Raw genomic sequence first — 491,069 nt, 5'->3', positions numbered from 1 at the left:
TCTACAAATATAAGAAGAGCTAAATAAATGGAAAGACATTCTGTATTTATGGATTAAAAGACATAATATTGTTAAGATGTTAATACTACCGAAAGTGATCTACATATTCAGTACATGTCTTGAAAAAACTGGAACACCAGTGTTCAAACTGATACGGTATTTCAAAGAACCTCAAATAAGCAAAATAATGGGATTCACAATTCCCATTTTCAAAACTTACTGCAAAGTTATGGTTATCAAAACAGTGGGGCACGGGCATAAGGAAAGACATGGACCAGTGGAATAAAATTAAGAGTTCAGAAATAAACCCATAATATGGTCAATTACCTTTTGACCAAGGTTCCAAGAGCATTCACTGGGGAAAGAACAGCCTCTCCAACAAATGGTGCTGGGACAACTAGATATCCATATGTAAAAGAATGACATTGGACCCATACCTCACACGACAGACAAAAATTAATTCAAAATTAATCAGTGACTTGAATGTAAGAGCTAATACAAAACTCGGAGAATAAAATATACAGGTGAATTTTCAAGACCTTCAGATTTGGCAAAGGATGCTTAGCTATGGCACCAAAAGCATGAGTAACAAAACAAAAAAATTGAATGTATTTTATGAAAAGTAAAACATTTTTTGCAAAAGGACAGAATCAAGAGAGTGGAAAGACTACCCATCAAATCAGAAAAAATATTTGTGAAATGTGTATCTCATAAGGACCTAGTATACAGAATGCGTAAAGAACTTTTACAACTCACCAAACAACCCAATTAAAAAACAGGTAAAGAATCTGAACAGACATTACTCAAAAAAAAAAAAGGAAACATCTATACAAATGGTCTATAAGCACATGAAAAAATACTCATCATAATCAGTCTTTTGGTGTTCTGAGACTCAGTTTCCAGTGTGTGTGTATGTGAGCACGCTTGAGTGCGGGGAGACAGTGGATTCCCAATGCTAACAAACCTCACTGGTGTCCAAGATTTTAACTCAATTCTGACATTATCTATCCACATTTTCTACCCGGAGATAGCAACAGATTTCACAGGTAAGGATTCAGTGTTACGAGATTGTCCCCAGTGCCCACACTTCTGATCCCAGTTGCACGCTCAGTCTGTTACCCATGCTTACAACTGACCAGCTACAGATTGGAGGTTCCTATGACCCCCTTCTTGGGTTCATATAATTTGCTAGCGTGGCTCACTTAACTCAGAGACATTTTACTTATTAATTTACTGATTTATTGTAACAAGAACAGCCAGATAGAAGAAATGCACAGGACAAGGTATGGGGAAGGGGTGCAGAGCTTCCAGGCCTTCTCCAGGCGACTATCCCAGAACCTCCACGTGTTCACCAACCCAGACGCTCTTCAAACCCTGATCTTTTGGGGTTTTACAGAGACTTCACTAGACAGATATAATTGATTAAATCGTTGGTGATTGGTGGCTGTTTTAACCTCCATCCCCTTCTCCCCTCCCCAGAGGTCCAGAGGTAGGACTGAAAGTTCCAACCCTCTAATCACAGTTAGATCTCATGGCAACCAGCCCCCATCCTTAGGTGTGGTTCAAAAGTCACTCCATTAACATAACAAAAGAATCATTATTGCTCACCTCACTTAAGAAATTTCAAGGGTTTTAGGAGCTCTGTGCCAGAAACAGGAATGAAGACCGAATATATATTTCTCATTATAAATCACAATATCCCAATTGTCATTAGGGAAATGCAAATTAAAACGACAATATGATATCACTTCACATCCTCTAAGTAGGTGATAATCAAGAGAATGGAACGTAACAAGTGTTGGTGACGATGTAAAGAAATTGAATATTGCTCGTGGGACTATCAAATGGAGCAACCACTGTGGAAAACAGTTTGGTAATTTCTCAAAAAGTTAAACAGTTACCCTAAGACCCAGAAGTTTCACTCCTAGGTCTATACCCAAGGTTTTTAAGACAAGTACTTAAACAAATACTTGTCTGCAAATTTTCATAAAAGCACTATTCATAACAAGCAAAAGGTAGAAATAACCACATCTCTATTAACAGATGAATAGATAAGTGAATTATGGTGCATCTAATGACAGAATACTATTCAGCCACAAGATGGAATGAAGCCCTGTTATGTACTGCAATGCGGATTAACCTCAAAAGCATTATGCAAAGTGAAAGGAGTCAGACACAAAGGTCACATTCTATTACTCCAGTTATATGAAATATCCAGAATAGATAAATCAATGGGAACAGAAAGTAAATTGGTGGATGCCAGAGGGAGAATGGAGAGTAACAGCTTAATGGGTAAGGGATTTATTTTGGGTGATTGAAATATTCTGGAACTAAATATATGCCATGGTTTCAACACCCTTCAAGTATAGGACATGCCACTGAATTGTTTGCTTCAAAATGGGTAATTTTATGTCAGATGTGTTTCATCTTATAAAATATTTTTTAAATTTTCAAATCATGTAGCAGAAAAAAAGGAGAAAAAATAAACAGATGATGACAAGTAGAAAAGAAAGAGCAACTGGGTAGATTTAAGCCCAGCTCTACCAGTAATCATATAATGTATAAATAGTCTAAACATTCTAATTAAAGAGACTGTCAGATTAGATGAGAAAAGCAAGACTGAACTAAACGCTGCCTAGAAGACACAAATAATAAAAAACAAAACTTTTGCTCACGGCATACTTAAATTTGCTAACCCGGTACAGAACATTGCTTTGTCTGACAAATGGCAGGGCCTTTCAGAATAAGAAAGTCATAACTGAAGACACAAATATAAATGAGGCAGTGATCCAGGAAGCCCACATTTTAGAAGACAAAGGGACATTCATGAACCGGGGATAATTTACTAGAAATGCCTTTCAGGGCTCCCGGATGGAGAAACCTGACAGCAGCTTGGAGTTAACAGTGGAGGTTAATTCCAAGTTGATTATTTGGGGCTCATTCACTAAAAGCCAAAAACTGAGCCCTCACTCACAGTCAGGTAGTTGAACTTCTGAGAGCACAGATTGCTACCCTACTTCCATGCCTATCTTCATTTTCCAGGCCAAGCCCCCGCAGGTGTTCTGATTCTGCTTGCAGACAGTCTTTTCAGGATGTGTTGAATTCGTTAACATTGTAGTTCCCAACTGGGGGTAATTTTGACCCTCGGGGACAGTTGGTAATGACTAGAAATATTTTTAGATGTCACAACTTGGAGGTGTTACTGGCATCAGTGGGTAAAGGTCGGGTATGTTGTTAACCATCCTATAAAGCACAGGACAGCTCCACACAACGAAGAATTATCTGGCCTAAAATGTCAGTAGTGCCAAGGGTGCAAAAGCCTGATCTTAATCAATGATTCTAAACCAATGATTTCCAAAGAGTGGTTTCAAAACTTGCAGTGCCCATACTGAGAATGTATTAGAATCGTGCATCCTCAGGCTCCATACCTGACTTGCAGAGTCAGAAACTCTGGAGGTGAAGCCCAGCAATCTGTGTTTTAATGAGCTCCCCTGCTGATTCAGGAAAGTGTTGGTTTGAGGGTAAATTTCTTCACAAACTCATTCCACTCCCCCTCTTCCCACCTCTTCAGTGCTCTCCTACTACCACTTCACTCTGAACTTTAACATCACCGTTCTACCAAAAATGTTTCTTCGAAGGCTGTTTGTTATCTTGTTTATGGTTCCACCGTTCAACCCACATCCACCACCATACCAGCAGCACTTGACAATGGTGATCCCTGAACCCACTTCCTTAAAATCCTCTTCTTCTCTGGCCTCCATAAACTACACTCCTACACTTCCAACCAATCACTGGAAAAATCCAAGTTGCCCCGGACTTGCTAAGTCCCAAACTGTATGAATACAGGTTGTTATTATTCCTCTGCCTTTGCCTTTCCCCCAAACCTTCCCCCTACCCTTGTCAATCCCACCCTTCTCTGAATAAAAGCAATCTCTTATAAAGGTCATTAATCCTTGAAATCTAACACTGTTTTTTTTTAATACTTATTTTTATTTCTATTTATTCAAATCATTAATGAATTCTAATAGTTCTGCCTCTGAAACAGTTCTTCTGACTCTGTCTCACACAAATCAAAAATGCAAAATATTTGAGATGACTTTTTAATTTGAGGTTGAGAGGGAGAGTGATGATTTAATTCACAAGGCATTTTAAATGACAGGTCAGTAGTTCCACTCTGACCCCTCTCGTGAACTAGTTTTGTTTCTTTGGTAGGCAAGAACCATGGATGCAAAGCAGAACTTTCTTAGTTATCTTTTTTAATTGTATGTACTTTTGTATGCTCTTTCTAATATGTTATGAAATATGGAAAGTAAAACAAAACAGAACATACCTTGGTTCCTGCAGGGTTGAATGCGCCGTCCAAGTTATCTGAAGAGCTGGAGACTGACAGCAGGAAGCTTGGGATATTTAGGAATAAATAGGAAACAGCCTTTTCTTTTTCTTTTTAATAGAGATCAAATGATTAGCCATGAGCTGTACCTTTCACCCTTGTTAGTCCAAGTATGGTCAGTGAACGAGCCACATAAGCATCACCTGCGTGCTTTTAGAAACAGACTCACGTGCCCACCTTAAACCTAATGAAGCAAAAGCCACAGATACCAAGCATCCTTAGGTGATTTGTATGCCTATTAAGGTTTGCAAGGCACCACTTCAGAGTGTAAAGCTTTTCTACAGACCTTAGCCTTTCCCACATAGGAGTACCTGTGAAAATAATCTACCCAGGCTTACCACAGTTTAGAACAGCGAATTCTCACAGTGTGGTCCTGGAACAGCAGCGTCAGCATCACCAGGGAAGTGTCTGAAATGCAGCGTCTCAGGCGCATCCCAGACATAGTGAATCAAAATCCAAGGGGGAGGATTTAGCTCAGTGGTGGAGCACATGCTTAGCATGCACAAGGTCCTGGGTTCAGTCTTCAATTCCTCCATTAACAAATAAATAAACCTAATCACTACCTCATCAAATTTAATGGTGGGGGCCCAGCGGTCTGGGTTGTAACAGCCCTGCGGTAATTCTGATGCTAATACTAGAGGACCACTGCCCGAGGGTCGGCGGTAACCCTAGGCAGGGACGTAACCCCCAGGGAAGCTCCGTGCCTTTCCTAACGGCTTTGTGAGTGCCTGCAAACACCCACACTGCTGCAGGCACTGCCAAATACCTGAAAAGTGGTTTTCAGGCTAATTCATAATTAGGAGAACCTGAGTCAATTCTGTTTCATTGGGACTGTGAATAATAACACTTAGGAGATACACAGAAAAGTTACAGCTTACAAAGTGCTTTCCATGCTATTTAATTTAATCTTCACTGCAATACAAGGACATATACATAATCATCTCCCACAACAGGTATGGAAACTGAGCTGGAGAAAGATTAAGCGACTTTTTAAAGGGCATGTTGCTGCGAAGGGGCAGGGCTGGTCTTGGAACCCAAAAGCTCAGCTGCAAAGAGACCTATTATCCTTTTGAAAAGTTAAATGGAGGAGGAGTTTTGGATGCAGCGGAAAACTCCAAAATATTTTTATGTTTGGGAAACAAATTTCAGGCATTGAAATTAATAGAGGAAGACCCATAAGAACTAAGATTCACGACTTCCTCCCTAAAGGTTCAACAACAACAGCAACAGTGTGAATATAGAGGGAGAAAGATAAAGCAAACGAGGCAAAATGTTAATATTTGGTGAATCAAGGTGAAGGATTTGTGAGTTTTCATTGCACAATCTGCGACTTTTCTTTGACAAATAAAATGCACAGGGCTTTAATGTATGTCTGTGTGCTGGAGTCGTTGACATATTATATTTCTTATCTATCATTGCACGTATTTTTAGAATTTCAATCAAATGGCTTCTACGTGTAAAAGAATTTATCTATGCCTGCATTGTGAGGAAGCAGAGAGTAGACAGTTGAATAACAAGCAAGATGCACCTGCATTTTTCTCTTTTGCAGTGAAGCTTATTCATTTAGGCTAATATTCTTCATGGGGCCAACAATTTACTGTCAAAAGGGCGATTTTGAGTTGCAACTTTTATTAATATGGTTGTCTTCAGTCTAACCGCAGGCAGAGGACCAGGCACACAGAGAAATCCAGGGCATCTTTAGAGAATAGGCTTTTGAACGCTGTGGCCCTGGCACTGTAATTCTCAAACACCGTAGCCACTGCCCACATTTGGTAACATCTCGGGACCTTTCATAAGCTGTTCTACTTGTATACCACTTTCCTCGCGTTTCACAGCTAGTGTTTCTAAAAGCCTTTTTGAATAAATACGGAATTGGGAGAAAATAGAAATGCATTATTGAGACAACTAGGGAAAATGATTTGGATAACAGCATTTCTGTCAGAAAGGAATGATGACAATACCACACTGAGCCTCTTGTAAGGGGCAGTCTTGCCACCCTGGGCTTGGGCCCTCTTGATCTCTCCTGCCCCTGTGTAGACAGCAAGGAAATCATGATAAGAGCTAGCAATTGCACACTGTTTACAGTTCATAAATGCTTTTCCATTTACTATCTCATTTGGCCTCATTTGATAATACACAATTCCCTCATTTGACGGCAGTGCTTGAGTGTAGGTAGTATTAAGTTCCTTATTTCATAGACAAGAAATCGGAGGGTCACTGAGTAACCAAATTTGCCAAGATCACTTGGACAGTAGCTACCAGGTCTGATGCAGAGCCACAGTACAAAGCCAGAGCAGGAAGAGGCTTTGAGGTCTGAATATCCACTCAGTGGTACCCAGAGAACCAAGGGAACATTTCTGAAAATTTCAAAAGTCATAAGTGCTTACTATAGAATATTGATAAAATTCAAAAAAAAAGAAAAAAGAAAAAGGAAGAAAGGAAAGAAGGAAGGAGGTAGGGAGGGAAGGAAGGAAGGAAGACATTACACCTCAATCTGGAAATTGCCATGGCTGCTACTTGGGTATATATTCGCTCAGACTTTTTTATTTAAACCTATGAATCTTTGTGGACAGCTTTCCCTGAAGTTGGACATGCCCCTGCCCCCTAGTTTGAATGGCTGCATCGTATTCTATTGAATGGATGAACCATAAACATTGCGTTGTTTCTCCAGGACTTTGGACTGCTTCCATGGACGGGCCCTCTAGGGATTCCAGAAGCCTAATTATGCTGTAGAAAATGATTCACAATCCGTTCGTAATTGCTGGCCTCTTTCCTTTCCTTCATTTGCTCCAGTGAACCATGGAAACATTCCCTGGAGGCCTGGGATGTAGTACAGGAGTTTAGATTCCCAGAACAGCCAGGCCTTCATAGTTGGGAGTCCTTTAGAAACAGAACTAGGGAAAAAACAAGCTAATAGGAATGTTTCTTTTTAGATCCAAAAACTTTTCATTGAAAAACAATATTAAAAAAAAGGGCCAAAAATTTGCTATTCCCTCCCAGCTGCTCTGCTGGACACTTGCAGGGCAATTAGCTATAGGCAGTTGTGGAAATTTGTAGGTTCAAAGCTTCTGCAGTTGAGCTCAGTGGGTTATTCTGCAAAGTCTTGGGTAATTAAAGCATGATAATAGTGAGGCCCCTAACTAGATGCCTTTGCAGATAACAGCTTCATTCTGGGAGTTTACCACAGAAGGCAAAATGCCTGTGAGCCATATGGGAGATAGAAAATCTGGTAAATTTGTGGCCAGCCCAGTGCCAGTGTTGGAAAAATAACTTGCAGTCGTATCTCTAAATGACTGTGGAGCCCTTCTGATCAGCAAAGAACAGTTTATTATTTTCTATATTGGTTTGCTTTAAAATGGCATCTTACTTCAACAGCTACTTAAACTGCAGGATGTTAGCCCAAATTGCGTTGCTTAGGATTAAATGCTTCATAAAAACTCCCCAAGTCCAGGGACTGCTGGATGATAGCTGAAAACAAAACAAATAAACAAACACAAAAACAAATAACACCTTGCCTTATTCTGCTTTAAAAGGTGTTGATTTGTTTGCCTTGACTGTGTTCATTGAACAAAAGAAAGATTTTTTTTTCAACAGAGGTTAGAATTATTTGGGAGGTAGTCTATAGCTTCCTGTAGGGCTCCTTTAGCGAGCTATCCTGTGCGATCTTGAAGTGCCAGCCCTCTGGGCCTCCAGCTCACTGCTCTTTGACTTCCAAGCACACATGGCCCACATCACTCTTCCGTCCCAGTGGATTCACCTTCGAGCTCCTTCTCTAGTCCACTCTCAGGAAGTCCTTCCCAATCAGTCCAGACTAGATTCAAACCCTGAGACCTATCAGCCATCCTAGAGCTGGTTTGTACTTTGATTTCCAAACAACGCTCTAAATGGTTACGTGGCTTTCAGAGCTAGGAGTCCTCATTCCAACTTCCAGCATTACCTCTGATGCAGGGTAATCTGGTCAGTTCACACAATCCTCCCTCATATTACATACAGTTTGATCTTCTCCAAGCAGAGTAGATGCCTCTTTACAAATCAAAGGTCCTGGTTCCCATCTGGAAGTTGAATGGAGTCAAGCTTTGTAACATATCTACCCTGAGGTTAGGAGAAAAGCTCAGCCACAGTGGAATGTGAGATTATAGTCTCCGTGGGCCTCCGCCTCTCTCATTGTCAAGGGCGGCTGTCAGAGCAGTTTCCAGCTGTATTGAATTGCTCCAAAGGACCTTTTGGATCTGGCAGCACCATTAACCTGGAGGAGTCCTGCTCCAGAAGCACAAAACAAAATAGGGTGAAGAAAATTTGCTGTAAGCAGTTTTTTCTTCTCTAGTTTCTTCAGCCCACACCATGTTATGTTGCTAACAAAGAAGAAAAATAGTGACCTTTGAACCTCTGTTTTGAAGAAGTCTATTCTTTGCTTTAAGGAATGAGAAAGATGTACCTGCTGTTTCTGTGTTTGCATTTTAGTTAATTTTTAAAGGTATCTTTTTGGTCTAATAAGAAGTATGTGGGAAATGGAGTTTTCCCAATGTCCTTTCACAGAGTGATGAGAACATACTGCAGAGCGTCAATTTTCTGGTATTTTGGGGAGTATAGAATTCTGTATCTCCAAGGTATGCATGAGTTACTGCAAGAGTATGAAGCCCCAGTAAATGCCCCAACGCTCCTACAGTCTACATGGGGAACAGGTCCTGGGTTGAGTTACATACTTGGCATCATTTTAACTTGAGGTATTTATACCGCCACCTGCCCATTTGACTTTTTCATGGGCTTCCTTAAAGATATTCTCTGACACCAATGACTGACAGTCATTCCACTATAGGAAATAGATTACATTAGTTTTCTATTACTGTCTAATATTTCCACAAACTTAGAAGCTTAAGCCATACACATGTGTTTTCTCACACTTTCTGTGAGTTAGGGGTCTATGCACGGTGTAAGTGGGTTCTCTGCCTCTGGGTCTTACAAGACTGCAATCAAGATGTCAGCCAGAGATGTGGTCTCATTCAAGAATCAACTATGGAAGGATCCACTTCCAAGCTCATGTAGTTGTTGGCAGAATTCAGCTCCTTGCATCTGCCTCATTTCCTTGCTGGATGAAGGCTGTAAACTGCCCTTAAGTCCTTGAGGCATCCCATAGTTTCTTCCCACATGGGGCTCCATGGGGCTTCTTCAAAGCCAGCATAGGAGAGGGAGAGGCCAGCAAGATGGTTACTAAACTATTATACAATGTAATCACGTACATGTAATCAACCAATGGTCCATTTAAATACATCTGATTTGTAATCCATAAAGATTATCCTAAATCCTGCCCCATAATATGCTTAAATGTGATTTGTGTCTATAATTCCTGCATGGAAATCAAAACCCTAGAATTCTTCCTCCCGTTCCTCCAAGATCAGAAGAAATTTCCTCTGCAGACAACAAACTTTCAAAGAGCTGTGCTAATCCTGGGAGGAAAACTTTGCAAAATATTGTTTCCACTTTGATGTGCTAGCTTTTACCCTGTATTCAAAAGCAAAGGTCTCTCTATTCATATTTCTTATGAGATCACTGAGCAATGGAGTGGCCATAAATTTCTCCTGTAATGGGTCGCACTTGTATGCAAAGAATACCAAGTTATTTTTATAAAAGTGTTAAGTCTCTAGGTATTTTTAAAAATAGTATTAATGGGCAATTCTGTCAAGTGTGCACTGCTATTCTTACCAAGTCTACGTCTTTTCAAGCTGGTTGCAATTTGATTCATCCAGGATTAGCCAGCTGTCCTAAACAAGTGTTTTTTGTTTTCGGGGGGTTTTTTGCTGCTGTGGTTTGTGTGGCCATATTAGAACACCCCTGGGGAGGCCTACTAGCAGCGCTCACTGGGAAAACTGGCTCGATTCCTGCCCTCCTGATCTCCTACTATACAAAATCTGTGATTTCTTTGGGCATGAAGGAAATCCTCCCATTGGTGGGAGTGGTTGGCAGCTCCTGATATGAGATCACTGGCTATTCTGTCCAAGGTACAAGATTTCCCTTTGACCTGGCAATGCCACTTCGAAACATTTTCAGAGTAGATGAAAAGTGCTATATTGGAAAATAGGTTAATCTGGTTATTTTAGTAATTTAAAATCCTGAACTAACTGAATAATGAAGATATAATCTTGCTTTATATTCTATGAGGGTCTTAACTGCTTTACTAAAAAATATCATTCATTAAAAAAAATTTCGGGGGCTAGAGTATAGCTCAGTGGTAGACTGTATGCTTAAATGCACAAGGCCCTGGGTTCAATTCCTAGTACCTCCATTTAAAAAAAAACTTCTTTAACTTCAGCATCAGCAAAACTCATGAAAGGGATATTTTTGAGTGTACAGTTTACCTGAGAATGTCAACCATCCTCCTCCACTCCTTCTTCTGTAGCCTCAGTGTATTTGCATCTCAGCAATGTTCGGTAACTTTAAAACTGTCTAAAAGATAGGAAGCATTTAGGTCCTTGAATTATTCTTCAGGATGTTTCATATTTCTCATATTTCCTTCTATCCTTATACGTTTTTTCTTCCTTGTTATTCTTACCTGTGTCCTTTTTTAGCTGCTTGTCCATACAACTCTCAGATGCGTGTAGGGAACGGGGTTCAGAGTAGGGTGGGTGGTGTTCGCTGTTCCCCCTTCCCTGGGTCCCTGCCAACCCACAAATTTAGAAACCTTCCCTTTTCAGAATTAGCAGGGAAGTCACCGCACTTTCTTTCCCCTCCCTTCCGTCCGCCCCCAGGAGCAGTGACTGTTGCCCAGCCAGAATCTTGGTCCCCGGTTCCCCGTTGGGTGGGGCTAACGGGGCCTCACTTCTGTCTCTCTTTGCCCCCTTGTCGTTTCCACATTTTCCTCAATCTTGTAAGCCCCACGGGGGAGACCTTGCCCCTGGAGGGGACAATGGTGCCAGCCAACAGATCCAAGCTGCCTTTTAAAATCTTGCTCAGCAGCGATACAACTAGTGTTTTGGACTCAATTTGACAACTGGGTCTTTTTAGTTTGTTCTTTGTCTAGCGGAGAGAGGGGCGCTAGGAATGGATATCCTCAATTACCAATCAAGTGCTGTCAGCCTGGATCGTCCTCACAGGGAGAGACGGTGGGCAGCAGAACTTGTGAGCAACTTCATGGGACCTGCTCAGGAAAGCAGGAAAAAAGCCGGATGTCCTGTGAAATGAGGACATTTGGGATATGGGCCATCAAGCCAAGTTTAGTTCTTCCTGGTTCCAGCCAAATCCCAGCAGGGGTGCCAGAGTTTCAGTGGAGACTCTGGGCAGGAAGCCAGGCTCCAGAAACCTGCTAAAAACATGCCTGGCGAGAGCCCAGGGCCCAGGTCTGAGACCCAAAAGGTGGACATCCTCCGTGAGTCGTGCTGACAGAGAAGGATCAGCTGGCCGCGGTCCTGAGGGAAGCAAGCTGGCTCTCAGCTCCTAGATAGTGATTCCCAGGGTATCTGAGACGGGAGAAACAATGTGGCCCCAAATTGCTACCCTCCAAATTAAGAACCATGACCTTGACCAACACAGACTTCAGTGATGTGAACTCAAGGACTCTGTTACAAAAAGGGGAGTGGGCCCTATATGACTAGGAAAGTGGTGTGGCCAATGCAGGATGTAGAGAAGGGACATAAAACAGCTAAAATGTCCTGCTTTCCCAGAGGGGCGCCTCGTCAAGAACTTCCCCCAACCTCCTGTTAGCACTGGCCAAGGATTTGGCCTAGAAAGGAGGGGAGGGAAAGGAAGATATTTATTATTACCTCTTTGGTGATGGGTGCAAGTTTATTGAATGAGAAGGCTCACAGGAAATGAAGTGCCTGCCCCTGGGAGCTTCAGTGAGGCCTCTATAAGTCCCTGGAGTAATGGTGGAATCACAGGGCCCTGTCACCATGACAATGTCACCAAAAGCAGTGGCTGTAGCCCCCTGCTTTCTCCTGTTGGTCTGTGCTTGCCTCAGAAAGGGTGGGGTACATGGAGTGGGCAATAAGGGGCTGAGGGTTGCCTGCCCCCTCCGTGCTAACTGTGCACTTGCCCACCTCTGCCTGAAGGTGCTTCATCCTCAGCCTGCAGCCCAGGTCTCCTGGCTCATGGGCCCAGGAGGCCTCTCATTATCATCAATGTCAAGGCCGTTTTCACACTGATAACATGCATCTCTGTCTGTTACCAGCTGTGTGACATCGGGCAAATTAGTCAGCCTCTCTGATCCTCAGTTTCCTTATCTGAAAGAGTACAATACTTTCGTCAGGATTCGTGCATATTAATTTGAATAGTATAATATTTGTATAGCACTTAACACAACATCTGGCCATATGAGGCATTCAATAGGTAGGAAGTCATTTTTATTATTAGTATTATCATTAGCACTCTTATTCTTATTACTGGTGGCTTATTTGGATTGCCTATGTTAATTTGTTTGTTATATACACCTATATGCATATACAGAGGGCCCTTGGATAACATGGGCTTGAATTGTGTTGGTCCACTTAAATGCAGATGCTTTTTCATTAAATATATATACTACAGTACTACATGACCTGGGGTGGTTCGAGTCCATGTTGTAGAATCGCAGATACAGAGGGCCAACTGTGAAGTTATACTCAGATTCTCGACTGCGGGGAGGGTTGGTGCCCCTAATCCCACATTATTCAAGGGTCTGCGATATACACACACACACACACACACACACATATACATACATACATACATATATATATACATATATATACACACACATCCATATATAGCAGACCCTGCCTCCAAACACTTAGATCTTTGAATGACTAGCACTTGTATTATGAGGCATAGCACACATATTTTATGTATAGAATATATCAGTTATTTTCAGAACAACAGATCAACATACAATGAAATTTGACCCCTATAGCTAGTTTTCGAATAAAAGAGCAGTATTTGGGTTTTAATTCCCCATTTTCACTGTACAGTCGGCTTGGGGAGCAATATGGGTGGTCATTATCTTAATCTAATCTAACAAAATACCATAGCGTGAGTGGCTTAAACACACGAACTTGTTTCTCACAGCTATGGAGGACAGAAGTCCCCAGTCAAGGTTCCAGCCAACAGGGTTCCCTGAAGAGGTCCTGCTTCCTGGCTTCTAGCCCACCACCTTCTTACTACACCCTCTCATGGCAAAGTTCTCTGGTGCCTCTTCTTATAAGTGCACAAATCCCGTCATGAGGGTCCCACCCTCCTGACCTCATCTAACCTAATTATCTCCAAATATAATCACATGGGGGGGTAGTTAGGACTTCAATATATGGCTTTTAGGGAAACATAATTCTGTCCATGGCAGGCATGTTCAGCTGTCTCTAACCTGGATATAGATCAGCCCAGCAAAGGATTTGGGTATTCTCCGTGATGGAGAAAGCAACAAACGTAGAAATACCATTGTGTGATGCATTCTCTTCAGGAAATAGATCTAGAGCAAAAAAAAAAAAAAACAAAACCCACTGGCTGGTGGTTATGAGACCATGATTATTTACTTTTGAGTACTCAGTCATCTTAGAATTCCCATGAATCAAAAGGCATGGGGAATTCAAATCCCACGTGGGCCAAAAGACTCAGATTCCTAAAGAGCGTAATCCTTTGGCATCCAAAGTAACTAAAATAATTAATTAACCAACAGGGAAAGACAGTGCTAGAAATGAGTTACACATTTTTCATGTTGTGTGACTCTAGAAAAGGTAATGTAGGGACAACAGGAATGCACCAACACTGGTAAAGAACTAGAGAAAAATTAGCCTCAAAACCACACACACACACACACAAAAAGAATAAAAACTGTTAATTGATTGTTCACTATGGGCTAAGCTGCTGAGATGTATGTTTTATTTAAACTTCACAACAAATTTTAAAGAAGTATTATTGCCCCCATTCTATAGATGAGGAAACTGAGGTCCAGGGAGTTTAAACAACCCTCCTAAAGTCACACTGGTTAGTAGGTGGCAGTGGGGCTCTGAAGTTTACATTTTTTCAAATAAACCACATACTGCTTTGCTGTTTATTGTATTAGACAGTTACTACTCTAGTCGGTTGTACTGTGTACAGTCAGTGCCATTTTAAAGCCCGGAAATTGAGACGATTAGAGTGGGAGGGGTGGAGATGGGGGCACATACACAGGGAATTCAAATGACTCCTTGGGATTCTCCCCTCTTAGAAATCCTGTGATGGGTTCCTGAGCCATGTTTTCTATTAGCATTTGTGTCTTGTTCACCACCAATCCATCAGCCATGTTTCAAAATAATACCTAGACACTTTAAAAGCTGACACTTTTAAAGCAACAATAACACTAAATACAGTCATCCCTCAGTATCTGAGGGAGATTGGTTCCAGAATCCTTCTTGATATAAAATCCAAGGGTGCTCAAGCCCCTTATATAAAATGTCATAATATTTGCATATAACATACATCTTCCCATATAGTTTATATCATCTCTAGATTACTTATAATACCTAATACAATTTAAATGCTATATAAACAGTGGCTACTGCGCAGCAAATTCAAGTTTTGTTTTTTTGGAACTTTCTGAAATTTTAAAAAATATTTTTGAATAAATATTTTTGAATCCATGAATACAGAATTTACAGACACGGAGGGCCAATGGTACTTCTCATTTTCAATAAATTTCTTACTTAAAAGATAGTATAATTCTCAGAGCCCAAATTCTAAAATACAGCAATGATTCCATATGTCCGAAATACGTCTCCACTTAAACAACTCACCCCTCAGGGCTTCAGCAAATAAAGCCCGGCTCCCTGACCCCATGTGACCCCATGGGAATGGAGCAAAGTACTTTGCATTGAACTGATCCCACAACCATCCTGCAAGACATTGCTACCCACACCCTCTGGTATAGATGAGGAAATGAACCGATACTCAGAGTGTTTTAATAACTTGTCCAAAGTCACGGGGTGGAACCAGAAATCCAACCCAAACCGTGGGTTCTGCAGGGCTGCCTGCACTGCTGGACTTTGTTTAGAAGGTGGAGGTACACCCCTAGGTGGGGCAAGAGCCTGCAGCGGAGTAGACAGGGGCCTGGGAGCATAGCCCCTGTGAGTGTTTGAAAAGGTTTCACTCCACACAGGGTCTGGTGCATCTGCCTTCCACACTCTTTGAGTAGAAACAGTGGCTGTTAATTAGTAAAGCAGGAAATCTTCAGTTGAGAATAAGGGGACCCCTCGGTTTACCCTGCCAGCCCTGGGTCCTGTCTGACTGGTGCGTGGCCTCACACCACAGGCTGCCCTGTCCTCCCAGGGACAGCAGAGCAGCCAGGTCCCCTGCACATGGAATTAAGAGGTCTGAGTTCACCTCCAAATTTTTTCTGTGTGATTTTCAATTAACTACATTTATTTCTCAGTCTTTTTCCATTCCACATATATAATACCAACCCTCTATACCCACCAGTGATTAATAACTACTGTGTAAATCATTCCTTCATTTGTTTACATGGGAGCAAACTGGGGCATAGCAAGATTCCACACTAACAATAAGGATTATTAGTATCCTTATTTTACATAGGAAAAAATTTGGGATCAGAGAGGTTAAGTAATTTGCCCAAGGACACACAGTTAGGGACTGTGCTGACTGACAGACTGACTCCACTGCCCATGTGTTGACATGGTCTTGAGTGAATTAGTAGCACAGGCCAGACTAGAAACCAAGACTTTCAGCATCCATTCCAAAGCCCTTTTCAGTCACTATACTGCTTCCCTCCCTGGGATGAACTGAACATCATGTCACCTCCTTATATACCTCTGTGCAAACATTGTGTGTATGTTATTTGTATGTGCTGAAGAAGTGGTCACCAAGGGAGCTGCTGTGAGACATAGAACCATCGGGTTCTAACCCCAGTAACAGCTCCAAATCTGATTTTCTTCAGATGGCTCTGATCATGCATGCTTTTTAGTTCCTAGCCTCTAACACGTCAGCTAGAGTGAAACACGTCTTCTGTAGCACAACCACCTTCCTGCAAAATCAATCCTCTAGCTGAAAGCTGAAGCAGTCCTCTCCCAAGGGAATCCCACAGCTCATGTGGCACTGATGGTTGTCTGCACAGTGGCAGTGAGAGCATCACTGAAGGGGCAACAAACAGCTCCTGGTCAGAGCATCACCACATCTGCCTCCCTGAAGTTTACTCTTGGGCATTTGTTGGTTGCTTCCGTACTTTCCTTTCCCCTTTTTAGACAATGAAAGCCTGATGCTAACTAGGTGAAAATGCTCTTTCCTCATTCTTGACAAGTGCTTTGAGTGGAGTCAACCACACCCAAGCTCCAGGATAGACCTGCTCACTTAGGCTGATCAATTAGCAGGAAGTGGTTCAGGCAGCGACCAGTAACACAGACCTGGGCTGAACAGAGTACTCCCCTTGCTCTAGTGATGGGTTTAAATATGGGCCTTATACCCACACTGGTCATAACCAAGGAGCTCTCCCAGCTATTGCTGAGAAAACAAACACAGAGACTCTTCCTTCCCTAGACAACGTGGTGAGAGGGTGACAGTCTTGTGGCAGTGGCGGCCACTTGTCACCATCAGGGGACCATCTGGAGCGGCCACAAGAACTTTAGAGTCTGAGGGTAAACTTGAGCCTGTAGAAAACAGAAAGAAATACAGAGAGAACCTGGGTCCTTGGAGACATGGCTGAGTCACTAAATCAAGCCTTCCCTGAAGCTAGCTTTTCTCTTGGCCTTTGAGTTGTGTGAGCCAGGCAAGTCCCTCTGTAGTCTAAGCCAGTTATCTGTCCCTGTAACACAGAGAGCTGTGCTCCTGCCCTTGATGACTGCTTCCATGACTCATTTGTCTGTGCTTCCTCCACATCCGGTAACACTGTGCTTTGCTCAGACTGGGTGCAAAAACGCTTTTGCAAAATAGAAGTACTTCATTATTTATCGCTCAGTGCATCTGTGAAAGCAGCCTGTGTTGCTGTGGTGCTTATAGCTTTCCTTGACACACAAACATTTTTCATAGCTAGACCTGTGCACTAATCTGCCACGTTAAGGCTGAAAATAGTTACAGTTTCCTAATACACACTGAATGTTGCCCTTAGAGAGCAGGTAATAAAAGTACGATTTGTGAGCTGTATCATGCTACCATAAACTGGAATGGTTTTGGTCCTCACCACAGTATTGGAGCCTTTCAGAGAAAGCTGTGAGTTTTTATTTATTTGATGGATTTTTTTTCCCTATAAGGAACTGTCATATTAAGAAGAATTCTTTGAGAAAATGCAACCAAGCAGGACCCTATTGTCATCGGTGACCATCTGATATCTGTAATGGTGTTTGGAACTGTTTAGCCGTATGATGGTTTACAGGGTTTTCCTCATGCTCTTGCTGACCAGGGTTGGGCTGGAGAGGAGGGATGCTTGGATGGCCCACCCAAACCCCTCATGGTGCTGCAGGAGGGGAGCATGCTCAGTGCCCTGCTTTTGCCCTCAGTTCCCTGCTCCTGACCCCAGTGCCCTCCCCTTGACCCTCACACCTCAGAAACAGCAGTTGGGTGTTTTGTGCCTCTTGTTGTTTATAACTTGCCTCAACTATGTATGTCTGCAATTGTTTTGACCTCTTGCAGTTTCCTTGTATCCTGTTGTTCAAGCTGCAGGCCTCAGCCTACAGCAGGAGGTCCTAAGCCTCAGCCTGCTAAAAGCGTTTATCAACCTGACTTTAAACTGCACAAGTTTTTCTCTAAGGCTCCTTTCCATGGAGCCCCTCCCCATGCATCCTTTATTCTAGGAACAAGAATATTAAGAGAGTCCCAAAGCCTGAGATGAGTGTCATACCCAGCAGAGGGAAGGGGACCACTGCATCTGCAAAAACAACTTTACAACAATTTGTTACCCTGTATATGATCTCTATGGAAACTAGCTCTGCCCCTTGAACTCTTGAACTTTCACTCTAAAACCCCCTGCCTTCTCTCCCAGCAGGCTCACAGTCTTAGAGGCATTAGCCCACTGTGACCTTCTTTGCCTCGCAAAGAAATAAAGCTGCCTTTTCTACTTTATCCAAAACTCTGTCCTGGAATCTCAATTCAGTAAGCGAGGTACAGAGGCCGTGTTTTGGCAACAAAACTGCTAATTAATTAGAATTTTCTACACAACTAAAGGAATTACATGCTTAGAGTCTATTACTATGGTGGAATCTAAACATACAACCATTTTACTGAACAACATTTTTTTTGTCATGCCCATCTCTGAGGAATAAAAATGGTTTATAGCTTTTTGCATAGAGGGCTGTGATTCTGATGCCTGAAAAACATCTGTGTCACCTTGAGCAGGTCGTTTAACTTCTCCTGGCCAGATCTTCTTCTGTAAGATAGGAGAGTGGATCTCAGGAAAGTTCGTTGTCTTAATAGTCCTCAGCTGCTCACTAGATACAGTTAGCGATTTGCGTATTTAATGGAGTTTCCTTCAGGGGCACTCAGAAATGACTGGAATTGCCGTCGTCCATGAAGTGCATGTCTGGAGCCCGGAGCATGTGGGCTAATAAACGGTGGTGGATGGAAATTTAAACAAGCAGGGAAATGCCGGTCCTATTTGAATCCATCTACCCAAAGAGTTGCTTGACCTGCTACCTTTGGGCTTTACTCTGGCTCAGGAGTGTGTGTGGCCCTCACCTCAGGCTGCTTATCTGTTTGCAGAAACGAACCCAGTGGACATGAAATAATAACAGAGATGACAGCTCTCAATTAAGTGCCAGTGTGTATGGCAAAGACCGGGAGGTGCTGAAAGAAGTTAGAGGACTCGGGTATCTTAGAGGGTGGAAAAGGTCAGAGGAGGTTTACAGAAGATAAAGGACTTGAGGTGATCCTTAAAAAGAAGGATTTGGAATGTGTGTGTGTGTGTGTGTGTTTATAGGAAGAAAGTTCAGGGAGTTAAGATAAAATCTAACGTTGGGGCTCTGTTCCGCTAGGCTTCTGCTTCAGTAAGCTGGGACTCCTGCCGCTACTGTATCTTTAAAGCTTTTTTACTGCTGTGGGAAATCACTCCTCACTGGGGTCAGAATATTATGGCCCTGAGTTAAGCCTCAGCCTCGAAGAGTACACATTTCCTGCATGGCAAGACCACGCATGGGTAACGTAACCTGCATGTTAGGGAGCCAGTAAATAAATCAACCTTCACATTCCAGATCAATCCATCCAGCCTCGGACAGTGACTTAGGGTTTGTACTGCTCGGTTAAATATTAGTCCAGGGTGCCCAAGTCAGCTCACACACTGAGATTTCTGGAGGAAAAGCACATCAGCCGTGAGCCTGGTTTGCGATCAGAGCCTGGGCCCCTAAAATGAGATCGCTTGGATGTGAAGCAATAGAAAGATGGGAAAAAACCATGTGAGTGAGAGGCCTCCAAACACAGCAAACCCAGATAAAGTGGAACAACACCCACGATCATTTTAAAAATGAACACAAGTAAACAGAGCTCCTCAAGGACTCATCAGCTTAATTTACATTCTAAGAGAACTGTATCCAGGAGTACTTACAATAATACCAACTTCCTGTCTGAAATGTTCTACAGTGTGTATTCCTTCACTGATACCAAGCTATGACCCTGGCAGGTAGGCCTCATTTCCATTTTAAGATGAACAAAACAGGTATCAGAGAGAAGAAATTCCTTATTCAAAGCTACACAGCTGGAAGGGCGAGTACCTACTGATATAATGAGACTTAAGAACAAACCCAAGGATGCACCTGCCTAACCATGTACCTAGATGCTGTTTGTAATGACAAAATATTGTCCCATGCTGTGGCTTTCTGAAATAAATTACACTACACCTACAGAGTGGGGTACTTGGCATTAAAATCTATTCTGAGGACCTACATCTATTAACATAAAAAGATATTCATGTTATATTGCTGTTAGAAAAGCAGCTCCCAACTTGAATATACGGCAAGATTCTCTGTTTGAAAATAAAAAGTATTTGCAGAGTAAAAAAAAAAAAAAAACAACCCAGTGATACCTACCTATCTATCTATCTATCTATCTCAAAGGATTATTAATAATATGGAATTGTGGATGTTTTTATGCTTTACTGTTTTCTGTTCTTTTGAATCTTTAAATCTTTCTGGTTTGAGATTTTGCTTCTGAAATAAGAACTAAAAATCAAAACAAAACAAAAAAAGCAAGAAAGAAAAAGACAAACTCTACGGGGAAAGCTAAGAGTTTACCTGTACTAAAATGTTCACTCCACTGATTTGTCTGTGTCTGGAATTTCTACCATTATCACTTTGGGGATGAAAACTATTTCCAAGGACATGAATTCCTGGGGCAGTGCCACTAATTCACACTCTCACATCCCCATGCCTTAGAGAGAGATGAGCCAACTCCGATCTAGAAAAGTCTGGAGCAGGCCTTGCAGGAAATTTTGTGTTTGCCCCGTGCACCGGAGGCAGCTCTCAGGGAGGACAGAGCTTCGCAGCGGGGCCTGAGAAGCACAAACTCTTAGGTCTTACGAGGAGATGGGGAAGGGAGTCTGGAACAGCAATGTGCTGCTCTTGGTGACAGAGGGAGATGGAGAGAAGCATGAACCCGCAGGGACTGTAGCCATCTCAGCTTCGGTCTGAGTTAGCATTAAGTGTTAATGAAGCCGGTGTAGGTGGAAACATGTCTTCAGCCTGGTGAAGTCAAGCCCTGGGCCTCCATGCAGAACTCTTCAGAGTGTGAGGCAGGGGGATTAACCTCTGTGAGGAAGTGAAGGTGTCAGTGTAGAAGCTGGAATGGGCAGGAGCCAGTGAGCCCTTGAGGAATTAACCCTAAATTAACAATGGAGCCACCTGAGCTTTGGCCTTATTAGTTGACATAGTACCTTCTGTTGTTGTTAAACTAGTTGAATCAAGGGTTTCCGTTACTGGCAACACAAGCTCCCACCGAACCTGCCCACACTTAATGAGCACACACATGTGCCAGGCACTGTCTTGGCTTTGTGCGTGTTACTGCATTCAGGCCTCACACAACCCTATGACAGGCACCTCATTGTCAGCCTCAGTCGGAAAACTAGGAAAGGTGCCCAGGGAGGTTTAGGAATGGACCCAGATTACACAACCGTGGAGAGGCTGGTCTGTGTTCGAATGCCCCATTCTGAGCTGCTCACAGTGGTTCTATTCACCTTTCTCATGTATCATTAGATAACATTAGATCGCTCTGCTAATGTATTTTACCCAAGAGTTATTAGTAAGTGAAAAGAAAGAATTTGAGCCACAGTTCCAAAGCACCTTCTGTCTTTCTTGCAGTCTGGTCTCCTCTGCAAAAGCCAAATTTGGTGCAGCTATTTTGTTCACAGAAGTGAGACGGGGAAGGAGGTGAGTAGGGGGCAGCCTAAGAATTTCAACTCTTGGCTCCTGGGCCAGGTATTAAATTCCTTGAGCCTCAGTTTCATCATCTGTAATACATGTGGTGGGGAAGACCTATCTCTCAGGGTTAGTGTGCGAGTTAAGAGGGACACATACAGTGCGTAAAGCACCCAGCTCTGAGCCTAGCTGGTTAGAGCCTAGCTTGTTACAGAGAAGAAGGTACTTACTGGGAAACACGGTCCTTTGCTGTGTGAGGAAAACAGTCTTGGGAGTTCAGGCTGACCAGGACTCCAATTTTGCCTTAGTTTCCTACTTTCTCCCTAAAATAAAAAGAATCACATTATACACAAATATATATTTATATGCATAAATAAATAAATACGAATTTGGCCTCCATTCTGGACACCATACACTGAGATAGTAGTGAGTTACTTCTATACATAGTAAAAGTCTCCATTATCTTGGAAATTACAATCTGGTAGAGAAACAGAGATAACAAAGGGGATAGTGATGTGGTATATGAAGTTCTGAGATGGACAATTTCAGGGTTCAATAGAAATGCATGAGAGGTCGATTCAACCTGGTCTTGGAGTGTCAGGGGAGGCTCCTTGGAGGAAGGGACTTTAAAGGTGAGCACTGGACCATGAGTAGGCAGGGTCCAGGCTGAAGTAGGTATGGAGAAACAGGAAGGGGAAAGAGGACTCAGGCCTAAGATGGTTGAGGAGGTAAAATATGACCATGTATGTGAATTAATATAGTGCCCCAGCAATTTGAATGTGTTCAATAAATGGCAGTCATTTCCTTATATTAGAACACTTGAAATACATGTATTTCTCTAAGTGCATTTCCAGCTTCAGAATGAATGCTCTCCATTCACTCTCAAGTGTTTTTCTGAATCTCACCAGCATTATTTTATATAAAACCTTCTGAAGACCCACAACTGTACTCTGATTGAAGTCTTCGAGCAGCGGCAGAAAGGATGCCCATCTTCCCTTCCTCACAGACAGTAAGAGGCAGAGAGAGCAAAGCCTCACTAAGTGAAGGCAACAAAGGATGTCAGTCTTCTGAGGCTGCAGAAATACATTCAAAGCTCCCTTCACCAGTGGTTCCATTACTTTTCAGTTCATCTAAGAGGAAGGGAAAACCTAGAATTTCCTAATAGTTAAGTGATCAGAATCATATTCACTTTGCAGACAAAATCTAGTGGTGCCAGGTCTTGCTTCTGCTTCTGCTCTCTTGGCAAGTGGCCTGCATCTTGACGTATCTTTATGATGCTTCAGAATAATTTCTCCTTGAATCTGATTCTCCACACACACTGGATTATTAGGGAAAGATAATGTTCAGTTCTGAGGATAACCTCTTAAGAGAGATATGAACAAAGTGAAGTACATGCGCAGGAGAAGGTCCCAAAGTGTGAAGAGCCTTGGGACCACGTTAAATAAAACCAAACACCGGGCCACTTTGCCACCTTGCACGGAAAGGGTTACTAATGGAGCTGCTTTCTCTGTTAGGTTGTGCAGAGAGGGTATACAGTGAAGATATCATACTAAGTTTCAGAATCCTGTGTCATTAAAAATTAAGGTGAAAGCTTTCAGCCAAACCAAGTTTGAAGTCGGAAAGTCTTATAAAACTCTGTTGGTGAAGATGTAGAGCACTGATGCTCTCATCCACTGCTGGTGGAAGTGTAAACTGGTACAATTCCTTTGGAAAATGGACTCTCTGGGAGAGGTGAACATATACATCGTTGGTGCATCCTAGCATTTCCCCTCCTGGGGAATTTTATGCCCCAGATCATATATACAAGAATGCCTGGAGCAGTAGTGTTCATAATTGCTCAATGATGGAACAAACCCAAATGACCACCAAAAGCAGAAAGGATAAATGGGTTGTGCTATAGTCACACAATGGAATACTATACAGCAAGGAGGAAAATACATTATAGTTATAGGCAACAACGTGTAACTATAATGTACAAAAAAGACAAGTTCAAAATAACACATGTTGTGTGACTGCATTTATTTAAAGTTCAAAACTAAATCAACTAAATTACGATATTACGGATACCCAAATATAAAGGCAGGGAAATCAAGGAAGTAATTATAACAAAGTCAGGATAGTGGGGAGGGAGGATGTTATGCTTGGGAAGGGACATACTGGAAACTTCTGGGGTCTAGCGGTGTCCTATTGCTTGACCCAAGAGATGTTGTGCGTTTCTTTTATAATTATTTGTTAATTACACATTTATGTTTTATCTAATTTCTTTGTGTGTAAAAAATGTAAGAAAAACCTTTTATGATCTTTTGAACAAATGGTGGCCTGTTGAGCAAATCATTAATAAAATCATTCTCTAATGAACTTCCAGAGAGAAAACTATTCTCAAAGAGCCTCTGTTAAGAGCTTAAATTATCTCTAAATTCAAGACCTTTGGACACAACTGGTTTTGCTATAACCAGGAAAGGCTTCTTTCCAGATAAAGCAGATAATCTGGCTCTAATTCTCTGAAAATCAGGTTGGAGGGCTGGAAGGAAGATCTGTCCTCCTTGATAACCTGTTGCTGATGAACAAAATAAACTGGTGGGATCTGGTATAGACTAGAAAGCCAGTGTGTTTCTGAAATGAAGGTAATTGTTTCCAGAAAAACTTGGAAACATTAACCAGAGTCCCCAGGGGAGGGCTGCCTGATAGATTATGTTTTTCCTTCTTACTTATGCAGTTTCGGAATAAAACCTGAGATGTGCCTTGAGTTTCATTCTCTTCTACATTAAAAATCTATTAACCAAATAAAATAATATAAAAAAACTACAATAAATGAACACGTGTTGTACAGTTTTTATTACTCTCACTGAAGACTTCATGGCTTCATTACTCTAAGTGGATAGAAATGTTCAGGCCCAGGTTATTGAATACTAGAGTTATTCCATTTGGAAACCTTTTAAAATATACATAGGTTAGCATCTTACACTTTTGATATAGTCACATTTATATACAAATTTCATGTTTACAAGTGCAAAACGCTATGAAATACAAAGAATCGAAACAACCATAATCAACTATATTCATCATACGTAATATTGTTATCCCTGTCCTCTGTTTTTAAATTTTAAAGGAAAATGGTAAATGTCATTGCATAGGTAGACTCTGCTCTTAGATGCTGGAAACTGTATGTAGTTCTGCACATATCTGAGTCCCTACATAACTGAGGCTCCATCGTGTTCCAGCTCAAGTTGGCCAGAAGAAAATCATCCATTGCTGGAGTTTCATTGCTAGTGAGGAACAAAATCCCTAAGTTTTCAAAACCAGTACTCATTATCTGTGTTCTAGCAACTGGACCTTGCTTTAGTAGTGAAGATCCCCTCTGGCTGAGTTTCTGAGTCAGATGAATTAGAACTCATGGAAAAGCATTTCAGAGTGTTTCAGAATACATACATCCCAGAGGCAGACGAGGGCTACTGTCTAACTAGAGGTTTAGGCCTGTCTGTGGCTACATGTCAAATATTTCTAGGTCCAGAAAGTTAGAATCTCCTCTACAACTGTAGGTCGGAGGAGAGGTGTCTGCAAACATATTGGCAATTTGGGTTTCTACGTCCTGTGAGTCCAAAACTAGTCCACTGTTCATGTTGTAAAGTTTGCTCTCCAGTTTGAGTTTGGTGTTTTGAGGCTGAAAAGACCTCTTTGATATAAACATTGATTCTGGGATTCCGTTGGGTCAGATAGTTGCCGTGTGCTGGGTCCAGCATTCATGTCAGGACAGACTTCGATTATTGAGCGTCTGACCATGCTGATGACTTGACAAGGTAATGGTCTTATTTGACAACTTCTGGTTGTGCCTGGAGCTTTCCACTTTCCTTTCCCTGAAGATTCCTATGCTCTGCAGGGATCTCACAGGGATCTCACTGCCCCTGGGATAAACGTGTGACTGTAATGAAGCTCTACTGGCATCAGGACCGCCACGTGGATGCCTGAAGGTCTTGCCATAATCCTTGGAAGTTCTTTCAAGTCTCATTCAGTCCCAGAAGAATTGCTCCATTTACATTTATGCTTCATGTCAGCATGCATTTTCATAAAGGGTTCCTAGGGCATACTTCAAGGGGATGACAGTAGAATTTGCAGTTTTCAAATCTTTTCTTATGGTTGGATTGTCCTGTAGATGGTGGCTCTTTGCCAAGTGCACACTGAGCAGAGCTGCGTACAACACAGAGGGTCACAGGGTGTTGGTCCCGTGGGGCTGGGGCGGTGCACTCAGCACAGGCTGGAGCAGCCCTTTAGCGGCCCTCCACCCCCTCAGAGCCCCTGGGGCTCCTGGAAAATAACCTTTGACCCTCACTCCCTCTATAAACAATGAAGAGAACACTTAATTAGAAGAAATTATTTTAGGAGTTAAATATTCCATTTCCTTCAAGCCTCCAGGCAAAGTAACAGTTTTCAGGAAATAAGGAGAATAGAGAAACATGTTAAATATGTTTTTCCATGGGAAAGCAATCGGCAAAATCCAGATTGTGGGAAATTACAGCCCAAATGACTTGATTTCCTCAATAAATTGTAAGAAAAGAAAAAGAAAACAAAATTAAAAAAGACTTTAAAGCATATCAACCAAATGTGATTTATGGGCCTTACTTGTTTGTATCCTAGTTTGAATGTATCAACTATAAAATAAAACAAAGACTAAGAGAATATTAATAAGAGAATCAGGGAAATTTGAATATGGCCTGGATAGTTGATGACATTAAACAACTATTATTAATTTTGTATTTAAAAAGTTCCATTTCTCCAAGGCCTGTAGATCAGATTCACATTGGTTTAGATATTTACTACAAACACACACACATACACACATACACACACACACACAAATAAACCAATGTGTTAGGACTGAATTGTGTCTGCCACAAATTCTTGTCGGAGCTCTAAGACCCAATGTGATTGCACTTGGAGATAGGGCCTTTAAGGAGGTAAATAAAGTTAAATGAGATAAGAGTGAGGTCTTAAAAGGCTTCCTTCAAGCGTGATAGGAGCTTCCAGAGCAACCTTTTATCTAGGGTTAATTTTGCTTCATTACTGAGGTAACAAATTAGTACTCTGCCTGATGCCCCCTGTGTTATGAGGTTTCCCCTGGCTGATGGGTACATGAACTGTCTGCAGCCCTTATGAGCTCTAGAAGTTTTCCACCTGTTTCTTTCTGATGGTTTTTTTTTCTGGCCTCTGGTATTTTTTCTCATCAGTCTGTGCCGAACAGTACTTGGCTGCAGACTCCAGGCAGAACTCTGCAGGTTTTTGGAGTTCTCTTTCTCTCTGTGCAGCTCTCTCCTTTCTTCTCTTCTGCCTTGTGAATTTACTCCTCTTGGTGTCCTCAGATTTTCACTTCTATCTCCTCAACTCAGGGAGACCACTGCCTCTGAGAGCTGCTTCTCTCCGTGTTGCAGGCTGGGAACTCTCTAGGTAGGGAGCTGGGCCAGTTGTTGGCCTTCTCTCTGTGATCAATGTCTTGTATTGTCTGTTGACCAATATCTGAAAATCATTTTTTCACATGTTTTTTCCAGTTCTTCAGTTGTTTGAGGTGTGTATTAGTTTCCTAGGGCTGCTGTGAAAAATTACCCCCAATAGGGTGGCTTCAGACAACTGAAAACAACAGCAATTTACTCTCTCACAGTTCTGGAGGCCAGAAATCTGAAATCAAGGTGTCACAGTACACTTCTTCAGAACGTTCTAGTGAAGACTCCCTTTCCAGCTTCTGGTGGCTGGCCTGGCGTTCCTAGAATGTGGCTACATCACCTCCTTCTCTGCCTGTGTCTTCATATCACCTTTTCTCTGTGTACCTGTGTTAACTTCCTTTGCTTCTCTCTTTTAAGGACATTTGTGACGTTTAAGTCCCACCCAGATAATCCAGGATAATTGCTTCATCTTAAAATCCTCAATGTATACATCTGTAAATTCCCTTTTTTCCCAAGTATGGTAACATTTACTAGTCCAGGGATTAGGGCTTGATTTCTTCGGGTGGACATAATTCAACCTATTACAAGATGTAAGAGTAAATCAGTCCCTTGTAATTCCACTTTGGTCTGAAGCAAAAGTCTAGTGGGGAAGTACAGAGTGGGACAAGAAAAAGGTATATGGAGTGAGGAAGAAAGAAATGCCAAGGATTTCATTCTCCAGATAATTGGTTTAAACATTTTTTACTGAACACCTAATATGTGTTGGGGACATAGGATTAAACAAAATATCCTTCATGGAGATATTCTAATGGGAGGAAACAATAATTTAAATGATTGTCTTTATATGGTGATGAGGGCTATGGAAAAAAAATAATAAAGCAGGGAAAGATATGGAAGGGGCTCCAGAAATGGGGTTGGGGTTACAATTTCATATAGAGTGGGAAGGGAAGGTCTGATTGAGAATGTGGTATTTGAGTGAAGACTTAAAGGAGGTGAAGGAGTGAGGCATGCAGATATTTGGTGAAAATATTTCAGGCAGATGGAATAGTGAGGGCAAGGGTCCCGAGATGGGTGTGTGCCTGGCGAATTTGGAGAAAATGCTGGGACGCAGTTATCAGCTGCAGCGGGATGAGACACACTGAGGGACCACCTCAAGTAGGACACGGAGGGCTATTTGTAATGACTTCGAGCTTTCACCATGAATGAGATGGGAAGCCATCTGGAGCACCATGGTATGACTCAGACCTGAAAAGGAGTTCTCTAATTGTGGTTTTGGGGAATAGACTGCTGAGTAGTGAAGCCGGGGATCTGTTAGGAGGCAATAATCCAGTGAGGGGATGATGGTGGCTTCAATTAGGAAGATGGCAGTGAAGGCGTGAGAGGTTGTCAGATTCTGGAATATTATGAAGGTAGAGCCAGAAGAAGCTGCTGATGGATTGCATGTGAAATGTGAGAGAAGGAGAGGCATCCAGAAGAAATCCAAGATCTGGGGCCTGAGCAGTGGAGGGATAAAGGTGAGGTGGGGAAGACAGTAGGAGGAGCATGCAAAAGCAAAACTGAGAGGGACTCACAGACATAGAAAAGAAACTTATGGTTACTGGCGGGGGAAAGGGATGGGGAGGGATAAACTGGGAGTTTGGGATTAGCAGATATACACTACTATATATAAAACAGATAAACAATAAGGACCTACTGTATAGCAGATGGAACTCTATTAAATATCTTGTAATACCCTATAATGAAAAAGAATATTGAAAAGAATATATATGTGTATGACTGAATCACTATGCTGTAGATCAGAAATAGTACAACAGTGTAAATCAACAATACTTCAATAAAAAAAAGAGGGAAAAGTTTCTTTATTGGATTTTTAAGTTTAAGATGCCGATTAGATGTCAAAGAGACTGCGGATGGACTGAGTCGGCATTTAGAGGTTAGGTCTGGTTTGGAAATACACATTCAGGAGTCAGCTGACAGGAAATGGAAAGGAATGGGGATCTTGAGCCCTGCTCTCTTTTAACCTGAGGGGTTTTGTGGGAAATGTTTCCAAGCACATAATTGTCCTGCCTGAGTTCAGTGCTCACTGACAAAACTGAGTTTAAAATATGAAAATGAGAAGACTGTAGAATAGAACTGAATTAAGGTCTAGGAAGTGAAATGGGTGGTGAGAGAGTGTCTGGAATTTAGCCTAAATTAGGTTATTAAATCCTCACAAGATGGGTATTATTGCCTCTATTTGATGGAGGAGGAAACTGACTTTCAAAGAGGTCAAGTGACTTGTCCAACATCACAGAGTCAGTAAGTTGTGGAGCTGGGAATTGAAGCCCAGTCTGGCTAACTCTGGAGCCCAGGTCCTTCCCAGGACCTTACAAGGCTTCTTTGTCAGTTAGTTTAAAGGGTAGGAATCATCCTGTCTTCTGGGCTCAGGGCTCACTTCTCTATTTATGAGGTCAATCTTTCTGTCCCAGGGAGAGGTCCAGACTGGTTTCCACAAAATGGGGCAAGGGAAGCCGTAACTGGAAATATCCATTACTTGATAACTATTTCCACTATTATTCTGAAAGCAAAGGACGCCGTATATCTCACTGCTAGGTTACAGGAGGTCATGAATGAGCAAAATATGAGTAGGACTGACGAGGAAGAGAAACCTGGAATAGGAACCCATCCCATTAGTTATCATTACCACTGCTGACATCAGGCCAGAAAACCTCTCAACTCAGGGCACCACATTAGCCAATTTAAATGAGGTCCCTCAAACTCTAAGGTACCCTCCTCCCTTCCCCCCAATCACTTCACTCTGCTAGATTAGCGAGGCCATCTGTAAGGAAAGAAAAGAATCCTGGTGAATAGGCTGCCTCTGTCAACAATGAGCCTGCTTATTCTCAGTGTCCTTTCTTCTTAGGTGCCCTGTAGAAGGTCAAGTTGTTTATCATCTATAATAACACCTCAGAATCAAATGTCAGTGACATCGACACGGGCGGATAAGCGCGCTTGTTCAAAGTGAAACGGATAATACTGTTCAGTTTGCCGATCACACAGCACAAGGGGAGGAAGGAAGGGAACAGGAGGATGGAGCAACGTCCCTCACAAAGGGAGACGGGGAGCCATGCCAACAGCCGTCCCTTTCCAGAACACCAAAGAAGCCATTGATACTAACTCTGTTTTGGCCTTGACCCGAGACACCTGATCTCAGTTTAGAGACATTTCCACCGCAGAACTAAGCAGTCTGTCCTGACAGGGCCCTGGAGATCACACACGCCCGGCCAGCCCCTCACTGGGGCATGGGCTCTGCTGAGTCTCCATGACATGTGGTGCAGCTGCACCCATCAGGGCGGCCTTCGCTGCTTCCTACAACTCTGGGGTCTTCAGGAGTTCACTGTGGAGTTTGTGATGTCAGGGCTCACTTTTGCCCTCTGGCTCCATTTTATTTGGTCACTTTTCTAGCATTAAGAAGTACTCCCCACCCCACTCCCATCAAAATGAAAGGAAGATGACTGGAAGGAGATTTTTTGCTTTGGGTTCTCCAGCAGGTGGGCAGTTGCAAGGGCTGCCTACAGTGAGGTAGGTTCTTGAGGCTGAGTGCCTTGGGGACTAGGCTCTTTGACTTTCCTTCTACATGGGGTAGGAAATTCAGTTGTGAGTTGGTAAGGAAAGATAACAAGCAAGACGAGGTTTGTATTACAGGACCCAGTGGCACAAAGCCACAGGGGACAAGAAATAGTGGGCATGTAGCCACTGACAGGAATTTTAGTATCCTTGTCTCTCGGGGTCTGATCTCTTGATGCCCTGAGGGAAGTGATATACTCACCGGGAACCAGTGCTGACTAAGGCCCGGAGATTTCACTTTCAAGCTGATGGTGTCTGGGGTGAATTAATATAACACATGAAACTGCCCTCCCCTCCACCACAGTTAATTTTCTTAAAAAAAAAACCAAAACTTTCTGGAGAATGAAATGCTCAGATACTCAGTAGCTTAAAAAGTAACAGTGTGTTAAGCTGGCATCCTGGACAGGAAGCAGCTCCCTAAGATGAGAAGATGGTTAGTGTGGGCTCCAGTCATGCTCAGCCAAATAAACAGGACTTGAACTTTCCGGCAGCTCCAGCCAAAGCCCTCACCAGCGCTTTTGTTCAACTAAACTTAAGGGTGCAGTTAACAATTTCCATGACTTGGGCTTCCTTGCCTTCAAGTTACGAGACAGTAAACAAGTAGGAAAGAAAGGGAGACGCCAACATTTCAGAAATTGTGACCTTCAAAGGAGGAGGAAGAAGTCCAACCACAGGGAAAGTGGTCAGAAATGCGATACCCTTTTTGTGAGAGCCCACAGAGACCCCAGATTGCCAAACCACTGTATCTGAGGAGGCATTGCCAGGACTGAAGCTTCCAGAAACCTTTGAATGGCTCATTTATTTTACTGGGGCTGAAGCTGTGGGGTAATTGTCAGGGAAGTCTGTGGATATGATTGATGCTCGGGCAAGCAGGCTTTCATTGTCAGCCAGGAAGCCCTCCGTAATTACCCACCGCAATGTGCCGTGCAGACCCGTGTGTGTGCTGGGGGTGGGGTGAAGGGGGAAGGATAGCCCCCCTTGTGCTTTTAAATCCAGGCCAAGATTTGCCCCTGCTTGGTGTTTATACCACAGAGTCATCAGAGAGAGGTGAAGGCGTCAAAGTTTTCTATGTGCTAAACCCTACGCTAAACATGAATTTCCGCTCCTCCTGTAACTCAAGCCTCCCAGGGCCTCCCGACTCTAACAGGATTAGATGAATGGTAATAGCCTGGCGATCACAGGCCTCCCCCCAGCTGCATGGTCCAGAAACTCTCACCCAGTTTTGGATACTCCCCAGTGGGGTCTCGTGTGACCGCAGAACAGCCCTCTGACGCTCCTCTGTTCTGGGGCTCCTGGGAAGCCACCTGAGGGTGGCTGTGCCCCTCCTCAGCTCTGCACAGCTCTGGGCTTCTTCTCGACAGCCCAGATGCCAGGCCAGGAGGGTTGCCTTCCCCCCGAGCCCCATGTCGACAAGATGCTGAGGAGCTGCAGTGCTTTCCAGAGCCCTCACGGCGCTGAGGCCGCCTGTCTCCCTGACGCTGTCACTTCTGCCTCTGAGGCGGCCATGAGCAAGGTCATGCATACTCTTGTGAGAACATATCCTTCCTCTTCTGCCCGTGGCCTCTTCTTTCACGCAGGGCAGAGGGAAGTTCGGGAGGCTAGGTGGAAGGACCAACCTTCCAGACAAGTGCTTCGCAAACGTTAGCATTCACTAGTGTCAGCTGAAGGCTGTGTTAAGCCCTTCTGGGTTTCAACCCCAGGCTTTCTGATTTAGTAAGTGTGGGGTGGGACCCAAGGTTTCACATGTCTAATGAGCTCCCAGTGATGCTGATGCTGCTGGTATGAGTGCCACATTTTGAGAACCCCTGTTCTAGATTAGCACCGGGCCTACCCAGGATCCCCGTCCCACTGGCTGTATTGCTGGTGGCTCCTGCCCGTCAACAGGAATGCATATGCCTAGCTGTGTGTGGATCTTAGCAGAGGGCCCAGTTTATGTCTGAGCTGGCTACTCCAATACTATCATAGACGATGAGAAAATGCTGATCCTCCCATGTTTTGCTTTTAAAGCAGACATTACTTGCCTGCATTCTGGCAATTCAGGATTTAACTTAGGAACTTGAAACTTGCACACAGCTTATGTATGACTGGTTGACCAGCATTATTCCCGGGGTAGGGGTGGGTGGGGCTCGCTTAAATGGAACCAGCTTTCTAGCCACTGAAATTACACTCAGCCACATCACTAGACATTTACTGAGCACCTACTGAGGATACAGAAAGAGACAGGCAGGGCCCTGCTCTCTTCAGTGTGTAGTCTAGTTGAGGGGACAAATTTTAACAAATTAATCTGCAAATAGAGATCCAATTACAAATTAGGGTAAGTGTTTGAAAGAGAATGGGAGAAGGATGTTCTTCAATAGAATGATTAAGGAAGGTCTCAGCGAGGAAGGGATATTTAAATGGATTAAAGTGACTTTTAAAATTCCTTATATGACTTACCTTTCAACAGCATTTGACACATCTAACAATTCCTTTCTTCAGCTAAACTCCACGCTCTTGTTATGCTGATCTCTTCCTCAGCCCATCCTTCATTAGGTGTTTTTCAGTCCGACCCTCAGCTTTCCTGTCTGACTAACATCTCCCCGGGTCAATTTCACCCACCCCCATAGCTTCCACCACTGCCAGTGTGCTAAAGCGTCCTGCCAGATGCTGCCCCAGCCCTTGGCTCATTTATCCAGCTTCCTTCTTGTGCCTCCATTTGGGTTGTCACCAGGCAGTTCAGCACCATTCTTCCCAAGTGCCACTGTCGCCATCAGCACAGCTTGTTGGTGAAGCCTAAAACCAGGAAGCCAGCCTGGACTTCCCTTTCTTCCTTTCTGTCCCCTCACCCAAACACAGACACACTTTTTTAAAATCACTAAGTTCTGTTGACTCTATATCCTTGTTTTCTTCTGTCTCTAATCTTCAATGTCCATGCCCCTTGGGCCTCCTTTTGTTCAGACACTTGGTCTCCAGCCAACTTCCCATCTCCTCCTCCTCCCTCTGCCCCCACATGGACAGAAGCCTCACTGGACCACCTTTCCACCCTCCACCCCTGCCCCATCGTTCCTCCAATCAACCCTCTTCTCTGCTATAAGGGAGAGTGCCTAACATTTACAACTGATCAGATCAGGCTGCTGTTCAGAATTCATCAATGGCCTCTGCTCTGGGTCCTGCTCTACACTTTAGTCCAGCTCTCTCGCAGCCCCTCGCCCCAAGTTCCCCTCCCAGAGGGATGGGCATAACTTGACCTTGTGCCCTCACCCCATCCCCGCCTCCAATCCAGAAATCCCCTGTACACACAGTTCGGAAGGGCCTCTGTCTGCATCCTTGCATAGGCCTGGGAAGTATTCGGGGTAGGCCATTTGCCCCCTCACACTTTCCCCACCTCCCCTCATCTGCTGGGCATTCATTTTCCTCTGCTGGCAGTGCCCTGCTCTTCTACCCATCAGAGTAAAACTCCTACTCCTCACTAGGTTTCAGCAACACCATCTCCCTGCCGCCCCAGTAAGTCCAGGCTGCTTTCTGTGTTCTTGCTGCACTTTGATGCATGGCCGTTTTCTCATTCCTGGAAGGCATTGCTGGCAGCTACTCCCTTTTTGTTATATTTCTAGCCTTTTCTGGGCCTGTAGACACCAAGAATAAGGGAAGCTACTTCTATTAGCCAAAAAATGTATCTTGCTTGCCCAGTTTCACCACTGCATGAGAATTTAGAAAAAGCAGACACCAGCATGGGCACGTGGTGTCTTCTATCATTAAGAGTAACAGCTGCCCCATATATTGAGCCTGTCCTGTGTGCCAGGCCCTATAGTAAAGTGCTTCACATACCGTATTGTATTTATCTTCACTATAACCCTGTGAAGCACACATGATTATTAAACCCACTTTACAAATATAGAAACTGAGGCTCAGCAAGGTTAAATTAAATGTCCCATGTTGCACAGCCAGGAAGGGAAAAGTCACGGTCCCTCTAATGAGTCTCATGCCCACACTCTGTTGCAGTGTCTCATGCTGTTCTGCACGCCGCATTAGAGCAACCTGTCAGCCCAAAATGTGCAGTCACTCCTCTTCCAACCATTACAAATGCATTTAAACATAACAAAGTATTCTTAGGGAAGAAATTCCTATAGAATCAGCCAGTAATTTTCCTTAAGGAAAGAATATAGAGCAACAGTAAAAAAAAATTAACCTGCTAAATTTTAGCTCCAATTTCATTTAGTATGAGTGTTTGTAATAAGAGACCCGTTTAAGATTTTTTTTTATAATATGATAAAATATTTATTTTCTCCCAAATCAGGGCTGCTGCTGTATTGCACACCTCCAGGGGAAACTATTGTTATTGTGGTCTATGTATGTGTTTCCATCTGTGCTTGCAGCGTACGCAGGCTTTGCAGTCATACCTGGCGGCTCTGCTCCAATCATTTAAGGTAGTTTTTAAACTTAAAAGGCCCAACAGAAAATTTGTTCCAAGGAATTATTATGTGTGTGTGTGTTTTAGATGAAGCAATTAGGCTGCTTCTAGAACAGAAACAGAAAGGGAGCAACAATGTCGAGAATTAAAATTTCTTCCCTCTTACCTGAGCCCACGAGTTCTTAGATAGTCAAAATACTAACTTATTAACTAATATCAATAACTAAGCAGCAGAGGAAAGATGCATCATGGCACTTACGTGTTCAGTAGCATCAGAATCATGTGCTAATCCGAGCATCAAGATATAACTCCCCCACCGAGGTGCCCCGTAAGACGTGCCATCTCCATCTGCGGCAGAATTAACTCGCTGTGCTTTTAGGAAGTGAATGCACATTAAAGACAAAGGCAAGAGAACATGTTGGCAACAGGCAACGGCTAAAAGGGAATTTCAGCTTGCTGGTCCATACAACTGACTCAAAAGAGGATCTTTGAAATTAGGAAGTCAGAGCTAGTGGGAAAGCTTATCAAGGCAGAACCGCACAGCCCCCCACAGTTGCAGGGTAGATATTCTGTAAAGGCACAGTCCAATAGCAGCAGCGGCTGGCCACTGCTGTGTATTTCTTCCAGCAGGCAGATGCCTGATGGCTCTCGGGATGCCAGGCCAGTAACTCCAGCAAACAGGGGCTGTTTCCTGAAAGATCAGTAAGAATTGCACTGAATTCCACAGCACCCAGCTCATGGCTGTTTAACACTCAAGCAGCCCTCCCGCTGGCCCTCCTTTGAGCGTAAGCTTCTAAAAGTAAGGGCCCTATTTCCTCCTTCTTCTCCGACCCTCATCGTGCCCACTGCAAACCCGAACACTTCTTCTGTCTTGGCTAGTGAATTCTCACACAACGAATGGAAAAAGACCTCAAGCATACAGACACCATGAAATTGTGCTTTTAAGGGTGAACTAATGATGAGGTGAAAAGCTCTCCTCTGGTAGGTTAACAATAAAAAGTATAAAAATAGATACCTCTATTTTTATGTGCTCTATGTGCTAAGGACTGTGTGCCTTATAATAATTTTTGTCTTTACTCCTCACACCAAGCCTGTAAAGCAGGCGTGGATCAATCCTGTTTAACAGATAAGGAAACTAAGGCTGAAGGAGGCAGAGCAACTTGTTCAAGGTCACACGTTCAGCAACTGACAAAATGTCTAAGTTCAAAGCATAAGAACCCCACCTTGAGAGGTGGTCTCATTAGGGACAGCGCTGGCTCACAGGGAAGAATCTGGCCCAGCTTTGAGCACACAGAACAACTGTAGCCTGTGCCACAAGGGTATGTTACTGCTCCCTTTTTAAATTCCTTTGGATGTGCCAACCTTACAACAGGGACCATGCCTACCTCTTTAATATCACCCACTGCATATCCCAGCATCCAGGCACATATCCAGTACTTAGTCAGTCATGGTTGATTGATGCTTTATGCTGTGGACACTGATTATCTTCATTCATTCAGTAAACGCTCACTGAAGCCCACTTCTGTGCCGACGATGGACTAGTTTCTATCGGAAATAACAAAACGAAAATGCTACTTATCTTGCCCTCAAATCTAGAAAGGGGAGTTGTACATTCATGTAGGGAAGAGGACCCCCACGCACATGTTGCCTGTTCCCCTTCCCTGTTCCTCCGCACAAAAGGAAGGAATGTTAATCTGATTGGTCTGGTTCTAGAACATTTTTTGAGCCACACTTTCTGATGGCTAGGTGTAATGGTTAATTTTATGTGTCAGTTTGACCAGACCACAGGGTGCCCAATTATTTGGTGAAACACTAACCTGGGTGTACCTGTAAGTATGTTTTTGGATGAAATTAACATTTAAAGTGGCAGACTGAGCAAAGCAGATGGCTCTCCCTAACCTGGGGGACCTCATCCAATCAGTTGAAGGCCTGAATAGAACAAAAAGGCTGACCCTCCCCCAAGTAAGAGAGAATTCTTCCTGCTTGAGGCCTTCCTGGGACATTGGCCTCTTCCTGCCTTTGGATTTGAACTGACTTTTTCTGGGTCTTGAACTTCTGGTCTTTGGACTAGAACTACATCGTTGGCTGTCCTGGGTCTCCAGCTTGCCAACTCACCCTGCAGATCTTGGGACTTGCCAGCTTCCAAAATTGTGTGAACTGTTCCTTATAGTGAGTAATATTTCAATCTATCTCTATCTAATCTATCTAAGACTGTTTCTCTGGAGAACCCTGACTAATGCAGCAGGGCTACTGTGTCTTAAGAAGTTCACTCTTCCCTTACTTCCATTGCAAATAGTACAACTGCAAGCTGAAATAAGTCTCCTTCAGTTACTTGGCCATCTTTTGTTGTTGTTGTTCTTATCTCTTTATATGAATATCTAAGATTACAGGTCTTTTGTTTTAGTTTCCATACCATGTGACAAACTAGAAAATGGGATTCCAAGATTTAGATTCCGCCTCCGAGCACAGAAGATAATCCACTGGCCTTGAGTCTAAGCTCTGGGCTTTAACTCAGGTTTACAAAAGCTCTGAATTGGGTAGTAATGGTCACTGGCCTAGCCAAAAATTGGTGCTTTATTTTATACATCCCTGGTGTGTAAATTTCATTTGGGAGCTTGGTGGAGAGAATAGTGATTGGCAGCAATTTTTAGGTCCCTGTTTCTAATACCATAAAAGACTACCAAAACTTTACTACCTGACAGACTCCCTTAGCTACATCACGGAGACATAATAAGAGGTTATCATTGAAGCACAGTCATATGCTAAGGGCCCCAAGGAAAGCGCAGTTTTGATTAGAGAGCATTGGGGAATGTATGTGCTCTTTAGGTCTCTTTTTCCAATACTGGTTCAAGAAATGGCCTTGGAATATAAAGAACATTGAGAGCTAAGCAATGCACATGATAGAGCTGGGTTAGAGTGTGCATCATTGTTGAAAAGGGGCTGATACACAACCTGGATAAGCAAGGCCAAAGACGCTGGCCATATCTGTGACAGGAAAACAATACTTTTACTTATCTATGTAGAAATATATACCTATTCACATTCATTCATTAATGTTCTTTCTTAATCATAATCCTTAAAGCCCACTAAATCCAAATAACTTCTTGGTTGCCTAGACAGGGTGATAAATGACATAGATTTGTACTCCATAACTAAGTCCAGACATAGCTTTTAAAAAAAATCAGTGTCGTATTCAATAACAGTCTAAATTTATACTCTAAACACCGGTACTCCAATAATCTACTTATTTTTGTAAATATATTTGTGTTTTAATGTGATCCTACCTTTTTAAAATGGGCACCATTCTGCCCTTATAAGGGTATTGGGTGTATGTATTCAATTGACTTCCCTCCTCTGCAAGGAAGAATGGCTGTGGCTCTCACACTGACGCTGCCTACTAGAACGGCCTGCAGCAGGCGGAGATCAAGAGCCTCTTTTCATCACCCAACCATTGATTTTTCTGCAAGACAAACCACAAAGCTGCTTTGAAGTCCAGGGGAGAGCTGCAAGGGAAGAGGGAGATAAAACTGAAGGAAACAGTGGATGTGAAATAAAGTTAATCTCTGTCATCTAGGTGTAGATGGCTATTGGCAAAGCTGAAACTGCCGGATTTTATCAAAAGAGAACTCAGATTGTTCTAAAAAGAGGATATTTTAAGTTGATAAAACTGGGTTAGGGGAAGGGTAGTGTAGAAAACAAAGAGAAATCTGAAAGGATCTTGGATAAAACTTATCAACTTAGCAGAAATGGTTGCTTTTAATCAAACAGGCACAAGTGTGCAGTGTACAATCTTACCGCTGCTCATAGAGTCTCTTCCTTTTTGAGTAATGTAAAATAGGACCATATATATGGATTGTAAGAGTGATTATTTTTTGTGTCAAAATTTCTTATTTAAAAACGATTGGGTAGCAAAAAATTTTGTCTTGGTAGTTTTACAGAACAGTTAGGACTTTAATAAAAATTATAAACATACTACATCTGAATAATACTTTTCCTTTTGCAAGATCCTTTCCCATGAGCTTCAGCATAAGCCTGGGAGACAGGCTGGATCAGTGCTATTATCTCTATGTTATCCCTGTGTGAGAGAGCCTAAGTGAATTGCACGGGGACACACCCAGAGCAACAGTGCAGAGGCCGGAAGAATTCAGGTCCTCTGACTCCTGGTCTCCCCCTTGTCCTGAAGGCTCCCTCTAATTTGTGGTTTCTTAAGGGAGAGAAAAACTCTCCTCCCTTCTCTTTCTGAAACATGTACTATTTTCCTCAGTGTGTTTTTTTTTGACAACTTACTCTTAATGCAATCGCTTTGGGATCTTGAAACATATTTCTTATTCTCAAGTTATCTGGAGATTAAATTCTGACACGGGAGACCAGGAGGCCTTACTCCGAGGACAGCCACAGTGGATGGAGGTTGAGCTTCCTAAATAGTGCTGCAAGAAGCAGGATTTACCATGATTCTGGTGGGCTTAAGGGTACTTAGTGTTGTGAAATAGAAGATCCTTGAGAAAGTTCAACCCCTCTCTCAACCATGAACACTGAACAATTGCCAGCCAAACTGAAACCCCAGCCCACAGTTCTTCCTCATTCCAACCTTTCAAGATCTGGGTAAACAAAAATACACATGCCATCTGAGGCGAAAGGTGTCCTGGAAGAATTACGGTTTCACCTCCTTGAGATGACTGAATCACTCCTGTGCTCTCGTGGAGCAACAAAAACATGATCTGGAGCCAAAATTTGTCAGGTCGAGGGTCTATGTTGGAAATGACAGCCTTTGGAGTTGCCAGTGGGATGCTTTGTATCAGATACTTAACTGAGCATTTTGTTCAGATTCTAAGAATCATCTTTTTGTTCGTAATTAAGTATGTACCCAATAATACACTCACAAAATTTCAATAGGGCTTTAAAATAAATGCCTAGCTCAGTCAATGTCCTAGGCAGGACAAGCAAGTTAAAAGGGCTAAATAATTGCAACAATTTAATTCCTCATTAATTTATTCTTCCTGAGTTAATAGAATTAAACTAGCTGACAATAATGAACTTTAATATGAATTTTTATATACTTCACTTAATCAAAAAGGGCAGTTTTAAATTCATTTCAGAATGTCATACAATTAATTATTAATAAGGCACTTAATGTAGTCAGCTTCTGCTTGAGCTATTGTCATCTTATAGGACAGTTTCTGTATAAGTATGTAACATCTTGCTTTATGTAAGTTATATGTCACCACTGAAATTTTAAATAGTTGTTATATTGCTGCATATGATTCTTGTTAAAATAACATTTCCAGAATTTATATTGAAATGTGTTGGTTAATATGTAAATTGTTTATTAAAATCATCTCTTTTAAATTATATTTTGCTCTTACATATACACACTTTAAAATGATTTGTGATTTACAAGTAAACATATTTTGGAAATGCCTAATCAACACAAATTATGTCTAGTAGGTTTTGTAAAATATTAGTTAACCAGCAGCCAGATAAATATCTATAGTGTATAGTTATTTCTGAAATCTGAACTAGTCCTTCTGTATTACCTGGGACGCTGTTATACTTAATTCTTCCCTTACGATTCATATTAGTTAATTTAATGTCAAAAGTGGGAGGGCAATTTTTAAAAATTACCTTGTTACCAGGAAAAAACTCTTCTCAGGCTTCTTTTTCGGTACCAAATGGTGGAATAAATCACGAGGACTACCTGATAGCAAAATAAGGCATGCTGATATGAAAAAAATTATTGTTACAAACTAAACATAGATAAGCCACAATTTAGGAAGACTATACAGCCATAGAGTTGTAGTAGCCCCAAAATAAGGTTGAAAAACGTTTTAATACTGATCAGCCTCTATCAGATTAATTTGGGAATGTACACAACTCAAACGAACCTCCCAGCTCTGAATCAATACTTTGTGATAACATTTTTTTTTCCCTCTGTACAGAGGGAAACGGATCAATCACTGGAAATGGATTCTGCTTGCTTCCCCTAGTTGTTCAGGATAGGCTTTCATGCCAAGGCAAATCTCGGAAAGGCCTCTGCAGAGCACAGTCTAGGCCAGGTGGAAGCCAGGAGAGGACAACACTTCTGGAACAAGAACCTCCTTTGTAAACAGGAATCAGGCTCAGATTAAAGAGTTAAACTGGTCACACTGAGCATTGCATTAGATGTTTTATCCTGTAATCTTGAATTGCCATACACAATTAATGATAATGTGTGAGTGCAGAAATTGTTATTAATCGCACTACCCTTTAAAAAAGAAATTTTTTCCCCTGGTTGTGCATCAGTATGCAAATTATCCCCTTGTGTCATTTGGCCTCAACCCTGTAGTCATATTCCTCCCATGACCTTCAGATCTTTAATGACCCTATATGGAGTCCAAGCCAATAAATGCATGGTACATGGGATTATTAATGATCTTAAAGATAATTTTAGAAAAAGGTACGCTATCTGACAAGTAATAAATTATCAGGATAGTAAGTAATAAATATAAGGATAGTTTATCTCAGGGCATAAAAATAATTTTTTTTAAAGTTAGCAAATGACCTAAATGACCTCTATTTCTTCTCTTTTATGATTAATAGACCTAGAAACTAGCTAACTAATCCCCTTCCTCCCTGCTGGTCCCGTTCCTCAGCTTTCCACATGTGACTGAGAGGCTGATACAAAAACTTATCCAGTCCTTCGGTTCTGGTCCCTGGCTAAGGCATAGAAGACAAAGGTTAAAGGCCAACTTTGACCCTGTATATCAAGGACCTGCCTGGAGACAGACAATGTGGTTCTTTACCAGGGGGTTGTGTTTTCTGGGTAATGCTGTCTTGGAGGTGAAGAGGTAATGCATAGCAAGAGTTCCTGAGAACAGCGGTTCGTTCTCCCCTTAGACTGGATACTTCACTGCATTCTTTTTTTGGAAATTTTTACTTTTGAAATTGTGAATATGGAAGGGGCAGTGAGAGTACCCAGTTTTAAGCTACTAATGTGAGATCACTGAATGGAATTGGGAAGAAATGGGCACATTCAGCTGTTCTAAGCCACCAGGATACAGTTCCAGCACTGTAAGCCCTAAAATACTAAATTATTTCACCCTAAAAGACTGAAAAGTATGCTAATATAGTTAAGAAAAAATTAATAATGGTAAGCAAAAAAAAGTTTCCAGGGTTAATGAGAAAATCAACGCATGGATTGTCTCAGTTTTTAATACTTTGACTAGTGACCACACCATAACAGTTTTTAAGAATGTAGGCCATATGTTTTTCAAAAAGTCACAGATATATATATATAAAGACAGTAATAGTTTCAAAAGTTGAATCTTTTAGTATGGCAGGAAACAATATTTAGAATCTGATCTAATGCTTTAAAATAAATTTGTTATAGCTCCAAGATTAGTCTTAAGCCAAGACAGGACAGTGTTTACATCTCTACCACCTAGAGGATTAAAATATAATATCAAGGATGTTGGCAATACTGTGTTTTGGTACCCATCGTTGCACTGTGGATTGGTCACTGTGAGCATTAGGACAGAACAGTATTACTGAAATGCTGCAAACAATGCAAACTAAAAATGGGTCCTCTGAAAGAGATGAGAAAGGATATCAAAGAATGGCAATCCAAGAGGAGACATTAGGCCTGCAAGTCACTAGTACAAGCTACAAATATCACAATCTATCTATAGAATATGCAATTTGCCAAGATCCAAATTTAGTCGTCATGTAACAAGCACCTATCATAAGACTTAACAAGAAAATTACTCAGAAACATATAAATACATGTGACCTAAAAAAACCAACTTTTAAAATAGCTTATTTATAATGTATACTACTTCTAATATTAAACTGGTATCCAGTTTTATCTCATTTAATATTAGAAATAGTACACAATGACTCAACACCCAAAAAGAAAAATCTAAATATTATCATTTTGCTTCTATTCTTTGGCTTAATGAGTGTTATCAAGGAAAACACATTATTTGGTTAATAGTTATATGTAGAGCCAGCATGTATACCAATGAGATGACTATTTATGATTCTTATAGAGTGAAATATCACAACCCTATGGCAGCAAGGCAACAGTCTTCTCTCCTTATGGTGGATTTCACCAGAAGAGACTGTTAGGTAGTTAGACAAGTGAGGGCACTGGGCAGATAGGTGGAGGGGAGGGAGGATGGTCAGGAAGATGGCATAATGCCCGCCTCCAGTTTTAAGGGACTTTATTCCCTCTAAATGAGTGCCAGGAAGAAATCGGTTAGAATCCGACAGCTGGAACTACAGGTAGCAAGAAGAACCTAACCGGACATGACCAATGCTCATTATAATATAATTAGCATTGCGGTTTAGGACCCCCATGGGTACACCATGGGTAAGGCCATACACAAAGAGGACAAATATGACTAGGGATTCCAGGGGCAAGAGCCATCAATCAATCAAAAGACCACCTCTAAGCCAAGGTATAAGAGGAGGAACAAAGACCACCACTTTTCCTCCCTTAGATCAGCCCGCCTCCCACTCTTGGAGGTATACAGTTGCTTTGCTAATAAATCCTTTAAAATCTTTTGCTACACAATGTTCCACCTCCTGTCTGAATTCTTATTTTTTGGGTAGGATAAGAACTGAGGTCTTTTCCCTTCCCCTTTTGGGGTACCAAGACTACTGCATAAGATTTTTTGAGAGGCTGTATCACACTTTTGACATTAATATTTAAAGAAGTATTTTTTGGTAACTCTTTGGAGGAGGAAACAGAGGAGTCAAACAAATATCTGGCACCAACTATGCTTTCCAAAAATTTGATATAATTCATTGTTGTCATTTTTAAATAGTCAGATGAACACATGCCCTAAAGCCTGTCCTAATTCAGGGACTTAGTCTAGCTTTTCCATGGAATGCCTCCATTTGTCTTTCTTCACTCAAAATACCAGACCATGACAAACTCCCCTATAGTTAGTTCTCTGATTTGGTGTGAAGTTATTTCTAGTCATTTCACGGAGCAAAGAGTTCTTTGAAACTGTCACTTTGTGAAGTAGTCTTAATTTCAGCTCTTTACAGAAGACCCAGGGCTTCTATCCCTATGAACCTGTTGAAACCTCAGTTCCTAGGGCCGATACAGATATCTGATACTGCACAGATGTTTCAGTTCCTCTTCATGGCTGACATCAGCAACTTTTGTTTCTTTCTTTCAATCTTGATCAAGTATTAGATATTTTTAATATTCTTTTTAAATTTAGTATTTCTATGTTTTGAAAAGGGGATGCAACTGGCTTAGCTTATTCTGTTGTTGGAAGCTATCTGTTCTAATTTCTAGGATTATAGAATTTTAGAGCTGGATAGAATATTAGAGATCTTTTCTTCACTTAGTGTATTGAGATTTCAATTTATTTATATATCATCAGGTACCAGAGAAGTTTGGCACTTGAAAAAAATTACCTGGGTTATTTCAACTTTATTCTGTTCATATAGATTCTAAAATACCTAAGCTAGAGATTCAATTCAATTTTACACTTAGCAAGCATCTCTAGTATAGTGAGTTGCTGCAGATAACAAGAGGTATAAATTATGGACTCTGACTTGAAAGGAGTTCATATTTTAAACAAGGGTTCCAAATGTTAGCAGATGGCTGCAAAATGATGTTATAAGTCTATTATTAGAAGCATGAATGGAATGCTTTGATAGATTTGAGGCTCTTAATGCAGCACAGGGAAATCAGAGAAGACTGGAGGATATGCTACTGTGCTGGATTATGAAGCATTTATAAATGTGTGTGTGTGAGCGTGTGTGTGTTTATGGGGCTAGTGGTGACAGTTAAGGGCCTTCTAGGCAGAGGGAAGAGACTGCTGATATTAGAAACAGTGCTGTTAGTGACAGTGCAGGAGTCAATAACATTAAAAAGGACCTCTACAATTCATGGGTTATATAGGTTTAGCTCAACAAACAGTTGTTGAGGTCAACTTTGTTGAAACCACCTGCCATTGAATAAAATGCCCTGCATGTAAACATAACAGTGATTGTATGTTTTCTTGCTTTCCTGTTGAGAATATTAAATATTATTTGTAATTTGGATGTTTAAACAAATTCCTTTTTTTTTTCAAAATAAGCCTAAATGTATCAGGTTTTAAGAAAGACAAATGCAAAATTGTGATGGAGGTTGGCTACTATTCTCTCTCACACAGCTCTCCTCACAACACTCAGTCTTCATCCTCTCTCACTACCTACCACCCCATTCAGGTCAAGTCTCTGCTCCACCATCTTCTTCTGCTTTCTCAGTAAGGCAAAGTTAAGACTCAGAGCCACTCCTTCTAAATGATCATCAGTGCTGCACTATGATTTGGAAGTCAAATAAGTCATCAAAGATGAAAGACAGGAGGACTTATTTTCCTAAACATGATAGATGATAGCCCAAAAATGCTGTCAGAGAAATCATGGTGAAAATTTCTTTTCTCATTAACTCTCACATGTTTTTCTTTGTATAGTATGTAGAGATCACAGAATAATATAACCATTGATTATGTCGGTGTCTTATACACAGTAGGTATTCAAAACGTATTTGGTGAATGACTGAATATAATTTAATTGAGCAAAACAAACAAAATGACATGGCTGCTGGGACAATTGATATCCACATGGAGAATGAAGTTGGATATCTATCTCACTTCATGGGCAAAAATTAAAGACTTTGGGAGGGGTCAATGGGGAATAACTTCTAATAGGTACAGGACATCTTGGGCTTTGAAAATGTTCTGAAATTAGATAGTACTAATGATTGCACAATTTTGTGAGTATACTAAAAAACACAAATTGTATATTTTAAAAGGGTGAATTTTATGGTATGTAAATTGTATCTCAATAAAAAAATAGATGTCAAAAAACCCCAAAGACAACCTACAGAGTGGGATAAAATATCTGTAAATGATGCAACTGACTAGGGACTGATTTCCAAAATATACAAACAGCACATACACCTTAATATTAAAAAAACAAGCAACCCAATCAAAAAGTGGGCAGAAGACCTAAACAGACATCTCTCTAAAGAAGACATACAAATAGCCAACAAGCACATGAAAGATGCTCAATATCACTAATTGTTAGAGAAATGCAAATCAAAACTACAATGATATATCACCTCACACCAGTCAGAATGGCCATCATTAAAAAGTTTACAAACGATAAATGCTGGAGAGGGTGTGGAGAAAAGGGAACCCTCCTACACTGTTGGTGGGAATGTAAATTGGTGCAGACATTATGGAGGACAGTATAGAGGTTCCTTAAAAAACTAAAAATAGACTTACCATATGATTCAGCAATCCTACACCTGGGCATATCCTAAAGGAAAATATAATTCAAAAAGACACATGGATCCCAATGTTCATAGCAGCAATATTTACAATAGCCAAGACATGGAAACAACCCAAATGTCCATCAACAGATGACTGGATAAAGAAGATGTGGTATATTTATACAATAGAATACTACCCATAAAAGAGAATAAAATAATGCCATTTGCAGCAACATGGATGGACCTTGAGATCGTCACTCTAAGTGAAGTAAGCCAGAAAGAGAAAGAAAAATGCCAGATGATATTGCTTATATATGGAATCTTTAAAAAGGACACAAATGAACTTACCTACAGAACAGAAACAGACTCACAGATATAGAGAACAAACTTATAGTTACCAGTGGGCAAAGGAGGTGGGAAGGGATGAATTGGGAATTCAAAAACTGCACCTCTTGGGGACTGATGGAAATGTTAGCTATCTTGATTGCTGTAGTAATTTCATTGGTGTATACATCTACCAAAATTCATCAAATTGTACATTTGAAATATGTGCAGTTTACTGTACAGGAACCATACCACAATAAAGGTGTAAAAAAAAACCCCAAAACACACAGCAACAATAAAACCATGGTCCAGAAAGTTAAACTGAGGCTCTCAATGAAATGTTCTACCTAGGTAGTCCTAACACTGAAGAAGAAAATAAGTTAAATATGAAAGAACATATTTTAGTTAAAACAAACTGAAGATAGTCAAAAAGATGTACCGTATTTTAATAATTCTAAGATGCATATTTTTCACATTTCTGAAATGGAAATGAATCTTATAATCTTATAATTATTCAGTTTATTTGGCTGAATTTTTTCTTGCTTTATGGTAAATTTGGTATATATCTTAGCATCCATGAAAAACTTAATTTTTAAGAATAATGTCGCAGAGGCTGCCAGCTGTCTTTTAATGTGTATTCTACTCTTCCAACCCAGTAGTAAATTTTTTTTACTGAGTAAATGGCTGTCCAGCCAAAATTATATTCCAAGGATTCTTGATAGCTAGTTGTGGCCACGTGTCTAAGTTCTGGTCAATGATACGTAAGCAGAAGGAATATGTGCACCTTCTGGTTTCTGCCGTTAAAGAGAAGGAGCATGCTCTCCCTTTTCTCCTTCTCTTCTTTCCTCTCTGCCAATTTTTTTCTTTCCCCTCTCTTTTTTTTCCCCTCCCTCCTCCTTCATTTCCTTCCTTCTAAATTGCAGATGTGATGGTGGCAGCTGTGTGGCCATCTTGACCCACAAGATAGAAACCAAGTAGTGAGGGTAGTAAAGCAATGAGAAAGACACTTGGGTTCTTAATGATCATGGAATCAACATACTCGCCCTAGATTGACTATGTAGACTTTCATGTGAGAGACAAATAAAGATCTAGTTTGTTAAAGTCACTCTTACTTTGGGTTTCTCTGCCACAGGAGCTGAATAAATATTCTTTATAATATGAATGGTTTCTGACTTTCATTTTTCTGGAAGTAAACTATTATTATTTTCTTCAACAAGCTAATTTTTTCTCCCTTAAAACACACACACACACACAAACACACACACACACACACACAAACATGTCTGGGCCAAAAATGAGCTATCAAATGTAGCATATACTGTAAGGAATGTATTGTGAATAGCTTTTCACTTTTCATTATCATGGAAGGATGATTTCAGCCCACATTCAGTCTATATTTCTAAAGAATACCTTTGTTAGGACTGTCTGTTCAGTGCAACGGAAGACAGCTTTTTCAGTGCAACTGAGATTTCTTGATAATGCTAAATTTGCCTCATCAGCTGAATCCCTCTGGCTTTGTGGTGATGTGGTAAAAATACATGATTGGATTTCACTGTTAAGAAGATTCTTTCAGCAATACATGTACGGTTAAATTTGTTGCCTGGATAGCTGAATATTTGGGTGATGAGATTTTTAAAAAGTGTCTCACGACAAAACTTTATGGAAATGCAACAGTCTGGAAGTCCAGTTGTGTCTCAGAGCAGCAAGGTGTGAAGAGTTGTGAGGGGGGGTTCCATTCTGCCCTTTTGATAGCCATACTCTTGTTCTTCATATTTGAGGAGACGGGACAGTGAGGAGGCCTGTTGGCTTGATCTTATTAATGCCACCATCTAGAATACAGATTCTTGGATATTTCATCTTCACAAGATGAGCTGCAAACTGAAGAAAAAAAAACGCCAAATTTATAAAGGACACACAAAATTGATATTTCTCCAATCCCATTTTTTCCCCAAGCTGTGAAAGACAAAACTACTTTAATGACATTATTGCTTTCACTGTTGTACCAACAAATCATTAATTTGGTTTTTAATATAAATAAATGTCCTCTTTTATATGTTGACAAATAACATATCTCTGCTATGGGAGAAATGTGTCTCTTTAGTTTTCTTTTAAATTTGTTTGACTAGGCAATAAATATACATGATAAACAATTCAAATACTATAAAAGGGTACATACAGTGGGCTGTAAACTCCTCCTACCTCTGGTCTCAGTCCCCCTCTCCAGAGGTCATTACTATTCCTGGTTTTCATGTATCCTTCCAGTGATAGTCAAAAAATATGCAAGCCTATATTTTGAATAATTTTTGGTATTATTTTCAACATTAGTTATTGCAATTACCTTCACAATGTCCCAGAGAGGGCCCATAAATGGGTTCTAACATGTTTTTGGAGCAACTGCAATGAACAGTTTGAGACCATAAACTTGGCATGAATTTGAAGGTCTGTTCCAAGGAGTCTTCTAGGTGCCTAGCAAGGCAGGGCTCTGAAAAGTTATCAAGACATATACACGTATCTCCCTGACTTGGCCCATATCTATCTATCCAGGATCACTGACTGTCTTTCTTCACTCCTTATACTTTACGACGAAGCAGTTCTAAACTGCAATCAATCCCTGATAAATGGAATCACTTTAGGAATCAGAGCCTTTGGCTGTGCACCCTCTGTTGGAAACATGTTCCATTTCCCACCAGCTCCTGGCCTCTTTTTTAGTTTCTCCTCAAAAGAACCCTTCCCCCTCATCTGCCTAATTTCTATTTACTTCCCTATTCAGGCAATTCCTTGTCTAGGACGTAAGTTTCCATTAGGGGCCCCTCTTGGTCCCCCACATTTCATGTGCAAATCTCTATCTTTGGCTTACCACATTTATTTAAATTGCCCATTAGGAGCCTGCTTCCTCTAGCAAACTGTAAACTCCCCTAGAACAGTGAGTTTGTTGTTTCTTTTTATCCCTAGTGCATGGCAAATGTCAGGGCTCAATATATGCCTGTTGCTCCGAACTAAACTATGATAAAGGACAAATAACCGGGGGCAAAAGGGTGAAGCCAAGGAGGTGTTCTGGCTCTCTGGCCGTTCCATCTCTATAGGTGGTGTCCTATTCCTCTTCCTTGGGTGTTTATGTCCTCACGTTCTTCTCAATTACTTTATCATAATCTGATCTCAGATACTTCAAAGAAAATGACCAGTACCTACTCATAGTGCTATTGCCTCTTGGGAGTTTTGAAGCTTAACACTGGTGAAGGCTCAAGGCAGTAGCCTATACTTTATGGTTCAAAAGATCAGCCTCATGCAGAGACTCTGCTATATCGATCTGGGGCTCAGGAATGTGTTTTGTTTTTGTTTTTGTTTTTGTTTTTATTTTTAAACAAACATCATTAGATGATTCTAAAGCAGGTAGTTTGTGGACAATATTTTGAAAAATATTATCTTGAACCAAAAAGATAAAGGTATCAGTAAGTAGGTAAAATAGATGTTGCTGGACTCAGATCTTAGCTGTCTTCAAAACAACTCACATAAATGGACCTCAGTACTGCTGACCCCACTTATCCTCTCCATCATTCTCTGTCGTTCCTTAAGAGAGATTCAAATGGCTGTTCATATTTCAGAGCCTAAACTCTTTTAGAGCCACCTGAGGTTATCCATAGTAGTAATTAATGTTGAAGAGAAATCATGCACCTGTGTTTCAAAAGGTATCAAGTGAGCTAGAGTGCCAATGTGAGCTGTTCTTCATCCTGTTCTCACTTATTTCTCTTTGAACCCCAGTCCTTAAGAACAGAGGCACCAGAATCATCTGCCTGAGTCATGTGCAGGCAGCACAGTCCCTGGTACCGTATGATTACTGAAGCACCTTGGCTTCATTCCCCCATATGCAGCAATACAATTACCAGTTAGGTCAGAATTCTAAGATAAACACACCATTACTCAAAAGGGCTTGTGGATAAGCAGTCTTGGCATTCAGCACTTTCAAAACACTGTAGAAGTCAGAAAATGAGTAAGAAAGGACTTACTGTACATTTAACTAATCTCTCTTAAACTATGCTGTAGAGCTGGAAAGCATTCCTACTGTTATTGTAACGAGAGACATAACAGCCAGACTGCTATTGAGCTGGAAAATGGTAAAGACAAAGCAGGAAGGACAGAGCATTTTGGAATAATCAGGCTGCTGCGATGTGGGAGGTCTAAGAAGAAAAGCAGAAATGGAGTACAAGGAGATGGTAAATGTTTAGGTGCCTTGAAAAGAAGCAAGCCTGTGCTTAAGTAAAGAGCAAATGTTGAGTTTTCAGGTTAAGATTAGGAGTTCTGCTCCCCCAGTTCTCAGCTTGTGGTTCCAATTCTCCATGGTACATACTGGCCCCTAACAGTGAAGCCATGACTGCATCTTTCCACTCCTACCACGAAAACAGCTCTTCTCCATCTATTCATTCATTTATCAAACATTTCACTGAGCACCTACTAAGTGCCAGCACTGTTGCAGTTTTTGCAGTGCTTCCAGTTCAGTGGAGGAGATAGGAACAAACAATATCAAGCAGTTTGGCTATTATAAAAGCAGAAGTTCAAGGTACCAATGAATTTAACAGGAGTTAGAGGAGCTGTTGCCCTCTCTCCATTTCTCTTTCATTATTGACACCTGGAGGGAAAGAGAACCCAGATGTGATGGCCACAGTTGTTACACTGATCCAGTAGTGCGCTCTGAGGCTATAGCTCGACAGGTTAGGGAGGAAAGAAAGAGCTGTGACTTCACTGTGTGAAAAAAGCCACATCGCTCATGGAGAAGATGTACAGTGGAATAGAGTAGAACCAGGCATGCAAAGTTCAGGGTTTTAGCCATTTTTCACTCTCCATCTGGCACTGGCAGCTTTACTGAGTGAACAGACAGGGTACTGGACTTTGGTGATAAATAGCCTGGTGTAGACTGCAGCTGCAGCTTTGGGACAGGTCTGACTCCAAATGGAAATCACAAACCTGGACTTACTGAGCAGTGTGCCTGGTGGAAGTGGCAAGACATCATATTGGACAAGTGTTATGAAGCCATCAGAATCACTCATGTGCTTTTGGTGAAGTGACATCCATGCCCACTCCAGAGCAGTAATAAGTTTCTTGGGATGAAGCTCCAGTATCATTTTTATTTTCTTCACCTGGAATCCTAGATGATTCTATCGTGTAGTCAGCATCGAGACTCACTTTATTAGATAACGAGATTCATTTGCTGGCCAGTTTTGTCTGGGACCTCAAATTGCAATTTTTTAAGGTATAGTCCTATGTGGAGAGCAAGTCACTTTGCACTGAAGAGGTACCATGTTGTAGGGCTGGAATTTGTGGGACCAAGTCCTGTGTGGAGACAATGGGGTTGTTCAGATTGCACAGCCAGCTGAGATCTAGAGGGCAATACCCTCTGTGGAGTTGGAGAATCTGGTATTTGCTAGGAGAGAATTTTGGGAATCACAGACTGTATGGGCAACTGCATTTCTTGTGGGAAGTACTCTCACGTGGAGAGGGCAAAGCTCTTGCATTTCTGTCATTCCTCTGGTTAGTGGGATCTGGTGGTGGTATTCATTTCCAAGGCTTGGGTAAGCACACCCCAAATCAGCACTGTCTGAAAGTGGCAGGCTCTTTTGGGTGTCACTCCATCTTTTCTCTTTTTATCTTGCATCTTAGCTTGGACTAAGAGGGTGGCATGTTTGTCCAGAGGAAGTCAAGTTCTACTTGTAGCAGAAGAATGAATGGAGTAAGGGAATTTTTCATCTGCCAGAGTAGTGCAGGGTAACTAAGGCCAAGAAATCAAAGCCAAGAATGGGTAAGGTTTGAGAGGGGCACAGAACAGGATCATGTTGCTTCTCACTGGGTGTCCTAGGGCACAGTTTTTGGTAGAACCCATAGTAGCAGCAGGAAGCTAAGAAAACTAGGCTTCTGCAAGATTCTGCAAGGGGCACACTGCAGGACAACTGTTTCTTGATGTGAAAATTTGGCCTTGTCAGTTAGTTCATTTTGGAGACTGGACAATGGGCATGAACTGACCAACTCCCTGGCGAAGCTCAAACTGAGAAATCTCTCTCATCCATTTTATTCTTCCATTTCTTTTCCCCCAAATATTAAATTTGGGGTAATACCACTTTTGGCTGGGTATGAAACCGAATAAGAGAACTGTCAATTATCCTTTAATGAGCAGCTGTAGTAAATAGATTTTCTTGGTTTTATAGATGTGATTCATCTTACAGGTCCTCTTGAACCTCTGAAATGCTGATGATACGGTGCACATTTAATATTTCTGGCACTGTGTGGTTAAGACTATGATGATACTTTATGCCAATTATGTACCTATACCTAAGAGTTTGGCTGGACAATCTCAGGTAAGCATATTTGAGATGAGAAATAGAATATGGGGTGATTTTTTCCACCTAGGGTACAGTGTGGCCTTGGGTCAAGTATAACTCAAGTGCTATCTTATTCTGATTACTCATGATATTTCTTAGGTCTTTAATAAATGTCTTGATCATTTTAATTGCCCAACTCAGTGATCTCAAATGCAAACATAAGAGCTGTGACAAGGGTTAATAGGAAAGAGGTAGAAATGATTTAATTAATACTCCATTGATCTCTTCCCTTAATTATACAGTTAAGTATGACTTTAAAATGTCATTTTTTGTTTCAATTCTTATTGTGTTCCTCCCATAACTGAGAAAAGTATTCTGTCTCCTGCTAGTTTTCTGTACTCAGATATCTTACAGTGGACACACTGACATTTATTTTCTTAAGTTTATTTTCATAAATAGACCACATAAGAAAACCCTTGTACACTGTTGATGGGAATGTAAATTGGTACAGACATTATATAAAACAGTAATGGAGGTTTATCAGAAGATTAAAAATAGAACTACCATACAATCCAGCAATCACACTTCTGGGTATGCATCCAAAGGAAATAAAATGGGCCTTGAAGAAGTATCTGTACTCTCATGTTTATAGCAGCATTATTCACAGAAGCCAAGACATAGAAACAACCTAAACGTCCATTGACAGATAATGGATCAAGAAAATGTGGTAGATATATACAGTGGATTATTATTCATCCTTAAAAAAAGGAAATCCTGCCATTTATGATAACATAAGTGAAACTGGAGGGCACTATGCTAAGTGAAATAAGCCAGACACATAAAGACAAATACTGCATGATTTCACTTACATGTGGAATCAAAAACAGTCAAACTCACAGAAGCAGAAGTAGAGCTGTGGTTGCAAAGGGTGAAGGGTGTCTATGTGAGGAGATGGGCAGATGTTGGTCAAAGGGCACAAAGTTTCAGTTATGCAAGATAAGTAAGTTCTGAAGGTCTAATGTACAGCATGGTGACTACACTCACTGTACATAGCAAGTATAACAATTATTTGATTTGCTAAGAAACAAAAGAAAATGATAACTATGTGAAGTGATGGATATGTTAATTAACTTGATTCTGGTGATCATTTCATAATGTATACATATATCAAAACATCAAATTGTACATCTTTAATATAAACAATTCTTCTGTGTCAATTATACCTCATTAACACTTAAAAAGAAAGTACTATATAAGGTGAGAAACCAGTTTTCATAGTACTAACATCTAATAACAATTAGGCCATGGCAATCTTATTTTCTTATTTCACTCACAGAAGTAAAATCAGCAGCAGAGCAAAACCAAGAAGGTAGACACAAGGCCAGGAATCATCTCACACCCCACCTCAGGCGCTTGACAAATAAACAGCAGAACAGGTAATTCCAGGGTATTATTCTAGTAGGTTATATACTGGAATATGGTTAATTATGCAACAAGAAAAAAAATGGGAGCATTCATAAAAACAGCCATTATATAGTCTAAGCTTTCTGGTCCATGTTTATTTTAGAGATAACTATTCTAATGGTGTCTGAGATATTCAGAATCCATGCTATGGCGTACATTAGTCTTCTATTTTTGGAACCAATCTTTGGGATTAGGAAATTTGATAGTGTGAAGATTTCACCTTAAAAAACATTTTTAAAAATAATTTGTGTTATATAAGGGGACATATAAATAATTAAAGTACACTTAACTCGATGTGTTTTCTTGTTTTAATTTTCTGTTGACTATAATTTCTGTCTCCATTTCATCTCTTCCCATTCTCTTTCTCTCTTTATCCTTTTATGAAGAAAAATGTCCAAAAAATATAAAAATAGACAAGAATGCTATAATGAGCCCTTAGGTATCCAACACCCAGCTTCTACAATTATACATAGCCAATTTATGCCATTTATTCCTCCTACTCACTCCTCTCAACCACATGTATTGTTTTGATGTAAATTCTATATATCATTTAGCATATAAATATGTATCTGAAATAAGATGACTCCAAAAATATAACCACAGTACCATTATCACACCTAGATTAAGTTAACAGTAATCCCTTAATATAATAAAATATTCAGTAAGTGTTCAAATTTCTAATTAGTTCATAAATGTCACCCATTCATCATCCATCCATCTGTCCATCCATCCATCATCCACTTATCCATATTTGCAATCTGTTTATTTGTACCACAATCCAAACAAGGTCCACACATTGTGACTGATGCATGCCTTTTAAGTCTTCTTTAATATTTATAGGTTTGTTTTCTCTACCTCTTTTCACTTCTTTGTGGGAAGCCCATTCTCTCTCGTGCACACTCCAATCAGACTTTTGTTACCATTATCTCTCCCCAAATACTCTTATAAAGGTCAGCAATAATACCCACATTGTCACCTTGTCAACCCAATTTTAGGACTCAATTTGAATCTGACCCATCATCGTCATCAGCTGACACATTTGATTATACTCTCTTCTTTCCAACCAGTCTCCCCTAGTTCTCCTACCTCACAGCTGATCTTTCTGGTCTCCTTTGGTGGATGTTCCTTATCTTCCTGACTTCTGCTCCACGGCTATCTTCTAACTTCTCTTCTCTATCTACATTTATCCCCTAAGTGATTTCATCTAGTCCTTTGGCTTTAAATTCCATCTATACATTGCTGACTTCAAATTTATGTCTTTTGCTTCTTTCTTGAACTCTAAACCCATAAAACCATTTCTTCAATATATCCACTTAGATGTCTAATAAGCTTCTTTAACAGTTTCAAAGGACAATACATGATTCCTACCCTATTTCTACCTCCAAACACCTCCTGAAGTCTTCCTCACCTTGGGATATGGCAACTCCAAACTTTTCCAGTTTTATAAGCAATAAACCTGGATATGTATTTCTTTTTTTTCTCTACTAATGTATCATATAGTCTCTAACTTTCAAAACATACCCAGAATCTGATCATTTCTAACCACCTCTGCTATTGCCAAACTAGCGTAAGCAACCATTATTTCTTACCTAGATTATTATATGTATTATCCTAACTGGTTTCTCCTGCTTCCATCCTTGTTCCAATGGCCTACTGACCACATAACAAGTGATCCTTTAAAAATGTAACTCAGATTATAAAACTTCCCTTTCCAAAGCAATTTAATGGCTTCTTGTTTTACCCAGAATAAAATATAAAGCCTTACCATGGTCTGTAAGGTCCCTCATGATCTGAAAATCTGCAAATCTACAAACACTTCTTCCACAGCCCCCTTCCTCAGATCGTCTAATTTCATCTTTCAATTTATGCTACCAACACCTCTTACTTAGACTCTTGCAATAACTTCTTGTCTGCTGCTTCTGAACTCATCCCCCACAGTCTTTCTCTACATGGCAACCAGAATTATTTTCTTTAAACAAGTCAGGTCATATAAAAACTTTTGTTTCCCCACGTTCTAGAGCTTTTCTATCTCACGCAGAATAAGGACTTCCTGGATCACCTTATAAAGAAAATAAGCCACCGGGCACTCTTTTCACTCATTCTGCCTTATTTTTCATTTCATTTTATAACCACTTGATGTACGTGTGTTTGTTTATTGACAGTCTCTCCCAATATATTGTAAGATCCATTAAAGTGAGCATTTTGTTTCACTTATTACTGTTTCTCTAGTGCCAAGAACAGTGCCTAGTACATCACAATTTTTTTCTTCCATTTTTCCTACGATCTCTTGTTTTCTTTGTTATCTCCTCTACCAATCACTTGTACTAAAGTAAATTTTTCTGATGTATAAGCTGGCTTGTAATGGAGACAATGAATAGATTTTTACAATTTCTTGAAACAAGTATACCTTTTAATGGTCTTTGAATAATCTCTTGTTCAAGCTATCACCTGGAATTCATCTCCTTTTCTGAAATAATACACTCATAAGTTTGTAAATTTATAGTAAAGAAAAACCCTCTATTTCTTTTTTCCTGAATTTCAGAATACTTAGGTGTTCACTTCATGAGTGGAAGGATTCTATGCATACTCATCTAATTTTAACTCTCCTTTGAATTCTAGTCTGAACCTCTAAATTCTGGACTGCCATTTTTCATACTGATGTCCCATTAGCATGTCAAACTCAGTATGTTCAAAATTCACTGCATTCCCTCCAAATCTACTTCATTTTTCTCTTCCCTATCTCTGTTAAAAGTATCAGTAACCTCCCCAAACACCAAACCTGGAAACTTTAAGGTGATCTTTGACTTAAAAAAAAAAAATCTCCTTTGGTTCCATATTCAATTAAGCACAAAGCTCAGCTGTCATTTGTCTTGGATCCATTCCTTCTTTTCCATTATGTTGCTCCCACTCCATTTTAGACCCCAGTTACTCTTTGATTAGTTCCTAAGTGGTTCTTGTGCTTTTAGTTTTTCCCTTTCCATTTTACCCAGCACTTTGCTGCCTACATGGTAACATCACAGAAGACCCTTAGGAAATCCTAAGACCCCAGTAACTGTGGTGTAGAGATATTTTCCTTTCTAGAGCTATTGCCCTTAAGCAAGATGAGTCAAGATCTGTGGATCTCTTCCAAGTAATAGCTTGTTTATAGTTGGCAAGGACTATTTGTAGCATCTAAAAGCTCTTCTTCATAGCTTCATTCTGATAATTTTAAGTCTAAAATTTCTTTGTATTTTGAGAATGACAAAAGAAATTCTTCATTTTAGACTTATACTTGCTTATTCTTTACATAAATACATCCATTTATTTATATTTAAATTAAAGATTAATGAGAAGGTTGTCCTTTAGTGTTCCATATAAGGTAAGAGGAGATAGTGACAGGATGTTACCAGATGCCTTGAAGCACATAATAAAAGCAATGAGGACATTTTCTGAACCTCCTTTTGAAAGTTGCAGAGCTTCACCTGTCAGTCTCAGACAAATTCCTCTGTCGTCTTTTCCCCACAGCCACACGAGCTTTGCTGACTCTGGGGGCTTAGAGACTATTTAGATAGTGGGAGACTGTAAACTTGGAACAGAAGGTTAACTAAAGGTAGAACCTGGGAAGAAGCTGGCACTGAAATAGACTGGGAATATAGGCAGAGTAAAATTCTTTAAGTGGTCTCTGGTTCTCGGTGTTTGAAAATTTCTATTTTATTGGGATCAAGGGCGAAAGAGATGGGAGACACTTTACAAGGAATTTTCCAAATGACTTTCTAAAATACAGCAGATAGCGTCACTTTCATTCTTTAAAACTTTTAATAGCTCTCAACTGCTAAAATGTAAACTCCTTAGCATAGCATTAAGGCCCTCTATAACCAAACTCTCCACCTATCTTTCCAGCCTTATCTGCAGCTAAAACGCTCTTCAGAGAAGCTCTGTGCTTTCCAATTAACCTGCGCTATTTTCTTTGCCTGGAACAGTCCCTTCTCCCAACACTTTTCCTTACTGAAATCTTAGACATAATTCAAGGTCTAGGTCCATTATCACCTTCTCCATGAAGCTTTAGCAATCCCTCATTACCTGGAAGAAATTTGTTCCTTCTCATTGATTTTCTAGAACTTTAATTATAAATCTCATAGCACACGCCATATTCCACTTTGCGTTTTAATCAGTTGTATACATGTCTTATCTTCTTAACTAGACTGCAAGTTTTATAAGGGCAAGGGACTGTCGTTTTCCTGTTTCCTCATCATAGTTTCCACCATGCAGGCACTCAATATTTGTTGTCTTAAATTAAACTAGTAGTTGATATCGGCATTTTTTTCTTTTGTCTTCCTCTTTTTACCAATTTCTTCAAAGGCATTGTCTACTGTAAACTATTACTTTTCAGGTGTTCATTCTTAACTTAGGCATTAATTCGACCATCAGATATTTATTGAATGCTTGTAACTTGAAAGGCAGTATGCTAGGGGCTGGGGCTTGACAATGAATCCCTATCCTCAGAGAGCTTGGAGTTTAGTAGGAGATGCAGGTAAGTGGGTAGGCGATCACAATGCCATTTGATAAAGGCTTCACAGAGCCGTCATTTATGGTTGTGCAAATTGTGCCTTACATGAGAGAACCTGGAAAAGGGGTAAATGGAGCATGAAATGTAGCCCATCCTCTCCTTTCCAAGCTTTGTGCCCTTACATGGTGCTGTGTGCCCCTACAGGGAGGATGGGTTTTTATCTTATGCACACAGAAACTCTATACTAGAAGAGTAAGTAAAAGATTTTCTAAGAGCACTTGGGAAGGGTACTTAGTCCCAGACTTGAGGAGTTAAGAACACGTTCCATGAAGAAATGCTATATAAACAACTTTTCAAGACAAATGCGAGATACCCAAGTGAACAGAAGTTGGAAGAATGCTCCAAATAGAAAGAAGTACAAAGAGACAGTATATAAGGAACTACAAGTAGTTAATTATGGCTAGAATCTAACAGGGTAAGGGAAGAATGGTGAGGGTAAGCTTCAAAAACAAAGCAGAGTTCAGATTATGAAGGGCCGTATAAACCATGTTTAGGGTTTGAATTTTATTTTGAAGGCAATGAGAAGTCACAGAGGCAGTTTGACAATGATCAGGTTGACGTTTCAAAAATCTCTCTGGTTGCAGGGTAGAACTGGAGGGAGGAGGCTGCAGGCAGGGACAGTGGGAAGTTGTAGTAGGTCAGGCATGAGTTACTGGTGATCTAAGTGAAGACAGTTGGAAAGTGGCGACAAGAGAATTTCAGACCTAGTTAACAGAATGATAAGACAAATAATGATTTTCCATAAAATTTGTTCCACCAATTAACGTGAAGAGACTCAATATTTCAATCAAACAGGCCAGGTGGTATGGAGGAAAGTGTAGGAACTTTGCAGTTAGGCAACACAGAGTTGGAATCAGGGTTTTCCCACGGGTTAGCCGTGGAATATTGGGTAAATCACTTAGCCTTTTTGGCCCTAGTTTCTTCACCTGTGCGATGTGTAATAACAATACACTTGAATAGTAAGTGCACGTAAAAGGTTATTGGGAGGACTGAATGAGCTATTACATGTGTAAGTGCTTGATTCATAGCAAATACTGTAAAGTTAGTTTTCTCCTTTCCTCCCTTCCTCCTCTTTCTTTTCCCCAATTGATCCTTTAATAGGAGAGTCATTTATTTACAACACCCTGCAACTGCGTGGATTCAAACTTAAAAGGCAGAATTGTCCCCAAATGAAATATAAGGTAGGGCTTTACAGTGTTGATGGTGAACTGTTCATGTTGGAGCAGTAATTTATACTAGTGACTCTTACAATTTACTGGGTCACACATATTTTTTTACTGGTCATATATATACATTTTGGCAATCAGAATAAAGCTTTGAATCTATTCTCTAAAAATAAAAAATAGCACATATGTACAACACTTTACATATAATTTTAATTATTTCAGAGACCTTTTAAAACTCATGATGGACTCCAGGTTAAAATTTTTCCCTTATACTAACTCACTTAATCTTAAACTTTGTGATAGTTGATAGTGATCTAATGTTTACACATATGGCAAATTGGGATCTTTCTACAGATTTACAGATTAGTGGTTAACAACAGCTTATACTTCCAAGTAAGTTCTCCCAGGAATGACTATGTGGAAGTTTTCTGAAAAGCTGATGTCAAAAAAAAATTGGAGAAAACATTTTTAGACATAATGACATAAAAGTTTGTTTTTATGACATAAAAGTGTGATGGCTCACATTAGACGTTAAGCCTCTTCTGATAAAATTGCATCATCTAACAGCATCATGTGTCAGGAGCTCTAATGGGTCTTGTGGTACTATTTCCTATGATCTGTGATATCTGGGACCAGAATTTCAGCAACAATCATTTATCAACTTCTGTTTACACTAGATGACCAAGAACAGTAAGCCCATACTGTATCCAAGCCATGGGTCACATTACACACAGTATACTATGCTCTAAAAGAGATGTATACAATAAAAACTCAGATTCAAAACAGTTAGGGCTGTGATGGATCACAGCCAAGTCCCAAACTCTATATAGGTCAAGAGGGAGGGTGACTATGATTAGTTTCTTAGTCAGCCCTAAACATTCGTGTTGTTAAGGAGCAGTTAATTAAATAGTGGGCTGTGGAGGGCAGGGTAGGTATGTAGAACAACATGTATTGAGACAGGATAACTTTTATTCTGTGACAGGTCACGAATATAGGTACCAGAGATCACAAAGTTCAGATAATGACTTGGTAATTTTTCTTGGAAATTGGAAATGAGTTCCCTCTGTCTTCTAAAAAATTGCTTATATACATAATACATCCAGTATACATGCTAAAACCCCCCAAAGTCTGGATTAGGTGTTTTAAGGTTCCCCTTACTATAACTACATTGCTTTTTACTTCACAAAACTTTTGAAAAGCTATGAGACTAGGGACTCCACAGGACAAGCTTTAGTTCATGGGTTTTCTAAAATAAGTTATCCTCTATCAGTTAACAAGTGTAGAGTTATATAGAAGAGTTTTCACTGTTACTTGTAAGCTGCAAATGGTGTCTAGAGTGTTCAAGTTGCATTAATATCTAAAATGTTTCCTTATAATCTGATATAAACCCACAGACCAAAACATTTGCTGACAAGAAGGCAAGGAAAAAGTCAGGAAGAAAGCCAAGTTTAACCATACCCAGTGCTTACAGGTCTAACAAGACCAAGAAAGAATTCCTAGCATATTTTGAACTCATAAACGAGATTCACTTCCTCTTCTTTATCAAAATGCTTAAGGGACCATTATGCAGAGGCCTACTACGTTTTCTGACAGGTACAAATCTCATACAATAGTATCTTCTTAATTTGACAAACTAGGTAGATATATCTAGAGCCAGAGAAATTTACTATAGGGATTACATATATGCTGAGTTGGTTAAAGTGTTTTCAGGATCACTTGGTCCACTTTGAGCACATGCTTGGAGTAGGATAATCTCAGGTGCCTGAGGCCAAAAGCTAAAGGAAGAGCTTGAGCAAAGAGAGGAAGGAGACAGAGCTGGAGAGAGAAAAAGGGACCAGCAAAAGGTAAGGGATAGCAGTGATCATCAGATTATCCCAGAACTTGGTTTTGCTTGGTTAAGGGATCCAGGAAGTAAGAGAGTAGGACTAGAGGGTGTAAGCATTTTATTACCACAGTACAAATTAATTTCCAACTTAACATCCAAAAGCCAAATAACCTTGGCCTCCAGGGGAGTATAAATGAATGTAATTGGACTATTAACTTATTTTTTAAAACAGCTGCAGTGGTATGTTTGCTTAATATAAATCTGATTATTTTCATTTGAAAACAGATGCCATATTTTAAATTTAATCTTTTCCAAGGTGGAAAGCATCAGCTACTCACACCGTTTAGTCATAGAATCTCCACAAAAATCATCTCCTGTCTAGGTCTGAATCAAATGTCATTCAGAAACATTAATGTTCTACTCTTTGTCTTTTTGGCTTTGTTTTGTTTTGTTTTAAAGGAAAGAATAATAACACACCACTTATCACTGCAACTGCCTCTCATGTTCTCAGATGAATATTTCTTCTGATGACAGAAGGAGAGCACTGATTTCACGCCAAGAATATAACATTTTAAGAGTAAGATGAGCTGTTCCTAATGTTTTCCAAAGGGCCATTGACAAGTCAAAGTGAAATGCAAAGATTTCTTCAATTTTTTTCTTAGATAATCTTTTGATGTGATACATTTGCAGGGATAAAATCTTTGTGGTCTCATAACCACTAAAATTAATCTAGATATAGGGCAATTATTTTTAAAGTCATATGCATTTCAGTGACTAACACAGCAATACGATATTTACAGTTTTCCTTAAAGACTCACTAAAAGTAAACACCAGTTGGACTTTCATTTTGTTGCAGTTGACGTTGTTGGCCATTTTCCTGTCTGAGACCCATCACTAGCTCAAGAGTTGGATCCTACTACATTATTTTCCCACAGGGTAGGAAAAAATAACCCAATAACATATTAAAGCATGCTGTTGTGCTAAGTCATCATTCTTGCTAAACATGATAATTTACTTCTAGAAAAGACATGGATTTATGATAGTGTTATCAAGTTGAGATACATGAGACTTTGCCTTTTGGTTGGGAGTAGGGCAATGTAAGTAATGGATGCTGGAAGTATCAAAACAAATCATACATTTACCCCTAGAGAATATCTGATTAATGTTAAAAACAAAATTTCCTTTAAATCTGAGTAACCTGCTCAAGGCTGTAACAATGCTCTTTCCTGTGGGTTCATTTAATCCATGATACGGATGGTAGACTATCTCCGCCTCCCCTTGTTGATCTGAATAGTTATTGCCTTAATTCTCAGATTTATACACTTGTTCTCTGAGATTAATTCAGCATGTTTCAATTTGTAAGAGATATCTTTTATGGGGCTTTCTGTACATGTCATGCTGGCATGTTTCCCTTGTATGCCCAGGGAATCTAATTCTAGTTTATCAATCAGAGATGCAGTTTCTCATGTGAGTTTCAAAAAGATGATAATCTCTGCAAAAAGACAAGAGTGAGACTTTGCCATGTTTTCCATTTAAAATGTGACATGAAGCCTGAATCGACCTTACCCTTGTTCTGACACAGAGGTCTTCCTATTCCTGTAAACCCTACCAACAGATGCAGTCTGTATTTGTTTGGCTTGTTAAATTAAACTCAACCATACAGCAGCAAGGATTAGCACAAAATCTGATCTACCCTTGGAGCAGTAGCACACGTTTCAGAAACTAAGGACTCTAGTCAGTCACTTGAGACTATCTGAATTTCCTTGATGCTGACATAACTTTGTTCACAAAATATCTGGATAAGCTTGATCATATAATGGCTCACTGCTTTAACCTGCAGGGTAAGGTGAATTAAAGATCAACTGACAAGTGAGATTTAGGAGGACTTAATTCTGGTATGAAGAAGCCTCTACATGGGATTCTACTTAAACTAAGATCTTTGTAGTCCTCCTTTCCTTCCCTATTCTAGGGGAAAGCAGTGTTTTATCCAGATAAGGAACAGCAGATTCTGAAAATTTCTGATGTGTTTAATGTGGAAGCTAGGCCAAATACAAAAGCTTTATGAAGTAATAATTGTAAAGAAGCCATCTTATAGCAAGAAATCGCTAATCAACTGTAATTACAGAAAATAGCTAATTAATATGTAATTAAAATAGTATCATATATCTTCCGATTATAGTTACTTAGGTACATGAATAAATGGTATTTCTCAGGTCTGTTCTGTCTTCTTTGTGATTTTTAGATAATATATTCAATACATCTAGTCATTGTAATTTCTTCATATTTCTATTACAAAAGACACTATAATTTGTATGTCAAATGGGTGATCTTAATACTATCGTAGTCTAGACAAGTGGTTCATTTGCTCTCTCTTGCAGTTGTTCAATGATACTTTGCTACTTGTTTAATTCAATAGCCTGTTTCTTTTATTGAGCTATACTCTATTTCATTTAGTATTTTCATTTGTTGAATTTTCAGTCTAGCTCTATTACCAGGTCTTAACAGAAGATGTAAAACTAGAAAAATTACAATCAGTGCCTACTACTTTGCAAATAGAAAATTCCCAAGTCCAAAATGGGTTTGACATAAAAATCACAAACATTTGCAAAGATAATTTGTAACTGTACTGACTAGAATTGTCACCTGTGTTTGTTTTTCATAGCATTCAACTATGGCTTTCTTAATCTTTTCAAAACAGGATTCTGCTAGCTGCAGTGCACTAATTTCAGCTTAGAAGAGAAGCTGCTACTTGCTTAGAAATCACTGTTTTGTTTTTGTTTTTAACACCCACAGAGGAAAAAGATGAGATCAGAAGAGGTCTTATGAAAGATTCTCCACTACTATTTGACCAAAAATTGTAGGGCTCAGATAAACTGGGGACAGTAGGGTAGACTGCAGACATCAAACCGTAGAACTTAAATTCTTACAAAATGTATTTAACATACAATTTTCCATTTTAACCATTTTTAGGTGTACAATTTAGTGGCAGTAAGTATATTCACAATGCTGTACAACCAACACCACTGGTTATTTCCAAATTTTTAAATCATCTCAAACAGAAACTCTGTACCGATTAAGCAAAAACTCCCACCACTCCCCCTCACCTCTTCCTTAGCCCCCAGTAGCACTAATTTACTCTGTCTCTATGAATTTGCCTATTTTAGATATTTTATATAAGTGGAATCATAGAACATTTGTCTTTTATGTTTGGCTTATTTAAACTGTTTTCAAGGTTTATCCATGTTGTAGCTTGTATCCAAATGTCATCCCTTTTTATGGCTGGATAATAGTACACATATGTATATACCACACTTTTCTTATTTATTCATCTGTTGAGGGACACTTGGGTTGTTTCCACCTTTTGGCTGTTGTAGATAATGCTGCTATGAACACTGGCATGTAAGTATCTGTTTGAGCCCATGTTTTCAATTCTTTTGGATATTCACCTAGGAGTGGAATTGCTGGTCATATGGTAATTCTATGTCTACATTTCGAAGGAGCTACCAAACTATTAAACTGTTTTCTACAGAAGCTGCATCATTTTACATTCCCCTCAAGCCATGTACCAAGGTTCCAATTTCTCCACATCCTTGCCAACACTTGGGTGTAGAGTGGTATCTCATTGTCATTTTGATTTGCATTTCCCTAATGACTAATGATGACAAGTATATTTTCATGTGATTATTGTCCACTTGTGTATCTTCTTCAGAGAAATGTCTAAAATGTTTAAAATTATTTGCCCATTTTAAAATTTGATTGTCTTTTTGTTGTTGAGTTGTAGGAGTTGTTAGTGACTAGAAATACAACTGATGTTTGTGTGTTGACTTCATATTCTGATAGTAATCCTCATTAGATATGTAATTTACAAATATTTTCTACCATTTTGTGGGTGGGAAGGATTGCTGGCCACCACCAAAAGCTGGAAAAGGCAAAGAAAGATACCACCCGGAGTCTCAGAGGGAGCATGGCTGACACTTGATTCCAGACGTCTAGCCTCCAGAACTATGTTGTTTTAAGCCACCCAGTTTGTGTTACTTTTTAATGGCAGCCCCAGAAAGTTAACGCATGTTCAATTTTGATACCTTTTATTTCTTTTTCTTGCCTAATTTCTCTGGCTAGAATTAAAACCAATTTTTCTCAAACCTTTCCAACAAACTGAAGAAGAGAGAACACTTCCTAACTCATGCTATGAGACTAGCATTATTCTTTTACCAAAGTCAGACAAACACACTGCAAAAAAGAAAATTACAGACAAATATCTCTGATAAATACTGATGTAAAAATCCTCAACAAAATACTAGCAAACTGAATTCAGGAGCCTACTGAAAGGATTATACATCAGGACTAAGTGGAATTTATGCTAAGAATGCAAGGGTAGTTAAACATGTGAAAATCAATCAAAACAATATACTACATTCTACAGATCTGTATAGCAGACAAAAAGATGATAGAACAGTATAAGTAAATAAATATCTAAAGTTCTCTTAAGCCTCATGCTGAGAAAATTACTAAAGGTACATCTGTGGACAAAGAATATCACCTGCCATTTCAGTAAACAAAGGATGTTGCAGCCATAAAACCATCAGCCACTGCAGCAGCCCCCTGAGGGGACAGTGCACCCTGAGGGGAATTCAGGATGGAGAAAAACAGGACACTGGCCCTAGATAGTTAAGACGCATATCAAAGGAATAATTTCAATAAGCCCAGCCTCTTGCATCATTCCATACATAGAAAAACAATAAAATCATTGAGATGTCTGTTCTTGTGATTAGCAGTAATCTTCTGATGTTCAAGTAGATGTTTTTATTTTCTCAGCAAAAACTTCTATATATCCTGGTTCCTCCCTTACCCCTTTGGAAGAGTCCCTCAGAGGTATCCAAGAGGCTATATTCTGGGCTTATGTCCTCAGTAAGTCCACTGAAAAAAACATAATTCTGAACTTTTAGATTATGCTTTTTTTTCAATCGACACATCTCTATACCAATATTTAAAACTGTTTCTCAAAAATTACTTTCTAAGGTTGGATTGAAGCATTAATAGCTGAGTATACAATTTGTTGTATATACAGTCATTGTTGTCTAAAGGAATAAATAGTCATGGAAAGTTTGAAGAAGGAATTGCTCATGATAGAATCTGGTTTCTGCTAAGCAAGACATTGGGTAATTTACTCAGATTGCAATGGCTATATATTACCACTGTTATCATATATTGTTATTACTTCATCTGAATAGTCTTACTTCCAGATTTCCTTCATATGTTGAACTTTTAAATGTATTTGCACTGTGATAGACTGGCATTTCACACAGCATCTTGCATATAATTGACAAATGCTTTATAATTGATTATTTAATGAAAGAAATGAGTTATCTATTTATTTATATATATGTTTTGGCTTCTATGGTAAAATTAGAATAAACATAAATCTGTAGATTAATATGAGTGGGATATTTGGGAACATTTGACATATTTAAGAAGATTAAATCATATACAGGCCACTTACTAGATACCATCTTTCAAATAGTGAATGCTTTGTGAAAACAGAGCCTTAATAAGCTTATTAGCACTTAGAGCATAAAAATTTATTTCACTGATTTCATATAATGGGAGGAAGTACTGTGATCTATGAAAAATCAGAATAAGCCTATTAAAGGGTATGGCCTAGAGTCAAAAAGACTCATGTTTCAATCTTGGCTTTGATACAGGCAAATTAGATAAACTCTAAATTTTTCTCATATATAAAATATGTAAATAATGCCTCCTTCATAGAATTGTTATGAAGAATAAAAACAGATAACATATGTAAAGTAATTATCATTACAGAGCCTACCACACAAAGACCAGTCAGTAACTGGGATTATTATCATTGTAAAGATTTCTTCCTAATGCTGTATGTTACTTTGAACCCAGAATTATCTAATTTTTAATAGTATTTCTGTGGGTTGAATGTATTGATGTACACTGCAATTGAAAAAGGATATTTTTCTTTGGAAAGATATGGCAATACAGATTAATATAGCAGCAGCAGTATTGTGCTAGTAGAAACCAACAATATTTATAATAATAAACTGACATCAAAATTATTCAGATATCATGGCTTTAGTTCTAAAATGTTCTAATTTACTAAAAATTGCACATTAGTCATTTACTATATTGACCTTCCCTGAAATAAGTATATTTAGATGATTTCTTGTGAGACACTAGATACAATTATACAAAAGAAGGGTGAGTGATTTATGACTTATAACTAATATCCACTGAGATACTTCTTTAGTTTGGTCAATTAAGCTTCATCATCAAGGATGACCTTCATTTAGTGTCAAAAGCTAATGCTCTGGAAATCCTAGCCATAGCAATCAGACAAGAAAAAGAAAGAAAAGAGATCCAAATTGGAAGGGAAGAGGTAAAACTGTCACTGTATGCAGATGACATGATACTATATATATAGAAAACCCTAAAGGCTCCACACAGAAACTACTAGAGCTGATATAAGAATTCAGCAAGGTAGCAGCATACAAGATTAGCATACAGAAATCAGTTGCATTTCTTTACGCTAACAACAAAATATCAGAAAAGGAAAGATACAATCTTTCTAAAATTGCATTCAAAACACTAAAATATTTAGGAATAAACTTGACCAAGGAGGTGAAAGACTTATATGCTGAGAAGTACAAAACACTGATTAAGAAAATTTAAGGCCACTTAAAGAAATAGAGAGCTATCCCATGCTTTTAGGTTGGAAGAATTAGTATGGTTAAAATGGCCATATTACCCAAAGCAATCTACAGATTTAATGTGATCCCTATCAAATTACCCAGAACATTTTTCACAGAACTAGAACAAACAATCCTAAAATTTATAAGGAACCACAAAACACCCAGAATCACCAAAGCATTTACTGAAGAAAGAGAAGGAAGCTCGAGGAATAACCCTCCCAGACTTCAGACAATACTACAGAGCCACAGTAATAAAAACAGTGTGGTATTGTCATAAAAACAGACATATGGATCAAGGGAATGGAACAGAGAGCCCAGAAATAAATCCACAGACTTACAGTCAATTAATCTTCAACAAAGGAGGCAAGAATATACAATGGAGAAAAGACGGTCTCTTCAGCAAGTGGCACTGGGAAAACTGGATAGTAGCATGTAAATCAATGAAATTAGAACACCCCCTCACACCAGACACAAAAATAAACTTAAAATGGCTTACAGACTTAAATATAAGACAAGACACTCTAAACCTCCTAGAAGAAAACATAGGTAAAACATTTTCTGACATAAATCTTAGCAATGTTTTCCTAGGGCAGTCTACCCAGGCAATAGAAATAAAAGCAAAAATAAACAAATGGGACCTAATTAAGCTTATAAACTTTTGCACAGCAAAGGAACCCATAAGCAAAACAAAATGACAACTTACGGAATGGGAGAAAATATTTGCAAATGATGCAACTGACAAGGGCTTAATTTCCAGAATATACAAACAGCTCATTCAACTTAATGACAAAAAAGAAATCCAATCCAAAAATGGACAGAAAACCTAAACAAGCAATTCTCCAATGAAGACATACAAATGGCCAATAGGCACCTGAAAAAATGCTCAATATCACTAATTATCAGAGAAATGCAAATCAAAACTACAATGAGGTATCACCTCACACCAGTCAGAATGGCCATCATTAAAAAATCCACAATACAGTAAATCTATTTTTAGTCCTTTGAGGAATCTCCATACTGTTTTCCATAATGGCTGCACCGAACTACACTCCCACCAGCAGTGTAGGAAGGTTCTCTTTTCTCCACACCCTCTCCAGCATTTATCTTTTGTGGATTTTTTAATGATGGCCATTATGACCTGTGTGAGGTGATGCCATATTGTAGTTTTGATTGGCATTTCTCTGATAAAAAATATAAAGCCAATGCTACCACCATTAGCCCTGTACTTCTTAGACAAGGATAATTGGATGCTTAAAACAGTCTATGATCAAAAGTCTTAAAGTTTTCATTTGACTACATTTCCAGTGATCTCCTTTCTGGATTACTCGGGTTATACAGACAAAAAAGAATGCACATATTACAGGGGGATAGTTCATCTCCACTGCTGATTTCCTTGAGGAGGAAATTTTTCTAAGTATATTCCTAGCCTTTCTTTTTGTCCCTCTCTTCACTCTGACCTGGGAAGTGTAGTAATTTATTTAACTGGTAAATTTGGGAAGGCTCAGTTCTGCTCTTCTTCCTCTTGGGAATAAGCCACTTGCAAGGAGCAAACTATTTCTGTTGTTTTTCCAGGATCAGATTCTTCCCTCCTTTTAGAAAAAGGGCCTGTTTTGGTTCAACACTTCCTGATATCTAGACATGTATCTATCCATCTATATAAGCTATACTTGCATGCAATAACTTGGACATATTCAAAGTGCACATTTTGATAAGTTTGACTGGGGGATTTGTAAGCAAATCCACTTGGCTCTCATACTCCATACTCTCTAACTTGCATATATGAAAAATAAAGGTAGTATTTTTGACTTCCAAAAGCTCCTCTTTGTTTCATTTTTCAAAATTTTTTTAGAACGGTCAGAAGAATGAAGCCATTTTATTGTTTCATATCCTCCTCATATCTGAAAGTTGATATCCTTCCTGAATTCTCTGTCATCAAAAAGCTTTGAGCCTATGGTAAACAAAACTCCCGAATCCAACAAATTCCATCATGACCAAATTTCAGAGACTCCAATCAAGCCCCAGTGCTTTTCTCCGATGGAAGTAACTGAAGCTACTTCTTTGCAATTTCAGAAAGCAGTTAAAAGAAAAAAATCCAAAACCAAACCAAAACATCTCAGGCTATCATTTGGAGTTTTCCAAGCTTAGTATTGATCCCTATGCTGCACACTGAGGGAACAAAAAGCTTGAATTGGGAAAGGCTGGACAATCTCTCTTATGTAAGAATAAAGACAGATCTTCAAAGCTCACTTGATTTGTGAGCGACTCCTGAAAAAATATACTTTTAGACAATCTGTTGTAGTAGGCAGGCAAACAACTCATCATGATGCACATATGACATTTCTGAGTATACTTACCTCTGCTGTGTGCTTCGCCACATGTCCCACGATGACAATGACCTTCCCTTTGAAGCTCTGGAGCATGGCAGTATAAGGGCCTTGGGTAAACTCTCCTTCTGCAGTGAACGCAGTGCTGAATGGAATGTTGATGCTGCCTGAAATGTGACCCCGAATAAAACTGAGAACAAAAGTTAAAGGAAAACATTTATTTGTGTGCAGACTTGAATGCATGAAAGAAACTCACAGAGGTAACTGATTCTCAGAAGATAGTACCAATAAAATCAAACACAAATGGAGACGAGACTTGAAACTTCTATGAGCAGACAAAACCAGTTTAGTCACACAAGCAGAGCTTAATTTAGCTTATTTTGCTAGACAAGTGGGGCCAACTTGACCTGGGCCACTTCTTGTTTATGCCTCTGAAAATCATAAGTGAAACTTAAATTGTCCCCCCAAATTGATAGAGATAATCATTACCTAATTCCCCTTCATTTAAGAAAATTCTAATATTGTAACCAATCACTGAAACTAGTCAAGCTGCTTTATAACCTGAGCCTCATCTCAGGTTTTGGTTTGAGTGCTCCTGGTCTGCAAACTGTCTTTTTGTGGGTGCACAATAAACATTTACTAATTACTGCTTCAGTTATTCATCAGTTTTACTTCTTTTTCCCTGAACTTTCAATAGTTCAAAACATCTTCCATGCTAATGTGAGTATTTTATCTAAAGAAAGTAAGGCACCTCTGTGGGAAAAAAAAATTAAATGTGAAAGTAGAATGAAAAAAGAGAAAGGACGAATACTAGCCAAAGATGTAAAGAAGACTTTCCTGATTAAATGAAGGACTGTGAAAATGATCAGGATGCAGCAAATCAATGGCAATCGCATGGGTTGCATACTATTTATGGCTTTCAGTTCATTACTACTATTATGATTATTTTAAAGCTCTGAAACTGATATAGCCAAGTGGGTGTTCTCAGATCCAACCTGATACTGCAAAAAGTTACCTATTTTGGGCAAGCAATTGTTAAATGGGACTCAATTTAGAATTGTTAGAGGTCATTAGCACTGGTCGAAAACATTTCTGATGGCTATTTGGCTATTTCTCAAGTAAACTTGGCTATTTCCATTCTTTCCAATTTATGTTCTGTAAAGGGGGTGATGTTTTATTATATTTGTACTTTAGAAGGGTTTTGCTGATTTCACTGACTGCTACTTGGAGTTTTGGAATTAAAAGCATGTATCAGCTTAAAATATTTAGAAATATCAGAAGATCTTAAGAAATACATACCTCTAAAAGTAATTAAAAAGTACAATTTTAAAAAGTGCAATTAAAAAGATGATTCTTCCTGAGTTTGTAGAGAAAGATATTCTTAAATATTATTATTAATCAAATAACCCTTCAAGTAAGCATAAAATAACAACTGTGAAAACTGCTCTGAAAGAGATGTATGTAATGCTTGGATAGGATATATCAATTTGGGGAGGGCAGGGAAGGTTTTCACTGAGGAAGTAAGTAGTAGCCAAGTTAAAATTTGAATAATAAAAATTAATTAGGCAATGGGATGAAATGGAAGTGGTGTAGGGTGGTGGAAGGGATAAACATTTTAGGCAGAAATGTTAGGCTTATATTGGGAAGGCATGTGGCCATTAAGGATAAAAGAAGAAAAGCCAGTACCAGTGAAATAGAGACAGCAAAGAGAGCATGAGGTGAGACGAGCCTGGAAAGGGATGCAGAACCCAGATTACATAGGGCCTTGTAGACCATGTTGATAATATTGGTCTCTATCCTAGAGCAGTGACAATCAGAAAGTACTTTAAGCAGAGAAGTAACAAATCACATTTGCACGTTGACAACAATGTGGAAAAAAGCTAGAACGAGAGTGATTGAGAAGATTAGTTTGTAAGAGGTCTAGGCAATCTCTCCTCTTCTCCTTAATGATCACTGATGATGGCGACGAAGAGATGTTTCATTGTTCAAAGGAAGAGTTCCCTCCAAGCTTCCACTTCAGATATATTCTTTAAAAAATGGAAAATTCGTAGAATTTTAAAAGGTTATGCCACAACCAATTAATATTCTCCCCCCAAACTCATCAGTTATTGCTATAGAAGGGGGAAATCATACTTAGTTATTGACATGACAGTTTCTCAATTGCCCCAGTCTGTAGGTTCCTCTTTAGAATACTACTTTTTCTCTTTCTGTTTCTGTCTGGTTTTTTTCTTATTAATGGAGAGAGAAGAATTTTAAGATTCCTACTCTCAGGAATGATGGTGGAGGTTGAACACATACATTTCTAGTCAGCTTTTGTTTCATCTTTTTTTCTTTAAATAAAAGCACTTGGCATTAATAATGAGAGAAAGACATAAAAAGTTCCAAAAAATGAAAAGAAAGGTAAAATAAATATTACTATCCCAGTGTACATTGTTTAGTTAGAATTTTCTTAAGTGAACAGAGAATTTATGATCATGGGCAGATCACCCTTGGATTTCATCAGCACTAGTTTTTCAAACCTTTACAATTATTTGATATTCAAAACATCAACTGCAGTTTTTCTGAACAGTAATGACTTTGTCCTCAGCATATAATTACTCTGAAAATAGCACTTTTCAATAAGGACATGCCTTAAAATAAAAAATGTTTGATACCACAAATTATGAATTTAACAACTATTTGCAGCAAATGTATCTACATCCGCCAGTCAGAATCAGTTGCCAGAGAGAGTTTCTGTGTTTATCAAACAGCCTGTATCAAATGTGAATATTTTTTCTTTACAGTGCTCTTGCAGTAGGAAAACCAATACAATTTTATCATAGTCAAATGCTGTAGCAGACATGTTTTCAAACAAACTTTCTCGTTTAAAAGGACCTCGGCTGCTCCCCCTGATGAAAGGATGAGCCTAGGCTGTCATGTTTGTATCAGGTGATCCTGCCATAATCAGGGTAGCAGGAAGAGGGAGGGTGAAGGTGGATACCTGACATAGACTGAGCCAATTAGATTCCTGGAAAACCCATAAAAGCACTCATCCAAGAACATTCTTATCATAAAACTTCTAGTGCAAATAAGACTGGGTAAGCACCTATGCTGGTAGACAGGGTGGTCAAACCTCTAAATAGCTATCCTTGACTGAGTTACTGGCAAATAGCAGAAGAGAATGAGACTGGTTCAGTTACATATATATTTATAATGAACATTCTCTTTTTAATTAAGTTTGACAATGAAGACAATTTGGGTTATTTAAGGATCCTCTTTCCTTGGCAATTATTTACATTTCATTGCCTATATTAGAAATTCTTAGCTGACACAAACATATGATGAAGTAGAACTTCTTGAGGCAATTTCTAAACATCTGAGATGCTGTCAGATTATATTGTAAAGGTCAGTAGTTGAATACTTTTTTCACCTTCTGAGCCCTTCATAATCATAATAAAATATGAGGTACTTGAAAAATGAGCAAAGAACAGATTCCTGTATTTTTTGTGTTAATTGGACAGAAAGACGATTTCTGACATACATGATGTATAGTGTTTCTGGTTCTCAGAGTCGACTCTGATTAGTCTTGGGCAAAATGTGGCAAGGAGAGCAAAATGATAGAGAATACACTGAATATGCACTTTCTACATGTTCTAAGGACTTAAGTTTTATTTCATTATACTGTAGTGGAACACAAGTTTGCATAAGCCCTCAGTGTTAAGGAAGTATCAGAGATAAACATGCAACAATATATATTTTAGGATTATGACTGTTACTTCACTGCTTTTCTCATATTCTAGACAAAAATTTGGATTTTCTGCATTTGCCTTTTGCATTTAGAAAAGTCACTGCTTCTCAGCCATAAAAACCGACAACATAACACCATTTGCAGCAACATGGATGCTCCTAGAGAATGTCATTCTAAGTGAAGTAAGCCAGAAAGAGAAAGAAAAATACCATATGAGATCGCTCATATGTGGAATCTAAAGACTCATGGACAGAGAATACAGACTTGCGGTTACCAGGGGGGTAGAGTGTGGGAAGGGATAGACTGGGATTTCAAAATTGTAGAATAGATAAACAAGATTACACTGTATAGCACAGGGAAATATACACAAAATGTTATGATAAATCACAGAGAAAAAAATGTGACAATGAGTGTGTATATGTCCATGAATGACTGAAAAATTGTGCTGAACACTGGAATTTGACACAACATTGTAAAATGATTATAAATCAATAAAAAATGTTAAAAAAAAAAAAGAAAAGTCACTGCTTGTCAGCATAAACACAGGTATGGGGTAAACAACACCCAAACTTAAAGAAGTTCTATGGTGAGTGTACAGTACAGTCACTAAGCTATTCACAAACTGTGAACTTAAAAAGCTTCAGCTTCAAAGTACACAGTTTGGAGACTATTAAGGTAATAGAAGCCCAAGTATTTATGTGGTAACTAGCCCCAATCCATATACACGTATTTAACTTTTCAGTATTTACAAGACATTTTTGCTATTAGGATTTTTGAAGATACATTTGAAGAAATTAAAGGATCCAACACATGATTAAAAAAATCAGCAGTATTTACAATGAAATCTCTTCTATGGAATAATAATAATAGTAGCTACAAAAGCATCCACTTATTATAGCAGTCACCTGGTCAGGTGTTTGAATAGCGCTGTTTACTACCCTGATTGCACTCTATGATATATTCTAGTAAACGTGATTTTTCTTTGGCAACTAGTGACCTTACTCTGTCTTGCAATAAGCTACTCCCCTAAACCAAAACATACCACTTATCTCAACATTCCATTTGGCAGATATCGTCAAAAAGTGTTTAAATGTGGTCTTATAACAAAAATAAACTTTCACACTAAACGAAAACTGGTAGCCCAATGTACAAATAGTTCAGGAAGAACCTTAAAGTTTTTGTGACAAAAGAGTTGGATTATTTGAACAGTATTAACAGGTAAGGATGATATGCACTATCTTGTAGGTTTCTAAGATATGAAGACTTTCCTGTATTCACAAGTCACTCTATATAACAATACTACAAGGAGATGCATCATACTTTAATCAAGCAGATAGAAAAAAATCAGTTATAAGAATAATATAGGTACACCACGTAGGTAAATTACATAGGTAAACATTCATATTCCAGAAAGATTCTCCACTTTACAAAAAGAGTTAAAAATTCCTGTAAGATATTCGATGGCTCAAAATTCAACACAGAAATAATCTCATGCCTTCTAAATCCTAAAAGAGCACAGGATTTCTGTTGAGTACTCTTCTGAAAGCAAAAAAACAAATTTTTCACCTATGTGAAGATGTAGGAACTGTATTAGCCAAAATTTCCTGATTTAAATGACCCATAAAAGCAAAACAGAGGCTAAAAATGATACAGGGAGAAAACAGACAATTTGAAAAATGTTATAAACAACACTTCAAAAATAACTTATTTTCTTTAAGGAAGAAAAAGGTGTTATAGAGTTTCCTTTTTTTCCCCTCTCTACTGTATAGGACTACAATTTGTTTACATAGGAGAAATAAAATTATTTTAAAAATATATTACCATGAATATTTATTCATTTATTAAACAGAAAGGAAAAGTCACATGAGTCCCAGGGTTTAATTGCAAATATTCACCTTGGTCAAAATTTAAGAGTTAGTCTACAAAAATGATTTCTTCAAAAATATTATGAGGATTTCAAGCAGGTTTAACTTGTTAAGTTTTAAAATATCAGCATCTTAGTCATAGTTTTAGGAAAATTTTATAAAAATATTTTGAATGGATTAAATCTTATAAATTAAGTCATCATTGTAGGAAAGAACCTTTCTAAAATGCTTCCTCTGTCAAAGCATTCCAACTTTGCTTTCCAAAAATTTAAATAGTTCATTTTTCCTTGAATCTGCGGCTGTGTCTGTATAAAGGCAATTATTAGATTTATTTAGTTAGTAATATACAGAGGGGCTGAAAGTAATTGAGTTTGTATGTAAGATCTGAAGGAATGTGCACAGTGTCTGAACACATAGTTTGGAATCAACACATGTCTCATGCAGTCATTAATTTATACTAACTCATTTGTCTCAGTCTTCTCTGTGCTTGCTTAACAGCTCTATGAAAAGACCATCAGCCACCAGCATAAAGCTTGGAGCATAAAGCTTAGGAACATGAGGTTGGCTTTACCAACTGCCAGTTATATGGCCTTGGGCAAGCTACTTAGCATTTTTAAGCCTCAGTTTTTTCACCAGTAAAATACAGATATTGATAGAGATGATTTCTGTATCTTAGGGCTAGCACCATGCTTGGCACACAGTCAGAGCTTAATGATAGCTATTATTAGAAGTCAATTCACTTAAATCTATTCATTCTAAGTGCCTCTTGTTTTAAAATAACAGGTAAGGCATAATATTGCCAACAGGTATGTGTGCATCTTTAACAGGACAGTGAAAAATCTTAAACCAACATCTAATTGTGGACTTTTAGGAATTAGTGAATATAGGTATCCAAGTAATTAAGGGCATATTAGTAACTCTACAGTCACACTATAGATTTCTGACTGTCCCATACCTTTTTCTTGGCTTCACTGACTTTACCTCCTCTGACTTTATCTCTTACTGTACTGGTCTCCTTGTTGGTCCAAAATGGCCAAGCATGTTCACGTATCAGGGTCTTTGCCCTCACTCTTACTCCTGCCTAGAATATTTCTCCCCATGTCATTTAAAGCCTACCTCTTCAGCTCTGCTGAAATATCACCTTTTCTCAGAGGCTTTTCTTGCGTACTTTGTCAAACTCTACCACTCTATCCTTTTCCTTGCTTTATTTTTAGGTATAGCACTTCCTGCTGTTTATGATCATATGGTTATGATCATATATTTATCTCTCTCAAAATCTAATACACTAATTACTGACTAGCACATACAATAGACAGCCAGTAAATATTTGTTGAATAAGTGGATGTGAGATGAATGCCTCTAAGTCTAAATTCTGAATGTACTGACTTCTTTTGAGTATAGTCTTGCTTCTGGATTTAAAGGAAGAAAGGCCTCAGAAATCACTGGATCACTTACAGAGTGCAAAAGGGCTTATATATTACTGTCTCCTTATAACTTTGAAGGGTATAGGTGGGAGAGTGTGGGACATTGTGTCTGCCATCTGCTTTTTTCCTAAATAAATATTTTCTGGATACTATCTAGATGCCAAACCTGGTGCTGGGACAACAAAAATTTAAAGGATATGAGTCCTATCTCTACCTTGCTTCTCTTACCTCGAGACTGTTTCCTTTTGGAGTGGTTTTTGTTTGTATCACTCATTTGGTATTTAATGCATATTGTTTTTATTGTTTATTTTCCACATAAAATATTTTAATGATTTATATTCTTCATACTGAAGCACCTAGTGAATAACTATATTTTATACCATCTTCTAAAAAACTTATCCACAGCACCAAAGAGAGTAATATTTATTGGTTGGTATTAATACTAATGGCATCTAAAAAACCAAGCATCACATTCTAACATATTAATTTTAAGCACTCAATTTATGAATCTCCTTATTACTATGCATATGCTTTTATTTTGCCTTTAATTCTTTGAAAATAGTATTTAAGATTAATAGAGTTAGAAAGAAATGTCCCTTATTTCCTCACAATGTAATCAAATGGGTATCCATCATAAGAGATTACAAACGGTCCATGAATTTTCCAGCCTTGGAAGGCCACAGGTAGGTAGTTTAGACACCTTGATCAAAGGAGATTTTAGAACCCACAGTCTCCATTCTTCAGTGTGTTCTTGATACTAGAAAAGATCTAATGATAACCAATGACTCTTGTAAGTCATTTAGTTTGTGATTTCTCTCAATGTACTATGATTGACATACAGGTGCCAATATTTGTTATTTAGACGTGGGAGAGAGGAAGATATGTGGTAACATAAGAGGATGCTGGACGGAAAAAGGAATGTTGTGAGGTTAAACGGTCCAAATTTAAGAAATCTTGGTTTTAAAGCAGGCTTTCAAAAGGAAATTTAGAAAATTTCACAAGTTGGGTCCTCTGGGAAGGTCATAAAATGTGGGTGACTTTATTTTCCGTTCTTCATGCCCTTGGATCCACTCCCACTATAAGGCAACACAGAAATACTGATTCTCTTCATTTAGCTTATAATTAGTAAAACAACCAAGTCGGGTCTCTGCCTAGTTCCAACTTTGAACCAAGTATTGCAGGATGACATAGAGGCACTCCTACATTGGGCTACTACTCACCCATACTCATTAAAGAACAATGGCCAAGTGAGTTGCTTTACTTTCTGCTGTTCTGTTTTTATTTATCCTGCAGAAAATAAAAGCAATAAAAAAAAAAGTCTGACTATAAGTTTTGGAAAACTTAGATTGAATGTCACTTCCATACTGTGTGTATTTTTAAATTTCAAACAGTTAATTAAATAATTTGAAAGGAATTATCAGGAGAGTGGTATGTACATAAATTGTTTTAATTAATTTAGTAATAGTCCATCACATTAAAATAGAGTAACATAATGTTATGCTTTTTGGATGGTTTTCTGAGAGACTACAAATAAAGGCTAAACCAAAAGCAACATAAAAAGCTGAAAAATTAAAAGTATTTTAAACCCTTAAAGGAACAGATAAGAACTTCTGTATCAGGGGTCCCTGACCAGTCAGCTGGAATTGAATGCTTCTTTTGGGGGTCCACTCACCTACTCTGCTAAGGAATTTCTGGTATCCCTGAAGCCCTAACACCAGGAACATGAACATTTATACTCTCTTCAAACTCAGGGGTCTCACAGTTTAGGGAAATTAGAAACTTTTCACAAAAAGATGGGGATGTATCATTTAAAATAGTAGGCTCCCAAACTGTTTTCAGTCATCTCAGATTCTAGGGATTACTTGAGGAGCTCTGTAAATGTATGGTTTTAATTTCATTTTAAAATTTCATTTCAAAAATTATGATTGAAAATATGCACATGAAAATTTACATGCCAATTTTAGCATATAAGAAACCACCAGTCTGCTAACCCTCATTCACATATAACCCTCATTTATAGTTAGTAAATGCTATAAATATTAACTTATGAAAAAATTAATTGTGAAAAAATTCATTTATATTTTATATGTTGAGTTTCTAAAAAGATTTTATTTTAAAAGGGAGTTACCTTGTTCAAAAAAATTTGAAAACCATTTATTTAGATTCTAGAGTATAGAGAATCAAGGCCTGCTTTACAAGAATCTAACAGATGATGAAAATATAGGGGGAAAGGCTGAACTATCGCTATTTCGTAACTTTTCATACTTCAACGCCAGGAAAAAACACCAGAAGTTGTGGTACACTTAATAGTAAAATGTCAGTGAAAAATACTTTAACATGCTTTCTATAAGCCAATATTTTCAAAATTATAATAAATAAAAGTTCAATGTTGAGATCTGGCAAACTTTCCTTTAGGCTATGAGGTAGACCAGGTACTTTTCATCTTTGCCAAAATTTAACCTATAGCAGGAAGGATTCAAGTTTCCCCAAGAACAGAAATATACATCAGAGAAACACAAAAACCAAGAAAACAGCCCACTATTCTGGTGGTGTTTGGAAAACATTTTAAGGTCTCTGGTATGTAGTATTATCTTATGAAACATTATGCAAGTCTATTCTAGCATCCAGTTTGAGAGTTACTTAGCTATCTGAATTCAGAGGAATCCCAGATACGTTCAGTTTTTACCACACGCCCTTTAAGAGGAAAGGAAGCAATAGAATAAAGCAGTACCACCCTTTAAAACCACATTCGTAAAGGATACTCTTCACTATTCCGGATGTCAACTACCAGGAGCTTTGGTTTACTGGACTTTGTCTTCTTGGTGGGTGTTTTGAAGTGGCCTGTCACTGTAAGCTCACACAAGTCAATCAGGTCCTCTGCTGAAATCCGGGGTGATACTTCTGACTTTAGGTCATTTAATGGAATGGATTCTCTTGACTAAAAAAAAATGCACAAACAACACAAATATTGAGAATATTAGAGAGAGACAAACTACAGCCAGTATACAATAACTTCAGGTTTCTGATATGAATCACTATAGCATATGGGAGAACAGGAGACTATTTTAGCAGTCTACTTTGTAACTGTATTCCGCATTACTGAGGTTTGCTGTTTTATTAGTCACACATATAGGAAAGCATTATTATTTTGCTTCACTATAAGCTTCTGGCTCAAATGTGATAGAAAGAGATGAGGCAAATTTTTCCTTATGAGAGCACTGTTAATCTTTAAAACCAGCTCCTTTAAGCACATTTCATTTTTCTTGAAGTATAATTACTATTGTTGTGAACTGCATTAATTATAGCTCTGGTAATACGAGAAATTGCTTTGTAACTCAGTATACATGCAAATTAAAGGAATTGGTTCCAATATATATTGGACTTTTATAACATGATTTATGTTATATGTGAATGGTTGAGTGGAAATTAGATTCTCAGAGATTAATGAAAGCAACATAATGCTTTTTTAGATATTAAAGCAAATTGACAATGTATTTTATTGCAAAGGAGGTAAAATCAGACTCAAGACTATCAAACCAGTATGTGTTTGTTACATGGCATAAGACAGATTCACACTAAGGGCAATTTACAATTATCCTCCATGTTATTTAGTAGGGAGGAGGATTCCTTCCCTCCAACCCCCATAAAAGGCAATGCAGTACAACTTAATTCAACATAAATTTGTGGAACACTAGTAATTACTCTTGAAAACTTATTTAACATAATTTGAGAATTTAAGAACTTTCAAAATTTACTTGTTTGAAAATATGATATTCAAAAGAAACATTTAATTTATATGCTTAATAAGTTTTCAAAACGGAGTCTAATTATTATCTCATTTACTCATTTTTTCTCTTTTCTCAATTCCATTGTAGGATTCCACATTTCCAATTTTCAATTTAGGCTTTCTAGGCAGGAGAGAATAAAGCCTATAAATCACTTATTAGACAGAATTGTTTTGGGGAAAAAAAAAGTTTTCAATTGGAACTTGAGTATCAGGTCTCATCCCTTGGATTTCCCTGACTAGGACATAAATTATTTAGTGGCACTTGTTCTCTCACTTCATTAGCTTTTAAATATAAATGGAAATTGCTAAGCTGTATGGGTTTGTTGCTCTTAATAAAAAATAGGCGTTAGGAATTTAAATTTTTTAATATTAGGAATTAAAGCTACTTAAACATTCTGAAATGAAAAGTGCTCCAGAAAGATCAAAGAGCTTTAAAACCAGCAAATCATACACTCAATGCTTCGATCTCCTTTTCCATTAGACCGCAATCTCTACAGGTATTTTTCCCAGCCCTCAAATGAAGTTGTACATTTATGAAGACAAAACAAAGAACTTTTGATTACTCTAGTTCTGCTTTCAGTCATTTAGTGATGGCTGTGGCATTTCAAAAGGAGGTTTCTTCTGAATGAAAGGTGGGCCTGACGAAGAAAAGAATTTGACCAATGTATTCTCTTTGAAGAACTGATTGATTTAAGAAAGATTTGACCTTAGCATTGGTTCCAATCAAATGCATACGTGAGTCTTTCAAAGGAAAGAGCAATTGCCAAGTGAAATGGTAAGATCAGGAGAAAGGAATCACTGACAAATTCGTAAGTTTCTCAACTTTTTTGAGTGTGCATCAGCAAAGAACTTTAATATGTTGCATGCATGTTCCTCTGCGAATTAACTCTAGGAGATTAGTAAGTTATACTTAGGACAAATTATACTACTTTGCTTTATGAAGAAAATAATTGTTATCAAAAATACAGAATCTAGTTTTTCTTTTATTAGACAGCTTTGTATGACATTTTACTATTCATTTACAATTTCCACTTAGGGGCATAAAAATTAAACTTCCTCTACACAATTTTTGTCTTATTTAGTATTATTTACATTGGCATTTTCTTGTGTAACTATGGTTTCAAATTCACGAAATTTTGTTTATGGACAATGGACAAGAATTTAGGATAAATATAGGACAACTCTGAATATGTCCATTAATGTATTGTTTCTGCCCAAGAACCTGTATGTAATCCATATGAAACCTAAACATCCAAATATTAGAAACCAACTGGTGTGAGAATGACTTTTTAAAAAAATAATATTCTATTGCCAACCTAGAGTCAGAATTTATTCACAGTGTTACTGATAAAAATCATCTTTCAGTAGAGTGAAGGTCTCTGAAAGGGCTATCTGGATGTATCAGTGATAATGCTAAGCAAGAAAAGCAAAAATCTAAACCTGGTAACAAGACAAGTATTTTGCTGTGTCCATTAAACTACTGGGAGAATGACTCTGTCATGGTAGACTGAAATGATAGACTTTATCTTTTTGTATATGGTGTTAAAGAATGTACTAAATTCATTCTTTTACATATAGTTGTCCAGTTTTCCCAGCACCACTTACTGAAGAGACTGTCTTTTCTCTATTGTATATTCTTGCCTCCTTTGTCTCCACCATAAGTGTGTGGGTTTATTTCTGACCTTTCCATCCTGTTCCATTGATCTATGTGTCTGTTTTTGTGCCAGTACTATTCTGTTTTGATTACTTTAGCTTTGTAGTATAGTCCAAAGTCAGGGAGTGTAATTCCTCCAGTTCTGTTCTTCTTACTCAGGATTGTTTTGGCTATTTAGGATCTTCTGTGTTTCCATACAAACTTAAAAATTATTCATTCTAGTTTTGTGAAAAATGCCAATGGTATTTTGATAGGCATTGTGTTAAATCTGTAGACTGCCTTGGGTAGTATGGTCATTTTAACAATATTAATTCTTCCAATCCGAGAACATGGCATATCTTTTCATCTGTTACCATCTTCAACTTCTTTCAGCAGTGTCTTATAGTTTTCTGAGTACAGGTCTTTTACCTCCTTAGGTTTATTCCTAGGTATTTTATTCTTTTTGATACAGTGGTAAATGAAACTGTTGCCTTAATATCTCTTCCTGATAGTTCATTGTTAATGTATAGAAATGCAATGGATTTCTGTATATTAATTTTGTATCCTGCTTTACCAAATTCAAGATGGGCTCTAGTAGTTTTCTGGTAACATCTTTAGGATTTTCTATGTATACATACAATGTCATCTGCAAACAGTGACCAATTTACTTCTTCTTTCCTAATTTGGATTCCTTTTATTTCTTTTTCTTCTCTGCTGTGACTAGGACTTCCAATATCATGTTGAATAAAAGTGGTGAGAATAAGATCCTCCTCTTGTTCCTGGTATTAGAGAAACTGCTTCTTGTTTTTCACTATTGAGTATGATGTTTGCTGTGGGTTTGTTACACATGGTCTCTATTATGTTGAAGTATTTTCCCTCAATGCCTGCTTTCTGGAGAGGTTTTTTTCTTTTTGTCATAAATAGATGCTGAATTCTGTCAAATGCTTTTCTGCAACTATTGAGATAATCATATAGTTTTTATTCTTCAATTTGTGAATGTGGTGTATCACATTTATTGATTACAAATATTGAAAAATCCTTGCATCCCTGGGATAAATCCCATCTGATCAAGGTGTATAATCCTTTTAATGTACCGTTGGATTTAGTATGCTAACACTTGTGAAATGGTAGATTTTTAATGAGGGTATGCTTGTATACCCTTATGCTGCATATGCAACCAACAACAATAAGGATATAAATGTATACACTTATGTTTCATATGCAAAAGGTCCTAAATAAATATAAAGGCATATTAACTTTGAGAATACAGAGACAGTATCTAGAATTCTCATATTTTCTGTAATGGATTCTTGCACTAACAGTGCACTTACTCAGGGCAAAAATCTGAAAATCAGCACAGACTCTTCATTCTTCCTTATTCCTTATTCCCATCTAACACATCCCCAAGTTTCACCAAAATAATTCCTGAATCTGTTCCCTGGTTCACTGCCCTATCTCAGGGCTTCCATTGTCCCTTACATGGACTGTAAAAGCTGTTTCCTCTTTTGCTATTTCCTTTTTTCTCTGCTTCCCTCTTCATCTAAATTCATCTCTTTTAATCTATATTCCAAATGCCATTTGAGTCAAAAATAAAAATCTGATCATGTAAAGTTTATAATTAAAACACCTCAGTGGCTTCTAAACATTGATAGAGAGAAATCCAAATTCCTTGGTATAGTGTACAAAGCCCTTTATTAATTGATCCCTGTCTATAGTAGGCAGGAGACCATAGGTTTTGGAGTCAGACTGTCAGGACTCAAATCTTGGCCAGACACTCATCAGTATGTGGCTTTTGGTATAATATATATCCTCTCTGGCCAATTTCTTCAGCTATCAAGTGGATAACAGCCGCTATCTGAACCCTCCTGGGCAACGGTAAGAATTAAATGTTAATTTATATAAACTACTTAGAATAGTGTCTGACACACTGTTAAGAGTTCAATAAATGTTTGTTGTCTTTCACCTTTTTTCTCACCCCTCACCACCTTGTACCTTATGCGTCAGCATTAGCAGACTGTTTGCCTTTTCATACCACTGTGCCTTTGTCCATGTTGTTTCCTCTGCTTAGAATGCCACAATTTGTCCATCTAATTAATCTCTGCTTACCTTACAAGTATTAGCTCAAACATTACTTTCTCTGTGAAGAAAGTGTCTTTTTAATTCCTCACAGAATTATTTAGTTTCTCCTCTGTGTCCCCATAGGTGTCTGGTACACATCTTTATTGTAATAGGATTATTTACTTCCCACTAGGTTGAAAGCTCCTTAAGGATAAGGAAAATGACTTTTACGCCTGTTTTCCCCAGGTCTCAGCATATAAATGAATAAAATAGTATTTCTAAATCTTCTATTACTTTTCCTGAGTAACTCTGTGCTATGGGGTATGTATATATTCCCCAAACAACCTGTACATACCTCTATCATAGTAATTACTATATTTGTAATATATTATCTATTTCTCCACTTCACTAACAAAATCCTTGAGTACAAGTTCTATGTCTTTTCATATTTGCATCTCCAAAAGAAAGCACAAGGTTTGGCAAAAAGAAATCCAATAGATAGTTAATGAATGAGTGAGTGAATAAAAATATGATTAAATAATTTTACAGAGCATATTCTATTCTTATGTCTGGATTACTAGGCAGATTCTTCAGGGATGGCAAATCATCAGATTCTCTCTAGCCTCTAGGCATTGTGATGGTTAATCAAGAACACTGAAATCTATATCTGCTGCAGTAATTTCTCACAGTCATCTTCCCTTTTCTCAACTGAAAAATTGAAGATGACAGTTGCCACCATATAAGCTTACAAAATGTACTCTAATCAATTGAAAGAAGTTAGATGAATATAAAGAAGGTAAAGAAATAAAAACAAACTGTCCTTAGGAAAGCAGGCAAAATAATTTAGTGATAATAAATATATGAATGAAGGAAAAATAGATAAATACTACAGTTGATAGTTTGGAGAAAATCAATAAAACTGGAAAATCTATGTATAAACTGTATGCATAATTAGAAATGAGAAAAATATAAACATGTTTTATAGTCTTTTTCTTTCTTTCTATATTTTCTTTATATATCTTTATCTCTTTCTTTATCTATATCTTTTTAATTATCTATAAATGAGAAGGAGAATAAGCATGTAAAAATATTTGAAAAAATAAAAAATACTGATTCCAAATAGTCCCAAGAGTACAAAATCTAAATAGACCTATATATCCACAGGTCTAAGTAGAGATGAAGAGAATTATGAATGATGTGTGTGTGTGTGTGCAAAAGTCACAGAAAAGCTGGACAGACTGTGGAAATACAGGTAAATTTTTAAGGTTTTGAAGTAAGTACTAAAAGGAAGATGCCAAATACATTTTCTCCCCAAACAACTCTATCTCATTTTCAAAGAATAGGGAGTCCCTATAACTGTTAGATGGCAAAGAAAACATTGAAAGGTTATTTGAAGCTACCTTAACTTAATACTTACATCTGATAAAGATAGCACCAATCACACCTCTCTCAATAGTCCTTATAAATTTTTTAAAAATTTCAAAACTAGAAAACTGAATGTAGTAGCAATTTAAAAGAAAGGTATATTACTTCAAAATAACACCTGCAGCCCAATGTTCATAGCAGGACTATTTACAATAGTCAAGACATGGAAACAACCTATATGTCCATCAACAGAGGACTGGATAAAGAAGATGTGGTATATTTATACAATGGAATACTATTCAGCCATAAAAACCAACAACATAACGCCATTTGCAGCAACATGGATGTTCCTGGAGAATGTCATTCTAAGTGAAGTAAGCCAGAAAGAGAAAGAAAAATACCATATGAGATCGCTCATATGCAGAATCTAAAAAAAAATAAAACCAAACAAATACAAATACAAAACAGAAACAGATTCATAGACATAGAATACAAACCTGTGGTTGCCAGGGGGATGGGGGGGTGGGAAGGGACAGACTGGGATCTCAAAATGTAGAATAGATAAACAAGATTGTACTGTGTAGCACAGGGAAATACATACAGGATCTTGTGGTGGCTCACAGCAAAAGAGAATGGGACAATGAATGTATGTATGTTCATGCATAACTGAAAAATTGTGCTCTACACTAGAATTTGACACAACATTGTAAAATGACTATAACGCAATAAAAAAAAAAAGAAAAATAAATAAATAAAAGAATGGCATATTATGACCAAATAGGGCATATTCAAGGAATGAAGAATGGTTCAATATTAGGACAATTTTTAAAATAATTCATCATCTTTAATTAGTCAAAGGATACAAAATATGTAAACATCACTATAGGTGACATAAAGCCAAATGTGATAAAATTGCACATTTATTCCTAATTTTAGAAAAAGGAAAACTCATGGTAAACACATATCAGAAGGAAAGTTAATTAGAATGATGAAAGATGTTCATTAAGATAGATCTTCTTTATCTCAAATATTTGACCTCATACCTAATGATGAACCACAAAGGCAGACATTAAAATAAAAGTGCGGAAATATATTATAACTATGAGCATCACTATTTATTACTGCTATGGAAGTTGCTGTGAAGTCAATAAGAAAATTAAATAAGGGGCATAAATATCAGAAAAAAGAAATATATGATTTTTAGATGATATAACAGTCTGCATAAAAATCTAGAATAATCAGAGTTAAATTCAATAAAAACGGTAAGAATCTGGTTAAGTTTTAGTTACAACATACACACAACAGCATCACTCGCTTTTCTCTATAGTAACAGTAGCCAGTCAGAAAACACCAGGAGCAAGAACTTTCAATCACACAATCAAAATATTTCTTGAAAATAAAATACTTAGCGAGAGTAGGTATAGCTCAAGTGGTAGGGCACATGCTTAGCATGCATGGTCCTGTATTCAATCCCCAGTACCTCCTCTAACCATCAATAAATAAATAAACCTAATTACCCACCCCTGAAAATAATAAATAAATAAAAGTAAAATACTTAGAAGTAAGAGAATCATATTTAAAGAAAATGAGAGTTTTGTGGTGGGCATTTGAAAAACCTGAGAGACACAAGATGCTACCTGGAAAGAAAGATTCCATATTACAAGATCTTTATTTTTCTTCAGAGCAATGTATTAATATTTGACAACTTGATCAAAACCCCAAAATGATCTTTTTTTGATTTTGAAACATAAATTCTAAAGTTCACTTGACAGACTAAATTGGTGAGAATGTCAAGAAAATAATGAAAAATAGTAAAATACATTGTCATATATTAAAATTATATACAATCAACACTATACGATACTGCAGCAGAATACACTAGAAGATTAACATGACATAATGTGATGCACAGAAACATACTCAAACATATGTAAGTATCTGGTAAAAGAATAGGACCACATGTTATTTCACTGGGGAAAGGGTGTTTTATGTAGGATAATGTTGGCATTTATTAACTACAATAAAATAAAAGTATGTTTCATCTTATACTATACAGCAAAATGATTTATAGGTGGAACCAAAAATAATTTGTAAAAACTGGAATCATAAAAAATGAGAAAAAGTATTGAATACTAGAAATACTTATAACCATGTAGCAAAAGCTAAACTTTTAAAGAAGAGTAGTGTATGTGAAAAATAAAAATTTAAGATGCCCTTAATATATAAAGAACTCTTTTAATCAGTAAGATAAACCAATAAGAAATAAAATCTGCTTAGTTAAAAAGAAAGGAGGGGAGATGTAAACACATACTTGACAAAATAAACACAGCTAGTTAATAAATTTTTTTTGCCTCACTTATAATCACAGAAATATAAAAAAACATATGCACAGTCATAGAAATGCAAAAACTAGGTAAGTGTTCTGGATATCTTTTGTTTGCCCTTCCAGATTGACTCTTCTCTGGCTTCCACCTTGTTCTCTGCTTTATGTGGCAACCTAGTTGGACTGCAAGAGGGAGCCTAGGTCCTCTGGCTTTCAAGTGGGTACAAACAACAGGGAGAGTAAGGTCAGGATTTTACTCCCTTGGTGCCCTACTTGAAAAGTCACCTTGGTCCGGCTATGTCCACTGACCAAAGGGCACTGTTCCTCTCAAGAGGGATTTCTCCACCTGTTTCTCTTTTTTCATGTTCTGATACCCTCTTTCTCCCACACGCTTTTGGCCTTTGAGTGTTAACAGGGCTGTCACTAATATCCATAATTTACTGCATTATCTCTTGTATTTTCACCAATATGTCACCATCATCTTTGTAATTATTATCTCTGAAAATGAAACATTCTTGAATTATCCTAATTTGAGTGTACCATCTTTTGCTGTTGGTTGAACCCTGACAGGAAGGGATTAGGGAAGAACTCTAAATTACACAGGTTTTAGATGTGTGAAATTAACATAAACTCTCTGGAGAAAAAAATGGAAATATACATTAAAAAATTTCAAATATGCATGCCTTTCAATAAAGAAATTTATATTTAGAAATTTGTTCCATGGACATAACCACAGACTGTAAAAAGTTGTATGGGAAAATATTTATTGAATATATTGTTTTTCTTAAATTATGAAAAACTATGTCAACACATGATAAAAGGGGTGGGATGAATAAACACCAATGAATTCATATAAAAATACCATTTATCCATTAAATTTAAATTTTAGGAAAAATTTCTTACTTGAGATACTCAGGACATATTATCAAGGGGAAAAAGACTCTATAAGACAATAAATTCCCTATGATATTAGTTTGGTGATGTACACATATATATATATGAATGATGCATAGAAACTGTACAAGTGGTAGTTTATGAATGAGTGGAATTTGTTTTTTTTCTTAATGCTTTTCTGTGTTTAAGTTTTATTCATTAATTAATTCATTATGAGCTATTTTTGAAAATTTAAAAATTAATAAAATATGAGATTCGTTTTCAACCAGTATTATTATGTACTCCTCTTAAATACTTAATGAATCTTATCTATCTGAAGACAATTCTTGTCAAATGTTTACAACAATACAAAAAGGCTTTATGAATGAGAACTTATGGCTATATTCACCATTGTAGGAACTAAGATTTGGCATTGGAAAACATGTAGAGATGTTAAAGAAAGACAATAAAATCATTCTTATTTTTAAATTCATATAAAAATTTATAATGATTTTAAACAGATCAGAAAGTAGAGCAGACTTTCGTGCATTCAAGTTTGGAAAGGAGACATAACAATTTAATATAGACAATTAGATAAAAAATGTTTGAGGTTCACTGGAATGTTACATTGGTAAGGACTACTCTGTCTTTTGCTTGAAGAAATATTTCAATAAACTGATGTTTATCCACCACTTTATCAAATGTATGAAGAATTTAGAGAAAAGGGCCTGTTGGCCATGTGGAAGAATGTTTAATATACTTTTCCAAACTTCAAAAACCACAAATGTAAACTAAATTATCATCACTATTTTTCCTAGCTTAACATTAGATAGTAGAAATTATTTAGTAGACTACCGCTTAAATGACCGATACTTTTCTTAGCAAGAATTGTGTTTCCTTTAAGAGTAATATATTTTGATCCTGTACTCAGAAACAACTCCATATGATCATACTCATAATGTATATTAGAAGGTTAAAAACAAAACAACAGACAACTTTCCTTATGGAAGGAAGCAGTTTTCATATTTTATGCTAGTGTGTGTGTATGTGTGTATGTGTGTGTGTGTGTGTGTGTGTGTGTGTGTGTGTGTGTGTGTGTGTGTTTGTGTGTGTGTGTGGAATGGGGGGAGGGTAAGAAAGAGAGATGAAATCTTAATACAAAAAAATTAGCCTAAGGCCATTTGGAAATTAAGGATTCCAAAATATATTCATAGTACCTGGGTATAAATGAGTCCAGTAGTGCTGCTTTCAGGAGATACATGATAGATCTGACAGTTTTTTGAAGCTTTTGAGGATTTTTCTCAGGGACAGGATATGTCTATAGTACTGGTTCTTGGAGTCTATTTAAGATCTCTTCACTTCAGAAGCAAAGTACCATTTGTTAAATATCTACTTTACAATTCCAGAAGTTAAAATAAGGCATCACAGAAAGTGACACACATTGCATACATTTCTGTTAGAGAGAGATCTACCTTTCAAGCAAAAACATTTAAAAAGACTTAAATTTTACTGAATAACTGAAACTGGAACACCAACTGGAATACTAAGGATAATCTTCCAAAAGAAAGATGGAAATATAAACCAGAAAGTATGAAAAGCAAAAGTAGGCATGCTTGTAAGGCAGGGACCATCACAGGGTTAATCATGTATTAAACATGTTTCAACATAATGAAAATACACTTTCTTGAGGACAACTTATGAAAGCAAAACCCTACTCAAAGATTTTTCTAAGTGACATTTCATGTTTCTAGGAGAGTGGCTGGATCAATATAAAAATGCTGATGATAATCCAGAGTCAGGTATATCAATAGCTTAAGTTTCTTATATTTCTTTTTTATCTCCCATGACAAGTATAACAGGGCCCTGACCAGAGAAGGAAATGAAATGTTTGATAAATAAATGCATAGGGTCTACCAAGCTGAAGTATTGAGAACGCAGGTGGAGACAGAAACTGGTGTTTGGGAGAAATCATGACTAGAGGAACATATTTTTTAAATTATCAGCATAAAAACTGCAGTTTAAATCATGAGATGAATAAATTTTTGAAGAAAAAGGGAAAAATGGCAGGAAAAAGCCTTAATTTTGGTATGCACATCTATATACTGCTGAGAAAATCTTAAAATTATATAAAATATTAATAAGGCTTGGAATACATGATGTTGAGTTTTTTTAGGGTAATATCCATCAATTCTTATTTTCCCACATGTCGACAGTAAATAAACTCTGCTTTCTTAGCATTAGATATTTCCAGCTCATGTATGAGGAGGGACAGGCTTTTGTAAATGGCACAGGCAGACGTTAACTACGGTTCTTAAAGGAATTTTAACAAAGGAAAACTACCCTCAGAAAATTTATCAATCTACAAAGACATTTTTATCCATATATTTAAAACAGTAAATACTTTCAGTGGCAGTATAGTGTTTCTATTTCTTTCTCTTGTTTTTAGAGAATTAGGGAGAAGTTACCATTTCTATGATACAGAAATATAGCATCTGAAATAGAGTTTGAAGTAAAATTGTCATGCTCTGGAAGCTGTATAATATATTCTCACACTACAGAGAATATTTTTCTCCTTCAAATAAAAGAGAGATAATGTATCTGAATATGAAACGCTTAGAAGTGGAGATAGAATTTTTTCAGTGATTAGAAATTTTATGGTAAAATTTTCACAGATGTGCTTCCTGAAAAATTGTGTGTAAGCTAAATTTCTGTAAGAAGAGTAATTTTTCTCTTTGATATACAACATCATTTCGGCCTCAGTTTTCTCATGTATAAAATGAAGGGGCAAGAGCAGATATCTTATGTTTGTCTTAGCTCTAGAATTCTATGACATTTTTTTTCTGACTGACTTTCAACTGTTAATAGGTCACAAAACTCTTGCTTACTTCTTGGGACAAAGATTAGAAGCCTGCACACAATACTTAATGACATCAAAGGAGTTTCTACTTAAAGAGATTCAGAAGTGATTCTAATTGTGAGGCTTAGTAAAGTGTTGTCCATAAAGCATGACATGCTTGTATAAACTTTTATCAATAAGAACTTAAGCATTTCGAAGACAAGTAGCTGGGAAATACTTCATGGTTTAAACTGGTTGACGTGAAGGCAGAAAAGATGGAAGCAATAAGTGAACACGTCTCATATCAGTGATTTAAGGGGCAGAAATAGGGTCAACATGACAATGTGTGTGGGGAGTGGTAGTGCTGGTGCCACTGTGTATATATTTTCTAAAAGCTTCTGTAAATAATTTCCAAAATAAAACCAGAGCTTCCTAGGCTGAGGTAAACAAGATGAAAAAGTTAAACGTGAGAGCAACTGCACTCAGCTGAGCTTCTAAAGGTAGACCTTGTGATACCCTCCACTGGAATGTGACAGAGATGTTATTCCACATAGAACTTTATGGTCAGCTTTCAATGGCAGCAGAGATTCAGGGAGTAGAGGCAGCTGGTGCCTAAGGGTCACAGTTATTTTAGTTAGTCAACTGATATTTTCATCTCAAAGCCTACATTTTCAAGGTACAACCTTTACTTGAGTTGAGTTACTGACTTCATTACCCTTCTCTCTCACTCCTACACTTTTCCTTTTACATGGAAGTGATTAGCACTACCATTTTTGCCCATGTGTTCCTTGTCACTTGGGAAATCCCCCCATCACTCCCCTCACTGTGTAACTAAAGAATGTCAAGTAAATGACCAAAATACTCTCTAGCTGGAAGCTTCAGTAAAGCCCTGTGGAAAAGTCTAGAGATCTACCTATCATCCTTATTGCTGTGCCAAGGACAAGGTTGGTGAGATCTCTAACATGCTTGTAGTATTGTTATTACTATGATTAATATCTGGTGGAATTTCCAGCTAACAGCATGTATCAGCCAGCCACTTTTATTTTAATATAACTGAGATGTCCCAAGTGAAAGGAAATTCAAAATTTTAGTTATGAGGATAGAAGACTGTTTAAGATTGATGAAGGAAGGATACTAACTTGTCTCTAATCTCTAGTCATTTATTTTAATACACTACAAACCATTCCAGACAATTTTTATGAGAATATAGATATAGAAGTTTCAATGATCATAATGTATTCAGCTGTATTCCAAACTTCCTTTACATAAATAAAGAGATTCTAATTTTAATGAGATCAGAAAGATTACGTACATGTCACAACTAGGCTAAAGCCAGATATTACCGAGATATACTTTAGTTTTATAATATATATTATGCAATATGAACTGATAAATATGAATGGGTCCTTTCTGTAATGTTAAATTGGCTAATACACATTTAAAAATATTTACTTGTTGAAAATAAGTATTTCAGGGGAAAACTAATTTATTTTTCAATTCTTTTAAGATCTGACTAAAGTTCTAAGTTCTGAAACAAAAATTGGGAATAAAAAATATAGAATTTTTATAAGAAAATCTAATAAATTAGCTTATATACAAAAAGTTCAAGTGTAACAGCAATTACAACTAACTAAAATCAGCAGCTATAATGCCATAGATGAATTACTGCAAAATTTATTCTAGATATATTGTATTTTAAAGTTGTTAAATTTTAAAAAAGTGTCCATATTCTCCTTTTGACTTAATATAACTTAATATGCAATAAAAAGTAATCTAAGAAAAGGAAAAATATTTGATAAAGGATTTACTGGCAATATTCCTTATGGTGAAATAAATCTTTAAAATACTACAGTAGCTATAAAATATACAGATATATTTCAACTATTATATACTGCATTAAAATTTTTAAATTTTCTTTGGCACTTCTGGTCATATTGGCATACATTTAAATGTGTTCAAAAATTCTTTTATAGAAAAAACCTAAAATAGATATTCTATTGCAAAATCAGATGATATATTTATTGGTTAAAATACAAGAGGTTACTTTAATTGAAATGATAATAATGCTATAAATGGTAAGAATACCATAAATAATCAAAAATTAACCAATGTATGACAAAAGAATTAAAAAGCCACAAGTTGGTACTAGCCTCTCAGGGAAGGTAATTTATAATTATTTGCTCTTATATATTACTATAAATAATTATCTCCTTCCCAATCAATCAACATGTGAAGAATTTCTTGGTATTTTAAATTTAACTAAAATTTATTCTTTAACTTTGGCTGATAAATTTTTAGTAAGGTTTCATTGCTCTTCAAGTCTAGTCAGTTTTTTATTCTAACTCTCTCAAAATCATATAGTTATCCATTCCATGATGTCCTGGAATATTTTCATCCAATGGTGAGGAAGGACTTTAAATAAAACTCTGGCTTGAAATAAAAGTTTGGCAGTTTCGGATAGGACTGATACAGTCTATATAAATAGAAATTAGGACAGAGCCTGGATTTAGAGCTGGCTCAAAAAGCTGAAACATAATAAAAAGACAAAGCTTGGAAGTCAACAATAGTCATGGCTTGTATTCACTTCCTACTGACTATCAGAACAATACGTTCAAAGATACTTGAGAAAAGTCTTAAGAAGTCAGAATGCATGGCTCTTGCATAACATGATAAGATTTATCTCTCAAGCCAAACTGAGCAAGCAAAATGTTAGAAACACAGCCATTAAATCCAAGTGTATGATAAAGATGTCCACCTTTACCACTGTTATTTAACACTGTTCTGGAGAATTAGGTGAAGCAACTAATTAATAGAAAGATATAAGATGTACAAAATTGGAAAAGAAGCAAAATTATAATTTTCAGATGATATGTAACTGGAAAACCTGAAGAAAGTGAAAAACTATTAGAAACAATGAGAGAACATTAATGTTGCAGATAAATTATAGTAATGCTTATGACAGTGAAAACTTTATAAATTGTTTATTATGTGCCAGAGTGTTCTGCACATATTAGCTAATTTAATATAATAATCCTATAAAGTATAAATATTATTATCTATATTTTATGGACAATAAGAAAACATGTCAGATACCTGGGGTGGCACAGCAGGGGTTCAAAAATTCCTAGTCTACATTCTTTACCACTACACCAAACAGTCTGTAAAACCAACAATTTTTCTGTATATAAAACCAGCTAGAAAATATAATAAAATATCCAAATAATAATGACAACAGAAAGGTTAAAATAGGAATAATCCTAATAAGAAATATGTGAGAAAATTTTAAAATGCCATAGAGGAACTAAAAAGACATGAATAAATGGAAAGGCATACCCTATTTTTAGAAAAAATAAAATTCAATACTGTGTATCAATTTTATCTACTTATTTATACATTTAATTTAATCACAATATAAATGACAAAATGATTTTTTTTTTCAGGGGAGGAAGGAAAAAGACAAGCAATTCTATAAATCACATAGAAATATAGTGCCAAATGTATGATATAATAATAATTTTAATAACCTCTTGGTACTGGAAAAAAAATAAACAGATCCATTAACTGAAAAAAAGGATTCAGAAATGGATATAAATACATGTGGGAATCTAGTTTATTAAAAGTGAGTATCTGAATCAGTGGGAACCATTTAATTTATTCAAGAAAACAAATATCTTATTAATCTTAAACTAATTCAAATGCCCATTTGACAAGCACAAAATTTAAAAATCTATTAATTAAATCAAGCCTGTCCAGACTCAACTCTTTGCTGTCTGTTTTACTTAATTTCTGTAGGATTTTGGAACAATAATTTATAATTCAGATAGATGTATTTTGGAATAATTCTAGTTTAGTTGCTCATTTTGGCTTTGCAGGGAATGAAAAGAAACAACCTTTAGCAATGATCCTCTAGCAGATATGAGAATGCTACAGATAAAAGCTGCCTTTTCTTTTTTCATTATGCACCTTTATTTGTTAAATTCTGTGTTAGCATCTGTACAAATCATGTTAACAAATTAATTTTTTAGCTAGGTTTATTTCTCATACAACAGGGCCTGTTTATTTATTTTGCATATTTTCTAGGAAATCCTGGGAGAATGGCTGAAAAAAGCAGGACAGTAATATCCTAGGATTGTGAAAGTCATTAGACTCACGGAATCTTGTATATAGCAAGTGTGTCTGTTGTTGCTAGCTTTTCTGTAGAATGGTGCCAGAATCCATTTCTCTTTAAATGCCATGGAATGTCATTGATATATGAAATGACACCTCTGGCCTTTGAGGTTGCATAAGAAGGATCTCAGAGCAAGACCTCAGATATTCATTAGCAAGTTGGAATTGTGCTATCTGTGCCCATCACTCTTTATGAAGACAGTATATTCTATAGACTTACTCTTGGAAAAACACTGCTATAGGAGATATCTCAGATCAATACTGAATTAAATCAGACCCCAAATAAATAAAAACTGTCACCAGCATAACCTTCCTATCAAGTGCAATGCAGATATGCTAATACTGTGTCAAAGCCTCGCCCTGTTGCCTGTAGGGAAGTGTTCCCTGTCTCAGATCAGTTCAGCTGCTAGCCTGGGCCAGTACTAAGTAGGATACTCCACCCTAAATCAGGACAATTGTTATTGTCATCAAAGATGACAGTAATCCCTATTACTTTCTTCTTTTGTTTTTTTCATCCAGAATTCCATCCCTAATACCCTCCTACCCTCAAACTTCTAAACATCTCTCTTCCTTCCCAAGACCCCTCCCCCACAAAAAAAAATCTTCCTCAACACAATACACTCTAGTAATCTAGTGCTCTTTCAGTCATTATTTGATTCTTGTCTGGCTCTGGGCATTTTTTCTGCCCTTATTTCACTAGTATTTAGAGGGCACTGTCCTATTTAGAACAGACTGTGCACACTGAAATACCTATATTCAGAAAAGAGGCATTTACTAACTTGATGATTTTGCATGAGAAGACCCAGGGATTTCTGTAACTCAGAGGAAGAAGCATCTTTAATATGCAACTATGAATTTTGATTTCTCAGGATAACTTCACGAAAAAAGGATTATAGTAAATAATTAAAAATGTAGTGATGAGATATGTAATACGTAAATGTTGAAAGCGTCAGACTGCTCTAGTGAAACAATTAGATTTTTAAAATGTGAAAAAAATAATAGTCAGTGAGAAAAAGCGTGATAAACACGCATCACTAGTTTACATATTCTTAACCTGGAAATAAATAATTACCCATGAGTTATTTTGTTACAGTTATTTATACTCTGTTTCACTCAACAAGGAATTTGAAATTTTGGTTCAGCTTACCCTTCCAAAAAATCTAATACATGATTTTATCCCTTCTTGATACATTTTTTCCATCTGCCAAAATAGTTTTCTGATATGTTGAATTAAATTACACCCAAAATTTGGAACTGATACACTGTGGGAAAGGAAGTTTATATAAAATGGTAACAATTTTCCTAACTCTGGACTTGAGGGGCTCTGTTTTAACTAACATTTGAGACTGAAAAATGAACAGTATGGTTGTAATGGGGGTGAGGCTTGGGCATTGCTCGTCATGCCCCTCATCTGAACTGAAGATACATTCCCAGCCACTTTTTCTCACACACCCTTACTTAGCAAGGTACTTTGAAAAGATGCAGTCCACACTAGTATGAAATGAGGACTGTGGAACCCTCTCTGTAACTATAAAGCTCTTAACAATATTAAATTATCAAGTGTCTGGTATTTAGTGGGTGCGGAACAAATGTTCTCTAAATGAATAAAACAGTCAGAATTCTCTAAAAAGTAAAATTAAGGTTTCTTTTTTAAAATCATTGTTTTTCTCTTGGTTTTTCCTTAATCCCTACCAATATTTTGCTTCTTTACACCTCTCCTCTTGAAGCAAATTCTTCACATTTTCAAGTTTTCAGGAAGGAGAACAGTTTGTCACTTTCAATTCCTGATGATTTCCATGTTAGGTAACAATTATGTTTATACTCATACATACTCATACATTAATACTCTGTAATTATTACCTGAATCGCTACATACATCCTGAGTTGATTCAATAAGGTTAGTTTTTGACTAATTTTAAGGAGAAAATATTAAGTGTTAGTAGGGAATATAAGTTTTCTAAGTCCTGGATGAATTTCTCACTCTAGTTTATTTCCACAGGAAAAGCCTTTGGAATTCCAGTGCTGTAGGTCAGTACCACTGATTAAAAACTGCTCTCACAAAGATGAACAAAAAGGGGAGGGAATACAGGGAGAGGAAGACTTGTAAGAGAGCTGGCCCTCGGCAGTAAAGACAAGAGGAGAGACTCAGAGTGAGAGGGATAAAACTAACTGCTGAGGAGTGAAACAGCTGGTGGTTTTCGTTCAAGAAAGGAAAGTCAACTTGCCAAAAAAGGGTAGACTTACATAACTATGAAACAAGTAGATTAGTATAAAAAAAATACAAAAAAACCACACAGAAGATAAAATAACACTGTCACCATAAACGTGAATGTCTTATCATTGTAGTTTCCTCCCCTCATGGAAAAATAGTCCTGTTTAGCTTCAAAAATACGTCTTGAGAAAACCGTATGCACCTATCACATTAAGAATCAACCAAGACCTTACTAAAACTATAGATTCTAGGAGTCAACCCTCAGAGATTGATTTAGTAGATATGGGACAGTTGTGAAGCTCCAAATATGCATTTTTAACGAGTACTGAAGAAGATTTTGAAGACCGTTCTTTAGATACATTGTCTTATAGGAAAGAGTAAAACACTGATTAACTGGAATTAACTTTTTGTTGATTCATTAAAAAATATTTAATGATTACTAGGTACTATTTAATTAATAAAAATGTCAGATACTATGATAGGTTTTGAGGATGCAGTGGAGAATAAGAGATAAATATAAATATATAATTATTAATATAATGCATGTTATGAAGGAAAAGTAGATAGAGATGGTATGCCTGATGAATACAGAGTTGTGACTAAGCAACTGAATGATCTGTTCAACTGAGACTTAACAGTATAACCTTATTTGTGGTAATTACTTCAGCTAAATATACATATATTGTGTATTTACACACACTATTTCTCAGGCATTGAATTAGGCCCTGGGGGTTCTTAATCAGGAAAAAATGTACGTAATTGCTTCATTTATTAAGAGGCTACAATGCATCAGGCATTAAACTAAGCAATGAGAACATAAAAATCAATAAAATGCAGATCTTACTCTTTAGGAACTTAGTTTAACTTAAAAAATGGAAGCAGATATAGAGACCTGAAGGCAGAAGTTTGTATAGGGTATTCCTAAAATTGGGAGAAATCTAAAGCATAGAAAAATAAGAAGGAAAGATACACTGATGGAAGTTGATAAGATAGACAATGGAAAGATTATGCACAGCCTTGCAGACCATGTTAAGAATTTTTAATTTTGTTATAAGGAAGGATAATGAGAAGATTCTTGTTAAGATTTCTAGTTGAAAAAATTATGCTAAAGGTGGGCCCAAATCCAATATGACTGGGGTCCTTATAAAAAGGGGAAATTTGGACATAGACGTATGCACAGAGGCGAAACGATGTGAATACATATAAAGGAAAGATGGCCACATGACTGAAACGATGCATTTACAAGCCAAGAACACTGGATTGCTGGCAAACACCAGAAACTAGAAGAGATAAAGGATTCTCTCTTTCAGGCATCAGAGACAGCATGTCTCTGTCAACACCTTGATTTTGGACTTTTAGCCCCCTGAAGTGTGAAACAATAAATTATTGTTGTTTTAAGTAAAAAAAAGTTTAAAAGATTATGTTAGCTAAAGTCTGAAGAATGGATTAAAAAGGAGTAAGAATAGCTGCAGGAAACTTGCAGGAAAGCAAGTAAGAGATGATGGTGAAATTGAGTAAATGATGGCATCAGTAACAGAAGTGAACAGGTTGTGAATATGTTTTTTGACTGACTGAATATTGGAAGGAAAGGCAGGAATCAAGAATGAATCTATAAATAACAAGTTCATACTGTATAGCACAGGGAACTATATTCAATATCTTGTAACTTATGGTGAAAAAGAATGTGAAAATGAATATATGTATCTTCATGTATGACTGAAGCATTATGCTGTACACCAGAAATTGATACAACATTGTAAACTGACTATACTTCAATAAAAAAAAATATATATATATACCAAAAAAAAGAATGAATCTTGATACTGACTTGAAACATAATGGTGGTTACTGGTATAGGGAATGCTAGAGGAGAAACAGCTGTAAGGGGAAAAGAAAATAAATTCAGCCTTGGACATGCTGAATTAAAGGTTGCCTGTGGAACATCCAAGTGGAGTGTTGACCAAGCATCGGATATGGGTCTCCTAGATTAGCTAATATGAGAAGCTTGAGCAGGAGCTAATAACTAGATGCCATGATCACTGTTTGACGCAAGTTTGCAAGACTGTCTAATATCCATACTGTGAGAGAACAGAAGGAGGCTTATTCAGACCCAGAGGAATACTATATTAATGACATGCAAGGGCAGGTGAAGACAGAGAAAGATACTGAGTGAAGATAACAGAGAGGAAAGACAAAAACGAGATTAGGACATACAAAAAAATCCAAGAAGATAATGTTTGAAAAAAAGAGATTAAGTGAGATCAGGGACTGAAAAGAGTAATTTGTGACTATTGTCAGGGTAATGGAAAAGGTAGAATACAAAATGGGAGTGTAAGAATAAGATAGGTGTCCTAAAGGGTAAGATACATACTTTCTCGAGTGTGTGTGTGTAGGTATGTACACATAATTGAATAGTTTAATAATGCTAAAAAACTATTGTAGATTGGTGATATTCTCTATCTTTAGCTCTACACATAACTTAGATGATAATGTGATATTCTTGCAATCACTTATTCGTTTTCTAAGGATGTGGGAATATTTATCACCAAGAATTTAAGAATTTCTCTAGGAATTTTAATGAAACCCTCAGGTATGAATAGCTAACTATTAATAACTGAATAATATGGCAACCTCATGGTCATACTAAATGGATTAAAATATAGTGACAGGCTATCATAAATGACTACCAGAAGATAAATGAGAGGTACAGAAAACAATCAACTATACAAATAAACACTAAAGAATAACAAATAGTATAGGTTTCAAAAATAATACATCTTTTTATCTATTAAACTTCATTTTCCTTAATATGATGTTAATAGATATAGTTTTTTCATATATTTTTTCAGCCAGTCCCTGATGAAGTGTCAGATTCTGGCAGACTACTCAATGTCAGCTGTTTGCTTCCTTAACTTTAGAAACAAGTTCTCATTAGCTCCATCCAACTTGGAGCAGTTCTTTTTGACTAACAGAAATAAAAACTTGACTTAGCCTAGAGACAATCAAAGATATTCTCTCTCCAAGGATCAGCTCTGATTAGGAATGACTGTTCATATCAGTGCCTTTTTAACATTAGACAGACTTTCCTCAGGAGTAGTCTCTGTCCTCTCAACAAACCAAGGCATTTCTTGTCAAAGACAGAGCTTCTATTAACACCATTCTTCTCAGTATGAGGGCTCATAATTAATTAAAATACAGTACCAAATGAAATGAACTTAAACTCTTAGAGTTTAAGAATATGCCTCCCTGGCTTTGCTGTTTCCTTTGATCTTTTTTCTCCCTCTTCTTCTTCAGCAACTTACATAGCCTCATTTTATAAATATGAAGTCATAAATTTTTCCCCCATCCCATGATGTTTACTGCAGAGTGGAATATATTTTTGAAAGTACTGAATTTACCACTTAAACGAAATGTAGGAAACGTTAAATACAACTTGCACACACAATACAATATCGATAGCTAGCAAGAAGAAAGGATCTCTGGTAGGCTTGGACTCTAGAACTCAAGAAAGGTACAGTCAAAGTAAAAGATAATTAAGTGTATAATAAGAATAATTGTAGTGGGTTATTTAAAACATACTTTAAAATCCGTGTATGTAAGAAATCCTTTATTTCACTGTGAATTATTCAAAAATCCAGCTTCTTTCAACTCTTTATGTACTTAATATTCACAAAGTCACAAGCTGTGTGTTGTGAAAAAATCTTAGCACCCCCATACCTAACACACCAGGACATTAACAGTGGAACTGCACAGTGTTGCAAGTTCCCTTATTAGCAGAGGAAATGTGACCGACTTCAGCCTATTCCAGTGACTAGCCTCTTTACCAACGTACAGTTATGCTTTGGAAAGAGTAGGTAAAATAAAATTAGGTGAATATGCAGTATTATTTTTATTTTCTGTAAATCTTTTTTTAGGATGGTGTTGAGGTTTCTCAAGGATGTTAAAAAAAGGAATCCTTGATCTTCACTTATATAAACCCTATCAATCTTTCAAAAGCTAGCTGAAATAAAATGACTTGATAAGGGATAATCAGTCAGTATCTTATAAACATAAGGCATTATGATGAGCAATGAGAGAAATGGCCACTTTTGTTGCACCCATAGGTTCTTATGTGTAGGGTTCTTATATTATTTTCTAGATATTCTACAATTTTCATTCAAAATGTCTCATCTGAAGAGTTAAGAAAGAAGTTGTTTATTTTATTTTATTGATTTCTTGTTAATTTCTAGGTAGTAAGAAAATTTTGTTATTATTTATATTATTTTCCAATATGAGTGAATAATGATCCGAGAAATGGTATCTGTATTATTTCTACTTCTTAAAATTTATTGAAATCTACATATGGCCAGAACCATGGAGTTTTGTTGTTCTTATTTGTTTGTGAGGGGGTAAGAGCTCCATGGTCACTTGAAAAGGTTTCTTTGCGAGTACAAATGTATGACAATATCTTAAAAATAACATCTGTCTAATAAGTATTATACACATAGAGGAACAAGAATTTCTTTTCATCATATGTAGATGGTAGTAATATGAAGACTTAACAAGAAATGAAGGAGTCAGATCAATTCTGTAAAAACTATGAAATAATCCTATGACATTTTGAATCTCAAAGTACCGAAGATGATATTACAAGTACAATGTAGGAGCTCTCATTGTTATGGTACTGTGTACTCTAAAAAATAATCAAAATCTGACAAAAAATTATGTGTAACCAAACAGAAAACAGCAAATTTAATAATAAAAAATGACCTCTGGAAAACACACAGCTACCCTTATTCACTATAGTTCCATCGGATTCAAAAGACCTAATAGCTCTGACATACTTTTTCTTTAGTTATGTCTATAAATTTCTTGGAATTGAAAATGACACATGTAATCCTATTGCTTTTTAAAGTTAATATTGAAATAGAATCAGCAACAACTTAAAAAAAAATTCGTCCATAATTCAGTGGTAGTGATAAGGCACTGCCAGGCATCTCACTTGAAGAATTCTAAGAATTTCCCAGCATTCCCCACATGTTACGATCAAAGCACTGAGTTATAATGCCCACTCCCCTTCCAAAAGTTCCACTTGATGCTTAAATATTTATCTGAATAGACAGGGACATATGTGTGTGTGTGTGTATATTTAAATGAATACAACAGAGCTGTGGTAAATAATCTCAGAATGAGTGAAAAAAATCACTGTTTGCTTAGTTATGATTCACTCTCACTTTGGTGTACATCTTTAAGTATGGACATACTGAAATAGAGTCCAAAGAACAACTAAATAATGAAGTTTGTTCTTTTAGGATGTAGAAAGATCCTATCCTTGAGAAAGCATTGGAGGAAGAGTTGGAGAAGGATACTGGTGATTGCACAATTATTCATTTGCCTTAGGGAGACTGGTGGTGAAAGGAAGAACTTTTGTTACAAATTGAGAATCATTATCCATAATTTGTACCTCTACCAGAAAAGAAAATAATTGTTGATATTAACTTTCATAGCTTGTATCACAAAAATTTCTCCAAATATAGAAAATTATCAATCTAACACTGAGCATGTTTTTTTGTAATCTTATATGTTCTCTTCAGTGTGTGATTTTTTCCATTCCTTTCCCCATCCCAATTCCCTTATAGGCTAAGCTAATTTTCAATTGATAACAAATGTGAATGATCCATCAAGTCTCAACTTAGTAGTTCATTTATTATCATAACTAGGAATTCTTCCCCACATCTATTCAGCAACAGTCCATTAGTGAAGATGACTGCCATCTGCACAGAGAACAAAACAAAAGGTAAAGAACTAGAGTCAACCTAACTTATTGGTTAACTAACTTGTTAGCTGAGGATAAATGATAGTGTTTATCTTGCAATCAACTATTATATTTAGGGCTATAGAAACCTAACTTTATTGCTGGCAAATTTTGCTCTCTAGAATTTTAAGAGGTGGTATCTTTCCCTCTTTAGAATTTGATAGCTTTTTTTTTTTTTTTTTTTTTTTGCTATTTCATTTTCTTCTATTGTTTTCCATGAATAAAATCCTCTACCTTCATGGAAGATATGAGAGAAGGCAAACCTTATATATAAGTCAAAGACATTCAAGATTATAAATTTCCAAATTATTTTCTGAATTCTCTCTCATATGTTATAAATTTTGCAGTACTTTGAATATGTAGTAAAATAAAAGAAATAAAAAGTTCCTTTGCGAAATTGAATCAGCTGCTTGCCTCCTACTGAATCAAATATTCAACAATGCTTCCTTTTCTTTCATTGTTAAAAAGAGTAAACTCTCTAAACACTATGCATATGCCTTCCGATAGAAAAATGGGCAAAGAATTATCTGAAGACATTCAGAAGAAAAAGTATAATTGGTTAATAAACATAAGAAAAATACTTAATCTTATTAGGAATGAAACAAATACATATGTAAATGAGATTTTAAAAACTTATGAAGTCAGCAAAAGAAGTTTAATTATAATGCCCAGTGTTGCTGAGGATATATGGGAACTATGCATTTTCATTTACTGTTGCTGGATGTTTAACTGGTTTAAAATTCTTTTTCTGGAATATCACCAGCAATATATCAAATGTCTACATATATTAAAGGTCTCATAATTGCTTTTCCTTCCACCTTATTGTAAAATCACTTCAACTTATTTAAGAGCAGGTATATAGGTGGTTGCATGAGTATATATAAACATAGGCACTAGGGAAATAGAAGAAAATTATAAAAATACTCGAAAAATCATGACTGCAGACTAAGATGATATATATTAATATATACATTTCAATGAATAAGAGGGAAAAGCACAACACTTACACTACTGATAAAGTCCACTTGTATAAAGTAATCTGCTGATTTTCCTCAACTCTAAAGTGGGGATAAAAATACCTCAGAGATTACTGAAAACTATAAATCATTGTAATGTTATTTTTAAATTGCTCAAACTATAAAAGGCAGTGGTATTATTATCAAGATGAAACTTTATAGACTAGCATTTATATCAGACTTTCAGAAGCTATTCCAACTTAAACTATAAAAATGTATTTTAAAGTTTTTATGTATATTAAACTCATATTTAATCCATACTTTTAGCATACCTGAAGATAATTCAATGTTTTACTTATTTTATGACAACAGTATGTGCAAGCAGTTAACATTACATAAACAAAATTTAATTCATTTAATAAAATCCCAGACTAGTATATATATTCATAAACAAGAATAATAATTCTTGCTTATTCACAGTGTACATGCAACTAACTTACACCAGTCATTGATAAATTAACATGATGATTAAAGTTTAACAAAGAAATAGATTTAAAAATCCAGTGTTGATCAGTCTTTTCCTAAAATACTCAGTTTAAAAAAAATCCACTTTATTTTATTCATCAGTTACATATCTTCATATATATGTGTGACTTCACATATATACATATATATATGTATTTCCAATTAATAAGCTGTGGTCAGAATTATCAAGCAGAGCCTTAGTTATTTCAGGAAACGTAGAGGAGAAAGACACTAGCACTAGGTGAAATAATTCTTTAGGCAAGTTTCAGGATCAAAATAGTATTAAAACTAAGACGTAAAGGTCAAAGTGAAATCTTAAACTGAAATTACTAGGATAAAACTGCCAGAAAGATTCCTTCTTTGGAGAGTCAGCCTCTCTCTCCCTTACTCCCCTTACTATTTGTAGTGACTCTAAATGTAAAGTGATAGTAATAAAGCTAACATAGCTGAGAGGCAAGAGAAGAATACCGAAACATCTCTTCTTTTGTATAAACTATTTAGATAGAGAAGACTTCAGAAAATTTTCATGTAGTTTTTCAAAGTTGAAACACAACTTTAATTACTAAATAGTAAGTGTGTAATAATAATTGTTACCATTTTTGAGTGCTTATTATATATCAGACACTGAACTAGGTGCTTTACTTAACAATCTGCAAGATAGGAATTATTACAATTATGCTCACTTTTACAAACAGGGAACTAGACAGGTTATGTTAATTATTCAATATTATAAAACAAAAAAGAAACAGGGTTTAAACCTGAAACTAAATTCATCTAACAGTAAAGCTCATGCTTTTTCTACTACAGTGGTCTGCTTCTGGGAATAACTAAGACAGACATACATAAAATTAAAGTGTAATTTTCTTCTCATAGCTGTTTCAAGCTTCCATTCAAGTTGCAGAGTGGTTTACGTTTCAATTTACAAAACCCATTTTTTATGTTATAGAATCTGACATCGAATGTATAGTATATAAACATGAGTTGTGACTATCTTAAATTTAATGAATATGCTTTTATAAGGCATATATATATGTAATTTTTTGTATCTACTTTCTATTCTAACTCTTAAATCTGAACAAAGAAGACTTCAAATAAAAAATATTAGAATGGAAAGGGGGACAAAATTTGAGCTCAGATGCAAAAAGGGTACAAATATTTTGTATAAAAATTATATAGATATAAAAAATTAGATAATATATACACTTTAAAAAAGGATTTTGATAAAATCAGCATAGTAATTAAACAGATAATTTTAACAAGTGAACTTATAAAAATTGATTTAAGGAGAATGGATATTTGCACTGCTTATTTATTTTTTGCTTATTATCTGTATATCCGCCACTAAATGCAAATTCTATGAGAATAAATACTTGTTTTTTCAGTGCTTATCCACAGCAACTAGAATGGTATCTGTTTTATAGTATGTATTCAGACACACTGTTGAAAAAATTATGCAGTAGTTTGTTTACATTATTCATTTTTTTCTTTATGGTTGAAGTATATCAGAAAGAATGAAATAAATTCTAAAGAATAGTGAGCTAAAATTTGAATATTCTTCAGATAGCAACATTTCATGTAAATAATGTATATTTTTCTCTTTCATTTCTTAGTATTGTTGTTAATGGAGATATTATATCTGACTTATGAGCACACAAAAAAGTTTGTTTTGCATCACAAAGTTTTAGCAAATTGACCCAGAACTCTGAGACTTACCATATCTAGGAATTCACAAAGGGACTTGAGGTTTAGTGACATTCAAACTATTAAACTTTTAAACAAAAATCTCATTTCAGAAAAGGGTATAAGGAAAAGGATTTTAAAATACTCAAATTAAATAGCAACGTTTCTTAGTAAAATTTTACTTTATCACAAGATGAAAGTGTCATGTTACCTGAATTGTCAATGTTCTTTTCTGACCTTTTAAAATCGACTATCTCTCAAGCTTTTTTTTTCACTCAAGCATTAACATGTAGTGGACAAATGGTACAGAATATGAGATGTCAGTGAGAATGGTGGTGTAAGGATCTCAGAAAAGCTGCTCCTCCAAAAACATAATGAGAGCAGAGATGATCAAAATAAACCTTTTAGAACTCTAGAAGTTAAACAAAGGCCTGCAGCAATCTATGGAGTACATAGTCAAGAGAAACACCTGAATTTCATTAAGAATATGAGCTTCATGGGGCTTTAATTTACCTTACTCTCATTTCCCTCTCCTCAGGTACACAGTCACCTTGAAAACCAACAGTATCACAAACCAGAAATCTGTCAATCACTGGATGAATAGAGTAGTTTCAGAGTTTCCAAAAAGTATTATTTTAGGGAATTGTGATTATTTGACGTGTCTTTCAGTTCTCTGGAAACATCTCACAGTATTTGCTTTTATTTGACCTGACTCAGAGCTTACTCAGTGCAAAAAGACTTTACTCCGGAGGTTTCTGTCAAAAAAAGTCAGCAGCAATTGTTTAATATTGCAGCTGCCTGAGGTGGCCATAATAGCTGGGGCAAACAAGAAGCAGACAATAAAAATAAAAAAATTAAAATTAAAAGCTGGGGAATGCAATGTCCATAGAGGGGCTCTGAAAGTTCCAACATGATCCTGGGAATCTAGAAGTCTGTCCATGTGTTCGTAAGATGTTTGCAGGCCTAGGAAAGACCCAAGGAGGCCTTAAGCTCTCACCTTTGGGTGATCCCAAGACCTCAAATAGTTGCATAAATACAAAAATACATAAATATTAGAAAATAGCTATGTTAAAAGGACATAAGTGGTAACAGTATTATGAACAGTAATGACACTAAAGTATACTAGTTTTAATATCCATCTTTTTTTAGAGTTTGTCAATTAAATATGCAGATACATACCAGATCTGTTTTTGGAGGATCTGGACACTCAGTGGAGAAATAAAGTGTCGAACTTCTGACTCCACTGCTGTCAGAAGTTGGCTTTGGAGGTTGAGCATGTTGTCTGTAAGTAGCACTTTTAGGAGTCCAACAAAACAGGTTGATTGATTCTCGCACACAGCGTTCAATGTCTATTTCTAGAAAGGAAAAATTTTAAAAAAGCAAAGATAGAATCTTGATTGCTCAGTTTATGTAAAAACCACAATCTTTCCTAAGTGCATATATACAAATATGGCTAAGATGATAACTAATTAGCAGAGATGTCAGTAAAAACAAATATAGAAATTAATCAGCATATTTACAACTGAAATGGTAGGAGGTACTTTATATTATTATGTAGATACATATACACATATATTTACTAATTAAATATATGCATATATTTTATATGTGGTTTTATTGGTATTATAATCTACATATATATGCAATATATATGTATATTTCAGAGTATCATTATTTAAACATCATGGAATGTAACATTTCTTCTTATTTAAGAATCTGCTTCACTAACTTTGATAATATTTTTTCTTTTTCAAAGTAAAACAAAGGCTGGGTAGAGAGGTAAGGCTGGAATTTGGGAGTGGGCAGGCAAAAGATTCAGGTGTTGATTCACCATGACTTTAAGTAAAGTGTACTAAAAGTTTCATTTTCATCTATTAAAGAAGATACAAAATCATCAGGCAAAATTTATTGAAATATCAATTCAGCATTTCTCACTTTCTTTTAAAATTTCTTGATTCAAGTGCACACAAGTTTAAGCGAAGCTTCATATAGAGAGAAACTGCACTAGATTAAAATTATAAAAATATTTTCATAGAAGATTTCTTTTCTTTCTCAGATTTGAAAGTGATTTAAGCATTTTGGTACAGAGATAATGTACACGGGAAAGTTATTACAAAGTCAAATTATTGTTTGTGTGTTTGATAGGACTGTAGCTTTTTAGAAGATCAATAGTCCTGATGAAGAATAACCTGTTCCTGTATGGGGAAAGTGGAGTGATTCACGGAAAGGCAGTAGAAATTCAAGAAGTTGACTAGGATGAAGGAGTTAAGCATGGACTAGCTTTCCCCATTCTATAGCTCTAATATTAGTAAATGGTAGATATCCTCACTTCCTTCACAAAAGTCCAAATGTGGCAGCCAAGATAAACAATGGAGAAAAACATAATACATATTTTAAATTACAAAGGGATGAGTTCCTTATTTCACTTTATGAAATGAAAAGCTTATACATAAGAGGAAAAGAAATAGGAATTTAAGTCAGTTTTGTGAATGGTGCATGAGTCATGCACTTAGAGTTGTCTGCTTTTGTAAGGTGGAAAACTTTTGGATAAGCACAGGGAAATAGACACTTTTTGAGCATCTATTAGGTGACAGGCATTGTCTACTTTCACTTAGCCCATTTAATTCTTACAATGATTCTTGTAGACAGGTATTGCAATCTCCCTTATCTCTGTTAAAGACCAAAGAAACTAAGACATAAGAAAGCTAAGTGATTTAATGTGTTAAGTGTGTTATGAGTAGAATCTCTTAAGTTGAAAGGCATCTTTCATTTCCCAATTCATTAAGATTCGGGAAAATAATAGCCAACAGATCTAGAAAGACCAGTTACTAAATCAAACATTCCTTTATCTCTATTAGTGATGTTTGCCAACTTTATAGTTGGTTACTCCCATGGCTCCCCAAAGAGGTCAGATTTCATCACCTCCATATTGTATTTCTAACATAAAATCTATAAAATAGAGTTAGACATAGATCTATTTATTTGAGAAATGGTCAGTATGGTTAAATGTATTCTGTTTAAAAAGCTCTGTAATATTATCAACTTGATATTCCACAGAGAAGAACACAGAAACCAACTAGAAGAAGTATAAAAGTTTAAGATATGTTCCTCTGCTCCACTAAAGAAGGAAGAGATATGTTCAATTCATTTTAGGAAATTTCCAATTAATATGGTTAAAATAAAAATTTGCAGCTAAAGAGAGAAAACTCTGTCATCTTAAAAAAGTTTATTCACTTAGCACTGTTTAATCTCCAAAGCAGAATAATTTTGGACCGTAGATTTTGCATCTGCAGTGCTCAAATCAGTCTGACATATCTGTCACCCATAAAAGGCTTGAAATCAAGTCAATGATCCAGATCAGAGGTTGTAGTTAAGTCCTTAGATCACTGGCCATGGAAAAGTCATCTGTATCTGCTTCCAAAACACTCTACCAATACCATAAAAGGTTTACAGTGAATCTTGAGAATTTACTGGGATCCACTCCGATTCAAGCCTGATTACTAGTACTGGCAGATATCCCATTCTCCATTCTCTTGACCCTTGTCACTTCATCTCAAAATCCTTCCAAAGTACTTTATCGTAATAAAAATATTATGTAAAAATGCTTTGTAAACCATACATTAAAATATGCAATTATTCTTTCAAAATATTATCTCATCCTAGGGCACTACTATTTTCTATCTTGAATTTTCATTTTGATATAATACATTGTGAAAAAGCAATATACCATGGATTATGTTTTCCCAGGATGATTCCAAACTCCATGAGGTACTCTGTGACTCAGAGAAATCATTTATCTAAATCTCGGTTTCTTTATTCTCATCCATTACTACTATATTTCTCAGAAATACTGAATTATTTTCAAAATAATAAAATACAACTGATGTGTCATTTGGGTGAGGGGAGGTGGAAAAATCACCTCTTCTTAAGCCCTCTTTTCTCTTGTTTTAATGGATATGAATTACTTCCTAGATCGAACGAACATCACCTAATTCCCTTTGGTTCCTTCCTATATTTGATCTCTCATTTGGAGTCTAAGATATTATTTTTTCTCTCTTGATTAACTGCATTATTTTGATAGAACATATTTTCCAGTAGTTTCTAAGAAAGGATGCACAGAAGGCAAATTATTTTGGAATTGTCCATGTCTTTTAATATACTTATTCTGCCCTTGACTGACAGTTGGGTTAGGCATAACATTCTAGGATTTCTTTTTTTTTCTCTTCAGAGTTATGTAAGGCAGGGCTCCATTATCTTTCTGCTGAGAATTTTGATGCAATTTTGATTTGAGATCATCTGTATGTGATTTTCCACCTTTCTGTAAACTTTTAGGATCCCCGGTGCTCTGAAATTTCATAATGATATATGTAAGTGTGTATCACTTACTTGTGCTAGGCATTTGATGGTCTTTTTGTAATCTTTCACTTACAGAAAAAGTTCTTGTTTGATGTCTGTAATAACTTCTTTCTGTTTTTCCTCTTCTCTCTTCTTTCAGTAGAAGAGTTTTGAACATCCTGAGTAGATTTTCTAATAATTTTGCCTTTTCTTCTTATTTTCCATCTTTATTTGTATTCTACTCTCTGAGAGATTTCCCAAACTATATCATTCAACTCTTTTATTATAAAGATCCTTGAATTTCTACATCATTTTTAATTTCCAGTAAATTAAATTTTGTTGTTACTTAAAAAATATTCTGATTTTTCATAGTTACCATATTTTCTCATAATTGTCTTTCTGAGGATATCCCTTTATTCAGTTGGTACCAGTCTGTGTTTTTCAGTTGGAGGCTTCCCTTAGAGATTTCGTAATTTATGACTGTACATATTTAAAAGAATAGCACTAAAAATCTGATTGGAAGTTTTCTATATGTGGCAGGGCTTGGTAACTGGTGGATTCACTATAGGTAACTCGGGGATACAGTCATTTGTTAGAGGACTATGTAAGTAAGATATTTCTCCCTTCTGGGGACATTCCATCTCTCCAGAGACTAAGTTTTTAATCTGTCTAAACTAATCCTTGCCAGCATTCTAGGACTGACCACGGAGGGGCCTGGGGCTTGTGACTATATACATTTCCTCACTCTGGCTCTTTGCTATGCTGCTAACTCTGAGACTCAAGACTCTATGATTCCACTACACCAAAGAATACTCCTCCAAATGTATTGTTCCTATGGTCATGTTTTGTAAAATTTGCAGAAGTATAAATATTTAAACTATAATCAGTGAAAACTGTTGTCTTTATTTACACCAATTTCTCCTCCATTACTCTTCCTTTTGTGCTGGGCAACACAGAGGCTCTGGATACTTTGACACAACTAAGCAAGCTGAATTAGAGGTATACAGTGTGGTTTATTGGGGTATATTTCACTGATCTGAAGTCACTTTTGGGTAATTTCTCCTTGACTAGACTCTAGCCAGGCTTCTCTAAGCCTTTTCTCAACTATACCTCAACTTGGCCTATAGAGACTTGAGCAAAACTCTAACATAGTTTATAGCAATTCAAGGCCACATCCCTAGGATGACCTCAACACTCTATAAGTGCCTGCCTGAGAAATATCAAGGCTGCCAAAAGAACCTACCATTTGCCAGTCAATACTTGAAGACAGGGTCCCTGTCTTCCAGCCTCTATGGGAAGGTGGGAGTCTAAATTTGATAAGTGTCAATTAGCAAACCCAGATTTGTATCACATGGACCAATGCCTCTCGTCACATTTTTTGTAATTTTTTCACTTCCCTGAATCTTCCAGTCCCCTCCTTCCTTATTCCCTCATTCCCTCTTTAAAATGCCCCGTCACCTCTGTACAAATTGACGTTGAGTTTAATTTATGCTGGACTCTTACTATACCAGTGTGTTACTGATTAAAACCTGTCCTTACCACTTTAATTAGTATCCAGCATTTTTTATCTTTGACAGTATGGCAAAGTTATTTCTAGCTCTAGGAATGACTTTCTGGAATACTCCCACCACCCTCTATACAGGAGCAGAGGTTGTATGCGATATAAATATGTTCCAGCACCGGAAGTTTATGGGTAGGAGAAACATAACTGACATGTACAAAGTCAAAAGTCAGACTGTAAAATTCTTCGAAACATTAAACATGCAAAATTATAAGCAGAAAATCTGATTCTCATTGATGCTGATCAAAAGAGAAATACTCTTCTTCTAGGAATCTACTTGATAATGCTACATATACAATTACAAGTGCACCATTAACATTTTTCCTTTTTTTGATAGGAATTTCACAAAACAGCATTTTGTTTACAAGAATAAACAATACAATAAACAAAAGCTACACCTGTGTTAAGTCATATGTTTTATGTATTCCTACTATCAAAAATAAAAAAAAAATCTCAACAAAACCTTCCAATGAAAAGACTTATTATCTATTTTCTCTATAGAAAATACTGCACAACTGTTGTTATATGAAGAGATGATCAATGAGAAAGAAGCAAAAAAGGAGGAAAAATAGACATTTAATGAATAAAAATATTATGTTTTTTAATTTTGTAATTTGTTGTGATCTCTTTGCTCTAAATGTTCTTTAGACTGTAATTTATAACCTATTCTTAAAGAAGGGCATCTCCTCACACTGCATAAGCTTCATGTCACAAAATCTAGATCTGCCCTTATCTTCCAGTCTTCTGCAGACCAGTAGATTCTTGGCTAAGAGGGTGGTTGCAAAGATTTGCAAAGGCAGGAGAAATGAAGCTATTCCTTACCTTATGCAAAAACACATTCAATTGCTTCTTTTCTGATTTTCTGCCTCATTTTTCATTCACCTTCAACTCCGTATACTTTTTGGTCTTGCTTCTTTTTGGTATCCTCCTTTGCAGGAAAGTTGCAGTATTCTTTGCTTTATTAAGTGATGTAACTGCTTTCTATCTTCCAAATACTTGTTGATATTTCTTGTCTACTAGTGCACTTATATTCTCTTTGTTCTTAGAATTATACTTTTTTCATTCCCTTACTGTCACTTTTGTGATGTTTCAGAAGGAAGCAGAGATAAACATGTGTACAATTTGTTATTCTGAATTACAAAGGTTTTCAAATTTTAAAGGCTCTAGTTCAAAAGGGGTGGGAATGAAGTTAGGAGATGGGCATGGCAAGCATGGAGTCTCACTCCCTTGGTCTAGTCCCTGGCCTGCAAAATAGCAGTTAAGATACTTGCTCAGAAAGCAGTAGAGTAACAATGGCACACAGGAAAGATTAACCCAGGAGGCAGCATTATCTAGTTTTGATTCAGTTCAATTACTTACAAGTTGTACGGCTTTGGACAACTCATTTTTCTGCATCTCTTTTCTCAGTTATAAAACAGGAATGATACTTTCTGGGGCTGTTATGAGGTATAAATAAGATTATTCTAGCATATAGCAGGAACTCAAGTATTTAATAGGCAAACTTTTAGATATATAGAAAACATGAAAAATTTTAGCACTTCGACTAAAATTTTAAAAAGTATAAGCCTTAGATCCCATTTAGTCTGCTTCTTGTTTTAAATTCAGTTAAAAAATAGGCTAGTTTTCTATTTTACACTTGACAGATTTCTCTTTAAAAAGAGAATGTCTTCAAAAAATTATTCTTTTCTACTTTTCAAAATCCAAAGACTTAGAATATTATTCAGTGATAAAAAGAAATGAGCTATCAAGCCACGAGCAGAAAAAGTCTGAAAGGCTACACAGTCTATGATTCCAACCATATGTTATTCTGGAAAAGGCAAAACTTTGTAAGGACAGAAAAAAGATCACTAGTTGCCAAGGGTTTTGGGGGATGGGGGGAGTAGGAGAGGATGGATGAGCAGCTGAAGCACAGGGAATATTTAGAGTGGTGAAACTGTTCTGTATAATACTGCAATGGTGAATACATGACACTGTGCATTTGTCAAAAACCTAGAGAACTCTGCAACACAACTAAACTATGGACCTCAGTTAATAACAATGTATCAATATAGTAAAATCAGTAAAAATGGCATAGTAGTTATCTCCAAGGATACTTTTTTAAAATTAAGAGTGTTTTTGAAAAGGAACTGCTGAAAGAAAGTCAAAAATCTGTAATCAAGTCATAATCTGTTTATTATAGTTGATTTATCACTTGACAAAGGTAACAAATTATGACTTCATTCAAATGCAAAATAAACTCCATTGTCAAAGAATACTCTCACTAAAAAGAATGATCCCCTTGCATTTTACAGGACATTTACTGGGCATTCTGGATTTGTAAGAATTAAAGTATTAATAATTTTATCCTAATTATGTAATCACAGGACAAGAGGGGTCACTGAAGCCATTCTAGAATATCTTGGTTTATGCAAGACATTTAACATATTGAACAGAAACATTTTCTTCCTCACTCTAAAATCCTCATCTGTACTTAATAATAGTATGATTATTGTTCCATACCACCCTTTGTTTGAGAGAATAAACTCATGGTTGTCTTTGTGAGGCAGGTAGGGAGTAAGTAGACAGTAGAACTCCTATGGATGGGAAATAAATGATTTTGTATATCCAAACCACAATTACAAAACATGGCTTGCTTAAATAAAGGAAGATAAATTGTAGAGATAATATTTTATATTTAAAATGAGTTAAAACTTTTTAAAAATCAAGTTTTCATTTGTTGTTTACTGAGAAAGGACTAACACATGCATAAAGCAATGACTAGTATGTTACCTAAGGGTTTTCTCTAATAGCAAGTAATGTCATTATTATAATTTAAATGAGCTTCCTAGGATGTCAGAATTGAACTTCTGAAGCTACTAGATTGAACCATTTGAAACTGCTGATATGAAACTGTTTCTTAAACACATAACATGTTCCCTTGCTTAGTAAAAAGTAATGGATTTGAATTGTAGTTACTAACTACAATCTATAACCTCAATGTGTTTCAGTTAGTCAAGAGCAGAATGGAGATAATAAGAAAGCTACTTAATATAGTTGCAATGATTACACAAGATTAAAAATCTTAAAAAGATTTTAAACTCTAAAAGTGATTCAAAGTTTTGATAACTAAAGATTATCTACATTGCCAAAATTTCCTATTCACAATCTAACTTTTGAAATGAAGCTTACTATATATAAGAGAATTAACAATGTACAAACTTAAGTTTAGGTCTCAATATTTCCCCATGCCAATGTGTCCATAAAGGCTTCCCTACTGTTTATTTAATTAAACTGAACTAAATGAGTTATTACTATATTCAAGTTATGGTATTACGTGCTGAGGGATCATAAAGATGAGTATTTGTCAAAGCCTGGTCAGGTCAGAGTGAGAGTTCCCACTGAGCACCTTGGGTATTAAGTTAAGGACCTAGACATGCCACATTGTTTAGCTAAATAAAAAAATTAAAAGAGACCCACCTTAACAAAGAATAAAACCAAACTGATATGAACAAAAGGGCCCACCAGTTATTTAACTGTCTAGCAGAACAAAACTCAACATTATTTAAAGAAAGATGATAAAATTGACTCCTTACAATATACTTTTATTAATATCCACTATATAATAAATAATTAGATATGCAAAGCATAAAAATGTGACTTAAAATCAAGAGAAGCATAGAAATATACCTACAAGGTGATCCAGAATAGGACTTAGCAAATAAGAACTTTGAAGCAATTACTATAGATATGTTCAAGGACTTGATGGAAAATACAGTCAAAGTGAATGGACAGGGAAATGCAAGCAATATAGAAGAGCCAAATTGAAATACTAGCACAGAAAAGTGCATTATTCCTTCCTCAGACTTGGTGTGTTCTGCTATAAATTCCTATTGCTGTCTATAGAACTTAACACCATTATAACTATTTCTTTAATAAAAGGGTCACAAATTAGTAGCCAACTGGCTACAATCAGTTATACTTGGCTTAAGTGTTACAGTTTTTAAAAATTTGAGCCACTGTTTACAAGTGGGATATTACATAAAAATATTATGGTAATCCTATTTCATTTATATTTATCTCTCAAAGAAAGCAAGTAACTGTTAATTGAACCTCATGCCTCATCCAAAAAACAACAACAAAAAAACCTAGATCACTTCTCACTGCCCTTCTTTCCCAACATAGGGAATGTCAAAAGTATCTTAAAAATCTATGAAATTTCATAAATTGAGTCGAATTTCCTCCTCAGTCTCTTATTCTCATCAATTTCCAATTCCATCTTGAGGATAAACAGGAAAATAATAAGATGGATTTAAAGAGTTTACATATTTTATACTTTGCTCTATTTCTTAATTTTTAATAACTTAACTCATTTTCTTTCAGTTCCAACATATCTGTATGTTATTTGAAAAAAATGTCCTGGATTTGTAATTATAGATTGTAGCGAACCTGGCACATAACTGTGTTGCTCAAAAAGTGGACTGTTTTCATTAAATATTCCATGCTATGCTAAATAATGATAAAGACTGCATTACAAAAGTGCTTTAAGTCAGAATAAATAAGTACATTTTTCCTAGCTATTTAAGATATTAATACAATACTTTTGAGGAACCATTGAAGTGCTACACAATAGTGAGATATTACCAGTATTTTTCATTATGTGCTTAAAATGAATCCTGTTGTGAAGTATGTGGGTAACACTGAAATAAAATCTCAAAATTTTATTTAAAATTTTTTATTTCAATTTAGCTTCCATAATCAAACACACATCATACAACTAAGATGTTTCAGCCAAATGCTAATTTCTTCCTTCAAGTAAGATTTCAAAGTTTTCATACGCTCAAGTCCCTTCAACAGACTATTTCTCTGTATTTATATGTACATATTTCTTTCTTTTAGTGGTAAAGTAACTATTTTAATCTCTGAGAATATATTAAGTGTTCTTCCGTACATATTTCCCAATTTCTTTCTATAGGTCCTTAAAAAAACTTCTAAAGATTCCTATCTTTGAAGATGCTCAGAGATACAAAGATACACACTCTAAGAACTTATTTCAACTATAATGATATACACACGTTGAATTTTCAACTGTACAAAGGAAATACACCAATAAAAAAAAAAATTTAAACATCTCAGCTACAAATCCACTCTGAAATTACTAACGATTTTTTATTTTTTGAGTAAAAGTAGATTTATTTAGAGATGTACATGGTGGGTGATGTGCGTGGAGGTTAAAGTAAAGGTAGATAGATATTCCATACACAAGAGTACAGGCGGTCTCAGAAGGCAAGAGAGAGTGCAGTGTTGCTAGTTTTTATATATTAAGAAGTGAGAGGATTATTCCTACTACCCTGGGGAAGGGGCAGGGATTCCCAGGAACTGGGCCACCACCCTGGTTTTGAACTTTCATGGTTGGCTTCAGAACTGTCATGGCACCTGTGGGTGTATCATTCACCACGCTAGTACATTACAACGTGTATAATGAACCTCAAGGTCCACTAGAGGTCAAATATCTGGCCATCTTGGGCCTCCAGGTCTATTGGGAGTGGACTTTTATGCCATCTTGGTGCTAACTGCTGTGTCATTTCTTTATGGCTGTGTCCTGCCCTCTTCCTTCCTGTCTCACTTTCCCCTCAGAGATTGTACTACCACAATCTTATAAGGGTGCAGAGGGTTGGTAGTCTATCCCATAGCTGCTTCAAGGCTGAGCAGGGGCCTTGACTCTGCCTATTAGGAAGTAAAAATCTCTGAATGCCTAATCTAGGGGCCCCAGGAACAGGGAAGCTTCTTGTGGAATCTGTTTTCTTAACATCAGTGTCCAACATTCAGTATTGGATGGCACTATGAAAAACCCAGCATTTCTTCCAAAATACCCTACCACTATTTTCAGATTGCTTGTGAAATGACAAATGTACTGCTCTCATGGTTATTTCCTCTAGTACTAAAATGACACATCTACCAATACATATCAAGAACTTTTAGCAAGATTTTCTAGCACCACTTATACTTTCTTGGAATGTGACATCATACTGTATCATTTACTACAAGGGAACAGAAATTGGAAGAAATTTTTGGCAAAAATAACAATGCCTTCCTGCTGTGCTCTCTGTTCAAGAACTAAAGAGTTAGTATAAAGTTGTGGAAAAGAGGAAGAAAGGAGAAAGGAGAGGGAACTTACAAGGACTGAATGTTACACATTATTTGCATTCTTAAAATATTAAATGTGACACTTACTTGAAAAAATAGTTATGCATACTTGGTAGCAGGTTTTGTGTCATGTGCATTATGTATATTATCTTTCATACTCTAACATTAAAGCAGAAATTACCTTTATTTTAGTGAAACTTTCATAATGTAGAGGAGCCTCTTTCCAGTGAGGTTAAAAACTTGCCCAAATTCACACAACTACTATATGCCAGAGCTGGGATGTGAACTCATATCTGTTTCACTCCACAGACCACTCTTTTCAGTGGCAGAACCATTCTGAAACTTTCCTGATTCACACAGGTAGTGAGTGGTAGAGCTAGGACTCAAACTCTTATGTCTTGACTCCAAAGACTGGGCTGTTTATCCACTATCATGTTGTCTCTGAGCAATGAAAAGAGCTACTCTTCTTAGTCATAATATACATTTGACGTTGAAGGCTTACTTTACTTCTTAGGTAATTCCTTAATTGCTTTTGCTAATAAGGAAATCTATATGATTGATATCTACCTCAATAATTTATAGAAAGACTCAAATGGGATGATTGCTTCATTTATTCTATCAATTGTAAAGCATGCCATGATACAAAAAAGTGAGGAAAATTATATAATAATGATGATAATAACATTAATAATAATAATCACCTACATAGCACTTCCTCTTTGCTGGCACTGCTCTAAATTTTTCAGATAAGCTGATTTATTCAGTACAACAACCTTGTGAGGTAAGTACTGTTATCACTTTCATATAATCAGGGTTAAAGAAACAGATACAAAGAGTTTAAGTCATGTCCCTAAGGTCACAAATTGTAAGTGGTAAAGCCAGGACCTAAAACCAGTTGATCTGGTTCCATACTCCATGCTCTTAACCACTAGGCTATGGGTAGGGGAAAAAACCCACTAGGGTCTGTAGGAAAAAACCTAGAAAGGACAATTAACAGGGAAAAAACACTGATAATTTCTTCACCTAGGGGAGTGTCAACAGTCATCTGTTGCATTGGTGGTGTCCTGTAGTCATGTTGGTGCAGTCATCTTGATGTAAGTGAGAATGAAAATTGGTCCTCAGGCAGCTCATTCTTTGCAGATATAATCAAGTAAAGATCTGATCATACTGGAGTCGGGTGGGCCCTAATCCAATGACTGGAGTCCTTGTAAGAAGAGGATAATTTGGACACAGACACAGGGGAGAATGACATGTGACCATGGAGGCAGAGGTTGCAGTTATTCTGCCACAAGCCACAGAACGCCAAGGACTGCCAACAACCACCAAGAAACTAAGGGAGAGGCGTGAAACAGATTCTCCTCTGAGCCCCTCTCCCCAACAGAAAACACACAAAACTCCAGAAGCTTATTTTGTTCACAAGGTTTTCAACTGGATAGTGTTTCCATCATATTGTCAACAGATGTTTTGAACAGTGAATATGCTAATCTGCTTCAACAAAGAATTTAAATCTGTTCTGACTGCTTACTTATGCTTTTAAACTCAGTTAATTGGGTATTTCAGCAAAGCAATTTAAAATTGAGTTCAAATTAATGATTAATCCTAACCTATCTTTATCTACAAAGTCTGTCTCAAGAATTAAGGTGAAATACAGAGTTAGCCTATCTATTCTTTTTTTGTAGACTTAAGAAATGATGTTTTCTTTCTTTCAAATATATTCCAAGCTTAAGTCACATAATATTTTGCTTAGAAAAGGCATGTTCAGTGTGTTTGTTTATGTATTAATCTGGATTCATTTTTTAGGACTTCCCAGGACCACTTCCCAGTTCCTTCAAGCATCAAATACAGTTAGGAGGCTCAACATGATGAAAAAAGGACATCTTTCAGATCTAATTAGGCAAGACATTCCAAATAAGTGCACTTTGATAAAAAATAAAATGAAACACAGGTGTACTTAAGGGCTAAGTTTGCTTTGATACTCCCCCCCTTTTTAAGTCATATTTTTCTTACAAACTCTTTTTTTCCCCAACAGGAATCATACAGTGACCAAGTAAGTTATGAACCAGAATAATGGCACTGAGGATAAAGGGAATACACATCAATAGAGGGCTTCCTATTTTCAAAAGTAAGTAGTGTTTACCTTTTCAACAAGTCAGTTCCAACAAACACATATTCTCACTTTCTGATTTCCAAAATAATAACTTTATTTTAATGGATAAGCAGAATTACCACTAACCTGCCTACATAATATGAAAATAGATTCTTTTACCAGTGTATAACTGGAACATTTGTGTTCAAAACAGGAAAGGCATTAAATTTCTTTGACTTGAAAATGTACAATCATTATTCCTAATATATATTTTTTAGACCAGACCAGAAAAATTCTTTTAACCCTAATCAATCATCCTCTGTTTACCTTGGCAAGTTAGGAATAACAGGAAAATATCTGTAGGGTACAGACAGTATTTGCAGTTTGTAAAACAAGCTTGTTTGTAACTGTTCAACACCAATAGGGAAAAAAAAAGACAGATAACTTGATTTTCATAAAGAATCTCCTAGAAAAAAAATAACATAAGAGCTAAACTATTTGTTCATATAAGAAATAATTGACTTTAATTAAAGTTTGATTAGTTAGAAAGCTGATGGTGATACTTGTAATTTGGGGGGAAAGAAAGAGAGATTTTAAATAAATCTAATAATTTTTCTTATTATTTTCCCAAAAAGGATGAAGATTTTCAACAACAGAGAAATGGTTAACAGATCCAGGTATAGATCATTGACTAAAAATAAAAACTGGTGTAGATAACAGGTTTCTTAGTCTTCCTGAGAGTACTTATTAAATACATAATCTTAAAATACCTTTCTTTTATTCTTTGTTTGATTTTTAAGCAAATTTATCTCTTGGACAATTTTAAGTGTGTTCATTTTCAGCAACCACTCGTGCCTGCCTGAACATATGGAGAACAGCAATAAACTCATAGAAGGATTGGAGCCAATACAATACTATTTGAAGAAAGCAGAATTTTTCTACCTGAAAACATTTTGGTTTCTGCAAAAAGGTAGTTTAGTATTTGTCTTCCACAGATTGTTATATTCTATGCAACCATATTACTTTCATCTTTTCAGCTATAGCATCAAAGGTTAAACCATAGTTAAAATTCAGATTTCTACACTTCAGCATTCAACTCCTGGATTTATGAACTCCTCACTTGTGAATACAATACAGCTTAACTTATTATCATGCATTGTATAACACGGAATTTCCCTGGAGTGTGATCTGCCCTCCCAAGAGGACAGTATTTTCTTTCCTCAAACTGTCAGATTATTAGCATGCCGCTATGGAGAGGAGAAAGCAAAGATCCATGTAAATTAGATTCTCAAACACCTTCCCAAGTGGCCTTTACTTACTCTCTATTTGCTGAAGATAAACGGGTCTATCCTAAGGAAAAAGACAAATATGTCATAACCCCCCTACCTCTTTTACCTTTTTGGTGGCATCAATAACATGAATGTAAATGACAGTGAGCTAGTATGACCCAGTTTTCTGTTTTCAATGCTGGGCCAGCAGAAGAGGTAGTATACAAGGGAGAGAATTCAGAGAGGGATGATGTGGTTCAACTAGAAGAGATTCTGAAGGCCTAGATGATCATTTTTCCAAACTGTTTTAAGAATGTCTCATTATCCTGTAATTACATTTCACTTAGTGATTCCATTTATATATAATCTATACCTGGTAAATCAGAGAAGAGAAGAATGCACTCATTAAAGCCATTTGCCAAAAGCCGGTCACGCAGCTGCTGAAGAATTGCTACTCCGATACAGAATGGGAAGGAGGAATTCCCAAGTAGTAGGGTGTCCCAGAGGTGGAAAATTTTGTGCAGTGGAAATACATCTGTAAAATGACAAATATAAATTAATTAATTAAAATTAAAAAAACAAAATAAAAATTAAAACAACTATAAGCTGCTTTACTAGACATATGACAATTTTTTATGGCCAAAACTATTAAAAAGCAAATACTATCAAACTGTTTTTATAAAATGTTTACTTGGCTTTGTAGATTTAATGAGTCCTAAGACATCTTAAAAAACTGACAATCAGATTGATCGAATAGATGACATTTTCTAATCTCTATTAATCTTAGTATAGTTGTTCAGATTCAGTCTATTAATTCCTAGAATTTTCCAGTTATATTATTCTCATAAATTTTTTAATTAGAAGAATTACAGTATTGTTATAGATTCAGTATTATTATATTTTTATTATACACTCTAAACATTGCTTTTTCAAATTCTCATCAAAAAATCTGATTAACAATTTTCTATTTTTGCAACTCTCCTTTTTCCATTTCCGTTTTTAATAACAATCTTAACATCTTTTTAGGTCAGTGCATACAGACCTACTTCAAATATTGTATTCCACTTATCATATGTACATATTTAAGCAGGATATCCACCATACTAATATCTGTAACTGATTAAAAGTATTACACATTCACATAAACTTTAATTTCCAGAGAAATTCTAGTATAAGAAATAAAAGCATTACTTATTAGACAATCTCTAAAAATTGAGTCTGATTTGATTGTAAAAGTTGCCTTTGAAAACTTTATGTAAATACTATAGTTAATACTAATTTATTTTTCAATAGAGGGCAGAGATTTTGTGAATGTCATGGCACGTAAGAAAGGTTTTCATCCTAGAGAACACTCGTTTTGGTATTTAGCAGTCAGAACAATCACAATTTATTTTTTACCCAACCCTTCCTTAGAATTACATAAGGATGCTTATATAATTAAATCTGCTTAATATTATTGTAACTATAATGTACTGGGGAAGAATGGAGCTGTCTTTTTGATAATACAATATCAAAAGACAAGGGAAGATGATACTTACGAGTAAACATGGTGAGAAACCAAGGGATGGCATAGAGCTATGGGTGGAAAAAGAAAGGGATGCAGGGGACGAACAAAGAAGAAATAAGAGATAATTAGAATGACTACCAATAAACTGAATGGTAAAAAAACAGCTCTATGTTTTGGTCTACTCTACTGATTAAAACAAAAGAGAATGTTGATAATTATAATTATTAATGCAAATACCCAATTAAATAATGATATCTATCACAAATGCTGCAGAAGACCCTTTTGCCAAGGTTTATGCCACAGAATGTCTTCATTTCATCAGAGGATACACTCAAGACAAGGCCTAACCCAAATACAATGCTAGCATGCTAATTTCAAGGGTGTACTTTTCAGAGGAGAACTCTTCTTCTCACGAATAAAATATTGAGATTTGAATAGTCCTCATTAGTGCTGAGTTACATTTACTGAATATTTTTTTGAGACATGATGAGATGATATTTGAAAAATGTCCGAATGTCTCATTAAAGGATATTAGAAACATAAGCTTTCTATTACCACTTTATAAATTAATGGGAAGTTTCTTAAAGTAATGAGATCTAGGAATGAAATAATTTGGTTCTTTAGCTGAGTGACAAATTTATTTTCCTAAGTTTACTATTTAGAAATGAAACACATATTTTTAATTAATTTTGTGAAATTCTGAAAGTGAGAAATCATTCTTAATTTCTAAAAGTAGAGTAAAATCTCCTTTAAGAGCAAGTATCAATAACCAATAATAATTTATAGAAAAATCTGAAAAAGCTCTAATTTTAAAAAAATTTAAGTATTGTCAGTTTACAGTGTGTCCATTTCTGGTGTACAGCATAGTGTTTCAGCCATACATATACATACATATACTCCTTCTCATAACAGGTTACTACAAGATATTGAATACAGTTTCCTGTGCTATAAAGTAGAAACCTGTTATCTATTTTATATATAGCATTTAGCATCTGCAAATCTCAAACTCTCAATTTATCTCTTCCCACTCCACTTCCCCTCTGGTAACCATATTTGTTTTCTATGTCTGTGAGTCTGTTTCTGTTTGGTAAATAATTTCATTTGTGTATTTTTTCCCACATATGAGTGATACCATATAGCATTTTTCTTTCTCTTTCTGGCTGGCTTACTTCACTTAGAATGATGATCTCCAGGTCCATCCAAGTTGCTGCAAATGGCATTATTTTATCCTTTTTATGGCTGAGTAGTATTCCATTGTATAAACATACCACAACTTCTTTAGCCATCATCTATTGATGGACATTTAGGTTGTTTCCATGTCTTGGTTATTATAAATAGTGCTGCTGTGAACATTGGGATGCATGCATCTTTTTGAATTAGAGTTCCCTCCATATATATGCCCAGGAGCAGGATTGCTGGATCATATAAGTCTATTTTTAGTTTTTTGAGGAATCTCCATACTGTTTTCCATAATTTTATTTTATGTTTTATGTCAATGCAGTCTCCTATTAGACAAAGACTTTTGTACTACTTATAGGGTTTAAATAAATATTTTTTGGCACCTATCAATTGTGAATTTATGACTAGAGTTGTATATTTCTTTGCATTGCACACAGTTGAGTATCTATGCTATTAAATGTGAGTCAAGAACCATAAGTAGTTATACACTACATTAAAATCTAAATACTGTAAATGAAATAAAGCTCATTGCTCTCCACAAGATCATTATTTATATACACTGGCACATATACATTACAATTGGGAAAACTGAGGAGTACAGAGGTATGTGACTTCACTGTAGAGTCTGGATTGTCAAAACAATAAAATATAACAAAATATGAACTCCTGAGGCTAATTTAATTTTAAAAATACAGTCAATAGACATGTTACATCACTATTATTCAACTTTTCTTTCTTTTAAGGAGATGATGTAAAATATATTACCCTCTACCCTTCTGATCAAAGTCAATTGTTCATCATTAGGAATCTTATCTGAGTTACTTCAACAACAAACTAACCATCTCTTTTCCCACCTACTAGAAGAGCACATGTATCAGGAAATTGTACAAAGTAAGGAAGAACCACTTGAAAGGATCAAGGGGGAAAACACACTAGGCTCACACAAAAGCAGGCATAGCTCATCTTACCACCAGCTAGAATTTTTAAAAACACTGTAATAAACAAGGCATCAGTTAGAGTAATCAAAAGGATATTGCCTTAGTAATGGGGCAAAATTATCCTCCCATATTATGCTGCTCTGGTCTCACTTAACAACTCTTAAAAGCAAGCCTTGAAATGATCAAACCGTTTCAATGTTACTTAGCTGCATCTCAAAATAAAGCTCAAGAATATTTACAGGAACATAAAAATACCCAGTCTCCAACAAGGTAAAATTATCCATGACTAAAATCCAATAAAAAATACCAGCAGTGTAAAGTAGTAGGGAAAAAAATGATCATAATGAGGAGAAAAATCATTCAATCAAAATGGACACAGAGCTGACATAAATGCTTGTAACAGCAGGCCAAGATATTAAAACACCTTTTATATATATACTCTACATGCTCAAAAGCTAATAGAGCATTGAACATGTTAAGTTGAGACACAGCAGATATAAAAAAAGAACAAAAAAAATTCTTCTAGAGATGAAAAATACAATGTTTGAGACAAAAATTACACTGAATGGGCTTATGAGCAGATTAGATGTCGCAGAATAAAAGATTAGTAAACTCGAAAACACGGCAATAGAAAGTATCCAAAATGAAACAGGGACAGAAGGAAAAAGGAAAAAAAAAAAAACCCAAATCAAAACATGTCCTAAGCATCAGCGTGTAACTTCAACAGGCTGAATATATATGTTACTGAACACTTCAAGAGAGAGAAGATGAGAGGGAACAGAAAGAATATTTGAAGATATAACAGCCAAACATTTTCTAAAAATGATGAAAATTGTAAACTGATAGATTAAATAATCTCAAGAACCCAAAGCACATGAAATATGAAGAAAACTATACCAAGGTACATCACACTCAGATTTCTCAAAATCAGTGGTGAGGAGAAAAATCTTACACCATAGCCGGAGAAAAAATGACACATTATGTAATAGTGTCAATGAGAAGAATATTTTCCTGTCAAAAACAGGGCACAAAAATGACAGTGGAGCAGTATTTTTGAAGCATTAAAAAAATAAAACCCTATCAACTTATAATTGTATGCCCAGCAAAAATGTCTTTCAAAGACAAAGGTGAAACAAAGAGTCTCACACACACAGAAGCTGAAAGAATTCATCACCAGCAATCCTGCACTATGAGAAATGCTGAAATCAGTCTTTCAGGCAGAAGGAAAATTATACCTGATGGAAATCTGGATCCATACAGAAGAATGAAGAGACTCAGGATTATAAATACATATTTAAATATTAAAAAAACCTTTTATTTAAAATTTTTAAAAATAATTGACTAAAGCAAAAATAATAATTTATCTTGGAGTTTGTATGTAGAAATAAAAGGTAGGACAGCAATAATACAAATGCTGGGAGGTGAAATGAAGGTATATGTTGTATTTATACCATATATGAAGTGGTATAATAGTACTTAAAAGCAGATTGTTAATAAGTTAAAAAACATAGTATAAATTAGAATTTTTTAACCTCAGAATTATTTACATTTTGGATTGGATAATCTTTCGTGGGGGAAGGGTTGTACTTTGCATTTTAAGATTATTGCAGCAACTCAGCCTCTTAACTAGATGTCAGTAGTTCTTGCTCACTTTTGTCAAAAATGTCTCAGACATTGCCAAAAATCCCAAGAGGAAAACTGCCCCTTGTTGAGGACCACTGTATAAATCTTTAAAAAACCAACAGGAAAACAACAAAGGAGATAAGTGCGTGTGCACGCGCACACACACACACACGCAAATCTAACAAATCCAAAGGCAGATAAAAAGGAAAAAGAGAACAAAAAAGTGATAGAACAAATAGAATAAAAATAACTAACTGGTAGGTTTAAAGGCAACCATATTGATAATCACAAAATAAGTCTTGTGATAGTTAATTTTATTTGTCAACTTGACTGACATGGGATGCCCAGATATTTAAACCTTACTCTGGGTTTGTCTTTGAGGGTGTTGCTGGATGAGATCAACATGAAAATCAGTATACTTAATAAGACAGAGTGCCCTCCCTAATGTGAGTAGGCCTCATGGAATTCATTGGAGCTCTGAATAGAACAAAACGTGGAGCAAGTGAGAACTGACTCTATGCCTGAAAGGTTAAGCAGTGAATGAAGCATAGTTCCAGCCTATAAGGAGCTTACAGTTCATTAAGAACAACAGCTATTCATTTAATATCTTCTTGATCTCTGCAATTAGATTCTTGTCTCCACCTCACCACCAAAACTGCTCTTATCTTGGTCACCAAAGATCTCCGTGTTGCTAAATCTAACGGCCTATTCTCATTCTCAGTCTTTAACAATCAGCAGGGTTTGACGTAGTTGACTACACTCATCTCCTCAAAACAAGTCCCCTCCCCAGAAATCACATTCATCTAGTTTCCTGACTTCTCCTTCTCCATATCCTTTGTTGGTTCTTATTTATCTCTCTGACTTAAATATTGGCATGCCCTAGGTTCAGTGTTTAGAACTTTTGTCTTTTCTATTTTTCTCCAAATGATGTGAGGACTCATTTATAGCTCTATCCCAGACCTCCTCCCCAAATTCCAAACTTTTGTGTCCAAATGCCTATTTCACATTTCCACATGTACATCTGATAGACATCAATAACATGTCCCAAACTGAGCTCCTAAAACTTCTTCCAAAAACTGTGCCTCCACATACAGTCTTCCAAATATTAAGCAAAGAGAACTGCCATTCTTCCAATTGATCAGGTAAAAAAAAAATTCTGGAATTATTTTAAACTCCTCTTTCTCTCACATTGTATAACTATCACCAGCAGTCCTGCTGGCTACATTTTTAAATGTATTCAGAATATGAAAACTTCTTACCACCACTACAGCTAATTTCCTGATTCAAGCCACCGTTATCTCTTACCAAGATTATTACAATAGCCATGTAATGGAGTCTTCTAGATTCCATCCTTGTCCCTCCTTGGGTTTCTCTTACAATAGCAGGCAGAATGATCTTGTCAAAATGTTTATATCAGAACATGTAACACCTAGTGGATTTCCACTATTGACAATAAATGCTGAAGTCCTATGACCTGTAAGATTCTGTGTACTCCGGCCCGCCAGTTACCTCTTTGACCCTCATCTCCCTGTTCACTGTGCTCCAGTCACGCTGGTCTCCTGGCTGCTCCTTTGATGTCCCTGGCATGCTTTCACCTCAGGGCTGTAGCTCTTGCTGTTGCTTCTGCTTGGATTGCTCTTTCCCACAGTTCCTTACAGCATTTATTCAAAAATCACCTTTTCTGTGAGACTTTCCCTGGCTACCTTACTTAAATATTCACTTTCTCCTTTACCTGAATATTTAACCTCCATGTCCCTGCTATAGTTTAATTTTTTTTTCTTTAGTATTTACCACTACCTAACATATCACATAGTATATTTATCTCCTTTATTGTCCACCTCCCATGAGAATATAAGTTCAATGAGGGCAGATATTTTGTCTGTTCGTTTTTTTTTTTCATTGATGTACCCAGGGCCTAGGAAAATGCCCAGTACATAATAGGCATTTAATTATTTGTTAAAAGAATGAAATATGTAATGAAGACAATTGAAAGGGATGGATTAAAGGATCAAATAGTCACAAGATAATGCAATTTCTTGAGAAGTTTTTAATAAATATGAGATAATGAAAAAATTAGTTACTCTTTCTTGGTGTATACATATATATATATGTGTGTATATATATATATCTCCTTCATATTAAATAATGGAGAGTACTGAAAAAACTTCAAATTTTGAATTATATAAGTATACTTTGACAACAATTATGAAAACAGTAGAAATAAGTGAAATGAAGCACATTCTATTGGATATTTGAAAAGTAATGATTCAAGTTGAATACATTTCTTTAATATAATATGTAACAACTCCTAGGTGCTCACCAGTACCAGTTGTCTCTTACAAGATAAATTAAAGTCAGGTAAATAAATAGGTAATATATTATGTGAGATTATAATGTTTGTTATTTATTATTTCTATATTTCTCCCTTTTAAAATTTTAACTGATATTTTCATCTTAAATAATTTCTTAGCATGTTGGTATATATTCATAATACAATCTGATACACAAAAAGACAGCAAAATAGAATAATTTTGAATACTAGGGTGGTTCAGGTTTCAATTTTTAAAATGACAATTATATAATGAAACATTTTATTACAAATATAAAAATATATAAAATTAGTCTTATTAAGTTAGAGATATTATTATCTATTTCCTGATTTAAAGTTGGAAACAAACCCAATGAAAAGAAATCATACGTTCTTTTAACTATTTTCTCCAGATCACGAAACTATATACTCTTGATGTGACCTAGTACTATTCTGCTAAAAGAGTCAGCCGAGTAAATACTGCCCCCTAGCAATGTCAAGAAAGAATAAACGATATTTACCGTTTCATGAGATCTTTTCATATGGTCTGCTAATGTCTAAATTAGAAATATCAGTAGAAAAAACAAAAGCAGGGGCTCATTAACCTGATTTTGAATAGTGGAAAATTATAGCTGAAAAACCTGTAAGTGTATAAAAATGAAAAATATTAAGAAACTAAATATTTCTTTTAATAAACGTTAGATGAATCTTTTATCAAATGGATTTTTTATTTACAAATATATTGTGTTCTCTCTATATACATATATAATAATGATTATTATTAATACAAAAGGAAGTCCTTCCTAATTGATTTTCTTAATCTATCTTCTTATTAGCATATTTTCTGTTTACCTCAAGTCAGAAGTATTTTTATATTTAAGTAACTGTAAGCCATCTCTGTAAAATACATGTTGACCATTAGCTGGATGTCTTGTAATGATTCTCCGTATTAGCAGAATGTATATATGTCCATTCAAGAAAAGGATGCTTGAAATACAGCAAGTTTTCAAAGCAGTAAACTATCATATATTTTCTTGAAACTCTGAAATTCTGGACTTTGTGATCTGGTAGTTCTATATCTCTTTGAACCTTTAGGATAGCTGAGATTAGTTAATGGCTCTAAAATACTTGGCAAAAGATGTGGCATATATCAGATATCTTCACAGGAATCACAATTATCATTCTTAGCAACAGTCCAAAAGCTTTTATAACATTTTTCCCCATGATGAGAACTCTTAGGATTTACTCTCTTAACAACTTTCATATGTAACATACAATAGTATCAATTACATTTATCATGTTGTATATTACATCCCTAGTACTTATTTACCTTATAGCTAGAAGTTAATACCTTCTGCCTATCTTCAGCCAGTTACCCCTTTCTCCTGTCCTCTACCTCTGGTAACCACACATCTAATCTCCTTTTCTATGAGTTTGTTTGTTTTTGAAGTATAATTCACCTACAACACTATGTTAGTTCCCAGTGTACAACATAGTGATTTGACATTTCTATACATTTCAAAATGACCACCGTGATAAGTCTAGTTACCATTTGTTACCATACAAAGATATCATATTATTATTTACTATATTTGACATACTGTGCATTTCATACTTGTGACTCATTTATTTTGTAACTAGAATTATTCAAAAATGACTTAAACAAACAAAAATAATTTAAAAGGTCCATTGGATCCAGATGGTAAAATGGATGTTAATTTTTTTTCCCTTGTATACCAAAGGTTAAATTAGTTACATCTTTTGCAAGTAATGATTTCCCTAATACTAAAAAAAATAAAAAATAAAAAAATAAAAAAGTAATTGACTTACAAGATAAATTATTGAACTGAAAAACTATAAAGTAGAAATTAATAATAAAATTACTTGGACAATTTAATATTTCTGAAATCCACATTATCATTTTTGGGAATGATCAGCTATACAACCAGAGTACTTTCAATTAACTCACTGAGTACTAAACAAAACTTTAAGAAGTTTTCAAACAATTAATTTACTTTAAGTAAAAGGCTACAAAGCATGCTATGCAGTATGCAGCACTTTCTAGGAGACAGAAAAGCACCTTAAAACCAAGCAAATAAAAAAGGTTAAAATTTAAAGTGGTGAATGGCAATCTCACCAGCTCAAACAAGAAAGACTTTATCGTTGTTAACATCATATTTCCTCCACCAAAGTAGTTGTTAACTGATGCACTGAAATAATATATCCATTATAGTTTGCCATAAAATGCTTTTCTAAATGTAAATCATACTAATATAACCAAAGAAATAGTGCAACGTGATCAGATTCTAATAAGTAAAATAAGAAACCAATAATGGTGTTGAACAGTATATACGTATTAACTCATTTAATCATCACAATAATCTTATGAGGTAAGATTTATTATAATCAACATTAACAGTAAGGAGATTGTGGATAATAGAAACTAACTTAAGTATTCAGTTAGTAAGTTGAAGAATCAGGATTAGATCCCTGGCCCACTGACACCAGTGTCTGAGTGTTTATTCTTAATACCAGTCACAGACTCCTGGGGATTGTCAAGGCCCTTCAGGGCCCCAAAGTTCAAAGCTATTTTCATAACAATACTAAGATGTTTCTGCTCTTTACTATGTTAACATTTGTGGTAATGATGTAAAACTACTGGTGGATAAACCTGCTGGCACAAATCAAGGTACTGGCACTAAAGAATAATAGCTATACTCTCATAAAGGAGTAAAAATGATTAATTTTGTTAAATATCTTTTTAAATGTTCATGAGACAAAATGGGAAGTATGCATAAAGCGCTTGTACTGCATACTGAAGTACAAAGACTGTCTTGAGAAAAAGCATTTGGACAATTGTTTGAACTGTGAGTCAGTGTAGTGCTTTTTAAAAAGAAATGTCACTTTTTACTTGAAAGAATGACATAAAAACAGTATTTTGTTTTCAGGCTTGGATATTTGGCAGACATTTCTTAAAAATGAATTGAGTCTGAAAGTTCAAGAAAAAATTCTAGCTGTCAGGTGAAGATTAGAATTTTAGAAAACTTGTATTTGCCCCTATGAGCCTGGCAGTTCCCCAGTATTTAATGGCTTTTTGGATGAGATCAGTGGCGCTATTAATGAATGTGATTTTTTGATATTGTATAATGAAATGTTTCATAGTTGAAAGATCCGCATAATTCAGCGCATCAATACTTTCCAAATGAGCAGTGCATGACATTGCAAAATCACATATAGGTAAAAGAGCCATGCAAAGTGCAAGACAGACTGATGGATTTAATTATAACAGAGGAAAGCTCACTGATACAGCTTTAGATTATACATTGCAGTTAAACTTTAAGAAAGTACCACTGTCTGAAAAGGCCCTTTGCCATTACACACCTTTGTAGGGCCACCAGATTTTCTTCATGTACTTCAACCGAAACAATGTATTGCAACGGAATTGAATTTAGAAGCAGACATGAGAATCTAGCTTTTCTCTATTAAATAGAAATTGCAAAAATATAAAACAATATCATTTTTCAATTTTTTTTGTTTCAAAAAACACTTAGTTTTCAGAAAAACGTTATTTTGTTAACATCCAATGGTATTATTATTGTCATTTTTAAATAAATTAATACATAATTTTTTAAAACGGTCTCAGCAAATATCGATAGCTATAACACACATAAAAACTCTTCGGGATACTTGATAATTTTTTAAAATGTAAGAGGTCCTGAGACTAGAAACTTTAAGAACTGCTGCATCATGCTATACTTCCTTTTTTTTTAAATTGAAGTATAGTTGATTTACAGTATTGTGTTAGGTTCAGGTGTACAGCATAGTTATTCCATTTTCTTTCAGATTATATTCTATTATAGGTTATTACAAGATATTGGGTTTAGTTCCCTGTACTATGCAGTAAATTCTGTTGTTTAATCTATTTTACGTATAGTACTTTGCATCTATTAATCCCATACTCCTAATTTGTCCTGGACCTGCTCCCTCTTCCCTTCGGTAACCATAAGTTTGTTTTCTTTGTCTGTGAGTCTGTTTCTGCTTTGTATATAGCTTCGTTTATATTGTTTTTTAGATTCCACATGTAAGTGACATAGTATTTGTCTTTCTCTGTCTGACTTACTGACTAAGCATATATTTCTTTTTACTTCTCTCAACCTGTATAAGAATACATTAGATTGAAAATAGAGTAAGGATTTACTAAATAGGGAAACTTGCTCGATACTTAACTGGTGTGCTATGTGTTCTTAGCAAGAAAGTATCAAAATATTACTTTGCCAGTGTCGATGGAATTAATAAGTCTTTGGTTTCTAAGATATGAGTCCTTTCTGAAAGGTAACTAAGCTCTATTGTGAGAAAGAGAGCTCGATAAGCTTTTTGTATTCAAGGACCTTAAAAAATCCAAGGTCAGTAGAATGGAGTTAGGACTAATGTAAGGGAAAACAGCAGCCAGAGGACACACCCTAGCACTCCACAGATGGACTAGAAGAGGTTAGCAGGGGCTCTTGTTATAGGAGATTCTAAATAAGGTACACTTTACTGATTTACCCCGTAATAACATCTTGGTAAAAATCTAAAAAGCTCACTGTCAGTATACTGTCTCCTTTTTAGATGAAAACCTAAAATTTCTTTATATAAAGTAACAACATGAAGGCCAGGAATGAACGAAGGAACAAATGAACAAACAAAACAAATGCATAAATATTTCTAAGAAATCCTTTCACATTTTCTGTAAATATAAACTCAGATAAACATAAATTTTGAAAATGATAGGGATAAACTTTTAGGAAAGGAGAAAATCAGTAGTAGTATAAGCATCCATCAGGATGGTAGTTAAACGACAATGGCTTTGCCAGCATATTTGCTTATCATTGAAGTTGTTAGCTTTATATTTAGTAGTGACAGTAGGTTCAAAAGGCACATATACTGAGATACAGCCCTTATCATTTCTCTTTCTGGCCACCTGACAACTTTTCAAATTTGCAAGCTGAATGCTATTCATAGCATTTCAGAAAAATAGTTTCCTTAACAATGAAGGAGCCTACTTTCCTGTTCTCATTTTAAAAGCCTGTATATTTTCAGAAGCAGAAACATACACCAAGACAAAAATGATAGAAATCACTCTGGCCCCAATTTTGCCAAATACACATTACTCACCCCATTTATATGTAAATCACATAACTACCATGATATATATAATCTAAGCATCACATCAGTGCAGAATATTCCTAACTATTCAAGCTTCAGCAGTGCTTAGTATTCAGAGTTCTGTGACCCACGGCAAATGGAAAGGAGCCAGAAATCACAATCTTTCCTGCAATGGGAGCCTGCATTTTAATGATGGAAGATTAATGAGGGCTTATTTTGATAGGATTAGTTATTGAGCAGCAAACTCAGTTTGGGATCTCATTACCAAAGTGCCCATCTTTGTCCTTGATGAGTCCTACTAGCCTTATTGTTATTGGAAATGTAGAAAGTCACTTAAACAACTGTCTAAAAGGTAGAACACTGAAGGCAATCATTCGAAAAAAAAAAAAAAAAAGGAAAGACTGTACATACAAACTAATAAAATATGTGATTATTAATGGAAGAAAAATGTCAGAAAAATTCTCCATTTCATCACAACTCTCCCACCATTATTCATTGCCAATAATCTCTATGTTAAAAACATCAAGTCTGTTTTCAAAATTAAATTTAAAAACAGTTTCAACATTTTCATATTATCTAAAGACCTGAGAAATAGGCCAAAATCACCCCACAATAAACAAACAGAAAAACAGGACTAAAGTTTTTAAAAAATAATTTCCCTATTAAAAATTAAACTCTGTTAAATACCTTTTATTTTTGCCCTTTCTCTGTGATAAAATATAGTGTAGAAAAGGGAATTTTCTCCAGGTTAAGATTTATTCTCTTTCCCCTCCCTTCTCTTTGTTAATTCTAGGATTCTCAACAGTGACATAACTGTACCCTAGAGGATGTTTGGAAATAAATATAGAGTGTCCAGAAATACAAGTAAGCATTTTATTGTCACAATGATCAGGAGATTATTACAGGCAATCACTAGCTGGGGGCCAAGGATGCTCAGCATTTGCCACAAACTTGATGTTCTTATCCTACAAGGAACTGTCCCTCAACCCATATGATGCATGGATGTCTCATAAGACTATCACACTATATATGTAAATGAATATTACTTTCACATAACTAGTATTAAAGTTTTTACAAGAAGTTATTCAAAAGTGCCCCAGTAATTACAGGAGGGAATCATAATGGAGAGGGAAGCATAAATAAAACAAAAATATTATATCAAAATTATTGAATTATTGAATAATTAGCTCACCCTACGTAGCAACACATTTAACAAATAGTAATGTACCATTCACTCAGATTTAACTAACATTAACATTTTACCACAAGTGCTTTGAAAATTTTTTAAATCAAAATAGTATATTATCAATAGAGTAAAAAGTCCTTTGCTACCATTCCTTAATTTTAATTCTCTTTTTTAAATACTATATTTTGTACTTTCTATAATCTCTGCAAGAACTCCTTCCTGGATGGAAATTATAAACATGACATTTCATATTTACATCTTCTAAGTCAATTTAGAACTTATTTTTATGTATGGTGTGAAGTTGGAGTTGATACTCAATTGTATCAGGACCATTTATTCAATAATCATTACTTTTCAAGTTGATTTATAAAGCCACCTCTGTCACATACCAAATTCCATATCTGGGTGGGTCTGTTTTGTGGTTTCTGTTTTACTAGCTTATATTAATATATCACTGCATTAGTTTTCTTTAGGTTAATATTACCTGATATATTCTTTTTAAAAAATCTCCTTTTGACCAATATCCTTACATTTTTATGTTTATCTCTTATAAATAGCATATAGATAGATCTTTAAAATTATTGAAAAATTTCCTTTATTAGGCAATCTTCTTAGCCTATACTTTCTGTATTTTTAGAGGGTTGGTTGATTTTCCTTCGTTCCATAACCCTCCTTTCTATTTGAAAGTGATACATTCTCTTTCTGTTCTTTCAGTGATTACCATTAAAATTTTAACATGCATTCTTGTACTTACACATTTCTTGTGAGCAGAGATACTAACTGCCCTCTGTTTTGGATTATATTTTCAAATATGTTTGTATAAAAATAGCCTTGGTAAATAGAGATAGAGTCTCTTTTTGCAGCAATACACAGGTTTTCTAATACTCCTGGAAGAAAAAGATAGTCTCTCTCCAGGGTAAAGGAAAGATACTTATTTACCATAAAAAAAAAAATTCAAGTTTCCTAAACTCAGAGTTCCTCTCCTATAATGCAATCCACTGTATACACAGGTATCATCTGGACCCTCTGTGTTGTTTCTATGGGACTTGGAAGCAAGGAAAATCAAGACAAATACGCTAATGCTCATGCTGCTTGCTTTGCTGTGAGTGATAAAGTCCTTTATCTCTGACACAGGAGTGCTGGGTTTTCTGCTAGTATCCATGAAACAGTAACAGGCTCATTTATTAGCTTTTAAGTAGGGTAAAATCAAATCTCAGACCTGAAAGGATCCCTGAATTGATGTTTAAATATAACGAGCATATTTATTTTACCCTCAAATAATGCAAAATCGTCAGAGCACTTTCAAGTTGAAATTCCACTGACTCTCATCTTTCATGTTGTTAGCCAGAATTTTATCTTTATCTTGCTATTAGCCTTTCCAAAACTGATTTTATGTATTAACATTCAATAGTCATTGCTTAATAGATTTCAAAATTGTGAGGATTAGATGAGTGTTTAAAGAGGGTTAGAGCAGGGCTTGGTACACAGTAAGTACTTAATATATGTTCACATTATTATGTTTTAACAATTTTTTTTGCTTGCCACTTCTCGTATACCATACTTCTTCAGAGTTTAATTTTTCTGGTTAACCAAAGCAAAGATAAATTATTTTTCCTTTTGTGGTTTTTAAAATACCGTCTATGTTCATGAATATGTCTAAGGATTTTATCAGACTATCTTTATATTCCATACATATTTTTCTACATAAATGATTTTTGTCAGTCTAAAGCACTGACTAAACTAATGCAGTTTTGTTTAGCCACTGAACATAATTAGGTGCTTTCAAGAGAATTTTTTGAAAATAACTATCCCTTTTTTTAGTCTGTATCTTGGTACTTTATCCTCAAAAATCAAACACCATTATCAACTTGGCAATCAGTTCCTCTATAATTTCTTCAACTCTAGCCATAACATTTAATCTAGTATTGTCTTGTGTTATGTATCACATTTATAATTGAAGCAAGAAAGGAGGGGTTGAATAAAAATGAATACTTAATATGATATCTATATTGGTTAATTATTCACAAGGTTTTTTTTTTAATCTCTATCCATAATTACAAGACGTGTTCTTATTTTATTTCTATTTGTTCCATGCTCTGTATATTTTTTGAGAGCCCTCATTAGATAAGTCATGTATTCAAATAAAAGGTACGTCTTCATAGGCCTAAAAGCAAAAGACATTGTATATGTCAAGGATGGCAGGATGTCTACTCTAGGCCTGATGATCATGTCACAGAGAGATACAGTGCAACACAAAGAGCAATGAACTAGAAATAAGTACACCTATATTTCATTCTCTATTCTTCCACTGGAAGACGAATCAGAATGGGGGCCAGGGGTTCTCAAACGATACAAGTTAACATATTAGTTCTGAGATTATTTAGTTTTGTTACCTTTCCAAACACTGAATTTCTTATCTATTAAAAGCTGAAATTATCTGCTTCATACACCTTACAGATTTGTTTTGAGAATCAAATGAAATGTTTATGAAAGTACTTTTAAACTTCAAAGCACCCTGCAAGTATTCATACCATAAATGTTATTGTTAACACTTTAAATGTATTAGTAGTTTTAATATAAACATTTTTCACCTCAATCTTACCATCAACATACTGTTTCTGGATATGTCTTAAAAGGAAAGGCATGATCAGGAAACAAAGAAGGTTAAGATGGAATAAGGAGACTGCTATCTCAAAAAGGGTTTTGCTTTTTTTTTTTTTTTCAGGTTTACAACAACCAATGATACTGTATTCCAATCACCTTTTTAAAAAGATGTTTGACTCCATGTCACATAATACAAATGAGTAACAGGCTAAGCTATACCCTGGCTAACTTTTGAGAGTCAACTATGACTTCTGATTTTATATGAAATTACCAGAAAAGTAATGAAGTAAGTCAAAATCTGACAGAGCTTCCAAGGCAATATATCAAGCAAAACACAGAAGCAGCTACTTAAGAACTTCAAACTTCCTCTTCTTCAAAAACAACCCTGAATATCATAAAATCCGAGTGAAAACCACTGACGGCACAATTTAATACAACACTAATACTAACAGGTTTTTCAAAGTAATTTGGTAGTACCAGGAGAAATAAGATACTTTCCCTTTACTTCTCGTGAGAATGTAAGACGTAACCATCCAAACTATATAACAGAAGGCTACAATTAGTAGCAGGAACTTGGTTAGATACATGGACTTCTTATGACAACAAAATTTTAAAAACAGTAGTCTGTTATGCTGCCAATTTCAGCTTTATTTTTTACCTCATTTTTCTTAGTGCACCAAGTACTTACATCTGGAATAAATCCAATCTCATTGAGATGATTGCTTAGCTCTGGATCATGGAATGCAATCATTTGAGAGAACACAGTCAGATACTCTGAAAACACAATAAAGTTTAAGAAAATCATTGTTTTTACATGGTATTTCAAATAAAAACATTAAATCCACATAAATTACTATTTTATTTACATTTTGAATGAGATTTAGTTTCCCTGTGAAGAAAATATACTTCAATAGGTAATTTCTGTTTTGTTACCACTTTAACCACTTATAGCTAATTATTAAACAAACATAAAAAGCTATGCAACAACTTATTTTCTACCTTCAGAGCTGTCAGTTCATTTCTTGAATCACAAATTATTCACATGATGCATGATGTTTTCCTATTAAATTCAACAAATATATTTTCTCTAGTGATAGTAAATCTCCCTCTCATTTATTATTTCTTCAAAAAGTGTAAGATACTTAAATAAGGAACAACACAGCCACAAATAGAATAATTATGCCTTAAATTTGTTTATATATACAGATATAGGCCGTTGTTCCAGTTCTAATTTATTGCCATCCAACTTTGCATTTGGCATATTTAGGAATAAGAATTAACATCATGTTAATCCAAAAATAGGCACACAGTAGGCAATTAAAATATCTGCTGTTGACTCTAACGCTATTCTAATTCATAGGAGTTAGCTGGAATATGAGGAGTACTTCCTATTTTTTCCATTATTTCCACAAATTACTATCCTTGCCAATTTACATACTATGTACTAATTTAAACAAGATATAGGCAACAATCAACTCAAGGGCAAGTGACCATCACATTTTTACTAATTAAAAACACAAAATTAACACATATTTCAAACAGCTTAACTTTTTTTCTTTTTGATACTGAAATGACAATAACTCAAGAAAGTTTTCCCTTAATAACCTCAATTTCTTCCTTCAATAACATAACAGATTTATTTATCAAACCAATTATTTGGTGAAAATAACCTCTAAAAATAATGTCTGCTTTTCTTATTTAGTTCTCAAAGTTCTTTATTTTTAACATTTCAAGAAATGGTCCAAAATCCTCAACAATCTGTTAGTGTAAATAGCCTTCCTCCTTTTCTCAATTAAAACTTTGCTTCTAATGGACAGTATGTATTTTATAATTATTTGCTTATAAGCAACATCACATATTTTACAAAGAGAAGCATCAAGGCCAAAAAGAAAAGACAAGGAGGTACTGTATTCAATGCCCTGATAAATTTTTATTCCAGATGAAACGTGAGCTTTTACCCACAGGGTGCTGGATAAAGAATGAGTATTTGATTAATACTTTTTCCTGATTTGATATTTATTCTACTGCAATAAATTCATTCTATCAACTGTCTCATCTTTTGCTCTAAGAACAAGAAAGGTACAATTCACATCAGCTTCAAGAGTTACAGATAAAAGTGAAGACTTAGGACAGAACCCAAGGGCCAAGGAACTTCTGGGTTTAACTTCTAACTTTTTTCCCTCCTTCCAATTAGTGGTGGTATGTTTATAGACCTAACCTACCCAGAAGCCAGAAGTAAGCAACATCAACAATCATAAGCATTCAACTTTATGTCGATGAAAGCATAGTTATTAACTTTTTAAAAGCACGCTTCATTTTAAACAAGAAAATCATGCCTCTGGCAATTCTCCATAGCTATACCTATGATTATTAAATATCTTTCTTATTTGAGCCTGATAAAAGATAATTACTATGTGGGATTACACAGCTAATTAAGGTTATACTGAAGAAACCTAATTTATTATGAAAACATTTTCCTTGTGCTCTGCCAAACACTGATGGCCAGATTTATATATGATATGTGTCATAACTGCATGTATATATAAAATACACACAAATACATATTTATGTATAAAATACATACAAATACGTGTATACATTTATTTTGTATATTACTAAATACTATATATTATTTCATATATGTAAATATAAATTGTGAGGCTGGCATACTTTTTGGTTGCTAAGGACAGGCTTTGGAATGAGATATATTATGTCTTGTTATATTTAGAAAAATTTCTTTAAAGGGGAGATATTACAGAAGTGATGAAATCAGCACGGTGTCAGATTTCAAGTTATTTCAAAAGTGTCAAAAAATTCCCTGGGGCAAATAAAAAAAAAAAATGAAATGCACATGTCCTCTGATTTATAAACCAACCTGAGAGAATTTAGGAGGAGCTACTGAAAACAGACAGTAGTCAAAATAAAACAAAAGATTCCATGGATATTACTGCTGATTCTTTTAAAATGTTCACAAAATACTGTGTGATTTATTATAATAAAGATTTACATCTACAGCTATAAAATGACCCCTCAAATAGTATTTTCTAACTAATAGGTGAACTATGTAAGGGTAAATGTTATCCTTTAAAAAAATTGGAGGTGGGGTGGATAGCTCAGTGGTAGAGCACATGCCCAGCGTGGATGAGGTTCTGGGTTCAATCTCCAGTACCTCCATTAAAAATAAAGACATAAATAAATCTAATCCCCCACTCCCCCCCCCAAAAAAAGAACCACAAATAAAATTAAGGTATTTATCAAATTTCCTCTTAAACTTCAAGTGAGGTTTAATATTGCACTATGGCACAAAATCATGTCTCATATAAATTTTCTATTTTAATGAAACTTTCTATCTTTGAATTTTTTGCAATGAGATATAAAATTAATTCATCTTTTTCCTTGAGTCTCACCATATTAAAAATTCTTATTCTTCTCCTCTACAACAGCTTTTTTATTTATTACATACTTTTAAATGATAATTCCCAAAGAATTCAGTGTAAGGATTTTATATGGCACTATCATATTTTTGTGCAGCTATTTATAAACAAGCCATCTATTTCTTTTTTTAAATTTTCATAAAATAGATAAAGAGATATTTCATTAAGTCCCACACATGGGTATCCTTATTTTTTCCTTTCTGACCAGTCTTTTCTGCTTTCATCCTCTTAGCAGGGGTAAGGAGAAGATGAAGAATCATGGGTGACAGATCTAAAGTAAAAAGGTTTCCTCTGCTCACAAATAATAAATGGCATTCTCAATTCTGTAACTATTTGTTATTTTCCATCAGGTTGCTAGTTTATCCTGAAGATGATAAGTATAGATAAACATACAGAGGAGCTACTGAAAAACAGACCAATAGTCAAAATGAATTTCTTGTCAACTAAAAAGTGCCCAAACTAAACCATCTGGTGACATTTTGACTCACTGTATTCAAAACAAGCTGAAGTTATTTTATTGTAGGCGACCCCAAATTAGATTATTTCCTGTTACAAATTTAACGAGCTGTAAAATTTGGCTTACTGTCTAAAGCCACAAGAATAAGCATCAACTTTTATGTCTAAATGGGAAGAGGGGGTTTCAAAAGAAGAGAAAGGTAATTTTCTGAACTGCATTTGTGAGCCATTTTAGTTTTTGCTCACATACTCCACTCTAGTAAAAAATCTACAAGCAAACTTAATAGTTCTTATATTATTTCTAGTAAAGTTAGAACATTTTCTGTCTCAGGGAAAATTTCCTTAGTCATATGATGCAAGACATTCTTGAAAATGCTCAATGTATTTCCTACTATTTCCCAATATCCTACCATTAAAGTCATCCATGACAAAGATGGGCATTAAAACCAGAAATATGCAATGTACTGTTTCTCTGAATATATAACCCTTACAGTGAGGTTGCATGTTCTTTCTCACTCTTTGTTATTGTTTGATGAGAAAGGAGTATTATAATATACCCCATTTGACAACTGGACTTTAGACTTTGATGTTTCTCTTCTTTCTTCCCACCCCCTAAAAGACTTACTGAATGTCTATGTGTAGTGTGACCATGTATCCTAGTTTATCTGGGAGAGTCCTGGTTGCCACCTGCAGACTCAGTATCTGGTGCCTTTAGTGCCCCTTTAATCCTCAAAAATATCACAATTTAGTTAGACAGTTATCCTAGCTATGTGTGGCACTACGTTAAATGCTAGGGACGTCACAGTGAAGACGATACTGCCCTTGCCCCCAAAGGATTTAGGAACACATACAGGTAAGCAGAAAATAGGGGAAATTTTCACACAGTTTTATTTCCCAAGTTTATAAACTATTTCCTTCTATCTTTCCCTTTCTGACTTGCAGGAACTACACCTTTTAATGGTCCAAGTGTGACTATGCCTTGGTTTTATAAACAGTGCAAGGATATGTTTAACATTTTGGTAAAACTGCACCGGCTGTTTTGGTGAACAATACACAGTACAATGACTTCAAAAAACAGTTTATAAGTTTCATAGGCCAGTTTTCTGAGGTTCCTTTCTTAAGGGCAAAATGGCATTAAGGTTTAGTTGGGTTTTCCATGAAGGATTAGTTTCCACTCGTAATAACTAAATGGCTGTTTCTTGTCACTGGCCCGAAGCTGCCTTTTTTCTCTTCAAAGCCCTGAAATATGTCTGTCCTGCAAGTTATAAGCATGTTTTCTATCACTGAAATTCTAACTAATCTATCCCTTTTAAATTCCTCCATATTTTTCCAATCCAACTGGTACTCTAAGGTTCTAAATCTAAGAGTAATTTTAGTAATTTTAGACAATCTTGGGGCCAACCCTGAGTTATGTAATCATATAAAATTCCTATGTGTTTGTCCTTTATCAACTCAACAGTAAGTTTACTGGGTATAATTTGATAGTGCCAAAAATGATTTTGAATGCTCATTTAGGCAGAAGTAATTAAATTTATTATCTTCTTAAAAATGTCTGCAGGTAATAAGTTAATAGGACCATGGTTAAAAAACAAACAAAACAGAATTATCTTGACTAATAAGATCGTTTTTCTCTCTTCTGTAAGAGGCAAAGCATTGAGTCTTATGAGTATGTAAATATTCTATTTTATGTAAAACTTTAAAATTAAAAAATTTTTAATTTCTATGAGGATATAATTACAAAAATAAATGTTTTTTCCAAGAAAATTTAATGTTGCTATTGAATATGGAAACTTTTGGTTTCTGTCGAGTCAATTAAATGACTAAATAAATACGAAGTATTACAATTAGCTATTGAATTGACTGGTTTCATATGATGTAGGATTTTTCCCGAAACTTGTGGGTAAAAAAAGTGTGCACGTGGTATTTGTGCCATTCAAAATCAATGTTACTTTGAAGTTTAAAGCTCAATACACAAAGGAGCAGAGTACAAACAAGAGGGAAAACAGTAAAATGAGAACTATTTCTAATTACAAGCCTCAAATAAATATTTCAAAGAAGAGTACATCACTGCTCTTCCATAAACCTTGGTAACCAATAATCAGTGTACTGTTTCAGCTCCTTCTTTAGCTCTCCATCTCTCTTTTTCTGGCTCCACGTGCCAGATTTGACTACTGTTTTTTTCATCAATCTATTTGGCACTTTTTTTTTTTGCAGTCCATTTCCTTGTTCTCTGTCTTAAGAATATCCTTTTCTCTTCACCAAGCAAATTCCTACTCAAATTTCAAATTCATCAATAAGTATCTTGTCTTTTATGAAACCTTTCCAGACATATCATCTCTTCTCTTTGCCACCAAAAACAAAACAAAACAAAAAGTTAAAAAATCAATATAACCTCACCTGACTTCTTCCTTTGTGCTAATATAGTAATATGTACATGTATTTCATTAACTTATAATTAGTTACTTTCACATTTATTTCCTGTATTTGGCTATGAAATCCCTTGGAAAGACAGACTGTTATCTACTTCAAGAACCTCCATTCCTTAAACAGTGCTTGGCATAGAGTTAGTGCAGAGTAATTACTTAAAGAAAGGCTAAATTAATTGAAAACATTTTTTCCTTATATAACATATATACTCAATACAAAAATTGGATAAATGATTTAAAACACCTTGTCTATTGTTTTTAGGAAAACATATATGCTACATTTTTCAATATAATATTTTAAAAAAGTTATTTCAGCTTTAAAAAGTTTCAAAATTAATTACAAATTCAAGATTTCCTAAAATTTATAGAAATTAAAGCTGAAAAGATGATTACTATTGAGAGAAATAAACCTTTAATAATTGTATTTTAATTATAATAGTGAATATTAAAGCACATTACTGATTAATCAATCAATCTAGATAAGAGCCTATTTGATCTTTTTGACTGGTCTTTCCAAATCTGTGTTGTATACACTATGTTTCTCTTGTATTTTCTAAATGAAAAAAGACTTGATCTTGTTTATTTGTATAAGCCTTTTAAAGGTGTATTAAATAAGTTTGTAGTTAAAAATTGTGAAAACCCATCCTTTTCGTGTTGAAAATTCATTTCACTATCAATACATAACAAACACATCTATCTGTGATATGAAACAATTACTGGATAAATAAAACTTTTTAGAGGTAAATCATTTCTGTATTTAAAACAGAAATCAACACAGAATCAAAATAGAAGCTAATGTAATAAAAGCTATCTAATACGGCCCTCTGAGAGCTGGTCATTTAGCCAGGCATCATACAGCTATCTTATAAATAATAACCAATTCATTTTACAAGTCTTATTTTAATTGTTTACTAAAAATTCTCCAAATAAGTAAATCTTTCTTAAAGTATAGGAACTATGCTTTAAAAGAGGGCTGACAAATTTGGAAAAATGTCATTTCAGGGGTTTTATATAGGAAAAGTTCAGTTAATTTTACAGGTACCTGCATAAGTCATAGCAAGGTAGTTTTTGAACCAGCTCCTGGAGTAATGGAAATAAAAGCAAAAATACAAATGGGATCTAATTAAACTTAAAAGCTTTAGCACAACTAAGGATACCATCAACAAAACAAAAAGACAACCCATAGAATGGGAGAAAATATTTGCAAATGATGTGACCTACAAAGGACTAATTTCCAAAATACACAAACAGCTCATACACCTTATTATCAAAAAAACAAGCAACCCAATCAAAAAATGGGCAGAAGACCTAAACAGAGATCTCTCCAAAGACATACAGATGTCCAATAGGCACATGAAAAGATCAACATCACGAATTATTACAGAAAAACACATCAAAACTATAATGAGATATCACCTCACACCAGCCAGAATGGCTATCATTAAAAAGTCTGCAAACGACAAATGCTGGAGAGAAACCCTCCAACAATGTTGGTGGGAATGTACATTGGTGCAGCCACTATGGAGGACAGTATGGAGGTTCCCTTGAAAACTAAAAATAGACTTACCCTATGATCCAGCAATCCCACTCCTGGGCATATACCCAGAGAAAATATAATTCAAAAAGACACCTGCACCCCAATGTTCATGGCAGCAATATTTACAATAGCCAAGACATGGAAACAATCCAAATGTCCATCAACAGATGACTGGATAAAGAAGATGTGTGTGTGTGTGTGTTTATATTTATATATATAATGTGTATATATGTAATGGAATACTACTCAGCCATAAAAAAGTATAAAATAATGCCATTTGCAGCAACATGAATGGACCTGGAGATCATCGTTCTAAGTGAGGTAAGCCAAAAACAGAAAGAAAAATGCCATATGATATTGCTTATATGTGGAATCTAAAAAGAAAAGGACAAAAATGAATGACTTATTATTTATAACTTAGATGATTATTTCTTGAATATGTGTAAGCACATTTGACTGTCTTTTATGACTGGATTACTGCGTTATGTTGATTCTTATTTTGGCTTTATTCCTTTGATAATTATGTAAGTTTAAAATACTAAAGCTCTAAATTGTTCTTAGAAACAAACAGTATATACATGTAAAATTTTAAAAGATGTATATAGAAATAAAATATTATGTCTATGAGAGAGAAAAAAAAGAAACTGGCAAACTGTTTTCTAAAGTGGCTGTGTGATTTTATGTTCCCACCAGCAGTGTATGAAAATTCCAGTTGCTCCACATTTTTGCCAACATTTGGCAAGATCTGTCTTTTCAATATTAGCCACCCTAAAAGGTAAATTAGTATCTCACTGTGATTAATTTTGCATTTCTCTAATGACTAATGATGTTGAGCATTTCCAGGTGTTTTTGCCATCTATATATCTTTCTTTGCTAAAGTATTCAAATCTGTTGCCCATTTTTGATTGAGTCTGTTTTTGCTTTTTTAATGTAGAATTTGAGAATTCTTTTTATATTGTGGATACAAATTCTTTATCAGTGTGTGATTTGCAAATATTTTATCCTAGTCTCTGTCTTATCTTTTCATTCAGAATGTCTTTCAGAGAGCAGAATTTCTTAATTTTGATAAAACCCAATTTATCACATTTTTGTTTAGTGATTTATATTTTGGGGTTATAGCTAGGAAATCTTGGCCAACCAAGTTCACAAAGATTTTCTCTTATTTTTTTCCTAGAAGTTTTAGGTTTTACATTTAGGTCGAGGACTCTATTGAGTAAATCTGTGTATACAATGAATGTTATTGATCAAGTTTTTTTTTTTTTTTTGGTAAGTGGATATACTATCATTTTGACACCATTTGTTGAAAACATTCTTTCTCTATTGAATTGCCTTTGTACTTTTGCTGAAAATAATTGACTATATATGTATAAATCTATTTCTGTTTTCTCAATTCTTTTCCAATGACTTACTTGCATATGTTGATGTCAATACCACAAAAAAAAGTAACAAAAAAAAAAAACCCAACAAAAACTACAGGTTCCTGTTAGATTTACTTTAACAGCATTATACTGCTGCCTTACATTTAACTGAGGATTAGGGAATCACTTTTTGTGTTACACAAATACTAAACTGATTATTTTATATCTTTAATCTCGACAGTTTGTCTTTTGTGACTATTTGACATATTTTACATTGCATAGCCTCTGAAATTTCCTGGTATCATGTAAGGTGTTATTAAATTCTCTCATTTTGGCATTACTGGAATCTTAAAGAGTACATTGTCAACTCTGTAATAAACATTACTGATAAGGGTAGTAAGAAAACTATAAATAAGTATGGAACACATCCCTATTAATAAGAAACAAGATACACTCTTACAGGTCATTACTTCATAAATTCTTGGAAGATATTACATGATTCTTGAAGTTGCATGGTTTTACTAAATTAACCTACAAGCAAAAGGTAAATTCCTTCCATAAAATATACTTGTCCTTGATTATAAAAAAATTAAAGCAAAAAGTTGCTGCCCTCTGAAAGAACATTCTTAAATTAATCCCAACTATATATAAGTTCATATTCTAGGAATGTGCAGGGAATTAGGCATAGCCATTTTAAATCAAATCATTTCAAAATACAAATGTAAATCATTAGAACTTACATTTCAAAACTCACATAGAGACATGACATTATTTCAATTTCTAGCAATTATCTATATTGTAGACACAGAGAACTGTGAATAATCACATAGTTTGACGTGTTTGAAAATACAAACACTAAATTTTTTAAAAGAATTTTATTATATTTCTTTATATGCCAATGGAAATGATGCTGGAAAAATAAGTGTTTTTGTGTGCTGAGCTATTTATACATATTCTTTTCCTCTTATTTTCGTCTCTTTATCTTTTTAATTTACATTTCCCTTTCTGCCTGCTTTCTCATTATTTTCTCCTTATGATGACCTTTGATATTCTAGTTTTATACTCATTTCTAACTAAGTAAAAATATTGCTAATTGAGACTCTACTTAGAATTTTAGACAAATCAGACACAGCTTGCTAAGTTTTATCGATTCAAATTGAGTGAATTATATGAAACCATGACATAACTATAAATAAAACACAGCATCAGCTTTAAGTTGTTTAAAGTTTAGTGGAATTAATAAGACATATATGTAAAAGTAGAAAAAGTCTAAATAAAGAGGGTATAGGATAAATTTCATAAAAATGGTAAATGGGGAGACTGCAACTAGTTGATAGTCTGTTCCAAAAGAAATATAAAAGTTTAAGAAAATTTCCTGCCTTTAAAACATTAAAATCTTGTTGAAAAGATAAGACATAAAACAATATGTAATGCTATGACAATAATTACACTAGCAAAAAAATTATAATGATAGTAATAAAAATAGTAATAATAACAACAACAATAAAAAATAACAATTATTGTTATTGAATTGAATGCTTCTGTGTGCCAGGCATTCACCCATTTTATTATGTTTAACCTTTACAACAATCTTTATTTCAAGTATGAGGAAAATTATACCTTATTTTTTAAGATTCCCAATAAGCAATGAAACTTAAAGTTGAAACAAAGTTTGTCTGATTCAAAAGTTTTATTATTAAGCTTTTATTATACTACTTTAAAAAATGAGTTTAAAAATGATAGTAAAAGTTTGAATGTGGCTGAAGTAGTCCTGAAAAAATTCACAGATGGGTTATGCTATGTCCTGGACTCTGAAGGAGGAGGTATCTTTTAGGAAAGAAAAGAAAGAAGAAGGATATTTTGGGTGTTCAAGCATGGTGAATAAGATGAATGAGAAGTGTTTTCATTATTCTATTTACTTACACAATTAAACACTGTTTAAACTTTTTACTAATTCAAATAGGCTTGTCCATGGTGAAGCTTTTTTTGGCACTGTTAATTGTGAGACAGACAAACAACTAGACTCTTATTTTCTTAAACTGGCATACCTGAATTTGAATTGAACTAAGATTAGATATTAAAGTTATTAGAAAAATATCATAATTCTTTCTGGACTTGGAGGAAAGATTGTTCCCATATTTTATCGAGTCAAAATCATAACTTTCACTGTGTATTGGTCACTTTTGACATAAGGACTTTCCCTCTAAAAAGACAATGAAACACATTTGCTTACCTTGTATTACATGTGAGTTGTCTTTCAAGAAGAAGTTATACAGGTATTTGGGAATAAAAGCAGACATACACGCGTAAGCCAAGGCTAAGAAAGAATAAGGCAAATATAAAAACTTAGTTAATGAGGTAAATGATCAGCAGTCACTCATTCACTTAACACACATTTTTTGAATTTATTTTTTAACAAGAATTTTGTTAATAAATGAAGGAAGCACAAAATTAAAGGGGAAAAGAACCCTCTACTATTTAAAACAGAAAATATTTTGGACATCAAAAGATAACCACCCAAGTAACTTTTCAATTTTAAACTACCGTGGCAATCGTCATCCCACAAGAATAAAAACCTTAATACCAGAACTTTATGCATTTTAAAAAATCTCTAAACATAATCATTATTAATGAGCTATATAAATCTCGAGATCCTTAATCTTTGTTGATGCAAACAAAATAGCCTGAGAACTTTGGATTTAGAAATACTAGTAATAAATTGCTCTCTCAAACACAGATCTCTTACTATTCCTGGGTCAAATACATGTGTTAACAGACTATGCCTAACTAAACACAGTAAAACCTGTAGTCTAAAAAGTAATATCAGAGAACAGGGATTTTAAAAATGATTCAAATAGTAACATTTTAGTTCTCTGGGATTATGCCATTTCTACTCAATTCCAGAAACCTATGCAAATTCTGATGTGAAATACAGTTTGAAAAGATAGAGATTCTGAGACTGAGACTTCTAAAGATTTATGCTATGCTAACATTCTCTATCATTGGGGACAGTCATAATAAATATTCAAATATTTATTGAAAAAGCTACTATAAAAAAGGCATTATATCAGGGGACAGAAGACAACCCCTTGTCATTAAAAAAAGCTGCTAACCTAAAAAAAGGGTTACTATAATTATAAAAGAAAACACACAAGATAAATTTCTGGAGATACAAGGTGTCATACGGATTCAGGAGGGTGAGTAAGAAAAGTCTTCATTAAGGAGGCAGTGGTTGAAATGATAGACTTTGGAGATACAAGATCAATACTGTTTTCTTTATAAATTGTTTGGAAAGTATACATAGACCAAAACTAACTTCTAAAAAAGTCAGAATTTTCTTCAAAATTTCATAAAAATGGTCACCAAAGTAGATGAATGCATTTAGAATAATTCATCAGGTTCTCCCTAAATCTCTAGTCACTGCCTGATCACAGCTGAAACTCTCCAGTTATAAAAATCATCCATATCCTCTAAAATGAGTCTAATAGATTATTTCACAGAAATTTACACTATCTTCCAGGAAGACAAGAACCTTACAATGAAAACAAAAAACTTTCATGTTTGAATAAAATATTTTTAGAAGAATATGCACAAGAATTATTTAAACGATAAATAGGCTTACCTTCATTATTGAAATTTAAATATAGGAATGGAGCACAAAGTGAGTCAAGACCTGATGGAGAGAGGTTGGGGGAGAGAATTCAAACAAACATAATCCAGCAGAATTGTAGATATATACCTTATTGAGTTCTCTGCATTATTTCTATATAGATTAAACATTATACATATTACCCATTCAGAAATATATTACCTTATGGGTTATTGTGAGGAGTAACGATAGTGACTGGCACATAGTAAACATCCAATATAAATCAACTATTATTATTATTAATATTATTATGAGTTGAAGAGAGAAATACAGTAACAAAAAAATGTGAAAATGATAAAAAAAAAAGCTTGGGATATAGTCCCATCTCTGACCCTGACTGATATCTTGGCAATCACTTAACTCCAGGCAGGTTTCCTAGTCTAGGAGATGAAAATTTGTCTTAACATGATTCTCTGGGATAATGAAAAAAAAATCCTTTAAAAAGTTGTGAAGTAAAATACAAATACATGACAAATTTCTATTATTGATAATAATGCTATTTGTATGTTATCATGTTGAAAGAATGTACATAAATTTATCTATAATTGTTAGGGAGATATAGAACTCTAGAATGAACAGAGCTAGGAAAAATAATAGCTTCATGTTTAAGGTTGGCCAGAAATAGAGAATTGAAATATAAACACTATTATTTATAACAAAAAATTCAAAAATAAGACTGGGTGAAATGAGTTTCTCATTCATGAATTTATCAATGACCACAAAAATAGCAATGAGAAAAGCTAAAAATCAAGAATATGGAGGATCAAAGATATTAAAAAAAGAGAGACAATAATTAAAATGAGAAGTTTAGGGTGATATCCTACTCCCCATGATAAGTGTAACTTGGAAATCATTAAATGTCAAGAATATCAACTAGCCCAAAATTATTTATGATACAAAATTATTATTTGCATAAACACTGAAGAATATATTCACAAAGATTACAATAGCACAAAATATTCTTTATATTTTCCTAATCATCAGGATGACAAGTTGTCTCATTAAATAGCATGCATTTAAATGATATTAACTAGGCATTTAGACAAAGTAAAAATAAAGTTCTCATATAAACCTCTCAAAAAAATAGAGCATAGTTTTAGTATTGACTTTCCTCAAATCAAGGATATTTTGATATTTATTTTAATTAAAAAAATTGTCAGTCATGCAACATGCTCCTAATACTTCAAAAGGAGTCTTAATAACTAGGGAAAAAAAGTTACCTTGCCAATAAACAAGATCAGGATGGGACACTACCCAGGCTTTTAATACACGCCTGAATTTTGCATGACCTTCTGGTGATGATAACAATTCATCATATTGATGACACCTAGGTATATCCACTTCAATCTGTAAAACAATAAGGTGGAACTGTAACAGAGTGATCACCAATAAACTCCAAGATAAGGAAGAGCACAAATCATACTATGAATTCAGAATAGGCCACCTACATAATCCTGGTGTCTGAAGTTTTTGAATTTTATATTAATACTCTGGAAACAACAAAAAAAAGTTGTAAGTATACTTGGAAAAAAGTTCATTTTTATTGAAAAGGTATGTATTAATTTAGTTTTCAAAAAACCTTCCTTTGCAATCTGGTCTAAATAAAGGACAAATTCTTCAGACAAAAAAAGTACATTATTTGGAAAAGTTACTTGTCCTAAACTCCTTTAAGGAACAGTTTTAACTCACTAATGAGTCAGAGTACATCTTAGAGAGTGAAGAGTTATGCTTCTGCAATATCATATATATATGATAGGTGCTGAGTATTCATAATAAAAGGAAGACAATTTCTCGTGCCTTTTTAAAATTTAAAGATTTGGCAGACTTAGGTTAAGAAAATCTAAATCATACTTGTCTGTCTGTAGGAATTGGAGTATCTTTATCAATTGCATCATACTTGGCTTGAATCGCCCCCTGTAAAAAATAAAAAAGGATATATTACTTCATAATTCCCTTAATAAATTATAAATTTAGGCAAAAATCTACTTATAAACATCTATCTTTGAAAACATACCCAATTATAGACAGGCATATTCAAACTCAAAGTATACTGTTTAGAAAAAATTTCTACATCTTTGATGGTCTGTGACAAAGTGTGAGATAATTAACCATTTTGCTAAGATAGACGTTTGAATCGTATACACCAGAAGACAGTAGTGCTGGATGAGTCACATAGCTAACGAGTATGTTTAGCCGATCTCCCAGCCTCCACAACACAACACAGCCTTGTTGCTCTCTATTCATTATTATCTTACACACAGCGAATTTCATTAAGAAATTTTTTAAAAATTGGGGGGAGTGGTGAGGGGGTCATCCTACAAGAAATTTCCCCATTAAAGTTGGCAATGAAAGCAAAAATAAAATGGAATTGTTTGAAGAAGTAGTAGTTCAACACCAGGAGGCAGAAATTTGGGATGAATTAACGAGTTGAATATCATATCGTTATGAAATGATTAAGAGACTAAAGGAATCATTTACATTTTTAAGTTACACCATTACAGAGGAATAACTAAATCAACCACTTCAAATTTTGGTCATGTTCTATAGGACCAAACATGAAACAATTCTTATTAGTCTGTGTAACCATAATGGTAGAGAAAGAGCCAGGAATTTGGGATTCAAACTCTGACAACACATGTTGTGTCAACTTCTCTGGCACATCTATTTAATGAAAGATTTGGACAACCTGATCTCTAAGCCCTCTTGAACCTTAAGCATTATAAGGTGCTACAATTCTAACTCTTAACATAAGGTACAGAACACTAGATGTTCTTGTAAAGCAACCAACCAAACTCAAAGATATTTAGAGACTCTCATCAAGGGAATCAGGAATGAAAAAAGGAATTCTTTTAATAGAGAGTCAAAAGGATTAAAACACTGGGGGAAATTCACACATAAAAAATAGGTGATGGACATCCATAGTATATCTATAAGAGAATAAAAAAAGGCAAGATGACAAAGAAATTGACAGGAAAAGAAAAAATTTGGCAGGATTTGGCCCATTATCATGACTGCTGTCACTAAAGTTCTCTGATAGTACTGCAAAGCACCCTAATAATTTTGTGACACCTCTTCTTTCCTCAATGCCACAGATAAGGTGTTGTACAAGATAAAATCGCTATTTCTTTTAGCAGCATGCTTCTGGTAAAATGGATGTGCCAAAAGGCACTAAATTATGTTAATGATTTCTGACAAGGTTCAAATTGGACTGGAAGATTTCTCCAAATCTAGACAGAATTACTTATATATAGGCAATCCTATTCCGAGATGAACATTCTTTATAAGCAGGACTACACACTTATAAATATGTATATGTATATATACTTATTCTTAAAATATTCTGATTTTAAAATTAATAACCAAGATAATTTCTGTGAGTCCCACTAAATACATAAATACATATTAATAGCATAAATCTAATAAACCTTCAATTATATTTTTATATTCTATCCAGTCTGTTCTTTTTCTCTATTCTTTTTCCTTAATATTGCCAAATATTCTTATTGTTCATATTTTACTACATAATTTTCTAACAGCTTGAAAAATATGCATCCAGAAAGCACTTTCATTCTTCTTTCTTAGCACTATTAATCAGCTTCTAATCTTTTCTTTTCTTTTTTACCTCAACTCCCAGAAGAGCAGCCCAGGTTAAACCTCTCAAGAGAGGAGGAATGTCAACTCTTGCTTCTTTCCAGATTTGATTTTTTTTATACGGATAAGCCTACAAATTAAAAAAAAAAAGACATAAAAAATATCTCAAATTACCAGTGCCATTGTTTTAATCTAGACAGTTCCGACTATACCAGTGACGTAGTTGAAGGTGAGCTGTGATAAATCTCTGAGCTAGCAGCAGAATGGCTTGCTATCTCTTGTGAATCTCCTATTGTACAATCAAAGAGACGAGCTGATTCTACTGTTTTTAACCATTCCTCTCTATTTTGTCCTCTGGGAGAATTAAGAATGATTCATATGTAGAATAATATTACCAGTCTCATACGTGTAAAATAATGTATATAAAGCACTTTGTAAAATATCTGGTGATACAGAAAGTATCCAATAAATATAAGTTATTATATTTGGCTACTTCTATATCCTTGCATATAAATTTGTCCTTTTGTAAATGTGTACATTAGGAGAGATTTCTAGAAGACAATTACTAGGAAGGGTATGAATATCATTTATGCTCTTGATAGACACTTTCAATTGTTTTACAGAATGTTTCTATAAATTTACACTTACTCCAAAAGAATGAGAGTTCCAATTTCAATATAACTTTATTAAATTTTACTAATTCAGTATGCAAGAAAAGACTATTTTAATTTTTTAAATTCCTAATAAGAACATACATTTAAAAAATATTTGTTTTTGGGGGGGCGGGAATAATTAGGTTTATTTATTTATTTTTTGATGGAGGTACTGGGGATTAAACCCAGGACTTCGTGCATGCTAAGTATGCACTCTACCACTGAGCTATACCCTCCCTTCAGAATACACATTTTGAATAGATTTACTGACTAGTATTTCTGTAGTGCTCTTTATGCATTTCTCTGTTTCAATGTACTTTTTCTGTTGATTTTAAATGTTCTTTAAATACCAAGGATATTAATTTGTCTAATATGATTTTGTATAGATTCCTGCATCTTGTTTACTTTTTAATTTTATGTACTATGGACAGGTATCATTTTTATAATTAAAGTTAATCAGAAAAGATAGGTCATAGGAGTGTTCTCATGGCATCAAGATTCCCAAAGAATTATTAATGAAATAAAAAATAAAGATTGTATATGGGCTCTTATAACACTTTACGCTTGAGAATCCCTACCTTTAGCAGCCTGTCAAAGAGAATGATTCTGTTTAGCTGGTACTCTGTGTCCCTCTCTCGGATGATTAAAGGGAGAGTGGCCGCCGCAGACAGCTCATTATTGCTGTTTGAATGAGGTAAATTGGATTGACTGTAAAAGAGAAACATAAGCAGAAAAACTGACAAAAAAAATCAGAATACCAGACTTTTGTGTTCTATTTAGGAAAAACTTTTCAGAGAAAATGTTCAAGATTCTTACCAATATAATATAAACAGCAAGGAAAAATAAGAGTAAAAGACCATATACTCACTCATCTTCAAGTAGTGGGTAAAATGCTTCTCCACCAACATCTTTTAATCTCTGTGAATTTAAAGAGAAAATATTTATGATATTTAGGATCTGAGACAGAAACACTGATCCATATTTAAAAGGAAAGACAATGAAAAAATTATTAATTTATAAAGGTACCACAAAAACTATAAAACTGAATCTAAAATTCATTCCTAACATAAATATGCCAACATACCAAACCTCCAGTGATTAAACTTAGCTGTGAAGAATAGTTTTTTTGTTTTTTGATTTTTTCACCTCCAGGTGTCTCTTATAAAGGTTAGACACCTATTATAATAGTTTTCCAAAACAATTCAGAATTACTAAAATCAGTATGAAATTTAATAAATGGATAAAACATTTTAGAATTATATGAAGATTATTTTAAAAGGTACTTTTGTGTATATATCTCTTAATTTAAAGCTCAAGTCAGATTTATTTTTGTTTTTGACATTAATACAAACTAAGACAAATGTAAGGTGCTAATAAAAAGGATACAAAAGAATTTCTCACATTATACTTTGAAGATGAATGATAAATCATCATCAAACAGCTGATAAATCACATGACAAAATTCAATTCTCTTATTTTTTTCACAAAGTCATTATAATTAATGTTACTCCAAATAATAACATTGCCAGGCTACAAATACTCTTCAAAAAACATAAGAAGATAGGCAGTAGTACATCAAAACCTCAGACACATGCTAAGCAGGGTGATTACAGTTAATGCCACCCTGCCTGCTGCTTTGCTCTTCAGTTCAGCTTCCAACTGGAAGGCAGAGTGGCTGTTCCTCTGGGGAATGACACAGAAGTTCAAGTTCTGTGTGTGGCCAGCATTGATCTTTTGTTGATTACAGTCATTGTGCACTCATCCATTGAGTTATTCCCAGAATTTTTAAAAGCCAAAGAAAATCCAATACTGAGAATCTGGCAAACATTGGATTCATGCCTGGCATTTCTCTAAAATTTGACATGTATTTAGCCTAGTTTGCCTTTAAACCTTTAGATATTTCATGGATTAAAATTCTAAATTGAAAACTAAGATTTTCCCATATTTTACTGCATTATTAATGTACATAATTTTTTTAAAGCTTAGGTTTTATTGTCCTGAAAGTCATAAATATTATTAGTATCGTTTCTGCTTTTTTTTAGTTAAAAATTTAGCATTTTAAGGTTAAAAGGCAAAAATACTTACACAGAAAAGTATAAGGTAAAAATTATTTGATTTCCATATTATTTTAAAAATCAGCAAATTAACAATTTTTATTAATAATTATGGAAAACAGTATTTCAAATTTCCCAAAGTGGAAATGTAAAGGAATTGAGGAAGTAAATAAGATTGAAGCCTATATTCATTTAACTTGTATTCATATAATTTGGATTATATTTAAATTAAAGAAACAAATTAAGAGTAAAGTTGAAATCAGTTGAAATCATTTATTTGGGATGTACTTTATTGTTTGCTGCCTTGTAGTGATACTTATTTTGTTCACTATGCACATTCTTTCTCTTCAAAGATATGATAAGTTTAGGGTATCAAGTATAATAATTATATATTTTAATTTTCTATTCCTGGCATTATAGCATATAAGACATTCTAACACCCTCCTACTACATAACATGTAAAATATTAAATGACAGGAAGAGCCTAAAAGAGTAAGGAAAGTGCAATGACATAAGACACAAAGCTGGGTTTAAAAGAAAGGAGGTAAGCTAGCACTAAAGTGTACTGATAACTGCAGCCTAGGGCTTTAGAGCACGATGGGACAGAAGTAGCCAAACTGAAGGGGACCCTGCTATACGCAAGTAAAGAAAGAACTCTGTGTGTGAGTGTGTTAGAGGCAGAAGGGAGGATGCTGACCTGTTGGCCTAGTGACAGACAACAAGGAAAATTACATATATTAGCTTTGACCATAGATGTTTAAAAATTTAAAAAGGTTAGAAGTTTTGGTTTCCAGTCCAACACTCAAACAGCTTGGAAGTCATCCTTCCTGTCCTAACAACAAGAAAAAGCTGATGAAACTGAAAATCAACAACTCTTTTTGGATCCATCAGAATCAAGGCAAAATGATCCCTGGAAAAGTGAAGAGATCGGCAAATACAGAGAAGCACAGCTAAGCTGGAGCAAAAGACACTGCTGGAGCCTGGTTAGAACATTTGAAGGGTAACTGACTAACTGTCGCAGATTTAGCAAGGACTAACTTGAGAGATAAAATGTTCTGGAGGCCCAATCCTAGAGGAAACTCTATACTTTCCTGAGTTTTACCTCTAGAAGTCCCATCAAGTTCTCAGGGTGAAGATCTAAGAAAAATTCCCTCATGTCTCTTGTAGGAGGAGGGGCAAAGTAACCATTCTGAAATACTCCCATAGTACTCCATTCTCATTAATAAAGTCCTGCCCTCAAGGGAAACTGTTTTACCAGAGCCTAACTGAGCTGAGGTAAGGGAAATTCAGGAGTCTAGCCCCACTAGTCTCTGGTGTGAGGAAGCGAAGTACCCAAGTTCCAGCTCTCTCTAGCCTTCCTGTCTCATTTAAAGAGGGGGAGGGAAGCTGAGAGGCTCATAGCCCAGAGACACAGGCTCACTACAGTACAGAGACCTAACAATAGGATGAGCCCTCCTATCGACTTTCCTTCCTCACCTTACCTCTGTATGTAGAGTTCCTATATAATTCAGGGGATTCCAGCTGAAAAAACTGCAAGCCTCAGACCCTATTTAAAAGACAATCTCCAAAGAAATCCAAAGACAACAAAGAAGATAAGAACAAGAAGACTTGGGGAAATTTTACCCTCTGACAAAAAAGCTACACGAATAGTAAATAGGTAGATAAACATGAAATCTTGCACTTAAAGGCCTATTTACCACAATTCCTTTTACTGAGATATATATATATATATATATATATATATATATATATATAATAGTTTCAAAAAATACAATTGTAAGGCATGCTAAAATGTAAAAAAGACATGCTGAAGAGACAAAGCAAGCTTCAGAACCAGATGTACAAATGGCAGAGATTTTGGAATTATCAGACCAGCAATTTAAAATAACTATGATTAAAATGCTAAGGGCTGTAAGGGAAGAAATGGACAACATGCAAAATCAGGTGGGTAATATAAGCAGAGAGATGAAAATTCTAAGAAAGAATGAAAAGATGTAACCTATGTGTAAACAGAAATACTCAAAAGAGGATAGAGAAAGGAATGGAGGAAATATTTGAAGTAATGATGACAGAAAGTTTTAAAATAAAACATACACCAAATGATGAACTCCAAGAAGCTCAGAGAACAACAAGCAGGATAAATTTTTTTTAAAAGTCTACACCTAGGCATATCACAGTCAAACTATAAAAACTCAAAGACAACAAGGAAATCTTAACAGGACTAAGACAGAGGTGAGGGGAACTTTACCTATAGAGGAACAAGGATAAGAATTACATAGGATTGCTCTTCAAAAACCATGCAAGCAAGAAAGAGAGTGGAGTGAGATGTCCAAAGTACTGAAAGAAAACAAACAAACAAACTAGAATTCTGTATCCAGCAAAATTATCCTTCAAAAGAAAAGGAGAAAGACCCAACTTCATGTTGTCTAAAATAAACCCACTTTAAATATAAAGTAATAGATAAATTAAAAGTAGAGATAGGGGAAGTTATACCATAACACTAATTAAATGAGAACTGGAATAGCTATATTAATTTCAAACAAAACTAATTTCAGTGCAAGAAACATCATGTACACACAAACATCCTATTTACAAGACCAAAAATAAACTATCTTAGAAATAAATCTGATAACTGATCTACAGACACTAAAAAGCAAATTTTGATATAAAACAGAACCTAAATAAATGGTATATCTATACCATGTTAAAGAAATAGGACTCCACATGTTGAAGATATCAATTCTCTACAGAATAACCTACAAATTCAATGCAATTATAATCAAAATCCTATACTTCTAAAATAAAACTTGACAAGATCATTATAAAAATCAAATAGAAGGACTCCATGTTAGAGTTTGTATTTGAGAATAAATTGGGGCTCTCCCTTGCTAGGCATCAAGATCTCATATAAAACAATGTATTAATGTAGTGTGCTATTGGCTAAGGTTATACAAATAGGTCAAAGATCAGAATAAAAAGCCCAGAAACATATCCATGCATATACAAAAGAGCTGGCATTACAGATCAAAAAAAGTAAATGGCGGATTATTCAATATATAGTGCTGAGACAAGGGATTATTTATTATAAACAAAATATGATATTGGAGACCTACCTCACATCTTATTCAAAAAAAAAATCTGCCAGTGAATTAATGGACTAAATGTGGAAAAAAGTCTTTAAATCTTTTACAAAGAAAACAGAAACATTTTATAAAAAATATGTTTATAATCCTGGTATAACTTTAACTGTTACAATAAATAAAATACATCAAATAAAACGTATTTGACTACAAAGAAAAACATTGATAAAATTACAAATTCTATTCATTAAAAGACACCATGAAAAAGTTAAAGGAAAAGCCACAGATTAGAGGATACATGCACTACATTGCACTACATACAGGCATACCTCAAAGATATTGTGGGTTTGGTTCCAGACCACCACAAAACAGCAAATATCACAATAAAGTAAGTTACACAAATTTTTTGGTTTTCTAGTACCTATAAAAGTTATTTTTACTGTAGTCTATTATACAATAGCATTATGTAAAAAACAAAACAATGTACGTATCTTAATTAAAAATACTTCATTGCTAAAAAATGCTAACCACCATCTGAGCCTTCAGTGAGTATAATATAATATATAATCTTTTTGCTGCTGTGGAGTCTTGCATTGATGTTGATGGTTGCTGAGGGATTAGGCTTGTCACTGTCGAAGGCTGGGGAGGCTATGGCAACTCCTTAAAATAAAACAATGAAAGTAAGCTGCATCGATTGACACTTCTTTTCATGAATTATTTCTCTGAAGCATGCAATGCTCTTTGATAGCATTTTACCCAGAGCAGAATTTCTTTCAAAATTGGAGTCAATCCCCTCAAAACCTACTGCTGCTTTATCAACTAAGTTTAAATAATATTCTCAATCTTTTGTTGTCATTTCAACAATTTTTACAGCATCTTCACCAGGAGTAGATTCCATCTGAAGAAACCACTTTTCTCATCCATAGGAAGCAACTCCTCATCTGTTATTTGAAGTTTGATCATAAGAATGCAGCAATTCAGTCACATCTTCAGGCTCCACTTCTAATTTTACTTCTCTTGCTATTTCTAACACATCTGCAGTTGTGTCTTGCCCTGAAGTTTTGAACCTTTCAAAGTCATCCTTGAGGGTTGGAATCAACTTCTTCCAAATTCCTGTTAATGTGGATATTTTGATCTCTTCCCATGAATTATAAATGTTGTTATTGGCATCTAGAATGGTGAATGCTTTCCAGAAAGTGTTCAATTGACTTTGCTTAGATCCATCAGAGGAATCACTATGCATAGCAGCTAGAGCCTTACTTAACTTACTTCTTAAAGAAAAAGGCTTGAAAGTCAAAATGACTCCCTTGATTTGTGGGCAGCAGAATGGATGTTAGCAGGCTTGAAAAAAATATTAGTTTTGTTGTATATCTCCATCAGGTCACTTGGGTGACCAGGTGCATTGTCAGTGAGCAGGAACGTTTTGAAAAAAAAATTTTTTTTCTGAGCAGTAGATCTCAACAGTTGGCTTAAAATATTTAGTAAACCACGTTGTAAATAGGTGGGCTGTCATCTAGGCTTTGTTCCATTTATGGAGCACAGGCAGAGCAGATTGAGCATCATTCTTGAGGGCTCTAAAGGTTTTCAGAATGGTAAATCAGCATTGCCTTCAACTTAACATTACCAGCGGCATTAGCCTTAACAAGAGGGGTCAGCCTGTCCTTTGAAATCGGGCATTAGCTTCTCCTCTCTAGCTATGAAAGTCCTAGATGGCATCTTCCAAAATAAGGCTGCTTCATCTACGTGGAAAATCTGTTGTTTAGTATAGCCACCTTCATTAATTATTTTAGCTAGATCTTCAGGATAACTTGCACCTTGCATTTTCATGTTCTGGAGATGGTTTCTTTCCTTAAACCTCATGAACCAAGTGCTGCTAGCTTCAAATTTTTCTTCTGCAGATTCCTCACCTCTCTCAGCCTTCACAGCATTGAAGAGAGCTGGCCTTGCTCTGCATTAGGCTTTGGCTGAAGGGAATGCTGTGGCTGGTTTGATCTATCCAGACCACTACAACTTTCTCCTTATCAGCAATATGGTTGTTTTGCTTGTTTATCATTCATATGTTCACTGGAGTAGCACTTTTCTTTTCCTTCAAGAACTTTTTCTTCTCATTGACAACTTGGCTGTTTGGCACAAGAGGTCTAGCTTTTGGCCTACCTCAAATTTTGACACACCTTCATCAGTACTAAGCTTGACCATTTCTAGCTTTTGATTTAAAGTGAGAGATGTGCAACTCTTTCTTACACCTGAACACTTAGAGGCCACTGGAGGGTTATTTATTGGCTTAATATCAATATTTTTGCATCTCAGGGATGCAAGAGAAGAGGCCAGAGAAGATGGAGAGAATTGGAATAGCCAGTTGGTGGAACACTCAGACACACACTACATTTACAGATTCAGTTCGCTGTCTTATATAGGCTTGGTTCATGGCACCCCAAGACAATTATAATAGTGACATGAAAGATCACTGATCACAGATCACCATAACAAATATAATAATAATAATGAAAATGTTTGGAATATTACAAGAATTATCAAAATGTGACACACAAGACACAAAGTAAGCAAATGCTGTTGGAAAAATAGGGCTGACAGGCTTGGATGATGCACAGTTGCTACAAATATTCAATTTGTAAAAAAATGCAATATCTGCAAAGTGCAATAAAGCTAAGTGCTATCATTGAGGTATGCCTGTATATAGCCAACAAAGAATCCATATGTGAATACATTTTTAAAAGTCCTCAAATTAATAAAAAATCACTCAATGAAAAAACTGGAAAGAGATATGAGCTAAGTAATGCCCAAAAGAGATACGCAAATGGCCAAAAATATGAACAGACAAATAACTGCACTTTATCAGGGAATTAAAAATTAGTACTATAGCAAAATATGATTCCACTTGTTTTAGAACAATAACTGCTTTAAACTTGATAATACCATGTGTTATTATGTATGTGGAGAAATGAGAACCCTTATCCAATTATGGTAAAAAGATAAAGTGATAAAAACCACTTCTGTGAACAATCGACAATGTATATACTAGGCTGATGATGTACAGATCCTATTTTCCAATAATGCCATTCTTGGGCACATACCTTAAAAAAACTCTCATATACATCATGGTATCAGGGAAGAATTTGAAGCTTCATGTGTATCTGTAAGGTTTTATTTTTTAAAAAAAAGAAAAGGAAAGGAAAGAAAAGAAAAAATATCTGAAGCAAATTTGCCAAAATACCATTCTTACATTTCTTAGCTGGCATAATGACAATGTCACAGTGGTATCATCTAATAGTGAGCTTCTATCTCGACCTTGTCCAAAGCTTTCACCATCTTCAAAGAGAAAACTGAAAGGAGATTTAAAAAATAGTTAATTATTTTAATGAGCACAGAAATCTATTATTTCTTCTAGGAAATAAAATTTATTCTACATCATCAATCTCTTCATCAAAAGAAAGAAATTTTAGACTGAATGGATTAATAAAAAATGTAGCTGTTGGTCAAAATTTCTCCAGACAATTCACATTTAAAAATACATGTTGAGTTGGCATAAATACAGTATATAAATATAAAGTATTTTAGGAATACAAAAGTATGATTTACACTCTTTGTTCACACAGGTGCAATGCTAAAAATACTCTCCTGATACTATATAACTGTGCTCCTGAGGAAGTTTATATGAGCAAAAACTGATAAAGGGAAGAACAAAGAAATGCTAAGGATGATCATTTCTCAGGGGAAAGAATGCTGAATAATAAATGCATGAATTCTGTTTAGAGTTTTAGAGAATTACTTTGAGAATTTTTATATCCTTCAAACCATTTATTCTTGGAATTTCCATCATTTTATTTCTTGATTTTCTACTTAATTCATTATATGAACAGCATAATTAAAGTTAATATTTAAAAATCAGTTTAAGGGGGGAAAAATAGAGAACAAGTGCTATATTCAAACAATTAACCTAAAATTTAACACATGAAGAAAAATATGATCAGCAGATGATTTCTACAGTTACTTACAAAGATCAAATCTAGTCCTGAATCTAAAATTAAAACTTTAAAGCACTGGTGGAAATGCAAGAGATTCAGGTTCTCTACTTCTTGAATAAATATGAAGAACAAGAGAACAGTAGCAATTTTGGCCCATAGTGCTGCATTATCATTTAACTTCTAGGTAATTTATAGGATGGTGTCCAAGACCTTACACAGTTCTGCAGATTTTTTCAACAGTGAATTAGCACCATGATGCTCTCTAGACAAGTAATGATGTCACTGAGCACATTTTAAAACATTATTAGAGGTATAAAATAGTTCCTCAAAAAGGGTACACTAGCCTAGTTTATTAGCTCTCTTAAACATTACTGTCTTTTCTAATTTGCACATTTTTCATTTATTGATCACCAATTACTGTGAGATATTTCATAATAACTTTATTTCAAATAGATCATAAAGCAAATTCTTTATTAAAAACAATCTTTATTAAAAATAATAAAAACATTGATGGGAACTCTGCAATTAGAAACTCCAGCCAAGAAAACAAGCTATTGACTTCAAATTGCGTTCATAATCACTTTGTTGGAATGTCTACCAAAAGAAAAGAATATCAAATTTTAAAAATGTCATTACTAGATTTTTCTCATTTCCAAGAGAAGTTTTCTTTCCTTACTTGGGGAGAGTGCAGATAGGTGGTTTGGATCGAATGATTTCCTTATTCACAAGCTCTTTTTCCAAGTCACCTCCAGCTAAACACCATAGGTAATACACTTCTTCAATAGATCTTTCTGCCAGGTAATCACTGTTTATATCTATTAATGGCAAATTAAAAAGAATCATAGTTACCACACTTACTGCTTTTATTAAAAGGCAATAGGCAATAATAGCTGACATTTTAGAAAAGTAAAAACTGAAGAACATAGTAAGATTTCCTTTAGAATATTCATACTACAAAATGCACAGAGGATGAAATGTAGATTTACATATTGGTTGTACATTCAGTTTTGAAAAAGGATAATTTTTACCTTCTGTATCAGAGATATATGGGATATATATCCTATATATCTCAGATATATTGAGCTCTGTGGGATAGAAATAAGGGCAAGAAAAAGTGTTTGGGTAAGGAATCAACAAAAATTGCCCCATCCTTTGTGTATTGAGGCAATTGCTGCCTCTTCTGAGAAGTCTCTCTTGATGTCTCAGGTAGGTTTTGCTTCCACTTTACTATGTTCATATTGACCTTCATTTACAATAGCAATTGTGAGACTAAATGTTTGTCTGCCTCCCCATTTGGCATGAATGATACTTGAAGATACAGTGTATGAAACGTAGTAGGAAGTCAATAAATATTTGACTGAATGAATGTTTAGTAAATATTTTATGGCATGACTTATGCCATGATAACTTTTCAGTATAAAAGTACCTTACTGGTGTCCCTAAAAAACACATTCTGGGAGTTTTAATCTTCACCAGAGAAATGAAAAGAGAAAAAGTGATATTCCGTTATAAATGTGGAATATAATGATATGGACCTCCTACCAATAATATGATTTTTTGAGATCATTTAAAATAAATTATAAGCAATATGATGTATAAATATTGGTTTAGTGGAAATTCCATCAGAAATTAGATGATTTGATTTTAGGTTTAAATTTGAGATGAAATAGGACTTTGGTTTGCATAATAAAAAAATTTTTGGTACTACTTCCTTTCCTCAATTCTTAAAGTTCTTGGTCCAAAGTAACTTAAATTTAAAGGATTAAAAGTTTAGTTATATTTTAACCACTTCCAGAATTATTTCTTAATTCTCAGATAAGTATCCATAAAGTCTCACTAATGTAAATACATATATTGTTGATAAATTCAAAAATGAAACTAGGACAAGGTTTAAAAACAAGGCTCATATTCTTTGCCTTAGTTATCATTACCTTTACACAGCTGACTGATATCCTCAGGCAGAGTTAAATCAGCACATCTCAGAGAAGATGAAAACAGGCTGGCAGGTTTGGTAAAGGGAATATATAAGGGTGACACTTCACTGAACACATTGTCCTTCATTAATTGATCCGGGGTTGGCCTTAAGAAACACATTTAAAATGCAGAGCATGAATGAAAGTCTTCAAAATTACCCTAGAATAATGACACATCTTCAAGGGGATAGTTAAAAATCTTAAACAACTTATTAGTATAGAAAATAATAAAGCTCTCCTTTGTTAGAGTCTTAGTAGTCTTAAAAAATAATCAAGCGACTGCAAGTAAATGCTGAATTTTTTTACCTTTGTTGTGCTTTTTGTACTAAATTTATGATGTATCAAAAGTTATTACATACGAGTATCTCCATTGTTTACTTTTAACTTGACCATCAAGTACCTCCTTTACTGAATATCTTAATTAAGTAATAGAAATTTAAACTGATAATACTTTTGGTTTTCTTCCTAGTTAGTTTAATGTGGTATATTTATCCCAAACTATGCTTTTAATACCATTCCTCTCTTCCTAACACATCTTAATAAAGATGTTTTTCTAAAGACAAATTGGAATACATTATTTTCAAATATTACATACATACAGAGTTTAAGGATAACTGTATGGCTAACAGTGACATCATCAAATGAAAATAAATAATACAACTTCTAAGAAATCCTTTTATATTATCAACGATTGTTAACTCATCTCACGGTTTATCTGGGTTCTTTTCTTTTATACATATTTGCCAATAAACCTTTGTTCTCATTTTTTCTCATATCATTTGTATCTCATATCATTTGTGGAACATTCCACAGTTTAGCTGATTTTCTTATTGGAGGCTAGAAAATGAACTAGTGACTTCTTTGGTATATGCTCATTTTCTGACCATGGTTTAATTACTTTTTCTTCTTTTATTACCATATATTAAAACCATAACTAACAGTTACGGTACTGATATAAATTACATATTACTATATGTGTAAATATTCTTATTTAATCCATTAGTATTAAAAAATTAACTACTTATATGTTAGGATCTCAGTAATAATCCCAAACTCTTAATATCAACCTCTTGGAAGGGTGGAAGGTGAGGCACTTCTGCAAAAGATCTATCACATTTTCAGGAAGTTCCTGGTAAATAAAGAGAGAAAAGAACTATTTTAAATGATCCATCTAAAATTTTGTATTATTTAAATGTTTGCTACTTAAGGACGTTCAGACATGTTTTGAAAGTCTTTATTTGGACTTTATACAAATTCATATTAGTTTGTCACTCCGTGAAACAGCAAATATGTAAAGAAATAAACACAGCTATAAAACAGTTTGCTACTGGATCCCACATATGCAAAATAAATTTTCAATAGCAGATTTATGACAAACCTTTATAATGTCCAGACAACCATGCTCTTCAGCCAAAACTATTATAGTGTCATCTACGCAGTCTATAAAAGAGAAAAATCATATGAATTAAAGCTGCTTTTCTAATTTATCAAATGGAAATTGAGCTCTGATAAAATTTTTTTAATTGCGTAATGCAGTTTTGGAACTTGGAGTATTAAAAAGCTTGAGACTTTGTTAACTTTACTTACATGTTTTGATAAAAATAAAGACTTCAGATACTAAGCAGTAATTGAATCACAGCTATTGAAAAAGAGCAGCTTAAATAGTGGGATAAAGGAGTGATTCAAGGAGGTAAAGATTCTCTCTCTCCCTCTCTCTCTCACACGTATTACTCTTTAAAAGGCTTTATTATATTTTTATGATTATAAGACTATTTTTATTACACACAATTTGGAGAATATACACATATTTCTCTGGAATTTAAAGTGCAAGTTTTAGTCTGTAGACTACATTTAGAAATCTCCAAGACTCCTTAATAGTTATATTATCAATCTCTGAAATTAAAGTGGTAAATATGGTAAAATTTTATGCAATTTTGTTTACAATTCATTATTATTTAATATTTACTAATATTATCTTGTACATATCCTTATTTGTAAACCTTATTAACCTGGACACCAATCTGTCACACTTTTACACAAAAGTGCGCTATCTCCTTTTTACCACCCGTGTTTAATTTATTCTACTCTTAAGTAGATTACACAAATTTACAAGTTTGAATTACAAATATTTGTATCTAATATGCATGTAAAATATATGAGGTTGTTATAAGGAAAAATAATATTCTTCCTTAGTCAATACAGTATTCACATATGATTCATCAAACAGAAAGCTCAAAAGTTAAGACATTGTCTGAAGGTAACTGCTACAGAGAAGTACACTTTTATATTCTCATATTTTGATTTCGCAAGTTAGTTTACTTGGCTAGATCATAAAGCTAAGACTGTATCCATGCACGTTATAATTCCATAGTGAATAAGGAAAGATCTATTATAATATTTCAAAAGGCACTTCTTAAACTGTTCTGCTAATGCTTACCACTGATCATTAAAAATTTGAAGAAAGTAAAGATATTTCATTGTATTCACTATTTAGAAGAACACATCCTCAGTGTGCATGATTACAGTCACTAAAGATTATATCTACATTTGAAAGACAATTAATTGTGAGACACTTACCTAATGTGAGCAAAAATTTTAGTCTTTCAGAAATATCTAAACTCTGAAATAATTTTCTTCCCTAAATAAAATAGGAAGAGAAATTTTGTTAACATTTACAACATTTTTCTTATGATGGTCTTTTTTTTTTTCAGAGCTGAAAATGATTTTATTAGGTACTTCTATTTCTCTTTAGAGGTTTTATTATATTTTTTGAGTTAGCTCCACTGAAGACAAATCATTGGTGACAAAACATTTTTTTAAAAGTCGCATAATATTTAACATTTAAATATTTCACATACCTAATGATCATTATATTCTAGCTTGATCTCAAGCATTCTTCACTTTTGAGACTCACTTATACCTGGTTGTCTAGAGAAACTCCAGGCCACTAGGAATCTCATTTGATTAAGAGACCAAGATGACTCCTCGGAAAGATTCTTATCACCCTTTCATCTACCCAATAATTCTTACTTATATATCACAATCCAGGTCATCTGTCGTCTCCATTAAGAAACATTCCATGATGCTCCTTCCTCTTTCCATGATGACTTAGACAACCATCTTTGTGTTCCCATAGCACCTGATATATTTCTTTAAGACACATGCATTATATTTTAATTGTCCCCTATTAATTGGCTTCAAGGGGCTCCTTGGAATGGAGTCTGGAATCAAACACTTACAACTTCAGTGATTATGTGTTGAACAACTACTGTGTGCCAAGTTGGAGTATTCATCCCAAGTCACGTATGTTGAGCAAATTACTTAACTACATTAAGCCTCACTTTTCTCACTTCTAAACTGGAATATTAACTGTACATGCCATGCAGGTTGCAGTGAGGGCTATATAATGTATAAAAAAGCACTTAGCATTTTCTGCACAAAGAAAATACTTCATAAATGTTGGCTACTGCTATGTTTTTCTTATTATAATCAAATTAAACTTATATGATCCTTTAAACAGGCTCAGAAGGAGAAGGCTTAAGAAGATAACTTGGTCTTTATGTAGAGAAACAGACTGCTTTTCTTTTTTTTTTAATAGAGAGGAAACACTTTCTTAAGAACTTACTGAAATAGAACTACAAGTGGAGAGATCATTGAAAAAAGTTGCCATTCTTCTTTTTTCTCAATTTCTTATACTACTATCAATATTAACCTTCTAAAAATGCAGGTTTGATTTCATCAATATCTTGTTTAAAAACTTTAAATGGTCCCACATACCCTATATAACTAAATATATACTTCTCAATACAGCATTCAAAGTCTCCTAGGATATGGCTCCACTATAACTTTTCAGTCTAAATGCTTACTACTTACTACTTACCTACCCTGTGATGAACACACACACAGACGCACACACATAGACACACAAAACAGGTAAATTTGATTACACTGGGCCTACATAGGCCTACAGACTGACTCATGTTATTTCCTTACTAGTAATTTTCTCTTCGTGTCTATCAAAGTTCTACATGGTCACTTCTTGCTACCCACAGGGGGTTGGTTGGTCCCAGGACCCACTCAGATACCCACATCCACTGTTGCTCAAGTCCCTTATATAAGATTGTGTAATACTTGCACATCCTCCTGTACATGTTAAATCATCTCTAGATTACTTATAATACCTAATAAAATGCAAATGATATGTAAATAGATGTAAACCAATGTAAATGCTATGTAAACAGTTGCTGTCATATGGCAAATTCAAGTCTTGCTTTTTGGAACTTTCTGGAAATTTTTTTTCAAATGTTTTCAATCTGAAGTTGGTTGCATTAGTAGATGAAACAGAATACAGAGGGCAGACTGTATCCTTTATTTCATTCTCACTTCTGAATGTTAATTTTGTGAGTTAAAGAATTCAAAATTCAAAATTATTTTCTCTTAGCACTTTGATAGTATTGGCCACTGTTTTCTTGCATTCACACTGCTAAGAAGTTCAGTGCCAATTTAACTGATATTCTTTGTAGGTAATGTGCCTTTTCTTTCTGGCATACTTTAAGATTCTCTCATTAACACTGATAAAGACACCAGAGCTTAGTAAAAGGCAGCTTAGTGTGTTGGTTAAAGGTGTGTAAAGCTTTGGATACAGATTGATGGATACAAATCTGCTTAACTACTTACTATTATGTAACCAGGACAGGTTGTTTAACCTCTCTGTACCTCAGTTTCCTAATTTGTACAGTAAAGACAGTAACTAGATAAACTTTGTAAGGCTGGTGTGAGTATTGATTGAGATAATAGATGTAAATAGATTATACAAGTACCTGGCACTTACAAAGTGCTCAATAAATGTTACCCATTATGTCATCATAGGTCATCTCCTAAAAGTTTAGTATGAGATTTTTAGATATTTATTGTTGTTGTTGTTGTTGTTTGTATGTTGTGATTTTTTTCTCTTGTCTTGCGAGGTAATTAGTAGGTTCTTCCAAACTGAGAACTTCACTCTCTACTTCTGGTACAAATATTAGAATGTCTGAATCTATATTCCCTGTCTTTGAAAATTTCTTTTATATTTTCAATCTCTTTATCTCTTTGTGTCATATTCTGGGAGAATTAATCAGTGTTTAGGGTGTCCAGTTTCCTATGATTCATCTATTTAGTTCTTTATTTATTACAAATAGATATTTTTTTCTTAAAACTCTTAACTGGTTCTCATTTTTTTCAGTAAATGTCCTTGACTTCTAGTTTCTATATTTCTATATTTGTTTCATGAATTTAGTTTTTTCCTTTCTCTCTTAAAAAACACATAACATTTATTTTAGAGTCCTTTCTACTGTAAATAGAATGTAACTTCTATTCATTGTTTCTTTTTCATAGATGTCAACTTCAGATGCTTGGTGTTTCTCAGATATGCATTCATCTTTTAATACAGAGTTCCTATACATCTTTTGGACTATGGAAACTTCTGGATGGCAGAGTAGCTGTACTGACATTCTGGTGATATGGCAAGAGCTTCCTAGCAAAATGTTATAGCTTCTCATCTATTTCCTTAGAATTTCTAGTGTACCAAAAGTTCTTTCTGTTAAATGTTGGTGTGTTATTAATTTATATCTTAATATTTTGTATGAAATCTAAAGATTTGATGAGGTAGAGGAAGATTTAAGCCATCCTAAAATTAGACTGTCTAAACTTTCGGCAGCACATAAAATGTCATGAAGCCTCTGTGACGGTATTAATACTTACTTTCTTGGAATTCACACAGCTCTCTGGTGTTTATCTTCAAAGTTTATGAATTTACATTAAATTATAAGCTCTTTGACAGTGCATCTAAATCACAGTTTATTCCTACTGCATTGCTATATACACAGTAAATACTCATCAACATTTGCTAAATTGAATTACTCATACAAGGCATACTTAGATCATTAGTAAAGAGTTTAAATACAGGTGATGGTAATAAAAAGAAAACGCTATACACTTCACATTTACACTTATATATATACTTCACAATCACATTCCAATAAAATCCTTCATTTAGGCTATGATTTTAAACAAAAATAAGATTTACTATCATTTTAAACCAATGAACAGTAAGATGGTCTAGATGAAGGACAGCAAAGAATCAGAAAATCTGGCATTTTCCCTTAGAAAAAGCAATACCTATGTGTACGCTACCATGTTATTATGAATATTTTAAAATCAATAATAAAATCTAACATTTATAGACTGTTCACAATTCAACACTCAATTCTTTATATACATTAAGTATCCAAGTGCTTTATATACATTATGTCATTTAATTTTTCCAACAGCTTTACAATATAGATACTATTACTATTTATGGGAGTGGAGCCAAAGCCTTAAGAAGTTGGGTTAGTTACCCTAAGTCAAACAGCTATACTTTCCTGCATTAGATTTCAAACCCAGTTCTCTCTAACCACAAAACTTGGCTATTATGCATTACTACTTCTGTTGTTGAATTAATTCTCAAAATGCACAAAATGAAGAAAATTATGTTAACCTAACTCTTAGATACGGTAAATATCAATGAGTTAGTACTTTCAAAATACTTTAAAAACCCCTTGGAAGACAGAACAATAGATGAATAATAAAAACATCTGCCTCTAAATACCTCATAGTTCAAGTAAAGCAGATAAATGTGACACATGCTATAACAGGAGAGCAAAGAAGATAGGGACCTAATCCTGGCAGGTGTTTGGACGCAGGATCGACAAAATGTTAGTTGTCCCTCAATATTATTCTCATTTTGAACATGACCCTGTTAGTTGACCTTCCAAATCCGTTCTTGCACCTATATGTGGTCACATGAGTAAACTGTCACTAGTGAAAAGTACAAAGTTGATTTTTGCAATTTTACATCATCTTCTTAAAGATTCATTCCTCTCCTTTTCCTATGGCTAAAAAAGATGATAAAAATATTTTTGGAAATTAGATGGTGAGAAGGGTGGAGCCAACCCTGACAAGCTAGGTTTCTGCAAGACACTGTGGAACAGAGCCCACCCTAACTTTCTGTGACAGTTAAATGAGGAATAAAAACATCTATGTTCTTTAAGTTACTGTATTTTTAATTCTTTTGCTTTTAATAGCTGTGTAGTCTTTTTTACCTTAACAAATATAGAGGATATTTGGGGAAGGCCTCATAAAAAGCAAACTCAGTTACAAAGTGAGTCTTATAGGAGACAGAACAGGAGAGAAGGTATTTGAGGAGGAAAGAATACCACAGAAGAGAAAGAGAGTATGAACATACCAAAGTGTGTAAGCAGTTTCAGTGTAAGCTTTTCTAAATATGTTTAATCTTTTCACTTAGTAAAGTGTAAATTTTTCATACTTAATAAAAGTGTAAACATTTTTAGATATATATACCAACATAATATACAAAAAAAATCATTAAGCAGGATTTTTTAAAAAGTAAAATTGAGACTTAAGTCTTTTCTCCTTATGTCTGGTCAATTTACAAAGCAAAAACATATTATTACTTAATAGCTTTTCTATCCAAAAATATTTTTCTAATAAATATACAACTTATTCTTATTAATTTATTATTTCTTCATACATACCACACAAAGCTCAAATAAAATGATTCCAAGAGACCAGACATCTGATTTGGGACCAGAAGGCAATGGTTTTTCACTTGGTACATGATCACTGGTCTTGAAAATTCCTTGTGCAATTACTTCAGGTGCCAAGTATGATGGATACCTACAATGATATATTTTAAAAATGAATAATGACTATAAGCTATAAACGGGAAAAGAAGTATGCAGTAGTACATTTTTACTATCAGTACAGTAAGATCTATGCAAAAGCTCAATGCAATAAATTAACAATTCTTGCTATGAAGAATTCTAAACTAACCATCATAATACAAGTCTTTATGTCTAGTAATAAAGAGCAAATATATGAGTCTCAAGTAATTTAAAAACTATCTCTACAACATTAGTTCTTTTCTCTGCTTTCCTCTGTGTTAACACATTGTCTTCTTGCAGTCTTCCAGGCTTCCAGGTATTTTCCCTTCTTCCTTACTATCTTTTCTTTATACTTAACTCTTTTTTTTTAAAACAGTTTTCTTTATTGAGTTATAGTCATTTTCCAATGTTGTGTTATACTTAACTCTTATTTAAAGTACATTTTATCTCTGAAAACAGTATTTCTTCTTTTGAATGCTAGGAATGTCAAAATCTGTAAAATATATATAAATTGAAAAGTAAGACTCTTTCCCATCTCTGTACTCCAGTCACCCATATATGTTCATGTATGAATAAATTTGACCGCCCATCACCATTGTCCCATAGGGAAGCATACACAACACACACTATTCTGTACCCTTTCTTTTTCACACAAAATATATTATGGAGATCATTCTAAAAAAATGGTTTCCTTGGGGAAACTTTTGCAGATGTACACAATATATAGTATTTTTAGCAACACTGTTTGTAACATTAAACAATCTTATGGTTACTGGAGTGGGAAGGAGGGGATAAACTTGGGAGTTAGAGATTTGCAAATATTAACTACTATAGATATATATAAGTAAAAAACAAATTTCTTCTGTATAGCACAGGGAAGTATATCCAATATCTTATAATAACCCTTAAGGAAAAAGAATATGAAAATGAATATATGTATGTATATGTATGACTGGGGCATTATGCTGTACACCAGAAATTGACACAACATTGTAAACTGACTACACTTCAATAAAACCTACCTTTAAATTACAAAAATAATAATAAATAAATAAAACTTCTGACTGGTGATCTCTAGAAGCATGCATGTGACTTTTGCCCCCAGAATTCTAATTTTCCTTCCAATCAAAAACTGATCAAATTAATTAATAAAAGTAATAAGTCCTAGGATTCTTTTTTAAAGTAGATTATCTCCTTTCAGCAAGAATCCCTTCTGTAGCATAGTACTTTAACACCCAAAGAAAATTACCAGAACTCTGCTGTGAGTATTGACTGCTGAAATAAATATAAGTGCTTTTCATCATCTGTTTCATGTTTTAACAAGGTATTAAGCTACTGGCCAACTGAAATAAATGTCCAATTTCTAACTCTTTACAATATTTTGAAACAGATGTTAACATTTTACTTTGTTGTTTCTTAATATTTGTCTTTTGAATCTACTGCAAGCTTCTTCTGGTGTAAATGTTTTCTTTCATGCCTTAGCTGTTTGATCACTTTATTTTTCCTGGCTAATGTTTCACATTTTCCTCTTTGATACCTTCTGGTCAGACCTTTTGGGTCTAAGATTTCAAAGTAAGCCAAACCAAATGGCACACAAGACCAATTCAATCCAAGCATTTAAAATTCAAACATTAACTCTTCAAAATGCTTTATGTGCTTTAAGAAAAATCACTTGCTTTCTTCTATTCATCACTAAAACCCAAGCACCTTTAAGTAAAAGGTACAAAATTAAAGTAATTTTCGTTTGTTTTGTTTTTAGATTTCTCTCTTATACAAACTTAGACAAAATGAAGAAGCACGTTTACTGCAGCTTCTTAAAAGCTACTCAAAAGGCAATGATCACATGTGATGAAGATACTAGAGCTCTGCACTGAATTTTAATTATATGCAAAAGGTTTTTTTAAACAAATAAAGGATAGGCTATTGTTACAAAATTTTGTTTTCTTGAGTGTGAAAACTGTTGCCTATGCCACAAGTTTTGATATACAAAACTATAAGATTATGAATGTATGCACATTAATAAGGGAGCCATCAAAATAGAAAATTTCCCCATTAAACAATGAGCTTCTTCAAGATGGGAACTGACTTTATCCACTTTTGTATATCAAGCAGCCAAAAGAAAAGGTGTTCAATAAATATTTTCTTAATAAATAAAGGAAAGAATGACTAGACAGTTTAAGGTTATTAGTTATGGCCTAAGTAGTAAAAATTTTAAGTAAGAAAACCTATAGTCTAACTTAAAAAGATAAAAGGTGATTTTAAAATGAGACCTTTTTTTTAAACATCTCTTTAAACAGTATTCTCCTGCAGAAACTCACTCCATAACTCCAAACCACAATTCCCAATAATGGAGTGATAGGACTTTAGAGAGCCCGAAAAGCAAAACACAAATAGATATTATTAAAAACAATCACACAGTAATTGGAAAATATGCTTAAGATCTCTAGATAATAGTATTATATCAATTTTAATTTCCTGGTTTTGATAATTGTTTCATGGTTCTGTAAGAAAATGCTTTTCTTTAGGAAATATAAACTGAAGTATTTAGGGGTTAAGGGCCATTATATATATTATAACTCTTAAATGATTCAGAAAAAAATTTATACATACACACATATATGTGTAAGAGAAAAGAAAGAGATGAGACAAATGCTGGGAAATATCAATTTCTGAGGAATCTTGAATGAAGGCTATACAGGAATTCTTTGTACTATTTTGTAACTTCTATATATCTAAGTTAATGTCAAAATTAAACACTTATTAAAGAATTATATTATTAACATGTTTAAAAAGCAACTACTAAATATATAAAAAAATCTGTATCAAAAGCACACAATTGAGTACAGGATGAAATCAACTTTCATTCCTTTCTGGAGGCCAACATAAATCTGGAATTCCATGTGAGAAGTGATCAAATAAACCTCTCCAAAATTAAACACAGATTTTCAGGTATAGAATCTACCCCATTACCTCTGATATCTACAATGATTTGATTTAAGCCTTAATGTACAATAATATCTTAGAGAACAGGGAATTAAACTTTGCAACATTAGAGAATAATACGAGAGTAATTTTTCAGTCTTGAGGAACACACATTATCACTAAGTGAGAATCTGGGCAGACTTCTTGACTTATATTTATCTAGTTCTGAATGAAATAAAATCAACCAGTAAGCATTAAAGGTGAAAAAGGTAAACATCAGGGAACTTTTGTATGCTGGCAAAAACTTACTGTCTATTCTTTGAAAAATATGTGGAAATTTAGGATATATTTAATTTAAAAGAGCTAGTTTTATGTGAAAAAGTAATATAACTAATAATTAACAAAATAGATACTTTATCAAAGATTACAAAGTTTAAGACAGAACTCAGAAAACATACATATTCTTACCCAATTGGGAAATCAACATCATCACCATATGCTGTCATGTGGTAAAGTCCAAATTTAGCCAGTTTAACATGTCCCTACAATAGTAAAGAAAAAAACTCACTATAAAACATTTTAATATTATTGGCAGGGAAAATTATGAACATATATTTTATAAGTAAGGAAACCATCATATAATCATATACATTAATAAAAAATTATATTTTATCAAAATTTTATTAAAAATTCTCAGTATTTGAAGTATGCTTTATATTCATTACAAATATATATACACACATATATAATAATATAGATATCAAAATGACTAACACTAAAAAATTTTTGCTGTTTGTCTTTTCCAGGCTTCTTAAAAAATCAAAAAGGGTCTCATTTGTCTTGAATCCTTGCTTAGTATATTTTGTGGTAATTTTCACAAAAGGGTTTTTTTCCCAGGAAGTTGAGACATTCATAATGTTATAATTTAAACCTGACGTGGATGTTCTTAACTTGAAAAGATCAGTTCACAAATCAGCAAGGCATTAGTGAATCTGTTCAATTTCCAACACTTTTTTATACTGTTTGAGAATAACCATAATTATCACAAGTTGGGTCCTTAATAAAAAACAATTATAAATTTCTTAAGTCTTCTATTTTTTTCCTTTTAGATTTTAAGAATTAAAAAAATTTAGTCAATTGTAAAATTGGTTTGTTTTCTTTTCCTCAAGAACATTATTTCCCAGCATTATAAAACATTTATATTCTAAAACAATTCAGATTGGTTAGATACTTTACTACCATAAGCATGAAATTAATTAGTATCATTTTATCTTTATATTTTAATATTATAGGGTGAGTGTATTGAAAGTCTGGAAGACAATCAGAGAAAAAGAATAATATCACTAATACAGAAAATAATTTTCCAGAAAAAAATCCTCATAGTTATTTTATATGCTCATAAAAAAGAATAAAATTATGATTATTTCTGAAAAAGTATCACCCTGCTATCCATAATTCTCTTAGCAGGGTTGACTAGTTTCTTATTAATCCCTTAAAAGATTTCCAAGCAGAGAAGCAGTACTCCAATTAAAAAAAAGAAGCTATGTATGAACAGCTGGTAAATAAAGAAGATAAGTGAGAAATAAAATAGAAAGAAGGAAGTAGGAAAGAAGAATAAAATGGAGAAAATACACTGCAGTTGTGCTATGAGAAAAATATTCTATGTAAATAGACAATCTTACTTAAGATGAAAAGAAATTCAGAGGGGTAGACTGGGAAGCCACAATGCTTATCTTTTAGAAAATGTGTGAAAGGAAAAACAAAACATGGTATTAGAAAATGAGTTTCACACAAAAAGAATAACACATGTGAAAGACACATGGATTTATATAATTTAAAGTTACTTTTTTTGTTGATCACAAGTATATTACATTTCATATAGTCTTTTCATTATGAATAGTATTAAAACATATTCTAATTTTACAGTCCCTCTGATTAATACTGTGGATCTGATTTCAGTAGCATCCAACCTGAAATAAAAAAAGAAATTACTTAATGAATAATTTGATGATTACCTTTCTATCCAAAAGGATATTATGAGGAGACAGTGCCCGGTGTACTATACCATGTTTGTTCATATACTGTAGGCCCTGAAGTACCTCAAATGCTATGCACAAAACTTTTGAATAGCTACAAAAGGAAACAAAAAGTCACAGATTAATAGATCAATTATAAAGCAGATATAGAACCTGCTTTACAGAATAAAACAAGGTTCAGTGATAAAACTCAAAGAATTATATCTTTATTGTTCCTCCTCTATTCAGAGAAAAAGAAGCTATACATTTTCTAAAATATCTACTTGCACATATTTTTGATTTTCTGATTACAACAGAGTTAATCTGACAAAGAACCTATAGTTTCCTAAAGGTTAATTTAATAGCAGCATTTGTTCTTCTAGGAAGGGAGTTTAATTTTGGTGGTGTGCAAATGACCTTCTGCAGGTTTGGCTTTGCCAAATTATCAGGACAGTTTCAGAACATATGGCAGAACTAAGTCAATGAAAACCACCTATCTTGCTCCAGACAAAATACCTAAAAAGAAAAAGAGCTACAATATATTTTATGGCAGATAGACATGAGCTTACTTTCCACATCAGTCCACAAAGCAAACTCTAGTAATTTATGATTTATCACACATTTCTCTTTCCAATCCTATTCTCTCTTAAGCCATCATCTACAGGGAGGCCTAGTTTCTTTCTCTTTCTCCCTCTACCTTTCTCTCTTTCTTCTTCTGCATTTTTTAAAAAATAAAACATCATTCATATAGGAAGTTAGGAAGAATATACAGAAAAGTAAGGGAGACTAATTCAAACCCAATACCCCAAACCACCAATATTAACTTTTGGGTATAGATCTCTTTTCTACTTTTTTTTTTTTCACATTTTAAACTACACTTAAAAAAAATTAGTATCTTCTGGTAACCACTAAATTAATTTTTATAAAAAAGTATAAATAACAAGCCAACAGTGACAATAAGATGAAATTATAAAAAAGTAGCCAACTTAAAAGCAGGCAGAATAAAAGGAAAAAAGAACAAAGAACAAATGAAACAATTAGAAATTAATTAACAAATTTTAATTCAGATATATCAATTATTAAATTAAATATAAATGCTCCAAACTCACCAGTTAAAAGATAAGAATTGCCAGATTGGTAAGAATTAAGACTCAATTGTATTCAGGTAACAAGGAACCCACATTAAACAAAAGATGTAAATTAAAAGTAAAAAGATGGAATAACAGATCACTGATTGTCATGGGCTTAGGTGGAGGGAGTGGTCTGACTACAAAGGAGAATGGGAAAAACTTGCCTGATAGGATTGTTCTATTCTTAATTTTGATGATAGTTAACAGGACTGAGTTCGTCAAACTGACTAAACTGTACACAGTAAAAAAGGGTAAATTTTAAGGAATGTAAATTAATCTCAATAAACCAGACATTAAATAATAGGCTGAATAAAATTTTTTAAAATAATGATTACAATATGACTCCTTCCTCTAAATTAAACCATAAGAATGACTCAGAGATGAAAAGTTAAAATCTCCCTCTCCTCCCATCCTAGTCTGACCTTCCAGAAGTAACCACTATTAGCAGTTTCTGTTTTCTTCTGGTGGCTAGACTTTTACTTAATGTAATTAACTCTTCACTATGCAAGATGATATAATTAACATATTTCCCATTTCCCTTTTCCAACTCTCTGACTTTTATTATGTATACTATATTTACATTATCAAATTTTTATAAGAGATAAAAGAAACATTCACTCCTTTCCTGAAGACAAAGCAAATAAAAAAGTAAACTTACAGTATGACTATACAGCAATTAAGCTCTAATGAGAAAAAAGTAGGGAAGAGAAGAGAGAATGTGGGGTACCAGGTTGCCATTATACATATAGTATGAGCAAGGAAGGCCTGGCCTCACTGAGGTGACATTTTTGCAGAAAGCTAAAGGAAGTGGAAAAAAAAACCATGCACCTCTCTGGGAAACGTGTGATTCAGAGGGCACAGTAACAGTCCTGAACTGGGTGAATGTACGGCAGTTAAATCAAAGACAAAAACGCAATGAAGCCACTGTGCATGCAGTAGAATGAGCAAAGGGTAAGGTTGGTAGGAGATGAAGTCTCAGAGAGAGCAAGAAGCCAGATCATGTAGGGCCATCTAGCCCACTGTAAAGCCTTTGCTTTTACTCTGAGACAGATGGGAAGTGATTGGTACATTGCTGTATTAAATTTAGTAAAAATTCACTGTTGAATTAAGTAGAGAAGGAAATACTAATCTAAGCCACCTAACCCCTAGCTCTCAAGAGAAAATGGCTACCATCAGGATTTAATGGATACCGTATTTTTGTATTATAACTCTATTCATGAAGATCATCATTAGCTACCATCATTTTTTATACCTCATATTATTCTTTTTGTGTTTTTTTTTATTTAGCTAGAATACATTCATGAGAAAAATTTTCATAAGGGTTGCAGGAGTAGACATTTTAAACCATGGCATGTCTTAAATGTGTTATTCTTGTCTTTAAACTTAGAATTTCTCCATGGCCTTCAAGTGTTCTTCATTAATTGTGAGAAGTCTAACATCAGTCTGATTCTAATATTGTTGTAGATATCCTGTTATTCCTTTCTGGAAGCTTGCAGGATTCTTTTTCACTTTATCCTTAGTCTTACAAATTTTAGCCTAGTATGTCTAGAGTGTGGGCATTTGAGAATTTATGCTTGTAAGTAGCAGGTATGCCCTTTTAATCTGAAGACTCACATGTTCCATTAACACAAAAACATTAACAAGGAAAAGTTGATTTATTATGTCTTTGATTATTATCTCCTTCTACTGTATCTTTTAGTTGGAACTCTAAGGGGACAGATGAAAATTGGATTTATTCTCTATATCAACTTTCTTTTCATTTCCTATGAACACGGCCTTGGCTCTATTCTATTCTTTAATTTCCAAGAATAGAGATAATTACAAAATTTCCTGTTCTGTTCTCTAGCTGTTCCTTTTCAATAGATCCTGTTCTTTGGTTATGAATATATTATTCTTTTGAGTCTCTCTAAAGACAATTATCAGAATTCTTTTAATTCAGGAAACGAAAAAGTATGTTATCTTTTAAAATTGAAGTATAGTTGATTTACAATGTTGTGTTAGTTTCAGGTGTACAGCAAAATGATTCAATTATATATAATTTAATATATGTATATTAAATATATAAACAATAAATAATATTAATACTACTATACCATATATTATATATTAGTATACTATATAATATATAAAACTAAATGTTATATATTAATAAATATAATAATTATGTTACATTATATATTTAATATATTATATTATTATACATGTAAAATATAAAATATATATTTATGTTATATATTACTATATAATATGTTATATGCTATTACAATAAATAATAATAAAAATAAGTACACATGAATATGTATAATTGAAAAAATATATGTTATCTTCATTTCCTCTGGGGTAAATTTTTTTTTTCTCCTTTGGCTCTCTCAAACTATTTTTTCCATCAAGTGTCTGGTAGTTCCTGGCTGTCATATTTTTATAAAGCAATAAGTGGATATCCTCCATGAAATGTGTAAAAAAGAAACAACAAAAGTTACTATTTATAAAGAATGCTTATTTACACTGATCTGTAAACTATTTCTCTTTATCAAATAGTTCCTCCCATATGAAAGTGCCACAATAGGCAGTCTTGAGCAAATTAGAAATGTGTGAAACAAGTATAATTTATAAAGTTTTCATTAATATCTGCAAAAAATAAACCAACTATGTAAAGGGAAAGATCTAAATTTTAAAATAACTACAGTAACACTGACATGTAAGTGTCCATGAAAGAATTCAAATTTCTCCTCTCTTAAAAACTTAATATTAACTAGCAAATAAAACATAAGCTCATTTGCTCATGAGTAAATCTCTCTTGTCTTCTCTCTGCATCTTTCTCTGTCTCTGTCTCTTTTTCACACACACACTCTTTTCACAAAATCTTTTAAAGCTGATGCTGTATTCAATTGTGACACTAGAGGACCTCAGTTGCACACTATTTCAATAAGCTGTCTCATGAAACTAAAACCAAACCTTTAAAATGACTTTTCCATAAATAAGTTCTCAAACAGATGAAAACAGAAGACTGAATCTTCTACTTTCTCTACTTGCTCTTGCTAATTGATTATAATGTATAATTGGAAAATATTTGCACATCAAAAAACACATTCTTGCTATTATTGAGCTGATGAGCATTTACACTGAAATAATTTTTTAAAATTCAAACATATAAAGCTGAAGCTCATGATACACCTTTTCTTAGCCATTACTTGACACTATATGTGAATTACATTTAAGAAACTCTACTCTTCAGATTAAATCAGACAGTAAATCAGATTTGCTTTTCTGACCTTTTGTGCTCTTAAGATTTAATTTTTTAATTTATTTTAAAATACAAGGTAGAAAGGAGAGAAAATATAATGTTATTTTCTATAATGAGAAGAAAAACAATCAGTATTTATGGAATTTTGTATACTTGTTTGTTTTTAAAGCTATATTTAATATTGTCAAGAACTTAGATTATGAAATCTTTTTAAAAATTATTTTGAAGTAGCTAATGTAATTATGATGCAACAAAAAGGGAAAAATTATATGCCCAACAATAGTATGTTACAGTTTAATTGAATATGGACTTGAGAAGGAGAGCTAGGATAAAGAGAATGGGATAAACACAATTTAAAAAAAAAGTTGGAAGGGACCACAGGATCTTATTCTACACAATTTCCAAGTCAGAATCTTGTTAATAGAGAAATCCATCACTAACGTGGAAAATATAAATTAAACTCCAAGTCAGAAAACATTCTCTTTTGAAATTACTAATTACTACTGTTACTCCCATAGACTGGGAAGGTAGCATTTACTTTGTTACCATTGTGCCTGACACTCTGAAAAGCTTAATGAGCCTAAGAACTCTTGGTGATATAAACACATAGACATGACCAAAGTAGCTTTCTAAAACAATACAACTAATAATTTCTGATAAAGCAAGGTTTTGAGATACTTTCATTTATATTTAAACTCATCAATTAAGTGGCTATGAGCTGCTTGATACCTGCATGTTTTCAGGTCCCTGTATTGTTAGGCTTCATGGAAACCAAGAAGAATTGATCTCTGAAATTAAGAAGCCTACAATATAGTTGAAAATACAGATTCATAAACTGATAATTTTAATAAGTTGAATTCAACAAAAATTTGATATAATTATAATTCAATAATTAAGTTAGAAGATGATAATTAATTACCCTTTTCCTCTGCTTTAAGAGGAAAAGAAAACAGAATTTATTACATTGGGGAGAACAAAAATCATAAATCTTGGGAAAGCAGATAATTAAAAATTAAAAGAGAAGAAAAACATCACTACCACCACCACCATCACCACCAAAAACAAATGTTGACAATTTCTAGGCATGAGTCATCTTGTTTGTATTTGGATTTTGAACATGGCTTAATGAATTTCAAATCTATTAGGTTAGGATAATACCTATTTTTTGTTTATCCCTTTCCAGATGTATTTCAAAGAAAATTTACACTGTGTGCTTCTGATTCATTTATCTGTAGCAGTTTAGCTTAGTTGATTAAAACATACTGAGGCCAAGATCATGGCTTTAATATCTACAAGATTTGGTTAGCTTCATATGCTCCTTGCCACAGATTTCATCAAACTGCAGTCAATATCCTGAAATACAGATAGTTTGCCACAAGACATTGCTCAACCTCTGCTCACTCAAATCATCTTGATTTTCAACTACAGTCTCCTATGCTTCTCTGTTTCCCACTCCTGAGGATCTGCTGTCTAATCTCACTGAGAACTTGAGACTCCTGTTCTCTAAGCCCCCTCTGTTACCTCAAGCTGCCTCTTTTTTTTTTTTGACATCTTTCTTTATTCTAGATCTATTTTATCACTTCAATAATGTTTTTTTCCAGGATCCTTAATGGCTTCTCTTCCAATGGCTCTACCCCTGGTAGGACCGCATGCCTCTATATTGACAGCAGATAGCTGCAGGCTTACTAATCGCATGGTAATAATTTCTGTATAGGTTTGTCTCTCTCACTGTACCTTGAGGCTGTGGTACTTGAGTACCTTGAAGCTTATTCAACATGGAATCCCTATGCCTATCATAGTACCTATGAGATAGATATTCAACAAATACGTATCAAATAATAGGTGTTCAGTAAGTGTACACAGTGATATCCATTCATGGTGCAAGAGGGTGCAGATAATAAGATCAAATTAATCAACATTAAGGAAATAATAGCTCAAAAATGTGTATTATACTAGCAATGGAGCAACAGTGTTAACTTCATTTATAAGAGAGCATATAATCCTTCAGTTTATTGAAAAAAAAACTGCTTAGGTTAACACAATGGCTATCCCCCTGCCCAAAGTCCTCACTTGCTGAAAATACTCTTCTCTTTCTAGTCTTTTATTTACTGAAAGAAGAATGCACCACCGTATGGTGAGTAATATGATAATCTTATTAATATCTGACTAAAACTAAAACTTAGACTGAGTTGTTAAGACAGATTCCTAATATTTTTCTAGTGCGAAAAAACCAAAACACTTGTTAGTATTTGGTATTTGAGTTGGGTTCATATTAAATCTGCATATTATCTAGGGGAGACAACACCTTTATGAATTCGAGTTATTCTACACAAGAGAAAAGGATGTGTTTCTATTTGCTCAAGTCCACTTAAGCATCTTTCAGAGTTTTTATTATTTTTAAAGTTTTATTGAGGTATAATTGATATACAAAAACTGCACATATTTAACATATGAAATTTGATGAGTTTGGACATATGCATACTCTCAGGAAACCACCACTATAATCAAGGTAACAGACATATCCATCACCTTCAAGTTTCCTTATGTCCTTTATGTGCGTGTATGGTAAGAATAATACATATACAAAAATACATAAGAAAACACTGGAAAAAAGTCAACAAAGGGGACTAATTGTGTCAGATTTAAGCCATACCAAAAGATTCTCTTTTACAACCCAAATGTTCATCAGTGTATGAAGAAAGGAAATGAGGGGTATGTGTGTGTGTGTGTATGTGTGTGTGTGTGTGTGTGTGTATTACTCAGAATACTATTTAGCCTTAAAAAACCAAAGAAAGTCCTGCCATTTGTGACAACATAGATGAACCTGTTGGACATTATGCTAAGTGAAATAAACCAGACACAGAAGGACAAACACTGTATGATTCCATTCATATGAGGTATTTAAAACAGTCAAACTTATAGAAGCAGAGAACAGAACTGTAGTTACCAGGGGCTGGGGAGAGAAGAAAATCGGAGTTGTTCAATTGGTATAAAGTTTCAGTTATGTGAGATGATTAAGTTCTAGAGATCTGCTGAACAATATTGTGCCTATGGTTAACAATACTGTATTGCACAATTTAAAAATTGTTAAGAGGGGAAGATCTCATGTTAAGTGTTTTTATCACACACAAAAATAAAAAGGATTCAAGGAAACTTTTGGAGATGATGGATATGCCTATTCCCTTGATTGTGGTGATGGTTTCATGGGTGCATGCAATGTCTAAACTTATTAAATGCATATGTTAAATATTTGCAATTTTCTTGTATATCAATTATACCCCAATAAAAATGTTGAAAAACAAATTAAAATGAGGAGAAATTCCTATCAGCCTCAAACCACCAGTACTTTTCAATATTTGCAAAGTTTCCAAGAAGAGATGTTATTCAGATTGCAAGAAATTGAGTCTCAAGAAAGAGAATAAGAGGTCAGGGTTGTTGAGATAGATTTGGAAGTAATTCATATATAGGTGGTAACTAAAACCACACATGTTATTTCCTCAGATCCATAATCCATGATATTTCTAAGGGCCATTCCACAAGCCAAAATATCCTTACAGTCCAGCAAGCCAAAGGAGGAAACACACTTCTGGATTCTATGAGTTCAAGATGTTCTTCCACCTTATAAAACCTGATCACTCCCACAGAAATTTTCCTTTTGGTCTAAAACTTTCTTTACTTGGTATCAGCCTGAGGTAAAATGTTAAGAACGAGGAAACACAGATAAAATACAGCTAGCTACTGTGTGATTTAAGAAATGGAGTGGGAAAATAAAATACTAATGATTAACATTCAGATAACAAAACAACTGTATAACTCTGTTATCTTTAACCTAGCTCTCCTTCTGTAACTTCAAGACAAAAGAGTTCAACTAATACAGAACTTTTAATGATTCACTGGTTTATAAATACAGAATTTGGAGGGGAGTATTTTCAGTGAGGAGTTAATGTCCTTAAGGCTCTTCGCTTTTTGATACCTTGTTAAAAATATCACAATATTTAATATCAGAGAAATTTTTTCTAAAGGAAAAAGAAAACAGGAAAGCTTTTGGAATTGAAAAAGGAAATAACTCATTTCATTACTGACATACATGTTTTAGCCTAAAAGGATATCTATCTATACTAAATTTAAGAATTAATTTGCCTCAGATTCAGATGTTTTGAAAAGGAACTCACAATGATTAACTGCTTACTTAAAGATTATTTTGTGATAGGTCTAAAAAAAAATCAGTCCATCTGTCCATAAGTTGTTCATAAGTTGTGAGACTAGACATATTTCACAATTCAACTCTCACTCCAAAAAAAACCAAAGTTGAAAGCTGTAAGTTTGGAATGTGATTAATTCTCAATGGGATACAATAAATTGGGAAATTAACTTTCCAACTTGAATACTATATAACTTTCCTTTCTCAGCAGAAAATTAATTTGATAAGATCAAAATACATATGGAAAGCATAGTCTAGTGGTTTGAGGTTCAGCTGTAAAGCCAGGAGACTCTGTCACTGATTTGCTATGCTTGGATAATGTTCCAATTTCACTCTGCCTCAGTTTGCAAATTTATAAAGTGGGAAATATAACACCAAACAGGGCTATATGTAGACCAATGAGCCATTATTGGCCCTAGAATAGAATGCTGACCGTCTTAAAAGCAAAACAAAACAAAGAGTCCAAGTCCTCCTCAAAAACAAAACAAACAAACAAACAAAAAAACTCAAAAAACCAAAAAAAACCCCAAGGTCTTTATAAGAAACTACATAGTACCATTTTGTCACTATTACATATGCATATATTTCTATAAAATATTAACAAAGACTGTAAACTCGACTTTCCAATTATTTTCATGACACAGTGAAATCAGAAGAATGATTTTCTTTTTTCTCTGTGAGAATAAAACCACCATTTGTTAAGCAGGATTGAAAAATCTCAGAGTGAGTTGGGTACATTTCTGAGCCATCAAGGTTTTCTTCTCCAAAGAAGCTTTACTATGCTTGCATGGAAACTCCACAAATATTTCTTACACCAGAGTTACTGATACTGGCAGTGCAAACACACTGGGTAATAAGTTCCACTTCCCATGACCTGGCAGCATTTTGGATGACATAAAGCTGTAACTTTTCTCTAAGATAGATAGAACTGATGATGGTTCATATTTGGTTGGATCGGTACTCTAGTTCATTCCAAAGTTTTTTTTAATTAAACTTAAATTTCTTTACACATTACTGTGTGAACAATACTGAACATATTTCTACTACTATTCAGGATTTTTATTTGAGACTAATTCACATTGTTTGTGTGGACCAACAGTTTAGATTTTTAAGGCAATCTGTCACCTTACCCACAAACCATCACGACAGTGAATAGGAGATGGCCTGCCTTTTATGCACTTGTGCAGTAAAATGTTTGCATAATAGCATACTACAAACGAAAGCTTGTCAAAATGAAATGTTCAGTTCAATGCTGTGTTGGTCTGTCTTAAGCAAATTAGAAGAAATATGATGAAAATTTCCTATTCTATTTAATAGAAGTTGAGGTGATACAGTAATCCTGTTTTGATTAAAGAATCCAAAAATAATCAAAATTAATTTTAATTATTTTATTGGCCTTGTAAAATTCTTATGAGACATCATAGAGAAAGCAGAACAAGACGACATAACACTTTAATAGCCAGGGCTTTGTTCTCAAACCTAATGTAGAATCTAGGGAGCATTGCTTATCCACATAGCTCCTGCTTCCTTGGCCAGGTCACCTGAATGAGTCAGCTCTATTTCTCTTAACCTTCAGCTAGAATCACAGTATCATAATACAATGATGGAAGGGAGATCACATTCATTATAGTATGCTTTAGAAGAGAGAGTAAGAAAAAGCCTTTACTCATAAGAGGAGATTATCATGGATTATGAATGTAACAAACAATTACAATATAGCACTTTTGAATATTTACAAGAGGTGTATGATGTAAACTACATCATCGTGCTCCTATAAGAAAGTAATTGAAATATATGGCTGAGAAGGCCAAGATAGAATAAGAAATCATGAACCCCATGTATATTCTTTTATTGTATATGCAGTTTTCATTTCTCCACTCTATCTTATAAGAGAACCCATTTTGCCATGAGTATACCAACAGATTTTTGTCATAATGAAACCAGTTTTGCTTGCTTCTTTGGCTGTCAAAGAGAAAGGATTCGGTTCTCTGGTTTCCAGCTTTATAAAAATGCCAGATAATAAAGAAATCCCCACAGAGCCATTAAGATAGTCTGATAATTAGTGGATAGGACTCACTGCACTCGGAAATTTAAAGCAGCTCATTCTCTCAAAAGACTGTGCTTTTTGAACAGCACCTGTCACAAAGGCAGATACTGGAGTACTGTTGCTCTAAGAAATGCCACTGTGAGATGAGTCCTTTTAGAGGCACAGTTCACTTCTTGTGCTATACTGTGGTCATGGTTCCTGACTTTAGTATACACTTGTTCTGTAAACCTTAGATCATTCACTAACTAGGCCTAAGAACTTTAAAGTTACATATGAAAAGCACATAGCAAAGTAACTAGAATATGATATGTGTTTAATACATAGTGTGTCTTCCTTTTTCTATTCCTTCTGTTTATTAATATGATTAAATGTTTTAAATTTTAAAGTTCCTCACTTAAATAATGTCCCAAAGCTCTTAAAAGTGCTGTTAATGTTAACTTCTTTAACTCCATATACATACATATCATTTCCTCAGTATATACCAAATGTATAGTATATCCTATTTAAAAATGTAGAGAGCTCACTTAGATAAAAAGCTTCTGAAAATTTTTGCCCATTAATTATTGACATATTTTTAACACTTATATTTAAAAGACAAAAGGAGAAGTTATAACTAAACACCACTGACTACTGTCTTAATTAGTGTCTGTTAAAGTCAGTTTCTGTTAATAATAAATTTTTGATAGAGGTTTTGACATGTTACCTGCTTTTGACACCATAGACAATAATCACTTATGTGCCAAACTAAACAAAAATATTATCTCACAGTTTTTAACATTCCTCAAAAAGTCTTTAGGGAAATACTATCATAAGATTAAGAATAAGCAAAAATAGCCTGCTCTGTCAGGGCAAAAATCTGTTTTGAGAGAAAAAGACAAAAAGCCAAGGATAGTCCTCCCGTTCTTAGCCTGAATAGCTTTTTGGTGAACTAGTTGCATGACTGCTGACATTATAGAGAGAGGTCCTTTTACACACTGATGATATAACTATCTATCTAGAAACAGCTTCAAGAAATTTTGGCCAATTATTGTTTGAAAGAACTCTTAACCTTTAATTATGCCAAAAACTGAAATCGTTTTGGAGAGTATAGTGACATCCAGATGAATAATTTTAAAGAATACCTTTCGACAAGTTAACTCTTTTAGGTATCTGGGGGATAGTTTTGCAGTTTTGACCAGTTCACCCTTGCAGATTTGCTCAAAGTTTAAAATTTTATGGGGTATATATTTGGCTTATTGTATGATAGAGAAGGACATTTGACAACTTCCACTCTCAGTTTTGTTTTCAAACAAAGATAATTTCTCCCATGTTTTATTTTGCTGTAGACTGGAGCTCAAATCAAGTACATGTTCAAGCAATTGATCAGATCCAATCTTGCTCTCTTAAAAAAGTTCCTACCCTGCTAGCAATTATGGCTGCAACCCACATCCATGCAAAGACAGGATCACCTTCCATTCAGTTAAAAATCTCTGTCTTTGGATAAAACATTAAAGAAGTATTTACTATCCTTAAAAACATTGTCTATCTTGGTTTTCCAGCTATATCATCTCAGACGACCACTAGACAGAAATTGCCAAGTCACCTTTGCTGCTGCACAAGCACCCAATTTGGTGATTTCTGATAACCTGTCTACCTAAAACAGTTTCATGTCTAAGTTCTAGGGACTAGGAGCTGGCAAATCTGCTCTACGCCTTAATGCCATATGAAGACTATATTAAATAATCACTTTCTACCTCACTGGATCACTTGATCTTCCAAGAGGAAGATTTACTCTAACACACTTAAGAAAAAAGTTAGATGCTAAGCAGTTTAGGTGATTTACTGCTAAGGGAGCAACATATTCTAACACCTTATGGGTGATATTTTTATACTGGCCTTGTTTCCTGTGACTTTACTGAATTCACATATTAATTTAAAGAGTCCTTTTTTAGATTCCTTAAAATCTTCTACATAAACAACTATACCATCTTTGAATAGAAATAATTTCCAACTCTTCCTCCTCCTCCTCTTCCTTCCTCCCCTTTGTATTCTTCCTTCTCTTCTTCCTCCTCTTTCTTATCTTTATTTCTTAGATTTATTTTTCTTGACCTATTTCATTTCATTTTATTTTAACACTATATGCCTACATTGCTTGCATTTTTACCTACTAGCCAACAAACAACTGGAAAATAAAACAATTTTATCTATAATCACATCAAAGCATAAGATACTTAGGAATAAAGACAGCAAAAGAGTAAGAACATGACATTGTAAACTACAAAATATTGCTGAGAGAAATTAAAGAACACTTAAAAATTTGGAAAGAAGCAACATACTCATTTATTGGAAGACTCAATATTAAGCTGTTAGTTGTTCCCAGATTGGTCTGTAGATGTAGTGCAATCCCAATCAGAATATCAAAAGACATTTTTAGAGACTGAAAAGCTTATTATAAAGTTTATGTGGAAATGCAAACAACGAAGGATAGCTAAAGCAATCTTGAAACAAAAGAACAAAGTTGGGAAATTTCTATTTCCTGACTTTAAGCTAGAGTAATTAAGACAGTGTGGTCCTGGCATAAGGACAGAAATATAGATAAATGAAACAAAACAGAAGGCCAGAAACAAACCCACACTCACATGACCTTTTAATTTTCAATGAAACACTAAAGCAATCCAATGACAAAAGAAAAATCTTGTAAACAAGTAGAGCTGGAACTATTGGCAAAAGCTGAACTTGAACACCATATACAAATACTACACTGAGAAAGATCAAAGATCCACCATAAAATCTAAAACTATAATGCTTCTAGAGGAAAACATATGAGAATATCTTCATGACTGGGAAGGAGGCAAAGGTTTCTCAAAAAGCAATAACCATATTCAGGACACACTCATACATATATAAGTCATCAGTTCTACTGCTACATACATACCGAGGGATATGAAAACATTTGCCTACAAAACAGACATACAAGAACATTCACAGCAACTTGTTATAATAGTCAACCTGGAAATATACCAGGAGTTCATGAACAGACAATTGCTAAACAAACCATGGCATATTTATAAAATGTAATACACCTCAATAGTAAAAAGGAATGAGTTAGAATACATGAAACCACATAGATGACTCTCAGAAACATTAGGGTGAGTGAAAGAATAATTACACAAAAGGGTACATACTGTATAATTCTAATTATATAAAGTGTTAGAATAAGCAAAACTAATCTAAGGTGAAAAAATCAGAAGAGTGGTTGCCTCTGGGAGTTGGGAGTGGGATGAACAGCAAAGGTCTACTGGGAAAGTTTATAGGATGATGTAGTGATCTAATCCTGATGTATTTTGGGGAGATGTATACACTTTTCAAAATACATCAAATGATATACAAGTTTTTGTACTCCACTGAATATAAATTTACCTAAAAAAGAAATCATAAACACGTACTGAATTATACTTAATGATATACCTGCTGAAAGATTTATGGATAAAGTACACTCATGAATCTGATATGCATTAAAATAGGATGAGTTAATGAGCAGACAGTGGAATACGTGATAGATATGTGATATGATATGACAGATATGTGATAAAACAAAAGTTGGCAAAATGTTAATTGTAGAATACAGATATATTGTATAGTTCTTTCAACTTTGTTATGTTTAAAATTTTTTATAATAAAATAGGGTGATATAAAGACATTTTCAGATGAAACCAAGAAAAAAAATAGGGTGATATAAAGACATTTTCAGATGACCAAAATCTGTAAGAATTTGTTAGCATCAGAATTGCACTAAAAAAATTTTTAAAGGAAGTTTTTGAGGCTGAAAGAAAATGATGCCAGATCGGAGCCTGGATCAAAACAAAACAAAAGGTTCAGTAAACAGCAAATGCATAACTAAATACAAGAACTTTTTCCTTGTTTCTCAAGGTCTTTAAAGAAACTGTTTAAAACAATCATAAAGAAACCAATGTATGTTCAGATTTATAATATACATAAAAGTAAACATAAATTGTTAAATGTATGACAACAATACCCAAAGGATGGGAGGACAATGAATAGAAGTATATTCTTAAGAGATTCCTACATTATATATGAATTGGCATATTAATTCATGGAAGGCTGTGATACATTAAGGATGCATATTGTAATCCCTACCATAATCATTTTCAATTCAACTCAAATTCAATTCAATTCAAATCATAATCAATTTTAAAAAAGGTACCACAGAATAAAATTTAAAGTGTTCCCTTAAAGTTAGTGCAACTCTTAAATACAAATTTCCTGAGTTCATTTACTAAAGTTTTCTCACTCACTGAAAGAATTAATTTGTATTTAACAGGAGGCAAAACAATATGTCAATGAAAAAATGCTATGACAGTTGACCATTCAGGCTATACACACAGATTATTTTTTTTAAACAGAAAGTTTTCATAGGCAAAAATAATTTCTAACACACATGATCTATCATTCTCATATCACCCTGCTATTAAAACAAAAAACAGTCTTTCAAAAGTATATAATTCCTACCTCACTAGTAAAATTAGAAAATGCAGGTATTTCACCTTTTCTTTTGAATGTGTTAAAATAAGTAAATGATTCTTAAAAATTAAAAGCCCAGTATTTTTCATTCCTTTTCCCAATGATTCTATCCATTTAAACCAGACGAAGCATAGATTATCTTCCTCCACCAGTAACTTACCTTTTTAGATTAGATGATCACCAACTGCCCCATGGCCAGATTTAACCCTTTACTTTGTTTTGTTTGGATCATGGTGTTTTAAAACTTTTCAATTACTTGAAAATGATTAGAAATTCAGAGATTTCACATAAGAACCCAGATTCTGAGTTCTTTTGAAAATGTGAAAGAGATGGTAACACCAGGACACATTCTCACAGGCAACAACTAGGGCTGGAGCTGAGTATCAGTTGCCCCTTTTCAATGTGTCATCTGTTTTCCTATTTAACCCAGTTTCAGTTCAGTGAACTTCATTCACTTAAATTATGTGCCTTAACGCAAGTGAGTTTATAATCTGTTACATATATTCCCCATTTCAAATCCAGTTTCCCCTTCTTCTAACTCTAGCCATTACTCCTGTGCTCAGGTCTTGTGCTCTCTCTCTCAGAATAATGTGCATATAACTTCCCTAAAAACTTCAATTCAGGATGCATTTGACTAAAAAAGTGCATCTCTAATGGAAAATAACAGAGAGGTCAGCATTTTGCATCAACTTGTTTACATGGTCTCTGACCATCCTTTCTGTATATAGACACTGAAGTAGCTCCCTCTCCCCAATAAGAATTTTATTTTAATAAACAAAGGGTTTACTTTACTCATGACTATAATTGTGGAAAATAGCATATAATAAGTTTGAATTTAAACTTTATTAAATTTTGATTTTTTTCTAAAGATAACTGGCAATTTGAGTGACTCAGAAAAATTTCTCTCATTAATAGTTAAACATACTTATAATTGTTGAAAGGATTAACATTGCTTAATAAAATCATTTCTCTTTTTAGAAATTGAGGTATAATTAATATGAAATTTAGCTATGTGAGCAGGAAAAACTTCAGTACTTAACTGCATAAGTCACCTGGGTATACATTCAATCACTAGCCTAGGTACTGCTGTGAAGGGGCTTTGCAGATAGAATTAGGCTGCTAATCAGGTAATCTTAAAATAGGCAGAGTACCCTGAATTACCCAGGTGAGCCCAATGTAATTTCATGATCCCTTAAAGTAGAAAAAGCAAAGCAGAAGAGTCAGAGATTCAAAATATCAGAAGCTCTGGGCTTGCTGCCACTAGCTTTGAAGATAAAGAGATGAGGCCACAAGCCAGGGAATGGTGACGTTCTCAAGAATGATTCCTGGCCAACAGCCAGCAAGGAAACAGGGGTCTCAGTCCTACAACTGCATAGTATTAAATTCTACCAACAGTGCGAATAAGCCTGGAAATGGATTCTCCTCTAGTGTCTCCAGAGAAAATGTAGCTCTGGCAACACCTTGATTTTGGCTTTTTCAGACCTGAAGTAGAGAAACCACTCAAGATCAACAGACTTCTGACCTACAGAACTATGAGATAATAAATTTGTGTTCTTTTAAGCTGCTAAATTTGTGGCAATATGTTACAGAAACAATAGAGAGTTAACACTTTGCTGATGAAGGAAAAGTCTTTACACAAACTTTAACTGAAAAAGACCAGTAACCATTAGTTTACAAAGTCACAGTATATTCATAACTTCATGAATTGCTGGAAGTAGCTACAAAATCTACTTTAATACCTCCTCAAAAAGAATCTCTCATCAGTCTCAAATCTTGTACATTCTCCCCAAAGGGCCATTTCCTAAATGGCACTCTGTGGTCTCCTTGGAATTATGCTCTTGAAATACTCTAACTGATAAGAGTGTTTTGCTCATTTGAGGCCTTGAATCATTCCAACTTATCTGGACAGTTTATGCAAACAGTGTGATTTATTTTGAACACCTGCTTTCCTTCTGAGTCTGCAGCTTCATTAATTGCAGTCAGTCACATAGGCACTATATGTCTTTGTGACAAACCCTCAGTAAAAACCCTCACTCCTAGGCTCAGGTGAGTTGCTCTAACAGGCAACATTTTGCCACAATTTGTTGCTGGAGGAATTAAACATCCTCTACAACTCTCCTGGGAGAGGACTCTGGAAAGATTGTTCCATATTTTGCCCCCTTGTTTTCTCTTTGCTGATTTTGCTTTGTACCTTTTGGCTGCAATAAAATGAGTATAATGTAACCATGAGTATAATGACATTTGAGTCCTGTGAGCGCTTCTATTGAATCACTAAAGCTTGGTGACCCCTGACACACGACCATTCCCACCATCTCAGCCACAGTGACTAATGCAAATGAGAACACCAAATATGACACTTGCCGCAAGACTAAAAAATTTTCCTAAATTTTTACTAACCAAATTGTGGTAAGCAGAATTCTAGGATGGTTTCCAAGATCCCTGCTTCCTGATGTACACCTTGCATAATCCCTCAAGACTATGAATACGATGGCTTTCACTCTCATGATGACATTATGTTTTACAGTGCAGTTGACCTTATCACATGAGTCCTTGAAATCCGGATCTAGAGATTAGAGACAGAGGAGATAAGAGAGATTCCAGGCACGAGCAAGATGTGAAGTTAGGGATATTCTTCATTACTGGCTTTGGAGATGGAGGACTCTGGAAGTTGAGAGCAGCCCCTCAATGATAGTAATCAAGGAAATACAGACTTCAGTCCTACAATCGCCAGGAACTAAATTCTGCCAATAGCCTGAATGAGCTTAGATGTGGATTCTTCCCACAGTCTTAAAAAAGAAATTGACAATTTGTTTCCTCTGATCATTCTATTTTAAAGAAAATAAAATAGATTTATTTCCAAGAAAATAATAAACAAATTGCCAAAATAACATTCACATCATACTTTCACCAAAACTCATTTGTTTGGGAAATAAAATTATAACACATGATTAAAAGAAACATAATAGGGAAACAGAATTCAAACTGTATAACTAAACTAAAAACATAATTAGTCTATTCAACGGTTAATTTATAACACATTAATGACATGCAAACTCTTATGCTAACAACTTTAGGAGACAGAAAAATAAAAAAATTACTGTATGCACGTTAAGAATGTATAGTTAATTGAGCGAAGGTAAACCATACCTTCCTTAAGTAAATAATTGCAGGTAAACAATTATACACTAGAGGGGGAAAAAACTTACAACTAGATAGATAAAATGTAATAAAAGGATTAGGAGAAGAAAAATACAATTTTTGCTTTGGTTCCATATTATGGTATAGAGGGAGACAGAGGTAAGTGAATTACTTGAAGAAGAAGTGCTTATACATTGTGCCAAAGACTAGAGATACACTGTTGGGCATAAAGACAACTTGGTCTTCATGGGATATTTCAGTTCTCCAGCACTCAATTTCTTCAACCATATATTGGCAACAATAAAAACTACTTGAACAATTTAGACACTTTTTGGAAATAATTCAGAGAGTTAGACTGAAGTCAGATCTTTTGCTTGTAAAATACATTTTCTTCACAAACACACACAAAATGGAGAGCCACCAAATGATTTTGAGTAGGGAATGGATGGATCTTTAAAAATAATAACATAGCTGCAGAAAGTAGGAGTTAACTGGAGAATGGAAAGACTAAAGGCAGGAAGACCAGTAAGGAGAATGCTGTAATGCAACAGTCAAGCTGTTTGTTAATAAAGGCCTGAATTAAAGAATACAGAAGACAGCAGAAGTATGAGAAATGTCAACAAGGTTGTATTAATAATACTTGATAACCAATGGGACATAGGGTATAAGAGAGGGAGAAAGCTGAAGATAGCTGCAGGATTCCAAGCCTGAGTGAAGAGTATCTTTGGGGATATTATTTCCATCTTTAAACAAAAAAGGTAAAATAGGAAGAAAAATATACATCAATTATATAAACCTCAAAGTTACTTGACTCTACTATGAGAATTTCAAATTCATTTTGAAACTAGGGTCCTCAAAGTCAAAAAATGTATGAGAGCCTTAACTTCTACCATCAGGTTATATTGTAAAATAAGAATATCTAGTATCTTTTTCTGATGACTATGACCTGTGGCTCATCATCCAACTGTGGACCATATTTTAGAATGTGTCCAAAATCCTTTGGAGTATCCAACTCAGTGAGTAGGCAATCTTTCAACAAGGGCAAGTAAAACTTACTCATCCGAGTAAGTCAGATTATATTTTCCATCAAGCTAGTGAACAGCTGCAGCCATAGCCTGCTTCCCATCAAAGTCTCCATGTATAACCTCTGCAGTGCTGATGGTTCTCTGGTACATTTTCAAAACCATAACCCTAAAAACATATGACAAACCAAATTTTATTAAAGAAACATGCCTGCACTACTCACCATGCCTTCACTTGCAAATTTAAGGACAACACAGGAACTTTACTGCAAGTGCCAAAACTCTGCTGAATATCTGTCTATGAACTACACTTGCTAGCACTTTTATAGATTAAGAAAAAGTACACACTGTGAACAACACAAACTGGAAATACTTTCCAAACAGCACCTAGACTTAGAAGGCAAACCATTTTCCTCATGCTTGCTCTAATAAGAGTGATGGAGGTGAATCTCTCTCTCTTTCTCTCTCTCTTTTTTTTTTTAACATTATCTGGAATATATTTTAGAAAGGAGATGAAACTTAAATTTCTCCACTGTTCAGCATCTTGAATGTGGCTTTAGGGTAACAATTAAAGAGATTCACAGGCACTAAATATGAGATGACTTCAAACAAATCTTCCAAATGCTGTACTTTTTTTTTGAAATGTACTGGTTACAGGAGTTTAATTGAATTCCATGCCTGTATGCTTCCAACAAATAATTTTGATCATTTAACTGAAACTGGAGAGAGATACGGGCAGGAGAGAACTCTGGCACAAGCAACATAAAAGCCACTGAAAAGAGAGCAGCATTCTCCAAAAACGAATTCCTCATATTCCAGCTTGAATAGACTCTAAAGAAAATGATGTGTTTTCTCTTTCAAACAGGGTTAGCAAACCACCATCACAAATAACATCACTCTATAAAAGACTGACTCAATGATAGCTCCAGGTCATAGCACAAAATTATTATTTCTGATTTGGATAACATGAATTCTCAAAAGGGTTTTATGGCTATTAAATTCATAAAAAGAAATAACACAATTTTCCAGTATGATCTGAAACCTCAAGATAGTCTTAAGTTACAATACATTCGTAACATGAATTACTAATATAATGTATATATAGTACAATATTGCTTAGTTCAATGATACTAAGACTCTTCTCTAAGTTTCTAGTTTTTATTCCCCTACTCCATCCCATCGATTTTAAGGAAGGAAGATGTAAAATTTTCTTCAAAACATAAGTCCAGTAAGATATATACCTTAAGTGATGCTTAAGTTTGGACAATCAACTGCAAATAACTACCAGACAACTGGCAGCTTACAGTTTTGCAACAGTTACAGACAGATGGACAACTGAAAATCATGGGTCTCAAATTGCAACCCTATATAAATAGATTTCCTGTTTACTTTGCATCAGCCTTTCTTACAGGTGCAGGGTGCTTACTTTTGGCAGTAGGGGAAAGAACTGATTTATAAGCCATAAGGACATCTTCTCACTTTCCATAAACAGGTTATAGAATTAATTAAAATTGCAGATGAAACCTGCCTGTTATTGGAGACTAATGTAATCCAAATATGTGGAAAGTCAAATAGTTCTCAACAAAGCTAATTCAGATGGATGGATCAGATAACAACTTGGAACTGAATCTGATGGAATTATTTTTACTCAAAGGCAGTAAGTGCTGGAAGTTATATTCCAAAATGAGTAAGGGAAATATTGAACTTAACTCTAGTACCAGAATGACTAAAAACAGTATTTTATTTACAAAAATATTTAAATATATATTACCTGAAAAAATTAAAAAGACCCATAAAATTACTATACATTCTATTTTAAATAAATGAAAAAGATTATGAGAAAATGTAAATGGCATGAAAGACAACATGACATTTTCGTTTAATCCTATTGATGTTCCTCTACCTACTCAAAAATATGCTTCCATCTATGACATTTTATTCCCTGAAGACAGAAACAAAGGCTTTGAAGAAAGGTGTTTTTTTTTTTACATCTTTACACTGTAAAGGCTACTGGTATTCACTGTTATGTGATTTATGATCTCTATAATAAGGATGAAGGATGACAAGCACAGAAAAGCTAAAACTTTTCATGAGCTAATGGATTTAATCTTATTGGCAGAGCAACTGCAATTCTATCCTTTCATAGTACAATTGAAAGTAAAAAAAAGTAAAGTGATGAAAATGGAAATTTGTCTTCTGAGTCACCAGCTTCTCTCTTCTTCAGTTCTTTTAGTAAGCAAAGGAAGGACATATATGGGTAGAGAGGGAAATGTGGAGATCAGAAGGAACATCCTCCAGTTACTACTATCCTGATGCCAAGGAACTACTCTACTTGTGGCTTATGGAGTCCTCTGGAATGGCTGGGAGCACAAGGCCATGAGTAACGACATCACTTTACAGGATGCAGAGCAATACCAATCGTAGTACAGTTATGTCCTCTGGTACTTCTGGATATTCCCTTAATACTCTACCCTCTCTCCATAGTGTAAACTCCTTACTTTCTTATTTCCCAAGTACCCTAAATGAGTACTAAATAATTTTAGGAACTTTAGTAATTTTCCAGTTAGTGTTAATGTTGATTTAGTATTTAATTCCTATTTTTTTCTTTATTTTTGAAGTACTTATATGATCTCCAAGACTTCTGTGACAACCATCCTCTAAGATGACCCGCAATGCCCCCAGACTCCTGAGATTCACATTCTTGTGTAGTCCTCTCCCACAATGAATTGAGTTAATGGCTGACCTCTGTATCCAATAAGATACAGCAGAAACGACAATGTGGGGTTCCTGAGGCTAGGTCATATAAGGCATTGCAACTTCCACTTTGCTTTCTTTCATCTCTCAGATTGCTCACTCACTCAGAGAGAAGCCAACCACCATGTTGTGAGAATAGTTAAGAGGTCTGTGTCAAGGCCCTCAAGGTAGGGAGAAAATAAGCCTCCTGTCAATAACTGGCACCAAATGAGTGAGCTATCTTAGAAATAGCTCTTGTAGTCCCAGCCAAGCTTTCAGATGACTACAGTCTCAGCTGATATTCTCACTGCAGTGGCATGAGATACTGAGCTAAAACCACCCAACAAAACCATTCCTGAATTCCTGACCCAGGGAAATTATGTACATTGATAAATACTTATGGTTGTTTTAAGCTGCTAAGTGTTGAGGTAATTTGTTTAGTAACAATATTTCATACTATTTCTTCCCACAGAAACAAAGAAATACAAACAAGTATGCTACTAGACAAAGCACCTTCATTAATAACATAATATTGTTGCTATATGAGAGGTTCACAACTCAAGCCAAGTAAATAACACAGAATTTTTTAAAAATTTGAAGTATAATTTACATAGGTGAAATGCACACTCTTAAGTGTATATGTCAGTGAATTTTGACAAGTCTTGCAAGAACATTCACCATGTAAGTAATACCCTAATCAAGATGTAAAAATTTCCATTCCCCAGATAGTTCCCTCAAGGTTATTTTGAATCAGTTTTTGTATTGCCCTCTTTCCCAACCAGAGTCAAGCACTGTTTTTATATCTATCACTGCAGATGAGTTTTGATTCTTCTAGAACTTCATAGAAATAGAAGAATGTAATTTTTGTGTCTGACTTCTTTTGCTCACAGTTGGTTTTTAATCTTAATACAAATTTGATCCAGGGTGAATTAAAATAAAGTATTTTTTCATAGATAAAAATAATTATAGTTGGTTTTCAATTTCAATGTCACTAGCTTTCACAGAGAACTATTTTTTAGCCTCAATGGCTTATAAATTAACGTGTAAATTTAAACTGATAAGCAAAGAGTAATATGCTCTTAAAAAATAAAATCGAAGACATGTGACATGCAAAAATTGTAACTATAAAAATATATTTATTAAATAAGGTTCAAATATTTCTAAATATATAGAAAAGTCACTTTTATTACCACGGTCAGCTTAGACTTTTCTGAAAGAGCAAGTGAGACAATGGTGTACTTGGTATCTGTATCTTTTATCCCAGAGATCACTTAAAACCAAATCATTTAAAGTAGCAAGGAAAGTACTTTTACTCAATTTATTTGTTTTGCTGCTATTAAATTACTACCATTTAGTAAGATACACATTTTTCCTCCACTGAAAAAGATTTATTTTCATCTAGAATATAGCATTGATTAAAAAGTACTGACCAATAATAAGAATATTTCTTTAAACTAGAATGGATGATTACAAACCTATCAAGACCCATGGCAAGCATTTTTCACTGGTTTAGTACTTTATTCATTAAAGAAATATTTTTCATGATTTTAAGATAATTTCAGAAAATCTGTGAAGAAGCTCATTTAATATATTTGTAATAAAGTTTAGACCAAACACTTTTCTTCCAAAAATGCCTGAGATAGAAAGTAAATTTCATGAGTCATTGAAATGATTGAACTTAAACTGTATCATTAGATTCCACCTGATATTATTTCTGTCTATTCTTCAACCTGGCCTTTACTTAATGCAGTTCACTGTGACCCTTGGAACACCAGTTCCTGTGAGAAGTTACCACGTACTTCTCTCAGGAAAATACTCTTAATCTCAGCTAGAGAAATGCTGAGTACTACAAAGATTTCAAATTTTCATATACATCCCTGTTAGTAATTTTTTTGTCAAATACTTTGAAGAATGCCTACATCACAAAAGTTGAACACTGGGCAATATCAATATCAATTTCTATGAGGTCTATGAATTAAATGTCCTAAAATAAAAATTTGCACCTGGATTTTATTATTAAGTAAGTAACAGAAGAAACTAAAACCCTGCAGTTTCTAGTTAAAATGCCTTTTTGTTTGCCAATTTCTGCTTTTCATTTAATGTCCTGATATTACACGGTACCTCACAGGTTTCCTTTCTCGAAGCAAGTCTTCTAGACTCTGTTCACAGTGTTCAGCCACCACCACCAATCTCTCTGAGTAAAAAAAAAAAATCCATTTTATATTCTATTAACACAATGTTTTAATAACAAAATAATATACCCCACTAAATATATTAACATATAATACAAATGATATTTTAAAAGAGCTTTCCAAATTCTGTATTAACTACATAACCAAATATATAGAATAACAAGATAAACATGTAATAAAAAATACATTAAATACCAATTTCTTTTTATCTTTTGTTTTTCTCTAGAATTTCTCCCATGTGCATCAGGAAATACAGCTGGAAAGGTTTACCTTTGGCAAAAAGAAGCGATCATTCCTCTCACACAGACTAGAAGGAAAGCTTGGATAAATACATAAAGAAATTTTGAGGTGAAGGAGAAATTGGGGGCTAGGGACAAACTGTCTTGACTGTCTGGTTCAACATGAGGCCTTTGAAACTGAGTTCAGAAACTTGAGAAAGTGAGTTCAGAAACAAGTCTGAATCATGACTATGGAGAAAAAAACAGAAAATCAACTTGGGATTGTTTGTAATATCATGGGACCTGCTGAGGTTAGTAATAATATAAAGTTTTGCTGTGCACAATCTATATTATGATGTAATTTTTATTTTCCAACAGATCAATTGTCTAAAAATAAGACAGCACAGTTTTGAAGGTCTACACATTTAAAAAAATCTAATATAATCATCAGTTATCCACAGTGACTAACACACTGTCTGATACAGTAGTAGATCAACAAACTTTTTTTCTTTTTAAAAGAATAGGTGTAAGAGAAGTGAAAGAAAAGTACAACTGGGCTCATAAGTGATTGAGAATTTGATAAGGTTATTTCGGAAGAGATCAAGTTTTTAAAAGAAATTGGGGTACTATGAATACCTTTGTAAAATGAGTTCTAAGCTAAGGAAGAAGGTTAACACAAAAGACAGATGGCCGACCAAGACAGGATACAGAAGTAAAGGTGCAAGGAGACTGGAAATAGTGATAACTGCAAAGAATTTTGGTGAAAATGAAAAATGGCACAAGTAGAAAAATGAGAGCAGAAGATGGGAAAGGAGAGTAGCTGAGTAGCTGATCTAGTAAAAGGAATAACTCTCAGTAACAACTGGTTCAAGGTATGGTCTTGCCTGCTGGGAGCAGAGATGAAGGACAATGGTATACAGGCAATCATGTGACCTGTGAGGGTAGGATATTGATGGGTCACATCTTGGAAGCTGAAACTGTCTGAGGTGATGGCATTATACAGAATGATCTGAAACATAAAAATTAGGAACATTCTAAATGAAAGCTATCACTTTCAGGTAAAAAAACTCCAAGTAATCTAAACAAAAGCTTAAAAAAATTAAATTTGAAAGAACATTTAATGAGGGAAAAAAAAAGGAAAAGAGAATAGGAAAGAAAATCATGAGATAAAAGGTCTAGTTCTTTTATTCAGAAAAGAAATGAGCATGCAAAGTTGAATTCCAAGCAATTTGGTACAACTGTGAAGTTCTAGAAAGAAAGAGGAAATAATAGTCAGAAAACCAAAATGGGAAGATGCACTCCTTTGCTTTCCATCTTACCACATTTTGTCAGTTTTCCTTACATTTATTTGGCTACCTCTCCTCAGTCGCCTTTGTAGACTGGTAACTCTTCTACCCAAATTTAAATGCTTCTAGTTCCTCCACCTATGATTCTAGGTCTTCAGACTGTGTTTTCTCCTTATTTACTCATAAGGTTGAAAAACTCTTAAATTTCATCTCAAGCCCGGGCTCTGTTCTGAACTCTAGGCTTTTACAGTCAATCTCTTACTTTAAAATAAAAATCATGTCAAACTCAACACAACTCAAACTGAATTTATAGTTTGCTCCTTAAGCCTATTCTGTTTAGTACTGTTTTAGTAAATGATACCACTATCCTGCCAGCTGCTTCAGCTACAAACTTAGAAGTAATCTCTCTCTCTCAAATCCAAACAAAAAGCCCTGCTATTTCTACCTTCCAAATGTTTGCAGAATCTGTAAAGTTTGCTCCATCTGCCAAAATCTGGGTCCACGCCAACATCACCTCTCATTAGATTACTACGAAAATCTCTTAACTGATCTTCTCATATGAATTCTTATTCCCCTCCAACATTTTTTGTTATTTTGTCTGTCACTTGCCAACTCCCCGTTCACTGGTCTTCCTTTACTTTTCCTACCTTAAAGTACTAGCACATGGATTCTCATTGCCTAAAACCACCTTCCCCATTCCTTATTCTAGTTACCTCCTATCATGAAACATAGTGGTTAAGAGCACAGACTATTCTGTCTGGGCTCAAATTCCAAATACAATACTCATCAGTTATGTGACCTTGGGGAAGTTCTGCTAACCTCTCTATGCCAATGGTTTCCTCTTCTGTAAAATGAAGAAAACAACAGTGCCTACCTCATAGAGCTGTTGTGAGGTTGATACGAGTTAATACATAATATAGACCTAGAACAGTGCCTGGTACATAGCAATCCTTAAGTGTTAGTTATTATTATTATTATTATTCATTACTCAGTTAAATGTGATTTCCTCAAGGAACACTTTCCTAATTCCCCCAAATCAATTTGCTCCTCCTATAATCTAATCTATTCGGCACTGAACTTCTCTTTTGTAGCACTTTTTTCAATTCCCAGGGATCTTTATACATTTTTATCTGATGTCTTTGTTTTCCACTAGATAATACATTTCATGATGGCAGGAAGGTCTTGTTCAACATGTATTACCAGTTTTTAGAGCAGCACCTCAAACATATAAGCATCTAATTTAAAAATACTTGTTAAATGAGTTAACTTGAGCAAAACTCAATGTGGCCATTAGAAATGAATGTATCTCATATAATGATAGTCATTATGTAAATGGAAATCTGTCCAGTGTGGAAAAGTATCTGCCAGTGTTGTAAACTAGGCATAACAATACCTCAATAGCACTGATTTTAATGTAAAACAAAACCATCAGAAATTGTTAAAATGTATATACTCCATTAATTAATAATTTTAAATTAGATATTCATAAGTCTCCATACCTGTGAGAGTTTTCAAAGTGTTTGGCATTAGCCTAAAATTTGTCATGCTTAAAATGATTTAGAAAAAAAAATTTAGCAGGCTTCTTTAGGAAACTCCTTCAAACTATCATAAACCAGAGTTTCCCAAAGCTTCAGGATCCTATGGAACTTTGAAGTATTTTTTAAATACAGCAGAACCATAATCCTTGGCAGAATATCAATTATTCTCCCAGAGGTAATGGAGTATATGCCAAAACAAAGTTTCCAAAATGAAGCACTTTTTTCAAAAAATCATTAGAGAGTCTTCATCCTGAACCTCTGGACTGCTGTTTGAAAATAACTTCTGTTTGTTATAAAAACAATGTAGTTTCACAGAATAAAATATGACAAAAATATTTGGGATCATACCATGCCAAATGAAAGTCAGCAATGTACTGACATTATTTATAAAGAACAAATGTGATATCAAGATGAACTTTAAAGAGTAGAACACACAAGAATCATGAAATAATCTTTGTTCTAACAAATATTTGATGAATGCCAAGTGTCACTGAAGTATATGTATAGCCTGAATTGTATGTTTCAATTCAAAGCTAAGAAATTGAAGAGAGTATAGTATTAAGCAAAACAGACAATAAAGTAGTGGAATGAGGAGAGGGACTAAAGAAAGATTAAAAAAAACTTTTTAACTTAGAGAGAGATAAATTGTGAATGTGTTAAGATAATATGAAAGGTTACTAGAATATAGTTACTGCATCATTCTTTTGTTATTCACAGAAAGAACTGAGACTAGTTCATCACCTTTTAAATAAAATATCTAAATAAATATTTATACAGTAAAACTGATAAAGAAAAATTCTGTACTTATAAAACAGTGCTGTTACTAGGTCACTGTGATGGTTAGTTTTATGAGTCAGCATAGCTGGGCTATAGTCTCCAGTTATTCAAACACTAATCTAGGTGTTACTGTGAAAGCATTTGATAAATGATTAAAATCTACAATTAGTTTACTTTATGTAAGGAAGATTATCCTAGATAATCTGGGTGATCCTGATTCAATCAGCTGTAAAGGCCTGAAGAGTAGAATGGAGTCTTCTCTAAAGAAGAAGAAACTGCACTTAGACTGTGACTTCAGCTCTTGTCTAAAACTTCAGCTTATCCTTCTTGGTGACCTGCCCTATGGATTTCAGATTTGCCTATTCAGCCCCCACAATCATCGAAACCAATTCCAAGCAATTAATCTAGCTAGCTAGCTATCTCCTACTCATCTATTTCTTTAATGGAACTCTAAGCTGATAAAAACACTTGGGTTAAAATGTACATGCAGCTACAGATACAGAATAAATTATTTTATAGGTTCTTAACAATTGTATTATTCTCCACCTAAATTTCAAATCTGTTACTTAAAATAATATTGTTCTTGATCTCCCTAGCAATAACCCAAAACATTTCTGGGTAATCAATACCAAATAAAATGGAATGTATTACCATTTATTAATCCTTACTCTGCTTCTAAAACTGCTGAGATTTCAAGTTCAAAAGAAAAAGATAAAATTTAACTTAAATATTTTCATGCTTTATTAGCCTTTTTTCTTTTAAAGATATTTTACTCAACTTTTTTAATAAATCAAGTTCTCAAATTCTAAGGTGCACTATTCTTGAGATTAAATACATCATCCTGCTGAGTTAGCAAGAAACTAACATCATCTTGAATTAGTTTTGAATGATCTATAGGAAACAAGTGAAAGCCTGACTTCTGCGCTAACCTAATATGTGAAAACATAATGTTACTAAAGCAGACCACACCTCACATGTTACTCTAAGGAAGAAGGGGAAGGTGAGGTGGTGGGGGGCTAACAATGACAAGATGTGAGATATCTGCATAGCAAGAACAGAATAAAGGTAGAAAAGGAACCAAAATCAAAATTCTTTGAGGAGACAATTAAGTAGAGTCCAAACCAAAATCATGTGCTATTACATCACTGAGAAATGTTATTGTTCACTAAGGAGATTGTTCAATAGAGCCTTTTCAAATTTTTCAAGCTAAATGCACTGGAAGTAACTGGGATGTTGTGGAATAAACAGACCTTTATATCAACACTTATTCTAATTTAGTTTTTTACTCCTTATGCATATAACTTTTCAGGACAATAAACATTGCTGATAGTTAAAAAAAAGCAAATTCCCTAACTTTCTGACAGTCACTTATATTTTCATTCCAGCCAGCCAAATTTAAGATACAAAAATGTTATATACATCCATGACCTATGCTATCCTAGAAGAGAGGACCACTGAGATCTAGGAATAGGGCAAGTAGGGGAAACAGAGAACCAGCAACATGGTGGATGGGCCTAAAGGGACTACCCAGATGGTTGAGCCCACTTCAACACTTACAGAGTCTAACAGTACCTAAGGGGATCAGTTCCTGACACTGATAACTAAAAAGAAGGTTCCTATGCAAAGTTAGCAGTAGTGCTCCCCAGAGAGATTGTGTCATTAGGTTTCTCCTAGTTTAGTGTTTAAAAGGGCTCATTTACATAAAGGGATGAAAAGAAGAAGCTCAAGAAATAGTTAGGACTACTGAGTCAATTACTCCATGAAAAGAAAGTCTAGGCAAACTGGACAGAGGCAAGACCCCAGTTATGTGAAGTCATGCTCCAAATAGGCTTCCAGACACATAAGTAGCACTTCAGATATAAGAATGAAGAACTTTTAAGAACTGAATAAAATGATAAGAGTTTGGGAAGACGGGAAACACTCAAAATTTGCAGATGTAAAACAAGACTAATTACGGTCACCTGCTACAGATGATAATAAGGCTCTACTATATTGCCAAGTTTGGAGTGATCTGGGAACTAGGCCAACCCCCACAAGTGGAAATTCTTTAGAATTTGTAATTGGATGGTGGTGTTTGAGACATGTAGGGATTGACAGTATCTATCAATTATTTGGTTATATGAAAAACCCAAATGATTTCTATAACTTAGTTTAATGTCATGGAAACCATTTATCAAATAAAAACTTTCGCAAAAAGTTTTTTTGTTTTTTGTTTTTTGTTGTAAACAACAACAGCAGCAAATTTGCCAAAAAAAGTTCCTGGGTTACTTAATTGCTCTGTGCCTTAATTTTCTTATATGTAAAATGAGAAGAATAATAATATCTACCTGATGGTAATGGTATAAGGATTAAGTTAATTACAAAAATATGTAAAGTACTTAGAATACTGCCTAATACATAATAAACACTCGATAAATATTAGTCATTAATAATATTTATTATAAAAACCATTTTCTACTCAAAGTGTATAAAACTTTCAGAACAACTATTTTCAGAATAACTACCTGAAAGTATCACTTAGCCTTTTTTCCAGCAAACAATAAAGAAAATATAGTTTGCTTTTTTTGAGGGTCTTTAATTTAGGTTGAAACATATGACAATTCCATTTTTAGAGGGAAAAAAACTGTACAATATAAGCAAGTATAGGGTAAACTTTCACAGGTTATTTTGTTATTTATTTTGTCATTTAAATTTAAAATTTTGTCATTTTGAATTTAAAATAATTTTAGGAAATGGAACCTCAGCATGCAATTAAGCTTTCAAAAATAATTTTAAAATAATTAAAATATTGCCACCATAAGGATCTTCAAGGATGCTATAGCTTGAACATTGGTGTCTAGCCCAAATCCATATATTGATACCTAATCCCCACTGTGATGGTGTTTGGGGGTGGGGCCTTTGGGAGGTAATTAAATCAGGAGGGTGGAGCTCTCATGCATGGGATCCGTGCTCTTACAAAAGAGGCCTGAGAGAACCCCTTGAACCTCCCAGCATGTGAGGTTACAGTGAGAAGATGGCTGTCAACAGGAAGCAGGCATCACCAAACATAGAATCTGCTGATGCCTTAATCTCAAACTTCCCAGCCTCCACAACTGTGAGAACTGTTTGTTGTTTATAAGCCACTCAGTTTATGGTGTTTATTTTAGCAGCCAGAATAGACTAAGATATGGGACATGGAAGAACCTGACTATACTACCAAAAAGGCAGGAAACATCTTCCTAGTGAAATACTGACTTTTTAACCAATAGGGTTCAACTTTTCTAAATGGAATCCTATATGAAAAGACTAATGCAGCTCCAAAGCACTAAAAAAAAAAAATTGTTGACTCTCTTTTCATTCTAAGAAACTTAGTCCAAATGATTACCTTCAATCATGAAATACATTCAAATACACAATTCTAAAGTTTCTAACATTAGAACTTTCATTTCCTTCTTAACAGAGGTGAAAAAATATGTTTCAGGATAGGTAGTTTCCCTGAAAGAGAAAATCAAAAATTCTGATTCTCAGATCAGACAAATATGAGTCATTTAAATGTAGTCAGGAAAACTCAAATGACTCAGTTTGGCTGGAGTGAAAGGTGAAGTCATACCTACACACACAATTATTACTTTATATGTTTGCTATATATTTTATAACCTAATCAGGGTGACAGAGTAGAGACCACAAAGCAGGAGAAAACAACTCACCATGCTTTCCCCTAGAGATATCCACATACTGGCACAGTCTGGGGTGGATGATGGTCTTAAGGATTTGAAAACGCCCTAAAATTTTGATGGAATTTGGTGTGAGAGGCAGCCCATTGCTTCCACAAACATCATGTGGCAGAGCAGAGGCAAAGAAGGTAAAGGCACCCATTTCAGCATCTTTCAAGGGAAACATTTTCTGAGTCCTAGATCTTCCAAGATAATCTAGAAAAGGAGAGAATTTTTGGATATATTAACTAAACATTAAGCCAGTGTTTTCTTACCTTAAACATTATTAACTATACATAACTTGGAGGAAAATGACAATCTGTACACTTTACATCAAAAAATATCAGAGTTAAAAATTTCAAGATAATACCAAAGAGGAAAAATCACCCAGTTATAAATTTATATTGCAGCTCTAAATCAAAATCAATGATTTTCAATGGCATATAAAGGAAAAGACAGAACACTCCCTCTTCAATGACGCTGGACAGTTTTAAGAATTAAGAAAGTTGGTTATTGCATATTCATATCAGTAAGACTTTTCTCCTTACCTAAAGCCTGAATAACCCACAGACTATAAAGAACTATAAAGTAGGGGAAGTCAGGAAAGAGGAAATAAGAACACCAACCAGAAACTTTAAATAATGAAGTCTAATAATAGTATTAAAAATTAAACTAAGTAACAAAAGGCACTATAATATTGCTTAAATTAACTAATCAATTTTTGTTTTCATGCTAGGTGCTTTACAAGTACTCTGTTTTAATCCTCTCTAAGATCTTGACAGATGTTTTCACCTCTAGGTTAGACACAGATGTTCTATGTATAGATCCTGAGAGATCCTAACAGCAGATGGAAATGGAGCCCCAGAGTTGTATAATGGAGTCCCAGCTTAGAAATGAAGAAACTTGCTTCAAAATCTGAATCACATTACAGCAACCACAACAGAAAAGGTCCCCCAACAAATATATTTCTCTCTTCCAAGTGTCTCACTAAAAAGATATTCCATTGGTCAAGCAATGCATTCTTTCCTTCTCAGCTTTCATAATAAAAATCTGGAATTCTATATCAAGATAATAAATTGCTTTTCACATATGTCTGCCCAGAAACCTCATCAAAACATTAAAAAGAACTGTTTTCAAATGTATAAACTCAACAAGGAAGAGGACAGAAAAAGGCCAGGAGCTAATGAAAGACTTCAAGAAACTCCAGTAAAGCACTGTGCATATGGAAGAGTACTGTTATAGGAAACAGAAAGATGGAAGCCACAGCCTATAACATACTCAAGAGGTTTGCTCAGCCTCTTCAGAGTCAGAGGCTTTGGATTCAGAGAAGGCAGGAACAATGGTGAACAGCAGTCAGAAGACGGTTTGAAATGAGAAAGATAATCCGAAGGGCTGAAGAATAGAAGAGTCGACTCTTCTTACCAGCTCCCCAATACTGGCCAGTTGTTTAAACTTCAAGCCAAAAAAAAAAAAAAAAAAAGAGGCTCTTCCCTAAAGGGGGGGGAAAAACTGTGTGAGAATTACAATAAATAGCTGGTACAGGCACTGCTGACAAAAGCAAACTGCTTTTCTGGAATTTGTAAGATCCCAGTTAAGACCCATCGATTCAGCCACCCTAAAACAGGGTACGCCCAATCAACAAGACTGTCCATATATGGAAACCTCCCAGGCAGCCTTTCTTAACTCTTAAATAATGAACTGTTCAGGAATCATCAGGTAGTTGAAGAGAGACTATAGCATAAAAAGCAAAAAATAAAACAAACTGAAAAAAAAATTTGCTCTGAGTCAACTGAAAAAAATTCATTAAAAAAAACCAAACCAAAACCAACTCTAATATTTTTAGAAACTTTTGAAAAGATATTACATTTATTATATAAAATAGGAGGTATGGAAAAAACATATTTCAAAAAAGAATTAAAAATAGTTGCTTATAGATATGAGAAGATAAACAACTTCATTAATATTTAAGAAATTTTCATTCAAACCATTAGAGTATTTACACCTGTGAAACAGTAAAAATTAAGAATGTAATGTTAGGTGGGTTGTCGAGAAATAGAATGCAAACTGGTACAATCACTTTGAAAAACAGTGTGATACTATTTTCCTGGTCCATTCCTGCAGAAACTCCTACACACATACACAAGCAGAAACATCAAAAAAAATCAAAGTGGTATTGTTCCTATTGTCTCCCAACTGGAAACAACTTAAATGACCAAAGACAGGTGAATAGCTAAGCAAAGTGTGTTACCTGCATCTGATGAAAGAGGATAAAGGATGGAAAATAAGCTAACTATAACAACATTTAACAGCATAGATGAATCCTAGAAATATAACATTAAGTATAAAATAAGTCACAAAACTTGTACTAATATCCAGAAAATTTAAAAACAAGAAAAGCTAAATAGTAAATAACTCAGGAATACTTACATATGAGGTAAGAATATATTCAAAACCTAAAGGAATTAAAAAAACACTTGAAGATAGGGTTACTACTATATGAAAAGCAGGGGTGAGATTAGGGAAAACCCATAAGCTTCAAAAATCTTGAGTAATATCCTACTTCTTAATTGATGGGTTAAATGGGTGTTCATATTATTATTATGTTCCATAATTTCCACAGTCTATATCTCTATTTATATGTATGTGCTAAATATTTTATAAAATTTTTAAAAATTCAATTTTAAAAACATTTTAAATACAATAAATTGATTTTCAACAAAGGAATTTCAACAACAAGGAATTCAGTAGGAAAAGGACAGTATTTTTAGCAAATAGTACTGGAACAAGATACCCATATGGGAAAAAAACTCAAATCCTACTACTACATTCACAAAAATTTGAGATGGATTATAGACCTAATTGTAAAAGCTAAAACTCTAAATCTTCTTTTTAAAAAAGAGAATATTTTTGCAGTCTTAGGATAGGGAAAGATTTCTCAGGAAGGATTAAAAAAGCCATAAAAGATGAACCTTATAAAGTGGATTTCATCAAAATTAAAAACATTGCCCATCAAAGGTCACCTTTGAGAACATAAAAATCCAAGCCAAAATTAAGGAAATATTATTTACACCTATATATGTGACATTTTATTAAATACATGTATATGTATGTTTGTATACATGATAACAGACTTACATTTAGAATATACAAAGATGTCTACAACACAGTAATAAAAAGAAAAACAAGTCAATACAAAAATAAGTAAAACCCTGAGACACGTATTTTCACAAAGGAGGAATACAAATAGACAATAAGCACATGAAAAAGTTCTCAATATCATTAATCATCAGGGAAGTGGAAGTTAAAACCACAGCAACGTACCATTTCACACCTATCAGAATGGCTAAAATTTGAATGACAAGCAATACCAAGTGTTGAGAAAAATGTGGAACTGGAGCTGATACACTGCTGCTGATGACACAAGAACTTTGAAAAACTGGAAAACTGTTCTAAAGTTAAAAATACCCCTAGCTTATGACTCAGAAATTCCTTTCCTACTAGGTACCTACCTAAGCAAAATTAAAATGTTTATCTATAAAAATACTTGTGTGAGAATGTTCGTAACTGTTCTACTCATAACAGCCCAATCTGGAAGCAATGGAAACTACACAAAAGTGAACTGATAAACAAATTATGGCATATTCAACCAGTGGAATGCTATTCAAAATGACAAAAAAAAAGGAACAAACATACCAAAATATGGATGTATGTCAAAAATATTATGTTGATGGAAGAAGTGGACACAGAAGAGTTCATATTCTAAGGCTGTATTTAAATGTAGGTCCAGAACTATAGTTCTAAACTAAAGTGATAAAAATGAGAATGTAGTGCCTTGGGCTGGGGGATGGACTGGACAGGGAAACATAGGAACTTTTTGGAATGGTGCAAATGTTCCACATCTTGATTGGTGTGGTGGTTGTCACATGTTTGTCTACATGTATCAAAACTCGTCAAACTTAACATTTAAAATCAATGCAGTTTAATATATGCAAATTTTATTTCCTAAATAAGGGAAACAAAATAAAGAGAATATGAAAAAAGAATAATTTAAAAACTGAATGCTTGTAAATTAAATACATGACATGATTAAATACATTAAATAAATTAGATAGAAGTGATGGAAAATAAAGCTGAGAGAATTGCTTAGAACATGGAGCAAAATGGCAAATAGATTAAAAAAAAAAGATAACAGACTTAGTGAATCAAGCCAAGAATTCAACAACCACCTTACAGGCTATCCAAAAAAGAGAGAACAGAAGAAAATAAAGGAGAATAAATTGTCAAAGATGGAGTAGGAGAAAATTCGCCACAATTGAAGGGAAATATGTACCTTCAAATTTAAAAGGCTTCTAATTTCAAGGAGAATAAATGAGAAAAAAAAACACACTGAGAAATTTAAAACAAAAAACCCACACTAGCTCCTTTGAAAGAGTTTGTTGTAAGGAGAATAAACTGACACCAAGACATGTCATCACAAATTTTCAAGCATCAAACATAACTAAAAAATTTAATCATTTCAGAGAGAAAACAAATAGTTCAGGTATTAAATGAAGATCAGACTGGCATTCTCATGTTTTTATGAACAGCAATGGACATTAGAAGATGGGGAAGCCCTGAAAGAGATGAAGAAACATTATTTTGTTTCTCAGCCAAACTATCAACCACAATAGCAAAATAATATTTATAGCCATGCAAACATTAAAAACAAACCCCTATTTATACACCTTTTATGAATAAGTTTCTTTAGGATGTATACAGCTAAAATAGAGGAGAAAACCAAATAATGAAAGATACGGGGTTAAGAAACAATGCATCTTACTCAAGAATTCAATGAATATAATCCAGTACAGAAGCTGTACAAAAGAACTAGAAAGCAATCTGTTCAAACCAAACAAAGTAATTGGGTTCTAATGTGAATGTCGTCAAACAGAGAAATGGAATGGAAGCTTCTCATACAAAGAATGAGAGGACATGGTAAACAGAGCACATGCATTTTTTCCATCAAAGAAAGTAAAAAGTCCTTGTGAAAGAGAGAAGGGTCAAAAATATATGAAGCATATAATCCAAACAGTAAAGCACATGTAACTATGGCATAATTTTTGATATTGGACAGGAAGAAAGAAGAATCAATTTGACATTAATATTACAGTCTTCTTAGTGTGGCATAGGGGTCATGAAATTAAAACATTGGGAAGGAAATGTATCATAGCATACTTCTTGGCTCTGCACTGAAGAATATTTACAAAGCCATAATATTGTAACATTTTACTGGTTTTTACAGCATATAAGGCAAGCAAACCACCCCTCCACCAACTGCAGTTAAGAAATACAGTGTAACTACTATTAACCTTGACAGTGTATAAGCAAAGTTCCATCTAAGGGTTTCTACAGTGGTAAAGGAAAAGGTAGAGTCCCAACTTTCCTCATTTTATCAAATAAGGAGCCATATATATGTATTTTCAAAAGTTGATGTGAAAAAATCGTTTACATATATTACTTAGAATTATAAAACTAACCAATATGAAACTAAAAACTGTGATAACCATTAAAAAATTTGGAGACAAGAGGCTGTGGATGGTGTAGGCTATCTTAAGAAGTCAATTAAAAAAAAAAGAATTAGCAGTGTAACTTCTTATTCAACATACAGGTCTAAAACTAAAAAGGTTAAAAGTGGTTATCTCCGAAGTAACAGGACTGAGGATAGGAAGGAAGACACTGTTGCACTTTATTGTGTGATCCTTCTAGACCATCCTATTTGATCTTCAATTAGATGCCTCTATTACTTAGACAACTAAAAACCAAATAAGCAAATAAAGAAAATGCAAATAATTCAAAAATATAAAACACCAGTTAGCATAAAACATTTCATCAGTGTTCTGCTTCAAATACCTCTTAGATGGATGTACACAAAAAGGTTCACATGCAACAATTACACACACACACACAGATTTGATCACACTTGGTGCGTGAAAGAAAGCTAATGAAGAAAACACCTGAGGTGAGAGATTAGCTGAGGAAAAGCAACTACGCAGATTGTTTTGAAAATTCATTCACTCAACAAGCATCTTGAAGCTCCTATTTTAAGTCAGGTGTTTTTCCACTTTGGGGCCAATCACATTGAACAATATCCACCCTCAAAGAACTTGGAAGTGGAAATGCTTCAAATGAGGGACAAAAAGGTCAAAAATGGGGCAAAAGATGCTTATTTCATTTCGAAGAAAACAGTTTACACATTTCTTCAATGGGCTAATATACCAGTTCATCAGTTTTACGTACTTTCCCTCAAAAAGTTGTCCTTTCCCAAATAAAGAGACAAGGGGCCTTGAAAAGCAACCACTAACAATTCTAAAATAATTTCCTTCCACTTTTTTACATTCTTCCACTGCACAAGGGAATGTCACATCTCAACAACTGACTTAACTTTTGAAAATCAGAAACAAACCAAAGCAAGAGTTCGAATCTACGTTGAGTAATGGAGAGCTGATTCCACATTCTCTAAAGCTCCTCTTTCAACCTTCCTTTTAAACAGACAGTGCTTACTTCCGAAGAGCTGCCTACAGTTTCCAAAGCACTCATCTGTGTACAAGGAAGGCGGGCTGTAGGGAGGGATGGAGACGGTACTCAGCAGCCTGCATCAGCACTGGTTGGCTCTATCACTCAAGGCGGAAGCGCTGGGCCGCTCTCTGCACCTGACCTTCCTCTACCTCCCACCAGCCCCACCCACTACGACACGAAACTGGGGAACCCAAATACCTGCCTCTGGGTCTGGGACGCAGGCGGACACAAAGACAAGGGGATGGAGCTTCTACACAAGGCCCCAGCGCTGTCGCTGTGGCTCGTGTTGCCGCTACTGTTTAGTGCACCAGGGCCTGCATTTCAGGTGCTTCTACAAAAGAGGCCGCTCCGGGAGCGCTGGGTGCTCGGAAATCGCCCTTTGCCCGCGAGCTAAGTCGGCCGGAGTTGCCAGCTCGGAATCAGGCCAGCTGCGCGAGCCCGGCGCTCTTCACTGACAGCTCCCAGCTACCCCCGCTCGCTCTGCTCGGCCTGGCCGTTTCCTCTGACCTCACAGCCTCCGCGACGGAACTGTAAGGAAAGACCCCGAGGTCTGGCGTCTTGCCCTTTGCCCAAACTGGCGACAAAATGCCGCGACAGAAGAAGAGGTGCAGAAGGGTTGGCATTATTGGCTGAGGGAATGGACGACGGGGAGGACAGTGTGGTTGCGCACAGGAAAAGGACCACAGAACTTGGAGTTAAATCTGTGGAACGCTCCGGCATTTAGCGGGGACACCCCATTAGGTCCTTTCTCACCGCCGTCGTGAGCAGGAGGCTGTCTCTACCTGCTCCGGGCAGAGGCTGCTGAAGTCCCCACGGCCACCGATTCATGTGAGTGATGTCCTCGGAGGGTCGTGGGGTAGGCGGATTGCAATCGTAGGAGTCCCCTTTCCTTTGCTTGCCTTGGGAAGTAGGACCTGGCTTGCGGGTACTAGTGGGAAGTCTGCTCACACGAGCACGGATCTTGGCACGAGGAAGTAGAGAAGACCTTGGGACCTTTTAAAGGAGCCAAGTTTGAGAAATGGGGTGCGGGGCCGAGGCAAAGGATGTTAAGGGAAAAGATGCAGACATGTTTACTTGCGCGCGCGCGCGAGCACGAACTGAGGGCAGTGTGTGTGTGGGAGAGGCAGAGAGAGAGAGAACTGAGGGCGGTATGTTTGTGTGTGTGAGGGGAGGAGAGAGAGAACTGGGGGCTCTGTGTGTGAGAGAGAGAGAGAACTGGGGCGGTGTGTGTGAAAGAGAACTGGGGGCAGTGAGAGAGAGGGAGGGAGAGAGAAAGAAATGAGGACAGTGTGTGTGTGAGAGAGGGAGAGAGAACTGGGGCGGTGACAGGATTTCATTCATTCCATAAGTAGTTATTAAGCTTCCACCTTATGTTCCAAGCACTATTTTAGGCATTGGTAAAAAGCAATGAACAAAACAAGGACAAAAACAGGACAAAACAAGACAAAAATTCCTGTCTCTGTGTAGTTCACATTTTATTGAGGGAGACGCATTCTAAGCAAAGTTAAGAAAAACAGACCACATCTTAGGTCGTAATGAGTGCTGAAAGGAAAGCAGGGAAGGAGGATATAGGTTGAAATTTTAGTGTGGCCAGGAACGGTTTCAGTGAAAAGATGACTTGAGTAAAGACCTGGCAGAAGCAGGAGAATTAAAGGGAAGTGCAGTCAGGCAGAGGGACCAGACATTGCAAAGGCAATGAAGTAGAAAGTTTTCTGAACAGCAAGGAAACAACAAGGAAGTCTATAGATCAGAGCTGAGTGAAGGGGTAAGAGCTGGAGAATCAGAGAGCAGGAACTGGCTATGGAGGATCTTGAGGGCATCTAAGCCTTTGGTGTGTTTTGAGCAGTGGGGTGGTATAATCTGACTTCCTATTTTAAAAGATCTCTCTGGCTGCTCTCAAGAATAAACTGAAGGGAATAGGGTGGAAGAAAGACCAGTTAGGCTTTTATGGAATTCCAGAGGAGACACGATGGTGGCTTGACTAGGGGTGGTAGGAAATGGCCAGTCAGATTCTTAGTGCTCTCAATTTAGATATACAAGAATATTAATGGATGGTGAGTTAATTTTCTTTAATTAGGTTTTGGAAAGACTAAAAATGACTTGTAGTGTGAGTTTTGGACTGACAAACACAAGTTAAAACCATAGCTTTACCATTTAATATTCAAATGAACTTAGACAACTCCTATAACTTCTCTGAGTTTATCTATAAACTGGAAATGTTGGTTGTAAAGATTAAATGACAATGTATGTAATGTGCCTGGCACATTAAAGTAGTGGCTACTGTTGTTAACTGTGTGCTTGGATAAGACATGGGAGAGAGATAGTGGTGAGTCATCTGTGGATGGATAGGTTTGGTTAAATCCTATTGAAGAAAATCTGAGCCAGGTAAAAGATGACCTTGTTTGGTAAGAGGGTCATGGGAGACCTGGACATGACCCTGTAAACATTTTATGTATATATCACTGGACAAAAAGTTTTTTTGTGTTAGTGGCCGTAGTGTCTGAAATACATGTTTTCTCATTGCCATCCCTTAAACCCTCTATGATCCCCAGTGTCCTCATAGTAAAGGAGAGAAAGGCTCCCTGCTGAGTAAAAAAATAATAATAATAATAATCAATAATAAATACAAATTTCCAGTTGTAAAATGAGTAAGTCATGGGGATATAATGTACAGCATGATGACTATAGTAATAATACTGTATTGCATATTAGAAAGTAGCTAGGAGAGTAGATCTTGAAGATTTTTACCACAGGAAGAACATTTTGTAACTCTGTATGGAGAAGGATGTTAACTGGACTGTTGTAGTGATCATCTTGCAATGTGTACAAATATTGCATCATTATGTTGTACATCTGAAACTAATTTATCTTGTCAATTATACCTCAATAAAAAAAACTTAAAATTTTTTAAAAATTAAAAGAAAAAGTCACACAATTAATGAGTGACAGAACTGGAATTTGAATGCCTTCCATGAGCAGAAGCTTTAAAAAAAAAAGAATGAAGTGAACTTTTACACAAAAGCATAGTTTTAGATCTGTCTATATTTTGACAAAGATTACTGAAGTTATTCAGTAACACCTGGAGTTATTGCTGGTTGCCACTGCTGTATATTTTTTGAGAGTCTCTAGGATGTATTATTCTCAAAATATTTAATTTTATTGTTAACCTTTTTTAAAAATTCTGACTTTTGACACATTTTAAATCCTAGCAGGAGTTTTAACCTAGTGCTACATTGTGTAGAACTGTAATAAAGATATCCTTAGAATAGGGTAATTTGGCAATTAGATTACAAAACCAAAATTACAAAATGGAGGAAAGAAGTTTCGAAGGTAAAAATAGGGATAATATAGAAAAAGAGAGGGAAAACATGATTAAAAGAACTACAGTTTATCAGTTCTTGTATGCATGGGTTTCTCATAGTTACAACTCTGAAATGGTGGGGTATTCTATAACTGTTGATGTTTTAAAATCACTACAGACTGAGTAGCAGTTGTGACATAGTAGTCCCTGCCCACACTTAAGCAAACTTGGTCATAAGTGATAACATTGTCATCAGTTGAGTTATGTGTACTGTTGGTACATAGTTGTTGAGTTTAGTCTCTATTTTAAGTATCCTTTGAAAGACATTTAGCATTGAAATTAAAAGTTATTGTGTATGCAGAAGTACATGGAAACACAAGAGTGATATAAGATTAAAATAGAGCTAAATTTAAAAGAGGCATTTCAATACATAATACAGGATGTGACTAAGTGTAAGATAGTTTGGGTCAGTTAAATTAGCCATAGTTTTTTCTAATGATATGTAAAATAATACAGCATCTTATGACCAGAGCTGTTTTACAATTGATAGCATCTTAGATTTGATGAAATGCAGTACTTAGAGTGTCTAAGAAGAATATAAATTTTTATCTAATTGCAATTCTGAAACAGTAAATTCAGATATTTTGGGAGTAGAGAAATAATTCCATATTTTTTGTAGAGTTCTCTATACTATAACAGAAAAAATGAAAATCTGCACTTAAGACTTCCATTTCAAAGCAATAGTTTTTTAAGTATTTGGTTCCTAACATTGAGAGCCTAGGACAGGGGACTTGTTAGTTAAAGAAATTACTGGCAATTTAAAATCAGAGTAGGGAAGACTACTGAGGAGATTGCTGAGGTAATGGGAAGCCATTTAGAAATGATAGGAATCTCAGAAATAATCTTTTATGTGTATGTTTTAGTGATTAAGATATAGTCTAAATGCATGTATATGGTAAAATCAGCATCACATGATTCTATGATTAGAGGCATCTTATAGTGGCTTTTAGGTTTGATGAAATATGGTGATTATGTTGAGAAGAACAAAATTAATGTGGAAGAGCAGAATATTTTAGGTAATACTTCTCAAAAGCTTTTTATCCTAAAAAAGGTTTAATTTATCATTTTTTTAATTTAGTAGAAGAAAAAAAAAGTCTTGACTCTGACTATCCACAGTTTAACATACTCAGTGTACCTTTTTTCTACCTATAAATGTTTTGTATTTGTAATTACCATGCATACAATTAAATATTTTATCTATTTTAACTGCACAATCTTTTTTTTTTCTAATTTTGACACAGACTAAGCCAACATTCTCAAACTGTTTTAGAAAATATTAGTTCCATTAAATGTTAATAGGTATTCCTTTATTAGGATTTTGTGGCTAAATACTTTGGGAAATGCTTCATAATTATATCCTTTACAGAAATTATAGCTTGGGCATTAAAAGAAGGAAGTCCAGAATCAGACAGACCTAAGTTTCAATCATTTACTAGCTAGCCATATGACCTTAGGCAAATTAATTTTAATTCTCAAGTTTTCTTCTCTGTAATGGAGATAATTACAGTATTCATAGATGATCTATGTAAAACATTTAGTCAGCTCATAATAAATGCTATTTAAAGTTTTGAAATTCGGCAGATACTCAATGTAAAATTGAAAATCACTGTGGAGTAGTTGGCACACAGTGATGAAATGAGCTCTGGGTTGAATGGTAAAATATTTGTCTGAGCTTTAAGCAACAATGTTGTTAAACTAGCACTATTGTCCTAAACATAACCTCTTTAAAAAATATTTTTCCAGTTTTCTGTTTCCCTCACTTGTCAAAAGCTAATACAAACAACATGTTTAATTTTGCTCTCTACTATAAACCTGGTACATGGACCAAAATCAGGGACCATAAGTAAAATTGGGAACATAAACTTAAGTTTATAGGACCCTGACAGGTGATATAAATGGACTTATAAGGAATGGTGATGTCTGTTTTGCTTTGCATGCACATTCCGTTGTTGCAAATACTGTAAACTCTGGAACACAAAGACCCCCCTGATCTGTGTGGTGACAGTTTATAATCCCTAAAAGAGACTAGAGTTCAGGACGAACCCTCAAGAACATCGGCATTAAAGGGAAAAGTCAAGAAAAAGAAGCCCTAAAAGATGATGCCAAGAAAGTAGGAAGTGAAATCAGGTGAAAATATCTTTATTTTATAAGTAAGAAAATGAAGCATAGAGAAGTAAAGTAACTTTACCAAGGTCACACAGCCTAGGAATGTGATTCAACCAAGATTTTTTTGGCTGTTAGTACTTTTTTAAAAAACTATGCTCTTCTGCCAGTGCTGGCAATCATCTGTGTATTAGAAGAAAACATTGACATGAACTTATGCATTCTAGTTATATTTTTAGAAAGTTTAAATGACAGTTAATTAACAAGTACTAGAAAACCTGTTTCCAGAGCTTCTAATTCTAAGAACAATAAATAGTTCTTGGCATTTGAGAAAGGTTTTGTCAACACACAAACCCAATTAGAAGTTAATCCAGAGTATCTCATAAGACATATTATAATATTGGCACATGAATAATATTGCCAAGAAACTGATTATCTAGGAATAGAGAAAAAGTAGACACTTGTTAATAGCTGGTATGTTTTATAGTCATTCCTAAGATTTGCTTTGCCAAGAAGACTTAATTATTACCAGAGAAATGATTGTATTAGCAAAAGATATTTGCGTTCCTCTTTTAATGAGGCTTCCTTTGTAGTGGAATTGTCATTGATATTGTGGTAGGTAAAATAGTTAAAAGTAACCTAATACATCATTATGTGATAGTGTTATGAGTGATGATTTATGAAAACTTGGAATATTATTAATTATTAAGTAACCAACTGAGGACTTTGTTTATAAGTAATTAGAATGCAGAGCATTTTTAAGTTTCATATTCACATGATCTTGAGTTTGTGGTTAAGTGACTTTATTTTAATAGATTAATTTTAAGATAGTAGTTTTAGGTTCACAGCAACACTGAGCAGAAAGCATTCAGTGAATTTTTCTTTTTTCTCTTAAACCAGAACAATTTACATCATTCTCATAAAGCAGTTTTTTCTTGGTATTCTTGGCTAGTTGTGTGCCTCTGATAAAATGGTATGTACACTCCACTCTGGATTGCTTTGTCTTCTGAGCTAGAGCTGAGAACTGTTATATGAGTCCTTAGAAATTTAGAATGAATGTAAATATATTAATATCACCCCCATGGACTGTATACTATTATATACCATAGTAAAAGAAATCAGTGTTTGGCTTAGCCAAATTATCTAAGTATATTTTTAACATCAATATCTATAATTTGTATTTTTATTATTTATTATATTTTTCACTCTTAAGAAATCATAAAAATCATACCTAAGGATCTAGAAAATATCTTGCCATTATGTAACCCACTATACTGTGAGCTTCTTGAAAGTTAGAATTATGTATATCCTGTTTTTTTTTGTTGTTGTTGTTCTCCAAATTTTGTTCGGTACTTGACATATAGTAAGTTAGGTATGTACGAAAAATCTTGCCAAGTATTATTTATGGTATCTTATTTTGCCCTATGTAAACTCTGAGATATTGTTACCGAACCAGGTCCATTTGTCCAGTGAGTAGCAAGCCAAAGGCTGAGGTGACGAGGTTTATAGCCAAGAAGGAGTTTATTCACAAGATAGCCAAGCCAGGAGAGGGGAGAATAAGTCTCAGATCTGCCTCCCTCAAGGCAAGAGGGTTGGGATGTTTATGGGATAAGCAGGATGGTCTTAGGCATGGGGATGGGAAAAGCTGATTGGAGGTAGGGATAAAGGTTAGGCAATCAGTGTTCTGTGCAGGCTCATCTGGGTTACATTTCAGCATATTGAAAATAAAGGCACTTAACATGATCCAAGGGTGGAGTTTGTCAGCCCTCTGACTTCTAGACATCATTCTTCAGACACCTGTGCAGGCCCAGTTTTAGGGTTGGTGGGTCCCACTGAGCTGACTCCAAGATTCTGTAAAACAACTGGGCTGTGTGAAGTGGGAAGGATATGCAGTTAAAGACAGAAAAAGAAAAAAATAACTAAAGTGAGTATAGTCAATGAAAGCAGTTTATAAGCAAAGGAGTTTTAACAAGCTGTTCCCTTATCTGCTGTTCTGTAAGACAAGCTCAAGAATTTCTTCCTTTACTCTATGAGGCACAGTTTCAATATATAAAGTTATCTCCATTTTGTATGGGTTAAAGACCTGTATGTAAGACCAGATACTATAAAACTCCTAGAGGAAAACATAGGCAGAACAATCTCAGACATAAATCACAGCAATGTATTTTTTGAACCAGCTCCTGGAGTAATGGCAATAGAAGCAAAAGTAAACAAATGGGATCTAATTAAACTTAAAAGCTTTTGCACAACTAAGGATACCATCAACAAAATGAAAAGACAACCTACAGAATGGGAGAAAATATTTGTAAATGATACAACTGAGAAGGGACTAATTTCCAAAATATGCAAACAGCTCATACACCTTAATACCAAAAAAAAACAAGCAACCAAATCCAAAAATGGGCAGAAGACCTAAACAAGTAGTTCTTTAATGAAGGCATACAAATGACCAGTAGACACATGAAAAAATGTTCAGCATTGCTAATTGTCAGAGAGATGCAGATCAAAACTACAATGAGATATCACTTCACACCAGCCAGAATGGCTATCATTAAAAAGTCTACAAATGATAGATGCAGGAGAGGGTGTGGAGAAAAGGAAACCTTCATTCACTGTTGGTGGGAGTGTAGATTGGTACAGCCACTATGGAGGACAGTATGGAGGTTCCTTAAAAAACAAAAAATAGACTTACCATATGATCCAGCAATCCCACTCCTGGGCATATATACCTGGAGGAAAATAAAATTCAAAAAGACACACGCACCCCAGTGTTCATAACAGCACTGTTTACGATAGCCAAGACATTGAAACATCCCAAATGTCCATCAACAGATGACGGATAAAGAAGATGTGGTACATATATACAATGGAGTACTACTCAGCCAAAAAAGAATAAAATAATGCCATTTGCAGCAACATGAATGGACCTGGAGATCGTCATTCTAAGTGAAGTGGGCTGGAAAGAGAAAGAAAATGCCATATGATATCACTTATATGTGGAATCTTAAAAAGGACACAAATGAACTACTTATTTATAACTTAGATGATTGATTTCTTGAATACTTGTAAGCACATTTGACTGTCCTTTATGATTGGATTACCGCATTCTGTTGATTCTTATTTTGTATTTGGCTTTATTCCTTTAATGACTATGTAAGTTTAAAAGCTAAAGCTCTAATCTGTTCTTAGAAACAATAATCAGTACATATATTAAACTTAAAATTGTGCAGTATATTGTATATATGTACTTACATGCAATAGAATGAATATGTGTAGTCAAACAGTAATCTACCTAATAGAACTGAAAAGGAAAAAAATTATCTCAATTTTGTAAATAAAACAGGCTCAGAAAGATTAAGTAAGTTGTTGAAGGTCACACAACTGTCAAGTCACAGAGAAGCAAAGGATAGGATTTGATCCAAGGTCTGTGTGATTTACAGGTCCATGTTCTTTTTATTAAATTGCTTTTCTCTTATTACTCTTGTAATAAGTTCTCAATGTTCTATATAAGGAGAAGGAGTGGTAATAGTATGTACCTCATGGTTGTGTGTTGATTAAATAGGTTTATATTATGAAGTGCTTAGAAAAGGACCTGGCAGCTACTAAAGAAAAATTAGGTATTATTATTACCTAGTAATAGCTAACAGGAAATTCGAGATGGTTTCTACTATCATCCATAATTATTTTATATGTGAATGGTTGAGTAGGATCACTGTCATCCCTCACTATTCTTGGTATTTTAAGACTTTATGGCCTATATATGTCTTTTCCATTATCATTTCTCTCTGTTACTAACATATTTTACTAACTATGTGGGTAAGGTATGTTTTATGTTGAACATTTTATTGGTAAAACCTGTCATGTGGATTTACTCATAAAAATGTTTAAAGCTGAACATTATACCATCTCCTACCAAACGAATTACTACCTGATCTTAACCAGCTGTAATTCTTTTTGTGTTTTTAGTTTGTGATAATAATATTTTGGTTTCACTGAGATGGCAGTCTTTTCATTTACATTTCCTAATCTCTTTACACTATTAGATAACAAAGATTCTGTTTTCTCACTTTATCACATTGTTTCCTCTTATGTGTACATATCTTTATATGTTCAGCTCATTTGTGTTTCTGTGTTTTGAAACATGGCATTCTCTCTTCCTGAACTTACACCTGTGCTTTAATACGTGTTTAAAAAGTCAAATTTTAGTTAACTCTTTTTTGCAACTGTATTTTCCAGGTAGTTAATAGGTTTACCTCAGTAAAATTATGTATTTTTTTTCTCTTAGTCTAAGATGTGTAATCTTTATTTTTGCAGATTATCGTTAGTCTTTGTTTTGAAGCTTTTTATGTGAGTCAGGATAAGAATTTCATGTTTTGCTTTATAAGCAACTTAGCTGGTATTTATGAGATGAATTTCTGGGCCTACTGTGGAATTTATGAGAACTATTTTATACTTAAATCTGTTTATTTCATATCAGTTTAGATACAAGTTTATTAGGGCTTTTTTCAAAGTATATCATTCATTTTATATTCATCTTAGTATTACTCATTAAAATTTTCTTTGCCAGGAAATTAAAAGTTACAAATTATGCCAAATCAAATACTCATTATTTTGCTTGTTTTTGATAGCTATATTTCACCTTTTGAATATATTTGATCATTACTGTTAGACTAAAATAGATGTCAAACTGAAAGAATGCTGTAACTAGTATATTAAAGGTTGAGAAGAGCATAGCTTTTTTACTTTAACACTTATCATATGTCCATCTGTATTTTTCTCTAAAATTCTGGCTTTGCAGACATTTGAGGCACAACAACAGGGCATCCTGTATTCACTTTTGGTAAAAAATTGGCAGAATTTAAAAGGTGATATCTTCATTTTCAATTTTTTGTACCTTTTTTCTTTTTTGCTCTGTATTTTTCTAAACAATTAAATAACAGTCCTTGTAGAAAAGGAGCTTATTCCAGATTAATCCCCGTTTATATTTTCTTCATTTACTAGTAACTTTATTTTCATAGGATTAAAAAATTGCTTTCATATCATAAATTGTTAATTTTAGCATGAAGTATTTTGAGGGTTGGTTTTCTTTTTATAAAAAAAGCAAACATTTAAGTGTTCTTTGTATAAGATGGTTATTGCCTAATTGAAATTTGTCTTATTTGTCCATTATTAGCCAATTTTTTCTTTATGAAAAAAATTTACCATTTATTGAGTGTGCATCATTTATTTAAAATCAGAAGTATTTCAGAAGTGCTTATGTCATAGTTTGAATTATAAATTGATGTTAAATTAGGTAAAAAAGAGCAATTCATAGTATTGTTAATGATTAACCTTGTCTTTTGTCAGTGTGACTATTTTTCTTAATTGGCAGTTTGAACTTAAGTATGATAAATTAATCTCAGGATATTTGCTTATATGCATTTTTCTGCACATTGATAATTTTTTTCTAATTTCTATGAATTAGTTTAAAGTTAAAATTCTTATTCTAATTTCTTTTACATAGGATACAGTATGATACTGACATTATTTGGGTAGGTGTATGAATAATATGGATGTTTTCCTAATTGTTGACCTTTTTCTTTTAATATTTGTTTGGCCTTCCTAATTTACTTATTTTTCCTTAAATTTGTACATAATTAAATAAACAGTAGAAATATCCAATATACAAAAGAAACATAGAAAGAAAGAATTCAGCGATTCTTTTTACTTTGGAACCCAGTCGTGGTGCTCGGTTATCCCTTAGTTGAAGTTATTGTTATTTTTTCCCTTAGCGTTCCCATCTTATGTCATAATAGTCTGCAGTGTTTTAAAGCTTTCTTTAAAGCTTTCCAGCCTAAAATATGATTAAGTAGCATGTTTTCTGCTTTTTAGAAAAAAATCAATTTTCTTTTCCAAACAGAATGAGAAATTAACCTATTAATATTTCCGCCTTCTGTTTGGTCTGTTGCTCTATGTAGGAAAAATGTTTTTCATTGTTCTGTTACAGTAGAAAATGCTTTTCATTTCAGACTGCTTGTTCGTGGTGTCCTATACAATTAATTTATTCCTTCTACAGTATAATTTATCACTTTTATTTTTTCACTTAGGATTTTCTGCCGTTTCTTGGCAAAAATGGCAACCAGTGATGCTGTTCTGAAGAGACTAGAACAGAAGGGTGCAGAGGCAGATCAAATTATTGAATATCTTAAGCAGCAAGTTGCTCTTCTTAAGGAGAAAGCAAGTAAGAAAATTTAAATTTTCTAAGAGGATACTCAAAAATGAATTCATAAATTGACAGAGCAGAAAAAAATGTTTTTACGCATACATTATTACTTCACAATCTTATTGATAACTTTTATATTCCTTTAATAATAATTTTGAGTGAAATAATATACTAGGATTAAGGTAAGTTAGAATTAGGGTAAGTGAATATATGATATTTAGAGAAAATGTATTACTTCAAGACTACTAAAGGAAAATTAATATTTAAAATAAATTGGTATAGAATTAGAGATGAAAAATGAGGAAATTGGGTAAAATCAAGTATGAACTAAAACATATTCTCTAATCTTGTATAGAAGAAAATATATACTTTCACATTACTCTCTGCTAAAACATTTTATGAAATGACTTTTACTATTTTTCCAATACTTTAGTTTTGCTTAGAAATTGCTATGATATGTACAAAAATATCCAATATGAATTTCTGCTTTTAGAATGTAGGTTGACTTTTGTTTTGTTTGTTTAACTGTAATTTATTTCTCACTAGCCAATGTTAATGTAATGAAAATTCTAAAATCTTTTACCATCACTTACAGAAATAAATGCTTTTTCTCTGCTACATAAAACTGAATGGCTTATAGAATCCTACATTTACTCTCCCCAGATTTTTCCCTTTATCAGTTTTTTTCTTAATTTTAAATACTGTTTTAATTATTTCTTTTTTTATAATATTTTATAAGTATTTTTCTTAAGATTTTAAGTGCTTTCTTATTATTTAAAACTCTTAATATTTCTTCCCATTAATAAGAAAATATATAATATAGAGATGGATGTAATATAGAGAAGAATTTTTAAATTCTTTTAAGAAAGTAATTTGTAAATAGTAATAATAAAATATGTATTTCAGTAAGTAAATACTTAGGTAGGACTATACTCCCAGACATATGAAGGTCATATGCTATATGGTTCAGATATGTGAAATCACCAAGAATGCTACAGGTATAACACCGTTGATATAGACTGATATAGTCTGCCTTAGTGTAGGAAATTCAGATACCAGAAGCAGCCTTCAGTCATGTTTTTGATTTACTTGGAATGACCAATGATTCTTTAGGTAAAGCTCCTGAACAAAACAAAGTACAGTCTCTTCTTAATTTGCATGGTACTTGATTCCTAGAAAATTCAGAGTATAATGAAAACATTTAAGAATATTTCATGCTTATATATAAAAAATGTTTAGGATCTAGGCTCAAATAATTAACAAGATTTTCACTTATACAAATATACAGTAAGTCACTGCAATATCCGGTAGGATGTGAGATGACTGTTCATTTTGCAGGAATATCAAGTATATTGCAGGACATCTGGCATCCCTGACCCCTCTCCAACAAATGCCAGTAATGACTCCCATTATTTGTGACAATCAAAATGCTACCACAGATTTTCAAAATCCCATCTAAGGAGCAGTACCAACCCCACTGAGAGTAACTTTTTTTTTTTTTTTTTAATATTTCTGTATACCCTGTTGCTCACCTTTAACACATACTATATATTGAGCAAATCTTTGGAGTTATTTCATTCATTAAATGTTTGACCAGCTCAACTTCTGTGACATTAGGAGTAAAAGATTATTTAGCTCCTTTTACAAGGTAATGACTAAAAAGAAATAAATGAGAATAATTTTTTATTGTTTGGTATCATTAGATCTCAAATGTTTTTAAAAAATTGGTATATCTAATATTTGTCTTTGTTTCTTGCAGTTAATGTTACTGACACTCTGAGTTTAAGTTGTCATAAGCATCTTTATAAAAGCTAGGAAAATGATTGGTAAACAAAACCTTTTCACAGATTTTCTCCCTTTTTCTCTCTCTTTTAAATATGTTCTTTTAATAAATACTAAACTGATGTAAAGGAACTGGCCAAACATTTGGTTATGAGCTATGTTTATACTGACTATGCTGTTTTCAAGTAGTATTCATAAGAAACCATTTGGAAAGCACTGCTGTATCGATCTTATATGGATGTTTTTTGATCTCAGTTTTGCAGGCGACTTTGAGAGAAGAGAAGAAACTTCGAGTTGAAAATGCCAAATTGAAGAAGGAAATTGAAGATTTGAAACAAGAGCTAATTAAGGCAGAAATTCAAAATGGAGGTGATTAAATATGGAAATGATAGGTTGTTTTAATTTACAATAATAATTAGTATATCATTTATTGTTTATTAAGTTAGGTTTTATACTTGGTTGCTCATCTTATCCCCACAGCAGCCTTCTCATGCATTCATCCTCCGAGATTGAAGAGACTTAGAAAAGGCAAATGATCTTGCCTGAGATCATGCAAAAAGTATCAAAGCTGGGGTTTAGAAACCTATGCTTTTTTTTCTTTTTGGTATATATATTTTTATTGAAGTATAGTCAGTTTACAATGTTGTGTCAGTTTCTAGCGTATAGCATAATGCTTCCATCATACATGAACATACATATATTTGTTTTCGTATTCTTTTTCACCATAAGTTATTATAAGATATTGAATATAGTTCCCTGTGCTATACAGTAGAAACTTGTTTATGTATTTTATAAGAAACCTGTTTTTAATCTCTGTACTATACTTCAACTTGATCATCACTGTTCCCTAGTGAATAGTTGTAAGCCATAATAATACTTAATTAGCATTTATTAAGTTTTTCTGTATACCAGGCACTGTGTGCCAAGTGATTCATACATACACATTTTATCCTTAAAATTATTTGTACACAAATATCCTTGTTTTATACATTGAAGCTGAGAGATGTATAGTAATTTGCCTGAAATTAAATACTATTTATAAGTTATCCAAGCCAGCAGGTAATTATCATTTCAGCTATTATGTTGTAAATAAAATTATATTTTTTTGAATTATTTCAAAGGTGTCTAGCTAAATTTACATTATTATAGAATAACATTAATAGTAATAATAATTCTATTATAATTTCAAAGTACCACATAGGAAGGCATTTGATTGTAGTGTAGAAAATATTTCCTAGGTGAATTAAGGAGGCCCAAGTATAGGGAAACCTCTCTTACTACTGCTTCTTTTGACCTTTATTCTGTCAGTAAGTTATTTTGAATGCTGTACTGTGAACTCTACCCTTAGTGAGCTAAATAAAAGTAAGGAAAAACATCAATAATATTTATTTAAAACTATCAACTGGAGAGAATATTTTTTGTCAGTGGAAAATTTGAGGCTAATTGATGTTTCTCAAGATTAGGAGGTTTGGAATATAGGTATAGAATTAAATAAACAACTAAAATATTAGCAATGTTAAACTTCTTGTCATTTCTTCTAGCTCTAGAAGATTGCCCTGTAAACATTAAACTTTTAAATTCTCATCTTATTAATGAAATGCTAAAACAAATCAACAGCTTGAATTAAAGTGCTGAATTCCTGTCTGATGGTGAAACATAAAATAGGAATGGATGGAGGGTCACATTACTAAAAGAAGCAATAGCCTCCAAGGAACTTAAAAAGTACCTCAGAAAAGTGATCTGAATATTGGCTGGAATGTCAGCCGTATCAAAATCCCTCACAAGATTATATTTTTGTATGTTCACTAGGCTATGAAAATGTTTTTAACATTGCTGAAGCAGTTTTCTTTGCTTCTTTAAAAAGTTGTTTTTTGAAATAGAATTATGGACAAGTGATGCTATTGTCTCTCCATTAATTCTGATATAGAAATGACTATTACTTAAACATCTTTCCAGTTGATTGTTCAGTTTAAAAGAAAACCTGAGTGAAAAACATGCCGTGTTGCTAAACCATGAAGGTATAGTCTCTGGAGACAGCCAGCCTGGGTATAAATTCTTACTTCCCTACTCACTATGTGTATGAAGGGCCAGTGTCTTCTGTTTGGCTCAGGTTGATCATCTGTAAATAGATATGAATAGAACTTACCACGTAGGGTATTAATGAGAATTGCAAGAGTTAATTCATATAAAGCATTTTGAAAAGTGTCTAGGACTTACTAAGTTCATAATAAATATTAGCTAAAATTGTTGTTACCTATAATTTTCTCAGTTTAGTTATTAGTGATTAAATGAAAATAATGCATTCTTTTATCATGGTTAAAATATACATAATTTCTTGGCAGCCTTTTTATAATCTCAGATAGTAGAGACTTGATACTCAAATACAATGAATTTCTGTTTTAAAAAGAGTTCATATTTTACCATATGAGCTGGCAGTTCCGTTCCTGGGTTTATATATCCTAAAAAACCAAAAGCACTAATTTGAAAATATACATGCACCCCAGTGTTCATACAAGCATTATTTACAATCACCAAGATACGGAAGCAGCATCAATATCCATCAACAGATGAATGGATAAAGATGTGGTATATTTATACAATGGAATACCACTCAGCTATTTGAAAAAAATGAAATTTTGCCATTTGCAGCAGCATAGATGGATTTGGAGGGTATTATGCTAAGTGAAATAAGTCAGAGAAAGACAAATACTGTATTAAATCACTTACATATGAAATCTAAAAAATACAACAGACTATTAAATATCACAGAAAAGAAGCTGACCCACAGATACAGAGAACAAACTGGTGGTTACCAGTGGGAGAGGGGTGTGGGGAGTTGGAGTATAGGGGTAGTGAGTTAAGAGGTATAAGCTATTAGGTATAAAGTAAATTACAAGGATATATTGTGCAACATGGAGAGTATAGCCAATATTTTATAATAACTATACATGGAGTATAACCTTTACAAATTGTGAATCACTGTATTGTACACCTATAACTTATATAATATTGTATATCAACTATACTTCAATAAAAAAATTCATATTTTTGATTCACAGTTTCATGGTTTTCCATTTGTTTGCTTGAATATAAATGGCATTATCTATTTTCTCTGTCAGTGAAACAAATACCATTCCCATCTGATACTCCACTGCAAGCTGATTCTACGGCTTCTGAAAATGTGGTACAGTCTATACCAATAACAACCATATCTTCTGGTGCCAAAGAGCAGATAAAAGGAGGAGGAGAAGGAGAAGAAAAGAAGGTGAAGGAGAAAATTGAAAAGAAAGGTATTTTTAACCTTTAAAGTTATTTGTCACTTGACTGGTTTATCAGATCAACATTTTTGATGACAATAATGGCATCACAAAGAAAAGTTCAAACTTTTATGAACTAGAATAAAGTTTGGAATAATCGGATATTGGAACAGAGAAGCTGGGCCCTAAAGGACATGTGAAGATTGACCAGGTTGACAGGGGTAAGAGTGTGGCATTTGAGGTAGAGAGACCAGCATAACTTAAAACGTAGAAAATAAAGATTACGTGTAGAGGCTCTTGTATAGTTTGATCTGACTGAATTTAGGTGTATATATAGAGTATATATAGTATATAGGGACTTCAGAGAAGTCACAGTAGAAAGTTACCTTAGAATCATTTGTGAAGACAGAAAAAACAGAAGGTATGAACTAAGGCATGGGGGTGTTAAGGTTTGAGGAACCCCAAGGAACTGAAGTAGGAGGTATATCATGTCCACTTAGGCAATCAGACTAGAAATCTTACAGTCAACTTAAACTTGTCCCCGTCCCTCAATTTCCATATCTAATTGGCTACCGAAGCCTATACAGGCATACCTTGTAGATGCTGCAGGTTTGATTCTAGACCACTGCAATAAAGCAAATATTGCAAGAAAGCAAGTCACAAGAATTTTTTGGTTTCCCAGTACACATGAAAGTTAGTTTACACTATACTATAGTCTATTAAGTGTTCAATAGTACTACGTCTTAAAAAATAACATACACACCTTAATTAAAAGTACTTTATTGCTAATGCTAGCTATCACCTGAGCTTTCAGCAAGTCATAATCTTTTTGCTGGGAGAGAGTCTCTTTTTGATGTTGATGGCTTCTGATTGATCAGCAACCTTGCTGAAGGCTGGGGTGCCTGTGGCAACTTTTAAAAATAAGACAGTGAAGTTTGCTGTATTGATTGAATCTTCCTCTCAATCTTGCTCATCCATTGGAGGCAACTCTTTATCCATTAAATTTTATCATGAGATCTCAATAATTCAGTCACACTTTCAGGTTCTACTTCTAATTCTAGTTCTCTTGCTGTTTCCATCACATCTGCAGTTCCTTCCTCCACTGACTTCTTGAACCCCTCAAATCATCCATGAGGATTGAAATCAGCTTCTTCCAGACCCCTGTTAATGTTGATATTAGACCTCTTTTTGTTAATTACAAATGTTCTTTATGGTGTCTAGAATAGCAAATGCTTTTCAGAAGGTTTTCAGTTGACTGCCTAGCTCCATCAGGAGAATCACTATGGTATCTATAGCCTTACAAAAATGTATTTCTTAAATAATAAGGCTTGAAAGTCAAAATTACTTTTTGATCCATGGGCTACAGACCTTAGTCTCATTGCACATCTTCATCAGAGCTCTTGGGTGACCAGGTGCATTGTGGGTGAGCAGGAACAGTTTGAACAGACTCATTTTTTTCTGAGCAGAAAGTCTCAACAGTGGGCTTTAAATATTTAGTAAACCATGTTGTAAACAGATGTGCTGTCATACAGGCTTTGGTGTTTCATTTATAGAGCACAGGCAGAGTAGATTTAGCATCATTTTTAAGGGCCCCACAGTTTTTGGAATGGTAAATGAGCATTGGCTTCAACTTAAAGTCACCAGCTGCATTAGCCCCTGACAAGACAGTCAGCCTGTCCTTTGAAACTAGGGATTGACTTCTCCTCTCTAGCTATGAAAGTCCTAGATGACATCTTTTTCCAATAGAATGCTGTTTCATCTATGTGGAAAATCTGTTGTTTAGTGTAATGAGCCACCCTCATTAATTATCTTAGCTAGATCTTCTGGATAACTTGCAGCTTCTACATCAGCACTTACTACTTCACCTTGAATTTTTATGTTATGGAGACAACTTTCTTTAAATCATGAACCAATGTCTGCTGACTTTAAACTTTTCTTTTGCAGATTTCTTATCTCTCTTAGCCTTCACAAAACTGAAGAAAGTTGGGGCTTTGCTCTGGCTTTTGGGCTTTGACTTAAGGGAATGTTGTGGCTGGTTTGGTCTTCTATCCAGACTGGCTAAAACTTTCTCCATGTCACCAATAAGACTGTTTTGCTTTCTTACCATTCATGTCTTCACTGGAGTAGCACTTTTAATTTCCTTCAACTTTCTTTTGCATTCACAACTTGGCTAATTGGCACAAGAGATCTAGGTTCCGGCCTGTCTCAGGTTTTGATGTGCCTTCCTCTCTACGCTTAATCATTTCTAGCTTTTGATTTAAAGTAAAGGATGTGTGATTCTTCCTTTCCTTTGACACTAAGAGACCATTGTAGGGTTATTAATTGGCCAAATTTCGACAGTGTGTCTCAAGGAATAGAGAGGCCTGAGGAAAGGGAGAGGGATGGTTTCGTCTGGTTAGTGGAGCAGTCACAACACACAACATTTATTTAACATTTTATATGGGCATTTGCAATTACAATAGTAACATCAAAGATCACTGACCACAGATCACCATAACAAATATAATAATAATGAAAAAGTTTGAAATATTGCAAAAATTACCAAAATGTGACAGAGACATGAAATGAACAAGTGCTTTTGGAAAAATGGTGCCAAGAGACTTGCTTGATGCAGAGTTGCCATAAACCTTCAATTTGTAAAATAATGCAATATCTGAAGCATAATAAAGGGAAGCACAATAAAATCGGGTATGCCTGTAATTTCTACCACCAAAACACATCTGGAGCCCAGCTCTGTGCCTCCATTTTGTTAGGTGCTTCCAGGTAGCTCAGGTTCTCATGATCTCATTTGAATTAATGTTAAAGCCTCATGCTTTCTAGTTTACCTTGCTGCTGAAGCTATGTTTTCAATCATAAATCTGACTTCTCTCCTTTATTCCTTTCTAGACTTTGTTTCCCCAAATATGTCTTAAAAAGTGCTATTGTAATTCATTATGCATGCCTCTCATAATACTTATACTCATTTAAAATTTTTTTTTGGAAAATATAAAATGGTTGAGGGGTTTATGAACTAACCAAAGCCATTTTAGCATCTAACACTTGTCAGTTCCTCTTGGTAAGCATCAGGAGCCTCTGTTAGAAGTAGTTAGGGCCTGGACATCCCTTCTTACATAACTTCACCACTGGGTGGTAATGGTTACAATGGAAGCAAGTCAGGCTTATTCTTTCACTTTATTAATTTTATCATGCATCCTGTTCTTATAAGTTTGGTGAGTTCCCTCCTCAAAGAGAGTGCATTATTGTGGCTACAGGATCAGTCAACCTTCCAGTCAAATGGAGCAACCAAACCTTCCTTTGTGGGAGGAGGGAGCACGCAAGTCCAACTGGAGGTCTAGGTCTAGAATGCCTCTCTCCAATAGAGCTTTCTGTTTTGTGTAGCTGCATTATCCAACACAGTAGCCAATAGCCACATGTGGCTATGAACATTTGAAATGTGTCTGGTATGACTGAAAAACTGAATTTTTAATTTAATTTTAAATTTAAATGTAAATAGCTGAATGGGGTTGACAGCTCCTGTATTGGACATTGCTGGAATAGTGGGCTGTTCCATAAATGTTTGGCTGCTAAGATTGCCAGATTCCAAAATTCTGCTCATGCAAGGGCTTTAGTGCTCATATAGTCTTTCTGTATTGCCATATATGAGCATCAATCATTTGTCAGCAAAACATTTATAAAATCCCTAATGATGACTAACAGAATTTTGGTATAGATGTTGATTTTTGCAATCACCTCTGTAATATGGATTGCTGATAAAGGTATTTCAGATGTTCAGGTGGTAGATTAAAGTTAAAAAATGTATATGAATATACTTATATCGTACTGTTATACTGTGTATAGTATTTTAGAGTAAATATATAGTTTATCACTCAAAGGCAACTGCTATTAAGATTTTTGGTGTGTTTTTTTCTAGTAATCATGCATACATTTTTGTATCATTTATGTCTTTACCATTAAAAAAATCTTCTCCTAGAATGTTATATGGAAAATGGTGTTTGTTAAAAAAAAATGCTAATGAGATTAAAAATTGTCCATTATTTTGAACTAGCTCTACACCCACCTTTGTAAACTATCTTTGTATAAATTGTGAATGTCCTTTATACAAAATCATTTGTTCCCACTCTGGAGAGTGGAGAGAATTACTCTTTTCTGTGTTTCTATATTTTTTTGTGTATGAAATGTTTATCACATGTTCCTTGTATACATCTGTCTTAAAAGAGATTTTTAGTGCCTGGCTAGTGTGGGCCACTAATCTTACAATTTGCTGTGTCTTAGATCTCAGTAAATATTTGTTCAAAGATGAAACAAAGATACAGTTGAGAAAGGATGCTTCGAAGCCACGTTACCTTATCTCAACCTTGTAGTTGGAAGATAAATAAGTTTTTATTTTGTTTTACTTAAAAAAATTTTTTTTTGTTGCCAGAGAAGCTAAATGTAAACTTAGGGAATATGAACTCTTTACAGGTTGCGTTTTGATTCAGTGGCTAAAGTATCTTTTGCTAATGAAAGTTATATTAGAAGCATATAAGTAGTAGTAAAATTTTAAAAACATAATCAGAATAAAGTATTCTATTCCCCTCAGATAGTTGCTGTGGATAAACCTAAAGCCCTAGTAAGTCTTCAGGGAAATATAAGAAATGGAGAAATTCACTGTAGATTTATTGGTGTGTTTAACTGATGAGAGAAACATTTTATCAGTGAAATTATATTTGATTGTAGTTCATTCTATTATTGGCTACTGATTGTGGTATTCTTTATAAATAAAGAATTTTTCACTCTCTAGAGTCACAGTAAATCTTAAAAAATTTTTTACATGGCTGTTTCAGGGATAGGTAAACTTTCTCTGTAAAGGGCTCTTTAGTAAATATGTTAATAAGCTTTGCAGGCTGTAAAGTCTCTGTTACAGCTTCTTCACTCTGCTGTAGTACAAAGGCATCCAAACGATACATAAATTAATAAATATGGTTTTGTTCTAGTAAAGCTGTTTGACAACTTTACTAGATTTGGTCTGTGAGCCATAGATTACGAACGTCTACACTATGTCGTCAGCTAGAGAGACAGGTATTCAATGGAGAAACAGCTAAAATAGAATTAAGATGTTATGATATGAATAATTCTTTCCTTTGTTTTTATGTAAGTGAATATAGGAGATAAACACTTTTATTTTTCTTTTAAACTCATCAGTATTAATGCTTTGGAATTTTTCATAGTGTATTTTTGTTTTACTTCCGATGTTTACTCATTTGTAAGTATTTTTTAGGAGAGAAAAAGGAGAAAAAGCAGCAATCAGTAGCAGGAAGCACTGACTCTAAGCCTGTCGATGTTTCCCGTCTTGATCTTCGAATTGGTTGTATCATCACGGCCAAAAAACACCCTGATGCAGATTCTTTGTATGTGGAAGAAGTAGATGTTGGGGAAACAACCCCAAGAACAGTTGTCAGTGGCCTGGTGAATCATGTTCCTCTTGAACAGGTAATCTGAACAGCTAAAATTACTTCTACATATACATGTCACTTTCATTCCCTCTTTCTGAATGATTTTTCATATGATTTTGTATCAGATTACCATTCAACATGAGCCAATATTGGTTAATTCAGTTGATTCATTTGAATGTAATTAATTCCACCAAAAGTTCATGTAACTACCAAAAACTTGTAAACGATGTATAAATTAAGATCAAATTCATGATCATGGAAAGAAGAAAAGATGTATTATTTTTTCTCAATTTTCAAAAATGTTTTTATATTGGTGTTTTGTATAAAATATAATATGTATTTTTTTCATCTTCATTGTACCATCATGGAATTTTATCATTCCTTGATTTTTTAAAACTCACTGTTACATAAACTCAGACAGCTCCAATCTAAAAGTAAGAGAACGAGGGTTTTTTTTCTTAATAACTCAAGAAGTATTTTCATACCTGAAGAATAAAGAGGAAAGGGAATCATGAAAATCGAACTTGCAGTTTTTAATGGTATTACTTATTCATTCAATGTTGGATGTTTTGTATTTTATTACTTAAGTATTTAAATGTATATATATGTTTCCAATGACATTGGAAAGAATCAAAGACAGTAATAGTTTTTAATTTGCTCTTTCTAGACATCTTCTTTAGTAATTTGAGTTATCTACCTATTTCCTCTGCCTCATGGTGCTTCAAAGATATCACAAAGACCATAGACTTCAGTATTAAGATGGTCTGCCCCTCTGTTCATTGCCAACTCTGTTGCTTATTGGCATTGTGAACTCGCACAAGTTCCTGCATTCATTCATTCATGTTTCTGCATGCAGATATTTATTAAGCACCCACAGCGTACCAGGAATTATTCTAGGCAAGGGGGACAACAGTGAATTAAAATAGATAGATAAGTAGGTAGGTAGGTAGGTAGATAGATAGATAGATAGATAGATAGATAGATAGATATGTTTAAAAAGAAAAAAAAGCAAGAAACCCTGCCTTTGTGAAGCTCATATTCCAATGGGGGAGTCAGAAAATTATAGTACATACTATGTTACATAATGATAAATACCAGGAGAAAAGTAAAGTAGGGAAAGAATCTAGGAAGTATTAAGGCTAGGAAGACGTTGTCTATATAAAGTGGCCAAGGAGTGCCAAAGAAAGTGATATTAAGTAAAGGTCTAAGAAAATGAAGAAAACAAGTTATTCTGTCTGGTGGGAGAGCATTTTCAGGCAGCCCTGAGTCAGATGTATGCCTGGGATGTTTGAAGAACAGCAGGAGGCCAGTGTCACTGTAGCAGAGTAAGCAAGGGGAAATGCCATGGGAGATGAAATCAGAGATGAGGGTGCCAAATAATAAAAGGTCTTACAGATCATTGTAGAGACTTAAGCTTTTATGCTGAGTGAGATGAAAGCCATTGGAGGATTTTTGAGCTAAGGAGTAACATGATCTGTCTCACATACTAATAGTATCATCTGGTTGCTTTGTTGAGGGGAGAAAGATGGAATTAAGGAGATCACTGAAGAAATTTCTCTTATCTCTGAAAAAAAGATAAACTTGGCACATGTTTTGTTTTTTTCTTGTTAACATTCATTTTGTACAGGACCAGGGCTCCTTCATAAGTACTTATGAAGTTAGATTCATAAGGAGCCCTGGAGAAAAGAACCAACTGATCTTGAGCCAGCTCAAATTGGAAAAACTCTTCCTCAATGGGACTTCATCTTTGTTCTTATAAGTTGCAGACTATTTCTTCTCTTCCTAAAGCTGCCACTCGCAGCCACAAGCAAAGTTATTTATATACACATCTGTATCTAACCCATCAAGTCAGTACTAGTAAGCATTCTATAAAGTAACAGCACTTAGCCCCAAAATTGCATGCCAGATTTTCTACATTTGTCTATTTTTCTGAGATAAATATCCCCAGCTATCATCTAATTCTTAACAGAGTGTATGTAGCTAACCCTGTTGTTTTTCTTATACATATTTGCTATGTTTTTTTTTTAAAGTTCTCATTTATGTGACATTACAGTTATTTGTTTGAAGAAGAGTCTAATTCATGAAGACCTCCAAAAAGAGGGCTTTTTACATTCGATTCTTAGGCTTATATTTTTTAATCATAGAATTAGGAGGTAAATTTACACATAACATTTATTTGTAAAATTTTTTTATCCAGAATTCTCACCCACTCTCCTGCCCCATAGTGATTGTGTTCTCATATGTTCTTTTATTTTAAACCTGTTGAAAGAATTTAAACAACTGTGTTTCTTATTTTTGTGTGTTGGGGAAAAAATTAAGAGACTTCAACTTTTGAAGTTTAAAGAAATTTGTTTTTTTCTATAATAAGTTGTAGAAATAGCCCTAAGTTTAATTGTAGTGTGCATACTGCTTGAATTGTTAAGTGAACAGTATTTTTTAAATTAGGAAACGAATCTTGCATAGTTTTGGAAATGACAAACATGTAGGAGAAAATGATTATGCATTTGTTTAGTGCTAATGCTAATCTAAGTGTTTACATACATGTTATGATTTAATCCTTGTGACAAATCTTTGATATCATTTGCTTCATCGACTTTATACAGGGAGATCAACTTTATAGTCTCATTGCTAGTACGTGGTAGCTATTCAAAACCAAATCTGTTTTACTCAATCATTTATTTATTCATTCAATAAATACTTAAGTGAAAGGCCTTACCTTTGCTCTTTGATTTATAATGTATTGGCAGCTTGTAGAATTTTTTTTCATGTTGATATAAAACTTAACAACCTAAAAGATTTGGGACACAAATAAAAATAAAAACAGCCACAAAAATAGAACATTTGCTTTTTAGCATATAGATGTACTTTAATGTATTCTAGCTATGATTATTCTAAAGCTGTATGCATCTTTAATCATCAGTTTGTATTTCACACAGATGCAAAATCGGATGGTGATTTTACTTTGTAACCTGAAACCTGCAAAGATGAGGGGAGTAGTATCCCAAGCAATGGTGATGTGTGCTAGCTCACCAGAGAAAGTTGAAATCTTGGCACCTCCCAATGGGTCTGTTCCTGGAGACAGAATTACTTTTGATGCTTTCCCTGGTAAGTATTTATTAGTCCTTATTTAAAATAGTTTGGAAATTATTGTTCTCAAAGCTGTACTTGGAATGTTTAAATTTAAAATCAGTCCTGTGTATGACTTACAAGTCTTTAACTTTAAATGACTATTATTACTGATATTATTATCAAGTTTATTGAGATTGACTCAAGTTGGCACACTGAGTACAACCATCTAATCACCCTCTTCCCATGAACACTCAGTTTACAGAAAACACCAAAGAGATTTTACCCTAGGTGAAATACTAATTTTGATACCTACATAGCAGAAGAGGGTAATGTGGATAGAGAACAAATTAATGTGCTGCAAAATCATTTAAGCTGTGCATTGTCTCAGAATGCAATACAGAAAAATGAAGAGATAAAAAGTTCAGACAGGAAGGGAAAAATGTATAATTTTCTAAGTCTGTCTAATCATATACTTGCATATGCTTTTACCAGACTTGAGGGTATAGAGAAAAATCTCTTCAGTCAAAATTTATACTTATTTTTATAACCTAAAAGGAAGTTTCATTTCATATTGCTTATTCTCTCCAATAAAATGCTTCTGAGACAGATGAAGCTCCATAATGTGTGAGAAAGTTTCTTCAGATAAGTCTTTGAAGCAGAAGAGAAAGGATGCTTGGCAGATGTAGAAAAATATTTCTTTCTTAAAAGAGGGAAGATCTCGTAAGAGGAAAAAGAGTTAGAAATTAAAAGACTGCATTTACAGAAGCTGTTCATTTGACTTGAGTAAGGGAAAGCAGAAATAAATTAGGATAACAAGTAGAATTAGATTTAAAAGTCAGAATTGATTTGGAGACATACTTGTAGAAATAGCTGAGTTTTAATGGAATAGCAAGGCTGATGTGATTGTATAGTCCTATTTTTTTTAATCCTGTGTTAACTGTGTTTGATGAAATACTAGGATATGAACAATTTTAACATTGGAATAATAAGATTAAAAAAATGGATAAAAGCATGAGTTAGCTTCCTTGAAAGTCAGCTCTCCACTCCTAATCCAAAGTAGACTAATCTAAAAACTACGGAAATTATTTAACAAGTATCCGTGATTTTGATTGCATGTGTATGTTTTAAACTTTGTTAGATTGGAAATCATAATGGTCTGTGCTCTTAGAACTTTCTCTGGTAAATTAGGTTTGGGGAAAATCCCAGTCTGAATCATTTCTCGAAGCAGCATGATGACTTTAGGTTCTAGGAGCACATGATTGCCACTCTACTTACCAGGATATCAAAACACTTCCCCAGACTTCATGCTTCTGGATAAGCTGTCATGTGTATATGTGACAAACCTGAAATTGTTTAGAAGTCTCTCACTAAGTTGGAATGGAATAACAATAATAACCAACTTTTTTCTTTTAGGATTCGTCATATATTGAGGGAAAAAAACCCCAAATCTTGGTTTACCTTTTCAGATTAACATTTGCCTTCCTTTTTACTTAAATACTTATGATTTAGTACATTTTAAGTTTTATTTTTGATATAAATTGTAGATGGTTAGAACTGGAAGAGATCATCTACTTTAACCCACTATTTTACAAATTTGGAAACTGAGACCCATCAAAACTTAGTTACTTGCTTAAGGCTATTTAGAGTTTGTAGAAGGATCAGTAGATGTGCCTGAACCTCTAATACTGTTAGCATTTTTGTTTGTTGATTGCTGCTTACTATGAATTCATATGGACTATTCCGTTAGAGAAGGCTTATAGTTCTTTTTTTTCTATGACAACTTTCATTCCCTTGTCTCATAGAATTAATGGGTTAATATTTCAACACTTGAATCAGTTGTTATTAATTTGAATGTTATTATTAAGTCTATTGACAGTTGTTGTTGTTTTTAGTTACTCAGTGACTAAATTAGAGATGCTAATAACCCAGTATGGGTTTCTTGCCTTTGCTATATTTTTTAATCTTTCAATCTGTTTGGCTATTTGTGTGTTTATATTTACATTGTTCCAAAGTGTGATATTTCTTCCATATTTATAGTTTCTCCTTGTGTCTTAGCATATGAATATATAGATCATGTACAAAAAATATTTGTAAATTGAAAGAAAGGAAAACCTAATGTTAAAGGGGCCCATAAGGTTGTTTGAATTATTTTCTTATAAATTATAATATGCTTAACCAAGCTGAACAGCATCAAATAATTGATACATTTAGAGACATGAGGTCTGTTAATACTCATCTTGCTTATGCTTCCATATCAGTTACTGCTTCTGTAGCAGTAAATCTGAAAGGAAATAACAGTTAATACTATGTATGCAACAGACCATTAGTCTTAATTCTTTCTTCTTCCTTTTCCCAGAGAGAGCCATGATTTATCAGTGCTTTATTTTTCACCATATGTTTTACATTTTAAAGCTTAAGGTGTCTGCTGGTACATTTTGATGTGAAGTTAGATGTACTCAGTGTCTAGAGATTTATATATCATGTTGTATATATTAAGTATGGTATAGAAACTGCAGTTGGGGCTCAAACCTTTGAATTGCTATTTGGCTTTGAATAAGCTTTTACACTTAACAGCTGTTTTCTCCAACTACAAAACCAAAAATTTCCATTGGGTTTAGAAGATGCCAAGTAATATTTTTATAACACTGGCTAAAAACCTCTTCACTACTTTTTTTTTAATCTTAAATGTGTGAAGCCATAAATTTTAGTATTTAAATATGGTAACTGGTCCCTAAAGCATCAAGCAAAAATAACTTGAAAATAGTATTATAGCTAGGAGACAAAGGCTATGACACCCCCCCCTTTTTTTTTTTTGAGAATGCACTATTTTTGGTCTAATGATAAATGAGAATTTGCATTCAGATTTTAACTTCTAAGATCATGCTTATTTCTATTGATATTGAGTCTTATTAATAAATATATGTTAATGTTGAATCACAAAGCATGTATCATATGCAAGAGTCTTTAACTTTTGGACCTATTTGTTCTTTAAAAATAATTTTTTTTATTGAGTGGTATGAGTTCTTTATATATGTTAGATATATATCCAAATATTATCTCTCATTCAGTTGATTGCCTTTTAGTTTTCTTGGTGGCTTTACTTCACTGTGCAAAAACTTTTTAGTCTGATGTAGTCCCATTTGTTTATTTTTTCTATTGTTGCATTTGCCTGAGGAGACATATTTAACAAAATATTAAGACTGATATCAAAGAGGTTACTCCCTGTGTTTTCTTCCAGGAGTTTTATGGTTTCAGGACTTACATTTAAGTCTTTAATCCACTTTGAGTTTATTTTTGTATATGGTGTAAGAAAGGAGTCCAGTTTGATTCTTTTGTATGTAGCTGTCTAGCTTTCCTAACACCATTTATGGAAGAGACCGTCTTTTCCCCATTGTGTATTCTTGCCTCCTTCATCACAGATTAACTGTTGATTTGAGCACGGGCTCTCTTCTGTTCCATTTATCTTTGTGTCTGTTTTTGTGACAGTATACTGTTAAAATTACTACAGCTTTGTAGTGTAATTTCAAGTTTGGTATAGTTTCAAATATGACACCTCCAGCCTTGTTTTTCTTTCTTAAGATTGCTTTGGCTATTTAAGGTCTTTTGTGTTTACATACACATTTTAGGATTATTTGTTCTAGTTCTAAGAAAAATGCCATGCAAATTTTGGTAGAGATTGCATTGAATCTGGAGTTTGCTTTGGATAGTATGGACACCTTAGCGATACTGATTCTTCCAGTCCATGAACACAATGTATCTTTCCATTTATTTGTGTCATCTTCCGTTTCTTTCCTCAGTGTCTTACAGTTTTCAGAGTACAGGCCTTCCAACTCCTCAGTTAAATTTATTCCTAGGTATTTTTTGAGTCAGTTGTAAATGTGGTAAGGATGTGGAGAAAAGGGAACCCTCGTGCACTGTTGGTGGGAATGTAAATTGGTGCAGCCTCTGTGGAAAACAGTATGGAGATTCCTCAAAAACCTAAAAGTAGAATTACCATATGATCCAGAAATTTCACTTCTAGATATTTATCTGAAGGAAACAAAAACTAACTTGAAAAGATATATGCACTCCTATGTTCATTGCAGCATTATTTATGATAGCCAAGATATGGAAGCAACCTAAGTGTTCATCGATAGATGAATAGATAAAAAAGATGTGGGAAATATATATATATATGTATACACACACACAATGTAATATCACTGAACCATTAAAAGAATGAAATCTTACCATTTGTAGCAATACGGATGGACCTGGAGTGTATTATGCTTAGTGAAATAAGTCAGATAAAGACAAATCCCATATGATTTTACGTATATGTGGAATCTAAAAAGCAAAACAAACAAATAAAACAGAAAATTGTAGATACAGAGAACAAACTGATAGTTACTAGAGGGGAAAGAGGCTGGAGGATGGACAAAATAGGTGAAGGCAATGAAGAGGTACAAACTTACAGCTATAAAATAAGTAAGTCACAGGGATATAATGTATATGTAGGGAATATAATCAATATTGTAACAACTTTGTATGGTGACAGATAGTAATTGATCTTATTGCAGTTTTCATTTAATAATGTATAAAAATATCGAATTACTATGTTGTATACCTGAAACTAATAAAATGTTTCTTAAAATTAAAAAAAAAAACCTGTCTGTATTTGATTCTTTTCTGTAAAACCCATTTTGATGAGGTTTCTCTGTCCACTGTTCCACCAGAACTGCTCTTGTCAAGGTCACCAGTTACTCCCTTTAGCTAAATCCATGGCTAGTTCTCAGTCCTTAATTAATTTTAACTTGGCTTCTGACACCACACCTGCGTGGTGGTCCTCATGCTTCACTGGCTACTCTGCTCGTCTCCTTTGCTGATTCTTCTTACCTCCCTGACCTCTTAGAGTGCCTCCAACCTTGTCCCTTGACACTTGACCTTTTCTCTTTTTCCATGCTTGACCTCTTCTCTTTTTCTTTCCATGTTCATTCCCTTGGCTCTATTATTCAGTCACTTATACCTACTAGTCTTCACTAACATTTCCCAAGGGAAAAAATGCATCTCCCAATCTTCTACCTAGATTTCCTTTTTCCCGTAGTATTTCCCATCTCATCCCTCAGGCACTACACTCTCCCAGTTGCTTAACTGCTTTTTTTCTGAACATGTCTGGAATTACATTCCAGAAAAATGTCAGACATAGAGTAGGAGGTCAATAAATTGGTTAATGAAGGAAACATGCTAGTAAAACATGTAAAAAACACACCAAAAAAACCCCACCAGTGTTTGGAGAATAGACCTGAGTATCTGCCTTCATGGCTGCCAAGATCATTCCTGTCAAAAACTACTTTTCTCTATTAATTAGTTTTGTAAAAGTGATTGACCCCCTATTTGCAATGTTATACTTTAGTGTTTGTACCACACAAGGTGGTAGTTAACAATTATTATAATTCAAAAGCTCAGTTAATGAAACATAAAGTAATTAAGTTAGTGCTAAGCTTTTTATGGCCTTGGCAGGTATCAGAGAAGCTGATGATCAGTGAGCATTTTGTACAATAGAATGGCCTAATTAAAATGAAATTTTTGGCTTCTGTTCCAGACTTGTGAAAGCCTGGATCTCTGGAATTCATATTTACTACTATTTGTAGATTTTAAATGCTGAGGTGGTAGTCAGAGCTTTTTACATCTGTACAGACTTTTCTCTGAATTAGTTCCTATTATCTATGTGTTTTATTTAGAATGAGTAGGCCTAAAATAATCTCTGAAAGATGAGTTATCTTGCAATATGTGTATTTCCAAATGATGATTATTGGTATGTGTTTAGCAATTACAGAGGCTCTACAGTTTTTAGCTTTAAGAACTTTTATTGATATCATCACTTACCTTCTTTGGATAGCCATAACAAAAAAAAAAAGAAAGAAAGAGAAGAAAATTAGGAAAATAAGATTTATAAGAAGGATATAACACAGGCATGATCAAAGATTTCTCTGGAAAATAGAGTTTATTTTTTTTTAAATGTTTAAAATACTAGGTAAACTTTTCATGGGAGGTGATTTAAACTTTCGTTTCAGACTGACTTTATACCCTACCAAACAGTGTGTTACTGGGAAATGTTTTGAGTAAGCCAGAGGCTAGCACTGTTTTCAAGACTTCAGCTCTGATTTATATTTGGTGATCATAATGTGATGGGTTTTAATGCAATCTCAAATTTTTAGTTGTGTGAATCAGTTTCATTTACTGATTTGCTAAAGCCTTCCAGCCACATTCAGGGTGTTCAGGTATTGAGCCTTATGTGTACAAAACAAAAGTCGAGATTTGGAGGTTCCTCTCATTAACTTCTAGTTCATTTTTAGTTCAATTCTTTGTTTCTGGAAAATTATGACAGTCTTGTGTAAGAACTTTAAAACCTTCAGATCTTAGCTCCACCAGCGTTGGGTGACCTAGGAACCTTTCTGAGCCTCAGCTGTTGCATCTATAAGAAGGGATTTTTCATGGTATTTGTTTCTTGTGAGTTTTGTGAGGTTTAATTTTTTAAACACTTAGCTACCCGCCTGGTATTTTAAATTCTTAGCTGCAGCTCTTGTGCCTCTATTTCCTCACTTGTAAAATGGGGGTAATTAATAGCATTTAATACACTGAGGGGATTAAATGAGTCAATACACATAAAGCACATAGTGCAGTGACTGGCACATAGTAAGCACCATGTAAGTGGAAGTGTTATGTATTGTTATGAATATTACTTTCTATACAATGTTAATATCTTCCTGGATCTGATAAGCTTAATTTTCTGCTGCACTGCTCAGAGCATATGTCTGCAGTCAGCAGAAATTTACCCACACAATGTATGGTCTTGATTAGAAGCTTTTACACAAACCTGGGGATGATCTACTTGAATTCATTATCTGTCTGTCAACATCTTTTGGTGGATATAGGGAGTGTGGATTCAAAGTTAGTACGCAGGCCCTCTGAACAATGTGTCTGCCTTCAGCTTTTCAGAATTCTAGAATGTTTACTTCCCCACATGATCTGTGCACAAAGTGGGATTATGCTCTTAGAGTAAGCAACAGTTGAGAAACAAAAAATAAAAATTTTATACTTTATATACTGAAATTTTTTTCTATTCTTTTATTAATTAGTTTTTCTGTTGCCCAGTCAAATCATCAAATGATCTTAAAGGGGTAAGAAAAATCATCTTTTATACTAGTCAGTCTTAGTTTTGGTTTCATTGCCTGTTCTACTATAGATACATTATTCAATCAACTGTTCCATCGTCTCTGAAAACCTATGTTTCAGAGGATAGTTTTGTATATTCTTGCAGTTTTGTGGCAGTTTCTGAGAGCTAATAAAATGATCTAGAAAGTTATATTTCTATTATTACTGAATAGATATTCAGTAATATTTATTAATAGTTATTACCTCCAGGAAAATCGTTTTCCATTTGAAGCTAACACTTAAGAGATTCATTGCTTTTCTTCATTGTTTTTGAAGCTGATTCTTCATTCCAAATATTACTGTACTTTTCCAGCTACTTAAATGATGTTATATTAAACTTTACTCTCTACTTCCTCATCATTCATTAAGTAGAGAGATTGCTTGGTAAATTGGTAGTCTTTAAGGGTAGACCACATTTATTCTACAATGTATTTACTTTTATTGATTGTAAACTTAGTAGTGTGAGCTACCATAAAGAGAAGAGATAAGATAGTATCCACATGTAAGAGTGTTGTTTCTTTTCTAAAGCATAGTCTATTAGGGGGCAAGTTTTTGGTATCAAATCTGACTCTGCTTGTTGATTGTGTGGCTGAGCAGCTTATCTTCTCTAAGCCTCAGTTTCTTTATATTTAAAATTGCATGCAACAACATATATTCCTGGTGGCTAGATAATACTAGTCCTTGTCTCCTTACTCTTTACTCTCCCTTTCTCTGTCCATCTCACCACATGGAATGGACTGCAGATGAAACCCAGAGTAGTTATTACATTTAGCTCGATGACTCCAATATTTAAGCCAGTATTGGTAAGAAATCTTTATATACTATAGCAGCAATCTAGTCATTGATTTTGTATGTTGAAACATACAGTAAGGCATAAGCTGTTTCTGCCATGTGTAAAAATATAACACATCAAATTTATGGTCTCATCTTTGTACTATCTTTATGTATAGTGATAAAATGAGTATCTTATGTTTTCATTCTAATCATTTAGGGAATAAATTTACTGAGCTATATAACTGGCAGAACTATTTACAATAAGAGTTAAAATAATATCTTCAATATTTGTAAGGAAATAACAAAATATTTTACCAAACAATAATATAAACTGCTGACATCTTAAAAATAAAATAAGTGTTAAAGGTCTGAGGATCAGAAATTGCATCCAACCCAATTCACTGGAAATCTTTGTGGGCATTTTTTTTTAAATTGAAGTGGAGTTAATTTACAATATTGTGTTAGTTTCAGATGTACAGCAAAGTGATTCAGTTATATATGTATATGTACATGTATATGTATTTTTTTCATATAATTCCCTATGCTGTACAGTATTAACTTGTTTATCTATTTTTTATATATATATATATAATAGTGTGTATCTGTTAATCCCATACTCCTAATTTATTTCTCTCCCCTTTGATAACCATAAGTTTATATTCTATGTTTGTGAATATATTTCTGTGTTGTTAATAAATTAAATTGTATTTTTTTTAGATACCACATATAAGTGATACCATAAATTTGTCTTTCTCTGTCTCAGTGACTTCACTTAGGATGATAATTTTGATAATTTCTAGGTCCATTGGCAATATTTCATTCTTTTTCATGGCTGAGTAATATTCCATTGTATATATACCGTACATCTTTATCCATTCATCTATTAATGGACACTTATGTTGCTTACATAGCTTGGCTATTGTAAATAGTGCTTATATGAACTTTAGGGTGCATGTATCTTTGATTTAGAGTTTTCGTCTTTTCTGGATATATGCCTGGGAGTGGGATTGCTGGATCATATGGTAGTTCTTTTTTTAGTTTGTAAGAAAACTCCATACTGTTTTTCTATGGACAATTTATTTGATATGTTAGCTACGTAATTTTTTTTCTCCCGAACAGGAGAGCCTGACAAGGAGCTGAATCCTAAGAAGAAGATTTGGGAGCAGATCCAGCCTGATCTTTACACTAATGAGGAGTGTGTGGCTACATACAAAGGAGCTCCCTTTGAGGTGAAAGGGAAGGGAGTTTGTAGGGCTCAAACTATGGCCAACAGTGGAATAAAATAAAATAAAATGTTTCAGTTACTGAAATACTTTGGGGAAAACTTAACAATAAAAAAAAATACATTTGTCACTTGTATCTAAAATATAACTGGCCTATTTTTGTTTTATTTCTCTTCTAGACTTGACTAATGTTTTACTTGATATATATTGTTTTCAATTGATTGGAGAAATGCTTCATTTTTGCCTATGCTTTTTGACCCTTTAGAATATAGGGAGGAAATTGCCTGTATTTCATGAAGATTTGTTTTTCAGGGGGGATGTTGGCTAGCACATTGCTTTTTCTTTATACCTTTAGATAACTTGAACTATATTAATATGTAGTTTCTTATTTGTAGGGGCATGTTGCATGCAATTGGAAGCCCTTGGGTTTCTATTATATTGTGTATCCGTATTATAAATGTACTCTCCTTTTTAAGAATGGCAGGTTAGAATTTTTGTCAGGCTTATTAACTAGTCATATTTTAATAATATTGAAAATGACCAACTGTTGATTCTAGAGAGCTGAATATCGTAAAAGCTAGAAGACATGACATTTGAATATTATTGCTATTGCTTGCCAGAGTAACCCAGACTGGTAGTATACTTAAGGTGACTTTTTTAAAAGACTGAAATTTCCAACTCTGTACCGAACTTTTTCTTTCCATTTAGCAAAACAATTAGTAATAGATTTTGACTAGCTCTGAAGAATAAACACATTGCAAAGTGTTGCCAGTGTAGTTTCCAGTAAATTGACCATAAAAGCAGCAGTCTATTTTTTTATTCTAGGTGGCTTCTTATAAAGATTCTTTAGATACTTAGTAAAAGATTATTTATAGCTTTTATGTTTAGGAGAGCATTTAAGATTAATGTATTTTATTTTTTATGTACCATCATACAGTCAATATATTAAAAGAAATTATAGCCAAAAACTTAACATACAGAAGTATTAAGGTGTCAAATGCCTATTTTTACTCATCTTACAGATTTTGTAGGAACAATGAAAATTAACTTAGGCATTATGAGCTTCAAGTTTACCAGCCTTGAGATGATGACTGAGATACCAAAAAAGAAATGCATCTGTGGAGGTAGGACTACTTTAAAAGGAAAATCATACAGTCAATATATTAAAAGAAATTATAGCCAAAAACTTAACATACAGAAGTATTAAGGTGTCAAATGCCTATTTTTACTCATCTTACAGATTTTGTAGGAACAATGAAAATTAACTTAGGCATTATGAGCTTCAAGTTTACCAGCCTTGAGATGATGACTGAGATACCAAAAAAGAAATGCATCTGTGGAGGTAGGACTACTTTAAAAGGAAAATCATACACACAGTATTTTAGTATTGTCGCTATTTATAGCCTGCAATAAGAAGGAAAGGTAAAACAACACTGCATGCTGAGTTATAAAAAGTCTAGTTAAAGTTCATTTATTTAATTTATGTCCATGGAGTTCTGGTAGGCCAGGACGTGGTACCATCATAGAAATTTTATTTTATTTATGAAAAACTGAATATTAACAGAGCATCATTAACATCTGTTCATAACTGAACACAAATAAATCTCAAAAATTATTTTGTACTCAAGATATGTTATACTTCTGGGAATAAAAACTCTGGCAGTCTTTGTGAGGCTATACTTTCTGATTTTTTCCCAATTATATTTAGTTTCTACAAATAATTATAATATAATCTATAGACTATTTCAACTATTTAAATAGTTGAAATATTTATTCCCAGTTTTTCAAGTTACATAAAAGCATTAATCAAATTATCCACTTAGCCTCATTCAGTCGTTATTTCTACAGAAAACTTAATTCTATTTTATTTGTATTTCTGGGATGAGAGAGCTCTTACAGTATCAACAAAAAATAATGGCATTGTTAGTGAATTGGACATAACTGTTCTGGCTTCTAACTGGTATCCAGCCCTTTAAGGATTTCGGCAGTAGGAGATGGTGTTAGGTCACAGACTAAACAGCTGGTGTCTCTCAACATCTACTTATGTGTTCATCTATTTATGTGTTGCAAACTAAACCAGCAGAAAAAGCTGACCTTCCCCCAAGATAACTTTCTTATGCAACGTTGGCTCACTATCTTACAAGGAATGTTGACATTACTAATTTTTCTTATATATAGAAATTCCATGTGTATTATTCTTATGAGATGAGTAATTTTCAGTACATGTTAATTTTTATATAGAATTGGAAATTTTTTTCCTGCCTTGTTTCTGTGAAGAACATTAAGTACAGTACAAGAACATTAAGTGCCCACCAAACAAAGAATTTATTGTTACTTTAAAAAAATATGTAAATTCTCATTTATACCATTTACCGAACATTCAAATTTAATAAGCATGTCAGCAAGATAAAGGGTATGTATAGGGCCTAGAATGTTAGTGAGTTTAACGAGGTCCCACTCTGGGTCTTAGCTTGTGGGTCCAAAAACCTGCATGTGTAAATGACTCTCAGAGATGCTAAGAAATACATAGAGATTAGTAGGATTGGTTTTGAAGCCAGATTACCCAGTTTTGACTCTAGCTCTCCAAATTAAAGGCATGTATGCTCTTGGTCAACTGTTTAGCCTCTGTATACCTACTTCCCTCATCTGTAAGATGGTAATAGTAATGGAACTTACCTTGTTTAGTTGTGAAGATGTATATTATGTTAATAATTTATGAATGGGATGTTTCTTTCCAGAAACTAGCATTCTTATTCTCTTCTGTCTCCTTTCCTGGTATCACATTTCCTAAGAAGGTGAATTCTTATTCAGAAGCTTACTTGGTGTATATAAAATAAAGAGTTTCTTAAGGAATATTTTATAGAGGCCCTGTCTTTAAATAGACCTGATTGTTCCTTTATACCGGATGTAGTATCTCTTCTCTTACTAGAGATGGTTTGTACCGAAGCTTTTCTTCCCTCCCTGCACCCTCACTGAAATCCATGTTTTAGATATTTATGTGCTGGTTTATTGATGCCCTTTCACTGGTTTAATATTATTGATAAAGTTTCAAATAGTTTTACAATTGTCTTAGGCTAGGAAAACAGTACTTCTAATTATTGTATGTTAGTTTAACCTAAGTAAAAGCAATCCTATTTTCAAATTATTGATGGGTAGAGGAGCACCTTACTATTGATTATAACAGGGACATTAAAAGGACATGAGTATACTTCCTCAATTTTCTAGGGAAATTACATGTTGTACCTTTAAAAATATAAAAAATATCAACGTGTACAAAAAAATGATCAAAGTGTGCAATATTAGCTGTGTTTTAGCTACATAAATTGTGATACAAGTGCTGGTTCTAAGTGCTGTGCAGTGGTGTGAAAACTAAAACTTCATCACCAAGATACAAAATTAAAACTAGGGAAGCAAATTACTGTAAATCAACTAACAATAATATTGCAAATTGCTGTTTTGTGGAGGAAGCTTTTTAGTTAAGGAAGAACTGTTTCCTTCTCTAACAAATTTAGGGGTATATATGAATAATGTCTGTCTACTCATGGATTTTATTATAAAATTATTAGTAAGATATGTAGTGCTTCATAGCTAACGAAGTATTTTCACATGTCTCATCAATTTAGCTCCCTAGAGGTAAAATCTTTACCCCAAAGAATCAACAGAAAACTTACATAAATGCCTGTGCTAAGATTGAAACCTAGATCTTTCTAATTCTTGGCTTTTCTCCATTACAATATACTTTCTTTCTCAGTTAGTCATGTGGTTTCTTTAATTTGAATAAGAAATTTAACTTCTCTTTTGTTTAAACTGTAGGGAGAGATGATGATACATTTTTTTAAAAACCCTAAATTCTAGTAGTTCATGCAAGGAGATTAGGGCAGCTTCTTTTTTTTTAACATTTTTTATTGATTTATAACCATTTTACAATGTTGTGTCAAATTCCAGTGTTCAGCACAATTTTTCAGTCATTCATGGACATATACACACTCATTGTCATATTTTTTTCTCTGTGAGTTATCATAACATTTTGTGTATATTTCCCTGTGCTATACAGTGTAATCTTGTTTTAGGGTAGCTTCTTAATTGGAGTATTTAAGAGATTTTAAAGGGAGAGAGATCACTAAACACTTCTTTGGAGTAATTACAAAGAGAATCTATCAATTTTTTTTTTCTTTTTCTGGGAAAGTTCTTAGGAAGAATCACTTGGCAAAACTAGTCTGCTGCTGCTGGGAGCAGTTGCCTTTCTAAAGAACCATGTATGTGCCTTGATTCTTTGAGTCATGCACTGTTGTTGAGGTCACTGATCCTGTAATGACAGTCTCCTATGAAGGAAGTCAGTTCCAGATAGGTAGATAGGTAGGTAAGTAGGTAGGTTTTTAAACCAGGAGCAACTTTATACTTATACCCCATTTGCAGTACTTCTCGGATGATAACCCCAAGTTTTACAATAACAATGAAAAGAAAGATAGTTGCTGATGGCTGATCTGCCTCTATACAAAACTGTATCTTTTTCAGATACCAACTGTTTGGAATGAAAAAGAATAATTTATATGCACATTTTTGCTTATTGTACTTTTTATGCTTATGGTTTTAACTTTGGATAAGTTTTGGCAGAGATAATTCATAGGAGTCTAACTCTAAAAAAAAAAAAAGAGGTAGGGGGAGAAAGGACCTAGGACAATGAAATAATTGTTAGTTTGAAAGTGAGCCAGCTGAAATTTCACAATGTGAATTAATTATTATATAGTATATTTTTTCACCCTTATGTATTCCCTTGTTTGTTTTCCTTCCCCTTCCTTACTCCCACCCCCCTCCTAACACCCACTATTCCCAATTCTCTCGATTTTTGAGTAAAATACGTGTGTAAGTGTTATTTTATATCTTCATCAACATCATTTCCTATCTGGCAGGCTATTGTCCTTAGCAACAGCAGCAGAAACAAGCCCGGGGCTCAATGATTACAAGAAAAAAGAATAATCCTTTTTAATGAAGAGGCAACTACTCTTCTTGCCTGTCCCATTACTATATAATGCCTACAGAATTGTTCAAATAGCAGTTGTTAACGTCTGCTCATTTCTATAATGGCATTCACATGGTAAGCCTTCATATCAAGGCTACTCTGACAGAGTTTTACATTTGCTCTTTTAAAATGCCTCATTAGAATATTATCCATCCCAGTAGAGAAATGCTCTCAATATATGCATCCACTTAACTTTTCAGCCCTAAGATATTTGGCTGATATTTGTTAATTTAAAACCTGTTCAACTTTTCACACCTGGGGAATTTGGAAAGAACAGTGCAGGAGTCATCCAAAATCAACACCACAATTTGATTTCTCTTTGAAAAAGATTAATGAAAAATGCAAACTAAAAGTCACTTTTAATAAGTTTAGCAAAAGAGAATGATTTTCTATAACTTTCCGTTTTCATATGTAAAGATAACATTTTCTCTTAAAGCATATGAACTAACAGTAAAAATCTTCAGATGCTTATGAAAAGAAACTTGTTTTTTAAATAAAATTTGAGAATATGGGAAATAGCAGTGCCACTTAAAAACACTAGCCTTTTGTAGAAGAATTGTGATTGCCTGAAAATCAGTAGAAGAGGAAAATCTAAGCAAATCCATATTTAAAAATGCAGCATATAGATAAACATAACTAAAAAAAGAAAGCCTGAAGTTGCTAATTGAGATAATTTTATCTGGAAAAGTAAACCTAGTTATGATCAGAGCTGGTAAGTATTAGAGGTGAATCACTAATGCCCTGGGATGGTATGTACTAATTGGGCTCTAATGCCAGCTGCACAAAAATATCAAGTTTAAATTATCTTGAATGTTCAAAGCACTTTCAAATATAAAGTTTAGTAGAGATTTTTGTCTTCTAAGTGAGAATAGCGTACAGATCGGGCACCTGGAGGGACGTGAGGAGAGATTGTAAATTACAGCATCTAGTAGGAAAGGTGGCAGGATACCAAAGATGAACTTTCTTGACATCATTTATTTTACTTAGAGCTAATTCTGATCACAAAGTTCTTTTGTTGCAAGTTTTGATTATCACCAGTAATAGTCTATTCAACAGATACACATGTACTGTCATCCAGAAAAGTCAAACAACCAGCTTCAGGTGTAATATGGCAGCTTCAGTGCCTTGCTATTCTTACGATTCAACTGCCCCATTATCAACTAACAAATTATTTCCCTATATTCACTGTGCTGATTATTTTGAGGAGCTAGAATTTGCTATTGCAGATGGCTCATGGAAGACCATGTCTGGAACTTAATACTTCTGGGATACTAGGCTAGAAATCAGAGTATATTAGGAAAAGGCACTAACTAGAAAGATGGAGGAAGATTAGAGAAGAGAAAACAATGGTGAGGAATGAACCTTCTATTTGTGTATTAGGTAAAAGAGATAATGATAAACTACCAGGAATACACAATGTAAATGGTAAGAAGGGCTTTTGAAACAGAAAGGGCAATCTGTAAGGGGAAAGTTTTGAATTAAATAATTAACTATCTTAGCAAAATCTGGTAATATGGGAAAGGAAAAGCATTCCAAAGACTTCTTACCTAGGGAAGATGGGGTAAGAAGAAAAGAATAGGGAGGAAATCAAAGTATTCTAAAGGTCTTATTTTAATAGCTGAGGGTATAATGCAGTGGGGAGAGAGTTCTCAGGGAAATAGTTCTTACTTTGTTATCAAACAATGGTAGAGAAGAAGGTACTTGATTCTGAATTCAGGGACAAGGAAATAATTCTTAATGGGTATGAATTAGAGTAGAACTTCCAAATTATTAAGGAGAAAAACTGAATTAATAGCAATTTTATAAATTGGTAAAACTAAGGAAAAGAAAAATGCAAGAAATACAGTAATATAAACAATAAACATGACATAAGATGGAGAATCATCCTGTATGCTTGCATGGGAGGATTTAATATTGTAAAATGTCATTTGTTATAAACATACACACTGCAAATGAATTTTTTTTTGAAATTAGATAAAACAGATCTGAAAAATTATATATATGAATGACTGGGAGTAGCCAGAAAATATTTTGAAAAAGCAAAAACAAGGGAAACTTGTCCTCCTAGATATCAAGGAAAGATATAAAACCACTTAAATTAAATCATTCTGGTATTGATAATAATATAAGTAAAATAGATAATGGAAAAGAATTATGAATCCAGAATAGATCTAGAAATAGATAAAGGAGATACATATTTATATATCTATCTACCTACAGTTTTTCAGTAGGAAGAGATGAATTATTTAATAAATATAGCATATACAGTTGGTTACCCATCGAAAAGGAAATGAAACTAAAACTCCATCTTCTATCATGTACATAGAAATATATATGACTAAGAAAATTCACAAATTTAGTTTGGCACAAGTTACCATAAATAAAACTGAAGGGCAAATAATAGAATTGAAAAAAAATTTTGCAAAGTGAAAAACAGAGGGCTAATATCTGTAATATACATGGAGCTCTTCCAATTTACCCAGCAGGAAGTATTAAAGAAAAAGTATTCAGTAACACTTGTTAAAAGTGGTGAGGCAGACTTTATTTAGGACCATCAAGATAGGTCTAGGGAGCACTGCAATAGAAATTTACAACGGGGGGAGAGAGATTGGGCTAACTCTGAATAACAGGATGGGCAAGTAGGAATTTGTAGCAAAGGAGCAGGGTGGAGATCAGAGGTAGAAGACAACTAAGAGGGAAATACAAGGAAGAGTCAGACGGAGTCTGGGTAACCCAACCTAACAGGATCTTTGCTGAAGACAGGCCGGAGTGATTAGACAAGGAACCTGACCAGATATCAAGGGTGGAGGGTTCTGGTTAAACTGACTTAGCAGGGTTCTTGCTAAAACTGAATTTTACAAGGAAGTGCCCAAACGGGCCTAGGAGAAGGTTCAGAAACCTGACTAAAGTTTTTGTCAAGAAAAGAAGTGTGAGAGATAATCCAACAGAAAAATGACAAAAAGGACAAGGAACGTGAAGAGGCAGCTCAAAGAAGAGTGAAACTAAATGACCAACATGCTTATAAAAAGATGCTCCAATTCAGTATTAGTCTGGGAAATGCAGATTAAGATGAACAGTAAGATACGATTTACATTTACCAAATGTGTTAGAGTAGGTGTATAAGATAACACTGATTGATGACAAGAATATAGGAAAAGGGTACTCAAATGTTGCTGAAAATTAAGTTTGTTGCAACATTTATGAAAATAAGTTGAGTAAGAGACCAGAAATCTCACTCTTGGGGATATAACTTACAGAAAAAAGCCAATGTTACATTAAAAAACATATACAAGAATGTTGGAACATGGCTTTTGGTGGCAGAAAACTGGAATACACAGCAATAGACGAGTAGCCACATAAATTGTTCTATATACACTGTGAAATGTTGACATCCTGTTACGCAGCCTTTAAAAAGGATGAATTTAAGCTACATTGTAGAGTTGGAGGAATTAAATGAGGTGGTGTTAAAAAAAAGATGTAAAGAGTATGAAATATTTTTTAAAAAGTCAAAAGCCCTATGTATGTTTATGTCTATGTATGTGTTCTGTGTGTGTGCAAATATTTGGACATGCAGAGGACACGAATGGTGCATACCATGTTTTTTGTTGATGTGAGCTATCTCTAATGGGCTGGTTTGCATGAAGAGGAGGAGAGATGAAAGGAGGGGAGAGGTAAAGGTGAAATGTAAAAAGCAAAATATAAAAATGCTAAAGAAAAGTCAAGTATGTAATATGATCACATTCAGGGATTTATGTAAAATATATATACATATACCTGTATATACACACAAATCTAAAAATAAATAATTCAGGGAAGAACATCACAGAAGTCTTCCTCTGAAACTAAAAGTACCTTTCCTCTATTAATCATTGACACCAGGCCAGCCTCAGAGATCTTGAATCCTTAATGATTCTGCGCAACATATCTTTCCTGAAGCTAACTAGTATTTGTGTTCTAAAAGAGTTAGCTGACATCACATGAATGAAGGATATGTAGGACTCAAAACCTGACTTTTTCACTCTTCTCTTGAATTGCAATTTCACCTTCTCAGCTTCAAATTTCTTTCTTTAATCCTAAGTCACCAACCCCTGCAGAAATGCCAATTTTACTTAACTTTCAAACTCAGTCCAATTATTAAGGCTCCTGCTTGACAATTGCAAGTTGACCCACAATGATGGAAGGGGGCTATGCAGAAAAATAGAGGTGTTTCAATTTGCAATTTATATGCTTTCCTTTAAGAACACTTTATAAATTTTGGATGTAGGCTAATATCATTTGTGCTAGAGTTCAGGTAATATTAATTATTAAGTACACTTTCAAGAACTAGTCTAGGCGAATAAACCAGCAGCTGTGAATCTCTTTTCAGTGGAAAATACAGTATTTTGCACACACAAAAGAAGCAATTTATGAATTAACTTTATGAAAACAGCCTATTTGTAAATTGGGGACTATCTTGGTAAAATAATTTATAAACAATAAACCTCATGTGCAAATGTTAAACATGCGGGTGATCCAATTGTGACTTGGTGATGATGGGCTTGGCTGTTAGGACTGACTGGAATTATTCTTCTTTGATCCTCACTGCTGCCTTTGAGATTATTCTGGAGCTCTCTACTAAGCCAAACTGACCAACCTTCCAAGGTAGACTGGACACCTCTTCTTTAGTCAAAGCTTTATTCATATTTGGTTATTACAGTTGTTACACTTATTTCTGCTGCAGAGCTTGGTTTGGAGATACTACCCTTATTTCCAGACCTAAATAGAAACCACAGCTTATAAGAGAGTGGAAAAGAAAGATAACATTTTTTGAGCATAAGATGTTTTAATCATTTCAGTAACTATGAAGTAGGTATTCAACATAAGGAAACAGTCCTTCACAGGTTAAGTAATTTTCTTTGCTTAGCATCAAGTAAGTAGTGGAGTGTTTTTAAAATACAGATAGTAATTTCCTGAGTTTTAACTTTAAGTGTACTGTATATACCAAACAGTTCATAAAGCAGAAGTGTTTGCTGTTGAATGTCCACAAAATGAATGCACTATATGAAACCAGCTTCCAGATCAAGATATGTAACATTACTGACACAACATTGTAAAATGACTATAACTCAATAAAAAAAAGTTTATATATATTAAAAAAAATATATATAACATTACCGGAATCTCAGAAGCTGCCTTGGTTTGTGCTTTTACTATCTCTTCCCCAAGGGTAACTACTCTTCTGACTTTCAACACTTCTCACATCAGAATAGTTTAAATTACATAAGTTTCGACTGTAGTGTGCAATCTATACAAATGGAATCATAGAGTATGTACTCTTTTATGTCTGGCTTCTTTCAACATTATGTTTGGGTAATTCCTTTATTACCTGCAGTTGTAGTTTGCTCATTTTCATTATGGTATAATATTCCATTGTGTAAATATACTACAATTTCCTTATCCAATCTACTATTAATGGACATTTGGGTAATTTCCAGTTTTTAGCTTTTATGAATAGTACTGCTGTGAACATTCTTATACATTCAAGTCTTTTAATGTACAAATATATATATTTCTGTTGGATACACTTAGGAGTGTGATTACTGTGTCATAAGAATTGTCTTAGAATCTTGAATCCTATATGTTATTTTTAGCTGCTGAACAGTTTTCCAAAGTGGAAATACCAAGTACAGTCTCACTGACAGCATATGGGAATTCTGATGGTCCATAGCCATGCTAACAGGCATTTTTGAAACTGGGTTGCTGACTGTAAAACCCAGTGCCCTTTTCCTTTTACCTAAATTTTATTTAAAAGTAATAACTTGGTAACAATTTTCTTTTATAAATTCTATGATTCTCTCTAAGATTTTTAGTCTTTGTTCATTAAGCGAGTTTTGGTTTTTATACTGGAAAATATACCTGTGCTGAATAGAATTTAGTAGGGTTAGCAGTGTATCAGAGGCCTCATGTAAGTATTCATCTTCGTTGAACCCAGCCTCTTCTATTTTTTCTGCGTGGGTGAAAAGAATGGCAGTGTAATTCTTCCAGGCATGTCCCAGAAGTTCCTGAAAGAGAGAGGAAGTTAAATGGCTATTTGCCTTGGACTATATTTCTCAAAAAATGAGCAAAGAAGTTACTATGTTTCAACATAGTCAACAGGTATATACCTCATTATGGTTCTAAAAGCTGATATATATAATGGAAAGTGAAGATGGGGTCAAATAATGTAAGCAAATGGAGAGAGGTGGTGGACTTTCTTTAAAAAAGGGTTTAGGTTGCCATTTTATTTTTGCTGTTATAACTCATGTATATACAACTACAAAACTGCATTATATCTATGGTGCATATGATATAATTACATTTATAACACTCAGCAATCATTTATACTTGCCTGTCAACCTGAATCTGTTAGACCACTGAATTCCTTTAAGTCAGAAGACCTTGCCCAAGGGAAACGTCATGTCTTTTTCTGTAGGGATGGTGTCATCATCACTAAAAGCATTTTCTAACAATTTGTAATTACATAATCTGGTTACAGTCTATTGATTAGTCAGATGACATGGAAATGCCAGGATCAAAATACATTTGGTAATTTGGAACAACTACAGAATATTACTGTGATTTGTGTCCTGATCACATGCCTAGAAATCAAACCCAGTTTATCCGACAACTTCCTCTAATGTAGGTGAAAAACACTAAAGACTGGTATTCCTTTGTTTAGTAATATGTAGAAGTTGGTTATGTAATAAATTCTTGTTTGATTAGTGAAAATAAGCTGATACAAAGCAGAAGTAATAGCATGTGACAGATTGTTCACACAATGTGGAAGGCACCTAGAAATAACCAGTTAACTTTTTTGAATATTTCCAAAGTTATATGAAATCATGACAATGGGACAATAAAATTCCCTCCATTCCAAACACTTCCATGATAAAAATATTTCTAAAGCTGCTACCAGTTCATAATAGCAAGAAAAGTACAAAACACTTAGGAATAAACATAACAAGAAATATCCAAAACCTCTAATAACTAGAAGAAAAAAAGAAGAGAGAACAACTAACATTTAGTGCTGGCTATTATGCTACTCACTTTACATGCTTTATCTCTTTTGAAGATCAACATGATGATTTGTGGGAGATACTAATATTATCTCCACTATGATATGGAAAAACTGATGCATAAGTTGACCACAAACCCACAGAGTATTAGCACAAACTCTAGTTTATAAAAATCTTGAAAAACTTGAAAAACAGTTTGGGAACTGGTTTCAATGTATATAACAAATGTAGGATTCATATTTATAATACTGAACAACTGAAAAAAAATGGAAGAAAGAAGAGAAAAGGGAAAAGAAAGAAAAATGAAGGAAGGAAGCAGGAGGGAGGGACGGAGGAAGGGGAATCAGGACATAGACATCTAATGTGAAAATATGGTAACTGTGGGACAATGTATTTAAAATTAGAAACATCTCAAAACCATAGTTACCAGTATAACTCTTAATACATTGCATTATATATTACATTATACATTATACATCTTAATACATTACATTATAACTCTTAATTTTACCAGAACTCTTTATTTTCACATTCTCTTGACCATGACCTCTTTGAAGGCAAAGTCTATGTCTTTCTATATTAATCAAAAGCGCTAGCACATTGTAAACTCTCAATAAATATCTGTTTAATTTGGAATTGAGACCCTGAGCATCATCTTAAATGGGGGTTTAGGGTTTTATTTAATAGTTTTAAGTCTTCAATTTTGAAATTTAATCTTTGAGACACAAAAATTGTACTTCCCTGTAAAACTCTTTTCTATAGTTCATTATCATGGATTTGCTTGTAGTCTGCAATTACTATTTTGTACTCAGAGGGACTCTCTCAAGGACTCTCTCAAAACTTATCCTTATATCTGTTCAAAATTTGTCTACACCATAGAATAATTGTATATTTCTAGTTCCTCTAAAAATGCCCTGCTTCTAGAAAATCTGAATTGACATTTCAAGATCAACATTATTAGGGAATAATAATTTTAGCAGAACGATTCTAAACTTTACAATATAATTTTTCAAAGAGGTACTTTAATTGGCACGTATTCTTATGTGCCTTTAAAACAAATTAGCATAATCTTAACCCAACTTTAAAGAACATTGCTCTTGTGTAAATCTAAGTATATGTGCAATGTCAACATCACATTTTAGCTAATAGTGATACAGCAAAATTAGCAGACCTCTTCAGAGTTTGTCATATGTTTTGTTTACTGTAACACATCTCTCATGGGAGAGAAGTCAGAGAACTGCAAAATAAATAAATGATGCTGTGGTTTGAATTGTATCCCCTCTCTCCAAATTGATAAGTTGACATCCTAACCTTCAGTACTTCAGAAGTGATTTTATTTGGAAATATGGTTATTGCAGATGCAATTGATTAAGATCATTAGGGTGAGGCTCTAATCCAGTATATCCTTATAAAACAGAAATTTGGACAAAGACATGAATACAGGGAGAACACCAGGTGAGCATAAAGACAGCCATCCATAAGCCAAGGAGAGAATCCTTGGACAGATCTTTCACTTACAGCTCTGAGAAGGAACTAACCCTGCTAACTTCTATTTTAGACATCTAACCTTCAAAACTGAGAGACGATTGTTTATATTGCTTAAGCCACCCAGTTAGTGGTACTTTGTTATGGCAGCACTAGCAAATTAATCCAAATTGTTGAAAAATTTTTGAAGTGCTAAATATATCAGATCTAGGTTCTGGGAATAAGATTTCTGGGTCATTTACATCAGAATCACTCTAGATACTTGCTAAAAATGCATCAAAATCTTTAGGGATGGAGCCTCGTAATGTGAATTTTAGACAGCACCCTCGATGATTTACTCCTTCTGCAAATATTTATTGAGGGTCTACTTAGTTCCAGGGACAAGGAATGGAACAAAACGGATACCTTTCCTGCTCATATCTAGAAGAGCTTCTTGTTTACTATCTAAACTTAATGCTAAGGAAGAGAGACAGACAGGAAAATAAGACTCAATTTGTTGTAATCACAAGTGTTGTGGTAGAAAATGTATTGGCACTATAGAGGCAGGTGTTTAGCTCAGTTGTGGGTGGTGGGGTGGAAAGTGAGGGTAAAGGGGAGGGGTCAGGAAAAGTTCCATGTGTGAGTTTATGCCTTAAGCATAGGAATTAACAAGGGAGTTATCAGGCAATAAAGATACACCAAGTAAAGAAAGTGAGCATTATTGGGAATTGTATAGTATTGGAATTTATTTCTATACAACTTTTGATTCTTTAGCACTCCTGTCTCTGAAAGTTTCTCATATTTAGAGCCAGACCTGATCCTCACCCAGTACATTATTGATGTGTTCACATTGATTGTCATAATCTTGAAATGTTTAATACAAGTTAATAAATGGCTACTACCCTTAACCCCTTGATCTACCCCCATACCTACTCCCTGGGTATTTGTTGATTGATGCATGAGCTGTACTTGATTTTAAATATTTTAAAAGCATCACCATAAAAAATCATGCTAAATAAACTGGCTCAAATGGTTCTCTCCTGGGTTATATATTATAACATGGAATTCTTCTCTTGCTAGGTTAGTGCTTATTGCATTAAGTGGTATAACATTCACAGTGTGTTTTTAGTTCCTGGCTTTCTGTATTGTAACATTAACGTGTTCCCTCTTTGTCTTCACCAGACATTTCCTATACTTTAAACCATAATATCATTCAGGAAAAATGAGTTAAAGCACCTAAGGATAATAGATTTGTAAGCTCGACACTGCTTACGAGTCCATGTGTTCAGCCACTGGGAAATTTTTACATGTTGATAATTATTTATGAAAGGATGCTCATGTCCTAAACTGTGAGAGAAATTGCACTTCTGAATTACCGCCAAAAATAGAAGAAAATGGTTGATTTAGCTTATATTCTTTAGATTGATTTTTGGCCGGAAAATAGTTGAATATTTGAAAGTAGTGTCGCTTGGTGTATAGTCATCATGTTAGTGGCCAAACATGTTCTCTATGGACCCAGAGAAAGAATAACCACGCTTGATTGATACCTCACATAAAAATCCAAAAGCAAGATAAGTTAATGTAAGTTATCTGGTGTTAATAATTTAAATATAGTACTAAGCTAGATGGAAATTTTACAATCAATCATGACTTGTTTGCTTTCAAAGTGCTAATGGGTATGAGTCCATCTAGTCCTTTTGGGACAACTAGTTAGGATATAAACTTTGTTTTCCAGGAATTATGTTCATTTTCCCAGGACCTCACCAGCCCTGCCCCATTTGTTTGTGGTTGATGAAATCATAGCATCTGGACTTTTTAGGGGGAAACTTTAAAAAAAGCCAACTATTACATCAACTGAGAAAAAAATTATCATGGATCAGGAGGACAATAAGGACCATTCTTTATATTTTATTCTATTCCCTAACTCTCTTCCCACTTAAAGCACCACATTTTCCTTCTTAGAGAGCCAAAGCAGAATGATAAGACCTCATTAGATCAGATTTAGAGAATATTCAACCTTAGAGATCATCTGTCCAAATTGCCTTATTTTACAGATGAGGATATTAAGGTCTTGTGATGTTAAATGGCTTGGCCAAAGCCACAGAGCTGATTATTGGCAGACCTGGGCCTGTAACAGAGATCCCCTGACTGCCAGGCCCATGTCCTTCTCACTAAATTGGGGCTTCTCAATTTAACGTCACTAAGCCAGTGAATTTTCTTCCCAGATTGTTTTCTAAATTAAGAAGGAAGTTCTTATAATTATAAATCAAGGCTGTGTAAATTTGATTTTACTCTTACTTTTTTGTGATGCCTATCAAGATAGTTCCAAAGAAAGCTATAAGTAATATGTCTCAATTTTAGAGTAAGTCAGATACTAACAACAAAGTCATACTGACCATAAGTTAACATTTATTATGCACCTGTCATGTACCAATGTCTGAGTTAATTTACTATTATGTTAACATGACATTAATCCCCAAAGTAACCAAGTAAAGTAGACACTATTATCTTTCCCAATTTACCAATGAAAAGATTGAAGTTAGAGGAGTTAACTTGCCCAAGGTTACAAAACAAATAGCTAAGTAGGAACTTAAACAGGTATAATTTACTCCAGAAACCATGTTCTTAATCTCTATAATAAGTTGCTCATATCTAGTAATTCATTTAAATAGGTACTCATAACAATCTGGGTAGTGATGATGACAATAAAAACAATAATAGTAATGGCAGTTTTCTTCAAACCTACTGTGAATCTGTTCTAAGTCAGGCACAATGCCAAGCACATTGCATTTATTAAATATAACCCTCAGAACTCTTTAACATAGGTAAATTATCCCCATTTTACAAGTAAGGAACTGTAGCCAAGAAAGTCTTAGTAACGTTTATAGTCATATACCTAGAATTGTAACAGGCTTATTTTTCAACTAAATTATATTGAATGGCTAAGTTCGCGATCTTTGTTCAGTATGTTCAGGCCCTTCGTTGGCCTTTCTGAACCTTTTATGTGCATACCTACCTATAACATCAACAGTCGAATTGTTAATTCAAAATCAAAAATACATGCTTGAAGCCTGATTGTTTGCAGCAATAATATGCACATGATACCATGATTGTGCGAAGAGTTTAGTCAGTTCCTGGATTCAATTCCTAGTGCAGTCTGGCTGCATGCTAGCACTTTCTTTAAGGTGACTTTATTATAGATGCTCTGATTCATATTTGGGGATTTTTAAAAGAATATTCAAATGATAGATGACATTCAGATTTATTTCCCAGTTTTGGAGAGATGACTTGTATCTCCACCTTTTTGCTGTAAATTAACGAAGGCCTAACATAAATAAAGAAAAAGAGATAGTTTGAGGAAATGTTTCATTGTCCCAGCTGGCAGCTTATAACCCCTCTATAAAATACCTTAGAGCACAAATTGGGAGATATTTAAGGAGACAGCAGAGAAGCACAGGAAAGAAGATGTCACTTCTCCAGCAGTTGACCTTGAAGGATTCCTTCAGTGAAAGGCATCAGTGCCCCCAGAAAGGGGGAAAGGAAAAAGGAGAAGGCAGATGTTCTCTTCCCTATTTCACATGAGCCAGGAAGAAAAAGAAATCCAGGGTGTGTCTGGAAACAGAGGGCCTTAACAGCTAGCTCTTGCTCCTTCCTAACAGCTGCTGGTCCTGTTGAATATTCAGACATTCTGCAGCTGCTCCCAATCCGTGAGCACATCCAGATGGCTGCCACCAGTATCTGAGGCACCTTCAGGAAGAAGGTCATAAACAGCCAGCCTGTGCTTAGGCAATCTTCACCCAGAGATCAAGGTGTAAGCCCAGAGTAGGACTGTGGTGCCTCTCGGGTCGTGGCCTCTCTGAGGATTACTAAATCTTGGCTGCTGAGTTCTCCTGGGAGAGAGAAGTTATTTATTCTCGAAAAAAATATCTGGATCCGAGTTTTGCCCTAGCCCATCTCCTCTCTGTGTTCAACTTCTGAATTGGACACTGACTTAAGGAAGGCAGCTGTAAAAGAAGAAGGCTGCACGCCAAATACCATTTAAAAGGATCAGAGACACGTTTGAATCAAATTTACTTGTATAAAAAAATAGTGGGTTACAATATTGTTCTATATCCTAAAACTGGAAAAATCTATTTTCAAAATGTATGTCTTTTAAAATAATCCTCTTTGGCTGAGCATAGGACCAGCAGAAAGAAAAATCTGGAGACATATGGAGAGAGTCAGGTTAGTTTTTGAGAAATATTTATGCACTTACTGAATTACATCCATCCATAGCTTAAGCTAAATGTCTATTTAATAGCAGCTTTAAATGGGTTTTTTAAACATTTTAAAAATTACACTGACAGCATGGTTGTAGGTCTCTTCCCCCCACTTGATTTCTATGAGAAATATTGTTTGAAATTCAGGCTTTAATAGATTGGGGGAGGTTTATGGTCTCTTAGATTCCACATTGTTTCTTAATTGCAATCATCTTCTCTTCTTTGCTTTTGTACAGCATGTCCTTGATTTTTCAGGAGTTGGATGATGAGGATTTTTTTTATACTCTTGTCACCCTAATTTTTTCCACTAGTTTCTTGTGATTACACATATGGCTTTTTTTTTTTCATTTTTAGAAACATGCACAGTTACTGGAAAACAAAATGTGTCTGTCATTTAGGACAATCTTATGGCTTTACTAAAGGAAAATATTTTTCTTTAAAGCAGAATGTACTATCTTTCTAAGTATAATAGATTCTACATCAACATAACCAGAGGTTGGATCAAAAGAAGAGTAACATTTATACAAATTCATTTTGGATGAAAAATATCTGCTCTGTTCTTCATGTAACTTACCCGTGGAGCTTCTAGTAGAGATAAGTTCTCTTAGATCAGTGACGTAATGAGATGACTGAGTAATACTAGTGAAGTCCAGCAGTTAAATTTGGGTTGCCCCAGACTGGAGAATCAAGAAATTGAATAGATCGGAGCAGCTTAATCAGCGGCTTCCAGGAACTTTTGGTCCTACATGGGCCTTATTCGTGTATGTATGTGTACTGAGTGCAGCTGCTATTCCCTTCATGTCCTAGCTGCTTTCATACTCAGGACCTTTCCCCTCTGCCCAGCTCCTCTCCAAGACTGATAAAATAAGCTTCCAACTTAGTGACTTAAAATAAATGAACAAACAAACAGGGATGAACTATGGGGCAAAGGTGAGCATGTGATATTTTTGCTCACTCTAAGTTCCCTGCAATCTTCTCATGGCTGGGATAGAGCAGTTTGTGAACCCACAGATAATGAGGCAAGCAGAGCTTCTGAAATTCCTGATTTCTTTCCTATAAGTAAAATATAAATCTCCCCTGAATGTTTACCATGGTGTAAGTCTCAGCGGTGCCTCCTTTCCCCCTAGTCATACATAATACTATTTTGGCAGTTAATGCATTGTCTTATACTTACTTATCTATTTGTCTCTTCTAGACTGTGAGATTTTGGAGGGCAGGGCTCATATATTATTCACCAGTCATTGGTCTCTGTGCAGGATTCTGTTCAATGACTGAATCAGTGTGTAAATCCCCATTTGTTGGTGAACTATAAGAGATTATCCCTTGATGTTGAATGGATGAAAGTCAGGATTTTAGTTCAGTTGTTCTAAAGCTCGACTGTTTTAGAGAAATATATGGGAATTTTGTGCAAATACAAATATGCAAGCTCCACTCATAAGATTCTGTTTCAGCAGGGCCTGTATGAAATTGCATTTTTAACAAGCAGCTCAGTTGATTCTGATGTAGATAGTCTCAGACCACATTTACAAACTTAATCAGATTCACAGTTCCTAGGGGTTTGAGACTTAGTTAACCTCTGAAGTTCAGTATCTCTCTCTCTCTCTCTCTCTCTTTTTTTTTTCCTATGTCCCAGTTGTAAAATGACTGACTGAATTTCTTAAAGGAAATTGTAAAAATAACTCCTGATGGGAAAATCAAGTAATTTTTGCCAGTTATTTCTGTGTGAGTGCTTTTTTTAAATGAATTGTTTCAAACGTTCTTTAAACCAGTCTTTGAACCAGTTTTTCATAGTTCTTTCCAATTAAGACAATATCCTTCAAATGGGAATAATGTCATTAGTGTAACTGCCTCTTTGTATTACCTGGATCATCTGGACTGGGGAAGATTCTTCCTGTCCACAGAGAGGCACGTCTGCTCTCTGGACCAGCAGTGCAAGATGGAGACCCTCTTGCCCGAAGTGATGTGCCAGGGCCTCCCTGACCTCCTGTTTCACATGCTTCTCACTCAACTTGCTGTGCGGATAACCTGGAGTATCCAACACCCGGATCTGCAGGGTTATCTCTTGTCCCCCTCGGCGCATGAAGCCCCGGAGGTGACAACTGCGGCCCAGACTACAATCTTTGGTCACAGAACATGGAGCAAAGCTGCTGTGGAAGTCATTGCTTCCCAGAAGAATGTTTCCAGCAGAACTTTTTCCACTTTGAGTCATGCCAAAGAGGGCCAAGTTGATGGTCATCTTGTTGGAGTCCATCATGGCTGTGGGTAAACAAAGGTTCAGCATAAACAGTCAGGCTTCTACACTCACCGACAATGTAAGTCTTCTTACCTGGCCTTGAGCACTCCAGGTATGGCCTTTGATATGCTTCCCCCTCATTCTTGGTGCCTAAAGGATGGAGAAACACTCCACTCAAGTGGGGATCCCCCAGTGAAAGAGGGAAAATGGAAATAATATTAGTTCGCAGTGAAAGGAGAGAGAAATTAAATGCAGATAAGAAAAGGGAGGAGGAAGCAATCATTGCAGGAAAATGAGAAAAAAAATCATATGAAGATAATGTAAACCATATTTAGGAGGAATATGTCAGCTCATCAATGTGATAGGTGAGTTGGTTTAGGAATGGGTGCTGCTGTTCCTCAGTTCAGGAACAAAGGTAGCAGCAGTATTTGAAAATTATGCATTCCTGGAGGAGAAGCAGGAACAGTACAGTGGAAAAAACAGTCCCTTTTGTATTTTAAACAACCCCCAGCCTCCACACCCCTTGAATACACCAGTGGCATCTGCAAAAATCATCTTTCCTGACTTCCTGAATGCTTCTCTCCTGTGAAAGATGAGTAATATTAAAGGAAGACTTCTGTTTCTGTTTACTAATTTTTTTTAACAATAAGGCAACATTCTGATGAAAATGAGAACTACTTGCAATTTCTGTTATGAAATAACATGGTTCACCATAGTAAAACATTGACTCTTTAATGAAGAAAAGTGAAGCCCAGTTATATTGTGCAGTTCAGTTAGGAGGGAGGAGAACCTTGGGAGACTCTATTCCCTTTACAACACCCCTGCAATGTAGTTAATTTTTTGTACAGAAATAAGCCCTTTATAGCATTTTAAGGTTGTCAGTAATTTTCGTTAGATCAATAAGGCAGAGCTACTGGCCAATTGCCAAATGTACTCAATCTGCTGTTTCAAAAATAAAGACATTTAATAGTCATATATATTATTTTTTGCTTATAACTTATACTTTTACTGTAAAGGTTTATGTACCTCTGGACTTTCTTGTCCTCTAAGGCCCTAATTACAATCTTTCCAGACCCTAATATGAATATCTTGAATGAACCTCACACCCTCATTTAAAAGATTTTCATTTTAGGGGTCCCTGAAGGTGACCCCGGATCTCCCAGCTCATTTGCTGTATCAGCTGCACCATAGTCACTCAGATTCCTTTTTACTCCTGAATTAAACAATGATTTTTTTTTCAAGAATTAATTATAGAACCCCAACCGATTTGCTGTGTTTCACATACCTTTTCCAGTCTTAAAAATGCTTTCTCTACAAACGCTTCCCTTGAGCTGATATAGTTGTTCTTTGATATGAACTTCAACCTTCTGACAGTGTCTTTGTACCACTCTGAGACTGATACTGTATGTATTTTATTTAGTTAATATATTACCAGAATCCTTTCTACAAATGGTTAGTTGTCTTCCTTTAATCAACGCTGACTTTTTTATGACAGACATGTAATTTCAATAATTACTTCCTGAAACTTCCTTTTTCAAATTAACTTCTTTGTTTTAGGGAGTTGCTAATAGGTACCAATTTATCTTATAGCCTAAAGAAATGCAAGATTGGCAAGTGTAAATAGAAATTAGACATTTGAAAATAATAGTCATAATTTTTCCATTGTAGCTGACATATTAGTACTTCCTGAAAAAGTTTCAACAAATAGACATGTACATGCAATAAATATTGAGTTCATAACAGTATTTAGTTATAAATTCAAAAACTCTAAGAAAACTCTTGGCTATTTCCATGGAATTGAGTTTTATTATTTTGATGTGATAACTAGCATAATTATATCAGTACATTCAGTTTCCATATCAATTAATAATAGCGTCTTTCAGAAAAGGAGTACAGTTAACTGTAATTTAAGGCCAAATACGTTTTGTTTAACATTGGGGTTTTGTTTTGTTATTAAAAGCTTATATTTGATTTTTTCCTACTTCTTAGTATATAACCCATATATTCCAATATACTTTCTGAGTGTGTAACATGTAGAAACCTTCATATGGTTACATTCTGGTTCATATTCTCCTGTACCTCTCAAAAAGTCTGTGAAGTATGTCTTTCTGTGTGAAGGAATCTCGGAGACATCTGGAATGCCTTATGACTTCATGGGCAGAAAGTTAAAAAATCTTCCTGTGTGGATATGAAAAGGAAAACACAAATGGGATTCATTCATCTGACAAACACATTTGGCTTTCTTGAATGAAGCAGAAAGAACCTCCCCCAGGTGGCAGTAGCAGCCTGTTTCCTAAGAAGTGATTTTGAACCAGAATTTATTTTCATTTTCTTCCTCAAACCATAAATTGACATTCTTCAACTAGGCAGTTCACATCAACACATATTAATTGTGTGGAAGATCTTTTGAATAAAGGCACAGCTAAGCCTTCTTTGTCCATTATAGAAAGTGACAAGTGTAGAAGGTCCTTAGTTTTCAAAGCATCCTCTTTGAAATCATAGTTTAAATCATTTGCTGAATGCAACAGTTGATGGTTTAAAAAATAAGGTTCAGAGTTCACAGGTTTGGTGAAAATTTCCAGAGAGACTGTAGAATCTAAAAATAATTTTCAACAAGTTTAATGAAAGTTTTAGATCTGAGTTAATTTAGCGATCCTATAGAAGGGTAATGTATTGATATTAGATAATGTTTAATGATTGATATTCATTCTTTTTGAATCAGGGTGAAAAAACAACTTGAAATATTACTTTCACTCCTTTGAGTAACTTGGCTAAACACAGTGTAGCAGGGATAACTTTAACAGCTGGCTTTAGAATTTTTCTGAGAAAGGAAACTGTCTTTGAGAAAATAGTTTGATTAGCTACTTGAGGTAGAAACGGGGATCCTGAGAGCATGAGCCAAGCTCATTAACAATGATAGCCAAACTGCTGGGAATGAGGGAAGATCCAAGAAAGGAGTAGAAAAGAGCAGGATCTATAGAGGATGAGGGAGGGAGGGAGGGAGGGAAGAAGGGAGAGAGGGATTGAGGGAAGGAGGGAGAGAGGGAGAGAGGGATAGAAAAGAGGGAAGAGGAGGAGGAAGAAGAGGAGGAGGAGAGTATAAGAACTATAACATTAGAACATGAGAGGAAGCTGAATCTCCCCCATGTGGAAATGGCTAAGGGACCACATTAGAGCAGAGATAGCTAATGTTCAGTTTTAATTTTTCACATTTCTGGGATGTAAAGCCAGCCATTTCACAATTACCTTGTATGAAGGTGGATTTTTATTTGTGCTTTGGTTTTGGTCATTGTTAACATTTTGCTTTATTTTATTTTATTTTGGATGGTAATTAAAATTTGATGGGAAAGGCCTGAGGTCCACCCAAGGTTAGCAAAGGACAAGGACCACAAAAGTTGGAGATTATAAAATGACATCTGAACTGAATCAGGAGAGGCAGGAGTTTGCAGCAAGAAGGACACTAGTCTCTAGGAGCTTTCACTACTCTTTGGGAGGACCTTGAACTTGCCACAATTTATGACATGAGAAATTATGTGCTAAGAGTGACTCTAGCTGACATAGTAACAATTTTATTTTAAATTACACACACACACACACACACACACAGTTTTAGTTTGCCAGGGCTGCCGTAACAGTGCCATAGGCTGAGTGGTTTAAACACCAGAATTTAATTCCCTCACTGTTCTGGAGGCTAGAAGTCTGAGATCAATGTGTCAATGGGGTTGGTTTCTTCAGAGGCCTCTCTCCTTGGCTTGTTAATGGCTGTCTTCTCCCCATGTCTTCACATGGTCTTTCTTTGCTATATCTGTATCCAAGTTTCCTCTTTTTATAAGGACATCAATCATGGTGGGTTAGGGCCCACCATAATGAACTCATTTTAACATAATTATCTAGTTAAAGGCCCTATCTCCAAATACAGTCACACTATAAGGTACTAGGTGTTAGGACTTTAATATTTGAAATTTGGTGTGTGGGGGGTGCATAATTCAATCTGTAATACACACATTAATATATATTATATATTTATAATAATTATATAAATTATATGTCTCGATACCCAGTAAAATTGTGTCTCTTTTCGCCATTAAATTGAGTCTTAGTATAAGTAGTACTTGACTTACGGCAGTTTGATTTAAAGTTACTCTCACAATTTTAGACAAATTCCAGTTTGCATTGACTTGAACTGTGATCCCCTTGGTTGTATGTTATGTCTTTTCATTGTAAAAAAGACCTTTAGAGTAATAACCTAGACTCTGTGTTTATGATGCCTAAATGACCTTAGCCTTGGCCCTTACTGCTCCAAGTCAAGGGGAACACTGATAAGCTGGCTAGTGTTGGTGGTGACTTGATTGACTCAATCTGAGCTGGTTTTAGAATAAGACATCAGGTCTTACTTTTCAAAACATTTTAGAGAACATTGGTCAGCAGTTTAAATTTCCAGAACAGATGGTCCTAATTTGAATATAGTTTGAGGGTTCTTGGAGCAATGAAAAATGCCCATATCTGGACAGAAATATTGATGGGAATAGGAGAAGGTTTTAGTCTAAACTGGGCGGTTTCATATTTTAAAGACTCTGCCAGTCTCATCCCCACACAGGAAAGTTTATGATATTTTGCTTCTTGTTTGATGTTATCACTATAGTTTTTTGTTTGTTTGCTTTTTGTTTTTCTTCTAAGTATTTCTGGTTAACTTTTTAGGATTACAAATAAAATATGTGTATTTCAAAGCATTTATGAATTTGTAAAAGAACAAAGAGGAAAATAGGATTATTTAAAAATTTTTATTTCCTGGGCCTCATGGGACAGTGGCTTCTCTTGGGGAATGACACAGTAAATACATTTCTTTTTCCAAACTACCCATGTCCTCCTGTTAACTCCCCGTTTTTAAGAACCACTACTGTAATGAGAGGCATTAATAATGGGATTATGTTTAGCATGTGAACTATGTGGAGGCAAAAGTAATTGGCAGTTACTTAATCAGGATATGATTTTTTTTTCTATGTTACTGCATTCAATTTTATAAGATTTATTTATAATTTTAGCAACTTTGTTAACAGTGAGATTGGTTTGAGAGCTTTCTATTTTTATCCTATATTCTTCAGGTTTTCAGTTTAGGAATATGCTAACCTCTTAAAATGACTTAGGAAAATTTCTTTATTCTATGGTACTCTGCAATAATTCAGATACCTTGGCAATTACACATCCCTTGAAGGTTTGAAGAAATTTTCACAAAAGTAGCTAGGCCCAGCAACTTTCTGGAGGTCATTCCATAACAACTTAAAAAATTGCTGCAGTGGTAATTTGACTCTTCTTAGGTCAATTTTGGTGATTTATTGTATAATAAACACATATTTGACCCAAATTTTCAAGTTTTTAATGTGTCATTATCTCCATTTCTAGCATTAGATCCCTTTTCTTGTTCTGAGATGGGTTTTTTAATTGGGATTGGCTTTATATACTTCATAAATGTTTGCTCATGTATGCATATATGTATGCATGTATGTGTATGCATTTAATTTTTGTGCTTTTGTAGTTTTAAGTGGATTTCCATGAACATATATGAAGTTTATAATCTAAGGCCTCTATGATGTAATGAATGATTTGCTCAAAATAACTAAACTTTTGGTCACCATATCTGGGCCAATTAGGTTGAAAATTGAGAATCACAGATACACTCATGTTACCATTTTCATTTTACAAATATATGTCATTATTGAAGAAATGAATACAGCCTTGAAAGCAAGAGAAAAACCAGTAGAGCTTGAATTCAAATGATCTCAAAGCTCCCAGACCTTATTCTTGAAAAACTTATGCTCAATTCTGTTACCATAATTAGATCTTCTTTGCTGAAAGATCTTTCTTATTCAATCTTGAGACAATAAGATAACATAGTATAATGCAGAATGTCAATGAAAATATATTCATATAAAAATTAACTTATATGTGAAAAATTTTATGTGCTTTATTCTTCCTACCCAGGAAATAACATGTACTCAACCTACATAGATAAATATATTTTATTAGCCAAATGCACAGAAGCAGAGTATCTTATAATGATTAATAAAGCTATTAACCTCTTAGCCTTTGAGACAAGACATTAGGCTGGCTTCAACTTCTTAGAGACTCTAATTATGCCATGTACATTATTCAGTTTCAAAGATTTATGTTATAAAGTCTTCTAGTAATGCCCCTGGAAACACTAGAAACTTACCTTATCATGATACAAAGCATCAAGAACGCCACAGATAGTAGTTACAAATAAAGTCATGGCCATGGATGTCAGATGCCACACCTGATTTTTCCCTAGACTTGATGCCACAAAATCTTCCATTTTATGGGAAATATATATATATATATATATATATATATATTTTACAAAATAATTGGGAATCTCAAGTCAAGAAAATAGAAGCTTCAAATAATTACTGTAACTTTTCTAATATATTTATAATCTTCCTAAGATACCTAATTTTTCCTTTCTAAGAAAAAGTAAACTTTTTTTCTTCCTAGCAATAGCTGTGGTATGGAGCTAACTTCCCAAATACTCTCACTAGAATTTGCTGATACCAAAATATCTGAAACACTGGGACAAATGAAAGATACTATTAATTACTGTAGAAAGTCAGAAAATCCTCTAACTCCGTTAGTATCTTTCCATCCCATATTGAAGTCAGGTAGGGTGTGGATGTGAGTGTGATGTGCTTGCCCAGTGATGTGTAATTATCAGCTGAGCTATGCAAAAGACATCATTTATGACAACATTTTTGTCAGGCTTCTATCAAAGAGTGTCAGCTACATGAGTGGTATAGTTATTAGTATTAAATTCAGGCCTTGAGTGTGTCATGGAATAAAATACCGGGTGGCAAAGCTTTTACTATATGATAGTCCTTCATTTAACTTTAAAAGATAAAACAACAGCAGTGCATTAAATGTACTTTTGTGACCTAAAACAGAAAATTAGGATCTCCAAATTCCTGACAATACTGAGGAGTGACTGAGACACTGATAAAGGAATCAAATGAGTGTCATCCTTTGTAGATTTCTACACAGAACAGGTTACCTAAGGACACAGCGTAGAAAGATAGTAGTGATGCAGAAAAGGCAATGTTCCTTTCATGTTTGAGGTTATTTGTTTATGCACTCCTGTACACGAGTTCTGCATATGTAATGGAAAGCTAAGACTTAGGTAGCAAATATGCCAGGTACTTACTTTTTTTTTTTAATTGAAGTATAGTCAGTTTACAATGTTGCATCACTTTCTGGTATAGTGTTTCAGTCATACAAATACATACATATATTCCTTTTCATATTCTTTTTCATTATAGGTTACTACAAGATACTGAATGTAATTCTCTCAGTAGAAACTTGTTGTTTATCTGTTTTATATATAGTAGTATCTGAAAATCTCGAACTCCCAATTTATCCCTTCCCACCCCCTTTCCCCTCTGGTTAGACACTTTAACATATGAACTCACACAACCCTCCCTCTGAAGTGCTTAGTATTATTAACCCCATTTTAAAGGACATTCAGGCACAGAGAGGTTAGATAACTTGCCCATTATCATATAGTTTGAAAGAGGCAGAACTGGGGTTATAATCTTTTTTTCTCACAGTGTAATTGTTGATACCCATCTTCTCAACTAGTTGCTATTTTCATTTCAGCTGCAGCACTTGGCCAGAACAATAGGGTTGCATGCCAGAGTGTAGAGAAGGGGGAAAAGTGCACTGGATGAAGTCAATGGAACATGGGGATATGTATAAACTGGTACTTTATTTTTATGCTGCTTATCCCCAAAATGTTCTGGGAAAATATTAAAACATAAAATCAAGAAATGATGGATTTTCTAAGGAAAAAGTTAAAGGTGTCCAAAGTTAGTTAAAATTTGGCTAATGCACTTTGCATCTGTTTTGGGCCCAATCTTACTGATCCAGACCATTTTCATCATGAAGACTCCCCCCAAAACCCCAACCTGTAACTGCGACGATAGTAATAATAATGATAACAGCTGTGCTGGTAAGCACAATTATTGTCACTTTCCTGATAAGGAAGCTGAGGCTCAGGAGAAGAATCTTCCCAAGGTCATACAGCTTAGAAGTAGCAGAAGGGGAACTCCAACCAGGGTTTACCAGAGTCCAGAGACCATATGCTTGGAAAGCTGACATTCATTATTCCATGAAATGGATATAAATGCAAAAGGAAAATGTTAAGTGCTGTACTTGAGTCTTTTGCTTATTTTCACTTAATACTGGTCATACTCTATAATTATCATAAATAACCACATTGTTAAAATCTTATACTGACCTGGTATTGTACCTCTGTGATCGTGGCCCTGCACAGTACATCACATCCTGCTTGTCAGCCAGGTCTGCACAGAAATTAGCAAGCGTGATTTAAAAGTCAGAGGCAGAGCAGGCAAGAGAGTGGGTGGTAAGTTTTAAGAATGGTTTTCAGGTGCTCACCACATGAGCTAAGTGCGAAAAAGACAAATGCTAAGGTCGATGTGTTGTGTGGTCTATGAGAGATGACGTCAGTAATGTAACACTGTAGTAGTAAATATTGAAAAGGAACATATGATATTTACACAATTCCTGAAAGGTGAAATTAAATAGGCTTGGATAAGAGCCACTATCTGTGCCAAGCATGATTATATGAAATTGAAGTCATTGCTTTACAGTATTGCTATAAAATTGCTGTGCTAAAAAACAAACTGTAGGCCCACAGTGTTTGGAGACATTTATCTGAAACATACTGTTGTAAGCTTAGATGTGGTGCGTTTGGCCTTCTGGCCGGCTTGGGAAGGTATACAAGATATTACAAATAGAATAAAGATCATGTTTACATAGTCCAATATAAACTTAATTTGGCAAAAGAAATGGCAAGAAATAGATTGCATACATAAGTGGCAAAAAAGCTTTATGGCCCAAGGTGGTCCTTTGAGTGATACTAATTTTATTTTCAGTCTTGTTGTATAATACTTGTTTTTAATGGCTATGGCAGATATTCCTTAAAGAACCTTCTGAATTCTGTCATGTGCTAATTTACATTATAATCAAAGGGCAAAAAATAACATTGAGAAGATGTTATACAAAATAAATGCATAGATGGTTTCACAACCCAGTGTGACAATAAGGTCTCATGAATGGCATTTACAACGCATAATGTGAAATAATATATTTTCTCCTATGGCTTGTTTCTCATGTGCATTAAAGGTCAGTGAAATAAATGTCACTAATTTAAAATTTTTTATTAAATTATTAAATTTTTATTAAATTTATTATTAAATTTTTTATTAAATTTATTAAATTTTTAATAAAAAATTTTTAAATTATTTTTAAAATTATTTTTAAAAGTGAAGTATCATGAAAATGTGTTTATTAACATTTATGTCAGCATGTAGCTATTACAGAAGATCTGAAAGTTTATTCAAGTAAGCCCAAATATAGCTAATTAATCAATAATTTCAAAACACATTCTTGAGTGATTATTGTGTGCTGGATACATCATTTATTTTCCAGAAATCAGAGGTTTGATAAAATAATTATAAGGCAATTTAAACTCTACAGGATTTATTGGTGTACTTCTTTAAATCTCACAGGTGTTGTGTAACTCAAGAGATGCTCAAAGACACGAAAGTAAAACCTTTTCAGACTCTGAACACACCTCGCCTCCAGATCCTTGTTATAAAATCAGAAGGCCCAATTGCCTTGTTTCTCTTCTTTATTAGCACCTAAAAGAAATTATAATCACTCAAATAAGTGGTTATTGAATGAATACCTTTATGTGAATGCCAAATAATTAGAAACTAAATAAAATATTAAGAACTGGGTTAAAAAATCAAGAAAGTCTTTGACAGTAGATCACTTCTTTACAAAACAAAAAATGACCTACTTTAGTGGGTCATTGTAGGAATTAAGATAGATAATCTATACAAATGTGTTCCATAAATTGTCTCAACATGGTAGATACGTAATAAATATTAATTGAATTTGAATTTGTCTTTATAATAAGGCAGATTTTAAATATAATTCTCTTCCAGCCTGCTCCCCATTCCAAAGTATTTATTTTTGTGTGTCTTTATAAATATGACAGTGAAGGGAAATTAAAGACAGTAACAGGCAGTAAAGAATGGGTTAGATTTCCTGTTTGTGCTTACACATAGTTTACAGTGGCCTTCTAGGATAAAATATAGTGATAAAAGTTGCTTTAAGTGGTATAAATATTTAAAAACAATGAATCTGAGTTTAATATCTGCTCCACTACTAACTAGCTATATGAAATGGATAAGTTTTGTGTCTTTCCTCAGACTAGTTTCCTCTTCTATAAAATGCAATCAATAAAACACTACGGGGCTAGTGATATAATGCTGTTGACTTGAAACAAATACTGCCAGATACTTCTCTAGCAAAGATGGGTTTATTCTGGATTAGCAGAGAGTTGCAATTTGGGGTCTATAACCATGGCAAACCACGAGCAAGTCACTGCACAGCCAAGGAAGGACAATGCTTTTATAGAGGGAAAGGCAGTTGGGAGGGCTAGAGTAAACAAATAGTTCTTGGGTTTTCATTGGCTGAGTTTTTGCCAGGAACAATAAGTCTTTCTTCTTCCTGTTGTAGAATGCAGGGTGTGAGAACTCTCCCTTCTGGCCTTCTGATTCTATTTAATTGAAGTTTCTGTTTATTAATTTTTTACTGTGCATATAAATTAAATGAAATACTATATGCAAAATAACTAATGTAGTGCTTGACACATAAAAAATATTCACGGAATGTTCAACATGTCCAAATGGAAATGATTCTATTTGTGTTAACCCTGTCCTCCTCTTGTGTTCTCTAGCACTCTTCAGTAGAAATCTGGAAGTCATGAATAATTTTTCCCTTTATCTCAACCTAACTCATCCAACAGCTGAAGAAGTATTACTGATTTTTCCCTTTAAACATCTGTCCAATGCCTCCATCCCTCTTCTCTGGCCCCATTGTACTGTCTTACTTCAGGCTCTTCCAACTGACTGCTTAGACATAGTGAGATAATTTCTAAAATAATGTCTCTGCCTTCCTTTAGTCTTCCAGTTTATTCTTCACATGGTTGCTAGAAAGACCTTTCCAGAGTCGAATATGATCATGTGTGAAAGTCTTCACAAGCTCCACATTTCTATAAGGTAAAAATCAGCTCCTTACTCCTAGACCTTACCCTTCTCTCCACCCCGACTGTGCTCCACAGCTGTTAGTGCTTTAGACAAAGCTTACTTCTTTCCCAATGTCATGGTGTTCCTTCTCCATGTGTCTACTTATGCTATTATCTCTATCTGGAATGCCCTCTGTCCCCCAACTCCCAATTCATTTGAAATTTTGTTTGGCTAACAAATACCCATTCATCTTTCAAGACTCAGACAGTATTTATTGTACTAGGATAAACATATAAAATATGGAATAGAATTGAGAATTCAGAAATAAATCCTTACATTTATGGTAAATGATTTTCAACAAAGTGCCAAGACAAGTCAAAGGGGAAAGAATAGCATTTTCAACAAATGGTGCTGGGACAACTGGATATCCACATGCAGAAAGTGAAAATAGACTGCTACCTTACACCGCATGCAAAAATTAACTCAGTGGATCATAGACAAAATAAAATAACTAAAACAATATAACTCTTAGAAGAAAACACAAGAGTAGATATTTATGACTTTGGCTTGGGCAATTTTTTTTTAGATATGACATCAAAGCATAAGTGACAAGGAAAAAATACATACATTGAACATTAACAAAATTCAGAACTTTTGTGGTTTTACAGAACATCATCAAGAAAATGAAGACAACCCACAGAATGGGAGAAAACATTTGCAACTCATATCTCTGAAATGGGACTTTAATCCTAAATGTATTTTTTAAAAGACTCTTAAAACTCAATAATAAAAGGACAACCCAATTGAACAATGGGCAAAGAATGTGAGTAGAAATTTCTCCGAAGAAGATATACAAATGCCAATAAACACATGAAAAGATGCTTGACATAATTAGTCATTAGGAAAATGTAAACCAAATCCAAAAAAGAGATACCACTTCACACCTAGCAAAATTACTAAAATAGAAAGATAGACAACAACAAGTGTTTTAAGGATGTGGAAAATTGGACCCCTCTTACATTGCTGGTCATGCAGCCACTTTGGCAGTTCTTCAAAATGTTAAACAAATAGAATTATCATATAACCCAGAAATTCCATTTGTCCGGAGTTTAGCTAAGTTAATCTATGGTATTGCTGCCTTAGCATCCACTTTGTTTGGCCAAGTGGTCTAGAGGGGACTTAAACTGACACTGGCCCCTGATGGAAGTACACGCCCCTGATAAGAACCCACAGAGTCACAGGCAAGTTCCTGCTTTGACTCCTCCAATAGTCCTTGTGTCTCCCCTGCCTCCTAGCACCTTCCCTTTGTGCATCCTGAGATAAGACCCTTGGGGGACTTGCCAAAACCCCACCCTCTTAGTTTGGATTGGCCAGTCTGGCCTTAGCCTAAGCACCCCGAAACATTCTACCCACAGATCTCTATAAAAGCATGTGCCCCAGATCCTATCTCTCTCTGTCTGTGCTCTGCCTTGACCTTTCTGTGTGGCCCTTGGAGGTGCTCTGCATACTTTTTGAGGTCCTGTGATTAACAGATCTCGCTTTCATTTTCTCTTGCATTTGTTGAACTGTGACTTACCATTCGACATCCAGTGTTCCATTTAAGAAATGTTAATTTGATAAGTTCATAACACCACCTCTAGATACATACTCAAGAGGAATGAAAACATATGTCCACATAAAAGCTCTTACATAGCTGTTTATAGTAACATTATTCAGACTAGCCAAAAGGTATAAATAACCCAAATGTCCATCAACTAATTAATGGATAGATAAAATGTGGTGTATTCATAGAATGGAATATACTGTTTGGCAATAAAACACATGACGTACTAGTACATGCTACAGCAAGGATGAGCCTTTAAAACATCATGCTAAGTGAGAGAAGCCACATGTTGTATGATTCCCTTTACATGACATGTCCAGGATAAGCCAATCCTCAGAGACAGAAAGTAGATTAGTAGTTTCCAGGAGGATAGTGAGTGGGAAAGAGGGGAATGACTATTAATAGGTATAGAGTTTCTTTGGGCATGATGAAAATATTCTAAAATTAGATGGTGGTGATAGTTGCACCACTCCATGAATATACTAAGCTGGTGTTTGTAAGAAACAGTTCCTCAGGCTTCTTATTTTCTTTCCTTATTTGCTTGTTTATTTATTTTAAGTTGCATTCAGGATGATAGAGTGATGCCAGAAGCTGAGTACACAACTCATTGTTCAGCCGCTCAGAACACATGCTCTAGTTCTTAGCTGCTGCAGGATGCCAGAGATAATCCTTAAAATGTGGACTCTTGTCTATTACTTTAAACAACTCACTGTCTAGTTTGGGACTTTCATGTTCCTGGAGTGATTAGAAACAAAGATGTCTGAGGAAAGGGAGAGGAACAGGCTTCTTAGAAGACTTTTTTGAGAAGGATTTTGAGATCACTTTAGAGCTGAGTGAGGACAAGTGCCTTTGTCAGTTACTGATGTTTGCAGTGGCTGTGGTGAAGAGAGGGCAGAGGTCCTTGAGCCATTTCTAGATTTTCCATTTTAAGAGGTAGTCCTTAGTCTTCTGCATAAAATTGCCACCTTTGGAATCTTATTCTGATTACAGATTCTTATTTAGTAATTCACAGAAGACTTGGAGTGGAGGGGCTGGGAAAGGGATTTTCATTTATTTTAAGCATTTTTTATGTGCCGGGCATTGTTAAGACACTCCAGGCTAATCCTTACAATAACCCCTTGGAGTAGATGTTATTGTACAAAAGTTTAGCGTTCTTGTAACTTGGCCTCAGTTTAATTAGTACATTTGTATTTGTGTCCTTGGTTTCCTTGCAGAATCCCAGGTACTTTCTACTTAATAAGGTCAGAATGGCAGCAAGAAACAGATGACATACACAAACTGGGTAACTGTAGAGAATTAATAAGATGACAATTTATAAAAGTACAGGCATTAATAAGAGAAACCAACAAAGATGGGATATTCCTCTGGGGTTAGAGTGAGTGTGGAGCTATTTCCCAGTGGGGTTAAGGAAAAATTGGTCTTTAGAACCTAGAGAAAGTAGAGGTCACCTGACAGGAACTGTGTGGCCTCCAGCAGAAGGATGAAGAAAATGCCAACCCACAGGGAATAGAGGAGAAAATCATTGCCCATCCTCACTCTCTTTCTACCATCTTCTCTCTTGCCGGTGACTCCCATTGGCTGAGGGAGTCCATTTAGGAAGTTTCTCAAAGGAATCCATTGAGAAAACCCATAAAGGTCAGCCTTTTGGCAAACAGAAGGATAGAGTGGAAGGGTCAGAAGATCTAGAGGGCAAGCAGACTGCATGGCACAATCCCCCTTTATTCGCAGGATTAATAGTGTCAGGTGGTGGCACTAAGTGTTTTCTTTGGCCTCTCATACTGGTGAAATAACTGACTCACAAAGCCTAATGTGGTTTATTTTTTTAAAGATGCAGATAAGAGAAAACTGAACAGTGGCATAAGCATAGAAGACATTTAAATATCTTATATATGAAGAAGTCTGAATGTCAGCAGTCCAGGGCTGATTCAGCAGCTCAGTGATGTCATAAAGGACGTCATCCCCATTTCCATCTTTTCTCTCTGCAGTTCCCACTGCGTTGATTCTTTCTATTTATGACTTATTATTGTTGGCTTATAATGTGTTCACCATAGCCCAGGTCACAGAAATATATGTATAGAAAGTCAGGAGCAAAAAAGGCAAAAGGTTTCTCTTTATAAAGCTTTGTCTTCTTATGCATGAAGCAAAATCCTGTCCAGGACCCTAAGGAAGACTTATCCTTACATCTTTTTGGTCAAAATTAGGTCGTGTACACACCCTACTGCAGTGGTATTTGAGAAAACAAGTATATGACAAAGGGGAATTGGAGCCTTTATTATCAGCCTTGGACCTCAGCAACTCAAGGATAATGGGAAAAAAAAAAACTGCTCATGATTCTCTCACACATTTCATAAACACAAAATCTGAGGTTCCGAGATGTGAAGCAGCAACTTATCCAGAGTCACGTGGCTAGTAAGTGAAAGAACTAGTTTGAATATTCTGTCTGACTCAAAAGCCTGTGTCTGAACCACAGTATTATATTTGCATTCCAAGGAGATGAATTCTCTCCGTGAGAATGTAAAGAAAATAGAGCAGAGGACTGAGGACTATGTTGTATCCCATACATACTCAGTAGTCCTCTTCACTCTAGCCTGCTCCATTGGCTAATTTCTTTTCACCGGAATTCCTTTTAAAAGTGTTGTCATTCATTCTCCAAAAAAAAAAAAAAAATCCAAGAGTGGGAAGTTTCCATTTTCCAACAGAAGAAGCTTAGACATTGAGTAATGCTGAGACTGGTAACACAAAATAGAAGTCACAGTGCCCTGGGAGAAAGGGACTTCCTAAAACTTCCCCGAAGCTAGGTTCTATAGAGCCCCTTATTAGTTCTAATGCATTGCCTCCAGGCATTCTACTTATATCTATCAATTTTATCTTTCTTCAGAAACCAACTTTTCTCTAAAATCAGTGAGGATTCTAGTATCTAAAATCATTTAGCTATTTTCTCTAACTTTAGAAAGTATAGTACTTCTTTCTCTTGAGAAAAGAATATCATTTCATCTGCTTCTAAACGTAGCCACATGTTTTTCTGGAAACTATGTTTTGTATGTCCTAATTGGAAGAACTCATAAAGAAGAAAAGAAGAAACGAAGCTATAAGAGTGACTGATTACAGTCAACTTCTCATAATTTGTAATGTCTTAATTTTTAATCCCTCTGTAGAAGAAAACAGTACTTTCTGTTTCAAATTTGGATAATTGAATAGTGACTTAATGTGCAAATTGACAGTGCTTGTCAGAAAATTTCCCATTATTAAAGTAATATAATCTTTTTGCAAACTCTGCTAGTCATGCTAGCTTTTTCTAATTTCCCTAGAAATAGGTGAGAAAGCTTTTGCTACCCATCTCCCTATTGTTGGTTTTAAGTAAGGTAAGTCTTCATTATGGCAGTAGTTCTAAGAGGATTTTTTTTAAAACTTTGTATGGTGCCCTAAAATCACTTGCATCATGATTAATGTTTGTGTATCGTGGTCATTCCTGCTATTTTAGTTACAGTACTACTTAATAACTAGTATTCTAAACCTTGTTCTTGAATTAGTTATTCAAAGCCAAAATGTTCATTTTCTTCAATTTTATAGAGTAATAGATTCCAGAAGTCCTTGATTCTAACCCTGGTGTTCGTATCAATATGTTCTGTAAACTAAGGCAAATCAGCTGACTTTTCTGGATTGGACTTTCCTTAACAGGGAACTCGAGAAAGATGGACTAGATATTTCGAAGGTTATTTCAAGCTTTCAAATTACAATTCCGATGTTATAGAAAGAGAGTGATTATCCAAATTCAGGCTCAGAAATTATCAGAGTTTGGCTTGTTTTTAAATTGCAGTGTCTGAGATTAATAAGCATGTATGTAAAGTAGGTATGTGAAGGAATCCTGAGTCCTGCAAGGATGTCACTTGGCAATCCACCGAGTTTAAATTGATACCAATCCCTATTAAATAGGAGGGGAAAAGAAGATATCTTTCACCATATTGAAAAATTATGGAGGAATAAGGGCCTTTAAACTATTTCTTGAGTTTTTCTCCCCCTCCTCCATTTGGTCTCCTCCTTCCTGCCCATCTCTCATTAGCATCGGCACCATACTGATGTAGGAGAGCTGTCAGCTGCTGGGAGTTAGTGACAGGGCTGGGGTTTTGCAAATGACTTCACCTTGTTTTGAATTTCTGTTTTTCATCTACTTTTGGCAAACATTGCTGCGTTTTTAATAAGTCAATCTACTTGTAATATAATTGATGAGCATTCCATTCTTTTTCCTGTGCTATACTGACTGTTTTATACTGAGGAACAAGGAAACCTGGCTTCCTCCCCCTAAGGTCCCAGTGGCTCCTGCTGCCATTAAAAACTCTGTAACTAACTTTCTCCTTTATCGCACTTAGGCAGCATAAACCTTTTCCTGTGGCCCCGTTCTCTGGTTTGCAAAAATCTCTCTCTCCCTTTCTCTTTTCGCCCCGCTATTTCTGGTCTTTGCTATAGAATCAAAGATGTATGTAGGCCATGGAGCCCTTACCAGCTCTCTTCTAAAGGACAAATTGTACAGGGTCCAGCAGGGGCCAAGGTAGTCAGCCCTTGCATTTGAGAGTCTTCCCGGCCCCTCTGCTCCTTACCCTAGTTAGGAGAGAGAACCAGTTTCAGTCATTATCTCAGGGATTCTCACCATTTGTTTTGTGACCTTTAACTCCCACATTACTTTCTCTTCCTTTGCTTTAAAGATTTTTAAGTTTGTTAGTGTAACTGGTTGTCTGTGGGTGCTTGGAGTATTGTCTGATAAACGAATCTGGGTTTTGCAGGGAAGAATGCTGTAATCTCTTTAGATTAGCTGTGAGAAGGGAGGGTTATGGAACCTTAAATCAAGAACTTTATGCTCAGATAGAATTGGTCCCATCTTTGTATAATAACTGTTAACTTTAAGAATTCTGTCATGCCATATGTCATTGCTAAAGGGTTCTGAGACCTAATGCCATTGTTGGGCTGAGGAGGGTCCCCACAGCACCAAGCAAGTCTCTGGCACCAGCTGGGTATCCTACAATTTAACTCAATTCTGACACTGTCTACTTGGAAATAGTGTCAGATCTGATAGATTAAGGGCTCGGTCCTACAAGACTGTTCCCTCTCTTCAGACACTAATCTTGGGCTTCTGACCAGCTGGTATAGATCTGAGGTTCCATACTACTTCCTTTTTGGATTTGATTAATTTGCTAGAACAGCTCGCAAAACTCAGAGAAATATTCTACTTACTAGATCCTCAGTTTATTACAAAAGGATGTAACTCAGGAACAGCCAGATGGAAGAAGTGCATAGGGTGAGACATGGGAAAAGGGTGTTGAACTTTTATGGCCTCTCCAAGCATGCCATTCTCCTCAAATCTCCACATGTTCACCAACCTGGAATCTCAGAAACCTGTCCTTTTAGATTTTTATGGAGGCTTCACTACGTAGTCATGACTGATTAAGTCATCGGTCATTGGTGAGTGATTCTTCCACTAGTGTCTCTCTCCTTCCTGTAGTTCAGGGGATGGGACTTAATGTTCCAGCTCTCTAATCACTTGGTTGATTCCAGTGGCAACCATCCCTCGTCTTTAGGTGGGGTCCACAATTCACCTCATTAACATAACAAAGATTACTCTTATCTCTCTCATTACTTAGGAAATTCCAAGAGTTTTGTGAGCTCTGCACCAGAAACAGGACAAAGACCAAATGTATATTTCTTATTATAAATCACAATATAGCAATTATACTTACTTTTTAGAAAGTCTTCTTGCATTCCCTCCCCGTGGCCCCCACACTAACTAAACTTGAAGTTTTAAGGACAATGACCATGTATTTTTCATATTTGTATTTTCCTTGGGGCCTGCCTAATTTGTCCTGGTGGATAGTAAGTGCTAATAAAGTTACACACATGTGGAAAATGAGATTGATTTTTTTTTCTCTTTATCTAGTCTTCTTTCCCCTCATCTCCCACATCTGGTTCACGTGCTATTTCACCTTTTAATATCTCTCAAATCTGTCCATGCCTCTTCTTACAGCTTAAAAGCCTTCTGTTCTCTTCTCTGCCTGATAAAACCACTTATCCTTCGAGTAATCTCTACTGAGAATAGTTTTCTTGCACCTTTTTGCCCTTATTCCAAGCCATGTTAAATTCCTCTCCTGTGTGCTTCTGTCAAACTCTGGGCATAGACTCCTCAAAGCACTTACTACTTTGTGCTACTACTGTTGGTTTTCCTGTCCAGCTCTGTCTCAGATCCTGAGCTTCTTGAAGGCGGGAGAAATTAGCACTTGGCAAGATACTAGGCATTCCATAGTCTTTGAATGAATGAATAAAATGATTAAGAGGTGAAAGAGTGAAAAACTCAGATATTTTATTACCCAAAGTGTATCCAAGACTAAATTCTGTTACGTACTACATCATGGCCTTGACAGTTCATTAGATAATGTTTTAACTTAAATAACAAAATGTTTCCCTAGAAAATGTACTGCCATGAGTTTGATTACTTCACATTTGAATTTCATTATCACTCTTGTCTTCACTGGGAAAGATCATTCCTTCTTTTCTCCAGAGAGCATACAATGAGTAACTTTATGCCGTTCTGATAAACTTACACAGTTTACAGGAATAAACTTCTAGTTAGAAATTCAAGAAGCCAAACCAAAAATTTCGTAACCCACAGGGATAAAATTTCTCAGAGAGAATATGGTAAATTCCTGTATACTCATTAATTTTCTCGCTCCAAAGAAAACCATTTGCTCTAAGTGGTGATCATTTTCTGTAAAATCACTTGCATGGAAATGGAATGGAAAATACACATAAGAAAATCTGAGAAACACTCTCTCCTTTCTATATTTTAATCACTGTCCCCATGAAAATTTTGCTTCACAAATGATTTTGAGTCTCTGATAGAAATCATTTAGTTGAGTGAAGTGAATATTTAAAGGCTGAAGAAATATAAAAACAGTTTTCTGTGTGTGTTCTCACTTTCAGTTTTCTCTTTTGTAAAGCGAAATGAAACCAAATAAATATATATATATATATATAGTTTGTTTATTTGTTTGTGTTTGTTGGAGTCTTTGCTGTGGTTCATAGGATGTTCTTATTTTTCTTTTTCCTGACTGGGCTCAGATTTGAAACAAACTGTACTTCCAAAGTTCAAGCAACACACACACACACACAATCACTTACATGTGCTTACATGTTTTTAGTTCCCCATTTTCTGTAAAGGAAGTAAAAATAATGAGTTTGCTAATTTGTATTTTGCATACTATAAAAATTTAGCTTTTAACCTCAAATATAATCTAATGTGAAGTTATTTTAAATGATTCTTTAGATCCCCTTTTACTGCACCCTCATATGAAAACTAACATAATACAGGCTTTATTGTGGTTTGAGTTTTATTCCTGCTTAAATTGAGAGGCTAATTAATCATATAGAAAGACTTTTGAAAAAATTGTTGCTGTTCAAAATCCTTGAGGAAAAATCTTTTTTCTTTAATTTTTATTATGGTTGAATACACATAAAATATACTATCTTAACCATTTTTATGTGTACTGTTCAGTGACATTAAGTATATTTTTATTGTTGTATAACCGTCACCACCATCCATCACCAGAATTCTTTCCATCTTGCAAAACTGAAATTCTACACACATTAAACAGTAACACCCCATTCCTCTTTCCCCAACCCTGTAACAACCATTCTGCTTTCTGTCTCTATAATTTTGACTACTCTAGGTACCTCATATAAGTGGAATCATACAGTATTTGACTTTTCATGACTGGCTTATTTCACTTAGCCTAATGTCCTCAAGGTTCATCCATGTAATGTCAGAAGTTCCTTCTTTTTAAAGAATGAATATTATTTAATTGTATACTTGTATACCACACTTTGCTTATCTATTCATCTGTCAATGAACACTTGAGTTGCTATTGTTAATAATACTGCTGTGAACATGGGTGTACAAAATATGTCTTTGAGACCCACTTTACTTTCTTTTTTGTATTTGGTTCATTTAGGGGGCTGAAATGTTTTAATTCTCTTTTCATTTCCTTTTGTTTATACTCTATAACTATTTTCTTTGTGATTACCTTGGGGATTACCTCCTAAGGTTACAACACTCTAATTTGAATTTATACCAGCTTAACTTAAACAATATACAGAATCTGTACTCATCTGCAGCTCTATCCTCACTACTTTCAGTTACTGATGTCACAGAATTGTATTCTTGTACTTTGTGTGTCCAAAAATATAAACTAATGATTTTAATGCATTATTCTCTTAAATTATGTAGAAAATAATATGTAGAGTTACAAACCAAAGTTATAATAATACTAGATGTTAGACTAATTGTATTTTAAATGTGTCAGTCTCTTAAATCACATAGAAAACAAAAAGTGGCATTACAAACCATTATTACAATAATACAAGTTTTTGTAATTACCCACATATTTACCTTTCCTGAGATTTTTAACTGTTCATAATGTTTCTAGCGTCTTTCCGTTTCGACATGCAGAACTCTCTTTAGGATTTCTTGCAGGACAGGGCTAATTGTAACTAATTCCCTCAGCTTTTGTTGATAGGGGAAGATCTTATTTTCTACCTCACTTTTGAAGAATAGTTTTGGTGGAAAAAGAACTCTTGGTTGACAGTTTTCTCTTTTAGCACTTTGAATATATCAAGTTAATGCCTTCTGGCCTCCAAAGTTTCTGATGAGAAATCTGTTAATTATCTTATTAAGGATCTCTTGCATGTGATGAGTCACTTCTCTCTTGTTGTTTTTAAGATTCACTTTCTGTCTTTGTCTTTGGCAGTTTAATTATGTCTTGGTATGGGTCTGTCTGAGTTCATTCTATTTGGAATTTGTTGAGATATTTGCATGTTTATATTCATGTCTTTCACCAAATTTGTTAAGGTCTTTTTTTTTTCAAATTTGATAAGTTTTGAGCCTTTATTTTCTCAAATAATCTTTCTGCCCCTTTCTGTCTCTTCTTTCTGATTCTTCTATGATGCATATGTTGATTGGTGGTGCCCCACAGATACCTTAGGCTCTTCCCTTTTCTTCAGTTTTTTTTCTCTTATTTTTTTGGACTTGATCATTTCAATCGTCCAGTCTCCAAGTTTGCTGATTCTTTCCTCTGCCTTCGCAAATCTGCCTTTGAATCCCTAGCGAATTTTTATTTCAATTGTTGTACTTCTTCATTCTAGAATTTCTTTTTAGGTCCTCTAGCTCTTCATTGATTTTTCCATTTTGTTCATAGTGTTTCCTTGACTTTTTCTATGTCTTTCTTTAGTTCTTTGAGCATTTTTCAAACAGTCATTTCAAAGTCTTTGGTAGGTCTGCTATCAAGTTGTTGTCAAAAACCAGATGGACATTTCCCTGGGCATGCATGGTGACTTTCTAATTTCTCTTGTATGTTCAGTTGCTTTTGAATGCCCTAATCTTTTATACGTGGCTCCCAAAGGGGGAAAAAGGAAAAATGAAGGGGAAGGTGGAAGTGGCGCCAGCCCTTTAAATTCTTTGAAAGTCACTTTAGCCAATGTGACAAAAGTCTGCAACAAATGAATGGTGGTGGTGCATTGATGGCTGCCTGCCTCTATGTCTGCACCTCTGTGATCAGAAGCAGCAATCAATGACCACAGTGTAGATCCCAATATTTGGAAGACAGGGTTCTTATTGCCCACACTGGCTCTTACAAGCTGCATGTGTATAAACGGCTCTAAGAACACATGCACAGCTGCCTTCAATAAATTAGAGGTAAGGGATGGGTAGCCACCACTGAGTTAAGAGCTGACAGTGACAGAAATTAATCACAATTTATTGTCTAAACCTTCACTTGGAAGTTGAAAGGCTTCAACAGACTCCAGAATTCCAAGAGTTATATCAGGCAGATTCTGCCAGTGCAGTTGTCTAGATGGGAATTCAGATTCCTGATGCATTCTACTCCATCATCTTTTCAGATTGCTCCTGGAAAAGTCTTTTACATTAAAAAATGTATATAATATACCCTTAGCCAATTGGTTCAAATAATATTTCTCATAAAAATCAGTACATTATTCATTTCCATAGACAATTTCTTTTCATGCTTTGCACACATAGAGATATATCTTTCAAAGACTTTTCAGGGATTAAATATTGTAAGTTATTTTTCCCAAATATGATGATAAAGGCAGAACTGTTTAAGTAACATTGTTATCAATATTTAATTAAATAAAAGTTAAAAACTAACTGAAGTAAAATTGAAAATAAATGTGAAGATGTGTACTATGAACTAATGCGTAGGTGTGTGTTATAAAGAGGGGTGATTACGAAGAAAACTCTCCCTTCAATTTATTTAAGTGATTAAATAATAAACAGTGATCGGTAGGTCTTGTAGCCAAATCAGGCACATTTTGTTTTGTTTTGTTTTGTTTTGGAACATACTTTATTTCACAGAATGTAATTATTTTTGTCTATGAAATCTTATTTGCCCTTTCCCATATAGACTGGAATGATAAACTCAAACATTTCCTTTGAACTAGAAGACACAGCTTGTTTCTTATGATGTAACAGAATTAAGTAAAACATGAGGCATTTCTAAAATAAAAAAGTACAATAATAACTTAAACCCTAGTCTAGTAATATTTCAAGCAAGGGCAGAAGTCATGGTTGTACCCACATTTATTAATGATAAGGCATTGCTTAATACTAATTTATTTATTCATTCATCCTTAGATTTAACAAAGTGGTTTTTATGCTTATTATCTGATAGGTATTGTGCAAGGAATTGTGTGTGAGTGTGACTGCCAGATAAAACTGAGTATAGGTGAGCCTTTCTTTCCCATACTAAACTTTCGAAAAACCTACACTTTTCTGACTTATTCATTGATATTCCCGAAACATCATTCTAAAATTAATTTGGATTTGGACATATACATTGATAAACTAATCCTACAAAACATGCAACTCAGTATTCAACATTCTCATCTTTAACATCTGATATTTACAGGTGTGAATTATATATAAAAAAGTAGGGGACTGCCATTAAAACAGTCCTACAACCATTGTCATTGTTTATTATCTGTATACAAGATTGGATTTACATTCTAAGGATTGAAATGAGAAGAAATGTATAAAGAGGGTAGTGTAGGTTGAGTCATGGTAATAGTAGCAACTAACACTTCTATAGTGCATTCTCTTTGGCGGACACCTTTTAAGCACTTATCCATATGAAATTATTAAATTCTTAAAGCAATCCTATGAGATAGGTGCTATTACTACTCACATTTTACATGTGAGAAAATTAAAGTGCAGAAAGGTAAAGTAACTTGTCCGAGGTTATGTAGGGTAGGATATTGTGAGTTTTGGGATTCAAAATAAAGCAGTCTGACTCTAGACTTTCAACTCACTTTTGGCTAGAATGACCAGACAGAACTTCGTAAAATCAGACTCTAAACAAGAAACTAAAACGAAGTTTTCACTTAAAAACTATTTAAATTTTTAAATTTTGAAATAATTTTAAGACTTACAGAAAAGTTACAAAAATAGTACAGAGAATTCCCATATACCCTTCACTCAGTTTTCCTGATGTTAACATTTTATATAAATGACCATAGCACATTTATGAAAATGAGGAAATGAACATTGATACAATACTGATGTGTGTGTGTGTGTGTGTTTGTGTATACACACACACATATATATATATGGAGAGAGAGAGCTGATTTGAATTTTGTCAGTTGTCCCAATAACATCATTTTTTCTGGTCCAGAATCCAGTCCAGGCCCCCACACTGCATTTAATTATAATATTTACTTAGTCACCTCCAAATTGTGGAAGTTCCTTAGTCTGTCTTTGTCTTTTGTGACCTTGATACTTTAAAAGAATAGTAGAGGTTAGTTATTTTGTAGAATGTTTTTCAGTTTAGGTTTGCCTGATATTTTCTAGAATTATATTGAGATTGTTTGTTTTTCACAATACCACGAAAGTGGTATATCCTTCTCAGTGCATCTTATCAGTAGGTATCTGATGTTGATATATCTTCTAATTGGTTGATACTAATCTTGATTACTTGCTAAAGACAATGTCTGCCTGTTTTCTCAAATGTGAACTATTTTTTTTCCTCTAGAAAGATATTTCTAACAGAGACATACTTACAAGTTACCTAGTATGTAACTACTTGTTTTTCTCTTGCTGCTTTTAGGAGTCTCTCTTTGTCTTTAATTTTTGCAATTTTTAATTGTAATGTGTCTTGGTGTAGACCTCTTTAAGTTCATTTTATTTTGGATTTTCTGTGCTTCCTGATTCTTGATGTCTGTTTCCTTCCCCAGGTTAGAAAAATTTTTAGCTTTTATTTCTTCAAATAAGTTCTCTGCCCCTTTCTCTCTCTTCTTCTTCTCCTGAGACTTCTATAATGCAAGTATTAGTATGCTTAATGCTGTATCTGAAGTCTCTTAAACTATCCTTATTTCTTTTAATTCTTTTTTTTTTTTCTGTTCAATTTGGGTAATTTCCACCACTTTTTCTTCCAGATCATTGATTCATTCCTCTGTCTCATCTAATCTGCTGTTGATTTCTTCCTGTGTAATTTTTATTTCAATTATTGTATTCTTCTTTATATTTTCTGACTTGGGGTAGAAATTCTCACTGTTTATCCATTCCTCTCCCAAGTTCAGTGAGCATCTGTATGATCATTACCTTGAACCCTTATCAGGTAGATTGTCTATCTCCTCTCTGTTTAATTCATTTTCTAAGGTTTTGTCTTGTTCCTTTGTTTCTCATATATTCCTTTGTCTCCTTACTTTTTCTAATTCTCTGTGTTTATTTCCATGTATTAGGTAGGTCAGCTATGTTTCCCAATCTTGGAGAAGTGCCTTATGTAGGAGACATAATATAGGGTTCAACAGCATGCTCCCCTGTTGTCACCACAGCTATGTGCTCTAGGGGACCCTCTATGTAGGCTGCATACCCCCTTTTACTGTGGCTGGGTCAGTTACTGTAGGCATGTTGTATGTGTGACTGGCTTCTGGCCTGGTTGCCACCAGAAGGTCCTGTCTTGGGTGGTGGCTGTGGGCCCACTGGAGGGTGGGGTAGGTTTCCTGGCCGGCCCAGGTGGGCATGGGGCTATTGCCTGCTGTTGGTGCACAGAACTAGATTCCCGTGAGGCATAGCCTGCGGTATGCGACACTGCTGCCAGCCTGCTGGTGGGCCAGGTCTCTACATAGCTGGCTGCCTGCAACAATCATTAATGTGGTACTTACTTAATGATATTTTCCTAAGGAATAGCTATTTCTTTTGCCCTTTTATGTATTTCTTTATTCATATTAGTATGCATGATAAACTAATACAATTATTTACCTACTTGCTCAAATTTTTCCAGCTTTGACTCTTGATAGTTCCCGTGTATTTTTACAAGTCATCATTATTTTTTGAGCTCTTCAGACTTTTGATAGAAGGAAATCAAAGCAGTATTTTAGTAAGATCAGCCTGGATGTAACAGCTAAGAAAATTCCTTTTATATTTTTAACCTTTCCATAGCAAGTATAATTCATCACATATTTTTCTCACAAAAAGCAATACCAATAAGATTATTATTTTTCAATTATAATTAAATATTTTTTATACCTCAAAGCTGACTTGGACCTAACCTAACTAACTCCAAGGTTTACTTATGCTGCAAACTAGTACTGGGTTGGATGGTTCTCCCTAATGGGGAAAATAAGACATAAAAATTTTTCTGATTTATAGATGCATTGTGTGCTGCTTTCTTGCCTTAATCTAGCTATTCCATTGGAGTTCAACATATATTAGCAAAATTCACTTTATGTAAAGCATAGGCCATGAACAGGGAGCACCTTTAGCCACATCAAGCCCTAAGTAGGAAATTAAAAATTTAGTTAGCAAACAGTTACTGAGTGCTCCAAGTACTAGGCATTGTGCCAGGCACTATGCATTAATAAAGAATATATTTGATAGAAGTTGGGAAATTAGGAAACAACATTTTCTTTAAAAAAAGGAATCAGAAACAAAGGACCTATGGGAAAACAGAAAATAACAACTGTATATTTCCTTTGTTAAGGGGCTCATAAACATAGAGAAAAAAGGTAATGATATAATAGATATATTATTGAAAAGTATATGGTATTCTACACATATTTGAAATGACACAATGTAATAGAAGTATTGACGGAGAGCTGTGAGAATCACAGAGCAACTAATTCTACCTGTGAAGAAGATAAGTAATGTTAGAGAAAGCTTTGGGGTTCAGTGGGCATTTTAAACACAGGAATTCACTTGGTGAGAAGGAAATAAGGACTTTCCAGGTTGAAGCAAAGCTTGATCAAGATCACATGTATAAAGGAGAATAGAATTAGGGAACCTCTGGGAGACTGAAACTCAAATTGCATTTGTTAGCAGAGGAGTGAAAACAACGGGAGTGGTAGGTAGGAGCCAGGATATGATGTATCTTATTGACCATGGTAAGGAGCTTGGCTTTTTCTTGGTCATTGACATGTTTTGAACAGTTACATTAAGACATTTTTGTGCTGAAAGGATAAGCAGAGCAAAATGAAAGAATGAGCGATTCTATGTTATTATCCCAAGCAGGCTATTGAATCAAACATGTAGATCTCATTTCTGGCTCTGTTTATCTTGACCTTCTCATATTATTCTGTAGTATTCCTTTTCAGGGGAAAGATCTTAGGAATGGTGGGAATTGAATAAGATTGAATATAATAAAAAAGACAGCATTCTCCACATTCAGTGTTAGAACCACATTGTCCGTAAATGACAATATTTTTGTCATGTAAAGGTAATGCATCTGATTTTTGGTATAGGAGTAAATATTTTGATTTATATATGTATCTGGAAAACTATGTGCAGCATGCATCTAAATTATTGAGGAATTGACTGATTTTGGAATCTCCTCTTCAATTAAATATAATCTTAATTTCCTAATCAATATCTTTTAGAAAATGACATGGCTTATATTCTTTATAAGTACTAAATACAGAACAAGTTAACCCTTTGTAAACTAAAGTATATATAAGTACTGTTGGCTTAAATTTTTTTTAAGAAATTCTTTTGTTAGAAAAATACTTTTTCATGTTAGAACTAAAATATCCAAGTGTGACTATAAAGTATTTTTGAAAAAAAGAATCCTCATTTTGCCAAAAGAGCATTTAATGAGTGGCTTTACTTTTATGTATGGTTTGCCAAAAAGATACTGAAGTTAGTAGAAATACTTAAAATCATCAAATAATTTGAAATAGGCCATCTTATCAATGATGGAAGCATCAGAATAATAATGTTTATATTGTCTTGGATCTCCTATTGTAGTAGAATTTTGGATAACTTATCAAACAAGAGTTATGGATCTCTTATTTACAGAAAATGAAAAATGAATTTACAGAACTGAACATATAAATAAAAAATCAATGTGCACTACTAATTGTATTTTATAAAATTTCAATTAGGCCAAACTCTATGTTTAGAAAATAAAGCGTGACATGTCTGGAAGAACTTCTAATTAAAGTTTGTATCCAAAGTTCTATCTTTGAGAATAATGCATGAAATTCTGAATGTAATAGTTTTTGACTTAAGCCAATAAGTTAAATAACATTAATTATTCCTGCCATTCGGGATGGTATTTATAAATATTTATATATTTATAATATATATATTATATATAGTATTATATAATATATTATATACAATGTATATTATTTATATATTTATATAATATATAATGTATAACATTATATAAATATATAATATATACACACACACACACACATATATATATATATATACACACACACACACACACACACACAAAATTTGGGATTATCAGGATTGAAACCTAAAACTTTGAAAATATTTATAGGCTGCTGCTTTGATGCTTTTTGGAATTTTGAAAGGCAGATTGGTATTAAATCACCAATTTTCCCCTTGGGTTCTAAATTCCTTTATTTGACCAATGTCTCTAAAGGAAAATTTTTAATTAGCAGTAGTGAAAAATTATATAATTGTACTGTAATAAGTCAGTAAATCTATGCTTTGGTGGCGTGAATGAAAATGCATAACAATTTATGCAAAGTATAGCATATTTTGGGAAACCATGGATAGATTAATAGAAGGATGAGTTAATCCTTTGGAGTTTAGAGCCGTAGATGCTCACTGAGTGTAGGAGAGACAATAAATATGTTGAATTTTTTTATTTATAGGTTCTTAAAGCACTTTAGGGTAAACTTAGTTGTATTATTCATTTGGTCGGCAATCACTTTGACAATATTCTTTAAAAGATTGAAGATCTTCTTCTCACTTGATCCAAAAGCTGCTTCTGTGTAATTTTCATTGATAAGGAAACTTAATGAGTTTGGAAGAGTTTGAAATAAACACTATTTTCCTCCTGGTATAATCCAGGTAAAAATAACATCTGAGAACTATATTTACCTTCTTCCAAAATGAGAAATGATGACTCACAATAAGCTGTTGTATCACCTAGCTCTAGTGCCTGCCCAGGTTAACCTAGTGACACAGAAGAAATGTTTCTCTGATACCTGGGATTGCGCGGGGAGAATAATTCACATGCAAGTGCCTGTCATGAGATGGGAAGAGGAGATATAGGAGAAGATCATAGGGCATTTTGCTTCCCTTCATGTTCCTGACCCTTGCCTGTCATCTTGTGTTCTGTTAATGTGCATTCTGTACGCTGATCAACCTAATCCAGTCTCATTTTTACTCTCCATTAAAAAAGTCTTTCATATTGCTATCTTATATTCCCCCTGCTGTAATTTAAGGGCATTTTAAACCAATTTCCTCTTGTTTGGTTCTCAACAAAGAAGAATAGCTAATTAACAATTTCTCTGCAACAAGTCATTAAATTTCCATTTTTCCATGGTAAATAATAGAACATGACTTGTTTTCATTCATATCTTGAGCAACAGGAATTTCCTGCCTATTTCATGATGATGTTGAGAGGATTCACCAATTAAATGTGCACAAGATTCTTTAAGCTTCATAGAAGAAAGTTATTACACAGAAACATAAAATTTCCACTGGGAATAGAAATTAAGAAGAGAATGTCTCTTTTTTACTATGCTTACACTGTTAATTTTCGATGTCAAAGTATGGTCTTTGTTTGTTTGTTTGTTTTTTGGAATAGGGCTCTCTAGAAAATGGAAATGGTGCATTAAGTAAGAATGAAATAAAGCCTGTAGTTCTCTTTGCCCTCAATGGGTAACATTCTTACTGATTTCAATGATATTTTAAATGATACACAGGTTTTTTTTTTCCTATCTCAGGCACAATACAGTCTTATTTCTTGAATTTTATAAGCAATATTATCTCAGATACACAAAATCAGAAACATGTGCTTTAGGGCTAATAATATTGCTGTTCTGTAAGGTCAGATCCAAATACTGCATAAACCTTGGCTAATTTAAAATGAAATGGAAGCAGCTGTTGTAAGGAATGTGGTATATAAGCTCTCATTTAAGGTTATATTGTATTTCTCTTATAAATTTTAATTGTGTGTTTTGAGAGAAAGAATTTTTTAAAGAAATAACACCTGATTTTGCAAATGTTCTCTAACCATACTAAAATAGACAGTGCATGAAATCATAAAACTCAACTGTGGTCTTTTCTCTCTTTACAAAAAGAAGCATGGATTGTTTTTTCTGCAATAGAGTTTATTTTCTTCACAGTAGGTTGCAAAAAGAATTAAATACTGAGAATTATATTTCAAACCTTATGACTTCAAGATTGCTTTGACAACCTGGAAAGGAGCAACATTTTAAGTATATATATGTGTGTGTGTGTGTGTATTTAACACTTTCCCACCAAATGCAGCTCTGAGCTTAATCACAAACAATAAATGTATGGACTTAGTGACACATTATCTAGACAATTGATCAACCAGATCTTAAAAGTGGATTGGTACTGGCATTTTCTTTACTTCAAGTTAAGATTTATGTTGGATATTTCTCTTTTCCATTTTTTTTGTCTTTATTTTTATTTTTCTAATTACTCTTGATGTACTGCTAATGTTTGACTCTGGTGTACTGTGAACCTAGATATCCATCTCAGAATTTTTACAAAAGTATGTATTTCTTTTATTACTAGAAAAAGTAAACACTAATATAACCACCATATCTGTATAGAAGATCTATTTTTTTATGTCTATCATTTAATTATTATGAGGGACCTCAAGAATTGAACTAGATATATAAACATGGTTGATGTTAATGTTTTGAAGAATGTTTCTGGGATATGAGTGGTGATATACCTCACAATACTATTACTATATTCTACATATGTTGCATTATTGAGTATCTGTTGATATACTTGTGTTAGTAACTGTTTCCTTCTAGGATAATATTTTGAAGATTGTAAGCTCTTAGTTAAATAAATGAATCAACAACAGATGGAGAATGTGCACTTTATCATTCTGTTTAGCATATTATGTGTAGATGGTGGTCTGCAGTTTGCCCTAAATTGCTCAAGTGCTCACGAGTTAATATATTTCTTGATCAATCTAGAAGTAAATAGCAAAGACAGTGAGTTAGAATATATTACAGTGATTATGTAGAATACATAGTTATGCTCTGAGTCAAATTAAAACATGTGGACAGATAGGTTTACTCAAATAATGTTCTAAAAGGGCCAGAATGGATCATTGTATTCAGTAATTGAAGCTATTAATTTCCATAATCCTATTCCATTTTGTTGTTTAAGACACCCATACTCCTAGGGTAAAGTGCTGGACGTAGGCAGGGGAGCAGTAGTAGGTACAGTCTCTCCTCATTTACCTTTTCCTGATATCTTGGGAGCAAGCTTACCATTCACTCTGCCCTTGATTTTTTGAGTGCTTATAATCAGTTCATCTTGGATGCTCTTTTGGTTTTTATACTTATAGTCAGCTTTATCCTAAAGAATGGCATCAAACTTATTCATTGAATATAGATTAAGCTTATTTGGTAGAAGTTTGGGCTTCTAGGGTGTTTGAATTGATTTTCTAAATTAAGATGGTAACTTTAGTTTCATATCTTGATAAGAAAAATGTATTTCAAGTATTTTATTTTAAATCCTTAAAATATAAGCATGCGGTGTTATTACTTGTCATACACCATTCTTGGTACTTGGGAATGTGATAGTGCACAAAATTTCCCCGAATCTCTGTCCTAGAGGAGCTTGCGTACTAGTGGGAGCTAAATGAGTGTGGAGTTTAGGTAAATAACACCAAATGGAAATGCATAAAGAGGATAAAGTTAAAGGTTGAAGGAACAAGTTGCAATTTTAAATAAGATGATTAGGATGAGACCCCTTGAAAAGTTGACATTTGAGCAGAGACTTGAAGAAAGAAATTTATGTGAATATTTATGGGAACTACTTTTCAAGACCCTAAATCTGGAGCTTATTTATAATGTTGGAGAAATAGCAAGAAGGCCAGAATTGAGGAGTAGAAGGTGATAAGGTCAGAAAGCTAATAGAGACAGAGGGCTAGATTATGTAGAGCCTGTAGGGCCTTCACATCTATTCATATGGAATAAAATTGTCTTATGTTCTGTCTAGGCCATTGTAAGCACATTGTTCTTTTGTAACTTTGGGTAATATGGAATCATTGAACAATTTTGAGTAGAGAAATGATGATCTGACCTACTTTTATAAAGGATCAGTGTGTTTAGAGAAGACATAGCAGGGAGCAAGTGTGGAAAAAGGGAAATTATTTGAAAGATTATTAGCCATCCTAGGAGGATAGATTACGGTGACTCAGACTAAGATTGTAGCAGAAAATGACAGGAAGTCATCAGATTCTGAATATATTTTGAAGGCAGAAACAACAGAATTTCCTGAGAGATTGTTCAGTGTGAAATGGTAAGGCTAGGGATGGAGTGGGTTGGTGAGGGAATAGCAGGAGTTTGATTATGAACATGTTAATTTTGAGAATATGTTTTAGATACCTAAATAGAAACATTAAGTACTGAGTTTCATGTATGAATCTGGAGTTCCAGAGTAAAGTTTGGATTGGAAAATTAAATTTGAGAGTCTTTGGCATATAGAGACCTTTATAGTTACAAAGCTGGATGAGATCACCAAAGGAAAGATATGGATAGAGAAGAAAAGGGGATCATGGAGTAACCCAAATCTACTTCAGCATTTCAAAATCAAGAGAACAGCCAACAGGGGGTTTTGAAGAGATAAGTTGATGTAAGAGGAAAATCAAGAGAATGGTATTTTGGAATTGAAGTAAAGCCTGTATGTTAAAGAAGAGGGATAATCAACCAAGTCAAATGCTGACAAAGAAGAGGATGAGGACTGACTGTTGTATTTAGTACCATTGAAGTTGTCAGGATTGTCCAGAGGCACAGAACCAAAGGATGTATCTCTACCTACCTATCTATCTATCTATCTATCTATCTATCTATCTATCATCTATCTATCCATCTATCAAAAGATTTATTTTAAGAAATTGGCTCCCACAATTGTGAGGACTTATAAGTCTGAAATCTGCAGGGTAGACCAGTAATCTAGAGACCTAGAGACCCAGTAAAGGGTTGATGTTGTAGTGTTGAGTCCAAAGGCAAGCAGTGTACAAACAGAATTCCTTCTTCCTCAGGGGACCTCAGTTTTTTCTCTTAAGACTATCCATTGATTGGATGAGGCCCATCAACATTATGGAGGGTACTTTACTCAGAATCTACTAATGTAAACTTAATCACGTTTAAAATTATTTCCACAGCAATATCTTCACATTAAATACCTTCATAAAAACTGATGTTTACTGAACAATTGAGTACCAAACCTAGCCAAATTGGCACATAAAATTAAACACCACAGAAATAATTGATAAAATTGAGGAGTTTTTATGGAGTATTGTGTACTACTATACCCTAAAGTCTTAGAATAATATTTAGCTTGATAAATGTTAAATAAATGGATTTTCTACTTATTTTTCCCTTAAATATGGTATCATCACTCATACTAAATTAAAGGAAACATGCCAAAAGGGAAAAAATCTTTTTATTTTGGTTTATAAAAACACATTGGGGTTGAGGAGTCATACATGTTACTTAAAAATCAGTTAATCAAAAACCAAGAAGGTAATTCTATAGTCAAGTGTAACAGAAAAATATGTAGTACAAATGGTCATATATTCAAAAATATTTTAAAAAGCCAAATTTTATTTTTTCTGGTTACACTCCTATACTACCAATAATTAGAATTTTTTTACAGCTTTTCATATATCTTCTATCAGAAAAGCCTGAAAATAAAGATGGTATCTTCTGATGCATTCCCAACTACTGGAGAAATGGCTCTAAGTAAAATTTATAGATAATTAAATATTTTCATTGGTAACATGGAGAAAATTTAATTTTATTTCCTCTTAAGTTTTTGCTGGAATTATCAAGTTAATAAATGGAGAAATTTCACTCTTTTTTTCCCCCTCTGAGTAGTCAGCCTAGTAATATCTAAACCCCCAAAGTTATTATTCTCATTGAATGAGTCTTTTCCTGATACCATTTGGCTTTTTACATTCCAAAAGTTGGACTTTCCACAATAACTTTCAGATTTTTAGAAGGTCTTAAAATGAATATGACTCTATTTCCTTTCTTAATCTAATTATACTTGGTTGAGTTGCCTGCTTTAGTTGTAAAATATTGATTATTTTACAAAATCCTAGATAAAAAGAGTGTTTATGTATTACCATTAAAGTTCTTAAACTAGCCAGACTGAAGGTATGTGGTGAGGTAAAAATAGAGCACTTCAAACATTCCAATTTTCATTACAGCTTAGGTTCATGATATGATTTGTCAGACTATGTAATCAAGATGTTTTTTTCCTTATGCAACATTGCTATGAATTAATAATTGTTTCCACCAAAACAATGGTTTTATATACTTTGAGAATGCTTAGTTATTTCCACTATTCAAAAATGGTTCAAAAGAAAATCCTATTCACATTTCACTAATATGAAAGAAAATTACAGTTCATTGGTTAGTCATTTCTGAGAAATGGTAATTTTGACTCTGTGTTATTGATGTTAGGTTAACTATTCTTTGTATTAAAATAATATATAACATTCTTTTGAAATTTTAATTTGTTGCTTAATGTCCATCAGTGATATAATTTTAAGAATTAAATTAAAACAAACAAAAAACTTCTAGCCTGTATCTCTCTCTTCTGAAAAAATCAAAGATTTCTTTTTGCACAGTTGTCTTTGTCAAGATCTTCAAGACCTCGGACTATGTCTTGTTGCACAGTGTTATCACATATTAACTATGAAATAGATAGTTATAGATTGAATGCATCAGTAAATTAATGAATAAGTACATTAATGAGAGTTTTTTTTTAAATTGTCTCTGAACATCTTGATAGTCAAGACAAAAGGAAACATGGTAGGCTATAAAATTTTCAGTGCCTTTTAGAAGAAAGAACATCAAGTCATATTTCTCCCCAGCCACTTTCAAATTTTGCTTAATTTTCTCCTCCCTTTCCAAGTCACTGGAACATGAGAATCTCCTCCTATTCAAAGGTTATTCCATTACAGACTAAGACCACATTGATTTATATTTTTGTTATACTGGCCTAACTAGTCTCCTTTCACTTTTGCTCTCCTGTGGAACATTTTCAATATAGCAGGGATTAAGTTAAAACATAAACTGTATCACAGCATTCTTCAGATCAAGATCTTTAAATGGCTTGTTCCTCACTCAAAAAACAAAAACAAAAACCACCCCAAAACACCTTAGACCTTACAATGGTTTACAGTCCCTGCCCTATTCCTTATCCTCTGTCCCCCATATCTCTTCTCTTTACCTAATTTCTTCCTGTTCTCTGCTAGCTCATTCTGCTCAATCACATTGGCCTCCTTCTTCAAACATGCTAAGCCAATCATTCCATCAGTTATGCTTTTTCTAAAGATATTCATGGATTTATTTCCCCACTCCTTTGAGGTTTCTGCTCAAATGTTACTTCACTTTTCAGGGTTTATTTATTTGTTTGTTTGTTTGTTTATTTATTTATTTGACAACCTTATATAATATAGCAGCCCTCTCCCTTGTCAATCTCTATTCCACTTACCTTCTTTATTTTTTCCATGTCAGTTACCACCATGTACTGAATGAAAGAATGAGTTTCTACATTTCAGCCATTTGGCCTTCTTCAATTGTATTTTTAATTCATTCTCCTTTCCATAAGTGTATTAAAACACTCTTTACTATTTCTCACTGAGGACTCTGAAAATTTGTTCTAATAGTAGCTTCATTGTAGCTATTTTAGTAGTGTGGTATAATATATTGTTAGAAAAGATTAATAAGGCTTCAAGTACATGGTATATGCCATTGATTTGGCACATGTATTGTTTTCTATTTTGATTGGAATACAAGATCAAAAGAGTTTGCATTTATGTGGAATTGACAAAATATTTTATTTATGGTTTTCTTAAAATATTATCATAAAATACTCCAAAGAGATCTGGATCACCCTGATGTTTCACAGAACACTGATTTATTACATTGACTATATATGCTGATTTGACAGGACAAACAAGAGATGGACAGTATGTTAGAGGCTTTAGGAGGGTATATATATATATATATATATATATATATATATATATCCTGCCACCTTGGTCAAGATTTTAGGGGTCTAATGGTCAGGATCACACCAATATCCCCTCCAAAGTAAAGACAAATTGCTGCAATCTGTATCTTCTACAACGAGGAGCAAAATGTCTAATGGACCTCTTTGCATTCTTGAGATGACATAGTTTTCACATATAAATGTGGTTTGAACCATTTATCAGGTGGTATAGAAGGCTGCCAGCTTTGAGTGGGACCAGGAGCAATACAGGCATCTGCAGTAGTCTAGGTCAGTCCTGATGCCTGGGCCATGTAATCTGATGGACTCTGTGATCTTGGAAGTGTTAATGCTGTAAACAGAGGCAGTGTGGAGTTTATGGTGAGCCTCAGGTGGAGAATCACAATGCAGGTATCTGGGATTCTGGAGCAAAGCCATGTCATACACACACACAAACACACGCACACACACGCACACGCACACACACACACACAGAGTTAAATGCCTTCTGAAAAGTATCTCCTGGCATGTAATTTGGCCCTGGTGGAGAGAGGATGCTTGACCATGATGTGCCAAGTGACTTGTGTCCAGAGCTGTCTATTATGAGCTGGGTGGTATCAGATCTACACAGTCATAAAGTGGGGTGTGTCCAGCAGCATTCTATTGTAAGATGGAAATGACACATCTGGGATAAAATCACAGTAGGGCCAGAGGTCATAAACACACTGCATGAACATCCCAAACACTCTTATATCAGTAAACTTATTATAGTTGCTCCAGTGCTCTTCCCTTAGATCACATCTGTTTAGAAAGTCCTGTATGACTAAGTGAAGAAGGAGGAAGAAGCCTGAGCTTTGTTAATGGATAAGTCAGCTCAATATATGGGTGCCAGCTGGAAATGAATAGTGGCAGTGTTACAGCCTCATGATTGGGGGTGGGTGGGTTTTAGTGGAGATAAAACCTTCCTGATGTGTGGGACTGTGGTACCACAGTTAGTGGTACATGGGGTCATTCGCTTTATGTGAAAGGAGAAGTTTCCTGAGGTCATTGGCTAATGGCCTGGCCAGCTGGCCAAGAACATAGAAGGAAAGTGACTGGAAGATTGAAGTTAAGAAAAGGCAGGCAGATGGACATATGAGAGTACTCAAGAGACATCTCTATATGTTGTTCTCTCAGTAAGGCTACATGAATCTGAGAACTAAAGCAGTGGAAGCAGCATGGCCTCGTTAATCATCACTCCCAATGACCCACAGGGGTACTTCATGTTTTTCTCCTCTGCAGCTTTGTGAAGAAGGTCCTGGTCCCCAAAAGGGTTGCATTCTTGTGTAACACAGCATGAGTTTCTTGGAATTATAAGCTATGGCTCCCACCAGGGTACTTTGAATTCCTTATATTCAGAGATTAAAAGGCAAGAAGAGGAGTCATCATCTTGGCAGGAGTAATTGACCCTGGTCAGCAAAGCTATGTTGAGACTCCTTCAGTATCTAATCTTACTTTCCCTCTTAGCTATAACTAGGATTAAGTCATAGCTGATGTGTTGGGCATAATAAGGGGTGTTCTGAGCCTTATAAAAGAAGGAGAGGGCTACACACTGGTTGAACCACAGGACCAGCCAACATGTATTGGCAGCAGAAAGGAAGAGCGGTACTAGATTTATGGCAGTAGATATACTAAGTATACTACACATAGTAAATATATGGTACTGGATTGTGAAGGTGCTGGATCAAAGGGTGTGGAACATAAGGGTAAGTAAGGGAGAGTTTATAGATATGGGAGTAAGTACTCTCACATGTAAAATATTTAGCACCCTGGCAAGGGTCCCAGGAAATTGTGTTAGCATGAAGTGAGAATGGTTCTTGGAAAAACTGATGGCCTACCCCAGGTGAAGCAGAAATAGAGTAACTCCATAGTAGATGACAGAAAGGATTAAAAATCTTAGAAAAGTGAATGTCTTGGTGTGAATGTACTACTTGAGACCGAAAAATTCTCCACCCTGTCTATGTTCTGTGAGAGATCCCAGGAGACACTTGATATGGCAGAGTGGTAAGGATTGTGCTGGTGAGGTGGTGGTTGTTCTCTGTAAGCCAATGCTGACAGTAGGAAATGCTATTGCAGAACTGGGCTCCCAGACAGCCAAGGTGTGATAGGGTCCTAAAATTAGAGTAGCCATGTGGCAGCATTTAACTGCTAGAAGCAATATATGAACAATTATAATAAGTGGCCAGGTTGGAGAAGCAGTCAGGGGACCTGATCCACAGAGAGGTGTGGAAATGGCTTATAGCATAATACATTCCTAGGGGCATGATGGATGGACAGCCAACAAGGTCATTTCTCAATATATATAGTCAATAAAGTTGAGGATGGATGAGGCTAATGAGAGCCACTCAATAAAGAAAAAAAAAAATAACAATCCCTTGCTTATTTCTTGGCCTTAGCCAGGTTTCATAACTGACCCACTGAACGAAGAAAGGTCTCATCCCACTAGGAAGAGTCCTATAATATCAAGATGAGTGAATATAGTGGTCACTCCCTAGTCCTGCCCCCCAAAAATGTGTGGTCATTTCGCTGGGGAAAGGAGCTGTTGGCACAAGGCCCAAGTTTATACTGATAACCTGGAGACCTGGAAGACCCCAAAGGAAATATTCAGAGTAGTGAGCGTTTTCCCCCTCTGGCTGTTTGAAGACTTCTTTCTCTTTGTCTTTGGTTTTCATATATTTTTTTTCTGTAATGTACCTAGTTGTGATTTTTGTCTGCATATGTTTATTCTGCTTCAGGTGTTCAGTTTTACAGACATTTTACAATTTATTTATCAGTTTTGGATAGCTCCTGGCAGTTACCTTTTAAATTAATTCTATCCCATTCTTCCTCTCCTTTCTTGGAACTTCAAGTAAATGTATATAATATATTAGTCTTAAATTTTTCCCATATTTCTTTGTGCCCTCTTCTGTATTTCCCATCCTTCTACTTTTTAGTGCTTCAGTATACGTATCTCCTGTTCTATCAGTTTAGTTGGCAAAATTCCCCATTTACAATTGTTTTTAGAACTTGTATATAGTAGGAACTCTATTAAATGAATGAAAAAAGGAAAAGGTTTGAGTATCATAAATCTATTTTTCCCTCATGTGATTGTGGTGATATTTGCTGATACTACTACTATTTTTACTTTTTAAAAGTTCTATTTCAAATTGTGCTACAAACCCCATATTTCAGGTTTGGTTTTTTTTTGCCAGAAGCCCTAGTTACTATGCCCTAACAATGTACACTCTCTAATTTTAAATGAAAAACCCTGGGACACAAAACCTGAGTCTGAATAGAATTTTAATATAACCAACATATCAAAACTCTTCCCCCCAAAAAGCTTAGACTGATAACTGAAAAGTAATTTTAGGGCATCATGAATAAGCCAAACCTAAGAGTAAGAATTAAGCATGTGGAAAATAGAAAGTAGATTACGTGATATCTATGTTAATAGCTCATATTTTCCATGATAGACAGAACACCAGATAGTCTTGTTTAGCTGACAAAATTTTTGCCTTTGCCTGGCGTGCTGCCTTGCACATACTTGTGCACTAACCAAAACCAGGTTTAAGGCTTGGGTTATTGAACAGCTTGACAGAGCTGTTCCAGAAATATGGTTAAGTTAAACAGAGATACATCCTTTTACAAAAGTAGAAACAGAATGAAATACAAAAAAAGCATATACTTTCAGTTGGCTATCTAAGAGAAAGGGGAGTTTGGTAGGCTGAATAGTGGCTCCTAAACATATCCAGGTTCTAATCTCTGGAACCTGTGAATGTTAGCTTATAATGCAAAAGAGACTTTGCAGTTGTGATTAAATTAAGGATTTTGAGATGAGAGATTATCCTAGATTACCTAAATGCAATCACAAGTGTCCTTATAAGAAGGAGGCAAAGGAAAACTTGACACAGCAGAGAAGATAATGTGACAGAAACTAAGGGAGGCAGAGCCAGAGAGAAATATACTATAATGCTGAGTGTGAAGATGGAGGAAGGGGCCATGAGCCAATGCAAAGAATGCAGTTCTAAGGAAGCAGAATCAAGATGGCAGAGTAGAAGACCCTGAGCTCACCTCCCCACATGAACACAACAAAACTACAACTACATATAGAACATCTCTCTCTGAGAACGACGTGAAGACTAGCAAATCAGCTCTTGTAGAACTAAAGATACAAAGAAAAGATCACACCAAGAAGGGTAGGAAGGGAAGAGAAGTGATCTAGCCAAGACCCACACCTCCAGTGGGAGATCCAAAAGAGGAAGAGGATATCACAAATTTGGAGGTCCCACCTAGGGAGCCAGGGTTTTGAGCCCCACATTGGACACCCCAGCCCTGTAACCAGGAAGGTGAACCTCTTTACTGGTTTTGAAGACCAGCAGGGCTTATGACCTGGAGAACCAGAAGGCTGTAGGAGAATGAGATTCCACTCTTAAAGGGCACGTGCATAAACTTACTCTCTCCAGTCCCAGTTGCACTTTAAATCACTCTTCCAGTGCAGAAGACACAGACTGAAAAGTGCCTGTGCTCTAGCTTGCTTGCCAAGACTGTCCCAGCATGCCCTCCAAGCCTGCATAAAGCTCTGGCTCCAGCCACCCCATCCACCAAAGCAGGAGCCTTTGAGCACCCCAGAAGAAGCCCCAGCCCACATCAGCCTCCAGCTCTAGCACCCCTCAGCTGCAGCCCACCCCAGAAGCTCTGGTCATGCTTGCGTCAGCTCCAGTCATCCTGCCAAAGCCACTAGACACATGCAGACTGCATAGGAGCCCTCCTACACAAGGACACATCTTTATGACTGGGATAGATAACTGTTTTGCGTAATTACAGAAACAGAGAACGTCAAAATGAGAAGACAGAGGAATATGTTTCATATGAATATACAAGATAAAACTACTGGAAAAAAGACCCTAATGAAATGGAGATAAGTAATACTAAAATGAAAAAACCTACAACCAGAGATACTCTACCCAGCAAGGTTATCATTCAGAATTGAAGGAGAGATAGAGTTTCCTAGATAACCAAAATCCAAAAGCATTCATCACAACTAAGCCACCTTTATAAGAAATGTTAAAAGGTCATCTTTAAGCAAAAAAGAAAAGGCCATAATACAAAATGTAAAATATATAAAGGAAAAAACTCAATGGTAAAGGCAAGTATATAGTAAAGGCAGTAGATTAACCACTTAAAAAGCTAGTATGAAAGTTAAAAGACAGAAGTTGTATAATAAAATATAACTGTAATAAGTAGTTAAGGGACACACACAAAAATATAAAATATGACATCAAAAACAAAACTGGCAGGGAGAGTGAAAAACTGTAGAGCTTTTGGAATATGCTTGAACTTAAATGAATATGAGCTTAAAACGAGTAAGTATATTTTTATAGATCTAAATACATAAACCTCATCTTAACCACTGAATAGAAGATATTTGCAAATAATATATCTGATAAGGGGTTAATATCCAAAAAAAATACAAAGAAAAGCTCTTACAACTGAGCATCAAGAAACAGATGATCTAAATTTTAAAAGTGCAGAGGACCTAAATAGACATTTTTCTAAAGATGACATACAAAGATGGCCAACAGACACATGAAAAGATGCTCAACATTGCTTATCATCAGAGTTTGCAAATCTAAACAAGATACCACCTCACGCCTGTGAGAATGACTATCATCAAAAAGACAAGAAATAACAAGTGTTAGTGAGAATGTGGAAAAAAGGGAGCCCTAGTCTACCTGGTGGGATTGTAATTTGGCACAGCCACTATGGAAAACAATATTATAGGTCCTCAAAAAATTAAAAATAGGACTACCATAACATCCAACAATTCCACTCCTGGATATTTATCCAAAGAAAATGAAAATACTAATTCAAAAAGATATATGCATCCCAATGTTCATGGCAGCATTATTTACAATAGCCAAGACATGGAAGCAACCTAAGTGCCCACTGACAGATTAATGAATAGAGAAGTTATATATATGTAATGCAATATTACTCAGCTGTGGAAAAGAATAAAAGCTTGCCATTTGTGACAACATGGATTGACCTGGAGAGTATTATTCTTAGTGAAATAAGTCAGGCAGAAAGACAAATATTCCATGTTTTCACTTATATGTGGAATTTTAAAAAACAAACAAACAAATATAGAGAAACAGATTCACAGATACCTGTATCTTTGGAAAAATGTAATGGTTGCCAGAGGGGTGTGAGTTGGGGAGACGGGAGATGGGTAGGGCAGGTGAAGAAGATCAAGAGGTACAAATTGCCAGTTATAAAATAACTAAGTCACAGGGATGTAAGGTACAGCACAGGGAATGTAGTTTATAAATTTATAATAACTTTGTATGGTGTGTAATCTATAAAAATATCAAATCATTATGTTGTATGCCTGAAGGTAAAATAATATTGTAAGTCAACTATACTTCAATTTAAAAAATTAAAAATAAATAAATTCCTTGTCTTAAGAAAATTATGCTGTTCTAGACATAGGAAAATGTAAGGAAAGGGATTCAACCCTAGCGCCTCACCTTGGCCCTGCCAGCACCTCAATTTTAGCCCTGTCAGAGTGCTTTTGGACTTCAGGCCTCCAGGACAATAAAAGATTAAATTTATTTTGTTTTAAGTCACTAATGTTGTGATAATCTGTTACAGCAGCAATAGGAAACTACTATAAGGAGGTTCCTAACTATGCTAAACATTTTCTAAGAAAAGTTGTACCAATGTAATACATATTAATAAATAATAATACATAAAACTTAGTGAAATGTTTTTCAAATATCTATAAATTATAAAATCAGTATGGCCCCGAACCCCTCTAAACAAATGGTTCTTATTTAAATAGTCATAAGCTTATCCCTTTCTTTTCCACATTCAACTAATAAGCAGAGACCTTGCTACTGATATCCATAATCCATTTTACTTGAAAATATTGTAGCTATAAAACTTAGAGCTGGAAATAACTGTGTCACTTCTCATGCATGAAACAGATCCTTGGAGAAGAGTAATGCAGGATTATTGAGGAAGAACAAACATTAGTTATATAATTTGTTTAATGATGGATGGTTCACTTTAAAATTCAGTCTAACTCCTAGAATCCTCTTCTATCAACTTTCTATTTGTTTTAGGAGATCAAATGTCACATGCAGATGGAAGTGCTAGGTAATGGTACTTTTATACTCATAAAACAAAAATAACTACTGTTAGAAAGTTGTAATATGACACAATGCGCTTTATAGAGATCTACAGAGTACCACTGATTACTTTAAACAGTAGTTAGGTCATTTTGACAGCAAGTTATCCATCCATCCATTCCTGCATTCAGTTATACAGTCATTCCTCATAGGGAAGTGTGCACTATGGATCGTCAAGAGTAGCCTTTCTTTAGTAGCATTTCTAAGCTTATTTTATCCCAGAACCTCTTTTTTATGTAGCATTTCATTGCACCAAGATTTTGAAGTGATATCTTAAATGTAACCTATGCTGTTTTTAATGTATATTTTAATAACATGAATATTTAATAATGTCTTTAATAAATAATATTAATAATATCACATCTCTAACTTACTTGGCTATTCTTAGTTCCTTTTCTGTGTTATTTTGATATTTTCCAATGTTTCTTTTGTAGTCTTAGTTTCCCCACAAATTCTATTAATTTCATGGTGGGTTATAGAATCTTTTTGATATGTTACAGATAGAAATCTCTCTCTCTCTCTCCCTCTCTCTCTCTCTCTCTCTCACACACACACACACACACACACACATACATGAATTCCTGCATTGTTTAATCAAGGATATAAAATCTTTTCCATACAAGGGGCTTACTCAGAGCAGGTACCTAGATGCAGAATGCTGGATATATAATGAATTTGGAGAATAATGGAGATGTCAGGTCCAGAAATATAATTTTGGAAATCATTTGTATATGAATTTGGAGCCATAGGATTAAATGAAATTACCTAGGAAGGATGTATAAAAGACAGCAAGAAGATGTCTACTATTAAAGTCTTGAATCACAGCAGCATTTGGCTATTGGGCAGAGGTAGAGTCAGCAAAGAAGACTAAGCAGTTGTGAGCCCTGAGATTGGAGGAGAATTAGTAAAGTGTGGTGTTACAGAAGCCAAGAAATGAGTGTTATAAGAAGTGTTTGGTTACTGTCTTGAATTCTGATGAGTTTAAGTAATATAAACTTATTTGACCATCTGGAAGTACTACTGACTGTGGCAGAAACTGCTTTGTTATTTCCTTTTTTCTCTCCCAGACTCACAAGTATACTTCATTTCCCACCTTCCCTTGCATTTATATATGACCATGTAATTAAGTTCTATCCAAAGCAACTCTGCCACTAATGTTTCTGCTTCCCCACTTTCCAAATGAGTGAAGAGAGTTCTGGGGATCTGTAGAAGGATCCTGGGACCGTGAGTCCCAGGACTAGAGAGATTCAGGACTTTTGGCCAATAATCCTGCTCTGAGTTGCTGCATGAGCAATAGACTTTTATTGTGTTAAACAGTTGGGATGTTGGGTCTGTTTGTTATTGTGTAGAACTTACGTTAACTAATACAATCATCTTAACAGTACTAAACTAGTAGGAGTGATGGATCCTGAAGTCCGATTAGAGAAAGATGGATAGAGCATCCAAAGGCATTTTTGGACACAGTTCTGATTGTTTACTATGTGGCTGTGGCAACTTATAGTTAGCCATTTTGAATGCTTTAATTTTTCTATTGTTTGAAATAAAGCATCTCTGAGAGTGGTCTAATCAAATATCAACTAGACCAGATCTACCAGTTATTTTCTCATATTTTCTCTTCCTCTTGACTAGTTTAAATGGTAAATCTGAAAAGTTAAAATGTCAAACATTCGGCCAGATGCTACAGTAGTAAGCAATCTGCTCAGTAGTAAGCTCTCTATCAAAGATTGTCTCCCCAGATGCCTGAGAGTCTGTCAGGAGCAGAAGGCTTCCTGACACCAGGTAGCGTATACAAACAAATTCCACATGGGGTGACACCAAGAGAGCTTCTGTTGCGTCTTCTTCTGCCGTGAAGAACATCATAAAATTCCCTCTTTTGTTCCCTAAGGTTCAGAATATTCTAAGTCTCACAAGAAGGGATGGGAGAAGAAAAGAAAAAAGGTTTCTCAACACATTTTTATGTAATAGAACTCAAAAGAAAAAGATAAGACCTACTGTATTTCATTCATTCAGCGTAACTAAAATTGAGATGCCTCTTACATACTCAGTATAGTTAGAAAGCATTATGTCATAACTCAGTTGGCACCAATTTTTCTTTTTTTACTTGTAGCTTAAAATAATGGTCTTACAACAAATTAAGGGTGGTTTTTTTTCCTTTCTTATTTGTACATACAATGATTTATCTTACAATTAACAATGTCTTTGATTTGATGAAATACAGTCATCACTGCATATTTGAAGATCAACAACCTGTCATTTAAATTTGCATAGTGAACAAAATTTGCAGGGCTATTTTTTTATTGCTCTAATTTGTACAAGCCACATTTTTTTAACATTATGGTTTGTTTCAACATGGAGCAGACTTTTGCATGTTTGAATTTCTAGTGTCTTTCCTACAACAGAGCAACCACTCCTGTGATTATTACAATAGTATCATCATTAGTAATGAGGGTGGCATTTTGGCTTCCAAATCTGTCATATTTATTTAAAAAATGTCTTAATCAAGTCCTCACCCAGATCATTTAGTTCTTTTCCCCAAAGAGAAACAGATTTGCCATTGTTGTTTCCTAGAGAACTCATTTTGGTGTTTGACAATGTGATGATGTGACAAAAAGGGACAACAATCTTCTCAATGAATTTGAAATATTTGATTTTACTCAGATAGCTTTAAAACCAGTTATTTCAAACCTTATGGTAAGTAGGGTGGGATATTCCTGGTTTCCTACATTCTGTGTTCCGTTATGGCTACTGGGTCCATATGTGGTTTGAATCAGCGTGGGGAAAGATGTTTTATCCCAAACCAACTCTTTCATGCTTCAGCATTAAGAACTGAGATAAAGATGAATCACACCAACTTGCATTGAAGGTACATTCACAGTTTGGTTGTAAAGAATGGCATGCTAAATACCTTTTTGAACACTTGTATGCTTTCTATTTTGAACATGAGACAGTAAATCATTTCATTGAAAGATCGATTTGATTTCCCCAAAGTTATAAACTGGTGACAAAACAAAATGTAACTAACTCATCATTTTTTGACTTCCTCCTAGGTCATCAACCAAACTTAAAAATCCAGGTCTTCTTTCATCTAAGGTAGAACTCATGATCACCTACAATGACCACTATTAGCTTTAATCTTTTAGGAAGATCAAACAAAAATGATTACGGAGGAACAAACGTGAGAAATCAAATATATCAGAAAATCTCTGGTGAAATGACATTTTGTGTAACAAGTGTTTCTAACTTGAAGGATGATAGTGGCAGCATGGCAGAGTGGTTTAAAATGCTGATTGGAATGAGGAAGTATTAACCCAAATTATTCAAATCTATTAAAAGTAGACTCATTTAGACTCAGTTTCATCCTATTCCATGGCTGGAGGAAAAAAAATCCTACATGTTTTATGTTAGTTATGGTTGCCTTAAAATGTTTTAGAATTTTGGCAGATTAATCTTTTTAAAAGTCCATGGGTTTGCAAAATTTAGTAAAACCAGTAATTGAGAGGGGTAAAGAGAGTAGAGACAGGAAAAAGAGGAGACAGGATACAAGAACTGAAACACATGTCTGAGCTGTAAGCTTCAGAGACAAACAGATATCATAATGAGGACAGGGCACCAAAAAAGGAAACTGCTTTGTGTCAAAAGTTTGCAAGTATAGTTCCAGATTAAAGAATCTAAATGTGTATTGACATGAAAATTGAGTTTTGCATGAGAGGAACAATGGACCACTGACTGAAAGGCAAACATAATCTTTCTTCTTCTGAAATAGATACTTAAAGAACATCATCACTTTAAAATAGAACAGAATGGAACAAATATTTTCATGCTGCTTAATGAATTATTTCTCATCACTGCTCAGTCAAATACATTTCTCCCTTTCAATAGACAACATAGAAGTGAACACATTTAGGGCATATGCTACAGCAGGGTTTCTCAACCTTGGCACTCTTGACACTTTGGACCAAATGACCCTTTGTTATAGGGCGCTGTCCTGTGCCACATAGATGTCTAGCACCATCCCTGGTTTTTACCCACTCAATACCAATAGCAACCTCCTACAACTGGACACCAAAATGTCTCCACACGCTGCCTGCTGGGGTGGTGGAAAATCACCCCTGGATGAGAAGCATTATGCTAGAGGCAAGTCTAACAAAATTGATGTACTTCCTTTAACAGTATTTCCATCATCTCCACTTCTACATATTTTCCTCTAGAACTGGGAACATATGAGAGGCCAGTCTGGTCATATGAAAATTCTGATTATTTTGTAGCTGCCCACACCTAGGATCTAAGTGCCCTAAGTTCATGCAGAAGGGAACTGGAGATTCTTGAAATGGCCATTATTATTTTGATAGGAACTTAAGAGGTGAGGTGGGAGTTGAGGGGTGGGGCATGAGAAGAAAGGATAAAAGGATAAGACTTGCAAAATGGGGAGAAAGGAAGGAAGAAATCTACAATAGTTTCTTAGGGCTACTGGGACAAAATGCCTCAAAGTGGGTGGCTTAAAACAATAGAAATTTATTCTTAGTTCAGGAGGCTAAAAGTCTGAAATTAAGATGTTGTCAGGGTCATGCTCTTTATGAAAGCTCTAGAGGAGAAGCTGTTTCATATATTTTCATAGCTTCTCGTGTCACTGGCAATCATTGGTGTTCCTTGACTTATAGACACATCATTCCATTCTCTGTCTACATTGTCACATTGTATTTCCCCTATCTCTGTCTCTGTTTTTCAATCTCTCCTTCTCCTCTTCTTATAAGAATAACAGTCATTGGATTAGAGTCCACTCTAATTGAATATGACCTCATCTTAACTTGATTATATCTGCAAAGACCCTATTTCCAAATGAGGTCACATTTGCAGATACCGGGGGTTAGGGCTTCAACATCTTTTGAGGGAACACAAGTCAACCTACAACAGGGCCCAACTCAAATCTGAAATAGAGAACTTTTTTATACTTTGTGACTTTCATTTGTATATGACCAGCTAACAGGGAAGTTATTTAATGATGGACAGTACCTTCTTCCTGTTCCATGCCGGGGATGGCAGACTGAGGATACATAGGTAACTGATGGACACTTAAGTTAAGATAATCTGAAGAGACTTTAAAAACAAAAAGTGTTCCAAAGTTATGGGAATTGTGTAAAGAAACCAATAGAATGGTGTGGTTGTCGGGAACTAGTAAGTAAATAGGGCTTTGTTACCATCACCTATCACCTCTAGACCTGATGGGGAAAGTGGTTATTGTAATGAGAGAGAGAAACAGAGGGAGAGGAAGAGGGAGGGAAGGGAAAGAGAGAGAGAGAGAGAGAGACACACACACTGTTGAGTTGGAAGTCTGGTCAAGGGATACAGCCATCCCATGGACACCCTGCATGGAGGCAGCCTGAACTAATAAATATCCTGATCTCTTCCCTCCCTCCTTCCTGCCAGTCCTACCCAGTTGGTCAAACCTAACAAAAAGCCAGAGGGCAACCTGTTGACAGTATATACAGATCAGACTTCTGCCACTAGCTCTACCCTGAACACATCCATCAAGCCAGAGCATAAGCAAGTTTAAGAAGAGTGGATCTGAAAGTCCAAATGAAATATATCTAGTATACATATTCTGTCTATTAAAAAGTATAATTCAATTTCTATTAACCTGTCCATAGTTTGACTATTTTATTTGAAGGGGATCTCTTGCCTGGCTGATTTATTTATTGATCTTTGAATAAAAGTGACAAAAAATTCTGCAGTGCATCAGATTGGTAGTTGTTATATGAATGCGATCATACCATATTCATTAGTATACTTGTCTTGATGATATATCTTCAAAAAGAAAAAAGAAACACAGTGGTTAAAAAAGAGCCTTATCATTTGTGAGACTATGAAGAATTAGAAAAGTAGCCAAATGCAGTTAGCAGTTGTCCCAAAGAATCTGGATGATTCAGGACAAGGAGTGAAATAAATCTGAAAATCTCAACTGTTTAAAAGGCTTAAGCTTTTTCTGACTTTGGAACTAACCCTGTCACATGCTATTTTCTTTTCTAGAAACGTTCCTAGCCTAGCTAACACCTGCTCTTCCCTCAGGTCACAGCCCAGCTGTCAATCAAATAAGTCTTCTCAACCCTTTCCCACCTTTTAAATAAGGGCCCTTCAGTTATTTTCATTTTTAGAATCTATTTCTTTTCATTTATTGCTTTATTGTAATTTGTAGTTATATATTTAATTGTGATTTTTTTGTTTATTTACCTTTTTTAAATTTGACTGTAAATTCCTGGTAGCAGAGATCGTATCTGGATTTTTTCTAATTGAAGTGTAGTAGATTTACAATGTTGTGTTAATTTCTGGTGTACAGCATAGTGATTCATTCATATATATACTTTTTCATGTTTTTTCATTATAGGCCATTACAAGGTATTGAATATAGTTCCCTGTGCTATACAGTAGGACTTATTGTTTATCTATTTTATGTATAGTAGTTAGTATCTACAAATCCCAAACTCTGAATTTATCCCTCTCCATCCCTGGTAACTGTAAGTTTGTTTTCTCTGTCTGTGAGTCTGTCTCTGTTTTGTAAATAAGTTCATTTGTGTCCTTTTAAAAGTTTATTTTATTTTGTAAGATTCTACATATAAGTGATATCATATAGTATTTTTCTTTCTCTTTCTGGCTTACTTCACTTAGTATGATGATCTCCAGGTACATCGATGTTGCTGCAGATGGTATTATTTTATTTTATTTTTATGGCTGAATAATATTCCATTATATATATATATACCACAACTTCTTTATCCAGTCATCTGTTAATGGACATTTAGGTTGCTTCCATGTCTTGGTTATTATAAATAGTGCTGCTATGGACATTGCGGTGCATGTATCTTTTTGAATTAGAGTTCTCTTTGGCTATAAGCCCAGGAGTGGGATTGCTGGATCATATGGCAAGTCTATTTTTAGTTTTTTGAGGAATCTCCATACTATTTTCCATAATAGCTGCACCAATTTTTATTTCCACCAACACTGTAGGAGAGTTCCCTTTTCTCTACACTCTCTCCAGCATTTATCATTTGTGGACTTTTTAATGATGGCCATTCTGATTGGTGTGAGGCAACATTTCATTGTAGTTTTGATTTGCATTTCTCTGATAATTAATGATACTGAGCATTTTTTCATGGATTTATTTTTTTATCTGTCTCTCAGTGCTTATCACAGTGCCTTGCCCAAATTAATTAATTTTTCAAATGCTTGAATGAATAAATTAAGCAATGTTGTCACTGGACTTATAATTACCATATCCTCAGGAGTAATTTGGGCTTGTGAATCTTTGTATAATTTAATATAGTATGTGTATAGTATGTAGTATGTATGTAGTAATATAATATAATATGTTATATTATTGCTCAGGGGTTAATCAGAGGCATTGATATTTGGGGCTGAATGGCTAGAGTAGAAGGTGACCAACTTCCCTTGCTTATTGTCACAGATATGCCAAGGAGATAAAATATATAAAATACATTTAGAGAAAAGGCATGCTAAAAATAACAAAATGATGAAAATCAAATGCATTGTAGGATGTTAAGCAGCATCCTTGGCTTCTACCTAGTCAATTCCAGTAATGCCCCTCCAGTTGTGACAACCAAAATTATCGCCAGACATTGCCAGTTGTCCCTGGGGAGACAAAATTGCCTCAGTTGAGAGCCAGTACATCTCAAAATTAATAAACAAACAAACAAAAAAAACCAGACCAAATCAAACAAAAACAAAAAGCAGTTACCCTTACATTATGCATTATCATTCACTGTCCCAAGAAACTTAAAACTCTCATAAGGCAGATTTGTGTTGTCTCTATTTCATGTATAATAAAAGGAAAGGTAACAAATTAAGTAATAGCGTTAATGCCTCATAGTAAGAGGCAGAGTGAGAAATATGAAGTTAGGTTTTTTAATTCCAAAGCTTGCACCATTTCCACAAATCTATTTTGCTACCTTACTTAAAACACCCGCTGGAAAGTTCCGGAGCAGAGATGAGCACCAGCCCCTGGAGACAGCGAGGGCCCTGCCACACACCATCACCTCGAGGGCTCAGTGTCACTTTTAGGGGTTCCAGGGGCTAAAGCCTAATTTAGGATCCTTGGTGGCCACCATCTGATTCCTCCCCGCTATATATTCTCAAGCCTGAGAAGATACAGATCTTCCAGATCGTCCCTGACCCTTTCTTTTCTGGGAGACACCTAGAAGAAAGCAATTCCATTTTCTTTTTCAAAATACATTTGTATTGACACTGTAACTTTTAAAAGCAGAATTGGTAATAATATTAGTGGCAGATGTGTTCTCAGAAACATTAAATTTGTTTTATTTTCTACCTGATCAGAAATGGTTTGGGGAAGAGGCAAGAAGTGAGAAATAGAAACACAGGGAAACACACATAGTCACAGACCAAGAGAAATTGAAGGGAAGTCAGAAAGAGAGACAGAGAAAGACAGAAAGTGACACACTTAGACACACACATGGAGCCGTAGAGAGAAGCACACAGAATGAAACACATACAGACTCAGAGAGACAGATACACCATGGGTCAGAAGGGACATGAGAGATGGGGGCTTGTGGTGGGGAAAGGGTCTTGGGACATAAGACTTACTAGGGAGTTGTGAAAGGCAGGGAGAAGACTTACTAATCTGCTTTCCAGGGACTTGACCAAGTAGCAGACCTGATCTCAGAAATGCTTCTGGTATTATTGTTAAGCATATTGAGAATCATTTCTCTCATCCTGAGAAACACAATGCATCTGGACAACTGAAAGAACTCTCATACTTATTCAGATGATAACCCCCTGAGGGCATGAAGACCCTGTTTCCTCCTTTCTCACTTTTCTGTCCCTTTCTATATTTCCCTCCATCCCTGCAAATCCTAGAGCAGCTGACTTAAGTATATGTCAGGAAAGGTTCAGGGCAGGTTAAGCAGGCTGCAAGCAGCTGTGTGCAGCCTGGGTGGAGGCAGGGGCCGTTGTGAGCTCTACATTTGGGAGGACCTCAAAAGTTTGCTCCCCCGGGACCATTAGACCATTGTTGACTTCTAGATTGAGGCACACAGCACTGAGGCAGCTACTATCCAGTTTATAGCATTGCCTGACTATGCTGGGAAGGGCTTTAGTGCCTGATCCACATAATATTTGATACCTCCCTCCGGATCAGAAAAACCCAAAGTTAACGTCCAGGGTCCAAATATTTTCTAACTGGCTTCTCAGCCGACAGCCGGAGCCAGCCATCAGAGGTTTGACCGGACTGTGTGCAGCTGACAGTAGACCACGGAACAGTTAACCTTCAGGTGTGAAATTGAGTTGACATTGCACATAGAGGAAGTAGTTATCGTAGTTTATGATAAAAATTATTTCTGAGTCTGTGGCTCTAGTGTTCACCCCAAGTGATCTGTGACTCCTCTCAGTCAATGAATGCTGGAATCAAAATATTGTGTGGAAGTTGTCAGGAGTATAATTGCCTTTGGAGACAGAGACTTCGATTCCATCTTGACAGCACACTATTCTATGAAGAACAAGTCCAGGAACCAGAAGGACCTCAGTGGTTCTCTAGTCCAACTGCTTGCTTTACTCAGGAGGACACCCAGAACCACAGAGGTTAAGAGACTTGTTTAAGATCATGCAACAACTCGGTGGCATAACTGTGACTAGACCTGGGCTTGCTACTCTTCCTCCTGTTTCATTTCCATTTAGGGTACATAAATAAATAGTAATGTTTTAAATAGAAATTAATGGTCTTTTTGAAAATTTCCAATTAAAAGTCAAAGGAACATCAATGCATAGAGTACATGTTTAATAAACGTTGAGAATAAGAGGGAGAACTAAGAAAAAGTATCCAGTATCTAGCCTAATTTGCATGCAGTAAGTATTTATTGAAATGAATGAGGTCAAATTACTAGCACTCTTCTCAGGAGGTTCCTGTTGTATGAAACAGCCACAAAATGATTTACCTTAGTGAAGGATACAGGGCTCACAACTCAAGCAGTGCCATTTTGGAAAAGTGTTTTTCTTATATAATTAAAACTAATGGAAAATTCACTAAGCAAAGAAATGCTAAAGATATAAGGTGCTCAAGAGATGAACAGATGCAAACCATATGTAACTACTTAAGAAAGTACACTCTCAGCACATGTGAAGCTCCTTTGTTGTCCCTGCAGAGTAAAGTAAGTCCTATATACCAAGTCTCTTTATTTTGGATTTTCTCCCAATGTAAAAAAAAAAAAAATCCTGCCTTGTAAGATTCAACAGCATAGACTACAAAGCCAGGGTTTCATAGAAGTGGTAGGTTATTTGAGGAGAATTAGTCCCCCCAACCCCGTACATCACTCTTAAATAGAATATTTCATCAAGTATTGCTACCAGCAAAATGGGGTAGGGGGCAGTGTTCCTCCTAGAAGTTGAAATAGCAGTGAAAGGTTGAATGAACCAGATCATATGTCACATTTTTCAGATAACTAGATTCTCTGGGGACTCAAGAGTGGTAAAGGTTTAACAGGATCTCAATGAATCTCTCAGGTCTCCTTGTGTTTCATTGTATTCTGACCATGAATCATGTAAAAGTTCATCAGATCAACTCATTTCTCAGCTGTGTTTGTGTTTTAAGACCTTCCCTCTTGTTTGGCAAATCTGTGTGTGATGATCTGTCTGTGGTTCCAGGTCACCTGAGCATTTAGGCTGCTGTTCTGTTTACAGCTCCCAAAGTGTCTTTTTTTCCCAGAGGCTACATCATCCTGGCCTTTTGACACATTGGAAGGACAGAGATATTGCAAAACAGCTCTTTGAGCATCTCTATTTTGGGGAATAAATTGCTAAGTTAACATGGAAGGCCAAGGATTCCCTTTACAATTTCTCCCTGTATTAGCACGAGCCAAAATAATGCTTACCAGGGTCAGTTTTGGCTAGTCCTAATAATGACAATTTCAATCCAATAAACTTAATATGTAAAAAGTAAAGTTTTTAAGGTATTTCAGAAGAAACTAAGTTAGTCACTATATTAAACAAAGAGTGAAAATTTTAATTTACTGATAAATAATTAAAGATTCCTCAGGGAATATTGTATATCTTGGCAATATGTACTTCAGAGATGCTTATGGTAAATGATTCTAAAAGAACACATTTTAAAGCATATGAATAATTTATATTTATAAAAGCCATATCTTTTGTAAAGTTTACCAAGACTTTACCATGCAGTATTCCATCTAAGGTCATAATCTTTTGAGAAAGGTATGATTACATCCATATTAAAAATAAAGAGTATGTTTCAGAAAGACCAAAAAACTCGTCTCAAGACAAACTGCTAAGAAGAAACAGGATAAGACTTAAATCTTCTCAATCAACCACTCAAGACATTAAAATTATTTAAAAGTATATTTTCCAGCATGTTACCTCTTAATTGTTTGGTCCCTCAGAAACCAGCTAATGCTTTTTAGGTTTACTTCAGAAGGAAAAAAAAATTTATCTAATTATATAGGGCTTGGAAATATATTTTTTATGAAAATTATATTTATGGACTCATAGAGATCAAAAGATAAATTTGAAAGTAATGTATCTTTGCTATTGAATTGGATTGCTTGTAAACCATTCTAGAAGATAAGAATTGATTTAAGCTCTTAAAAAAAAAGATTATGCATCTTATTTGTGTCAGCTATTCCATTGGTTAACAACTCTACTCAGCTAAAATTTTTGTTAAGATTTGAAACTATTCACCTGTGGAGAAGGTTTTTCCATTATTAAATTAGAATCTGTTAAGAAGAAAAACCTTCAATGACTCTTCTTCATACTGATCTTCAGGTTACTTGATCTTTATTTTGTTTCTAATACTTGATATGTATTTAGATTTGGTCCTTAAATAAGTGAAATGTCATGCTTCTCCTTAATTCTAGAACTTTGCATTTACTCAGTATTAAAGTAGAAGTTCAGAAAGTACTGAATGCATTAAGAGCATCGTTTTACTGATCGAGTTGGATACATATTTAAGAATTACAATTAAAAACATTGTCTTATTAGTCAGGCCACTGCCTGCAGCTATCATCTACATTGTACCATCTTTTTGCTACTGACACTTTCTCAAGTCTTTGCCAAATAACAGGCAATTTTGTTCCTAGTTACCCTTCTCTGCACTTGTCCTTAACCACAGAAGTGGTTCTCAAATTTTAGCAAGTTTCAGAATCATCTAGAGGGCTTGATAAAATACAGGTTGCTTGGCCCCACCTCTAGAGTATCTAATTCTGTAGGTCTGAAAGAGGCCCAAGAATGCATTTGGAGCTGGTTCCCTGGTGATGCTGTTGCTATAGATTCAGGGCCTACATTTTGTGACCACATATTCTGTACGATTCTAGTGATTTCCGTTTCTTCAGTTTGCCTTTTGGTACACTGGAAAGACAGAACTTATGTAAAACAATTCTTTTCTCTCAGTTTCTGTTATCCAAGGTAACAGAGTTCTTATTCCTCCTTTTGCCCTCAAGCAACATCATGACCCTGTAGAGCTATAACAGCTATTCACAGAGGAAAGAGGTTCTCCCTGGGTCATTTATAATATAAACTTCCCCCTACCAGGGCTTGTGCCCTGCCTTCTGGGACCCAGAAAGACATGGAAAACAGCCCTTCCTTCTTTAAAGAACAGTTTCTAAACAAAATCTGGTGAGATAGATAGCCAGAAATGTATAGGATCTCAGGTGTCCTGCATGACTTTTACCTTTGTACATTCAGAGGTGTGTGGTAAGTCATTTCTTGTTCCACTGTCAAACAAGGTGTTATGCAGGCAGAAAGCTGTAGGAATTATTGGAGTGATTCCTCCTAGTGTGCACACTCATATTAGCCTTAGGATGATTTCAAGTCTTAGGCTACCTATTAAAGTAATGGAAGAAATGCATAAGGCAAACCAGGCTTGGACCGATACTGTGGAGTTGGAGTTAGTAATATCTGAAAACTTGTCTGCCTTTTCTTTGGTTATAGTAAGTCTTACTGATTTTTGTATTGAAAAGACTCTTGGCTTCTGATTTTAACATGCTTCCTCTGGAATTGCACTAAAGTAGAATTTCTATGAAGGGTATTTTATTTGATTCTACTAACTGAGCATCAGTTTTGTGCTGGGTAATAAAGTCAGTGTTTAACAGAAATAACTCCTGCCTTTGGGAACTTACACAAAATGTAGGCATGGCAGGGCAACATTACACGTTTTTCTACATAATTAGAGCTACCTAGGAAAAGTGTATTTCATCATACACTCTATAGAAGATTCTTTGGCTGAGAACCTTTTATAAGGGATTAATCTTCAGATGAATTCTCCTTCCTCCCACCAGATGTGTATTTCTCTTACAGACATTCCCTAATAATTCAGTACTTTATACAGTAAAATAACTTCATTGAGGTAGAGAATCCTTTCTGTATCCCAAGGATTGATTTTTGTATTAAACACCTAGTCATACATAGAATGTCAATATCTGTGTGTTTCTGTGGATGATTAGAGTACTGTGAGAGAGGTAAATGGGGAACATGATTTATGACAAGTAGTAGTCTTATTAAAAATAAATAAATAAAAATATAGACAAAATAATCTCTTATTCCAACCCTTGCATTTGCTAAACTGTCAGCTGTGTATTTACTGTATACCCGTATTGAGCTCATTAACGTTTAAACACCTTTATTATCACCGCTTTGACTAACTCCTTGGAATGTTTATATGCTGTAAACAGTTCTGGTATTCTTTGCAAACACATGCTGTAAAGGACCCCTTGGGTTCTGGTGCATTGCTTTTCCTTACCAAACATTTCTTCTTTTTCAAACTAGGAACATGACCATTTTCCTTATACCACTTTCCAGTGTATGACAATAAAAGATACATACCCAAGGGGAAAATAAATTAAAGAGTCTTCCCTCTATTCAGCATCATTACACTATAATAGGTAAACTATGAGCCTCCTTTGCACACTATCAAGATAGTCTTATTATCTCTCTGGAAGGGAACCATTTTGGCCTTATTTATTTCCCTAATTAATGTTGCATCTGCAAGGCATATGTCTACTTTTTTACCACCGTTGCAACCACTTTAGTCTTCAGTGTATTTAAAACCAACTCTACCACCTGTGGCCACATTGAGGCGATTTCTTCCATCTCAAGCTCACAATGTATACTTGTGGGCAAGCAGCCTGAAAGGAGAAGTGCGGGGGACGCTAACATGGTCCATATTTGTTAACAGCAACCTCCTTCTGGTGAATGAAGAGGGCTTAATCCCATGGAAGTATGGTTTCAATTTTTCATTGAAATTACAATCAAATGAGTTGCCAGCACACATTTTTCTTTGTCAGATGTTTCCCTTATGGTAGATTTGGAGCACTCTTGGGCCGGCTTATAAACCTTGTCCTCTGCCAATGTTGCTACAGATTCTTTTCTTTGTTTTCAAATTAGTTTCATCTTTTTCTCGAAGAGGTGGATACATTTGATATACAGTAGTACCTGACAGGAAAATGTCTCTTCAACACTGACTTTTTGCAGGACTCTGATGGAAGGGATGACACATTACTGGCTCTTCTGCTCTCTGTAGGGAACTCGGTATGATAAAAATCACAAGAGCCAAGGGCCTGCAATTTCCTGATTTTCTAGCACTTATTAAAAGCGTATTTATCAAGGTTGACTTTTGGCTGCTGGTTGAACTGACTCTCCTGGAAGGAATGACTTTTAGAGCTCTGCTTTGGGAACAGGGGATCCTATGCACACTGCAGGACAAAGTAGTCTTGGGAATGATTGTACTGTTTTCAGACTCATGAAACCACAAGCTTCTCAGGAGAGCTGAACCCAAGTTGGAAATCATTCACCTCCTTTTCTTTGAGCAAGCAGTGTCAGAGAGAACAAGCAAAGGATAATAAAAAGACCAGTTGTTTTCATCTCTGGTCCCAGAACTATGTCCATATTGGGTGAGAATCTACATCAGAGAAACTAATGACACTGGGAATTGACCATGTTTTTGTTTTCAGCCCATCTCCAAGCAAAGGTGTGATGAAAATGATTTGTCCTAAAGCTTTGGTCATGTGAATCTTACGGCAACTGTCAAACATTACCATCTGGACCAAATCATTTCTTTCTATATCTTTGCAGGTGTTACTTTCTAAGGTGACTGCCTTTGCTTTAACTGAAGGGGAGATGGGTCCTAAAAACAGAAATAGTGTAACTACTATTAATTCTATGACTTACTGGGGTAGGATTGTTCTAGTGAGTGTGTGTGTGTGTGTGTTAAATATATATATTAAAAAGACCCATAAGAAGAGAAAGAAAAGAGGTGTAAGTTAACATGATTTTATGAAGGGAGAACTAGGAAGGAAGTAGCAAGGCCTGGGCTCAGTCTGGGCTTTGCTCCTGAAATCACGTGTGACTAAGATGAAAAAGACATACCCCATTCCTTCTAAGAAGTCCACCATTTTATAGGAGAGATTCATTCTTTCTTTCATGTAAGTGTTCAACAAACATTCATTTCACACCCTGTGCTAGATATTGGGAATACAGAGATGAAAAAGCGTAGTTTTTACCTGTCTTCAAGGATCTTTTTTATTTACTCTAGAGATAGATAAGTAAATAGTTAAGATCTGTGATAAATACTTGGTGAGTGGAAAGCCCTGGGAACTACGGTGGGGTTGGTGTCAGGGGAGATTTCTCAGAGGAAATGACATTTGGTTTGAGTTCTCTACATAAATAATGAAAGGGGTGAATGAATGTGTGAAATGTGTGGATTGAGGTTTGGGAGTGAGGGGCAGATGCCAGATGACATTCAGGAAGATGTGATTTTAAAGGACCTGAGGCACATTTCTGGGTAGGATATTCTTTAAGTATAAATGCATACTTATCCATTTATTAGTATTAGTTGATTGTTCATTTTCTCTTATATATTTGTGAAGAAGAGTTTTCAGGGGCTTCTTCAAAGGTTACCCCTCTTAGTCTTGTGCTGAGTCTCTAAAGTACTAAACTACTACCATTTACTATCACCACTAAAAACAATCACAAATCACAGCGATCACCACCACCGTTTACTGTAAATACAACAAACATCTCTGTTACTATCACCATCCAAAACAACCACTAAAACTATTACCATCACTATTACCACTGCTGCCATCATCACTGCAGTCAGTACCACTACCCTATTACTATTGCCATCAGCAACAACCACTAACACTGTCACCATGACTACCATCACCACCATCACTGCTATAGCCTCTAACCACCAGCATCATTACCACTACTACCGCCATGAGCACGGGTTCCATGGCTAGCACTACCAGCATCACCACCATTACCACTACATTATTAGCACCAACACTCCCATTCTCATTCCTGAAATAATTTTTCTAGATCTTCTGAGGCATCGTAATGGCACAATGACGCATTATGGGTGATATTGGTAGCCATTGTTAATGTCAACTAGTGGGGCAGTTAATAAAAGCCTTTTTCACAATAGATAAAAGAGAATTCTCCAGGCTCATACAAGAAAACTGAACTTTAAATAAATCCTTCCCTAAAGGAACAAACAGCAATAACACACACTGCTACCCTTTATTTAAGGTATATTACCACAGGGATCCTCAATGTGTAGAGAACTATTTGAAATTTATTCCCTGGAGGAGATGAGAAAATAGGATGGCATGTTATTCACCTACGATGATGAGCTCATATGACTCCAGTACTTACCCTAAAAGCCTGTTCTTTCTGAAGACTTTGCAGTTGAGGCTGAGAACACAAATATGTCATCTTATGAGATGAGCTCTGTGGTTAAAGTGCCTCATTGTTTCTATCAGTTCTTATATATTAAAAGGTTACAGAAGCAGCTCAAGCCAGATAAAAGTGTGCCCAGGACAGAGTTGATGATGGAGGCAAGATAAAAATTGAAAGGGGATCGTGGTTTTCAAACATGTTTATGTGGCTGAATTCCAGGAAGTTGTCTTTTAAATTGAATTTGGAGGAAGTTTTCTCCAAGAAAAAGATGGGGAAAATAATTATACAATTTCTATTGCAGTATAAAAATCATAATCACAGTCATCTTTGGAGGGGAGAGCTGTTGAATTAGCACAGTAATTATTTCCAACATTTTCTTTAAGATCTACCTGCGTTTCTTCAGTTGTTTTGTCATCTGTTAGTACTCTTTATATCACTTAATGAAGATCCTTAAGACCACGACATCAAACTACTGAATGAATGCTATCTCTTGAGGACACCAGGAATTCTCTGCCTCAGTATCGGCCTTGGAGTTTGTCAACAACTGAAAATAGTAAGCAGCTAGTGATGTCACAGAGGGCTCGTACTACAATAGATACACGCACCTGGCCCAATGAAAGCACCTGAGATAGACATCCAGATAAAGTTTGACAGCGTGAAGGGTATGGGCGAAAAGGAGTTTGAGTTAAATATCATCTATTGCACTTCTTAAAGGATGGGAAGGATTTTGCTAGAACGAGAAAGGTGCAGGGTAAGGAAGGAGGAAGGGTATTTTAGGCAAAAGGACAAAGGAGTATAAAAAAGTATAGTTCCAGGAACTTCTAAAGAGATCAATATGGTGGGGATACCACAGTAGATAAATCAAGAGCATGAAATTTAAAAAGTCACTGTCTGGAATCTTGATAGTAGGGTTCTAATAGCATTATCTTTAAAAGAATTATTCCATAGGGTTAAGGGGGAAAAAAAAAGCTAGCCATTAATCCTAACCTGATTCAGAGGGTACAGAATGCAAGCCCTGAAGGAATAATTTTTTCTGTGTGTAAAATTTGACCATAAGGAATTCTTAAATCATATTGAACTTTTGAAGGAATGAGATTTTTTTCTTTTTTCTTTTGTTCTTTCTGATTAAAGCCATACTTTAAAAAATTTTTTCTTAAGAACAGGAAATTTGGAAAGTGATTAATTCATACTATGGTCCAATTATTTTAAGATATGTGGAAGGAAAATGTAAACAAAAGAGAAGATACACCATTTTTGTCACGGGATGTGGTGGGGGGATGGGAAGAGGCCAGTTTGTTCATTCGGCTGTGTCCAGCTGTGGACTGCCCTACGGGATGCATCTTGGAAAATTTACCCTGAGACCCACGGAAACAAATCTTACTTGTGATGGAAGCTGCAGGAGAGGATTTAGAAACAATCATCATACCTAGAAGTAGATATGAGGAAACTTCTATGAAGAAAATTTCACTCAACTAAATCTTAAAGCAAATATTTGTCAAGTAGAAAAGGCAGAGAACTTAATTACAGAGGCTCCAAGAATGGCTGTGGAGTGAGAACCTCAAAAATGGAAAGTTGTGGCTGGCTTTCACAATTTTGCCCCCAGGATTCACCTTTAAATTGGGCAATTGTTCAACACTGGCTGGAGGAGAACTCTTTTCTCTTTTCAATCCTCAGACCCAAGTGTGGACACACCCACTGACTCTTAATTCCCTATATCCCTCTAGAAACCAGACAGTAGCAGTTAGGCTTTCAAAAAGATGTGTTGATGGTGGCTTTTCAAATAAGGGCATAACTAACAATAAAAAGTGAAAGAGTCTGTCTTATCAGACACCTTGCTCCTTGGAGACCACTCCACCTGTCCTATTATATATTCCAGGGAGAAAGCATGTGCAGAGTCTCAGTCTTTTGAGTCTAAGCTTCAATTAAGTCTTCTTTAATCTTTCTTAATCTCTTGTCCAGCTGTCGTGGAGGACTAAAGAAAGTGTGCTGTGTTCAAGTTTTCAGGAGAGCAGTAGTCTCTGAGCCTAAAAAGCAGGAAGGTTCATTATTCCCAATATGTAATTACAACGTAATGCTCCTTTTGCTGAGTGTAATGGTGCTAGGGTGGGTGACCAACTTGTTCCAGTTTGCCTGGGACTGTCTCAGTTTTTGTTTATTTTTTAAATTGTGGTAGGAAACACATAACATAAAATTTATCTCTTAACCATTTTTAAGTGCAAAAATCAGTATTAAGTATATTCACATTGCTGTAAAGCAGATCTCCAGAACTTTTTCAGCTTGCAGATCTGAAATTCTATAGCCATTAAACAAATCCCCTTCTCCCCTTTTCCTAAACCCCTTGTAACCACCATTCTACTTTCTATGAATCTGACTACTTTGGATGCCTCATATAAGTGAAATCATGCAGTATTTGTCATTTTGTAATTGGTTTATTTCACTTAGCATAATATCCTCAGTATTCACCCATGTTGTAGCATAAGACAGGATTTCTTTCCTTTTTAAGGCTGAATAATATTCCATTGTATGTGTATACTAAGTTTTGTTTAAGCCATTTATCCCTCAGTGGAATTTGGGTTGCTCTACCTTTTTGCTATTGTGAATAGTGCTATAAATACGGATATGCAAATGTGTCTTCATGACTGCTTTCAATTCTTTTGGATCTATACCCAGAAGTGTGATTGCTGTACCATATGGTAATTCTATTTTTAATTTTTGAGGGGCCTTCATACTGCTTTCCATAACTGTTGCACTAGTTTACAATCCCATCAACAGTGTACAAGTGTTCCAATTTCTCTTCATCCTCACCTTGTGATTTTTTTTTCTTTTTTGATAGTAGTCACCCTGATCCGTACCAGGTGATACTTTGTTGTAGTTTTCATTTCTCTGCTGTTTTGTGATGTTAAACATCTTTTCATATGCCTATTAACATTCATATATAATCTTTGAAGAAATGTCGAATTCTTTGCAGATTTTTCATTGGGTTATTGATTTTTTTGTTGTTGAGTTGTAGGAATTTTTAAAATATTACTGACAATAACCCCTTTATCAGATATAAACGATTTGTAAATCCTTTGTCCCATTCCATAGATTGTCTTTTCACTGTTAATTGTGTTCTGTAATGAGCAAATGTTTTTAAATTTAATGTAGTCCCATTTGTCTGTTTTTGCCATTGTTGCCCGTGCATTATGTGCCACATCCAAGGAATAATTACCAAGATCAAGATCTTGAAAATTCCCCCCCCCTTTTTTTAATATTTCTGCAAAAAAAATGCCTTTGGAATTTTGAGAGATTATGTTGAATCTGTAGAGGACTTTGGGTAGTATGAATATATTAATTGTCTTCTATTGTCTTCTATTCCATTGACACAGAATTCTTTCCACTTATCTGTGTTTTCTGTAATATTTTTCAGCAATGTTTTATAGTTTTTTAGTATACAGATGCTTTACTTCATTGGTAAGATTTATTTCTGAGTATTTTATTCTTTCTGAAGCTATTTTAATTGGAATTGTTTTCAAAATTTCCTTCTTAGTTTATTGTTAACATATAGAAATGCAAGTGATTTTTATATATTGATTTGACATCCTGCAACTTTGCTGAATTTGCTTATTAATTCTAATAGGGTTTTGTTTGAAATCTTTAGAGTTTTCTACGTAGGAGCATTCTGAGTTTTAAAACAGTCCTGCATCCTGGAAAACTCCTCAGGACTGGACAAACTAGCATAATTGGTTACTCTAGGTGTTGCTAATATTGGTGGAGGAAAGTGATTATTGGTAGCAAGGCTGTGCATTTTTTTAAATTGAAATTTTTACTGAAAATTTTGTAGATATTTATGTAGTTGATGAAATAATGCAGAGCAAGCCCATGTATCCTTTACCCAGTGGAAAATCTTGCAAAATTATGTCACAGTCTGAATGTTGATATTGATATAGTCCACTGATTGAGATTTCACTAGTTTTACTTGTACTTTGTGCGTGTGTGTGTATTTGGTTCTATATAACTTGTGTAAGTTTTGTGTCCCACAGCATAGTCAAGATATAGAACTGTTCCATCACTACTAGGATACCTTTGGTTTATTGTGCTTAGGTAATAACCACACCCAGCTCCCTCTATCCTTTCCACCTTCACCTTACCCCATCCTGTCCCTAATCGCTAGAAATCACTAATCTGTTCCTCTTTTCTAAAATTTTATCATTACCAAAATATATTTGTGTATATATGTATATGTGTGTGTGTCTTTTGAATCATACAGCACATAATTTGGTGGGATTTTTTTTCATTCAGCATAAACTGTGAGAATTCATTCAAATTGCTGTCAGCATTAATAGTTTTTCCTTTTTATTGCTGAGTAGTCTTATGTGGTACATGTATTACATGGTACGTGTTGTATATATTACCACAATTTGTTTAACCATTCTTCATATAGAATATCAATGTTTTTATCCTACATTCTGGGTATTATGAATAAAGCTGCCATAAACATCATCTATTCATTTTCTATGTGAACATAAGTTTTTATTTCCATAGGATAAATGCTTAAGGGTGAAATTGCTGGGTCATATAGTAATTGAGTGTTTCACTTTATAAGAAATTGCCTATCTTTTTTCAGAGTGATTGCAACATTTACATTCCCACTAACAATGTATGAGTGATCCAGCTTCTCTGCCTCCTTGTCAGCATTTGATGTCACTATTTTTTTTTTACATAAGCCATTCTGACAGGTGTGTAGTGATAATTCATTGTGGTTTTGATTTGAATTGCCCTAATGGCTAATGATATTGAATATTTTCATGTACTAACTTATCATTTTGAGATTCTCTTTTGTAAAATACCTGTTCATATCTTTGGCTTATTTTCCATTGGATTGTTCATACAAAATTTTTTTTTTACTATTGAATTACAGTCATTACAATGTGTCAGTTTCTGGTGTACAGTGCAATGTCCCAGTCATGCATATACATACATATATTTGTTTTCATACTCTTTTTCATTAAAGGTTATTATAAGATATTGAATAGTTCCCTGTGCTGTACAGAAGTTTGTTGCTTTTAATTCATTTTTATGTATAGTGGCTAACATTTGAAAATTCCAAACTCCCAAGTTTATCCCTTCCCACCCCCATTCCCCAGATAATCATAAGATTGTTCACTATGTCTGCAAGTCTGTTTCTGTTTTGTAGATGAGTTCATTAGTGTCCTCTTTTTTTTTAGATTCCATATATGAGTGATATCATATGGTATTTTTCTTTCTCTTTCTGACTTACTTCACTTAGAATGATGATCTCTAGGTCCATCCATGTTGCTGAAAATGTCATGATTTTATTCTTTTTTTATGGCTGAGTAGCATTACATTGTATAAATATACCATATCTTCTTTATCCAGTCATCTGTTGATGGACGTTTTGGTTGCTTCCATGTCTTGGCTATTGTATATAGTGCTGCTATGAACATTGAGGTACATGTACCTTTTCAAATTAGAGTTGCCTCTGGGTATATGCCCAGGAGTGGGATTTCTGGATCATATGATAAATCTATTTTTAGTTTTTTGAGGAATCTCTGCACTGTTTTCCATAATGGCTGTACCAAGCTACATTCCTACCAGCAGTATATGAGGGTTCCCTTACTCCACATCCCCTCCAGCATTTATCGTTCATGGACTTTTGAATGATGGCCATTCTGACTGGTGTGAGGTGATACCTTATTGTAGTTTTGATTTGCATTTCTCTGATAATTAGTAATATTGAGTATTTTCCCATGGGCCTGTTGGCCATTTGTATGTCTTCATTGAAAAATTGCTTGTTTAGGTCTTCTGCCCATTTTTGGTTGTTTTTTTTTTTGTAAAAAGATAGTCTTTTGTTTCATTGATGATCTCTATTGTTTTACTTACTTTCAATTTCCTTGATTTCTGCTTATCTTTAGTATTTCCTCCCCCCAACTTGTTTCAGCTTTATTTTTCTCTTTCTTTTCTAGATTTGTGAGTCAGGAACTTAGATTATTGACTTGCAACCTTTGCTTATTTTTAATGTAAACATTTATTTAGTGCTAAAAATACCTTTCTTGGTGCTGCTGCTTTAGCTACAGCCCACATATTTTACATGTTGTATTTTCAATTTCATTCTGTTCACACATTTAAACTTTTTCCTATTTCTCTTTGACCCTTAGATTATTTAGATGTGTTGCTTAATTGACACATGTTTAGAGATTTTCCTATTGATCTTCAGTTATTGATTTCTGGCTTGATTCTATTATTGTTAGAGAACACATTGTGTATTATTTAAATTCTTTTAAAATTTGTTGTGGCTTGTTTTATTGCCCAAAGTATTGTCTGTCTTGGTAACAGAAGACCTGGACTTGAGTCCTGGCATCATATCTGGAAGTTGGATGCTATGTATTTACTCACAACTTAGTGAGGAGACTGATGCTGAACCATACATGGAGCAAGAGAGAGTAGATGGTCTAGTGCTGTAGAGGAGTTTCATCTCAACCAATGATTTGAATGAGGATGTTAAAGAGAGAAAACATAATTAGAGTGGAGTTGTGTTGCCTTAATCCAGAAAGAGAAAATTGTACTAGAGAAAGTCAGGATAAGAAGAGCAAAGTCAGAATTAGAAAAAAGCTTAGGTCAAAAAGGCAAAGAGGATGCATTAGGGGAGTATGTGGGAGTGGGGATGATGAGAAGGTTGGAGCATGTTTCATAAAAGGGAATCAAAGAGTCAAAGATGATTCGGAGACATTTAAGTGTAAGTGACACACTCAAAATCAACTAGCAAGGAGCTGAGAATAAATGGCAGGCTTTCTCATTCTATAAGCATTGCTTTTGTTTTCCTCACAGGTTCTCCAAATATGTGGAAAATAAATAAACAAGATATGAAGCATCATGAAAAAGAAAAATACAAGTACTTTACAAAATTTAAAAGGAGTTTAGTAAAATTTAAGAAGGCCTCTGGTTGCAAACAACTCTGAGTCCTCCTTTGATAATTGAAGTAGTTTTATTTATACTATAACCAATAAACCTGAAATCTCGGTAACTTATAACAACTCTTTCTTTTTTGTTCATGTTAAGTCTAGTCAGAGGTGATGGTAGTAGAGGGTGACCTCTGCTCCATGCTGTTACTCAGAAACTCAGGCTGAGCGAGACTCTTTTTCAATCCATGCCTTCCAAGTCTTTATAGGCATCAACTTCTGCTTCTGAACTGGGGAAAAAGAGAGAGTATATGATCATGTAGACAGTGTCTATGAGCCAAGCCTGGAGGTTCTGTACATCATTTCATCCACATTTCACTAGTTAGAAATTAATCAGATGATAACATTCAAAATTAAAGGAAACCAGAGAATGCATCTTAGTTTCGGAGGTAGGAGAAAAGGGAAATAATTTGGTGAACAGCTACCCAATCTGTGCCACATATTATCTATCCACCAGGACCTCTTTATATAGTGTATCTATATTACCAGGAGTCATCCAATTGAAAATTATTGCCATATTCCTTGATTTTGTAAGCTGTTTTTGGAAAAGACTTTGTTAGCATTCCTAAAGTCTATGAATGGGAGTTTTAGTCCCCTGCTACAATAAAAAGTCTTAAAAGAAGTCATTGGTTGTGTTGGCAACATTAAGTGATGTCCAACTTATACGCAATAGGGCAAGTTCTCATTTAGCAGTAAAATAGCTCCCTTAGTTGTATGTATACTTTCCTTTTGTGATAACATATCCAGGTAGAACAAATGAGACAAGATGCTGAAAGGATTCTTCAGTGAAAATGATCTGGAACTACTGAATAAAAGTAATGTTTCTCAAAATGATCTTGTAGAAGAGTAGTACTTGGATATATTCCAAAGGGTAGAAAAAAGTGGTTCCTTACCCATAAAAGTTTAAAAAATCATGAAACTCAAATCTGTCTCGAGTATTCACGATGCATGTGAACATATTAAGGACTCTAAATAATCCTGCCATAAAGAAATCTTTGGTTTTAACTTAGCTTTTCTAACACTTGTCATGGATCACTGTGTTTTAGAACACTATTGTGATTCATCTGTGGGCAAATCCCATTTGACTCTCACTGCAATCAAACATCCTAGTTTTGAGTGTCATTTTCTAAGCTGAAAGATTTTTTTTGTACTTATAAGTAAGAAAGCACTTTTCATATTAGTAAATGTTTTGTAGCATTTTTAGAATTAAGTAGAATAAAATAGATTTAGCCATATATTCCCTTTTTATTCTTAATCCCTTCTTCATTTATCAGTTCCAGTAGGATAAGCATCAATTTGTGTGGTTATTCCTTCTTCTCCCTTAAGAAGACCTTGCAGTATGTAGACTTTCATTTTCTCCTTGGGCTGCCAACTTCACTTCATGAATTTTGGAAGTCTTTTTTCCTACTACCAATATTTATTTATTTTCATAGAAATCTTTTTCACTCTGCCGTTTATTTCCCTTCAGGTAAATAATCTCAGGCCCTTCCTTCTACCTCCAGTTCTTCAGTTTTGCTCTTATTTTTCTTTTGTACATTCTGAAACAAAACCAGAAACCAATTTTGAAAGAGTGCCTGAGGTTGAGGTCACAAGCGTTTCTGATGGGGACAGAGAAACCTTTTTTGGAAGGTAGGGCCAATTCACAATACCATCTAGGAGTGGTAATGCCACCACAAGATAGCACTCATTTGTTTTTAGTTTATAACGATGAAACATTTGTGAGTTTTATACCATAGAAAATAAAAATAGAGCTTTTACTGTATTTTAAAAATGACCTCACTTACTTTATATATTATCATTTTTATTATGTTTTGCACATATATGAAAACAGTTTCTACTGGATTTGGGGATACAATATTATGAAGGTATGTATACCAAACATTATAATATTTGGAGTAAGCTGAAGTTTATTATTTATTTCATTAAAGACCTTTTTTGGGGAGAACTGTTGTGCTTGCTTCTTCTCCCTTCTCTTTTCCATCAGTTACCAGTAAACTCCAAAGGTACATGAACTGATATTAAACATTGAGGTTCACTGCTTGATTTGCTCCAGTCTATGCCTGCTCTTCCTTTTCCTGAGGGCTATTAGTCAGTACAATTTGTGCAGATGGACTACTACCAATCTCTAGACAGTAGGTTATTTTTTAAATGACTCAAAATACAAAAAAAAAAAAAAAACAAACAGTCCATTCAGTGGTGTTGGAATATTCTTTATCCTGGTTAAACTTTATAAGTTTGGATTAAAGTCATAAGATATCAAGACATTTGGGGACCGTATGGTGGTATTGGTCTGGTTCTCAGGAAATCCGAAGGAAACTATTATGTTCCAGGGGCTGTTTAATCTAGAAATTCACTATAGTTTGCTTTAATAAAGCAAGTCTTAAATTATCTGGAGCTGTGCTTCCAATATGTAGCTACTAGCCACATGTGGATATTTAAAATAAAATTAATTAAAATCAAACATTTCTTTAGTCACACTCGCCACATCTGAAGTGCTAAACAGTCATATACTGATAGTGGTTACTAAATTGGACAGAACGGATTACAGATTCCCACAGCTGCTGGAAGTTATCATGGACAGTGCTAATCTAGAGACTATTATTATTTCCAGTTTATATGTGAAGGACAGAAAATTATAACTGCATCCTGGACTGTTAGTCACTTCAGTTTGTTTAAATTGGTCTACTTGCTTAGCTATCAGATGCTGTTCTGAGCTATGTAATCTACTGGAAAGACTATTGGGTAGAGAGCCGGAATAATTGGGATTTGGCCCAGCTAAAAACACATGATTATGAAAAAATAATTTGACTTCTTTAAATTATTATTATCTATGGAAAATTGAGCTGTGGAATGTGTGCAGAAAAGAACAACTGCTATCATTCGAAAGGTCTGCTTACAAGTTTGGCCCTTGACTGGCATCTGGCAACTTGGACTTCAGGAGAATTCCGATCATTCCCTCATTAGAATGGCTTTCTGTGCCAAAAATACTTCTATACATAATATCGTTTATGCTGAACACCTGCTTTCCTTCTGGAAGTCTGGAATTTGTGCACATACCAGGCAAAAGTTACCTACATAATGAGCCCCAAACAGAAGCCCTGGTGATGGGCCTAAAAAGCTTTCCAGGTAGGCAACATTTCACATTTATTGTCACAGCTCATTTCTGGAGAAATTAAGCATATCCTTGTGATTCCTTCAGGAGATGACCTTGGAAGCTTGTGCCTAATTTCCCCTGGACCTCACGCCCTATGCCTTTTCCTTTCGCTGATTCTCTTTTGTATCCCTTTGTCATAAAAAATCAACCATGAGTAAGACTATGTGCTTAGTTCTGTGAGTCCTTCTAACAAGTTACCAAACCTGGAGGTGACCTTGGGGACTTCATAAGTATATTGAAGTATGAAATAAAAAGCTTAGAAATAAGTTTGAATTACAAATAAGTTTCCATATACTTTCATATTATTACTGGTAATTATAGGGGATCTGGCCAAGAAGAAAACAAATTCAGACAGAAAAAAAATTTATTAGAAAGATATAAAAAATAAAATTGTTTAAAATGAAACTAAAAAGCTATAGACTCTTGAATGAATTATGTCTAAAAATGTTTAATACAGAATTGTTGTGATTTTGCTGATGTTAACTGGGAACACTTAGAATCCCAACAACATATTGGGGTTAGGGAAGATAGAAACTGGTGAAAAACAGAAGACCCCATGCCTTTCTTGGACTTTTAAATATCCTCAGAAAACCTAAAGCTGTCTGGAAATATGAGCTGGAATGGCTAAGGTAAGAATTTCAGTGAAACAGAACAGCAGCCATTTCTCCTTGGATCAAGTTTAAAGGATCTGAAGAGTTCTCTCAACACAAGTCCCTGGATGTGAATCTGTCTTTTTACACATGTTTAAGTGACTGAAGATCTCAGACTTGATACGTTTGGGTGGATCTTGGCAGTGACTGAGAAATATGGCCTTGGCTTCTTCCAGTGCTGGGAGTGGGAGCTGAGCTCTCTCCTTTACTTTAAGTCACCTGTATAAGCATCTTCTTGCAATGAATGCTTTCCTAGCTCAAACATCATAATCGTTACATAAACATGAAAATTTATCTTTCTCTTTGTTGTGCAGTTTAGTCATCTCTAAATTCTAAATGTCAACTCACTCTTCTCATTTCCATAACCTATTTTTCTACAGCATGGTCCCAGGGAGAATAAATACTTGGTTTCCTACGAAAGTAACTGGTGATAGTACTTAGGCCTTCCTTCTTCCTTCTCCTTTTCTATCCACCAGAGTCCTTATTCAGACAAACAATTCTGGAAAGTTCGGATCTAAATACTTCAGGGTATCAAAGCATTTGGGGGCCTTAAGTTCGTGTGTGAATTGTTTCTTGGGAATGCCCAAAGGTTATCCTCATGAGCAACCACATGATCATTTCAAAGTATAAAAAGGGGAAAAGGAAAACAAGTATCAAACCTTATGGGATCTACAATCGCTTGAAGGGTACGATAGAAGATGTATGGAACTAAACTGCTTGGGGGTTCAGATTCCATCCTTTCTATGTATTTCTGTTTGTCCTTGGGCAATTTTCCTAATCGCTCTGTGCTGTTTTTCTCATCTATACAGTAAGGTAACAACAGCACCTACCTTATTGAGATGTTATGAAGATTTAATTAGTTCATATATGTAAGTTGCATAGAACACCTAGTAAATGTTATATAAATAAAGTGAACATCTAATTGATCACCCAAAGTGGAATCAATTTGAAGCATATGAAGATGAAAAGGGGCTATCTATTTAGTTATTTCTCCATTTTTTTCTATTAAAGTATAGTTGATTTACAGTATTATATGTCACAGGTGTACCATATTGTGATTTGTAATTTTTAAAGGTCATACTCCACTTATAGTTATTATAAAATATTGGCTATATTCCCTGTGTTGTATAATATATCCTTGTAGCTTAATTTATACGAAATAGTTTGTACCCCTTAATCCCCTACCTCTATGTTGCCCCTCCCCCCTTCCCTCTCCCCACTGTTAACTACGGTTTGTTCTCTATATCTGTGAGTCTACTTTGAAAGGGGCATTTTAAATAATTATGCTAGGATAACAAATATAATATAACTTTAAGTGTTTGGTATTATTATTTTAAAATTTTATTTGAAAGCAAACTTAGATTTTCAAGAAACCATATCTTCTATAGGTGGTATACTCATTAATATAAACTTCCTTCTTATGAAAGTGCAGAATATGATAAAAATAAATAAAATTATACCCTTGTGTGATAGGTCCACAGAGAGATGAATTCAGTTGAGTTACAGTAGCACATATTGAATTGTGAATCTTTGCCTGAGATCTGAGGGGCAATGCTTATTAAGGACAAGAAGACCTCTTCACACTTTTGTATAGGTACATTATTCCAAAGCACGAAGGATGAGAGCCCAGAAAACCTTATTTGAAGGTGAAGTTAAATGAAATTTATAATGGACCAGCCAGTTACCAAAGCCACTAATGAGAGCAAAGCAAGTGTGAGACAGCTCAAACAATTTGCCAAGCTTTCTGGCTTTGTTGTCTTTTATGTGGGTGGCTACACTCTCTCCAAAATTAGTTTTTATAAAGTACTAATTATGACTCAAACAATCTGACATGTCACTTGATAAATATTGTTTCCTTCAAGAGTAGTCAAACCCCAGATGTCATTTATATGTACTTCATTCTGATTATTATTTCGCAGGGACAACAAGTATTTCTTCTTTCACTCTAGCTGCCTCATCTAATGACAGACCTTTCCTTGGCACTTGACAGAAGAGGGGGAGAACTTTTTCTTAGGTGGCATAATTCCTCAAAATGTGTTCACTCTCAAGAAGAAGGATGATAGATGATAATGAGACAAGCAGGGAATCAGTAGTCCTGGAATTGAACAAAGAATTGACAGGTGTATCAAGGATGCCTCATCAAAACGTGCAATACTCTGCCAAGTGAAGTCTGGCTGAGCGGAGCCAAACAGCATGCCTATTCTTTTAGATTTTCTTCTTTTTAAATTTTGTGTTTCTATTGTAAAAGATGACCTACAGAAAAAAGAAAACAAAACAAACAAAACTGATGACAAAGGAGGGGTTTAAATGTTGCTAATGTTGGAAGATTAGAAAGTGCCTAATGGGGAGGTTGAGTCTCAGAAAATAGTAGAGAAAAAAGTGACTTTATGAGATTTTGAAAACCAAAGATTCACAAAATGTTAATTCAAAAACATAGAAATTTTAATGGGCACCCAATATTTCTTAATTAAAAATTCTGATGTTAATTGGATAATCTGGGCCATTTGTGTCTAGAAGTAATTATAGCATAGATTCAGCTGTCTTACAGGTCAAATCATGCTCTATTGTTGGCAAACAGAAACTATAAAAAATGGAAGAGTGATATAGCACAGTTTATAACATTAGTCATGTACCATAACTTGATTGAACTCTTACTGTACAAAAGATACATAATAGAGGCTTTTCCACGTGGTTTACATGTATTTTTGCATTTAACCCTTGCAACAGCCTTTGAAGTAGGTACCATTATTGTCTCTGAGGTACAGAAATGTTAGGTCTCTTGCCCAGGGTCTCACAGCTAACAAGCGGAGGGGTAGAGGTTCATACTTCAGAGCTCCTGTCTACAACTCTTGCTTACTTCTAACCTCAGCGTCATTACCAGAGAGGTTCTACTCTGAACACATATCTTAGATTAATGCTAAATGCTTTCAACACATGGCACAACAAAACATCTAAAGGCAGGATGTCACAAAATCTTGCTTTTGTTGAACTGAATTACAAGTCTGATGTGGATTTAAAATCATTTTTGTTTATGGGTGTGAATATATTGTTTATGTCAGCCAGAAATAGAATCAAGTATTAAGTATCAGGACCAAAGCCAAGTAAATTGAAGATGCCAGAAATAACTAAAAGCTCAGACTGAATTACACCAGTTCTTTAGGGTACTCTGGGGAATTTATAGAGGATGTTTCCAGTACAGCTCTTAAGGCACTAAACTCTATGTAAGGCATCAAACAGATAAATGTAGCACTGCATAATCTTTATTCAATACTTTCTGAGAAATGGCTTTCTTTCAGAGAGGCAAGCCTATTACGTTTGACCTCAGAGTGGTCTATTGTTTTATAACTGACTTGTACTATACAGGCTTAGAATAAAAGGTGTACAATTAGATAAGAAGATATTTTGCTGATTAGATGACCTGAAACAGTGGATTTAAAACCATTACTTTAATGCAGTCTTATTGTTCTGCCCAGTGTCTATCACAGATAAAAGGAGAGCTGCTCTGGATAAAGAGAGTAAGGGGGAGGCCCAGATCTCCAGCAGCGGGATCTCCTTTTGGCCTGTGCATTCAAATAGTCCCAAGGGCATCTGCATTACACAGCTAGGGCTCCCCACAACAAAGTTTGGAAGTAGAACCCATGAAAATGTGTGGAAACAAAATCAACTTCAACTAACAAGATTATAAAATTTTGGGAGATAACCTTTTAATCGACTTATTTAGGGCGATTTCATTGGATTTCTACATATTCCCAAATTGAAGCTCTCTGTTACTACATAGGGAATCAAATTAGATCCAGAACAGGGACGGGGGTGTGGTGTTATTTTAACTTCTTTTTGAAGAAATGATAGTACTATATCACTTGATAAACATTATTTAAGCTAATCTTCAATATTACTGAGGTGTCAGATCTCCATCTGTGTTTTATGGAAGATCGAACAATGAGCTTAGCTAGAAATCGATGGACGCAGAATTCCGCCTCTTGACTCTTCATCAGACTTTGAACTGTGGGACTTTTATAGCCTCCTAGGACTTTAGTTTCCTAATATAAACATAAAAGATCATATATGATTTTCATTTAAAAGTTAGTAAGAGTTCTTGGGTTTTTCAAAGAAAGCAATGATTTAAGATGAATTTGAATCAACTAGCATGTCAAATTTTTAAAAGCCTTAAAAATGAATTTAACTGAGAATGCTTTTTAATATCTGTGAGGAGCATGTGGAGATGGTACAAATTTAAGTGGAAGCAAAGTGTTTATCTTTAGCTACAATTACTTACGGTGAAGACCACAGTATGATAAAATCAATGTAAAGCAAAATACATATACCAGGGTGTTATTAGGAACCCAAAGGAATGTCCTGTTGTCTCAGAATTATGGTTAAACATCTGCAGTAGAGAAGAAAAGACTAATTAATATTCCACATTTTCAGTTCAAAGAAACTCAAAAGTGCTTCCACTTTCCAGTAGTGTGCTTAGGCAAACTAAGTTTTGTTTAGCTTTCTTACCTTATTGTGAGGATTAAATGAATTAGAACAGTAAAGTGTTGGGAAAAGTACTTGTTCTTAGCTCAAAAAGCTCAGTGAAAGCTCAACAGGATCTCAATACAATTTAGTCATTATTATTATTGTTGATGTTAATTTTTGTGAGATCATTTTGTGTTGCTGAGAAGACAACTGTGTATTAAACTTGATGACAGCAGGGATTTCTGTGATATTTTCTATGTTTTTCCTGGTAATTAATACCATGCTTTTGCAAAGTGTTGCCTTAATACATCTTTCTAGCAAACTAAAACAATTTTGGTATTTAATAATCTGAGTTTTAAGATGTAATATCTATCTTCTTAGAATGTTTCATAAAACTTATGTAGCCAGCCAAACAACAAGCTTGATGATATATATGTGAATATCTATGATACATGTTTATGTACATGCAAGGATGTATATATACACACAAAGATTATACAAACATATAATCACACAACAGCTAGTGAATCTATCAGCTAAATGGTGGGGATAAGATTTATATGTAAATCCATATTTGTATACAATAGCAATAAACACCTTGAAAGTGTTATAGAAATTTCTTGAAAGCATTTGCAATATAACAAATCAAATAGGATAACTGAAATAAATTGATAACAGATATTCAAGTTTTACAAGGGTAAAACTATAACATAGTTCTGAAGCATTTAGGAGACTTGATTATGTAAGTGTAAATGTGTACTATGTTCATGGGTATGAAGATTCAGCAGCATAAAGAGTTAAACTCGCCCAAATCTATCTATAAATTCAATGTTATTTCAATTAAAATTTCAGCAGTGTTTTTCATGGGATTTGAAAAAAATGATTCAAAAATTAATATGAAATAAGTCCAAAAAGAGCTGAGTTAATTCTGAAGAGGAAGAAGAAGGAGGAAGAGAACGCACTTCCCATACTAGTTATTGAGACTTACTTATATACCTATAGAATGTAACACTAGGGTGTTAGCTCAGAAAAGGTGAAATATATCAGAAAGACAAAAAAGAAAACAGAAATGAACAAACAACAAATCACACAGACCTTGCATATATGGGATTCCAGTTAATGAGAGAGGTGTCCATACAATACAACAAACTATAATAAGTGGTATCGGAACAATTGCATATCCAAATGTGAAAAAAGATGTGCACATATTCTATTCCATTTGGTTAAAGACTTCATAATTTTTTGGAAGAACATAAAGAGTATCTTCATTACATTTGGGTAGAGAAGCTATCTTTAACAAGTCACACAAAAAAGAACAAATAATGAAGGAGTATTTGATACATTTAACTACATTGAAATATTAAATTATTAAACAACAAAAGATGTGATAAACAAGAATAAGAGATGTTTCTGACATAGAGGGCAAAGGATTAATGTCAAGAATATATATATAGACATTTTACTAATAAATAAGGAAAAGACAGCCCAATACAAAAAGAGAATTGTGAATGGTATCTGCTTACTTTGTTGGACTGAATACAAATGATCAAACTCATTTAATACTGTGAAGAAGTAAATGGCTTACCTTGCTTTAAAAATATGGGTACAGAAGCTATCATTGGAAGATGTGGAAAGGATATTACACATCTGAAATAGCCTTTTTTCATCCCAGTATCAAGATCCTACAGATCTATGTTTTTGGAAGAGTCGGGAAGTCAACTTGAAGGAAATTTGAATGCTATTCTTCTGGACTATACCGCAACCTTAATATCTACCCTGAGTGTGTGAAGAACAGGTGATGCTAAGCAGTTACAAGAGGCATTTGATCGCATTTAGCCTGAAAATACACATGTTAAAATTTAACAGGTATATCTGAGCATGTTTAACTTATTTATAACAACTAATCACTACCATTTGGTTCATAGTCCAGACTGTTCGCCACATAAACTTTGCTTCTCAACTCTGTAACAATGGGCAAAGGATATGAAGATACTGTTCAGCAAAGAGGAAACGCAAATGACTAGTCAACTTTTGAAGGTTTAGTAATAAATAAGATGCCATTTAAAATAATAATGAAATATAATTTCATAGCCTTTGATTAGCAGCAATTTCAAAATCTGAAAATTCTAAAATTTAAAGTCTAAAAAAAGTGGGGACTTCAAAAAATAGGACTCTCATACAGTGATGGTAAAAGTGTAAATTTTGGAAAACATTTTGATGACAATGTTATTAAAAATGCACTCACTTCAAAATCTAGCAGTTCCACTTCTTGGTACATATATCCCAGAGAAACTCTTGGCATGTGTGCACAAGAAGACATTTATAAGGAGCATTGATTTTAATAGTGAAGACAGAAAACAATAGAAATACTTACCAATAGAGGATTAAATAAACTGTAGTATATTTAGCTAATGAAATAGATTATTGTAATTAAAATAAAGGAGCTATATCTATATGTATCAACATTGATAGAGCAAAAACAAAACAAAAACCCTAATGAGTAAAAAGTAAGATGCACATATATGCTATGAAAAAATAGTCTTTACAAGAAACCATAAGTAAAACAAAATGACAACCTATGGAATGGGAGAAAATTGTTGCAAGTGATGAAACCAACAAAGTCTTGATCTCCAGAATATATAAGCAGCTCATATGACTTAATAAGAAAAAACCAAACAACCCAATCCAAAAATGGGCAGAAGACCTAAACAAGCAATTCTCCAAGGAAGAAATACAAATGGTCAATAGGCACATGAAAAAATGCTCAATATCACTAATAATGCTCAATATCACTAGAGAAATGCAAATCAAAACTACAATGAGGGGTCATCTCACACCAGTCAGAATGGCCATCATTCAAATGTCCACAAATGATAAATGCTGGAGAGGCTGTGGAGAAAAGGGAACCCTACACTGCTGGTGGGAATGCAGTTTGGTGCAGCCACTGTGGAAAACAGTATGGAGATTCCTCAAAAGACTAGGAATAGACTTACCATAGGACCCAGGAATCCCACTCTGGGGCATATATCCAGAAGGAACCCTACTTCAAAAAGACACCTGCACCCCAATGTTCATAGTAGCACTATTTACAATAGCCAGGACATGGAAACAGCCTAAATGTCCATCAACAGATGACTGGATAAAGAAGAAGTGGTATATTTATACAATGGAATACTACCCAGCCATAAAAACTGACAACATAACGCCATTTGCAGCAACATGGATGCTCCTGGAGAATGTCATTCTAAGTGAAGTAAGCCAAAAAAAGAAAGAAAAATACCATATGAGATCGCTCATATGTGGAATCTAAAAAAAAAGAACAGAAATACAAAACAGAAACAGACTCATAGACATAGAATACAAACTTGTGGTTGCCAAGGGTGAAGGGTGTGGGAAGGGATAGACTGGAAGTTCAAAATTTGTAGATATTTACAGGCATATGTAGAATAGATAAACAAGATTGCACTGTGTAGCACAGGGAAATATATACAAGATCTTGTGGTGGCTCATAGCAAAAATAAAATGTGACAATGAATATATGTATGTTCATGTATAACTGAAAAATTGTGCTCTACACTGAAATTTGACACAACATTGTAAATTGACTATAACTCAATAAAAAATGTTTAAAAAAAGTTAAAAAATAATCTCTACATTGTACCTGGTTATCTCTATCTCTGTCATCTCTGTTTCCATGGAGAGAAGGAATATAAACATGAACAGGAAGGTATAAACCAAATATAAGATAGAGATTTCTTGTGGGGAGAGGAGAAAAACATGACAAGGTAAGTGTACATTGGCAATTTCAACTTTATCAGAAATCGGTTATATCCCACTAAGAAACAAAACGAACAATAAACAAAAAGACCTCTATCAACAGAGCTAAAGTAAACATATTCAAATGTTAACATTTGTTAGCTATATATACATGGGTTTTTGTTATTTTATTCTGTGTAGTTTTCCATGTTAAAGAGTAATTAAAAATGTGTATAGTATAAGGAATCAGACTATATCTGTAAGTGAATTGTGGAGTGCTCTACTTGGCCTGACAATTATCCGCAGTTTTATAGAATATATCCGAGGCAGCCAAAATGCTTTCCTCCCCTGATATCTTTCTTTGGAAGAAAATTACAGTGTTTGGTCAGTCCAGGCCAAAGAATGAAGACGCTGGTCTCAGGGTAGTTGTTTACTTAACTTATCATCATCATATTATTGTTCACATTTAATTGTTAAACAAAAAGAGAATTTTTGTGTCAGGGTTAAAGTATGAAGGTAATTATATGACCGCATTGTAATGAGTAAAATTGTTTCTAATAGAATTACGAAGGATGAAAACATCGACCCAAATATTTTGATATTTATAGATATGTAATCCTTAATGATTGGGAGCAAACTTGGGGGCCAGTTATCACTGTTGAACATTTATAGAGTACTTTAAGATGTTAAATTTTCTATGCTATGCTATTCCCTTAACTTTGTGCATGATTCCTATACTTGATAGGCTTATAGCCTTAAGCATTAAAATGAAGTATTCAAATGTAATAAATTAATACAAAAGTTTCCCCATCTCTCAGGTTCTATTTTGTTTTTCAGGTCTAAGTAAAATCCAGAATAAAATATTTAAAACATATGGTGTTTTAGAATGAGTCTTGACAGCAGGACAACTGTCAGTTTATTTTAAAAGACATCAAAAGAAGCTGAAACAAAAATCAATTTGCAATGCATTAATGATCTTATGATTAAACTGTTCCATTTTTCAGGGGAAAAAAAACAAACATTTGATGTACTGAGTAATCTGTTGCATAACAGAAAGTACTTTCCAAATATCACGTTTTTTAAATTAAGACTTTTTGTGCTCTTTCCTTTACACATTAGAGAAAATTTTATGTCCTCTTATTCTTTCTTAGACAGGATTCTGTTGTGTTTTGAATATGGTTATTTTCAGTGGTAATGAGAGTAACTTGCTTTGATGAGACAAAATCTCAAAAGCTGAGTACTTGAGAGTTGTCTTCAAAATGACAATTTTTAACCTTGAATGATGGCCAACAATCAACTTTGGAGTGCTGCTCATGGGATTTCCCTAACACTCGTTACTGTGTCACTGACAAGACATTGATCCTCTTGCGAGAGCCTAGCTGTGTCTTCTGTACTGGTCCATGTAAGAGACACTCTAAACTTTAACTTCCCAGTCTTAAAGGATGACCCTATGATATCAGAACTTGAAGCCCAGAAGGTGATGACCTTTCTCTGCTAAAAGTTTAATGTGTCTCCTGCTACTTCCTATTTGTTCAGCTTTTATCTTACCTCAGTGATCATTGTTGAGGCTTGAGTCTTCATAGAGTTAGTGATTTACCACTCTCTGAGAGATTTTGGCCAAGTATCCATGGCTAAAAGCACTCAGAGGTGAAGAGAGGTGAAGGATAATGATGGCTGCCAAGAGGATAATATTGGATTATAAACAAATAGGGGCAACCTTCAAGTTGTTATTCTAAAGATTTAGATAGTGCTAAGGGCTACAGGGTGGCTTGCCCTATCTTAGTAATATGCTGTGACCTGCTGTATTCTCTGAGCTGTTCCTTGTATCTCAACTTCTGCCAAAATCAAATTGTTTCTCTTTATGCAGGAGGAACTACTTCACTGACTCATCTCAGTCGTCAAGAAAATAAGTCTAACCATTTCTTTGTAGTCTTTCATAGATTCTGATTTTGGGTGAAATGAGCAAGAAGCACTGCTAATAAAAAAATGCCTATTTTACCATTATGAATATTTGCTAACTCTAAGAAAGAAACATAGACAAGAGAGAAAGTAAAGATACAAAGAAAGAGGCAGAGATTGAAGTAGAGAAACATGACAGATGAGGAGAGAGACAGTGGAAGGAAAAGAATGGGAAAAAAGGAAGAGGAAGAGAGCAGAAGGAAGTGATGAGAAAATGAGAACCTGAGAGACAATTTGTGGGCTTGTGAACACATGTGGACACATCTAAAAGATTCCACAGCTTTGTTTGTTTTCCAGTTAAATTGGATGCTTTAGTCTTCATCATGGTTTGTCAGGCATTTTAAGTCTAAGTAGTCAGACCACTTCAGTTGTTTTAACACCCCAAATCCAAATGATTGGACAGTTAAAACTACCCAATATGGTCAACCATTTAGCAATCCTGGGGACTGAACAAGTGATTGATGTGGTATATGAGGCAGACTCAAACTGTAATTTGTTACTTCAGAGAAAGAAAGCTAACAAATTCTTTTTGGGAAACTCAAGAGGGATTGGATAAACTTGTGTTAAATGATAGGATACTAATATTACATTACTGGATGGTTGGTCTTGAGAAGAGTCTTCCACATGGAAGGAAAAAAAGATTACAACTGTTAGTCTACCTAAATATGTTTCCAGCTCTGTGTTTCTGAAAGTGACAAACAGCCTCCATATGTAGAGCTTGAGGGAATTAATCACATCTTTTACTTCTCAAGATGGCAGCCAATTGAGAGCTAGGCAAAAGAATCTGAACATTATATTGTCAACTTTATTAATGGTAAAGCTAGTTTGGCAAATGTAGCTTGAATGTGGCCTATCTGGCTTTCTAATATTTTTTTCCAGATTTATATTTGGATTTACTTGAGTGGTAAGGCCTCCAAAGCAATAACTTATACAACTAGCAATTCCTCACCATGTTGAGGCCCAGGTCAGGGACACAAGAAGGAGGCCTCCTGTGTCTGTGCAGTGACTTACCATGTTTACTGACCACTGGAGAAATGTGGATCAATGACTATTAGACTTTTCAGCATTTTACCAAACAGGTAAATCACTGTTCTCCTGTGGAGAGGAACAAATGAGATCTAGAAGGAAGAAAGAAAAACTTCGGAGAGAGCAAAAGCTCTTATTTTATGGGCTAGTAAGAAAAGAGTGAAGGAGGAAAAATAGCTTCCTACAAATTACACATTCAAAGTACTCTTATTTTACTCACAGTTTTGGTAAAACAGTGCATGTGAGTAGGGAAACTTTGGCTTAGCATTTGAGGGTGCTGATGAGAAGTTCTGAATGTGTTGTAGAGAAGAATGTGAGACAGTCATTTAACATAATACCCTCCAGGTCCACCCATGTTATTACAAATGGCAAAATTTCCTTATTTTTATGGCTGAGTAGTATTCCACTGTGTGTATGTATCTATATCTATCTATATCTGTATCTATATCTATATCTGTATCTAGATCTCTCACATCTTCTTTATCCATTCATCTGTTATAGACACTCAAGTTTGCTTCCATATCTTGGCAGTTATAAATAATACTGCTATGAACATTGGGGTGCATGTATTTTTTCAAATTAGTTTTTGCTTTTGTTTCTGTTTTTTTGATATATAACCAAAAGTGCAATTAGTGGTTCATATGGTAGTTCTATTTTTAGTTTCTTGAGAAATTTCCATATTGTAAAATCCTGAATGTTAAGACCAGAAACATAAAACTCCTAGAGGAAAACATAGAACACTGCCTGACGTAAATCATTTTTGGCTCTGTCTCCTAAAGCAAATGAAAGCAAATATAAACAAATGGGACCTAACTGAATTTAAAAGCTTTTGCACAGCAAAGGAAACCACTGACAAAATGAAAAGGCAACCCAAAGAATAAGAGAAAACATTTGCAAATGATGTGGCTGATAAGGGATTAATATCCAACATATATAAACAAGCTCATACAAGTCAACATCAAAAAAACAAACAACCCAATTAAAAAATGCACAGAAGACCTGAATAGACATCTTTCCAAAGAGGACATTCAGATGGCCAACACATATGAAAAGGTGCTCATCATCTCTAATCATCAGGGAAATGCAAATCTAAACTGCAATGAAATATCACTTTACACCAGTCAGAATGGTTGTCATCAAAAAGGACACAAATGATTGTCTTTCCATTAGGCCACTCTTACTGAAAATGCCACCCCCACCTCTGGACAAAGCCTCCAAGAGCATAGCACCTGACTACCATTGCAAGTATGGGAGACCTGCTAAAACTATTCACAAGAGCCAAATACTGGAAACAGTCTAAATGCTCATCAATTGATAAATGGATAAACAAAGTATGGTATAGCAATACAATACAACATAATTCAACAACCAAAAGTAATGAACTACTGATAACATACTGCAGTGTGGATAAACCTCTAACAAATTAAGTGAAAGAAGCCAGCCACAAAAGACCACATATTGTCTGATTCCATTTATATAAAATGCTTCCAAAAGCAAATCCACTGAAGCAGAAAGTGGATTACTGGTTGCCATTACAGTGGAAGGGATGGGCCACAAATGAGCATGAGGGAACTTTTTGGGATGATGGAAATGTTTTAAAATTGGATTGTGGTGATTATTGAAAAACTATAAATTTGCCAAAAATAATTAAATTGCATACTTAAAATTAGTAAACTTTATGGTATATAAATTATAACTCAATAAAGTTGTTTAGATATTTATTTCTAGCAAAGGGGCTATGAATTGTGGGTACCCCTTATTTCCTCAGCTCAATGAATATTTCTTATAGAGATTGCTTGAGAATTCTTGATACCTACTTTCTTATATTACTAAGCATGACATCTAAGATTGTATGTGAAAAGAAGCATTTCTTTAAACTGTGTTGCTCTCATGTGAATGTTAGATGATACTCTGTTTCAATAAATGTTGAGGAAGCTGAGTGGAAAGGGTCTGAGTTTCTACTCATGGAAGGAGAGGACTGGGGAACTTCTCTAAGACCAACTCTCCTCCAACCAAACGGGCAAAAAGCACTCTGAAATGGATGGTAGGAGAAACAACTGTGGGTGTTTCTTTCTCCTTCCCCTGTGTATCCTGAGTTAATAACAAACAGGTATTATAACAAACCTTGGAGTAAGTGATTCCTAACTGTTACCTAACCCCATGGAGACTGATGGTGGTGAAGACACATCAGCTGTACTGCAAGTGACTAAGATGAAAAGGTTGATAAGCCACTTGGGTGATGAAGCAAAGTGAGAGCCCTCATGGCTCAAGTAGCACCAAACTGTCTTGCAAGGAGGGTGAGCTAAGTTAACCACAACGCTGAGGATAGCCAAGTAGGCCATTGTTTAATTACTCAGGACAGCAGGGTGGAGGCCACAGCTGCCATTAACTGCTTTCTTTCTTTCTTCTTTCTTGCCACATGCAATGCTCAGTCGCTTTTATAATTAAATATGTACCTATTGACTCACCAAATGTTTACTTAGCACCTATTATGGAAGATTCTGTGTGCTGGGAATACAGTTGCAGTTGAGAAAAGGTCCTTGTTTTTGTGGAGCCTAGATTCTGGTGGAGAGAGGTGGATTATAAGTAAAACAAAATAAATAGTATTTAAGATATTGATATGTGCTACTAAATAGAGTGATGTGCTACAAAATTGGGTGATGGGGTAGAGAGAGACTAGGGGAAAGAGTGGGGACGGGAACAGCATGGAGCCTTTAGCCACAGAGCATTAGCAAGGGCTCCTCTGAAGACATCTCATTGGATTGAAGCCTTGGGGATTCAAAGGATGTAGCCACGTAAAGACTTGAAGGAGGAACATTCCAGGACAAGGAAGGTTAATTTCAATGATGCTGACATAGAAGTGAGCAGAGACAAAGAAGAGAAGGCATGATGACTGGAGAGTAGTGGGAATAGGAGAGGTGGGTTTGGAGATGCTCCCAGGGGTCTGAAGGTGTAAGGTCTCCAGGCATTGTAGGGAGATTGTATTTAATTCTTACAGCAACAGGGAGTCTTTGGAGAGTTTGTAGAATAATTGAAAGATATTTTTAAGGGATGCCAAAACAGCCTATTGATAGCAGCCTCAAGTCCCAGTCTAGCATCGTCCGCAAATTCCCACACTTGACTCACTGGAGACTGGTTGCAGGAACCTAGCTCAGGCCTTAAATTTATTCATTGAGGAGAAACTCTTGTCACAACTTTGAACTCTGGCAAGGTGACTGTAAAGCCTGGGAAAATACTTTTCTAAGGAAGTTTCAACTGATTATTTGAATGGTGTTAAGAATAAATGTCCAGTTTTTAAAAAGAATCTGTTTAAACAGCCCACCAAATAAACCCAAATGGCTCACTTGGCATTTAACACTTCGCATTAAATGGCCAAACAATTTCCTTTCAAAATAAAGCACTTTAATGATCCACAGAAAGTAATGAAATACATTTAACATCGAAAAAAGATAGTCTATGGTTAGGGAGGCAAATCCAAATGACACAGTGTGATACAGAAATAAACTATGACTTATCTGTCAAAAAGGCTTGGTCTTATAAAACACAAGGTAATGCAAAGTAGGGAGGAACATTAATAAAACAGCAATTTAAGCTTCCAATTAATCAAATGTCACTTGACTTTGAGGAACTGTATATTTGTGAGGATAGAATGCCAGCAGGAGTTTATAAACAGCTCAATCTTAGTCTCTGAGGAAGCAATGCTGTCTGGGATAAGCATATTTGATGGGTCTTGTATGAGCAGCTTATTATCAAATTTAGAACTGTTACTTTGCAAGCCTCCAAGATTGAGATGTTTTTGTATTTCTTCCCCAAGGAATGGTACTCTGGGAGAGGAGTGTGGGAGAGTCTGAAGGATAAGGAAAAATAAGACCCAAGTGTTAAAGATAAAATTTCAGTCCAACAATGTATAAGGATATGGCTGCCCTAAATTAGGATAAGTATGGGAGTTGTGTTAGAAATATTGAGTTATCATTTGAGCTAATGGTAGCTCAAATCTAAGCAAGTTTGTTCTGTGTATTTTTAGGAATGAATCTTACTCTTAAAGCTGTGTTTATAAGACAGTTAGTCATCTAGTATTTTTTAAGCCCTGTGGGAATGTCTCTTTTTTCCATTCTGTACACTTATAGTGTGAGATATATATATCTGTCTGGCACACATGGTAGGAATTCAATAATTATTTGTTGAAATAAATGTTAAATTAAAAATGTGAGTCTGTTCTTTGCCTTTAAAAATTCAGCGATGAGGGGAGGGGATAGCTCAGTGGTAGAGCACATGCTTAGAGCATGCATGAGGTCCTAGGCTCAATCCCCAGTACCTCCATTTAAAAAAATAATTAAATAAATAAACCTAATTACCTGCCCCCAAACAAACAAACAAACAAACAAAAATTCAGGAATAATAGGGTCACAACGCAGAAAAAATTAAACAAGCCGGGCTGACTTTAGTCAATACATTTGTTATGTTGATGCCTGGGGGGAATTGTGCAGGCAACTAGCAAGTGCAGGGATTGGAGAGTGCGAAATGGACAGTTGGTTTCAGCTTATCCTCTGCTTGAAGGCAGGTACATTACAGGAGAAGATAAAAGCATGAGCAAAGGTAGAATGTCAAGAAAGCTTGTGATGCATTCTGGGGAAGAGCAGAGTCAAGTTTAGTTGAAGAATAGAGTATCATCATGGAGAGAGGTTGGTATAGTGGGAAGAAAAGGATTGTGAGTCATATAAAAGCCTAACCCTGCTGTCACTTTGGAAAACAACAGTTATGGTCATCAGTTTCCTCACCCTAAAAAAGAGATATTGGTGTTCTCTTTCCCTGTGTTCTTCATAACTGCTAATGAGTATTTATATTCATTGAGGTCTTACTATGTGCTCAGCACTCTTCTAGGCGCATTAATTCTATTAATTTAAATACCTGTGTGAAGCACTTGACATTAATGACCTTATTCATCCCTCACACAAATTCTTTGATGTAAGAGTTGTGAGGATAAAATCGAATAACATAATGCAGTGCTTGGCTTATAGTATATTCTCAGATAAATTCATTTCTCTACCCATCCCATCCCTTCCCTTGTAGGTAAATCATGGGGGTTAAGTCTGGAAAGGAAACTGGGAACCAAACTGCAGAGGGGCCTTACTATTAGTACTTTATTCATCCAACAACTTGTGGTCTTTGAAGGTTTTGGAGCTGGGAAGTGACATGTTTATAGCTGTGATTTCCCTTTACAAACAACCAAGTCCTGTGGGTTGGATATTTTTCTCATTGCTTCATCATTTTAAATTCAGAGATTAAGTTTTCAATGCAAGTTGCAAACTTATTAAACATTTTTCTTTTTAAAAGGAATAACACATCCCTCAAATTATTAGAGGCTCTCAGTAGCATCTTTGAGATCTGCTCATTAACATGTCAAGTCCATTTATTCTCAGTGGTATAGACACTTGAGCCAAAAGTATTGTCCTGACTGTATTTCATGCTATTTTTCCCTGAGAAATACTGGGACACCCTTCACTATCTGTTGCCCACCTTAATCAGTTGAACAGTATTACTTTCTTCCCCCATGATTATCAAGTATCAACTTAAAGACTTCTTTCAACAGCTCTGCTATTTTTCTAAATGGTACCAATTAGCACTTATTTTTTATTGCTGGATGAATTTTAGTCTCCTTCACCACAGATCACTGGACGGACATTTTAAAATCTCTCAAAATGTCTCACATGTCTCCTCCCGATCTCTTTTATTTCAACCTTTCAGCATTGCTGTGTGTACAAACCACTGACTAAAATTTATAATAGTAAAACAAAATAAATAACCATCATACCTGGCTAAACCTCTTTATAAACCTAAGGAGATTCAAGGCTAGAATACTTTAGACTCTCAAACTTAAAAAAAAAAAAGTAGACTTCTTAAAGAATTTGTTTATTCTAATCATTAATTGTAGTATTTAATTCAAAGATTATAAACTTAAGATTAAAATTTTAAAGTATGTTTAAAACTATCATAAGTCACAAGGCTGATGAGAATTCACAAATAAGTTTTTTGGCAGTCTAAAGTAGAAGAATAGGAATCATGATTTGCAGATAAAATATCCCTTTCACCACATTGTAGAATACACCCAATATAGTAAGATTGTTTGAAGGCAGTTTATAATAAAAAAAAATGCCCTAATCTTAGTTCTCAAGATCCTTGCTTCTACAGACAGATAGATGTAGGTCCTTACACAAAGGAAATACATAGTCACCATAGGTAACAGATATGTTCTCAACTGTTTGCATAAGTTGAATCTACACTAGTGACAGTGAGTGGCCACATGATCTAAGATCTTGTTTCAGAACATGCCAGCCGGAAAATACTGGACTCTTCATGCCTAGAGCCTGTTTGCTTGTTTGTTGTCTCACTTTATTGTAAGTTACATGAGGGCATAGACTACTTCTGAATCTGTGGCCCCTAACGCTGTGCTTGGCACATAAAAGGCACCCACACTAATATGTGGTTGCTTTTGGCATGACTTTGAGTCAGATCAGTGTTTTATTATGATGCTTCTCAAACTAACTGTAAAGAAGAACTACTTTGTTTTTTGACTTTCCAATCTGTCTCGTATTGATTCTTTTATAAAACACAAGAAGTGAATTACTAGAAAATAAAATGTAAAGACAAAAAAAACTCTAATTTTTAAATTATTAGATGAAATTGACATAAAACTTCTCTGTTAAATTGCCTTAAGAGTTTCTAAATGCTTTTTCTTAAATTCTTATTTCTCTTGTTGAGAATGAGTAAAGCAGTTTATGAACCATCTGCTGTCAAAGAACCACACTATTTTTTAAAATTTTATCTTTATTGAAGTATAGCTAATTTACAATGTGTTAGTTTCTGGTGTATAGCAAAGTGATTCATATATACATATTTACATATATATATATTCTTTTTAAGATTCTTTTCCATTATATTTTAAGATGTTGAATATAGTTCCCTGTGCTATACAGTAGGACCTTGTTGTTTATCTATTTTATATACAGTAGTGTGTACCTGCTAATCCCAACTCCTAATTTATCCCTCCCCCTCTATCCCTTTTGGTAACCATAAGTTTGTTTTCTATGTCTCTAAGTCTATTTCTGGTTTGTAAATAAGTTAATTTGTATCATTTTTTAAAATATTCTACATGTAAGTGATACCATATGATATTTGTCTTTGTCTGTCTGACTTACTTCACTAGTATGGTACTCTCAAGGTCCATCCATGTTACTGCAAATGGCATTATTTCATTCTTTTTTATGGCTGAGTAATATTCCACTGTATGCATATACCATATCTTCTTTACCCATTCATCTGTTGTTGGACACTTAGGTTGCTTCCATGTCTTGGAGTTTTCTCCAGATGTATGCCCAGAAGTGTGATTTGCTGGATCACATGATAACTCTATTTTTAGTATTTTAAGGAACCTCCATACTGTTCCCATAGTGGCTGTACCAATTTACATTCCTACCAACAGTGTAGGAGGGTTTCCTTTAGAGAACCACACTTTAAATAGTACTTATAGTATGAACTTAGTCTGCCCCTAACTAAACTCCCTGGGATCTGTTTGGTCAATTGTAAAATGTAGAACAGAGCTGACTCCTCAGAGGCTGGTACCCAGAGGTACCCTACTTTGTTCTTATATCTCTGATAAGTCTAATCAGTACTTCTTCTGAAGGAAGGGTATCTGACAGGTGTAAACCAGTGTCGGGCTGAGGGCTCCCTTTCACCATCTCCTAGACTGACTTATATCCCTAAAGCCTTTGTTCTGGAATCAAGGCTACTGTAGTCCTGAAAATAACCATTCACTGGACTAATCTTTGAAAGCTGATAAACATTTTTAGCATAGTAGTTATCCCCTCTCCCCTGAAATATTTAATATTCCCTTTCCTGCTTCATACTTTCTTCATAGCACTTAACAATGCCATAATTTGCATTTTGCTTCTCTTATTCATAATCCTTCTCCCTTCCCTTAAATGTAAGCACAGTCAGAGCTGAAATTCTAATCATTTTTGATCATTCCTGTGAAAAAAAATATACTGTGCTTGACACATGATAGACACCAAGTATGTTTTTGAATAATGAGTAAGTGAATCTCAATTCACTTGTGTTGTCCTTTAGTGATTTAATGTGACAACTCTTGCATGTTCACTACTTCAAGAACTTTGAATACTTCATTTTCCTTGAGATTTACTATAGTCTTAATGGAAAATTCAATATTTGAGGTAATTTAAACACAACCTTGAAGCTTTTTCAACTTGGCTATTTATATAATTCCACGTGTATTTTCCTCTAATATATCAAAGGGGCTTTTAATGTGTGTCAAATTCAAAGTTCTCTTTCAAAAGCATAGTTTGGGTTCATCTGAACACAACAAAAAAACACAAATCAAATCTACTTTTAATGTAAAAAGCATAGTTTAAAAATATTCTTATAAATCACAAATGATTGAGTGGAATCATTTTAGATTTTCTAAGAAAAAAATTTCCTTTAAAAAATGAGCATGAGAAATTTCAGCCCTATAAGGAGATATGTGTATTTGTGTGTTTGTGTGTGTGTGTTACAAATTTTTTAAGTGAGAAAAACTCAAGTACCTGTTTTCACATACTTAAGTTCTTTCCCAACCACAATTATACCACGACACTATAGTACTGTCAGCAATAAAACCAAAGTGATTTTTCTAGTCCCACATTTATAGTACGTTGGGAAAAGGTACAAAATCTTTTTATTTATATCAAGCAGTCTTTACTTTTCCTTTCAGGAAATTCAAACAATGCAACTAAATAAAACACGAATCTGCCTTATGATGTTACCCACTACAGAAAAAAAAGAAAATTCAAATATGTTTAAACATATATAAACTTCTGTGTTTAATTTTTTGTCCATATGTGCCTTAATAATTTTAAAAAACAAAGTTCCCATGTATATTTTTTTCTTTCCTATTCCCATACTGGCTAATCAACTTTTTTCATTTTTTCCCCTCTATTACCTGATTATTTCATCTTAGTATTCATATTTTTAATACAGTTTTTATGGTTAGCTAAAACTTCAACTTTTCTACAAAAGTACAGTTTGGTTTTTATGCCTATTTTAAGGTTTTTAAGTTAAACATTGAAAGGCAGGCCATAGATGGGACCACATTTTCCCTCTTCCAGTGTTCCTGCCTGTACACACTCAAGAAGTAGAAACTTTGATCCTTCCATAACTAATGAAAAGTGAAACTTGACCCTTTCTTCCATTTGCTTATCTACCCACTCCCTTCCCTCAAGAAGACTGACTTAATTGATGGGTGAAATTGAGAAGATGGTCAGTGCAGTTGTTTGGCGAAAGTACACGCCCCTCTTTGAGATCTGTCCACTTTGAGGAAGTGTGCTTCCCTCCCCCTACCCCTTGCCAGGCTTCTCCATATGGTAAATGCCCCTGGTTCATGGCCCGAGACCAGGGGCCTGTATTCCAGAGCCATATGTGAAAGCTCACATCTCTGCAGCCCCAGAACCTAATGGACCTGGGAGGGATTCGGGGTAAGTGTCTCTGCTCTGAAGCCCTCAACTCTTCTTTGGAGGAGTAGTGCTGATCTGTAGATTTGGGAGAAATAAAAACAGGAACAAAAACAAAACTAATTCTGGTCATAGATTAAGTGGCTTTCTTTAATTCAATATTACCAATAACAAAACCAATATTTTCACAATGTCTTAATGTCTATTTGACTAAACATGTATCTGAACACTCAGTCAATTCAGCATGTGGAGAGGAACACAGAGTTGGGATGAACAATCATTCTCATATCAGAAAAGTGGGTAGAATTTTAGTAGACAAATATAAGGAAGGAGATGCAGAGGGTGATGTGAGAAAAGTGGGCAGAGTGGTTGCCCACTTCTGCAGTGTGGGTTTGTGAATGACAAGTCTTTTATGGCTGGAGCATAGGATGATTTGGGGAGCTTTAATGGAAAAAAAAATTGGATAAAATAAGGTGGAGATAAATGTTAGTTGCTATTCTATGCAATGAAGAACTGTGAGAAATTTTTAGTTGATATGGTTAGATACTAAAAAGATAAAAAAGAGATGAGCAGTGTGAAGGAAAGTTTAGGGGCATGAATAGGAATAATGGGAGAAGGAGCGAGGGAAGAAAAACAGGTGAAAATTAGACTAGATATCTTATCCATCTGAAGAGCAATAAAAGTCAGAACTGAAGCAGTCAGCATAGAAAAAATTATATGTATTAAGGACATATTTTGGAGGCAGAAGTTAGCTTTTGACTGGATGTGAAAGGTATGGAAAAGAGAAGGAGAATTTGACAAAATTTTAAACCATATGAATTGGGAGAATGATATTTCATTAATCAACTTAAAGAATAAATATATATATAATATTTTAACCTTCCTTCTTTCCATTTTCTTATTTCTCCATCTCTTCCTTTTTTCCTTTCCACTTTTCTTCCTCCCTCCCTTCCTTCCTTTTCTTGGTTCTATAGCCCTCGAATCTATTGAACACATGCTAAGTATAACCTTTTTAATTTGAACTTTTCATTTAATCTTCACATTGATCCTACAAAGAAGACAGATTTTAGTTAATTGGTTGCTTGATTAATTAATTAACTCAAGGCTCAGAGAGCCTCAGTAACTTGTTCAAGGTCACCAATTGGCATGTGTGGGCACTTGGGTTGGAACCCAGATCTGTCATGTTCTTTATCTTTAAAGGAAGACTATTTCTCTATGCAGAACACTTCTGACACCAAATGTGTGTGTCTTCCATGAGAACTTCTTGAATTGTCTGTGGATACTAGCTGGGTATCCTACAATTTAATTCATTCTGATACTAACTACCAACCCCACAGGTGAAGGGCTCAGTCCCACAAGACTGTCCTTCCACCTCAGATGCCAGTCACAAGGAGTGGGTCTCCAGATTACTATACTTCTGTCTGGCTTGGCTACAAATTGCAGGTTCCCATGCTCCACCTCCTTATTTGTGATTATTTTGCTATAATAGCTCACAGAACTTAGGGAGATACTTTACTTTCTATTATTGGTTTACTGTAAAGGATATTATAAAGGATACAGGTGAGCAGTCTGTTGAAGAGGTATATAGAGCAAGGTCTGGAAGGGCCCTGAGTGCAAGATCTTCTGTCCCTGTGGGGTTTGGAGAACACTACTCTCCTGGCACATGGATGCATTCACCAATCTGGAAGCTTTCTACTTAAGAGTTTTGTATGGAGATTCCATTACTTAGGCATGATTTATTATATCATTGGCTATTGGTGATTAATCTGAATCCTAGCCTCATTCCCCTCTCTGGAGGTTTGGGGAGGACCTGAATATAAGTTCCAATCCTCTAATCACACAGTATTTCCTTTGGCAACCAGCACACATCTAAGAGTCTCTTAAATTAACATTTCATTGGTTAGTTCTTATTAGTTTATCAACTATTTATTGATTTCATACCCTGCTCAAAACAAGAAATGTATATATTGATGAAAAGTAATATTTCAAAAGTGCTGTTAATAAAAACCTTCATATTTTTGAAATGTAATATTCCTCAAGATATACTTAACCAAATGTTTGCCTGGCCACAACTCATAGGATGGAGTAGGTGTGACTTTAATATAAGGAAGTTACATTATGAATTATGAGCTGAATTTTGTCCGACCCCTAATCCTGGTTCATATGTTAAAAGTCCCAGACCCCAGTACCTCAGAATGTAACTGTATTTGGAGATAAGGTCGTTAAGGAAGTGATTAAGTTAAAATGAGGCCCTAACGGTGAGGCCCAAATTCAAATATGACTAGTGTCCTTATAAGAAGAGAAGGAAAGACCAGGGACTCAGACACAGAGGGACAACGATGTGATAAGTACAAGCTAAAAAGGCCTTGGGAGAAATCAACCCTGCTGGCATCTTGCTCTTGGAATTTCAGCCTCCAGAACTATGAGAAAATTAACTTCTATTGTTTAAGCCACTTAATTTAGTATTTTGTTGTGGCATCTCTAGTAAACTAATATACTATGAAACTAGGAATTACCTTCAAAGATGGTAAAACTCATGCTGACGTTAGGAGGGAGGATTTCTAGATTGAAAGTGTGAACAAGTATTTGGATTCTGACAAAATAGATCAGCTTCTTGAAAAATTTAAGCTGAAAGTTAATTTATTTACTGGGTGGGGGAGATGGGCTGCACCAGGTCTCTGGCCAATTATATGAGTTTTGATTATTGAAGCAGTGGGTAGAGACCACATTAATATTTAATTATGAAATATCTTGCCTTTGGTGCATAGAGAAGACAGAGGCCATTTAAAAAGACTTTGGCTTTGGCTTTTCTCTTCTGATTTTAAAACCATATCTATGGTGATAGGCAAGTCTCTTTTGAAAAATAATGAACATATAAAATGCAAACCAGTCACATTTATCCTTTCACAAGAATTTGTAAAGATGCCTGAAAAGCACACAAAAATGCTTCTTTTAATCTTTTTAGGAGGATAGCTTAAGGTTGTTTTCAAAGTTTCAAGATTCAAATGCAAAGGACTCCACTTCTTTACAAGTGGTTTAATCCCATGGGTAGTGTGGTTATAATCCAGATGACTCTCTTGGGGGGCAAGGAGAAGCAATGCCAATATTTTTTGTGTGTTGAAAGGACCATAAAGGAGAAACAGATCATACTTTGTGGGTTGATAAATAGCTCCACACACACAGCCAGAAGAATGAACATTATGCACATTGCACAGCTAACCTTATTTTTTTTTAAGGCAGAAATGGGGGAGAGGAGTTGTGGTTTTTGTTATTTCTCTTTTCTGATCCCTTGCTTGGTGACATGGCAGGGATAAGAAGGATATGTCAGAATTTAAAATGTGACATTGAAAGAAAAAGTTTAGAATATGATAAAGATTTAGGTATGGAACTCTTTTTCAATTTCCGTTTTAAAATGAAAAAATTGAAACTGGCTTTAGAAGTTATTAGAAGCAAAACATTGGTGGTCCCTTTCAGGTGACATGTGAAAAGAAAACTGAAGTGGAAACAAAAGCTGAGAAGAAAGTTTGCTTTGCTTGGGCTCATTTTGTACTTGATAGATGACTTTGGGAAAGATCTATTTGCAGAAGAGCTCACTCTAATAGCGAGTAGGGAGTGCAGGAGAGGGGGATTTGTAGATAATAAAAGTATACCAGATGCATGTGAAAGCCTCAGTCATGAATACTCTTGGGAGTTCAAGATTATTCACACACAGAGCCTCTCCTCTCCTCTTCTCTCCTCTTCTTTTCTTTTGTTGTGTGACGCATTCATTAATACTAAGGGAGCCCACACTCACTTATCATATACACATAATCTTCGTAACCCTGGGAAAAGTTCACTGGTGATATTTTCTTCCCTCTTATCCTCAAGAATTGTCTGTTCTAGATTGGACTAAATGAATTTTGCATTTTCTCATGTAAGTGAAAACACCATTTCTTAAACACATCAAAGCCCATTTGAACTGGGTCACATCATAATTTATTTTATCAAACATTTAAATTTTTTCCAGATTTAAAAAAATTACAGATTATTTCAAATTTTGTGTGCCAAATTCTGCCCTCAGTTATGCAGATGCAGCTAATTACATACACAACTGAGGGCAGAGTTTGGCTTTGGTGCTGAAAGTCTCTGGAGCTCTGATTTTTTTTTTTTTTTCCCCTTTTGGAAAAGCACAGACTTCAATCTATGAATTAAATAAAATCTTCAAAATAATTTACATCACTTTCCCAAAGTTGCTTTCAGGAACCAATTAGTTATTCACCACACCCTGGTGTAGTCACTCTTTATCTTTTTTGCAGTGAGACAATAGTCACAAAATGACCTATTTATTTACTTGAAGCCATATAAGCAAGAGTGATGGGATTAAGGTTACAACTGAGCAGTCTGTGTTCTGTGATGATAGCTGGAACTATTTATTAACATTATATAATTGTGTGATGAATTTGTTATTTTCTTGAGTCTTGCCTTTTATTATTCAAAATAATAATGGCTTTATTTTACTTTTTCCTAATTATAAAGATAATATTAGAAACAATTTAAGTAATATAGAAAAGTGTAGAGAATAAGATTATCACTTAAATTCTCACCACTACAAGGGTGCCCTTTATATTTTGTTGAATTTTCTTCTCGGAATGTCAACTGACTTTTCCTCTAATTTTGTATTGATATAATATTAGACCTTTTTTTTTCACCAGCATTTTTCACCAGAAAAGTATTGGAAATAATTGCCCATCAAGCAATACAGATACACTTCTTTTAAGGTCCACATACCGTTCCACTGGATCAACAAGTCTTCAGTCAATCAGTTAATTTCACAAGAAGAAATGTGCTTCCTTGCTGTAAACACTGTCGTTATGGACACATTTGTTTATTGTAATTAATAACTGGAACTCTCTTCTTTTTTAGCTATGCCCCAAATCTCAGATTTCCACTAAATCTATTTGTCCTATTTTAAAACTATAATTTGGGTTGCACATTTCTAGAATTATACTCAGACCTGAAACTTGAAAATGTGGCAATGGAAAATGTGAATAACATAGGTACGTGAAGTCTTCAGAAAAGTCTTAAATATATTTTATAAATTGATATATATTGTGAGTTTTATCTCCATTTCTTTCCTTGACAATCTTTAGGAGCTTAGAGTAAGCATTGGAGTGGAAAGTCTTGGATAATCCATGCGCTGGGCAATCAATTGCCAAACACTAAATTCGGGGTGAAGTGTTTATACTTACAAAAATAGTGTTTGAAAAATTAAGGGAAACTCCATACAGGCTCTGCAAATTACCATTTTCGTTTTTGTTCCTCCTACTCCTCACCTCCTAAGACCCTTTTACATACTGCCCTCATAAAAACTCAGATCCATTATCAACCTTGTATTCTTTACCTTCTAATCTTATTCTGTGTAGCCTACTCAGGGACACTGTTCTAGCGATATTCCCTTCTTCCTCTCTCATCATCGGATATTCCCTCTCTACTGACTTATTCTCATGAATATATAAATATGCAGTTTTTCTTTTATTTAAAAAGTATTTCTCTTTACCCATTTTCCACTCCATCTACCAGCCTATTTCTTGACTCCCCTTTGGAGCAAAGAAGTTATTTTTACTCCCTGATTTCAATTCTTCTTCCTTCTCTTTCTTTTTACTATTTTTACTTAAAAAAATTTTATTGAAGTATAGTCAGTTACAATATGTCAAGTTCTGGTGTATAGCCAATATCCGAGTCATATATATACATACATATATTCATTTCAAATTCTTTTTCATTAAAGGTTATTACAAGATATTGAATATAGTTCCCTGTGCTGTACAGAAGAAATTATTTTTTAATCTATTTTAATATATAGTGGCTAACATTTGCAAATCTCAAACTCCCAAATTTATCCCTTCCCACCCCCTTTCCTTCAGTAACTATAAGATTGTTTAATATGTGTTTCTGTTTTGTCCATGAGTTCATCAGTGTCCTCCTTTTTTCATTTTTTAGATTCCACATATGAGTTATATCATATGGTAGTTCTCTTTGTCTTTCTGGCTTACTTCACTTAGAATGATGATCTCTAAGTCCATTCATGTTGGACCTTTTAAACCTTTGTCAGTAGCATCATTTGCGAATATTTTCTCCCAGTCCGTAAGTTGTTGTTTTGTTTTGCTTATGGTTTCCTTTGCTGTGCAAATGCTTATAAGTTTAATTAGGTCCCAATTGTTAATTTTTGCTTTTATTTCCATTGCCTGAGTAGACTACCCTAGGAGAAAATTTCTAAGATTTATGTCAGAGAATGTTTTGCCTGTGTATTTTTCTAGGAGGTTTATCATGTCTTCTCTTATATTTAAGTCTTTAATCCATTTTGAGTTTGTTTTTGTGTATGGTGTGAGGGTCTGTTCTAATTTCATTGATTTACATGCTGCTGTCCAATTTTCCCAATACCACTTGCTGAAAAGACTGTCTTTTCTCCGTTGTATATTCTTGCCTCCTTTGTTGAAGATTAATTGACCATAGGTCTGTAGGTTTATTTCTGGGCTCTCTATTCTGTTCCATTGAGCCATGTCTGTTTCTGCCAATACCAAGCTGTAGCTCTGTACTACTATCTGAAGTCTGGGAGGGTTATTCCTCCAAGTTCATTCTTTTTCTTCACTATTGCTTTGGTAATTCTGGGTGTTTTGTGATTCCATAGAAATTTTAGAGTTATTTGTTGTAGTTCTGTGAAAAATATCTTGGGTAATTTGATAAAGATTGAATTAAATCTGTAGATTGCCTTGGGCAGTATGGCCATTTTAACAATATTGATTCTTCCAATCCAAGAACATGGGGTATCTTTCCATTTCTTTAAGTCATCTTTAATTTCCTTAATCAAGTTTTGTAGTTCTCCATGTAAAAGTCTTTCACCTCCTTGGTCAGATTTATTCCTAAGTATTTTATTGTTTTGGATGCAATTTTAAAAGGGATTGTTTCTTTACTTTCTTTTCCTACAATTTCATTGTTAGTGTAAAGAAATGCAACTGGTTTCTGTATGTTAATCTTGTATGCTGCTACCTTGCCGAATTCTTTTATCAGCTCTAGTAGTTTTTGTGTGGAGCTTCTAGGGTTTTCTATATATAGTTTCATGTCATCTGCATATAATGACAGTTTTATCTCTTCTCTTCCAATTTGGATCCCTTTTATTTCTTTTCCTTGCTTAATTGCTCCTTTCTCTTTTAATTCAATCTAATCAGGCTTTCTCCCTCGCAAGTCTTCTTAAGGTCACCAGTGACCTTCTTGATCTTAAATATGATGGTCCTCATCTTACTTGACTTGTCAGTATCATTTGACACATTTGATCATTCACTCTTCCTTAATGAACTGTCTACTTAGTTTCCAGAATGCCACTGTGTTTCAGTTTTCTTCCCATCTTACTGGTTGCTCTTTCTCAGTCTCCTTGGTTGGATTCTCTCCTTCTTCCTGACTTCTTAGTTTGGAATATTAGATTATTCTCTTTTCTCCCTCCTCTTTATCTACACTCATAGCCTTAAAACCTCTCTATGATAATTACCATCATATTTACACCTCTAGGACCATCTGTCTTCCAGACTTATCATTTAGCAAGATTTCCATTCGGTGTTCAATACCACTCAAACTCAGAATGTCAGACAATGAACTCCTGATCTTTCTCAGTCATCCACAATCCTGCCTCACTAAACTTCAGTTCCACCAACTCTATCCCCACCATTGCTTATGACAACTAGAAAGCCATCTTTGACTATTTTTGTTCTTTCACATCCCACATTTAATCTTTCAGGGAATCTTGTTAGCTCTAATTTCAGAATACACCCAGAATCTACTCATTTCTCAACCCCTCCACTGAATCACTAGAATCCCTGATCAGGTTCCCCATTATTCTCATCTCCTTAGAGTCTCTTAAAACTTGAATCATACCATGGCAATCCCCTCTTTAAGATCCTGAAATGCCTCCCCATTTTACTCAAGGTAAAAACTACAGTCCGTGCAATGACTATAAGGCTGGGGCCTTCCATTTCCTCTCTAACTTCTACTGTTCTCTCCCCTATGCGGTCTCCTACAATCACAGTTGGCCCCTTGTTATTTTTCAGATATGCAGGGGTTTTTCCCACCTTTAGATCTTTCCTTTGTTCTCCCAGATAGCTGCATAATTAACACTTTCATCTCCTTCAAGTCTTTGACTAAATCCCACTTTCTAATTGAAGCCTACCATGACTACCTTATTTAATATTACATCCTGTCTCTTCCATCTTTGGTATTTCCTATCTCCCTTATCCTACACTGCTTTGTGGTATGTGTGTGTATGTGTGTGTGTGTGCGCGTGTGTGTGTATCTGTGTATCTGTGTATATGTGTGTGTGTTTCATAGTATTATCTTTGAAAATAGTATATTTGCTTCAAAATAAAACTTTTTGTGTAATTTCTCTGCCCACACTAGAATATTATCCTTTAATATATCCTTGAGGACAGGGATCTTTGTTGTAAGTGGTGGAATTATGGATAGTTATCCCATTATTAAAAATATGAATAAAATAATAAAAATAAAAACCAAATAAAAACAAGACATGGATACGTCAATGATGAGAATATATCCCAAAGAATAGATTGTGGTTAATCCAATTGTATGCATATAAGATTCAAAAAAATAAAAAAGAAGAATCAGGGTGCAAAGTAAGACCATTGAGATAAAAGGAAACAATGTAAACTGAATGTTTTTTGTTTATAAATTTTGCTATGTTTTAAATGATTTTGAGAGAGGAGTGAAGAGGCTACGAATGTTGCTGTTTGAATCTTGATTTAAGATTGGTTGGGGATTATGATAATTATAGGATAAAAAGGAAGAAATTTTGGCTTTGAAATATAAATGTATACATAATTGGTCCAACCCATTAACGCTACTGAACTTTCCCTTCAGCTGTAGATGATTAGCCACTAAAAATGTCAAAGTTTATTTTGAGAATATTGAAGACTACTCTAGTGCCTTGAAATAATTAGCTCCTCAAATCCTCATTAAGAAATAGAGCATATACAAAGCTATAAGACTTGGCTAGCCAAGAAAGCAAAAGGGTTTTGAGCATTTTATTCAGTGAGGTAAATTAGCATGTTTTGTTCCAATTGGTTAACCAAATGTTGAAAATATGGTAGACTACTTTTGGAAGGAATGAAAATTTCCTCAGCTCAGGGAGAAAGAGGGCACAATGAGATGTCAGGCCCACATAAGTTATTTTGTTGCAAAGACTAGTTGTTTATGTCCACTGATTTTGCTGCCAATTGTCTGTAGTAAAGCAGAATAGTTTTTGAGGGCTTATTTTAAAAATATTTTTAAATGTCAGCATTTGATGAAACAACTAATGATTGAAAGTAAGAACTCAACAAATATTAGTTCAGATGTGCCTGGCTGTAAAACAAGAGAAATTATTCAGGTATGAAAAATTGAGGGTAAATTTCTTATTTTTTTATTGAGCTTTAAAATGTAAGGCAATTTCTATACTATTTGTTAGGGTTTGGAGGGCCCCAAATTAAATACCCTCTTCTCCTTTATAGGGGTAAACTAAGGCATTAGGTAGATGGAGATCAGAATGCCAGCTTTATTACTAATTAAAGTCTGGTCTGAAGAAAGAACTTAGATATGTAGCCCCAATAGCCCTCCTAACACTTTGCCACTATGAGATACACTCATCTGGCTAAGCAATGCATGATAAGGGCAGACCTCCTTCATTGATCAGGATGTTTACCATATGATATGGAGCAGACCTGAAGGCAGTTCTCTTGGATAGATGGCTCCAGAAAGAGAGAAAAAGAGGAAAAAGCTGAGAAAACTTGCTTAGTGACTTCTCCCACATCCAAAAATCAGACCAACTGATTTTCTTCCCATAGGGAGAGGAAAGTCAAGGTTTTAAGAAAGGCTGAATGGTTTATAGCTAAAGCCTCCCGAGCTGGAGACAGGAAGAACAGAGGATATATCCGCCCCCTTAACCGCAGCACACTTTACTCATCACAATGTGTGATCTGTTACGTTAATAGCAATTATTCTATGTGTTTCAGAATGTGTGTGTTAGTGGGAAGAGGGGAATGGGGATTATTAAATTTCAAATTTTCCACCTCCGTTTCTCAGGCAATTACACAAACAGTTGCAAATCAGAGACTCGTACGTTGTTGGCCTGCACCCTGCTATGAGTTAATGTTCATGAGTTGATGATGGCTTAGCCATGGGTGAAGGAGAAGGGGGGAAAAGTAACAGTGCTTTTATTCATGAGCAGAGGCCAGGGTGCTGAGAAAATCCTCTGCCGCTGCTGAAGGCAGCACTGCTGCCATCTGCTGGACTGTGAGCAGGAGGACCCCATACTGATAGGAGTCATTTCAATTTCTTCTCTCTCCCACTTAGGAGGCATTATGCCAGGCGCCCGGGTGGGGGCATCTAAAGATAGCAGATCATGGTCTCTGCACTCGAGGAGCTGGGAATTTAACAGGGGAGAGAGACTTCACTCAGGAGACTGTGATAAGTATGGCCCTAATGAGAGAGCCATGAGATGGTGGGATCCACCTCCATTAAGAGTATCAGGTAAAGATTTACAGACGAGGTGACCCAAGTTTCTGTTGGAAGCAAAGGTAGGGGGTTCTACAAGGAGAGACAGGGAAAGGGAATTCTAAGGGGACGCTCCTCCCAACAATTTAGTTCTACTGGCCCATGAAGAGGCTAATGAAATTTCCTACCCTTTTTAGAAATAGATTCATTCTTTTATTTCTCTGTTACGAACAGCCTTTCTTTAGTTTATAATTGTTTTCATCCACTGATTAGACTTTTTACTAATATTAATACTAACGATGAAAGTTATGGGTATGGTAATAAAAAGTAATATACCCCTCCCTCATAATGCCCCAATGGGGTATCTCCCATGCTCTGACCTGAAAAACATGGGGAGACTTCATTTAGTGAATTTCTTTGGTCTGTGGTTTACCATAGCGTAAGTTTATGAGGTTGACTTTTACAAATTCAATCTTAATCAGATATTGATTTTGTCCTAAGCAAACTCTAAATATCACAAATAAAGCTTTCACCAGTTTAGAAGCCATCTATAACTCATAAGTATAATTAGGTTTAAATGATGCTGAGATTTCACACAATCTCTGTTCAACACTTGTGATTTTCTATTCTGTTTCTACTGCCTGAATAGTGGTCAGCTAGATAGTTCCCAATTATAAGTTGTGGTATGTTAAGGACCCAGCAAGTTACAAAATAATAACTTTGATTTGGCAACAGCAGAACAAAATGAAATCATGGCCAGCATGAAGCTTGACATATGACAAATGATATGTTCAGGTTGCAGATATGAATGTACAGTGGAGATGTTCTGCCTGAATTTCATTTGACTTTCCTGCAGTCATCGAGATGGGTGTCTTTCAATCTTTGTGTCACTGGAGGTTGGTTTGTGTGGGACTTGAGTGATAAACCTGTCAAATACAACGAAGTTTGTGATTCCACTGGGCCCCATCATAAAAATCCGTTTTGAAACCTGCCAAACTTTAGTGAAATTGGGTGATTCTGGGGCTAGGGCTTACTGCATAGATTTGGATAATGCCTGCACATATGTTTAAAATAACCTCTTATTTCAAATATGTTTATGTTTAAGACTCCTTCAGTAAAGGATTTGTAACAGTAAATAAATACAATGGAAAACAAGTTTAAACAAATGTTTTAAATTTATTTATCCATTTAGTGTTTGAAATACTCTATTCTCCACCCAAAGCTACATTTCCTTCCACCACAATCTCTTCTTTTTAAATCCAAATGTTCTTAACATTAATTTAGAAGATGTGTAAAGCCAGGCCAAGGAGGATGAGACAAAACTATAAAATCCAGTTAGAAAGTGTAAGGAAATGAGCCAAAGTGGAAGCAATGCCAGTACCCGGGACAATGTGAAAATACTAGACAAAGACCCAGCTTTGGAGATGTATCAGACTGAAAGTGATGACATCTTCTTGTTGAGCCACGAAGAGACGCAACATTCTCCCGGGCTTGGGTGGCTTACAGTTTATCTGAGGAGGTACGGCTTGTTCAGATAAAACTGACTGAGATGGCAAAACAGCAGGTGCTGGGCCAGCCAGTGCGCTCGACAGCAGGGGTGCAACATCAAGGCTTAATGTGATTGGGAACAAATTATGGGGAGGGTAGAGATTAATTTAGATCTTCCTCTCTCAATTTTTTAAAAAAAATTTTTGGTATATGTATATATTTTTATTGAAGTATAGTCAGTTTACAATGTCGTGTCAATTTCTGGTGTACAGCATAATGCTTCAGTCGTACACGAAAATACATATATTTGTTTTCATATTCTTTTTCACCATAAGTTACTGCAAGGTATTGAATGTAGTTTCCTGTGCTAAATAAGTATGAACTTGTTGTTTATCTATTTTATATATAGTAGTTAGTATCTGCAAATCTCGAACTCCCAATTTATCCCCTCCCACCCCTCTCCCCACCTGGTAACCACAAGCTTATTCTCTATGTCTGTGAGGCTGTTTCTATTTTGTAAATAAGTTTGTTTCTCTTTTTAGTTTTTTAGATTCCACATATAAGTGATACCATATGGTATTTTTCTTTCTCTTTCTGGCTTACTTCACTTAGAATGACAGTCTCTAGGTTCATCCATGTTGCTGCAGATGGCATTATTTTATTATTTTTATGGCTGAGTAGTTTTCCATTTTATAAATATACCACAGCTTCTTTATCCAGTCACCTGTCAACGGACATTTAGGTTGCTTTCATGTCTTGGCTATTGTATAGTGCTACTATGAACATTGGGGTGCATGTATCTTTTTGTATTGAGGAATCTTAATACTGTTTTCTATAATGGCTGCACCGAACTACTTTCCCACTGACATTGTAGGAGGGTTCACAGCCTCTCCAGCATTTATTGTTTGTGGACTTTTGAATGATGGCCATTCTGACTGGTGTGAGGTGATCCCTCATTGTAGTTTTGATCTGCATTTCTCTGATAATTAATGATATTGAGCATTTTTTCATGTGCCTATTGTCCATTTACATGTCTTCATTGAAGAATTGGTTGTTTAGGTCTTCTGTCCATTTTTGGATTGGTTTATTTTTTTCTTAAGTTGTATGAACTGTTTATATATTCTGGAAATTAAGCCCTTGTCAGTCTCATCTTTTGCAAATATTTTCTCCAGTCTGTAGGTTGTCTTTTTGTTTTTCTTGTGGTTCCCTTTGTTGTGCAAAAGCTGATAAGTTTAATTAGGGCCCATTTGTTTATTTTTGCTTTTGTTTCTGGGTAGACTGCCCTAGGAGAGTTTTCTGTTTTTAATTGGCTCCTCTTTATAAATTCTATTTCCTTTTCATAGTTTTCTCTGTCTCTGTTTATAGTCTCTCTTATTTCCTTCAGTGCTTCTATCAGCCCATTTTTGAAGTCATGATCTAGTAGACTGTCAAGGTCTGTCTCACTGTTTGCTCTTTCAGGGGACTTCTCTTGTTCTTTTAGTTAGGAGTGGTTCCTCTGCTTCTTCATTTTACTTATATTTCTCTGGCTGTATGGATTTAGGAGTATCAGTTATCTACTGTGGTCTTGAAGGGCTGTTTTATTTTTGTTTGCTTGTTTTTATTTAAAGTGGGAGCATTCCTGTGTAGACTGTGTGCATCTAATAGTTTTGTTGCAAGGACTGTTCTTAGTGTGGATGGTCGTCCTGTCTTTCTTCGGTGTGTGTTGTCTGTCATCCCTTTGACTGGGGTGCGGTTGGTGCTGTGGTGATCAGAGCCTGCCCTGATTGTTGTTGTTGAGCGGGGCCTTCTGTTTTGTTTTGTGGTTGTCACAGCCTTGACAGGGGCCAGGTCTGACCCCCTGTTGCTGGAACTGGGGCTTCTAGACCTGTTTCTGAGCTGTGGTGTGTGGTAGGCAGGGTTGGAATGCTCCAGCTCAGAAGAGTCGCCGTGTATACCTCCACAGGAGATGTCCACTGGGAGGTCCCCTCTGTGGTATCATCTGTCATTTGTTATGTGGCTTACAAAGTACTCTTTGTTGATGCTGCCTTTGTCTCCGCCTTAGCTGCAGGAAACTTGGCCACCCACTCTGGTGTCCCCCAGGTTCTGGGCCCCAGGAACCACCATTGCAGATCCGCCAATGTCAGGCACTAGGACCTGCTGTAGCAAGCTTCCAATCACACACCTGAATCTGTGGTGCGCAGTGGGTCAGCGCAGACCCCAGCCCCGCCTCTGCTTACTGTATGTTATACAGGTCTATTGTAAATACCAGTACTCGCCCTGCTGTGCACAGGAACTCCGCTCACTGCCTGTTCGCCCCAGAAGCATGGGTCCACAAAGAGTCCAGAGAGAGCCAATCTGCCCTCTCTGCCTGGGACTGTAAACAAATTCCAGTCCCATCTGTTAAGTTGCAGGGCTGCTGGGTATGGATTCAGCTTTCAGCCCTGCATCTGCACAGTGGTGATGACTATGACCAAGCCCCACCTCTCTTCTCACGAGAACACACCAACCATGGAGCCAAGTGGACACAGCGGCTATGGCGCAGCTGCACTGCGCCCCTCCACCCCTCTACCCACCAGCAGTGGTACTTTTTTATGGGGGTCCTAGGCTGTTCTGTTCCGCACACACTTCCTGCCAGAGCCTACACTGCTTGTGAGGCTGCCTCTGTACAGTGGGCCTCTGCACTCTGCCTGGGCTTCTCACCCATGTCCAGCAGCCCGTCCCATCTTGTCCCTGACAGCTCTCATCTAGGGCCGGGGATCTCAGGGACCCTCCGTGCCGATGTACCTTAGTTCTGTCTGCCAAACGGCTGCCACTTTCTCCTCTGAGCCTCGAAAACTCCACTTCTGTCCCCGCTGACCTCCTGGCTGGAGAGGGGACTCCCAGCGTGAGGGTGCCTTTCTTCCTATGCTGCTCCCTCCCTGCAGGACCAGTCCTACGTGGATTTTTTTTTCTTTTTTCTTTTTTTCTCTTACCGGATTTTGTGAGATCCTCCTGTATTTCGAAGTGAGAGACACTATGCTAGAGTTCAGTAAGTGTTCTGTGCGATTCTGTGGGTTTATAGATATAATTTTTGGTGTATTTGTGGGAGAGGGTAAGCTGTGAGCTACTCCGCCATCTTGGCACCTCCCCTTGCCCTCAATTTTTATTTTTAAATTAGGAAATATTATAAAGGTGGGAATTGATACAGTGCTTAAGCAGAACTGATATTAATTATTTCACAATAATTACCATTTGTTAAATACTCTGTGTCAGGCATTGTGGTCAAGTGCTTTATATGCATTATTTTACTCTACCTTTACACTTTTCTATGACTTAAATACTATTTCCCCCCAAATTACAGATGACAATTTCAGGTACCCAAAGTCACAAACTTTGTGACTCAAAGCAAAACCTGTCTGATTTCAAAGCTCAAACTCTAAACCATGCTGTTAGTGCTGGCATATACTTAATGAATAGTTCTCTGCATGCTATAATAAGAGTCAAGGTTATGGTATAGAGAATTTCATTCCTAACTTGAAGCATATGTTAGTTTGGAAAGGAATTCTCAAATGGTAATTGTGAAAACTATTTAACAAACACGGAAGAATGTTTATCATATAATGTCAAATGTAAAAGAATAATATAATAAATGTGTACACTGTGTTAACAATTATGTCAAAACTATGTATGCATAGAGACAAAACCCTGGTAGAGAAGTTTAAAAAGAAAATAGTTTTCTTGGAATCATAAGAGCCATAGTTAATTTTTATTTTAAAAATATTTTACAGTGTTGAAATTTTGTCATTAGGATTTTTATAAATTAAATTAGAAAAATTAAAGCTGTTAAACTAATTCAGTGAGAGAAACTTAAAGCTTGGTGCTGGAAGAGAAACATTCTCAAATGAAAATTACAACTCATTTTAAAACATGAAGTCAGTTTGTGAGGTCAGGACATAATGGAAATTCCCTAGCAAATAGAGTTAAGTTTACGAAGGTGAATTTTTAATTGTTTTACTAGAAAATGTTAATTTTTCTTCTTTAGAAATATGCATGAACATTGCCATTTCAGAAGACGAGAACATTTTTAGAACAGGGTCTCATACTCTTCCTTCTTCCCACACCTGCTCTGTGTCTCACCCACTCCATTTTGACAAATAGGCACCTTCTACTCTTTTTGAGTTCTCCTCCACCTCACCTTTAGTCTGAGAAACTCTCCTTGATTTCTAGGACTCACAAAGGAACAAGAGCTTTTTCCAAGGGAAGAGGGAAATGGCATGAGTTTTTTGGTTGTTTTTTTTTCCCCTCCACGCCTTCACTGTGTCTTGGGTGTGAGACCTGCTTGATGGTTCTATACGCTTGAAGGAGGTAGAATTCAAAGGTCTCAGTGAAGCTAGAATTTGAGCATGTAGGTAGAAAAACAATATACTGGGATTTTTTTGTTTGTTTTGATTTGATTTTCTGTAGGGATAGTGAAAAATTATAAACACTTTTGTTCCACTCTTTTTAACTGACCCACCTAATTAAGGGTTGCTGTCTATTCCTTCTGCAAATATACTGACTTCCACCTAGAAGGTCTAAGCTCCAGGTACAGTCTAGTGCACTCCTCTCACTTCTTTCTCATCCATCAGTAGCCAAAGCTGTATATGCAAATAGTACTTATTGTTGAGCTTGTATACTTTAATAAAATACTACGTACCCTGATGAAATATGAGTGCAAAGTAAATGAAAGTTGTAGAAAACAAAGTTGAATAGTACTTAAAGAATAGTCCTTTTATCTATGCAGATAAAAGGAGTGATGATGAATTAGTTGTAGAAGGGATAGATTTCTAAAGAAACTTCAGAAGGGTTATGTGCTCAGATTGCATTGCAAGTTTCTTGTTTTATTTTAAAGAAGCTCAAACTGGAAATTTAGAAAGAGTTCAAGAAAACTGTTATTTGCCATGCATTCAAAGGAAGGATCAGACTCTACGTAAAAAGACTGGGCTCTGAAATGTACATACATGTTTTAAGCTAAAGTAGAATCTTTACAGTATGTAATTTTTATTATGATTCTCCAATGTAACATTTTAGAAAACTATTAACGACCATTTGCCAGTCTCATACATGAGCAATGAGAGAATTTTGATTGTATCACCTTTTATGCAGTTGTAGAAGTAAAGAGTTTCATATTTTGAAAGTTTCCCAATAATTTTGAACCTCTTTGAAAGCTGTATTCATTTACTTTTTAAATTTGCTTTTTTATTGAAGTATAATTGATTTACAACTTTGTGTTAGTTTCAGATGTCAACAAAGTGATTCAATTATGTGTGCGTGTGTGTATGTGTATGTATATATATATACATACATATATATGTATATATATATTCTTTTTCAGATTTTTTTCCATTATAGGTTATTACAAGATATTGAATATAGTTCCCTGTACTATATAGTAGGTCCTTGTTGTTTATCTATTTCTTATATTAATGTGTATATGTTAATCCCAAACTCCTTATTTATCCCTTCTCCCCGCCTCTTTCCCCTTTAGTAACCATAGTTTGTTTTCTCTGTCTGTGAATCTATTTCTGGTTTGTAAATAAGTTCATTTGTATCAATTTTTCTTAAATTCCATGTACAAGTGATATCATATGATATTTTTCTTTCTCTGTTTGACTTCACATAATATGATAATCCTAGGTCCAGCTATGTTGCTGCAAATGGCCTTATTTCATTCTTCATTTATGACTGAGTAATATTCCATTGTATATATACACCACATCTCCTTTATCCATTCATTTGTCAATGCACATTTAGATTGCTTTCATGTCTTGGCTATTGTAAATAGTGCTGCTATAAACATTGGGGTACATGTATCTTTTTGAGTTAAGAGTTTTCTCCAGAAATATGCCTGGAGTGGGATTGCTGGATCATATGATAAGTCTATTTTTCATTTTTTAAGGAATTGGTATACTGTTCTCCATAGTGGCTGCACCAGTTTACATTCCCACTAACAGTGTTGGAGGGTTACTTTTTTTCCACATCCTCTCCAGCATTTATTATTTGTAGACTTTTCGATGATGGCCATTCTGACTTTTGTGAGATGATATCTCATTGTAGTTTTGATTTGCATTTCTCTAATACATATTCATTTACTTTTGCTTCTATTCCATTTAATGCTAAAAATACTAAACCTTTATTCTTAATTCAAATCTCCCTTCTACTTCTATGATGAAGACTGGATGTTAAACAAATAAGCATTCTCTCCATTCTTTTTCAAACTAGGAGTTTTCAGCTGCACATACTGGCGCCTCACTAGAAGAAAGACTGTATTTCCCCACCTTTATTGCTGCTGGGTGTGGCCAGGTTTATTTGTTTTCTATGGCTGCTGTAACAAATTAGCACAAACTTAGTAGCTTAGAATAACACAAATCTGTTATATCACGGTTCTGCTATTCAGAAGTCTGAGTTAGCTTGGCTGGTTTCTCTGCTCTGGGTTTTACAAAGCCAAAATCAAGATGTCAGCAGTTGCACTCTCATTGGAAGGCTCTGGGGAAGAATTCACATCCAGACTCATTAAGGTTGCTGGCAGAAACTAGTTCATTGAATTTGTAGGACCAGAACCTTGTTTCCTTGCTGACTGTCAGTTTCAGGGTGCCCTTAGCATATAGAGGCCTGTCCCTGGTCCTTGAGTTTGGGTCCCTAAATCTCAGGGCCAACAGAAGTGTGTGTTGAATCATGCTTGGAATGTCTCTGGCTTCCCCTCATGCCATTTCTTCCTTTTGCCTCCACTGGAGGGAGTTCTTCACTCTTAAGGGCTTATATGATTAAATGGGCCCCACCTGCATCATCTCCCTAGTTTAAGATCTATAACCCTGATTAAGATCAGCAACATCCTGTTTGCCCTGTAATTTAACATATTCACAAATTTTAGGGATTGCGAGTGGACATTTTGGGGAAGCCATTCTGTCTAACACAACTGGTGATTATAGAGTTCTGGCTAATGAATGAGACTGGAGATGCTGTGTAGGACTTATGGAATTTCCCTTGAAAGAGAGGAGAGTTGCCTTTTTTCATTCTGTTCTCATCCTGCTGCCTGGAGTGCTGTGGCAGCCGCTTTGAAATCTGAGGCAAGTACCACACCCCAGTGATGGTAGAGGGGAAAGCTGGCAGAGGCTGAATTCTTTTGAAAATTCAATTCATTAGTCCTGGGTCACCAATCTCTCTGGGTTTCTTTCACATGACAGAGAAATAAACTTCTTGTTAAACCCCTATTATTCAAATTTTTCTGTTATATATAGGTGAACCTACTAATGAAAAATATGCCTTCCAAACTTTGGAATGTTTTCTTAGCTGATTACAATATCTGCAGCATGGATTGACAGAATTAAATATATTTGGCTTCCCAATTCATTATATTTAATATGAATAATAACTATTATCCAAGGTTTTTAAATGATATATTCACATTTATTGCTTGTGAAATAAATTCGTTTTTCTTAGTAATGTCTGATTCTTCTTCTCCCTGTGTTCAAAAATGTCATTCCATGCTTTTCAGTTTGATTATTTTCGTATCAGAGTGAAAAGCAGAAGAAAGTTTGACTGTAAGTCTGAAGCTGAAAGAGACAGGAAGTACCCTATTTTGGTCTTAGAGGACACATTCAAAGTTTAGGAAAGGGATACTGAAGACTAAATGAAATACACGTTATCATAAATCTTATTCATTTAATCAGTTGCTTTTCATATTGTCTTAAAACATTTTCTTATAAGGCAAACATTAGAAGAATATGAATTGTCCCCTGTTAAACAATATATATTATCTATCTGCCTTCTTTATTATGAAAACTTTGACAGCTCTCAAAAATTCAAACATTCTTTAAAATGAATTATGTAGGGTATTTCGATGATATTTCTATAGGCTTATGTGGATATACATTTATAAATTATAGATAAGAAAAAAGGACCATTTCTTAAACTTAGACCTTATTAAAATGACCCTGATGACAAAGAATTTTTTAAAAAATTGCTGCATTACTTAGCCATTTCAATTAATGTTACTTTAAATTTTATCCATAAACAGTATTTTAAGAATATTTTCTGGGACTAAAACTTCCTTGAGAATCTGATGAATGCAACAAGCTCATCTTCCCAGAAAAAAGCCCATGTAGCCTCATGTGGACAGTTTTTAGGCAATTTAATGAAATGTTCATATACACTCTGTGAAATCTAACCATAAAACCTGTGTTAAGAATCCTTAGTATAAAGATATGTTGAATTTGGAAGAGTCTCACACACAAATTTATGAAATATATGAGCTGTCTTTTTCCAACAAAGGAAGCTACTAAGCGATTAACCATTAATACTTGTTTTTTTAGTAGTGAAACTGTAATATTCTTCAGCATAGTGAGCTACTAAAATGGTTACATTTGTTAGAACAAATTGAACGAGATAGACATTTATACATCTGCAACTTGTGTCTGCCTTCTCTCCTTTTAAGATTCTGTCCCTCTGCCCCACCAGCTTAAGAAAGAGGATACCAGACTCCATAGCAGGTCCTTTCTGCAATAATGGAAATGAAGCAGTAGATAAATATATATTCCTGTGGTCCAAAATAAGCCTACTGAACATAGAGGTTATTGGTTTTAACTGTAAAAATAATATTGGTAATGTTTTTCTTTGTCTCCACTAATCTTTAGACCATCTTCTCCAGACAAAGTTCTTATAATTTTTATTTTTATGAAATGGTTGAGTCTTTTATATTGAATTTAGCATTTCCAACTAATGACTCTAGTTTTGAATAACTTTCTGGATTCATCTTTGGCCACAGTGGCATCTCTTTATACATTTTGTGTAATTTTCTGTGTTCACCAGAGATCACTATGTTTAGGCATAGAAGTTTCTTTAGATCAGTGCTTCTCAAACTTCTTTGTCTCAGGACACCTTTATACTCGTCACATTATTGAAGACTACGAAGACATTTACTGTATTAGAGATTAAAACAGATATTTTAAAATACTGTTTCAAAACAAGACTACAAAGTGTACCAATTTTTTGTGTTTACAAGTATGCAATAGGAAAACAGATTTCAAAATAGTGATTTATGGATGATAATATGGTTACAGAGATTGTAGCAGATATAAAGTGAGAAAGTTCATATGTACTAAAAACAAACTGAAATAATTTCCCAAAATGTACATATTTATACTTGAAAGCTACCATCTTAGAAAATTTTAAAAAAAGAATGCACAAGGATTCATATCATTAGCTACCACAGCAATGATGTTGTCACACATTTAGTTTCTTAAAACCCCATTGTACACACTATGAACAAATAAGAAGAAATAAATCAAGTGTCTTAGTGTTATTCGGAAAGTAGTTTTGATTTCGCAGGTACATGAAAGGAATTCAGGGACTCCTAAATATTCTGGACCATGCTTTGAAACCACTGGTTTGATGTTGTTTAATTCCTTAATATAATTATATGAGATTGTAGAGACAGATTATTAGTTTTAAGACTCATCTCTTTTGAGTAATATTCTCTTTGATAATCTATAGCCATGAGGTCATATCTTTTTCCTTTTCCCTTACTTGTTCTAAATTAACTTTCATACAGTTCAGGATAGAAAATAATCATAGACTCTTAGAGTTGGTGAGAATCATACTCAAAAGAAAATTTAACATACTCCACAGCATTCCTGATAGATGGTCACACAGAATTTCTTGTTTAATATCTCCATACCTGCGCATCACCACTTGAGGATTTGTATTCTTTACTATTGTGAATATGGGGACTTTTTCATCAACTTCTTAATTATGTAAACTAAGCTATACAGTGATGGGAGTGGGAGGCAATGGAAATAACCTGTGCATCTTGGCTACTAGCACAAAATTCTCTTCATTTTTAGCTTAAATTAATCGCTATTTTACAGTCATTATTTAGGATCTTATATGAAGGTAAAACACAAGAAAAAAAAACTTCGTAGGTTTTCTAAAGCTTAGTTGTTTTTTTTTTAAAGTGTTCGGATTACAATAAATACACAGGATATTTTTGGAAACTGTGTTGGAAATGTTTATATAGCCATTTCCACCTGCCCTCATAAGTGGCTGCTGCAAAACTTCTTAGGAAAGGACTGCTTTACCTTAGTGGGAATCCGTGTGGAAGGAAGACATATCATCAGGCAGCCTGAGTCCAGAAGGTGGTTAACCAATTTGTGAATGATTCAGTGTTTACAAGAGAAAATAATGTCATTCCTTTATAACAATTCACATAAAAGGTTTAACAATGTACCTTTTCCTGGGGATGATAAAGAGGCAGGGGTAGTCGTGGGCAGGGAGATCCTAAAGGAAAACAGAGTATCTTAATCATATTTAATCAAACAGATGTCTTTAAACACATTGTACAAGTCACTGGGTTATTGCAATTGTGCTTAAACTAAAACTTCAGGGTAAGGTGAGACTTTGTGAAAATGACAAACTTTAGGAATAACCTATATGGCACTTCATTCAGTGCCTGTAGTGGGCCAAAATCTTGCCCTTCTAATTAGGGAGAATTCTTTGGAGGACGTGATTGTGTACAAACTGACCACCAACTGGCTTCCAGAAGGCTTTCTTCTGCCTCCACCATTTCCAGTTTCGGTCATATATGGCTGTCATGATCTTCCTTCCTGAAAACTCTTTCCCAATGCAGTTTCTGAGCCAATCCTGAGTGGTAAAGGAAGTATCAGGTTGTTCCAGTGATGGACTGAATTGGAATTTAATAGAAAGTCAGGCCTGAGATGCAGAACCCTAGTACTTAACTGGCATCCTTACCATTCCTCAGGTTCAACTCTCATCGCCTATGAGTACTTCAGTGATGGAGGCCTTGATCTGTCTTCTGGGTTCTTTCTTTACCATATATATCAATATTAAGTTGCCATGTTACCCTTATGAATCCTGGCTTGTTTTCAGACTCTACTTTCCTAGGATCCTATCCCTGAATCTCAGCTTATTATTTGAGTCCTTTCCTAGTATCTGCAGCTTACACTTATCTACTTATTATCTCACTATCATTATTTCTGCTCAGTTCTTGACATCTTACTTTGGACTTTTCAATATCAATAATTTAACCTCAACTGAGACGGATGGGCCCTTAGAGGCTATTACTTGTTTGCCCGGCTGCATAACTAAGCCCTGCTCTGCAGACATAGTCAGTGGCTCCAGTACTTCTTTTGCTGTTGAGTTTGATTAGTGTTATCTATCACCTGTCTGTCTGTTCTCGCTGACTCAGATAAATCATCTTTCCTCTTTTAGCATATATTTGCTGTCATTTACAGTTACCCAATGAGTGGTAATCTAGCTTCAGTTTGGAATTAATGTTGACTTTAGAATGATTTATGTTTAAGGTTAAATTCCATATTTGAATGAGCTCCTGATCATAGAATCATGAATAGGCAAGGTCAGGAGAAAGAAGGTAGAATAAACAAACCATAGTCAGGATGGGAGAGAGTTGAATACATAAGGTTCATTGAGAATCCTGGCTAAAGTTTCCCTGGCATAATGTGAAGTATTACTAAGGGGTGAGAGGTGGAGAGATGAAAAGAGCTGCTGGATGAATGGATGAATGAAATAGTGGATGTGAATTATATGGAGTTGACTCTTTCTGATGGGTTCTGTATGGAATTGGGGGGAATATTCTGAAGCCCATCCTCCCACAGAAATGGATGCATTGACCAAATGTAAAGAATTCTGGTACAAGGTGTTTAACTAAATCTCAAAGAGGCAATGAAGCCCATGTCATCCAACAGAGGTTGTTAGTAGCCTCAGTAAAATTTCCTCTTTCTCCTTCTCCTGTTAACTTCCTTCCCTCTTTGTTGTACGGAGCATGATCAGGCTTGAAATAAGATGGAAAGAGAATCAAAGGGAAAATGTTAAAGCTTTATCAGAGAAAATAAAACTCTTGGTTATAGCTATCTGGCTTAAGCATAGTGAGATAAAAAGAAATGGAAAGATTTGTCTCGTAGAGTAATGGAAACAAAAGCATCAATGAATAAATGGGAACTAATTAAACTTAAAAGCTTTTGCACAGTAAAGTAAACCAAAAACAAAAAGAAAAGATAACCTATGGGATGGGAGAAAATATTTGCAAACAATAGGACTAAGGGATTAATTTCCAAAATATACAAACAGCTCATATAGCTCAATAAAAAAACAGAACCCAATCAGAAAATTGGCAGAAGACCTAAATAGACATTTCTCCAAAGAAGGCATATAGATGGCCAAGAGGCACATGAAAAGATAATCAACATTGCTAATTACCAGAGAAATACAAATCAAAACAGAGAAATACAAAACAAATACAAAATACAAACCAAAATGAAGTATCACCTCACACCAGTCAGAATGACCATCATCAAAAAGTCTACAATAGTAAATTCTGGAGAGGGTGTGGAGAAAACAGAACCCTCCTACACTGTTGATGGGAATGTAAGTTGGTGCAGCCACTATGGAGAACAGTATGGCAGGTCCTTAAAAAACCAAAAATAGAGTTACCATATGATGCAGCAATCCCTCTCCTGGGCATATATCCAGAGAAAACTCTAATTAGAAAGATACATACACCCCAATGTTCATTGCAGCACTATTTACAGTAGCCAAGACATGAAAACAACCTAAATGTCCATCAACAGATGAATGGGTAAAGAAGATGTGGTGTATATATATATACAATGGAATATTACTCAGCTGTTAGAAAGAATGAGTTAATGTTATTTGCAGCAACATGGATGGATTTATAGAATATCATACTAAGTGAAGTAAGAGAAAGACAAATATCATACAATATCATTTATATATGGAATCTAAAAAATGATACAAATGAACATATTTATAAACCAGAAATAGACTCACAGGTATAGAAAACAAACTTATGGTTACCAAAGGGGAAGGGGGTAAGGAAGGGATGAATTTGGAATTAACAGATACACTCTGCTATATATAAAACAAATAACAAGGACCTACTATATACCACAGGGATCTTTCAATTCAGTATCTTTCAATAAACTATAATATAAAAGAATCTGTAAAAGAATACATATATATATATATATATATATATATGTATAACTGAATCACTTTGCTGTATATCTGAAACATTATAAATCAGCTATTCTTTAATAGCAAATAAAAAATTAGAAAAAAGAAATCACTGGGGAAAAAAAGAAATGACAGATATGAAAACACACTATTACCAGAAATGAAATAAATGATATAAAAAAGAAAGAACCTAGCTTGAAAACCATGAGATAGAAAAAAATTTCCTATAGGTGTTTTATTTTTATGGAAGGATACAATAAAGAACATAGATTCAAAAAAACAGAGACTTAAAGATAAAATGAGAAAACACAAACTAGGATAAAAATGGAGATTACTAAAAGACAGGAAAATAATTGAGGATCAAAATAATACTGTTATATAATTAAGAAACAAGTTAGAAATAGCAGACACAGCTAACTAAATAATTACATAGAAGAAAGTTTCAACATAATCACAGGACATATGGATGAAAAAGAAATTTAAAAGAACTAGAAAAAAAGACAAAAAGAGAAATAGGACAAAGACTGTTCAACATTAGAAAGATTGGTGCACTTGATTAGGTAATTCAATAAAGTGGACAGAAGAAATATTTAAAGCTATAATTGATGATAAATTCTCTAAAATAAAGGAAAAAAATCAATCTACAGATACAAGGATATCTCATGTGTTCCAGAGAAAGATACTGATACATCTTGGTTAAATTACTAAGTCCTAAGGCTAAGGAGTGATTTCTTAGTTATAACTGACATTTAAAGACTGAGTTTAAATTTCTTTACAGTAATATTCAATACCAAAAGACCAAAAGACAACAAATTAATATCTATCAAGTATTGTGGGAAAGTATTTCTAAAGAATATTATATAGTCCATGTTGTCATGCAAATGTAAAAGTGACTGGCAGATACTCCTAAACAGGGAAAACTCAAGGAGTAGAGCATTTAGAAACCTTCTTGAAAACAGAAATACTGATGAAATCCAGGCAACCAGGGTGAATGGAGGAAGTCATGGTTTGACTAGTGCAAAATTCAGTGCTAGGTTACGGTGAAGCAATAATTATACAATGGTTATGATGGGAGAATTTTAACCAGACCCAAGAATTTTATACCAAGCCAAGTTGTCTTCTGAGGATACAGGCAAGAGGAAAACATCTCAGGCAGGCACAAAGACTATAGCACATTTGAGCTTTTCTTGAAAAAATTCTCTTGATGATGAAATCCAATGAAGAGGTAAGTTGAAACAAAGGACTCAGGCTTAAAGAAGTAGTGGTTTAAAACAAAAGACTAAATAACAGTAACAGCAAATAGAACAAACCAAAGCGAAAACAACACAAAACTGGTGAAAGACTTGAGTTCTTTTAAATATAGAACACATTTTTGCTTAGACAATGGAGAATTATAGTTTAAGATCAGAATATAAGTTATAAACCTTGAAAATACAAAATAAATGGTATGTCTTTCAGAAGAGAATGGAGGAGGAAAGATAGAAAAAGTTATGGATTTTTTTTTAATCTTTTAAAACATGGAGTCAATTGATAATATTACAAAGCAAAAAGAATAAACTTAATGACTTCAATTTCTTAATAGTTTTTATAATTTTGTTTCTTAATCTCTGAGGCCTCTTTCAGGAACTATCTATTGGTTACAGAATATTTGAAGTTCAGTCGTCCCCCTATTTTCCTTTCAGTTCTTAATTCTGTTACATTTACAGTTAAATTCAGTATTTTTATTTTAGAATAGAAAACAGAGTGTAAATTGTCAAAGATTATTTTGCTGGCCTATGTATTTTTTTGTATGCATATAGTCTTCCATCTGTATGCATGTGTAGAGAAATGCCAAAATAATATTCAGTTATTATTAAGGATGATTATTTATGTAAAGGTGAATTTGGTATGATTTATGCCTCTTTTATTAGAAATCTTCTGCATTATATAACTATATTGCCACTACTACTACTTAAAAATAATAAAAACAACCAACTCTTTCTGAGCAATTGTTAGAAGCCAGTGCTTTTCTAAGTACTACACAATTAACTCTATCAGTCATCAAAATAACTTATTATCTCTGTTTTCTGGATGAGGAGACTGAAAAAGAAAAAGTGAATGAATTTATTTTCTCAGAGTCCTCCAGTTAGTTAATAGTAAAGCCAGGATGACTTGATATCATTAAAATTAACATTTATAATATTTTACCAAAATAACTAAAGAATTATTGTAGAACTCTTAGAACATTTGAATGCATTGAATATGTGAAATTAAATCTTTCAATATAACTTCTTTATGTTACTGCAGCTCTGCTTGTATGATCTTTATCTCTGAAGAGTAAGTTCTTAAAAAAACTAAACTACCTAGGCCAAGAATAAAATGGGAGTTTTTCATAACTCATCCCATTCTTTTTCTTCCTTTCTCAAAATGTAACTAATACTAACTTCCTGCATCTTCTACTGGTAAAAAAGTGTTCTGAGGCATTAGAATTATCTACATGACACATTTGCAGAAAAATCAGGGAGTAATTAATTTTACAGTCCAAGTGAGGACATTTTCATATAGTTGTGCTGAGCTATACAATGCCAAAGGCATCGAGCCCTCAACTGTTTGACACTCAAGTGCAACATCTGGGAACTAGGTACAAAATGAGGTTGAAACATTTGTTCTCTTTCTAGGAGTCAAGAATTCTTCCAGCATGCCTTTAGGGCTAAATTTTCCAATTTCTACCTACTGTAAACCTCATTCAAAAGTTCAAGAGGATACCACAACTCTGTGTTACTTGGCATGCAGCCCTTGAATCTATTATCCAGAGCCATGACTCAAGACTGAACAACAAGACCAGAGGGCCAATATCTAATTTTGATACTCAAAGTTATCTGCCACTGCGTGCTTCAGATTGCGCTATGACCCCTCTACACAGATGTTTCTGTTGTCGAAAGACCTCTCTCGTCCATGTCTGCTTAAAATCCAACAATAAGAGCTTAAGGGATTCAAGAAAGGAAACTTGGTGTCACATGACACTCAAGCAAATCTGATGAAGAAAAGTTGGTAAGAACCGTAGTGACACCTCCTAGGTGCTGCTTCAGATTCTCTGTTTGCCTGTCTTTGGAGCTCTTGACTCTTTGCTCTGGCTGCTGCCGTGAAGACCCACCCACTCCCTATGCAAGTCTAGGCAGTCCATTATCTGACCTGTTGAATGCAAACCAGAAACCCCCATGGACAAACATTGACCAATGAAAGATGGTGGAAGCAGACAGATAAAGTCCTGCTCCATTTCCTCTTCTTTGTCTATTTTGGGGCATGGTGTTTCTTTACAGCCTGCCTGTAGATGTTGTAAGTGTCAGCTGAAATAAATGTGCAGCCTAAAAGTTGAGAGGGTTGTTTAATTTGGCAGGAGGACTCGAGCTGGGATGGCAGCCTCTCAGATCACTCTGAAGGACTGCTCTGAAGAGGTAGAGGAGGAGCTAGGATATATAGGAGCTTTACAACAAAGACCAGGTAGATCGAACATTAAAAGATTACTTGTTAACTAAAGAAAACCAGACATCTCAAGTTAAATAATTTAGCACTTTTCTATGTATGGGAGGGAGCAAACATTTGGGCTCATTGAATTCATTCCTTTGACAAGCACCTAGCAATCTAGGGCCAGTCTTCTGTCCTTTCTTATTCTGAGTCCCCTCAGAGTGCACCATTGTGAGTGGCTGCAGAGGCTGGGCTGCAGGCTTGTCTTCACTGAGGGGTGGCAGCAGCGGCTGATGACTTGATGGCTTCAGCATTCTTTGTTTACTGATATGGTTCGCAGTATGTTTCGTTCATATAAGTAACAGAGGGAAGATTGTGTCTCTTCATGAAGAAAAGACCTCTGAGTAATTCACCACCTCTTCATTTCTCATTCTTTGCCTTATTTTCCTTTTAGCTACTCTGGCATTGCTCATCAAAGCATCAGTACTCAAGCTCTGGTTCAGGCTCTGTGTTCTAGGCAACCTGGGCTAAGGAGATGCTCCAAAGTAGATTTTTAGAGCTGAATTATGGGTAAGATTTGTGTTTTTCTTATTTTCTCTACATGTCTTTTGTGTTCAGTAACAGAAAAGGGAAAGAAGGTAAGAGAGAACCAGTGTTTAGCCAGTATTGATTTTGAGTTAGTTACTCTGCTAGTTGTTTTATGTACTCATAACAAAATCACAGTTTACATAATTTGATCCCTATTTTACAAATGAGGAAAATGATGCCCAGAAAGTTTTATGCAATGTATTTAAAGTCATACATCTAGTAAGTGAAAGCATTGCGATTGAAAGCCAGATTTATTTGCATACAAAAGCACATGTTTTTCTCTTTAACAGTCAATCTGTTTAAATCAGTAATAGAATATGATGTATAAGACAGGATTTTTGAGTGGCTTATTAGCATAAATAGTAAGTGACAAAATAATATATCTGATCTATCAAGAGTCATGGAGAATTTACAAGGCAAACATGGTTATCTTCTGGATGCCACCCTGCTTCAACTTAATGCTACTCTCAGTCTTTATAAGATGAAAGAGTTTCTACTAAAAATCATAGAGTTGAACTAATATGACCTCCGGTTGCTGTAACTGATGCACAAAACCCCATGTATTTATGCTCCAGCATGTAGCTTTGCCAACACAATCTTGACATCTGCCACAGAGGTATTTTTTCCCAAAATGTGTTGACAACAGCAGTGACTATAGAGTTATTTGTCATGTTTTTGGTGGTGGTGTTTTGGTATTATCTCCAAAGCAGAAAATAAGTTCTAGTATTCTTCCCTGGTGAGAAGTCACCTTATATTATACTATATATTATTTTAATACAGATTAATCCTGAAGAAAAAATCTCTTTTGGTGTGTAAGGGGTTATATGCACTGAGTGCACTGGGTATTATGCCTCACAGGAATTCCCTAGTTCACTGTTAATATATATAACTTTGTTTGACTTCCTGTTACTGTTTGGTCATTTGGGGTCTCATGTTTTTTTACTGTAGCATTTTAAGAGGGTATTATGTAGATCTGATTAAACAGCTCTGGCTCTATTCATCATTTACCCTTTTCCTTTCTGAAGTCAATGAGGGTCTAAGGGTTAATTTAAGTAGTGCATAATGCGCTATAATTTTTTCCTGGAATATATTGTCTTGTTTATGAACTTACATTCAAAAGAGTAAAAGCACCTAGAACTTCTTCCCAATAGTCTTTGTGGAAGGTGCAAAGTCATAAATTAACAATAAGCATGCTCTAGAGAAACACTGCAATCATGCAGGGGATTTCCATGTTATATTATCTGTCCTTCCTTGGCCAGCTCTTGCAAAATTAGTCTTTGTGAGAAAGATTAACAGATGTAGTTGAATGAATCCTTCTTTTGGAATAGTATGGGATTAGGATCAGCCCTTTCACTTAGAATGTTCTGTGTGACATTTTTTTACTTTTCTCTTTGGAAAGTGAAATAACTTATATTGAGCTCACACTCACAATGATTCATCATCCTTTTGTAAGATTATGGAATTTAGGAAAAGTTGTGAATTATTGAGAAAGCTTAGAAAAGGGGTACCAAAAGTTGTGAGTATGACATCAATAGTTCACATTCTTCAGAAAAAGGAGTTATTACGGAGGAATAAGATTTAAGATGTTTTACCTCTCAAAACTATTGCTGAATTTCAGCACTTAATGGACCTATATGATATCTTGCATTCCTGATTAGATTATAACCTAATCCTCCAATGCCAATTTTTGAAATGGTGAGTCAAAAGGCAGCTTTAGTGTGTACCCTGAGACCTACACTCTCACCCTGATTTTCAAGGATCTAGGAGAAGAATATAGGGAGGTTACATGTGGAATATATAAAACAAGCCTGTGTGTGTGTGTGTGTGTGTGTGTGTGTGTGTGTTCTGCCTTCTATTGCATGCAGTGCAGCTCTCTATTTGTCTCCTTAACTACCTCCCTGTGATACAGGTGTCAAATCACACTCAATACTAGATGTTCCTGGACCAAATCCTTAAAAGTTTGCTTGTTTCCTGCCCAAACACTGCTCATAACCCCTCACTTGACTCTGCAACCGCCTATAAAATATAAGCCATGTAATTATTTTAAAAGACGTCTTTCCCTTTGTATTGTAAGTAAATATGTTAATGCAAATATGGTGGGATATGATTATTTGAAGTTTTATGAAGTCTACTTGCAGTTCTCTGTACTTACTTTTTCTTTCACCACTTAGCATTTCATACAATCAGAGGTATTCAACTCAGGTGAGAAACACCGAACAGAAAAACAGAAAAGAGAAAAAATACCTTTTAATTTCCCCAACCATAAGCTTTGAATTGCAAAACTTTATTTCTAAAAAACTTAGGGGATATAAAATCCATGATGCTGTAAAAGAAAATCTTCTTTTTATGTACACTGAAAAATGTTCCCAGAACAAGTAGGAGAGATGGGAGAATAAATCATTTTCCGCTGACAAATCCCAAAGAAAGGGTTCGCTATATGCCAGGGGGGAGGAGAAAGTTATCATAGACCCTCAGATAAGTTGGAGTAACTGAGAGCAGAAGGGTCCTATTTGATCACCTTCCCCAAAGTGTTCCATGTAGGGCCTGGGAAAGTAGAAATCCTCTGGAGGGTGTCTGGATGATTTTTCCAAGTTAGCCTCATAATTACCTAAGACTCAGAGCAGATGGGAGCAGTAGAATGTTTCCCATGTAGCAAAGATGTCCAGCAGTGACCAAAACAAATCAGTTATGGGAGAAAAGATGGGAATGCATATTCCATAACAGATGAGATATCAGTATGAGTATTTGGTATATCCAGTGATCAGCTGTATAATCCCCCAATCCACACTGTGACACAGTGGAGTCAACTTTCTGGGTAAGTCCAGAAGGAGGTTAGGGAAGACTGAGATTAACTCCTCAGACTTTTGTGGAATATGATTCAAGAGAAAAAACAAATTTGGTTATAGGAAAGAAAATGTAAATTTCTTCATTTATTTCACTCTAGTATTTATGGAATGCAATTTGCATCCATTTCCCTATCCTCCCCTGCCCTCCCCACAAATTCTACCTCTTAGGATGCTGGACATCCTGGCCTCCTGACATCTTCCCCTCCCTTCAGGTCCTCTTGGCTGAGCATTTTCCAAGGCTCAGGCTCCCTGGGTGAGGAACAGTGCAGACAGATCCCTTGGCCTATATGGCAGGCTGCTCAGCCATCCCATGATGTTTACAGTCAGTTTAAAATAAACTGGCATTTAATATATGAAAAAAGTTCAGAGGAAGGGAATAGTCACTAGGTTATTGTCAGTGTTGTGCAAATGTTAGAGACTACTAGCTGTTTAACAAATATTTCTCAAAAAACCCCCAGAAGTTCATATAGCATATGCCAATATCTATGGGGTGATTTCAAGCTAGCAACTTAGGATGTAGGTAGTAGATGTAGAGGGGTCTATATATGGGCAGTTGAATGGATGGATGGATGATAGGTGGGTGAGTAAATGCATGAGTGGATAGATGGATGTATAGATGGACACCTGAAGAGTTGGATGAGTGGAAAGGTGCATGGAAGGAGAGGTGGGCAGATGGATGGATGGTTGGGCTGTTGAATAATTGAAGTAAGAATCCCTAGACACTGTTCTTAAAGAACTGGTGAGTTGGCTGATTTTAAGCTACCAACAATTAATGAATGTGAAAATGGGAAAGAGATGCACAAAATCATCTCTCACAAGTTGGTACCTGCCGGTTCCAGCCAATCATTGGCAACTGTCTATATGTACATGGGAAAGATACCTTCTCTTCTCAGTGACTTACAGGTCCAAATGTGGAGCTCTGCTAGTTCACTGATGGGTGTCGACTATTTCTGAAGCAAAGGAAGAATCTAAAGAGTTATTTTTTAACAGGAATAATATCCTTGCAAGGAGTTGCATTTCAGACATAGTCTATCTCATCTGGAGGATGACTATGAATTTTATATTCCTTGACCCTCATTGCTCAGAACCGTATTCAATAATAGCATTTTATTGGCAGATTTCAGGAAGAACAAGTGAAGAAAATTAATTTAGACAGGGTTTATATTTAGGATCAACATAACTGGAACATGCACAGAAATCACAAAGGTCAGGACAAAAGTACAGGCAATGGGAGCAGCTGAAGTTGAAGCTATTGCTGTATATCCAGTGCTTAAGGGAAAAATTGTATAGATTCTGTTCCAAGATATTTAAGTTCTATGCTTACCTAGAGTTTATATTTATTAGGTTGTTTAATTAGAACCTAGAGGCAATACAAGATACTTTTTAGGCTTTATTTTATTATGTCTATTGTATACTTTTTGCCACTTTTCTAAGTGTATTAAATGTGTTACTTAAGCAATTATTGGGACAGTATGAGACAGGCGTTATTATGACCATCTCCATATTTCAGATGAGAAACTAAGGCTTAGTGAGGGTAGGTAACTTGCTCAAGGATCACATCTTTCTGCTCTCTGTTGGATGATAGGAACAGCTCCTCACTGATAGAAATAATGGTGTTTATCCAGTTTTCTTTGGAAGATAGTTTCATAGAATGAGTTCCTGATCATCAATTTACTGTATTTTTCCTTGGTACATAGTGAGGTGATCAGTAAATATTTATTGGATAAGTGAGTTAATCCCTTGCTTTATTTATTCTGGCTTTGCCCGTTTTGATTATTTGAAACAATCCTTATAGTTTATCATCTTGTTGTTTTCCTTGCTGGTCCATTGAACAGTAGTTTTATCAATATTTACCAAAAAAAATCAGTGAAATTTTATCCTCAGCACTTGCACAGTAAGTTTAAAGTAAAAACAGACAAACTAAAAAGTTTTATTTTTAACCATTTTCCACCATAATTGGATTCTATAGATTACTTATAGAAATGTGGTTTTTAATTAATACAGCTTTGGGTGTGGGATGTTTTGATGAGAGTATATAGCAGCTTGAAAGAAGATGATAAAAACTGAATGAAGTGAGAAAAGGCAAGTAGAATCTTTATGCTTAGTGACCCCAAAATATTTAATATTCTCAATTTCTATGACTTCTGTAAAGTCACAGCATTAAAGAATTATTTTTGTTCCCAATGAGGTTAATTCAATTAGAGGGAAAATTAAATATTACAGGAGAAAAAATTTCATACCATCTGAAAAGTGGATTACGTATGGGTTACTCAGAGAGAAGTGACTCCCACGCCCAATTCATGGTGATCCATTCATGTTGACCACATGGACCACAGTCAGCTCATGCAGTCTACTGCGAAGAGCTTGTTGAGCACTGATTTTAGAACATGGCCACCACTCGCCAGAATAGGAATCGTGCTATAATATCCAAATTGCGTCCTAAAGTCTGTGTCACCATGTCTCCCTTTTCTCATACATTGATGCAACTGACCAGTCAACAGGGTTTACTCCTTTATTTCCTTTCTAACTGTTCTTCTAAAATAAGGTCTATCATAAATTTAAAGCTAAGTTCAAACAAAATCTTAAAAACATAAAATGGGGTCAAATGTGAGTAATCTCAGCACAGTTTCTAGTTATTGCTCTTCGCATCCCTTCGTAGTTCTCTGTCCCTAATCAAACAGCACTCACCCCTCCTCTGCTCTCCCACCCTTTTCCCTTTCCACTGTGTAACTGCAGACTTGGAAAGTATGCTTTATGTGATGACACATTATTTCGGTCTTTGCCTGGAACTCTGTGATCTTGGCCAGTGAGCTCATTCTTGTTAACAAACCATCTTCACTCTTTCATATATCCAGAATAGAAGTTTTGGATCTGGTGTATGATTAACTACTGGTGCTCTTTGCATAAATGTTTTATTTGTGCTGACATGTCTTGTCATTTGTGTGAAAGCCATTGCTGCCCTAGTGACTAAATTGTTGGGGATATAAATTATAAAAGACTAATTCAAACAGTGAAATAAATGGCTCTTAAATTATTTTCAAATGGGAAAAAAGTGCCATCAGATGTTTAATGGTTCAAATGAAAGTTACATAGCACCATCAGTGATTTATTTTATGGAGTGACTGATGCCAAGGTAACTGCAACATGCAGCTTTAATTTCGTCACCCTGTCTTTCATGGAGTCATGTCAACACAGCATCATTCATGTCAGTTACACAACTTAACAAAATATATGGGAAAATGCTTTCATAAGTCATCTTGGCAGTAAATTAACAGACTATTGAGTCTATAATTTTATGGTAAATACTTATTTTCCAAGTTGGTTTGAAAGGTAACTATCCTTCAAATTTGAATTGATATAGAGAAGGGGAAACATTCGTCTCAGGCCCAGAAGACACTTTTTAAGGTGAATATGGGAATTATCCTCAGTAAGAAATAATAATTTGTGAACCTGCTAACGGAAGGAAGTTAGAAATCCCCAAAATGGGAATCCATACTCTTTTATTTCCCCTACTAATCAGATAACAATACCTTGTGTATATGTATGCATGGTGATTTGTTGTTTAAAAACCACTTTATGTGCACATTGCCTCATTAAATATACACAATGATTATAATATAGTTGTTTATCATTTCTATTTCTTAGGCAAGAAAACTGAGACTTTTGAAAACTGATTTTTCAAGGTCACAAAATTAGAATCAGAATCAGAACACAACTTTGTATTCTGTGACTCAAAGTTTAAATCTCTTCTTACTGCCTCTTGGCTTCTTTAATTGACTGTATGATCATATATACTAGGAGCTTAGTGGAGACATATCAATCATTTCGGCTGTCTAGCTGATATATATGGATAATTATCTGATCCAGTTACATACCAAAATTTACCTCAATCACAAAACAGTAAACATAAATACTTAAAAAAGTTACCTAGCTTTCTTGACATGGTCACTGCCAATATTGAGTTATATATTACATTGGATATTTATTTTCTGGTACTGTGGTCATACATGAAGTACTAATAAGTATTAGGGAGATCTGTGAGGGGAGGGTTGTGGCTTATTGTCCTTTCCTGGACCAAAGAGAATTTTGAAGTCTAAGAGTTTATTTCAGTGAAGATGAAACTAATATAGGCCGAATGAATAACTTAATCCAAGACTGAAAACTGGCCCAATTATAATTGGAAATTTTGTCTTATATTTCTTGTTCAATATCCCATTCCCTATTCAAATGAGTCAGTGTAAGTATTTTATTGATCTACCGCTGAGCTATACACTCCCTCACAATGTACCAGAAGCTTTAAAAGCTTTATGATGTCTGTGTTAGTACTGTCATTTGATCTTGCCAGACTTAAGATTTTGTTTAAGTTCAAAACATTGAAATATTAGATATAGGTCGTTCTTATACTTGGGCTCACCATACGCTCTCATTCCATTTATTCTTGTTGCTGGTAAATAGTGGTGGTTCCTTTTTTGTGTGAGTTCTGTTTTGAAAGGCAATCAAAATGAAGAGAGCTGGAAAAAATGGTTTAAAGTGTCTGTATATGTAAAACATTTTAAAATACCTTTATTCAGGTCCAGTTGACATATGATCAATTGCACATATTTAAAGTATACAACATGAGAAGTTTTCACAACTGTATAAACTCATAAAACCACCACTGCAATCACAACAATGAATATATCTATCATCCTGAAAGTTCTTTGTGCCCCTTTTCATTCCCTGCCTCCTGCTCCTTTGTGCCCCATTCCCATCTGTGGGTAGTTCTAATGTCCATCACTACAGAGCAGTTAACATGTTTTTGAAGTTGATGTGAATGGAATCAAAAAACATGCACTCTCCTTTGCCTTGCTTTTTTAACTCAGCTCAACATTGGAGATATCAATTTTGTGTGTATCAGCAGTTCATTTAATATTAAGTGAGTTTATACAAGATCAAGATGCAAAGAATGGTTGTGTATGTGTGTGTGTATATATATATACGTGTGTGTGTATGTATGTGTGTATATGTATATATGCAGCAAATAATCATTGCTGAGCAGTACTTCAACACATGGTTATACCACAATGTGATATATCTGTTGATAACATTTAGGTTGTTTTTATTTTTTAGCTATTACAAATAAAGTTACTATAAATTTCATGTACAACTATTTGTATGGATACTTGCTTTCATTTCTCCTGAAATACCTAGAAATGACTTGTGTATACATACACAGAAAGTTTTTTTTAACTTTTTAAAACACAGCCAAACTTTTCCCAAAGTGATAGTACCATTTTATATCCTTACCAGCTGTAAGAGTTTAAGTTGTTTCACACATTTTTCAACACTTATACCATGGACTGAATTGTGTCCTACCAAAATTCATTGTTCAAGCTCAATGTGATGATATTTTGAGGTGGGACCTTTGGGAGATTATTAAATTTCAGTGAGATAATGAGGGTGAAACCTTCATGATGATGGGATTAGTGCCCTTATAAGAAGAGACACTGGAGAGCTTTTTGTGCTTTCTCCTTGCCCCCTCCAAATGAGGACATAAGAAGGAAGCCATCTGTGAGCCAGGAAGAGACCCTCACCAGAACCAGGATATACTGGCAGCCTGATCTCAGATTTCTAGCCTCCAGAACTGTGAGAAAATAAATTTTTGTTTATAACCACCCAGTATATGGAGGCCTGAGCAGATTAAGTTACTTGGTATGATCAATCTTTTTAAATTTTAGATATTCTAATAGATATGTAGTGGTATCTCACTGTGGTTTTAATTTGCACTTTTTAAAATGACTAACAGCTTCGAATATCTTTTCATGTGCTTATTTGACACCATGTATCTTCTCTTGTGAAGTGTGTGTTCAAATCATTTCCCCATTTTAAAATTGGGGTGTTTGCTTTCTTATTGTTGAGTTTTGATAGTTTGTCATATATTTTAAAACAAGTTCTTTATGTGATTTACAAATATTATCTTGCAGTGTAGTCTTTCAGTTTTCCTAGCAGTATCTTTTAAAGAGCAGAAATTCTTAATTTTGAGTAAGTCCAATTTACTTTTATGGAGTATACTTTTGGTGGTAACTAAGATACCATTCCCTGTAGGAAATCAAAATGGTGCAACCACTTTGAAAAAGTCTGGTGGCTCCTTCAACAACTAAACATAGATTTATCGTAAGACCTTGCAATTTCACTTCTAGGTATAAACTTTATTGAGAGAAATTAAAACATGTCTACATAAACAGTTACACAAAAGTGTTTATAACAGAACTATTCATAATAGTTAAAATATGAAATCAAACCAAATTCCCATAAATTAATGAATGGATAAACAAAATGTGATGAAATGGAACATTATTTGGCCTAAAAAAAGAAATGAAATAATGACATATGCACAAAATGGATGAACTTTTAAAACAGTATGCTCAGTGAAAGAAATCAGTCACAAAAGACCATATATTATATAATTCCATTCATATGAAATGTTCAGAATAGAGAAATCCATAGAGACAAAAAGTAGATTAGTGGTTGCTGAGGAGTTTGGATGGGGCTGATACTGCTTTTGGTTTACCATTTTCCTAGGTAAAGGTAGTTCTGATGGCTTCCACTTGGCCTTTCCCATCATAATAGCACTCACTTCACAGGTCAGGGAACTAATATGGGAATTCTGCCAGTTAAGTATGTCAATTCCAATAATGCATTCTGGAACTGGGAAAATAAACCAAATGAGTCTGGGGACCCATTGAACTCATTAAGAGATGGACCTGAGCTAAAATACAATTGTTGAACTGACCTCTGTAAGCCTAGACTTTGATTGGTAGACCACAGTGATATTTTGGGTCTCCTGTAGTTAGTGTCATTTCACAGCCAGTGTCCTGTAGTCCCCCGAAATCTTATTCTCTTTTCCTCAATGTGCAGTTACACTGGTAAAAGACTATTGGTCTCATTGGGGAAGGCTGGGAGAAAAATTGACAGAATAAAGCATTTTTTCCTTCTCCTTGAATATTGTTAGCTATTCTGGGTGTTTTGCTTCTCTATATAAACTTTAGAATCAGTTTAACAATAATCACAAAGTAACTTGCTTGAATTTCTACTGGGATTGCATTGAATCTATAGATCAAGGTGGAAAAAGTCCTAACATCTTGAAAAGATTGGGTTTTCCTATCTCTCAACTTGAAATATTTCTCCATTTATTTATTTGATATCTTTTGTTAGAATTCTGTAGTTCTTTCATATAAATCTTGTGCATAATTTGTTACATTTATGTCTAATTATATCACTTTGGAGGGTGCTAATGTAAATGGTAATGTGTTTTTAATTTAAAATGCCAGTTGTTCACTGATAGTGTGTGCTTAACAACAATACATCAAACTACTTGATTCAAAAACTCATAGTGCAAGAAATAATAGATAAATCCACTATTATAACTTGGAGATTTTAACACCCCTCTGTCAGATATGGACAGATCCAACAGGCAAAAAGTCAATAAGGGTGTAACTGAACTCAACAGCATAATTGTATAATTGACATCAATAGAATATTTTGAGATTTGCAGATACTAATATATATAAAATAAACAACAAGTTTATACTGTATATAGCACAGGGAACTATATTCAATATCTTGTAGTAACTTATGGTGAAAAAGAATATGAAAACAAATATATGTATGTTCCCATATGACTGAAGCATTGTGTTGTACACCAGAAATTGACACATTATAAACTGGCTATACTTTAATAAAAATATTTTTTAAAATAATAAATAAATATTTCAGCCAACAACAGTCAGAATATAAATTCTCCTCAAGTTCACCTGAAACATTCACCAAGATGGACTATGTTCTGAACCATAAAATGCACATTAACAAATTTAAAAGAATGAAAATTGTACAATTACTTCTGTGAGACAACAATGGAATTAAACTAGAAACCACTAACAGAAAGCTAGCTGGAAAACCTTAAAGTATATGGAGGTTAAACAACAGACTTCCAAATAACCATGGGTCAAAGAATAAATCTCAAGGTAAAATTTTAAATATTTTGAACTATGTGAGAATGAAAACATTTATTAAAATCTGTGGGATGCAGTAAAAACAGTGCTTAAGAGGAATCTATAGAATGGAATATATATATATTAGAAAAGAAGGAGGATCTAAAATTAAAAACCTAAACTTCTACCTTGGGAAAGTGGAGAAAAGGACAAATTAATTCCAAAGTAAGCAGAAGAAAAGAAATAATAAAAACTGGAGCATAAATCAATGAAATTAAAAAAAGAAGAGAGAAGACATAAGTTACTAACATCAGAAATGAAAGAAGGGACATCATTACAGCTCCCAAAGATATCAAAAGGATAATAAAAGAATGTTATGAATAACTCTGTACCCACAAATTTAATAACCTGGGTGAAATGGACTAATTCCTTAGAAGACACAAAAAAATATTTGCCAAAGCTTACACAAGAAGAAACAGACAATCTAATAAGCCTATATCTATTAATAAATTGAACCATTAATTAATAACCTTCCAAAACAGAAAGCACCAGGCCCATTCTACCAAACACTTGGCAAATTCTACCAAATATTTAAGGAAGAAATTATACCATTTCTCTACAATCTCTTCTGGGAAATAGAAGCAGAAGGACTTCTTCCTAACTCATTTCATGAAACTAACATTATCCTAATACCATAAGAAAAGAAATCTAGAGATCAATATCTCTCATGAACATAGATGCAAAAACCATCAAAATATTAGCACATCAAATTCAAGAATGTATAAAATAAAAAGAATTATACAGTGTGACTACGTGGATTTATTCCAGATGTGCAATGCTGGTTTGACATTCAAAAATCTAATAACGTAATCCATCACATCCACAGTCTAAAGAAGCAAAATCTCATGATCATAGCAATAGATGCAGAAAATACATTTGACAAAATCCAACACTCATTTATGATAAAAACTCTCAGCACACCAGGAATAAAAGAAACTTCCTCAACTTGAGTTTTTAAAAATTTACAAAATCCTTCAGCCAACATCATAAACTTAATGGTGGGAAACTCGAAGATTTTCTGCTGAGATCAGGAACAAGGCAAGCATGTTCCCTTTCACCACTCCTTTTCAACATTATACTGGAATCCTTAGCTAATACAATGAAACCAGAAAAGGAAATAAAAGGTATACATATTGAAAAGTAAGAAATAAAATTGTTTGCAAATAACATGATTGTCTGTATAGAATATCCAAAAGAATAAACAAGAAAAAAAAACCTTCCTTATAAAATAACAATCAAACAAACATACAAACAGTAATCTGGAATCTGGTTTGGAGGACAACAGAAATTAGAGAGAAAAATGAAAGAATGTTGGGTAACATGGTAGAATGTTGGAGTCCATGTTTGGGAAAAGGCACCCAGGACTTTTTAAGTACAGGGAACTCTAATATGTATGGTTTTCTGCTATTAAGAGTTAAGGGAAGGACTTACCATTACTCTGAATTAATGAAAATTGCTAGTAATAAGTTTGCTCAGTCTTTTTTTTCTTTTTTGTGTGTAAATATTTTTCTCACCTTAACTTTTGGGTGGCATTTTTGCTATGTATAGAAATCTATGTTGGAAATTGCTTTCTTTCATCTTGATATAATCAACTCATAACTTCCATTGTTTTTGTTGAAAAGTATATTTTTTCTCCTTTGAAAGCAATGTGTGTGCTTTTCTCTAGCTGATTTTAAGATTCTTTTAGAATTTAGTTTTCAGCATTTTTACTATGACGTTTCTAGGTAAGATTTTCTTTTCTTTTTCTTATTTGATGCTCAGAGAGCCTAGAAAATTTGTGACTTGATGTCTTCTTAAAATTTCCAAAATTTATTGTGCTGTATCTCTTTGAGTATTGCTTTCACTTCATTTTTTTTCTTCCTCTTATTCTGGTAGTCCAATTACATATATGTTAGACATTTTTACTATGCACAATATATCTCTTTTATATATTTTTGTCCTTCCTCTCTTTTCCCCTTCAATCTGGATATTTTTTACTTTCCTATTTTTCCATTCAAAAATCCTCTCTTCACTGTCATCTGTTGTTAAACCCATCAATCAAATTAATTTTGGTTATTTTTCTTTTCAGTTCTGATATTTCCTTTTTATTAAATATTTCCCCATTATTAAAGTAATAACAGTCATTGGGAGAATTATTTTCTAGTGTATATGGAACATTTACCAAAATAACCCATATGCTGCTTTGTAGAAGAAATCCCAATAAATTTCAAAGTATTGAAATTCTAAAAAGTATCTTCTCTTACTCAATGGGATTAAACAAGAAATACATTTAAAAGATTAACTAGAAAATCCAGGAATGTTTGGAAATTAGTCAAAACCCTCTTCAATAACCACAGACTGAAAAAAAATCAATATAGAAATGAAAATATGTTAGACCAACAGAATATGATATATCAAAAATTATGGAATATAGCTAAAGTATTCAGTGGGACTTAGAGACTTCTTTGCATTTATTAGAAAAGAAAAAGGCTGAAAAATCAATTATATAAGCCTGTATCTCAGTATGAAAAAGAAAAGCAAATTAAAACCAAAAAAGTAGAATAAAGAAAATAGTGATGAAGTCAGAAGTTAATAAAGTAGAAAATAAAGAAAAGGAAGTTAATAAAGTAGAAGACAAACACAGAGCGATGGGAAGAGATGCACAGGGGACTGTAATAGCTGTTTATTTCTTCACTTTTTGTGTCCTCCAAACGCAGGCACCAGACATGGAGTGAAAAGCCTTTGAGGCAATGACTCTTGCTCCAGCTACTGTCTGACTGAAAACCAGAATGAGAATTCTGGCTCAGCCCAGTCAGTTCCCAGATTTGTAAGGAAAAGAAATGATCATTATTGTTTTAAGTTACTGATTTGGGGTGATTTGTATATAGCAATACACAACCGACCAGATTCAAAAAGTCAATATTATATAGAAGTCAGTTTTCCCCAACAGATCCATAGATTCAATGTAATCTGAATAAAATGCTGGCAAGGTGTTTTGAGAGAAGTCAGTAAGATGATTCTAAAACTTATGTGAACATGCAAAGGGGCAAGAATAGCCAAGATGATCTTGAAAAATGAAGAATGAAAGTTGAAAATTTGAATTCCTAGATGTCAAGATTTATTTTAAAGCTGTGGCAATTAAGACAGTATGGTATTGAGACAATAATAAATATATAGAACAATGAAGCAGGGAGCATAAAACATTTACATATACATCTGATTTACAATAAAAGTGCTATTGCAATGTGTTAAGAGAAAAGATTTTTTTAAATAAAAGGTACTGAATTAATTGTATATTCATAAAATAATGAAATTTGATCACAGACCTCACAGCATACATCAAAATATAAAAGGTGAAACAAAAGAGTTAATACAGGATGATATCATCATGACTTTGAGAGGAGGCAAGGGCTTCTTAAATAGTACAATGATAGTGAAAGAAACATAAAACAGTGAAGGAAGGAGTGATCCGTTGGACTTCCTCAAAATTACCAAATTTTATTTATCAAAAGATATGAATGAGAGAAAAAAAACAAGTCATGTAATTGAGAAGATATGTGAATATATTTAACAAAAAATTTATTTCCTTTATGTATATAAATTATACAAATACATACAAAATAATGGATAAATTTAATGGGCATAGCATTTTAATAGAAATCTCACCAAAAATCCATATATAAAATATATACGTGAAAAGATGCTCAGCATCATTATTTATCAGGCAAAAGCAAATTTTAAAAATCCTATAACATACAACTACAAGCCACCAGAATGGTAAAAATTATATATATATATATGTATTTAATTTTCTGGCTGGAAATCCACTCCATAACATTTAAAATGAATATATATATATATATAAAATATGTATAAATAAAACAAGCGTTGGCAATAATATGAAGTATTGTATATTTCATACACTGCTTTAAAAGTCATTTGTGAAAATATGTTTGGCAGCATCTGGTAAGTTAAACTTACATATATCCTATGACTCACCATTTCCACTTCTAGGTCTATATACATAGAAATGAACACATACTTGCACCAACATTCAAAAACATTCATGACAACATGATTTAAACTGGCTTAGTACTCAAAATGATTCAAATGTCCATCAAAATTACAATTGATTGATAAACTGTGGTGTATTTGTACAGTGCATGAACATGGCATGGGACAATAATTAATTTCTAGGCATGGAACATTGGTAAAATAATAAAGATAATCGTAGTGTTATGATTACATTCATTTTAAATGTTATGGAGTGGATTTCCATCCAGAAAGAATCTCACAAATAACATTCAATGATAAAATTCAGACACTAAAAGTTCTTACCTTAGAAGGTGATGGTGGATAACCACTGAGGGGATAAAGGTGCTAATAATGTTGTATTTTGATCTGAATCATGGTTACAAGTGATCAGTATAAAAACTGGTACACTTAGCATTTGTGCACTTTAGAGTATGAATGGATGTTATGCTTCAACCCAAAAAGTAAAGTTTGGAAAATAAAGTTCTGAGTCTTGCCAAAGAAGTACTTTTGGAAGTATATTTTATGTTTTTTAAGCAGAATAGTGAAAAAGATATTCCATATCTAGTTCTTACAGGAAAGAATCCTTTTGTATATTCTGTGTTTCTACTAAAGAGATCATTTTGAGAAATCATGGTTATATATAATTTAGTAGATCATTAATCACATAAATAAATCTATTTTTAGTTTTGTAGTGGCAAAATAAATCAATAAATCCTGTACTAAAGAAAGTCAGGAAACATCTCAAGGGGAACAGAAACTACTAAATGGTGGTTTCACTAATTATTGCATTTTCCTAAATACATCCTTTATATCCAAGGGAAAAATTACTCACTCTGAATTTTTCTTTAAGTCTCAATAGTGTAATTGAATTGTAATTTAAAGTCCCATTGTTTTTCAATCCTTCTTAAAATACTTTCTGGAAATAAATCTGTATGAAAATAGCAGCCAAGTATCCATAGTATTATGATTACATTCATTTTAAATGTTATGGAATGGAGTTCCATCCAGAAAGAGTTTACCAAGATATCTTAAAGTTACAAAAGGGAGAAACCACTGTCTTAAATTTAGAACCCAATAGAAAATTATGAACTATAAATTAAGAACCAAAATCCTTCAAGCTCCTCATTCCTTATGGCTATCACAGAGTTCCAACTCTTAAATGCTGCATTAAAAGAAATTTATTCCCCAAATTCCTCAGAATAACTTTTGATGTTTGTTTAAACAGAAGCTTCTATTTACCCAGAAAAGTGTTCAAAGTCAAATTTCCTTTGAAAAACAAAGACTTTAAAAGAAAAGAAAAGTTTTCATTGCTCTCAAAATTGGGAGGGAAAGCTGTTAGAAGTTTAATGAAATGTAACACCTCTAAAGTTATTCCATTCTTGTTCAAAATCGCAGGTACAACTTGTAACCAGAGTATACTTGAATTTAATTTGATTCAAAGTGACTTAATTTAGAAGTGCACAGTCACTTTCATATTTGAGTTCCCACAATTTTAAATAATGATAATATACAAGGAAGTAGACTTAAAATATACTAGCTTTGGTGGTGGGATAGACTCCTGTTAATTCTTGATTTAAAATGAGATTCTGATTAAATTTATTCGGCTTCTAAATCACAAGATTTCTATAATGCTCATGTTATCTCCTAAGGGTTACTTTAAAATTACATTTTTTAGTGATGTTTAACCCGATAAACAAGGAAAAAATAATCTCTTATATGAAATTATAAATTTCCAGTAGATGGAAAGTGATCTGCAAGCTCAATATACTGGTTCCTTCAAAGGGTAATAAACAAGAGACAGAAATAATTCTCCTTAAGATGATTAGTTGATGGAAACTACAAAATCCACTGGGGTCTACTAAAAAATATTTTTAACTACTCTATAGGAATTTCTTTATGATGTAACATAAAATTTCAAGATGTGATCATTCAAAATCTGTTATCATGATTGTTTTCACTTCAGATACCAGTTTAAAAATAAGTTATATGAAAGATGTGCTTTTACTAGGTGTGCATTTTTGATCTCCAAAGATAAAGAAGTATACTTAAAATTATTATTTACACAGTAAATGTGGTTTTTTCTAAAGCTGTTTATTGTGTGTGTGCGGATACATAGGTACATGTATAACATAGGAGGAAACAGGAGGCATGAGGAGCTGGATCCTTATACTACAACCACTTTTTCCTCAACTGGGGCAAAACTCTTTACCAAGCTGAAGCATGGTGCTACAGATTTCTCCTGTGTGTATGTGGTCTTTTCATCTTTCTGCTAGTTGTTCTGTTTCATTTTGTTTTGAGGGATACTTCCTCATTCTTGTTGCTTAAATGTAATAAATGTCAATCACTTAATTTCCAGTTTTCATTCAAGTGTGCTGTTAGTTTGCTACCATGAATCCAAAGCTCTTCACTGATATCTGATGTCCAACACAGACTTTCTCCCAATTGACATGGTAATATTTTTCTTCTCAAATGGCATTAGTTCACTTATTTTAAATTATAATTATTTACTTGTCTTATTTCCTCTCACATACTGGTAACTCATACAAGAGAGTATCTATATTAGAAGCAATATTAAAAACCCCTAGAAGGTAGAATTTTTGCTTAATTCATCTTTGTATGCTTCAGTACCAAGCCCTGTGCCCAGCACATACTAATGAACACACATCCATCTATCTATTCAGGTATTCCCAATTTGAAAGAAAGTGGTGTTGTTTCAAATGTTCATTTAGTTTTTAGAAATCTGATTATTGTATTTCCAGGCTGGCTTATAAAGTCTGCTTTTACCCATTGTCTGAAATACTTCTGATTCTAAAGAAAAAAAGTAAAAAAAACAAACAAACAATACCACTGCAAAAATAAAGATGAAAGTATGGAAAAATAAAATTGAATTAGAAAATTGTGCATAATCTGGAGCAGTTGTATTTGAGGAATTTTATGTTTAATCTGTGAAAAATGAAAAGCTGAAAGACTTTTGAAAATTCTTAGTGTTAACATTTTTAGAGGTTGAAAGAACCGGCCCTTTATTGTGTCTAATTCAACTTCAAAGTTTGTGAGTTTTCCTTTGTTTTATGTAGTGAATTCTTATTTTTCTGTTCTCCTGCTCTGCCAGTTTTTAGCAGTGTGACCTTAGGCATGTTACTAAACCTCTCTTTGCCTCAGTGGACTCTGAAAAAAATGGGGATAATAGTAATTGTGTTAGTGTGTTGTGGAGATTAAATGAATTAACAGATATAAACCACTTAAAATAGCATTTGGCATATATTAAGTGCTTCTTTTTTTTTCACTTTGATGTCATTTATTTTCATTATTTACAACTTTAGGGTTTTTTTTTAAGGGAAGTATAGTCAGTTTGCAATGTGTCAATTTCTGGTGTACAGCATAAAGTTTCAGTCATACATATATATACGTATGTTGATTTTATATTCTTTTTCATTATGGTTACTACAAGATATTGAATATAGTTCCCTGTGCTATACAGTAGAAACATTCTTTATCTGTTTTATATATAGTAGTTGTTGTCTGCCAATCTCAAACTCCCAATTTATCCCTTCCCATCCCCTTCCCTCCTGGTAACCATAAGTTTGTTTTCTATGTCTTTGAGTCTGTTCTGTTTTGTAAATAAGTTCATGTTTATCTTTTTTAGATTCCCAAGTGCTTCTTAATTGTTGGATATTATTATTACTTGTCTCTTTCTGACTGCTTATATACTAGGTACTCTTCAACTATTTGTCACATTCCATCTTGTTTTCTAGTTATTTATGTAATATCCCATTTACCTTACAAGATTTTAATCTCTCTGTAGGCAGAGGATAGCTTGTATTACACAAACCATTAAGGCATGTTATAGCATCCATGCTCAATAAATGTTTATTTCAATAACTTTTTTGTTGTCATTTCAAAGTAAAAGAAGAGTAAGACAGATGTAACTTTCTTAGGGAATTATGTAAGTGTGGTGAGATGGTTAATGTATTAACTTCACTGGGCTAAGTGTTGCCCAGATAACTGGTAAAATATTATTTCTGGGTGTGTCTGTGAGGGTGTTTCCTGTAGAATTTAGCTTTGAATCAGTAGACTGTGTAAAGAAGATCACCCTCACTAATGTTAGTGGGCATCATCCAATCCATTGAGGGCCTGAATAGAAAAATAGTCAATTCACTGTCTCTTCTTGAACTGGGACATCATCTTCTCCTGTCCTTAGACATTGGTACTTCTGGTTCTAGGGCTTTTGGACCCAGATCAGGACTCTATACCATCAGCCCGCTGATACTCAGGCCTTCAGACTGGGACTGAATTGTATGACTGGCTCCCCCAGTTCTCCAGATGGCAGACTGTGGGACTTCTCAGCTTCCATAACCATGTGAGCCAATTCCTATAGTAAATGTTGTCTTACACATATCTATATATCTTATAGTGGTTCTGTTTCTCTGGAGAACCCTGATTGTGGGTACCTCTGAGTGAAGGTCTGCCTGTGGAAGAATTTGCTGCTGTGAAAAATAAGAGGCGACCTAGAGGTCAACATCATAGGGCTATATGACACTTGGTTTAGCTGTGGGACTTTTCAGATTTTTCATGAAACATCTATTCCAGGTGACAATTAAGGAATTCAAGTAAAACTAATGTGTTTGGTTTCAGTTCAAATGTACAGTGGAAATGCCTCCTATTTCTTTCTTCTCCTCTCTTTCCTCTAATTCTTCAAAAAATTAGAGACAGGTTATATAAACTTGGTCTTCCCCTGAATCTATTGCTGGGGATATTCAAAAGCATTCCTTAGTACCTTGTGAGGTTTAATGTACAAACACTTAAAAAATATGAAAGGCGACCCAATAGGACCCCTTTAGGAATCTTTTTATAAGCTTTAGAGTCCTTTCAAAATGTGAGTGATTCCTCAATAGAACAGACTAGAAAGTCCAGAAATAAACTCAAATATGTACAGGAAGTAAATATATGCTAAAGGTGGTATTTAAATCCCTGGAGAAGAGATTGTTGAATAAATGGTGTTGAGACAACTAGGTAGAAATTCAGAAAAAAAAGGTAAAGTTGAATCTAAAATTTACATCTTACCCAAAAAAAATTTCAGATGAATCAGAGTTTTAACATGAAACAAGTAAAATGGAAGCTAATTCATGTCTCCACTCAAGAAGATGGCTAAAACACTTAAATGAACTTAAATAAAAACACTAGGAAATTTTGGTTCTGGAATGATGGTGTAAAAAAAGCAACATTTAATTGAAGTCCTCCGAAGATGACACATTAAAAATAATTTCACACCCTAGGGCAGCTTTAGACCTGCCTTAACCAAGTCTTGAGAGATTCCTGGTGAGTCATCAGTAAATGGACTGCCTGCCAGGACAAAACTTAACACTCTTTAAAGGTAGACAGCATAATCCATATCCAGTACAGTATAGCACTACAGTGTCCAACACTGAATCCTGGATATTGTTAATAACACATTGTAGGTGTTAGAGAATCTGCTACATTCCTCAGAGTCTGTCTTTCTTTCTTTCTTTCTTTCTTTCTTTCCTTTTCTTTTTTTTACTTTATCGGAAATTTAGCCTAGATGGACTCAGACTTCATACTCTGACTCCCCTGCAATGGCCAACAGCTAAACTCTCTGCTTTTTAGCTAGTCTATTTGAGTTTGGCCAGTGTATGGACAATTTTGGAATTTCAAATATTTATACACAGAATTTGAGGTTCTCAGTCCCAAGTTCTCTCCTTTCCATATTTCTTTCCTCATTTTACAGCTGTTTTCATCCACCTGAATTCTGTCTTCTAATTATACAAGTAAGACTGAGTTTTTGCTCGAATTTTAGCCACCTCATGTGGTGCTCACTGAAGCACTTCAGGCTAAAAGTAAATTTAGCAACTCATGGAATGCATGGTCAACATATGAAAATCAATTTTATTTGTGTAAACCAGTAACAACCAACTAGAAAATTAAATTTTAAAATGTTATTTTCGATAACATCCTAAAGCATAAAATGTGGAATAACTTAAAAATATATATAAGATTTCTATAATGAGGACTATTATACATTGTTGAGAGAAATGAAAAGTATATAAATAAATGTAGAAGTATATGCCATATTAATGGGTTGTTAAGATATCAGGTCTCCTCAAAATCATCTATAGATTTATTCCATACCAACAAAAACCCAAGCTAGATTTGTGTGTGTATGTGAAAATAGATAAATTGATTCTAAAATTTATGTGTAAATGCAAACAATGTCCAAAACAACCTTGAAAAGGAAGAACAAAATTAGAGGACTGGCATTGACTGATTTTAAGACTTAAAGCTACAGTAATCAAGATGTTATGGCAAAGGCTAATAGCTCAGTGGAACAGAATAGGGTCCAGGAATATTCTATGTATATATGGTTAATTGATTTTCAATAAAGGTATCAAAGCTGTTCAATTGGAAAGTGCTTTTGGTACTGAATCAACTGGATCTCCATCCAGGTAAAAACAATCAATGTTGAGAAGTATTTTGTAACATATACAAAAATTATTCTGTGATTATTATAGACCTAAGTGTAAAGTTAAAACCATAAAATTTCTGATATGAAACAGGAAGATGTATTTGCAACTTCTGGATAGGCAAATGGTTCTTAATTAGAACATAAGAGAAAACCAATGATTAAATGAAATTCATTTATAAATTCATTTGTAAAACTCAACAAAACTTGCCCTTACAAAAATGAATAGACAAGTTATAGACTAGAAAAAATATTTAAAATGCTTACATCAAAAAAATTATAATTGGATTATGTAAAGAATTTATATTACACAATGATAGTTTATAAAGACCATCCAGTTAAAAAGTGGGCAGACTGAAATATTCAGTAATTCACTAAGGATGATACACAAAGTAAGGATAATTTTTTTAAAAGTTCAACCTCATTTTTCATCAGGGAAATGAAAATTAAATCCTCAAAGAGATACCTCTTCACAACCACAGAATGCTAAAATTAAAAAATACCAAGAATGCCAAATATTGGCAAGAACAAGAGCAAGTGGTACTCTCATACATTGCTGATTATAATAAACAGGGCACAACTACTTCGTGGAGCTATTTGGCAGTTGCTCATAAATATATTCAGCAATTCCTGTAATTCAGCAATCTGACTGTCAGGCACTTACCCAAGAGAAATGAAAACATGCATCTACAAAAAGATAGCTTTATCCTAATAGATGAAACCTAGGCACACAAAAAAATGTTTATTAAGAGAATAGATTAACAAAGAGTAATATTTTCATGAAATTAAATATTACAGAACAATAAAATGAAAGAACAAATGAAAATGAATAAATAGGCAGAAAATGTGAATAAATCTCAAAAATGTTATGCTGAGTAAAGGAATCCAGGCATAGAAAGAGTACATACATTTATATGAAACTCAAAAATAGCTACACTCTGTAGTGATAGAAATCAAACCTGTGGTCTCCCCTGGGACTGACAGGCAAAAAGTAGGAGGGAACTGTATGGGATGAAGCAAAAACAAATTTTTAACCTTGTTTGAGGTTAATTCTATTTAATCTTGCATAGGTTAATAAGCCTGTTTACTTCTCAAAACTCATGGAACTGTATTTAGGAGTGCACATTTCACTAGCTAAATATCTCAGTTAATAACAACCAAAAATGAGAATGGCTGAAACATACCAACAATAGCTAAAATTGAAAGCAATACACATACATTTAAACTATATTTAGAAAATTAACATTTCAGCTTATGAATAAAAAATTATCTCTTCACAAATGTGTGTTTTCTTATCTTCAAATAAAGCATATAGACAGGAAGTAAACTCTTTTTTCTAAGAGTCTACTTAACATAGTTTCTCTCTCAAGTTGGAAATACACGTATAAGACTTATTCATATCTAACTTTAATTTGTCATCTAGTATTAATTAAAAAGAATCAAATTTACAATGAATTCAAAGCTGTTACACTGATAATTCTTTTAATATTTTAGAATTTTCAGTAAATTATAAACTAGCCCAAAATGTAATTAAATAGGCATAGTTATTGTAAACACTGTATTTCAATAACTTAAAGGTCTTTTTTCTTAAATGATGTGTGTGAAAAAATATTTCCTTCATTATAATTCTGGAGAATTTGTGTTTTATATTATTCTGTGATTTTAGAGAGTTTCCTCAATATGGACTAATTGTTGAAAGAAGCATTTTTGGTTATCCATGAGCAAATTTAGGAATAATGTAAATTATTTATTTTCTGCGCATGAGCAGTTGAAAGACTACATGGTTTCCTTGGGATAGCTGGCAGATGGAACCGTGACTGCTGCCAGTGTTTATCTAGAATTGATATATATTTTTTGATAAGGAAAGCATCACACACATTTTATATAGCCAGCCAGTTATTCTTTGCATAGCTTTTGTCAGCTCCACAGATGTGATTGAGTTGATGACAGTTTCCCCAGGCTAAGTTCCTGGGATGCAGGTGAAAGCCAATGAAAATCACATCATGTTTCTGAGCTATGATATAGTTTATTAACAACCTAACCTGCATGATATTAATGAATTTTTAAATCAGCTTACAAAAAGGAGCTTATGGGAGAACTATACAGTTTACAAGTTTGGTAATTGATTGATACTTAATCATTTATTCTTTCAAGTCTCATTCAGTAAACATGCACATACGGATATGCACATAATAGGTTCACTTAAGACATTTGTAGTATAGTGGGGAGATATTTGGGGGTGGGTAGCATTTATTGGCTGGCCGTTACATGCCAGGCACTGAGAATACACAGACATAATAATAGCAAATGATGTATTTTTTGTTTTCAATGGGCTCACAGTTTGAAAGGAGAGACACTGACCTGACATATTATGGAGTACAGAGTGCTATGAAGGAAATAGCACAGGGTGCATATAGGCAGGGAAGTTAACCTAGATTTAGGGCATGGGTTTTATGGGGTTTCTGGGGAAGTATAACATCTTACATGAGTTTTGAAAAACTGAAAATTCTTAGGAGTTCAGGAGATAGGAAAAAAGGTAGAGACATTTCAGGAAGAGCAAAAAAATCACTGTATAATTATGAATACCTGAAAGGAGATGAGAGCATAATCAGGAAGTGGTAAGGGGTTTCATTGTGGTTGGGTAGGGTACTTGGAAGGGATGTGAAGAGACTGAACACAGCTGCTAGGTTGGGATGTGAAGGGTGTTAACATGCTTTTCTAGAATGCTTTGATTTTATCCCTCAAGAAGCATAGAGCCAGCTGATGTCTTCAAGCAGAAAAGGGATATAATCAAACATGTTTTTTTCAAACGGTAGTGTGGAAAACGAGCTTGAGTAGAAAAAAACTGAAGTTAGAATATACAGTTGGTTATCCATGGTGATAGTCCAAGTAACAGATGAAGGCGTCCTGCATAAAGATAACAATGGGAGTAATGGAGAGGAGGGGGTCAATTCAAAATTACTAGTAGGTAGAATTGATAGAATGTCTCTAGTTTGGTATGGATGGTAAGGGAGTTAGAAAAATCAAAGATGGCTCCTGTCAATTTGGGGTGGCTGGATGCATAATGATATCATTAAAAAAAAGATAAAGGTATATGAGAAGAGAAATAGATCTGACAGAGGAAATTTACTTTCTTAAGTTTGAGGTACCAGTATTAGATGTTCTGCAAATGATTAATTATATATATATATTAATTAACAAACTGACACAGTTAGCATCTAATATTTGTCTTCTCCTACCACTGCCAAACTAAAGACTTCTAAGCCAATGTTTATTAGAAGGCTACAAGGAGCTCAAGAGAAGATTGCAAATTCTCCTAGATAAGTGCAAAGTTATGGGAAAAACATGTAACTATGGGAACATTTAGAAATGCCACTCTTCTCCAGGCTTTCTCTATGAATTCCAAATCCTCATAGACCCTTTTGTTTGAACTTTTAATCTTTTCTGCTGCTTTTCTCTCATTCCTCTCCAAGTTTCCTTATCCTCCTTCAGTTTCTGGACCTCATACTGGATATAATACTCTAACAAGTGCCTGACCAATGCCCAGTGGGACAATTGCTTCAGAATTCTTGCATGTTTTGTTCTTGTTAGTGCATTCCTCTATCTTGCTGGCTTTTAAAATAACAGCAATGTGCTGCTGACTCATGTTCAGTTAAACATTCGCAGTGGCACTTCTTAGCCTCTATGGCAAACCCTTTCTTCCTCATCCTGAATTCATATCATGTGTTTGTTTTCCTCTCTTGATTGCCTTCCTGCCCAGTATTTGCTTTTATTTCAATTTATAAGGATCATTCTGGATTTAAGTTATGTCTTCAAAGGAACCAGGTATCTTTTCACTTTTGTGTGTTAATCCAATTCCAAAAGTAGGTATTATTTCTCAGCTACTCCAAGTCACTGATGAACAGATGGGTATGCAAGCCAGTGATGAGGGCAAGAGTCTTAAGGCTAATGACATCATTTTCTGGAGGCACCTTGGGGAGGTGACTTTACCTGTTGTTCTCTTGGCACATACCAAAGAGTGAGAACAAGGATATTATATTATCAATTATCAAATACTGTAAAAGCAAAATAATGCTTGTCACATTAGAGTGTTCAAAAACCTTAGTTTCCCTCCCTTTTCACTCTCTGAATAAAGAAGCAAATGTTATTTAATCCTCACTATGAAGAAATAGGTGTTCTTATAAGTCAGAAGTTAAAATACCTTGAATAACTGACTTTATAGATTATAGAATAAAATTAATTTTGATTTACAAGTAAATTTATACCACTGGAAAAGAGACTGTGCTGCTTCTTCTATAGGTAAGCCAACAACCAGAAAAATTATGATTTGGCCTAAATCATAGAAATATTGTATGACATCACATTAGCGTGTATGTTCTTCTTTTAAAAAATAAGTGTATCTTAACTATTTTAAGCATGTCTAAATGGCCTTCAAAATCATAATCTAAATAGACATGCAACCTCTTCATCAGGTAGACATATAATCATTTCCATAATTGAACAGTATCCAATTTTTTGACATTTGGCTGATATCCAGTGTCCCACAATTATAAAAAAAATTATGCAGTAAGTGTTTTTAAAAGAGCTAGGGTTAATAATTCCAATGGATAAGTTATTACATTGAATAAAAGACATATTAAGTAACTAATTTTAATACTTTAATAACTAACACATTTTCTAGTCATGCTTTTCTGTACGTGAGAATTAAAACACATACTGATATATCTCAGGTGAAAATTTGGTAATTAAATATTAGTGTTTCCACAAAATCTTCCACAAGTAGATAAAAACATCATTCATTCAGTAAGTATTTCTTGGGGACCTGCTATGTCCTGGGCACTGTGCAGTGTTAAGGACACAAATTTGCAAAAGAAATAGTCATCATTTTTGAGGTGCATACAGTCTTGTGGGATGGTGCACATATGTTAACAGACACTGAAATAAAATACGATGAATGAATGTTATAGAGAAATGTACATGGAACATCTTTGTGAACCCTTCTTTGTGCTTCCCTTATAAAAGCCCATTCAAGGTACAGCTTACAGCTGTCACTGCCCAGAGGACCCAGACAAATGCAGTGAATGGTACTTTTTAAGTTCTAAGCTTCTGGTTATTTTCCCTCCCTTCCTCCCACTTCCCCTTCCTCTCTTTTATCTTCAATTTTATTTATTAAAACTGTGGTCAGTCACTGTGTATAGTTTTCAGAATATAAAAAGAAACGAGACAGGCATAGTTTCTGCCTTCATGAGCCTATGATGGTGTGGGAAATAAAACCAGTAAATATTTATGATGTGAGATGAGAGGGAGGAGGCTGAACGAGGAAGCCCAAGGCCCCTGGTCTTGCTTTCTTAAGACCAGTTCTATTTTCATCTGCTTTGGGAATAAAATGTTGACAGTTTAAGGTTTCATTAAAAGGGACATACATACACACATTCCTCTTCTGCTTAAATATAGATTTGAGATCTAGCATATTGAAATGTGTAATTTATTTATAAAAACAGTTGTATGATAGTTCAAGTTGAATTTAAATATGATTAAAACCTGAATCTATTTTTCAGTGTTGGCAGAGATCCCAATCTGTTCAATTAAAATGTTGAACAGATGTGGTAAACAGTACATTTTGAGTTTTATTTTTCTCTTATTTTCACATTCAGATTTCAGTCATTGAAAGAAAGCAAACCTTGTTACAATTGTTGCTGTATGGTTTCCACATGGCACTAGTGCATTGACAGTTATGCCTGGACAGAGGTCTCAACAACTCAAATACAAATGCAGTCTTGGCATCTCTCTAAGATTTGTTTCAGTAACATCTCTGGTATGGTACAGACGTCAGTGCCAATTTCTTGGGTCCACCCCAAAGCCAGTTTTCTGGCTTTCAGATTTCTAAGCTTCTCTCCGTACCATGCTAGTTTCAGGGCCTGGAAACAAGAGAAGACAGAATCGGTAATTTTCATTATGAAATCTCACATCAAAAATATTATGCAATTCACTTGCTGAAGTTTTCTTGTTTTAACTGCATATAAAAGGACCCAAACATTTGAATCTAGATTTTAATTAACACCATGGATTTGATTTGGATCAAAGATTCTGTGTAGCCATATTCTGATATTAAGATGATTTATACCATTTGCACTATTTTTAGGAAAAGTGCCCCCTCCTACACACACATCACTCTCAGGTAAATTAATAATACAGTTAATTATCCAACTTATTAATAGATTTTTTAAGAAAATCTTTCTTCTCTTCATTTTATATCATAATTTCTACCCATCTTGTTCCTCTATTTAAAGCCAGTGATTTCTTTGTATGAAGGATGAAATATTCAGCTTCCTTTGTAAAAGCCATCTATTGACTTTCATCACTTTCTTTTGAAACATGATTAAAATAAAGCAAGGACACTCTGCTCTTGGTCCTGCCTCAGTTGCTGGGAGCAGCTTGCAAACTGGGAATTATTCCTGCAGGCTACAATCAGGAAAGGGCTGACTGGGAAGGGCATCTTCTTGTGAATCATTGTTCCAAACTCATAAAACTCTCACTGATAGAAAGCTTTATTAGAGCTCCAAAATACTTTGCAATTGTTAGTTGATTAATCACATCTTCAGCCTCAGGGCTCTGAGTAATTTAAAGTTTAGGTTTTTTCCTTTGTAGTTTGCGGTATTCACTATAGCACCATTTATTTTGAGCTCCTGATCTTGGCTTTTTTTGGATGTTTCTCTTGGATGTGTTTGTAGTTACCTTTCCTAATTTTGCTAGGATGCCCAAGGGGCTTGGGACATGGCTGTCTACAAATTAATATAAAAATGAACTACATTTTCATTTTTGTCATCTGCCAGAATGCCATTTGAAATCTTCCCTTGGAATATGAATATCCCAAATACTCACCACAGTGAAATTCAGGTGCAAAGTAAATAGCAGCTCTGGTATCAGCATCCATCTAGCTAAGGGGAAGTGGAGAATTTTTATGCCTATTATTAATTGCAAACAGATTGTTCACTGTATGCTATTTGAAACAGAGGTGGAGTGAGTGATTTAAGAATCTGTATTTTAAGTAATCATGTATTTGCACACCCACAGTTTGCCTTCTTCAAGGCTGTGAAACCACAGCCAATAGAGAAATGAAAACTTTGCAGTGCCAAAAAGCAATTCAGGTTGAAATAGGTGATTTTCTATTGTCTAACTCACCAAGATCTTTCTTTTGCTGGTTCTCACTTACACAAACATTGTAAGAAAATGGCTTCTCAGTAAGTAATGTGCCTCCTTAAAGAAACAAAAATAACAAAAAAACCAGACACCTAATCTGACAGTGCAAATGACATTTGTAGTGCTAAGCAGTGGTGTAGAGGTGACCAGATGGCCTCTGGATCTCTCAGCACAGTCTGGCCACAGTGCCCCTGAAGCCCTTACTGCCTGCAGTGTGAATTGGCTGTGGCAGCATTTCCACATCTGCTATGTTCACACACAGGATCCGTGTTCAACAGATAGCTCGTCCCATATCGGGGCCTGGATTTTAAATGTGTATTGTTAGCTAAAAGGAGGCCTCGTTCCAGCTGGCAATGGGGGGTGGATTGCCAAATGCAGAATTTCATCTGAACTGGGACTCACATTATCTGAAGCACATTTATGTTGGTGCGAGGAAGGCTGGAGTCACAACAGATAAATTGAAAGATTGTTTCATGATGGATTACACAAGACACTGTTTTTCCAAAAAATGTTTTCTATCACACAAAGGCCAGAGATCACATAACTCCTGTTCAGGATCATCCATCAAGCAGACTTACTCTCACCAAAAGGCTAAGTTGCCAAAAAATGGAGTGTCAGAAGGACTTCAGCATTTGGGATTATATGTAATACGAATCATAATCCAATGACTCTGAAGATGGCTGAGTGCCTGTGCTTCAGGCTGAGATCTTGTTTTATTGAAATCAAGTGTAAGGCATCCGAATAAATTGACCAAATTCAAAAAACAGCTGTTTAATTACCATCTCAGACTAGAAACCTCTTTCAGGTGATTTTGGGATAAATGAAAGAAAGAAATGATCCAATCTCTAGGATACTTAGATTTAGTTGAATGAAGGTATTGACAATTATATGTATGGATGGCAGTTAAATGTATTTACATAATAAGCTCAGCCAAGTGGTGGTTGTGGCAGTGGTGGAATCTTGGGGAGAAGGCAAACTTTTTAGAGTGTCTTGCTATTTTTTGTGCATTCTCAGGTAATATAACGTTATTCCAAGCACTGAGATAAGCCAGGCAGCCATATTACTGAGTCTACCACAAGCAGAACTAAGCAGTTGGTACAACAATTTTGAGAGAAAGAACAGAGTCACCTCAGTTAAAAGCTAACTTCTAATGAAAGCCTTGGAATCAATATGTTTGATTTTGTTTTCAAAAAAAAAGCTTTTCCTTCATATTCTAGTCAATGCTTTGAAAGATCTGTCTTTAGAATAGTTGTGAAAATTTTTTCTTTGTATATATGTATGTTCAAACAGACCTTGTAGACAAAAATAACAAATAGGGTTTGCTTATTTCCTAAAATTATAGAAGACAGATTTTAAGAGAGGGCCATTAACATGCTAAGGTGACATTCTATTCTATCAAATTGATTAAATTGAGAAGTAGGGAACACACATGTTGATTGCAAAGGAATTTTCATAGTCTGACCAGACCAAGATAAAAATTCTCTTGCTAAATTGTGTAAATAGCCTGGCCTAACCCACTTTCCTATTTTAAGGAGTAATGGAAATTTAAATTATTGATGTATCTAGATACCCCCATATATATATATATATATATGAAACTTTGAACTATTTCCTTCTAAAAATTTCAATTCTTTTTATTGAATGATTTTAATACCAGGAACCAGATTATCCCCAGGGCCTAACAAAAGCCCTGAGATTTTCTGTCTCCTCAGCAGGCAAAGCCTCATTTCTCATTCCCATCTTCTGATTCCTACTGACTGAGAAAGATCCTATTTCAGGTTCTGGGACATTCTGCATGACTCAACCTGGGGGATTTAAGGCAAGATAAAGGGAGTCCAGTATTAATAAATCAATTCATTAGTGGCTTCAGGATCTTAGAGAGCAATTTTTAGTACCTAGTTTTATAAATCATTAGGGTCTCACAAATTCCAGCTTTCCCTTTAATTCACTCTAACTTTTACCACATTTTCGTTTGGTGACTAAGAGACTTAGGAAACAGCTGTAGCATAGTAGAAAGTCACTGGACTGAAACAATGAAGACCTGGATTCTAGCTCCAGTCCTCTCATTTAAAAACTGTTCTTGGGCAGTTGTCTGAACTTCTTTGAGACTCAATTTCATCATATAATATAAGAACATCACTAGCAACCTATATGGTTATTGTGAGGGTTAATTGTGCAGAGTGTTTAAAGCGAAGTGCTAGGCAAATACTAGATATTATTGGGTTCTGTCCAATGAATGGCAAATAAAACAATATAACAATTAAAATCAGAACAATAGAAAGATGTGGTTTCTTTAGCATCAATTATAAATATTTATATTGAAATCTAGTTCCTACTTGAGTTTCGCGATCTGTATTCTTGTCATCTCTTCAATTAAATCGGCTGCCCAAATTGAGAAATGCTATCTACTCTCCTCAGATATACTAATCTCTGACCCATCCTCTTATAACTAAAGATGAAATGAAAAAACTTGTGAGAAAATTTAGCAAAGGCATTCAACTCGTGTTCCTCCACTCACGTGCTACACCGACCTTTAAGGATGGAGCTGTGGAAATGGATCAGGTGGAGAGAAATCTGCAAGCCTCTCTGGTGTGACTGAGCTGTCCGTGCTCAGTGGCTGGGAGCGGGAGTGCTGGGGCCAGCTGAGACACTGGCACTCAGGTACTGTACCTCGTTGGCCATAAAACCTGGGCTGGGCCTCCGATGCTCCAGACCACTTGGTGGTGTTTGGTGAAGTGTTATAGTGTAGAAGTAAATTCTTTACTTTCGAAACAAAGGGATAGAATTAGTCTTCCCTCAGAGTTATGGAGGGCTGAACCAGACAGAAAAACAGAATGGGGGAATGAACATCTTGAGTGAAAGGAACAGCCCCCCCTTAGTGAGGGTCACCCTGCTCTGAAACTGCTATACTCTTGCTGTGAAACTGGTGAAAGCACATTATACACCCTCCTCTCTAGAGTCCACCCTGGCAATGTAATACTCAGAATCTTTGGCTCTCAAGTACCTCTTAAAAAGAATAAGTTTTGGAACAATATCCTTGCACTTTCCTATTATGCACTTCCAAAATCCTGTCCTGTAGTTGACCCGTGAGCCTAACGCTCTGTCATCCCTTCCAGGAACATCCAGGTGATATGTCTGCCATCAGGTTACACCTGCTTAAGCCAACAAGTTTAATTGAATACACAAAACAAGTATAACAGAGGTTCTGGGGTTTTTTTTTGAAAATAGCATTATTTTCTTGTAATCCTATACTCCACTAGATGTGATCCACATAGAGAAAATGCAGGCATTTTGCTTCTGTCATTTCAATACAAAGCAATTCCATGAAAACCAGCTGCTGGCTGGGTTACAATTTATCAGCTTGTTAGTCAATAACCTTAGCTTTCTTTACATATGTGAATGAATATGGCTTGTGGATTCCTCTGGGCACATTCTAGTTTGCCAAAAAATTAATCTGCAGGAAAAATGTACTAGCTCTCCTTTGGAACCATGTAGAAGCTATGAAATGCTAAATGAGAATATTAAATCTGATATTTGAGGGTCATGGTTGTGCTGTGCTGAAGAAATTATTCAGAACTTCTAATTTTTTGGCATCAGGAACCTATGAAGATGAAAATCCTCCCCTAAATTCTTCCAAATCCTTTGTCTTCTGGCTGTTCGCTTACTGTTTTCAGGCCTGGACTCTTAACTGGAGAACAAGCCCTGAGAAACTCTTTAATTTATTTTTCTCCATCATATAGAGTAAGCTAATTTATGTAGTTTTGAAAAAATGCAAAACAGTTTACAGAAAATATGCAAAATAGTCTACAGTAAAATATGCAAAATAGTTTATACTGTTTTTAATGTTTCTTTCCTTTTTCCACTCCTCTCCACCAGTTCTCATTAACTACCTCCATTGATTTTCAGCAAGTTGAAGGAGGCTAGATTGACAACTGCTGTTTCTTCCTAATGCTTGATAATCTTTTGGGAGAAAAGTACTCTGTACTGCTCTTCTGTATCATTTGCTATAGATCTTGAAATAGAAGACTATAAAAGGGCTATTATACAAAGCTATTGTGTAATGCCATTTTCAATGGAGTATGAACACTCCATTATAAATGTATGAAGGTTAAGTCACAGTTTATCTAATACAGATTATATTTTGCAGAATCACTGGAATTTATCCCATTCTTACCATTTCCATAGAGTAATTTCTAAGGTCCATTGTTAAGTCCCATAGAAAGCAGGTCAGTGGTTGCCGCAGCTTGGAAATAGGGGAAAGGCTGACTTCAAAGTGGCATGAGAAAACTTTGGGAGATGATGGAAATATTGTATACTTTCCTGTGGTGGTGATTATACAACAGTAGACTAAATTCAGAGAACTGTACTGTACAATGGTTGAAATGTATTGTTATGTAGATTATACCTCAATTAATTAGAATTAAGAAAAATCCCAGAATAATACGTGAGAGAACAAGCTTATTAATATAAGAAAGACAGAAAATAACACAAATCATCTTGAGCTACGCCGCTGTCCATGCCTGTGGACATCTATACCCACATCTGCACCTGTGCCAACTTCTCTCTGTTGCCAAATTTGAATATAGCCAATATTGCTATCTCTGCCTCTACCTTTACCTGCACTCAATCTTTGTCATTTAATTTAGGGACAGTATTGCATGGTATTTAAACATGGAATCTGGAATAAAAATGTCTGAATTCAAATCTCAGCTGAGTCACTACCTCTGTAACATGGGCAATTCACTTATTTTCTCTGTACCTCAGTTTTATTATCTGTAAAATGTAGACAATGATAGTTCCTATTGATTTATTATAAGGACTAAATAACTTATCACTTATAAAAGTCATTGGCACAAATCCTGGCACATGGTAAATGCTGTATGTATTTTGACTATTATTGTTATTGTCTATATCTATAAATGCATAAAAATGGTTTTCCAATATTTCCTTTGAAGTCTGTGGTATTGGGGAAAGGTGAATCTCTATTTTATATGTTTTATATGTATATAATTTTATAATCAACACATATTACTTGTTATAACTTTTGAATTAAAGGCAAAGAAATAAGCAAGCAATGTATATGTTTGCTTGGAGAATATATATTTATCTTTTGGTAATAGGAACTTTCTGCAGTTTTGTGCTTTGACCAAATTAGTCTCCATTTTCCTGGAGGGCAGAAGGCTGGCTAAACCTTGTCCTCAGGTGATGCAGATGGGATCAGAGAGTCGGATGCTACAAGTCAGTATAGTTCTTCAGAGGGTGCTGCCTCTAGCAAGGCAGGGGCCGCTGCCCCCACTCACTTTGGAGTACATTTTTGCTGCATCTCACCATGACTTTGCAGTTTTAACTGAAAGAATGGCTCTATCCTTGTATACATATGGGCATACAGAGTTTTAACACCTGAAGAGCTCTGAGGTTAATGATTTTCAGACCTAAAGTGAGCCAGATTAGGCTTGGGACCTAGACCCATTATGGGGAAAGTTGCCATGGAAAGAAACCTCCTTGAAAATCCCAGGTTGTGGGAAAGCCTCTTTGGAACAAGGTGGGAGAAATTCCCTTTGATTTAATGCTGACATGCAGCTGAGCCACAGAGGTGGAAACCTAGATTTACTTTGTACGTAATTTGATGATTTTATGTCTAAATCATTTTATTATTTGCATACATTACATCATAAATAATCCGTGTATGTTGTATATCTACTGGTTGAAAGTGCTTCTTTTCCATCAGGCAAATGAAAAGATGAATTGTTAGGAAGGTAATTAGGCAGTCTTGGGTAAGAGGTAAGCTGGATCACTCATTGTGTTTACATTGCTTTTGTTAATCTATTTGTGGAACATTATTTCTTTGTATTCCTCTTTCTTAGCAGTCTTTTTTTTTCCCAATTGAATTCTGAAAGTGCAAAGAGTTGCATAGCCATGTGTACTTACTGGGCATGCCCAAGACACGAAATTCTTGTGGCAAGAAGTTTGACAGCTTGATTTAGCAGATCATGATTGCAATGTGACTGCAATTGATCAAAGAATTTGATGATGATTATATGGTTTTAATCCTACAGTGAAAGAGTGACCTGAGTTCTGAAGATGCATGTGTCTGATCGTATTTACCTGCTGCTTACCCATTAGGTAGCACAGTTTAAGTCATTTGGTCTTCAGTGGAAGCTATGGGTCCACAGATTAATACTGCTGTAAATTCCAGTGAGGAAGGAAAGAAAGCTTGTTTCTTGACATTGCTTCTCTCGCACAATAATGAGGACTTGATTAGGCAGCCCAAAGAGGGAAGAAGAGTAGAACAGGTGACCTTTAGGAATTCAGAAGACTTTCATGTCTTCTGCATTCAAAATCTAGGTATCTTAAAGGACCTGGAAACAAATCACCCTCATTTCTAGGCCTAATTACATAAATGCATTAAATACTCCAAACTTTGCCTGAGAGTGGGAAATGCAATGTGCTCTGAATGAAGTGAAAACATTGTATTGCACTGGAGTTACATGTATTTTTAACTTTCTTGATCTGACTGAGGTTTATCTTGTTTGAACCAATAGTTGGCTGGACATGTTGGCTGAGAGAGGATTGAGTGGAAGTGGACAGGTAAAATAGTCTATTTTTAGTAATGAGAATTATCTTTGAAAACATAGCATTTAAGTAAGTTTAATGTAATTATGCATTAATGGGCACCTCGTATGAATACCAATGATTAATTCTTAATAAAAGGATTTTTATCTCATATTTTAAGTGCCTCTGTATTTTCATTAAGGCCTTAAGGATGGGTCCTAAAGGCTCTATTTTTGAATGCATCTGAGCCATTCAGATATAATTTAAGGTTGTGAATTGCTCATCAACAAAATCAAGTGAACAATTCTTAGTTTCTATGAAGGTTATATTGAACAGTTAGGGTCGGTCTTTGCCAGTTCACAGGCTGGATTTTTATAACTGCCTCAGAACTTGCTTATATATTTGTGAACTTGTAGGAAACTCACATTTTAAAGGCAAGTCCTGGCTTTTAAGTTAATCACCTGGTTTGATAATGCAAAGCTGATTTTCCTTTAAGGTGGCTTACTTGGTGTGTTTATTCTATTCTTATTTTTGATGGATCACGTAAAATGTAGCAGATTGTCATGAGCTCAGAAGGATGTGTTTTCTGTTGAATCACAGCTAGAGCGGAATTGGTTGAAATTTGAGCTCCTTCATTTGACCTTAATGTAACCCTGACCTGGGAGGACAGCATGTCTCTAGGGGTGAAAGATAATTTAATTTCCATGCATGTCAAGTCCTCTGTTTCTTCTGTGTGGAGGCTGCAGAGAAGTGTCAAATTCTGCAGAATCAGGTGTTCTGTGTTGGAGATGTGGAATACATTCTCCAGGGGTTAGAGTTGAGACCACCAAGTAGACTTCATTTTAAGGCCTTAGGGGAGCCCTGAAACCATAGATTGTGAAGATGGAAAATATTTCTTTACCCTGTAAACTATTCATCTTCCATTTCACTTTTAATACGTGTACTTATGATAGCATCAACAAATAAAGTTCCAAAGGCCATGCTTAGAACATCTAAGTTTATTATTTTATACTTTTCCAGCTGAAAACAATGGTTGAAAATTCCAGTGTGTCCAACAGTAGAATTTAAGTTTCTAATGTATTCCCTCTGTTTTTCATTCCCAAAGAATTGTAGCACACTGCTCACAAAGATTAAATGTAGGAAACTCTGCAGTATCTACAAGATAAGGCTAATTCCACTCAGCTACTTGAATTTCCTTCTTTTCCCACATATCTCTGGTTTGCGGAATAGTTTATTACCCTGTAAAGCAATGAAAATTTCCAGAAGGCCAAAGTTAGTGGCCTAACATGATTTAACACTTCTGTGATTCTGAAATCATAGTTACATAGTTCAGTACAAGGTGATCTCATCTCCGTTTCATACCGCTAGCCTCTCCGTGGAACTCCAAGGTCATTATCCTACTGTAAGAACTCCTCCATTCTTGCAAGTAAATTATAGTAGCAAAGGAGGAAATCGTTTTAGAATGGTCATTGGATGAGTCATGAGTGAGGAAAATGCAAAGAATAACTCCAGCTGAGAGACACTTTGTAAAGCTCCTACTGGCTTGGCCATGGTAGACTCCTTCCACAATAAAAACAAAACAAAAAAATTTTTTTAAGAAATCCAGAGAGCAAAATTATACATTTGACTGTGGTAATAACTTACAAGAGGAGGAGTTTGCTGATCAGAGTACATGCTAAATGCTATGACAAACAACCCCTAAACCTAAGGAAGCCTAACACAGTAAGAGTGTATTTTCTGCTTTTGTGAAAGGTCAGTACAGGTCAGAGAGACAGAGACTGCCCCACGTGGTGACTTGGGGCTGTAGGCTCCTTCCATACTGTAGCTCTACATCTCTTGTATGAGCCTAGGCGTTTGCTTGATCTCCTCCATCTGCAGTCAAAGAGAAGAGGAGGCATAAAGAAGATACATCTGCCTTAATTGTGAGAAGAAGTGAAAAAAGAAAGTACAAGAAGTCTAGAAAATGAAGTGTAGATTTGTATGTAGGCAGGGGAAAGTATTGGTGGCATATACAAATCTGTCACAGCTGGCATGTGTCATGGGAAGTAAAGTGTACTGGAAAATCTGAGCTGTTTCCTGCAGGTATGGGATGGGATGGATGGTGCTGGGACAATAAATGGAAAATGCTGTGTGTGTTTTATTTCCCTCCAAAACAAAATGCAGTGTAGCAGGCTTTATCTCTGTGTTAATTTGGCCCTTTGGGGTGGCAACCATATTTCTGTGGCAATTCTTTCAAATTGTAGCAGGTATTTTCTGATAAGATTCAAATAAATTCCTTCCCACCTTAGTGATCCCTGGTTCAAAGTTGATGAAGACTGCCATCTGTTTGGTAAACTTATCCTTTCAAATATCCATAAAAGGTACTGACTTAATAAGACCAAGATCTGGAGATGGATGGAAACTACACCCCCACCCCCCGTGCATATTATGGGTTGGTTGGCTAGAAGTAAGACATTTTGGTTCAACAGTCTTCTTCTGAATGTATATATGTACAAATTAAGCCTGAGGTCCAACTGAAGCCCTTCCAGCAAAGAGTTCTTGAGGAGGACAAAGACATTTACTCAGGACTGTAATTTAAAAATAGCAACACTCACTGGCCAGAAACGGCTGGATCCAGACCTGCTCTTTAAAAGGATTATGAAGCTGAAATGAGTGGGAATGTTATAATGTATTCTGCTTTCACATAAAAAATACTGACTTTCCCATCTCTACGTAGACAGTATCCTCTTCCTGAACCTTACATCTGAAATTGCATAGATCTCTTCTCTCAGCATTTCATGATTTAATATACTTACAGAAAATTCTTAGTAATGCTCACCCAGTATCACTGGAGAAGTGTTTTAATTCTTTGCTTTCTGCTTGCTAAAAATCACTGGTGTTCAACCCTAGAAATCAAGAATTTGAATGATTCATTTGTAAGGTACTGGGGACATTAGAATCTGTTAAGAGGCACCGAAATGTTCGCTTATTTTAATTGCAGTTTTCAAACACCAAGAGTAAATGTTCTAAAGTTGTTGCTCTGGGAAAAATCACCTTCAGCACAAACTCTTACACTTTTGAGAGCTAATCTGACTGCTATTTTTCCATCATAAACAAGTGATTTAGCAAGCAGCTGTGTGTCTTCATGTGGTCACTAGCACATGGATTTTGGTAATTTACTTTTGCTTTTTGGAATATGCATTTACTTTTCTACATGTTGATATGAACCAGTATAAAATATTATGTTAAAAACACTTTTTAAAAAATGTATTACTTTTTAGCCATAGCATCCAAAGGGCCATATGTATTATAACTTGATGGGAAATGTTTTCTCAGTGATACAAAAATATGGAACCAAAGATACTTTTTAAAGTAATTAATAAAAAATATCAGAGCAGATTGAAGGTTATCTCTATAATAGTCATTTTCACTTCATAGAACTAACTGTACAATATTCAGTTGGTGGGTGAAAAAATGCTGCAGTTAAATTTGGCCCAGGGTAGAGAGCACATAATTTAGATACTGGCAGGTACATTTTTTACAGCTATGTAGACGTTTTGCCTTTTTAAGTAAGTGACAGTCATTGATCAAATAGTTGTTACAACTTGGGATATAAAATTTAGTGGTGATAATTGTGTTCATGGTTTTTTTAACTTTACATCTCCACAACTTTTTTTCACTTTTATTGGCGTACATAAGTGACTCATGTGAATATTTTTTATAATGTGTGTCATTTCAGAAAACAGATCTGGACCTGCTGTTGTAAAATATATGTTACATGTCTGGGAGTATGACTTCCAGAACTGGAGTTGGACTTTTAATGAGCAACACTCACTGTGCTTTCTTGATTTACAATTCAATTATATTTCTCAATTAAAAATCCACTTTATTTTCTTTATCCTTTTTTTGTTGTTGATGGTTGTAAACAAAGAGGTTTAAATTTGTATGGAAACTGAAACAGAAGAAGTATAAATGACATTTTTGCCAAAGCCCTTATTTTTGAAACATGTTAAAATTCTTTCCTTTTTTTAAAAAATTCTTAGAGGCCTACCTCTACATACATTTCTTTTTTTAAAAATTATATTTAACTGAATAAATGGAAAACATTTGTATTTAAAGTAAAAATGCAAAAGTTCAAAGCAAAAGACAATGAAAGTATTTACTATTTCAAAAGTTCCTTGTATCTAACCTATTTTAAGTCCCAATTTGAGTATTTTAAAATATAAAATTTATAAAGGCAAATTTTTCCAATAAGGTTAAAAATGTTATCATTTATGGAAGCTTATTTAGAAAAGCCAGAAACAAAAAAAAATTTAAATGTATTTTTTAAAAATGTGATTTTGAAATAGTGTCTTTGCTCATTTTGGGTCAATTCCTCTAACATTAATAATTTAGTTACAAAAGTAAACAGATTTTTGTTTCTGGGATTTTTGTATTTGTTTCAACAATCCTCTCAAATTACCATAATTTCATACCCTTTGTGAAATGCATCTATGTTGATTATAAAATAGAAAACTGCTTAATTGCTGGGTTGCTGCATAGCAAATAGGTAAGTAATGCCCCCCATCCCATCTCCTACATGGATTTAAGGCTCCAGCTCCACATGGCATGAGGAATCATACAACATTTACATGCAATTAAATACACCTACGTGAATAATATTTGGATGAGAATGTTTCTGTTATTTTCAGCCATGATAAAGCAAAGTCACTAAGATACCCAGAGGGGGGATATGTGCCAAGGAACACTGGGTTATGAAAACTCTGTATACGTTCATAGCAACCATTCTGGTTCCTACTATTGTTGCTCAGGACAATAAAGACTTGGCCGCCAGAGCCCATTTTCTAAATGGGAAAATGGAACTTTGATTTACACAGTGTAGCTTACTTGGTTTCACATGTTGTCTCTTGGTGTGCCTCCTGACACTCTTCTGGCAGAGTTAACATTTCATTCCAGTTTTTCAAGCTTTCTTCATGAGGCAGATACCCTTGTAAAATCTGTGTGACTCACATTTCCTATTGTGAAAAGCACTCATCATCAAATCCTGTGAAGTGTTCACCCAAACACTTCCAATTTTACAGCCACCATCTAAAGGCCCAGAAGTGCAAGTTAATGCAATGCAGTGATTTTATTGGCCTCTCAACAGGCCTGAGGATGAAGTAACTGTTTCGTGTTATCTGGAGGATGGAAATGAACGGCCTGTTGTCTCCGTGCTGCTGATTGAACTTAAAGTCCTTACAGCCATCCAGAAAGGCATTCTATCATCTCTTGAGACTACATCAACATTTAAAAAGCAGGCATGCCTAAGTGAATCACTGTATTATCTAAAACTGCAAGAAAAAGTAATTGTGTTCCTTTGGCCTGTATACTTGAGCTATTTCCTTATTCTTTTACTGAATCATTCATAATTATAAGGGGTCATACTCTAGGTCTTCCTTAAATAGCATGTGTCATTTTCAAATGATTCACAGGTGTCTGCCTGCCTTGTGAGTTAGAATGTAAGACTGAATAGGCTTAAATTGAAACAGGCTATGTAGATAGTAAGAGCTTCTTGGTATAGGTACTGTGAGATACTAGAAGTGATCTTGAGATACATGGAATTTCTTATTTTTGGTAAAAGATGAGGGTAATATTGGTGGCGGTGCTAAGGAATCAATGTCGAGGAGAGGCAGTTGTCCAGATAAGGTAGTTGAGGTACCAGTTTTGCGTGGAACTAAAGAAATAGTGTTTTGACCTAGTTCCTTACTAGTCCTCCACCTTTGGTGATAAGTCTTGCAAATGAGATTCAGATTTGATGAACTACCTCTTCCCTGGAATTTCACCTCCTTAGAGAACTGGACAGTATCATATATCCCCAAAGAGCTGTTTTTTCCTTGGTTCTCTGGTAAGCTCTCACCCAGTTTGAGTTAGGCCAGATGGATTCTTCGCTTAACCAGAGTTTTCTGAACACTAACTGAATCAGATGCTTGCTATAATTCAGTGCTATGGAATATTCAAATTATATGCCACAGAATCGAGAACAGGGCGATCGTCTTGCCTCAGCAATATCATTTCTGCAGTGCCAAAATATAGAACTTACAAAAACAGAGGCAACTGCTGATTCTGAGTATTTTTCTATATTTTAAAAATATTAAATTTTGGCCTTGGGTGTGCCTCTTGAAGTGCCACTGAAATAAAATAAAGGCATATGTCTTTGCCAAGCAGGGTTTGGCATTTTTCTTCTGAAAACATTCAAAAGCACTTGGTTCTAATTGTATATATTCTGTTACATGCATATTTTTCCTTTATGCTCTATAAAAGAAGTCTAAAACTCTTGAATCATTTAATCAGATAGTTCAAAAGCATTTCTCAGCAGTCACCATGTGAATAATACTTGGATGTGCATAGGGAACTGTAGACACTGTGCCCGCTTTCCAGAGCCTTGTAATTTAAGGGAGGAGATAAAAAACAAAAAGGAGGAGAGTTATCACCCATCATCTATCTGTCTGTCTGTCTATCTATCTATCTATGTATCTATAGAACAAAAAGATATGGGTCGGATGGAGGGAGAGATGGAGGGAGAGTAGAAAGGAGGACAGTGAAAGAGAGACCTACAGTACAGCAATGTCACAAATATGTGGAGGGTTTAAAGATGGCGTTGGGAGGCGGGAGCTTGGTGAGGATGCATTTGAATCTGTGTTGATTATAGATTCATAACTAGCTTTTGGACATGCTAGGGATCCTATGCTTGATTTCATAAGAATTTCTGCTTCCTGCAATTCCTTTGTGGATCCACAGATGATCCTGCTGAAAATGAGGTGCTTTTAGCACTTACAATGCACTCTCTTTCTGAAACAGGATCTTGAGCCTATTTTGAGCTTCCTCCCTGGAGCTGCCACCCCACTTTGTCATATGTTGTCATCTACTGACTCCCTAGTGAATGATTTATTTTGAAGTTTTTATTTTAATTTTCCCCTCTCACCTTAGCTTTAGATTGATAGTCTTCCTCTCTTGACATCTGTTTTGCCTCACTAAGAAGAGTGTCCAAATATAACAGGTTACAGTGTTCCTTTGTAAAACAGCAGCGTGTAGATGTGTGACTATAATTCAGGAAGCTTGTTGGACAGTGCTAGGAACTTGCTGGGGGAAAATGCAGTACATCAAGGACCCTGAAAAGCAGACAAATGCATGGTATGGCAGAAAAAGAAAATCCAGTATGTTTACCTCTCATTTCTCATTTCCCAGAAAACACCCCCCTCCACCCCTCAGTTGTCTGACCCTCCCAACAGTGTGGAGAAGTTTCCTGAGTCCTCATTCTGTGTAAAGGGAGAAGCATCTCATGCAAACCATGACGGGCACATCCAGCAGAGATCAAAGTGCTTTCCCAGACATTTCATTAGTGACTCCTCTCTTGGCCAACAAAGCTACTCTTTAGCTAGCACTGTCTCGCTTTTTTTGGTGGTTGAGATTTACTTTTTTCTTTTTAATGTGACAGAGAAAAGTTTCATCACATTTTATGTGGAATAGTTTAATAGCTCTATTTATTTGTTTTTAACTGTGGAGTTAATGTTGGATATGAGTTATAGCAGGCATGTACCAAAAAAGGTACTATCAAAATACTTGTAAGAAGCTTGGGCCCTTGAGTGATAGGCCATTTGAAGCATATGTTAGGAATATGCCAGCCCCACTGGTAAGAGTTGGGAATCATGAAAGAAACATTTAGGTAGTCTGGCCAAATATTTCTTTGGTAATCATTTTTTAGAACTAAATTCCTTGTAGGGGAATATTGAGAAGTTTCAGATAATGTTGGCATAATTAAAAACAAATTAGGTATCATATAAAGCAACTTCTTGTATTGAAAGATGAGCCAGCATTTACATATGTCCACATATTTATATTACTCAAATATTTAAATTTTTTTCTTGATTATGAAGAGTAAGGTTGTATATAATTTTGGTAATCATGGCCTTAACATTCTTGATTTTAATTATTTGTGAGGCTCCCAAAAGTTATGGTGTATAGTCATCAGTGATTTTGCTGAGGTCTTCATTGAATTGTATGCTTAGAGAGGCTTCATCTGTAGGACAAAGACATTTGACTAGTGGATGAATCTAGCTGACCACCTAACTTCATTGCTTATGGTATTGTATTTTCTCTATTCATCATTCTATATGAAATAGCCAAAGCGAACTGAAGTGAGAACAGTGTCATAGGTTTGTGGTGTAATTTTGAGTGTGTGTATGTGTATGTGTGTGTATAACCAGTCTCTGTGTATAAAACTGGCCTTGTAAACAAAGCCAATTACTAGTCCTCACAGTAGACAAGAAGAAAAGGGGTTAAGAAGGTCTAAGAAGGTCTAAGAAGGCGTTTCTTCTTAACCAGAAAATAGAAATATTGTATAAATTAAAAAATGGAATGTTAAATTTGGTAGTAGCCCTAGGCTATGCTATAAACAGTGAAACACACTCTATTTTATGGAAAAAATGATATGGTCATATTATATTTGTGAATTTAAAGAATTTTGAAAGCCTCAAAATGTATCCCTTTAATTTTTAGTTGAGTATAAATTTAAATTGATCATTTAAAAAGACAGCCCAACTCTTCTGATTTTCAAGTTTATATATGTCAGATATTAATTCCTATAGGTCATATCATTTACAAAATATTTTCTCCCATTCAATAGATTGTCTTTTCATTTTGTCAATGGTTTCCTTTGCTGTGCGAAAGCTTTTAAATTTAATTAAGTCCCATTTACTTATCTTTGCTTTTATTTCCTTTACTTTAGGAGATGCATCCAAAAAACTATTGCTTCAATTTATGTCAATAATGCCTATGTTTTCCTCTAGGAATTTCATAGTATCCAGTCTTACATTTAGGTCTTTAATCCATATTGAGTTTATTTTTGTATATGATGTTATGTTGTATATGGTGTAGTGTTCTAATTTCATTCTTTTACATGTAGCTGTCCAGTTTTGCCTGCACCACTTACTGAAGAGACTGCCTTTCTCCATTGTATATTCTTGCCTCCTATGTCTTAGATTAATTGCTCATAAGTGCATGGGTTTACTTCTGGGCTTTCTATCCTTTTCCATTGATTTATGTGTCTATTTTTGTGCCAGTACTATTCCATTTTGATTACTGTAGCTTTATAGTGTAGTCTAAAGTTAGGGATCATGATTTCTCAACTCTGCTCTTCTTTCTCATGATTGTTTTGACTATTCAGAGTCTTTTGTGTTTCCATACAAATTTTAAAATTACTTGTTCTAGTTCTGTGAAGAGTTTCTTTTGACAGGGATTTTGATACAGATTGCACTGAATCTGTGGATTGTGTTGGGTAGTATGGTCACTTTAACAATATAGATTCTTCCAATCCAAGAACATGGTACATCTTTCCATCTGTTTGTGTCATCTTCACTTTCTTTCATCAGTGTCTTATAGTTTTTGGCATATAGGACTTTTGCCTTATTTGTAGGTATTTTATTCTTTTTGATACAGTGATAAATGGGGTTTCCTTAGTTTCTCTTTCTGATACTTCATTGTTAGTATATGTTAGTACATACTTCTGTTTTATAAGAATACTAATTTAATACAAATTAGTTTCTATTCACTAGTATATAATATTTATAAATCCTGGGACATGGCTGTACTTTTATTTGATTCACTGCTATATCCACTCCCATAACAATATTTAAGTTCTGAGATTTAAAGGATTCCTCCAAAGCACATTGGTAAGACTGGTGATAATCAGTCTACTTCATATGTGCGTTGGCTGAGAGAATTCTATTCCATCACAGAAAACCAAAATAGACAAAAAGATATTTTGTCCTTGTGAGATTTCATAAGGTTATTAAAGGCAAACTTCTAACTCAAAACTTTAATCATTCTTCAGAGATTTAGACTTTTAAACAGAAATTTATGCATCACAAACACTATTGCATCTAAATTAATTTTTGCTGTCTGTATTCTATATCTGAGATATATCTATTGACTCTTTAATATAGGATATTTCCTAAATGACACAGTAAGAAAACTTTATGTAACATTTACAATGAGATCCTATAGACAAAGCCTGTTATGTTATAGAGAAATGAACTTTGGTGAGGGAGGGTATAGCTCAGTGGTAGAGTGTATGCTTACCATGCATGAGGTCCTGGGTTCTCCCCAGTACCTCCTCTAAAAATAAACAAACCTAATTACCTACCCCTCACCAAAATAAAATAAATACTATAATAATAAATAAATAAATAAAATGTTTTTTAAAAAATAAATGAACTTTGGACTTTGAATTAGAAAACTTGAGTCCAGTCTCAATTCTGACATTTACCAACTGTATGATTGAGAAATTCATTTAATTTTTGTAAGCCTCTTACCTGTGTGATATCAACACCAGAGTAAATGACAGATTCAAAATTTTGTTATACAGTATGAAGTATCCAGCAAACTGGAATGTCTCTTGACTAAACAAAATTTAGTTTATAATGGTCCCAGAAAATACCCTTGCAAGTGATACTGTATCCCCACAATAAGAAAAATGAGAAGAGCATTTTGTAATATAAAGTCGTTTGTAGCAATGTAAGATGAGTGGACTGCAGAAAATGTGTGTTCCTTATCAACTACAGGTTGGTTCATGTATTTCAAAACCTCATTCAGGCAGGTACTTGTCATTCAGGCTCATAAGTATTATTCCATTCAAATATATTTGGGCAACATAGTTCAGATTACCATGCATTTATGACTCATAAATGGCCAGAAATGAAATCTAAGGGTTTTTTTTAATATATCATATTTTATTGAAGTATAGTCAGTTTACAGTGATGTGTCAATTTCTGGTGTACAGCACAATGCTTTAGTCATATAGGAACATAAATATATTTGTTTTCATTTAGTTGTTTTAAGTAACTATATATTGTGTCATTTGGAGTTCTTTAGCTAAGTAAAAAATAATAAATAAAAAATTATGGGAAACATATGGGGTGGTCCCTCAAATCTAGGGAAGAGGAACAGCTAGGCCTTGGGACAAATAGGATGATCTGGGAATTTTTAATTCAATGTGGATGTCATGATGGATGGCCCAGTATTATAGCCTGATGTCATGAGACATTTTGTGCTGACTACAAAAGCACTATGAACACAATCACTAGAGTTGCTCCCATATTCCTGAATAAGTAAACTATACTTCTTGCTTTTCCTTATGATTTGACATTGTTCAGGTTTGTCCACAGCCAACTGTCAATGATGCAATTATCAAGAATCAAATGCTAATCTCTTTTTAAAATATTTTCCATTAATCACCTTCATTTTGGAATGTCTGCTGTCCATAGAGTTTTTAATTCCTTTTAGAGATATTGTGTTTTAAGATTTTATATTTGATTCTGCATTTTATGATGCGGAAATGGATCAAGGAATGAACAAAACACAAACTCACAAAACAATCATGAACTCACCAAAATCTCATGAGGTCCCATATCATTTGAAACAAGAAGATAATTAACGAAACAGCAATGAGAAGCCACAGCTTCTGATGTCATCACCATGTGCTTTTAGGTCATTCTTTGAACAATTCGTCAAATTTGCAAGTAATTCTTGAGTAAAAGTCTTAAGCATTTCTCTATGCAAATTAATTCAACCATTTTTTTAAACTGAAGGGTTTCAAAGCATAATTCTATATCTTTGTATAGCAAAATGAGAGTATTTCTTCTTAGAATATACTTAACATCTGAATCTATGTTCTTTTCTTACAACAAACATAAATGCCAACATAGTTCTTGAGCAAACTGACAGAAAATGCTCTTGAGACACACTGGACTGACTACCTGAGAACAATGTGATGCATAGGATATAATTATACACAGTTACACAAAGAAATCTTAGCTATTATGTCATGTATCAATATAAACAAGAATGAACCTGGTTGAGGTAACATTTAGTAAGTGTTAGTACTTACCTGAGCTACCTTCTCTGAGCATAAGCATTGTGACAACCATTGGCAGTTGAGGTGTACCTGTGTATGATGTGACAATATCTGAAGGGTTTTTTTTTTAACTCATGATCTCATAAAAGAAATGAATTAATTGGAAACAACCAAACCTACATTAAAGATTTAGATCTACCCTGTTTGCTATACTGCTCACGTTAGATTGACTATTTTAAAAATTATTGACAAATATTTTATGTGTTCCTGGTATTAATTCAATGCATTTACTCTAGAAACTAGCAATGGTTTTTAATCTCACAGAGATTTAAAATCCTTGGTCAAATGAGATAAAGGAATATGTCTTTGCTTAGTTCTCAAATAATTCAGTGATCCCTCTTTCTTCTGGCTCTCCAAAATCAATGCCAATTAGCCCTAGAATAACTTCTACCCTGTATAGAAAATATAAATCCAAGTCCACAAACTCAGGTACAGTTAGCCTATCTTTATTTTTTCTACAACTAAATTGTAACAAGTCTCTATTGAACTACATGATGAAATTAATCTTTGCTTGAGTCTTTTAACATTATCCTGAAATTTTATCTGGGTTCTCCAGTGAGAGTGAAGTGGGGAGCTGGGGCTTTGTGTGGTAAATGGGGTGAGGTAAATGGCATGTCTTGTCTGAGTCATCATCACTGATTTATTCTGCCTCTTGCTCAAATATTCTCTTTTCAGAATGGGTGGAGCTGTCTTCCCGTAGACCATTGCCATATTTCCCTTTTTAACATCACCATGGCTTGAGATTGTCAATCTTCTGTGTCATTTCAATGTTGTCCTTGGATGTAGGGAATATATTCAACTGTTCCAACAGCACATTTGGGTGCGGGCAACTCTGTGGCACTTTCTCAGGCTTCTCTTCCCAGACAGTGCAAACTACTACTCTACCACGCTGTCATACTGGGAACAGGGAATCCTGGAGACTGGCTGCCTCCCCAGATCCTATTCAGAAGTGGAAGGCAGAAACTCCCTTGAAATTTTCACAGTAAAATGTACTTCTTGGTATTCTTCAACTCAGCAAATGTCACTGGCAATTACACAGTTGATCAGATCAGAAACTTAGATTTATCCTTGATTCTTCTTTTCTTTCCCCTCACCCCCATCCAGTCTATTGCAAAATTTTCTCAGCTCTACCTTAAACTATATTCCTAAGCCATTTCTTCTCAACACTCCATTGTTACCATCTTAATTCACACCGGCATGTGGTCTCACCTGCTTACAGTAGTTACTCCTTCACTGGCTTCTGTTAATTCCCTACTTCTACAATTACTGCCCTCCTCCCACCTCCAGAGTAACCTGCTGAAAACGTAAATCAAATTACACAACTCTTCTGCTCAAAACTCTCCAGTGACTTGTTGTAATGTGGAGAATAATATCCACCTTTTGTACCAAGGTCTACAAGGCCCTGGTCACTCTGTTTCTTCAAGTCTGGGCTTGTCAATTCTTGAATATGTTGAGCTCATTCTTTCCCTGAGTCTTTACAACTTCTAATTTCCTGCTCTCCCCCATATTATTCTTTTGAATCCTTAAGATATCTTTGATGCCACCTCCTCAAGGAAGCCTTCATCTTATTCCTTTACCTGACCTATTTTTCTTTACAACATTTATTACAACCCCAAATTAATTATTTGTTTATGATCTTGTCTGTCTTCACCACTGGCCTGTACTTTATCTTCCCAACTGCAATCCATAGCATATAATATATTGCCTGGTACATAGTAGGCCATTAATAAATACTTTTCCAGTGGATGAATGCACTTGATATTGGAAACAGAGTGAGAATAGTCCAGTGCTTTATTTTCACTATATTTATTTTGGAGATTAAATCTGAGCTCAAGGAGGCTTCTTTCATTTGATAGAAGATACAGAGATACTTCTTATGACTGACTATAAAATTTCACCTCTGGCTTCAGCAGAATATGATTTTTACTATTTAACCATGTCATGCCCACTATTATATAACATCCAAGAGTCAAGAAGATGTGCATCATCCTAAATCCAAAATCCACAAACCAGAATGCTATTTTAAGTAGCAGAAAATAATGAAATCATGGCCTGGAAATCCTTCTGTAAACCATAGTAACTGAAATGTTCACGAACCTTGCCGACTGTGTGCAGCAATACTGGCATAGGGCATTAAGAGTTTCTGGAAAATGTGAATAGTGTACATTAGTCATTTATCATTAAGCCATGGAGGCTTTGTAGTACTGTCAGCTTTGTTTTTGTTAATAGTGTTTGACATTTATATACCCCAGGGCTCTTTCAGTTCTAAGTGACTGGAACTCAATTTAAACTAGCTCAGGCAAAGACAGTATTTATTGGCTGATGAAACGCAAATTGAGACTGGAATCTGGACTCAAATATTATTTTTATGGATTGAGCGCTCTCTGTCTCTTGGTTCTGCTTCTCACTACTTCTACATATGTGTTGGCCTCTATCTTCTACATGGATAGGCTCTCATCATATAGCAGAAAAGTAATCTCAGGTCTATATCATTAGAACTTGTGATCTAAATAGGAAGCATCTTCTGCAGCAGATATAGCGAAAGTATCCCTGAGAGGATTCTGATTGGTCAAACTTAGTCCTAGATCTATACTAACCTTGTGTTGGGGAGATATTATATTATGATTGGATCAAATTTGATCCCTCTTTTTGGCACAGAGAAGGAGGAGTGAGGCACATGATTGGCAGTTCCTCTAGAAGCATATGGAGTCAGGAAGATGTTTCTCAGAAACCAAAAATGGGAATGGGAAATCAAGTTGAGTTGGTAAAACATTAAAGTTATTACTATCCATACACAAACATTGCTTTAAACTTCTTTAGACTGAAAAAAGGACAATGTATTTATGAAAGAAAAAAAACTAAGTGCTGGGCCTTATTATTTATGTTATTGATCTCCTTCAGTAACTGAAAATAATACATTGGAAATATCAGATATATAATTCCAGCTAATCCCAGAAATTCCAACTTTAGAAATAGTACTATTCAGAATCAAGCTCTCACAGAATAAAGAAAAAATGGTCAAAAGATGAAAACAATGAGATGGAAAATCTATAGAAATGAAGGATAGAAACCAAAGCGCTAGGTGTTTCTGAAGGAAACAAAGTAGCAAAGAGAAAAACAATAAGTATAAATCTAGGAGAAGAAAAATTTCTTGAGTTACAGTTCTTAAATTAGGTTAATCTATTTGCATCATATGTTATGTATGAGAAAATATACCCTCCACTTTCGAGCACCTCCTTTTCATTTATGCATTGGCTGTTCACATGGGCTTGTTTATATCTTGATTTTCTATCTGTAGTCCACCTCGTTTCTTGCCGTATTTCCCTGTAGAACTGGTACCCAGCCCTGAACCTCACATAGAATGGCAGAACCTATATTTTGCTCAATCTTGCCGGAATCTTGACACCTGCTTCCTATTCCCCTCTTACTTTTCACTCTCTTTGACCATCCTGCTATGCAGAGAAGATCCTATTGAACTCACAACAGCTCAAATGTTTTCTGGAACATTCTTGACTCTTTGCTCACTAGAATAACTTTACGGCAACAAAGACATGAAGAATCTTATTGAGTTACATGCCTTGGCTGACCCAGATGTGGTCACCAGAACCGTCTCTATACCTACTTGTTTTCTGCCCCTAGTACCAGGGCTGATAATCAGCTGATATGCTTCAGTGCAACAAACAAGATGGAATCTGATCTGATTGGTTGGAGGGGAGGCATTCTCCTTTGGAAGTTACTGCATTTTCCTACTCCTTCCTAAAACCATCTGAGACCCTAGTGAACTGGCCTGTTTCTTTCTCTCTTTGTCCCCATTAGCACAATTTGTGAGAGCTCAGAATGCTTTTCAAGATAATCTGAACACTACAGGTCATCTCAGAGATTTTTTCTCTTCTCAAAAAGCAAGAGAAATATTGTTTCTTCCTATTTGGTAAAATTATCTCCTGATTTTGGAGGTGGAGTATTCCTAGTAGGTCCCATTTCCACACTGGTTCAGATGTGCTGTATCTGTTTCTATAGGCCAAAGCAGTCACCGGGACAAGGAGCTGAGTATGACTGCTGCTGATGGCTTTTTCTGGGAACACTGCTTTATTGGCTCTGTCTTGATTTGGGCAGTGATAATCAAGCCCCAGCCTGGGAAAAACTCCTTAAAGTGTGAGTTTGGATTTGCATCTTGTTTTCCCAAATGTTTTTTATTTCAGAATGTGGCAGTTGGAAAATCCTCACTGACTTTTGGCTCATTTAACTTGTTTACAGATTAAGAGGTACATGAAATCTCTTATTACTTAAGTTATAATAAAGCTGAATGCTGGAGTAATTAATCAAGAATATATTCCATCAATCAAGTAATGTTTCTTATATCACAGATTAAGTTTAATTTTCCTTGTTCTATTAAACTGTATTGGATAAGCCTCATTGGTTACCCATTTCACATCTAATTCCTCTAGCAACAATGCTTATATTTTTCTCAAGTTTTAAAAGTTAATTTGTAGCATTACCATTGTCTAGATTTTGAGGACTTGAGAGTGAGGGGTAGGCTAGATTCACCTCCTCTCAGGAGACTAAAAATGCACCACATGCTTGACAAGACTTAGAATTTTTTTTTCCCCATAAGGCAAATCCCAGGACACACATGGAAATGAGCCATGACTGAATGGAGACAACACAGTCTGCAGTTAACCTTGTATACATAGCATGGTTGGAAACTTATGACCCTTGGTTCCCAACACCCCACCCTTCCCTAATTGTTTAGTTCTGTAAGTACAGCAGTTTAAAGTGAAGAAGGTGTTGACAGGGTTTATTTCTTTTTTCAAGGCAAATAACTGGGGCAGTGATCTCTGTTGAAATTCTTTTTTGAGTTAGAAATGTGAAATAGGAGGGCCACAGTCCACTTTTGTACAAGTTCATGTGATACCCACATACGAATTTTGAATTGTCAAGCAGAAGTTGTAGCATTATTCTATACAATGAAGAGCTTCCCAGATTTCATATTTCTTTTCATTATCTTCCCAAATTATTGACTTAGCATTATTAAAGGAAAATGTATTCATAATAATCAGTTGATCAAATAAATCATTGAAAAGGGGAGACTGGGTATTACCTTCTCTATGGAAACTTTGCTAGGCATGTGGCCTTCAAGAATGAGGCAGCTGTGTCAGAGTTGGTCTGACAGTTTCCTCTGCAGTTTATTTTAATGAATTCACACAGATACACCTAATATGTTGTGTATTCATCAGCTTGCACTGCTGACAGTTATATTACATAAAGTTCAGCATAAGACCCAAGCGTAGAGCTCCAAACCAGCATTTCAGAGCAAAGACTGCACATTCAATTAAACTCAAATTATCCAGTACCACTCTTTATCCTGTAAAACACCAAAGGAAATAGAAAAGGCAAGCTGCTACTTACAATGTTTTTCTATTGCTTGATTCAGTGATTCTCCAGACAGCTATAAACTGAGATCTTGTTTGTGATGCTTCTCTAGTCATGTATCCCCTAGCAGCCTATATGGGGGGAAAAAATTCAAATGTTACAGGGCTAAATGTCAGCCCTTATAAGTAGTGGACTTCAGATCCAAGAGTACACTTTGGCTTTGACAGCATATGCTATGACTTCCAAAGGGATTCTTTGCAGATGTTATTATGCTGTTTATGACATAATGTCTTTCCAGCATAGTCAGATAACTGAAAGTGATCAACAAAAGGAGGGTGATGTTAAGGAAAGAGGGAGGATTCATTTGTGTGCATGATTTCATGAGAAGAGTAATTGGAGCATCACATATTTTAGAGTGATGGCCAAATAATACACATTGGGCAGAACCACTTCTTACTTGCTATTCCAAGAGAACCTGAAATACAGATGTTACCAGTGCATTTGTGATGAAAATATCCCTTCCTTGAAAATGAAATTAAAGCTGGACCATTAAGATGCATGAAGGTCAAGTTCTTTGTGGCCCAATTTCTTTGAGCAATTTTTAAAACACTTCCTAAGCATTTTATGAGCTATGAAAGCAGTGGGGAAACTGTGCAGCCACATAAAGGTCACATGCTAAGTACACTGCTGGAAAATATACAGCAAACATGAGGAATCAGTGAAGCTTCCTGACAAATACTGTGGTCCTAAGGCAGAGTTCTGCCTCAAATTGTGTTTGTTAACCAGTAGGAATGCTTTTAAGGTTTCTCTTGTCACTTGGAATAAAATTATTAAGTTACAGTTATACAAGCAAAGGTCTTCCATTCATGTAGTTTCATTTTGCTATCATCATAATTTTGGAAGTAAGGAAGAAAGGTATTTTGACTTCAGAGGAGGATTTTTTTTTCTCTTCTGAAATATAGGTCATGTTAGTTTAATATCAGAGATGAATTATTTGGAAGCAAATTATGCAGTAGCTTTTTTATTTCTTCTGTATTTCATGATTCATTTTCTGTAACAGTACATAGTTTTGATCCATAGTTAGTCTGATTTAGAAGTATTTCTTTTCTTTAGGACCTCTACGTATCTTCCCTCCTTTTATCTCCAGATTAGATTGCTGTGATGTTATTTTAAGGTTCAGAAACTTCAGTTAAGCAAAGCACGTGGAAGGACATGCAAAATACTTATCTTAATGACTGTCAGCAAGCGTATACTTCAAGTTTGCTTGGCATCACAAATATGCCAGAGAGTGTATGTTGATTTGGATGATAAGGAACCGTTGAGACAGTTGGAACTTAAAAAAAGAAAATCTAGTTTAGGATTCTAATAAATAACATCCTGTGCTTGAATGTTTTTCTAGAATCCAGAAATCCTATAGAAAAAATACTGATCTCGTAGACATTAACAGTTGGAGGGTACTTCAGAGATAAGCTGGTCCAACCCTCTCATTTTACAGATAAGAAAACTGAGAGGTGACTTAGTCAAGCATTACCCTTCACAGGTGTTTTGAGAGATGACTAATCTTTTAAATGGACTTGAAAAAGATTCGATAATACATATAATTTTTCGTAATGACCAACTACTTAAGTTTTCTACTAAAGGCAGCCTGAATAGAAGAAATAGTTTTGGAAATTCGAACCTTAGCACTTTCAAAGTTCACATTTTTTAAATAGTAGGATTAAATAATACAACTGTACTGTTACAGGAAGCAGAGGCTTGTTAGGATGTTAACCTGTAATGAAAAAGGCCCCAAACCAGTTCTTTCATCAGAGTAGCACAAAGCTAACCTGTAAGAAACATTATTATTCTTTCTAGGCATACGACTTAGTCTTTGTTTTCAAGGACATTTGTTCCCTATTAGTCTTTTCTTTAGGATTGTTATTCCAAAGAGCTGTTGAAGAGGTAAATAGTAAGGAGAACTGGGGTGGGGGGAAGTAAATCTTGTAGAAAGAAAGCAAATTAACTCTCAGAAGGAAACATGATGAGGATAAACATTTAAATAGGAACAATCAAAGAAGATGTTAAAATTGGAGCTAGTCTCTTTGGTGAACTTAAAGTGCTAAAGCTATCATAATACAAGTGAGATTTACAAAGAGAAAACTCTGTCCAATGGCCACAAAATGAAAATCTATTCTAGCCACTAAATCACGGAGACTCACCTTTGGTTTAAAATTAAACCCAGTGAGAAAGCATTAATCACAATATCAAGCCTGTCATGAACAACTGAAGAAAAAGGTTTTTTTTTTTAATTATTTAAATTTTTTAAGTTGAAGTATAGTTGATTTACAATGTTTTGTTAGTTTCAGGTGTATAGCAAAGTGATTCACTTGTACATATAAACACATATATATTTATTCTTTTTCAGGTTCTTTTTCATTATAGGTTATTACAAGCTATTGAATATAGTTCCTTGTGCTATATTGTAGAAATGTATCTATTTTATATATATAGTGGTGTGTATATGTTAATCCTAAACTCCTAATTTATCCCTCCTCTTTCCCCTTTGGTAACCATAAGTTTGTTTTCTATGTCCATGAGTCTATTTCTGGTTTGTAAATAAGTTCATTTGTATCATTTTTTAAAAATTCTGCATATAAGTGATGTCATATGATATTTGTCTTTCTCTGACTTATGAAGAAAGCATTTTAAAAGCACACATTCTGCTGATTTTATTATTCTGCTAGTAGAGGAAGAAAAACCTAAGCCTAAGAGATAGATGAGGAATAAAGAGTAGGGCACTAAGAATTCTTGGTTTTGTTACAAGCTTCACAGCTTACTGATGGTGTCAATATTCTGAAAAGGCTTAACACATTTAAATATTTTTAAATTCTTACTTTCTGTCTTTTTTAACCAAGAAATTTAGCTCTGAGGAAAGCTTTCTTTGGGAAATATGAGTGAGCTTGTGACTTTTTGGTTACTTGGAAGCCAATTAGCTTTTCCCTCTAAATTTCAAAAATAAATTAATGGAAGTTCTCAGGTTACGGAAGAAAGGCAGCATTTTAAGAAGTAAAAGAAGTTTCCTTTATATCTGTGTGAAGGAATACTTTGGGCCAAAGTAGCTCTTGGTACAATAAAATGATCCTAATTCTACATGTCATTATTCTGATAGCTTTTTTTAAATGCAAGTTTAGGTGATTTACAATATTATATTAATTTCAAATGTATGGCATAGTGATTAAGTATTTTTACTGCTTATTCTTCACTAGAATTTATTACAAGATAAGTCTATAATTCCCTGTGTTATACAATATATCCTTGTTGCTTTTCTAGTTTGTACATAGTAGTTTGTATGTCTTAATCCCATACCTCTAATTTGTTCCTCACTCCTCCCCTTTCCCCATTGTTAACCATCAGTTTGTTTTCTATATCTGTGAGTCCGTTTCTGTTTTGCATATTATGCTTAGTGAAATAAGTCAGGCAGAGAACGACAAATACTGTATGATATCACTTGTATGTGGAATCTAAAAAAAAAAAAATACAAAGAGTATCTATGTCCTCATATCTTAATGCTTCTTCCTGAGTATTTTCCTGTGAGAGTCCTGATATGTCTGAGATCTGGATCCAGAGCTCCCATTGGTTCAAAATGAAGTCCTTGTTCCTCTCCACAGTAAATTAAGAATAAAACATTAAGAGGGAATCCTTTAGTTTTCACGTATTTTAGTAAAAATCATTTTCTATGTAGATGCCTAATCTTTTCCCCAGTCACCTAGCTTGAGTCCTTGAGGAAAATGACTCCATTTATAGGATACTGTTATAAATTTGTGATGTGTCTAAAGTGATTTTGCAGCTAGGCAAATGTCAGCTAAAGTGGCAAAGAGCAGAATCATGTGTTTTACCTTAATATGGTAAAGTTGTCTACTTCTCCTTAATATCCTTTAGGAGGGCCCAGAAACAGAGTTCCTCCAAGGGATGTTAAACACCTGATGATGAATGATTCTGCAAGTGATGCTCAGGGATCAAAGTTTTAGCCAGAGAGGAATGATGGAAAAAGTGCATGCTGGCAGAAAAATCAGAGCTGTTTGGGTCTTGGCCACCACATTTATACAGAAAAAAATCAAAGAAGTTGAAACTGCTCATCTTGGCTGACTTTCCTACCACCTCCCACTCTTTCCAACCTTCCAAACTCACTTTTTGGAATATGGACACAGCTGATTCCCTCTGAAAGATTGAAGAGATGGCTACATGTGTCTTGCAGATGGAATAAAAAGAGGGTCTGGCATTTCTGGAAATAGATGATATTCTACTAATAACTCCTTGAAAGAAATCTCACAAAGCAAGAAAAAGAGAAGGAACATTATAATACATTTGTTATTGTAAGTGGCTCTAGGCCTGTGAAATCATCTGTATTATTTGCATGGATTCTAATGAATTGGTATACATTTTCAGCAATATCAGGACTCATCCCTCCGATGTAGAATAAGCAACATTACATACTTTCGGTCAGTATGAACAGAAGTCAACATATTTGTCCTCCACTGTGTTATCGTGCATTTTATTCTCAGAATGAGATGTGAAGCCAATGCAATATTAATGGTAGTGGCACCGACTAACTTGTCAGTTACTTGTTTATCTATTTTCATCTGGAAGACCTGTGCTAACTTATAAGTATATAGTAGTTAATAAGCAGCCCTAGGTCTTTGCCCTCAAAGAACCTAGGAATCCTGGATGAGTTTCATAAGCTCTCTGGACATCTGTCAACAAAGGAGTTGAACTAGGTAGTTTTGAATGTACCTTCAAGCTCTAAAATGGAATGCTCCTAATCTCAGCCATTGGCATAGAAAGGAGATGAGGACTGTGGTTTCCATACTTGCTCCCAGTTTTTGTTTTTCCATGAATATTAGGATGCTGAAGGAGAGACTTCAATAAAAGTAGAAGAAGTACTTCTTTTCACACAGAAAGAACTACTGGAAAGAGAATAAGAGAGAAAAAAAGAAGGAAGAAATCCTAACTCATAGGATTTTGAAACCTGTGGCTTCTATTTGGAAAGCTTTGAAAATCAGAAACATATTACTCGGTATCCACCTTCATGTTGCCTTCAACTAATATTAATCCCATGTTCTATTTGCATAACTCTGTTCTTTTAAGTGATGATTAAGGAGTTCATGAATAACCACTAGGGGACTTCCTGAATTTCAAGCCCTGCTGAAGTGTTTTACTTGCATGAATCCCCACAATCACCTTAGGAGGTAGATACTATAATTACCCTCTATTTCCAGAAGAGAATCAAAAAAGTCAAATAACTTCTCCAAGGGCATATAGTTAGCAAGAGTCAGGCCCAGGATTTGAATGTAATGTCTGGCATCACTGCTTCATACTGCCTCAGTCATCCATTACCTGACTGAACCACTACTTCCATTGCTTTATGATTTTTCATTACTGTTTATTAGAAAATGGTATTCATGAAAACTTCTTATATAGTCTCTTTTCATCAGACACTGATGAATGACCAGTTAAGATCTTGTCTTTCCTTCCTTTCTGTCATTAGAAGAAAAAGATAAATAATCATGATTTCGGTTTGCTCTTGTTTTAGTTTCTTATGGCTGATGCAACAAATTACTATACACTAGTGGCTTAAAATAACAAAAATCTATTCTGTCTCAGTTCTGAAAGCCAGAATTCCAAAACCAAGGTGTTGGCTGGGTTAATTCTTTCTAAAGACTGAAGGAAAATCCATCCCATGCCTCTCTCCTAGTATCTGGTGGCTGTCAGGAATTTTTGATGTTCTATGACTTGTAGATGCCTCACTTAAATCTCTGCCTCCATGTGCATATGACCTTCTCCCAAGTGACCTCTGTGTCCCAAAACTGCTTCTTCTTTCTCTTATGAGTCCACTTATTAAAGTTAGGCCCTACCTTAAATCCAGGATGATCTCATCCCAAGATCTTTAACTTAGTTACATCTGCAAAGACCCTGTTTCCAAATAAAGTGACATTCACAGGTACTAGAGATCAGGACTTGGAAGTATCTTCTAGAGGGACTCTATTCAACCCGTTATAGCTCTATTGATTGAAACAATTTAATGGTCAAGATATTTTCTTCATGATGTCAATCAATGCCTATCTCATTCTGCTTAATTCACTAATTCAGCAAATATTGATTGAAAACTTCAACTATGGCCAGGTTACAGCAAATAAGAAGACAAATTCCCTGTGCTATTAGAGGTGGGATTGTGATTGGGAGGGAGGTGGGAGGAGAGACACAACAGACAAGACCAGTAACTAGTAAATAAACAAGACCATTTCAGAGAATGAAAAGTAACTTATGAATCCTAAGTATCCCCTTAAACATCAGTTATAGCTCTAGATACTGCCAAAAAACTGTATGACTTTTTTCATTAAATCAAATTCTATTTTGAGTATCATTTCTGTTGCATAAAATCATTCTTGGTATGATAAAGTAGTCAAAAGAAACTATAGACTTCTTTGTCATTACTCATCTAACATGTCAGAAAAGTACTCATTCATGAAAGGAATAGCATACTAGATTATCTGATTTCCCTCGGGAATTGGAGGAAATTGAATTGGGGAAAAATAACTAAAGCATCAATTCACCAAGCATCAATTTCCCTAATTCCCAAGCAGTACAACATTGTAAGATTACTACCAAAAATGTCCTCAGGGATCTTTCTCTATAGGAACATACAATTTTTTGAAAAAATTCAACCCACTGTAACTGGTCATATTTTATTCATTAATTATAATTGCAAAATTTTTGCAGAATATATTGGCAAATGGCTTAAAACTTGTTATTCAGGAAGTAATTCATTGAGTCTAAGATGACATCTTAAAACTCAGTTTAAGTTCAAATGACACCAGAACCTTAACATTAGTCTCTCCAAAGCACCTGTCTAAGGACAACCTTATCTCATGGCTGTATAACCACTGGGTACAAGAAAAACCTTTGGTGATGTTTTGTAAATTACTGAGAACTTGTTCTGGTGTACTTTTTGGATTTGTGGTTATTATATGTCCATTTTCTTTCCCCACAAATTATATTTCTTTTGTTCAATTTCGGTAATTGGGTACAAGCAGCTAGAGTTATTTTACTTTAGTTCATGAACCCTTTTATGGTGCTAAAAATTAAAAAAGCTCCAATGTTCATTCTAACTTGAAATACGAATTCAAGTGAGAGCCTAGTTTATTCTGAGATAGAGGTTTGGCTGTGCTTATGGTTAAACCAGTACTTGTTTCAGCAAACAGTTCAACTCCACACCTTGTTGATTTGCTGGAGAACTCATTCTTAGTTACCTGGTCAGAAAAGAGAAAGGTTGTGATCTGTCCTTTCATTAGGAGTTTAGACATCCCCTCTGTCCATAGGTAGTGAGGAAATGATTTTTTGGAAGTCTCTTAGTGATAAGTTTTACAAAAACTATTTCGTAAGGTGCTACCATTCCAGTTTTTTTTTTTTTAACTGAATTAACAAAAGAAGGTAAAAGAAACAGTAAGGAGTAAAAATGTAAAAAATAGTAGAATACAAAACAGGGGGATGGAATTAACTCAAACAACTATGTTTAATGACTTTGTGCTGCTATTCCTTTGCCCAACAATAAGATATGATGTCTATAAAGTTGTGATGCTGGTAAATTTGTCGAGGTCTACCTCTTCCAAAACTTTTATCTCTATTCATTGGACCTCTGAAGAGTGCCTGCTGTGTGCTGGGTGCTGTAGTACATACTTGGTGGGTGGAGGTGGACTAAACACATAAAAGGACTTGGGTGGCAGACGTTAAACAAGAATATGCATGAACAAATTTGCAAATAAATACTTTCATATAGTGCTAAATGCTGTGAAGCAATAAATAGATTGAAATGATGAACATTAACCAGAGATATTTAGATAAGGTATTAAAGAAATATTTTCCTGAGAAGAAGTCATTTAAGCTAAGTGCCAAGTGCGTAGGCTAAGTGCCAACTCAATTTATACATTAGAAGTTCAACTGGACTCTCACATAACTAGTCAGGATTAGGGGTTATTAACCTACGACCTCAGAACTGAAAGAGGGTAGATTTGGTGTCTTATAGCAGGATTAACTGTGTGATTTATATATAATCTAAATAAATAAATAAATAAATATCATCATTTACTAAGTAGACTGTTTCTATGGAATGGATTGTAATGGCTTTCCATCTGGGTTCACTCACATTATATGCCTTTGATCTACTCCGTTTTGCCTTCCTGATCAGAGGAATTCTAACTAGATTGGAAATCTTGCACTTTTTAAACTTTGAGAGTTAATCCGTTGATCCATGTGTTAAATTACACCACTTAGACCAAATCTTTTGTGAGGGGAATTTTCAAAAGTTATGAAAGCATTAGTGGACTGAATGTACTGCTTTGAGGTGTTCATCTAGTACAAAATGCTCCTTTGTGAAACCTTTAATCATTCTCAGTATACTCTAGTATTGTTCCTCAATTTTCTTATCTGTATCATGGGTATGAGACTATGTACTTAATATTATGCTATAAACTGTTAACTGCATTTCTAAGAACTCTTGAGTTGATATATAACAATTAAACAATTATTTCAATGTAAAAACAGGGGAATTATAAATGTAGTTTTAGCCTTGTAGTTGCATGTTATTTTTCTTATAGGAATTCCATTAATAATTTAACAGCTAATAATGCACAGCTAAAAATCAAAGCAACACTGAACAGGACATATAACTTTTTCTTCCCTTTCTCTACCACCTCCAACACTATTGTTGGCACATTGTTTCTTATACATTCTAATTACTTGCACAGGTATAATCCTGGCCAACATTTACTAAGCACCCACTATGTGCCAAGCATCACTGTAAGTACATTACAAATATTTTCTCATTTAATCTTCACAGTGACCCCATGGATAGGCATCTATTAACCTCATTTTCCAGACATGGACATTAAAGCATAGGGTGGTTAAGTATCTTGCCTAAGTTCACAAAATTGGCAAGTGTGACTATGGAACATAAAAGTCTAACCTCTCTCGATTGCAACCCCTATGCTCATTTCTGGTTCCTGATCGAAGTATGGGAATCTCCTTATAATTGATTAAGGCAAGGCTATCAGTGCAAAGCAAAGAATGTTTCCTCAACAGCTCAGTCCTATTGTATCTGTTTGCTCTATGAGAAACAGACTGGGAAAAAGTCCTGTTTAAAAAGAATATCATTATTGTTAATAAGTTACATTTGTAAGGTTTTTTTTTCATTTAAACTTACTTATAAAAGGACCTGACCTTTCTGATAGGTATTTTTAGTAGGAAAACTTCAGAGTGGAATTGGGTGGTATAGATGGTACTTAAAGGCACAGGCAATATGGATGAAAAGGGCCTATAGACAAGCCAGAAGAGGCCTTACTCATTTATACTTAAATAAATCCATATGACTTAAAATATGACTCTAATTAGATGAATTATTATTCCTAATTCTGATATGTTAAAAGGGATTACCCTGAAACATTCATCATGCACAGCCATGCACACCACCAAGGATGGTTTGGATTCTGGCAGCTTAACTATGAAATTCCTCCTCCTTTTAAGATTGTATGCCCCTGTTACAGAGTTTAAAATACATGATGAAAGGAAAATGCCACATATTTCTTATACAATTTAAAAAATATGCCTCTAAATGTTCTGCCAATAAAGCTTGCATTAGGTGCTTCTCTGTTCATAATATAAAATACCCACCTGGAGATCAGAAACCATTTTAACACATTGGAAGTTTTCTTTTCCTAGCCCCTTGAAAAATTGAGTTCTGCTGTGTCAACTTGGCTAAGTCTGCCCTGGGCTACTCTTAATGATGGAATTCCTAGAATAAACACCAAGGATGATGAAAGGTAACCTGAACTGAATTTCTCCTGAACTTGAATGAGGTTGAGAGATCACTCTGCAAATTATTTCCAAGCTAAGAATTCATTTCAGTTGCTGCTATTATTGTAATCCATCTATGCATAAAGTGAGAGAAAATTTTATTACAAAAAATGACTAGTTTATGAAAGAATTTAAGGAAGATGAACATTTGGAGAGAGCATTACTAAGGTCTACAGAAACATTGTGAGAGATGTAACAAACATAGACAGCATTGATTTGTGTTAATGATGTCTGTTTTTGAGAACTTTGTTGGTAGAAGCAATCCACTAAGAGGCATATGCATCACTTGAAACACCCTGGGGTAAATCTGAATAAAACTAAAGGAAAAAAATTGTTTAGATGAACATTTAGGCAATATGTCTATAGAGTCAGGCACTAGAGGAAATGATGGTCATTGGAATTCCTTCCTTTAATTTGTATTTAATCTGTTTGAGAGGTTTGTTAATAGCAGAATAGGTTTTGTTGAAGTCACTGTTTATCACACTGCATTATGTAGCTCTACCTGATATTTTTCTTGTTTATTCATTCATTCTCTCTTCAGTTATTTGATTATGATCTATTTTCTTCTATGAATATAATCCTTGTAAGAGCAAGACTTTTCAATTCACTCCTCCCAATATCCTGAGTGTGGTAGGAACCATGATTGACACCCATCAATATGGAAAGGAGCAAGGTCATTTCTTCCCAGCACTACCTAGAACACTAGCACAGATAGCATTTGTCAGGCAAATAAAATAAATAGGAATTACCATTTCTGACGCCAACAGAGTTAATTGCAAGTTGATGATAGAAAAATAACTCCAGTGAAAAATTCATTCCAGAAGAAATCAATGAATACTTATGTTTGATTTTTGTCCTTTAGACTATAAGACACTGTACAAAGTGTAGTGCTTTGGAAACAGAAGTTGGGGAGGGTAGTTGTTAATAAATATATCCCCGGGCATCTGTGGAGATTGGTTCTAGGAGCTCCCACAGATACTAAAATTCACAGATGCTCAAGTACCTTATAAAAAATGGTGTAGTTCAGTCGGCCCTCTCTATCTGTGTGTTTCACATCCTTGGATTCAACCAATCTCAAATGTTCGAAACCCCTACAAATTCAGAAGGCCAGAGGGCTGACTGTATATTATTGAAACAAACAAACAAACAGTGTTATAAGCAGACCTGCCCAGTTCAAACCCTATTTATTCAAGGCTAAATGGTGATGCTGACTCAGCACCTTCTTTGAACAAAAGAGTATCTGAGTGGCTCCTCTGTGTTGAATGTCCATAGAAGGCATTTATGGCAGGATGGTGTTTAGACTAAGATCTGAAAGAAAAGGAAAACATTGATAAACATATGAAAGAGCATTCCCTGTAGGGACAGCAGCTAGTACGAAGGCCTGGTGAGAATGAGAGAAACCATTGGAAAGTTATAATAATATCTATAGTGTGATACAGTTTAGGTTTATAAAATCACTCTGGCTGGTGTGTGGACTAAAGGTTGTAGAGAGTTAAGAATGGAAGCAGGGAGACCATTTTGGAGGCTGCTTTACTAGTGCGGGTGAGAGAGGACAGTAGTGTGGACTTGAGTCATAGTAGTGTGGCCGGGAGGAAGTAGACAGATTCAGGACAGGTTTGGAAGTAGAATCAGTAGAGTTGCTTCACTGGATGTGGGAAAGGAGAGAAAAAGGAATCTGGGAGAATGCATAGGAAAGTAGGGCTGGAGGTTCCGGGTGCACCTTACAGGTGGCTGTAAAAAATCCAGGAAACCTTGAGAAGTGACTATCAGAAGGATCAACGTGGATATTACAAAGACTAATCAGAGATGAAATACTAAAGTATTCATAGTAAATATTTATTGAGTTCTTACTGGGTGTAGAGCTAAATACTTCATGTACATTATGCCATTTATTCTGAAAAACAAAATAAAAATCATCTTAAGTGGGTATTATCACTTTCGTTTTATAGATGAGAGAACAGAGGCTTAGATAAGTGAATTAACTTGTCCAGATCATATAAATGGAGAGAAGATGGGCGCAAAATCCTTCAGAACACTAACTGCTCCCTTTCTCAGACACTTTTGGACTCCCCTTCAGGGAAACATGTGAATAAGTGCTTAGAGAATGAATGAGAAATTTCACAAAAGAAGCGCTGGCCAGGTTGCTATAGCCAGGCTCCCAGCCCACACATAAATCTGACCCTAAGTTCATTCTGTTTTCAATAGACATATTTTAGAATATTATGGAATTACTAATATATGCACTGAACACTGTGCACAAAGCAAGACACTGGGATTGTCTGACTGAAGGGTGTGAAAAAATGAAGAAGGTACTACTTCCAAGCGCTTATAAGCAAAATGTGAAGTTGCTTAACAAGTGTCTGGTATTTAGAAAGCATTCGACAAATGTGTGTTAATTATATTTTAAAAAAAAAGCTGAGATTGTTAATAAGGCAATCATGAGAGAATAGTGAGGATTTGAAAGCATTGGTCAAGGCTTCCAAAGTAGATAGGAATTACTCTGATTAAAACATCAAGGGAAGCCTTCAGGTAGCTGTGAGAGCAATTTCTTCCACATCTCTCGCTCAGTTACCATGACTGTTGGCTCTAAGGGAGAGCCGTGATCCTATTTCCTAGGCATAAACTTCACAGTCTTGAACTGATAATACTTTGCACTATCCCTATCTCACCTTCACTTAATGCCAGACTGTCTAAAGTGTTAAGGAAACAGAAAGAAAAAGCAAAGAAGAACTTACGAAGCAAATTGAGGTTGGGCAAAGTTGCATAGTTTTGTGAACTTTTGTGCTGCCTTCTCTTTTCGGAGGTATAGCAGTTCTTTCTCTGGCTTAATCAGCAGAAGATTCCCTTCTCTCCCTGGTTCAAGTAATTATTCTGGTACAGGGTTAGGGATGCCTCCTGTTCTAGGAAAGAGGCAGTTGACATAACCTAAGGCTATTTGATTCCCCTCTGGGTCTTGCTAAGATTTCATTATACTTGCTTTTCAGAAGCAAGGCACTTTCAACAGGAATTGGTGGCCACATTCTAGCACAGGAGCAGTTTCTTTCACAGCATTTTATAATTTCATTTGTGACCTGCATGAGCAATCATGAGCTACTTCCTGGTTCAGCTTAAAAAGTCCTGCTTTCTGTACGGAGGGGCGGGGGGCAGAGGAGAAATCGGCAAGGGAGAAGTTTGGTGTGATCCAGTGACTCAAAAGTTCATCTCTAACTTTTATTGTCAGATAATGTTTAAACACTTCTTGCTTTCGTTTTCTCTCTGGGACCATTTATAATTTTTTTCTAAAATCCTTGCCTCCTTTACCTCCCTGTGTATTCAACATCTTCTCCTCTAACTTCTGTTGGGAGTATAAGATGTCAACAACATGCTCTTTAGATGAAACTCCATTATCTTTTCCTTTATTGGGTTTTTCATTCCCTATTGTCTATCCATTCAAACAGCTATGCCTACAAGGCTTTGATCTTCTTTCAGTTTAGGCCACATTATTACTTTCCTTTTTTCCCTCAAGTTTTAAAAAAATTTCTTTTTTTTGGGGGGGGGAAGAGGTAATTAGGGTTTTATTTATTTATTTTTTAATGGAGATACTGGGGATTAAACCCAGGACCTTGTGCATGCTAATAGCACACACTCTACCATTGAGCAATACCTCTCCCCCTACTTCCCTTTTTTACCTTTTGTCCTGTTATCAATAGATATGGACAGACTTGTTTGTAATATTACACCTGGTTTGTAAGATAACTCATCCTTCCCAGAGTTTCTGACTTTCCGCTGGATTGCTGCTTTCTCATTTAAAAGCCAAGATTTTTATTAGTATAAGCTGTATTTGTCCAATCTAAAAATGCAAAGTATAGAATTTTGCTACTCTCTGGAGCTCCTGTACATTTAATGATTTCATTTAAATTATATCTCCCATCTGTACAAGAGGTTCCTTTTTTTCTACCAGAAAAGATAGACTTCTGTTCTTCTTAGTTTGCCCTTGAAACTCAGTATTTGTATTTTCATAGTCTTCAAGCTGTAATTTTGGTTTATTACTGTGATCATTTTCTTTATTGGAGTTGGTTGGAAATGACTGTCTCAAGGCAATTAGGGTAAAATTGAGAAGTAACCTCAGAAACAAGGTACATAAGGAAGAGGATTTGCTTTATGAAGAGAGGAAAAACACTGAAGACAACACATATTGTCTTATCTTATGGTTCATAAGTAATTATTCAATATAAGTAATAATTTTCTAAAGCAAATGGACTTATCCAATTATCAATTAATTGTAACCTGCCCTAAGGTGAAAAGTAAGCATATGTTACACTGTATCTTACTTTATTTTACTACCTCTTAATGAACCAATGCACACCCCAGTAAGTCCATTCTTGTTTTTCTGACGGAACTGGGTTGAACACATAAACTCACTCATCCAGTCACTCTTTACAATGTAAAGACCTCTATCTCTCAGCTCTGGATTCTGATGATCAGATTTGTTGGTGTATAACAACACATCACTAACATAAATAAAGACTCTTGCTTACAATTCTGGCTTTCTTTGATCTTGGCTGGTCAAATGCTGTGGCAGCTGCTAAGAAGCAAATAAGAAAAAAAATCTAAATACAACCCCGACTTTTCCACTTAAGCTGTAGTACTATAATAAGAAAAAAATCCACAAGAGCCCCTCAAAAACCACAACCACTGCTGTGGACTGGATTATGTTTCCCTCAAATTCACATGTTGAAGTCCTAACCCCTGAGGTGACTGTCTGGAACAGGGCTTTTGAAAGTAATTAAGCTCAAATGAGGTCTTAAAGGTGAGGTTCTAATCCAATAGGATTGGTGATCTAAAAGAAGAGGAAGAGAGAGAGATATTTCTCTCTCTCCTTCACTGCACATGCATTGAAAAGAGGCTATGTGAAGACACAGGGAGAAGACTTGCAGACAGCTCTCACCAGAAACTGACTGTGCTGGACCTTGGTTTAGGAGGTCTAGCCTCCACAAGAGTGAGAAATAAATGTCTGTTAATTATGCTTCCCAGTCTGGTATTTTGTTATGGCGGCATGAGCAGACGAATACAACTAACCTTAGAAAGAACCACATGAAAGAGAGGACAGAGTTCTTCTAGGACTGGGGGGATATAGTTTTAATGAAAACTTTTCTTAACATTTTCCAAGAAGCTCTTTCTTCTGTCCCTTCTCTCAATATGTATACTTACGCAGTGAATAGAATGTTCATAAAATTTATTATCTAAATAAGCACAGTTTTTATAACTGTAAGCTGGGCCCATCCAGGGCAAACTGAGACATATTGTAACTCTCCTTATAGAAATGTCAGGATGTCACCCTACTATCAGATGTAAGGATGTCTCCCTGCCCATTCCCAGGGCCACTGAAAGTGGATTATCCCATGTTAAGTGTCTAGTGATGGCTTTGGTTGGTGATATTGGGTCATTGTCCATTGGTTACTCCCAATCTTTGTTTTCTTGGAGATGTTCACATGTTCAGCTGTCACTCCATGTTTGCTGCCTCACAGAGCCAGTTTTCCTTTGATGTCAGATGAGTATGCACACAATTTTTGATTTATCCTAATCTCTAACTATAATGTAAGACAAGGTGTCTGAATTTTATTATAATTTCTTCAAAGATATCTGATATATTAGTTTAAAGATATGATAATTGGGTCTTTTTTTTTCAGAGGCAGAGATCAGGCAACAAGCATGATATTCATTACACAAATACATACATAAATGGATTTTTATATAAAAAGTAATCTGTAGCCTTATTATTCCCACTTGTCTATTAATTCTAAGAAGCATGGGTAGAAGATGATAGAAAAAATCTTACTTATTGAGCTCACAGTCCTTAACAATATGCCTATGGCCGGACCGGGATCTCCATATTCCAGTCTTGAAAGATAGGACAGTTATATGGAGTTCTTTATGACAGAGTAATCAGAGTAGGGTTTTTTTTAAAATAACAGTTTCCTCATTTTCTCTTAAATAATGGAAATTCTCTCACTTGATTGACACATGATTTGGGTATATTTTTATTATTAATATATTTGTCAGTTTTGTAGTTCTTCTACCTGAAGCAATTTATTTTTAAAATATGTTAGAGGATATTGAGTGGAAAATTCACTGTGTCCCAGAGTTGTGGTTAAGGCCTCAAATTATGGACAAGAGGCACTAAATATCCTACTTTGAAAGCCAGTAATGTAATAGAAGCCAGCCATATTCCCACAGGGCTTGTTAAGAGGTGAAAAGTGCATACCACCCCCTGCCAACAGTGAGTTAAGGAGAGAACTGAGGAGGAAAAAGGGAATCATCAGCCTTGTGGGGTGTACTAGCTGAGCGTAAGGCATACTGCTGTAACTAACAAACCCCTACATTTCAGAATAAAATAAAATTTTATTTTTCACTCATGTAATTGAACAACGTGGGTGTTCCTGGTTGGATGGTTTTCCTTCAAGCACTCTTTCCAGCTAGTAACTTTGCCATTTTCGGCTCATGGCTTCCAACTTTGTCTGGGGGTTGGAGGGATGGTCATCTCCATTGCAGCCAGCCAGAAAGGGAGGACATGGAGGATTATCCATGGGAGCACATTATGGGCTGTATTTGTTTGGTAGGGCTGCCATAACAAAATACCATGGCTTAAGTAACAGAAATTTATTTTTTCATAGTTCTGGACGTTGGAAGGCTAAGATTAAGGTGTCAGCAGGTTTGGTTTCTTCTCGAGCCTCTCTCTTTCACTTGCAGATAGCTGCCCTGTGTCCTCACATGGTCTTTGCATGGGCACACCCCTGGTGTCAATTTGTATATGTTCAAATTTTCTTGTCTGATAAGGATACCCGATTCAGCCAACCCTAATGGCCTCATTTTAATTTAATCATATATCTCCAAATATAGTCACATTCTGAGGTACTGGGAGTTAGGGCTTCAACATACAAATTGGAGGAGGATATAATTTGATAACATGGGTCAAGCACTGAAGTCATATACATCACTTCCACTCAATGGAATCCTTGGCTAGAACTCTGATTCAGGCTATATCTAAATGCAAAGGGAACTAGGAAATACAGATTACCTGTGTAGGAAGAAGGAAAAGGAAAATAAATAGGTTTGATCAAGAAGAAGTCTCTTCCATAGTTTGGTCACCAAATATGCATTTCACACTTCTTCTTACTCATCAAATTTACTTATGCTGCTTCTACAGATTCAATATGTATGATCCCCAGATGACAGACAGTCTTTTTCTGTAAGATCCACATATAGCTTCTGCTGGTCCAATGACCATGAACTAAAAAGACAAGTTATCTGTTCATCCGCTCCATACCTAATATAAAATAGTGAAGCAGGGACGAAGTTAAGAGCAATAAACAGTCCAAGTGAGGAAGAAGGAGACATCGCAGCTGTGTCTGGTACACAGAATAATGAACTCTGCAGGGCAGGCATTATAGGGGTCCTCTGCTCTAGCAGCTCTTGATTAGATCCTTATTCTGTCCTCTGGAAGACCCATTCCTGACCACTGCTTTGCAAGGCCCCTGGCTCTACTCTTTTTATGGCCACATGTCAAGTGCACTTTGGACATATACTCACGGGAGTTGTTCAGTTTGCAGTCCACTTCCTGTTCAGATTAAGTTTGGGCACCCATGGATTGGCTGAAGGCTCAAGAAGTCAAAGGCATGTATAATTTCTTTGGCAGTACAGTGCCCTCAACGTCTTAGGAAGATTTTGATCTACTTGCTTCTAATCGATTCCATGTGCCAGTGAGCATACCTGAAATTCTTTCCCAAATATATCTCTCAAACCTGGTTTATGCCTTTGCTGCCAAGCATCCAAGCTTCTCTCAGCTTGACGCTTGAGGGCAACTACCTTGAGGCCATATGAAACAATAGTTTGGGGTGGAAATGCACTGTCCTTAATTCAGTTTCAAAGGCAGTGCCGAGTTCCTTGTTCAATTAAGTCTTCCTGGGCCTCTGTTACTCAAAGGCCTAATCAATTTCTTATTATCTGGAAGTTAGAAAGAGTTAGCTTTTCCAAATTTTTGAGAGCCTGGATTTCTGGGTTCTTTCTATACCTTTTCATTTCTGTTTACAGACTATGCAAATCTCTCCTCATCTCATTTCTCTCCTGTAATACCTTGCTAATGGCATTGAGTAAAAGCTGAGACTCGCACTCTTTTAAACCACCTGCCCTAGAATGCCTGGTTCAGGTGTCATTGTTTTACCTTCCAAGAAGATTGTTTTGCCAGGTAGTTTGCCACTGCATAAAATATCTCCATCTTTCTAGCTCCAATATTATTTTTCTTACCACTTGCTGCCTGATTAGACGATGCCATTGTTTAAGACAGTATTCTACCCTAGTACCAATTTTCATTTTTTAGTTATAATACATTAACTACCATAACAGACAAACAAAACTTCAGAGTTTTAAAAGAATAAAAGTTTGTTTCTGCTTACTTAACAGTAATGTGGATCCAGTTTTGGGGGGAAAGGGGTGGAGGGTCTATGTGTTCATTTAGGGACTCAAACTGTCAGAGGCTCTGCTATTTCTGCTTTCTTCCTGGGCATTGATATCCAGCCTGAAGCTAGGGAAGAGACAGAGAAAATTATTTCTTAGGGATTTTAATGGTCTGACTAAAAGTAGTACATTTCACTTGCGTTCATTGCATAGAACTCTGTCTCATGGTCACACAGAAATGCTAGCAAGTCTGGAAAATAAATATAGACTAGTTTTGTGCCTATTGAAAACAGATTTGGTAATCAGATAGTTGTCTGTGCGACTGCAGAGTGAAATATTTGTGGGCAAAAGTCTTCCCTAACGTCCTTACTGAAACTAAGTGAAGGGGAACCCAGAAAGATAGCTCATGAAGGTTGGTGGTATCTTTAGTAAGGGGAAACTGCGTTCTCTTCCCTTAACAGGTGCCTTCAGAGTTTCAGAACGCTGTGGAGCATAGAACATGGTGAGCGAGTTCTAGGAAGAACTTTAGGGAGCCCAGGAGTCCTACTAAGTACCTCTACTCCGACTCTGGGAAGGAGAGGGTTTTAAGGGCCTGGGTAGTGAACAGAGACTGGCATTTACTTTTATAGATATATTTTCATTTCTTACAAGAAATACTGAGCAGTGAAATCAAAGGGCAATACAATAGGTGTATGATTAACTCAGAAATGGCCATAGTGTTTTCCAAAATGGTTATATCATTAAATATGCTCACCAGTATTGCATGAGAATTCTATTCCTCCATGTTCTTGACAGCATTTGGTATTGTTAGTTTTTTAAAAAATTATAGTCATTCTAAAAGTGCATGGTTATATTTATTGTGATTTTAATTTTTATTTTCTTAATGACTAATGAGTTTGAGCATCCTTTTGTGCTTGTTTACCATTTGTATATCATTTTTGGTGAAGTGTTCAAATATTTGTCTTTTCTTCATTTATTGAGTTTTGGAATTCTTTATATATTCTATATATAAGCCTTTTTTTAAGTATATGATTTACAACTAGTTTCCCCAAGTTTGTGGCCTGTATTTTTATTCTTTTAACAGTGTCTTTTGAAAATAGACGTTTTAAATTGTAATAAAATGCAATTTTTATGGATCATGCTTTTTGTGTTATAATTAAGAAAATCTTCACCTAATCCAAGATCACAAGTATTTTTTCCTGTGTTTTCTTCTAGATTTAGCTTTTTAACTTAAGTCTGTAAGCCATTTGAGTTAATTTTTATACATGGCAGGAGGAATGGGCCAAAGTTCCTTTTTTTTTTTGCATGCAGATTTCTAAGTTCCAATACAATCTGTTGAAAGAACGCTATCCTTTATTTGGACCTTTTGCAAATATCAGTTGTCTATATATGTATATGACCATTGATCTATTTGTCTATATTCAAACCAATATCACATTTCTATAATTACTGTAGCTTAAATTCTGAGTTTACCCTTCTTTTTCAAAATTGTTTTTAGCTCTTCTAGATCCTTTGCATTGCTTTTTCAACTTGTAACTTCCTACAAAAAAAGCCTGTTGGGATTTTGATTGGGATTGCGTTGACTCTACATATCAGTTTAGAAAGAATTGACATTTTAACATTACCGCGTCTTCAAATCCATGTACACAATGTATTTCCTATATTTTTGGACTTTCTTTAATATTCCCCAGCAAATTTTATAGCTTTCAATGTACAGGTCTTTTACATCTTTTTCAAATCTATCCCTAAATATTTCATATTAATGATGTTATTATACATGATTTTTAAAATTCTATGATAGTTTCTATTATATGAAAGTAAAATTGATTTTTGTGTATTGACTTTTTATCCTTGCTAAACTCACTTCCTATATCTAGTAGCTATTTACATATTCCATCAGATTTTCTACATAGACAGTTAATTCATCTATGAATAATGACAGTTTTAGATTTTACTTTCTAATCTAGATACTGTATATTTCTTTTTCCTGCTTAATATTGTAGTAGTCAAAACCTGCAATATATTGATGAATATGTGATGAGAGATGATATCCTTTCTTTGTTCTTTATCTTAGTGGGAAGACATCACTTTTACCATACATGTGATATTAGCTGAAGGATTTTCATAGGTGATCTTTATCAGGTTAAGAAAATGCCCTCTTATTTCTGGTCTGCTGAGGTGTTTTTCTTTTTAAATCAGGAATATATGTCAGATTTTGTCAAATTCTCCTTCTGCACTTATTTAGATGATCAAAATGTTAAAATTTTTTAATCTTGTGTTACCTCTTCCATTCCTAAGAGTAGTAATTTGTGGCTTCTGTAATTTTTTTTGCTAATCAGTCTGACTAGAAATTTATCAATTTTATTGATCTCAACATACCAGTATTTTGTTCCACTGATTTTTCTCTATAATTTTTTAATCTTAAGTTTTACATGTGAAAAATAACCGTAACTGACAAATGTAATTTGAGCAAGATGTTGTGAAGGGACTGCTACTCAGCAGGAAAGCAAGATTTGACATTTGAGAGCAGTAATTGGAAAAAATAAAATCATTTCATAGAAAGACTCCTAAACTGGTTACATATGTTTAATATAATTACATATTAATACTACCATTCAAATATAATTTGGTTGCTAACATGCATTAATGTATTTTGAATGTCTGATAATGTAGTGCAGAATTTCCCAAAGGGGGTACCACTGAATATTACTTTCTGAATATTAATGTATATTAGGTGAGAGAAGGATTTAATCTTCAAATGATGGGAAATACTGGTTAAATTGAGTTGGATAACTTTCTGTCTTTGTGGGATTTCCCATATTTTAAAATATTACATTGTGTATCTCTAATCTCCATGAAAGGGATATAAAGTACAGTATTTCCCAAATTTATTTGATCTGGGACCCTTCTTTTCATGGAGCATCTAGCAGGACAAGAATTTAACAAAACACCTTTTGGGGAATGTTAGTAGCTTAAAAGAGCTTTAAAGTGAAACAAACCTATATTTAAATACTTACCCCAGAACCAATTTTATCTCCATCAAGTAACTTAAAGCCTGTGAGCCTCAGTTCATCTTCAAAAGGGGATATTAAGAGTTCCCTTTAGGGTGTTGGGATGATTAGAAATAATGACTATATATGCCTGGCACATAGTAGATGATCAACTATTGGTATCAATATTAGTAATAATAACTTAACCTTCAATAATCTACAGGATGCCAAAAGAGAAAAGAGGTGCTTCATTTCCATTGCTAGAGCTGACATAAGAGCATTTTGTACAACTTGGAATAAAGATTTTTGTATTCTTCTTTAAAAAATTATAACTCACCTATCTTTATTCCTGGAAATGATATCCAAAGAAGAATATAATATAATGCTGGGGCAGAAATGAAAGGAATTCAGAAAGACTACTATGAATTTTAGCATATCTGCCTATATGATCTTGAACAACTTAAACTCTCTTAAGCTTTGGTTTCCTCATTTTTAAACTGTAGCATTTGAACTGGAATTCTCATAATTGTTTACTTTTAAATACTGATACATATTTATTCTTGAAAGCTGTATTGCCTTAGATTCAATCTCTATTATAAGGTATTTTTTTATTCTACACGAAGAAACATCAGCTTAACTTCATCTTCACCGCTTCAGCAATGCTTAACCCACCTCTACCCTCAAACTTTAGCCTTAACAATTGTAATGCAGTTACTGTAAAGACAACACTTTTGATTGTCTACCCACTGTTCACTTTTTCTCTTCTTCCTAATAAAACCTGATTTTGAAAAAAGACTATTTGAAATATAGATTTATATATACTCTCATGAGGTATAAGCCTTGATGCACTTGCATGTATTGTGCCTTGAAATATTAGCAAATCATAATAGCATTTTATATAATTTCTCAATAAATAGACATATAAATAAAGAACTAAATAAGAAGAAAAACCTGAATTTGCTCAGGTATACAGCACTCTCATATGCAGCCATGTGCCCCAAGAGAAGATGACCCCGTCCCAGCTAAAGTAGTGTAACCAGTTCCTCTAAAGGTAAGCTGATTATCCTTGCTAGTGATTGGTCCAGAAATGGAAATGTGACCCCATCCTAGCCAATGAACTGTGAAGTGAAAACAGTCGGTGCATTTTCTGGAAAATGACCTCAATCCTAAGAGATCTCCATATTAGAGGATGGTATAGTTCTTTTTATTTTTTATTTTATTTTATTTTTCAACAGGATCCAGTTTATTCTGCCTTGGAAGGGTGGTCCTGAGAGTGGCTGGTGCCACCCTGTCCCCAGCAGAGGAAGGGCCCAAGGGCCAGTTAAGGCCAGTGGTGGGAGAAGCGAGGGGCACGCGGCCCCTGGAATGCAGTGAGGCCAGCCTGAGGCCCGGAGGCAGCTGTAGTAGACCGGGGCGGGTGCCCCCGCTGCCAAGGGTGGAAGGCACCGGGCTGGGACCCGGCCATGGCTACAGGGCCGTGGACCAGGCCACACGGGCACCCCGGGAAGCGGGCACAGGGTCACAGGACTCAAAACATGAAACACAGGCACACATGAGTAAGCACGTGGACAAGTGGGCACAGATTCACAGGCCAGAGGGACACCTAGCCTCAGCTGGACACATGGACACAATGTGGTGTCATACAGACCACAGGGGACTCATGGCACTATGGGATACGTGAACTCACGGCCGCAGAGTCAGACCCAGGCCATGGAGTGAGGGATGGGGGAGGGGCCTTTTGGCACAACAGCACTGGAATTGTGAGAAGGGGTGGTGGGAGCCAGTCTGGAGGGGCTGGCGCAGCCCCTGGACTCCGGTGCTCAGTCTGTCTTCCATACCTTGTTGAGCAGCTTCACCACCTCCTCATAAATGACGAACATGATGGCCACATACAGGCAGACTCGGCCCAGGCGGGGGACAGTGCTCTTGCAGAAATGCCTTAAGCCCCTCGTTCCTCAGGATCTGCAGGCCGCAGTCCCATGTGTTTCGGTACTTGTGTGCCTCCAGGCCCTGCATCCGGGTCTTGATCACGTCCAGAGGCGTGTTCCCGAAGACACAGGCTGCGCCCGCGATTGCTCCAAACACACCGGTGATCAGCGGATTCATGGGCTTGTTGGATTGCTCCTTCGGTACCAGCTGTGCAGGGAAGTCAAGACGAAGAAGCGGATGGCCTGGTTGGACCCTTGCTTCGGAACGGTGGCCTTGAGGCCCTGGTACGTGCCCTTCAGCCCTTGCTCCCGTACGATCTCCCTGACCCCGTGAAAGAAGCCTCTGTATTTGGGGCTGGCGGAGGTCTGGTCATGGATGAACTTCACCTTTATGGTCTCCATGGGGCACACGACCACCGCGGCCTCGGCCACGCCGGCGCCCAGGCCGCACAGCAGTCCGCGCGTGCTGTCCCGCCGTCCCTGGGCGTCTCGCATGTGGCTGCTGAGGCCGCGGTACAGACCCAGGACGCCTTGGTTGCGGACAGTCTGCAGTACGCAGTCCCCGATGCCCCGGTGGCGTGGCGGGTGCGAGCGCTCGTCCAGCTGCAGCTGCGTCTTCACGTACTCGGTGGGGAAGGTGATGCAGATTTCGACGCAGCCCGCCAGGCCGCCTGCCTGGATCGCCTTTCCCCGGTGCGTGAGCTTGGCCTTCCCGGGCGCGGGCGCCAGAGCGCGGGGCGCGGCAGGGGCGGGCGGCGCGGAGCGGGGCGGGGGGCCCGGCGGCGGTGGCCTCGGGTCCGAGCTCCTGCGCTCGGTGGCGGAGGCCGGTATAGCTCTTTTCATTATCTGTTTTAAGTATTTGGTCCTGCTTCAGCCATCTAATAGATTGTGAAGGAGCTCAAAGTAAGGAGGGAAGAAAGGAGAGACTGCAAGAACCTGGGGTTTGGATGACGTTGTTGAAATGCTTAAGTAACTTGCCCTGAAACCTGAACTTTCTCTGAGTTTCTGTTGGGCGAGACAGTGAACTTTCTTGGTGTTTAAAATTGCTTTGGGTTTCTGTTACTTGTGGCCAAAAGCGTAGTAACTGTAAAATGTTTAGACTCATAACCTGATAATTTCTAATTTTATCTTAATATTTCTTGTTTTCATTCTTATGCTAATAAAACTTCTAAAAGCTGAGCATTTCATACTGTAAAATCCAAACTTGAAAGGGGAATATCCATGGTAAACAATTGTTGGGGTTAACCCCGTGGAGTGTTATCCTCAGTACCTCCAGGTAGATGTGCTCCGTGATGCTGCAACACATCATGACATGCAGCTAGGTGAGGGAGTACAATCTGTTTAATTAGTTCCTTATCAAAGAACCCTGGTATTTCATCAGAGAGATTTTATTATTTGGTAAATTTTTATTTAAACCTCACTTTTGACATTAGTTTTAATATATTTTTTCTTCTAAAAATAAAAGATTTTTTTTAGTGATAACTATGGGAGAATTAACTTTAAGATTTTGGCTAAAATGAATATTTCCATAAATATCTTTTTACCTCTAAGAAAAAGAGGCATTTGGTGTTTGAAAGTGCTCTTAACTGCTTATAGAATTAGTGAACAACTCTTGTAAAATGAACAAGTTTTAGTATCCAGGGTTTAGGTCTGGCGTTGATTAGCTATGAGGAAAGAGGTGAATCAAATAGACAATTACAATGAAAAGAAATTTTATGGACAAATTATATTTCACAGAAAAAAACAGTCTAAAATTTAATTTTAACAATATTTAACATATATTGAATTAGTATTCAAATGTGTTCTTATAAGACACATTTTCCATGAATTCTGTTATGGAAGAGTTAGCTGCTGAGGTACCCACAGCCATGAAGCAGTGATTTCACTTACCTATGAAGGCAGCACTGCCACATTCCTCTAAGATGGAGTATTTTATGCCACTAACTTGCTGCATGTGAAGCTGGATTCTTTAGGTGCTTAAATGATTCCCACTTAATACCTTTCTAAAAATTATTCTTTACTAAGTGTAAACTGTATAAATAGCCCTTTGCCAGTCATTGGCAAGAACTCACCCACTCTTTGGGCAAGGCTTCCTTTATCACAAAATATCTTTCACTGTCAGATGATGTTGAACGGCTGTCATGCCAAGGAAGAACATAATGCCTTGATAATAATTTTGGATCTGCCTGTTGTCATTCACTGAAATATTGTAAGCTAATCCACCAAGAAACATGCTTTGATTTTCATCCTCATCATTAGAATGGATGAGTCATATAGGAGGTCTGAGGTATTTTATGATTAAATCCAGGAAGGTTTGGAAGTATCGTGATTCCATATTTTCCATGATAGACGTAGCCAGATTTCTTAAATTAAGAATTTTTGGACTTTTTAAAGACATGGATAGCTGGCCAAATGTGTCAATGCTTATTCTGTTGGAATTTCAGGATTTAGTTGGCTGATTTTTTTCCCTCTTTTTCTTTTTCTCTTTCTACACTTAGAGGAGAAGAAACATTCCTCAGGTTCAGGGTTGAAATATCTAGTTGGAGGTCTAGATTTACTCTGTGACTGCTGTTGACAGGGAGTGTTTCCTAAGTTGAGGTCCTTTGTTTTCACCTAGGGACCTAGATTGAGATGTAGAATTTGGGATGAGCAACACCTTCTCTTGGAGTCCACTGTTGGCTTTCTTCCTTTTGGAGGAGCTTGAGTTTTTATTTCAAAATCTCAATTGGGATATAATTTCCTGTTTGGACTTTTGACCAATCACTTTACAATGCCAAGAACATTTGCCTATGTCTAATTGACTTGCTTTGAGGGGTTGTGCCAGAAACCACATAGCATCTGAACTGTAATAAGCACATCTATATTATTTAGGAACACATTGTTCTGTGATACTTCATCTTTCTTTTTGTACACCCTTCTCCCACTTTCTCTCTTTGCTCCTTTGGCACTATCTCCCATCACCTTCCCAAGGTGGCAATTCATTCCAGTGTTGGCAGGCAATGGTGGAGCCTGAGAGCTACCCTGAGCCACATCTTTGAAAAAGAGGAATTACATCATCTCAGAATTCAGTGTGCTACATTTAACAGTTTCAACGGGGGACTGTTTTGCTAACTTTCCCAAAGTATATACTGGGTTTCATCTCTATGACTGATAATCATATTTGCAGGTTGTACATTCATTGTTTTTACTTACAACTGTGACTTTGCGAAGCCATACATATTTAGTCTGCAGGCTACTCTTTTGCTAATTGGTAATGTCCATCTTTAAAACATCTAATATTTGTATCTGTTTCCTTGACAGCATGCTGTTAATGTTGCTAATATCAGTTATGATGTTGTATTCTTTCCTGGCTTCCAGTAGACTCTGAACTAGTAAGAAAAAATGATGTGTTGTTGTTGTTGTTGTTGTTGTTTGATTCCTAAACCCTAGCAAAGTGATTGGCACACAGAATAGGTGTTCAATAAAAGTTGTATGAATGAGTGTGAATTAATATAGGTATGTGTCAAAAATGCGTGGCAGCCTCACTCAGGGGTAGCCTTGAGAAACAGTAGTGATAAAAAAATTTCCCAAAAGGCAGAGTGTTGGGAAGTGCACCTGGTTAGAATATATGGGAATTATAGGCAGAGACAAATGGCCTAGCAGGAGCTTGTAAGGAAAAAGATTGAAAGGTTGGAGGCAGGTGGTCTGGAAGAGAAGCCTGTGAATTAACATAGGAATGGGCACAAAGTGGAAAGTTCTTTCATTCAGTAGTTCATATTTACCAGAGAATGTTCAGTACAGATGAGGTGCTAAGCATCCAAGCGGACAATATGACCCAACCAGTTTTAATGTTAGCCAGCCTCTATCATTGTTTGCTCTGTGCTGGCAGGATGGGCCAGTGACAGAAATGTAGGTCACACATGGGCTCAGTGTCATGGATTCCCACTTCCCAAGGCTCTTCTAGCCACTGTCACTGCAGAGTGTTTCTAATCTGACAGCAATGAGACAAGTACTGAGTTCCGAAATGGCATCAATTCTCAAGGAGATAAATTCTCTTCTTGTTGGCAAGCCAACTGTATTATTGGGCCCTCTCCACCCTGGAAGGGCCAGTGGTTCATTCTCACAAGTATATACGTAAATTTCAGGTAGGGGTTTGGTTTTTCTGTCCACAGGGCCTTAGCCAGTACGACTCTCTGAAGATTTAAGTGTTTGGACCACTGATGTAATATCCCACAGAGCACTGCATCAGAATAAGGGGCATATTTTCTATCAAAAATGGTGTGGGAATGGACTCATGACTATGAGATCAACTGATCATATCACACATTGCACTACCTACAAGCTGATAGCCAGAGAGAGCATTAGAACTGTCTGCTGAAGACATAGCTGAAATGCCAGCTTTGGAGGTGATACTCTGTGTGGATGACACAGTATATGCATTGAATCAAAGATCTTTTATGGCATTCTGCTCCTAGTAGGAAAGGGAAACAAGGGTTGGAAGAAGGGCTAGATCATTACTTCCAGTAACCCACTGGGGAACTTTGTGATTCATATTCTTGCAACTATGGGCTCTGAGGGATTAAGAGGTCCTAGGTTTCCAAAAGGGTGCACTTTTAGAAGGTGACACAGTAAAGATACCATTAAATTTCAAGCTACACATTTTGGGCTCCTTGTCTCCTAGGACCAGCATGCAGGAAGGTGTCAACATCTTGGTACGGGTCATGGACTCTAATTATGAGGAAGAGATGGACCTGCTACTATGCAATGAGACAGGGAGGAATATGTGTGGAGCCTAGGTGATCCACATGGCTGCCTCTTGATACTCCCTTTCCCAGATGTTACTGAAAATGGATAGATACTGCAACCCCAGCCTGAGGAATGCATGGTGACTAGGGAACCAGGGTGCTTGAGCATGAGGATTTGGGTCATGGCACCAGGTAAACCACCAAGGTCAGAGAGGTGGAAGCTAAGTGTGAATGAAATCTAGACTATGTCATGGAGAGAGGTGATGAATATCAATTATGGATCTGAGACAGCTGTAGAAGGAAAGACCCACCAGACGCTCTCTTCTAAGTTTTCTCTCTGGAAGAGAGGACCACTAAAATCTTGATGGAGCTGCCCCCTCTATGTATATGGAGGATTATATCTGAATGGTGGAGGTATGAGCTGTGGTAGAGAAGGGCCTGCACCACCTAGTTCTTCCTCTAAGTAAAGTGTTGTTGACAAATGTGGGAAGTGAGGTTAGTAGGCAGCCTGCAGGTGCCAGTGCCCCAGGGACTGACTCAGCTGCATAGCATTGTTTCACTCAAGGTCATTCCCTTCCTGGAGCAGCTTATATCCAATGACAGATTGAGGTGAATTTATAAGGCTTTTCCCATTTTAGCTTGATGAAGGATAGTGCTAATGGACAACAGTTGTTCCCCGACCCTCTATCCCAGAGTGATGGAGGCTTTGTTAGCCCTGCATCATAGTTCAGCTTCCCCTCTGCCCAATCTTAATTCTCCTCCATTTCTCTCATAGAAATAATAAACTTCCCTAGTACAAAATGGGGCTTAAAAGATGTAAAGAGACTTGATTGAGGAGAGTCTTGGTTTGTATTAAGGAATTTGGGCTTCATCTGAGGGTAATTGGCATCTATTGGAGGGTTTAAGCAGAAGCATGACATGATTAAATTTGTATTTTAAAAAGTCACTTTATCTGCAAAAGGGAGTATGTAAGAAAGGGAACATTTTTAATGTCCTGGAGGTAGGGTCAATGGAACTATATGCAGGGAGACGAGCTATGATGCTGCTGCAGACATTTAAGCAATAGATGAATTGACTTGGACTAATATTGTGACAATGGCCACAGACTTGTAATTTGTTTATTTATTTTTTTGGTTGGAGGGATGCCAGTGAAGGAGAGTCAAGGAAGACTCCTAGTACCTGGCTTGAGCAACCAGGAAGAGATTTGATAAGATTCTTCTGTAAAGAAGATACAATTGAATGTCTCTACCTGTAACCAAGAAGACAATTTCTGGAAAGAAAGCCTTTATTACCAAGATGAGTAACAGGGTTACAGTGTTTTGGTGTCAGAATTTTTGTTCTTCTGTGTTCCTGTTACTGACTTACCACTATTGAATTGTAACTTACATGACAAGATTTACAGTAAAAATAATCTTGCCCCAAAAGAAAGGTCTGTTTCCCTTCCCAGAGCAGTTGAAAGATAGCAGAAATGACCATCATAAGTGGCATCTGAGGCCCAGGTCATTTTCAGTTATTGCAGGGAGAATTTTTTGTAGATGATCATTTCCTTCCCACTTGTGGGGAAGGGAATAGGAGAGTCAGGAGATACCTTTTTCTGTAATCTTTCCTTTTCTCTCATCTCTTTCTTTCAAAAGAATTTAGAAAGACAAACAAACCAAAACCTGGTAGTTCAAGATCTAAGAGCCAAAAGCTTTGAAAAAGAATTCCTTGAAGGTTATGAAGCTGTTGCAGTTTAGAGCATTATAGTCTGAGTGCTTTGGTCTTGAGACTCCAACAGACCTGGGCTTAGTAATGCTTCTGATCTTCCAAACAAACTGGCCTTCGGGAAATACTTAACCAGTTTTGCAAGGTGAAAAGAGTTCAGGAGATGAATAGTGTTGATTGGTAACACGCAATGTGAATGTACTTAATGCCACTGTACACTTAAAAATTGTTAAAATGGTAAATTTATATTATTAAAATTTCACCATAATTAGAAATAATTTAAAAAAGATTTACATGTTTTCTTGATCCTACTCCAATTTTGTGTTGTCCATTTTTAAAAAAATGCATAAAGTAAACAAGAATATATTCTAAGAGATTCAAATAACACGTAACTGTTAATCAAAACAGAAAATTCCTCCTTGACTTAAACTCAGCTTCTGCCTGCCCCAGGGTCACAGGTGATGTATATTAAGAGCAAAACAATTGCAACAGATTAACCAGCCTTGGCGCCTCTTCTCTACGTCAGTAGTCCTTGTGGCGCCTCTTGATGACGTCCTTAGTTTTTAATCCAAGCAGGCTGCGCGCGCAGCAGGAGGAGCTTGGCGAGAAGGGAGGCAGCCGCTGTGCTGGCGTCTGCATCAACCGGAGCTGCCGCGTGAAGAGGGTCCCAGCAAGAGTATGCAGAATGTGTAGGGTTTCCTTGTGCAGCAACTCCGATTTAGGAGACGGTTCACGCGCAGAAACCACCATTTTCCTTTTAAAAGCAGTTGCCACATTGTGGCTGAATCTGCACAGAGAGAGGCGGCCCGCCGATCAGCCCGCAGAACCCACCTGCGCCCTGGGGAGGATGGAGTCGCTTGGAGTGTCGGCCAGCTGCTGCTAATATGACTTGACTACTCGAGGTACCTAACTTAAGTGAAGTCATGTAGCGTTTGTATTTTTGTGACTGGTTTATTCCACTTAGCGTGTCCTCTGTCTGTACCTCATGTCTTCCAGGTTCATCCATGTTATAGCATGTCAGAACTTCCTTCCTTTTCAAGGCTTAATAATACTCTTTAGCCTGTGTGTGTGTGTGTGTGTGTGTGTGTGTGATCATATTTTATTTATGCAGTCTGTAAATCTTTTAAAAGTGATATTTCAATTGGCTATAATATGTAATAAAAATACGGATACGTGATGACATTATCATGAAGTTTAAGGAAGACTGAAAATGAGAAAAGAATTTAAGAAGAATTTGTAAAGTTACTGTTATTTCATTGATGGTAGACTAGTCTTTTATAGAGTAGAAAAAAGTCCTCCCCTTTTTCAGTCAGTAGTAATATGAATCAAGAAAGAACTAGAAAACTAAATTCTTGCTCCTATAGATCAGAGAATGAATACTCTTAAGTAAGACCAGACAGGTATGGCATAATTTCACTATTTCTGAGTCTTATGTCAAACATTTCGTCACGTTTAAATTTCTTAGTGCCCTTCTATTTAAACTCCTGAAGGAACCAATTAAATGGACTTTTAGGATATTTTACAAGAGAGTAATTAGGAAGACAGAGCTTTAAACTTTGCCTAATTTACCCTGTATCCGGAGGCATAACTAAAACTTTATTACATAAAAGAATGGAGGAAATTGAAAACAGAGGATTGCAGGATGTTAACAAAACATCATTCCTGTACACACAATATTTATATTGCCAAATGACAGTAGAAATTCCTTTTGCATTTTATTTTTGCCTAATTACTTGTGTCAGGATTTCTGAAACAATTAGAAGTCAAGAAGGAAAGAAAACTTTCCCAGTGTTCTTTGCTTTGTTAAATACTTGTAGGCTAGGTATCTATGATCCACAAGTTTCCAAAAGATATGCTCCAGGTGTTCTTCAAAAATAATTAAAATCTTTTGTTTTCTTTTTGTTTTAATATGAAGCATGCATAATAATTTAATTCCACCAACCGGGATAATATATAATTTCAGACAAGAACTGTAACAGTTTTACCGAGGTCACTGCCAGAGTTCGGGAAGACTGAAGACCCATGCCTTTATTCTCTGTGGCATATGCCACCTCTCTTTTTCCTTTGCCCTATTTACCTTCTTATTCTGATACCTACCCTCTGTTTTCTCATTCAGCCATGTAGTTATATATTTTTAGGCTGTGATTTTCATTGGCAATAGTAATCTTTCACTTATTTCAGCTTATCATTGTATCATTAATAATTGTAGCTTTTTCCACTCTCAGAGAGGGGCTCTGAGAACAGACAGAAAAAAGTGCTTGCAAAAGGAGAATGGCAGCATGGCAAAATGTGAGGAAAACAGTAAAGATATTGTATAGAAATTTTTATGACCAAAAGTTTTCTGGTTAAAAATCCTTTTTTCATAATTATTCTTTGTTATGTCTTTATTTTGGTGTAGGAAGGAATGATTGATAAGTGAAAAATATGGACACATATACAAAAAATGTATAAAAAATAGTGTTGCAATATGTATATCCATTATTATTTAAGGAAAATAACCCCAGCGGAACATGTTTCTCAAATTTCAATACTAAGCTGAAGAACAGAGATATTCACTAAATAGTCAATAAATGTATGTTAAATGATTTGTAAGTTAGGGATGATCTCTTTATAATTATACTTAATAACTCTATATGAACCAGTAAGATTAGCAATGTATAGAATGTGTTCTGAATCTTAAAAGTTCTCATCACAAGAAAAAGGAATTTGTCACTTACGTAATGACGGATGTTAACTAGACTTGTGATCATTTTGCAATATATACAAATACCAAATCATGCTGTACACCCGAAACTAATATGATGTTATCTGTCAATTGTACTTCAATTAGAAAACTATGTTCTGAACTCTTCATGAACGAGTTTGAGGGGTTTTTCACATTTCCCTAAAGTACATTGGAATGTACACCACATTTTTTCACCAAATCTAGGGAATTGGCAGTTCTCCTTGGTTCCACCTTAGTCTCAGCATTGCAGCTGCCTCATGTCCATCAGTCACATTTCTTATATCTATGGCCCAAATTGCTTACAAGACAGCCTACTCCCCTCTCTCCTTACTCTTCCTTATTTTAGGTCCTAATTATCTCTAGCTGAGTTACTATAACATCTTCTAAACTCAATTTTTTGCCTGTATTTTATCCTATTCTTAGTTTTCAAAGAGAAAATATGGCCATGCTATTGTACTGATGAAAGCCTTTCAAAGGCTCCCTGTTTTTCTGATTGCACAATCTTATTTATCAGAGTGATAAAAGATAACTTCCAAATGGAAAAATGAGAGGATACAGATTCAGTGTAAAATATTTCTAAATGGTTCACCATTCTCATCAGGTAATATTGCAAAGCAAACTAAATTCAGAACAAGATTAACCACTAATAATGGTGATTACAAGTCCATGTTTAAAATAACCTTATTTTTAATTTATTTTGCTTGACTTCAAATCAGATCATTTTTATAATGAATATATTTGACATACAACATTGTGTAAATTTAAAGTGTACAGTGTGTTAATTTGATACATTTATATATTGTAATGTGATTGCTGTTGTGGTGGTGGTGGTTATCTCATTACATAATTATAGTACAACATTGTTGTCTACATTCATTATACTATGAATTAAGTCTCTATGACTTATTTACTACTCATTGCAAGTTTTTACCCTTTAACAACATCAGTCTTATATCCCTAATCCCCTAGTAACCACCAGTTTGCTCTCTATTTTTTATGAATTTGACTTTTTTAGATTTCACATCTAAGTGATGTCATATAGCACTTGTCTTTTTCTAACTTATCTCATTTAGCATAATATGCTCAAGGTCCATCCATGTTGTCACAGATGGCAGGATATCCTTCTTTCTCACACATGAATAATATTCCATTGTGTATATATACCACATCTTTTTTTATCCATTCATATATTAATGACATTTAGGTTGTTTCCATCTCTTGGCTATTGTGAATAATGTTTCAGTAAAAAATGAGAGTGCATATAGCTCTTCAAAATTCTGTTTTCATTTCCTCTGGGCATATACCCAGAAGTGTAATTGCTGGATCATACGGTAGGTGTATTTTTAAATTTTTGAGGAACCTCCATATTGTCTTCCACAGTGGTTTGAACAATTTACATTCCCACCAACAGTTATAAGGGTTCCCTTTTCACCACAGTCAGGCCAGCACCTGCTGTCTCTTCTTGATGCTAACCATTCCAACAGGTGTGAGGTGATACCTCATTGTGGTTCTGATTTGCATTCCCGTAATGATTAGTGATGTTGAGCATCTTTTTATGTGCTGCTTGTCCATTTTGATATCCTCTTTAGAAAGTATTTGTTTAGTTCTTTCACTCACTTTTAATTGGATGTTTGTTTTTATTTGTTATTAACTTGTATAAGTTCTTTATATAGTTTAGATATTAACCCTTTATCTGATTTATAGTTTGCAAAAATTTTCTACCATTCTGTAGGTTGTCTTTTCATTTTGTTAATTGTTTCTTTCACTATGTGAAGCTTTTGATTTTGATGTACTCCCATTTGTTGATTCTTGCTTTTGTTGTTGGTGTTTTTGGCATCATGTCCAAAAAATCATTGGCAAGATCAATGTAAAGGAGATTCTTCCCTATATTTTCTTCTAGGAGTTTTGTGACATCAGGTTTTATGTCTAAGTATTTGATTTTCGAGTCGACAAGTGTGAGTAGTGTGAGATAGGGATTCAACTTTATTGTTCTGCATGCATTTCTCCAGTTTCCCCAGCATTATTTGTTAGGAGACTATGCTTCTTCATTGAATGTTCTTGGCTTCCTTGTTGAATATTTGTTGGTTATATATGTCTGGGTTTAATTGTGGGCTCTCTGTTCTGTTCCATTGGTTTATGTGTCTGTTTTTGTGCCAGTGCCATAAAATTCTTATTACTGTGGCTTTGTTGTATAGTTTGAAATCAGGAAGCATGGTACCTCCAGCTTTGTTCTTTTTTTCTCAGCATTGCTTTGGCTGTTTGAGGTCTTTTGTGGTTCCACATAAATCTGAGGATTCTTTCTTCTATTTCTGTGAAAAATTACTGATATTTTGATGAAAATTGTATTGGATCTGTAGATGGCTTTGGGCAGTATGGACATTTGAAGAGTATTTGTTCTTCTGATCCATAAACATAAGATTTTAAAAATTTGTGTCTTGTTTTGATTTCTTTCAGCAAAGTTTATAGTTTTAATTGTACAGCTCTTTCACTTCCTTTGTTAAATTTAATTCTAAGTATTTTATTGTTTTATGATACTGTTGTGAATGGAATAGTTTTACTTCTTTTTCAGATATTTTCATTATTAGTGTAAAAGAATGCAACTGATTACTGTATGTTACTTTTGTACCCTGCAGCTTTACTAAAACTGTTGATTAATTCTAACAGGTTTTTTGTTGACTCTTTGGCATTTTCTATATATAAATTCATTATCATCAGCAAAAAAGCAGTAGCTTTGTTTCTTCCTTTTAAATGTAGATGCCTTTTATTTCTTTGTCTTGTCTAATTGCTCTGGCTAGGGCTTGTATTGAGTAAGAGTGGTGAAAGTGGGCATCCTTGTCTTGCTCTTGATCTTAGAGGAAAAGCTTTCAATTTTTCTCCATTGAGTATAATGTTAGCTATGGGTTTGTCAAATATGACTTTTATTTTTTGAGGTATATTCCTTCTGTACCCAATCTGTTAAGGGTTTTTATCATGAAAGTGTATTGTATTTTATCAAATGCTTATTTTGTGTTTATTGTAATGTTCATGTGATTTTTAAATTTTATTGATGTTATACATTGCATTAATTGACTGTATGTTGAACCATCATTGCATTCAAGGGATGAATCCCACTCATCATGGTACATTATCCTTTTGCTGTGTTCTTGAATTCAGTTTGCTAATATTTCATTGAGAATTTTTACGTCTATGTTCCTCAGGGATATTGATCTGTAGCTTTTTTTTCTTGTGGTATACCCTTATCTGGTTTTGGTGTCAAGGTAATGCTGGCTTCATAGAATGAACTTGGAAGTATTCTTTCTCCCTTGATATTTTGGAAGTGTTTGAGGAGGATTGGTGCCAATACTTTAAATGTTTGGTAGAATTCACCAGTAAAACTGTCTGATACTGGAGTTTTCCATGCTGGCAGGTTTTTATTATTGATTCAACTTCTTTGCTTGTTATTGGTCTGTTTAGATTTTCTGTTTCTTCCTTTCAGTCTTGGTAGGTTGTGTGTTTCTAGAAATGTATCCATTTCTTTTGGGTTATGTAATTGTTCATAGCAGTCTCTTATGAGTCTTTGTATTTATGAGTAGTATTAGTTGTAATTGTCCCTCTTCAATTTCTAATTTTATTTGAGTCTTCTCTGCGTTTTCTTACTTAATATAGGTAAAAGATGTCAATTTTGTTTATCTTTTCAAAAAACCAGCTCTTAGTTTTTCAGATTATTTCTATTGTTTTTCTGGTTTCTTTCATTTATTTCCACTCTGCTCCTTATTATTTCCTTCCTTCTGCTCACTTTGGGCCTAATTTGATCTTCTTTGTCTAGGTCCTTAAGGTAAAGTTAAGTATTTTATTTGAGATCTTTCTAATTTCTTAATATATGCATTTATTGCTGTAAACTTTATTCTCAAGACTGCTTTTTCTGCATCCTACAAGATTTGATATGTTGTATTTCCATTTTCATTTGTTTTGAGATAATTTTTAATTTCACTTTTGATTTCTTCTTTGACCAGTTGGTTGTTTAGAAGTATGTTCAGTTTCTATATACTTGTACATCTTACCATTTTCCTGTTTTTGATTCCTAGTTTCATACCTTTGTAGTCATAATAGATAGTTGCTATCATTTCAATCTTCTTAAATTTGTTCAGATTTATTTTGTGTCCTGTTATATGACCTATCCTGGAGAATGTTCCATATGTACCTGAGCAGAATGTGTATTGTGCTACTGTTGGATGAAATGTTCTTTATATGTCTGCTAAATTCATTTGTTTTAAAGTATGGTTCAACTCCAACGTTAATTGTTGATTTTCTGTCTGGACAGTCTATCCTTTTGATAGTGGGGTACTCAAATCCCCTACTATAATTATATTGTCTATTTCTTCCTTAGGATCTGTTAGTATTTGCCTAATATTTTTTGGTACTCAGTGTTGGGAGCAAATATATTTATAATTGTTATATCTTCTTGATGTATTGACCCCTTTTTTAAATTATATAATAACCTTATTTGTCTCTTGCTACCATTTTTGGCTTGAAGGCTATTATGTCTGATAAAAGTATAGCTGTGCCCACTTTCTTTTGGTTTCTTCTTGCTTGGAATGTCATCTTCAGTCCTTCACTTAAGTCTGTATGTGTCTTTAGAGCTTAAGTGAGTCTCCTATGGGTAACATATAGCTGAGTCTTGTTTTTTACTCATCCAGCTACTCTGGGTTTTTTCCTTTTATATTACAATTTTTTTTCCAGTTTTCAGTTTTATTAGGTAAAATTGATACAATTTGACTGCATATATACAATATATTGAATGTAAATACATATATACAATATACTGCACATATTTTTAAAATTTACATATATGTATTGTTTATTGTTTCTAAGAAGTTTAGAGCTTTAGCTTTTTAAACTTACATAATTATGTTCTCACCAACAGTGTAGGAGGGTGCCTTTTTCTCCACACCCCTTCCAGCATTTATCATTTGTAGGCTTTTTAATGAGTGTTTTTTAAACACTGTATTTTGATTAGTGAGTTCAATCCATTTTTACATTTATGGTGATTATTGATATGTAAGAACACACTATTGCCACTTTATCTTTTGTCTTCTGGTTATTTTGTATCTCCATTGTTTCTTTTTGTTACTCTTTCTGTCTACCTTTGTAAATTGGTGGTTTTCCATAGTAATTTGTGCAGTCTCTTTTGTGTGGATTTTGTGTCTCTGCTCTAGATTTTTGCTTTGTGGTTACCATAAGGTTTACATAAAACATCTCATAAATAAGAGTCCTTTTCTGCTTGTAGCAGTATCTTTATTTGCTTATAAAGGTTCCATTCTTTTATTGCTCCCTTTCTGTTTTGATGTCACAAATTGTATCTTTTTAAACTTTGAATTTCTTTCAATTCTTACCAAATTGTAGTAACTACAGTTATTTTTAATACTCTCTTCCTTTAATATTTATGCTATAATTGTTTACAGACTATTCTAAAATAGAATTACAGTTTTCTAATTCTGACTGCCTATTTATCACCTTAGTCAGAGCTTTGTGTACTTTTGTCTTCATTTCAGCTTGAAGAGCTCCTGCATACATTTCTTATAAGGCAGGTCTAGTGGTTGTGAACTCCTTTAGCTTCTGTTTGTCTGGGAAAGCCTTTATTTTCTCTTAGTACCTGAAGGGTAACGTTGTCAGATAGAGTATTCTTGGGTGGCAACTTTTATGTTTTGATCATTTGAATATGTCAGTCCACTCTTTCTTGGCCTTTAGATTTCTTACTGAGAAATCTGATGATGACCTAATGGAGTTTCCTTTGTGGGTGACTTTGTTTTATTCACTGATTGTCTTTAAAATTCTTTATCATTGACTTTGACAGTTTCATTATAATGTGTCTTGGAGGTCTTTTTGCATTGGGACAATAAGGTGTTCTGTTAGCTTTGTGACTTGCCTATCCAGTTCTTCCCCAGGTTTTGGAAGTTTTCAACTGTTGTTTTATATAATAAACTCTCTGTCCCCTTCTTCCTCTCTTCTCCTTCTAGTGAACCCATTATTCATATGTTGACTTTTCTAATGGAGTTGATACAACTCTCATAGAGTTTCTTTACGTTTTAAAATTCTTAGTTCTCTCTTCTCTTCCATTTGAGTCATTTTTAAATTCCTAACTTTCAGGTCATTTATTCTCTCTTCCATCTGATCTGCTCTATTTTCATTGCTTTCTAATGCATTCTTCATCTCATTTATTGAATTCTTCAGCTCCAGAATTTCTGTTTGGTTCTTTTTTTGACTTTACATTTCTTTGGTAAAGTGCTCCTTCTGTTTATTAATTTTATTTTTGTTTCTGAGTTCACTGAATTGCCTTTTTGAGTTTTCTTATATGTTTCTTGTTGAATTTCTTCCTAATAGCTATTTTAAATTAGCTATCAGATTGCAGTATTCTGTGTCCTAGTTCAGTTGCTGGAGAAATGTTATTTTGCTTTTGTGATACCACATTATAATGATTTTTCATAGTGTTTAATGCAATATGCCTCTGATGCTACATTTGAGTTAGCAGACAACTTTTTTATTTATGTAAGGCTTTGTTTACTTTGATTCTGACAATTCAACAGGTTGACAGAAGTCTTTCTTCTGTTTTCCAGAAGGTGGCACTATAGCACATGTTTTTGGTTTCTGATACTGGCACTGACTTGAAGCTAAAGTTGAGGGTGCTCCAATTGAAAAAGAAAAAAAAAAACTGGTGTTAAAAAAAAAAAGCTGATGGCAAGAGTTGGGGGAGGTGTGTTCTTAGTGCCTGGGGTCTTGCCCAGTAGAGGGTAGATCCAGAGGGAATGGGGGAGTCCAAGAGGTTTGTGGGCAGATCTTTTGCTGAACTCTGGTACAGACAGCATGAAACATATTTCTTCAGTTCTCTCTCTGCCTTCTTCTCTTTAATTTCCTGCCCCCCAATCATGGAAACCTCTCTTCAGAAATCTGGTTGGTGAAGAGCAATGAGACCCTCCATCTGCAGCCTCCTTGGCCAGGCTGACTTTCACATTCTGCCACCTCTCCTAGAGAGTTTGCCACTGCCACTGGCGTTGGTGTCACTGCCACCACCACCCCACTGCTACTTCTGCTGCAACCCCCTTGACTCTGTATCCTCTACTGTGGACTAATTCCACCCACTTTTGGATAAATGTTCTGGTGTGCTGTGCAAGAAACTTTGGTGATTAATGTCCAATTAGTAGTAAGTCAAAAGGGGGAGAAAAGGAACCACTCACACTGCCATCATGCTGACCCAGATCTTCTTAAATCATCATTTTTAACCTTATAACATGGCCGATGAAATGTCAGCTCTACCATGCTTTCATTGCTATGTTTGCATTATTATCATTATATTTAAAGTGTTGTTTCTTTTTAAACCATTGATCTGTGTTGTGTTAATTTCATTCAAAATATAGTTTATGTTGATAAACTTAGAGATTTAATTCATAATATAGTTAATTCAGCACAGCAAGAGTACATTATTTTGAAATACTCAAAAAGCATACACATAGACTTCTCTGAGAACTTTCTTCCTGTATACCTTGTATTCCATAGGAAATATTCTGATTACCTCACATAGTATGAGTTAGGGATCTATTGGTCCATATTTATTATAATTAAATCCGAACTTCTTTCCCATTTTAAAATAAAATAAAAATACAATTTGTAATAAATTCTATATACATATGACAAGGAGAGTCATCTTTCACACCCAACTTTAGAGATGTGTCGTATAAAATAAAATTTAAACTCCTTAATGTAGTTCTTACTTATGATTGGTGTTTGCATGATATCTATTTTCATCAACTTGCTTTTAGCCTATTCAGATTTTTATATTTAAAATAGGTTTAGATGTTTAGCTTATTGCTGGTCTTACTTTTTGTGTTCTAACAATATTTGTCTTTTAATTGGAATATTTAGACCATTTACATTTAATGTTATTGTCAATGCGGTCTGCTTTAAATCTACCATCTTGCTGTTTGTTTTCTATTTATCCTATCTGTTCTTTTTGCCTATTACCACTTTATTTCCTTCTTTTGAAGTTTTAATGTGTGTCTTTAATTCCAATATTGATTTATTTCCTTTTTTTCATAGTTGTTCTGCTTTTCAAATTTTATCTTTACCTTATTACAGTCTGTCCTTCAATATTATGTCACTTTTTACAATAGTATACTTCCATTACCTCCTCTCATTCTAGGTGCTCTTGTTGTCATACATTTTATTCTATATTTGCCATATCCCCTATAATAATAATGTATTATTATTGTTACTATTCTTTTACTTCAGTCAACTATAGTTTAAAACAAAATTTTAAATGAGGAAACATCTTTTATATTTACTGTTTTCAGTATTATTCTTTATTAGAGTTCCAGATTTCCATTTGTTGTAATTTTACTTCTAACATTTTTATGTAACATTTCTTATAGTGCAAAGCTGCTGGTAACAAATTCTTTCTGTTTTTGTTTACCATAAGGAAAAGTTTTCTTTGTCTTTTGCCTTTATTTTTAAGGGTATTTTCTCTGGATATGAAAGCTGCTTCTTTTGGTAGTTTAAAGATGTTGTTCCATTTTATCTGGATTGAATATGTTATGATGAGAAATCTGTGATCATTATTATCTTTGTTTCTGTAATGTGTAAGGGTTCTACAGAGAAACAGAATCTATAGACTAGATAGGTAAATAGGTAAACAGATGGATAGATATATAGGCAGGCAGATAGGTAGGTAGGTAGATAAATAGATGAGGCAATTTGTTGTGGGAATTGGCTCACATGATTATGGAGGACACAAAGTACCACAATTTGTTGTCTTTAGACTGTAAGCCTAGGGAAGCAGGTGGTGTAGTTCCAGTACAAATCTGAAGGCCTGAGAACTAGGGGAGCTAATAGTATATGTCCTAATTTGAGTCCAAGGATCCTAGAACCAGGAGGACCTATGTACAAGGGTAGAAGAAAACACATGTCCCAGCTCAAACTAGAGAGCAAATTCTCCCTTCCTCCACCTTTTTGTTCCATTCAGACCCTCAGCCAGTTATATGATGCCCACCCACATAGGTCATGGTGATCTTTATTCAGTCCACTGATTCAAATGCAAAACTCTTCTGGAAACACCCTCCCACACACCCAGAAATAATGTTTTATCAGCCATCTGAGCATCCCTTAGCTCAGTCAAGTTGATACATATGTTAACTGTCACATGTAGGCTTTTTTCCCTCTAGCACTTAATTTTTTTTTCTCTTTATTGCTGATTTTTCATAATTTGATAATGATGTATCTTAGTGTGATTTTTGTTGTGTTTATCTTGTATTGATTTCATTTAGCTTCTTGGTTTTGTGAGATTAGAGTTTATCTTCTGTGAAAAATTTTTCAGCATGTTTTTTCAAATTTTTTTTGTCCTTCACCCCCCCAACACACACACTGTGTAATTATAATTACGCATATAGTAAGCCTGTTAACATTGCCCCATAGGTCACTGAGGATCTTTTTATTTTGTTTTTAGTCTTTTTAATTCTCTGTTACTCAGTACCATATTTTCTTTTGCTATGGTCCAAGGTAACTGATCTTTTCTTCTAAAGTATCTAAGCTCTTATTAGTTCCATGCAGTAAATTTTTTATTTCACTTGTTTTATTTTTCATCGCTAGAAATTCCTTTTAATTATTTTCCATATCTTCCATGTCTATTATGTCTGAATTTTCTTTTTTTCTTTAAATTATCAAGCATATGGAACATATTTTTAATGGCTGTTTTATGATCCTTATTAAGAGAATGTTTCTAGTTTCTGATTTTCCTCCTGACATGTTTATTGGTATATCTTGTTATTTTTTCATTGTGTGGGACGTTGTGAATGTTACATTGTTGAATGTCTGCATTTTATTCTGGCTTATTAGATGCAAATAATAAAGTTACTTATAGATTGGCTAAAACTCTTTGAGGTTTATTTTTAACATTTTTCAGAGCAGACTTAGAATAGTCCAGTAATAGTTTATCCTTTGTGCTTAGGTATATTCTTCCTGGGATTTCTACTGAATGCTATTAGTGACCAATGATGGATCTCCACTTTTTGCTGGTCAGAGTTTGAATATCTCCCAGCCCTATAAAAGCTCTTGGAATTGGTTGCTTACCACTTCTCAATTTTTCTTTGATCAATCTCATAGAATTGCATCATATACTGCAGTAGCTTAGTGTTCAGTGTAATGTCAGAAGACTTCTGAGTATTTCTAAAGCATCTTTTTCAGCCTGAAACTCCTTGCTGAAACTTTCTCCCATAATGCCAACTTCTTCAGGTTTCCTCTCAGATAGAAAAATTCAGTGAGATTTCTGGGCTCTACTTGGAATTTCTCTCTCTACACAATATTTTGGAATGTGACTCCAAGCAGAAATCTGAGACAGTTGTAAGGCTCATCTTAACTTATTTACTTCCGTCAGTGATCACAGTCTTGCCCTTTTGGTTATTAAATGTCTAAAAACAGTCATTTCGTATATTTCTCCTGCTTTCTAGTTATTTACTGTCATGCGGAGTAAATCTGTTGCATGTTGCTTCTCCATAGCCAGAAATTGTTTCAGTTTTGATAGTTTGTTTTTTTAAAGAAAAGTTTCATTTCACTTAATTTTTTAAATATTTATCTAGATACAGATTTATTTTTATCTATCCTTCTTGTTACATGTTACGAATTTTTACACATGCAGAGTCATTTTTTCTAATCAATCCTCAAAAGTTCTACAGTACCACAGAATTATATCTTCTCTATTCCCTCTTTTCTTATTGTCACTCTGATTAAATGTATGTTAAACTTTCTCATTCTATCTTACATTTTTCTTAAATGTTCTTTAATATTATTAATCCTTTTGACTCTCTGACTCATTTTGGATAATTTATTCAAATTTTTTTTCACTTGACCTTTTTCTTGTCTGTCTCATCCACTGTTAGTCAATTCACTGAATGTATTTATTTTAAATTTTAGCTATTATATATCTTATTTCTCAGAGTTATTCGAATTCATTCATTATCAAATATTTCACGTCATCTTATAGTCATTTGTTTTTGACTTTTAAATTTTATCTTATATTTAAGTATTTCAAACATGTCTTTTAAAGATATCTAGCAATATCTAGCCAATCTCTTGACTTTCACTTATGATAACTTATTTCCTTGGTAATTTTACTTGGAAATCCTGGAGTCCTAAATCCGTATTAATTTTCTCTGTAGAAGATTTACTTTAATTTCTTGCTTTTTCTGAGATCCTAGTGGTACTGTGAACCTGGGACTTCAGTACCCTTCAACTAGCTCTCCTAATTCAGGAATGTCATATTTAACTCTTACACATTGTCATAGGCTCTGGGTACTAGTTTTAGGGCAAGCCTAGCTTTTTTATGTGCTTGTTGATTCTTATTTTTCAAGATTCAGTTCACTATTCTCAGTTAATTATTTTATATTTGAGATTTCCTTGTTTTGTGAGCATTGTAATGCTTTTAAAATGTGTGTGTTAAATTTATCTTTACTGGACTGGAAAAGACCTTCTGTGTATCCCAGGCATATATCTTCATACAGGAGAAAGAAGAAATCCCTACCTCTGTTTTACTTTCATCTCTTGACCCTTCCCTTCTTTTGCCTTGTGTTGTAGCAGGACCAAATTCCTTGATATAATTGAGTATGTGAACTTACATACTTTTTCCTAGGCATACTCTTCTACCACTTGTCTGCTTGATATATTTTTGTTCTTTCTTCAATACTCAGTTAAAGTATCACTGCATCTTTGAAACATTCTTGGAATAGAATTATGGATATCTCATTAATATCACCGATCTTTGCACAACATTGGAAATCAAGTTTATTTCAATTAAAAAAAGAAATCATTGCCCAAAACCTCAAAAACCCCAATCTTTGTGCATAAATCTGAAAATACCTTGCATCACAATGAAATAAAACTATTTAATAAGTTTTCCTTCTATTTTAGTTGTATACTTTTT

At 35.1% G+C, this 491,069-nt stretch overlaps 3 protein-coding genes, 1 long non-coding RNA gene and 1 pseudogene across 7 annotated transcripts; 1 reads left to right on the top strand and 4 right to left on the bottom strand.

Annotated features, from left to right (window-relative positions):
* Positions 1 to 7,531: 7,531 nt before the first annotated feature.
* On the bottom strand, positions 7,532 to 35,436 carry LOC116285441 (uncharacterized). Its single transcript, XR_012059761.1, has 4 exons — positions 35,357 to 35,436; positions 21,903 to 21,995; positions 10,744 to 10,831; positions 7,532 to 8,647 (listed from the first exon to the last, which is right to left on the bottom strand). It is a non-coding gene; the product is annotated as an uncharacterized lncRNA (long non-coding RNA).
* Positions 35,437 to 42,266: 6,830 nt separating this feature from the next.
* Positions 42,267 to 219,823, bottom strand: TBCK (TBC1 domain containing kinase). Of its 3 annotated transcripts, none has more exons than XM_015249440.3 (26): positions 219,436 to 219,819; positions 212,677 to 212,898; positions 205,101 to 205,173; positions 180,944 to 181,058; positions 179,397 to 179,470; positions 175,878 to 176,019; positions 170,881 to 170,941; positions 169,682 to 169,743; positions 169,371 to 169,432; positions 168,262 to 168,410; positions 167,007 to 167,145; positions 165,589 to 165,688; positions 158,082 to 158,131; positions 157,792 to 157,921; positions 156,592 to 156,690; positions 154,821 to 154,883; positions 154,190 to 154,316; positions 152,943 to 152,993; positions 151,554 to 151,637; positions 140,798 to 140,883; positions 125,158 to 125,194; positions 123,993 to 124,154; positions 109,426 to 109,601; positions 80,800 to 80,975; positions 71,052 to 71,211; positions 42,267 to 48,553 (listed from the first exon to the last, which is right to left on the bottom strand). In XM_015249440.3, the coding sequence occupies exons 2-26, from the start codon at positions 212,867 to 212,869 to the stop codon at positions 48,443 to 48,445; spliced, it is 2,682 nt and encodes an 893-aa protein (XP_015104926.1). In that variant the 5' UTR covers positions 212,870 to 212,898; positions 219,436 to 219,819; the 3' UTR covers positions 42,267 to 48,442. The 3 variants fall into 3 exon arrangements, with proteins under 3 accessions (XP_015104926.1, XP_031546424.1, XP_072795376.1); XM_031690564.2 differs by having other exon boundaries at positions 219,440 to 219,819; XM_072939275.1 differs by lacking the exon at positions 42,267 to 48,553 and adding an exon at positions 54,715 to 54,822 and having other exon boundaries at positions 219,440 to 219,823.
* A 77-nt stretch (positions 219,824 to 219,900) lies between these two features.
* On the top strand, positions 219,901 to 256,489 carry AIMP1 (aminoacyl tRNA synthetase complex interacting multifunctional protein 1). 2 transcript variants are annotated; one of them, XR_012059758.1, is made up of 8 exons: positions 219,901 to 220,065; positions 230,788 to 230,921; positions 232,941 to 233,054; positions 235,805 to 235,975; positions 241,200 to 241,411; positions 244,311 to 244,479; positions 253,531 to 254,758; positions 254,875 to 256,489. XR_012059758.1 is itself a non-coding variant. In XM_006216164.4 (7 exons), coding segments are annotated over exons 1-7 (969 nt in total). In that variant the 5' UTR covers positions 219,901 to 220,063; the 3' UTR covers positions 253,698 to 256,489. The 2 variants fall into 2 exon arrangements, 1 of the variants encoding a protein (XP_006216226.1); XM_006216164.4 differs by having other exon boundaries at positions 253,531 to 256,489.
* Positions 256,490 to 264,434: 7,945 nt separating this feature from the next.
* Positions 264,435 to 273,665, bottom strand: GIMD1 (GIMAP family P-loop NTPase domain containing 1). Its single transcript, XM_006216165.3, has 2 exons — positions 273,273 to 273,665; positions 264,435 to 264,695 (listed from the first exon to the last, which is right to left on the bottom strand). Exons 1-2 carry the CDS (start codon positions 273,663 to 273,665, stop codon positions 264,435 to 264,437), a joined length of 654 nt encoding a protein of 217 aa, XP_006216227.3.
* Positions 273,666 to 469,719: 196,054 nt separating this feature from the next.
* LOC140688743 (tricarboxylate transport protein, mitochondrial pseudogene) lies at positions 469,720 to 470,818 on the bottom strand (annotated as a pseudogene).
* Between the last annotated feature and the right edge of the window lie 20,251 nt (positions 470,819 to 491,069).

This window comes from Vicugna pacos, chromosome 2 (assembly GCF_048564905.1).
Source record: "Vicugna pacos chromosome 2, VicPac4, whole genome shotgun sequence".
In the NCBI taxonomy this organism is placed as follows: Eukaryota; Metazoa; Chordata; class Mammalia; order Artiodactyla; family Camelidae; genus Vicugna; species Vicugna pacos.
Note: the sequence above shows the minus strand (reverse complement) of the source record. Positions and strands in the feature narration are given on the sequence as shown.

Coding starts and splice junctions, on each gene's coding strand:
- TBCK (XM_015249440.3), bottom strand. CDS start 212,869: ATGTTTCCCTTGAAAGATGCTGAAATGGGTGCCTTTACCTTCTTTGCC. Junction 158,132..165,588: donor CATTATGCCAGCTAAGAAAT/GTAAGAATGGTA, acceptor TTAAATTCACAG/AGATTAAAAGATGTTGGTGG. Junction 124,155..125,157: donor GTTTCTCACCATGTTTACTC/GTAAGTATCATC, acceptor GTCATTTTACAG/ATGTATTTCCACTGCACAAA.
- AIMP1 (XM_006216164.4), top strand. Junction 233,055..235,804: donor GGCAGAAATTCAAAATGGAG/GTGATTAAATAT, acceptor TTTCTCTGTCAG/TGAAACAAATACCATTCCCA. Junction 241,412..244,310: donor ATCATGTTCCTCTTGAACAG/GTAATCTGAACA, acceptor TATTTCACACAG/ATGCAAAATCGGATGGTGAT.
- GIMD1 (XM_006216165.3), bottom strand. CDS start 273,665: ATGATGGACTCCAACAAGATGACCATCAACTTGGCCCTCTTTGGCATG. Junction 264,696..273,272: donor CCCCAGTCCAGATGATCCAG/GTAATACAAAGA, acceptor TCTCTCTTTCAG/GAACTTCTGGGACATGCCTG.